Raw genomic sequence first — 431,247 nt, 5'->3', positions numbered from 1 at the left:
GCCATGTTTATACGTTACACCACAATCTCAGTAGATATGTAACCTTGTTGATAAAGCCCCAAACTCCTCCTGTCTATCCAACAGGCTCATGTCTTTCAGTGGATCTTGAACGCTCCTTCACTCAATCTCCTGAGAATCATTCAGTAGCAAGGCACCCTCTAGCGACTCCTTGGTTTTTAAATATCTACAGGTCTCATCTTTTCAAACAGGCAATCTGTTATCACCAGCATTCTGTTTGGTGGTTAACACAAAAAGGGTTTTTCCCTCTGCCTTGCATAGCAGCAGCTATTTTCAGTCTTCCTCTCCACCTATCTCAACTCCTCTATGGTGTTAAATTGTCTGACATCCAGTACGAAATGGACAGAAATTTTCTCCAATTAAATATTGGGAAGACTGAAGGTATTGACTTCAGTCTGGGCTCCAAACTCTGTTCCAAGCTACCAACTCCATCCCTCTTCCTGGCAACTGTCCCTGAATAAACCAGTCTGTTCACAACCTTGTTATAATTGACTGACATGAGCTTCCAACTGAGATATCTGTGCCATCAATAATCCTGCCTATTTCCACCATCGTAACATCATCCAACCTCGCCCCTGACTTAGATCACCTTTTGCTGAAACTCTAATGCTTTTCTTACCCCTAGACGACTATTCCACTGCACTCCCGGCCGGCCGCCCACATTCCCAACTCCTCAGATGCAGCCTAGGAACACACGCAGCGCTCCACTTTGTACAAACATGGGTGGGAGTGAAAACTGCCCTTTTCCTCTACAATGCAACAATGACACTTAAGATTTTTCTCTTTTTTATCTCTCCAGTCAATCTATTTGCACTTTCTACAAACGCCACTCTAACTAGCAACAAGGGTGTGCATGAGAACAGTTAAGTTACGTCTTTTGTAGACTAAATGTTTTCCTGAAACCAAGGCTGGTTATTGCTTTTTCTAACCGAATTTGACCTCACATCGCATTGTGTGCTGACTTGGCTCTGTTGAAAGCTCTTTTTCTTCGAAATGATTGTAAGAAATGCTGCCTTACTAATGACAACTAAGCAATTCTATACTATATACAAGTCTTTAAAAAAAAATAAATGCACTACGTCATAAACCATTACATTCATCCAAGTTTTGCAAAGTCGTGATGTATGAGAGTGCCAGTGAGCAGCTGTTTCCTGGGATACTGAGGACTGCGTAGGTGTTGCATTCCCATTTCGTGCAGCCCAATTCCAATGACAAAACGAGCTGTGGATGGGAGGAGGCCGGACGCCGCATCTCGGCATTCTGGAAACTGTAGTCCTGGTTTAAGGCGCGGTCGCCACCAATAAGCCGCACAACCCAGTTAAAAATCTCAGACCCTGGTACAAAGCTGGGCTGGGGAGTGGATCCTGGTTATAAAATAAATCAGACAGTCTGGGGAATTATAACCGGAGAAAAACTACAACTCCCACAATGGGGGAGGGAACGGGGGGGGGGAGGGGGGAAGAGGGCGAGGGGGCCGCTGGGTGGGTGAGGAAACTAAACTTGATCAAAGACGGGCCTATACTCTTTAACGATTGGAGAATGAGGCTGGAACCCGATGTGTGTATGGCTGATTCTGCTGTCAGTCAGGGCAAGTGGGCGGGGCCTGTGTGTCATCAGGTTCGGTTGAGCAGGTTGGTGGCTGTGGTGCGGGGTTTGCTCGGAGCGTGACGTGTGAGGTACGTACTGTCTATGTCTCTCCCTCTTTTGTCTTCATTAATGAAAGTCTAAAGGCTATTTTATTTATCTCTGAAGCGTTTTAATGTCGCAGCTGAATGGGTTTCCAAGGTGTCTCTGTTCTTGTACGGATGATTATTTTTTGCTGCAACATCACTCATTTGGTACCTTTTCCTTTCCACCCTCACATTCTCGTTTCCATGGAAACCCTCTGGGATATTTAAGGGTGAAATGATCAGATGCCTTTAGCAATCTCATTTCGCTGATCCAGTATTATCTAAAAACAAACTAAAAAAAAACCTTGTTAATAAGAAACCTAAAGTAAAACAGCGCGCGTCCCCTATTTTTACTTGATTCTCTTTCCATTTTCTGAGATTGTGATTACATTTGTTGGGCTGACTCTCGTGTGATGTTACAGATAAGCTTTGTCAGTATCTTGTTTAAAATATTTAGTTGTGGGTTTTTTAAAATTCCTATTTTTTTGCAGAGTAGCTGTTTTATGGACTCGAGAGTTGTGACACTGGAACCATTGCTCCAATAGAATGAGCTGTGGTATTAAGCTATTAAGTACATAGAGCATTGCAGGGTTAAATATGCTTTATTTTTTCAAATTCTGTAATGTGTGTGCATAATTCTAGTTTTATATTTGAGCAAGGAATGAAAATTGCTTGCTGTGAGATTATTGTCTCACTCCTTTCTTCATGGGAATCAACTCGGAATGTGGCTTTTTTATGTGTAGCTGCAGAGGTGAAGGTTGAATGTTTTCAGAGGAAAAAGGATGGGCAAGGGGATGGGTAGGGGATGCATAGTTCTTATGAAGATGGAGCAGCCACACCAGAGAGCAGGCCCAACTTAAGGTAATTGTAAATTATAAATATTCCACATGTTTTTATTTTAAAATATATAGTTATACAGCAGCTTTTAGATAGGTACCTTACAGGGAGAGTTATGAAGACTAAGCAGGAAGTAGGGTTGATGACCAAATGAATAGTCTGAGACATAAGTGTTGAGAATGTCTTTGAAAATGGGAAAGAAGTAACCGATGAGGTTGAGGAAGAGAATTGAAGTGCAAAAGTTCAGTGACTCTGTTACTGATGGTGATGTGGAGGGAGGGAAGATGATCAGGAGATCAGAGTTTTTAAATTATTTTTTATTGGAGATGTAATAGAGCATAATTAAATGGGCCTGTGGCTGAAGAAGATAGGTAGGGTGGATGGATTTGAAGATGAGCACAAGGATTTTGAAATTGGTACTTTATGGAACAGGAAAGGAGTAGAAACTTTTGAGAATGAGTGTGCAGGAAAAAAAGTTCTTTAAAATTAGTTGTGGTTTGTATAGATTCAAGTTCAGTAAAAGGAGGGAGAGTATTAGAGGAATCAAACATTTGAGATGTTAATTGCGTAGTAACTGTAAGGTTGGGGAGGGGTATAGATGGATGATGTTCATGAGGTAAAAGTCCATTTTGGTGATAGTCCAGTTATAAGTTCTGAAGCAAAGTTCAGCTCAGGGTCAGTCAGGACTTTGAGAACCTCGTAAACATTTGTTTTCAGTCAGAGCAAGCAGCTGGGGACAGAGATGAAATCAGTGCCTGAGGTATGAAACTTCTAGCAGTAGCCATGACTCATTTTTGGGCTGAAGAAAATCCTGGCCCATCCAAAATTTGGAAGAAACAGTTGGACAACAAGGAACTAGTTTGGAATTCAGGGTAGAGTTGACAATATAGAACTGAATGTCATTGACACACATGGAAGCTGATCCTATATTTATAATTATTTTGTTAGAGGAGGATGTAGTTAAGGAAGAGGAGGGGGTCTAAGATATAACTGATGGATGCTGGAAGTAACTGTGCAGGCATAGGACGGGGAAGCTAATAAGGTGCAATGCTGAGGACAATGATACAGGTAAGAATGGAAGCAGGAGAAGGTGAAGCCCCAGATACAATAATTGACAATATAGAAAGTCAAGGAAATGACACAGAAGAAAAGCATGCTGCCTTTACATGGGATATCATTGATGACTTTGCAAGGGTGGTCTGAGGAACCATACAATGAGTAAATAAATGCTGGAAACACTCAGCAAGTTATGGTAGTATCTGGAGAGAAACAGAATTAACATTTCAGGTCTGTGACCTTTCATCAGAACTGGGAAAAATTAGAGATGTGATCGGTTTTGAGCAAGGGATGACTGGGACAAGGACAAAAATAAGGTCAATGATAAGGCGAAAGTCACAATGATTGAATGACTGAAAAATTAGTCTTCCAGGGTCAAAGAGAGTGATGATGGGGCAAGAAATTAAACAAAATATGTCTAGAGCAAGTGTTCTGCTGACTAAAGCAAAATCGAAATGAGCAAAGGAAACTCATTGGAGCGTGGATTATGGTCTGAAATTATTGAGCCCAATGTTGAGTTTCAAAGGCTGTAAAGTGCCTAATCAAAAGATGAGGTGTTGTTCCTCCAGCTTGCATTGAGCCTCATTGGAACAGTGCAGTAGGCTGAGGACAGAAACGTCAGCATGAGAGCAAGGTAGATAATCAAAATGACAGGCCACTGGAAGCTCGGGGTCATGCTTGAGGACGGAATGGAGGCATTTCGCAAAGTGGTCACCCTTCCTGCGTTTGGTCTTCCCAATATAGCGAACATCACATTTTGAGCAATGAATACAATATACTAGATCGAAAGAACTGTACACCAATTGCTGCTTCACCTGGAAAGAGTGTTTGGGGCCTTGGATGGTGAGGAGCGAGGAGGTAAAAGGGCAGGTGTTACATCTTCTGCGTTTGCATTGAAAGGTGCCATGGGAAGGGCACAGGGTGTTGGGGGTGACTGAGGAGTGGACCAGGGTATCAGAGAGGGAATGGTCACTTTGGAATGCTGCAAGGGGAGGGGAGAGGAAGATGTGTTTGGTGGTGGCATCACGCTGGATGTGGCAGAAAATGATCCTTTGAGGCTGGTTGGGCGGAAGGTGAGGACAAGGGGAACCCTATTGTAGTTCTGGGAAGGAAGGGAATGCCTGAGAGCAGAAGTGTGGGGAATGTGGTGGACACAATGGAGGGCCTTGTTAACCACAGTGTTGGTCAGGGAGATATCGTGGGTTGAGGAAAAAAGAAGACATCTCAGACATGCTGATGTGGAAGGTTGCATCATCAACATAGATGTGACAGAGACCAAGGGACTGGGAGAATGGAATGGAGTCTTTACAGGGTATTGGGTTTGAGGAAGTGTAGATGAGTTAACTGTGGGAGTCAGTGGGATTATACTGAATATTGGTTGGTAATCTATCACCAGAAATGGAGACAAAGGAGTCAAGGAAGGGAAGGAAAGAGTCAGAGATGGACTGTGAGAAACTGAGAGAAGGATAGAAATTGGAAGCAAAGCTGATGAAGTTTTCTGATTCAGGGTGAGAGTAGGACTCAACACCAATACAGTCATCGACATACTGGGAAAAAAAAGCTGAGGGAGTGGGCCCAAGTAGGTCTGGAACAAGAAATGTTTGACATGGCCTACAAAAAGGCAGGCAAAGCGAGGACCCATGTGGGTACCCATAGCAACACCTTACATTTGGAGAGGTAATTGTGGAATTTGATGCTGACACATTTGATCACCTTCTTTGTCTAGAGGAAGGAGGATCAGAGTAGTTTAGAAAAGGTGCTGGGGGTGGGGTGGAGGGAAAATTCCTGAGGAAAGGGAAAGACACTGAGACAGTCTGTGCCCACATGCAGCAAGACCTGGACAAAATTCACGCTTGGGCTGATAAGTGGCAAGTAATAAATATGCTTCGCAAGTGCCAGGCAATGACCATGTCAAATGAGAGCGAGTCCAACCACTTCCCCTTGATATTCAATGGCATTACAATCGCTGAATCCTCCATTATCTACATTGTGGGGGGTGTGGTTATTATTGACCAGAAACTTAACTGGACCAGCCATATAAAAACCGTGGTTGCAAGAGAAGGTCATAGGTTGGGTATTCAATGTTGTATGACTCATCTCCTAACTTCCCAAAGCCATTCTACTGTCTATATGGCACAAGTCAGAAGTGTGCTGTAATACTCTCTACTTGCCTTGATTAGTGCTACATCTGCAATGCTCAAGAAGCTGAACACCATCCAGGACAAAGCAGCCTGCACGATTGGTACCTCATCCTGCATCTTAAGAACATAAGCGCACAAGTGAAGAGGACACTCAGGAAAGTGCCTAGCTCGGGGTCACTGTATTGACTCGACGTTATTACATTTACACAGCTCTTCCTTGAGGTTTTTTCCTGCTTGGTTGATGCTCTGTAACTACAAAGCTGAAAAAAAGAAATCTTTTTATTAAGAGCTTCCATCTTACTGAACAGGATTCAGCCAATCCACATCTGACAACCTGCTCTGAAAACTCTGCTCACATATTGACAGATGTGACAAATTCCTCCAGAGCAGCTGAGACAATCTACAACATTCTAAAACAATCAATACCATTTTAAACAAAAGATAAGGCTGAAGCATTTGCTATAATCTTCAGCCAGAAGTGCCGAGTGGATGATCCATCTCTGCTTCTTCCCGAGGTCCCCAGCATCACAGTGCCAGTCTTCAGCCAATTCAATTCACTCCACGTGATATCAAGAAATGGCTAAAGGCACTGCATAGTGGAAAGGCTACGGGTCCCGACAGTATTCCGGCAATAGTACTGAAGACTTGTGCTCCAGAACTTACCGCGTCCCTAGCCAAGCTATTTCAGTGCAGCTACAACACTGGCATCTACCTGGCCATGTGAAAAATTTGCCCAGGTATGTCCTGTACACGAAAAGCAGGACAAATCCAATCTGGCCAGTTACCGCCCCATCAGTCTACTCTCGATCATCAGTAAAGTGATAGAAGGGGTCATCAACAGTGCTATCAAGTGGCACTTTGCTTAGCAATAACTTGCTTACTGGGGCCCAGTTTAGGTTCCGCCAGGGCCACTTAGCTCCTGATCTCATTACAGCGTTGGTTCAAACATGGACAAAAGAGCTGAACTCCCGAGGTGAGAGTGACTGCCCTTGACATCGAGGCCGCATTTGACCGAGTGTGGCATCAAGGAGCCCTAACAAAACTGGAGTCAATGGGAATCAGGGGGAAAACTTCCCACTGGTTGGAGTCATACCTAGCATAAAGGACGATGGATGTGGTTGTTGGAGGTCAGTCATCCCAGCTGCAGGAATTCCTCAGGGTAGTGTCCTCGGCCCAACCATCTTCAGCTGCTTCATCAATGACCTTCCTTCCATCATTAGATCAGAAATGTTCAGCACCATTTGCAACTCCTCAGATACTGAAGCAGTCCATGTCCAAATGAAGCAAGACCTGGAGACTTCCCAGGCTTGGGCTGACAAGTGGCTAGTAACATTTGTGCTACACAAGTGCCAGGCAATGACCATTTCCAACAAGAGAGAATCTAACCATCGCCCCATGACATTCAATGGCATTATCATCACTGAATCATCCACTATCAACATTCTGGGGGCTACAAGAGCAGGCCAGAGGCTAGGAATCCTGTGAGGAGTAACTCATCTCCTGACTCCCCAAAGCCTGTCCACTATCTACAAAGCACAAGTCAGGAGTGTGATGGAATAATCCCCACTTGCCTGGATGAGTGCAGCTCCCTCAACACTCAAGAAGCTTGACACCATCCAGGACAAAGCAGCCCGCTTGATTGGCACCACATCCACAAACATTCACTCCCTCCACCACTGACGCATAGTAGCAGCAGTGTGTACCACCTACAAGATGCATTGCAGGAATTCACCAAGGCCCTTTAGACAGCACCTTCCAAAGCCACGACCACTACCATCTAGAAGGACAAAGGCAACAGATAGATGGGAACACCATCACCTGGAAGTTACCCTCCAAGTCACTCATCATCCTGACTTGGAAATATATCGCCAATCCTTCACTGTCCCTGGGTCAAAATCCTGGAACTCCCTTCCTAACAGCACTGTGGGTGTACCTACACCACATGGCCTGCAGTGGTTCAAGAAAGCAGCTCACCACCACCTTCTCAAGGGCAACTAGGGATGGACAATAAATGCTGGCCCAGCCAGCGAAGTCCACATCCCGTGAATGAATTTTAAAAAAAAGAAAACATTGGGTGAAATGAGTTTAACGGATTCTTTAAAATCTTCCAGGATGTGCATTTTTTCCAAAGACTAATCAGTTGTTCCTTGGGCCATACCCTATATAGAGGCATGGAACATTGAGATGAGAAAAGTTAATGAATTGAGAATGGATATTGCACAACTGCTGTGAAAGAGAGTATATTACCTCATATGTTTAAGGCTCCTCCCATTTTTCAAAAAATTGTTACTTTTAAAATGGCATCTATTTTTCCAGTTCTGTTTAATTAACCTGGGTTTCACTGTCCCATAAGACATCTACAAGCTAATCTGCTCACAAGCCTTTGCAAATTGCATTAGTGAAATAAGGATGAGATACTGATTCTCTTGATTCTTTCTGACTCTCTTTGGGAAGTATTTGACCACTGCTCTCCTCTTCTACACAGCTGAGGTCATGAGCTCAGTATGTGAATAAAGTACGACAGAAATTAATTGTTTTGATTGTACTTCCTTTTCCAATCTTCTCATATTCTCTCCTGAAGATGCTATTATAATTGGGATGGAGATCAATAATTACTGACAGCTTTCATACACTTTATTCACAATCTGTTTGTTCATTGGAGGGCCTTACAACCTGTTTCTGCCTGTTTCTGTCCTTAACATTATTTGCACTCTTGCACTTTGCAGCAATGTTACTATATAGTAATTAAGAGCAGGTGCCATGAGTGTTTTTGTTTTTCTTCTCCCAACTATTGGGATGGGGAAATGAGTGGTATTGTCTCCAGCAGTCAGAGGATTCAGGAAAGGGTAAATTTGAAAGCAGAACAAGAAATGTCAAGGCTGTAAAGCAGAGTACTATTATGCATAAAAATAAGCAGAGTGGGTCAGGAAGAGATGAAGAACATAACAGGGCATTAGAGGCTAAGGTGACATTAGGGAAAAATAGAATAAAGCTAAGGGCAAAGAATGCACAAAGCATTTGTAACAAAATAGATCGAAATATATAAATCGAAACAGTTAGAAAATGAGCTTGACTTAATAGCCTTTACAGAGAGAAGGTTGCAGAGTGACCAAAGTTGGGAACAAAATATTCCAAGATTGTTGACTTTTAGAAGGAATGGGCAAAATGGAAACAAAGGCTGGTGTGGGGGTAGCACTGATGAAAGATTGGATAAAGGCAGTAGAGAGAAAGGATCTTAACTCAGAAAATCAACAAAATCATTGGAGTGGAGCTAAGAAACAGCAAGGGTTAGGAAATGCTGGTGAAAGCACTTTATCAGCCCTGAAAGATTAATTGTAGAGTTGGGCAAAATATCATTCAGGAAATTAGAGGTGCATTTAACAAGGCTAATACAGTAATTATGAGTTACTTTAATCTTCAAAAGGCTGGACAAACCAAATTTTCAGTAATAGCGTAGAGGCAGAGTTCATGGAATTTATTCATCAGTATGTAGAGGAACCAACTGGGGAACAGGCTATTTTAGATATGGTATCCTGCAATGAGAAAAGGTTAATTAATGAGCTTGTAGTAAAGAAGCCTCTGTGGAAGAATGATCATAATCTGATAGAGCTTTATATTGAGTTTGAAAGTGATTTAGTTAATCCGAAACTAGAGTCTTAAATGCAAACAAAGCAAATTGCATAGATATGAGGGCTGAGTTGGCTGATAGTTTGAGGAACTAGGTTAAAAGATATGACGATGGTTAAGCAATGGCAAACAATTAAATAATTCATTCATAATTTGCAATGAATGTGTATTCCCTTAAGGGATTAAAAACTCCACAAGAAAAGTGGATCAACTGTGGCTCACAAGACAAGTTAAAGAAGTATCAGATTAAATGAAGTGGCTTTTATTGGTGCCAAGAAGAGTAGTAAATCTGAGGGTTGAGAGAATTTTAGAATTCAGCAAAGAATTATTAAGAAATTGATTGATTTATAAAGATAAAAGAGAATGAGACTAAACTTGCAAGATACATAAGAGATGTTTTTATAATGTATTTTATGTAAAAAGGAAGAGATTAGTGAAGTTAGTGAAGTCCTTCAGAGAAAGACAGACCGGAGAAATTATAATAGGAATAAAGAAATGGCAGAGACATTAAATGAATATTGGCGTGGTAGAAGACACTTTTTTTAAATAACGGGGAAGCAAGGGTTTAATTAGAATGAGGAACTTAAAAAGAAATCAGTATTTGTAAATTTAAAAAGTCCTGAAGAAATTAATGGGACTAAATGTCAACAAATGCCCTGGACCTGATGGCCAACATAGAGGTCTACAGCACAGAAAAAGGCCCTTCGGCCCATCGCATCTACTCCGGTCAAACAAATACCTAACTATTCTAATCCCATTTTCCAACACTGGGCCCATAGCCTTGTATGCCATGGCATCGCAAGTGCACCTCCAAACACTACTTAAATGTTATGAGGGTTTCTGCCTCTACCACCCTTTCAGGCAGTCAGTTCCAGGTTCCCACCACCCTCTGGGTGAAAACATTCTTCCTCACATCCCCTCTAAACCTCCTGCCCCTTACCTTAAATCTATGCCCCCTGGTTATTGATCCCTCCACCAAGTGGAAAAGTTCCTTCCTGTCTACCCTATCTACGCCCCTCATAATTTTATACACCTCAGTCATGTCCCCCCTCAATCTCCTCTGCTCCAGGGAAAATAACCCCAGCCTATCCAGTATCTCCTCACAACTAAAACTCTCCAGCCCAGGCAACATCCTGGTAAATCTCTTCTGCACTCTCTCTAGTGCAATCACACCCTTCCTATAATGCAGATTCCAGAACTGCACGCAATACACTAGCTGTGGCCTAACCAGCGTTTTATACAGTTCCAGCATAACCTCCCTGCTCTTATATTCTGTACCTCGGCTAATAAAGGCAAGTATCCCATATGCCTTCTTAACCACCTTATCTACCTGTCCCACTACCTTAAGGGACCAGTGGACATACACACCAAGGTCCCTCTGATCCTCGGTACTTGCCAGGGTCCTACCATTCATCGTGTATTCCCGTGCCTTGTTTGTCCTGTCCAAGTACATCACCTCACACTTATCCGGATTAAATTCCATTTGCCACTGATCAGCCCATCTGACCAGCCCGTCTATATCCTCCTGGAATCTAAGGCTATCCTCCTCACTGTTTACCACCCCACCAATTTTCGTGTCATCCGCGAACTTACTGATCAACCCTCCTACATTCAAGTCTAAATCATTTATATATACCGCAAACAGCAAGGGACCCAACGCTGATCCCTGTGGAACCCCACTGGACACAGGCATCCAATCACAGAAACACCCCTCGACCATCACCCTCTGCTTTCTGCCACTCAGCCAATTCTGGATCCAATTTGCCAAATTGCCTTGGATCCCATGGGCTCTTGCCTTCATTATCAGTCTCCCATGTGGAACCTTCTCAAAAGCCTTGCTGAAGTCCAAGTAGACTACATCAAATGCATTGCCCTCATCCACATACCTGGTCACCTCTTCAAAAAATTCAATCAAATTGGTCAGACATGACCTCCCCTTAACAAAGCCATGCTGACCATCCTTGATTAATCCCTGCCTTTCCAAGTGTAGATTAACTCTGTCCCTCAGAATTGCTTCCAATAGTTTCCCCACCACTGAGGTTAGACTGACTGGCCTGTAGTTCCCTGGTTTATCCCTTCCTCCCTTCTTGAATAACAGTACCACATTGGCTGTCCTCCAGTCCTCTGGCACCTCTCCTGTGGCCAGAGAGGTATTGAAAATTATTGCCAGCACCCCTGCTATCTCCTCCCTTGCCTCACTCAACAGCCTGGGATACATTTCATCCGGGCCTGGAAATTTATCTACTTCTAAGCCTGCCAGACCACATAAGACATGGATAGTGATTCCATTGGTTTTGACTTCCCAGAATTCCCTCGAATGCTTCCAGTGGGTTGGAAACTAGCAAACAAACTCCTGCTGCTTAAGAAAGGAGGGAGGTAGAAACCAGGGAACTATAGGTCAGTTAACCTGACATCAGCAGGAGTGGAAAAGCAAGAAACTATTCTCAGAGATATGTTAACAGGGCATTGAGAAAATTTTAGTATAGTTGGGCAGAGTCAAAATGGATTTATGAAAGGGAAATCATGTTTGACAAATCTATTAGGGTTGTTTGAATTTGTAACTAGCAGGGTGGTTGACGGGAAGTCGCTAGATGTAGTGCATTTGGATTTTCAAGAAGTTCTAATAAAGTGTCACTCAATATGTTATCACAAATTAAAATTCTGGGATTAGGTGTAATATCTTAGCATGGAATAAGGATTGGTTAACAGACAGAAAAGAGTGTAGGAATAAATGGGTTATTTTCAGATTGGCAGGCTGTAACTTGTGGGGTACAGCAAGGATCAGTGTAATGTATCCGGTCTTGCTGTTGATACATGGGAAAGTAAGCTATGAGAAGGATGCGGCGAGGTTACAAAGAGAGATCAATGAGTTAAATGAGTGGGCAAAATGTGGCAGATGGATACAGTGTGGAGAAGTGTGAAGTTATCCACTTTGGAAGGAAAAATAGAAAAGGAGAATATCTTTTAAATGGTGAGAGATTGGAAAATGTTGATGTTCAGAGGGACCTGGGTGTCCTTGTACACAAAGCACAGAATGTTAACATACAGGTACAGCAGACAATTAGGAACACAACTATTATGTTAGACTTTTATTACAAAGAGATTAGAATATAAGAGTAAAGAAGTGTGACAGCAATATTACATAAGGCCTTGTTGACACCACACATGGACTATCGTGTATACTTTGAACATCCTTTCGTAAGAAAAGATATATTTGCCTCAGAGGGACTGCAACAAAGGTTTGTTATACTGATTCTTGGGATGAGTAGATTGTCCTAGGATGAGAGATTGAATAGACTGGACCTATATTTCCTAGAGTTTAGAACAATGAGAAGCAATCTCATTGAAACAAGTAAAATTCTTAAGGAACCTGATAGAGCAGATGCTAGGAGGATGTTTGCCATGGCTGTGGAGTCTAGAACTGGTGGGCCATAGTCTTAGAATAAGAGGTTGGCATTTAGGACTGAAGTGAGGAGAATTTCTTCATCAAAGGATTGTGAATCTTTGAAATTCTCTACCCCAGAGGATGCTCAGTTATTTAGTATGTTCAGTACTGAGATGGATAGATTTTTGGATACCAAGGGACTTGAGGGACATGGGGATAATATGGGAAAGCGGAGTTGAGGTAGCAGATTATCTATGATATTGAAAGTGGGAATAGGCTCAAAGGATGAAATAGCCTACTCCTGTCTTTATGATCATAGTTTACAACTGCCAATGCAACAAACTCAGGACATGTCAGAGATGCAGACACCCTGTTCTGCCAGGTTCAGCCATATACCCCATGTCTTGGTGCATACGTTTTCAAAGTCCTTAACTTCTTGGTGTGTGGAACCTCTGAAAGCATTCATATATTCGCTGTGACTCCTTGCAGGTATTGACACATTTCCCAGGGTCCTCCATGTAACTTCTGAAGAAAGTGTTAGCAACCCAAAAGTAAAAATTGCCATTGCAGAGAAAGTTTATGTGCAGCCACGTGAATAATTCCAGTGAGTCAAAATTTACAAAAAATGCAGAATCTGATGACACTGCAAGCTATAAACTGAAGCAGGTACTGTATTATCTTCAATGATGTGCTTAAAAATAATTTCTCAAAACGTCCCTAGCTTCTGCACACCCCAGTTTGAAAGGTAATGCAGTAAGGCAGTAGCGGAGGCCAGTTGACCGTTAGCTAGACGGCTAGTGTATGGATCAGATTAATGCCAACAGCATGGGGTTTGTTACAGATAGGAAGGGTTTTAATTTAAACAGCCCTGATTTCTCCTCTCATCACCTATCCATAAACGAAAGGTGATTTGATTTCCCCTTTTAAGTGGTAGCGTAATCCCTCAGTTTTGGTGTGATCCAATTTCTATCAACAACTCCACAGCAAACTCGAGATAGGGAAACTCAGAGATGCAGTTTATTCACTCACACACAAGAGGAGGGGTCGCAACATAAGCTTTTTTACTCATACAATAAAAGAAGGGGGGAATAGAGAAAGAAAGAGATTTACAGGGCAAAAAGAAACAGAATAAAGAATTATTGTTTTACCTGAGTCCAGAATCAAAGTCCAATGGTGTATTCTTTCACAGAGTTAGCAGGCTGGAGACTGATGCTGGATAATTCACTTTTCCAGTAAAGATGACTTCCATGATGGGATAGGCACCTAGAGATTAATTAGCCTTTTAGACACTGGTACAGAAGTTCCAGCAGAAACAGTGTAGTTGGGGCCAGGAATTTAAACCTGGACAGAGCTCTGGTTCTGAGCTGCTGCTTGCTAAATGGAAGATGGCAGATTATTTTATACTCCACAAGGCAATATTACAGATTCCACCAGCTTGTCGGGGAGGGAGGGGTCAGGTGACTCCCACCTCTCCACTGGGCTTTGACAAAGCATGTATATTCCTTAGTCTGGATTCTTGAGAGTGTTAATGTTTCAACCATTAAGGATTTCAAAAGAAGTTTCAGACTTCTTTGTCCTAGCAGACTGGCAGACTCCATTGGTTAAACCTGGCCTAAGAAATGTAAATGGCCTTTGTACAGTTCCCTTGGAATTTGGTCTCTGCAGTCACAGTGGTCATTAGCATCTCTTTAGAGATAATGAAGTGTCAGCTTCTCTGAATGCCAGAATGTTCCTTTTGTTTGAGCCATAGCCAGCCATGGCTTCAGTCATTTTATAGCCTTTGTCCAGTTTTTTTAAAAATTATAAATGATATACATATATTTTATAAAAAAATATGGAATGAGGTCTTAGCTCCGTGACTAGTTTGATCCCCATTCTGGCTGAGATAGTCTCAGGGCCTGCCTCTCCAACCTGCCCTTAGTAAAACAAATCACAGCACTTTTCTGTGGTTTGGCGAATAATTGGCAAGGACCTGCCTTCAGGCAGAGAACTCGAGAAGAAAAAAGCCGTAGCCTGGTTTGATATTTTTGAACGGTATTCATTTTAAGTGGTGATACAATCACAGCCGAAAATGCAAAGCTACTTGTAAATTACAGGAATCAGTTGCTTAGCTCTCATGGTTCTTTGAAGAAACACTGCTGTCAGTACTATTTATTTGTACTGTGACGTTTTGTCTACCTCGTCCCAGCAAGTTCACTTTAGACATGACAAGTTTAAAAAAAACTTTCAAGTGTTAACTCATTGAGTTTCTCTCTAAGATATATCCATTTCTGAGTGTTGAACAACAAATGAGTCTCACTCAGTTTCACTCAGTAGTCTCTCTCTCTGCAATGTTACAATTTTTTAAAAATGCAAATAGCGCTGAAGAAGCTGTGGGTTGGGTGGATTGAATTTAGGAGCAACTGTACTGAATCACAAAGGAAAATTGCTGCTGGGAATGTATAACATTTAAAGGGATGTTTTCAGATTAGTCCATTGGTAATTTTCATTCCAAAATGTCTGGGACCCTGGACAGTCAGGAATGCATTAAAGGGCTGTAAAATAGTTTGCTCCAGTCTTTAATGTTCCTACTTTCCCCTTGCACTCATGCCCCCCACTGCACTAATCCAGCCCAGTGTTTCTCTCAACTTTGCAGATTGGCGGTGTGAGAAAGTGGCAATGGTGATTCTACTAGGAATAAGTTTTGTTTTTATTTGAGGGTATATCCTTCTATTTCCTTCCACTTTTACCCGATCTCTCTGAGTTTCGCTACAACTGCAACCAAGAAAATAGACATGTAACCGCTTCTCAAGCCCTTCTAATGTTTTTTTCTGAATTTTCTGCTTGGAATTGTGCACCAGTAGCTTGGAGAGTGTCTCCGTCCAGTTATTTCTGTTTTCCTTGCACATGCCTGGTCTCCATTTACATGTTTCCATGGTAGAAGTCGAGCCCAGAGGCATGGGGCTAGGGAAATCAGATCTGTGAACCGTCTGCAACGATGTAAGAGATTGTTGCTTCCACCACAACGCACCCCTCCACACTCAGGCCCGACCAAAGGCCTGATCCCCCAACCGATCTCCGTCATCTCCCCTGACCTCCAGCTCCCTCGACCAGGCCTCCACCCCTCAAATCCTATCAGACAGTTACTTTTTCCCTGGCCGGTCAAGGACCTTTAAATTTCAATGTCTACTCATGAAGTAAAAGCTGTGCTGTTAAAAGCTATGTCTACTAATTGATTCTATGGCTAAATAATGCAGCCCACGCTAGAAATAGATGATAAATGCCAGAAAATTGCACGTGCAAAATAATATTGGCCTGAATCTTCCAATATTCAGCGCAGCAAAATTTGGACTTTGGTCTTTTTGTGCGTCAGGACCCTGCGGTTCAGACCCTGTCGAGTCATGCACTGTAGTTGCTCAGGAAGTTTAAACTTCCAATGGGCTAATTTGCGTTGCCTGGGACCCTCTTCGAATAGGATTGGAGACTTGGGCCAGATACGCGGTACTTACTTGGAACTTACCCGGGAAATGTTACTGTGGTCACTACCTTGCCTAACTCGGTGATTAGCCAGCATAAGTGAACTGACCACCAGAATTGATCTCCCCAAACACACCTCTGACTTGACACAAACTCTCGCCACAACCCACCCAGACCTGACTACCCACTCGACCCAACCCAACTCTCTCTCCCACTACAACCCCCCCAGCCTGATTAACAAACCCCACCCCCAACCTGACTTGATAACTGCCCCCAACCAGACCCACCCCCAACTTGACTAACCCCCAACCCAACCTGACTATCTCTCCCTCAACCCGACTAACTGCCCCTCCCTGAACCTACCCGACTCTCTCCCACCACCGATTACCAGCTCCCACCCCACAGCTCAACCACTTGCTCATGCACTCACTTACTCACTCAATGAAAGATCTGAGACCTTTAAAAGCTTACCTGAATACGGCAGCTAATGTTGTGGGAAAAAAAGGGGACATGTCTTCTTTTCGCCCATCTTCTACCCTTGTTGGTTTTCCGCAGAGATTGCTATGCTGATCCATTGCTGCTGTGGCTGGGATCAGAATTTCCAACTGAAATAATGCAATATGGCCAGCCACAGAAATATTTGCAGGCAGTGGCAATTGACGCAGCATCAATGCTGACCGAAAGTTGTATTCACCAAGATCTTCCATGTTTTCTGTTTATACCACTGTCATCTTGTGTTCTGTTAGTGTCACACACACGACTTTTTATTTACATTTAAATTGTTTTCCTGATGGAACTAATCGAGTGCTAAGAGGATTCTCAGATGCTACATCAAATACACTTTAACAGCCACATTAGTTCTCTGCATTTGTATTTGATTGACTTGAAGTCCATTTGAGTAAAATGATGTGGAACCCTGCAAGGCAGCACTTCCCAAACTGTGTTCCAATATGACTCCATTTTAACATTTGAAAATTAATGCGATCCCAAATGCCAACAAAAACAAAACAGCAATAAAGCAGCATAGTAACATTCAGTATATAATTATTAAAGTTCGCAAATTATAGATCAACATATAATGCACCATATAAGTATGAAAATCTGTGTTTCTAAAATACATTATTACTTTATGTACTCATCGGTACATCACTTCATCTGAGCCGCTCCAGCTCATAGACCTTGGCCAGGAGTCAGCAGAAATGCAGGTTGAGGAATTTGAAGTGGCTGATGTTGGAACCCAGGTCATTCCAAAGTGCCAGAGTGACAGGGTTGGGATCAGGCAGTGTGCTACGCTGCAGTGGAGGCATTGCCGCTGGGTTCATGGTCAGGGCCAGGTGTCAAGACTCAGCGCAGTAGCCAAGGGTAGGAGCCCTTGATCTGGAGAGACCAAGAGACAAGCAGGGCAAAAGGCCAGGGCTGGGTGCCACCTGGGTCTCTGACCTGGTGCAGGGCTCGGTCTTGGAAGAGGGGGATCCTGCGACCCCATGTGCAGTTTCTGTAGTATTGGGGTCTTCGGGACTGTAAAGGTTAATGTGGGCCTGGGGAAACAATTCAATCTACATTATGATGTACAGCGTCACATGAAAGTAGTAGAATGTAGTGTTGTCTGGTATAAGTCAGCATGAAGATAGCACCAAGTCAGGACTGTGTCCTGTATGTATACAGTTATGTGTTATTAATAAACAGTTGTTGTTCAACCATAAAAGCCTCTAGAGGTCTTCATGAGACAACATACATCAACAACATGGTGGCAGCAGGTGAAGGATTGCAAAATTCTGAAGAATGAAGAAGTAAGGAAACTGCAGTCCGACCTGAAAGAAGTGGGCCGAACTTGAAGATCTCGAATACACAGCTGGTGATCATCTAAGAAGCTCCATTACAGGTGTGGAGGCTGAAGGACAGAAGAAAGATCCACTGTGCAGTGTAAAAAGACTCCCTCAGAGCACGTGGCAGTCCATTGTGAGAATGATTGAAAGCAGAGTCAAAGAACCTAGCCAGATCACAAAAAGGTGAGCAAACTCCAAAGAAAGGCTGAAATAAGCTTTTAAAATCAGCGCTGGCAGATTGATTGTTTAATGAGCACGGCTTGAAGAATGCTGCAGCCTGGATCCAGAATCAGCACCATAACACATGGTGACTGCAGAGGAACGGGGGAAAAAAATTTAAAGAGAAGTCAGAGCAAAAAATCTGCTTCAGTTCAATTCTCCAAGCTCAGGAAAGCAACCAGCTAGCCAAAACAATTTGTTCAAAACATTTTCTGCTGAATTGCTGAAGCTTAAAATGGCTCTGTAACCATGACTGGAGCCCACTAAATCCCAACAAGCATGGGAAGAATGAAAAAAAATTTAAAGGTGTACTCCCCTGTGCTGAAAACAGCCACGGATGGTAAATCAACACTGCCAGACCAATTAAGGCAGCTGGAAAGACCAGGTGCAAAATTGGGCATTATGGAGAAGACTTTTAAGATATATGGTAGCATCAGGCTTGAATAAGAAAACAGACTGAACAAGTGAATATACTATTATATTCAGTAGGTCCAATAGCTGATGATATAATTGCCAGACAAGGAATAAATGAAGCTTCTGGTAACCTTGGAGAGATCATGAAGTCTTTTGACACCAACGTTAACCCAAGAAGAAGTAAAATTTAACAAAAGCCCAGGGAACCCGTAGACTCTTTCATTAATGAATTAAACAGACGAAGGCTGTCACTATGGTGATCTTAAGTCAGAGCTCATAAATGCTGAATAGTAGTGGGAGTGGCCAATGATACTCTTTTGGACGTACTCCAATCTAAAGAAGATCTGATTTTGGAAAAAGCCAACCAAATCGTCAGACAATCTGAAGTCCACTAGCAAAACCGATCCATTTTGCATGGTGAAGTTAAACCGTGGTAAAGAGCAACCCCAAAAGTCCAGCTCATAAAGTAACAAAAGGGCAAGGAAAGCAATACCCAAGCAAAACACAAGGTGGTGGCAGACTATGTCAGCGATTTGGTGCCATAAGACCTCACAAGCATGAGTAATGGCCAACAATCACTGTGCAGTGCTTTCACTGCAACCGCCTGGGACACTTTGGAGAGGTGTGTAAGTCCAAAATCTCAAGACAAGCCGATGATTCCCAAATGAGTCAATGAGATAGATGAGCCACACCAAGAAGAAGTTCAACAATGCTTCTTAGGAGAAATTAAGAATCCCAAATTCACATTTTGGAATTCTGACCTCTGTAAATCGCCGCCTCACGACTTGCAAATTAGACACAGGAGCCAGTATGATGATCTTGTTGGATAAGGAACCATGCTAGTGAAAAAATGTCTGGAGCCACCTACAACAGTTATTTGGGCCAGGAGGCCTCAAGCTCCAGGTCAAAAGTATGTAGCAAGCAATGCTCCAATAAAAAAAAACAAATACAGGGGAGGCATATGTGCTGCGAGCAGGAAAGTCTGTGTCGACCTCAACCTCATCCAAAAAATCGACGAGATTAACCAGCAAGGATCTGCTTGCGATTTTAAAAAGGATATTCCAAAACTTTTCACTGGGCTGGGGCGACTGAAGACTGCATACAGCATAACAGTGAGAAATGATGCCAAACCTGTGTGCTTGTTCACACCACAGAAAATACCACATCCGCTTATGCAGTAAGTACAAAAGGAACTGGATGAGATGACCAAGTTGAAGGTAATCTCCCCTGTCACTCAGCCAGCAGAATGGTGTTCCAGGGTGGTCCCAGTTCTGAAGCCAAACTGGTTTATTTGCATCTGTGTTGACCTGACACAACTCACTGAGGCAGTGGTGCGGGAAATCCACCTGATGTCCTCGGTGGACGACAACTGGAAAAAACTCTCCAAAGGGCACAGGGTTCTTGAAATTTGATGCCAGCTGTGGCATCTGGCAGGTCCTGTTAGATGAGAAATCTAAGTTGCTGACAACTTTTATTACCCCATTTGGCAGGTTCTGCTTCAATCATTTTCCCTTCAGCCTTACCTCGGCACCTGCGATTTTTTTTGGCGCACGATGTCGGTCATCTTACAGGGCTTGAATGGAGTCATCTGCCATATGTATGATGTCCTTGTCCACGGTACAACTGTCAAGGACATAACAGTAGACTCACGGCTGTCTTGAAATGCTTGCAGGAAGCAGGATTTACACTGAGCGATGTGAGTTCTCTAAGACCTTCATTCAGTTCTTAGGCCATATTGTGAGCAACAAAGGCCTCATGACAGACCCAGACATAATAAAGGCAATTAGTGAGTTTTCAACCCCGTCACCCATTCCAGACCTCCAAAGAAGGAACCTTTGGTGACCCGTTGGTGAAATTTGCGTCCGAACTGGCGCAGGTCACAGAGCCTCTGCGACACCTTCTCAAAAAGGCCCAATCATGGTGCTGGGATGCACACCAAGAGCAAGCATTCCATCAGATCAAAGACATAATTCGTGTATAGGGGGCTTACTATGACCCATCTTTGCCAACTACAACTGGAGCAGATGCTTCACCAACAGTACTAGGGGCATTTCTGTTCCAAGAGCAGCTGGATGGATGCTGCTTACCAGTATATTACGTGTATAGGGGGCTATCAGACACAGATGCGGTTATTGAAAAAGAGGCCCTCATAGTAACGTGGGCTTGTGAGAAGTTCTCTGACTATATTGTTGGGCAGATGTCGATCATCGATACAGATCACAAACTATTGGTGTCACTACTGGATGAGAAAGTACTTGCCTGGATGACCCCAGAATTCAGAGATTCTGCTTGTGTTTCATGTACTTTGCATATGAGACAGTGTACGTCCGGGGGAAGCACCAAATGACTGCAGACACACTGCCCCGGGCCACAGTTGACCGTCCTGCGATACACAATATCAATCTGGTGGCTGAGCTTGAATCATATTCCCAGATTGTGACAACACGATTGCCAGCCAGCTCCAAAAAGCTTCAACAGATATGCCAGGAGCAGCTTCGAGATGAAGAGTGCATCTGCATCCATCAGTATTGCCTACAAGATTGGCCACTGCAGCATCCAGGTGGCAACATTATTTAAATTCACTTTGAAATGCAGAAACCCTTCATTGTATTTGATGATTTGCTAGTGTATGATGAGTGGTTGGTCAATCCCGTCTCACTCCAACCGGAGATTCCACAACAGATCTGCCAAGGCCACTTGGGCATCACAAAGTTCAGAGCAAGAGCCCAGTCTTCAGTGTGGTGGCTGGGAATATCTAGAGCAATTGAAGAGATGATTTTTAACTGCCAGGTGCGCACGCTGCATAAACCAGTCCAGAGCGAGCCCCTTATTTCCACGGTCTGGTAGGGAACTGTGTGGGGATGTTTAGGAATGGATCAATTTGTATACAGTGGCAAGTCCTTCCTGCTCCTTGTTACTTCTTTTGGTGGATCAAAGTGAAGCATTTACACACAATGACCACAGAGTCGGTCATTAGGTCGTTGAAAGAAATCTTTGCGATCCATGGCATCCTAGACCAGGTGATGTCCAATAATGGCCCACAATTCTCTAATGAATACTTTACTCATTTTGCCACCTCACCTGCTCCCCAGGGTATCCACAATCTAACAGTGAAGCAAAAAGGGGAGTCCACACTATTAAAACCCTCTTGAAGAAAAATTATGACTTTCCATCAGTGCTTTAGACATATAGATCCACCCCACTGCAATGTGGATTAGCCCCATCAGAGCTGCTGATGGGCAGAAAACTTCGCACTCAACTTCCCATGCTGCCAAAGAAATTAATCCTAGAGTTGGCAGTCAGAGATTATCAGAAGGTTCAGACCTGGGAGCAGTCTTACAGAAAATGACAAGCTTCCACTTACAATAGGAAGCACTGTACTAGAAACCTGCCCAGGCTAAACTGAGGTGACAAGGTTTGGATCAGAAGGCGACATTGTCCTGAGGAATGAAGATCAACGACGATCTTATTTGATACATACATCAGAAGGCACAATCAGATGGAACAGGAGAAGTCTTCTCATTCCTCGTGGCGAACCTCCTATCATACATTCGGGCGAACCAGATGTAGAAACCGAAATAATTGAAACACCAAGTACGACAGCTTCAACTCAAGACCAACAGAGTCAGCCCAAAACAGTTGAGACTACCATCCTTCCAAGCTTGAAAAGAAAAGATCTGGAAGAGTCATAAAGCTTCCTGCTAGTTTGAATCTATAAAGTCTGAGACTTGGGGGGCAGAAGGGGTAGCATGTCAATATTATTGCAAATACATTTGGGTAAAGACTTGTGGGGAGGTGTAGTATTAGGGTGTGTGGGACTGGGGAAAAAGTACAGACAACATACAACAATACAACAGTTTCTGCAACCCCCGTTTGGTGTTGTGATCCAGTTTGGGAACCACTGCTTTATAGTGCTAGAAGAGTCTGTAAAATCACTTGGGTTTTGGGAGTTACTGAGTACTGCTTGGTTACATATTGCTAACTAAGGTCAGACTTGAGTAAATGAGTCTATCCAATTTACTGATGGTGATGTCAAGGTTGGTACATGGAGCTATGGAATAAATTAATTTGAGGAATGTTGTTGGTTTTCTTTACCAACTAATTCATGTTGGTGTAACATTATCTATACCTAGGGGTGTAGTGCCAAATTCTCAGGTGTCGGAGCTCTAGGAAAATGTGATGGCCTTGTCATTTCTAAATCTACTATTACGTTGTTTTCCTAAATATTAATCATTTGAGTCCCCAAAAGTCAGTAAAATTATTTGTTTTAAGTGAAAAACATCAGTGCCGGTAGGCATTTTATTTTGAACCATGTGATATTTTGAATCAGTAGTCTTTAGCATAGCTAGAATTTAATTATGCAGCAGTTTAATTATTTAATTCAAGCCTATTTAAAAACATTAGTTACAGAAGACTACTTACTTCTGACTGGCGATGGTATATAGAGGGGCCACGACTTTTTAAAAATGTATATTAATACCTAGACCTGGGTGTACAGGGCACAATTTCAAAATTTGCAGATGAGGCAAGAATTGGAAGTATTGTGAACTGTGAGGAGGATAGTGATGGACTTAAAGAGGATATAGACAGGCTGGTGGAATGGGCAGGCATGTGGCAGATGCAATTTAATGGAGGGAAGTATGAAGTGATACACCTTGGTCAGAAGAACAAGGAGAGGTGACATAAAATAAAAAGTACAGTTCTAAAGTGAATGCAGGAGCAGAGACCTGGATGTATAGGTGCATAAATCATTGAGGGTGGCAGGGCAGGTTGGGAAAACAGTTAATAAATTATACTGAGTCTTGGATTTTATAAATAGGATCACAGAGTACAAAAGCAAGTAAGTTATGAACCTTCATAAAATACTGGTTCAGCCTCAACGGGAAGGATGTGAAGGTTTTAGAAAAGGTGCAGAAAATATTTACGAGAATGATTCTGAAGATGAGACACTTCAGTTATGCGGATAGATTGACAAAGCTGGGGCTGTTTTCCTTGGAGAAGAGAAGGTTGAGAGGAGATTTGTTAGAGGTGTTCAAAATCATGAGGAGTCTGTACAGAATAAATGGGGAGAAACTGTTCCCAACAGCAGAAGGTCAAGATCCCTGAGGTGATTAACAAAATAACTAGAGGCAACATGAAAAACTTATGCAACAAGGAGTTTGGATCTGGAATGCACTGCCTGAGTGTGGTGGAGACGGATTCAACTGCAGCTTTCAAAAGGGAACACGATAATTATCTGAAGAGAAGATTTTACAGGGCTACAGGGAAAAGGTCGAGGAGTGGGACGAGCTGAGTTGCTGTTGCGGAGAACTGACGCAGAGACAATATGCCTCCTGTGTTGTAACCATTCTATGATTCCAGCATATGGAATTCATGGAACTTGATAAACACACGAGGAGGAAAGAAGCTGAAGGTTACCCTGACAGTGTGATAAGAGGGTGGGAGGAGGCTTGTTTTTGTGCTGTAAATTCCATGTAAAGCTGCCAGCAGGGAATACAAACACTATACTGCATTTCACATCCTCAGGTCATCGCAGCCAAGGAATTAACTAAAGTTCAGTAGGCAAACTATCAGAAGGATACTGATGCTGCTTTATATCCTGGGAACTTTTAGCTTCAAAGACCCTGAAATGCCTGTTTATGAGAAAACTGTGTGCAGGGAGTTGTTGTAAGTTTTTTTTACATTAACTCAGAGACATTCAGCAGCAGTAGTGTGAGGCCCAGGACCCTGGGCCCAGCCTTCCCTCCACCACCTCTTAACCTCCCCAGGCTCTGGATCCACAGCCACACCACAAGCTCTGGATAATCTGGTCAGCTCTTACTGTCTGGTCTGAACTTGGACTCCAGGAACTCATGACCAAACTTGCCCTTGTGTCCCACATAATAACTCAAGTAGAAATCACTTGACGTGGTCTTCGCGCCACCCGCCTCTGCCTCTCACATAATGCAGTCTCACATGGTTGTGAGAGGATTTCCCTCCAGTTCTGATCAGTTGCCATCAATGAACCAAATCCCCTGCATATGTTACTTCTGGAAACAATTGCTTCAATATTGGAGGCAGTGAAGATTAAAAAGTCTTACAGATTGAAAATCCAGCCAGACAATTAATTGAGTGGATTCCACTGAGGTCAGTGGAAAGAAAAATCAAGTGGGGGCAAAATAAGAGAGGAGTTGAGAAATGGCTGACTCATATCTAACCAATTACAGCAAGCATGGTCCCTGTATTCTACTGGACCAAGAGATCACTATCCATCATACATATCTTGTGAAGAGCAGAATGGGGCTTTCTGCCATGCATCTATCAATCAACACTTATAGTCAAAATCTTCGTCAAACAGAGACAAAAGTAAAAACTCAAGCTACTTCACCAAACAGTATTGAAAAAAATCACATGACAGCAGTATATATACACTCACACACACAACATTTTGCATGTATTTCCTGCACATACGAAATGACCTTGCTTCAAAACTGCAACATTCAGAAATTTGCCGTTCAGCTATCTGATTATAAATGCCTGTTTTAAATGGGAAAAAAAATAGATAAGGCTTTATTTAGAAGGTAGAATGATTTCTGTAATTTTGTACCATTTTCATAAAACATCAGAATAAGTCACTGATATTCAAAAAACCATATCTACAGCTGAACAATAAAAATTATTGATATGCTTAGGATTTCAATACTAATATTATCACAGTGCACTAATTGAAAGTGTATCTATAATAAGCAAAAGTATACGTTTATGCATGTACCATGTTACCAAATTTCATGTCTAAATTATGTTAAATGTTCTGCAACACCTTTTTCTAATAAACAATACCAAAATGTTAAGATAATACACAAGTACAAATAACTGTTGAGTGAATAATATCTTGCACAAAAAGCAATCAAATATTGCTGCTTGTCAAAAGTGAGAGCCAAACATCAAGGCACTCATTTGTACTTATGGGGAATGAATGAGACAATTAATTGTCGACTCGTGCCAGTTATTTTGCATATATAACACAATATACTTTTAAGATGGAAGTAAACTACCTTTTAATTTGCTCTTTACTGAAAGTTAGTAAATCAAAGTCCAACTGTCATTTCAATTCAAATAAAGAGTGGACGTTTGGGTTTTGTAATTTGATTGATGTGGAAAAACATTTCTAACACACAATTCCTTTTATCTAAAATACTCCTCACAGATCATTTAACAAAAAGGTGCATTCCCCCTGTTTCTAACGTAATTTAATTTGCTTCACATTTCTTTCACTCCAAAACAATGTTGACAAAAGAATGCTACCACCAATTCTGCAGCTTTGCTCCAGTAGACTGCATTAAACTTTCCCTTTGCTACAAATTATAAAGCATCATTACCGAGGGAATGTTTGACGGATTTAGTCTTTTATCTTTTTAACCTGTGAGATATTCACAGCATTCAGCTGCAGACAGACTATCTTTTTTTTCTGCCTCAAACCTTTAATTATTGCCACTCTAGGGGACATTAGAAAGTTATGATTGATTAACTTGGATTAATTTTGGATGCAAATTACGTTTCTTAAATAATGTTCATGAGACAAGTGGAAAGAAGAATCAAGTGGGGTGTATAACAGATGACCAATCAGCAAGGGAGAGTTTACCATCCAGCAGTGAATATTAAAGCCTTTAAATAGGAGGTGCCGGAGCAGCGCTCCAGTGCACTCTGACAGCACTACACCCATGTCTATACTTTGTGTTCAGGGTTAAAGACCAGCAGTTTAAATCTTGTTGTTCAACTGTACCTTGATCGCAAAACAGTATGTTTAATTATTTGCAGGATGCTCCCTGTATTTGCAACTTCCTCCTAAGAAGCCTAAGTTTCTCTCTGTGCTTCAGAGTTTGTTTGCTTGGCGACAACTTTTGCTACTCAGAGTTGTTCTTGGCTCACAGGCTTTCTGCAGTGGTTGCTCATCATCTATGCTCTTAAGAATTTATTTGGCATTGTAATACTCGTGAAGTCCACATTTGCATTCTAAATAATTGTGTGTAGGTCAATGTAGTGCAGCTGTCACTTACTGCTGAAAGTAGTTAGCAGCTTGCATTCTAGGACTTGGTGCGTCCTCTTCATCTGTACTTTTAATTCATTTATAAAGGAGCAAAGGAATTGCCATCATACTGTAGGTACGGAATTAGGGGTTATAAGCAGAGGATGTATCAAGGGATACCAAGACATAAATGTCAGATGTATGAGCTACAAATTTCATCATGTGTAGTATAAACAGGATAGTATCTGTATTCATTGATTTTTGTTTTTTTCAGTATAGCAGTTTGTTTCGTGGGTTTGCTTGAGGCGGAATTCAGCAGTGAGTATATGACAGAGATGCTATATTGGAGCTGCATCATGCATCCAGTTCGATACAGAAGAGCATGGGAGTTTTCCTTGAGGCCTGGGGGCTAATTTTTACTCCTCAACCAACAGCAACAAAATAAACAGATTATCTGGTCATTATTCCATTGCTGTTTGTTGCCTGCTCTGTTTTACTGCATTACAAAAGTGACCACACTTCAAAAAGAGAACTTGGTTGGCTGTCAAGAGTGATGGGGTATTCTGAGGTCATAAAAGGGGGCATAGAAAAGCAAGTCCTTTCTTTCCAGACCATATGCTGGCAAGTGTGTGGAATAGTGGAAAATATCAATGAAAGTTCATTATAAGGAGTGATGCAACCAAGATATTTTAATATCTAGAAAATAATTTGGCGTCAGGATAATTTTTAAAAGCCTATTGACCAGGATATCAGGGAGAATCCAATTATTCTTCAAAAGAAGAACAGCTAATGTGGTTCCACTATTAAAGAAGGGTGGTTGAGATAAGCCAGTGAACTACAGGTCAGTGAGTCTCATGTCAGTGGTAGGGAAACTATTGGAGAAAGCTCTGAAGGAGAGTATCTATCTCCACTTGGGGAGGCAAGGCTTGATCAGGGATAGTCAGCATGGCTTTGTCAGAGGGAGGTCATGCCTAACAAATTTGATTGAATTTTATGAGGAGGTAACCAGGTGTGTAGATGCAGTTGATGTAGTTTATACGGATTTCAGCAAAGCCTTTGACAAGGTCCCACATGGGAGACTTATAAAGAAGGCAAATGCACATGGGATACAGGGTAATTTGATAAGGTGGATTCAAAATTGGCTTAGTTGTAGGAGGCAGAGGGTGATGACAGAAGGATGCTTTAGTGACTGGAAGCCAGTGTCCAGTGGCGTACCACAGGGACCTTTGCTGGGTCCCCTATTATTTGTCATTTATATAAACAACATAGATGACTATGTGGTGGGTAGGATTAATAAGTTTGCGGATGACACAAAGATTGGCCGGGTGGTTAACAGTGAGGTTGAATGTCTTGGGCTACAGGAAGATATAGACAGGATGGTCAAATGGGCAGATAAGTGGCAGATGGAATTTAACCCTGAAAAGTGTGAGGTGATACACTTTGGAAGGAGTAATTTGACAAGGAAGTATTCAATGAACGGCATGACACTAGGAAGTTCTGAGGAACAAAGGGACTTGGCGTGTGTGTCCATAGATCTCTGAAGGCGGAGGGGCACGTTAGTGGGGTGGTGAAAAAGGCATATGGAATACTTGCCTTTATCAATCGAGGCATAGATTACAAAAGTAGGGAGGTCATGTTGGAGTTGTATAGAACCTTGGTGAGGCCACAGCTGGAGTATTGTGTGCAGTTCTGGTCGCCACATTATAGGAAGGATGTGATTGCACTGGAGGGGGTGCAGAAGAGATTCACCGGGATGTTGCCTGGGATGAAACATTTAAGTTATGAAGAGAGGTTGGATAGACTTGGGTTGTTTTCGTTGGAGCAGAGAAGACTGAGGGGTGACCTGATTGAGGTGTACAAGATTATGAGGGGCACGGACAGGGTGGATAGGGAGCAGCTGTTCCCCTTAGTTGAAGTGTCAGTCACAAGGGGGCATAAGTTCAAGGTGAGGGGCAGGAGGTTTAGGGGGTATGTGAGGAAAAACTTTTTTACCCAGAGGGTGGTGATGGTCTGGAATGCACTGCCTGGAAGGATGGTGGAGGCAGGTTGCCTCATATCCTTTAAAAAGTACCCAGATGAGCACTTCGCATGTCATAACATTCAAGCTATGGGCCAAGTGCTGGTAAATGGGATTAGGTCGGTAGGTCAGGTGTTTCTCATGTGTCGGTGCAGACTCGATGGGCCAAAGGGTCTCTTCTGCACTGTGATTCTGTGAAAATAGCGCCATGGGATCTTTATGTCAGACAGGGCTTTGGTTTAACATCTCATCTGCAAGATGGCACCTCTCACAGTACGGCAGTTTCTCAGTAGTGCACTGGAACAACTTTCAATTAGGCAAGAATGACTTTGCACAAAGGTGGTAGAAATCTGAAACTCTCTCCCAAAAAGTTGTTTAGGTTAGATCAACTGAAAAATTTCAAACTGAGTGTGTTACGTTTTTGTTAGGCTAGGGTATTAAAGAGTATGGAGCCAAGGTAGGAAGATGGAGTTAAGATGAGTCATGATCTAATTGCATGGCAGAACAAACTTGAGAGGCTATGTAGCCTCTGTTAGTTCTGATAGAAACGATCATGATCTGGAAATAAGGTTGGAGATGGGATGGAGAAACAGTGTTAATATTTCGAATCCATATGAGCCTTCTTCAGATCATACAGACTCAAAACGTTAACTCTGTTTCTCTGTCCACAGATGCTGCTAGACCTGCTGAGGTTTTCCGGCATTTTCTGTTTTTGTTTCAGATTTCCAGCATCCGCAGTGTTTTGCTTTTATGGAGATGGAATGGGATTGGATAAGATGGATGGCTTGGGTGGTGTTTTTTTAGGGGATGGTGTGATGATTGTGGTTTTAAAGGGAACGGGAAGGTGTTTGAGAGAAGATGTGCACCAACATGCAAAAATTAAATTGTTTTGAGAGAGCTAGAGATAGGTATCAGGGAAATTAAGCTTGGAAAGAGAAAGGAAGAAAACTTCAGAAAAATGAGGTAACAGGGTTAGAGAGGGTGGGAGATTTTGGATGTGGATGACAGGATCAGGAGGGTGTGACAGAGATATCTGCTGAAAGGAATTGTGAATCAAATCTTCCACACTACCTAGGTCTTGGCAACACAAATGCACAATAATATCAAATTTGTAGTTATTCTGTGGTAGAGATAAAAAGTAAAAACACTAACTCTACAGATCTGTAATTGATGCATGGAGGACAAGAAATTGAGCTTGATAGCATCTTTTTTTTGGGTGCTACAAGTGCACTTAGGTCTTCAAAATGGTGTGTGCAGTGTGCGCACACATGCGTGGGTGAATGATGCCGGATGCCAAGTTGATGCAAATGTTGGTGCGCGTGCAGTGGATGTTTGCCAGAAGTATGCCAAGCAGGCAGATCATGACGTCAATCAGTATTCAATACTGATTTAATGCTAACGGTGCCATTTTGGAGCTCTACTGTTCAGCCAATGCCCTCGTTTAACTTTGCACAGCTGAACATAAATTCAGCAGCAGGAAATACCTCTCCAGAATGCTATTCAAAGGCATCATCTACTACTCATAATTTAGTTGATGGTTTATTTTTCCTGGATGGTGCTATGCTTTTACAAGTGTTCTATGCTTTCTACAGTTGTTTCAAGTCATAAAAATCTACAGAGAGTGGTGCAGCAGTGCTGAAGATTTTTGCTGACTTCAAGGTTTCTGCACAAACCAGTTACGCCCAGCAATGGGTGCAGTAGCAGGCATTCCCTTTGGAATACAGCATGACTTGGAGAATGAAGGCCATAAAGAGCAGGACAAACTGCTGGAAGAGGATGGACAGGGAGAAGGGTTCTTAATGGGAGACCATATTTGCTCAGGCTATTTAAGGAGCAATTCTCCCTGAACCTCAGTGAACAACAATGTGTGAAACATCTGCATTTCAGCCAAAACTGCAATCCCAGAGCAGGGCAAGGACTACAATGCTAGTGGCTATAAAAATGACTGTGGCAATGAATTTTTATGCCTCTAGCTCCTTCCAGGCCAGAGCTCAAAATATCTGTAACATCTCTCAGTTTGAGCCTGTGTATTCAAACAGAGCTGAATACATTTCTATTGACAAAAAAAAATGACTTTTTTTCAGCAAAGCTTGCACTCATCAGGACAATTCGCAAGAATACCGAATGTAAATGGAACAACAATTTATACTGTATGAAAAGAGACTGCTGATTGGTTGGCAAGTGGACTCTGATTGGTAGAGGAGTTGCCATGGAGAATGCGCCTGACTAATTTTCAACACGAATGTCTTAGTGTTGCGAGGCCTTAAGACCAACCTGACATACACATCAGTAAACCTGACAAAGGGACGGAGATAGTCATCCTTAACAAGCGTGACTATATCAACAAAATGCATGCCATTCTTAATGACGGGTCTAAATTTGTATCTATTGGACATGCCGCTCAACATGACCGACTGCCTTGCTCGAAAGTAGGCTTTAAAAAAAACACTTGCTGGACTTTTGTAAGAGCGATGAGCTGCTGCGGGATGTATATGGCCAGGTTCATCCTCACAGCTCACTGCATCCGCGTATGTATGGGCTACCCAAGAAAGCCATGATTCACATGAAATGTGATAAAGCAGACCATTGCCACACTGAAACAACACTTCCACTACCAAGACCATTCCGGAGGAGCCCTGCAGCACTCTGCAGAATGGGTGTCAAGGTTTGTGGTGGCCTGCTGAATGCTGTACAACGTCGCTGTTGCGAAAAGTCAGCCCTTGCCACTGACTATAAAACAAGCAGCTGAGGAGCAGGAGGAAGAAGAGAGGAGTCAACCTAAACAGCTGCTTTCTGCCTGGGTTATCCATGAAGAGCTCATTCAAGTGTGCTACCAGTGATCGGATTCCCAATTTCTCCATTCATCAATAGTTCCACGCCTTATTTTCCCCCTGACATTGACCATTGTAGTATTAAGCCACCACAATATAAATATTCGAACAAATTTATAAATAGAATCATGCAATATTACATACAAAAGTCAACTAAGCACCCTTGTGCTTTCCCTTAGTGCATTTCTTCAGTGTGTCTTTGTTGTCCTAGTGCAGTGTTACGCCAGTGGCTGCAGCATGGCTGGCAGAAGGCTACTGACTTTCAATGTAGGTGACCGTGGATGGCTTTGGAGGGCAACCTTGAGCGGCTCTCGTCCTTGGAGCCTGGCTGCAGACTGCGCCATCCTGGCATGAATAGCAGCAATCTGGGCTGGCTGGCAAATGACAGCAAGAGCATTGGCAAAGTTGCAGGGGTGGGAGGAAAATGCCGTATTCCTGAGAGATGGCAGCAACTTTGTGCTCCAGTGAGCCACTGCCACTCCTCCAGGGTAGCAACTCAGCAATGCTAGTAATGTGTTTGTGGACAGATTGCTGAGATACCTTGCAAGCCACTTTGCAAAATATAATTAGCAGACATGATGGCAGCAGTTCGACCTTACATAGCAGCAAGCTGACTTGCCTGACAACAGTCAGAGCTTCCATTGCAGCACTTAGCCATTGCAGCATAAGCCTCAACCACTCAATGGAAGCAGTGATATTGTCCATCAGACACTGCGTCATGCTTGGGTCCGCAAGTGTGCTCGTTGAATTGGCCACCGTTTTCCATGCTAGAAATGGTGAGCTCCACTGTCTGCTAAAAGCCATGTGCCAAGTTGATCCTGGACTCCTCCGTGCATCTTGACAGTGATCGTGGGCATTCTGTGCTGATCCTGCTATTCTATTCTAGAAGATACAGCTGAGCTGGTGGTTATGATTGTGAAATCAAGTGACATTGTTGTGTCTTCATCGTCACTCTCTTCTTGGTGTTCCTCCACTGCCTGACCTGTTTAGACCTCTTGGGGTATCTAAAAGGAAAAAAAGGGTAAGGCTAAGGGTGTGGTGTGGGTGTGGGGAAGTAAGAGGTGCGTGTCCACACTTCTTTATTCTTTCATGTGATGTGAATGCCGCTAACATGGCTAGAATTTATTATCCATCCCTAATTGCCCTTGAGAAGGTGGTGGTGAGCTGCTGCCTAGGATTTCTTCCACCAAAAATGATTAATTGGGGGTGGGGGTGTGGGGCACCCACATCTCATCCCATAAAGGATGAGAGTGGATCCAAAGATTGGCAGGCAGAACAGTAACTTAACACAGTACCATATAACAGACTTGTCAGCAAAATTAAACCCATGGAATAATAGGGACTGGAGCAGCATGGATACAAAATTGGCTGAGTGACAGGAAACAGAGTCGAGGTGAATGGTGTTTTTCAGAAGAAGGTATATAGTGGGGTTTCGCCAGAGGTCATTGTTAGGACCTTGCTTTTCTTGATGTGCATTAATGACTTAGACATGGGTGTACAGGACACAATTTCAAAATTTGGGGAAGACACAAAACTTGGAAGCATTGTGAGCTGTGAGGAGGATAGTGATAAATTTCAAAAGGATATAGATAGGCTTGTGGAATAGGCAGACATGTGTCAGATGATGTTTTATTGCAGAGAAATGTAAAGTTATTCATTTTTGTAGGAAGAACGAGGAGAGGCAATATAAAATAAAGGATACAATTCTAAAGGTCTGCAGGAACAGAGGGACCTGGGGGTATACGTGCACTAATCATTGAAGGTGGCCGGACAGGTTGAGAAAGCAGCTAATAGAGCATTTGGGATCCTGAGCTTTATAAATAGAGGTATAGAGTACAAAAGCAAGGCATTAAGATAAACTTGGTTTGGTCTCAGCTGGGGTATTGTGTCCAATTCTGGGCATCAGGCTTTAGGAAGGATGTGAAGGCATTAGAGAGAGTGCAGCAAAGATCACAAGAATAGCTTCAGGGATGTGAAACTTCAGTTACATGGATAGATTGGAGAAACTGGAGCTGTTCTCATTGGGAAGAGGAGATTAGATAGATGTCTTCAAAATCATAAGTGGTCTGGACAGAGTAGATGGGGAGAAACTGTTCCCATTGATGGAAGGATCAAGAACCAGAGGACACTCATTTACAATGGTTGGCAAAAGAAGCAATGGTGACATGAGGAAAATAATTTTCATGCAGCAAGTGATTAGAATCTGAAATATGCAGCCTGACAATGTGGTGGAGGCAAATTCAGTCGAGGTCTTCAAAAGATTTGCTGCTTTAGAGAGCTTGCAGGGATAGGATGTGCTGAATGGCCTCCTCCTGTCCTGTGACCATTCTATGATTCTATGCTGCAGTCCATATGCTGTAGCTATACCCAGAATGCTATTAGGAAGGTAGTTCTTGGTCATTGACCCAGCAGCAGTGAAGGTACGGCAATACAGTTCCAAGTCAGGATGGTGCGTGACTTGTAGGAGAACTAGCAAGCGGTGGTGTTCCCATACGTCTACTGTCGTTGTCCTTGTAGGTGGTATAGGTTGTAGGTTTGGAAAGTGTTATCAAGGAAATTTGGCTAGATGCTCTGTATCGATCTTGTAGATGGTACACATTGCAGTCACTGGTGGTGTGGTGACTTGTGCTGTGTCTGAGGCTGATGATGCATTTGATAGGATATGGCATTTGACAATATATTTGCTGTTCTTGACCACATGTGCGAGATCATTGAACTTATTGTGGCACTATATCTAGGTACTCGGGGCTTGACCTCCATGGCCCTTTGCTCACTCTGTCTTTTGACCATGTGTCTGAGAATCTCATGGTCCCCTGTGAACACAGGATACCCCCCCTCCTTTCCACCTCCTCCACCAAGACCTTCAGTGTAGAGTCCGATAACCTTGTAGCCCATTCTCTCTTCTGTGCCATTCCTCACTCTTTGCCAGGTTGGATCCCCTTCAACCACGTCTCTTAGCACCTTTTCCAACTACAATGCACCTCCCCTTTAAGAGGTACAGGCTAACTTTAGTAAGTGCACACTAGCTTTCAGAGTTGCTAGCCACTTATGATATTGGCCCCTGATGCATCCAGCCAATGAATAGCATGGTTAGTGATGCCTGGATGCAGAATTCATAGAAATGAGCAGGCAGCATGAAGTTGGTGAGCTGCCTGCATTGCAATCAATAGGTGTGAGTTAATTGTGCATCACAGTCCCTGTGTCCGTTTCCAACGGCTATCCAGTTTGGCTCCCAAAATGTTGGAAATGCGCAATAAGTTGATCAGTCTCTGAATGGTGAAGGTAGGATATGGTTTTGGGTATGAGCCTTCATCAAATCTTTTCTTTCCCTTTTTAGTTGTAGATTAGCATGCCTTCTGTTTCAAGACTTTTTGTCTCTACAGTCTACTCTGTGACTCTGATACTCAATACAGCCCTTGAATTTTTTGTTGATGCTGTAATCTCCATGTTGCCCATGGGATATAAGTAGTGTGAATTTATTGAGTGAATGATTACCAGGAAATAAGTCAGTAATTGTTATTTTTGTTACAGAATGGAGTAGCATTTCCTCTGGCTGAAGTTTTAAAAAAAAATTCCTTTACTGTCATAAACAATAATGGTTTAGTAAAAAACGGTTTACACACAGAAGATATACTCCATTGTGTGTGTGTATGTGTGTGTGTATATAAAATATAAGCATTATATAGTGCAATTACTTTGTATAAATATACTTTATTGTTAAAATAAATGAGGTATGTGAAGAGTGATTAAAATGGTCATAATGTGGTTGTTAATAGTGTATTTAAAAGGAAAATAATGTGAAATATATCACTATCTTGCAGATGACAGGAATACTTTCCATATCCTATGTTTTCAACTGACATTGCACAGATTTAACAAAAGGGTTGTTTTCACACTTGATAGTTTGGTGGGTATTTTTAGAAATTGTGTAACATCAGCTAAGCTTTTAGTGCATCTGTGCTGCATCTGCTGTAATTCTCCTGATAAGATCACCCATGCTGCTCAGACTTGAATGAAGCATTGGAGGAAATTTTTTAAAAATATTCATCATTTGCTTATTTGTCCATGGACTTCTCAGGGTTTACGTGAATTAATAACAGAATATATGAAGTTTAGGGACTTAGTTTCCCCCAGTGATTATTAATTACTTTTGGGTTGTATAACACAGACTGAATTTTAAAGACACAACTCATCTTGATTTGGATAATTTTTTGATAAACCTTTCCAACCTCACCTTATAATATTTGGCATCATCTGAACCGCTTGATATAATGCACTATGCTTTCAATACTGACATATATAGTGGATGCTGTTCAGCTGGAGTATTTAGTGAAACAATTTCTGACATCACTAATTGAATCATGCCATAACACTGAAATGACCCTAATTAGTGTCACAACTTCAGCACTACAATGGGGAAGGGGATTTAAGATGGTGCTAGCATCATTTTTTTCTTTAATTCGTTCATGGGACATGGTTTATGCTGACAAGGCCAGCATTTATTGCCCATCCATATTTGCCTTTGAGAAGGTGGGATCGTGAGCTGTGTTTTTGACATCTGAGTGGCTTTCTGGGATATTTCAGAGGGCAGTTAAGAGTCAACCACATTTCTGAGAGCTGGAATCACATACAGACCAGACTGGGTAAAGGGTGGCAGACTTCCTCCCCTAAAGGGGATCATCAGCATATTTATGGAAGCTGTTGTTGTACTTATAAATGATGGCATTGAAGGGCAAAATGTAGGTAAGAAATAGGAGGGGGGTGGAGAAAGTTAAATCCTGAGGGGGTTTCTAGAGCAGTGCTTCCCAAACTATTTTCGAATGTGACCTAATTTTAACACTTGAAAATGAACTTGAACCTAGACACCAACAAAAGCAAAACAGCAAATAAAGCACAGTATTAACATTCAGTATAAAATTATTAAAGTTCACATATTATAGATCAATATATAATACATGTGAACATTTGTGTTTTTAAATTACTTTGTAAAATTGGTATTTTATGTATACATGTAGGTTTCAGCCAAGCTCCCCATATTCCCAGTTATAGAAGGCTCGGTGAAGCCCCTCTCTCCCCTTCTCTTCCCACCGCCCCCACCTCCCCACATACACACACTGTAAGCAGCCCCTCACCTCTCCACACAGGTCAGCCAGCAGGGAGTTCTGACAGCCCAAGCCCAATCCCGAGCCAGTTTGTGGCTGATTCACCAACCCCGTGCTTCTGTTGTGCTTACCAGCTATTGCCTATTACGAATTTCATATTTTCCTGACATTTTTCACCCAGCGGGTGGTGGGAATCTGGAACTCTTTGCCTAAAATGGTGGTAGAGGCAGAAACCCTCAACATTTAAGAAGTATTCGGATGTTCACTTGCGATGCCATGGCATACAAGGCTATGGGCCTAGTGCTAGAAAATGGGATTAGAATAGTTAGGTACTTGTTTGACCGGTGCTGACTCGGTGGGCCGAGGGGCCTTTTTCTGTGCTGTAGACCTCTATGACTCTGTGACTCTATTTTGAATTAAAACTTGCTAATTTTCTAAATAGTCGCATGGTAGTACAGAACTTGAGTATTGCTGAAAAAAGAGACATGTTATCAAAGCTTTTCGTAGCCGTGCAGAATGCAACAGGGAACAGTTAACTGCCACGCTTTTGTTCATAATGTTTTTATTCGTTCTCCAGTGCAGCACCTCTACCAATCAGAGTTTACTTGCCAACCAATCAGCACTGTCTTCTCATGCAGGATACATTTTTGTTCCCATTATTGTTGGTATTTCTTGCATAGCTATCCTGATGAGTGCAAGATGAAAAACTTTGATAGCATGTCTCCTTTTTCAGCAATATTTCTGTAAAGTTCATTCCACTGGAGTAAGCTGATTCTAGAAGGAAAACTGACTCTATGCTGTCCCCTTTCAGACTTGATTGTGTAATAATTAGAAATGTTCCAACCCACACCCATCATCCCTCCGCCCCCTGTATCCCCCTTCTAGAAACCCTCCACCATGATCCACATACTCACTGATGTAAGAACTGACTCTTCCTCAGGCTCAAGTTCATTTTTTTCTGATCAATATGTTTTTCACCTTCCTATCTCTTAATGCACACCAGGTTCCAGTATAAACCAAGGAACAGGAACTCCTAGGTTAGTGAGTCCCCTGCAAGTGACTTTTTTGAAAGGTCTTGAGAAGAAGAAAAAGAATCATGGGGACCAGGCCGCTAGTGCCGAAATCTGATCCAGCAGAAAGATTCAATGGGAGAAGGATAAAGTGGAGAAGGAGAAAATCAATGACTCACACGTTGAACTTGTTGTTCATAGTGAGTCACAGCTGGTATCAACACTGACTTGGAGAGAGAAAGTGACAGATGAGCAGGACAAGGATATGATCGGACGCCATCTGTGCCTCAGTGCAGGGCACAGTTTCGGAGGAGGGTGAGCTCCCGACCCCATCCACCATCTCTTTGACCTCAATTAGGGTCACTGCCCACGGTTTGGGAACTATTACCCTAGAGATAATGCTGTGGGCATGGGAAAGAAGCCATTGTAGAAGATTATGACTGGATAGGTAAGAGCCAAACCAGGTGACAAGAGTCCCACTCGGCTGGACAATGGAGGAGGGGTATTCGAGGAGAATGCCGTGGTCAACCATGTCAAAGGATGCATAGAATTTGAGAAGAATTAAGAGAATAGTTTGCCACAGTCAGAGTCACACAGATGTCATGTGTGTTACCGATTAGGGCCGTTTCAATGTGATGATTTGAATAGTGATGTCAGGAGTTACATCACTGAATATTCCAGATGAAGAACATCCACGGTATATAGGGCAGGATTTTCTTGCATGTTGGGCTGGCATGAAGGTGGGCGACCAAAATAATATGCTGCCAATGGCCTGTGTACTGGTCTGCTCCCTCTGTACTGACCCTGCTGACTTTCACGAGGGCAGGAAAGTGAAGTGGCCCACATCATTAATTGAGCATTTTTATGTAATTGAGGAGCTTGTTAAGACCTCGCCTTCTAATGCCCTGAGATTTTCGCGGGCATGGCGGCTTGTTGGAAACTGCGTATAGCTCAACACCTCTAGCCTGTCAGCAGCATTGAAAAAGCTTCATGTGATTTTAAGAAAGTGAAGTTTTCACAAAAATCTATTGCACAGCAATGAAATTTTAATAACACTGACATTTCTCAATCTTATCCATAGTTCCAGCTCTTCATTTGCTCTGGCCAGTTTGAAGGTACAGATTCTTTCCTTTTTTTAAATCATTCACAGATAGCAGCCACAGTGATGGCTGCCGAGTCAGGTCAGTACATGGCCCGCTTCCCTAATGTCCCACTGCCATTCCTGCCCCCTGGTCACTAATTGGCCAGCAGTCCCGTCCCCCTTCAATTAGACTTCTGCCTCAACAAAAATGCCAATCAGTTCCCAGTGCACATTGGGGATGGGTTCACGATCAGAAATGAAACTGCCTCCTGATTTCCTGCCTCTTCCGTCAAAATCCAGCCCATAATGCCTATGTTGAACATGTACTGCATCATATCAAGCGCTTCAGATTATGTCATTCGTTCTAGGCGAAGTTTGAAGTGAATATCAAAATCATCCAAATCCAGATGGGTTGTGCTGTTAAAACACAGTCTGTGTTATACAGCCTAAAAGTAATATTCAGTGGGGAAGACCGAGTGTATATGTCATGTGTTCAAGATCTCCTCTGGATTTATGAGAATTAGTAAATTAGAAGTCCCTGGATAAATAAGCAAGTGATGAGTGTTTTTTAAATTTCCTCCAATGGTTCATTCAAGTGTGATTAGTATGGGTGACTGTATCAGGAGAATTATAGCAGATGCAGCACAGCGTAGACAGCTCAAAGCACTATAAGCTTAGCTGGTATTACACCATTTCTAAAAATACCCACCAAACCATCAAGTGTGAAAACAACCGTTTGTTAACTTGGTGCAATATCAGTTGTAAACATAGGATATGGAAAGTATTCCTGTCATCTGCTAGATAGTAAAATATTTCTTTTCTTTTTTTGAATATCACTATCAGCAACCACATTACGACTACTTTAATCGTTCTTCATATGCATCATTCATGGTTAGTACGCCGAGATTCTTTTCCATACTATTGTATATTTATATAAGTATTGTGCTATACCGTACATGGTAATTGTTATTTGTGATACATACACTAGAGTATATTTTCCTCTGAGTGTAAGCTTTTTTTATTAAACCATTGTTGTTTCTAACAGTTTAATAAAGGAATTATCCTTTAACATTACAAACTGTTGTGTAACAAAAATAACAAATAATGTGCACAAAGATTTTGCTGCCTGATCTTCAACATGATAGTGTACAGCTCAGAACAAGACACTCAGCTGACTGGCTGCATGCTTCCACGATGTACAGCCACCTGTTCTTTAAAATGGAGGTGTGTGAAGTTACAGCAACTACTGGATCATTGCCTAGAAGGCTTTGATGGCAGAAAGGTGACTGATAATAGAGCAGCAGAGAAGAGAGAGGGCTCCCAGATTTTCAGATGTGGTGATGGAAGTCAAAAAGAGGAGAGAGGCTATGATTCTACAGGGGCTATAAGGCCTTCGGGGCACACCCTGTAAAGGAAATGGGAGCAGGAGGTCAAGGAAGTCAATATCTGGAGTTTGGCCCTGCCCTGAGGTCCTGACTGCATTTGGCGGAAAAAGTTCAGTGGCCTCGCATGTCTGGTCAAGGTCAGTGAATGCATCTTCAAATGAAATCTCCCACTTGCCCTACCACCAATCTCTTACACTGACCGGTGTACCATAGCCCCATCACTTATCCATCAGCAAGCAAGACTCATTTATGATTCAGATGCTCCACTTGCCCCTTGCGCACTTGGCAATGCTGCCAGCCTCGCACCTGCCTCTCTCAGCATCCACATACCTTCAGCTATTCAGCTGTGGCAAGCACATCACCTAAATGCGTTGCAACACAATCACTGACATTCTTATGTCTCTGTTGCAGGACAAGGTCACAATAACTACAGGGAGCAACAGAGAGCTGAAGGGGGATAGGCATGCCTGCACTACCTGAGCCTTTTGGAGGAGACACTGCTCTGCATCATGGGATGGCCTGTGACTGAGACTGTTTTATCTGACCTTTCCGAGAACATTCAGGAGGATGGCATGTTCCTGTCTTATGCCCCTTCCTAAATCCCATTCACCCTCATCTTGCTCTCTGGCATGAAATCTAAGTTGTGGATGGTGTGACAGTGGAGCTTTTCACCCCTCCCCTGTGCCTCACCCCCAACATTCACCTTCTGCATTTTTGCTTTCAGAAACCCAAAATTTGCTGCCAGGCCAGCTAGTGCAGCCTCACTATGAACGACGAGAAAAACACCACTCCTCTGATGAAGCACCATCACTTGATCTGACACTGAACCACCAGCTAAGATACTGGCACTGTACACACCTTTAAAAGGATAGTGGAGAGTTGGAATCAGTACAGGATGGGTCATCAGGAATGAGTGCGCTGTAGCAAGGCTAAGAGAAAATGATAGCACATATGCTGGCTCAAAGGAGGATTAAGTCATAGATGAATTTTGCTGTGGAATACTCAGATGGGAACTTTGCTGGGGCCGCATATTGGAGAACGCTGATGGGCATGCCCAACAAGATGCTTGGTGGATTGGCAAGCCTGCAGCAGAGCCTCTTGTAACTGTTAAGGAGTATGGAGGAATACGGCTCCAACTTAGCACAGGACTTCATGAAGAGCTTGGAGTCCTTCCTTTCAAGCATGAAAGTGGTGACCAACTCCATGTCAGCACTTGCACGTTCACCCATGAAGCAGAGTCTGGTGGCTGGTGTCTCAGCTTCCATTGCAGCACCAATGCCTTGAGCGTTGCAGTGGAAGCTCAGACTGAGGTAATGAGATCCATGCTTATTGCCATGTGGGCCAATGGCACCATGCAGACTCTGACTGCATCATGGCTGTAGATACTGGTGCTCAAAGGAGCATGGAGCCACTCGCAGCAGCCCAGCAATCTATGGTCTTGCGTGTTACTAGGATTGCTGAGGCACCACCCCAGGGGAGGTAGGTAGTGACTCCAGGGAGCACAAATGTCCTGTCCTTTCTCAGGATACCTGTATTTGTGCTCCCACCACCACCGCTCCACCAACACACTTGCTGTGGTTGCCACCCATGGTGCAGTCTGAAACTGGACCTTCAAGGCTCAAAGCTGCTTGGCATCACCCTGCAAGGCTCTCAGCAGCCTTCTACCAGCCTTACTGCAGCCACTGGGGAAGCACTGTATTGGAGCACTCAGCCAGACAGACACTCGCAAGGCAGGCACTAAGGGATTGTTTAAGGGTGAAGGGTACAAGTTTTTGTGTATTACTAGAAGTGTTGTTGGATTAAGTTGTTACAGCATGTTTTTTCAGTGATGGCTTTAATTTCAGTATTTTGCCCAAGAGGATTCTGTGATGGGCCGTAGCAGATAGGTTGAAAGGATGAGGAATTGTGAAGCAATTTTATTTTTATTCATTCACGGGATGTGGGCTTCGCTGGCTGGGCCAGCATTTATTGCCCATCCCTAGTTGCCCATGAGATGGTGATGGTGAGCTGCCTTCTTGAACTGCTGCAGTCTGTGTGGTGTAGGTACATCCACAGTGCTGCTAAGAAGGTAGTTCTAGGATTTTGACCCAATGACAGTGAAGGAACGGGGATATATTTCCAAGTCAGGATGGTGAGTTACTTGGAGGGGAACTTCCAGATGGTGGAAGTCCTATCTATCTGCTGCCCTTGACCTTTTAGGTGGTATTGGTCTTGGGTTTGGAAGGTGCTGTCGAAGGAGCCTTGGTGAATTCCTGCAGTGCATCTTGTAGATGGTACACACTGCTGCTGCTGTGCATTGGTTGTGGAGAGAGTGAATATTTGTGGATGTGGTGCCAATCAAGCGGGCTGCTTTGTCCTGGATGGTATCCATCTTGTTGAGTGTTGTGGGAGCTCCACTCATCCAGGCAAGTGGGGAGTGTTCCATCACACTCCTGACTTGTGCCTTGTAGATGGTGGACAGGCTTTGGGAAGTCACGAGGTGAGTTACTTGTCGCACGATTCCTAGCCTTTGACCTGCTCTTGTAGCCACAGTATTTATATGGCTAGCCCAGTTCAGTTTCTGGTCAATGGTAACCCCCAGGATGTTGATAGTGGGGGATTCAGTGACGGTAATGCCATTGAACATCAAGGGGCGATGGTTGGATTCTCTCTTGTTGGAGATGGTCATTGCCTGACACTTGTTTGGCGTGAATGTTACTTGCCAGCCAAGCCTGGATATTGCCCAGGTCTTGCTTCATTTGGACACGGAGTGCTTCAGTACCTGAGGAGTCACAAATGGTGCTGAACATTGTGCAATCATCAGCGAACATCCCCACTTCTGACCTTATGATGGAAGGAAGATCATTGATTAAGCAACTGAAGATGGTTGGGCCTAAGACACTACCCTGAGGAACCCCTGCAGTAACGTCCTGGAGCTGAGATGACTGACCTCCAACAACCACAACCATCTTCCTTTGTGCTAGGTATGACTCCAACCAGCGGAGAGTTTTCCCCCTGATTACTATTGACTCCAGTTTTGCTAGGGCTCCTTGATGCCACACTCGGTCAAATGCTGCCTTGTTGTCAAGGGCAGTCACTCTCACCTCACCTCGGGAATTCAGCTCTTTTTTTGTCCATGTTTGAACCAAGACTGTAATGAGGTCAGCAGCTGAGTGGCCCTGGTGGACCCCAAATTGGTCATCAGTGAGCAGGTTATTGCTAAGCAAGTGCCGCTTGATAGCCCTTGTTGATGACCCCTTCCATTACTTTACTGATGATCGAGAGTAGACTGATGGGGTGGTAATTGGCCGGTTTGGATTTGTCCTTTTTGTGTACAGTGTGTTGTGAGGATAAGATCTTGAGTACCAGAGTCTGAGTATCTGCTCGCAGTTACTCCATCTGGAGTGATGGTGTCCCAAAGGCCTCCTCACTTCCTCCTACTCCCTTGGAGGTACGTTCCAAGGGCTGCACCCTCAAGAGTTTCTCATGAGTGCAAAGGATGCGTCAGGACAACCATGAACTTGGAGTCACGTCCTCGTGGGTATTGAAGGACTCCCCCCTAAGTAGCACAGCACTGTTTCAGGGTGTTGATAATTTGCTCCATGATGTTTGTGGTGGCAGCATGGCTTTAATTGTAGACATTTGTGCTTGGGCTTGGAGAGGAGCCATGAACCAGGTGTAAAATGGGCATTCCTTGTCACCCAGCAGCCAGCATCTGACCCTTCCTGATGGCTCAAAGCTGGTCATGAAGCTGCCAGGATAGCAGGCATTCACCAACAGGATCCTTTGGGCATGTTCGCACACCAACTGTACATTCATAGAATGGTAGCCCTTGCATTTTGGGACCCACAATGTAGTCGAAGGGACCCTCGACCATTAGAAATCCTCACAAAGCCATGTGCCCACTCTTTCTCTCTGGTTAGAGAGAATACAAAGAAATCTCTTCTCCATCTGTTCGAGGTCTCTGCTGCCTTCCTGAGGCAGAATTGTACAGTGAACTGTGAAATACTAAAAATGTTGCCTGCTCCCGCCTAGAAGGATCCACTGGTATAGATCTTGAGGGCTACCAGCAGTGCCATCCTTGCCATGCTGTGTGGCTGCAGTATATGGCATTGGTGAGTGACCACCTCCTTGGTGAAACATAGATGCCTCAGACACAGCTCCTGGGTGAGGTATATTCTACTCCAGAAAGCCAAAGGATGAAGGATGGAACTGGAACTTAATCTTTACACACTTTTGAGCTTTTATTTACAGAGATAAACATTACAAACTTGCACCTCCAAACCCAACAACCATGGTTTCAATCTGCTCCTATATATATTCTTTCAAGTTATCAACAGTCACAGATTGCAACTCTTTTGAGCACAATCACAGTTCTTGGTTTCCAGGAGTGGGACATGAACCCACAACCTTCTGATTCAAAGGACTGAGCCACAGCTGACACCTCGCACAAGTGAATCCCCAGTTAATGCCCACCACCTGAACAAAATTAAATACTCAATTACTGTACACTTAACAAGTTGGAGGTAGAAGTGTTCTCTGATGACCCTTGGTGGGCAGGATCTCCCATTAAGATCCCCACTCCTCCCCTTTCTCATGTGCAGAGCTTGCCATCTCTGCTGATTTTTCTCCATCTTCAAATCATGCTGTACCTCAACTATAGCCTCATCACCAAATGCAAGCTTTCTCCTGACAAGCTTACTGGCTCCTCTGACCTTGTCAGAGTCCAGCACCATTTCCTTGTGGATCCAAAAACATCTGTCAACTCCACCAATAACACTCGAGACCATATTTCCATGAACCTTACAATGGCAAAAGAAGGTCAAAAGCATCTCACTTGGAAGTTAAATGGTGATACCTTTCTATAGAGGAGGTCTCAGAGGGCATTAACTTGACCTGTGCTGTTCAAAATGGTAGATTGTGTGACAGATCAGTGTAAGACACCTGTTTGATTGCATGATCATCTACTTGGCATGTTTCCAGCACATAGCTCACCCTAGCATTCTTACAATTGGGGTGCACTGTGTGGCTGTACCGGAAGTGTTCCAGCTTATAATTTCAGTGTTTTGTACTTCCATAGCACTGCCACCAGCAGCGCAATGAAGCCAAATTTTGGAGCCACTGACTTTTATTTCCTGGTAATCAGTGTCATTTGATAAATTCACACTTAATTTCATCCTATGGACAAACTGGATATTACAGAGTGTCAACAAAAACCCATGAGTTGCATTATGAATATCACAGTTAGAGAAACATGGGACACACTAATCTGCATCTAAATGGAAAAGTAAATATTTGATAAAGGCTCATCCCTAAAACCATATCCTATTTTTACCATTCAAAGTCTGATCAACTTGCTGTGTATTTCCGACATTTCAGGGGCTAAATTGGATAGCCCCGGAAAATGGGCGCAGGATTGCAAAGCATGATTGATTGCAATGCAGGCAACATGCCAATTTTGTGTTGCGCCTAGCCAATGAACAATGGAGCCAGTGCTGCCTGGGCACAGAAATCTTTGCACTAAGCAAGCCATTTAGCCCCTTGAGCCTGAACATGGTTGCTTTGCGAACTGACTACATCCACCCGCCTTTGCCAAATATCCTTCAATACCTTTGGATTATGTATATCTATCAATATCTGATTTAACATTTACAGTTGAACTAGTCTAAGTTACCATTTGTGGGACAGATTTCCAAACTTCTACGACCCTTTGCATGTAGAATTCCTGGCTCTAATTTTTAGATTATGTCCCCGAGTCATAGACATCCCAACCAGCAGAAATAGTCTCTGCCTGTCCTATCTGTCCTTTGAAAACTGTCTCGAAAACTTTGATCAAATCACCCTTAGCCTTCTAAATTCCAGGGGATACAACCCTAGTTTGTTGTAGTCTTTTCTCGTAATTTAACCTTTAGTGTTCTAATCTAGAAAACCAGTTGATGAAGCATAGAACATGGAGGGGAGGCAATGGCGTAGTGGTATTGTCGCTGGAATAGTAATCCAGAGACCCAGGGAAGTGCTCTGGGGACCCAGTTTCAAATCAAAAATGGTGGAATTTGAATTCAAAAAAAAAGCTGGAACTAGAAGTCTGATGATGGCCATTGTTGATTGTTGTAAAAACCCACCTGGTCTTTTAGGGAAGGAAATCTGCTGTCCTTACCTGGTCTGGCCCACATGTGACTCCAAACCCATAGCAATGTGGTTGACTCTTAAATGCCCTCTGAAAGGGCAATTTGGGATGGGCAATAAATACTGGCCTAGCCAGTGATGAATGAATTAAAAAAAACAGTTACACATTACAAGCATACACTTCCTAACATTGTCACTCGACTCATAATCCAGAGACCTATGGTAATGCTAAGGGCACCAGTGTTCGAATCCCACCACGGCAGATGGTGAAATTTGAATTCAATAAAAACCTGGAATTAAAATGAAACCATGGTCAATTGTCATGAAAATCTATCTGGTTCACTAATGATCTTTAGGAAAGGAAATCTGTCCTTACCTGTTCTGGCCTACAGGTGACTCCAGACCCACAGCAATGTGGTTGACTCTTAAAGGCCCTGTGAAATGGCCTAGCAAGCCACTCAGTTGTATCAAACTGCTACAAAGTCTAAGACAGACCACTCAGCATTGACCTGGGCATCGGCCTTCACTGTTGCTGGGTCAAAATTCTGGAACTCCCTCCCTAACAGTACTGTTTGGACTGCAGCGGTTCAAGGAGGCAGCTCACCATCACCACCTCTAGGGCAATTGGGGATGGGCAATAAATGCTGGCCTCCCATGAATAAATCAAAACTACAGGTTTAGTCCCCATGTTTATAGGGGTTCAAGTGAATCTGCAGTTAATGCCGCCACCAAATACAATTGAACACAATTAATATAAAATTAATATTTATAGTTCAGGTTTCATGCTGATAAACCTATGCCTCACTCCCTCCAAGGCCAGTTTATTTTTCCTTATGTGTGATGCCCAGAACTACACTCAATATTCCAGGTATGGTCTAATCAGGGTGTTGTATAGCTGAAGCATGACTTCAACCCCCTTGTATTCTCGCCCTTGTGATATGAAAGCAAACATTCTAATAGCCTTTTGATTATTTGCAGTACCCATTCATGACATTTTAATGATCTATGTATTTGGACCCCCAAGTCTCTTTGGACCTCAAATGTTTCCACTTTTCACCATTTAGAAAGTACTTTGTCTAACCTGTTTAGATCCAAAGTGAATGAGCTCATATTTGCCTACATTGAAGTCTATTTGCCACAGTTTTTCCCATCACTCAGTCTATCAATATTTCTTAGTAATTTTATGCTTCTTGCGACCTACCTTTGCAATAGGCAAATTTGGATCAGTGGATTTCTATGTTATCATCTAAGTCATTAATAAATTTGATAAATAGTTGGGGCCCCAACATAGATCCTTGTGGGACGCTACTAGTCATACTAATTACAACTCCCTTTGTACTTGCATCGCCAACTCTCTTTTGTCATTTAATCTCTCCTGTCTTCCAATCTATCACAGACCCTCCCTTTTGTTTTTTTTCCCACCCTCACCTCTTTCACTTGTTTAAAACATTTCCAACTTTCTGATGAAAGGTCATCAACCTCAAATGTTACCTCTCTCTCTCTACAGAAGCTGCCTGACCCACTGAGTATTTCCAGCAATTTCTGCTTTTGTTTCAGGTTTCCAGCATCTGCAGTATTTTATTTTTAGGCTACCTGGTTTATAATTCCCTAGTTTTCTTTTTACTTGTCTTAAAAAGCAGAGTGACATGCACAATTTTCCAATCTGAAGGAATTGTTCCTGAATCAACAGAGCTTTGGAAGGCTATAGTCAGGGTATCTGTAATGTTCTCACCTGATCCCTTTTGACCCTGGGATGGAAACCATTGAGTTTTGATGATTTCTCACTCTTTAATACCAATGTTTTCTTCATTACTGTTATTTTGCTTAAGTTAATTTTGACAAGTCCCTGTCCCTAATTCAGTATTAGGTTCCATGGGATTTCCAGCTTGCTGACTCTACTCTAAATACTGGCGCAAAATAATTCTTCAACATATCTGCCATTTCTTTATTTTTATTGACAGTATGATCATTATCAATTGTTATGGAGCCCACATTGCTCCTCTTTTTCCTCATATAATTATAAAAAATTAGTGTTGGTTTTACTATCCCTTGCAAGTCTTTTCATGCTTCCTTTCAACAGCTGGTATTGTCTGTTTTGTTACTCTTTGCTGTTCTTTTTATCTATTCCATTTTTCAAGATTTTTGCTATTTTTTGCATTTTTTGTATGCTTTTTCTTTTGATTTGATTTTATCTCTTACCTCTTTAGTCGTCCATGATTGTTTTTTTGGCACGTAGAACTCTTGTCCCTTAGGCCTGTACCAGTTTCTGTAGCGTACTAACTCCTTTTTGCATACCTGCCAATAATCTTCTGTCATTTTACCCATTAACGGAATTGCCTAGTTTACTGTGGGCAATCTCTGTCCTATTGTACTGAAGTCAGCCATACCTAAATGTGTAATCTTAATAGCTGATTTAGTTTCTCATTTTCAAACTCGACATTGAATTTGAGCATGGGAACGGAGAGAGAGAGGTCCTGTATTGCAGGGGTTAAGGAGACTGTGCTGTGCTGTTTAGGTCAATGCCAGGAATCAAGCCTTGAGAACCTGGATATAATACCACAGAAGTTCAGTGAGTTCATAACAAGTAGTTAAGGTCAGTGAATACATCTTCAAATGCCATATTCCAGCAAATGCACCACTAGCCTCAGAGACTGCTCTAATCCACACACCTTCATCACTCACCTACTAACAACCTATATCAATCAGGACTCATACCTAACATTCAAATGTTTCACTTCACCCTCACATACTTAGCACTGCTACAAACCTCATCCATATCTCGCATTAACTGTCATTCAACCATGATAGCCACATCAGCCAAAAGTATTGCACAACACTCGCTGACCTACCTTCCCTGCTCTTGTAGAACAAGATGGCATGCAACCGGAGGCAACAAGAGCTCATCAGAGGGGGACAGGCATGTATTCCCCCCATTGTAAGGTGTTGGATAATGTTTGGTAGATCTTAATGAAGTCTTCATAGTCTTAAGTAGGTTAATTGTATGTATTTATTGACTACAAGAACTATGTACATACGTATAGTAAAGAGTTCAAGCTGTCTCCATGCTTGTGCACACTGGCTCTGTCCAACACTCGACTGACCCCTGTGTGTGGGTCATGTGTTCTCTTACATCACCATGTGGGCAGTACTGTATTCAGTCCCACGTTAACACTATGTGTGCCAGACCCTTATACTATACCTCCCCCCAAGTCTTTATCCAATGTATTTCAAGTTACTCTAGTTTAGCCCATGTATTTATATTGTTATTACGACTCCATCTTCCCCCTTCAAATCTCTGAGTTCATAGGTTCAGACAGTCAGGAGGCCTCATTGCCCTTCCATATCTCATTCACACTACTGTTGGAGGAGTGGTAGGCTCTGTCTCTGCAGGTAAACTCTGTTGATTCGGAGGTTGTGTTGGCATTTGCGTTTCTTTTCATCCTCTTTTTCTATTACTTAGTATTGAACCACTCTTTGTTGATTCGGCAGTTGTGCTTATAGCAAGTTGTTTGTTCCATCATGTTTCTTACAGGGTGGACAGATGTGCTTTTCTCCATGTCCTTTTTGCCTCCTTTTGTCATTTGGGTCCTCGCAATGTCCTATGTGACGGAAGATGGCTGTTCCTGTTATGAGGATGTGGTTTTTTTAGTAAGCTCACCTTTATGTTTGGCTGTGTGGCGTGCTGTCGGCAATGGACAGCTGCTACTTGGTTCCAGCATCATCTGTGGCACTGTCATGCTGGCCAGGATTTGCTCTGTGGCTGCAGAGTTGACCTGATCAACAGTCATCGGAACCAGAGGTTGAGGCTCTTCTGGTTGTTGGTTGCTCCCTTGTCTGTCCTCCACTGGTGGGGTCATGGTAACCAGCTGAGTGGTTGGCTGGTCTGACCAATGAGGGCTTTCTGGCACCGGTAATGAAAATGGACAAACCTGCTCTGCAAAGAGAGAAGACGGTTCAGAGCTGAAGTCCCAGTCAGGATACTCTTTCTTGTTTGAGCTCTCGGGAACTTGTATAATTTATGATAGTGATTGTCTCGACACCTTCTGTTTTGAGGAGATTCTCTCACAGGCATCTCTGCTCAAGAGTGAAAAAGACTGGTTGCAGATGACGTACATCAGCTCGAAGATTTTTTTGCTACCATACCTTAGTGGTTTCAGAATCGTGCCTATGACTGGAAGTTGGTTTCCTCCAGGCCCATAGAGCGGTGCGTCTGTTGTTCGAAGCTAGAGGTGCCTCAGCCACAGTTCTTTGCCTGGTGGGACCATAACACTGGCTTCCGTTTCCAATTTAAAGTTTGTAAGGTGGCCAATGTAAAAATTTAGGATCTTTGACCTCACCAAAGAAGCATGGCTGTGTATCCTTTTGGTGTGTAGTCTCAACCTCATGAATCATCTTTGGGTCTTCTGTGCATTTCGATGTTTTGGCCTTGCACAGTTTGCAGAAGTGTCCAATTCTGTTACATTGAAAGCATTGGGCTGAAATTGTAGGACATTGATGTCACCTGTGAGGGATGCTTTGCCCCACATCGCTGGCATGATCGCTGTACTGGTCAGTTAGGGTATTGCTTCCCTTGGCCTGGAGTGTCCTGTTTCTGTGCTGTTTAACTAACTGAACTGTCGGGTTTCCTTGTACCTCAGTTCACTTTCTCCTCTAAAATGGACCTGTGCTGCACACTGTGTTCAGACTTCCTAACAATCTGGATAGCTTTCTCAAGGATTAGATCTTCCTTTGCTTGCAGCATGTCTGAGAGTGTGTCGTCTGCTACTCCTACAACTATTCTATCCCTGATAAGTTCAGATTTTAGGTCTCCGTATTCACAGCCTTCAGCCATCCTGTACAGATCATTAATGAATGAGTTGAAAGGTTCTCCTGGCTGCTGGACATGTTTTTTAAATTTAGTCCTTTTGAGTATTTTGTTACTTCTTAGGTTAAAATAAACATTGAATGATTTTAATGATTTTAGCACTTCTTCAAATTTAGCAGATGATTTGTTGATTCCTTGTCTAACAATAATGTCGTCTGCTATTGGGCCGACCGTGTAAAGCAGTGTGTTAACTTGTTCAGCTTCTGTCTTTTTGTCCAGACCCAAAGCAATCATATATCTAAGAAATCTTTTTCTCCAAAGTCCCCAATTATGTGATTGATCTGGGCCTTTGATAAGCCCAAATTGATCTGGAAGAGTGGATTTCTGATCCATGGTTGAAAAGTTTTACAGCGTAGGTTCAGCTTTAAGAGGTTGCTGAAATTCAAGATGGTGTGCTGTTTGTTTGAAGAAAAAGGGTTCACCCGCGCCTGCCAACCCTGGTAGGCTCCCTATGTAATGGCGTTCGCGCTCAGCCTTGAAAAAATTTTAAACAATGTCATGTTCAAGTGCCGACTAGGGAATCAGGCTGGCCACGGTGCTTTTGGAAACGGGCTGCTTTTACTTCTAAAAGACTGAAAATGTTTTTAAAAGAACTTAATTTTATCAGCTCATCCCTACTAGGCCCTTTGACTCTGCAATCTGTCGGTATTCAAACTGGACTTCCACGAGACCTCTAGAGTCTTCAGCTGCACAGTGGAGATTTTTCTTCTGCTCTCTGCTTCCAACTCTGCTATGGAGCTTCTCTCAGGCAATTTCCCTCTGTGCCTTCTCTTCAGGTGCTTTCAGTCAGGTCAGAATGCTACTTCTTTAATTTTCCAGCATTTGAATTTCTGCTCCAGCTTCTCTGAGGTTCTTTTTTTTTTTGCAAGAATGTTGTAAGGTGCTGGATACCATTTTAATAGGTGTTAATGAAGTCTTTGTAGTCTTAGGTAGGTTAACTGTATATGTTTAAGTACAAGAACTATGTACATGTAGTAAAGGGTTCAAGCTAGGAACTGTCTCTATGCTTGCTTGTGCACATGGCACTGTCCACCGCTAAATTACCCCCTAGGCATGGGTCATGTGTTGTCTTATATCACTGTGTGGACAGTCCCACGTAAACCCTACATGTGCCACACCCTTATACTACATTCCCCAATCCCAATGGAGGAGACAGTGCTGGCCATTATTGGGATACCCATAGCTGGGGCCATGACCAGCAGCAGTGTTGAACCCAATGAAGATGATGGTATCCTTATACCTAATGTTCCTTCCCACACCCCACTTCTCCACATCCCACACACTCTTCTGATTTATAAACTGCAAATAGTGTAGGCATACATCACTTATTTTCCTCCTTCATCTCGTATCAGAAATTTAAATTTGTGCCTTTTCCCTTTCAGATACCCAAGAGGTCTAAACTGACCAGGCAGTGGTAGAACACTAAGCAGAGTGATGAAGAAGACACCATCACTTGCTTTCACACTTGTAACCACTAGCTCAGATGCTGACACTGCACATTTCTCAGAGGATAGATTAGAGGCAGAATCTGCATGTGGTGCACCACCAGGCATGAGCCACCTGTAGCCAGGGCAAGGATAGCGCCAGCTGGCTGGAGGGTGAAGTCATGCACTGGTTCCACTGCTATAGAGAAATCAGACTAGACTTTGATGAGGTGCTCTATGGAACAATGCTAATGGTAAGTGCAACAAAATACTTGGTGCATTCATGGGCCTGTCAGACTGCCTGCAGTTGATCTCAAGGAATATAGAGGAGTCCAGCATCAACTTGGCACGACGCTTTGCACGGAGCTTTGAACCCATCCTTTCCAGAACGGAGATGGTGGCCAATTCCATTAGCACAGCTGTGGACCCATCCTAATGCAGTGTCTGATGGCCGATGTTGATGCATCCATTATAGCACAAGTAGAAGCCATCTAAAGTCTGGGCTCTGCAGTGAACCTCAGACTGAATTCATCCAACGCCAGCTTGCTGCCACGTAAACTTGGACTGCTCTTGTGCAAGCTAGACTGTGCAAAAAAGTTTGCAGAGTGTCACAATCATCCAAACATCTGACCTTCAACACATTACCAGGATTGGTGAGGTGCCTGCTCAATGGGGTGGTTGCATGGAGCACAAAACTGCTGTTGTCGCTCAGGAAGACTGCATTTTGCTTCTTCCTACTGCTATTCCACCATTGCCCTTGCTGTTGCCTGTCAGTTAGCCAGCTCATATTGCTGGCATCAGTGCCGAGGTGGTGAAGTCTGAAGTTGTACATTCTACAGTCAGAACAGCTCAAGGTTATCCTGCAAGGCCACCTGCTGTCTCCTCCACTGAAACTTGGCAGCTTTCCTCCAACCATGCAACAGCCACTGGGACAGCACTTCATCGGTGCACTAAGCAAAGAAAAGGCACATAAAGGACAGGCACTTGGGAAATGTCCATTGATTAGTTGACTTTTGTATGCAAAATGGCATGATTTCATTTGTAAATTTAGTTTAGAATGTATATTTGTGTTTTTTTTATTTATTTAGCTTTTATTTTTGTTTTCTGGCTAAGTGGACACTGTGATGCTTAATGCCAGAGGGAACTTGTGGTATGTGACTGTTGATAAATGGCGGATTAAAGTTGTGATCTTAGAATCGGATGAGTTATTCATGGACACCCCAGACAGAAAAGGGCCTGCTTATGTTGCCTCCTCCCTCCTTCTTCCTCCTCTTGTTCCTGCAGGAACAAGAGGAGGAAGAAGTATACCAGCTGCCGTATAGCTGGTGGCAATGGCTGTTCCGTTATGATTGCAAGTTGTGCAACATGTAACATAATGATGAATTGTGATGCCCCCTCTGCTGAGTATTGCAGGGCTTCTCAGAGTAGTTGAGGCAGTGGAAGCAGTATTTCTCTGTGCCAGTGGTCTGCTGCATGACGTTTTATGGGGTAGTGTAGCTATCATTGTATACATGCTGCGCATGTATGCACAGGTTACACACTGCACCATTATCAATGTGGTCAGTGGATAGCTCTGGCCCCTTCCTCCCTCTTTCAGCAGCTTGTCCTTTTCTCTGTGATCTGTTCATTCTCCAAGTCATATTCGAGGGGGTAATGCCTACTAGTCTGCGAGCAACTAGTTTGCAGAAGCCTTGAAATTAGCAGCAAAAGTCTTTTATCACCTGCTATACCACTCTCTATAGGCTTTTCTAATTTGAAACAACTATAGAGAGCCCTTACAGAATCAGAACAATAGCCAGAAGAAATCAACCAACAATGAACCTGAAAGTTGATGATCCCTTTAAATAATGCTGGTTGAGGGGTCCTTCTGCTGAATGTGTGTTTAGCTGTGCAAGGTTATGTTGACTGAAGCTTTGAGCTCAAAATGGACACTGCTGGCATCAAAGATGTTATGATCGGCATACTCCTGGCAGCCATTCACTGTGTACTCGCCAAAGTGGGATCCAGCATGATTCACTCCAAAAGTGTGCATATGTGCTATAGAGGGCAATTTGAAGTTCCAAGGACACTTGTTGTCCCTAAAAAAAAGAGTAACAAGTCCAATTTCTCACTCTAAGTATTTAGAGACTTGGGTGTTGTCAACTTCCTGTCTTCACCACCATTTTAGTGTCTTTCAACTACTAAAAAATTCTCCAAAGAGCCATTTTCAAAGAATATGTTCCCCTGCATATTAATGTTATATATAGACTCAAAGCATGCCTCCAGTCTTTCATTTCAGTGAGAAAAGTGAGGTAGGGAAACAAAGAGAGAGAAGAAATATTTAAAGAAAATCGGTGATGTATCATCAAAACTGCAATTTGCATACCTGAAAATTGCTGCAGTTGTTTTAGGCTAATTTGTGCATGTTAATTTGTGGAAGTATTGACATTAGACTGCCAGCAGTGTAAATTTCCTTATTTATATGCAGCGTTAAACATATTTTTATGAAAGCCACATTTGCTGAGTGTATTGTATTTCTCCTTTATCTAGTCATGTAAAATACAGTTCAAGAAATGAGGTCACGCTTTGATGTAATCTCATAATGTAATTTATTAAAAAACTTTGCGGTGGGTAAGAATCTCCACAGCTGTTTTCCATGACAATCTGATGTTCAAGTGGGTACTCATAAACAAGAGCATTTTATTGTTAGTCTCTGAATTATGGTGCAACATGGGGCTGTTATATTTGACCTAACAATTGGCTGACAATTAATGAACACATTTAAGTGACTTCCCATGATCAGCCACTCTTTTCTCATGTTTACCTTTTTGGTTTGATTTGGCCACTCACCTATTGCTACTGATAATAACTTCTGTCTTGTTGACAGGTATATGTGTTCTACCCAGGGAAGAACTTCTGCAGGCTAGCAAGAAGTGAGTAGAATCATTTTTGTTAACGACTTAATTTCAGAACTTAAATTGCAAGATTTAAAATCCCTTTCTTCAGTTATCAACAGTATTGTCTCAAATATCCCCAAAATGGGTACTGGCGACCTTATTTTGTGGGATTTATAATCTGGGATCTTTTGTAAACATAGCAAACTATGCAATGTTTATAAATCTTAAGGTAGAAGACTGGATAGTTTTGATGTTAGTGTTACAATCCTAGGTGATAATATTGGACAAGTCAGATCCCAGAGTGAAATCTGCCTTGATAGATCCTAACTTTTTTTTTTAGAAACATGGAGGAAAGTTACTGAACAAATTCACAGGAGTCTGCTGATGAGCTTTTAACACACAGAATAAAATCACAAAATTGTTACAATGTAGAAGGAGGCCATTCAGCCCATTGTGTCTGCACCGGCTCGCTGATCATTTTAACTTAGTGCCAAGCTCCTGCCTTTTCCCTGTAATCCTGCACATTGTTTCTATTTAAATGATCATCCAATGCCCTCTTGAATGCCTCAATTGAACTTGCCTCCACCACATTTCCAGGCAGTCCATTGCAAACCCTAACTGCTCACTGTGTGAAAAGTTTTTTTTTCTCAAAAAATAATTATTAAACAAGAAAAATGAACTATATTACACCAGACAAAAAGGTTGGAAAGACCTCAATACAAACACAAGACACTTCAAATTCACACTCTTCCTTTACCCTAGCGATATCTTCACAGACATTTAATTCAGTGAAGAGTTACCACTAGCTCGACAAAAAGGCTTCTTGCTTGGGACTGGCACAGTTGCAAATGGTTTTCTTCCGAAGGATTCCTGAGCATTCACTTGATGCTTCTCACCCAACTTGTATCTCTCCCCAAGACATCCAAAAACTGCACTCTAAACTCACTGGTTCTTCAACTGCAGAGCAAACAAATGAATTCCCTAAACTCAGTCTTCCAGCAGCACCTCTGCTAAACTAATCACTTTACTGAGTTCTATAACTAGACCATAAGTAGGAGCAGAAGTAGGCTATTCAGCCCATTGAGTTTGCTCCGCCATTCCATGACATCATGGCTGATCTGATAATCCTTAACTTCACTTTCCTGCCTGTGTGGTCTAACTAGTGCCTTGTATAGTTTTAGCAAGACTTCTCTATTTTAATACTCCATTCCCTTTGAAAGAAAGGCCATCATTCCATTTGCCTTCCCTATTACCTGCTGAACTTGTTTGTTAGCTTTTTGGGATTCATGCACAAGGGCTCTCAAATCTCTCTGTGCTGTAGCTTTCTGCAGACTTTCTCCATTTAAATAATATTTAGCTCTTCTCCTTCCTGCCAAAGTGCATAACCTCACATTTTCCCACATTATATTCCATCTGCCAAGTTTTTGCCCACTCACAACCTGTCTATATCCCTCTGAAGACTCTTTGTGTCATCCTCACCATTTGCCTTCCCACCTATTTTTGTGTCATCCACAAACTTGGCGATAGTACATTCACTTCCCTCACTCCAAGTCATTAATATATATTGGAAATAATTGAGGCCCCAGCACTGATCCCTGTGGCACTCCACTAGTTACAGGTTGCCATGTCGAAAATGCCTCCTTATCCCAACTCTCTGTCTTCTATTAGTTAGCCAATCCTCTATCCATACTAGTATTCTACCCGTAACCATGGGCTCTTATATTATTAAGCAGCCTTATATGTGGTACCTTATCAAACACCTTTTGGAAGTCCAAATATATTACATCTACTGGTTCCCCTTTATCTATCCCGTTTGTTACCTCCTCAAAGAATTCAAATAAATTTGTCAGGCATGATTTCCCCTTCATGAAGCCATGCTGACTCTGCTTGATTATATTATGCATTTCTAAATGCTCTGCTATTACACCCTTTATAATAGACTCTAATATTTTCCCAATGACGGATGTTAAGCTAACTGGCCTGTAGTTACCTCTTTTTTTTTTGTCTCCCTCCCTTTTTGAATAAGGGTGTTACATTGGCAGTTTTCCAATCTTCTGGGACTCTTCTGGAATCTAAGGATTCTTGGAATATTACTACCAGTGCATCCACTATTTGTGTAGCTACTCCCTTTAATATCCTAGGATGCAACCCATCACGTCCAGGGGACTGAACAGCCTTTAGCCCCATTAGTTTCCCTAGTACTTTTTCTCTAGTGATATATATTGAAATTATTTCCTCCCCCTCCTCCCCTTTTTGCCCCTTGATTATTTAGTATTTTTGGAATGCTGTTCATGTCTTCTACCGTGAAGACTGATGCAAAATATTTATTCAACTCCTCTGCCATTTCCTGGTTCCCCATTATTATTTCCCCAGCTTCATTCTCACTCTGGCTCCTCTCTTCCTTTTTATACATTTAAAGAAGCTCTTAATGTCCATTTTTATATTACTTGCTAGTTTCCCCTCAAAGTTTATTTTCTCCCGCTATCTTTTTTTTTTGGTGATCTCTATTGTTGGTTTTTAAAACTTTCCCAATCCTCTAATCTTTGCCACATTGTATGTTTTTTCTTTCAATTTGATATTATCCTTAACTTCCTTGGTTAACCATGTTTGGTTTATCCCCTTCCTAGAATCCTTCCTCCTCACTGGGATGTATCTTTGTTATGAGTCTTGAAAACTATTTTCTTAAATGTCTGCCATTGTTCATCAACCATCTTTTCTGCTAAACTCCTTTTCCAGCCAACTCTGCCCTCATTCCTTTGTAATTACCCTTACTTAAGTTTAGCACAATGATTTCTGACCTAAGCTTCTCACTCTCAAGCTGAATGCTAAATTTAACCATGTTACCGTCACTGTTTCCTAGAGGATCTTTTACTCTGAGATCATTTATTAAACTTGCCTCATTACGCATTACCAGATCCAGAATAGCCTGATCCCTTGTTGAATCCACAACATATTGTTCCAGGAAACTGCCCCAAATACACTATATGAATTCTTGCTAGTGGGTACCTCTGCCAATTTGATTTTCCCAATCTACATGAAGATTAAAGTCACCCATGATTAATGTACTGCCTTTTTTACATGGCCTCATTATCTTCTGATTTATTCCCTGTCCTACAGTGTTGTTAGGGGGCCTATAGACTACTCCCACCAGTGCCTTCTTCCCCTTGTTATTTCTTACCTCCACCCATATGGATTCTACATCTTCCAAGAACATTTCTTGCTATCATACTTATTCCATCTTGTATTAACAAAGCTACCCCACCACCTTTTCCTTCCTGCCTGTCCTTTCGAAAGGTCACATACCCCTGGATATTTAGTTCCCAGCTTTGATCTCTTTGTAACCATGTCTCCGTAATGGCTATAAAATCTTACCCATTAACCTCTATTTGTGCCATTAATTCATTTATTTTGTTCCGAATACAATGTGCATTCAAGTAAAGAGCCATTAATTTTGGGCAGAATTTTGCTGCCGGCAAGCAGGGGGCGGGGCCAGCTTGCCGACATGTAAAATGAGGCGGGATGACGTCGGGGGTTCCCCCGACATCATCCCGCCCCATTTAAATTTTCAGGAAGGCGAGGGCACAGCAAAATCAGCTGTGCACCCACTGACCTGTCAATGGCCAATTGAAGCCATTGACAGGATCATTTAAACAATTAAAGGACCTGCCCGTCCAACCTTAAGGTTGGCGGGCAGGCCAGGAGCCCCGGCCGGCAATAGAAAAAACATGAAACTTCATCCACGGGCGGGATGAAGTTTCGTGCAGGGTTTTAAACAATTTAATAAAGTTTTACTGTAATTTATGAACATGTCCCATCTCATGTGGCATTGTCACATGAGGGGGACATGTTAAGGATTTTTAAAAATTTCTATTTTTAATCTTTTTAAAAGTGTCAGTGATCTCCCTGAGGCTGCACTTAGCCTCAGGGAGATGTGCGCTTGCACGAAAGAGCGCACTCTCACTTTTGGGGAATATCCCCCCCTCCCGCACAGGAAGCGCATAGCACTTCCTGCCGGATGTCACGCTGGGCGGGCCTTCATTGGCCCACCCGCCCGACAGGCAGAAAATTCTGCCCTTTGCCTTTTTAACATTTTTTCCCCCTTGGACCCTATTTGCTGCTGTTTTTTACGTTTGTACACTCTATCTCTTCCTGTCACATTCTGCATATCATTACCTAAATAGCTGCCCTGCAATGCTGCTATATCCTTTTGCTTTGTAAGTCTATGTATCCCTCTCCAAAACCCTCCCCCAATACACTTAGTTTAAAGCCCTCTCTACAGCCCTAGTTATTCGATTCACCAGGACACTGGTCCCAGCACAGTTCAAGTGAAGCCCGTCCCACTGGAACATCTCCCTTCTACCCCAGTACTGGTGCCAGTGCCCCATGAACTGAAACCCATTCCTCCCACACCAATCTTTGAGCTATGCATTTAACCCTTTCATTTTATTTACCCTATGCCAGTTTGCCTGTGGCTCAGGTACTAATCCCGAGATTATTACCTTGGAGATTCTGCTTTTTAATTTAGCTCCTCACAAATGCGAGGTAAGAAAAAACGTTTTCACATAGCGAGTAGTTAGGGTTTGGAATGTACTGGCAGGAAATGTGGTGGAGATAGGTTTAATTGATGCATTCAAGAGGGCATTGGATGATTACCTAAATAGAAACAATGTGCAGGGTTACAAGGAAAAGGCAGGAGCTTGGCACTAAGTTAAAATGCTCAGAGCCGGAGCAGACGTGATAGGCCAAATGGCCTCCTTCTACACCATAACAATTCTGTGATTCTACCTGTTCAAATTCTTTGAGCAGAACCCCCTTTCTAGTCCTATCAATGTCGTTGGTACCAGCATGGGTGATGACAACTGGAATCCTCCCCTCCCACTCCAAGTTCCTCTTCTGCCCTGAGGGGATGTCCTTAACCCTGGCACCAGGCAGGCAGCACAACCTTCAGGACTCACGCTCATGGCTGCAGAGAATAGTATCTATCCCCCTAATTATACTGCCCCCTCCCGATATTACGTTCCTATTTCCTCCCCCACATGAATGGCTCCCTATGGTGCCATGGCCAGTTCACTTATCCTCCCTGCAGCCCCCACTCTCATCCACACAACTTGCAAGAACCTTATAATTGTTGGACTGTTGCAGGGGTCGAAGCTCCTCGAATGCTACCCCCTGGGTCCCCATACCTGCTTCACCTGCAGTCACACCCTCCTGTCCCTGATCACAGACTAAATTTGAATTACCTAATCTGAGGGGTGTGACCATCTCCTGAAGCAAAGCTTCCAGGTAACTTTCCCCCTCCCTGATGTGGCGCAATGTCTGCAGCTCAGACTCCAGCTCCTTAACTCGGATCCAAAGTTCCTCGTGCTGCAAACACTTACTACAGATGTGTTTCCTCTGGATCAACTTGGTGTCCAGCAGCTCCCACGTGCTGCAGCAGCAACACATCACCCATCCTGCCATCGCTATCATATTCAATTTAATTTATTAATTACTCTAGTATCCCTGCTCTTTACATTTGAAGAATCCCCTGCTCTTTACACTTTATTGTAATTTTTTTTACACACCAGTATCAATCTTATACTTAACAAGCTATTTTTAAGAAAAAGAGAAAAAAAAGACAAGAGATCTAAACACAAACTGAAGACCTTATTTTTACTTTAAAGACTAAAAATGAACACCAATCCTACTCACCAATCAGCTGCTTTCCCTGCACTCGCGTCTCTCTCCAAATTCTTTAATGGTCTCCCGTCTCTCTCTCCACACTCTTTAATGGACTCTCATTTCTCTCTCTCCGCGCTCCTTAATGGAATCTTGTCTCTCTCTCCACGCTCTCTAATGGTCTCGTCTCTCTCTCCACGTTCTTTAATGGACTCTCGTCTCTCTCCGCGCCCTTTACTGGTCTCCCGTCTCTCCGCGTTTTTTAATGGACTCTCGTCTCTCTCCGCGCTCATTAATGGTCTCGTCTCTCTCTCCGTGCTCTGTAATAGACTCTCGTGTGTCTCTCTCTCTCTCAGCTCTTTAATGGAGTCTTGTTTCTCTCTCTCCACCCTTTAATGCTGTCTTGTCTGTTTCCCCGTGTTCTTTAATGGAGTCTCGTCTCTCTGCACTCTTTACTGGTCTGTCCTCTCTCTCCCTGCATTCTTTAATGGTCTCTCGACTCTCTCTCTGCACTCTTTAATGGACTCTCTTCTCCCTCTCTCCACGCTCTTTAATGGAATCTTGTCTGTCTCTCCACGCTCTCTAATGGTCTCGTCTCTCTCTCCGCACTCTTTAATGGACTCTCATCTCTCTCTGCGCTCTTTAATGGACTCTGACTATTCATGTCAACTACTGTTCCCAATAGCCTTATAGTCTTTCCTATCAAAGAGCTTACAATTCCTATCTTCTCTCTGACACACACTGAACTCTCTCTTTTTTCTGTCTTTATCTGTGTCTGTGCCACTTGACCACTATCACTGGACAACAGTAAACCTTTCCACTTTGTGTTTTGTTTCCAAATTAACTGAAATTTCAACCCCTTTTAACCTATCTTTTTAACTTCAGGGATTGCAAAGCCTCATTAAATATGTATATATACAAACAAACCCAAAAGACCTAAAACCTTTTAGCCACAAGTCTATCCAGGCACCAAGGTTCATAAACAAAACCTCAATGAAACTGAAACCATTTTTACCTTTTTCAGCACAAATATATATATATATATATATAATATATATATATATAAATTCAACTTAAAATTATACATTGTTCATAACATTGGAAAATGCAATATAAAACAAAATAAAACATTTTCTCCTTGTCAAAGACTTTGGCTAGGTCTCACTCAGATAACCATGTCCAGCTTTGTTTACCTTGCATTGTGGTTGATGTAGATGCCTTGGAAAACGTTCAGAGGAGAGCCACAAAAATGATACCCAGCTTAAAACACCACAGCTACCCAGATAAGCTTAAAAAGATAGATCTGCTTGCTCTAAATGTCCTGGGACAATTTGATAAGAGATATTTAAGATCATTATGGAACTAGACTATATTCATATTCACAGATTATTTCAATCTGATAGGTTAGTTAGGGGGGTGGTGGGACAGGGGCCATGCGTACAAGTTACCTAAGGGTGGAACTATCTTAGGTGTTGAGAGGTTGCTCTTTAACAAGAGGATAGTACACCTATGGAGCAAGTTGCTGGTTTGTGTTGATTCACACTTTCAAAAGAGAGCTGAACCAATTCCTACCTATGGCAAAGAAAAGGTAAGTGGAATGATAAAAAGTCGAGGAGATCACATTGCTTAGGATTTATATTATTTATCGTTTCAATCATCTAAACAGTTCAGAACTTTGCCCAATATTTTCCTCCTAAATTGGCTCTATGTCTCCTTAATCTGATTTTTTTTTCTCTCTCTCAGGAGATTACATAGCTGGCACCAGGTTGGGGTTTGTGAATCATGACTGTGTGATCAGTTGAATGGATCAGCTGTTTTTTTTTTACTACCATTTTATGTTTATAATAGAAGCTGGCTGTGTTGTCCCCATGGGGCTGTTTGAATCACTCCTTGTCACTGGTGGGGATTTTTCTTGCAGCTTTTTTTTTATCTAAACCACTACATCCTGAACAATCTCTACTATTTCTCTGTCTGGGATAGGGATATGTCTGTTCATGATTTTTGCTTTCCTATTTGTTGCACTCCTGCAGATTTCAAGCTACAATGCACAAACTGCCTGGTTACATATTTAACACTTTAGGATTGTCTAAACTAATTATGTACTAAGATAAAAGCAAAATACTGCAGATGCTGGAAATCTGAAATAAAAACAGAAAATGCTGTAAAAGCTCAGCAGGTCTGACAGCATCTGTGGAGAGAGAAACAGAGTTAACATTTTGAATCCATATGACTCTTCTTCATACAGACTCGAAACATTAACTCTGTTTCTCTCCCCACAGATGCTGTCAGACCTGCTGAGTTTTTCCAGCAATTTCTGTTTTTATTTTAAACTAATTATGTGTTTGATATGAGAATTATTTTTTTAATTTATAGGAGGAAGGATGAAATGTGCTACATCCATGTCATTATGAAGTGCTGTATAAATACTGTGGCTACAAGGGCAGGTCAGAGGCTGGGGATTCTGCGGGAAGTAACTCACCTCCTGACACCCCAAAGCCTTTGCACCATCTACAAGGCACAAATCAGGAGTGTGATGGAACACTCTCCACTTGCCTGAATGAGTGCAGCTCCAACAACATTCAAGAAGCTCAACGCCATCCAGGACAATGCAGCCTGCTTGATTGACACGTCTTCCACCTACTTAAACATTCACTCCCTCCACCACTGGCACACAGTGGCAGCAGTGTATACCATCTACACTGCAGCAACTCACTAAGATTCCTTCGACAACACTTTCCAAGCTCGCTACCTCTACCACCTAGAAGGACAAAGGCAGCAGATGATGGGAATGCCACCACCTCAAGTTCCCTTCCAAGCCACATACCATGCTGACTTGGAACTATATCATCATTCCTTCACTGTCGCTGGTTTAAAATCCTGGAACTCCCTTCCTAATAGCACTATGAGGCTGTACCTACACCGTATGGACTGCAGCAATTCAAGAAGGTGGCTCACCACCACCTTCTCAAGGTCAATTAGGGATGGGCAATAAATGCTGGTCTAGCTAGCGATGCCTGCACCCCATGAACGATTAAATTTTAAAAAATACTGTTGTATAACTAGCTGTCAGAGGTGCATTTTCAATTTTGATAGTGGTGTTATTCCTTCCTACTCATGGAGAAGCCCTACTTCTGCACTGGCACTTCCACCTCTCCATTTTGGTAGAGTATATTGGTACTGATTTTGGAAACATTGAGCTCCTGCTGCCAAACTGGAACTTGGCTTCCACTCACCCCAATGCGCGGTCTCTCCCATTGCTGTCACTATTGTGTGTCTGCTGCCTGCCATCTGCTTCCCTAAACCTCCTGCTTTCTTTCCCGCTCCCTGTCATCTGCTTCCTGCTCCTCCCCACTTCACCACTTCTTGCTCTCTTCCGCTTCCTGCTATCCATTTTTCCACGTCCTGCTTCCACCTGCTCCTAACTGTCTGCTCCGCCATTCCTTCAGCTTCCCGCTGTCTCCCACTACCACTTTCTGCTGTTCAAGTGGGACAAAGTGGCATGGGGAGGTGGACAGTGCAGGCGATGGACAACCAGGGCAAAGGAAGCAGTGAAGAGAGCTGGGTGAAGCAGAAGGGAACAGGCAGGAGAGAATGGAAGGTGGTGAAACAGATGGCAGGAAGCGGTGAAGAGACCAGTGGGAAGTGGGAGAGAGCAAGAACAGTGTTGTGTGTTCTTTTTTGTCTCTGGTGTGTGTCATCTTTGATGCAGGCAGCTGCCTGGGATGTCACTGTTAATGTGCAGTGAGTGCACCCCTTTGCCGTTGTGGCATCAGAAAACACAGCCTTTCTTAAAGTCTCTTCAGAATATTCAGATGTTGAATTTAAGGAAGGATGTTACCCTCCCATAAGCCTGGAAATTTGCAGTCATGGCTCTATATTGAAATAAGTAAGGGTTTATAAAATGCTTGCGTGGTTTAAGAATTGAACACTCTCAGTCTGTATATAAGATATTTTGGAGCTTGACCTTCGTTCATTTACAGGGGTGCAAAATGGTGGAAGATCAATCTTTCTGGTCCAACTGTGATCAACTTATCTTTTCCAGTTATTGGAAAGAAAGAATTGTATTCTGACAGGGAATGTAATCCGCACAGCCTGGAGCTCCTTTAGTGACATATTAACATACTTCAGTTTTTTTTTAAAAATCACAAGCTAGGAAGGTGTGTTGTTTTACTGTGGTTCACACACAGTATGTGATTTGATTATGCACACAATAGAATTTGACTTTAGAACAAAGTTTTGTCCCAGAACATGACGTGTTTAAGGGTTCATTTGCATCTCAAGCTCCATTACAAATGTGCTTAATCCCAAATTGGAGAATGCAGTGAATCAGGAACTGTAATGAAGCTTATAGTATTCAAGGTTAAGTTTATGACAGTATGAATTCTTTACTCTGTGCTAATTTGTTCTGTTTTCAAGTGAGAGTGCAATGTGACTATTATCACATTAAGGTGAAGCATGGCCTATCCTGTCAGAGCTCAATATCAGTCATAGAATCTCCTCAATGTAAGAGAGTGGATTGAGCAGCACCATTTTATTTTTTATTTATTCTTTCACAGGGTGTGGGCATTGCTGACTAGACCAGCATTCATTGCCCATCTCTAATTGCCTTTGAGAAAGTGGTGCTGAGTCGCCTTCTTTTGTGAGTCTTTGGAACTCTCTTCCTGGAAAGGTGATGGAAGCAGAACCTTTGAATGTTTTTAAGGCAGGGGTGGATAGATTCTTGGTAAGCAAGGGGGTGATAGGTTATTGGCAGTAGGTGGGATGCAGATTTCAGGTTACTATCAGATCAGCCATGACCTTATTAAATGGTGGAGCAGGCTCAAGGGGCTGAATGGCCTACTCCTGCTCCTTGTATGTATGTTCTTGAACTGCTGCAGTCCATGTTGTGTCGGTACACCCATAGTGCTGTTAGGAAGGGAGTTCCAGGATTTTGACGCAGTGACAGTGAAGGAATGGTGATATAGTTCCAAGTCAGGATGGTGTGTGGCTTGGAGGGGAACTTGCAGATGGTAGTGTTCCCTTGCATCTGCTGCCCTTGTCCTTCTAGGTGGTGAAGGTTGCCAGTTTGGAAGGTGTTGTCAAAGGAGCTTTGGTGAATTGCTGTAGTGCATCTTGTAGATGGATAAACACACTGTTGTCACTGTGCATCGGTAGTGGAGGGAGTGAATGTTTAGGGTGCTGGAAGGGGTGCCAATCAACCTGCTGCTTTGTCCTGGATGGTTTCGAGCTTCTTGAGTGTTGGAGCTGCATTCATCCAGGTAAAGTGGAGAGTGTTTCATTTAATAGTTTGATATCTGCATGATAGTTCTCAAAGCAAATATTGAAGCAAATAGATGAAAATTTTCATTGCAGTATTGCCATCAACTCCCAGTCTTACATTACTGATGCATTACTAAAGATGACTTTGCTGCCTGTCACAAGTTCAGTAGTAACAGGCACCCAGTTCTTCTGGGTCTCCTGATCAGCCTCCAGTTCCATTGGTAAACATACACTCATAGCTGCAGAGGGAATTCCTTAGATGTCATTACTTTGGCTATTCACTCAATAATTCATCAAAATGGCGACGGTCATTTGCAGATGATTTCTGATTATGCATCAAGGCTGGCTCACTTCAGTGTGAGAGGACAGTACTTGTAGGTTGATCTCCCTGGACACCCTGCCTCCTATAATGTAAGGGCACTATAACTTGGTTCTTGATAGTACAAACACATACCATCAAGTATATTGTATTTAGTGAGCTAGTTTTTTTAATTCTTTCATGGGATGTGAGCATTGCTGACAAGGCCATCATTTGTTGCCCACACCTAATTGCCTTCGAGAATGGTCTGCTGTTAATCCCTTAACCGTTGACAATTCTGTGTTTCTGTGCTAATGTCTTGAAGGCTTATGGCCAAAATGACCTGTCTTTCTGTTTCAGATAGTGGCTAACCTACTCTTCATTTTCAGTATCTTGTGTGTTTAGCTAGCTAAATTGAACCTTTACCTTTATTCTAGTTAAAGGTCTCGATTGGGGTCTTTTAAAACACACACTTTCTCTCAAACTGCCAACATGATTGACCAGTAACAAGGTATTGTGTAATCTGTGGTTGGTGCCAGGTCTGGTCAGCCCCAGATCAATACAGTATATTTCACCCTTAGTCAGTACTAGAGCCATGCAATGTTTTCCAATTCTGAACAAATCAGACTGACCTTTGAGGTGTAGCTTCTTTCTTTATTCATGAATGGCAAGCTCCATGAGATCTATATATCTTTTAGCAGTTCAGACCAGATGTAATACATTTGTGACTTTATCACTGTTGTTATGGTACTTCAGTTCATCTCTCACATTGCTGCAAGATGTCCTGTTGGTTTCTGTAGGTATTGAAAACCTTTCTTAGGCTTAAAGTTTAAATATTCCCATTGCCCCTGTAGTGTTTCTCACATCCAAAGATGCCAACTCCATTCTGAAGCGGTTTCCAAGAGCAAATGGTTTTCTAGAAGAGATCCGGCAAGGGAGCATTGAGCGGGAATGTATGGAGGAGATCTGTGTGTATGAAGAGGCAAAGGAGGTGTTTGAGGACAATGAGAAAACGGTGAGTGTATTCTTCAGATTTCACACCTTGCTCGAAGTGAGTAACATTTAATTAGTACTTCATGTATATGTCATTATTGTGAACATACACAACTGGCTGCTTCTTGCCTGATTAAATGTGAATCTTGAACTTTTGGCAGGTTTTTTTTATTCATTAATGGGATGTGGGCATTGCTGGCGAGGCCACCATTTATTGCCCATCCCTAATTGCCCTTGAAGGTGGCGGTGAGCTGCCTCCTTGAATTGCTGCAGTCCAGATTCCACACTGATACCAGGTATTGTTCTTGGTACTGCTGTGGATACACTGATTTGGATAGAAATGCACCACCAAAAGTGTACTGTTCAGTAATGTCAGAAATTTGATATCCAGCTATTGCCGAGTAAGCTGAATTAATCCAGATAGGCATTGATAGGGACACTACAAGTCACCTCAGAACCTTTTGATTAGGGATTGAAAAAGTCAGTCAGGGTTCACACTACCAATTACTATAAAGATATGCAGCTGAGAAATTCTGATGTGTGAATGTCAATTGAAGGCAGGGTTGCCTCTGATGTTCTCTATTGTTCACTAGTCTGCTGCTGCTAATTGTCGAGGTTTACAAATGAAAAATGACTAGAGGCACCATTGTGAGCATACGCCAGTATAAGTTGATACCTTAGGAACGATAAGAAGAAAGCTGACAAGACAAATAGAAATTTAAGATCAGCATTTGTTGCCTGGTTTCTCCTGACACCTGTATCTGTTTCTATTTTCAAACATTGTTAATCTACATTGATATATAATTCAATCTATTCTCAAGCATTATTTTTAGTAATTCTCAAAGGAATTTGAGTTTAGGAAAAAATAAGTTTTTGCTATATCAGCTTTGTGCTTTAGAAGCAATTTTTAGTAGTTCTGGTTTTTAAGAGGTATTGCAGTTGTTGGAAAGTCAGCAGGCTAATTTTGCAATGAGGCTTATTAGCTTGACTGCAATGGCATCGCCTCTTTGCAAACTGCCACCTGGATGAGTTAGGGCTTGAGGTGCTGATATTTGTTGCAGTAAAATGCTGTTTGGTAACATTTTTGACTGTTTAATCTGACAGTAAATACCAAGTGTGAACAAGATTTCTAAAGATGTATTCAAGTTGAACTTTGCATACTGCTGGGTTGCTTTGCATATTGCCTTTGCATCTCTGAAAATTCTAGTTGAATCTGGCACAGATTGATGAAATAAAAGCTGCCCCCCAATCGCTTGTTGTAAAGATTCAATAAAATGAGTTCCTAATATGCAAGAGGCTACAGCCCACAATTTGGCACAAACTGCAGTCTTGCTCAGAAGCTTGATTATAAAATGAAAATGGCGCTATTATACATTGAGGGGGCAAGGAAAATTTTCTCAGTTTGTACAAAGGCATATTGTGGGGGCAAAGTTGAAGGAGTTTCATCCAGCACATAATCTGTGCTCTATCTACCTGGAAATGCTTGATTGGCAAATTTAAATATAGAAACAGGAGTAGGTAATTCAGCCCCTCAAGCCTGTTATGTCATTTGGTGAGATCATGACTAATCTGTACATTAACTCCCTCCACCTGCCTTGGCTCCATTATCCTTAAATACACTTGGCTAGCAAAAATATATCAATCTCAGATTTTAGAATATTAATTGAGCTAGTATCCATTGCATTTTGTGGGAGAAAGTTTCACATTTCTACTATCCTTTGCAGAAAAATATATTCATAATTTCTCTCCTGAATGGTCTGGCTCTGATTTTTAGGTTTGTTCCCCTCGTTCTAGACTCCTACCAGTGAAAAAGGTATCTACCCTCACAATCTCTTTGAAAATCAAGTCACTTCTTAACCTTCTATATTACAGGAATACAGGCCTAGTTTATGCAATTTCTCATGATAATTTAACACTTGGAATCCTGGTAGCATTCTGGTGAATCTGCATTGCGTTCCGTCCAAGCTTAATGCACCTTTTCTACCACGGCCTCCAACCTTGTACAGCCAAACATTGTTTCCAAAACTATCATTGATCTCATATCCTTTAGAGATCTTCCATCCATGTCCTCCAACCTCAAAGTCCCCTCAAAACATGAACAGCCTGCTTTTGCCTGCTTCTCAAGATCCTGGTAGGCTACACTGGTAGACCCATTGATTCAACCTCTTCTTGCTCCACAAAACTGATTTCTTCCTATCTTGACTCTGTTTTTTCTCCCCTTGTACAGTCTCTTCCCACCTTTCTGTGCTGCTCTTCCAATGCCCTCTTCTACATTAACAATTTTCAGTTTTCTAACAATAACTATCTCCTTTTCACCATGGTCATCCAATCCCCCTACGCATCCCACCCCCCCCAGTAAGCTGTCCTGAGGTTTTCTGCTTCTTTCTTGAACAGAGGCCCAACTAGTCCCAATCTACCACCAAATTCTTCTGCCTGGAACAACTTTTTCTCACATTGAACAACTTCTCCTTGACTCCACTCATTTCCTCCAAACAAAGGTTTTGCTTTGGGAACCCATTTAGCCCCAGCTATGCCTGTCTTTACATGGGATATGCGGACCATGCTTTGTTCCCGTTTTATTCGGGTCCCCTCTCTCACTACTTTTTCCAGTACATTGATGAGTGTATTGGTGTTGTTTCCTGCTCTTGCTTCAAACGGGAACATTTCATCAATTTTATTTCCAATTTCCAGTCTTCCCTCACCTTCGTACAGTCCATCACCGATCCTTCATTTCCTTTCCTCAATTTCTCTGGTATAGTTTATCGACTAACATCCATTATCAGTTCACTGACTCCCAAAACTATCGTGACTAGCTTCCTTGTACCCAATTTCCTATAAGCACTCTTTCATTCTCCCAGTTTCTTTCTTGCATCTGTTCTCACCATGCTACCTTCCATCCTAGTGCTTCCAAATGAGAATTCCACCATTTCCCCCACCCACGATGGTTGAGAGGGCCCTCAACTACTCCATTCCATTCCTTGCACTTCTACTGTCGTCCTTTCCTCTCCCTCCTAGAACCATAATATGGTTCCCCTTGTCCTCATCTTTCACTCCACCAGCCTTCACGTTCAAAATACCATCATCTGCCATTTCCGCTATCTCCAGCGTGATGCCACCATCAAACGCATCTTCCCCACCCCTTTCAGCATTCGAAGAAATCATTCCCTCTGTGACATCCTGTCCACTGTTCAGTCACTCCAACATCCTCTCTCCTTCCCATGAAGTGCAAGAGATGCAACACCTGCCCCTTTACCTCCTCCCTTCCCACCATCCTAGGGCATAAGTAAAACAGCAATTTACATGCACTTCTTTCAATTTAGTACAATGTATTCGCTGCTCATGATGCAGTCCCTATCTGGGGAGATCAGACACAGATTCAGTGGCCATTTTGTAGAAAACCTCCATTCAGCCTGCAAGCACGACCATGAACCCGGTTACCTGAAATAAAAGCAAAATACTGCAGATGCTGGAAATCTGAAATAAAGACAGAAAATGCTGGCAAAGCTCAACAGGTTGGCAGCATCTATGGAGAGTGAAACCGAGTTGAAGAAGAGTCATACAGACTTGAAACCTTAATTCTGTTTCTCTCTCCACAGATGCTGCCAGACCTGCTGAGTTTTTTCAGCATTTTCTGTTTTTATTGAGCCCAGGCTATCTGTCCTTATAATTCTCTGCCTAACTTCCTCTTTGTTTTGGCCTGTTACACTGTATTCAGTGTTCCTGATGTGGTCTAACAAAAGCTTTGTAAAGCTGTAGCAAAATTTTCTCCCCTTTCTATTCCAGCTGTCTATTTTTGGATTATTGTTTGCACCTGACTGTTACATTTTAGCGATCCCTGCATATGAACCCCTAAATCACTTAGGAGCTCCACTGTTCCTAGCTTTTAACTTTCATATAATATTCAGATTAATCTTTTTTTGGTTCAACGTGGATGACCTCAAATTTACCTTAGTTGAAATCCACCTGCCACTTCACCCATTAACTTAATCTATCAATGTCTCTTTGTAATGTTATGCTCTTGTCTACATTACTTATTACACCACCAATCTTTGTGTCATCAGCAAACTTGGATATAGGCTCTCTGTTGTGTTATCTAGGTCATTAAATAGTGAATAGTTGACACCCAGCACAGATGTTTATCAGATGCCACTAGTAACTTGCTTCCAATTTGAGTACCTACCCATTATCTCCACTCTCTCTTCCACCACCTAACCAGCCTCCTAATGAAGTAAATATTTTGCCTTCAATTTCATGAGCTTTAATTTTCACTAATAATCTCTACTGTGGAACCTTTACTGAATGCCTTCAGGACATCTATATTAAGGGGAGACGATGGCGTAGTGTTATTGTCTGGGTTAATAATCCAGAGACCCAGGATAAAGCTCTGGGGACAAGGGTTCGAATCCCACCACAGCAGATGGTGGAATTTGAATTCAATAAAAATCTGGAATTAAAAGTCTAATGATGACCATGAAACCATTGTCGATTGTTGTAAAGGCCCATCTGGTTCACTAATGTCCTTTGGGGAAGGAAATCTGCTGTCCTTAACTGGTCTGGCCTACATGTGACTCCAGACCCACAGAGTCAATGTGGTTGACTCTTAAATGCCCTCTGAACAAGGGCAATTAGGGAATCAGGCAGTTGGGTAATTATGCCTAGACATAATGTGAAGCCCAAATCTCATGAATTAAAAAAGTCAACAAGTTCAACCTACCCATTACAAATCCATGTTGGCTCTTTCTAATAAGCTCAAATTTCTCTAAGTGCTCAGTGGACTGTCCTTCATTATAAATTCCAATAACTTCTGCACAATAGATATTAGACTAACAGGTCTGTAATTTTCTGTTTTTTCTCTCCCTATCATCATTCTTGAATAATGATGGGTTAAATAATGGGTTGCATTTACAATTTTACAATGTAAAGGAACAATTCCTGAATTGGGAGAGCTTTGGAAGGCTATGGCTAAAGAATCTGCAGTTTCCTCGCTTATTTCCTTTTTAAAACCATCAGATCCTGGGGATTTTCAGTCTTTAATGCCACTATTTTTTCTAATACTGTTTTCTTCCTTACGTTAACTTAATGAGTTCCAGTCCTTGATTAATTTTGTTTCCCTGGAGTGTCAGGTATATTATCTCTCCCTCAAATGTGAAAACTGACAAAAAGTAATTATTCAATAAGCCTGCCATTTTGTAATTGTAAATGAAAATGTTTGCCCATTTGTTTCTAAAGGGCTGTGTACCTTGGACTACCCTTTTTCTTCTAATGTAGTTGCAAAAACTTTGTGCTAATGCTATTATCCCTTGCAAGTTTCTCTTCATATTTCTTTTCTTTACTGGTATTGCCATTTTTTGTCTTCCTTTGTTGTTCTTTATATTTCTCCCAATCCCCTGGATTTACACTCTTCTTTGCAATTTAAATGCTATTTCCTTTAGTTTTATGTTCTCTCTCGCTTCTTTTGCCAACCATGGCTGTTTTATTTGCTGAGAACAATTTGCATTGATATAGTGCCTTTAATATAGTAAAAACATCTCGAGGCATTTCATTGTAGTGGTATCAAACAAAATTTGACAACAAGCTTCATAAGGAGATGTTAGAGCAGATGACCAAAATCTCAGTCAAAGAGGTAGGTTTTAAGGAGTGTCTTAAAGGAGGAAAGAGAAGCTGAAAGAATTAGGAAGGGAATTCTGGAGCTTAGGACCTTGGCAGCTGGAAGTGCATCCATTAATAGTCAAACGATTTAAAATTAGGCATGCTCAGGAGGCCAGAAATGGAGGAGCATGGGTATCTCAGGGGGTTGTAGGACGGGAATAAATCACAGAGATAGGAAGCGATAAGGTCATGTACACGTTTGAAAACAAGAATAAGAATTTTAAAATCAATGTATTGCTGGTCTGGGAGTCAGGGATGATGTTTAAGACATGGGCAGCAGAGCTTTGGGTGACCTCAAGATTAGAGAGGGTAGAATGTGGGAAGCTGGCCAGGAATGCATTGAAATGGTTAAGTCTTGAGGTAACAAAAGCACAAATGAGGGTTTTTTTCAGCAGCAGATGACTTGAGACAGGCACTAAGTGAGGGTGATGTTATGGAACAGAAAATCCATGATCCATGGATATGTGATCGAAGCTCATCTCCCAGTCAAATATGACATCAAGTTTGCAAACAGTCTGACAGTGGTTCAACTTCACAGTTGCTAGGGAGAGAGATAGTGTTGATAGCTGTGGAACAGAGTTTGTGATGTTTAGTTGGAGAAAATTTCTGCTGATCCAGTACTGGATGTTGAACAAACAGTCTGACAATTTTAGAGACAGTGGAGGGGTTGAGGGGGGGTGATGAGGCAGAACTGCATGTTGTCAACATACATGTTGAAAGTGATGCTGTGTTATTGGATTATGTCATCAAGGACAGCTTGTTGATGAGAAATAGGGGGCGAGGGTGGTGTGTGCAGGGATAGATCCTTGGGAAACACCAGAGGTAATGGTGTGGGAGTGAGAAGAGAAGCCATTGCAGGTGATTCTCTGGCTATGACTGGATGGATAAGAAAGGAATCTGGTGGGTGCCATGATGACCTTTTTTGTTGGAAAATGGTGCAGAAGTGTTGGAGGTAGATGGCGGGGTCAACTTTGTCAAAGGCAGCAGACAGATAGAGAAGGATGAGGAGGGATAGGATTTTGTGACAGCCACACAAGATTGTCATTTGTAACTTTGATAAGAATCATTTTGATACTGTGGCAGTGGCAGAGAAATTGGAGGAATTCAAACAAGGAGTTGCAAGAAAGATGGGCATAGATTTAGGAGGTGACAGTAGGTTCAAGAGCTTTGGAGAGGAAAGGGAGGTTGGAGATTGGAGATGGGTGGTAATTTGCAAGGACAGTGGAGTTAAGGGTGTTTCTTTTTGAAGAGATGAGTGAGGATGGTACATTTGAAAGAGAGGGGACAGTGCCTGAGGATAGAGAACCGTTAATGATATCAGCTAACATTGGAGCCAGGAAGGGAAGTTGGGAGTCAACAGTTTAGTGGGAATAAGGTTGACAGAGCAGGAAGTAGGTCTCGTGGAGAAGATGAGAATAAGGAGATATTAGGACAAATGATCAAAAGCTTGGTCAAAGAGGTAGATTTTAAAGCTTGTCTTAAAACTAGAGAAGTTTAGGTAGGGAATTCCAGAGCTTACAGTCCAGACAGCTGAAAGTATGGAGCAATTAAATAGCGCAGCAATTAAAATTAAGGATTTGCAAGAGGCCAGAATTGGAATAGTGCAGAGATCCCATAGGGTTGGAGAACGTTGGAGGTAGGGAGGGGAGAGTTCTTGGAGGGAGTTGAAAACAAGGATAAGAATTTTAAAATTGGCTCCTGGTCCAACAATACCTTACTGTAGATCAGTGAGCGCAGTGATGATAGGTGAACAAGGCTTGGTGTGATTTAGGATACAGACAGCAGGATTTTCAATTACCTTAACTTTATGGAAGGAGAAAGATGGAGAGGCTGGCCAGGAGAACACTGGAAAAGTTAAGTCCAGAGGTAACAAAGACATGGATGAGGGTTTCTGCAGCAGATGAGCTAAGCAGTCAAGCAACGTCACGGAGGTGGAAGTAGCTGGTCTTCGTGATGGCACAGATTTTTGGCTGGTAGCTCATCTTGAGGCTAAAATTTGGCTCATTACTCATTACTAAATCTAGTAAGGCCCTCTGATTCTGGCACATATTGCTCCAGAACATTATCTTGAATGCACTCAAGAAATTCATGTCTTTCTGACATGAGCTGCTTTTCCTTTCCTAATAAAGAAAAACCTTGGGCCGTAATTTCCAACTAGCGTCAGAAAGTGATGGCCTGCAGGAAGTAGAAGAAATAAATACACACTTACCTGGCCTTGAAACGTACACTGACCCTTCCGTTCACCGGAGCTGCTTGGGGCCTGCATCAAAAGACCCCTTGCAGGTCCCAGCGAAGTGCAGCTCCGGCGGATTCAAGGAGGCCATGCCCCCTTTTTTACAGCTGTAAAGCAGATAAGCTTAAAGGGCCGGTGAAATTGGCAGGCCAGGGAGGAGGTAAGTTTCTAAGGTAAGGGGATAGGATTTGGGGGGCCTGGGAGGTGTTGGGGTTGGGGGGAGAGTCGATCGGAGGTCTGGTGGGTGGGCGGGGGGAGTAGGAGGTCCGGGTGAAGGTAGGTAGGAGGCCCGGGGTGGGATGTTCGGGGGTGGTAGGTAGGAGGTTGCAGTCAGAGGTCCGGAGGAGAGGGGGAGTCGGTCGGAGGTCCTGGGGATGAGGGGGGGATTCAGAGGTCCTGAGGGCAGGGGGTCGGTTGGAAGTCTAGGGGGGGTGTCGGTTGGAGGCCCGGTGGGAAGGGGGGGGATTCGGAGGTCCGTGTTGGTGAGGGGGATCAGTTGGAGGGGGGTGGGGGAGTGGGCGGGTTGGGGGAGAGTTGGGGGAGGAGGGTGCGCCGAGATCCAGGGGGTGTGGGGGGATCTGAGGTCCGTGGGGTGGGGGGGGGGGTCCGAGGTCCGGAGGTAGTTCGGTTGGGGTCTGAGGTCCAGGCGGGGTCCAAGGTCCTAGGGGGGTTGGGCAGGGGTCTGAGATCCGGGGGAGCGTCAGGGGGTGGGGGCTGAGGGAGTCAGATGTTGAGGGGGTGGGGAGGTCGGTGGAGAGGGTTTCGGAGGTGGGGAGGGTTTGGAAGTCGGGGAGGTGGGGGGTTTTGTGGGGGGAGTCCTGTGGGGCTGGGTGGAGCCCTGTGGGGTGTTGGGGGAGTCCTGTGGGGTCAGCCTGGGTCTTTAGAATAGTTACCCAACAGCTAGAAGAGGTTTCAATTCTTCTAACTTTTTCTGAGTAACTATTGGTTTAACCCTGGTGGAACCATCCGAAGTTTGCGATTTAACCTGCACTTTTGGATGGTTTCCAGTGCAGCACGGTTGTCCAGAGGAAGTGTGCACTTCTGGGCAATTGCCATGCAAACCCTTACCTGGGAACTTCTGAGAGGGATTCTCCCGCACATCTTTGGGGTACCCCCCAAATCCGATGCTGGGAAGCTCGGTGGTTACACCTAACCTATGCTATTGCTGATATGGGATTGCTTAATGGGTATAGGATTGGGAGCTTCATGCTGTACCTAACCATTACTTTACTTAACCTGGGAGTGCTTGATGGGACAGTGTTGATGGAATCTTACTTAGAATGAAACATTCCTGAATCACATCATAGTATGGATTAAGTGGTGAAATTAGATGACAAAGTGCAAAATTATCCTCTTCTTTGATGGTGATATCCTTACTTTAAGCACGTTATAATTCACAAGAAAGCACTGGAATTTATGCTGGTGTACAGTGTTGTCAAAGTTCTGAGTTATGAAGGGGAAGAGGACAAATTCTCTCCTACAATTCACCGAGTACAATCTCATTGTCTCAGTTGAGCAATTTGGAGAAAGTGACCAGAAGAACTGTGAACTTCCCTCAAAGTACAGGAAGTTAAATGGCAAAGCTTAATCTTTTTCTCTTTTTTTCCTGCCCTTCCTTTCCTTCTCCTGAAGGTACTGGTCCTTTTCACTCCCTGCAGCACCTCACCCATGTAAAGATTCTTTTGTGTGTGAGCCTGAAGTTAGAATGTAGATTATTCAACTGTTGGGGGTATCCTAGCCATTCCTGATCTGTTCTCAGTCGGTGTCTGAACATACACATTACTAGCAGGGACCACTGAATTGTGATCAAGAGTGGGAAACCAGGATAATTTTCACCTCCGTTTCCTAATCCAGAAATATTGAAGCTAATTATAGTGTTCCATGTGCCTTTCTTGCTGGGAGAGGCTGGGCAATCAAACTTGTAATCTTGTTGATCCATTTTTAAAAACTCATTTGGGGGATTTGGGCATTGTTGCCAAGGCACAAATTTATCGCCCATCCCTAATTACTGCTAAAAAGGTGATAGAAAGCTGCCTTTTTGGCAATGGAGTGGCTTGCTAGGCCATTTCAGAGGGCAGTTAAGAGTCAATCACATTGCTGTGGTTTTTGAGTCACATATAGGTCAGACCAGGGTAAGGACAGCAGATTTCCTTCCCAAAAGTGCGTTAGTGAATCTGATGTGCTTTTATGACAATCTGGTAATTACATGGTCACCATTTTTATTCCAGATTAAGTTAATTGACTGAATTGAAATTCCTCAGCTGCTATGGTGGCATTTGAACTCATCGCTGATCATTCGTCTGAGTCTCCGGATTACTAATCCTGTAACATAACCACTATGCTACTACACCCAATTTAGCTCAGCTACTCACTGCGTTGACTTTTTGAACCAGTGACAAAGTCCACTTTTCCTCCTGCTTTGTAGATCCACATATTACAAGCATGTGATTTACACTATTGGAAGCAACTAATTGAGGAAGGCCCATGCATCTCCTGTTGAATATTCCTGTAATATAAAAATACCTTTAGAGCAGACTCTGGAGTAATGACTTTTTCCTTGCTCACCTGTGGGGAAATGTCTAGCCTTTGCTTCGTGTCTTCCTGCAGTGCTAACACCAAGGATCAGAAACTCACATGAGTTCACTGACTCGGACAGGAGGCTTAATTAAAACACTTGGCATATTAGCTGAGAGGCCTTTTTTGTTTTGCTAAAAATTGCAATAAATAATAATTGTAACATGTCAACTTAATGAAATTGAGAGCTGGTTTCAAATATGCAATCTTTCTTTCTCTTTTCTTTAAAAAAAAAAGATGGAGTTCTGGAAGGGATATGCCAGCAATGTGTACACAACCCCCAGCAACAACTCTGGCCTACGCGTGGAGCGCACTGATGCAATCTATGTTGTCGTTCCTCTCCTGGGTGTAGCATTATTAATTGTTATTGCACTCTTTGTGATCTGGAGGTGTCAGCTGCAAAAGGCTACTCGACGCCGGCCAACGTACTCTCAGAGCAGGTACCTGACGAGCCGCACAACGCGGAGCCTGCCTCGGGTCCTTGTGCATCGGGAGACATCACATGCTCAGACAGACCCATCTCATCATGAGCAGGGTACCAGACCTACTTTAGACCGCAGTGAACCCAGTGGCCCACCATCAAACAGAACTCTATACGTGCAGGAACAATCTGCGTCTGTCTCTTCTAGACTGTCCAATGCCACTCCCCCGCCTTCATATGAAGAGGTTACTGGACATGTGGAAAGCAGTGGGGAGGAGACAACTACACCATACAGTGACCCACCACCAAAATACGAAGAGATTGTTAGAGTGCATCCTGCTGTATCACGCCAGAACACCACCAACAAATAACTGGCTGAGGATTTGAGAGAACTTAATCGGTGATGATAGCATGTTGATGTGAGAGACCTCTTGCTTTCAGACAACAGTCTCTACCTGTGGTTACTTGGGTAAAATTTGCTTCCAGAAACCATGCAAGTGTCCAGGTGGCCATAGCATTCAAGTAAAGCAAATATTTAGTTAGGTGAGGAGGTTGATCGAAATCAGTGACTTTTTAAAACAAACTTGGGTTGTGCTTTCTCATTCTGGGAGGAATGCCTTGCAGAGACAGGGTAATGAATTTACCCTGCAATTCATTACGCAGGGTAAAGGAGGTGCCTACCCCCTTAAGTACATGAAAAATACCCTAACTATGGCCAAACTAAATTGGAAATATAGTCAGAATTAGCAGTGTTACCACTGTGTTGATGGCAAATGCCAGACTGATATTTGCTATATGTGTGATCCTATTTCTTTGTTAATACAGCACCACTGCCGGTTGTGTCATATTTTCACATTACTCACAAGGCTTGTGCACAAGCATGGAGAGTAAATGCTGTAAGAGTCTTAAAATGCAGTGGCCTTGATCAATCCTTTGTTTGGGATCTGCAATGTGTTTTTAATTTAAGCACAGAAAAGAAGGTATGCCTTATAAGCAGACTTCTGCTTCCTCAGTTTGTACTTGAAGTAAACTTCAGGGAACGGGACAAAGCTCTCATGCTATCAGTCAAGAAATCTACAATTCTAAAACTTGCCACTGCCACCAGATTGCAAAGTGCCCAATCCCCAATTCCAGGCCTAGGGAGGGGGATCTTGTCCCACATGCCTGTTCTTTGCTCTGATCAGCTGTGTTTTGAGGTTCCGAATAGTTAAAAAAAAATCATTGTGACTGAGTGAAAGTTCACATATTAATTTGTGCTGGTGTTGACTGCAGATGTACCAGTCTGACAGGTATAAGTACTTGCTGGGATAATGTGTTGTTTGGAAAATAAATGGCAAGTGAATTAGAAACTTAAAGGAAACATATTAATAGTAATATATCAACGATTTCTTTATCAAAATGGGAAACAATCTCTATTTCAAATTTTATTATGCTGCATTTTTATTGAATTTTTAAAAAACTGAAAGTGTAAATGTCTGCTTATTAAGCATCAAGGTAATAGCAATGAATGGTTGCATGTTTCACAAAGGTGATAATGAAGTTCTATACAATCTTTTGTCGCTGAAGGGTGTAAGCAAATGGCCCTAACCATCTTCACTGACGATGCAGTTCTCCATTACTTACCCTGGAATCCTAATTGATCCTCTAGACTCAGTCAGAGGTTGAATTTCGCATGGTTTGGGCCAATAATATATCATTTTAGGTCTGTAACTTTTGTTTGCTGAAGGATTATATACTTTTTTTTTACTAATCCACTACAGTTTACTTTAGGATTGGATAAAGATTTTACCACAAGTTTACTTTTGGTTACATAAGATAGATGTTCAGGTGGACAATTTATATCAAGGTAGGAAAAATCTTTCAACCAGTGATTACAGCCATGTAAAATATGGCTTCAGAATAACTAGAAAGATCTTGACTTTGTATTATAATTACTATTTAATAGAGAGAGCCTCCTCCCATTCAATAAGGATTCCATTGGAGCAGCTGAAATGGCTCTTACCATCCAAGCTTCACGTTATCATGGATTATTTCATAGTCCAGTTACCACCATTGAAGTTGTTTAGCAGTTGAGGGTCTTAACTCGTGTTTTTCAGCATCTTTGTAAATGTGATCTGATTTATTTTAGGAATGTATTATACTTTTAAGTTAAAGCCTAAGGTCAATAACAACCAACAAAGGTGGTAATTTGACTTTCTCATTAAAATTCTTACCTTTATGTTTAAATCCCTTTTAGTCTGACCACTCCCTATCTTGGAAGCCAGTACTATAACCTCGCCATTCTATGTACTGTCCCAATTTTTATACATCCTACCCTGCCTTAGTCCCACTATTGGTGAAGCATCTTTTGTCATCATGGTCCCATGCTTTGATCTCCCTCCTTAAATATTTACTTTAAGACATTCCTCAAAACCCACCTCTTTGACAAAGTTTGTGGTCATCCCTCCTAATATCTCCTTCTTTGGCTTGACATTCACTGCTTGTCTGTTTGCGCTTCTGTGATACACCTTGCTTTTTTTCTTGCATTAAAATGTGCTAGATACGTGCAATTGTTGCATTTGTGAGGTTTACATCATATGGTGTATTTCCTTAGGCAAGCAGTTGATGTTTTTTGATCTTATTTCACTTCTGAAATTATTTTCCCACACTCGCCCTGCCTGGTTGACTGACCTGTGTTACAGCTTGCATTACCCTCTTATTACCCTTCCCAACACCACTGCATTCTAATTGATTGGAAAAAAAGATTTAATAATTGTGGAAAATTGATAACTGCACTCATAAATATAAAAATGTAAACTTTAAATAATGTAACTTATGCTTTTTTTATCCACTCCAGCACTGAATTCAAATGCTTTTGGATTAGATGGTGGCTGGGCTACCTTCCTTTCCCATTGCATTCGTTAAAAAAGTATTGAAATAACTATATAAACTTTAACTTATTTTCAAAACTAATTTCTTAGTGCTTTGTGCATTGTAAAACAATTGAAATGTGCAATGCTTCAAACACTAACTATCCAGTGGGTTTTTGATGGCAGTAATCACCTGAGGCAATTCCTTTCTAGGATTGTGTTCTGTGGATCAATAAAGTTGTGTTTTTTTAAAACAAAAGTTTGTTTGAGATTCAGTAATACTGCGCTAAAATCCACTCAATGCTAATAAAATCATTTATGGCTTCACAGATGCAATCTCTTGTACTTGATCTTCAGCGCTACTTTATAACTTTGTAAATATACACATCTGTTACACCTTGAACAGCTGAAAAGAAATATTTTGCTGTTAATTTCTGATGCTACTAGTTAAATTAGCTGTAGCAGTACTTAATTTGAACAAAAACCATTTGGACATGGGCCTTAAAAGAAAGGAAATAGCAGTATTAATGCAGCAGAGTTGTCCCTGTTTGAGTGGTGAGATCTGTCTGGGTCTGAGATTAGAGAGTTGAATGGTGGATCTGAGACTTATTTCTTCTTTCAAAGGAAAGGTTATCTTTTAATTGCAAACTTGCAATCAGATTAATGAAAATGACTATAAGTGCTTATCAATTTTTAGAGCGATTTATTTTATGATCCTTTTGGAATAAGGAGGGATTGGGAATAAATTGGCACTGGAACCATTTTGAACAAAGATAGTGAGCAAGTTCATGTAAAGTATAAAAGTGCTGGGTGGTACTTCACTGTCCAGTTTGAATCAATGGGACATACTTTTATAGTGTGGAAATAATTCCGGCTTGTTTGTCTTTGAAGATTTCAGCTGCAAAATGCTCCACAAATTCAGCTTTTTGCCTAATTTCTTACAAACCTCATTACATACACATCCAGTACCGATGGATTACATCTGGGACCTCTAAATGAGGCTTGAAGTCTGGTATTTTTATCCTTCATGATGAATAAACAATCTGGAAGACATGCATGTTGAGTTCATGTTCCTTGATGGTAAGTGCCGGAAACAATTTGTAAAGTTTCCTCATGTTCAATTAAATCCTGTTGCTCAGTTTTTAGAAGGTCAGCTTTTAGATTTTATTTCTATTGGTCACCATAACTAATTATGTTCTAATTTACCAATGAGTCAATGCCAGACTCTTAGTCAAGTTCCATATATAAGGCCCACTTTGAAAAGTAATGATATGCAGCAAAATATTATTCATGAGATTCAGTATTCGTATCTCTGTAGGTGCAGTATTTGAAAAAATACTGTGCTTACATGATGTCTACCTTTGTAATCTGAGACCATTTCAGAACATTTTGTACTAAAATGTGAATAGATCAGCAACACCAGAACACAGCAATATGAGAGAGATCATGTGGATTAACTGGTGCTTTAACAGATCGATTAGTTGACTGAAGAGCTCCATTTACTGCAGTATAAAGCTTTGCCCTTAAGATAGTTGCATTTTTACAACTGCTGTTCTGAAATAAGGCATTGAATACACACCAACAAAATCATGAAATCTATTCCACAGTGTGATAACACTATGCCTGAGAGTTCCTCCTTTTAATTGCTGAAAACCGATCCTATTCCCCCAATTCACAGCAGTTCTGCACTTTTAAGAATGTAAGCCCAATTGTTTATTTCCAAACAGTGGCCAAAACAAATTTACCAATGCTTGCTTTGTCTCCATGTAGTGTTATAGAAACATTGGTTGCAAAATTTGGCTTCATAACGCCTCTGGTGTACTATGGGAGCCTGGAGCCCTGAAAATAGTAGTTGGTCCAATGGCGACCACTTCCAGCATGCGATGTTTGGAAAGGTGTGAGCATGAGTGTACTGTGCACGTGGCCGAAGCATGCAGAGTGGCGAAGTTGTGAAGTCACTCAGCATCTAATGCTGATTTGGTATATGACCTGCCATTTTGAACTTTGCAGCCCCTGTTAACACCCACTCTTAAACAATCTCAGGCGAACACATAAGGACATCACTGCTAGCATTATTTAAAGGTTTCATTATGGAACTTTTAGGGGAAGTGCATCTGACTTTGTTTTGCTGCTGCCAAGATAGTGGAAGTACTGAGTTGGAGTCAGGTGAAGTGATGTTAGATTTATTCAAAGCACTCGGTGGAATTTGAAGGCCTGTCAGCAGAGAACCTGCTATCACTCATGGGGACTATTGTTGCAACCTGTTTTGGGCTGCAGCAAAGCAGGGGTGTGGTGTGCAGGCAGCAGACCACAGACACTGGAGAGGGAGGAGGACGACTCTCAATAGAAGACCTAGGGTCTTCAAGGAGCACTTCTTCTACCTCCACCTCAGCCAGGTACGATGTCTGAGGCATTTATGATTCATCAAGAAAGTGGTTACTGTGTCATCTCCTCCAATCAAATCTGCAACTGCAGAGTGAAGCAAGGGTGGCGCTACCAGTGGCCATGGAGATCACCATGGCTCTCGATTTCCACACCAGCAAATCATTCCTGGCTGGAGACAGTGACATTGCCAACATCTCAAGGCTTGCCATGCATCACTGAACCAAGGAGGTAATAGAAACCCTGTATGGAAGGAGAGGCAACTTCATAGATAAAAACAAAAAACTGCGGATGCCGGAAATCCAAAACAAAAACAGAATTACTTGGAAAAACTCAGCAGGTCTGGCAGCATCGGCGGAGAAGAAAAAAGTTGACATTTCGAGTCCTCATGACCCTTCAAGGGACATGAGGACTCGAAACGTCAGCTTTTTTCTCCTCTGCCGATGCTGCCAGACCTGCTGAGGCAACTTCATAGTCTCTTTAACCAAAGAGAAGCAGAAGGAGCAGGCACTTTCCAGGGTAGCAGGATTTCCAGACCTTTCCAGGGTAGCAGGATTTCCAATGGTGCAGGAAGCTATCAACTGCACTCATGAGGCACCCTAGGCCCCATATCTCAAAGGGGAAATTAACTGGAACCACAAGTGGTAGTAATCCTTTGACATGCATTTGGGGTATGGGGCCATCCACAGAGCAACATATCAGTGAATGCCTGCTATCCTGGCAGCAGCCATGATAATTTCATCCTGCACCAGTCGGCTGTTTCTGCCATATTCGAGCACGGTGAAGAGGGCTACCCACTCATGTTCCCCTCTGCTACTTGATCATACATGGACTGAGCATGTACAACGAAAGTCATGCTGGTATCAGGAACGTCGAGGAGTAAACCATTAGCATTCTGGAATAAAGGTTCTGCTGGAGCACTACAAACTCTGGAGCCTTCAAATCCATGTGGTCTGAGGCATGCTACACAACTTGGTTCTAATCAGGGTGCAGACCTTGCCACCAGACCTTCTGAGGGAACTCAAGCAGGAAGAGGAGCAAGTGAGGAGGTATGTGGGATCCCATTGCTCCAGCCAGGCTCTCCATGAGAGGTCAGTCAGACTCTGGTTCCCCTGAAATCATTCTCACGTCACTGCTACTCCACCATTCCCCACCAATTCCCTTTGCTACAGACCATCATAATGCCCCTTGTCTGAAATTTTGAAATAAAAGTCACTCCAAAAAGTACATTCCATAACACATTTATTTAAAGATACTTCCAATAATCCACACACAACTGAACGACTCACCCTTGTGCATTCCCTTAATGCCTGTCTTGCAGGTGCCTTTGCCTTGCCTAGTGTTCCTTCATAGTGCTATCCCAGTGGCTGTATATGTTTGGTGGAAGACTGCTGACTTTTAGAGGGGAAGACTGCAGGTAGCTTTGCATGATGTATTCAAGTAGCCCTGTGCCTTGAGGGCCCGACTTCAGACTGTGGGTTCTAGAATAGTTCCAGTGGATTGGAACTTAATAAATGTTAAACCATAGTCAAGAAAGGAATGTGAGTAAAAACAGGGGACTACAGGCCAGCTTGCCTGATATCAATAGTTGCGGAAATGCTGGAACCCTTTATTAAAGAATTCTGAACAATGCACTTAGAAAAGCATAGAATGATCAGACAAAGTCAACATGGTCTTTCAAAAGGGAAATCATGTTTGACAAATTTATTAGATTTTTTTTGAGGATGCAACTAGAAGGGTAGACAAAAGGGAACCAGTAGAAGTAGTATACTTGGATTTACAAAAGGCATTTGATAAAGTGTCACAAAAAGTTAATACACATGCTAAAAGCTCATGGAGTTAGAGGTAATAAATTAGCATGGATAGACAATTGGTTAACGGGCAGGAAGCAAAGAGTAGGGCTAAATGAGGCATTTTAAAGTTGGCAGGCAGTGACTAGTGAAGAGCTGCAGGAATCTGTGCTGAAGCCTCAGCTATTTACAACCTATAATAATGACTTAGCGGCAGAGAGTAATATATCTAAATTTACAGGCAATACAAAGCTAGATGGAAATGTAAGCTATGAGGAGGGCACAAAGAGGCTGCAAAGAGATATAGACAGGTTACGTGAGTGGGCAACAAGGTGGCAGATGGAATATAATGTGGGAAAGTGTGAGGTTCTTCAATTTGGTCGTAAGAATAGAAAAGCAATATTTTTTGAAAGGTTTGAAACTTCTAAATGTTAATGTTCGGAGGGACTTGGATGTACTTGTACAAGGAACACAAAGTTAGCATGTATGTACAGCAAGCAATATGGAAGGCAAATGATTTGTTGACCTTTATTGCAAGGGTATTAGGGCACAAGCATAAAGAAGCCTTGCTACAAGTGGATAGAGCTTTGGTGAGACCACACCGGGAGTACTGTGTGCAGTTTCGATCTCCATATTTAAGGAAGGATATTGGAGGTGGTACAGTGAAAGTTCACTAGATTAGTTCCTGGGATGAGGGGGTTGTCCAATGGGAGAGACTAAGTAAATTGAGCCTATTCTGTTTGGAGTTTAAAAGAATGAGAAGTCTCATTAAGGGGGTCCTTCTCAGGATGGCGGCCGGTGACTAGTGGAGTTCCGCAACTTTTCACTTTATACATTAATGATCTAGATGAAGGAACTGAGGGCATCCTGGCTAAGTTTCCAGATGATACAAAGATAGGTGGAGGGACAGGTAGTATTGAGGAGGCGGGGAGGCTGCAGAAGGATTTGGACAGGTTAGGAGAATGGGCAAAGAAGTGGCAGATGGAATGCAACATGGGGAAGTGTGAGGTCATGCACTTTGGTAGGAAGAATAGAGGCATAGCCTATTTTCTAAATGGGGAGAGAATTCAGAAATCTGGAGTGCAAAGGGACTTGGGAGTCCTAGTCCAGGATTCTCTTAAGGTTAACTTGCAGGTTGAGTCGGTAGTTAGGAAGGCAAATGCAATGTTGGCATTTATTTCGAGAGGACTAGAATATAAAAGCAGGGATGTGCTGCTGAGGATTTATAAGGCTCTGGTCAGACCACATTTAGAATATTGTGAGCAATTTTGGGCCCCGTATCTCAGGAAGGATGTGCTGGACCTGGAGAGGGTCCAGAGGAGGTTCACGAGAATGATTCCAGGAATGAAAGGCTTAACATATGAGGAACGTTTGAGGACTCTGGGTCTATACTCGATGGAGTTTAGAAGGAGGGGGGATCTGATTGAAACTTACAGAATACTGAAAGGCCTGGATAGAGTGTACGTGGAGAAGATGTTTCCATTAGTAGGAGAGACTAGGACCCGAGGGCACAGCCTCAGAGTAAAGGGAAGACCTTTTAGAACAAAGATGAGGAGAAACTTCTTTAGCCAGAGAGTGGTGAATCTATGGAATTCATTGCCACAGAAGGCTGTGGAGGCCAGGTCATTGAGTGTATTTAAGACCAAGATAGATAGGTTCTTGATTGGTAAGGGGATCAAAGGTTACGGGGAGAAGGCGGGAGAATGGGGTTGAGAAACTTATCTATGGCGGAGCAGACTTGATGGGCCGAATGGCCTAATTTCTGCTCCTATGTCTTATGGTCTAAACATACAAGGTTCTGAAGGGACTTGATAGGGTATACACTGAGAGGTTGTTTCCCCAGGCTGGGGAATTTGGAACATGGGGGCATAGTCTCAGGATAAGATCTAGTCCTGCTCCTTTTTCTGATGTTCTTATACACACTACCTCGGCATGGGTGGCAGCAGTATAGACTGGCTGGCAGGAAAAGAGCTAGGCATTGGCTCAATGGCATTGGTTCGAGCAGGAATACTGTCCTCCTGAAAGAGGACAGAATGTACATGTAGCACTGAGCCACTACCACCCCTTCAAGGTGGCATCTCAGTAATCCTAGTAATTTTCTGGAGCACAGAATGCTCCTCTGCATGCTCCTTTGAGCACTGCAGCCAAGATGGCAGCAGCCCAAGCCTGCTTGGCACCAAGTTGGGCTTGCTTGGCACCAAGTTGTGGTGCCTTCTCAGAATCAACCACAGGTGACTCAGAAACAGGTTAAAGATCATTTTATTCAAGCGAATGCAGGAAGAGTCTGCCTTAGACCAGCTAAAACAGAACTCTACCCATTACAGGAAAACCATATTTTTATAAAGAGTTAGTCAGGCACATATTGCATTATTCAAATTCCAATCTTGTCAGTACATAATCACATAATAAGCAGATGTTCCCAGTCCCAGCTATGTATCTTTTCCTTAGCCAAGCAAGACCGCTTTATCTCGTTCTAGCCTGGTACTGTTTGCCTTTATCTTACCTGTTTATTCTCATCCCCCTTTATGTCTCCTCTCTAGTTAACTCCTTGTGATCTCCAATGTCTTTCTGGAGAGTTCTTCTAATATTGGCCCCATGGTGTACAAGGTTCGCCTGGAGAATTCTGCTGACCTTTGGTTTTACTAATAGAAGTCCCTGTTTAACCCTTAACAGCACCAAGTTGGGCTTGCATGGCAGTAAGCATGGATCTCATGATTTTAGTCTGAACTTCTACTGCAGCAATCAGAATAGGGTAACTTCTGCCAATTAAAACTGAGCCATCAGCCACCAGACACTGCACCACAACTCGGTTTGCAAATGCTGCCATGAAGTTGACCACCACTTCCATGCAAGGAAGGATGGACTCCAAGCTCTGCAAAGCCCCGTGTTAAGTTGGAGTTGGACTCCTCCATGCTCCTTGACAGTGATTAGAGGCTCTTCGAAGGATCAATGCACCAAACACCTTTGTGTGCATGTCCATCAGCCTTCTCCTGTAAGCTGCCCCATTGAAGTCCTCATCTGAGTTCTCTATATCAGACCTCACCTGTAACATTGCCCTATGGGGAGCTGCACCTTGCTGCCCCTAGCCAAGCTGTTCCAGTATAGCTACAACACTGGCATCTATCCAGTAATGTGGAAAATTGTCCAGGCATGTCCTGTACACAAGCAGGAAAAATCCAACCCAGCCAATTACCTCCCCATCAGTTAATTCTCGATCATCAGTAAAGTGATGAAAGGGGTCATCAACAGTGCTATCAAGCACCACTTGCCTAGCAAAAACTTGCTCACAGACGCTCAGTTTGGGTCCTGCCAGGGTCAGTCAACCTCTGACCTCATTACAGCCTTGGACAAACATGGACAAAAGAGCTGAACACCAGAGGTGAGGTGAGAGTGAATGCCCTTAACATCAAGGCACCATTTGACAGATTGTGGCATCAAGGAGCCCTAGCAAAACTCGAGTCAATGGGAATCCAGAGAAAGCTCTCCACTGGTTGGGGTCATACTTAGCACAAAGGAAGATGGTTGTGGTTGTTGGAAGTCAATCACCTCAGTTCTAGGACGTCACTGCAGGAGTTCCTCAGGGTAGTGTCCTAGGCCCAACCATTTCAGCTGCTTTATCAATGAACTTCCTTCCATCATAAGGTCAGAAGTGGGGATGATTGCGGATAATTGTGCAATGTTCAGCACTATTTGTGACTCTTCAGATACTGAAGCAGTCCATGTCCAAATGCAGCAAGACTTGGACAATATCCAGGCTTAGGCTGTCAAGTGGCAAGTGACATTCATGCCACACGTGTGCCAGGCAATAACTATCTCCAACAAAAGAGAATCGAACCATTGCCCCTTGACATTCAATAGCATTACCATCACTGAATGCCCCATGATTCCGTGGGTTAGCATTGACCAAAGACTTAACTGGGCTTGCATATAACTACTGTGGCTACAACAGGTTGGAGGCTAAGAGTCCTGTAGTGAGTAACTCACCTCCTGACTCCCCAAAGCCTGCCCACAATCTACAAGGCACAAGTCAGGAGTTTGTTGAAATACTCTCCATCTGCCTGGAGGAGTGCAGCTCCAACAACACTCAAGAAGCTTGACACCATCCAGGACAAAGCAGTCTGCTTGATTGGCACCCCATCCACAAACATTCAGAAACTCAACAATACGTCCTTGGCCAGCACATTCAAAACCCATGGCCACTACCATCTAGAAGGACAAGGGCAGTAGATACATGGGAACACCACCACCTAGAAGTTCCCCTCCAAGCTATTCACTGTACTGACTTGGAAATATACCGCCGTTCCTTCACTGTCGCTGGATCAAAATCCTGGAACTCCTTTCTTAATAGCACTTTGGGTGTAACCACACCACAGGGACTGCTGCATTTCAAGAAGGCAGCTCATCATCACCTTCTCAAGGGCAATTAGGAATGGGCAATAAATGCTGGCCAGCCAGCGATGCCCATATCCCATAAATGAATAAAAAAAGAATATCTGAGCTCCAGTGCTTCTTTATCAGACATATGTTCTTGCACATGCCCTTCATCAGAAAGTTGTGCTCGTTGGTCAGGCAGTGTGTCTTGGATATCTGAAAGCATAAATGCATAAGGGAGGGTTGGGGTGAGGGAAGGCAATTTGGATGGAGCAAGAGGTTCATGGTCACACCAATTACAGTTCAATGTCTTCCCCTAATCTTGGAATGTACATGTCCAATTGCCTTTTGAAAGTTCCTATGCAATTGATTCCACCATCCTTTCAGGTAGTGCATCCGAGATCTTAGCAAAACTCTGTGAAAAGAATTCTCCTGATTTCCTCTCCAGTTCTTTTGTCAATTATTTTAAATAATCCTTAACAACCCACTTAGCAGGAGAAACAATTTTTCCCTTTATACTTTATGAAAACACCTCATAATTTTGCACACCTTTATTCAATTTCTCCTTAATGTGGTGCTCTCTTCAAGGCCTTGGCATTTTTCCTAAAGTGTGATGCCAGAATTGTGCCCTAGCTGAGGTCTAATCAGTGATGTGAAAGTGTTTAGCATGAGTTACTTGTTTACATATTCAGTGGCAATGTCTTTTCAGCCAAGTACCCCATATGTGTTCATAACCACCTTCTCTACTTGCCCTGCCACCATCAAAGATGTGTGAATATACTCCCCTTGAGGTCCTTTGTTCTTTCATCCTCCTCAAAAAAATTCAACATAGATTATATTGCCACTCCATTCTGTTCCTCCCAAAGTGCATGACTTCACATTTATCCACATTAAATTGCATCTACCATATGTCTTGTCTATTTCATGTCTTTCTATATCCTCCTCAAGTCTGCAAATATTCTGCTCACTGTTTACTATGTTACCAAATTTTAATTACCTGCAAACTTCAAAATTGTATTCCTATACCCAAGTCTGGGTCATTTATATATGACAAGGAAAGCAATGGTCCTAATACCAACCCCTGGGTGTCCCACTGTATACTTCTCTCAAGTCAAAAAAAAATCTGTTCATTAGCACATGGACGAGGCACTTGCGCTTTATCCGTGCAAAATCGATATCAAGAGATTTCGGAAGCACAATTTTTGTTTCTTGGAGCTGCTGGTGATCGTTTGCCTCGGCACTCCACAAAAAAAAACTCTCTCTTTCCTACCCCTTAGCCAATTACATACCCCCACATTGTCTTTTTAATACCATGTACTTCAATTTTTCAAGTAAGTCTGTTATGTGGTACTTTATCAAATGCATTTTGAAAGTCCATATATATAACAACTACTGCACTACCTTCATTAACCCTCTCTATTACTTCATCAAAGAACTCAATAAGATTAGTCAGACATCATTTCCCTCTCATAAATCTGTGCTGGCTGTCCTTTATTCACCATACTTTTGTCAGTGAGTTAATTTTGTTCTTGACAATGGTCTTTAATAGTTTTCCCACCACTGATGTTAGGTTAACTGGCCTGTAGTTACCAGTTTTATCCCCCTCCACCTTTTTGAACAATGATACAACAATTTGCAATCTTCCACCCTCTTGCTCCACTCCCAAGGAGGATTGGTTGAAATACTGTGGTCACACCTTCTGTTATCTCCAGCCTAACTCCTTTCAGCAACCTAGAATACATCTCTTCAGAACCAATGACTTGCTAACTTTGAGCGATGCCAACTTATTTAGCACTACTTTCTGCATATATTTATCCTATCCAAAATCTCTACTCCCCATTCCTCTACTGAAATATTAACTTCATCCTCTTTTGTGAAGACAGATGGAAAGTATTCATTCACTACTTTGGCCATCCCTCTACCACCAGAAGGTTTCCTTTCTTGTCCCTAATCAACCCTGACATTCCTTTAATTATCCTTTTAATTTTTATATGTTTAGAAAAGATTTTTGTGTTCCCTTTAAGACACCTGATCTTTTTTCATGCTCTCTTTCCCCTTTTTATACCCCATATCAATTTCCCTTCCATTCCGCCTGGTTTTAACTTTTTTCATAAACCTCCATTTTCTGTATTATTTCAATCTTTTATTTCCTTTATCATCTAGGGAACTCTAGCTTTGGATGCTCCATCTTTCTTCCTTATGGGAACTATGGACAGAATAGGCCCAGATTTGTACAAAGTGCGATAGTGGGCGGGAGAAATATAGTTTTACCTGCTGGCCGCAATGGCAGGTTTTCACACCATACCATCCTATTCCCACCTCACTAATTATGCAGCCACAGGAAACACGCCATCTCACTGGAGTGCAGCCTCCAATTTGCCTGTCACACTGTTACCTCACCGCTTCCTCACGCAGCGTGCCATATTTAAACTGCAGCCGTATTCAGACTTCACAATGCTTGCAGCCCCAGATTGCTCCAGTGAAGACATGGCCCCAAAGGATGCAGCCCCCCAGTAATGCATCCCTAGTTGCCTTCTGGATGCCATGAGGCCTGCCTCGATGTCCCCTAGCCCCACTCTGGTCACAGGAGGCCCATCAGTCTCACCACTCCAGCTTGGGAGGTGGTGGAAGAGGTCATCATTGCCAATGCTGCACCCGAGGTCGGCCATCCAGCGCCAGGCTTCGCAGGCAGCACCAGTGCATCCTGTGCAGAAAACGGATGAATGATCTCATCCATGCTGCCAGGGTAAGACAACCATCTTATCACTCTAAACTCTCACACTCACAAGGCCATCACACATTCACTGGCATTTCACTCACTGCCATCTCAAGGGACATCGCCACTCACTCTCTCACACACACCCCCACAACTCCATCTGGCCTCATCTCCTATGGAGACTGCCTTCTCTACCCTCACTATCTTGAGGCCACTTGCACAAATCAGCATGTACCCTCACACACACCCTGGGAAACCCCCCATCCCCAGTACAGCCCTCGCCCTGCAGCCTCTTCCCTTGCCTGAGGCCACTTCTCCTCCTTCCCCAAGCAAGCCCTAGCCCATTGAAAAGCCACTTACGGCTGGTCCTGCCCATGAGCTCCCCTAAAAGTGATGTGGTGCTGCCTGTGAAGCCTGGCGCTGATGACTGCAAGTGCTGCCCGAAGCAAGGTGGGCAAACAAACCTCGAATGACGGAAACTGTAATCCAGGAGAGCTTTTTAAGCCAGTACGTAGAAGGCCTTACAAGAGAGGGGGCAATCCTGGTCTTAATTTTAGGGAATGAAACCGAGCAAGTGGGAGAGGTATCAGTGGGGGAGCATTTTGCAGATAGTGATCATAACTCCGTTAGATTCAAGGCTGTTATGAAATAGGGCAAGTTTGGGCCAGAAATCAGAGTTCTAAATTGGGGGAAGGCCAATTTTAATAAGATCAGATATGATTTGGCCAGAGTGGACTGGGAGCAGCTATTTTTAGGTAAATCTGTGTCAAAGCAGTGGGACTCATTCAAAAAGGAAATGGGAAGAGTACAGGGCCAACATATTCCAGTAAAGACAAAGGGTGGGATCAACAAATCCAGGGAACGCTGGATGTTGAGGGACATACAGGACTGGATAAAGAGAAAAAGGGAGGCTTATGGCAGATACCAAGAGCTCAAAACAGCGGAAGCCCTAGAGGAGTATAGAATGTGTAGGGAAGAACTTAAAAAGGAAACTAGGGGAGCAAAATGGGGATATGAAAAAACATTGGCAGGTAAAATAAAGGAAAATCCAAAGTTATTTTACAAGTACATGAAGAGTAAGAGGATAACTAGGGAAAGAGTAGGATCCATTAAGGACCATAGTGGTAATTTGTGTGTGGAGCCGGAAGACGTAGGTAAGGTTCTAAATGAATACTTTGTGTCGGCGTTCACAAGTGAGGGGGACGACGTGGGTATGGAAATCAGGCAGAAGGACTGTGATATAATTAAAGAACTTAGCATAGAAAGGGAGGAGATTTGAAGTGGTCTGGCAGGCTTAAAAGTAGATAAATCTCCAGGCCTGGATGAAATGTATCCCAGGCTGTTGAGTGAGGCAAGGGAGGAGATAGCAGGGGTGCTGGCAATAATTTTCAATACCTCTCTGGCCACAGGAGAGGTGCCAGAGGACTGGAGGACAGCCAATGTGGTACTGTTATTCAAGAAGGGAGGAAGGGATAAACCAGGGAACTACAGGCCAGTCAGTCTAACCTCAGTGGTGGGGAAACTATTGGAAGCAATTCTGAGGGACAGAATTAATCTACGCTTGGAGAGGCAGGGATTAATCAAGGACAGTCAGCATGGTTTTGTTAAGGGGAGATCATGTCTGATCAATTTGATTGAATTTTTCGAAGAGGTGACCAGGTGTGTAGAGGAGGGCAATGCATTTGACTTAGTCTACTTGGATTTCAGCAAGCCTTATGATAAGGTCCCGCATGGGAGATTGATAACGAAGGTAAGAGCCCATGGGATCCAAGGCAATTTGGCAAATTGGATCCAGAATTGGCTGAGTGGCAAGAAGCAGAGGGTAATGGTCGAGGGGTGTTTTTGTGACTGGATGCCTGTGTCCAGTGGGGTTCCACAGGGATCGGTGCTGGGTCCCTTGCTGTTTGTGGTATATATAAGCAATTTAGACTTGAATGTAGGAGGGTTGATCAATAAGTTTGCGGATGACACGAAAATTGGTGGGGTGGTAAATAGTGAGAAGGATAGCCTTAGATTCCAGGAGGATATAGACGGGCTGGTCAGATGGGCTGATCAGTGGCAAATGGAATTTAATCCAGATAAGTGTGAGGTGATGCACTTGGGCAGGACAAACAAGGCACAGGAATACACGATGAATGGGAGGACCCTGGGAAGTACCGAGGACCAGAGGGACCTTGGTGTACATGTCCACCGGTCCCTTAAGGTAGCGGGACAGGTAAATAATTTGGCTAAGAAGGCATATGGGATACTTGCCTTTATTAGCTGAGGCATAGAATATAAGAGCAGGGAGGTTATGCTGGAACTGTATAAAACGCTGGTTAGGCTACAGCTAGAGTATTGCGTGCAGTTCTGGAATCCGCAGGATAGGAAGGATGTGATTGCACTAGAGAGAGTGCAGAGGAGATTTACCAGGATGTTGCCTGGGCTGGAGAGTTTTAGTTATGAGGAGAAATTGGATAGACTGGGGTTATTTTCTCTGGAGCAGAGGAGATTGAGGGGGACATGATTAAGCTGTTTAAAATTATAAGGGGCAAAGATAGAATAGACAGGAAGGAATTTTTCCCCTTGGTGGAGGGATCAATAACCAGGGGGTGTAGATTTAAGGTAAGGGACAGGAGGTTTAGAGGTGATGTGAGGAAGAATTATTTTACCCAGAGGGTGGTGGGAATCTGGTACTCACTGCCTGAAAGGGTGGTAGAGGCAGAAACCCTCAACATTTAACAAGTGTTTGGATGTGCACTTGCAATGCCATGGGCATACAAGGCTATGGGCCTAGTGCTGGAAAATGGGATTAGAATAATTAGATATTTGTTTGACTGGCACAGACTCGATGGGCCGAAGGGCCTTTTTCTGTGCAGTAGACCTCTATAGACTGTATGACAAGGTAATAATACAGTCTGAATTCACTGCAATGAAACATCTTGGGTCTGGCAGATTGTTGTATCACTATACTAGTTTTGGTGAATTGTTGCATCAGAAAAATGAAGAAAACATCAATTTGAATTTAATATAGTTTTACTGTTAAGGAAAGCTATTATCACATTTTTCATGCTTTTCTCCATGCAAGGTGTTTCTGTTTTAATAACCAGTCTGAAAATAATTTTTATAATATTTAATTCCAGTAATGACAGTATGAAGTTTGCATAGTTGTGGCTGTCATTATGTGTCTTCTCTGTCCTCATCATCAGGTGTTTCTTCATCCTCTCCCTGACTCAGTGCCACCAATTTATTTGTGTATAGATGATGAACCACCTATCAGGCAACAAGTGCATATGTCATGCAGGATTCGAACTACAATAGGTTATCTTCCAATTAACTTCATCTTGAATTTCCTGCCATGTCTAGGTAGATCCTGCTTAAGTACCTATTGGAGTAAAGTTGATCCCATGGAAAAAAATAAGGCCATGTCTTTGGGATTGGTAAAGTAGGCATGAAGGATGATGGTTCTTATAAACATTGTTTGATATAGCGAAGTTGTACTTTATTATGTTTAAGGACAGATTAATTCTACTTCAATAATTCTGAATTATCTTTTGGGTTTTGTTAACAATTTCATTCTTCAGAAAGGCTTACTGGCCCAATAATGGATAGCACAGCTCGTTTACCTAGCTTTTCCTGGCTCATTATACTGGCTCAGTTCTTGAACTGTTACAATTTTGATAACACCAAAATACTGCTGATGCTGGAAATCTGAAATGAAAACAGAAATGTTGGAAGTACTCAATAGGTCAGGTAACTTCTGTGGAGAGAAAAACAGAGTTAACGCCTCAGGTCTGACCTTTCATCAGAACCCACCTTTACAGTTTTGAGAAATACATTTTACAGTTATAACATAGGAAAATGCGTAGCACAATGCGGCTTATTGGAATGTATTTTCTATAATCTACTAACAATGATAAATTCAAGATTTCTTTTGGAAACATTTCACTCTGAATCACTTCAGAGACTTTTTAGTTCTCACATCAGCTCTAAAGGATCTAAATTGCTTACTTTTCTAAAGAGCTTTTCTTTCAATGATTTACATTGGCATCACACTTGTACTGAAGCATTTGTGAGGGTTTTATTGGGAGGTAGATCCACAAATTTGCTCAAACATTGGAAATTGTGAAATGCTCATCACATGTCACCAGTGTGATATTAAACTGCAAATTGAGATCCATTTTGGATTATTATTTCTCATCATAAATCTAGTAAGTACTGACTTATGTACTTGGTGACTTCTGTCCAGAATGTGGTCTGTAATGTACTTTACTGTGTAAATATTGGGCCCCAATTGTTTTCACCATCTCAACAGTAATTTTTTTTATTTCCAATTAGTGGTCAATATTTCTTATTTTCAAAAACAACAACAACTTATATAGCACCTTTAATGGAATAAAACATCTCAAAGCATTTCACAAGAGCATTATAAAACAAAATAAGGTTGAGCCACAAAGACCGATATTAAGTCAGATGACCAAAAGCTCGGTCAAGGAGAAGTTTGTAAGGACTAACTTAAAGGAGAATAGTGAGGCAGAAACGTGTAGGGAATGTATTCTAGAGCTTAGGTCCTAGACAATTGAAGGTGCAGCCACCAACAGTAGAGCAATTAAAATTGGGGATGCTCAAGAGGCCAGAATTAAAGGAGTACGGATATCTCAGGGAGTTCCAGAGCTGGAGAAAATTACAGAAATAGAAAGAGGCAAGGCCATGGAGGGTATTGAAAATGAGGATGAGAACTTTAAAGTCAAGATGTTGCTTGACCGAGGACCAATTTAGGTCAGCGCTTCGCATACACAAAAGGAGCTCGCCTTAACTGGTATTGGGGTTTTCAGATTAAAGGCGTCACATCCAGAAAAGCTGCTGAAATTTTCAACACTCCTTTTCCGTATAAATGTAAGTTGTTCTTACAGTGTCCTCATATTCAAAACTATCATGACATAGCAAAGCCCTGGGCTGATTTTATGAGCAGTGGTGCGGAGAGACCACCAGGGCCAAAAGCAGGTGGCTTTGCTGCTTCCAACGCAATCTCGATTACACAACCATCTTGTGCTGGCCAGCCAATTAACTGTCAGCCGCGGTGGGGACTGATCACTCTGGGGATGGAGGCAGACATTGAGGCAGCTGCCGTGGCATTAGCTGATGTGGTGGCACCATCTTTAAATTGCTGCCAGAATCAGAATGTAGCTGAAGCTTTCCCCACCTGAGCCTTCCCTTCTTGAAGCCAGCCTTCCCTGAAAACCCAGCCAGCAGTCCAGCCCTGCCAGTTGGAAAAGGCCAGCAGGAAGCAGGCATTGTGAAAGCCAGAGGAACAGGGTGCTTGTTGGCATGGCAAAAGGAAGATCCTGGGTGGCTCCACAGTTCAGTGATGACTCCCTTCATGTTAATGTTATTCGGGAAAGGTGGAAGAACCTCCTTCCCAGGGATAGAATGAGAAGACCTCCCCACCTAACCAAGCAAACCTGAGCAGAGGTGGTGGAAGAGGTCAGCAGCTGTGGGGTTGTCCGGAGAACCTGCCTGTAGTGCCGCAATAGTATGAATAACCTTCTCCATTCCACCAAGGTAAATATCCCACATCTTGGTTCTCTTGGGGTTAACAAATGGATAAGTGTGAGGGTGTCTTTGTTAGGGAGGGAGAGCCCACCCAATCGGTGACAATAGGGTCAGGTTGCTGCATCTCCTATGAAAGGAATGGTTGCAACTCAGTCAACAGGTACTGGTCTCTCAGTAGTGACCCTTGCAAGGTCGCTCCAGAGTGACCAAATGCCAGACACACTCGAGTGTCCCCAAAGTGAACAGTTAGGATATCACCCACTTGTGTGTTGTGCCCGCTCCATTACACATGGAGTGCAGGTGCTCTGAAGAAGAGTCATACAGACTCAAAGCGTTAACTTTGTTTTTCTCTCTCCACAGATGCTGTCAGTCCTGCTGAGTTTTTCTAGCGTTTTCTGTTTTTGTTTCAGATTTCTTGCATCCGGAGTATTTTGTTTTTATCTTTGTAAAACTTTTTACCTTGTGTCATAGTTGACAATATTTAAGTTCCATCTTAAATGTTACTTTTCTTGAAGATATTCAAGGATGACATGGATGTTAAATGCAATTTATTTAGCTTAGTATTAATTGAGCTGTCTATTTTGTTAATCAGTTATTTGGTAGGATGACACCTGAAGGCTCAGTAAATGATTTTAATTATCCTGCACTTTCCCTGCCTTAATACCCATCATTCATTAACACCTTTTTTGTAGTGTAGTATATATTTATTTTACTTCTTCTCAGGATGTCGGCAAATTGGCAAGACCATATTTGTGTCCATCCTTGGTTACCCTTAGATGGTTGCTGTCACTTTAAAATGGTAGCACTATGGGTGGTTTGACAGGACACCTCAGTGGGCATTAGAGTCAACCTTGTAATGTGGGCTCTAGTAACTTGTCAAACAGTCCCCTCAGGGTTGGCGCTTCACTTCCTTGAAGGACATCAAATAAACCAGTGGGTTTTTTATGACAATTGGGCTGTTTTCATGGTCATTTTTTCTGGGGCGTTTATTGAATTAAGATTTATGAATTCAATTTGAACTTACAATCTTTCCATCGCGTCCAATTCCTTAACCACTACTGTACCTCAATCCTAGTCCTTTGAACTTGCTGCTTGATTGCCAGATACATCTCTTAGCTTGTTTGTTTTTGGCTTTCTGTGTACGGTTAGAGTGATAGTAGCAGTCTCCTTCCTAAACTTTATGCATTCAGTATTAACTTCTTGAACAGTAATACAGGGGGTAGCATTTACCCTTTTCCCCTACAGGATTGCAGTCACTTTTGCACGTCTTCTACCTCATTTCTGACAACGCTGACTGATATTGCTACTATTGCTTTGAAGGGCCTTAGTTGCATGATATGTGCACAAGACATTAAACCACATAATAAGACATAAACTGAAGTGTCATGAGCCAATCTCTTTTGCAAGGCTCTCTGTTGTTTTCTCAAGCATAAATGGCAAGAGCATTAAAACACTGACCACTTCTTTGATCTGATAGTGACATGCCTCAGCACTATCAGTGCGACTTTCCCACTGGGTATCTCCGAGCTCTTTCAGAGACAATTATTTGATGTGCTCCCTTAATGTAGAAAGCACTGTGAATAGAAGCTACCCACTGTACCGATGCACTACAGGATGCTGAAAATGTTATAGCCAAAGCTGTTGACTTTGCACCACCCAGAAGAGCCAGATTTAGACTTTGACTGCAACAAAGCATAGATAATACATTATCACTAATATCCAGCACTTTTTTTTCATCATCACTGTTGACTGTCTTTCATGTTACTTCTATTGTTGTATGATTGTCCTCTCCAATTTGCAATATCAACATCCTGCTTTTTGAGGTGACCCAGTTGGACTTTAGAGAGACCCTCTCCAAAAAAGTCTTGAATGTTGAGAAAATCAATGAAACGTTCTGTTATGAATACACACACATACAGCTCACAGGTAAATTTATGCAAAGTCAGAGATAGGTAGCTATTTGGTGTGACTAACAACTGTAACACAGTCCATAATAACATCAAAATACCTTCCACTATGGAGCTGTTTGACCACAGCTTGAAGGTGGTCATTTTCAATCTGCTGATCAATTTGTTCTGAATATTCTTGCTGAGATAATGGTCAGCAATCTCCTTCCTCTCGATACAACTCTGAGGTTTGCTCATTATTGGGTTGAACTTTATTGGCACTTCAGTCTACCCAAGAAAGTTTCCATTATAAGAATCAAGAAACTTATCTGTTTTCCCATGGAAAACCAGGTTTCATTCAGCAAGGTGACAAGCCATGGGCCTTTCAGTGTGGCTGTTATAGCAAAATAAGCTCCATATTGGCTTGGTCATTAGTGATTTTGTTATTTATTCCTGAGCTCAGGTTCCATCATCTTACCATGTTACACATGTGAGCTACTGAATGATCATGATCATTGTGACCTTCAGTACTAGGGCTTGAAATCATGCTTTGAGGTAGCATGTTTATCAAACAGAGTGCAGTAAAGCTAGAATATCTTGCCACAAGAAGTAGAGTAAAAGAGCCACCTGCAAAGAGGCGTGGATTTTTTTATTATTGAGTAAAGTATATATCCATAATTTGTTTCGGACCTTGCATTACAACCTCACATCACTGAGTGTCCATCATCTTGCCTGCTGATGTTGTTAGATTGTCGGATAGCACATTAATGTATGTGGTCATTGCTGAATGTGTATCTTCGATTTCAGCATTTGAGCCAGTGACAGATTTCAATTAAACACCTCTTTGTTTGCTTCAGATACAGTTTCCATAGGTTCAGAGGGGTATTCATTTCGAGCAGACTGGTGCAAAAAACAATGCGAACACTGGGTATGATGCCAAATATTTAACTTTTTCTTCAGTGCCTTTTCACTTCTTTGGACCACTAGGGTATAATTATCTCATTATACAGTTTGTGCTTAACTCTTCATCAGTGGAAAGGGGTGTCATATAAACTACTCCATTATCACTGCTATATGTGTTTAAAGAGTAATCAATGTCATTTATTTTGATACTATACACATCCTGGTCTGACAGTCAATAGCAGAAACGAACAAAAGCATGTTCATAAAACAGGCTAATTGAACAAACATCCATTCTTTTCAATTGTCAACAGTTGTTCCAGTCAAATAAGTCACTGCTGAAGGTGTAAAGTTGTTAATGATCAACAAAGTCAAGATCGATTTATCTTGAACCTTAAATTTGTCACTGGATCTGCTTGGGGCCCCTGCCATTTTGCATGGTCCTAACCCTGGCCCTGCAGTACTGGTCAATAACCACCTCACACAACCTGTTCAAGCCAGGGTTATGTTTTGTTGCAATCTTAAAGTGAGACAACACTGACTTTACAGTAACGTTGTCAGACACTGAACACCAATATGACGGTTGAGGAAGGGCAAGCATATGTTGGCTTGTAACTTCAAACATATGCAGAACTATTGTGTCTCTGGGAACATCTGAAGCTAGCAAGAAACTTATGAGGTAAATATGATTCAACATTCAATGAGATTTATAAATTCTCTACAATATTTTTTTCTTTGGTTGCTTGCAGCAGTGTCCAGAAGATTAACCTTTAATTCCCAGTGACTCCATGGTAATCCATGAGGGTTGGTAACCCTACTGCCATTGCACTGAGAAAGCAAATACTTCTAGAGTTTCAACAGCTTCATGATTAGTCTTATTCAGCACTGCAAATTAGATAACTATTGACGGATTTTCTAGGAGTAGTTCTCTCTCATAATCCCATAAGTGGGATATATTTCTACAATGGCTGATTGATTCATTTAGTTTTTCTCTTTCCAGGCCCAGCTTCAAAGAAAAAAACAATGTTATTAGATCACATGATTAGAAAAAGCCCAGTATATTCACAAAATATAATACCTATTGGTTTTCTGTATGCGCCTTTAACAGAATTATTTTCTTCAGCACCCATTCTCACCTTGTAATGACTGACAAGATGATTTTGAGAAGATTCAAATTTTACATAGTTCAAGAAATGAAAGCATGTTGGAAATGCATGTGCCTTTCTCTGCACCCTGAAGGATTGATGATCCTAACTCTGCCAACCCTTAAACCCAGTCTTACTAAGAGCCAGGGAAAATCATCCATTAAATCAAGACCAGTTCAGTAACACAGCTGAGATTCAAATTCAGTTTGTATTTTTTTCTCAGTTGCAGGATGTTGGGCGTTGCTGGCGAATTCCCCATCCCTAATTGCTCTTGAGGTGGCAGCTCACTGCCACCTTCAATAGCTGCAGTCCATGTGGTGTAGATATTCCCACTGTGCTGATAGGAGGGAGTTACAAGATTTTAATCCAGCAACGATGAACGAATGGTGATATATTTCTAAGCCAGGATAGTGAGTGACATGGAGAGTAATTTGGAGGTGGTGGTGTTCCCATGCAGCTGCAGTCCTTGCCCTTAGTGGTCTCAGGTTTGGGAGGGTTTGTGAAAGAAGTCTTGATGTTTTGCTGCACTGCATCTTGTAAATGGTTAATCAATCTGTGGATGATTAAAGTAGCAGGAAGGATGATGTTTCCAGTGCCAGTTTTATCAATTATTTTTGGCAAATATTTCATTTCTCTTTCCTCATCAGTTTGCTCTCTTCCTTTCTTGAGCATGTTGACTTCTTACTGGGGTATGGTTCAATAGATGTTGTTTGCCCTCTGATACCTCAGCTAATAATCCATGCGTGAGCCTTGACTGTTGAGTGTTGGAAGGCTGTTTAATTGTGGAGATAATACATCTAAGCCAGATCCTGTTCATACCAGACATTCATATTTCCATTCTTCAAGGTGGGGCTGTGGATAATAATCATGAGCAGGAATGTAGGGGTGCTCCTGGTAATGCTTCTATCTTTGACCAGGTGAAATTATCTAACTCCGCACAGAAGAGGGATCAGATCTGGGACTTTTCTGATCTGAATCCCTCAGTTATTCACCGTCTAAACTTGCTGATTCATTAGTTGATAATTATATGTATAAGTTGGAAGGCAGTTGGCGTTGGAGGAGCTGATTCTATCTTGCCTAACATGCTCTTCGCCTTCCATATGAAGAAATCTATTGATCTGATGGGTTGCTTCCCATACAGTATACCTTTTCAGCAATGAAGTTACTAAATGCTGCTCTATTTAGTACATATTCATAATTTGTAATAAGGAAACCAGGTAATAACATAGTGAAAGACTAGTAATTAATTTGACGCTTGTTTTCTTTTGAGTGTAGAAATCTCCATTTTAGAATTATTTCCTCATTTTTTTCCTTGGTCATCTTGTGCTATGTGGCATACTCATTTGGGGGAGTGTCTATTTATGAAGTGTTCCTTCAAATTTGTGTGCTTCATTAAAGTTATTTAGTATGCAACCATCCTTCCTCCACCTTTGGAAAAAATTATTCCATTTATCCAATTTTTCTTGTTAATCAAACAGTAATTTGCATGAAGCTTGGGCTGGTGCATCAGTAAAATAGCATATTCTACACAAGGCAATTGAATTTTTTTAAAGTAATGAAAATATACAAACACTGAGTCCTTATAGGTCAAAAGGAAAAGGAAGCATTTTGAAGGATATGAGGAAAGAGATGGGAAATGAGAGGAAGTGGATGCTGGCATGGGCACAATGTGCCAATGTAAAATTCTGCAATGTAAAAGTCAGGCTCTCAATGTGAAACTTGAAGTTACTACTCAATGGTAAAAGAAATCATTGAAAAACAAAACAGTACTTCCCTAATCATTTTTGTATATGTTTCAAATGTCTCTCTTCTCCCTCCCTCACATATGGGGCTGGATTATAAACTGAGGGTGGGCTCCCCGCACCCCAGGATAAAAGTCAGGGCGAGCATGCCTCACTATAATTTTTTGGCCAATGAACCTTTAATTGTTACGAAGCAAGACCCCCACCATTTTCTAGGAGGAAGTCCGCCTCATAGAGCTGCCAGCCTCGTATTGGCAGTGCCACCAGGAACGGTGGCCACTTCCAGTATTTTAGGAGGTTTAGGAGAAAGAACAACCATGGATGCACTGGAACCCAGTTAAGTCTGGGATCTTCAGATTGGGCTGGCAGCCTCAGCGAGAGTGATGGAGGACATGTTGGAAATGGCAGTTTGGAAGGGTGGACGCAAGGTGGAAAAACTGTGGGGTTGTGGGGGGGGGAGTTTCTGATTAGTACCAGGGACCTAAAAAGGAGACAGTCCCCCCGCCCCACCTTTTCACTGGCCGGCAGACCTCAGGAACAAATCTTTAAGATTGCATGTTGGGGGATGGCCTCTCCCACTGCCCATTAACTTTGATTGAAGGTGGGATCAGGCCCTTAAGTGAGCACTAATTGCCCACTTAAGGGCCTCTGTTAGGCCATGGGCAGGCGCTCGTAAAATCGCAGCTGCGGGGTTGGGTGGGCTGGTGAAGGGAATGGCAGTGATGGCATAGCGCCTTATTTAATGGATCCACCCATCTGCTTTCCTGCCCATGAGTGGCCCATAAAATCCAGACCACGTTGTGGGAAGTGGAGGATTATGGTACTGATAAACCCTCGCTTAATGAATACTAAAGTTATCATCTCATAATTCAATATTTTGATTTTGCTGATCGTAATTTGGTTAAATTCTTGGTAGGCTCTTAGATTGAATATGCTGAAAAATCTCCAGCTGCTTGGAAACTGAAAAATCTTTACCGGGGCAGAAATTTTCACTCGGTGGGCAGGTGCACGCCCGACCCGCTCGAGCGTGAAATAACGCATGTTGACATTAGCCAAGCGTGCTGTTGTCCACACGCAGTCGCTCGGCAGTTCAGTCGGGGGGTGTGCACCGGAGCCAGCAGCGCGTCCACCGACAATTAAAAGGCATATTAAGACCATTAAGTAATCAATTAAATTAAAATTTTCGATGTCTGTCCAACCTAACGGTTGGCGGGCAAACGAAAATGCCAAGCAGCCTTTGCATCTTTTTGGAAACCTCATCCATGCGTGGGATGAGGTTTCCAAAAGCAAATAAAAATAAAATAAAAACTTTAATTTTTCAATAATAGCAGGTCCCTGTTCATGTGGCAGGGTCACATGAGGGGACATGTTTTATTACATTTTTATTTATTTTTTTTATATCTCTTCATCTCCCTGAGGCAGCTGTGTGCCTCAGGGATATTATGCAGCACTCATGCACAAGCACGAAGTTCATGCTTGGCTGGCTCGCACTCTCCACCCCTCCTCCACCCCGCACAGGCGGCGCCTGGCGCTGCTGCTTGCATTCCATGCTGGGCGGGCCTTAATTGGCCCACCAGCACAAAATCATGGTGTGGTGTGCGGTGCCGATCGTGGGCAGTGGTCGGTTTCCCAACTGCCCCCACTGAGCCCGCCTGCCAAGGGCAAAATTCTGCCCCAAATTTCTCTCCATCTGCTCTATGTTCATGAGGTTGGAAAGGGAACTTACTTTGTCTCTTAAATGTTAACTGCATAATAAAGTTTTGTTATGAGTGCATTAATGCCATTTCAGGCATCTAATGGTGTCATATTATAAATCTACGTATAAATTGCCAGCACTTACAGAAGAGTTCTCTTGAGTACTAGATTTACAGTGGAGGGGACAGAGTAATTTATCAAGTGGGCCAGTGTGAACCACAGCGGCCCACAAGAAATGCCAATCTTTGGCAGATAAACATATAATATAGATTCATGAAAATAATTTTTTAAACACTGTTTGTAAATAAAAATGAGACATGTTTTTTTTAATTGAGTTTGGTCAGGTAAACGTTGAAGCTGACTGACCTACATATGTAAATATATTATGGATCAACCACCAGGAGACATGTTAGAAATTAATTCCTACTACCAACAACTTTTATACATGTAGTGGCCAACCATCAGGTCATAGAGGTTCACAATGCTTGCTTGCTGAAAACAATGTTTATGGTTAAGTGCTCTGAAGAAGAGTTATAAGGACTCGAAATGTTAACTCTTTTTTTTCTTCTCTCCACAAATGCTGTTCGACCTGCTGAGTTTTTCCAGCATTTTCTGTTTTTGTTTCAGATTTCCAGCATCCACAGTGTTTTGTTTTTATCTTGGTGTTTATGGTTTGTTTCATTGTGAAGATGGATGTTCTTTTTAAAAATATTTTTGGGAATATAGTGGTATTCTGTAAACAAGGCTGTGAGTGAGGGTGTGTGTATGTAATTGAACTGGGGGAAGGTTAGTTAAGACAGCTTGTCTGTGAGAGCAGAGAGATGAAAGGTAAAGAAGCTAAATGCTTGCATTTGTAATGAGAGGCCAAGATGAAGTTGAATATATGGGTAAATAGGTTGTGTTTGAAATTTGTATTATAAGATAAGTAGGAACCTGAATTTCAGCTGTTACGTTTCAAAGGGAGTTTAGAAGTGACAAGGGACTTTTACAACTTAAAAAGGTTTCATGGTAAACAAGGGAAGGTTATTAAATTTTATTTTACCCATAAGTGGAGGCAAAAGGAAGACGTGAGAGATTTTTATGGTTTGGAAAAAATTGTTCAAAGAGGTATTTAGAACAATGGAGCCTAAGATCAAAGAGAAAGAAGATATTTAAGGAAAGATGTTTAGTTGAGTTGTGTTGGCTGTGTGGGGGAAGTGCCCTGAGACCAACCCTGCGCTGAGAAAAGTTGTGAATTTGAAGCAGCCATCCAGTTTCAAGCCAGAAAAGTCTTTGTTTTCAGAAAGTAGTCTGTTTCTGAACTTCCTTCGGTTCTACAGCAGAGCGAAAGAGAGTGAGAAGTTGTGTGGTACACTTTACTAAAGCAACAGAAATTTTTGCTTTGGGTAATATTACTGGATTTTTATGGTTAAAATCTATAAGGGAACTGTTGCCAAGTAGTTTACTTGTGTGTTCTGACCAAGTGGGTTTTTTGGGGAATGTTTTGTAAGACTGTTTAACTGTGTCTTGTTAATAAATCTTATGTTTTTAAAATCCTAAAAGTGTTATTGGGATTCTATGCTTCTGGGGTTAGTAGTTTTTCCCTCGTTATCAAAATACAAAAAAAAAAGTATCAGCAAGACAAGGTTCCCTCTGGGATTTCGGCTGTGGTCGTAACATTCTTTAATTAAAATTTGCCTACTTCATAATTATTTCCCTAGTAGCTGCTTCTATTACCTTCAGCACCTATTGTATGGAACCTTGGTGGAGAAAAGTTACTTAATTCTGCAGTGGGCCAATAGGCTGTTAACCTAAAGTGACTGGTGGCCAAAGCCATGAGTTTGGCTATTAAAGCTGGCAATCTGAATGTGGATTACACATTTCAACTATGTTTTGTTAGCCTATTGCAATTGTAAAATTTCTACTGGCTATGTGGCTACTGGATTTTTCCGCTATGCACACCCAGATGTAACTTTTTGTACAGGTAGTGCAGCAATATCCATTTGACAAGAGAAAGATCTTACAATGTTTAGACGGGAACTATAAGTCTCACATGAAGTACATCTGTAATTTCTGTCTCAGTGAGACCTGAAGTTTCTTTTAGTGCCTTACCTTATACCCCACAAAGAACATAAATTGTCTGCTTTTGCTTCTTAAATTGGTTAGTCCTTGTAATTGAGAATATGGTGCTTTATACTGTTTGTTGACGTAGATGTGTAGCATCGCATGTGTAAGATTTTATTTACCACAGCTCTTCTAATGTCTCATATTTTATATATGGTTGCTTATTCATTAAATGCAAAATAAACAATATAAAATTAGTACTGTCTAACTAATCAATGGATTCTCTGTTATTATCTGTCAGTTCAACATAGGTCAAACAATCCTTATTGTCCTAACAGGCACAGTGGAATAGAAACTTTACACTCCATTCAACTGTTTTTTTTTTTCTCAGCATCCTCACTATTTATTTATTTGCAGATATAAAGTAACTCACAATGTTCTGAGGAATGATAGCTAACACTCCAAATGTTGCAGCCTTATTTGGCAGCTTGTTTTTCACCAATTTACTATCTGGCTATAAGGACTGTTTACAGCACCACTGTAGGAGGCAGTGGTTGAGCAACATTTACTGTCAAATGGAACTCCAATAAAGATAGCAGTATATTGTCACAACAAATGTAAGTAATTCACATTAAATGGAGGTAAAGAAAAATCAGGAATTGCCTGTGCAAGTGTAAAACGTAAAAAATTAAGAGTGATGTAGTGCAGAAGAACATACGAATTAAGAGTAGCAGTAGGCTGCTTGGCCCCTCAAGCCTGTCCCGCCATTCAATAAGACCATGGCTGGTCTTATTTCTCCACATTACCACCTACCCCCTATAATCTTTCACACACCCCCTTACTTATCAAGAATCTATCTACCTCTGCTTTAAAAATTTTCAAAGACTCTTCTTCCACCCCCTTTTGAGAAAGAGTTCTAAAGACTCATGACCCTCTGAGAAATATTTGCTCCTCATTTCTGTCCTAAATAGGTAACCCCTTATTTTTAACCAGTGACCCCTGATTCTAGATTCCCCCAAAAGGGGAAACTTCCTTTCCCTGTCAAGACCCCTCAGGATCTTGTATGTTTCAATCAAGTCACCTCTTGCTCTTCTAAACTCCAGCGTATACATGCCTAGCCTGTCCAACCTTCCCTCATAAGACAACCCACCTGTTCTAGGTATTAGTCTAGCAAACCTTCTCTGAACTGCCTCCAATGCATTTACATCCTTCCTTAAATAAGGAAACCTATACTGTACACAGTACTCCAGATGTGCTCTCACCAATGCCCTGTATAACTGAAGCATAACGTCCCTACCTTTGTATTCAATTCTCCTCACCATAAACAATATTCTATTAGCCTTCTTAATTACTTGCTGTACCTGCATATTAGCCTTTTGTGATTCATGCACTAGGACGCCCAGATCCCTCTGCATGTCAGAGCTCTGCAATCTCTCACCATTTAGATAACATGCTCTTTTTTAGTTTTCCTGCCAAAATGGACAATTTCACCTTTTCCCACATTATAACACATTTGCCAGATCTTTGTCCTTTTACTTAAGCTATCTATACCCCTTTGTAGCCTCCTTATGTCCTCTTCACAACTTATTTTTTATCCCTCAGCCTGGCTGAAAAGTGAGCCAGTTGTGAACAACCTAATCAATTTCTAATTTCTATTGCTCAAATCAAATAATTGATTACCTTTCAAGAAACTGGATATGTATCTGAATAGAAAATGGACTGGATTTTGATGTCATTTGAGAAACAATGGCACTCAGTGCTGACCTCGAAAGATGCCCACAAAGATCTATGGCCTGGATTTTCTCGTTTGCAGTGGCAGTTTAAATTTGGCACTAAGTCAAGGGATCTCCAGTAATCTAGGATCAATTAAGTAAGCAAGCAGGGTAAGCAGTCAATCACATTTAAATATTCTCACAGACTGCAAATCAGGAAGCTAAAAGCACTGAATACCTTTACTTAGTACTACATTTTGTTATCTGAAAGTTTACGTTTAAATATAGCTTAAATATTGTAAACAAATCTTTTTTAAACTTTAAAAATATGGATTTTTTTAATCATTATGGAGAAATTTGACATTCCACAAATATAAAAAATAATTTTTCAGGGTCACTGTGGATGTTTAGTAGTAATTTTGAACTTATTTAGCTTTTGAAAAACCCAGTGTACAGTTATACCTAATTCAACAAGATGCAACTCTTTCAAGGGTTTTTACAGTGAGCCTAAAAACATAATAGTGGAGTTTTCGTCATTTCACTGAATATTTAACGATTGCATTCTGGAGGTCCTCAACAGCACACCCCCTGGAGGAGCATAGAACACTGTCTAGATTTCTGCTTTATTCTGTGCATGGGTAGACTCCTGATGTTGCTGACAGTTTCGCTATCATTACCACTGCAAGATCCGGGCCAATGTCTTGTTTTATTCAATATGAAAATTGTTTCAACATCTCTTAATGTTTTAAACAATATGTTTACTTACTAAATGATTTTAAACTAACTTACTCTATAACTCTAATTGTACACATTTCACATTTTTTGGCAGATCGAAAGTAATTGAAAGCAGCGATGATTGACCTGGTATTCTGCCCCATCAACGGAACATGGTGCAAGGGCAAGGCTGTCACTGGATGTGGGAATTCTTCATACCTACAGACAGATGCTTGAATGAGTGGGGAGTTGGGGGGGCGGGGGGCAAGGGCAAGCAGCATGACAGCATTCTGCTCGTAAGCTGCAAATTGTTTAACATAAGGCGCAAAGTCTACACTTGAAGGACCATAAATCTTAAATCTGCTAACCCATGCCTAAACTCTGTGTTAAAATGTGTCCCTAATGAAAGAGCATGCGCACTTTTCTCAGACAAATTCCTTATTAGCTTGGCTTGGTTATAGACTTGATTTTCCAGACAGGTTTCTCATAAGAAACAGTGAACTTTATTTACAGGGCTTCAGCAGCAGTTACATCAAGAACCACAACGAGGCACAAATTCCACCCCTAAGGCTCCCTGCGCTTCGGGCTGATTCGTTCACAATGTCATGTGATATTACACAGCATAATAAGCCATAAAGCTACAGTTACTACATTCCTTAAAGCTATAGTTACTACATTCCTCACCCTTTAAATTTTTTTCACAATTTGTATTTACAAGAACAACACCTCCGAAATTTCGTACAAATACTGTTACACCGACAGTAAATTCTCACTCTCAACTATGCAAACCATGAATCACTTTTTGATTCCATTGAATGTTCTCTACCTTCCTCTCCAAATTGGGAAGCACCAAACCTAATCTCGTATGAAGGCAGCACTTTATAAGTAATTCTGAAGGTGCTGAACCTTTAGTAGTGTGGGAGGTTGTTCTATCGTGAAACAGGAAATGTGAAAGTTTAGTTTCCAATGATCCTCCTGATAATTCTTTTCATCCCAGCTGTAGTGCTCTCTCAGCCAATCTGTTAGGCGATGGATGACATGGTGCTGTCTTTACGTGTTAGATACCACTTAGGCTCAGAATCTTTGGAATTCAGCATAGTAAATGCAGTACCATTGTCTGAGACAATGACTTCTGGCAATCCATATATAGAAAAACTTTGGCGTGACCATTCTTTAGTCGCATCTGACATTGGCGATCTAGCTTTGTACACTTATAACCATTTGGAATGTGCATCAATTATTAATAGGAACATGGTGCCTAGAAATGGACCTATATAGCCTATATGCAGTCTCACCCAGGGCCGACCAGGCCATTCCCACGGGTGCAGTGGTGTTGCAACAGGCAATTTCTGTAGTTTCTGGCAGTGGAGACAGATTTAACCATTTTTTTCTATATCACTGTCTATACTTTGCCACCAGATATGGTTACTTGCAAGCATTTTCATTTTGGAAATTCCAGGATGTGCACATTGCAACTCAATTAAGAACAGTTCCCTTCCTTGTGAAGGAACGACGACTCGTGTATCCCATAATAGGATATCATGCTGGCTACTCAATTCATTCCTTCAAGTAAAGAGTGGCTTCAGTTTTTCGGGGACTGGTTCCTGAGACCATCCTTTCAATACTTGGTTTCATACTCTAGGCAAGACTGAATCATGTTCTGTCCAGTTTCTTATTTGTCTTGCGCAGACTGGCAAAGAATCCAGGAAATATGCTAATACGATCTCTTGGGGATTTGGAGCATGTCCAATACTCTCCTGCAAAGGAAGGCGACTTAAGGCATCTGCATTGGCCAGATGCATCTCCGGTCTGTGCATTAAAGTTTATTCATACGCTGCTAAATCAAAGCCCATCTTTGAATTCTTGCGGAAGCTATGGGAGGTATAGCTCTCTCTTCGCTAAACAGACCCAAGAGCGGTTTGTGATCAGATACAATAGTAAAGTGTCGGCCATGTACATACTGATGGAATTTTTTAACTCCAAGAATAATTAATAATCCTTCTTTCTCGATTTACGAATAACCCTTCTTGGCCGTAGAGAGGGTTCGGATACATAGCCTATTGGCCTTTCTGAATCATCATCCATCTTGTGAGATAGTACTGCTTCCACGCCTTAGAGGTACGTGACACAAGTTAGCACCAATTCTTTTGTCAGGTCGTAGTGTATTAACAAGTCCGAGGAGTGCAAGAGCTGTTTAACTTTCATGAAGGCTTGTTCTTGAGGTGACTTCCAAGACCAACGTTGATTTTTCTTTAATGTTGAGATGAGCGTAGAAGGGCTAGGACCATTGATAAGTTGGGTAAGAATCGACCATAGTTATTCACCATACCCAAGAATGACTTGAGCTCAGAGATATTTGTAGGCAAAGGTGCCTCCTTAATAGCTTTGACTTTTTCTTCTAGCTGGTGTAACCCTTGGGCATCTACCTTGTGGCCCAAGTAAACGACTTCACTTGCCTGAAAGGTACACTTTTCCTTTTTCAAACACACCCCTGCTTCCAAGAATTGTTTTAAGACTTCTTCCAAGTTGGCCAAGTATTCCGCTTCTGTTAATCCAGTTATCAGGAAGTCATCCAGGTAGACCACGACTTGAGGTAGTCCTTGCAGCAAGCACTCCATCATCCTTTGGGAAATCACGCAGGCCGAAGAAATACCAAAAGATAGGTGCATGTATTGATACAACACTTGGTGTGTGTTTATGGTTACAAATCCTCTGGATGTATCATCCAGTTCCAGCTGCTGATATACATGACTCATTTAGTGCAAGTTCTCCCTCCTGCTAATTTGGCATACAGATGCTTGATCTTGGGGATAGGGTGCTTGTCCAACTTGGCAGCCTTGTTTACTGTTAACTTATAATCCCCACAGATTCGGATGGTCTGATCCAGTTTCAAGAAGGGGACTATGGGTGCTGCCCATTCTGAAAATCCAGTTTCAAGAAGGGGACTATGAGTGCTGCCCATTCTGAAAATTGAACCGACTGAATAATACTCAGCTACTCTAAACAGTTTAATTCAGTGTCAACCTTCTCTGTCACAAGTCTGGCTTAAAAAATCAAGGAGTTGCTTCAGAGTCAACATAGATCTTAGCCTGCAGGCCCTTGATTTTCCCCAGTTCCTCTCGAAAGACCTTGTCATATTTCTTTAGCAGCTCTGGCAGTCCTCCAACTCTCAGCTGAAACATTTCAGACCAATTTAGTTTAATTTCTTTTAACCAATCACGACCTAGAAGGCTTGGTCCTTCACCTCCACTACAATCTCTGGGAGCTGTGCTGTCTGGTGCTTGTAATAAACAGAATTAAAGTAGTAATACCTTTCACTTGTATGGCTTCACCGGTATATGTTTGCAATTTGGCTTAAGTCTGCTGCATATTCAATTGTTGAGTACCCTTGTTTAAACATTTGAATGCGTGCTCCTCCACTACAGTGGTTGATGCACCAGCATCCACTTCCATAATCAAGGGTTTTCCATTGACCTGCAGAGTAACAGTGATTGCCTCTGTTTTCCCTATTTTCACCTTAAACAGAGAATAAACATCAGAATTAGCGGTTTCTGGCTCTTCCACATTATGTACTGCGATCAGTTTAGTTTGCTGCTTGTGAGTCTGTCTCAATCTTGCTTTACATTGCTTCATTATGTGCCCTCTTTTATGACAATAATGGCACTCCACCTCTTTAAAATGGCAAGTTTCAGGGATATGACTACTTCCACATTGGTAACAATTCATTTTCAGATTTGCTGCTGAGCTGTCTCCTGCATATGTTAAAAATTTTCGGGTACCAGGGACTGTCTCCCGCTTTGTGGCTGACTCCCTGGTTTTTGCACCACGCCTAGGAGTTTGTCTCTGCCCCAAATGGAAAATGGTGCCATTTTGTACACCCTGTAAGGCCTGCGAATCCTGCTCAGCACTTTCCATCGCAAGCGCTATTTCCAATGCTCTTTTAAAATCGATATTTACTTCAGCTAATAACCCGTTGTTGAATGGCATCATCATGCACACCGTAGACCAAATGATCCCTTAACATATTGTTTAGGGTCTCCCTAAAGTCACAATATTCAATTAGCTGTTTCAACTTTGCTATATATGTTGCTTTGGTGTCTCCTGGGGCTTCTTACTCTCGAATTAAATTTGAACCTCTGCATGATTACAGAGGCCTGAATCTTCTGTTCAGTGTGCAGGGGTCACCGCACACCATTCCGATCTTCAGTTTGGTGGGCGCGCACCGGAGTCGGCTGCGTGCCCGCCAAATTGTCAAAGGCCTTTTAAGGCAATTTAACAACCAATTAAAAGGATTAACAGAGCGGCCCATCCAACCTTAAGGTTGGCGGGCAGGCAAAGTGCCCAGGTGACCTTTGCATTTATCATGGAACCTCATCCACAGGCAGGATGAGGTTTCACGAAGGCTTTATAAATCAAATAAAATTTTTATTAAAATTCATTGATATGTCCCAGCTCATGTGACACTGTCACATGAGGGGATATGTCTGAATAATTTTTTCTATTCTTTTCTTGAAGTTTTCATAATGAAAATAATCTCCCTGAGGTAAATCCGTGCCTCAGGGAGATTTTTGTGCTCTTTCACGTGCCGGACCCGACTCTCCCTCCTCCCCCTGCCCACAGAGGGAGTGCAGAACGTTTCCGGGTTTGCGTCATGCTGGGTGGGCCTTAATTGGCCCACCCATGTAAAATGGCAGCACACAGCCGCCTGCTTCTGCCCAGCACTGCATGATGGGGAGAAAATTCTGCCCAGAGGGTTTGGGTTGAAAATGACCCTTCTCAATGTCTACCAATTCACTGAAGGCCTTAAAATCGGGAGCGTTTGGGGCCATCAAACTATGGATTAAATTATAAATTTTACTCCCACAGACACGTAAGAGAATTGTTTTCCTCTTTTCCTCTGCCATTATTTCATTTGCTTGGAGAAATAAACTGAGGAGTTCTATAAATTGATTCCAATCCTCTGTGGATGAGTCAAAGGGGTTGATCCTGCCAAAAAGTGGCATACCTGGTGAGTATATTTTTCCTTTCTTCTGTTTAAAACAAGAAACTCTCATTCACTGGGCAAGGGAACGCACCAGTACCAGTTTATCCTCGTCACCAGTTGTTATAGACTTGATTTTCCAGACAGGTTTCTCATAAGAAACAGTGAACTTTATTTACAGGGCAGCATCAGCAGCAGTTACATGCTTTCATCAAGAACCACAACTAGGCACAAACTCCGCCCCTAAGGATCCCCGTGCTTCTCGCTGATTCGTTCACAATGACACGTGATACTACACAGTTCAATAAGTCTTAAAGTTACAGTCACGACATTCCTTAGAGCTACAGTTACTACAGCTTGATGGTCCTTAACCAGAATGATTGGCCTCTACACGTGTCTGACTACAATCAAAAGGGATTCTTACTTCTAACCCATGTTTTGAATTTGTGCCATGGCATTAATCATATTGCGGCCATGCTGCTAGCGTTTTTTTTCATTTGGGAGAACACACTAGCCTCTTTCAATGGGAAAAAAATAATGGGGAACCAGGAAATGGCAGACAAGTTGAATAAATACTTTGCATCAGTATTCACAGTAGAAGACACTAATAGCATTCCAAAAGTACTAAATAATCAAGAGGCAAAAGTGGGGTGGGAGGAAATAAATACAACAACTATTACTAGAGAAAAAGTACTAGAGAAAATAATGGGGCTAAAGGCCAATAAGTTCCCTGGACCTGATGGGTTACATCCTAGGGTATTAAAGGAAATAGCTACAAAGATTACTGGTAGTAATCTTCCAAGAATCTTTAGATTATATTAGGTGATTTCAACTTTCCCAACATTAATCGGGATAGACATAGTGTCAAGGGCTTGGATGGAGTGGATTTCTTGAAATGTGTACAGGAGAACTTTTTAGGTCAATATGTAGAGGGTCCAACAAAGGATGATGCAGTGCTGGACCTAATTCTGGGGAATGAAGCCGGACAGGTGGCTGAGGTGGTGGTGGGGGAGCATTTTAGTGATAGCGACCACAACATGGTACAATTTAAGTTTGTCATGGACAAAGAAATAGATAAGTTGCAAAAAAATGTTTTGGATTGGGGGAGAGTGGATTTTAGTAAAATAAGGCAGGATCTGGCCAAGGTAGACTGGGAACAGCTACTTATGGGGAAATCTACAGAGGAGCAGTGGGGGGTGTTCAAAAAGGAAATGGGGAGGGTACAGGCTCAACAAGGAAAAGAGAGGCTTTTAGCAGGTACAAGGGAAGCAAATCAACAGAGGCATTAGTGGAGTACAGAAAGTGCAGGGTGGAGCTTAAGAAAGCAATTAGGAGAGCAAAGAGGGGATATGATAAAGCTCTGGCTGGTAAAAGTAGGGAAAATCCCAAGATATTCTATAAGTATATCAATGGGAAGAGGATAACCAGGGAAAGAGTAGGGCCCATAAGGGACCAAGGGGGCAATCTATGGGTGGAGCCAGAGGACATCACTAGAGTGTTGAACCAATATTCACATCCGTCTTCACCCAAGAAAATGAGGGTGAAGGTATTGAACTTGGGGAGAGAGACTGCGAGGTTCTTGGGCAAATTGATATCGGGAGTGACAAAGTATTGGAGGTGTTGGCAGGCTTAAAGTGGACAAATCTCCAGGTTCGGGTGATTTGTGTCCCAGACTCTGAGGGAGGCAAGGGGGGAGATCGCAGGGGCTCTGACCCAAATTTTTAATTCCTCTCTGGCTATGGGGGAGGTGCCAGAGGACTGGAGAACAGCTAATGTGGTTCCGCTATTTAAGAAGGGTTGTAGAGATAAGCCAGGGAACTACAGGTCAGTGAGTCTCACATCAGTGGTAGGGAAACTATTGGAGAAAATTCTGAAGGAGAGAATCTATCTCCACTTGGAGAGGCAAGGTTTGATCAGGGATAGTCAGCATAGCTTTGTCAGAGGGAGGTCATGCCTAACAAATTTGAGGTGACCAGGTGTGTAGATGAGGGTAGTGTAGTTGATGTAGTTTATATGGATTTCAGCAAAGCCTTTGACAAGGTCCCACATGGGAGACTTCTAAAGAAGGCATATGCACATGGGATACAGGATAATTTGATAAGGTGGATTCAAAATTGGCTTAGTTGTAGGAGACAGAGGGTGATGACAGAAAGCTGCTTTAGTGACTGGAAGCCAGTGTCCAGTGGCGTATCACAGGGATCTATGCTGGGTCCTCTATTATTTGTCATTTATATAAACTACATAGATGACTATGTGGGGGGTAGGATTAGTAAGTTTGCGGATGACACAAAGATTGGCCAGGTGGTTAACAGTAAAGTTGAGTGTCTTGGGCTACAGGAAGATATAGGCGGGATAGTTAAATGGGCAGATAAGTGGCAGATGGAATTTAACCCTGAAAAGTGTGAGGTGATACACTTTGGAAGGAGTAATTTGACAAGGAAGTATTCAATGAACGGCATGACACTAGGAAGTTCTGAGGAACAAAGGGACCTTGGCGTGTGTGTCCATAGATCTCTGAAGGCGGAGGGGCACGTTAGTGGGGTGGTGAAAAAGGCATATGGGACACTTGCCTTTATCAATTGAAGCATAGATTACAAAAGTAGGGAGGTCATGTTGGATTTTTATAGAACCTTGGTGAGGCCACAGCTGGAGTACTGTGTGCAGTTCTGGTCGCCACATTATAGGAAGGATGTGATTGCACTGGAGGGGGTGCAGAGGAGATTCACCAGGATGTTGCCTGGGATGAAACATTTAAGTTATGAAGAGAGGTTGGATAGACTTGGGTTGTTTTCATTGGAGCAGAGAAGACTGAGGGGCGACCTGATCGAGGTGTACAAGATTATGAGGGGCATGGTCAGGGTGGATAGGGAGCAGCTGTTCCCCTTAGTTGAAGGGTCAGTCACGAGGGGACATAAGTTCAAGGTGAGGGGCAGGAGGTTTAGGGGGTATGTGAGGAAAAACTTTTTTACCCAGAGGGTGGTGATGGTTTGGAATGCACTGCCTGGGAGGGTGGGTTGCCTCACATCCTTTAAAAAGTACCTGGATGAGCACTTGGCACGTCATAACATTCAAGGCTATGGGCCAAGTGCTGGTAAATGGGATTAGGTAGGTAGGTCAGATGTTTCTCACGTGTTGGTGCAAACTCAGTGGGCCGAAGGGCCTCTTCTGCACTCTGTGATTCTGTGATTCTGTGAAAAGTCCCAGGGGATTGGAAAACTGCCAATGTAACAACACCCTTAGTCAAAAAAGGAGGGGGTTCAAAAAACAGGTAACTCTAGGCTAGTTAGCTTAACATCTATCATTGGGAAATGTTAGAGCCTATTATAAAGGATGTAATAACAGAGCATTTAGAAATGCAAAATATAATCAAGCAGAGTCAGCATGGCTTCATGAAGGGAAAATCATGCCTGACAAATTTATTAGAATTCTTTGAGGAGTTAACAAGCAGAATCAATAAAGTAGATTCAGAAGATGTAATATATTTGGATTTCCAAAAGGCATTCGGTAAGGTACCGCACATAAGGCTACTTCAGAAGATAAGAGCCCATGGTGTTGGGGGTAGTATATTAGCATGGATAGAGGATTGGCTAACTAATAGAAGACAGAGTTGGGACAAGGGGGGCATTTTCAGGATGGCAACCTGGTAACTAGTGGAGTACCACAGGGATCAGTGCTGGGGCCACAATTATTTACTATGTATATTAATGACTTGGATGAGGGAAGTGGATGTACTATCTCCAAGTTTGCAGATGACACAAGAATAGATGGGGAGGCAAGTGGTGAGGATGACACAAAGAGTCGACAGAGGGATAGAGACAGGTTAAGTGAGTGGGCAAAAACTTGGCAGATGGAGTATTATGTGAGAAAATGTGAGGTTATGCACTTTGGCAGTAAGAACAGAGGAGCTAAATGTTATTTAAATGGAGAAAGACTGCAGAAAGCTGCAGCACAGGGATTTGGGAGTTCTTGTGCATGAATCTCAAAAAGCTAATATACAATTTCAGCAGGTAATAGAGAAGGCAAACAGAATGTTGGCCTTTCTTTCAAAGGGAATGGAGTATAAAAATAGGGAAGTCTTGCTAAAACTATACAAAACACTAGTTAGACCACACCTAGAATACTGTGAACATTTTTGGTCCTCTTATCTAAGAAAAGATATACTGGCATTGGAGACAGTCCAGAGAAGGTTCACTAGTTTGATTCCGGGTATGGAGGGATTTTCTTATGAGGAGAGTTTGAGTAGGTTGGGCCTGTACTTATTGGAGTTTAGAAGAATGAGAGGCAACCTTATTGAAACATTTAGGATTCCAAATAAGATTAATAAAATTCGGCCTTAGAAGTGGATAAATCCGCAGGCCCAGATGAGATGTATCCCAGGCTGTTGAGGAAGGCAAGGGAAGAGATATCAGGGGTCCTGGAAGTAATTTTCAAATCCTCTCTGGCTAAAGGTGAAGTGCGAGAGGACTGCAGGACTGCTAACGTTGTCCCATTATTAAAAATTGGAGGAAGGGATAGACCAGGAAATTACAGGCCAGTCAGTCTAACCTCAGTGGTGTGGAAGTCACTAGAAAGAATTCTGAAGGACAGAGTTTATCTGTACTTGGAGGGACACGGATTAATCAGGGATGGTCAGCATGGATTTGTTAAGGGAAGGTTGTGCTTGACAAATTTGGTTGAATTTTTTGAGGAGGTATCCAGGAGTGTTGATGAGGATAGTGCATTTAATGTGGTCTACTTAGACTTCAGCAAGACTTTTGATAAGGCCTTTTAACAAGGCTTTTAGCATGGCAGACTGGTCAAGAAAGTAAGAGCCCATGGGATCCTAGACAAAGTAGCACGTTGCATCCAAAATTGGCTGAGAGGCAGGAAGCAGAGGGTGATGGTAGAGGGATATTTCTGTGGCTGGAAGCCTGTTTCCAGTGGGGTTCCGCAGGGCTCAGTGCTGGGGCCCTTGCTGTTTGAGGTGTACATGAACGATTTGGACTTAAAGGTAGGGGGTATGATCAAGAAGTTTCGCGGATGACACAAAAATTGGGAGGATGGTAAATAGTAAGGAGGGTAGCTGTAAACTACAGGAGGATATCAATGGACTGGTCAGGTGGGAAGAACAGTGGCAAAAGGAATTCAACCCGGAAAAGTGTGAGGTAATGCATTTGGGGAGGGCTAACAAGGCAAGGGATTACATTATGAATGGTAGGATCCTGGAAAGTACTGAAGATCAGATGAACCTTGGTGTGCATATCCACAGATCCCTGAAGGTAGCAGGGCAGGTAGATAAGGTGGTTAAGAAGGTATATGGGATACTTGCCTTCATTAGCTGAGGCATATAATACAAGAGCAGGGAGGCTATGGAACTGTATAAAACGCTGGTTAGGCCACAACTCGAATACTGGTGCAGTTCTGGCCACCACATTGTAGGAAGGGTGTGATTGCACTGGAGAGCACCAGAGGGGAGTTACCAGGATGCTGCCTGGCTGGAGGGTGTGAGTTTGAGGAAAGATTGGATGGGCTTGGGTTGTTTTCCTTGGAGCAGCGAAGGTTGAGAGGGGACATGATAGGGATGTATAAGATTATGAGGGGCATAGATAGGGTGGATAGAAAGGCACTTTTTCCATTAGTGGAGGGATCAATAACCAGGGGGCATAGATTTAAGGTAAGCGGTATAAGGCTAAGAGGGGAGTTGAAGAGAAATGTTTTCACCCAGAGCGTTGGGGGGTGGTCTAGAACTCACTGCCTGAAAGGGTGGTTGAGTCAGAAACTCTTGAAACATTTAAGAAGTATTTAGATATTCACTTGTGTTGCCATAGCCTCCAGTGGTATGGGTCAAGCGCTGGAAAATGGGATTAGTATAATCAGATCTTTGTCGACCGGCATGGACATGATGGGTCAGATGGCCTCCTCCTCTGCTATAAATGTTTATGAGTCTATTCTTAGGGGGCCTTGACAGGTTAGATGCTGAGAGGTTGTTTCCCCTTGTGGGAGAGTCTAGGACCAAAGGGCATAATCTCAGAGTCAGGGGTCGCCCATTTGAAACAGAGATGAGGAGGAATTTCTTCTCTGAGGGTGGTGAATCTGTGGAATCTTTACCACAGAGGGCTGTAGAGTCTGGGTTGTTCAGTATATTCAAGGCTAAGATAGACAGATATTTAATCAGTAAGGGAATCAAGGATAAAAGCAAAATACTGCAGATGCTGGAAATCTGAAACAAAAACAGAAAATGCTGGAAAAACTCAGCAGGTCTGACAGCACCTGTGGAGAGAGAAACACAGAGTTAATGTTTCAAGTCCGTATGACCCTTCTTCAGGGAATCAAGGGTGATGGGGAAAAGGCAGGAAAGTGGAGTTGTGGATTATCAGATCAGCTACATTGAATGGTGGAGCAGACTCGAAGGGCCGAATGGCCTACTCCTGCTCCTACGTCTTATGGTTGGAGACTCAAACGGCGGAGAGATGCGGCAGAGGAGCTTTTCCATGCTGAGATCTATTCCCATGTTACAGTACTCTGCGGATTGGGACTGTGCCCCTGAGCCTCCTCTAGTTTTAAATTTCTCTCTGCTGTGGAGCTGCAGTGACCCCTTCATCCAAAATACATGGGAACTGCCGGGTACCCTGCGCAAACTCGCGGCTAAACTCAAACATCGAATGGCTGCGGCGTCAAGTTTAAGCCGCCCGATGCCAGACCAAACGTCAAACTTTTCAAACTCAACCACTACTTGACCACGCGCCCTGCACCACACGGTCATGTGACCAGATTCTCCTGAGGGCGTGGCCTACTCCTGGAGGGCGGGGCTTCTTGGCATCCACGTGGGCACGCCAGGGCCAATCGGATCGCCGCAAGTGTTTGATGTCAGAGTCCAGGAATGGGACTGATGAAGCGGTGTTTGTGAAGCACTTGGGAGGCTGGAGAGGTGAGTAATGTGGGCCCTAGGATAGCAAGAAATGGTCTATGACTCGAGAGGTTCTGCACGTATAATGGTTACTCACTCCTACGGAGCCATTGCTGAGCTTGAGGATGGCTGGGGATAGGGGCTTAAGTTATTCCCTGGTACTCAGCCTATGTAGCGTCAAACGACTGACTAACTTGAACTGACCCTGTCATTGAGGCTCCGAGAGCAACAGGTACTGTGTCCATCTGAGGGAGGTTGGAGTTTCATCAACAGGACCTGAGAGACCTCGAACTTTGTAGAGTGTGGCTGGGCCTGGAACCTTTTCACCAGTTATATCAATCAATAGCAAATGCACCTGACAGGATGGATTTTGCACTAACAAATGGCGCTGCCCTTCCCAGAAGAGACTGATCAACGTGTGCCTCATGGAACAGTTATTGTGGCTGCTGTTCTGAGGCGATGTTAAGCTTAAGGGAAATGAGATTGTCTTCTCGGGGGCTGGTGGGGAGGATGAGGGTCTTGCACTATCCTCTCCAGACCTGACTTTAAAGTTATGTTGTCATTTGATTACTCAAAGTGGAAACTTCTTGGCGGTGATGCAGGCCACAATATAACTGGAGTCTGAGAGATCAGGTTGTACAGTACAAATTGATCTGCAATTCATGTCAGTTCTATACATTTTTCAGATACCATTGAAAACGCTTTGGACTCTTATCTGAGAGGTTGGACTGATGTGGTGCCTCTGGCTTTGTCTGAGGCATTCTCCGTGCACTTTCAAAAAGGCTTCCTCTGCTGTAACTTCTTGTACTGTTTTAAAATTCAGCTGGAAAGAGTGGTGTAAAAATAAATGTATATTAATGAACAAATAAATGCTGGTTGGTAGTACCAATGGAGTTTTGTTTTTACATCTTTTTTTTGCAGTTTTACTTTAGAAAGTTACAAAGGAGAGCCACATGAAATTTAGTTTCCATTAAAACTGCTTGACGGTACCATCCACTAAAGGGAGGAGGAGTGGTGAGAGGTATGGAGACAGATCCTCAATATTACTATTTGCAGAAAAAATGTGTGAAAATCAACTCTAGAACATACCTTGCATGTACTATACTCACACAAGTTCCACAATTTTTTTTCCCTTTGTACCATATGACCATTTTGGGAAAGTCGTCAGAAAGGCACTCTCCTATACATATTCTTGATATACACCTGCTTCAACCATTTTGGATAGCAGTTCTGGAGACCAAGACCTTACAATCCCAGAGGTCCTAATGGAATGTTTACTGGGCCTGCCAGCTGAGAGCGAGAGCCCCCTGTAATCAGCAGGTTACTAGCTACCTGGAGCTATATCTTCCTGTTGCCCATGCAGCCTTCTCCACAATGCTTGCCTGAAGCACATGTAGGATCGTGACATTTGGTCAGTGCTTGTGCTTGGAGACTTGCTCAGCACAAAGAGCCCACAGCCCACCAAGGCACCGCACAACTGACCCAGATGGGTATGACCATGAATAGGCATGGATTCCATCCTTGGAGGATCTCTAGCAATCAAAATTAAAACCAGCTGCCTCATTTCCCTGACTTTCAATGCACCCAATGCAAGCACAGTCATGCCAAGAAATCTGGATGTACTAATGCTTCTGCAATCAAAAGGTAAAATATATATAGGCAAATGTGCAATGGCTTCTTATCAGCATATATATGTGCATTTAAAAAAAATGATCAATATAAAACAGTTGGAAGAAAGGGAGCTGGCAGCTGGCTGTTACTCTATTCTTGATTCTGTTGATCAAACCACCATGCAATACTATGCTTGATGTCAGACATCTACCTCAACTGAGTGAATAGGCTAGAGATCTGCCCTCAGGCTTCCATCAATAAGCTTTCATTAACTGGCTGTAGTTCAATTGCGTGAGAATGGCCATTCAATTCTGTCTTCATGTACAGGAAAGGCATTTGCCAGCCACTCGCCCCTTCCCAATCAGGATAGTTGAAATCACAGACAAGAATTTACATCCTGTGAATGTGTTTGGACATCATTCCATCTTGCACACCTTTGATTTGATGGGATTGCCTCAATTATTATGGCTGTGTGATAAGACATCTGATTAGTCAAGACTTGTTAGAACATTATGTATCTACCATAATTGGAAATGTAGCTTGCTGTTAAAATTTTTCTATAAGAATAACATGAATTAAGTGAAAAGACATCTCCCGAAAGGTGTATTTACATTAATGGTTTTGCTTTGCATGACTCTACAGTCTGAAACAAGAATCAAAGCCAACCTGTCACCAGGTTAAAGTGGAGTGAGAGACCTTAGAAGGGCCTAATCCATATTTACTACAAAAAAATTGAATAAAGTTACAGTGTAAATGTAGATGTAGAATTTCTGTATATCTAGGCACAGATCCCTAATTGAGGCCATCAGTCACTGAATAAAATTAGGTGATTTTAAGAAAATTCTACAGCAATTTGCCAAAAATATTACTAATCATTGAAACAAAAAATGTCTCTGTATCACGGTACCAGAAATTGCTAGCATGTTAACCACATCCTTTTCATATAGCACACTCAAAATATGAAACAAACCTTGTGGCAAAAAATCAGCACCAACTTTTCTCCAATTTGACTTCTAAAATTTAATTATGTGCTTAAAAGTCCTCTCCCAGTGTTGGTGTAAAATGGTTGTTTGGGCTATGTGTAAGAATGATTGATAAACAGACCAAAGTTTCCTCATTCACTGTTTAATGGCCACTGCTTTATGCTTGTCACTTGTTCAACCTGATGAGGATTTGCAATTAAGTATTAGTGATGATTATTGATTATTTATCACTATTTATTCCATTTGAAAAATAAAATTTTATTTTGGTCCTTCAGCTGCCATGACAGAACCAGCATTTGCAGCACCTTCTGATTTGATAGATTCCGGTCCAGCACCTTGTGACCTAGGTTTCATGGAGGTTATTGGTCAGAAAATGAGAATTCCTAATAGACTAAAAGTGACTGAGGAGCAAGGGGATGAAGAAAAGGTAGAAGATATTCAGCAATCAGCGCTGCAGATGCAGATTCCTGAAAGAATATCGATGGGAGGTAAATTAAGTTAACATCAATAAATCACAGTCAGGGATATAAGTTTCTATATTTATACTCATGTATTGATCCAGGTCTTTATATCATTTAGCTGAAGAAACCTATTATAATGAAAGTAAAATGAACTACTTTACATACAATGAAGAGCACAGAAAATGGCTATTAAGCCCAACCAGTCCTTTTTATGTTCCACACGAGCCTCTTCATAACTCTCTTATTTAGCCCTACTAGCACAGGCTATTCCTTTCACTCTCACGTATTTATCTAGCTTCCTGTTCAGTGTATCTATGCTACTTGCCTCAACTACTCATTGTGGTAGTGAGGCCCACCTGAATACATGAGTTTTTAGTGCCCCACAATGACTTTATTTAATAGGATTTAAAAAAGAAAATATTCTTGAGATGCAGGCAATGAGCAAGATTGTATTTATTGCCTGTTAGTTGCCCTGAAACTGTACTGGTGGACTTCTGTTTGAAACACTGTGGTCCTTGTAATGATGGTGCTCACACAATGGCATTAACTCCAAATAAAAAGAGAAAATACTGGAAAAACTCAGCAGGTCTGACAGCATCTGTGGAGAGATGCATCTGCAGCATTTTGCATTGATCTAGGCATTAGCTCCAGATTGTTAAGCCAGTAATGATGAATGAACACCAATACATGTCCAAATTAGTATTATGAGAGACTTGGGGGGGATGGGTGGGGGAGGAAGATGCTGTTGAAGAAACCTTGGTGACATTGTTGTAGTGCATTCTGTAAACAGCGAATACTGTATATATTATGAGTTGTGGTAGAGGAGGTGGATATTGAGTCTAATGGCAGGGATGCTGATGAAATACAAACTGCTTTGTCCTAGATGTTAGCAATCTTCTCAAGTGTTGAGACAATACCCATCCAGGCAAATGCTGAGAATTTCATCACACCCCGATTGAACCTTGGGGTTCCCAAACTGTGGGTCGAGACCCCCAAAAAGGTCACAGTGGTCACATCTGGGGTCGTGCACTGCCCCCCTCCCAGTGAGGTAGAAATGGCTCTGGCTTGACAGCCCTGTGCCCACTGGATTGATGGTGACAAACAGCAAGGGGCAGATTGTGAGCCCAAAGCACCCTTTAAGATCAGTGACCACTTTTAGCTGTGAATGTAAATGGGCCCAGGATGTTTGTATGCTGCACAGAGAGAGGCAAGAAAACGTAACTGGGTCACTATCTGCAGGAAAAAAGTAGGAGGTCATGTGGCTGGCTGAGCCAGGAAGGTGAGTGGCAGCTTCAAACTTTACTGCTCCTGTCGTGCAGGCTCCTTACTCCAGGATAGCGACTCTGCTTCACAGGCATCAGCAAGTACACGAGAAAGGGGAGAGGGGCTGCTGAGTGAGTGTGTGTTGGGTGGAGGAAAGAGGGATGTTGAGAAGAGGGGCTGCTATGTGAGTGAGTTGGGGGGAGGGAGGGTTGGGAAGAAGGGATGCTGTGTGTGTGCGTGCGCGTGCATGCGCTGTAGTTAGGAAGAGGGGCTCCTGAGCAAGCGGAGGGAGAGGGGTTGAGAAGCAGGGCTGATGTGGAGGAGTGGGCTGTGAAAGGCTGATTATAATGTATGTGTGGAGGATTGGTAGGGGGAGAGGGGATTCATTGAGTCTTCTGTCATCAGGGAATATGGAGAATTTGCCTGAAACCTGAATGAGTACATAAAATGATAACAATTTTACAAAGTGCTTTAAGAACTCATTTTCCTATTTATTATATGTTGACCTATAATACACAAACTTTAATAATTATATACTGAATGCTACTATGCTGCTTTATTGCTTTTTGTTTTTGCTGGGGTTTGGGGTCACAATTTTCAAGTGTTAAAATGGGATCACATTGGAAAATAATTTGGGAAGCACTGGCTTGGGAGCTTTGAGAATCATGGGCTGTGCTACTTGTCAGATTACCAAGCCTCTGCCATGGTCTTGTAGCCAAGGTTTCAATATGCTCATTCCAGTTGTAACCTTTTGGCAATGGTAATTTCCAAAATTTTGATAGTTGGAGACTTGGTGTTGGTGGTACCAGGGAAGGTTGGGGTGGTGGCTGGGCTTTTTCTTGTTGGAGATTGTTGTGTGTAATTTGGAACTTATGCAGCACAAATGTTACCTTGTACTTGACAGCCCAAGCCTGGATATTATTGTGAATGGCGTTATGACACAACAGTTGGTAAAGGCTGTTATTTTAAATCCCAGAGGGAAACTTTAAACAATTGTCATAACCTACATTTTCAGGTGGTATATTTAAGATGCAGCTCTAAATTCAGTAATACCAGTTCTTGAGAAGTTTTTATATCAAACTACATGAGACATTTATTAATTTATACAAGTTAAACTTATACACATGGCTACAAATTACTGCTATCATAATTTGTTAACAAATTCCCAAACTAATTTCCACTAAGGCAACAACAACCCATAAATTTGTCAGGTGAAAAGGCTTAAGCAGATGCCAGGTAAAGCATTTTCACCGTACAAATTCAAAATGAGGTTCCTTTCACTTTGGTTTCTTTGCAGACAGTTGTGGGCTTACAGCTGCTTTGATGTTACATGCCTCTGCTCTGCACACACAAAACTGCTTTCTGTTATACCCAGCACTTCTCTTTGAATGTAACTTCTCATTGTATCACCAGGCCCTTTGAACTCCTTTCATAGTACAAATTTTATTAAAAATATAAACATTGCTTGGTCTCTCCTAGCTAGGTGCAAGATTTCACTCCCCTTCTTGAATGCTCTATTCAACAAAATGCAAATGTACCTCTATTTCCGTTTCTACCTCAAAACTACTATACAGCAAAGCACCCAGACTAGCTGGCTTTAATCCAATTAACACATACACAGACGCACCCACAGACTAAACCTCTATTTAAATAAATAATTTCCAATAATATTACATACGTTAATAGCTTCATGACAATGGACCTAAACTCTGTGGACTTCTGAATTTATTACATTCGGCAGGTCATCTATGATGCTGGAAATGGGAAGGGGAACATACAAAAGCCAAGATTTTGTGGTCAGTGGTGAATGGGCACTAGCACATATTAAAATTACTTGCAAACTTTCTGTGTCCTTTTGCCCTGGAAGTTATGGTGATTAGAAATCCAAAGCTGTGTGGCACCTTCTACAGAGGATCTGGGATCAGATTAAACAGGGCAAGCAATTGTGTCTCTCCTAGCCAATCAGATTGAAAAATCCTTACTGGCTCAAAGCAGATTCTGAACAGGAAGCAGAAGTTAGAATATCTAATTCAATGTTAAATCGTGTACAGGAAGTAGAGAGAGGGAAAGAAAGATGAAATTGAGAAACAAGGAGAAAAATGAAACGCAAAAAAAAAAATGTTTTCTTAAATTTTAAAAATTTCTCAGCAATAGTTAAAGTCTGAAGGAATGAGCCTTCATGTCTGTATAATTAATTTTTAGTGCCAGTGATTATTATGAATAATTAAGACCTACCTTTTTTTGGCATCCCTATTGCATCCCAACTTCATGCTGTTTCATGTGTTTCAATGCTGAGTCTCTTGGGGTGATACTATTGTAACAAGGTTTTGGAGGGGCAGGGCAACTCGGACAACAACTTCCCGAATTCCATGTTCAAATGTGCATTTTCAGTAGCCAGAAGTTGCTGTCCAATTTACTCTAGCAATGTTGAGCCTTACTGCTACTTTTACCACAAAATCTGGGCCACCACAATATAAATTTATAATAGCAATATTTGATGCTTTTCAAACAAAGTTATTACCAAAAACATTAACAAAGATTTAGCAGTCACTACGGAACTTTTATTTGGCCTTTGGTTTTTGAAATTATTTCCCCTATTCTTTTCAATGTTAGGTGTCAGTCATGGCTCAGTAGTAGCACTCTTGTCTCCGAGTCAGAAGTGACTTGGACACATACTCCTGGCTGACACACCTGTGCAGTCCTGAGGGAGTGCTGCACTGGCAGAGGTGTCGTACTTCAACTGAGACATTAAACCCGAGGCCTTGTCTGCCCCCTCAGGAGGACATAAAAGATTCCAAGGCACTACTTCAAAAAAGAGGAGGGAAGTTCTCCCCAGTGATGTGGCCAATATTTATCCCTCAACCAACATCTAAAAACATATTTGGTCATTATCATGTTATTGGATGTAGGATCTTGCAGTGCACAGATTGGCTGCTGTGATTCTAACTCTACAACTGTGACTATACTTCAAAAGCAGTTCACTAGCTGTAAAGTACTTTGGGACGTCCTGAGGTTGTGAAGGCTGTCAATGCAAATCTTCTAAGGCTCCAAAGTCCTACCCTGCAATGTTGCTGTGATATCAACGGCCATCATTATCATTTCACCTCTGAAACTCAGCTCTTTTGTTCATATTTGGACTAAATTATCAGACTGTCCAACATCCAGTTCTGGATAAGCAGAAATTTCCACCAACTAAATATTTGGAAGACTGAAGCCATTGTCTTCGGTCCCTGCCACAAACTCAGTTCCTTAATTACTGACTCCATCCCTCTCCCTGGCGATTGAGGCTGAACCAGACCGTTTGCAATCTTGGTTTCATACTTGACTCCGAGATTAGCTTTTGATCACACATCCACGCCATCACTAATACCATCTATTCCCACCTCTGAAATATCACCTGACTTAGCCCCTGCCTTAGCTTATCTATTTGTTCAATTAGACCATTTGTTCTAGGAGCTACTAACAGAAGTTCCAAGAACAAAATAATCCTCATCATCATGGAATCTCAAACCCAATTTTAAGGGCATAATAATCACGCAACCAGGGGACTCGCAGATTGAAACTCATTATGCCTGCAGAGTTGTTAACAAACCCATCTCACACCTGGGACTGTCCAGGTCCATTTCAAAAGGGGGCAATGGACCTCATTTGCATCTTGATAAGCTTACCCATCTAGCAGAGTTAAATGTCTACCTAGACAGTGGCTTCCTGACACAAGAACCTCATATGGATGGTAACTCTTTCAAAATCTAATGGTCAGCTCTGAAATTAAAGCCTGTTCCAGACACTAGATAAAAATCTCTTTTGAAATCAGTGTGGAGAGAAAAGGTCACATGACTCGAGTGACCATTTTGAAATCTCGATATTCCTTTGAGATCTGAGAAATCCTCAGTCTGCTGTTTAACATCCAACTGTTGAACACCAAGGAGCACGACTCCAGGCTGCACAACAGCCTGCTCCTCGAAGCCTGTGTTTGCTAGAAGATTTCTAACCATTGCCTGAAGAACTGACCCAGTCTGCATGTACCAACTTCACCTTGTAGGGTATCAGCATCAACTGTAAAAAGAACAGTACAACTCCAATCTTCAGCCAGCTGAACTTGAGCTTCTACGTGAAAGAGCTCCTCATTGGACTCTGATAATTACGTGAACTAATATTCATTTCTGTGGTTCTTTTACTGTTACCATAGTTGTAAAATGTTTTTTTTCTATTCTATTCCACCCCCCCCCCTGCAACCACCACCTTTGTGTGTGTGTGTGTGTGTGTGTGAGACCTTCTGAGTTAATCATAATGCTGCAATCATAATTCCTGCAAGTTACTAGTAAACTAAGAGTTTGGGAAAACGCACCACAGCCTATTTTAAAAATAATCCGGCTTATGGACGATTGGTGAGAGGAAAGAAGTTCAGTTTGCCTTTCTTTCCTGTCTGTAACACTGCAAAGCCCCCCTCACTGATAACTTAGGACTTGTGCCAAAATTGGGAGAGCTGTCCCACAGACTAGTCAAGCAACAGACTGATGTAGTCATGCTCATCGAATCATAACTTACAGAAAATGTTCGAGACTCCTCCATTGCAATCCTTCGGTATGTCCTGTTTCACTAGCAGGATAGATGTACCGGAGGTGTCGGCACAGTGGTATACAGTCAGGAGGACATGACCCAGGGAGTCCTCAACATTGACTCCGTACCCTAAGTAGCCTCATGGTATCAGGTCAAATATGGGCAAGGAAACCTGCTCCTGTTGATAGCTACCTACTGCCTGCTGTCAGTTGATGGATCAGTGCTTCTTATTGAACACCACTTGGAAGAAGCACTGAGGGTAGCTAGCATACAGGAAATACTCTGGGTTGGGTTGCAATGTCCATCAATAAGAGTAGCTTCGTAGCATCACTATTGACTGAATTTGCTAAATCCTAATTAGATTAGGATTAGATTTGTGGCAGGGTGAGAGAATCGTGGCATGGGAAAAACTGCCTGAACCTGTCCTAACCAATTTACCTGTTGCAGGTGCATCTTTTTCATGACTGTATTGATAGGAGTGACCACCCGAAGATACCCTCCATCTTGTTGGGTAGCGCTACCACCATGCCAAATGGGATAAATTCAGAACAGATCTAGCAGCTCAAAACTGGGCATGCACAAGGTGCTTTTCCATAACCTCATAGTCCAGCAAATCCCACACTTTGTCATTACCATCAATCCTGGTTCAATGAGGAGAGCAGGAGAGCATGACAGGAGCAGCACCTGGAATACCGAAAAATGAGAAGTCAACCTGGCGAAGCTACAACACATGCATACTAATCAGTAGAGACAGCATATAATAGACAGAGCAAAGCAATCCCATAACCAACAGATCAGATCAAAGCTCTGCCGTCCTGCCACATCCAGTCATTGTCCAGGTGGTGGACATGGACAGTTAAACGAAGGGGGAAGGATGCACCACAAACATCTCCATCCTCAATGATGGCGGAACCCAGCAAAAGACAGAACTTAAATATTTGCAGCCATCTTCGGTCAGAAGTGCTGAGTGGATGATCCAGTATTACAGTTGCCAGTCTTCAGCCAATTAGATTCATTCCATGTGACATAAAAAAAACCAGTTGAAGGTTTTGTGTACAACAAAGACTATGATAACATCCTGGCTGTAGTACTGAAGACTTGTGCTCCAGAACTAGCCATGTCCCTAACCAAGCTGTTCCAGTACAGCTACAATGACTGCATCTACCTAACAGTACGGAACATTACCCAGGTATAACTGGTCCACAAAATGCAGGACAAATCCAATCTGTCCAATTACCATCCCATCAGTCTCAATCATCAGCAAAGTGATGGAAGGTGTCATTGACAATGTTAGCAAGCGATACTTACTCAACAATAACTGCTCTCCAATACTCATTTTGATTTCCGCCAGGGCAGCTCTCATTGCAGCTTAGTCCAAGCATGAACAAAAGAGCTGAATTCCAGAGGTGAATGACTGCCCTTGACATCAAGGTAGCATTTAACCAAATGTGGCATTAAGGAGCCTTAGACAAATTGAAGTGAATGAGAATCGGGGAAAACTTTGGACACGCACAAAGGAAGATGGTTGGAGGCCAATCATCTCAGTCCCAGGACATCACTGCCGCGGTTGCTCAGAGTAGTGTCCTAGGTCCAATCATCTTCATCAATAACCTTCCCATAAGATCAGAAGTGGGGATGTTCACTGATAATTGCATAGGGTTGAGTACCATTCTCAACTCCTTAGATACTGAAGGAGTCTGTGTCCATATGCAGCAAGACCTGGACAACATTCAGGTTTGGGCTGATAAGTGGCAAGTAACATTCGCACCACACATGTACCAGACAATAGCCATCTCCAATACGAAAGAATCTAACCATCTCCCTTTGACATTCAACAACATTAGTGTCACTGAATTTTCCACCATCACCCTTCTGGGGATTATCATTGACCAGAAACTGAACTAGACTAGCCATATAAATACTGACGCTACAAGAGCAGGTCAGAGGCTGGGAATTCTGCAGTGCATACCTCCTGACTCCCCAAAGCCTCTCCACCATCTTCAAGGCACAAGCCTGGAGTGTGATGGAATATTCTCTATTTTCCTGGATGACTGCATCTCCAACAACACTCAAGCTCAACACCATCCAAGATAAAGCAGCCTGCTTGATTAGCACCCCACGTACTATCTTAAACATTCACTCCCTCCACCACCAGTGTATACCATCTACAAGGTACGCTGCAGCAACTTGCCATGACTTCTTTAACAGCACCTTCCAAACCTACACCCTCTACCATTTAGAATAACAAGGGCAGTAGGCGCATGGGAGCACCACCACCTGCCAGTTTCATCTTGACTTAGAACCATATCGCTGTTCCGCTGTGGGTCAAAATCCTGCTATTGTCTCCATCCACCACTGTGGGTGTACTTACACCTTATAGGCTGCAATGATTTAAGAAGGCAGCTTATTAGAATCTTCTCAAGGGCAATTAGGGATGGACAGTAAATATAGGTCTTGCCAGCCATGCCTCACTCCCTAAACTTCTGCACGTCTCCATTTTGCTTTCCTCCTTTAAGAAGCTCCTGAAGACCTAGATCTTTGCCCAAGCTTTTGACTATCTATCCTGATATTGTCTTTTGTGATTCAGTATCAAATTTTGTTTTATTGTGCTTCTGTGATGCACCTTGAAATGTTTTATTACATTAAAGGCATTTTATAAATACAAGTTGTTGTAGTTGAAATATGACAAACTCAAATCTCTGATATTTGGATAGAAATCTTTATAAATTGCAGAAGATAAATGAAAGATATAAAAAAATGTTGGTTTATGAAGTTTTAATTGTTTTCATTGAAAATTCTCAGATCTCCTGGTGCAGTTTGTTGTATGTCATTAAAGCGCTGTTTATAACAATTGCAACCTTTTGCTACGTGACTTACACAGTATTATTCTGCTGCTAAGATGCAACTGGTCTGTTCCTTTAAGATCACAATCTCAAACTGTGGTAAATTTTGAAGTCAGTTAGAGGTTTATTGCTGTTTAAGGTAAGTTTACAGATTGGTAGATGCTTGAAAATGTTCCACTCTGTTAAAACAAACTAGTGTGAAGTGACTGCCTTCCTTGTTTAATATTTTTGATGAAAGACTTTTTAATATATAGCTAAGTGAATACTAATAGGCAAGAGCAATAATTTTGTTTCAAATGAGAGAATTTGTTAATTGGGTTTAAAGGAATGCACTTCTTTCTTTAGAAACAGAAATGCAGGATATTGGTGCAAGACCATACTTGTATGGTTGGTTCCACAACAACCCATCAATAACAGATCCTCCACCACTCAGCATCTCTCCTAACTTAATGTTTGGACCAGCCCATGCTTTGAATGTGGACCGATCCGAGAGTCCACTGCAGGTACGTTAACAATAACAGTGTGTCCTTTCATTAAGTATAGATGTACATGTAGCCAGACGTGTTGACTTTTTAATTCTCTCCCCTTGTCCTTCCAACTCCCCCGCTAGTGGGAAGGACTTTATAAACAGAAAGAAGAGTATGCGTTTTTATAGTGCCTTTCATAAGCTCATGATATCTCAAAAGTGCTTTATAGTTAATGAAACATTTTGGAAATGTACTTACTGTTGAAATGTAGGGAAACATTGCAGCAATTTTCACACAGCAAAGTCTGACAAACAACAGACAATTGAACAGATAGTCTGTTTGAGTAATGTTGATTGAGGGATCAGAATTGGCTACGATAACAGAAGAATTCCTCTGCTCCTGTTTGAATAGTACCATTGGACCTTTTATGTTCACCTAGGATGGGGTCTTGTTTTAATGCCTCTGAAAGACAGTACCTGCAACAATGTAGCATTCATTTAGTACTGCGCAGGAGTATCAACCTAGATTTTGTGCTCAAATTTGTGGAGTGGAGCCTGAACACATGACCTTCTGACTCGGAGATGTAGGCACTGCTATTGAGCTAGGGTTGCCAGTCTTTTGAACTCGATTGGATAAGCTTAACCAGTCCTTGGGTGTAAGGTATTCATTGGAGTTCTGAAGTGGGAGGGAGGAGAAAGAATATTCTGTGAATTCCCCATAGTCTAGCATGTGTTGTCTGAAGGAAGTAATGTGGTGGCCAATGACCTACAAAGAGTAGAAAATAGCGCAATGTTCAAGAGCTATTCTTCTAGAGATTAAATTAGAAATTAAATCTAGAGATATCCATGTATGGTCTATCTTTTGGAAAAACTACTTTTGTCAGGAAAAAGTACATTTAACTTTTAAAAATTAATAACTTGAACTTAATTTGTAGATATCGGCTTTATAAAAAATTGATTCACAGGAGCTGGGTGTCATTGGCAAGGCTGGATATTTATTGCCTATCGCTGGTTAACCTGATAAGGTGGTGGAATTCCTACTCTTGAATTGAATTCACCCCAGCAAAAAGCAAACACTATTATATGTTGTTTTGTCACAGATGGCTAACTCCCAACATTCTAGTAGATCACGAACATTAAGTGAGAATGAAATTTGTCTTTCGAGTGTGTCCAGGCGGCAGAGGAATTTGTAAGTATGAAATGTTGACCTTGTCTGTTTGTTGTGATGTCATGCAGCCAAACCTGCACAGCTACAATAATGATGAAATGTAACGTGCTCAGAGACTGGAATGGAGGGTAGTCTAATATGGAAAGTAAAATTTGATAACTTCTGAAACCAGTGATTTTAGAATTTTTAGCACTCAACTAATGGAGAAGGCCTCAGGTGGGTTATGATTCTTCAATCACAAGTGGAATAAACTTTATCAGACTGTTCTTCAGTATATATATTCTCCCTTAATATTACAGGTAGATTGAATGTGAAAGTAGCTTAACACACAATCATTTTACATCAGGGGTTGTACCTCAGGCCTGTTTCAGTCAAAAAGTACAGATTTCTTGTATTGCAAAATAGCAATATTTTAATAGTTCAGTCAGCGGTAGCAACAGTGGTAAGTACATATGAGTCCAAAAGGATGGTTGGTGTGGGATTTCAAAATGTTACGTTCAAGAACTGTTCTTTTGCATTCGAATTTAGCAATATTGATAGAGTGTAGTGAGATGAAAGCAGCTCAAAATGCCAAAAATATCCCATTCTTCATCAAAGGCAATCCTTCCTTTTTATTAACACAAAACAGTTACTACAAAATTAACTCTACAGGTAGACAATAAGATCTAGCCACAATTTTTGAACATAATGTGTTTTGCCATTGAGAATTCCACTAATTCAAGACCCAAAGACTACTCCATGGTCAAAAACAAAAATACCTGGAAAAACTCAGCAGGTCTGGCAGCATCTGCGGAGAGGAGCACAGTTAACGTTTCGAGTCCGAACGACCCACTAGGGCTCTGTACCTTGCTTGTCCTGCTTTCTACTCTTAATTAGCACATTCCTTAGATAATATCACCACCTTCAACACCTGTTTGTCCTTTTGTCTGTGACATCTTTTGGTTATCCCCGCCTATCACTGGCCCTCTATCCAGCTCTACTTGTCCCACCCCCCGCTTAAACCAGCTTATATTTCACCTCTTCTATTTTTACTTAGTTCTGTTGAAGAGTCATTTGGACTCGAAACGTTAACTGTGTTCCTCTCCGCAGATGCTGTCAGACCTGCTGAGTTTTTCCAGGTATTTTTGTTTTTGTTTTGGATTTCCAGCATCCGCAGTTTTTTGCTTTTATCTTAGACTACTCCATGGTTTTGGATATAAAGAAAAGACAGTTAGAAGTCTTTTGAGGCACCAATAAGTTTGTAATTTCAGTATCTGTCACTAGATTACCTGTTGGCCAGATAACTATACAATCTCAATCTTCCCTTTCTTTAGATGTGCTGATGATCATCTAATCCTGCCTTGATAATGTCTCTTATTCCTCTGGCAGCTCATTGCTTTTTACAGCAGTGTGGAGCATGCAGCCTTCTCCATAACTGTTGCTTTATGCCTCACTGCTAAACCCTATAAATAATGTCTCTTTTAATAATTTTTTTATTACAGGGAGGTGGTGGCATAGTGGTATTGTGACTAACTAGTATTCCAGAGATCCAGGGTAATGTTCTGGGGACCTGGGTTCGAATCCCACCATGGCAGATGATGAAATTTGAATTCAGTAAAAGTATGGTGATGACCATGAAACCATTGCCAATTGTTGTAAAAACCCACCTGATTCACTAATGCCCTTTAGGGAAGGAAATCTGCATGTGACTCCAGACCCACAATAATGTGATCAACCAACAATGTAGTTGACTCTTAAATGCTCTCTGACTAAGGGCAGTTGGGGATGGGCAATAAATGCATCGACGCCTGGATCCCATGAACGAATAAAAAAATTGCCGTATCTAACATTGTATCTATGGAGCATTAACTTCCAAGCAACTGCTGTTTTGCAACAGATATGTACAACAGATATGTACAGATATGTACAACGTATGCACTGGCAAGTCAGTATTGTGGTGTTAAGTGTAAAAAGAATGATTTGCATTTATGACCAATAGACATCTTTTTCACGACCACTGGATGTCTCAAAGTGCTTTACAGCTGATGAAGTATTTTATAAATGTAGTCACTGTTGTAGTATAGGAAATGCAACAGCCAGTTTACATACAGCAAGTTCTCACAAACAGCCATGTGATAATGACTAGATTTTTTTGTGTGTGTTTAATTGAGGGATAACTACCATGCACCTCTTTAAAATGGTGCCATGGGATCGTTTGAATCCATCTGAGAGGGCCTCGGTTTAACATCTCACCTGAAAGCTGGCACCTGCAACAGGGCAGCGCATTCTCAGTACTGTGCTGGAGTGTCAGCCTTGATTTTTGTGCTCATGTCCTGGAGTTGGACGCACACCCAGAATCTTCTGACTCTGAGGAGAGAGTGCTGCCGACTAAGCCACACTGACACCAGTTGATTGGTGCACCTTCTTTTGCCATTCATGGTAACCTCTCAGTTTGAGGAGCAATTTCATTGTTGACAGTTTTGTTAATAAATATATAAACTTAACAACAAAAGCGTGCTCTCCTGAATGTTGATGAAACATGCATATAGCCTTTTCCTTAATGCATCAATGAGGAATGTTGTAAATATACTACAATACACAATTAATTCTAACAGATGTCAATTCTTTTTAAAGTTGTTAAGTTGACTGCAGAACAACTATTTTCTCTGAGAACAAACTTTTTCAATCCATTCCTAAAGCCACAAAATCAAAGCAAACAAAAAAATGGATGACTGAACTATTTGAAAGTCCTTTTCCTATTCCTAGCATTTGTTTTTAAATATGTGCCAACCATCTTTTATACAATTTATATCTGAAATGTTTTGGTATATCCCACAATGTAATAATTTATAACAAATTATTTGAACTATATATGGGGAATATGAACTATATCCCTGTACTATTCAATCATTTGCTTTAACAATGCTATGCTTCTATCCATTCTGTAGGATTGATCACTCCAGTGGTCCAAAACATCCCTTCCCTTCACCTGGACCTGGCCAGGCATCCTTTTCAGTTCCTAATGTGTGCAATGTATTAATTTATGTTGGACACAAACTGTCAGGATACTTAATGGAAACAGTCAATCAGAAAATGCGGAGAAGGTGACTGGAACTGGCATGTGTAACATCAAAAATGTATTTGTCCTGCTTTTTTTCTCAAGCTATGCAGGAGGTGCATCACTTTGAAGCTTGTTTGATGTTAACAGTTTTCCAGTAATTATGCATTTGATTTATGCTTTGCCATCAACACTTGTCTGACTAATGAAACACCTTTCAGTCAAGAAAACGCTCTGACTGTTTACAAGTGCTTTGTTTGGCGAAAATTAACCATACTCCTGTTGTTGGATATTGATCTCTGTTATGGTCCTTTTTTTTTTAAGTATATGAGAATTTATGAGGAGATTTGTCTTTCTGAGCACTATAAGATTTGGAACACGCTTCTACTTTTATGCCAATTTTCAGCATTAAATACCCCTAACTAAGTACTACCTGAGCCAGATGCCCACCTGATCTTCCTCTACATTAGTAGGTCAAAACTACTACTCACACCAGCCATCCTTAAAAGCTTTGGATTAGCATACTGTGATTTTCGTGTATGTTAAAACTTATATACGTCAACAGCACTGACATACTGTGAGATATAACATGACTTAGAATGGCAATTGTATGATTCAGAAATGGTCAATCTCACAAATTGAAATAAGTTCTATTAGACATGGAGAGGTTCAGGATGTTGCAAATTAAATTTTTTGGTGTAGGGGTTAAAATATTTCTTCCTTTTTGGTGGAGGAAAGGAATGTAGCGTAAACAGGACAAAGCAGCCCGCTTGATTGACACCCCATCCACCACCTTAAACATTCACTCCTTCCACCACTGATGCACAGTGGCAGCAGTGTGTACCATCTACAAGATGCACTGCAGCAACTCACCATTGCTTCTTCAACCGCATCTTCCAAACCCATGACCTCTATCATTTTGAAGAACAAGGGCAGCAGATGCATGGGAACGCCAGCATCTGCAAGTTCTGCTCCAAGTCACACACCATCCAGACTTATTCCTTCACTGTCACTGGGTCAAAATCCTTAAACTCCCTTCTTAACAGCACTGTGGGTGTACCTACACCACATAGACTGCAGCAGTTTAAGAAGGCAGCTCACCATTTTCTCAAGGGCAATTAAGGATGGGTAATAAATGCTGGCCTAGCCAGTGATGCCCACATCCAGTGAATGAATAAATAAAAAAACAAATGGTGCCTTTCTAATATAGCTTAATATAATCTTTTACACTGATTTCAATCAGCAGGAAATTGAGAAAGGAAGGAATTTGAAGACAATGGAGGAGATTTTAACTAATTTAAAACTTAACCATAGAGTTAAAATAGGATCCACTGTTAGCAAACCATCTGGTTGAGGAAGCTAACATAATGAGCGGCATGCACCATACACTGGAACTGCTTAAACCAGCAATGTGTTTTGAACCCTTTATTCACTGCAGTTACTATTGTGGAAATTGGTGAAAGGACTAACCCTTCTGCATGTCTAATGTAGAACTTGCTGTCTGTTAACTATGCACGTTAACTTTGTTGTGCTTGTAATGGTTTGCCAGTACATGTTTTTAGGTTGCAACCTCTTGTAAATTTTTAGTGAGAGTTTTTTTTATCTGGTTTTCAGACGGATGATCAATTTTTTAAATATTTTGTGAATAGTAATATTCTGAAAAAGAAATTTCTGAATTGCCTTGAGTGATATAAAACATGACATAATCCATTTGTGATCTGATTTTTGCATGTGATAACACAAATAGTTGGAGTCATACCTAGCACATAGGAAAATGGTTGTGGTTGTTGGAGGTCAGTCCTCTCAGCTCCAGGACATCACTGCACAAGTTCCTCAGGGTAGTATCCTCGGCTCAACCATCTTCAGCTGCTTCATCAATGACCTTCCTTCCAACATAAGATCAGAAGTGGGGATGTTCGCTGACGATTGCACAATGTTCAGCACCATTCACGACTCCTCAGATACTGAAGCAGTCCATGTCAAAATGCAGCAAGACCTGGACAATATCCAAGCTTGGGCTGACAAGTGCCAAGTAACATTCATGCCACACAAGTGTCAGGCAATGACCATCCCCAACAAGAGAGAACCCAACCATCGCCCCTTGATGTTCAGTGGCATTACCATCACTGAATCCCCCACTATCAACATCCTGGGGGTTACCATTGACCAGAAGCTGAACTGGACTAGCCATATTAAATACTGTGGCTACAAGAGCAGGTCAGAGGCTAGGAATCATGCAACGAGTAACTCACCTCCTGACTCCCCAAAGCCTGTCCACCATCTACAAGGCACAAGTCAGGAGTATGATGGAATACTCCTCACTTGCCTGGATGAGTGCAGCTCCCACAACGCTCGAAGCCGGACACCATACGGGACCAAGCAGCCCGCTTGATTGGCACCTCTTCCACAAACATTCACTCCCTCCACCACCGACGCAGAGTAGCAGCAGTGTGCGCCATCTATAAGGTGCACTGCAGGAATTCACCAAGGCTCCTTAGACAGCACCTTCCAAACCCACGGCCACTACCTTTTAGAAGGACATGGGCAGCAGATAGATGGGCACACCACCACCTGGAAGTTCCCCTCCACGTCACTCACCATCCTGACTTGGAAATATATCGCCATTCTTTCACTGTTGCTGGGTCAAAATCCTGGAACTCCCTTCCTGTGGTGTACCTACACCACATGGACTGCAGTGGTTCGAGAAGGCAACTCACCACCACCTTCTCAAGGGCAACTAGGGATGGGCAATAAATGCTGACCCAGCCAGCGAAGCCCACATCCCGAGAATGAATTTAAAAAGAAATGGGTAGGACATTGTTGAACTCCTGCCATTCTGCTGAGATTTAGCAAGAATAGCTATTTGGAAGGCCTATTATTTCTAGGTAATTCTTAAGCACTCCACGGCATTCAGTTATGAGCTACATTGGTAGAGCAAAATGGTCTCTGCATCCTTCCTGTGGAGAAACCAGAAATGCTGAAGACATGTTCTCAGTTAAAAAGTACTGTTTCCATTTTAATTTGTCTGTAATGATAGAAAGGACCATGGAGAGCAAGATTTGAACCTGTACACAATCTGGTGACACATACACATTTAGTACTTTGTGCCAAATATAGACTGCTCTGAGTAAGATCATCCGTTGCTCTCAGTACTGATACTCAATAAGCATTGAGCAGAGTACCTTTTTACCTTGAGCTTCACATTCTTAGCTTTTTTTTACTGTATAGCATGTGATGAGACTGTCAGTACTTGTATAGCAGTGATAATAGAGGTAGTGTGGTGGAGTGTCAATAACTTCCTACATGGGTTATACACGTGCATGCAGGAGAAAGTGTTAGGGTGGACAAATCAGTAGCTGAGTCACCCTTTTCCCTCTGCAGGCTTATTTACCTTTAAAGGCAATGCAGCATTGGTAAATGTCAAGGAAGCTGACTTGCCACACTTTTGCCTGGGAAATTATGTACTCACAGAAGATTCTGTAAGATGAAGCAGGAGAAAAAAAACAAATAAGGAAGAATGTCTAAATTCCACAGGAGCTTTGTGATATTTAAATTGTTGTGACTCAGCCTGGTATTTCTGTGGTCAATTCAACTTATTTTTCCACTTTAAGGAGTCGGTTCCATAGCCAGTCCCTTTCTGGCAGCCTGTATTCGGATGGGACCAATCAAACAAGGAATCAAAGGTGACTGTCATTCATGTTTACTTTCTTGAAGCACTTGCATTTGCATTTACATGCTGTTGTGTTAGTTTCATTTTTACTTTCTCTAACTTTTATACCCTGCTTTAAATACTTTGTTTGAAATGACTGAAAAAACTCAGAGTGTATACAGTGCTAGCTGTTAATGTTGCAACTCTGTCACAATGAAGTACATGCTGTAGATGTAAGTGAAATGTAATTGGGGAAAGGTTAGGGCATTCTTCTTAAGTATATATAAGGACTGGTTTCCACCTGTGGGAGGGGAAGGAAAAGGAAGTCTGGGTTTTGTGAATAAACCTATGTTAAGGAAAAATTGGCTGCAGATTCCTCCTTAGTGAATTAGCAATGAATTACAACAGTTGCAACTACCAACTGTACCCAGGTTGGGCTGAAATGCTAGCTTCCATTCAAATCAATAAGGTTGCTCTGGGATACATGTATGCTAACCCCAAAATGTATCATGAGCGGTTGAAGAAGGAAATAAAAATGTAAATCTGCGCTTGCTTGAGAGCAAAGAGCAAAGGTAAGCTGTAAAGATAAGGTTATATATGCAGTGTTGTGCATGAGACAAAATAGGAGGAGACTTGTACAGAAAATATTTTCCTGCTCCTTTTTCCCTTTCTGGATTTTTCTTTGTCCTCTGTTATTCTTTGTTCTTGTTTACAATTTTCCTACAGGCTTGCTACGCTTTGCCTCCATCCTACTTCAGCTCTGCAACTGAATTCATCTCTCATTTCTTTCAATCCTTGACTAATTTGAGTCCTTGGCCCCGTCATAAATGCAGAGGTTTCAACCATTATGCCCTTGTACTCTGGAGTACTTTCCCAGAATTCCTCTGCCTTGTTAACTGTTTCCCTCCTCAAAACCTACTTTGACCATGCTTTTAGCCCTCTCAGTTAACTTTCCTCCCTACACCCTGAAGTACCTTAACATCTTTCACAATGTTTACATGTTATATAACTATAAGTTGTATTCATAAAAGTTCCCAATCAGTATGAAGCTGTTGCCAGCAAGTACCTCAGTATTTGTTTGTGCATTTCAAGGGCAACAAGCCCTGTACCTGTAACAAATGGATTTGGTTTGTTTCTTGTTACAAACCGACCTAAATCTCAACATTTTATTACAAGCCTTTGGTGTGTCAGCTTTGTGGCCACTTGTGAACAGTCGCTGCATTGTGTTTGGGAAATACTCTGCTGATGTGATTTCTTGTATCGAGGAAAATCCAGAACACTGACAGATGACCCACCTCTATTAAGATAGATTCTGCTACAAGTGGAAGAGGTTATAAAGTATACTCAGGTGATAGAAATAGAGGTCACCAGGCTGTGATCTGCCTAGATTTAGCATCCTTTGTATACTATGGTACAAAGCCTTTGAAGAATGCTCAACTGTATATTTGTCCCAGGGAGAAGGGAGACCTGTTTATCAAATGTTCAGCTATCTTTTAGTTCCTCGGGAGCGAATGAAATGTGATTTGATGGGTCTTTTTTTGTTCATTCATGGGATGTGGGCGTCACTAACTAGGCCAGCATTTATTGCCCATCCCTAATTGCCCTTGAGCCGGGTGGTGGTGAGCTGCCTTCTTGAACTGCCTCAGCCCAGTTCCACTGCAGGAAGTGTTTTGCACTGAATAAGCTTTGATTAGTTTTGAGCGATATCTGTTTATTTAACAGTTTGTCTTCATTGTATTGAGATAACTTTTAAAAAGAAAACTATATATAGCACCTTTTGCATTCTTTGAGATATCACAAAGCCCTTCTCAGGAAATTAGTAACATTTGAAATGTGTTACTGCTAGTTTGGTATTCCTCTATCTCAGTGGAATTTCAAAAGTGAAGAATGCTTATGCAACATGTCAATAACAATTTGTATGTTCCTGAATTCCTTAAATTCTTAGAGCAGTTTCCAAGGATTAGAAGGTAGCAAAGATAATCCTGCTGTTTAAAAAAGGAGGAAGAGAGAAAAATGAAATTAGAGGCTAGTTAGCCTACTTAAGTCATAGGCAAAATGCTGGAATTTATGATTAGGAATGTGGTAACAGACATTTCCAAAATCATAATATGATTAAGCAGAGCCAATATTTATGATTTATCAAAGGAAAATTGTGTTTGGCAAATCTGTTAAGAGTTTTTTTGAGGATGTAACTAGTAGGATGGGTAAGGGGGAACTGGTGGATGTAATATATTTGGATTTTCAAAAGCATTCAATAAGGTGTCACACAAGATTATTACAGAAAATTTAAACTAATGGGATTGGGGGTAATATATTGGCAGAGATTGAGTATTAGTTATTGGACAGAAAGAGGAGAGTAGGAATAAACAGGTTGGCAGGCTGTAACTAGTGATGTACCGCAAGGATCAGTACCTGAGTTTCAGCTTTTTGCAACCTACATTAATGAATTAGATGAGGGGGCTGAGTGTTACATATTCAAGATTGCTGACCACACAAAGTTAGGTGAGGAGGATGCAAAGAAGCTGCAGGGGATATAAATAAATTGGGTGAGTGGGCATGAACATGGCAGATGGAATACCATGCAGTGAAGTGTGAAGTTATTCACTTTGGGGGAAAAAAATTAAAAAGAATACTTTTTGAATGGTGAGAGGCTGAGAAATGTTTAGCATTTAGAGGGACCTGAGTGTCTTTGTTCATGAATCGCAGAAAGTTAGCATGCAGTTACAGCAAACAATTAGGAAGACTAATGGTATGTTAGCTTTCGTTACAAAGGGGTTTGAGTATGAGTAAAGACATCTTACTGCCATTGTACATGGAATTGGTGAGGGCAGACATGGAGGACTGTGTAAAGGTTTGGCCTTCTTACCTAAGAGTGCTTTTATAAAACCAGTATTGGAGATAAACAAAGTTTATATTTGCCATTTAATTTTTCAGCATGACCCATGAATACACAATACCTGAGGGAGCCCTTGAAAATTTCAGTGTAATGGAAATTGTAACACTCAGGCGTCAGGTAAGAATTTTTGACCAGCAACATTTACATGTGTAAGTATGGTGAGTGCAGTGAATGTACTGTTGCAAGAACAGAACTTCTCTGGGCTTCGAATTCAGTTATATTATCAGAGCAGTGTGTATCTTTATCTGGAAAAGCTTAATGTCTTCAGTTACACAGCATGAAGTATAGTTGTTGGGTCCTTGATTCTAACTCTTACACTTCAAAGTGCTAAATAAAAGAAAACCTTACTTTAACATTACATTGTCCTCCCTGCAGATGTCTCAGTCTATAGAGGTGCATTTTCTATCTGATTTAAATTCTTGAGGGAAAAAAACATTCAATAGATGTTGTTCTAGTTTTTGTTTTGGCATTGAGCTCCTTCATTGCACAATAGGGTCTGACCTTTCTCTCTTGCAGTTGAACAAGTTGAATCGGCGCCTACAATTATTGGAACAGGAGAGTCGGGACCATGCTCGAAAGGAATTTGTCCTCTATTCCATCATCATTGCAGCTTGTTTTGTCAACAGTTGGCTCTGGCTAAGGAAATAAATTTGTTCTAACTGCACATGTAGAGTTGGAAAAGTGCCACAAACTGACAAGAGTGAGACCACCTTCCGAATGCAGACTGGCGGGCGTTATTTTTTTGTGAAGCAATCTGTATCATTACTGAAATACAAGGGAATGATGTCCTTTAGAACAGTTTGCTAACATCATTTTAATAACACTGTGATGTGAGTTTGGGAGAACTTATATTGTAAGTGTTACAGTGTAATGCATTCAAAACCTAATTGATTACTTTAAGACTAACTTAAGTTTTTTCTTTAATTTACATCACATGGGAAATCCTAAGAGACTGTTAATCAAAACTCTACTGCAATTATAGGGATTTTGAAGAATTTTATCCACAAACATTTGAGTTAAGTTGATGAACCAGCAAGTTCGAGAAAAGATAGCTTCTGGTGGTAAGCAAGATTCCTTCCGTGCTTTGTCCCCTCACTAGCAACAGCCTGTGTTATTTGTTTATAGGATGTGAGCATCACTGGCAAGGCCTGCATTTATTGCCCATCTCTAATTGCCCTTGAGAATTTGTACAGACATGTAAGATTTGACTGTCCTTTTTATTTCTCCCTTCCTTTTCAATGGAAATGTGCCTGGTTTCTGCTTGATATCTCCTCAAAATGATTCAACTACATTTGTTACATTTGTCAGTAGAAAGTCACAGGCAAGTGTAATATAATCATGTTATACCTGAATTGCTATTCCAGATGTCACATCTCTTTATTTTGGAACTGCAATAGCAGGGAGTTATATGCCTGCCCTGTGGTTGAGGATGACACATTGCATGCAAATACCAAAGTTGCATATTAATGCAATGTGATATTTTATTAATCTATTTGAAGATATCTAGCCCAATACTGACTTGTATTCTTGCTCTGTCAGCAGATATATTTTAATTAATTTACTTTTAGTCTAACTACACACTGCATAAGACGCAACCATCTAATGTGCTGTAGCCAGAAAAATCAAAATTCTCAGTAACCCAGGGCTGCTATTTGGATTTCTGAGTTTAAAATATTAGAAACAGAATGCTACCCTTTATTATGATATGAAAAGACTGATAACTCATGTTTCTTCTGATTTTTAAATTAATATGTGCTTGATAATTGTGGTTTAAAATCTGTGTTTGAAGAATAGAAACATTAAAAGCAGCGTGCTTGAGGGACATTATAAATGCAGTATGCTGTTGAGTTAAAGCTGTTTCCATTGATATTGAATTGTGCACGATGTAACAGGGCAGTACTTGTGAGAATCTAGTCATCTAGTTGGACAGCTTAAATGTGCATATTTAGTCAACAGTCAGTACCTAAAAGTGTAACTCTATGCTAGGACAGTAGGTCTAGCAGGATTTCAATTTGAAATAAGAGAAGCTTTTCTTCCGGTCAACTGTACATAGTGCAATGTTAAAGTGAGTCGTACAAATTGGGAGATGTGAGCTGACGTTGGCCAAAGAACAATTTGGGACAGAGATCGAAACAATTCCAATGCAATGCAAGAGAGAAAGATCCTGGTGACAGGTGTTCACCCTAAGGCCATGTATTGTGAGTAATGAATAGGTCAAGGTAAGGCAAGCTAATTGAGGATTTTTTTTGAATAAAAGAATGCCTATTCCTGTATATGCTCCAAATATAAACAAACAATTTCCTTTGACTCTAAACTGATGGGAGTTGCTGGTCCCTCTTTCAGTGCAATGGCAGTTGGCCATTCCTCTGAGTTCAAACCTCACAAGGCTTTTTTTTAACTGAACTCTACTAAACCACCCAAGTCTCGATAATCTAAATACAGGTCTGTATTACCTGATATTTTTATATTTTTCCTCTTCTTAAAAACAAATGTATTTTTAAAAATGTAAACAATGCTTATAATATTCTCTTCCAGTGCAATGGCAGAGTGAGAATTTTTCATGAAGGAATCTATCCTCTCAATTCCATTTAAAAATTAGTTTTTTTTTTAAAACCTGGATTTAAGTACATGTTTAAAATCTGAGAGAAGGTGAGTGAAAACCTAAAAGCAGTGTGTCTGTAGGACAGTATAAACACCATGAGATGTGTATGTTGTGAAGTCAAATTTGTGTGCAGGAATACTGAATTGTGTAGTGATTTAACAGATTAGCAGTTGTATTAGAATCTGGCCATCCTGTTGACTGCTGCATTTTGCACTTTATGGAATGGAAATGAACATTAAAATCTGTTACTGTCATTTGTACATGTATTTATGTATATAATATTTAAATATATACCCAGTATAGGCTCTCACACATGAAGGAATGTTTGTTGTTTCATCTGTAGCATTTCTGCCCTTCCTCAAGATGTGTCTTGAGGTTTGCGGATAGCCTTGGCGAAAACATTTACAGGATCTCTTGGTGACCCATGTAATGAAATCAAATTCTTTTGTGCATTATTTTTCTGTTTTATATCCTCAAAATTTGTGCACAAATTTGGCAAGTCTCATTACTGCAATCTAACTGTGAGCCAATTTCTAATTTAATCTGTACAAAAATAATTCCATGTAATATTCATGAAAAAAGACCAGATATAGCCACAAAAATGTACAGAACTGAAGAATTTCCCTCTCAATTCATGCTGCTCTTGGAACAAATTTAAAACATTTGAAATTTTGTTGAATTTGTTTTTGGCATAGGGCAACCAAATTTCTTGAAAGCCTTTTAGAACATTCCTCCCTTCCCAGTTTCAAGATAACTATTCCAGATTTTACTATCTGGAACGAGGATTGGTATTAGTTTGTTTGTTGGTGTCACCTTCTACTTAGAAAGTTAGTTACCAAGGATTTCCACCTCTGTCTGTCTTGTGCTGGTCTTACACATTGCACATAGGTCAACTGCATCCAGTTCGTTATAGCCGTCATCCATTTTCTTCTCTGCTTCCCTCTCCTGCGTTTTCTGTTGATCTTTCCTTCCAATAGTTGTTCCTGTCTATCAACTGCTATAACAATGTGATCAAAATATTGCATCTTTCTGTGTTTGACGTTATGTACTAATTTCTTCTTTTCTCCAGCCACATCCAGCACTTGCTCACTAGTCTTTCTATCTGTGTAGGATATGTGGAGCGTTCTCCTACATGACCACATCTCAAATGCGTTCAGCTTATCAGTAGTTTCTTTGTTTGCTGTCCATTTCTTCAAGGCATATAGCATTGATGACAAGACATAGCACCTCAGCATTCTTTTCCTAAGATTCAGATTCAGTTTCTTTGAAGTTATTCATTCTGACAAAACTGGCCTTGGCCATCTCAATTCTCCTTTGGATCTCACAATCACATCTCCTATTGTCTGTGATAATCTGCCCAAAGTATGTGAAACCTTTTTACTTGTTCTAGGACTTGTCCATTTACTTAACTTCTCACTTTGGGGTTAGGTCTCTACTCATCACCATTGTCTTGGTCGCCTTTACATTCATTCTTAATCCACGTTCCATGCTCCTTGCTTTCACTTGGTTTGAAAATTCCTAAAGTCCTCTTCTGACTTTGCAATCCGTGTGGTATAATCTATATATCTCAATTTGTTGACATTCAACCTACCAATGTTGCAACCTGGGAGATCCTTTGTGTTTCTGAAGATAGCTTCATTGTATAGGTTGAACAGTTTTGGGGACATAACACATCCTTGACACACTCCATCTTTGATTGTGAAGCTGTTTGACAAGGCAGTATGAAGTCTCATCACCGCTGATTGATTCCAATATGTAATCTGAATTATCCTTTTATCATTTCTGTCAATTTCTAGTTTGTTTAAGCACTCCATTATTTTCAGATGTTAGACTCTATCAAACACCTTCTCACAGTCTAAAAAGCATACATATGCAGGTTTTTGCAATTCCAGGTATCTTTTCAATGACTACTCTCAAGTTAAAGATACCTTTCTTTTGTCATGATCAGAAGACATGAGGAAAATATATATAAATATATGTTTGTCACCCTGACTACTTTATAAAATTACTATTTTTCTTTTAAAATGGACAAATGTCTGGACTCATAAAATAGCCACCGCTGACCACATGATGGTAGCTCTGGAAGTTTCTGAGCAGTTTGAAAATGGACAAAGGCTAACACATCAAATCCTGGAATGTAACACTCCATGGATTGTAAAAACATTCCAGCCAAGCTAACATTGAGGATAGTAGACGAGATGTGTACACCAGCCAGCTATGGACAAAGACAGAGCTCTTTGTGACTCATCTCCAACATTGTGCTATTGGTTCTACAGTTACCTGCTCGAAACACAATGGGTTTTAACAAGAGGCCTCGTTAGCTGAATAGCTCAACTTGAAACCACCCTGTCACGAGGCTGAGATGAGCTGTTTGAATTACTTTAATTATACAGCTTTCGGATTCTATCTTCAGTTTGCTGTTTAATATCTGACTGGCAGGCTACACAGAAGCAAGCTCTGGCCAGTTTGGACAACTGGCCCCCATCAAACTGCTGGAAAGAGTTTGATCACCGTCAGAACTGATTCAATCTGTGTGTGCCTACTTCATCTTGGGACACCAACACCACTGGAAAAGCGAATCTTACACCACCGGTTTTCAGCCAGCCAGACTCTGCAAAATAATTTCTCATTGGACTTTGATTCGGACTCTGGACTCACATGAAACCATAACTGTTATTTTTATCATGGTCTCTGCCCTGAACTCCTTTCTTTCCCTTATCCCTCTTTTATTGTATGATTGCAAAAAGGGCTGGACGTTGCAAAACCCTTTCCCACATTTTGTGTGTGTGTATAAAAGGTAAACTACCCCTCTTATTTTTATAAAAGCAAAATACTGCGGATGCTGGAAATCTGAAACAAAAATTGCTGGAAAAACTCAGCAGGCCTGACAGCATCTGTGGAGAGAAAGGCAGAGTTAATGTTTCAAGTCCGTATGACTTCTTCAGAATTTGCTGTGAGTTTATTAAGAGGATTGGACCACTCCAAACCTGAAGGGTTGGGGAAAATATGCTGCCACTTATAAAGGGGGAAATCAAAAACCAAAAACACCTTTCTGTTTACAGACAGGTAGTGAATGGAGAATTCAGGGCTGTTCTAAATTAAACCACCTCCTGTCCGTAACACTTTGGTCTGAATCCTGACTGGCTGTCATCTATCTCTAATACTATAGATTGATCACTTCTTTCCAAGATGATTATTAAAATAATTTTCATCACATGGTTCATGAGACTTATTGTCTTGTTCTCTGAACACTCTAGGGATTTTGGTTTCTTTGGGAGCTTAATGAACAATTAAGGAAACTTTTAAGGTTGTGATGCCCAATACAGAGAAGTCATATTATGAACTTTGTCAATACTTTCAAAAACTGGACACACACAGGCTATGAACATGGCTGCTGCAAAACATGTGATCGTTGCATTTGGGCTACAGACAGTACCACGTTTCAAGTGAATGCCTAATTATTTACACCCATTCTGAGAATTCACACATCTTTTTAACGATGGACCAACTTAAAAGAACTATAGAATTTCCAAACTGCCTGCCTCCTTGCTTCATGCTGAACAAAAGGGAAGATCAAAACTCAATTGGTGGCAGACAGGAGTGAATGGATCCTACCAACCTTCCTTTGTGTTTGCTTCCAATTTCCATCCCTCCATCACTTTCACATGGTCCCATCTCTGACACTTCCCTCCCTTGACCTCTCTGTCTCAATTTCTGGTGTTAGACTGTCCACAAATATTCACTACAAGTCCACCAACTCCAACAGCTATCTTGACCACAGCTCCTCACACCCTGCACCTGTAAGGATTCCATCCCATTCTCTCAGTTCCTTTGCCTCCGTCGCATATGTTCCGATGATGCCACTTTCCAAAACGGTGCTTCTGACATGTCTTCCTTCTTCCTTAACCGAGGTTTCCCACCAACTTTGGTTGACAGGGCCCTCAACCGTGTCCGACCCATCTCCTGCGCCTCTGCCCTCACACCTTCCTCTCCCTCCCAGAACCATGATAGGGTCCTCCTTGTCCTCACTTTTCACCACACCAGCCTCCACATTCGAAGGATCATCTTCCGCCAACTGCAGCATGATGCCACCACCAAACACATCGTCACTTCACCCTCCCCCCCCGCCCCGTCAGCATTCTGTAAAGACCGTTTCCTCCGGGACACCCTGGTCCACTCCTCCTTCACCCCTAACACCTCATCTCCCTCCCACGGCACCTTTCCATGCAATCGCAGAAGGTGCAATGCCTGTCCCTTTACCTCCAAGGGTCCAAACACTCCTTTCAGGTGAAGCAGTGTTTCACTTGCACATCCTTCAATTTGGTCTACTGCATTCACTGCTCCCAATGTGGTCTTCTCTACATTTGAGAGACCAAATACAGACAGGGTGACAGCTTTGCGGAACACCTTCGGTTTGTCCGCAAGCATGACCCAGACCTTCCTGTTGTTTTCCATTTCAACACCCCATCCTGCTCTCATGCCTTCATGTCTGTCCTTGGCCTGCTGCAATGTTCCAGTGAAGTCCAACGCAAACTAGAGGAACAGCACCTCATCTTCAGATTAGGCACTTTACAGCCTTCTGGACTTAATATTGAGTTCAACAACTTCAGACCATGAACTCTTTCCTCCATCCTCACCCCCTTTTTTCAATACTAATTTTCATTTTTATTCATTGTTTTATCCCCACCTTTTATCCTATTTTCAATCTTTTTTCCCACCACCCCCCCCCCCTCCCCAACAAGGCCCATCTTGTTCTGTTGTTCTTTCCAGAGTGCTTACCCTTGACCTGCCATTATCACATTTCTGCTTTCTGACCATGCCGCCATCAGCACCTCCTTTAGCCAGTACCACGATCATTAACACCCCTTTGTCCTTTTGTCTATAAAATCTCTGGCAATCCCTCCTTTGCCTCCACCTATCACTGGCCTTCTATCCAGCTTCACCTGCTCCACCCCTTAAACAATATAAATTTCATTACATTTTTACTTTCTTTAGCTCTGAAAAGTCATAAGGATGCGAAACATTAACTCTTTTTTCTCTCCACAGATGCTGTTAGACCTGCTGTGTTTTTCCAGCATTTCCTGTTTTTGTTGCAGATTTCCAGCATCCGCAATATTTCGCTTTTTTCCTTTGTGGTTTTCTCTTTGCAAACTAGACTGGGTGAATCTCAAAGGTATTAAACTCACAATACAGGTGGTGGAATCAGCAGGAACACCACCCCCTTATTTGGAAAGGACTTTGAATTGTGAAAGTCACAGTGAGTCAGCCATGTTTTTTTGTCTGCATTTAAAAATCAGCTAAGAGCTATTCGCAGGCAGAACCATCAAAGCCTTCGAAAATGTCAGTCTGCCAGTTGTGAATCAGACTTGAAGCAAGCTGTGAGACATCAGCTTAAGTACATAACCTGTTCCAGTTAAAGTTCACCCGGGAGCCAACCTCTGAGAAATGAGACTATAAGAAACCTCTCAACCTGCTGTGAACTCTGTATAAGACCCTCACTTCAACTTCAACCCATAAAAAACATTCAAAAGACTATAGGCCTGCCACGTGCCATCAAAAATTCATAACTATAATCTGTAAAAGTACATGATCATATCTGTATCTAATCTTTGTATGTGAGAAACATCGCATATAATTCTGGGTGTGAGAATAAATTATTTTTAAACTCTCAAAGCTAAATTGGGGGACACACTCCAAGGGTAAAAGACAAACCTTCATACAAACATACTGATCACGGGCAGTAAGGGACCACACACATTCTGTCCGTAATGTTACATATTGTAATGCTAAGGTAGAATGTTGCGATCGGTCTAGCACCAGACAAAGGAAACTTTAGAAAAAATTGAGAAAGGGATTGCTTTCTTCTTTCCCACAGTCATCTCTAACTTCCCCAATGATCTACACCTGGTTCCTTCTCTACCTTATCAACACTACAGTTAAGAGATCAGCTTTCACATGCGTGCCAAGGGCACCTCCTTCAATGTCCATCATCTACCTAGACCTCACAACTACTTCTTTGTAATCTGACTGTCTGACATAAGTATTGGATGAGTCCGAATTTCCTCCAGTTCAACCCACCAGGAAGTTCTAAGTAATCTTCTGTTGCCTTCAGAATGTCTGCTTCCTTGCTATTGATTCCATCCCATTCCTGATCACTTTCACAGGCTGAACTGGATTATTCATAACTTTAGTGCCTTGCTCAACCCTGAGCTGTGCTTCAATATCTCATATACTCAAAGGATATAGGAAGTGTGTCACAGGAAAAAGATTGAACTTTCTGCCAGTGGGTTATGCATAAGAAATAGTGTGGGCTACTCAGTGTACAGATATGAATTCTTGGAAAATATCATGCTGACAGACATGTATCTCAGCTAAAAATACTAAACTTTATTGTAAGTAAAATTATATAGTCAAAAAAGATAAATCAACTTGAGATCAACATGAAAATCATAATCCCTAAAGTCATTTTTCGGAGTCCATGTGATTGTTTCAGAAACAATATAATTAACAGTGTTTCAGCCTCAATGGAGTTCTGCCTCATCACTATGGAGGAAAATTAAGTAATTAAATTACAAGAATGGGAAACCAGCCTTTTTATATGTTATATGTCTCTCTTAACTTTGAAGTCTAAGGTGGCAGAAAGAAAGATAAAAGGCATTTTTCCTGATGAACTGAAGTTGTTCTGTTTCAAAATGCTTCTTGCAGTTATGGAGCAGACACTAGAGAAACCTACAGATGTAAACGACGTCATTAATATACAATATGTTTCCAGATATATGTGCATATTCTGCTTTTCCTGTCAGCTCTCGAGGCTTGTGCAATGAAACTCTAGCACAGTAGCCAATATTTACACTTTAAACATTTTAAAGCATAGACTATGTAACAGATTTGTACGAAATATACCATTAAACACACCCAGATATTCACATTTCCATCTTAACAGATCAGCTAACACTTCACCGAGCCCAGGCTTTAGTGGACTATATGGATCAGCTACTCACTGAATTAAACCATTGGTGGAAATTAGGTTGTGAAACCTCCCACTGCATTGAAGCATAAATGAGGTGTCATTCCTCATCACTCATAAAATCAGTTAAACCATTGGATGGAATTGAAACAGATGCTTATGGCTTGGCACCCAACATAGGCCAGCATTTATGCACATTATCCTTAATCTATAAATTTGACATTAACTTCAGGATATCAATGAAAGCCAGCTAACATCATGGGCTAATCACCAACCCACACAAAGAAGTGGCAGGCAAAGTCTGACATCTTAGGGTTTAATATTTGATGTTGACATTAGGTTTTATGTTAAAGATCAAAAAAGTAGATTAAGGCTAACTAAAGTCTTGAGTTGAACAAATTATATTGACTGACTATAAAAGGTATTGAAGACAGTAACAGTAATGTGGAAGCCATTTGTTGAATCAATATACTATCAACTGGGAGAAAAGCTACATAAAATGGAGGAGAAATGAAGGCCTGTCCCATTTTTCTGAAGGAGTGTGGATGTTTGTATGTGTTTAAGTTCAACAAGATATTCATAATCTATATATTTTCAATGTTTAATTTACCCAATGAGACAATGTAAAACCCACCAAATAAATCTCCTGTACTTGGTAGGAACTTGCATGGATTCCCCTCAAACAAGGTTTTATTAAACTAACCCTTTGCTTCTGAGTTTAAAACCTTACAAAGCTTAGACTGTCAAAGGGATTTCTCTGAGTCTGACAAGATTGTTCTAAGTTTACTTGAGAAATGGAGAGCGCCTCATTTTGGTGTGCTGTTTTGATTATTTTTGATTTTCTGGTGTGTACCTGCAGCAGCAATGATGGCTTTAACAATCTTATGGCATTTTATGTAATTGGGGAAATGGAGGCAATAACCTATTCCTGATTTTCCAATCTGAAATGAGTAGTGAAATTAAGGGAACTCTCAGCCTGTATTTTGCCACAAGCTAACTCCACCATTAATAGCATGGAGGCAATAAAATATTCCAGCTACAAATTTCCCACAACAAAAAGCAAAATAGCAAAATACAGCAATAGATTGAATGAGGAGCAAAAGAGTTAATATCTGAATGTAAGATCCACATTCAAAGATCAAACTAATAATCCGACGTAAGGAATGTAGCACTGATTTCACTATTGTCACTTTCATTATTGATTAGTGCAGGGGGGTGGGTAAGGAAAAGAACCATGTGAATGCAGGTTGCAAGAGATGCATTTTTAACATGCCCTCACATCAATTCTCTTAACATAAAATTTTCTCTTCCCTAATTTCTCCTTCAGTTGCTGGCATGGTCAGATCTCAGTCTACCACAAGCTACCATTCTTGTTCCTGTGAATTCATGGAGCTAATCGTATTTGTTTCTAATCAAAAATATTCTCTCCATTCCTGAGGCAGATTTTGGTATGAATGAATATATGGAACTTTTGTTGTTTTGGGGATGAAACACTAATATGTATTTTGGTGCTGGAGAACTTGACCAATTTTCTGTTTGCAATATAGTAATTCAGGATGTACTTTTTGGAAGTAAAGTTGTACATTTTATCCCCTGTCTAGATGTGCCCAGTCATGTTTGGACGAAGTAACAGTGTTCCTTCAACCCAGGAACCAGGGTATTGGGTCATCCTCCGCCAAATGTTGCTCTCCTCTCCCATTGAATCCATCCAATCCACTTTTTGTCCATTGCTAACTCCTGGGACAAAATGCAAAAAAATGAGTGAGTGGGTGTGTGTCACAAGTTACAGCACAAACTTTAAAGCAGATCTACAATATGGATTTCTTTACAGTAATTTTAGCAATTAAGGTTGTATAAGCTAATAGGCTAGAATTTCCTGGAATCAGTTAATGTAGACTTACACTTGCCCATTTAATTTCTATGTACTTATGCATTGGAAGTTGCTGTAAGTTAGAGATCTAAATGGTGTAGTGCCCCCTACAGATATATGAGACTTGTGTAATTGGTGAAGATAGGACAAGCAAGTGTAAGAAATTGAGATATTGCGAATGAACAGTACAGGCCCTGAACCAGGAAGCATAAGATAGAATAGTCACAATGCCAAATCAGCCACAGAAAACTCAAGGAAAAGATGTATTGGATTGAGAGAGACAGCAAAAACATTTTTCAAAAGTTAAATTTAAATTAAAAACTCCAGCAATTAAAATCTGAAGGAATAAGACGCCACTCTTGTAAAATTGAACACCATTGTGGTTGTTTGGCAGTAATTAACTCTCATCACCTCATTGAAAAAGACTGAAATGGTCAAAGTCCTAACTTTCTGTAGCAAGTTTAGTTCATAGCAAGTACATGGCATTCAATACCTTTGAACAGAGAGCCAGGTGAAGACCACTTTATGGAGGAGTGGTGTGTCTGGTGCAGCAACTTCTGATTTTCACATCTATATGTGCTTGCCTGGGGTTTCTGCTAGATTTGCACATTAGACATGGTAAGCACCATTACCCTCACTCTTAGTCTCACTATAAATTCTGGCTGTTTCCCCTACTGAAAATTTCAGCTGAAATCAATACAGACCAGTTTACCGAAAGTTGGGTCAGTTCCTTCCCTACTTCCTCATTCCCACCACTCTTCCCCTACTATATCTTCCTTCCTTACCATTTCCAACTCCAAGGCGAACTCCTCCGAGAAAATCATTGCTGGACAGGGGCTCTCTATCCCAGATGGTCAGCTCCAGACAGACATGCTGCAAGTCCTCAAGCTTCACACCACTGTACACAAAGGTGTGGTTATAATGAGGGTTCAATGTTTTCTTCACCACAGGAGTTTTCCGTTTAGATGTTTTGGTTTTGAATGGTAATAGGTACCTGAAACACACAGGGATTGAGTTTGCCTTTCGTTATAAACTAGCAATGCTCCTGAAGGAAAATTATTACAGATCTTCCTCACTCTTCTGAGCCAGATAAAAGCTTTATTGATAAAACAGAGCTATTATTCATAATCCAATCTGAATACGAAATCTCAGAGTTCGTAAATGTCACTGTAACTAAAAAAAAGGTGTTTAACAGTTCCTAATTTAGTTTCTTCCATCAATCTTTGAAGAAGTGTGTTCTGCAGGGAGTAAATTTTAAGAATCAGTGAAATAAGAATAAAACTGTAGTGTAAGCTCTGAAAATCTGTAAAGTAATTTATGCTGGAGGAGAATACTTAAAACGAATAATCTTCGGCAACAATAAATTATGATGTCAATTTATTTGCAAATAATTTGGTATTAGTTGAGTACAACTACTGGACTGGGGAAATTGCAAATTCAATCCTTTAAAGAGCCGAGAATGGCTGAAGGTTGCAACAGGAGAAACTGTTAGGTTAGTGTGGTTGATGACTCATGGATTTTGTGGCACTTTTGAAGTATGCTTTCAAGTGAGAGGCCTGGTAGAGACACATAAAGAAAAAATGGGACAGAAAGGCAGAAGAGAAAAGCACAAAATTTTTACGAGGCCAGCCTACAAACACATTTGCAAGATTGCAACATAGGAGAGAAAGATTGCTATGATTCTATGCTAGGAAACTACAAAAAATCTCATTTTTTATGGGAGGAAGTGATAAGAGTGCCACATCTCATCACATGAATTGCAGACCAATGCTGGAAAAAGTTCAGTGATCTGATAATATAGGAAAGGTAACACACCAGCCGTTTTCCCTTTTCTTTCATGGGTGTTAATACACTGTTCAGACTCAAAATATTAGCTGCACAAGTCATCCTTCACACTGCGCTGTGATTAAGATTTTAAGCAATTTTGGACCTGCCAATATATGTCACCATTTTCTCTTAGCTACAGAATCTTACAAGCTTCTTCCTCTGCTTTATCAGGGTGACACTAGCAACACTATTTGTAATAGTGACAAAAGTGCTAGACATCACCAATGTTCCCTCTAAATTTTCCTGGTACTGGGCAGGCTACAAACTCCTTTAGCACTACATTTTTGTCAATGAGCGGCTTGTATTTCATAACTCAAAGAAGTTTCAAGAAGTTGCGAGTCACCTGTTTATTTCAATGCACGGTTTCTTTAAAAGGAACATTGTTCTCCCCTATTCTATTCTCCTTGAAGGTCCCATACCATTTCCATGTTTCAGAATTTGCTACCCTCTTATAGCTTGCATTATACTTCTACTCTCATACATCACAATTTATCCCTATTCTCACTGCCTTTAAGAGGCAGCCTCTTTGACCAGGCTTTTGGTTCTCTGTCCTAATATCCCCTTATGTGGCTTGGGCTGGGATTTTCCGGCCCTGCCTTGGCAGGACCTCTCGCAGGGGATGCGATGGGCCAGCAAGAGGTCCATTGAATTTCAGCGGGACAGGACAATTCTGGTGGCAGGCAGGGATGGAAAATCCCGCCCTTGGTGTCATATTTTGTTTTATGATGCTCCTGTGAAGCACTGTAGGATGTTTTATGTTAAAGGTATTATATAAATACAAGTTGCTGTTTGTCCCCATACTGACTGTCTCTCCACATCTCCCCGCTACTTGCTGCATTCCACCGCTCCTCTCGCATGACCCATTCCCCTGTGCCTCGCACATCTTATTCTACTTCTTTTCATGTCCCATCCTAGTTCTCTGCTCATTGATTGTGTTCGTCCTCTTCTCATAACTTCCATTCTACCCTTTTCACATCAGTCTAATTCTGCATATTCCCCCACATTCTACAATTAAACTGCCAGCTCCCCATTCCCAACACAATAGCTTAGACTTTCAAGAGGGTAAATGAAGTGTGAAAGGAGCAGGGAGGATGCATAAGGCTTGACAGTCTGGTATTAGATCATAAACAACCTGAAAGATCCGTTCAGCTCGCCAAACAGTGAGAGGGAAGTCACATAATCTGGTGTCTCATCCATTATCCTAGACAGCTTCAATTAACCTCCAATTTCCAAGCTGGAATATGTGGCTCAGTCAATGCTAATAGGCAATGGTCCATATCTATGATCGGTAACACAATCTGCATCATAAACCTGCCGTCATAAAGCATTAAGTGATTATTGAGACTAAATCCGTTGATTAGCTTCAACCCAGTACTAGTCCTAGATCTGTGTGCCCCTTTGATCAGGGAGCTGGCTGGGGAATTGGCTGCCCAACAGATCTATGGCCTGCTCTTGATATGGGGCCAGCTCCGATGTCTGGAGTCCCCCTCTGATTTCCTATCTTTCACAGGTATTGTATACATTCTTCCTGTAACAAGATTTAGTGGAATAAATAATGGTCATTATTGACTCTAAGGTGCGTGCGTGTCCACACAGCAATCTAGAATATATGGTGCATTGTAATAAACAGGTCACTCACAACAATGAGCTCGAGATGGGGGCAGGGCCAACTTCAAAACCCAATGGCAAAAGTACAAGTGGGTAGAGACACACGGTGGGAAAAATGCAATTGTGATCGGAGGAGCAGCCAGTGTGTGTGTTTATCTGGTCATGGTGGGTTGTGCCTCTGGGTTGGTGACCTTTAGTTGTCGAGGTCCATTTAACTCCAGCTTGAATTTCGTGCCATTGAGAGCTCCTGAACAGGGAACACTCCCAAATCCTACTCTAATACAGAGCGTGTAACCAGATGCAGGCCCCATCATTTAAATCTAGCTCAGCCCCTCCCTTCCCCTTACAGACTGACCTACTACAGAGGAATTTTCCCAAGTGTCTCTTCCTCCCACAAGCCTCCAATGAATTTGGAGCACACTCACCTTCTGAAGCTCATTAGCTCCCTGGACTCTAAGGCCATGTCTAGCACCTCGCCTCCCACCCTTCTCGCTGTACACTGCTCCCTTCTGGACACACCTCCATCCCCCTTGAGCTCTCTGCTCCTCCAGTTGCAGTTTCCCTCTCTCACACACTGGCTGTTCCTCTGATGACAACTGCATTTTTCCCCGCTGTGTGTCTCTTCCGCTTGATCTTTTGCCATTGGGTTTAGAAGTTGGCCCCGTCCCCCATCTCAAGCTCATTGTTGTGAGTGGTCTGTTTATTACAATGCACCGTATATTCCAGACTGCTGTGTGAACACGCACGCACTTTAGAGTCAATAATGACCATCACTTATTTCACTAAACCTTGTTACTGGAGGAATGCGTACAATGCCTGTGAAGTTAAGGAACCAGAGGGGGACCTCCAGACATCGGAGCTGACCCCATATCAGGAGCAGACCATAGATCTGTTGGACAGCCAATAGGCAAGCCAGCTCCCTAATCAAAGGGGCACACAGATCTAGGACTAGTTGAATGGCAACAGCTGGATTGCATCTGCAGAAGGTTGTTTCTTAGGACAGTGGCACAAGGCATCTGGCCTTACATCTCAGATCTTGCAAATGGCATTTAGGAGGTGACAACAGGCTGCCAAGCACAAGCTCCAGAGATGTAGCAGTAGCTCAACGTGAGGTCAAAAATATCCCAGTGGGTTTATGGACTGTCAAGAGGCGAGTCAAGCTCTGTCCAGGTACAAGGTAAAATGCCTTAAAAGTTCTAGCAAAACAGTTTTCAAAGTTTCTTCAGCCTGCATACTCCAATTCTGCCATTTGAATACATACATAGAAGGCCACAGATCATGATGGAAACAACATCAATACCTTTGTATTATTCTTTCCTGGGAAATGAGCATTGCTGGCTAGGCCAGCATTTGTTTCTCCATCCTAATTGTCCATGAGAAGATGGTGGTGACCCACCTTGTTGAACAGCTGCGGTCCATCTGCCATTGGTACCTGCACAGCACTGTTACGAAGGGAGTTCCAAATCAGGATAGTATGTGGCTGGGAGGGGAACTTACAGATAGTGGTGTTCCCATGCATCTGCTGCACTTGTCCTTCTAGGTGGTCAAGGTCATGGGTTTGGATGGTGGTATCCAGGAGACTTGATGAGTTGCTGAAGTGCATCTTGTAGATGATGCACACTGCAGCCACTGTGCATTGGTGGTGGAGGGAATGGATGTTTAAAGTGGTGGACGGGGTGCTGACCAAGCAGGCTGCTTTGTCTTGGATGGTGTAGAGAGTGTTTTTGGAGCTGTGCTCATTCAGGCAAGTGGGGAGCATTCCATCACATTGATTTGTGCCTTGTAGATTGTGGACAGGCTTTGGGAAGCCAGGAGGTGAGTTACTCACTGCAAGATTCCCAGTCTCTGACCTCCTCTTGTAGCCACAGTATTTATATGGCAGTATTTATGGGGAAGAAGCCTAGCAGACACAGTCTCATTCAAGCAATCACTTCCAGTAATGCAACAATGGTCATTTTAAGCTACAGACTCGCTAAAAAATGGCAAGTAATTTGAGATGCTATATACAAGTGGGAGTCTTTTTCTCATTCTGCAAATATTCTACGTTCTGCTTCGTATTTCAGTCACTGTTCTCTCTTGTCCACAAATTCATAGAGGGCATGAAGAGAAATACCTGATTAAAACACTAATATTTAGTTATAGTTACTTGTACAAAAACACACTGCTGACTCTTACCCTTTGACAAAAGAGTCTGATGTTCCTCCTACTTTCATTGGTGTAAGGTTCTTGGCTTCCTTAATCCACACCTGTAGCTCCCCACCCTCGAGTGGCCTTGTGCCCTTCTTTCCTGTTAGAGGCAAAAGCAGTTACAAGGTTTGACTTGTTGCTGCATGTTGATAAAAAATCATCTCATTAACTACGGTAGAGTAGCACAACCTTCTGGAATTTTCAACATTTTTCAACTATTTTCAACTCTAATATCATAAGGGTAACTCAGCTGTGTTCGAAAGAACAACACTGCCTATGGAATTATTTTGTGGCACAGTAGGTAACAGAAAGCAGGTTATTCGTACTTTTGTAGTTGTGTCATATGTGGAGATTGTAAGCTAACCAAGTACCACAGCGAAGAAATAGAGGGAGAAAATAAAGCCAAAGTCACCATGTAGGCAGTATTGACAAGACCATTGGGAGTAAGCCACCTGTCTGCTTTATTGGATTCCAATGGTGCCAGGCACCAAAATGGCATCCACTGCTGTGCATTGTCCTGTTCATCTCAAACTATCACAGAAATCAGAATAAAGCATTTATAATCCTTACCTTTTCCTTTTTTGAGTTAAATATGTAAGACTAATCTGAATCATAATAACACTCTGATATTGTTAAAAACGTGCCTGCATAATTAAGACTTGTCTTCTTGAAAGACAAATGCCGGAATTTTCCATCCAAGTTGGCATTGGGCACCATGGCAGGCAAGAACGGACAATATGGCATGGGAAAGCCAGCAATCAGTTTCACGACGTTGTGAAACTAGTTTGCGATCGTCTGCTCCACCCATCAATGGTGGGCCGCATTTCCTGCCACTGGACATCAGGAATGACATTTTAATACCTTCGCTGCACTTTGCTTGGAACTTCAAGGTTTGTTTGTCTGCCTTGCTTCAGGCAGCACTCGCGATCATCAGCACCAGGCTTCGCAGGCAGCACCACATCTCTACCTACCAGACCAGCTGTAAGGCGGGGGTGGCTTTTCAACAGCAGCAGGGCTAGGGCTTGTTTGGGGAAGGGAGAGAAGAGGCCTCAGACAAGGGAAGAGGCTGCAGAGCGAGGACTGTACTGGGGAAGGAGGATGTCCCAGGATGTGTGTGGAGGACACATGTTGATCTGTGCAAGTGGCCTCAAGATGGTGCAGGCTGAGCAGGCAGTCTCCAGAGGAGATGCCAGATGGAGATGTGAGGGTGTGTGAAAGAGAGTGAGCGGCGATGTCCCTTGAGCTGGCAGTGAGTGAGATGCCAGTGGATGTGTGATGGCCTTGTGAGTGAGAGAGTTTAGAGTAATGAGATGATTGCCTTATGTTGGCATCACAGAGGAGATAATTCACCCTCTTTCTGCACTGGATGGCCAACCTCTTCTGTGCGATGTTGGCATTGACCACCACTTCCACCACCTCCCAAGCCGAAGTGGTGAGATTGTTGGACCTCCTGCGGCCTAGCAGGGGTGGAGGACCATTACAGGTCTCATAAATCTCCTCGGCTTTCAGGGCCACGTCTTCACTGCAGCTGTCCTGGGCTGCAAGTGTTGCGAACTGTGTGCACGGCTGCAGTTTAGATATGGCACCCAAAGTGAGGAAACAGTGAGGTAATGGCATGGCGGGTGATTCAGAGGCCACCTGCCAGCGAGATGGCGTGTTTCCTGTGGCTGCATAATTAATGAGATGGGAAGCAGATGATACGGTGTGAAAAGCCGCCATTGCAGCCAGTGGATAAAATGCCCTTTTTTCCACCCGCTACCATGCTTAGTGTGAATCTGGAACGGTTCTACCCATAGCTTCTTGGGTATTGAGTGTTCAGAACAGATTGCAGCCCAGGTGAGCAAATTCTTAGCTTGGTGAATTAATTAGAGATAAATTAACAAATTATATTATTATAACCTTACCTTTACTCTTGTCCGTAGGGGCAGTTGGAATGTATTTTATTGAAAGTACCAATTCCCCTTTATATGGAGGAATAATACCAGATTCTGCATTTGCCTGCAACATCAAAGCAGAATTAAAATAGAATAAACTTACTTTCAAACCATCTCTGCATTAGTTTTTATAAAGATTGTTAGAATCATCTCTCCTTAAACTGGATTTTTCTTTTCAAAAATATGAAAGGACATTGCACTATTTGGACATTGGAGGCTGTCCGAGAGTCTTTTTAAAGAGGTCATAAGTTCATCTTGGAACTTGGCCTCTTCCAAGCAGTCACCTGAGCTATATACCTGCAAAGGTGTTGTTTATTTGTTTTGAACTGCAAGGCACTATAATTAATGAAAAACTGGAAGACAAAAAGATCATCACATGGCAGTGGCAAACCTTAAGTTTAAACCTGTGGCTTTGCTTTCAGTCTTGTGGGGGAAAGGCTGAGAACAGAAGGCTACCCTGACTAGCTTGTTCTCTCTCCCTTTTTGCTTTGTGAAACCATGCATGGTTCTCGACCTGTAGATAACCCTCAGCTGAATGTAGTTTGTCTGCATAATTTTGGACTTACTAGCTGAGACAGAAAGAAGAACTGGTCTAGCTATACTCTCCTCCATGCTGAAGCATTGCTGGTGAACTTCCCAAAATCCACTTGAGGGAACTTTAGACCAATGGCCTCAAACCTTCGTGAACTCTACTTTTTATTTCTGAGGAAGTATTTTTTCCATCCGCCCGACTGCAGAGACTACCTGGGTGTCTTTTGTTTGTCTATGATTTACACTCCCTGCAATCAGAAACTTGACCTTATGCACAACATATAATAGAGGGTATATGACAGGGCATGTATTTAATTCCTTTTCTATTGGTATGTACAGTAAAATCAGTTTGGGGTTAATCCTGTCATTCCTGTCCTCTCTAAAACCAGTATAAAACAACGTTGACAGAGCATGCCGCTCAAGCTGAGCTGTAACCATTTAAGAGACGTAAGCACAGAATGAAAATTGGTCAGTAGAAGAATGAGAACAGTAATGTGTTATTTGATTTTTGACTAACACTTTAAAACCATTGCAAAACCGTGCAAGTCCCTTAACTTTAATAGCTTGGATTACGTGCCTGTAATGAAGAGCTTTTATACAAAAAGACACTTTGAAAATCCTTATATCCTTTGGTATGTATAATAGTGCAGTGAGAAAGCATCTGAAGAACATAGATATGAACACCAGCAAACCTAATTATATGATTCCCTTTTCAGTCATACTTACGTAAAAAGATAAAAAGGGAACTTCACAAGTAATGGGGGAGGTGGTGGCCAAATAGTATTGTCACTGGACTAGTAATCCAGAGACCCAGGGTAATGGTCTGTGGACCCGGGTACAAATCCTGCCACAGCAGATGGTGGAATTTGAATTCAATAAAAATCTGGAATTAAACGTCTGATGATGACCATAAAACCATTGTCCGTTGTCGTAAAAACCAAGACAATGCCCTTTAGGGCGGGAAATGTGCCGTCTTTACTTAGTCTGGCCTACATGTGACTCCAGACCCATAGCAATGTGGTTGACTCTTAAATGCCCTCTGAAATGGCTAGCAAACCACTCAGTTGTAGAAAGTCAATAAGGAATGAAACTGGACAGATCACCTGGCATCAACCTAAGTGCCGGAAACGACAAAAGCAAACTTAGCCCTGTTGGCTCTGCAAAGTCCTCCTTACTAGTGTCTGTACCAAATTTGGGAGAGCTGTATCACAGACTAGTCAAGCAACAGCCTGACAGATATACTCACAATCATACCTTACAGATAATGTCCCAGACACCACCATGAAGTCTCATGGTATCAGGTCAAACATGGGCAAGGAAACATTACAATGTAATGCCTTCCCTCAGCTGATAAATCAGTACTCCTCCATGTTGAATGCCACTTGGAGGAAGCACTGAGGGCAGCATGGGCACAGAATCTACTCTGGGTGGGGACTTCAATGTCCATCACCAAGAGTGGCTCGTTAGCACCACTGCAGACCAAGCTGGCCGAGTCCTAAAGGACACAGCTGATAGTCTGGGTCTGCAGAAGGTGGTGAGGGAACCAACAAGAGGAAAAAAAATATACTTGACCTCCTTCTCACCAACCTGCCGGCTGCAGATCCATCTGTGCATGACAGTATCGGTAGGAGTGACCACCTTGTGGAGACGGAAGTCCCATCTTCTTGTGTGGCACTACCACTGTGCTAAATGGGATAGATTTCAAACAGATCTTGCAACTCAAAACTGGACATCCAAGAGGCACTGTGGCCATCAGCAGCAGCAGAATTGTACTCAACCACATTCTGTAACTTACAGAGATCAACCTTGGTTCAATGAAGAGTGCAGGAGAGCATGCCAGGAATAGCACCAGGCATACCTAAAAATGAGGTATCAACCTGAAGAAGCGACAACACAGGACTACTTGCATGCCAAGCAGCACAAGCAGCAGGCGATAGACAGATCTAAGCAAGTGTGCAACCAACAGATCAGATCTAAGCTCACTGGAGGAGGTGGCTCTACAAATGTCTCCATCCTCAATGATGGGGAAGCCCAGCAAACCAGTGCAAAAGATAAGGCTGAAGCATTTGCAGTGCTGAGTGGATGATCCATCTTGGCCTCCTCCAGAGGCCCCCAGCATCACAGATGCCAGTCTTCAGCCAAATAGATTCACTCCATGTGATATTATGAAATGGGGGCATTGGATACTGCAAAGGCTATGGGCCCAGACAATATTCCGGCAATAGTACTGAAGACTTGTGGTCCAGAACTTGCTGGGCCCCTAGCTAATTTGTTCCAGTACAGTTACAATGCTGGCATCCACCAGGCAATGTGGAATATTGCCTAGGTATGTCCCGTACACAAAAAGGACAAATCCAACACAGCCAATTACTGCCCCATCAGTCTACTCTCGATTATTAGTGAAGTGATGGGAGTGGTCATCAATAGTGTTATCAAGCAGTACTTGTTTAGCAATAACCTCACTGATGCTCAGTTTGGATTCTGCCAAGGTCACTCAGCTCCTAGCCTCATCACAGCCTTGGTTCAAAGAAAGGGAAGGGGAAAAGGAGAGAGGAACTTGGTGAAATTGAAATCACTAGGGAAATGGTACTGAGCAAATTGATGGAGCTGCAGGCTGCCAAATCTCTGGGTCCTGATGGCCTACATCCTAGGGCCTTAAAAGAGGTGGCTAATGAGGTAGTCGATGAGCTGGTGGTAATTTTCCAAAAATCTGGAAAGCATCCATCAGACTGGCAAGTAACAAAAATAATCTTCTATTCAAGAAGGGAGAGAGGCAGAAAACAGGAAACTATAGGCCAGTTAGCTTGATGTCTGTCATGGGGAAGTTGTTAGAAGAATCAATCATTAAGGTGGCTATAGCTGGGCACTTAGAAGAGCTCAAGGCAATCTGGAAGAGTCAGCATAGTTTTGTGAAAGGAAAATCATGTTTAACCAATTTATTAGAGTTTTTTGAAGGAGTAACATGTGCTGTGGATAAAGGGGAACTGTAGATGTATTGTACTTGGATTTCCAGAAGGCATTTGATAAGGTGCCACATCAAATGTTATTACGGAAAATAAAAGCGTAAGGGATAACATATTAGCATGGATAGAAGATTGGCTGACTGGCAGAAAGCAGAGAGTATGCATAAATGGGTCTTTTTCTGATTGGCAGGATGTGATGAGTGGAGTCCCACATGGGCTTGTGCTGGGGCCTCAACTTTTTACAATTTACATCAATGGCTTAGATAAGGGGACTGAATGCATTGTAGCTAAATTTGCAGATAACACAAAGATAGGTAGTAAAGTATGTTGTGAAGAGGACATGAGGTTGCAGACGGATATAGATAGGTTGAGTGAGTGGGCAAAGATCTGGCAAATGGTGTTTAATGTGGGAAAATGTGAAGTTGTTCATTTTGACAGGAAGAACAAAAAAAACATAGTATTAATTAAATAGAGAACGGCTGCAAAATTCTGAGGTGCAGATAGACCTGGCGTTCTAGTATATGAGTCACAAAAAGTTAGTATGGAGGTACAGCAAGTAATTAAGAAGGCTAATGGAATGCTATCCTTTATTACGAGAGGAATTGAACATAAAAGTAAGGATGTTATGCTTCAGTTATACAGGGCATTGGTGAGACCGCACCTCAAATACTGTGTGCAGTTTTGGTCTCCTTATTTAAGGAAAGATGTAAATGCGTTGGAGGTGGTTCAGAGAAAGTTGATTGACACTTGGAATGAGTGGGTTGTCTTCATGAGGAAAGGTTGGACAGACTGGGCTTGTTTCCACTGGAGTTTAGAAGTGTAAGGGGTGATTTGAGCGAAGCATACATGATCCTGAGCGGTTTTGACAAGGTGGACGTGGAAAGGATGTTTCCTCTTGTGTGTAAGTCTAGAACTGGGGGCGGGGGGGCACTGCTTTAAAATTAGGGGTCACCCTTTTAGGACAGAGATGAGGAGAAATTTTTTCTCTGAGGGTTGTGCGACTTTGGAACTCTCTGCCTCAGAAGGCGGTGGAGGTGGGGTCATTGAATATTTTTAAGGCAGAGGTAGATAGATTCTTGTTAGGCAAGGGAATCAAAGGTTATTGGGGTAATAGGAATGTGGAATTCAAAACACAAGCAGATCAGCCATGATCTTATTGAATGGTGGGGCAGGCTCGAGGGGGCAATTAGTCTAATCGTGTTCCTATTTCCTAAGTTCTTTATGTTCTGAACTTGGACAAAGAGCTGAACTCCAGTGTTGAGGTGAGAGTGACTGCCCTTGACATCAAGGCTGCATTTGACCAAGTGTGGCATCAAGGAGCTCTAGCAAAACTGGAGTAAATGGGAGTCGGGGGAAAACTCTCTGCTGATGGAGTCGTATCTAGCACAAAGGAAATGGTTATGGTTGTTGGAGGTCAATCATCTCAGTTCCAGGACATCACTGCAGGAGTTCCTCAGGATAGTGTCCTAGGCCCAACCGTCTTCAGCTGCTTCATCAATGACCTTCCTTCCATCATAAGGTCAGAAATGGGGATGTTCGCTGATAGTTGCACAATGTTCAGCACCATTTGCGACTCCTCATATGCTGAAGCAGTCCATGTCCAAATGCAACAATATCCAGGTTTGGGCTGACAAGTGGCGAGTAACCAGGCAATGACCATCTCCAACAAGAGACAGCATAACCTTCACCCCTTGACATTCAATGCCATTATCATTGCTGAATCCCCCACGATCAACATCCTGGGGGTTACCATTGACCAGAAACTGAACTGGGCTAGCCATGTAAATACTGTGGCTACAAAAGCAGATCAGAGGCTCAGAATCCTGTGGCGAGTAACTCACTCCTCGACTCCCTAAAACCTATCCACCACCTACAAGGCACAAGTTAGGAGTGTGATGGAATACTCTCCACTTGCCTGAATGGGTGCAGCTCCAACAACACTCAAGAAGCTTGACACGATCCAGACCAAAGCAGACTGCTTGATTGACACCCCATCTACCCCATTCACTCCCTCCACTGCCTACGCACAGTGGCAGCAGTGTGTACCATCTACAAGATGCAGTGCAGCAACTCACCAAGGCTCTTTCAACAGCACCTTCCAAACCCATGACCACTACCATCTAGAAGGGCAAAAGCAGCAGACACATGGGAACACCACCACCTGGAAGTTCCCCTCCAAGCCACTCACCATCCTGACTTGGAAATATATCGCCGTTCCTTCACTGTCGCCTGGTCAAAGTCCTGGAACTCGCTCCCTAAAAGCACTGTGGTTGTACCTACACCACCTGGACTGCAGCAGTTCAAGAGGCAGCTCACCACCATCTGCTCAAGGGCAATTAGGGATTGGCGATAAATGCTGGCCTAGCCAGTGATGACCACATCCCATGAATGAATTTTAAAAAACTAGATTTCAAAGCCTTACAGCAATAAACTATTGGAATACATCATCAATAGCCTGGTGATCAAACCAATAGACAGAAACATTGTCTCGGAATTGAAAAGTGTGCACAGCTGGCAACCTCTTCCCCTTATCTGACTAAATATCAAATCAAGCAACTTGGTCTAGTACAGGAAGACCACCCATCTGTCGGATTGGGCGGAGGTTTATTCCGTCTAATCCCTGGAGGCGTGTTCAGAGGCTGGGGAGGTCAATTGATCAGATGGGAGGGTGCAAGGTGGTGACCCCGCTGCCTTCCCAACTACCCCTGGGCGGGAAGGATGGAGGCCTGCCTTCCTGCTCAGAGGCTAATTGAGGCCTAGAAGTAACCACTTAAGGGTCACTTCAGGGCCTCATTCCGCTGCTGCTGAAATTCTACCAGTCTACCTGCAAGGAATTTGGCATGTGGGATACAGACCAGCAAAAGCTTATCTGCAGCCTACTGGCACCTCCCTTCATATTCAGGCACTCTGCCCGATTGAGGGACTGGGCATTGGGAAGATGGGGTCCTGGGGAAGCCACTCCCATGCCCTATCAACCCCTCCATCCTCCCCCTTCACTTGCACCCTCCTCCCTGTGACCCCCATCCCGCCCAAACTTAACTCTCTCCAGGGATCCAGTGATGATCCCTAGTGAAGGCCCAGGTGCAGTACTGGCAGGGGCCACCGGTCCCACTGGCACTGGAGACCTGCTGGCCTTCGATTGGCCAGTAGCTCTCTCAGGCAGAATTTCCACTCTGCACCGGGCTTAATTCACTAGGAAGCCCAACGCTGCCCAGCTAAGTGCCTGATTGTTATACAATAGGGTTGGGACTCCCAAAAATGATTGACCAGTTTTCCAGCCAATGGACGAGTATCCTACCTCAAACATTAAATTCCTCTCATATTATAAACAACAGGGGAAAAAAAAACCTCTCAATTACAGCTAGTCCAGAATGCCTCAAATATAACTATTGATCACCTAGAGGAAAAAAAACCCAAGTCATTCTACTTGATACAAATGGTCCATAATGCTGTGTAACTAACACACTACTCGATACACATTTCACACAAACAGAAATACAGACTTTTACCTCAAGGACCTAAGTTTGAATTCAACTTAGACCAGTTCCTTTACTTTTTTCTACTGGTTATAAAGATCCTACATAAAATGACTGCAGCAGTATCACAAAATGGTTAACATAAACCGCTATCCGATAGCTCCCCTGAGCATTCTTATAGATGGTCTTTGTGAGAAATAGAAATGTCAGACAGGATTTTCCAGGCCCATCTGAAGTGGGGAGAAAGGCAGGAGAGGGAACTTAACGGTGCGGGATGCCAAAATTCAGATTCTTGGTGATGAGTTAAACTTTTGGTATTAAGATAAAAGAAAATTTTAGGCGGGTCAACATTCCTGACGCTGATGGGGGGGAACCTCTTTTGCATTCATTAGCATGTCATGCACACTGATTAAAACTCCAGCCTGCTGATAGTACGTTCATGGTTGCAATCTTGTTAGCAATGAGCAAGAAAAACGTGCCTTCTGAAACCCAACCGCATGTTAAGAGGTGTGCACTGGTGAGGTAAACTTCTTCCTGGACACTCTGGTGAGTACATGCTGCTTCATGCTTTTGTCGCGAAGAGTAGGTTGGCGTCCAAGGGAGGCAGCTTGTCCAGGGCAAGGAGTCTGCCCGAGGGAGGCAGTGAGGCAGGCTCATGGCTGGAATGCTGTCCAAAATAGGCAGGAAAGGTGCAATGTGAACCTCAGTGCTGCAGCTAAACATGGGATGGATTGGGGTGTCAGGCAAGGATGGAACTAAAGGGCATGGCCAGTTGGGTCAGCACAAGGATCCTGGTGATCAAATGCAGGCAACTGGAAGGCCAAGGGGACAATTACAGTGATGGGAGGAAGGGGACAAGGAAGGGTGGGAGTTGAAATCCAGGGTAAGGGTGAATGGATCCAGAGCGTCTGGGGGAGGCTGAAGGTTGACTGATGCAGGGGGCGGGGTCGTAAAAGAACATACAAGACCACGTATGGTGATGGGAGAAGTTGGTATGTCAGAGGGGGAGACTTGAGGGTGAAGGAATCAAAAGAAAAAGCAAGGCACACCATTATAACTCATACAGTCCCTTGCTGATAATGCGCAGTAGAAATGGGAGGGGCCTCAGGTCCGGCTCCACGAGTTCCTGGACTGCTCACATTCCCAAATGAATGCAAAGCCTAACAGAAACCAATAAAAGACAGTGCACTTGCACTTAATTGGGTAATGAATGCTGTAATGTGCTCAGTACAGCACAAAGGCTCCCATACTCTTGCCTCTCATAACGCCAAGATCCCAATCGGTTCAGGGTTATGCATTGAAGTCTGTGCTGAACTCACACTCTGCAACGTTTGCAAGGGGCTGTAACAATGCTAAGCAATCGAGGAGCCTTCATTGTCTCAGATGGATGATTCTAAATAACATGGCGGTATACATGCTGTTGATTCAACGGTTGCAGGGATGTGTCGCGGCGGATCATGAAGGCGAGCAAGAGTCAGAGTGAGCTCAGTCGCACATGCATGGCTAGCAGTGTAATGCTCAAGGCTATCGATTCCTTGGACGTGGTTGCATGAGGAAGAGGAGAACCAGCCTTGGTTCCTACAGGACGGGCCTCACCATGGTGGAGTGGGTGTAGGGCAGGTTTCACCAAAGATATGCGCAGGCTGAGAAGGACAAAGTTATAGGGATGAGGGGGAGATTTCTGGAAAAAGCCAGCCATATCCTCCCCGTGAAATGTTCACAGATAATGCTTCCATTGGCAATGTTTGGCCAAGTGAACTTGGCAGCTGTACTGGTTTTGGAGGAGAAGGAGCTATACTGGTTTAAGGAGGAGAAGGTAAAGGGAGGCCTGGGGCAGGAACAGCAGGGACCCAAGCCTCAGGGATCTGCAGCTGCGGAGGAACAGGTAGTGCCTGAAGAGGGGAACCAGGGTCAGCAGTGCTGTCGAGGAGTATTCAGCGCTAGGATCTATAGAAGACATAAATTACCTGCAAAAGACCGAAAGACAATGCCGTCTTTGCAATGAGTCTTCGCATGACCAGGGAATCCGTCAACCGTCACCAACAGCTGCCACCTACTGCATGTAGATCTGCAGCCACATGGCAGCGCCATGCCTGTGGCACTAAAGATCACAACGGCATTAACTTCCTCTCGACTGGCTCCTTTCAAAGCTAAAGTGGGGACTTGTGTGGCATCTTCCAAGCAGCCACAGATATGTGCATTAGGGAGTTTATGGAGGTCCTTTTCAGGAAAGCACATGAGATTGTGCAGTACACATTGACCCAGAGAGCCTAGCTGCCTGAGCTGTGGGATTTGCATCCATCACTGAGTTCCCTCAGGTCCAAGAAGTGATTGAATGCACACATGTGGGGCAGAATTTTCTGCCCACCAGGTAGGTGGGCCCGATGCAATCTCCGGCGGGCGAGGAGCCGATCCCCGCCGCCATTTTAAGTGGGTGGGCCAATTAAGGCCCGCCCAGCGTGACGCCCGGCGGGAAGCACTATGCGCTTCCTGTGCGGGTGGGGTGGGGTGGAATTCCCCAAAGGCGAGAGTGCGTTCTTTTGCGCATGCGCACGAAAGAGCGCACATCTCCCTGAGGCTAAGTGCTGCCTCAGGGAGATCGCTTCCACTTGTACAAACATTAAAAATAGAAAAATAAAAAAATCCTTAACACGTCCCCCTCATGTGACAATGTCACACGAGATGGAACATGTTATTAAATTTCACTCAAACTTTATTAAAGTTTTTTAAACTCTACATGAAACCTCATCCCGCCGGTGGATGAAGTTTCATGTTTTTTCAGAAGCCCGCTGGGGCTCCTGGCCTGCCCACCAGCCTTAAGGTTGGATGGGCAGGTCCTTTAATTGTTTTAATTATCCTGTCAACGGCCTCAATTGGCCATCGACAGGTCGGCGGGCACACAGCTGATTTTGCTGTGCCACCGCCTTCCTGAAAATTTAAATGGGGCGGGATGATGTCAGGAGTTCCCCCCCGATGTCATCCCACATCATTTTGCGCATTGGCCCTGCCCCCTGCTCGCCAACAGCAAAATTCAGCCTGTGGAGTTCAGAGAGATTCATGAACAGGAAGGAATTTCATTCCTGAATGTCCAGTTCGTGTGTGATCTCAAGTGGCAATTCCTGCAGGTGTGCGTCCAGTATCCAGGGAGCTCTCACAAGGCATATTCTAAACAACTCTCAGGTACCACAACTGTTTGCTCCCCCACATCATCTCCAGGGCTGCCTAGTGGGTGACAAGAGCTATCTCCTGAAGACCTGGCTAATGACCCCAGTCCATAATCCCCAAACTGACACTGAACAGTGGCACAATGCTGACCATGCATCTGTAAGGGCCACCATTGTGCAGTCACTTGATCTACTGAAGATGAGGTTCCGTAGCCTGGACCACTCAGGTGGCATACTCCAATACTCGCTGGATCGTGTCACCAGGATTGTGTTTGTTTGTCATGCCCTTCACAACCTAGTTGAGTGACAGGGCGAGCATTTACCTGAGGGGGAGATAGACATATGAAATTTGAATTAGGAAGAGTAGGTCATTTGGCCCTTCAAGTCTGCTCTGTCATTCAATAAGATCATGGCTGATCTGATTTTAACCTCAGCTCCACATTCCTGCCTACCCCTAATAACCTTTCACCCACTTGCTAATTTATCTACCTCTGCCTTAAAGTTATTCAAAGACTCTGCTTCCACTTTGAGGAAGAGAGTTCCAAAGATTTACGGCCCTCAGAGAAAAAAAAATTCCTCATCTGTGTCATAGATGGGTGACCCCTTATTTTTAAACAGTGATCCCTAGTTCTAGATTCTCCCATGAGAGAAAACATCCTTTCCACATCCACCCTCTCAAGACCCCTCAGGATCTAATATGTTTCAATCAAGTTGCCTCTTACTCTTCTAAACTCCAGCAAATACAAGCCTAGTCTGTCCAACCTTTCTTCAGAAGATGATCTGTCCATTCCAGGTACTAGTCTAGTAAACCTTCTCTGAACTGCTTCCAATGCATTTCCATCCTTCCTTAAATAAGGAGGCCAATAGTGTACACAGTGCTCCAGATGAGGTCTCACCAATGCCCTGTATAACTGAAGCATAACCTCCCTACTTTTGTATTCAATTCCCCTCGCAATAAATGATAACATTGTATCAGCTTTCCTAATTACTTGCTGTACCTGCACACTAACGTTTTAGTGATTCATGCACTAGAACACCCAGATCCCTTGGCATGTCAGAGCTCTGCAATCTCTCACCATTTAAATAATATGCTTCTTTTTTATTCTTCCTGCCAAAATGGACAATTTCAAATGTTCCCACATTATACTCCATTTTGTCAGATCTTTGCCCATTCACCTAACCTATCTGTATCCCTTTGTAGCCTCCTTATGTCCTCTTCACAACTTACTTTCCTACCTACCTATCTTTATGTCATCAGCAAATTTCGCAACCATACCTTCAGTTCCTTCATCCAAATCATTTATATAAAAAGTTGAGGCCCCAGCACTGATCCCTGTGGCCCACCACTCATTACATCTCGCCAACCAGAAAATGACCCATTTATGCCTACTCTGTTTCCTGTTATCTGGCCAATCCTCCATTCATGCCAATACGTTACCCCCTACACCATGAGCTTTTCTTTTCCACAATAACCTTTGATATGGCACCTTATCAAATGCCTTCTGGAAATCTAAGTACAGTACATCCACCGGTTCCCCTTTATCCACAGCACATGTTAGTTCTTCAAAGATCTCCAATAAATTGGTTAATCATGATTTCCCTTTCAAAAAAACCATGTTGACTCTGGCTGATTACCTTGAATTTATCTAAGTGCCCTGCTTTAATGTCTTTAATAATAGCTTCTAACGTTTTCCCTATGGCAGATGTTAAGCTAACTGGCCTATAGTTTCCTGCTTTCTGTCTTCCTCTCTTTTTCAATAAAAGAGTTAAATTTGCTATTTCCAATCTAATGGAACCTTCCCCAAATCTAGCCATGTCTCCTCAAATGAGGAGGAAGGAGAAGCCAACAAAGATGCTAAGGTGGCAGTGATAATGCTGTCAAAGGAACCAGGGCAGTAGTGAGATGCGGCAGACAGGCCCGTGCGTACCATATAGCAGCTAGCTGGGAGGTCGAATGTGTTTCCATGGATGTATGAGGACACCCAAGAGCTATGTGCCATGATGGCTGAGAGGCATTCCAGCCTTCAAGGGAATTGTTAATTTCTGTTGCATCTAGTTTACATTTAGTTTTTCTTGGTTTCAATAAAAGTAACGTTTTCACCCTTACGCCAATGACCTCCTGCTTCTGTTTCTTGGTCACAGCAACATTAGAGAATTATGCAGGAGTGCATGGGGGCAGCGCATACATAACCGATCATCATCTTTCTGCCCTTTGCTGAGGGATATTGCCTGATTCAGGCAGGAGCTCTTGTGTACATCCTGTCCATCGTTTTGGAGTGGGAGCTGTCTGTGGAAAAGACATCAACAGTTGCTGTCGCTGCCCCTCGGAAGTCCAGGCTACGGTTACATGAGGTGCTGCCATGCTGCAGTGAAGGCTTAACACCGGGGAAATAAATGCCAGTGAGACCTGGACTACATCTACTCAACAGGAAAAAAGGCTGAACAGTTTCCACCCTCGCTGCCTCCAAGTATCTTTGGCATCTCTTGGCAGGACAAAAATCACAAACTCGGAGGTCCTGGAACATGTATTTTCCATCAGAATGTATTCTTTGATAAGGAAACAACATTTGGACTGGCTCGACCATGTTCATCGGATGAATGATGGTCATATACCCAAGGACCTTCTGTACCATTTAATGCTGCAAATGTAGCATTGGGGGTGCTATCCAAAACACAGGGCAATTTACAAATGGGGTGAAATGCCATGAAATCTGTCCTGAGGAGACTTTCAAGACAAAAAATGCATGTCCTACAGACATTCCTCGAATGCCATTGTGTACAGGGCATTCTGCATTTGCAGAAACATTTGAGGACCTACACAATGCTTAGCCAATCCCCACTGTCACACATTTAGCTAAAGGTTGAGTTCCTCCCAGGTCATATTCCTCCAAGAAGCCAGAAGAAATTGGCAGCCCCTGACTGCACTGGGCACAGGTCCACATGATGCATCTGATGGAGATGCCTGCCACCCAAACTTCAGTGTGAAAACCCTCTGCAGTCGCAAACTTACAATGCTTCATGCCCCTATGAATGTAACTTTGCATTGAATAGACAGTGGCATTTACCCTGGCGGGGCGCAGCAGATCACTCATCGTTTTGTGGCACCGCAGACAGTTTCTACCATGGCTACTGACCTGTGCTGCTACCTCTGTCCAGGATGCCCTGGTCTTGCAGGATGGCCTCCTGCTGCCATCCCTGGGAAAAAGGACAGCCCTCCTTTCCCGGATGACCTGGAGAACCTGCAGTGAAGCGTCACTAAAATGTAGGGCCACAATCTATCTCGTTTCAGACATCTATCCACGGCGGGGGTGGGGGGGTAGAGAGAGAGAGAGAGAGAGAGAGGTGGTCAACCTCCAAAGGTAGTGCTACACGATGAAGTCGCAGACAATGAATACCTTTCCGGATGCTCCTTAAGTATGACGCACAGACCTTCGAACCAGTGAGGTAACAGAAGCAGCACGGACTTCCTGCCCACCTTGCTTCAAGATTCAGCACCTCTCATGTGCATGAATAGGTAATGAACTGAGAGGTGCGTAATTGCATAAGTTCTTCCCACCTGCCAAGGAATAGCTTCAATGCTTACTTCCAGTCCCCTCTCCACACTTAGAGCGGAAAGCAGAAAATTCTGCCCCCAATCTTTGTGCAGTGGAAAATATCTGAGGTTAGGCTTAAGGCACATTGTTGGAGCAGAGTACAGGGAGTTTTACTCTCGAGTCTAAATCATATAACTAAAAATGGTATGATGTTAACACTGGATGCCAAAAGTAGACGATGTTCCTTTCCCTTGCACTTACATCTATTAACTTACTTTCTCTTGATCACCTGTTCTATGGTGATCTTGGCGGTGCGCTATATGTTCACTGGGCGCTGACTGATCATTGACTCAGCGGCCAGCTAGTTGGTCATTGGGAGATATCTGTCCTCCTACCAGCCTTTGGTTACTGTTCACTTGTTGGACCAGCTGACAGGGTTGTGCCTTATGATATTATGATTAAAACAATCATCTGGAATCAATTCCAGAAAATGATTTAATATTATTTGATTGAGTTTATTTTAACTTGTTGTATTTTCCCTAGCTGTCATGAACATATAATAATTTTCATAATATTGTGATTTATTATAAAGGTAGGTTCATAGTGGGGTTTGGATAGTGTGTGTATGTGTGTGTGTGGGTGTGTGGGTGGGATTTAATTGAATTGGAGACAGCTGGTCTGGAGGCTTTGAGTTATCAAAAAGGAAGCTAGGTTTGAAAAACTAAATACGTAAATGTGGCTGAAGTTTTAGAAAGTGAGGTGTGGGAACATTTGCATTTTTAGATAAACCAGAGTAGTGTGAATTTCAAAGAGATGGTAAGATGTTATACTTAGCCAGAAGAAGCTAAGTCAAACAGTGTGTTTATTTTTCCCAAAGGTTACTGATAAAATTAGTACTATGAAAAGATTTATATTATGAGAAAAGTAAAGTTGAAAAAACATATGGGAACAATGGAATTTGCATTAAAAGGGAGAAACATGTATAAAGGAGATGAGGTTATGTGCAAGGCAGAAGGCATTCCAAGATCTAACAAGTGTGAAAAACCTCCAGCCTCTGTGCATCAAGTTGCTGTCTACAGGAAACGAAGCTAAGAAAACTCACTTTGAATATCACTGTCCAGGGTATGGTGCGCTATGCCTGGGTCTGTTTAAATCTATTTGTTTTTACTGTTGCCTGAACGGAGGTGTAACTGGGAGCCAGATTAATTGGGGGATTTAGGAGTTATTATAATAGTAATTTGTAGACCTATGTATGCGTTTAAGATCTTTTCTTTTATTAATAAACATGTAAATTAGTTTTATAAAAAAGCATTAAGTCTTGGTAGACTTATTACTACTGAATTCAAGGTACACATCTCGAAATAAAATAGAAATTGCAAAACAGTTGTGACCGCATGATCAAGTTTCCCTCGTGGATTTGATCTGCCTGACACACATCATTTACCGCGTCGTAACACTAATCAAAAATTCTCTTTCCAACTGCAAGTTTGTTGGAAGTATCAGTCTGAGCGTACCACAATTATTATCTTACCTGTACAGTCTTCAGGTGTCTATTCAAAAACAGTGGGAATGCTTGTCTTTCAAAATAATATAATCATTGTATAAAAGCAAGAAATTCTTGGAATGCTTTTTCTGAATCACGTGTGAAATAAACATCAGTTAATTAGTGCTAACTCAATGTTAATTAATGCTGAATTAGTGAATATTAATTAGCGCTAAATAGGTTTATTCTTTTCAAAAGGTGTCAGATGAATATCTGGCTAGAAATGAGGAAGAAGGTAATATGGACAATTTTAAATGCAGAGGTTTTCATAGCTTATCAAACACTAAGAGTTAGCTCCGCTTTCATACCCTTATAATTGCCCTTATTTAGTTTAAAATATTAGTCGTGGATGCACTTGTTTCTCCCTCAAAATGAATGTAAAATTCAATCATATTATAATCGCTGCTACCTAGGGGTGCCTTCACTATGAGGTTATCAATTAATCCTATCTCGTTGCTCAATACCAAGTCTAGTATAGCCTGCCCTCTGGTTGGCTCCAGAACGTGCTGTTCTAAGAAACTATCCCGGAAACATTCTATGAACTCCCTTTGTCCATCTGATTTTTCCAGTCTGTACGTAGATTAAAACCCCCATGACTATTGCTGTACCTTTCTGACAAGGTCCCATTATCTCTTCTTTTATACTCTGTCCTACCGTGTAGTTACAATTAGGGGGCCTGTACACCACTCCCACAGGTTACTTCTTGCCTTTATCATTTCTCATCTCAACCCAAACCGCTTCTACATCTTGGTTTAGTGAACTTAGGTCATCCCTCTCTAATGTGCTAATACCATCATTAATTAACAGAGCCACCCCTCCACCTATTCCTAACTTCCTGTCCTTCCTAAATGTCACGTACCCTTCCATATTCATGTCCCATTCTATGTCATACTGTAGCCATGTCTCTGCAATGGCTATAAGATCGTACTTATTTATTTCTATTTGCGGTATCAGTTCATCTGTTTTGTTTCAAATGCTACATGCATTTAGATACAGAGCCTTTAGTTTTGTCCTTTTAGTATTTTTGTTGCGCCTGGCCTTACCTGATGTACTCTTAGCGTTGCACTCTCTGTCCCTGCCTGTCACAGTCTGTTTACCATTTCCCATATTAATACCTTTCTCTCTTGCCTTGTCTCTGCTCTTTGGTTTACCACATCTTGCCAAATTTGATCGCTTGCCCCACTATTCAATTTAAAACCCTTTCTACTTCCCTAGTTATGCGGCTTGCAAGGACACCAGCCCCAGCCCGGTTCGAGTGTAGACCGGCCCAATGGTACAGATCTCACTTTCCCCAATATTAGTGCCAGTGCCCCATGAACTGGAACCCACTTCTTCCAAACCAGTCTTTAAGCCACACATTCATTTCTCTAATCTTATTAGTTCTATGCCAATTTTCACATGGCTCATGCAATAATCCAGAAGTGATTACCTTTGAGGCTCTGCTTCTTAATTGGTGCCTAGCTCCTCATACTGACTATGCAGAGCCTCTTTCCTCATCCTGCCTATGTCATTGGTACCTACATGGATCATGACCACAGGATCTTCCCCCTCCCACTGCAAGTTCCTCTCCAGCCCTGAGCAATTTTTTTCATTCGTTCATGGGTTGTGGGCGATGCTGGCTAGACCAGCATTTATTGCCCATCCCTAATTGCCCTTGTTCAGAGAATATTTAAGAGTCAACGCATTACTGTGGGTCTGGAGTCACATATCGGCCTGACCAGGTAAGGATGGCAGAGTTCCTTCCCTAAAGGGCACTAGTGAACCAGATGGGTTTTTATGACAATCAGCAATGGTTTCACAGTCATCATCAGACCTTTAATTCCAGATTTTTATTGAATTCGAATTTCACCGTCTGCCGTGGTGGGATTTGAACCTGAGTCCCCAGAGCATTAGCCTAGGTTTCTGGAATACTGGTCCAGTGACAATACCCCTATGTCGCGAACCCTGGCACTGGACAGGCAACATAGCTGTCTGAACTCTCGCTCCTTGCTACAGAGAACAATCATAGAAGGAATAACCCAGGGGGAAGCCATCAGCCTATCATGTCTGCACCTGCTCTATTAAAGAGCAACCTAATTAGTCCCAGTGTCCTATTCTTTCCCCATATCCTTCCAATGTTGTTGTCATTGAAGTATTTAACCAATTCCCTTTTGAATGTTGATATTGTATCTGCTTCCAACACAGTGCAAATCCTAATCATTTGATCTATTAAAATGCTTTTTCCACATGCGTCCTCTGGTTCTTTCGCCAATCACCTTAAATCTCTGGTTATCAACTCTTCAGCCATTGGAAACAATTACTCTTTATTTACTCTATCTAGACACTTTATGAGTTTAACCATCTCCAATAAATCTCTTGGTCTTTGCTGCTTTAAGAACAACAATTCCATCTCCACTAGTCTATCCACATAACTGTAATTTCTCATCACTTCACTGCACCCTAGGAAGAATGTGAAGACTTTGGAGAGAGGCCAGAAGAGATTTGCTGGAACAGTTAAAGGGATTAGAGATTACAGTTAATTGGACAGACTGGAGAAACTGGAATAAAAACAAAAAATGCTGGAAGAGCTCAGCAAGTCTGGCAACATCTGTGGAGCGAGAAACAGAATTAACGCTACGAGCCCGTATCCGCTCTGAAGAAGAGTCATATGGACATGAAACGTTAACTATGTTTCTCTCTCCACAGATGTTGCCAGACTTGCTGAGTTTTTCCAGCATGTTTTGTTTTTATTTCAGATTTCCAGCATCTGCAGTATTTTTCTTTCATCTGGCGAAAATGGAGTTAGCCTTCTCTGCTGAAGAACAAGAGGAGATTTGATGGAGGCGTTTAAATTCATGAAGTGTGTGAATAGAGAAGTAAAGGGAAACCTTTTCCAGTGTCTGAGTTCACATCATTTATCCAGAAAATTTCCTTGCTCCTTTAATATCTGGAAATATAGAGGGAAGAGTTGGATTCATGAACTATCAGGAATGTTTTGACAGAGTTCTGAATGTGGAGTACAGGACTTGCTTGTGTTATTTAAATTGGCATTCAGAAGAACTTTAAAGAATCCTAAAGTGGATCTGGCCCTGCCCATTGCCAGAATCTTCTGGTCCCACCAAAAGTCAACGGACTTTTGGCTGACCCGCCGCATCCCCTGCGTAGGTCCTGCCATGCCAGGGCCGGAAAATCCCAGCCTCTTATTGCAAATAAAATTGAAACGTATCTCTCTCCAACAATTACCAGCACAAAAAGCATTCAGATTCTTTCCCTATAGCTGACAGAGGCCACCTAGAACTTTAGACTGAATTGATAAGAGAGCAAACAATCCAGAAAATAAGTGTGCTGCTTTTGTACTGTTTAAATGAGGTTTATAAACGAGTCTTGCCCTTACCTTACTGTGAAGAGGAAGGCACTCCTCAGACTCACTGTTGAAGTTCCAAATATCTAGTGAGAGATCCACCTCTCCCAGAAAAGCGTTCCGTCCAAAGCGGTCAGAGTGCCAGACAGAAAGTTGCAACGTCCTCATAATTAACTGTGACTCACTGATGTCATACTGATTAGGGAAAAAAAAACCACCTGAAACACTCAGCAAGGTCCATAAAATCTAATTTATTTTCTTTGAACATTAATAGAGAAAATCGTGCAAATCATTGAAGCAATAACCTCTCTCCTGTCCAATTAAGCAGTTCCAGGTCAGATATAGCCTTGGCTATATACAGGGTAAAACTGTTTCCTCATTGTCCCAATAAAGAACCTCAGAATAACACCCCCCACTACATCAGAGAGACATTTTAATTTCTTAGATCAGAGACTAGTAATTTTTACAGAATTGTGGACAGTTTATGTTGCAGAATCGCTCTTTAACACTTGTTGGCCTGCTTTCACTGGCAATATTCCAGCAGTCTGGACTGATGTCAATTCAGATCCCAGAGGTGGAAAGTAGCATTGGAACCTGGTGGGCCCGGAACATGTCACCGGCCACCCTTTTGACCAGGAAGTGGAATTAAAGATGGAAAGAATGGTGCCAATAATAAATAAGTTTACAATTAGAGATTATTTTGAGGATTTAGTTGAGGCCTGCTATGTCTTCATTATGAATGTGAGATGCGAGATTTGTGCATCCAAAACTAAAACACAAAGCATGTTCCCACTGCATTTAATTTTAAATCATTTAGAAATTTTAATAAAATACACCAGAAATTCTTAATCAAATTTCTTGCTCAAGCTCTTAAATCTGATGATTGAGAATTCACTCAGACCACACTGTGCCTTGGAAACCCTATATTACATGGCTTCTTCCTGCATCTGTAGTTGATGTGGAATCCTGTAAAGAGTAGGATTTCCAACAGAGCTGGGGGTACTGCAGGCCATTGTGTCCCCCTTCTCTCCACAAATCCCACAAACTCCTTTCCTTCAGTGCTAATTGCAAAGGCAAGTATACGGCCTTTTAAACCTTACCCGTAGGATTTCATTGTAGACAGGGTCAGTAGTATTACGTTTAACTGTAGTCTTTCGTTTACTTAGTCGGGATTTATCTGGTAACAGATAAGACTTCACATAGCTGCAGAAAAAAAAAATGTTTTTTTAAACAAAATATTATGTTTTAATTATGCTATTTTTGAAGAATCGGTAGCTGGTAGTGAATTGGAACAGGATAGCATCTGCACTGTCAGCTGTCCTGGGCCCAAGCTAACCTTTCTTCCCACTAACTGCAGTGTGTCATTCCAGTCTGGTGCATTTGGCTAAATGAAACTAATGCAGGTTAATGTGACAGAATCCTGTCTTTTTAACCCATAGGCTGCTTTCAGCTCCCCCTCTCCCCAACAAACACACACACACAGAATCAAACAGTGATATTGCAGTAACAAAACTAGTAAAATATTAGTAGTCTAATTACTGCAACATACCACTTGAGTTTGTAAACAATTTTTCTACATCTAAACATCTCAAAAGTGTTTTACACAATAGAATTCAGTAACTGTTATGTGAACATTCTGCATCAGCAATATTCCTTAGATAGCATGCAATGAATGACCTGTCATGATGCTATTGGTTAGGGGAGGAATTTTGGGCAGAGCATGAGGACAATTCCCTGCACTTCAAAATAATGCCACAGGATCTTAACACTCATCTGAAGCACTAGAATGTAGCAATTTGTCTGCATTGCACTGGAGTGGCATCCTAGATTATCAGCTCAAACACCGACACTGATAGGAGGATTAAGCAAGAGTGTCCACAAATTGACTTCATATATTGAAAACATTCTTCATCAGAACTCTAATGAAGGGCTTTGTCTGAAACATCAATGCTTCCCTTTCTCTACAGATGCTCCTTGATTTGCTGAGTGTTTCCAGCATTTTGTTTTTTTTCAACATCTGTTAGAGCATTGTATTTATTTCAGAAACAGCTGGATGTTGTTACAAGAAGATGGTAGGGTTGGTATTCTGGAAGGCCGAGATCGATCTATCTTGTGACAAAGCCTCAAAAAACGAAATAATCGCTCTTGGGACCCCTGGATGATGGATTGAAGAAATTGTCCAGCATCTCCACTCCTATTACAATCCTCAATGAAACTGCATGAATTAACTTCAATGAGGGCATGATAGAACTCAGATACAATGGATCGCAAAGCCAAATAGCTAGTCAACATTCACATATAATTTATTAGATGTTAGCAAGACAGCTGGGAGTGATCAGCAATCATAGCACCATACTCTAGCAAGGAGTCAATGGCCTGAGGTAAGAGGTTGGTAGAAAATTGGCACAAACATTTTTCAAAATCAAAATAAAATTGTTGAAAATATGTTTCTGCTCATCATAGCTCACTTTCCTTCCGTTCTCTCTCCTATCACTTTCCTTTCATTCTAACAAAGAACTAATAATTTGAGGGTTGAATGGCTTCATTATGATCTATAACTATTCTTAAGAAGATAACTTGGAGGGAATTGTGTGGCCAATTAACTTAGACAAGTGTTATTTGACCTCTGGGATATGCGTTTGAAATATAGCCCAAACTGATGGGATTAAACCTAACTTTTCCTGCTGGCTGTAAGGATCCTATGTGAGCATGATCCAGCAGCACAAAACTGTCTTTAATTTGGCAATACAAGTCGAGTACCTTTTACCTGAAACCGTCGGGGCTGATTACATTTCAGACAGTTTCAGTTTTGGATACTGCACATAAACTTACATTACGACAGCCTCAGCCTAGACTAGCTATCGTCTAAAGTAAATAAAATAGCTAGAAAAGTAAGATGTATCACTGAATAATAAATAGTGTATCTGTAATAAGTTTTCTTTTGACATGTTCACCACAAAAATTGCAAGGTAAACAGTGCAGACAAACAACTAGAGGTCAATGAGGTTCAAAAAAAGTGCGGTTTTTGGATGTGTCCGGTTTTTGGATTTACAGATGAAGGATACTCGTCCTGTAATAGACAATTACACTTAGTGAGGCCAGAGGTTAACTGATAAGTGAACTGAAGAGCATGTCGGATTGGTGCAGTTGGAGGGGTTGTGAGATTGTACTGAGGCATTAGTGTTGGGGCAGAGTAGGAGGAGCATTTTATTATACAATCACACTCAGCCAATATAACTCATCCACAAAGAGGAAGAATTCAAAATTGTTCCAGTAACTGTATGGGTGTTACATATCCAAAATGAAATTTTAGTTATAGTTTATCTGTAGAGGCAGGAACCTTACTAACCCATTGTGCAGTCTTTGTACACCATCAACGGTATCCGAATAGCTCAGCAGACTGCCAGAATGTATCTCAGAATTACGGTCATGACATTGTAATATAAAGTCAGGAAAATGGTTTGGTGGGGGAAATATTTGATATTCTAACTATAATTCCAGCATACAACATGTGTGTTAACTTTCAAGTAAACATCATGAAATGTTCAACTCCTTGAATATGGTATCCACTTATCTCTAGCCTACAGGGAAATTATTTAACTCAAAGCTTTAATGACAAACCTTTCAATTGAACAATGGCCTGCATTTTGCTGTCAAATTCAAAAGAGGCATATTTGCTTCAATACACGGAGAGTATTTTTTAGAAACAGTTGGTATTCCACAAACAGACACACTTACGGGTTTGACCGCTTCTTGTTCTCATCTCCATGAGCCAGGTTACGACACTCCTTCACACGTATATTAAGTGCCTGTTTCTTTTGGTCATAATTCAGAAGGAAAATGATTTCCCCAGTAACTGTGACATTGCCATAGTCACCTGCCTCACTGTAGATGCTAATCATGCTGCCTGTTGTACTCTGAAATAAAAGTGCTGCAATGTTAATCCGAAAGTAAATTAATAACAAAGCAAACTACAGATCCCCATTTGTTAAATCTATCTCATACAATTTATATTGAGATATCTTCAATATCATTTATGTAATCTTAATATATTTAAAAGAGTCAATACCACTTCCTGATAGGTTTCAAACTATTTTTCTTCAGGTAAGGAATTGGAGGAAGGCTTTATGCTCTTCGAGGTGAGGAATGCCAGGGTTGGGAAATAACCAACCGCTTTTGATATTCAGTATCGCCATAAAATACTCCTCGATCAGATATCATGAGTTAATGTAGAACCTCCTCTGTACAGTCCTATCATCACACTCAGGTCAGGTATAGGTAGCACAAATTTAGTAGAAAAAGATCTCTCAACACTATCCTATTTGCTTGGGTATAGGTACAGCGAAATATTAGGGAAGTGACATTTATGGTCAGAAAAAGTTGGTTAGCCATGGAACTGTGTTTATAAGAAATACATCAAAATAGGTTAAATTTTATCCCAAAACGGGTGCTGTTACTCTTTGGGTTAACTTGGCCTGGATTGAAGGATATTTACATCAGACAGCTAATGAGAACAGGTTCATTTTAGAATTGTATCTTGATGATTTCTTTAAACAATAACATTTTTCTTCTCCTCTAATGGTCAGTTTATCCAGTGAATAGCTGAACCAAATGGAACATGGATGTCCCAGGATTCAAACCTCACCTATGCTGAGTCAGCTGATGAGAATAAGAACACTGCAATTGGATTGACTGGCCCAGGCTAGCGATTGCAAAATTGGCAGCATTTCTGTTCCTGACAGCCACCCAGTGACCCTTGCTGGAGATGCATATATATGAATGTTTTGGGAGGACTGGATCAAATTTGTCAGAATCAAAGATTCTATCATAAAGGCCACAGCATTGAGTTACTGGAGTCTGTCTGACACTCTTTGGAATCATACCCCAGCAAGGAGTCAGTGCTCTCAGGAGAGGAGGGAACAAAGGAAATATTCATTTCTCCCCACAGTGAACCACTCAATAAAATGCTAAAAAAAAACTTGGAGTGACCTTGAGAGGAACATTTATTTCTTTTGGCAAAAATATTACAACAGCGAATTTCATGGATAGGTTCAATTGCTTTTCCCACACCACTAAGTCCCCAGTCTCAGGAGAAACAAAGAACAAAAGTCAGAACACTGTTCATAGGAGAAATGGAAAAAAAAATCAAACCAAGATCTGCTGGATTGGGGTATTAATGGAGGCTGAGCAGTACATTGGCTATGTGGCCTCTCAGTTATAACATGTGCTCATGCTTGAGAAGGAAAGAACACAAAATAAGAAATTTCATAAGAATGTATCAGCACATTATGATATATGGGAGAGAGATGTAGCATCATTACAATCAGCCTATACCAGCAAATACTGCCCGATAGTAGAATATCTTGGTGAAGTATCTATGTTCACAGTGGTGTTATGAACTAGATTTTCTCCCCATTCTGACTATGAATGGCCAATAAATTTAATCTCAAATTGGTTTCTATGCATGCATCTCATGCATGAGGAATTATAATATATGAAAATTCACAATTACAATATTTTGCTGAGCCACTTACAACAGAATTGCCACTCCGGAGGCTTTGGCGAGCGTTTGTCAACCGGTGAATTTTCACCAATTTATCAATGTCCTCTTCCTCTTCCTCCTGTCAAAAGACAGAAATTACCACTTTCTTTCTTTTAATATTAATACAAACTTTGCTCTTAGCTTTGATATTTCTTGCATATTATTTTTATATTCATTTTTGCAGCTCTTATTACTTCTTTTGCATCCCTCTGCTGCTTTTTATACCTTTTCCTGTTTGTCGGTTTTCCACTTTTTCTAGCGTTTGTGTAAGATTTATCTTTTGGTTTGATTTTGACTCATCTCTAGATTCTGTTAACTTTGGTTGCTTAACTGTACATGTGGAACTTCTGCATTTTAGAGGAATGTACTGGTTTTGTACTTTATCAAATACTTCTTTGAATCCCTTTCACTGTTCATCTGTTGATTTACCAATTAACAATTCAGCCCTATTACTATGGTTAGTTTATTTCTCAACCTTTGACTTGCTTAAATTTAAAGCATTCAAGAGCTGTTCTCATGCAGTAGGATATTTTCTGTGCATTCACTTTAATTGGCAGAAAATCGCAGGCTGGAAAGAACAGAAAAATAAAAGCCGGCTCAGATTTCAGCCACTTTAGTACATTTGCTAAGAGACCATATTTGTGCAAGAGTGAACAGTTAGGGCTTGATTTTCAATCAGGGGTCGGGAACTTGACGCCCGGGTCATTTCTTAAGGGAACTCTTTAGCTCTGAGGAAGAGTCATATGGACTTGAAAAGTTAACTCTGTTTCTCTATCCACAGATGCTGCCAGACCTGCTGAGTTCTACCAGCATTTTCAGTTTCTATTTCAGATTTCCAGCATCCGCAGTATTTTGCTTTTATTATTTCTGAAGGGTCCTAATCCCATGCCGTGTTTGTGTTGCTCATGCTATCTTCAAATGCTGATGCGCTAATTGGACTAGCAGTGAGCTCGGTGCTCAATTAGTGGCGCCGAGAGATGCCAGAAGGCGGTAGCTGCCTGCGGAGCACAATTCTCAAAGGTCGAGGGCAGCCATGATGGGGCTTGTCATCGTATTGCAGCATATAGGAAGCAGAATGTCAGAGGACCAGCAGCCTCATGGCATAGAGAAGTGGCCAAATGGCCAATGAAAAGGTAATATATCTTATTTAACGTAAGTTCCCCTTTTGCCAAAAACGTTTCTTCACAATAAACATTAATTGATAGCTCCCCACATTGCATCACACTGATGTGGGCTCACCAGACTCTTCGGGTTTGCCAATCAGTGATTTGAAAATCACCTTCTGGCCCTCCCCAGGCTGTCAACAAGTTCCTCAAGGAGCTTTGCAGGAAGTTAATGGGAGGTGACTGGGTTCCTGGCTCCCTCCTCCCGTCCCCTGCCTTGAAAATAGCTGCGCATTCAGGAACTCTATTTTCAAAGCATCATGCACCCGATCTGACCCCCACAGTAAACTGAAAAATCAAGCCACGAGTGTCGGGAAGCCACTTAAACTTTGGAATCATCACCGCCTAGCCTGATCTGCCACTCACTCTGACAACCACACACATTTCCAACAGAGATTACGTGACAATCATCATGAACAGGGACTCTCTACTAATTTTCTCCCCTCCAACTTGTGGAGTCTGTGTAGATGTTATCACAGCATATTAGCCTTTCAAAACCTCTAGGATCATTACATTATCTATTTCCTTTGCATGCACTGTGTTTAGGCACAGCATACAGCTGCTTAAGGCACTTCTAACAGCAATAATACCAAGTACAGGCATGTTACTGCAGACTGTGTGGAAGATAAACATTCTACCAAACCATTTCTTGGATCTATTAGCGATTAGGGCTCTGGAAGTCTCTTGCTCAGCACCCCAGAGAGAGTTTAACAACAAAACAACTTACATTTATAGAACATCCACACGCAACAAAAAGTCTGCAAGTACTTATAAAGGAGAGTGGTGGATGGGAAATAGGGAAGGAGAAATTTATGGTACGGGTAAAAAAGTTAGGCTTTGAAGGCAGGGAAGCAGCTGACAAGGCAAGGTGATTTGGGAAAAGGCAGCAGAGATGTAACGGTTGACTGAGGAGCAGAGGGAATAGAAAGCAGTAAACTGGATTCAGAAGGATGGAGCACATACCTGGAGAAGCCGCCCCAGGTAGGCTATAGCATTGTAATGGAGCAATTTGAGAATGTGGATTTTGAATCAGTTTATGGGGCACATGGGCATTGCAAAGCATGAAAATGATGTGGAAGGCAATGGTTTTATGTAGGAGGACTTGGGCTCTGCAAAATTCTGGATAAACTTTAGTTTTGAAGGGCAGCCAAAACCGATGAACAGAGCATTTCTCATGGTGATAAAGATCTCAGAAATGGTGGAGGAGAGGGAGAGGTGTAAGTAAGCAATGTTCTGAAAGTGGAAGGTGGTGATCACTGAACTAGATGCAGGGTATAAAGTTCTCATAAAAATACACGTACAGACCTGCTCCACATTGAGACCTGGAACTGACTGACTACGGTCTCCCATGGAATCACCTATGTTTGCAGAATCCGATACGTGAAGATCCATCACAGATTTACTATAATCTAACAGAGGATTTGAATATAAAATAATTATTTCAAAAGCACAGATTGGGGTAAAGCTGCACCTCATGATGCCCTATGGAATTTCAATGGGGTTGACATGGAATTTTGATTGAGACACCAACCAGACAGCCTCTGTGTTAAACCAAAACTAGGTGAAAAATAGCCCACAAACCAGAAACACCACATACACTATACACTATGTGATTGTGGGCAAATAATAATCTCATACTTCACAATGCAGACAGAGATAAACAAGCAACCGGAGAACCACAATGGCTTCTGCCAAAGGCATTCTGTGGTCAGTTAAGAAAGTGCTGATGCACAAAACAAGGTGGAGCCCCAAGTGAAGACCTGGATGAAACTAGCAAATCATCACCGCATTGTGAATGGCAGCTGAAGACAGCATATTGGTTTGGATTTTCATCTCTGGTATAGCACACAAATGAAGTCGACTCCTTTTGGAGTTGAAACTTTGAATTTTATATTTTTGAGAGTGAGACTTGTCTTTTTAAGATTCTGCCCCAATCCCCAGTGATCACCCCCTTCCCCCCCCGCAGATTATTATTTAATAGGGTAGGGGACCGTACAATTTTTCACATCCTGACATAACTAATATGACTGATGTTAAATTGTGGTTCCAGTGTCCTTGATTGCCACCCAATACCTTATCAATGGTCTGTTCTTAATGAGTGACTTTCAGCAGCCAGTTCAATCATGGTGAAGATTCACAGCCAAGCTTGATCCCTTCCTAATCTGACGGCCAAAGGCTTTTTCCAATGTGGACCACTGGACATCAATCAGGAGCAGGAACCTTGGTTGATTTTTCTTCATATTAGACAAGGGATGCAGAGGCCAAATCTAGTACCCCTACCAAGAACAGCTAATTCAGCGTAGGTGAGTGATTGAGAATAATACTTTAAAGTTATTTTTGTTTCCTTCCTTAGTCTCCCTGTGCCATACATTATCTGTTGTCGTGTGACGAAGTGATCTGCTGCTACACATTTTGCTAGATTTTCTCTGAAACTGGCATTAGTAAGTGCACAAATGTGGCAATGGGTTGAAAAATCCTCCTTCTAAGGAAACTTCTGGACTTCCCTTTGGTTTGGCAAGGTGTAGAACATTTTCAAAACGCTTTAAATAAACTTTTGATTGAATTTAACTCAAGAGACACTTATGTGCCAAAGCTCACCTGTGGGCTTCAGAATGCTTTTTGCACTCTTTTTAAACACATTCTCAGAAACGTTTTCATCCATTGAAACTCTGCTGTGTTTTTTTGTGCGAGTTTCCTGAAAGAAGAAAATTAAAACATTCCATAAACTTTAGAAGTTTATCCAAGTTGCTTGGGTTTTATAGTTAGTGTATTTTTTATATCTAATACAGTATTACCATCATATGAAATTATACCACTTAATGATTGGTTTGTTGAGAAAGTATGGTCTATAAAGTCCACTAATCACATCCAGCCCATTACTTCCAAAGCCCATATACAATCTACCTTCTGATGGACTCTATCCATATACTTTACCTTCTAAAGGAGCCAAGTGGGATTCAACACTTGTGCCTCATGTCCTTTTGCTTTCCAGGGAGAAAAAACAAGAACTCTTATTTGGAGGCAGGGCTATTCTTTCCTCATATTTCATTATAAGGCATGTTTGTTCATTTGATTATGGCCTTTAACAAAAAGTCAGTAACACTGCTATATATCCATCCTTGTAACTTTCAATTTGTTCCCAATCATATTTATTTAGGTGTTCTTTGAAGGAGTTAATAGACCCAGCTGATTTTCCTAAGAGTCTATTCCCCATTTCCACTATTCTGTGTGGGAAAAATTTCTTCTTTCTTGACTGAGGTCTGTTCATTTTGAAGCTATCTATTGTAGTTTTGTGTATTGAAGTTTGGTTATATCTGAGACTCTCAGCATTTTAAGCCCTTAGAACATTAATGAATAATTTGAACAGGACAGGACCAGGGCAGATCCTTGCAAACCTCAACTGGTCATTAATTCCCTGGTTAGGTTATGTAATTGACTCTTAACGTCTTCTGAAGTGGCTACTCAACCGCATTAGAAAAAACTAGGGGCAGAATCTTGCCCTTGTCGGACGGGCTTGGCGGGGGTGGTTGGGAAGGCGCCCGCCGCCCGCGATCGAGGCCAGAAGGTGATTTCACGCTGGTGGGCCAATTAATGCCCGCCCAGCGTGAAATGCAAGCAGCAGCACTCAGTGCTGCTTGTGCAGGCAGGGAGGGAGGGGGGAGGGGGAGGGGGGGGGGGGGGGGGGGGGGCGCCAAGCGCGACCTTCACGTATGCACACAAGTGCTTGCTTCATAATCTCCCCGAGGCACAGAGCTACCTCAGGGAGATTATTTTTGTTGAAAATGTTTCAAGAAATAAATAATGTAATAAAACATGTCCCCTCATGTGACTTAACTTTTAAATTTTATTTTTATTTGCTTTAGGAAACCTCATCCCACCCGGGGATGAGGTCTCCTAAAAAGTGCAAAGGCCGCTTGGCCTTTTTGCCTGCCCGCCAATGTAAAGTTTGACGGGCAGCAAAAAGTTCAATTTCATAACCTTGTTAATGGCCTTAACAGACCTTTTAATTGTTGGCGGGTGTGTTGCCGACTCCGGCTCACACCCACCAAACAAAATATCATGTGACTATGCACTGATGTCAGGACACTTGCCCAATGTCAACGCATGTCATTTTACGCTCGAGCGGGTCGGGTGCACGCCTGCCCGCCAAGCTAAACCTTTTGCCCTAGGGATGGCCAATTGATGCAGCCTTACCAGCTACACCCACATACTAGGAATAAGTAAAACACAACAAGGAGTTTGTATTTCCATACGTTGCCCAAGTCAGATTGTACGTTGGTTTTGCTGGTGGTGGGTGACTTCGATATGGCTGGGAGAGTCATGCTGCCTGTGTTCATGGGTTTGGAAATGGGATGTTCATTCATAGTACTGCTCTCTGTTAAGGAACTCCGCCTGAAAAACATAGACACAGGAAGGTCACAAAGTTTACTGAAGCTTCACCAATGTATTTCCCAGCTCCTGTTTGTCCACGGGACTTGGTGGATGAACTGTGGAAACCCTGGAAAAACTCTGCAAATGGCATTCTGGGGCTACCATGGATTTTTCACCAAAGTTATGGCAGATGACGGGGGGGAATCCCCATAACTTACAAAGAAGTGAAAGAGAAACTTCTTTGACAGAATACTCAAGACCCATTATGGTCTCAGCCTGAGGTAGTTAAGGGAAAGATACTTCTCACCAGAGTTTTTTTTTAAATCAATAGAAATACTGACGAGAGTTCTGATGGAGGTCTGCACATTATTTCTAAGTTTCAGTGCTTAAACCTACTTCCGCACAATTTGGCATCATTTTCTAAAGTGTGGCTTGATTTAGTGAAAGGAATTCTGACAGATGGTAAGGTTGCCACATGACCTCACTCTTTATAAAAAAGAAACCTCCCATTGTCCCAATCCTGACCCATAGAACATCTGTATCAGTTGATTACAATGTTTATCAAATGGGCGAACTACAACAAACAGCACACGCTGTGTCTCATTAATAGATGTTTGCCCAATAAAGGCCCACCTCGCTGGATAAATATTGTACATAGCATGTGCCTTGTTTCTGTTCACATCAACATCACTGATAGTGTGCAGTTCACTTTTCTATTGCAGAGGGTGTCCCTAAGAATTACTAATTATCACTAAACAAAATTTATTGTTTGCATTCATTAGTAACAAAGGAATACAAATGTCAGAGAGTTTAGCTACCTTGATGGCTAAGTTCATAAATATGGTAGGTTGCTGAGTCAGGAAGGCCTCAGGTTTAATTCCTGGTATTGAGCTAACTGAACTCAGCTTGGCTGTTGGATCAGTACAATAGGCCTGTGACCTTGTGCCTGTGGCCCAAGGAAGAGAAGTTTCTGCTAGGTTTCCTGCTCCTGATTGCAATCCCGTGGTTCCTGTCAGGAAGTGCATGTGTTTGGATACCAGGCAGGCACAGGATCAGGCTTGACTGTAATGCTTCCCTTGCTCGAATTGCCTGCTGGCATCCACCCTCCAAGCTCCCAAGTAAGTAGCAGTCCAGAGGGATGATAGAAATGGATTCAGTGATGATAATTTCCAGTCAGTGTTAATTTAACACTAACATTAACCCATCATTTTAAACAGAATAGCCTTGTGCGTTTCTCAAATTCTCTTATTCTCTATTTGGCAGTGACGCCTACATTAGAAACTATGTGTTGTTATAGAGCTTCTGGAGGTGGCACTATGTATTTCCTCCATTGCTTAAAAGTAACATGGTCACAATTAATCTTCCTTTCCATGTTTATACTCAACAGCAAACAGGAATACCTTCATTTTATATTAAACCATAAATAAGATGCTGAATTTACAATTTTAATGACATGAATGCTGACAATAGTCCCTTCTCTATACTAAATATGCTGATAAAATTAGTTTAGGTTTCAATAAATAATATCCTGGCTGATTATTTAAAGCAAATTTTAAAAATTCAGTGCATATATTATGAATAATTTCATATTCATTGTTTATAATGAATACTACAATGGAATTGATTTGGTTTCTTAGACCTTCAATGACAAATGACACCATTTATAAGTTTTTAAGAGTGCTCAGTAAAAGATATGTTGGCCTGGATTTTGCAGTTGTAATGATGGTAAAACTGCCAGTGTCCCCTGTCATTACTCTTTTATATGGATAGTGCATACACGGTTAAATATGGATATCCATAAGTTGCTGTCAGTGATTCATCACTCCCCCATAGGGTGTGCTGTTGAAATCCTTTCAGATAGAAATCACTGATTTGACATGAGCATCCACTTTTTATGCTAATAACACTGCTGTAAAAACATGAAAAGGTTATGCCTTGTTGAATGAGTTGTAACTAGGTTTCTACAGTATACCAAGCCATAATTACTGTGCAACCTCCCTGGCCCTGAAAAACTCACTTTATATTTGTGGAATGTTAATTTTTTTTATATAAAATAAATAATTATAAATTATTAAAATAGTAAAACATATTTTTTCAATTTGTTTATGACATTTCAATTTTTTACTTCAATTCCATGTCCCAATCTTTATTTTACACTCTAAAATAATTAAAAGGTGAAGGAAAATCAGTTCTTCTTGCTTCCTGATTTGCTGTCTAAGAGAATTCATCAATGTGATTGGCTGATTAGTCTGCTTGATGACATCACTGTTGCTGGCATTGGAGAGCTCCTACAGTTGGCACCAGAATTAACTAAACATAGGAAAAAGTAGAATCCATTCTACTGTGATCATGAGATCTTTGCAGGAAGCTTTCTTCAAGGTCAGCAACGAGTGCCGTCACTTTGTTGTTGACTGCGATATCTGGGCCATTGTGATAGACATAGGCCAAACAGGCCTTGCAGGGGGATGAATGCACAGTAACAAGACAGATCCATTCTTATATTAGGAACATAACCAGAATATATTGGATGTAACACCAATGCGCATCTCAATGGATTGGAACAATATGGGACATTGCCTGCGATCCTCCATGTGCTGAATAACCATTATTCCTCCATGCAGTTACGGAGGGAGTTAAATGGAGGCCAGTCACTTCCCCAGAGCAAGGATTCATCACATGGAATTGCTGCCACATATCTTTTTGAATCAGGTTTTCACAGCAACACCTTCAGAGGTTTAGCAATAAGTTAGCAGCTCACCCCTTCATCTAAATGGGCTGCATGGTATAGTAAGACTCAAGCAAGGTCAAGGAGAAAAAAGAAAAAGGACTAACACAGGCTCATGATGATAAATTATTTCAACAACAACTTACATCCATATAGCACCTTTAATGTACTAAAACATCCCAAGACATTTCAGAGTAGTGTTAGCAAACAAAATTTGACACTTAGCCACATAGGGCAGATGACCAAATGTTTGGTCAAAGGAGTAGGTTTAAAGGAAATATATGGTTTGATTCACATTAATGTCCAGATTTCCATTTGATCACAAGAATTTCAGACTGTATCTTCCACAGATGTCTCACCTGGAATTGTTAGGTGTGTTGTGCTTGGAAGGAGATTGTGAGTTGCTCTTGTGGCTGCTGATGCTCACATGTCCAGTGGACTCTGTATCGCTTGGTTGCTCGGAACCATCTTGGGATTCAGACAGGATGCTATAAAACCAAAAATCACAGGCTCATGGTTTAGTTATTTTACTGCCATCTCAAAAAAACACATTGTTCCACATTACTCATTTTATTCCTGCAAAATGGTGCAAAATTATAATAATGTTTCACAGATTTAAATATGTTGTCTGTTGATTTGCTCTTAGTTCCCAATAATCAAATTAATTCCATCTATGCTGTTTTACTTTTTAAAAATTCTTTCACAGGATGTGGGTGTCGCTGGCCAGGCCAGCATTTATTGCCCATCTCTAATTGCCCTTGAGAAGGTGAAAGCAAGCTGCCTTCTTGAACTGCTGCAGTTCATGTGATGTAGGTACACCCACAGTACTGTGAGGAAGAAGGTTCCAGGATTTTGACCCAGTGAAGGAATGGTGATATAGTTCTAAGTCAGGATGTCGTGTGGCCTGGAGGTGAATTTGCAGGTGGTGGTGTTCCCATGCATCTGCTGCCCATGTCCTTTGAGGTGGTAGAGGTCACGGATTTGGAAGTTGCTGTCAAAGGAGCCTTGGTGAGTTGCTGCAGTGCATCTTGTAGATGGTACACACTGCTGCTACTGTGCATCAGTGGTGGAGGGAGTAAGTGTTTAAGGTGGTGGATAGGGTGCCAAACAAGTGCCTGCTTTGTCCTGGATGGTATCGAGCTTCTTGAGTGCTGTTGGAGCTGCATTCATCCAGGCAAGTGCAGAGTATTCCATCACATTCCTGACATGTGCCTTGTAGATGATGGGAAGGCTTTGGGGAGTCAGGAGGTGAGTTGCTCTTTGCAGAATTTCCAGCCTCTGACCTGCTCTTGTAACCACAGTATCTATATAATTGGTCCAGTTCAGTTTCTGGTTAATGGTAACCCACAGGATGCTGATAGTGGGGGATTCAGCGATGGTAATACCATTGAATGTCAAATGGAGATGGTTAAATCCTCTCTTATTGGAGATGATCATTGCCTGGCACTTGTGTGGCATGAATGTTACTTGCCACTTATCATCTCAAGCCTTAATGTTGTCCAGGTCTCGCAGCATATGGACAGGGACTGCTTCAGTATCTGAGGAGTCAAAAGCTTTCCTTTTGCTTGTAAACAACCATTATGATCATAGCCAAAGATAAACATTACTGCATTGCATACTGCACATCGTATATGTTCTTGCCTTATAGGGGGTCAAGATTAGAAAGAGTTCAGTGGTACAGGAAACCCCTCCAACACATAGCCAATGACAGTGAGTTGTTAAATTGGGGATTTTGTACACAGATCATGGGTCAGATTTTCCTGCTCCTGCACATAGAGGATAATTGGGCCAGAAGGATTGCACAGATATAAAAGAAGCCTGCCTGATGGTTACACTAAATTTGGGCTTCCTCCAGCTGCTTTTTCTTTATGCGATGCAGCAAGTGATCCACTACACTCAGGTGCAGGACCTTGAAAATCTGTCCCCACATATCTTCAATGGTTCATGTTCTCTTGAGATGTGATGGCTTAATTGCAACTTGATCTCCTCCACGCCCTTCAAGAAGAAAATTAAAATATTGCTTCTTTCAATTATTTAATGGCTGTAAGGCAAAACCTTCATGGGGGTTCTCCTGAAGTTACAAAGCGAGACAAATGGACTCTGGAATTTCAGTCCCAATAAGCATTAAATAGCCATCATGTCTTTTACATCTAACCAACAACTACCACTTCTTCCCACTGATATTTCCATTCTTAGATATTCTTGGTCTCACTATCCCTTCTGACTCCCAAATCTCCACATTGGCCAGAAATACTTTCAAGCAACTTTGGTTCCTTCTTTGAGACAAATGATCCCTTTCACTTTGACAACTTATCAGTCTCGATCAAGCTGAAGTTGGTCCAAGACTTCAATCAGCTCCCATTCCCAGCACTTCTTTTCATTCCAGAATCAAAAATATAGCTTATTCGTTTCTGTCCTTCAACTTCTCTTTCTCAGCTGCAACTTTTCTGGCATTTCTCTATTTTTCCTTCCCCGATCCAAACACATTCTCCTATATGCTCACCCTCTTTCCACCTGCATTCCAATGAAGGTTCATTATTTAATTGATTCTTTTCTAAAATTTCAAGCTGTAGATTTCCAACTTTCATCCTTTTTTCCTTCCTCTTACAATCTTCACTTTAAAAAATAACTCATCCTAATCATTAGTTTCCAATGTATTTGCTGCATTCCTCTGTCTAATCCTGTTAGTGTTCTATATTTCAGCCTTTGTCCTTCACTTTGGTCTCTCAACAACAAAATTAAACAAAATAATTACTAAAATTACTTAAAATAACTAAAATTTACAATATAAATGTCAATATAAAGAAAACCAAAATTAATGATACAAAAATAAATCTCAACTGTTGTGGTATATGAACACACTCACCTAGAAACCCTGCCTTCATCTTGAGATGTCTTCTGCTTTGCCTTTGCAGTAGCACTTGCTTTTGCTTCGTTGGCCAGTGCCTTCTGCAGTAATGCCTGTCCTGCTGTCTCTCGCTTATTTACTGCACAGCAAGGGAAAAGTTTGGAACTATTTACTGGTTTTTAAAGGATGCCCCAGACCTCTCAGCTCATCACTAACTCCTGTCTGCATTACAGAATGGGAAAGTCAATCTGTAATCACCAAGAAAATCATTCTTTCCTTAGCAATAAAACAACAGCTTGCATTTATTTAGCACTTTAATATAGTAAAATGTTCTAAGGTGCTTCACAGCAGCGTCAACAAAGAAAATTTGAACTGAGCCACATAAGGAGATATTAGTTCAGGTTATCAAAGTAGCATCTGGAAAGGTGAAAAGCGAGGCAGCAAGGTTTAAGGAGGGAATTCCAGAGCTTAGGGCCTACGCTGTTGAAGAAATGGCTATCATATGGTGGAGCAATTAAAATCAGGAATGAGAAAAACCAGATATGGAGAAGCACAGAGACCTTGTAATGTTGTAGCACTGAAGGAGATTACAGACATAGGGGTGGGTGAGGCCATTTGAAAATAAGGTTGAGGATTTTAACCGGAGACATTGCCAGATTGGGAGTCAATGTAGGTCAGAAAGCACAGGGCTGATGGAAGAACGGGACTTGGTGTGAGTTAAGATACAGGCAGCAGAAATAAGCACAAGTTTATGGAGGATGCAAGATGGGAGGCAAGCCAGGAGAGCATTGGAATGGTTGAGCCTGGAGGTAACAAAAGCATGGATGAGAGTTTCTGCAATAGATCATTTGAGGTGGAGATGGGCAAAGTTACTATGATATGGGGTTGGAAGCTCCTCTTCTGGTCAAATGAGTCAAGGTAACAAAAAACCTTTCCCTTAGTGAATATATGTATAATATACATGCATATTGGGCATATATACTGTTATTGAAAATATGAAGCACTAGGTACTTACAGGCATATTTCCTCTTTAATGATGCTCTGATTATATCGCTGCCTAAATCAATGCTGTGCCGTTTTGTTCGGCATTCAAAGAACCAATCTCCAGTTTGTTTCTTTAGCTTTCTGGTAAAGAACATAGGATTATAGTAACTGTGTGGAATTCCACTTTTTTGCTCTTTTAACTATGAAAATTTGTGAAGATTTAATCTGGACTGTACTTTTTAAATTGAAGTCATTCTTACTGCTTTGGATTAAACTCTAACATCAATTCTCCGTTTCAGCTCCAAAATTTATTTTCTCTAAGGCATGGCATGCTTAGATCATGTTGACATTGGGCAATTCATTTAGATCTTTTCCCAGAACCTTCCAGAAAATGGTTCCTGGATTACTTGCTAGCAGCGAATGATAAATTCAGGCGTATCATTCAGAAGCCACGCTGAGGAAATTGGATTCTACCAAAGCTTTTAGAAATGCCATATTATAGCAGGAAGGCTTCCTTAGTCCACTGAAGGTAACAAAGTCAACCAGTGCCCTATCCCTCAGTGTCTTTGGGATTAGGAGCAAGTGAAGGATTGCATGAAAGAAATTCCTTGGGACAAAAGGAGCATCCAGGATCAATATAATCCAAGCAAGCCAAGGCATTGATCTCTTTCCCTTTCCTACTACTTGTCAGAGGTTTATAAATTCATTATCAATGTTGAAAAGGTCTTCCATTTTGATATCTTAACTTTGGACTAATGTTATGAATGCATTTTCTAGGCCATGACAAAGACACTCCCCATGATTTCTCAGTAAGCACTCCCAGTGGCTAAGGCTCTCTACTGGAGTGTGATTTCATGAAGTCAGCCGTCACATATTCATCAGCTTCCAATACTAGGGCTTTGACGAAGGACCTTGGATTTTGCATGTCTGAATTTCTTCATACATTTCATTATCGTGGCTTTCTCTGTTTAGAAGAAAATTATAAAATAGCCCTGAAGCTTTAGTGTCAGTCAAATTAACCTGAGTTCAATTTTGTTGATTTTCCAGCATTTTTAGTGCAAAATATTTGCAACTTTTTGGATCAAAGTACTCCCCTAACATTTAATTTGAAAAGTATGCTTTGATGTTTTTAGTAAAACAGCAAACTACTTTACCCAATGTGAACCTCCCCACCATGTCAGATCTTCTTCTGGGTGTCTCTTGTGGCATGACCTGAGATCTCTTTGCACCTAGGAGTGGCTCCATTCATTGCAGTGAGAGCCCTGATGTAGGTCCAGCATACAGCCGATCCAGTGGCCCTGACCTTAGTATAACACATTACCAGGCTGGTACGCCATATGCAAAAAATATCCTCCCCAGCTTTTCCTTCCTTCAAACAAATATAAAAGAAGTAAAAGTCACACTCACGCCTCCTTGATGCACACAGTGCATTTCCACCTTCCATTTACACCTGAAACGCCACATTCTTTACACACCAGGTGGTTACACTGCTTGCATACATTTCCACTCTTGACAAAGCGGCCCAGTGTCTGCTGGCATCGTGCACAAGTCTTATCACTGTAGTCCTTACTGCCACGTTTCGCTCCCTTACGTCGTATTTCCAACAACTCACTCTTTAACTTCCTTTAAAAAAAATCAAACAATGTGTTATTTGGGACTGCATCAGCACAAACCCTGATCTGCATCTTTCAAAAGAAGGAAAATTGCAATGGTAGATGACATCAATTACATTATTAACCCTTACTAAGGGTATCAGCTGAACCAATCTAATTATGTCTTTTTCAAAAAAAAAGGAAATTGTTCTCTAGATGTGGATGACTCTCACAAGGCTGCATTTACAGTCCATACCAAGTTGCCCTTATGAACTTACTGCACTCTGTTCTCTCAGGTCCAACCCCAACATTGTCATCAAACCCGCTGACAAGGGTGGTGCTGTTGTTGTCTGGCGCACTGACCTCTACCTCGCGGAGGCTGAGCGTCAACTCGCAGATACTTCCTCCTACCTCTCCCTGGACCATGACCCCACCACTGAACATCAAGCCATTGTTTCCAGGACTGTCACTGCCCTCATCTCCTCTGGAGATCTTCCTCCCACAGCTTCCAATCTGATAGTCGCCCAACCTCGGACGGCCCGCTTCTACCTCCTACCCAAAATCCACAAACAGAACTGTCCCGGCAGACCGATCGTGTCAGCCTGTTCCTGCCCCACGGAACTCATTTCTCGTTATCTTGACTCCCTTCTCTCTCCCCTTGTCCAGTCCCTTCCCACCTACATCCGTGATTCCTCTGACACCTTACGTCACATCAACAATTTCCAGTTCCCTGGCCCCAACCGCTTCCTCTTCACCATGGACGTCCAATCCCTCTACACCTCCATCCCCCACCAGGCTGGTCTGAGGGCCCTTAGCTTCTTCCTTGAACAGAGGCCCGAACAATCCCCACCCACCACTACTCTCCTCCGTCTGGCTGAACTTGTTCTCATACTGAACAATTTCTCCTTTAACTCCTCTCACTTCCTCCAAATAAAAGGTGTGGCTATGGGTACCCACATGGGCCCCAGCTATGCCTGTCTCTTTATGGGGTATGTGGAACATTCCTTGTTCCAGTCCTACTCCGGCCCCCTCCCACAACTCTTTCTCCGGTACATCGATGATTACTTCGGTGCTGCTTCATGCTCTCGTCGGGACCTGGAAAAATTTATTAATTTGGCTTACAATCTCCACCCCTCCATCATTTTCATATGGTCCATCTCTGACATTTCCCTTCCCTTCGTTGACCTCTCTGTCTCAATTTCTGGTGAAAGACTGTCCACCAATATCCATTACAAGCCTACGGACTCCCACAGCTACCTCAACTACAGCTCCTCACACCCCGCTTCCTGTAAGGACTCTATCCCATTCTCTCAGTTCCTTCGCCTCCGTCACATCTGTTCTGATGATGCTACCTTCAAAACCAGTTCCTCTGACATGTCCTCCTTCTTCCTTAACCGAGGTTTTCCACCCACGGTCGTTGACAGGGCCCTCAACCGTGTCCGGCCCATCTCCCGCGCATCCGCCCTCACGCCTTCTCCTCCCTCCCAGAAACATGATAGGGTCCCCCTTGTCCTCACTTATCACCCCACCAGCCTCCGCATTCAAAGGATCAGCCTCTGCCATTTCCACCAACTCCAGCATGATGCCACTACCAAACACATCTTCCCTTCACTCCCCCTGGCGGCATTCCATAGGGATCGTTCCCTCCGGGACACCCTGGTCCACTCCTCCATCACCCCCTACTCCTCAACCCCCACCTATGGCACCTCCCCATGCCCACGCAAAAGATGCAACACCTCCCCCTTCACTTCCTCTCTCCTCACCGTCCAAGGGCCCAAACACTCCTTTCAAGTGAAGGAGCATTTCACTTGCATTTTCCCTAACTTAGTCTACTGCATTCATTGCTCCCAATGCGGTCTCCTCTACATTGGAGAGACCAAACCTAAACTGGGCGACCGCTTTGCAGAACACCTGCGGTCTGTCCGCAAGAAAGACCCAAACCTCCCTGTCGCTTGCCATTTTGACACTCCACCCTGCTCTCTTGCCCTCATGTCTGTCCTTGGCTTGCTGCATTGTTCCAGTGAAGCCCAACGCAAACTGGAGGAACAGCACCTCATCTTCCAACTAGGCACTTTACAGCCTTCCGGACTGAATATTGAATTCAACAACTTTAGATCTTGAACTCCCTCCCCCATCCCCACCCCCTTTCCGTTTCTTCTCCCTCCCTTTTGTTTTTTCCAATAATTTATATAGATTTTTCTTTTCCCACCTATTTCCATTATTTTTAAATCTATGCCTTTAATGCCCTGTTAGTCTTTCCACCCCACCCCCACTAGAGCTGTACCTTGAATGTCCTGCCATCCATTCTTAATTAGCACATTCGTTTATATAATATCACCACCTTCAACACCTCTTTGTTCCTTTGTTTGTGACATCTTTTGATTATCTGCTCCTATCACTGCTTGCTTGTCCCTACAACCACACTGCCCCCCACCCCCCACTTCTCTCCCCCCACCCCCCACCTTAAACCAGCTTATATTTCACCCCTCTCCTAATATTACTCAGTTCTGTTGAAGGGTCATGAGGACTCGAAACGTCAACTCTTTTCTTCTCCGCCGATGCTGCCAGACCTGCTGAGTTTTTCCAGGTAATTTTGTTTTTGTTATGCAATTAACAAAGGCCACCTATTTTTAGACATCATGAAATTGAAATGCATGTACACCTCATACACACATTTTGATGGCACCCATAACAGAAGCATCATCTAAGCCAGCTGTCCCCAAACTGAGGGGCTCAACAAGGAAGCTCACCTTGGACTGAGGACAGGCTGGTCGGGAAGGAGAGCCACCAATTCAACCTCCGATAGCCAGAGGTGATACATCAAAAGTTTATGTTTCTTTAACTTTTTAAATTCAAAGAAAGGGTATACACTGTTGTATCCTATGCTCAGCACAGCATAGAATCAGATGCATGAATTCCCACTGATTTTCTAAAAACAGAAGTTGGTCTAATTAGGACTGCTTCTGGTATACAGTAATCAGTTACTATAAATCAGAAACAGTTGCGTTTTGTCTCAACTTTACACAAAATCCAACAAATGTTTTCCTGAAAGAGCGGGCACAGGCCTCGAAATTGGATTTTGAACTATAGCAAAAGCCAAGATTACGGTGTATCTAAAAGAGAATTTCATAAACAGTGCTGGTCACTCTGTTTTGAGACACAATCAATGCCTCTTATTTCAAAAAGAGTTCCCCGAGTTCTCCCAAAGAGCCGCTGAAATGAATACCTACTTTGACCCAATGTATCTGTGTAAAATGGGCCTTTCTTCATTTATTTTACATCAAAAACAAATATGGAAGCAGCTTCAATTTAGAGAGTGATTTGCTTATGACTCTCCAAAATCAAACTGAGATTGCACTAACAAATAGGCTCATCCTACTCACTGATAAATAGATGAGTTATCAAGTGTTGCTTTATGTTCATATTTATTCAGTACTACTACTGTGCTTTCTATCTTAAGCAATATGTTACATTAACTGATAGAATAAAATTCTCTTGTTCTGTGTATAATATTGGAGGTGGTGCAATTGGTCTTTACCAGAAGCATGAAACAGGCTCATTGCTTTCGACAGCCTGTTTTAGACTGCAACTGATTTCTGGAAAAGAAAATGTATAAAATGGACTGCCAATTCTTTATTTTCCATTTCATTCTACTTTCAAAGGCTAGTTTCACTCTGCTCCTTAATCAGAGGGGTGTGGGCCCAGGGCCTGAATCGCCAAAGGGGTTGGGGGTTGAGGGGGCTTGGAAAAAAAAGAGTTTAGGAACCTCTGATCTAAGTACAAGGAGGAGGTAACCTTATACCATTGCTCCTGCTGTCTGGCCCGACATCTACAATGCAGCCTAGCATTCATCCATTTATGATTTAAAAAAATCTTTTTACATTAAAAGCATTTTGCCATTAAATGTTGTCAAAGGATATAGCTGAAATTATCGCTTACATTGCCAGTCTTCCTTACTTCCTGTCCTTATGGTTTAAAACTGTGGGTTGGAGGTTACTTAAACAGGAATTTTGTGCAGAATGCCACTTGATGTGGCAGTCCATGTGGAAAGATTTAGAAGCAACCACAGTCAGAAATTTTGTTCCATCATCTTCTCTCCCCTCATTACCTTATTCGCTTTTCCTCAGATGTCCGCAACGTCTCATCTCGGAGGAGAACTTCCATGATAGCTTCCCTCTCTTTATCTGTCAGAAATGACAAGTTGATCATCTCCCTCTGTTTTGACATAATGCCGCAATCACCAAAGGCTTGACGACTTTACAAACCGCAACAACCTCTTTCTTAGAGTGTGGGCAATAAAGAGATTTCAGATGTTCAATACTGAAACAGAAAATTAGAGCATGATTTTTAAACCTTTGATATTAACAATAAATTGATTTTATTAAACAAAAATTTGTAGATAACACTGCATATTCACTCACCACAATGGTTCTGAGTGATTTCTGTGTATGAGATTGTCCAGCGATTGTTGTTCTGTCCGACATTGTGTTGCTGTCCATCCACTGAATGAACTCATTTAACAGAGTTAACAGTCTGGAAGCAATCTTTTCAACATTTCACCAAATTACATCCTAGAAATGAAAAAATCCAGAACTATTACAATTGCAAAATGGAAAGCTAATGTGGATTGCTGCAAAATGCTATGGTGAAGACTGAGAAAAAACAATGCTAACCTAATTAGTCTTCAGACTGTCAAATATAAGGTACAGTGATGCTAATAAAGTCATACTGATGGCATCTTGTACAAATCTCTGGTAGCAACTATAGTATAATAAGTAAAGGCAGTTAAATTGTCTCATCAATAAACCTGGGGTAGGATTTTCAGGTTGGTGGGCCCGGGAGCGGCTGGAGAATGGACCATCGACCACAGTCGGCCCCCATCCACGATTTCACACTGACTGGCCAATTAATGGCCAGCCAACATGAAAGGCGCGCTGAAAGGCTCAACACTGCCCGGATGAGGCCGGTGGGAGGGCGAGCGCTGAAGTCAGCGTGGGCACGGGGGAGTGCAGAAGGAAAGCTCCCTGAAGGCAGAGAGCTGCCTCAGAGAGCTGACAAATTCAAAAATCAATAAAAACATAATGTAAGATCTGGAAACAATGTCCACGTGTCAAAATGAGTCACTTCAACATACGGATGTTGAAAATTATGTCCACACATTTTTATCTTTTTTTTTAAAAAAGTAATCTCCGAAACCTCATCTTGCCCTTGGATGAGGTTTCCTCAAAAATGCAAAGGCCGCCTAGCCGATTTGCCCGCCCGCCAACCATAACATTGGACAGGCAGCGAAAAATCCCAGTTAATTGAAACTTGAAGTGCCTTAATAGGCCTCTTAATTGTCAGCGGGCATGCTGCTCACTGTCACACGTGCCTGCTGACTGAAATATCACGCAAGCGCGCGATGACGTCGGGATGCTCGTCCGATGTCATCGCGTGCTATTTTGCGCTCTAGCGTGCAGTGGTCAAAATCCTGCCCCTGGTTAACGAGTAAACTAAGTTGTGGCACCAGCAATGGTTTCTGCATGATACACAACACATCTCTGAGACCTTTGAGTAAATCTCTAATTGCTTGGCCACCGAATTTTCTTAAAGTTTCAAATTTGCAGTTCAGAATGTTTTTGCAAATACCTTTAACAAGATGAATTGTGTTTTTCTGGGCTGATGTTTTGTCTAACAGCTGCTCTGCAAACATTCAAAAGTATTGCATCTTGCTTTCAAACATGCGGAATAGACTCACCATCAGTGACTTCACCACTGGCAAACTACGCATATTGGGATCTTAGTCACAATTATCACACCTTAGATATCTATCTACATTCCAGTTCAGCATTGTCACGTAAAATATACTCAAAATATTTTTGCCAGTTGTGATTAACAAGCACAAGGATAATACAAACTGCATGAACAGGGAAGGGCCTTGCCCCACCCACTGAGCTAAACATCTCAATAATTTCTTGGTTCCTCCTAAACTAAGATTGGAACATGATAAATCTGTTTGAATAGCAAGGCCTTGACTGTGAGAAAATAGAGAAAAGATGACAGCTGGCCCCACCTCTTACAAACACCTTTACCTGTTTATTCTACACAGGACACTTAAACCAGTGGGTGCCAAGATCAGAGCTCAGTACTTACTGTTGGGACTGCTGTGCCTTGAACAATCTCACGTACCTCGATGTTGTAACTGAAACCAATTTATCAATACAACATAACAAGAACCATTGTTAAAAGAGGCCAATTTGTAAGGGTCTTCCGAGGTCATATCGAACTCAGCATATACGGAGGCTATTGCTTTTTTTGGAGGATTTGCATTTGCTAAATAAATAAAAGGTCGCACAAAACTGGAACCTTTGTTTTATTTGTTCAGAACAAAGCATTTGTTGTCAATCAGGGTGCAGTTGATTCCTACCAACCTGTAACTGAGTAGTGGCAACATTATTTTGGTGCAGAATACACAGTCAGCCTGAGAGCAGCTGACTTGTAGGGAGTTGAACTTGATATAGCCGCTGCAGGCACAGGGATTGCAATTTATTTTTTTTTGAAAAATATACTTTATTCATAAAATATCTGAAGGAACATTACAAAACATTTCAAAATGACCATCACAAAAAGTGCAATCATATTCAACTTTTCCACATAGATCATGAGGTGCTTCAATACAATCAATGAACATTACCGACATTTCGATATGGTCATTACAGACAGTCAAACAATGCAATGGTATTCAAGTTGTCAACATAGATCATGGCCAGAAACTGACTTATGTCAGGCAGGCTGGGTGGGAGCAGGCGTGGAGCAGATCGCCACCCGCGATCGACTGCGCATCACCATTTTACATGGGCGGGCCAATTAAGGCCAGCCCAGCGTGATGCATGGCCGGTAGCACTTAGGGTGCTACCTGTGCAGGCGGAGGGAGGAGGGAGAGCTGGGGCCTGTGCTCTTTCGTGCATGCGCACCAAAGAGTGCAGCAATCTCCCTGAGGCATGGAGCTGCCTCAGGGAGATTAAGTTGCTTAAAAAATGTTGTTATAAATAAAGTTAAGAATTATTTAAACATGTCCCCTCATGTGACAGTGTCACATGAGCTGGGACATATTTGCCAAGTTCACCAAATTTATTTATTAATTTCATGAAACCTTCAGGAAACCTCATCCCGCCCGTGGATGAGGTTTCCTGGAAAAAGCGAAGGCCGCTTGGGCTCTTCGCTTGCCGCCAACCTTAAGGTTGGATGGGCAGCGGTGTTAATCAGCTTGATAATTAGCTTTTTAATGGCCTTAATAGGCCATTGACAGTTTGGCAGGCGCGGAGCCGCCTCCAGCATGTGCCCGCTGAACTAAAGAACTAAATGACGTGAGATGACATTAGGACGCACGCCCGACATCATCTCCAGTCATTTTGCGCGTTGGCGTGTCAGGCCTGCCCCTGCACGCCAACGGCAATATTCTGGCCCATGTTGCACCCTGAGGTGCTTCAATACAATTATGATACAAGGAATGTATGCAGTGAATACTAAATGTGAGTCATAGAGCCTAAGGGATCTGTACAATTCCTAGCCCTTCGGTGCACTATGGCAAAAAGTCTTAGACAGCAACCTTTCCCCATTGCACCTTAGCGGCGGCTGCCTCAAGCTTTAGGGCATCCATCAGCATGTAGTCCTGGACTTTGGAATGTGCCTTGTCTGCAGTCTGCAACACTTGGTCGGGGACAATTCTTCTCACTGGAAGACCAACAAGTTTCGGGCAGACCAAAGAGCGTCTTTCACCGGGTTGACGGTCCTCCAACTGCAGTTGATGTTTGTCTCGGTGTCTGCCTCTAGGAACAGCCCTTAGAGCACAGAGTCCTGTGTCTCAGCACTGCTCGGCATGAACCTCGACAAAAACCATTGCATCTCTCTCCAAACCTTCTTTGCAAAGGCACGTTCCACAAGGAGGTGAACAGTCTCTTCCCAACCATAGTCACCTTGAAGGCAACATGCAGAGTGGGTGAGACTCCTGATGTGTAGGAAGGATCTGATGGGGAGGGCCTTTCTCACCACCAGCCAAGCTACATCTTGGTGCTTGTTGGAAAGTTCTGGTGATGAGGCATTCTGCCAAATGACTTTGACAGTCTGCTTGGGGTACCATCCGACAGGATCCACTATCTTTTCCTGCAGAGCCTCTAGGATGTTACGTGCTGACCACTGCCTGATGGACTTGTAGTCAAAGGTGTTTCTCTGCATAAATCTTTCCACAAGGGACAGGTGGTACGGCACGGTCCAACTATTTGGGGAATTCCGCGGCAGCGTGGCCAGACCCGTCCCTCACAACACCGGGGACAGGTAGAAACTCAGCACGTAGTGACACTTGGTGTTTGTGTACCGAGGGTCGACGCACAGCTTGATACGGCCACATACAAAGGTGGCCATCAGGCTAAGGGCAATGTTAGGCACGTTTTTTCCCCCCTTTATCTAGAGGCTTGGAATCCAATTTGTGCATAACTTTGCCTGTTGACTGCAGCATGGCAACTTTGTGCTGCCGGCTGTCTTAAATGATTTCAGCATCCAGCCAGCGCTAACAGAGCTGTTGATTGGCTGGATGCTTGAACAAGCAGCCAATACCGTGAATGGCTAGCATCACTTAAAGCTAGCCTGAGGTGGGGTACATTATGGCGGAAGCAGGTGTCAGCAGTTATATAGGAAGTGAATCTGACGTGTTGAATAATGGCACATGGGAGAGCAGGGGTTCAAAGATTTTCAGATGCTGCAGCAGAGTCCTAGACAGAAATGGAAAGGAGGGATGTGCTATGTTTGCAGGGGGCCTGGAGGCCATCCAGACACACAAAGAAAACAGTTGAAACAGATAGTCAAGTCAGGGCCTGAGGACCTCGGTGCAGTGCAAAAAGAACTTTAATGACCTCACACGAGTGGCCAAAATTAGTGAATCCATTTTCAAATGCCATATCTACCAACAGCACCACTAATCTCAGGCACTTCTCAATCTACCATACCTCCATTGCTCATCTAGCAACAATCTATATCAATCAAGGCTCATATTTATCATTTATATGCTTCACACTTAGTACTGCTGCAAGCCTCACAACCACATCTCACAGTTTGCACACAATGGGAACTATTCAATCATGAGCAACCCACATCATCCAGATTGCATGACACTCACTCTTGCGGACAGGAGCTAAGCAGAGGGGGCAGATGTATCTTCCAACCCTAACTCCAAGGAGGAGATGGTAAGGCCATTACTGGGATGTCCATTGCTCAGGCTGTGGCAAGCGGCGGGACTGAAAACATTGAAGACGACAGTATCCTCATGTCCTCCTCACATCCCACCTCTTCTCATCCCACAATCTCTTCTGATATACAAGCTGCACATGGTCAAGCATGTACCTGTTGTTACTTTCTGTCCCTCTTACACAACAATCTTATCCTTATACCTTTCTCCTTTCAGACACCCAAGAACTGTAACCGGCTAGATAGAGGAAGAATGGAAAGAAGACAGTGATGATGAAGATGTACCGTTACTTGATTTCACATTTGCAGCCACCAGTTTGGATGCCGATACTGTGCACAATTTAGAGGAAAGCACAGAGGCAGGATCTGCACATGGCGAGACCCAGGCATAAGAGACCCGCAACCAGTTGAGGATAGCACAGGTGCCAGCTTGCCCGAGGTCACATACGAGTGCTGATGCAGAGGAGTCAGGTGAGGACTTTGAGGAGCCTACAGAAGAACATTGCTGGTTATGCACAATGAAATGTTTGGTGCATTGGGAAGCCTGTCAGAGAGCCTGCGGTCAATCTCTTGGAACATGGAGGAGTCCAGCCCAAGTTGACACAGGGCTTTGCACAGAATTTGGAACTCAACCTTCCAGCATAGAAATGGTGATCAACTTCATCAGCATACATGGACTCAGCCATGATGCACAGTCTGATGGCCCATGTCTCAGCTTCCATTGTAGCACAAGCAACTTCCATCAGAAATCTTGGAAGCTCAGGCTGAAGTCATGCAAGGTCAGCTCGTTGCCATCATGGCTATGGATTATATCATGCAAAGTGGTTTACAGGATGTCAAGCAGTCCAACAATCTGTCCAGTATTCAAGCTAAGCTGTGCAGCAACCCAAAACTTCCCACACCGGCAGCGCACAAGTTGGTCCCTTTAAATTACCACACATGTGTGGCCATGCAAAAAAATAAGATAAAGAGGCCAGGCTCTTAAACAAGTCATATGTGCATTCCAAAAATGCATTAGAGGGAATGTTGAATCTGTCCTCCAGAAGATTAGTAGGATTGTTGAGGCACTGCCCCGGGGAGTGGTCGTGGCTCCATGGGAAACAAATCTGCTGTCCTCTCTCATAAAAGCAGCATTTAAGCTGCCAGTGCACTTGCTGTTGCCTGTCAGCCAGCCAGCCCACACTGCCCGTGCTAAAGTGATGCAGTCTAAAGCTGGATCCTCTAGGCCCAGAGCTGCTCAAAGTCGTCCTCCAAGTCCCTCTGCAATCTGCCTTACTGAAAGTCAGTATCCTTCTATCAGCTACGCAGCAGCCACTAGGATGAAGCTGCGGTTACTGGCATTGCATTGAATGAGTTTTTCTTGAACAACCCAGGCAGAAAGGAGCTCTCTAGGTTGCCTCCTTTTTCCCCCCAATTTCCTCTTCCTCCTCAGCTGCTTGTTACGCAGCATTTTTAAAAAATTTGTTCATGCGATGTGGGTGTTGCTGGCTAGGCCAGCATTTATTGCCCTTCCCTAACTGCCCTTGTTCAGAGGACATTGAAGAGCCAACCACATTACTGTGGGTCTGGAGTCACTGTTGGCCAGACCAGGTAAGGACAGCAGATTTTCCTTCCCTGAAGGACATTAATGAACCAGATGGGTTTTTAATTCCAGATTTTTATTGAATTCAAATTTCACCAACTGCTGTGGTGGGATTCGAACCCAGGCTCCTCTGGAGAATTACCCTGGGTCTCTGTGTAGTCAATACCACTATGCTACCCCCCCCTCCCCATGCAGCAAACTACATTAAATTTTGACACCTGCTCTTCCAAATATTGCAGGGGTCCTCCAGAATGGACCAGACAGCAAAAGCATAAGGCAGAATCATTCCAGATTTGCACTAAGTGCGGTAGCGGGCGGGAAAAAGAACAATTTACCTGCCAGCTGTAATGGTGGTTTATCACACCATATCATCCCAATCCCACCTCATTAATAATACATTCCTGGGAAACACAACGTTTCAATGGTGGGTGGACTTTCATTTGCCCGCCATGCCGTCACCTCGCCGCTTCCTCACGCTGGGTGCCATATGTAAAGTGCAGCTGCGCGCACGCCTCTCAGCACCTCCAGCCCAGGACTGCTGCACAGAAGACATCGCCCCAAAAGGCAAGAGGACTGCAGCCCCCCGATTCAGTGACGCATCCCTGGGACGCCTTCTAGACACCGTTGGAGCCCGCCGCAATGTTCTCTACCCCGGCTCTGGCCACAGGAGACACATCAGTGTCACCACTCCAGCTTGGAAGGCAGTGGCAGAGGTCGTCAGTGCCAATGCTGCACAGAAGAAGTCAGTCATCCAATCCAGAAAAGGGATGAATGATTTAATCCATGCCACCAGGGTAAGGCAAACATCTCATCACTAAGCTCACACACTCACAAGCCTATCCCACATTCACTGGCATCTCACTCACTGCCAGATCAAGAGGCATCACCACCCATTCTCACGCACACCCTCACATCTCCATCTGGCCTCATCTCCTCTGCCTCCTCAGCCCTCACCCCTTTCAGGCCACTTACACAGATCAACATGTGCCCCCACACACATCCTGGGATACCACCCCCTTCCCCAGTAATGCCCTGGCCCTGCAGCCTCTTCCCTTGCATGGCCAATTCTTCCCCTTCCCCAAGCAAACCCCTGGCCCTGCAGCCATTAAAAAGCCACTAGACCAGCCGTAAGGCAGGGGTAAGTAGAAACCTACCTGAGGGCCACCCTAAAAGTGATGTGGTGCTGCCTGCGAAGCCTGGCGTTAATGACCACGAGTGCTGCCCAAAGCAAGGTAGGTAAACAAACCTCGAAGTCCTGAATGAAGTGCAGCTCGCCAAGTGCATGTTGCTGATGTTCAGTTGTGAAATGCTGCAGGCCAACGTGCTCGAATGATCCAGCGTGGTGGGATGATTCCAGTGAGCTGGGCTTATGTATTATATGCAGATGTATTACAATGAAGTTCCCAACGTGCGGCAGCAGGAAACACAGCCTGCCATTGATGGGCAGAGTGGATGACTGCAAACTGGTTTCATGGCGCCATGAAACCGATTTTTGGCCTTCCTGCCATATTGCCTGTTCATGCCACCAAACACAACTGATGCCAGCGGGCACGGAAAATTCTGCCCATAGTTTCAGCACCCCAATGGTCTGCTCTATGACATTTCTTATGGCAGCGTGGCTCTCATTTTATGCATGCTGTCCACATGCGTGTGGGCTGTGTATGGAAGTGATCAGCCACATATTCTTGTTGCTCATTAGCCACCCTTTGGTGTGTCATGGTGGCTCAGATGCAACTGCCACAGAATGAAAACATCATGACTGCTTCCAGGCTATTAGGAATTGACCTGCTTGATTCACTATCTATGGTCACAGACCTGCTAGATGTTGAGGAAGTGGAATCCCTTTTGTTTCCAGTATGGGGAAGAGCTAACATATGTTGCCCACAAAGTGATATACGTGCAGTCAATGATATTCAGAATGTGGAAGCCTACAGTCCTGGAGAAAGTATGTGTTCATTCCACCAGCTTCTCTCCGAAGATAGAGAATAACATTAGTTAGCTTTTATTGAATAGACAGCATCAGTGATCTGCCTCACACAACAACAAATGGTGAATTGCAAATGTCTCCAGGTACAGCCTGGAAGGTGCCAGATGCAAAAAAAGTTCATTGCTATTGTCATTTTCACAGCTACTGGTAATGCCCTTGCCCTGCTCCAAGATGCAGTTGTGGCTGCAGCAGCGACGGATTTCAGTGGGTAGATCCTTACTGAAGTGCAGACATTACACACATTGTTCCTCACTGAGGTTCAAGAAGGAGAATTGTTCTCTGAACACCTTGGATGGATATGGCCTCCTGCTGAGAGCCCTTCTCCCCACTCCTCCTCCTTACAGCAATATGTCCTGCTCTCCGTGATCTCTGTTCATTCTCCAAGTTATGAATTATTCCAAGGGGAATGTCTACTAGTGCATCCATGGCTGGATGCAGCTGGTTTGTGCAGAAGTCAGCAAAAAACTCTGAGCGTTTTGGCACCTTGAAACAATATAAAGCACCAAACTTGCAGAACAAAAGCAACAACTGGAAGAAATCAACAACCAGAAGAAATCAATCAGAAACTAATCTTGTAAGCAGCTGATGATTGATCTCTTTAAAAGTGGGCCCTACCTGTTGCTGAACATATGTTCATCTTTTTGAGATTGAAAGAGTTTATTAATTGGAGCATTGAGCTCTAAAATGGTGCCACTGGTGTGAAATCATGATCTACTTGCTTTGCACACTTTCAGCGGCTGTTAACTGTGCATTCACTAATATAGTACCTGGTGCGACTCATTTGAAAAGTGCGGACATCATGTTGGGCCCCAAACAGCACCTGTAGCATCCAAACAATGGGCAATACTGATCCCAATTTTATCCCACCTATCTAATCAGTATCCAAGCAATAATAAGGCTACTCTGCCAAAGCAACTATCTTTACAATTTTAATTATCAGCTCAGGGCTATAGGATTTACCATCTAACCTGGTACACCAATCACACTTGGGGGTTTAGTGCAGTATGTACTCAGATATAGGGTAAATATCCACTTTAAATTTTTGTTGACAATTGTATACATATACATCCAGGCCAGGGAGTTAGAAACAGCGGCATTGCATATTCACCGAATTTCAGGGCTCCCAAAATCACCCATCTGAATTCCATCTGGGCTTCCAAGTCAAATCTGTCTTACCCAAGTCCCAACACTGCTCTGATTGAATTGTGTTGCTGTGATAATAAGAGTGGAAATGATTGAAAGTGGTTATATAATCATATCTGCCTTTACAATAGTACCAACAGGATTTGATAGGAGTGATGGTGGCAAGGGGATAACAGTGACTCAGAGTTATATGGCACTCAGTTGAGTGACAGGAAGGGCTGACCATGGGAGGAACATGGAGACTCTTGTAGGGGCTGGGCAGAACAGAAGGAGAACCCAAGAGTATTCCTGGATTGGACACAATGCCAGCAGGCAAAGTGAAAGAGGGGAGGACACTGTGCTGTTATGGACAGGCAGGCAGAAAGTATGCAAGCTTCTATGGAATGTGAGAAGCAAAGGGATCCATGATGTACATTATATTAACTTCTAGAATTGCCACTATACCATTGTTTAATATTCAATACATTATTTTCATCACATGTTGCTTGAATTTAATGCAAGCTCAGGAAGGGTTCAAGCTATGTTGTGTCAAACACCTCATTAAAAGGCTGCAAAGTTTATATAGGACAGTCAGTAAAGTGGAATCTGGACAGTCTAGTTAGGCAACACAACAAGGCAAGAAAATTATATAGTTATCAACACGTAAGCAGAACAACATCCAAGCTAGTCAAAACACAAAAGAAACTGATCCGATTTCAGAAGCATTTCTAAAAACATTTCACTTTGAATAAAGGGAAGAGAAATTTACAGATAGATACACAGAAAGAGAGACAAGCAGGCAACAACGACTTGTATTTATATAGCACTGTCGCCAAACTATCATATTTTTCTGATATTATTGTAGGCTTATGGTTGTGAGTGTGGATGGTTCTGTGACTGATTTAATTAGACAAGAGACATATAGACTACAATTTCAAAGGGTTAGGTGTAAAGCAGACTTTTGAAATGGAGATGGATAAGCTAGGAAATGGTGCGAATGAAATTTGCATTCTTAGATAAGTGAAGGGTTTGTTTGATTTTCAAAGGGATGGTGTAATGTTTACAACTAACAAGATAAGTGAGGCAAAGCAATACGTTTATTTTTCCCAGAAGTGCTGACCATAATGATGACGACATGAAAGATTTTTATATTATGGGAAAAGTAAATTTCCAAAGAGATATAGAACAATGGTATTTTACACATTAAAGAGAGGGAAACATATATTATGAAGGATGGAAGGCTATTTGGGGGCGTGTAAAATCGAAAGATACACCGGGTGAAACAACCTTCGAGCAAAGGCTCTGGCCACTCTGAAGAAGAAGTGCTGTTCCAGTAACTAAAGTTGTGTTAAAAAACTTTTGGGATTCCACTGTCGAGTGGGTACATGTGGTAACTTTGCTTAATTGATTATTTAAATTTAGAATTTATTTTGGACTGTTGCCTTAATGGTGGTGTGAAGTTGGGAGTCAAGTTAATTAGGAATTTGGGGATTTGGTATAATATTAAGTAACTGGAATCTTAGGTGTATGTGTTTAAATTATTTTCTTTTGTTAATAAATGTTTTAATTTAATTTTTTAAATCACTAAAGTGTTAGTGGACTCATTCCTTCTGCATTTAGTGCACAAATCTTTTTGTAATAAATACAAAATTGCAAAACCATTGTGATAATGTGGACAAGTTTCCCTTGTGGGTTTGGTCTGCCTGGCACATACCACCTGCCACATCATAACAAGCATGTGTAACTTAACACATCCCAAGATACTTCACAGCACCGAGGCACTTAATGAGCTATTAGGGCAGCTGACCAAAAACTTGGTCAAATAAGTAGGTTTTAAGGAGTTTCTTAAAAGGAGGAAATAAGTAGGTTGACAGAGAGGTTTAGGGAGGGATTCCAGAGTTTAGTGTTTTGGCAGCTGAAGGCATGGCCACCAATGATGGACTGATTCAAATCAGGAATGTTCATGAGGCCAGAATTGGAAAAGCATATGTATCTTAGACAGTTGCGAGACTGGAGGAAATTACTGAGATAGGCAAGGGAGAGGACAAGGAGGGATTTGTAAACGAGGCTGAGAATTTTAAAACTGAGGCATTGCTAGGCTGTGAGCCATTATAGGTAAGCAAGGACTGGGGTACTGGGTGTACGGAATATGATGGGAATTAGGACATGGGCATCCAGGTTGTCATTGCGATGCATTTGCCCAATAGTCATGCTCACCGAATCCACTGCATCACTGGATGCACACATGCCTTGCAGACACCCCTAGGTCCCCCTTGTATTTTGGGCTATTGTCACCTGAGAGGGAGAGGGCTGGGGGAAGTTTAGAGGTGGCCATTATTGAATCTATAGCTGGCAACTGCAGAAGATGAACCCGTGGTTAGAAGCAGCATCTTTGGCCACTGGAGATGGCCAGATTTGGGCTTTGCCTCCAGCATTAAAAATCTCCAACTCACATCTCAAACAAGACTAATTGCTTTTGGCTTGACTTCAGCACTGAATGGAAGTTGATTACCTTAATTTATTTACTTATATAGTTAATTTACACCACTTTCCCTGTTCACCATTCCTGCGTGGGTGTGTGCTAACTATAGTTTTCAGCTGTTTGGTAATGAAAACGAAGATATGAATTAACTGAGTAATTGATAGGTGTAATGAGTAGATGATTGGCTACGGACTGCTTTGTGTCAGGGGGTTTGGGTTAGGGGTAGGGTATGAAGGGGGCAGGGCAGGTGATTGTTACTTTGGTCTAGTGTGAGTGACTAACCAAACCTTTGAGCTGTTAGAGTATCCCTGGCATCACAAGCAGCGATGTAAGTGGCTGATCTGTGCAATGTGGGTCCCATCTTCATTATCCTTCTTCCTCCTCATTGGAATCTTCCTCAGATAATGAGAGCTGAGTGGCTTGTTTCTTCTGCATTGCTAGTTTTCATTCCTTGCTATGTTGTGCAGAATAAATACATCATGATTAGCCTAGAGATTCTTGTTAGGGAGTACTGACGGGCGACTCTAGACCTGTCTAGGAACTGGAACCACACCTGGGACATGCTAAAACATGCTCGATGACACATCGAGCTCATTATTTCACTGTTCGTTGTTGGAGTTCCTAGAGGTTTCACCAGCCTTGTTTGAAACCTTTGTTGTCAAGCATCGGCCCCTTAAGGCTGGTTCCAGGTATGAAGAAGTCAGGGATTTTGGACTGCTGCAGTATTAAAGCATCATGGCAGCTCCCAGGGGTTCTGATGTAAACCTGCATGGATCTTTTTGGAGCTGCACACCTGCTGAACATATGGTGGAATGAAATTTCTTGCAGTTGATGCATACACCTGGTTGATCTGGTGATGCTTGGGGATTTCTCACTCATTCTGTTGTCATCACAGGGGAACTTTACATAATTCCCAACCCTGGCAAACAATCCATCCATCACCGGCATCTGTTATGCACCTATGTGCAGCAGACTGAGAGTCCCTCAATATGTTTCCGGTAGTGCCCTGGAAGGAACTAAAGGCAAAATGATGGAGGGAGGTAGTGGCTTCCACAGCCACTGGTAATGCATGTCTAACAGGTAGAACGTCTTTCTTTAGGAGGCTGAAAATGTCTATGATCACCGGACATGACAAACTCAGCCCATGGAAGCATTACTCTTCTGAAAGGTTAAGGAAGCCGAGTCTCTGTCTGTACACCCTGTGAGGTGGGTAGTGCCTCCTGTAAGCTCGCCCTCTCGCTTATTTGAGGCTCTCTCTTCAGCATATGCTTACTGCTATGGATGCTGATCTTCCTCACCTGAAGTCCAGTTGAAGCAGTCATGGTGCTAACCATTCTGATCCTTTGTATCAACACCTCCAACTGCACAAGTTAGTCTCTCACAACATGTACTCTAACCAATCATTACCCAGAAGAGAGCAGCTCTGAGCCCTTATTCCTATCAGGACTCCTGACATTTAACCATCCCCACGATTATGTCACTCAAATCCTACCTTCAATTTACGGACAAGCTCCTAGAATTCAGGGGAACTCATGCAGGAGGCATTTCATTTCAAATTGGTGCCAAAATCTCTGGAAAAGAGCTTCAATTAAATACAATAACAGGCCCACCACTCCAGAGCAGGTTACTTAGATGCCTCTCTGTGGATTGCTACTTTGACTTGGTGGAAACGCTTGTGTGCTCCAAAGATCCCTTGAGTAATGCCACTGGGGCATCCCTGCTCCTGTTAGGGCCACTAATGGTCGCAAGGTTGGGGGAGGTGCCAGCCAAAGTGCAGTCCAAAAAGTCCTCAGGCAAAAGAAGACCGTGCATCTCAGCAGCTGCAAAGATGGAAGAAGGCTGCAGTAGCAAGGTGGTCCTGGTTATCATGGTTCAATACATCACCAAAATCTGACCAACAACCTGTCAAGGTCAGGTGGAAAATAATGACACCCCAAGGTTCCCACGTTAAAGCCATGCGCAGGTTTCTACCATTTTCCAGTGGTGACGGAGAATTGGCAACAGGGACAGGGCTGTGAGCCTGGGAGTCCTTAGTCAAGAATCTGCACATGGGTGACAGATGCATGAGGGCGTTGGACACCTGTGTTGGGATGACTCGTAAATAGCGAGGCTTTGTGAATTGTGCTCAAAATATTTGGTGCCAAGAAACTTCATCGCAGTCCTTCAGTAATTGTTTCATAATGATATGACTGCAAACATCTTGAGTCAGAGATATGAAATAAAATTCAGACCAGGGTCAAACACGGCTCTGTGATGGCTTCCATACTATTTACAATCTACCTGACAGTGGTTATTCATCTCAAAGATTAACTGCCCTCTGGTGTCTGTATTAAATACTGTCTAGATGGAAAATACTTTAACTTCAGTGGCCTCGTGCCAAAACTAAACTGACCACCATAGACATACATGATCTACAGTTTGCGGATGACTATAGTGTCATTGCTCACTCTGCACCAGATCTGCAAGTCATTCTCGATCTTTTCAATTCAATATAAGAAACTCGGCCTGTTCTTGAATGTTGCGAAAAGAAAACTCACATCAACCCACAACTGGTCAGCCAAATATTCTACCTCTCATTTGTTGAAGGAGACACTCTGGAATATGTTGAGCACTTCTCATACTTTGGCAGCCTCCTTTCTCAAAAGGCTACCATTGATGAGGAGATCCAACACCGGATCAGATGCGCTAATTTGGTCTTCTACAACTGCAGCAGTGAGTGTTTGGCAACAAAGGCCACTTCAAATCAACAGAAGTCCTTGGGCTAAATTTTATTGGGGGGCAGTGGGGGGGCCTACCCCCCTACCCAGTTCCAAAAATCATTTCCAAGGTGACAGATAGAAAAAAAGGCCTCCCCACTGCAAAAACATTGTAGCGGGCTAGATGAGCTCAGCATACTATTTCCGCCTCTCTAGAGCTGCTGGCCAATCTGATTGGCTGACAGCTCTGGTAGCCAGCAGCGCCAGAACTCAGTAGTGGGCACTGCTGGGACTGCAAGTGGTCCCGGGAAGAGGGTCATAGTGTCTGGAGACATGCAAGTCTCGGGCTTTTAGGGCGGGGAGGGATTAGGCACCCTAGGGAGGGGGGTAATGGGGGTTTTGGTAGCCAGACAGGGAGGCACATTGTGGGAGGGGGTTGCCCCCGATGTGCACAGGACACCCCCTGAATGATGTGTCCTCTTCTTTGCTGCCTTTTCAAAAAATTTCTTTAAAAATGGCCTGCCCACACCAATTGTATTATGACATGGGCAGCGTAATATTCGGGCCAATTTGCTTTTTAACAAGCTCAATTGCCCAGTAATAATTTTTTTTTAGATGGCGGGCGGGCTGCTGATATCGGTGTCCTCCTGCCTACTGTATTATATGGGGACCAGGTTGATGGGTGGGCAGGAAGGAGGGGCTAGCCACCTCTCATAATTTACATGTACCCCCACCGAAAACACACCCACTAGGAGTGGGAGGGCTGTAAAATCCAGCCCCTAGTGTACAGACCAGTTGTCATCACCATACTCCTGTACTGCAGTGAAACCTGGCTGTCTTTCAGTGACACATAAGAGTGCTAGAGAAATTCCATCAGTAATGCTGCCACCGCATCCATCGGATTCAATGGGAGGACCGTCGAACAAATATTAGTGTCCTTCTTGAAGCCAGATTCATAAGCATTCAGTAACATTCCTACAAAATCAACTTCGATAGGCTGGACACCATGTCAGGATGGCCAAAATGCATCTCCCTGGCTAGATCCAGCTTTCTCAACTTTCAAATGGCCAACATTCAATGGGAGGGCAAAGTAAACACTTCAAACACTCTGAAGCTCTCCTTGTGGCATGACAGCATTGATAATAATGACTGGGAGGAGCTTGCTACCAATCCTTCAAAATGGCAACTTGTCCATTAAGTTGTATCACTTTGAGTCTCAATGTCTTAATGATGAGGCAAATCGGTGGAAGATAAGGAAAGAAAAGGAAGTAAATCCTGCACTTTGGATCCCACTACCTCATGGGACACCCTGTGGCCAAAGATCTGAGAGTTGAGGATTGGCCTCTTCAGTCACATGGCAGAAACTTGCAACTCTGAGTAGATGTCGTCCTCGAATTGAGGGACAGCCATCACCAATGACTTAGATGCTCAGATATCCTCTGTGGTTAAAACAGAAATGGGCATGTTCACATGGGATTGGGTCAGGTTTTGTGAAATTGGTGAGCTCCTCAGCTCTCTCCCTCCCACTATGGGGGTGTGGTGGTGGTGCAATGAGGAAGTTAAAATTCCCTCCTCTGGATCCCAGGTCCTGATTTTCAACCACAAAGTGAAATATCTTGGCCAACATTAGTCAGTGTGCAAACATTTTTGTTAATCTCCTAACTTTCCTTTCTGTCTCTCCTGAAGGTAGTGACTCAGAGAGAGATATGTTTCCACATGTACCAGCTGTACTCTGGGAACCTCACCCAATGGCTGTTCTTTATCTTAAGCCTCGGCTGTGAAAGTCAGCAGGCTACTGAACTGAGGTGGGGATGGGTGAAGAGGAATCTACAGCCAAGCTCACTTCTATTGTCTTCTGCATGCAATTGGAATGTTTCCTTTTTACGGTGCTCAATTTTAAATCCCGTACCATCCCCTGTGATTGTAGGAACTCATCAGGCTTGCCAGTCTATTTATATTGGGGCCAGGGGGTGGGGTAGGGAGCGCAATGAGGCAGTGGAAGAGCAAGCTTCAAGGGAAAACTATAATTATACAGAGAAAAGAAGAGAAAGTGAAGAGTTAAGATTTTGTTGCCAAGGTTGGAAAGAATGCCTTGAACTTTGCTGCGCCATTCTGGCAGCGAGCAACGTTTTGTTCTGTGCACGTCTTTACTTGGCTTTTAGTCAAAGCCAACAAAGTTCTTTCCTGGTCCACCGGGTGAGAGTTTAATGCAAAGATATTCTAACTGTAGCTTATGCACAATGAAGGATTAAATAACATCAACTTCCAAGAACAGTTAAACTTTCTCTTAACATGTTACTGAAGAGCTACAGGCACTGACATCATCATGTGGATTAAAAACTTCAACCCATTAAATATTAAACTTAATTAATTAAGAGAAGATGTTGGTTTATTTTTTCCCCCGCCATGATTTAATTTCTTCTACTGGACACCACTTGAATAGATTGCGGAGGCTTTGTTCACACTCATTTTACCACTGTGTGGAAGGAAGGGAAGAGGACAAGGTTAGGAAATAACTTACAAAACAAAGAGAAGGAGATGTTATTGACGTGTTATGGGACAGAAATGAACTACTTCATTAAAAGGGGATAGATAAAAATCAAATCAATTTTGATCACAAGACGGATACAGATCAGAAAGGTCTTTTGGCTCTTCCGTTCAGAAATACTCCACATTGCCCCAGTATGGCATTCAATTTTTTTTCAAATGAGTCTAAGACTTCTGTCTCCTCTATTCTACTTGAAAGTCAATTCCACATGTTGGACACCTTTCACCCGAATAACTGAAAAAAAACCCCCTATGTTTTTCTGAGCTTTGCTTTTTATTAGTTTGACTTATTGCCACTTGTCCTACTCTCATGGTTTAAAGTCTTTTGTCCAGATCTATCTTTTTCACGCTGTTTGCTACCAGTTCCACTTTCTGTCATCTCCTCTTAAGACTGAAATGCTCAAGTCTCTCCAATCTTTCTTCATTCTTCTGGCTCTAGGGATCAGCCTCATGGAAAATGCTTCCATGCTTAAATTTCTTCTTTGTTTCTCTGTGACCAGGGCCACATTTTCATTATTACTGCCCAGTTGTTAACATTGGGTCGAGCACCGAGAGGAAATATTGGCAGGGAGGGTTACATGATGAAAGTAGAACCAACCAGATTTGTCCTCCCTTTATATTAATGGAAAGAAGTCACCTGCTTTTTGTAACCAAAGTCCTCCTCACTCATTATTCCTCTCTGCGCAATGCTCAACATTCAGGGGTAAATATGGTGCCTCTAGAGCTCAAATATTGTCTGAACAGAGCAAAATTCACTTTAAGTAGGATTACCTCCAACCTTTACTCTTACTGTTTTAGCTACATAGTTCAGCATTTTATGTGCTTTATTGTTGGCTGCTCCGTCCTGCCAAAGAGGTAGGTTTTAAGGAGAAAGAACGAAATAGGGAAGTGGAGAGGTTTAGGGAAGGAATCCCACAGCTTAGGACCAAGGCAACTGAAGATATGACCACCAATGGCGGAGTGATTAAAATAAGGAGTGTTCAAGAGGCCAGAATTAGAAGAGCACATATCTCAGAGAGTTGTGGGCTGGAGGTTATTACAGAGATAGGGAGGGGTGGCACCATGGAGGGATTTGAAAACAAAGATGAGATTTTTAGAATCGAAGTATTGCAATACCAGGAGCCAATGTAGGTTAGCAAGCAGATGGATGACAGGTGAATGGGACTTGGTGCGAGTAAGGGCAGTGTTTTACATGACTTCAAGTTTATGGAAGGTAGAATTTGGGAGCTCAGCCAGACGTGCATTAGAACAGTCAAGTCTAGAAGTAACATCTCTGAATTTAGCATCGGGGTTCACACGCTTTAGCAATTTGAGAAGCCCCAAAATCAGTCACAGGCGCACCCTGCTCAATACTTCCTCCTATTGCAGCCCCTTGTGTATTTTGTTGGGCGAGAGTATTAAGAGTTACAGAACCAAGATGGGCGGATGGTTCCTGAAGAAGTACAGGGGCGAAATTTAATGGAAGTTGAGGTGAGCTGGAGAGCTGGTAGCAGCCCTACCACAGCCATTCTGAGCCCCCCCGCCAACGACCTGATTTAATAGCAGTCAGGCACTTTTTCTTCTGGTAGTCCCTTGGAACAAGGGGGATGCTTTGCACTTGGAGTCTTTAAATGCAGGGATGCTGTTGTGCTGTAGCTACCACATGGTTCTGGCTGACCAAGAGTCCCTCCTACTTTAATTGCCCGACTTAGGCATATTGGAAGAATTTTGTAGGCTGATAACCAACCTGTTAGGTCACTTCGTGAATGCACAGTCAGGCACTTGCCTTGTTGGCGTTAAGGTCCTTGTCATGGTCAGGGGCAAATTCCTGCCTCAGAGCTGCCAGTAGAGGCCAGCAGCTCTCCAGTGCCACCAGGAGTGGTGGCTGTTGTCAGTACTGCAGAAGGCCTAGGCTGCAGGATCTTCTCTGGAGCCTGGAGTGCAGGTAGGTGAGGCAACTTCACCAAGATCAGTATGGGATGCTCTAGCGAGGTGGGGTCTTCAAATGGGGGAGGTCCTTGCCACTGGCGGTTCTTTCTGTTGAGCACAGGCCACTCAAGTAGGAGGGATTCCCCTCTTCAGGCCGTACCTACCAGGGTTTATCTAGCAGTTTTTGGCCTGTTGTGTTTGAATACCAGTGGCAGCATGATGAGGCCCTTGTGATCTTTATGTGGCCATTTAAGGGCCTCAACTGGTTTCCAAGTGGGAAGGCCAACCTTGATCCTTCCTGCCCTGCACCTTCCCACCTGATTATATTAGGATCCTCCACCTCCCAGTACACCTCTTGGGGTTGGGGGGAGCATTAAATTCTGCCCCAGGAGTTTGAAGAGTCCTTTCCCGCAATTAACTTTGGCTGTTGTTTACTATGCTATCAAAGAGGCTATTCTTTAGTTTACTCCTGATAATAAATTCCATTTTTTACCCAATAGTGATGCAGGACTAATGGATCTGCCATTGCTTCCTTCTGCTTTGTTACCTTTTTCAAATAGGTACAACTTTAGCCAATTCCCAACCTGATAGAACCTAGTAACTTCAGTGAGTTTAACATCACTAGTAGGAAAATTGCTAGAATCCATTAATAGGAATAGCACTTGGACCCCCAAATTGCTTTGTCATTCTGGAGTATTATGTTCAGCTTTTGACACATGCTTTAGGAAGAACAAACTGGCCATAGGGAAAAACAGCAATTGATGAAGCTCATACTTGGAATGAAGGAACTGAGGTTTAAGAGACTGGGTAATAGGAGTTATGAATGCTTCCTCAGGCCATGTAATAACCTGCTTTTCAGGAATAAGGTACCTAATTGCCAGTGAAAATTAGGATTTAGTGTAAATATGCTAAAGGCTGGTGATTTGAAATAAAAACAGAAGATGTTCGAAATTAACTAGTTGATCAGCATCTAAAAAAGAAAATTAGACTAACATTGGAAGATTGCACCTGAACTCTGGGCGGGATTTACTATATGTGATGGAGATCTCGCCCCCCTGGCTGGAGAACTGGTGGGAGCCCCGTGAGCCTCCATTGAGGAAGACCCAGTGGAATTCAGTACCACCATCAGCTTTCCTGGGGATTAAGGACCCTGGGGACAGAAATCCTACCCCCCGGCACCCCAAGCAGCTGGCCAGTCAGAGATCAGCAGCTCTCCACTGCCTCTCAATGCCAGCAGGAACAATGGCACCTGCTGGCAATGCACTCTCCAGAGACCCAGGATCAACAAGGGACCCCAGGCCAAAGGTAAGTGAGAGCGGGATGGGGGTCACAGAAAGGATAGGGGGCGGCTCTCAATGGGCCCCGCCTACCCGATGTTAGGTCCCTCAATCAGGCAATGATGGACTCCGCCTGGATGTTTGCAAAACCTGACAGGGCTTTGATTTTCAGGCTCATATCAGCAGCTGCAGGCTAAGTCCCTTGTGTGGGCATTAATTGCCCACTTAAATGGTTCCAGTTAGCATCCAGGTGGGAAGACTGTCCATGAGTCTTCCCACCCTGGACTTAAATTAAATACAGGCAGGAAGGTGGTGGAGTCCCCATCCTGCATCTTCCCAACCAATTAAATGTCCCCCTGCCTGCAAACTCATCATGGGGGCATTAAATTCCGCCTATTATCTTTATCTTTTAATCAGTGATCAACTTGCTAAGCATTTTCAAGATTGAAATTTAAACTTATAACTTTCAATAGGGCCCAGTACTTCGTGATTGTCATGGTTGGACATCTCTGACTATAGTCCATCTTCACAGCCCTTAAATATTGATTGAACAAACAAGAGAGGAACTTTGTTGCAACCTGTTGTTTTATGCTGTCAAAGGGTTACTTTACAGTGAATGAGGGATCCAAGGCTTTTTGGTGTTCATTCAGAACAATGACAATCCAAACAACATAATAACTGAAACCCAGGTATGCAATTATTGTTGAACATAAATGCTTTCAAGTGAAAAGATATGGTTTTCCTTCCCTCAAACTGATGATTTTCTCTTTATTTCCTGAATTTATGAGCTTATGCCAAGGTCCATTTCTACAATCAAAAACAAAAATACCTGGAAAACCTCAGCAGGTTCTGCGGAGAGGGATACAGTTGATGCTTTGAGTCCGTATGACCCTTCATCAGAACTAAGACATATAGAAATGAGATGAAATATAAACTGGTAGAGGGGTGGGACAGGTAGAGCTCAATAGGGGGCCAGTGATAGGTGGAGACCAAGAACAGACTGTCAAAGATGTCATAGACAAAAGGACAAAGGGGTGTTGAAGGTGGTGATATTATCTAAAGGATGTGCTAATGGGGACGTTAAGGGAAGCAAGCTAATGGCAGATGCCCCTAGTGCGGGTGGGGTGGAGGGGGAAGGGATCAAAATGGGCTAAAAGGTGGAGATGAAAAATAGATCGAAATAAATTTAAAAATAGGAGGGAAAAGAAAAAAATATAGTATAAAAAAAAGATTAATTATTGGAAAAAGGGGGGTCGGAAAGGGGGTGGGGATGGAGGAGAGAGTTCACGATCTGAAATTGTTGAACTCAATATTAAGTCTGGAAGACTAAAGTGCCTAGTCGGAAGATGAGGTGCTGTTCCTCCAGTTTGCGTTGAGCTTCACTGGAACATTGCAGCAGGCCAAGGACGGACATGTGGGCATGAGAGCAGGGTGGAGTGTTGAAATGGCAAGCGACAGGGAGGTCTGGGTCATGCTTGCGGACAGACCGAAGGTGTTCCGCAAAGCAGTCACCCAGTCTGCGTCTGGTCTCTCCAATGAAGAGGAGACCGCATTGGGAGCAGCGAATGCAGTAGACTAAATTGAGGGAAATGCAAGTGAAGTGCTGCTTCACTTGAAAGGAGTGTTTGGGCCCTTGGACGGTGAGGAGGGGGGAGGTAAAGGGGCAGGTGTTGCACCTTCTGCAGTTGCATGGGAAGGTGCCGTGGGAGGGGATTGAGGTGTAGGGGGTGATGGAGGAGTGGACCAGGGTGTCCCGGAGGGAATGATCCCTGCGGAAAGCCGCCAGGGAGGGGTGAAGGGAAGATGTGTTTGGTAGTGGTATCATGCTGGAGTTGGCAGAAATAGCGGAGGATGATCCTTTGAACGCGGAGGCTGGTGGGGTGATAAGCGAGGACAAGGGGGACCCTATCATGGTTCTGGGAGGGAGAGGAAGGTGTGAGGGCGGATGCGCAGGAGATGGGCTGGACACGGTTGAGGGCCCTGTCAACCACCGTGGATGGAAAACCTCGGTTAAGGAAGAAAGAAGACATGTCAGAGGAATTGTTTTGGAAAGTGACATAATCAGAACAGATGCGACGGAGGTGAAGGAACTGAGAGAATGCGATGGAGTCCTTACAGGAAGCGGGGTGTGAGGAGCTGTAGTCGAGGTAGCTGTGGGAGTCGGTAGACTTGTAATGAATATTGGTAGACATTCTATCACCAGAAATTGAGACTGAGAGGTCAAGGAAGGGAAGGGAAGCGTCAGTGATGGACCACATGAAAATGATGGAGGGGTGGAAATTGGAAGCAAAATTAATAAATTTTTCCAGATCCAGATGAGAGCATGAAGCAGCACCAAAGCAGACATCTATGTACCGGAGAAAGAGTTGTGGGAGGGAGCCTGAGCAGGACTGGAAAAAGGAATGTTCCACATATCCCATAAAGAGACAGACATAACTGGGGCTTTTAATTAACTTTTTTACACTATATTTTTTTCTTTTTCTTTTCCCTCCTATTTTTAAATTTATTTCGATCTATTGTTTCATCCCCACCTTTTAGCCCATTTAAATCCCTTCCCCCACCACCCCATCTGCACTAGGGACATCTGCCACTCGCCTGCTTCCCTTAATGTCCCCATTAGCACATCTTTTAGATAATATCACCACCATCAACACCCCTTTGTCCTTTTGTCTTGCCTCCACCTATCATTGGCCCTCTATTGAGCTCTCCTGTCCCACCCCCTTCTACCAACATATATTTCATCTCATTTCTACATGTCTTAGTTCTGATGAAGAGTCATACGGACTCAAAACGTCAACTGTATCCCTCTCCGCAAATGCTGTCAGATCTGCTGAATTTTTCCAGGTATTTTTGTTTTTGTTCTAGATTTCCAGCATCCGCAGTATTTTGCTTTTATCCATTTCTACAATCAACTGGTTATACAGGTGATAAATCCTCTAAATTAAAGTCTAAGGGGGGAATCGCCCAGTCCTGTTGGCAATGGATGTCATGGCGGGCGAGGGGAACAATTCAACAGTGGAGGCAGAAATTGGTTTCACGCCAGTGAAAGCACAGTGGGATCATCTGATGTTGCCTGCCATGGCGGAATGCAAATCCCACTGGAGGCCAGCATGAACCAAATTTGCATCCCGGTAATGGAATGCAAAGTAAGGCCCGACTGGAATCCTCCACCCCCACCCCGCCCTATCTGATTTACTGTTACACCGGCGGGAAAACACACCGGCCCAGAACACATCTGGACAAGTGCGATGTGCAGAAGTCGGGACTTATTGTTAGGGCCTCGCTCAGATCACGGACATTCAAGAAGATGATGACGCAGAGCCCTATGGGGGGTGGTAGGGGGAGGTTTGATGTTCAGGTGAACATGCAAGGGAGGGGTCTGTGGAGCCAATGACTGCCTCCTGGGGAGCGAACTGATGGTGGGCATGGTAGGAGGGAATGGTGAGTGAGAGAGGGGACAGAAGGAGCCGGTAGGGTGGGAGGGTGAGGGTGTATCGGTGGCAGTAGAACGGATGGCGAGGGTGATTGCTGGGGATTTGGAGGCAGACACTGAACCTGGGGCTGGGAGGGAGGTGGTCAAGGAGGTCAATGTGGATGGGAGTGGGATTCTCAGGAAGGTAGGGAACGTGCAAGTTCACCTGGACATCCCGGAAAGACAAGGGTTCAGGTTGGCAGGTGGGGAGGAGATGCCGGTGGGGTCCACAGCGATGGGGGAAAAGGACATGGGTGACTGGGGGAGGGGAAAGGATGGGGGAGCCAACAGAATACTTCACCACAACCATGGTTGTCAAAATCAAAAGTGAGCAGAGCCTCATGTTGATGGGCAAAGGTGCTGCATGGGAGTGTGATCAGTGGGTGGGTGGAGATGCAGGTCAGCTCAGATGGACAACTGAAAGAGAACCCCAGTAGGCAGCATTAAAAATGTTCTGTACAGTGAGATAGATATGATGAATAAAGGCTCCGCGTGTGTGGGAGAGTGCTTGCACAAGGTTCTGAAAGGTCCTGCCATACACGCACTCCTCCCTCCATAATCACTTGTGGTCTGGCTGCATGCAGCTGAATTGCTAGTGTGTAGCATGCAATGGGAGGACTTGTGAAGCCTGTCAATGAAGCTGAAAGATAACATTACACATTATTCAGTGAAAGTCAATATACTTCCAGATTATAAAGTGACAAAATGTGTTTATTGTGCAACCACTTGTGATTAGAATTTCTTAACTTTTTTAGGCCTAACACTTTTTCTTGCTGCTTCCCCGACATCCGCAGCAAGGGTGGAGATAGCCTGAGCAATAGTTGGCCCTGTTGCCTCTGATGATTTTAGCATGAGTCCTCTGGAGAGCCGAAGGCTTGAGGGCCCCGGCTTGCTTTGGCTGTCCTCCTGAGGGTCAGCTGCTCCCTCTGCGATGACAGAGGATGAGGTTGAGGGGTCACAGGCAAAGGGGGCTCGGAGGGAGCAGACAGCCTCAGAGTTCTGAGTGAATGACCCAGGGATGTCCAGCTGCCACTCCTCCGGATGCCTGGCCTCACTCCTTGAGGGGAAGGAGCACCTGGAGGGATATCGACGTGGCCCATTCTCCCCTTGCATTGCCACTGAATGAACTCACCCATGGCTATCACAATGGTGTGGAGGTCTGCACACATCTCCACATTCTGCTGGACCAGGCTCTACATGGCTTCTGCCATCCTTTCCATGTAGACCTCCATGCGTGCACATGTGGGCACCGCTTCATCAGAGAGCAGACTGACACACTGCTCTGACTCGTATGCCACTCTGTTGAGGGCTTCCGACAGCTCTGTGATGTTCCCCCGCCTTCTGCTGACTCTCCACAACGAGTTGGGAGACTGAATCCAGAGGCTCGTCACCTGACTCGGACCTCACAGATGCCTCTTCCTCAGTAGTCCCGAGTGCCGGGGAGTTCAGCTGAACATGCCTCCTGTGTCCAGTGACCACCAGATTGTGAACCCGAGCCTGCTCTAGATCTAGGCCCCACCGAGTTGTGTGTCTCTGCGCTGGCTGGGGGTGTGGGTAAGTGTTTTTCAGGCTGCTTATTTCCAGCTCTTCCATGGAGGTGGTGTCTTCTTGGCTAGAGGTGAGGACCTGGATGGACCTGATGCACTGCCTGGCTGAGGGCATTGGTTGCTTGGCAGAGTCCCTGTGAACCAGAGACAATTAGTACATGGCAGCAGAGTCAAAAGGAGAGAGAGCACTCACAGTTGCAATGATAGAGGGGTGATGTGGTGCAAGATCCTCACATGGGTGTTCGCCGCCGACCTCACCAGTCAGCACGATGGCATGCTCCTCAAAGTGAGTGAGGGGCCTAATATGGGCCACTCCACTCCCAGTCTGGGACCTCTCCCTGCTGTTGTGAGCCAGCTTCTCCTGCATGAAAGCATGAAAACAGATGGAGGGAGTGTGAGCAGGACACATGGCACTGTGTCGAATGTTTGTGAGGTGAGCGGAGCCATGGACAAGAAGAGGACGTGGGCTCCAGAGGATATGAGCCTGATGGCAATGTGAGGGTGTGTGAGAGAGTTAGTGATGTTGTCCCTTGAGGTCCGAGATCCCTGTGGATGTGTGATGGGTTTAGGAATGTGTGAGTTGAGAATGATGAGATTATCGGCTTCCCTGGCAGAATAGATGAGATCACTCATCCTCTTCCTGCATTGGATGGCTGACTGCCTCTGTGCTCCGGTGATGCTAACCGCCTCTGCCACTGCCTTTGCCTCCCAGGCCAGATTGGTAATTCTGGTGGACCTCCTGCTGGCCAGTGCGGGGCTAGAGGACATTGTGGCAGCCTTCCACTTCATGCAGCAGGCATCCCAGAGAGGCATCACTAAATTTGAGGGCTGCCGAAATTCTTTGCTTTCTATTTTTGTTTTCATCTATTGCCTGGAGCAGTCCTGGTCTGTAGACATGAAGTAGGCTGCACTGTGGTGCACTATACATGTGGCACCTGGAGTGAGGAAGCGCTGAGGTCACAGTGTGGTGGGCTACAGGATTCAATTTTTCTGGAACTTTCTAAATCATGTAGTATAGTGCTTCACCAAATGCACACTTGGACATTTCCGAAATTGGAGCCTTGGCAAACACAAGGGAGAGAACTGGCCAAACAAGAAAGAACTACAACAGTTCGAAAAAATACACCCAAGTTTTCTCCTTTTTTCCCAAGCCTCTTCACCCACAAACTTGGTGATAGTACATTCACTTCCCTCATCCAAGTCATTAATATATGTTGTAAATAATTGTGGCCCCAGCACTGATCTCTGTGGCACTCCACTAGTCACAGGTTGCTATCCTGAAAATGCCCCCCTTATCCCTGTCTTCTATTAGTTAGCCAGTCCATGCTAATATACTACCCCCAACATCATGGGCTCTCTTATTAAGTAGCCTTATGTGCAGTAGCTTATCAAACGGCTTTTGGAAATCCAAATATATTATATCTACTGGTTCCCCTTTATCTATCCTGCTTGTTACCTCCTCAAAGAATTCTAATAAATTTGCCAGGCATGATTTCCCCTTCATGGATAATATTAGAGTGGGCTCTTACTCCATGCTTTAGACAAAGAACTCAGCAAACTATTGGGCATTCTGTATTAAGGAGAATGTTTACAGGACAATGAGGCCCTGATAATTATAACACCCAGGTCCACCCTTGTAAATGGGTATAAAGTAACAAATTTTGGAAGGCCTCAGTGCAGATAGATGCTGGGGAACTCCCGAGGATGACTCTGGTCTGACATTCTTGGCTAGTTCGAGAAGTTGTGAAGACACAAGGCACTGAGAAAAGAACTGGAGAAAGAAGAAAGAGCTCTTCACAGATTCCAGCCACCTGCCTGATCTGGACCAGCACTTGATACCTTTTATGGCATTTGGAGAAGTTCAGTGACGAATGTTGGCAAGGAAAGGTTGCTTGCGTGAGCTAACAGCCAGAATACAGACGAGCTTGTGTGCTGAGTTATCATTACAAGTACAAGGGTAATAAAAAAAATCCACAAATATTACCATTGCACCCCCCCAACCCCCCGTCAACAAGTACATAACACTTCAAAGTGCTCAAGTTCTCCGATTTCTCAGACTATGTTGTTAAATGTTTACAATATTCTTTTGTCAGACAAGCGAGTGCAGGCAGGTTTCTTTTTAATGAATTTAGCCTTGTTTCAGGAAATTTGGCATTAAGAACAGGAAAAGGATGGGAAGTTGAAAGGCCAATGACAGGACTTTTATTCAAATAAGCTGGGGGAGGTGGAGTTGAACACAGAGGAATAAGGAGTGTGTAAGATCACACAATAGCATTTATGAAAAGTTGCATATTCGTCTGAAGTTATATAAAACTGCCAAAAAAATACAAGGAAGCTATTTTTCAAAAATTGGTATCTTGGCCTGGATTTTGCTGTGAGCACCAAAGCAATGGCTTTCACCATTCACCTTGCATACAATTGTTCACAGACTTTTAGAGGATGTGTCAGAAGAGACCTTCAGTCATCTGGTGTCTGTTTGAATTTGATACCTCTACAGGGAACCATGGTTTCTTTTGGAACACAAGCAGCAAGGAAGCTCTTCAACTAATCAGACTGAAGAATCCTCAATGAGAGACACAGACTGGAAAATAAAAAAAAATAGGAAATATAAATCGCACTTAAACCATTGTACAGAAAGTGGAACAAGGATTTGTCATTCACATGGTTTAATGGAATGACACAAGGGAATGGAAAGACTATTTAAAATTATTTTTGTTTTTATTATTTTAAAATTCACAATATTCTTCTGAGGGAATGAGCTTCCATGCATGAAATTGATTTTTCAGGGCCAGGGAGGTTGCTCAATAGTAACTATCACTTAACTTGCCTTTAAAACTCAGTTGCTCCCAACTATAGAAGGCCTAATCTTTTCATTTATCTTGAAAATTAGAATAGTGGGTAGTTACTTTCACAGTGATCTCTGTGCACATTCCATTGGAGAGGTGTCAGCTGTGGCTCAGTTCATAGCACCCTCGCCTTTGAATCAGAGGGTTGTGGGTTCATGTCCCACTCCCGGAAACCAAGAACTGTGATTGTACTCGAAAGAGTTGCAATCTGTGACTGTTGATAACTCGAAAGAGTTTCGTTGGAGAAGACTGCAACAGTGCATCTGTGGAGCAGAAGGGTATCACTGACAGAAACTTCTGCATTTCTGCCTTTAACTGTGCATGAGCGGCTGTTAGAAGTTGCTATCAGTTTTATCCAGTAGGAACAGCAAGTGCTGACAGCCTTGTCATTATTAGCTACAGCAAAATCTGGGGCAAAAATCAAAGAATGGTGTATGATCTAGAGCAGAATGATTAATAATCAACAACCTTCAAAATAAACAAAAGTAGACAAATAGAAAATTCATAGGACCAAAGATATAAACACAAAAATGACGGATATGGCAAAAATCACTGCCATAACCCCACCCTGCTTATTGCTGGTTTTCCTACAGAGGCTGCGCCAATGAGATACAACTGGTTCTACCTCAGCCACGGAAATTGATATCTGTACATGGTGAGAAAGTTACGTGTTAGCTTCCCATTGCGTACATTTCTATTGACAATCCTGTACAATGTAATCAAGTCAGGTTTAAAGGCTTCGCCTCCCGCACCACTCCAAGGCCTTTACACATTGTGTACTTGCACTGCAAAGTTACAAATCACATACAACCTCCAAAGAATCTGATCAACAAATGGGACTGTGATCGTTTAAATGTTCTTTTTAATTTATTCTGCATCAGATGTGAGCATCGCTGGCAAGGCCAGCATTTATTGCCCATCCCTAATTGCCCTTGAACGGAGTGGCTTGCTGGGCTATTTCAGAGGGCAGTTGAGAGTTAACCACATTCTGTGTGGCCTGGAGTCACATGTAGGCTAGACCAGGTAAAGATGGCAGATTTCCTTCCCTAAAGGGCATTAGTGAAGCAGATGAGTCTTTACAACAATGGTTTAATGGTCACTATTAGGTGGAACCAGCTTTTAATTCCAGACACCAGCTGCTGTGTTAGGATTTGAACCCATGTCCCCAGAGCATTAGTCTGGACCTCTGGATTATTAGTCCAGTGACATTACCACTATACCACCATCTCCCCTTGAAATGTAAAATGCAATGCTTTTGTTTACGAACATATGAAATAGAAGAAGTAAGCCATTCTGCCCCTCGAGCCTACTCCGACATTCAATAAGATCATGGCTGATCTGCTTGTGTTTCGAATTCCACATTCCTATCTACCCCCAATAACCTTTGATTCCCTTGCCTAACAGGAATCTATGTGCCTCTGCCTTAAAAATATTCAATGACCCTGCCTCCACCGCCTTCTGAGGAAGAGAGTTCCAAAGTCGCTCAACCGTCTGAGAGAAAAGACTCTCTTCATCTCTGTCCTAAAAAGGGTGACCCTTAATTTTAAAACAATGCCCACCAATTCCGGACTCACCCACAAGAGGAAGCATCCTTTTCACATCCACTTGTCAATACCATTCAGAATCTTATGTACTTCAATCAAGTCACCCCTCACTCTTCTAAGCTTCAGTGGAAACAAGCCCAGTCTGTCTAACCTTTCCTCATAAGTCAACCCGCTCATTCCAGGTATTAATCTAGTAAACCTCTTCTGAATCGCCTCCAACACATTTACATCCTTTCTTAAATAAGGAGACCAAAACTGCACATAATGTTCGAGAGGTAGTCTTGCCAATGCCCTGTATAACTGAAGCAAAACATCCTTATTTTTATGTTGAATTCCTCTTGTAATAAAGGATAGCATTCCATCAGCTTTCTTAATTACATGTAGTACCTACATACTAACTTTTCGTGACTCATGCACTAGAAGACCTAATTCCCTCTGCTCCCGGATTTCTGTAGCTATTCTCCGTTTAAGTAATACTCTGTTTTTTTAGTCTTCCTGACAAAGTGAACAACTTCAAATTCCCATACTATACTCCATCTGCCAGATTTTTGCCCACTTACTCAACCTATCTCTATCTGCCTGCACCTTCCTTATGTCCTCTCCACAACATACTTTCCTACCTTTCTTTGTATCATCTGCAAATTTTGCTATTATATGTTCACTCCTCTCAGGTTATGGCAGGCAGATGTTAAATGCCTAACTTCCCAAACCCCAGAGGGAAACTTGAAGCAGCTGCCACAACTATTTTTGTAATTTGTATTTATTTCAAGATGCAGACTTTGAATTCAGTAAAAGGCAGCCACAAAGTCTTATAGGTTTCTTACAAAACTAAATTAAACCTTTATTAATAGAAGAAATGATTTCAAGCACATACACAGATCTACAAATTACTACTATAACTTCTAAATCCCCTAGTTAATCTAACTCCCAGTTACACTTTTGTTAAGGCAACAGTACGGCACATAGATTTTAAAAAGCAAAGTAACACACAATACCCTGAAACAGTCGAATTCAAAGTGAGTTTTCTTAACTTCAGTTCTCTGTAGACAGTAGCTAGAGGCTTAGATGCTGTAGGCTTTTCACACTTGTTTTAGATCTTAGAGTGCCTGCTTTTACACACAACCTTCGTTCCTTTATACATATTTTCCCCTTTGAATGCAAATTCCCATTGTTTCACTATGTCTTTGGACTTTTACCCCTCTAATATTAAATCTATCATAGTACCAAATTTACCCATAATCTTTGAGAAAAATAAACACACTGTTTCTTAATTTCTCCTGGCTAAGTGTAACATTTCACTCCCTCTTTTGAATTCAATCTAGTCTGCTTTATTCAAAAATGCAATTGTTCCCTTTACACCTTGCATCCTAAAACTTCCCCCATGTTTACCTACTTAACATTTCAAACCTAGCTTATCTTCTGTTACATCAAAGCCTTCAGACCAGCTGCCTTTAATTCAACACACACACATAGACCTACATACACAGACCCCACTATTACTCTACTTTACAATAAATTCCAATACCATTATGAAGATTATTATATCTTCCTGACACCTCATCTAAGTCGCTATATAAATTGTAAAAAGTTGAGGCCCCAGCACAAACCCCTGTGGGACTCCACTCATCACATCCTGCCAATCATTTATGCATACTCTGTTCTTCTGCCAGCCAGCCAATCTTCTATTCATGCTAATATGTTACCTACTACTCCATGAGCTTTTATTTTCCGCAATAACCTTTGATATGGCAACTTATCGAATGCCTTCTGGAAATCCAAGTATAGCACATCTACAGGGTCCTCTTTATCACAGTACATGTTACTCCTTCAAAGAACTCCAATAAATTGGCTGAACATGATTTCCCTTTCACATTTATAATCAGCATGTCATAACCGAACTGGGTGTTATCCCGAGGGAGACAGTTTCTAGACAATGGCTCAAATCACTCCAGATGGAAACTTTCCTCTTTGGATGCCCTTGTTATCAAAAAAAAATAGCAAAGCAGATACCGGCAGTGATTAAAGCATTAAGATCGAAAAGTTTAGATATCATCATGAACTATACAGCTCTGTTATTTTCTAATAATTCTCTGAACCCAGAGGGCAGAATTTTTCCGTCGGCGAGCTGGGGGCGGGGCCCGCTAGCTGACAGGAAAATGATGCGGGATGACGTCGGGGGAAACCCCCGACATCCGCCCAACCCATTTAAATATTCAGGAAGGCGGGGACAAAGCGATCAGCTGTCAGCCCGCCGACCTGTCAACGGCCAATTGAGGCTATTGACAGGGTAGTTAAATCAATTAAAGGCTCTGCCCGTCCAACCTTAAGGCTGGCGGGCAGGCCAGGAGCCCCAGCGGGCTTCCGAAAAAACATGAAACCTCATCCACTGGTGGGATGAGGTTTCATGTCGGTTTTAAAGAACTTTAATAAATTTTCTGTGATATTTATTAACATGTCCCATCCCGTGTGACATTGTCACATGAGGGGGACATGTTAATGATTTTTTTATTTTTCTATTTTTAAACTTTCAGCGCTCTCCCTGAGGCACATGCGCGAAAGAGCGCACTTTGACAGCTGGGGAATCCCTCCCCTCCCCCCCCTCCTCCCGCCCACTTAAAATGGCGGCGGGGCCCGTTTCAACGGTGGCGATCGGCTGCCCGCCCGCCACTGAGCCGGTGGGGCCTGCCTATCAAGGGCAAAATTCTGCTCAGAGTCTTGAAATCATTTTTTAAATTTTGTTTTAGTAGAAACTTCATGGGGTTGTTTTAATTTGGTATGTATTTGTTTCTGACAATGACAGTGGTTTCTGAAAGCCTTTTACTCTGTGTCACGGTACAATAATTCACATACTGAAGGATTCTACTTCTTAGGATTAGTGATTGTGACATATTGCCTGCCTGGTTATCAAGAAATATTTCGCAGTAAAGTAATGGGCAGTACAGTTTTGGATAAGCTTGGTCAGGTCTCATCTAAAATACTACGCTCAGTTTTGCACTCTTAAATGGTGGGTGACAATGAGACACTGGGAAAGATTCAGAGGAGGACCACTAGATTAATATGTACCTTCAGTTCCAATGCTAATTTAAAATTTTTGGACGTTTTTACTTAACAATAGTGTAGACATTAAGGAGATTTGTTTGAGGTCTTTAAAATAATGACACCATTAGTCTCAATCCATGGATTTAGGCTGCGGAATTAGATAGATTAAAAAGGACCAAGGGAGCACGAGCAAAAACCTAAATTAATATAATGAGACCCTAAGTATAATTTTGCACCAGTGTTGGTCCTCATTTTTGGGACACATATTCTACAGTGCTAATTCTGAACACAAAAACAGGCCAAGACAAATTTCTACTACATGGAGTATAATGCTCCCAATTGAAGTTAAATTTAAACATTTAAGTCTTGACTCCAGTGTACCTTATTCAGATCTCTTCACGAGAGACTTACACATTTTTGTCTTTTTTTGGATTCCTTCTTGGCAATCATGAGACATTGCAGTATTATTATTTTCTGCTGGCTGTTTTTGCAGATTGGCTAAAATTTACATGATAGCCAGGTAAATATTTGCACCTCAGGACAAGGCAAAGAGGTGTAGTTCAGAAGGGGGTGGGATTTTCCAGCCCACCCATCACCGGGATTGTCTGGTCCCACCGAAGTCAACGGCCCTTTGGTTGGACCACTGAATCTCCCGCGGCGAGTCCTGCCATGACGGGGCCGGAAAATCCCGGTCCTTGCCTTGTGTAGTTTCACTGTCACTGCACTTTGACGGAGACCTATTTTAACAATACCAACTTAAATTATGTTCATATGTTATGGTGTTCAGTTTGAACCTGGTGAACTAGAGCAGATCCATGTACACTTGATAGTATTGTCTGTGCTTTAATATTGCGGCTGGCAATTGATCTAATATGGTTAGGATATAGTTTTTCAGTGTTCACCATCATCTCAAAAGACTTTAAATGATATATCTATATTGGACTTTATGCCAGCAGTCAATCAATTTAACCCTAGCAAGGAAACTGAACTATATATCAGTATGTGGCAGTTTTTCATCATGTAAGCATCATGTTCCAAGAATCAATGTTATCTTAAGATAAGACAGAAGAAGGGTCTTTGATAGCTTGTTGCTTCAGGAAGGATGGCAAGTTTGTAAATTACTTTGCACAAGCATCTTATGTTATATTGTTATATTATTCCAATATGATTTAGGAAATATATGTTCATGCCTATGTATACAGAAGTATCCAGAGTGCCACATCAACTCATGACCGAACTACAGTCTCTGTATCAAATTAACAATGTATCAGTTCTGTAACACATGGTCTGACCTGAGAAATACATTTGATAAAGCTCTAGCATTTGAGCCTAAAAGTGTAATTGTTTCGAACTTCTGGGAAACAAAAGACATAACACTTTACATTAAACATTAACATTTACATTAAGTCACTTCCGGACTTAATATTGAGTTCAACAGCTTTAGATCATGAACTCTCTCCTCCATCCCCATCCCCTTTCCGATCCCCCTTTTTCCAATAATTTATAATTTTTTATATATATATATTTTTCTTTTCCCACCTATTTCCATTATTTTTAAATGTATTTCCATCCATTGTTTTATCTCTACCTTTTAGCCTATTTCGATCCCTTCCCCCCACCCCACCCCCACTAGGGCTATCTGTCACTTGCCCGTCCTGCTTTCTACCCTTAATGTCATCATTAGCGCATTCCTCAGCTAATATCACCACCGTCAACACCCCTTTGTCCTTTTGTCTATGACATCTTTGGCAATCTCTTCTTTGCCTCCACCTATCACTGGCCCTCTATCCAGCTCTACCTGTCCCACCGCCGCCCCCCCCCTTCAACCAGCTTATATTCCACCTCATTTCTATATTTCTTAGTTCTTATGAACAGTCATACGAACTCGAAACATGTTCTTCTCCACAGATGCTGTCAGACCTGCTGAGTTTTTCCAGGTATTTTTGTTTTTGTTTAACATTTTACATTAATCAGTTTAATATTAAATAAACTGTTTGCTGCTTCTTTGGCTGAGCCTCAGTCAGATAAAAAATGCCTGCCTACTGAAGGTGAGGGGTCACATGACAACCAGAATGTGGTGGCAAAGGGTACTCCATTCAACCATAGAATTTTGCTACATTTATTTAGAGATTGGGCACGTAAAAATACATCTCGTTCTTAGAGGACAGAAGTTCAACTTATTGGTGTTTTGAATTGAAACTCAAGTAATATATCCAGCATGAAAAATACAAAAATGTAATAATCTATATGCTTCTCTTCACCCTTCTTTCATGGAGATATCTGTACACTAACTCAAGTCTTCCAGTTAACTCACGTTTCTGGATTTTTTGGTTTTGAAATTGCTGCTCGGAAGAAACGTGGTAGCAGATGTTTTCAGCAATATTACACCTCCCCTAGGGGTGTAGGAAGAACTTTGAAGTGTGTAAATCTGGTTTTTTGTAAGTGTGTGTGTGTGGGTTTGTATGTGTGTGTCGGGGGGAGGGGGGGATCTCTGGGTAATCAGAATGCTCTGTAGCGACCAACACTAGTTAATGCTTGTTTGATGGTATCACGTTTAGCTATTGTAATGGATCATTTAGATCATTTCAGGATGGCAGTCTAACAATAAAGCTGTACGTGGTACATTTATTCATGTCACATTATATACTGAGAACTTGCAGTCACAATGTTACTATTTCTAATCCGAAACTGTAAACATCATGGAACTGCCTAGCAGCCTGGACCAGTGCTATGGAAAATAGCAGTTGTGGAAATAGAATAAAGTACTCAGTTAAAATTTTATATCTATAAACACAATTGATACCAAGGACAATAGAGACAGTAAGCATTGGCATTGTTTTCTGAACATCGAGGTGCTCCTATGAAATTCTCCTCTTAGCTATTTTATTGCAGGTATTTGCCAGCTTTTACATACAAGTTAACACAAAAACAGCCTATTTAGCCAAATTGTGTGTCAGCATTTACCCTCCACCCAAGCAAATAGTTCAAATCATGTTTACGCCTGCCATGTTTCCATACCCTTTGTTCTCTCTTTCCTTCATCCACCTAGCTAATCTAATCTTGAATGTTACATAGTTTTTGCCTCAACCACTTAACCCTGGAAGTGAATTTATTGTAACCTCAGGTTCCTCTTGCTTTTTGTTTGAAATCTCATATATTTACTTTTATCTGGCTTTTCATTCATAACCCTTAAACAACTGGAAACAATCTGCTTCCATCTAACCTATCCCATCCTTTCATATTTTTATTTTTCTATCATATAGTCCCATAATCTGCCTCAATTTTCGAGTCCTTGTGTTTTATTTCTTCAAAATAGCCGATATCCCTATGAATCAATGTTGTATCACTCCAAAACTTCAAAATTTGTCCCATATGGAGCCCCATACTATATACAATAGCCTTATTAATTAACATTTTATATTCTGTAACTCTTGTTATAAAATCTAGAATTTCATCCTTCCTATGGCCTTAACAAACCAAGGTGCTGCCTTTAACGTCCTGTGAATTTATACCTCCAAATCCCTCTGGTCTTCCACAGCTCCAAGCCTACTTTCATTCAGAGTATAATTGCTATGCCTTTTTAACCAGAATGTATCACCTCACACTTATTAATAGTCAAAGAATTTGGGATGATAATACTAATCACAATTTTTACCTACTAATCTTAAAATTCAGATAAAGGTTATAAACTGCTTGACGAGGGCAATTCTGATGTCCTGGTACACCTGTACAGTGCTAATGTTTATGAGGTGTTATTAGAAGGTTTAAAGGCCCCTTTAACAATATAATACCTTATGTGCCAAATCACAAAATGACTACATGCTACATAGAGGTATGAAAAGTCTGTCAATTACACGCCTCAAATGTGATTAATTTGACTGTTCTAAATGTTTGCAACATTTACTGGAATCACACTTCATTCAAATCATGACATTTAAATGTGCATTATAGACAGGGAGTGATCACAACATGTAGCCAGTAGAAACACCTGTGCAGATCATGGAATGTTACATCATAGAAACAAGGCATTCAGCCCATCAAGTCTGCACCAATATTATGCTGTGCATTCTGATCAAATCTCATCCTAATCTTCTGTTTGCTTCCTTAATTCTTTAATACTCCTCATTTTCAAGCAACAAATTTCCCTTTCAAAGTACTTACGGACTTGACTTCAACAACGATTTGAGACAGTGAATTCCATTTTGTAACCTCCTTTGTGTAAAGAATTTATTTATATTTTCCCCTTTAATTCCTTTTGTTATTTTCTTAACTTTGTGCTCTCTTGGTGACAAACTCACTGACCAACAGAATAAAAGAATAAGCTTTGATTTATATGGCATATTTTATGAACTCTGAACAACCTGAAGTGCTTCACAGCCAAGCAAGTACTTTTAAGTGTACTCACTGTTGTAAGGTAGGGAAACATACCAGTGGGTTTATGGGCAAGGTCCCACAAACACCGATCAAACAAATTTCCAAATATCTTTTCAGTGATGTTGGTTGAGAGGTAAATATTGGCCGGGACAGTAGAAGAACTAACCTGCTTTTCTGTACTGTAGTAATATAGTGACTACACGAACGTTTAGATACACCTGAGAGGGGAGATCAGGGGCAAAGGGGGTGTCTAGTCTAATGTCTTATCCAAAAGGCAGCACCACCAACAGTGCAGCAGGGGTTAAACTGTGTTCCCTTCCCACAACACTGGATGATGAAAGACATTTAAATCTGCTTCTTTCCCAGACCAGTGACTGATTCAATGTGTTAAATTCTGCTCCTTCCCACCAGATGTGAGAGGTATCACTCTGCCTATGAGTTAGATGGTTGTGGGTTAAAGAGATTTCAGCACATGCTCTAAGTTGGTACTTGGTAAGGTTTCAATTCATAGTCTTCCACCAGGGAATTTTCACAGGAGGTGCACAATGAGTGCAGCCGATGGTCACTTTAATTAAAAAAATTCAACAGCTTTTTCTTGAATGAATCCTGAGAGGGCATGGAGATTAATGTTTGTGGAAGATTGTTCTTGGAAAATAGGAGTTAACAAAAGAAGCATGCTGGGGTGTATACAATTAGAACTGTTGGTTATAAACTCTATGAGCTAAGTCACTTTTGGTCTTAATGTACTGCTTAGAAATATTTAATTGTTCATTCAAAATTTCATAGAGGTTTTTCTTTGGTTCTGGAGACTGTGCCAACCTAGTGACATGACCAACTTGGAGACACTAGAATCTCATGAGTAATTGTTTATAACGAAACAAGCGATCCGGCATTGAGCTTTCTCAAGGAAAGTAACGTTTTTGGCAATATATATGGGTCCCAGGCAACTATGCCATACTCTAAGTGTGGTCTAACCGATGCCTGGTGCAGTATTTCCTTTAATATTGTTGAAGAGTGATGGAAGTTCTGTTTCATGAACCCAAACATTTTGGATGCCTTGGAGGCTAAGTGTTGACTTTGTACATTCCAATTTAAATGGTTTTGGATGTGAATTCCTAAGTAACAGCATTCTTTAGTGGCTTCAAAAGGGAATTATCAGTGTGTAGTTGGGTACTGATGGACATTGAGTATTACTGATTTGCATGATGTTACATTTCTTTATGTTGAATTTAATTCCTCATAATTTGGGTCATTTGACTTTAGTCCTGTCCTGAGACAATTACTATTTACTCTATTAAAACCTCTCAATTTAAAAAAACCTGTATGATGTCAAACCCTCCAACTTTCTTGGCTCTAATGAAAAAACCCTAGCTTTCCAGGTCTCTTTCTGAATGGTAGTTCTTCATTGCGACTATTATAAAGACAGATAGAAAAGAGTAAGAAGTTGCAATCTAAACTCAGGGTTTAAGTGACAATTTTAAATTTTATGAGTTTCATGCAGAAGGTTTGTGATGTAACCTGAATCCCATATTCTTGTAACTGACTCACAAGAATCCAAATTTATATGGTTTATAATTCTGGCTGAACTTAAACAGGGTGGTTTGAATCACAGTTTCCAAGCTTAAGTGAAACTGCTAATGATAATACTCCAGCTTACAGTGTTTACACAGACTGGCACATAAATGTTTCTCTCTTCTATGGTTTAGAATTATTGCTGAATGCGGTTATCCAAGTGGCGGAGATTTTTGTATCCCAATCAGCAGGATGACCTGAGATCAATTCCAAATAATGGCAGTTTTAAACACATAACAAATTTGTCACTCTGATCATTATCTGAAAAGGATCACAATGAGCAGAATAATCTTTTAGAAAGTAATTAGAGAGGGTAAAAACTTGCCAAGAAATTAAGTGGTTGCTCCTGCTGCCATAAACCTGCATAATATTTTCCATGAATTAACCAGCAGGAGTTAGGAAAAGTGGAGAAAGGAATAGGTATATGATCAAAATATTAATCATTCATTTAAAGTTTCTAGTCAATGTGAAGTCACTATCAAAGAAATGAATCAAATATTTGGTTATATTTTGAGAGCACCATATATAAATAGGGAAGTGATTTGAAATGGCACAACATCCTGCAATAAATGCATGAGTTTCTACACTAAGCACACACAACATGACTTGTTAGCTGGCAGTGAATACTGCAGTATCTGGGTAGATATTAATGATAATAAGTCAATAACCTTAACTGTAAGTCAAAAGTAGTTATTCTAACCATACATAGTTCATTAGGAGTGGCATATTTGTAATGTGTGGAGGTGGCATGGAGAACAATGGCATGGGTGATTCTGGATTCTAGAGCTCTAAATTATGAGGAAACTCATTAAGCTGATATGGTTTTCACTGGAAAAATGATTCAGAGAACAATGACTTTAAAAATGCTCAGAGGCCATAGATGATGTAATTGTCAGTAGGCTATATTGAGTCACAAAATCAGAGGATACAACTTAAAAAAACTAAGAGCTTCACTTAAGAAGACAATAGAAGCTTCTCTCCCCATACAAAATGATAGGTATGTGGAACAGACCCCACAAAAAGAACTTGTGGCTAAAGCAATTAACTAAAATGGAATTGAATAAATATTTGGTTGCAAACAGGATTTGAGGTTAAAGTGAAAGCAAAACACTATGGATGCTTGGAAATCCAAAATAAAAACAAAGTGCTGGAAAACTCAGCAGGTCAGGCAGCATCTGTGGAGTGAGAAACATAGGGCAACATTTTCCCCCCGTTGGGGGATGGGGGGGGTGTGTGGGTGGGGTGGGGAGTGTGGGAGCGGGCATGGGCGGGTGGCCTTCCGATCGGCTCCTCCAGTTGCGGGGGTGCCGCCATTTTACGTGGGCGGGCCAATTAAGGCCCACCCAGCATGACATCTGCCAGGAAGCGCTGTGTGCTCCCTGTGTGGCCGGGGCGGGGGGGGGGGGGGAAATTCCCTCAGCCAGGAGTGCGCTGTTTCACGCATGCACGCTAAAGAGCGCACAGATCTCCCTGAGGCAAAGTGCTGCCTCAGGGAGATCAGCTCCAATTGAAAACTTTAAATAAAGGTAATAAAAAAATTTCCCTGCCCTGTCCCCTCATGTGACAGTGTCACATGAGTTGGGACATGTACATAACTTTTATTGAAACATTTCATAAAAATTTAAATACCCTCATGAAAACTCATCCCGCCCGGGGATGAGGTTTCATGTTTTTTCTGAAGTCCGCCAGGGCTCCCGGCCTGCCAGCCAACCTTAAGGTTGGACGGGCAGGTCCATTAACAACCTTAATTAGTTTTTTAATGGCCTTAAAAGGCCGTTGACAGTTAGGCAGGAACTGAGAATCTAAATTACGCGGGGTGAAGTCGGAACGCACGCCCGACGTACCCCCGCGTCATTTTACACGTTGGCAAGTGGGCCCCGCCCCCGCTCGCCGACCGGAATATGCTGCTCATAGTTAATGTTTCAAGTCGAATATGGCTCTTCTTGAAGAGTCACACTGCTAGATCTGCTGAGCTTTTCCAGCACTTTCTGTTTTTATTATTGAAGTTGATAATTCAAAGAATAAGGGAGATGATCAAATATTTTATAGGACCTAACAGTCCTTTACTACTGGGGCAGTGAAGAAGAAAAACTTGCATTTAAATAGAACGTTTCAGAATTCAGGGCATGCCAAGCTGCTTCAAGGCCAATTATTTTTTTCTGCGGTGTAGTCTGTTGTTTTCTATGCAGCCGATTTGTACGCAGCAAGGTCACAGACACAGCAGGGAGATTAATGACTATGTTTTGGCTGGAAGAACTCATTATCTGCGGAAAAGTGTCATGAGACCTTTTTATGTCCACATAAGCAAGCAGATAGTGCTTCAGTCTAATTTCTCATCTGAAAGATATTGCCACTGACAACCTAGCAACTCCTCAGTAGTACAATGAATTAGGTTATGTATTCAATGCTTGGGGTGGAGCCCCAAGCTGTTTAACCCACAGCTTCCTGACTCAAAGGCAATAGTAATTCAACTGAACCAAGCTGACATTTAAACTGAAGAGGGAAACAAGCCAGGGCTGGATTGTGAAAACGTGTGAAAAGATAAATGTTTTGGAATTTATTTTTAACATTTGGATTATCAGAAAAATTGATGCAGATCTTTAAGAGATAAATGAATGGATATAGTTTATGATTGAACAGATTCTACATTGAAGAAGAGTAGGATTGTTTCAGCAGAATTTTGTTCCATGTCTTATGCTAAATACTCCGGCTCAACTTAGAATAAGAGTGCACTGCACAGTGAAAACTCGAGTAATAGATTTTTAAATTAATAAAAGTTGAATGTGGTACAGAGTTCCAATAGACTGGGGCACAGAGAAATAGGATGCAGCATTGTGCCTATAATTTCTCATATGATAAGCCGCTGATGCTGCATGAAGGCTCTGAGTGGAGGCCATAGGTATCTTCAGAAAGTAAGGGAGAGAAAAATAGAAAATTGAAGGGAGAGTCACGCTTGGTACAGCCTGACATAAGGCAACAATGGCAGGCACCCGGAAGCATGTCTCCTACTGTCGTCCAAGTCAAAAAGGTGCCAGCCTGGGTAAAAATCAGGAAAGGGTGGGAAAAAAATGTTAGAGAATCTTATCTATAATAATTCTTAGGTTTTGTCTGCCTGGATTGTTTTCATTGGTTAGTTTAAGGGCTGCTTCCGCTGGTGAGTTTATTTGGTAGGTACCACTTGGCGTGTGCGGAGAGAAATGGGGCGTGTGAAGGACTGAAGGGCGTGACGTGTATGTAGCTGTCAACATTTGATGGCAGCGGTGGGGAGGGGGGCTGGGGTTGGTGGAGAAATAAAACAGCAGAAGGTAAGGGGAGCCCAAAATCAAAGTTAACCTGGCTGGAGAGTTTGTTTACATGAGTGATGAGGATGGGGATGACAAGCACAGAACGGGGATGACATGGGAGGGATGGAAGGAACAAGGTGGGGATGGAATGTGAGGGATGGGATGGAATGGAAAGGATAGAATGGCATGGGATGGGATGGCATGGGACAGAGGGGGATGAGATGATAGACTTATTTAATACAGCTTATTATTTCAAAAGCTGTTTTTTGTGCTAAAGATTCACTAGATTTTACAAATTTTTTTTTTAGAAAAGCTGTCAGGTGAATTTAAAGAATACATCAGGGTTGATTTTATAGACAAAGAAGACGATAACAGTCGTAATATCCTCCAGATTTCTACACAGTCTAACTCCAATGGGCAGGTCATTACACAAACTTAGACTCAAGGAAGGAGCAGTTATAATGTTGCTATGTAACTTGAATCCTAAACAAAGGCTTTGTCAAAGTACAAGTTTGAGGGTCAGGAAGCAGTTTTCTTCAATGATCGATGCTTAGATTATACCAGGCAGCTTTCAAGGAAATAGAGAGTGTTTATTCGTCAAAAACACTGAGCCCATCAGATGTAAACCTGTCTTTTCAACTCAAGAGAACACAATCCCCAATTAGACTGCTGTAAAATAAACAAATCACAAGGCCAGATTCTTGACAAAATTTGTATTTATATTCCTCAGCCTGTTTTTACACATAGACAGCTTTATTTAGTTTTTTCCTGAGTGAGAAGCCTTGATTCTCTTAAGTCTTTGGTGAAATAATAACTAGAAATCCTGTATTTAAAGAAATACTGTTGCAATAAATATACTAATTTAACTGCAATGTTTTTGTGGGTCTCTGCTAGTTCCTAATATTTCAGTTGCAATATGGAGTCTTAATAAAGATAATATATCTCAAATTGAGCTCTAGGCTTCTTTTGATCATTTGCAGTGCCATTATACTCAATGTTATGCAGACTTTCAGCCCTGTCACAGATCTGACTCCTAACTGAGGGACAGGCTCCATTCCAGTGCAGATGTTTTCAAATTGTATCATGAGAAGTTATGTGACAGTGCCAATGATTTCCTTAAATTGCAAAATGGAAACAAGTGGATTACTATCACTAACAAGAAGCCAATTTTAAAGAAAGCTTCCAATATCTCTGGAAAAATGTAAGCAAATGAAACATGGAAAATACAAAGTTATTAAACTGGGGCTCTTCTGAGCAGGTTAAGGGAAGACCTGATAGAGATCTTCAAATTTATGGAGATACACGGTAGGGAAGACATAAAGAAACTGGTTCCACTTGTGGGTGAAACTAGCACGAGGAGCCATAAATATAAGATTTGAACAGATTAAAGGAAGAATTTATAAGGAATATCTTACAGATTGGTGAGAATGTTGAACTTGCTGTCACATGGAGTGGTTGAACCAAATAGCATTGATATGCTAAGGAAGACGTTTCATACACACATAAAGAAGAAGAAAAGAGAGGAGTATGGCAGCAGGGTGGGGAAAGGTAATTAGAATGGGAGGAGGCTTGTGCGGAGTACAAAACTGGTGTAGATCAGTTGGACAGTATGGCCACATTCTAGTTGCTATAGATTCTATTCTAACTCCATGTAATAATCAATGTCAATCACAATGTTAATGTTTTGATTCATCTTTAAAGCTCTGAAGTCATATGGACTTTAAACTTTAACTCAGTTTCTCCTGCCACAGATGCTGCCAGACCTGCTGAGTTTTTTTGGGCATTTCCTGTTTTTATTTCAGATTTCCAGCATCCTCAGTATTTTGCTTTTATTTTTATGTCAATCGCTGCATTTGATTATGAAACATCCTGCTTTTTACAAAAAATCTCCAAATTCTGAAGGAAAAGGAGTGAAACAACATCATTTTGTATGCTTTTTTTCCACTAATGCTTGGACTCCAATTTTCAGGCTGTGCCAGACACCAGCAGACATTGTGCAGAATTTTAAGTTCCTCCGCTAGTGAGTTTGCAAACCGGAAAAGGAGGTCCATAAAATTCCTCAGATGGCCTTTCCACTGGGCTTCCAACCACCCCAGCCTCTCTGCAATTTTATGATGGTACTGGTGAGGTTTATTAATAATCACTTAAGGGCCATTTCCTGCCCAGCCTCAATTTTCAGCCTGGCAGGAGGAGTTCAGGGAGACGCGGAAAGGGGGAAACCCAGAAGATACGCTATTCACACCTCGGATGGGAAGGGGAAAGGGGGAAAGGGGGGTTGGGGGTGGGGTGGGGGGGAGGGGGTGGGGGGGTGGGTTGCCTCTATAAACATCCTTCTTTTTAATGTCAGACTCCCCCCCCCACCCCAGCAACAAGGTCTGCCTCTGTGCATGCTCCCACTCTTCTGGCCTCTCCACCAACACCCCCTTGTCCCCTCTGTCCCCCACCCCCAGGGCCTCACCTCCCCATCCTGATACCCCCACACTTACATTGTTCTGAACATCCAGGACTTAGATTCTGGGACCTGCTTGCAATACCAGTCCTGTCCACTGACGCTGGGACTAGAGAGCTGCTGGCCAATCAGATACAGCTGGCAGCTCTTCGAGGCAGGACTGCCTTCTGAGCAAGGGGCAGAAGTCCCATCTCCAGCCAATTAATGCTTCTTGAAACCTTAAATGGCTGCGTGGCTGCCAGTATCACCAGTGATATGTTCCCCATCTACTCTTCGGGTGATGAGGTGGGAAACCCCGCCATCCTAAAAATCTTGGCTATTATTTATTTTCTTTCATATCTGTCACTCTAACTGATCCGAAGCAAGCAGGACCACCTGGATTAGCGTTGTTTTATTGGCATTAATAAATTGTTGGCAGGAACGGAGTGTTTTAGAGATATCAATATAGAAGTCTTCAAAGTTGAGAGTGTAATTAAAAAGGGCAACTAAGATTCTGGGTTTTATTCTTAGCGACAGTGAAAATGAAAGCAAGGAGGTGATATTGAACTTGTACAAAATATTAGTTAGGCTACAGTTGCAGTGTGGGCATGTAGTTCTGGCACCTTATTACACAAAAGCTATTAGAGCCATGAAATGTGTGTGGTGAATAGTTGGAACAATATAGGAATGGGATATTATAGTCATGAAGAAAGACTTCAGAAAATATGTTTTTCCTCACAGGAACAAAAAAGGTTAAGGCAGCATTGAATAGATATTTGGTTAAGGCAGCATTGACTAGATGTTTGCAAGTTAAGGTTATGAGAGAAACAATAATGAAAGATTATTTCCAATTAGTAATTTGGTAATAAGGAGACTTAGACTCAAGGTTCATGCTGGAATAATGAAAGGGAGATTTAAGTGATACACAAATATATTAGAATGTGGCAAAACTTTCCATAAGTAGCTATTGAAAAGGAAGTGTACAAAAAGTTATGGGGAAAAAGCTGGGGCCAGTTAGTGCAGTTGGCTATGTGGCTAGCGTATAGTTCAGAATTATACAATCAGTATGGGTTTGATTCCTGTTCTGGCTGAGGTAGACTTGGGACCTGCCTCAGAGTGAAAGGCAATGGCAAAAGCTGCCAAGAAAACAGTTCAGGATGAAGCATCAGCAGACAATGAGCCTTTGGGGAGAGCACACATGAATGAATGGGGAGAAAAGGAGGAAAATGCAAACATAGTAAGTAACGCCAATGGAAAAGTTAATACTGATACAGCCTTGATGAGTCAAATCGTCTCCTAATTTCTGTGATTCACTTTTTAGACCTTGGATTGAATTCAGCTTGGATTGATGAGATGATTTTCCTTTACAGCTGCTGTAAAGGTCCATGTGAAATAATTTGGGACGGTCTTAATCTGATTTCTAGCAGGCAGGGGTTCACAGCACAAACCTGACACAGAGGGGCAGCAGGGCAGTTATCACAATAAAAGGTTGCTTTTCCAACGTGGGAGTTAGGACACATTGATGGGTCGGTAGAAAATGAACCTCAACTAACCAAAGTTTAACAAATGGCGATTGGTCAACTCCTTCAATTTTCAGGTCTTTAAAGCCCAAGCTGGGCGTTATCTAATCAGCAGTTCCTAATTTATCTTGTTATCTCTTTTATTCTTTTGAATCTGGTCTATGGGCCTTCACTTGATGCAATTCAAGTGTTCCAATCTCCAGCAATAACATCCCTCACTTTGCAGACACAGCTGGATACAGGATACAACACAACCACTTAAAAAATGCATAATTATAAAAAAGTTAGAAAAAACTGTAAATATTTCATTCAGAATATTTAAGTGGAATCTAAAACATGTTTTTTCTTTAACAATAAAACCGTTTCACATTCCAATTCCTAATTTTGTCATTAGCTCAAAGTTGGTGCCATCCTTGAATTCCGAATCCCTTCACAATAATTAGAAGGAATTCTTGCTCCTGTGTTTTTCTCCCATTTCCTAAGCTTTCGTGTATTCTCTCTCTACTCTTCTAACGCGGTTAAACTCCAATCTTTGCAATTCACCCAGCCTTCTCCTTATGGAACTTATTGTATCATTTAACTCGTACTCGTCCTGAATGTCAGTGAGATGATGCCCAATCAAACTCATCCTCTCCCCATATGTTTTTGCTTTCGATGTTAATGCGAGAAATGTCATTATTTACCCATCAGAACATCAGAAACAAAAAGATGTTGTTTATTCGTGAAACTACTGAAATTTCTTGACAGTCACATATCCACACATCAAAATAGTGGATCACTATTATCAGAATGAGACACTGGAAAATCTCGCTTGGGAGGTGGGTTAACACAGACGTCGGGACATAGCTGGGCACCGCACCCGTGGTGCAAATGCCTTGACATTACAGATTGCTCCTTCCGCAAAACACTGAGGGTCTCACATGATTCCACATTATCGCTTTATGTCTGTGTCAACGTGACTGCCGCTCTCCCAATTATATACGGATCATTTCCTGACATCAAAAAACGTCTTTACCTTCTTACCATCTGAATGAACCAAATCTACAATCCAGGTTGTGAAGTTTTCTAGCAGAAACGACCCTGTGGAACTTTTCAGCCGCTGTCGCGTTGAAAAATTAAATTAAAAAGAAGTTTGAAAATTGATTCTGTTGTTTCAACAGATCCTGAGAATGACCGTGTGTCCAGTTCAGATAGATTGAGGACAGGTCTCATCACAATAAATGTACACGCTGCACAATCCGTCATTTTAAAGAAGTTTGACTTACTTTAGAGTACAGGGCACAACCAAAACACTCGCTCGGGAAGGATTTTTCGGATCCTTTCGCTTGGATTTCTGGTTTCTTCCGCTGGTTCCGGAAGCGAAAGTTTAAAAAACTTATCAGCTGGAGGTTCAACAAAGTAAACCAGCCACCTGGGGGCGGAACTGTCTCCAGTCCATTCTTGGCATAATCCCCAACAACCCTCCAGTCTGGGAAATAGCTGAGCCACGCAGCTCACCAAACCTCCAGATTTGATTCTTCAATCTGTGCTAGTCGATGCAGTCCAGACTAATGGGTTCAATTAGTCAGGAGTTCTCACTAGTGCTGGAGAATGTCTCTTATCTGGTGAGGACAGGTAGTCCTGGGCTGTGATGTGTGTCCCCACCCCTCGATTGAATATATTCAGGTTATAACCTGCTGACAGACATGAACAAAGTTTGAAGTGCTAGAATGCACAAGTGTATGGTCCAAGAGCTGGAAAATGGCATTAGGATTTTATCGGCCGGCACAGATGGGATGGCTGAATGGCATCCTTCTTTGTCGTAAATTTTCTATGAACAGTAGGTAAGGGTGTGACCAGCACTCATGAAACTACCGTAACAAGGAGTGAACACGATAAGTGGAGAGGAAAGAATTGGGTTACAAAAACAAAACTCAGCAGGTCTGGCAGCATCTGCGGAGAGGAGCACAGTTAACGTTTTGAGTCTGAATGACCCTTCAACAGAACTAAGTAAAAATAAAAAAGAGGTGAAATATAAGCTGGTTTAAAGGTGGGGGGGGGGGGGGTAGAGCTGGATAGAGGGCCAGTGATAGGTGGAGATAACCAAAAGATGTCACAGACAAAAGGACAAAGAGGTGTTGAAGGTGGTGATATTATCTGAGGAATGTGCTAATTAAGGGTAGAAAGCAGGACAAGCAAGGTACAGATAGCCCTAGTGGGGGTGGGGTGGGGTGAAGGAATCAAAAAAGGCTAAAAGGTAGAGTTAAACTATGGATGGAAATACATTTAAAAATAATGGAAGTAGGTTGGAAAAGAAAAATCTATATAAATTATTGGGAAAAAGGGGTGGGGGGGGGGGGGAGAATCGGAAAGGGGGTGGGGATGGAGGAGAGAGTTCATGATCTAAAATTGTTGAACTCAATATTCAGTCCGGAAACCCTTAATTAGCACGTACCTCAGATAATATCACCACCTTCAACACCTCTTTGTCCTTTTGTCTGTGACATCTTTTGGTTATCTCCACCTATCACTGGCCCTCTATCCAGCTCTACCCCCCCCCCCCACCCTTTAAACCAGCTTATATTTCACCTCTTCTTTATTTTTACTTAGTTCTGTTGAAGGGTCATTCAGACTCAAAACGTTAACTGTGCTTCTCTCCGCAGATGCTGCCAGACCTGCTGAGTTTTTCCAGGTATGTTTGTTTTTGTTTTGGAATTCCAGCATCCGCAGTTTTTTTGCTTTTATCAAAGAATTGGGTTAGATGCAACTAAAGCACAAACAATCAGAACATTGCCACCTGTGGGAGAAAGTGCTTCTTGCAGGGCAAACCACAGGCCCAGAAAGTGAATGTAGATTTTACAGATTTTGAAAATGGTACCTTTGAAAGGAGTTATCAGTTGAGGTTCTACAGTCAACCTGAATTTGATCCATATATAGCACAGAAACAAGCCATTTGACCCAACTAATTTGTGCTAGTATTTATACTCCACACCAATGTCTTCCTATTCCAACTCTATCTCAATATTTCAGTATACCTTTCTATTCCCTTTTCTCTATTTCCCTTTTGAAAGCATCTACGTCATTTGCCTCCACCACTTCTTGTGATAGAGACATTCTAATCACTGTTGGAAAAATTTCTCCTATTTCCTGATTAAATTTATTCGTAACTAAATCGAATTTGCAGAACTTGAATATTAACAGTCATTTGGTTGTACAGAACTTGAGTATTACTGAAAAAATTTTATGTCAAAGCTTTTCATCTTGCACTCATCAGGACATTTCGCAAGAATACAAATCCAAGGGAGACAACAAATTTATATTGTATGAGAAAAAAGTGCTGATTGGTTGACAAGTGGACTCTGATTGGTGGAGGCTTTGCCATGGAGCATGCAACAGTTGATGGCGACTGACAATTAACTGCCAAGCATAGCTTGAAATTTAAACCAGGCAGATTGACTCTGATTGGTCAAGGCATTGCCCTGAAGAATGAACCAACAAATGGCTGTCACTTATTTTGTTTAGCTGAAACAGGTGCAATGTGTGTACATGTTCTTTTTGTCTGCAAAAAACCAGGCCCTGTGTATTAATGTATAATATGTAGCTTCCAGTACATGCAAATGCGCCAAACTGCGAGCCTGGCTGACAATCTTAAATTGGTTGTCAGCATAATTCTTAGCACACTGAGAATTATTTAGCAAATGTTGTCCAATCACGGAATCACATCTGATGTTGGACACAGTGTTTTGAGTTTTGCAAGGACGGGCTGGTTGGGTACGATCTGTACCTTGCCCATTGCGAATAGCAGAAGACATCATGCTGTTTGATACAATTCACGACTTTGGGATGGATGGCCTACATACTTAGCATCACACTGATACTGAAATTCATATACACATTACTCATTTGTGTGCTAGGCAGAGTCCATTTGCCAAACAATCAGCACTCTCTTCTCATACAGTATAAATTTGTTGTCTCCCTTGGATTTGTATTCTTGTGAAATGTCCTGATGAGTGCAAGGTGAAAAGCTTTGACAAAAATGTCTCTTTTATTCAGCAATACTTAACTCGAATATTGGTGAAGAGACATGTTGTGAAGCTTTTTGTATTGTATTCATGAGGACAAACTCAAGAATGCCAAATTTCAAACAATCTCAATAGTTTATAGAGAAGGGTGCTGATTTGTTGGCAAGTCAACTCTGATTGGCCACCACTATGTCATGGAGAAAGCAACAGGGTACTATAGGTCCCAAGCTCCCAAATAATTTTTTTAAAGGTGCAAGGCTTGGACATGCCCCTTTTGTTTGCAGAGAATAGGTCCCTGCATATGGATGTATGTCACTTCTAGCAAGTGTAAATAAGCCATAATACAAGCTTGACTGATTAACTTAAGATTGGTTAATTAGAGCCATTAGAGGACTCAGGATTGTTCAGCAAGTGCTGCCCAAGTGCAGAATCATATCTTAAGAGCAGGTGTTTTGTTTTGGGTTTTGCAAGTGCGGGCTGGTTGAGTATGTTCTGTATTCTGTTTATTACGAACAACTGAAGCAACATGTTGATTTGATCAGGCGTCGCAGGGAGATATGATCTATGTCACTGGCATCAAACCTGGCATAATCCTTTGCATAAAGTAGATGGGAAGAGTGGGTGTCCATGTCCTGTGTATGTGGAGGGGGTGCTGCTGTGTTGCCTTCGATACTTCGAAAAATGTTTGAAAAGGCCTCAGGAACAGGAGGTCATTTGCACACCATGGTTAAGTGATGTATCATTGTTGGCGGACAATGATGTAGAACAACAGTGGGAAATATTTATAACGGTGTTCAACAGAGTGTAGGAAAAATATATTCTGCTAAAAGAACAAACTGAACACTAATGAGACTCCATGGATAAATAAAGCCTTAAGGGAACGATTGGGGCTCAGGAAAGACATACACAAATATACCAGAGGAGTGTACAAAGAGAGAGAAAATGAGGTGATTAGGAGGTAAGTCAAAAAATCAATTGGGAAGGTAAAAAGGAACTATGAAATTAAATGATCAAGGGACATAAAACATTATAGCAAAATATTTTAGACACATCAATAAAAAAGGAAGGCTGGGATGGGAATAGGGCCATGAAGGGGTAGACAAGATAATGCCACAGGTAACAATAGAAAAGTGGCAGAAATATTAGATAATTATTTCACTTTGGTATTCACTGGGGGAAGGGAGCATGTGGACATGACACTGGATGAGGAGATGATAATGAAATGAGTAATAATTGCCTTTAAAATAAAAAAAGGATATATTGAATAAATTAATCAAACTCAAAGCAGGTAAACTGCTGGTCTGGAGCGATTGCACCCATACATTTAAAAAAAATATAGGCAAGAGTCAGCAATGGCAGTACTACACTTATTTAATAACTCATTAAAAAAGGTGTAGTGTCAGTGGACTAGTGGATAGCTAACATAATACCTGTACTTGAGAAGGGGCATAGAACACATCCAGGGAATTATAGACTAGTTGACTTAAAATAGGTGGTATGAAAAATACTGTAATGAAATCCCTTCTAAAGGAGAGAATAGAATATGTAGAAATGAAAAATATAATAATGATGTCAGCATGGATTTCAAAAAGGAAGATCTTGCTTGACCAGCCTTACTGCATTTTTTGAGCTGACAGAGAGTAGACAATGGTAATACAGTATAAGTGGTTTATCTGGATTTTCAAAAGCCTGCAATAATGTGCCCACAATAAATTAATGAAAAAGGTCATATAACATGGAGTCAGGGACACCTGGCAGAATGATTTGTTAGCTGGCTTCAAGACAGAAAGCAGAGTAGGAGTAAAGGGTACTTATTCACGGTGCCAGAGGATGTTAACTAGTATTCCACAAGGATCAGTGCTGAGACCACTGGTGTTCACAAATCACATTATTTTGATTTTGGAATCAAAAGCACAATTTCTAACTTTGTAGATGGCACCAAATTGGAGTCAATACTGAGGAGGTCTGCAACAAATTACAGATGGACTCTTGCAAAATGGGCAAATAATTGGCAAATGAAGCTCAACAAAGATAAATGTGAGGTCGTACATTTTGGTAGGAAGAATAGGGAGGTCATTTATTGAAGTAAGCCCTCGTTTAATGATGCCCTGTCTAATATTGTTCAGTCATTCAGTTAATGGGGCCTGTATTCTCATTTAGTGTTGTGAGATTTGTTTTAAAGTCGTTTGGTACCGGTAGAGCCCCCTGATCTGATTGGTGCCATTTTGGAGTGGCCTCTCCTCGTCCCTAGCTCACCCTCTTGCTACTGACCTTCCGACTTGCATCCCCTGTTGCTCCATAACTCAGCCTCTCGCCAATCTCCCACTCACTGCTTCCCTCTCCTGAACCTGCGTTCCCATTCAAGGTCCAGGTCCAGATCCGATCCAAAGCCGGAGCTCTGGGGTTGTGGAAGTACAGGTCCCAACAGTGCAGGAGCGCCCAGCTGAGGCTGTATAATCAAAGTGTTTTTTAAAAATGCATACAATAGTACGTGAAACCAGAAACGAGTTTACTCATGCACTATCATCGCTGTCTGCTGCATACATTTCCACCACTCCTCACTGCAGTCACGCCCCAGAGTCCTAGCGCCATCCCATCTACTTATTTCCAGGGTCACAACTCGGAAACACAAGCCCAGTGCAAAGCATCTTCCTCCTTTTGATAATTGAGGCTAAATCCGCGATGGAATTTTAAAAAAGTGATTTAAAACAAACACTTAAGTTAAAGCTACTGCTCTTGCCTCTCGTCACTCATCTCCACAGCCCTCGCTCACACAGCCCCAGCTTGGCACTTCTGCATTGTCAGGACCCCGTGCGCTGACTTTTGATCAGATTTCGATCTGGACCTTGAATGGGAACGCAGGTCGAGGAGAGGAAAGCAGCGGGAGTTGGGGAATGGGAGGTTCGGCGAGAGGATGGTTTAGGAAGCGACAAAGTCCACAAGTCAAAAGGCCGGCGAGAAGAAGGGTCCCCAGCAACCAGAAGGGTTGGGTGACGAGCGGGTGGTTAGGGAAACAGGATTAGTGGTGAGCAGGTTCGGCAGTGAGCAGGAGGTACTGTAAGTAGAAAGTTACCATATTTCTTTTATATTTTAAAATTTATTTTATTTGAAAAGTTATTTCATTTAACAATACAGGAATTTAGCAAAGTAAGCATTTCAACTTACAGGATATAACATTTTAACTTTTTTCTGATGAGGGAGGACCTACAAAATCTAACTACAGCTTTAACATTGGTTTTAATGGGAAAATATGATTTGCTTAAAGCCGTTTCACTTAAAGTTGTGATTTTCAAGGAACTCAACAACTTTAAACGAGGACTCCCTGTATTTGGACGGTACAAATCAAGGTAGGATAGAGAAACAAAGGGATGTTGGAGTGCAAATAGACTGATCACTAAAAGTTGCCCCACAGTTTAGCAAGGCCAAAGGAAAAGCAAACCAAGCATTAGGGTTTATTTTCAGAGGGGCAGGATTAAAAAGTAGTGAAGTACTGATTAACCAGTGTAGAATCTTGGTTAGACCACACTTAGAGTACTTGTATTGCATGCAGTTCTGGTCGCCATATTATGAAAAAGATACAGAGGTATTGGGGAGGATGCAAAGAAGATTTTCAAGGATGATACCTGAAATGTGAGGTATACATCTCAGGAAAGGATGAACAGGCTGGGTCTCTTTTCTCTTAAAAAAGAAAGCTGAGGAATGACCTAATGGAGGTCTATAAAATTATGAAAGATTTCGATAAAGTGGATACAGAGAATGTTTCCACTTCTGGGGAAGAACATAACCAGATGCTAACAATATAAAAGTCACCAAGAAATCCAATAGAGAATTCAGAAGAAACTTCTTTACCCAAAGAGTGGCGAGAATGTGGAACTTGCTACCATTGGGAGTGGTTGAAGTAAATAGTATAGATGCATTTAAGAGCAGGCTAGACAAGCATATGGGAGAAGACTATAGAGAGTTACTCTGATAACCTTAGATGAAAAATATGGGAGGCTCGAGTGCAGCATAAATGCTGGCATGGACAGATTAGATCGATGGCCTGTTCCTATGCTACATATCCTATATAATCCTACTAATAATTATACAAAGTGCAGCATGTAATTATACAAAGATATTTAATTGTGACAGGATTTTCTATTCTTCTCATGTCTGCTATGCATGTATATGAGAGACTGAGGCTGGGCTGATTACAGTTAGCTGCTTTTTTTCCTTCTAGTTTAGCAAAACTTCAGCAATCTTGGTTGATAGCAGCAATAAAGTGAGTTTAAGGGAGACTGGAGAGAAGTCAGCAGCCTCACAACTACAACTTAGACTTGCAGAGAAGGAAAAATAGGAAAATCCAGCAAACAGATGGACATGAAGTGGAGCAGCTAGCCATCTTTGTGAATGTGAGGCACAGTGTGAAAGAGGAGGTGACATAACTAAGGAGTGAGTACAAAGACAGACACAGAAGTCCAAGATTAAGCATGAATCATCACATCTTGGCATTCAGGATTCGAAACAGCACCAGAGTGGTAACTAATAATCACTGCCATTTTCAAAGTTTAACAATTTTTCTCAATTTAATGGTTTGAAAGACATAAGGATATTTGTTTGAATACCCAAACATTGCTTGGGATAATCAAAAGATCTTTACTTGTTAACAAAATAATGTGTGCGATTCAATTTACTTAATGTCTTTGTTTTTGTTTTTCTTCCCTATCTTGAATCCAGACTAATATGTCATTGGTTGGCAGGCTTAGAAATAAATCTGATCTATCCCCTGGTTGATTCAGTTGAAGGCAAATTATAACAGCACCAGCAGGATGCTTCTTATGAGAAGTAACATGCTCCCAGACCTCTGCCGTTGCGTACTCATTACAGATGTGAACCACATCACAACACAGTGAGATTTACTGTTTTGTTTTTAAGAGGTTGAAGGCTGTTTAAAACACCTTTATAACATGGATAAATACATGAGCAGATATTTTCAGATCCTCAACCTTCGTATATTAGTATCTGAGCGTGAAAAGACCAGCACTTTCAGGATATTAATTCTCATCACATGGCCTACATTCCAAGTCCAGTACAACATGATCAATGTGTGGTGCATAAGATTTAACATGCTCAATATGCAAGATGTTTGTCCACCATGGCATTTCATGGAGAGTTTCTAATAAATTCTTAATCCTTAATGCCACTGACTCTGCCCAAGCTTGCCATTCTGGATGAGTAAATGTCCTCTTTTCATAACTTGTCCCATAGTTTTTTCCAACTTCTGACCTCTTTACTGGCCCCTTGCACCTCGAGCTGAGCATGCTTTCTTCAGTAGCACCCTTTTTAAATGAACATGTGAATGCTGGAGTTGTAGAATCATAGCTGCTCCTAGCCCTCTCAGTCCATGAGGCTGGAAACATTGTTAAACTGTGTTGCTGTTCTTTACAAGGACCTCCATCAAGATTCTTCCTGTCCAAGGGTGCATGTTGGTTCTCAGCATGCAGGTTGATATTATGATGAATGTGGAAAATTCCTCCTCTATCCTCTCTCAACAATTGGCATGCTACAGGCCATCCCTCTTCTGAACTTGGAATTAGTCCCAAATTCACTCGGTCTGCCAGGTTGCGTAGAGGGAGCTGCAAAATTAAAAGGAGTTTAATTATGGATTTATAACCAAGGAAAATTTCAAACATCTCATTATATATGAAAATTAGAATCAAAATGAAGATCTTCATCAAGGCGCTCTAACTTATCTTACAGTAACAGGCTTGGGAGCCAAAGATACCTGGGAACAAGTTGCTTTTCTATTTTTATGGGTTCAGGAGACCACTAAGTGGTCTGCTACAAAAAATAAGAGGTATATATGTGGCCTCTGGTTAATTGCTGTGATCAGTTTTGGGGCCATAAAAATCTTTGAATTGACTGCCTAACATTATACAGTTGCAGAACTGTATACTTGCTGAAATTATGGTACTAACAATCTGATGGTGGCTTCTGAGCGATGGGCAGAATTTCATTGGGGGGCAGACTGCTTGTCCACCCAGGAGTAAAGTTGGCCAGAAGATGACTCACTCAGCGCTAGCCCACCCCACAGCCAAAACGCGCTGCGGCTGGGCTAAATTGGCTAACAATGGTGTTATGAAACGGCAGGTGGTATGTGCCAGGCTGACCAAATCCACAATGGAAACTTGATACGCTATCACAATGATTTAGCAATTTGTATTTATTATGAGATTTCTGCATTGAATTCAGAAGTGATGAGTCCACTAACATCTTTAGAGATTTTAAAAATTAAATTAAAACAATAACAAAAGAAAACAATAAAACACATACACATGACTACAATTACATGGTTACTTAATATAAACGATTCCCAAAATTCCTAGTTAACCAGACTTCCAAAAACACACTCCCTTTAAGTCAACAGTCCAAAATAGATTTCAAACTTATATAGACAAATCAGCTACCACAAGTACCCACTCGACAATGGAATTCCAAAGGCTTTTAACAAACTTTGGTTACTGGCACAGCAGACTAAATGGCTAAAGGCTTTCCCCAAAGTCTGTTTCACACGGTGCAGCTTTCAGTTATTACACGGCAACCCCACACACAGCTTTCCATCCTTCTTTAAATATATTTCTTCCTCTTTAATCTGTAAATCCTATTGTTCCAACATGTCTTTGGAATTTACTTTTCACATAATATAAAAAATTTTTATGTTGTCATTGTGGCCAGCACTTTTGGGAAAAATCAACCTAGTAACCTGCCTTATTTACCATGTCCTTGAAAGCCAAACACCTCTCCACTATCTTAAAATGCAAATTTCATTAAAAAAAAAAATTCATTCATGGGATGTGGGCGTCACTGGTTAGGCCAGCATTTATTGTCCATCTCTAATTGCCCTGTTCAGAGGGCATTTAAGAGTCAACCACATAGATGTGGATCTGGAGTCACATGTAGGCCAGACCAGGTAAGGACGGCAGATTTCCTTCCCTAAAGGACATTAGTGAACCAGATGGGTTTTTACAACAATCGACAATGGTTTCATGGGGCTGAATTTTGCCCTTGACGGATGGGCGGGCGGGCAGCCAATCGCCGCCGCCGAAATGGGCCGCGCCGCCATTTTGTGCGGGCGGGCCTTAGTGACATCCGCCAGGAAGCGCTATGCCCTTCCTGTGCAGGCGGCAGGGGGGTGGTGGTTTCCCCCAAGGCGAGAGTGTACTCTTTCGCGCGTGCGCGTGAAAGAGCGCTCATCTCCCTGAGGCAAAATGCTGCCTCAGGGAGATCGCTGAAAGGTTTTCAAACTTTAAAAATAGAAAAATAAAAAGATCATTAACATGTCCCCCTCATGTGACAATGTCACACAAGATGGGACATGTTAATAAATTGCACAAAAACTTTAATAAACTTTTTAAAAACCGACATGAAACCTCATCCCGCCGGTGGATGAGGTTTCATGTTTTCTCTATTTGCAGCCAGGGCTCCTGGCCTGCCCGCCAGCCTTAAGGTTGGACGGGCAGGGCCTTTAATTGTTTTAATTATCCTGTCAATGGCCTCAATTGGATAATTGATGTCATCCTGCATCGGTGAGCGGGCCCCGCCCCCTTCTTGCCGACGGAAAAATTCAGCCCATGGTCATCATTAGACTTTTAATTTCAGATTTTTATTGAATTCAAATTCCACCATCTACCATGGTGGGATTTGAACCCGCCATTGCTCTAGGTGTCTGGATTACTAGTCCAGCGACATTGCCTCCCCGGAAACCCTACCTGCTGAGACTTTACCCTAGTTCACTCATTAGCATTTCACATGCCCTTTTACACCTAACTCTTTTGATAATTTCAACCTTGCAGTCTATTCGTCTCTAATTTAATTAAATCAGCCACACAGACAGAACCATCCAAACACACACACACAAACATAAGCCTACTTCACAATACCCCATAATAATATTATGAAAATATGATAGTTCTGTGACAGGGGGACTTTCGTCCCTCACTTGGGAGGAAGCCCTGTCCTTGGGAGCTGGCAGCGAATCTGATTGACTGGAAGCTCCATCACTCCTGACAGCACCACAGCTCAGTACTGGTGCTTGCTGGGACTGCAGGATGAAGGCTGAAGATCATAGCTGCTCTGAGAAGGTAAGTCCCAGGGTTTTAGAGTGGGGAGGAATCCCGGAGCCCAGGGAGTGGGGCGGGGGATGCAGAAAGAGTGGTGACATATTGGGGTGGTGCCCGTGATGTGCACAGGGAGCCCCCTAAATGAGGTGCCCCCCTTCCTTCCCTCCTTTGTTCATGTTCTTGAAAAACGGCCTGCCCACACCCATTCGATTGCCCATGCCAACTGTATTATGGCATGGGCAGCATATTATTCAGGTCAATAGCCTTGCTAACAAGCCTAATTGACCTTTAATTATTAATTTGAATATGGTGGACTGCCGATTTCGGCGCCCACCCACCTTGCATATTACAGGGGTGAGCCTGGGCATGGGCAGGAAGGCAGTGGGCTAGCCACCTGACCTATTTTACATGCCTCCTGCCAAAAACCCAGTGGGGGCCTGTAAAATGCAGATTGATGGATGCAATTGCATAAGCATAGCCTGGAAGTCAACTCAATGGTTCAGAAACTGCCATCGCAACTCAATTGGAATAAATCATTTTGACTTCAGAGTTTTGCATCTTCAAGCTGTGCAGCAGGCATGATGTGCATCTGCATAATGCAATCTCAATGGTATTTAAAGGGATAATTCACAGATGGAAATTGGAGGTGTTCATGATGGTTGGTGCACATAGAGCACCCAGATTTAATGATGTATCACTAGAATGCTGTTAGAATGTCAGGATCAGGAAGGATATACTTTTCCCAGTAACAGAAAGAAGAAACCTGCAGCTCACTTAAAAACAGTGATTGGAGATGGCTGAAGAGGCGAGCAGCAAGAGCATTTTTCCCAGCCTTGGATGCTGTGTAGGAAGTGGTTTAGTGACCTAACCAGGTCAGGAATAGTAAGTACATTTGCTGCTTGAACTCCCCTACCCTGCTCCTGACCTCACAGCCTCCAAACCCTTTTTCATGGTCTTGCTAAGATGTTCTCCACATCCACTCAAACTTTCTGCAACACCCAGCATGCACTTTCTATGGAGCTTATCACCATCCCATTTATTCAACCATCATTGTCACTCACCCCAATCCTTATGCACTGTGACACACCTGTCTTAGAGTCACCCTCACTGAATACACCACATTTGTCAGATGTTTATCTGACCTTCATTCAATAACAGCTCTGTTTTTCCACCTCAGGTAGGGGAAGGGGGCACAAATGCAAGGGGGAGGGATGAGACTGGAGGTGGGCTACCATGTATACACAGACGCAAAGGAGGTGGCCTGAAAATAAGTAGCACGTTGTTATGATCCCCGTACAGACCGATAACTTTTAGAAAGCTATTCTAATTTCCAGTGACTGACTGGGAGGACCACACAACAAGATTTCAAGTTTTAAGCCTTTTACTATCGTGGAGGAACCCGTTTTTGAAAAAATTGAAGGACAATGAATTTTGGACGTTGTTTCTCCTGAGTTATTTTTATAAGTTTGTAAGATTAATTCAGGGCTGTGAATATGCTATTCTTCAAGAAACCACGGGTCAACAGAGATGTCCAGTGGGAATACTTGGAGAGGGAAGAGTTACTTTGTATATCTAAATTAACAAAGAACTGCTGTTGCCAGGCTAAAGACTCTTGCTGATTGGGTAAAAAAACCTGGCCTAAGAGAAGTATTCTTTGAACATCTTAGTCTTTAAAGCTCTCAGTCAGAGTGAGTGGGTGTGCCTTAGAAGCAAGCTGCAAGAAAAAGACTCTCTCTTTCCCTCTCTCTGCCCCACTTTTGTGTTGAACTTCCCTCAAAAATGTCTCAAGAGAACTCAACTGTGTTTTTGAAAGTCTGCAAAGTTGTGATAAATAAGAGTCATCAAGGACGGTTTCACCAAAAAAATTCATCTGAAGGAACTTCCAGACCTGTTGTGACCAGAATTCTGTAAGATCAACAGCATTGAGATCTTTTCAAAATTTATCCGTTTAAAAGAAACATTCCCATACTCCAGCCTCTGCAGGGACTGTGTTTGTTTTGACCCGTTCTGTGTTGCATGAGTGTGTATGGGGGTTCAAATATAATTTTTTTTAAAAAGGGGAAAATTGTTATACATCTAAATGACAGGTTGTATGTTAACCAGTTTATTAAATTGTTTTAAAAAAAGTAGTTTGTTTTATAATAAATCAATTTTTTTGTGTTTACTGATTAGAGTCTTTTTATGTTGGGAATAATGGTATCAAAGGGTAACAAATGGCCAGTTTTATGGGTAAATCAAACTTTTAAACTATTCTTATGACCTGTGGGGAAGTGATGCTAGAATTAACTGCGCGCTTTTCCCATCTTATCCACAACACTGTAACAAACAAACTAAAAGCAACATTGACTAAACACTATTTCAGTAAGCAATGTACGCACTAAACTGCAGAAAAGTTTCTCCATTTAACATTTAAAACAACCGACAATCCGCCGCCACGGTTATACTTTACTTTTCCCTGAGTGGATACCTCATTCTCTGGAAACCGGTCAAAAGCTATTCTCAGCTTTCAATGGCTTGCTTCCTCTTTCCTTTTCCAGCTTAATAATTTCTAACCTCTCAACTGACTTTCAGTGAGGTTTACCCTGGAGATTCCTCCCGTTAGTCAAAACTAGATGAACCATCCAACCTTGCTTAAATCCTCATGAACTTGGTCTTTTCAATCTGAGCGCGAGCTCCCACCCGCATTGTGCATGGTGAACAATAGAGACTGGCTGCCTTTATCTCTCTGCCTCCCTCAGATTCCCTCTGTCAGGTTCAGTGATATCTTAGAACACTCTGTAAGCCAAAACTACAATAGCTTGCTATGGACTCTTCCCCTCTCAATGCTTATCTCCATGGCAATATGAATCACACAGACCTTGTATCCAGGTAGAAATGCTGATTACCTATTTTCTAAACCCCCAACTCCATTCTATCTTGGAATTAAATAGACAGTTTAAAGCATAACCATTTATAAAGCCTGATATTCCTAACATCTCCCTGTGAGACTTGGAGACGAAAAGTCTATCCACTATTAGCTATGGTGATTGTTTACAGGTGTGATTATCTTGCATCTTTTTCCCAGTAAAACGTCCTGGGCCCCCCTTTAACTTTTAAGAACCAAGCCACCCAAACTTGTTGTCAGGCTGAATTCAGAACAGGTCACATGACCCCCTTCCTTTAATTTAGGGTAAAATAGAGGAGAGTCCCAAAACATAACACTCTTATAAAGTTTGTATTTATAGCAACATCTACATCCATTTCAATTAGTGATAAAGCAGCAGAGAACTTGCAGAGAGGTAGCTGGTGACAGAATCACAAATATCTCTGACACACATATGTTGACTTTATTTCATCAATGATGGAACTGTATGAAGACTGAGTATGGCAATTATCAAGATTGTGACTTTGCCACAAGTAAGTCTTTATCCCTTTGTCTTCCATATAGACATACAGCAAATATTGCAGGACAACATAAGGAAAATTCCTCAAGAGGACCTCATTCCTTCTGAGGAGACACCATCACAGCTCACAAAGCCATGAACCAGCACAGATACCCGCGCTTCAGTGGGTCCACTTAAGACAGTTAGTTAGGTTTTCACCTGGTGATTTATACTTCACAAGTGAACACAAACAGACACTGATGGAAAGGACAGCTGTGAGGCTGCAATATTCACCAAGCTTATCCCAGCTAGACACAGATACTGTACCTCAGGGGCCATGATTGACAAGGAGTAAGCTACTTATCAGATACATGCAGTTGTGAAATGCACACTCTCCATAATAGCATAGAGGATGGAGGATTCCAACCTGATCACAGATGAATTAGTGGCATAGGAAAAAGGGAGAATGATTGCCATGGAGTGTGTGGCCATCTCCATACAACTTCAGTTAAGGCTATCAAATGAGTCCATGCCATACCACAGCCATACAGGAGGTTTAAAGAAGGTGACCATATCAGTGGCCTTAAACACATCAATGATCTTCACCAAGCTGGCCTGCAGCAGAATGATAGGAGTGATGTGGTGTTGACCCAGGAGAGGAGTGATGGTGAACAGGAACGTGGAAGTGGGGACTTGACTCAAAGTGCTCCCACTCTTCATCCATTGCGTCATTCAGCCAGTATCCAACAAGCTGCCTCATGTCCAGATGGCAAGTTCCTGGTGGTGGAGCAGACCGCAAGATTTCACCTGTTAACGTTTTACACTAGGTGAACCTTGGTATTGGGGTATCCTTGGTAGCAGTTAGCATTTGGTCTGGCAATGAGTGCCCCAATTTCATCCCCCTCCTCTACGATCTTCTTCGTCCTCCTCAATCTGGAATCCTTTCTGCTGTGCAATGCTGTACACACCCTCGCTGGTGAGTACTGAAGGGTGTTTCTCGATCTATCTAGGCTCCTGAAGCACATCTTCAACATTCATATGGCTTGCTTGATGACACAACTTGTGGTCACGTGACTCTCGTGCTCCTGCGCCTCATTGGTAGACATGTCCTCAGAAGTGTCAGGAGCAAAACTGGAGGGGGTATATCCCTCGTCTCCTATGCCACAACTTTCTTCCACCTCAAAATTCTGCCTTAACTCTAACTTCACAACAGCACCAATGCTTTTCGATGACACCAGTGTAATGCTTCCATTTCGCACATGACCAATTCTGTGGCTTATGTGACTGAGATCGACAATATGTATCAAATTATTGACAACTTTGGAACTGAATATAGGATCCTTATAGGCAGCAGAGGAAGCAGACTTCTATTCCATCAATCGGGCCTGGACTCAAGCCCAGGTCCAATTATATAAAAGAAAAGTTTGAAGCAACTCTCATCATCTCAGTTTTGAAGTTAATTACTTAATACTTTCCAGAAAACATAATGTACTTAACGGAAAACATATACTGTAGGGAAATTAAAATGTCACAGTAAAACTTATTTCTTGTTTATCTATGATATAGTGTAAAAATATTTAGCATTCTGAAATTGTACTTTTTATATACTGCAAAAGAAATTTACTAAAATAATACATCGTTACACAAACTCTATGGTGGGATATTAGGCATTCAACAGGATAACCAGAGTTAAAGGCAGAATTATTCTCATGGTTGGTGCAGTGACTTTTAAAGAAGAATGCAACTGTAAGGGTCAAATTACTGTTAAAGGAGACATAAATACTAATCATGATGGTTAAGAATAATCCTTGCATATCTTCAATTTTGATCTTTCTTTCCTCCTCTCCATCCCTAAATTCAAACAGATTTATAGCAATTCCTCATGGGTTTTAAAAGCTCAAGGAGAAGTTCACAATTGGTCTGAAAATTTGGTCTGATACACCAACATCAGAGCTAGAAGTGAATGTACTCAGGGATCCCTGCAGCTGAGTTTCACTTCAGGTTTAGACAGGAACTTAAGAAAACATAAAACAAAAAGATACCATTGAGCCTATCAAATCCACTCATTCATAGATCATGTATAAACTACCTATCATTTACTCCATTCCACAGAACACAACTCCTCAAAGAAAATCTTCATAAAAACTCCGAGCCCCAAAAGGCAAAAGTTCAAAATATTATGGTGGGATAATAATATAGTAATATTTATCTCATCCCCAGTAATAAACTCTGACCTGCTGTTCACTAGACAATATTTTGTCCCTGTGCCTACCACCCCACTGTACAGAAGAATCATTTTGTCGTATTGGATTAGCCTAGCAAGTACCAATCCCTATTATTACCGATCCTATTTCAAACTAGATATTTATCCAACTGAACTACTGCCTTGGCTTCAACCTGTTTTCTTAGATATATGTTCTATCCTTACTGGGAGTAGGGGAATCAAAGAGTTTCTTCTGAACTCATTTCACTTATAGCTTGTTAAATTTAAATGCATATTCTTCCATTCTGAGCTGACAGTCTTAAGTCAAATAGTCTATATACATCAACATCACCTGTGCATCAGAACTTGAAAGATTGAAGGCACCTGAAAACAGTACTAGGTTTAGGCTGAATTTTTGGAAAATACATTCATTAGCTTTATCTTTGGGATAAGAGATTCTTCAAGATTTATCCTGCTGTGGCCACCCAAATACAGAAAACCCTGTAAGATTCAAACAGAAGGCCATCAATGAGAAATAGCGGGCATATCACACAGTACCTGCCGGTTGTCACCTTTGTGGATTCTACAACGGTGTGACACTTTGTTCAATTCCAGATTCTTTATTAGTGCAGCAACTGCATGTGGATTCCACTCGCAGGCATGGACAAATGCTGCACCCGCATGCATCAGAAATGGTAACGTAAAATAACCAATACCTGCAGAGGTAGAGTTAACCGAGGGACATTAATTTAATACAAATGTGGCTGATAATGATAATGAGACCAAATTACTAGTACACGATTCACAAAATATGACACTATTTTGATATTGCTTATATTTTTGATACTGGTACATTCCATGTATGATTTCCCTTTCTGAGTATCATAACACAGGGTTAGTTTTCAATTGAAATACTCATATCTAGAGTTCACATTACAAGAGTGACTACACTTCAGTGGCTATACTTCAAAGTACCTAATAGCTGTAAAATGCTTTTCGATGTCCTGAGGTTGTGAAAGGTGCAAAAGAAATGCAAGTCTTTTATTTTGTAAAATGTCATGCTGTTGAAGGAGGTTGCTCTTCTGAGGTACTGTGAGCTGGTTTACACAGGCATTCCTGTCAGCAGTAGTATCTCGACAGAAGACAAAGAAAAGGCAGATTGCCATTGGTAATGGCATATGCCACTTGTTTTGATTGTTGATTTGTATGGATCCAACCACTGAATCTCCTGCCTAGGAGTTATAAACAGAGACACCAAAGCAACTGCACATGCATTTTTGAAGTTAAACAGGCTACTATAGAAACTGCCCTGCAATATAAACAGGATAATATAAACAGTACCCACCAAGCCAGGAACCAGCACTGCAGGACAACTTCCTGAAAGAGTTCTACAAAACAACTGCACTTCATCTATTGTTACACTTGACCTGGAAGAGGCAGTGCACAGAGAGCTTTACATTACATTATTTGCTGTGGCACCTGACTTAGAAGTGAGAGAGAGAGAGAGCAAGAGAGCGAGAGTGTGTGTGTGTGTGTGTGTGTGTGTATGTGTGTTAGTGTACTATGCACAGAATGGTATAGAATATTCCATTCTCCAATCATGACCTTCCCCATCTTCAGCACTGTCATGAAGCTATTAATGTATATATTATTGGAAAATATTTTTCTTTTAAAATAGATGTTTTAGTCTGTGGGTGTGTCTTAATTGGATTAAAGCCAGCTAGTTTTGGTGCTTTGTAGTGTACTAGTTTTGAGATGTAAGAAAGGTAGAGTGCATTTGCATTTTGTTGAATAGAGCATTCAAGAAGTGGGGTGAAATCTGGCACCTAGCTAGCAGAGACCAAGCAATGGTTATATTATTAATAAAATTGGTACTATGAAAGGGATTTCATTGTTAGAAGAGGCTGGTGATACAATGAGAATTTACATTCAATGAGCTGTGCTAGGTATAAGGATAGCAGTTTTGTGTGTGTGGGGCAGAGGCAATGTAAGGTCAAAGCAGCTGTAAGCCTACAACTGTCTCCACAGGAACCAAGGTGAAAGGAATCTCATTTTGAGTTCGTAAGGTGAAAATGCTTTGCCTGGCCTGGTTAAGTCTATGGGTTGCTGTTGCCTTAATGGAGATTAGTTTGGGAATTTGTTAAAAGTTATGATACTAGTAATTTGTAGTCATGTGTATATATTTAACTTGTGTAAATTAATAAAACATTTCCTTTAGTTTAATATAAAACCTCTCGTGAATTGGCGGTCTGATTCCTGAATTTAGAGTTGCATCTCAAACATACCACTCTAAAATGTAGGTTATGACCGTTGTTTAAAGTTTCCCCCTGAGATTTTTAAATAACTCAGCTTTACCGAAAGGCTGTCTCATAACAAGTGCTAAAGGAAACTGAAAATAAACAAATAAGCTAATTATTCTAATGGTCTGCACATTGTGAAACTGCATGAATTTCTTACCTAATGGGTAATGGCAAATTGGAGAGGAGAGGATTTGCACCAAACACCAAAACATCAAAAATATATATCATATATACAATATACAAACTAAAACTTATTGTGTGTTAAGGCTGTCATCTCCTGGAGTTCACATCTAACACTTGTGTTTAAATAAATGTCATCAGGGACACTGTATGAGAAGATTCACTGATTGTGTGAGAGTTCAATTAACATAATGTGCTTTAAATTAAAATAAACTGTATCTATACCATCTATACCAAACTATATCTAAGCTCCCTTGAAATGAAGAGCAAAATGGAATTTTGCCAAGCGAGTGCCAATTGAACAAATTAATTGATAAAATGGATATGGTTTTCCTTCAAATTACCAGTTATGTTGCAGAAATAGAAGGTACCTTTCCTCTTTACAAACAGTAAGACATTATAGGATCATACAGCACAGATGGGGGCCATTCAGCCCATTGTCGGTCCATGCCATTAACTCTCAATGTTACCTGCATACAGGTCCACAACCACCTCCTCTGTGCAGTCAAAAGAGCTGACCCGGAGCTTCTCTGTGATATTTCCTGAGGAGAACATGCATTTGGTGACATCAAATGTGTACCTGTAAGAGAACAAGAGGCATGCTACAGTGATAGGGGTACAGCTGCACCAATTTTATGTGATTAGAATTATCACTTTAAGAAGCAACAACTATTTTCAGAAAAGAATATAAATGCAAAGGTCACAGCATGTTCCCGCAATCTGCCCTCAAGTATCACCACCAAAAACAGATCATGCGTTGACTTGCTTTCTCTGGGTCTTGCTGCATGAAAATAGTTCTCCAATTTGTTTAGCTAACAGTAACTTCAAAAGTGCTTCACCGAATGTGAAGCAGCTTGGACATTCTGAAGATGTGAAAATCATTAAATTTAAGTTTCTTTTTCAAACCATCCAATGAATTAAATCGTGATATGTTGAGGAGAGAACATTGTCTATATTGCAGCTGATGATATAATTCCTGGAGTTCTGAAGAAAAGTCCTTGGCCTGAAACACTGGGCCAAATCTTCCAGTCTCAGGATTGTCAGAGACCAGATGTAATACCTAAGATGCGCCTCAGGGGCCTGTGGAAGTCCGGATGCATAGACCTACGTGGGAATTGCCCGGGAAGTTTCAATTCCCCTGTTCCACAGGCTCCCCTGTGCACGTCTCCAACTCCGAGTTAGGGTCAGAGACTTTGGACAGTTCCGTGGCATTTATCTCGGTAGTTACCCAGTGAATATTAGACATTAAAACTTAGTCTAACATCCCCTAATCACCACCCCACTCCTGACTATCCTGCTAACCACCCCCCCACGACCAGACCTGACTACCACCCGCCGTCCTGACTACCCTTCAACCCCCTGACCTGACCCAACAACACCTCCCGACTTGACCACCCTCACAGCCCCACCTGACTACACCCAAACCACCCGAATATCCCCTCCAACCACCTGACTACCCGCCCGACCACCCTACTACCCCCTGACCTGACCACACCTCCCTACCTGACCCAATTATCCTACCAACCACCTGACTACCCACCCAACCTGACTATCCTCCTGATCACACAAGATGAAAACTCTGACCTGACTACCTCCCCCAACCTGACTACCTACTCATCCACCTACCCCTTACCCAATTACCCACCCATTTACCCATCTCACCCAGCCACCTCACCCACGTAGCCCTTACTCAGCTTACCCAGCTATCCCACTATCCACTTAACCCTTACCCACCCAGACCCCTGCCCATTTACCTACCTATCTCACCTACCTACTTATCTCACACACCTACCCATTCACTAACATTCAAACTGGAACTTACTATTCGGCAGCTAGGTACCCTAAAAAGGGGGTGTATCTTGTCTTCACCCGACTGCTCCGACTGAGTTCTCCAATGGACCCTGCGCTGCGCTTGGAACCCAGGCTTGGAAGACCTGGCAGAAATGCGCAGCAGCGTTGAGTTAGAGGAATTTACGAATGCAGCAACTATCTAATCATGTTGCTGCTGCTACTTGGAAGATCTGGGCAGTTAACTATGTTTCTATCTCCACAGATACTGCCAGGCCTGCTGAATATTTACAGTATTTTTTGGTTTTATTTTAATTCCTGGAATTGTCTATTCTAAATTTGATATTCGCTGATCATTCAGTGAATCAATCCACTGAGTAGCTGAGCTTTAAAGACCACCAAGATTTGGTCTTCAATTCTCAATTTGAGAGCAATAGGTATCATCTTAGTTTGAGAGCAGTAGGGGTGCCACCATTGTCCTCAGTAAATAGGTGTCAAGTGAGAATAGGATTGAGTTTGCTGTGATGTCCTAGGTTGAAAGCAACATCACAACAGATAGTGAGTCCATAGAAAAGAAGATTGTTAGGAGGGAGTTTCAGAATGTGGTACCTAGATAGAGGAAAGCTTTGCTGTTAAGTGAAGAATATTGGGGACTGCACTGGAGTCCAGAACTGAAGGACAATTGGATGTTAGGCTGAGGTTGGAGGAAGTTGCAGAGGTAGAGTGGGGAAAAAGCCCTGGAGGAATTGGTAAACTGAGAAAAAATTATAGGCTCCTGTGTTTCAGAAGTAGGTAATGGATTTGCAGCCAGGAATCTACTGATTTTAACCTCCTCGCTCTTATAGTTGTGAATGGTATTAAAGCAAAACACTTTGAATACTGGAAATAAAAACAGAGAATGCTGGAAATACTCAGCAAGTCTGGCAGCTTCTGTGGAGAAAGAAACAGAGTTAGTGCTTCAGGTCGATAAGCCATCAGCCTGAAATATCAACTCGGTTTTTCCCTCCACGGATTCTGCTGCGTATTTCCAGCATTTTCTGTTTTTAATATAGTCGTGAATAGTGGTAGACAATAAAACAATTGGAAGAAGAGGGTTCATTAATATCCTCATCCTCACTGATGGAGGGGCCCAGCATATTGGTGCAAAAGACAAGGCTGAAGCATTTGTGACCATCCTTAGCCATAAGTGCTGAGTGGAAGATCTGTCCCGGCCTCCTCCTGAGGTGCTCAGTGTTACAGGTGCCAGTATTCAGCCAAATAGACTCACTTCATGTGATATCAGGATACTGCTAAGCAAAGGCTATGGGCCCTGACAACATTCTGTCTGCAGTGCTGAAACCTTGTGCTCCTGAATTAGCTGTGCCCAGCCAGTACAGCACTGGCATTTACCCAGCAAAGTGAAAAACTGTATATCCTGTCCAGAAAATACAGGACAAATCTAATCCAGCCAATTAGCGTCCCATCAACCTACTCTCAATCATCACTAAGGTGATGGAAGATGTTGTTGACAGTGTATCAAGCAGCATTTATTCACTGCTCACTGATCCTCACTTTACGTTTAGCCAGGACCTCAAAACCTAATTAAAACTTTGCTACAAACATGGACAAAGAAGCTGAATTCCAGATGTAAGGTGAGAGTGGTAGCTCTTAATATCAAGGTAGCATTTGACCAGCTTTGCATCAAAGGGCCCTAGTAAGATTGAAGTGAAATGGAATTGGGGGGAAAACTCTCCACTGGCTGGAGTCATACCTAGCACAAAAGAAGATGGTCCTGTTTGTTGAAGCTCAGTCATCTCAGACTGAGAACATTGATGCAGGAGTTCCTCAAGGGAGTGTCCTTGGCCCAATCATCTTCAGCAGTTTCATCAATGACTTTCCCTTCAACATAAGGTCAGAAGTGGGGATTTCCACTGAAGGCTGCAGTGTTCAGTTCCTGTTGCAACTCCTCAAATAATATAGCAGTCTGTGGTCACATGCAGCAAGACCTGGGCAACATCAGCCTTCAACATAAGTGGTAAGTACAATTTATGCTACAGAAGTGCTAGGCCATGATTATCTCCAACGTGAGAGTCCAACCAGCTCCTTTTGACATTCAGCCATCATCGAATGCCCCACCATCAACACCCTAGGAGTTATCACTGACCAGAAACCCAGCTGGACTATCCATACTGTGGCTACAAGAGGTCAGAGGTTGGGAATTCTGTGGCGAGTAACTCACCTCCTGACTCCCCAGTGCCTTTCCACTATCTACAAGGCACAAGTCAGGAGTGTGATGGAATACTCTGCGCTTGCCTGGATACATGTAGTTCCAACAATGCTTAAGAACCTATAAACTTATTCAGGACAAAGTAGCCCGCTTGATCAGCATCCCATCCATCACCTTAAATATTCAGTCTCTCCATTTCTGGCACTCCGTGGCTATAGCGTGTATCATCTACAAGATGCACTGCAACAGCTTGTTAAGGCTTTTTCAAAGCACCTCCCAAATCTGTAACTGCTACAACCTAGAAGGATAAGTGCAGCAGGCGCATCGCCAAGCTCCCCTCCAAGTCGCACACCATCCTGACTTGGAAATTTATCATCATTCCTTCATTGTCACTGGGTCAAAATCCTGGAACTCCCTTTCTAATAGCACTGTGGGAGTACCTTCACCACGTGGACTGTAATTGTTCAAGAAGGTGACTCACCGCCTCAAGGGCAATTTACGGATGGGCAGTAAATACTCACTTTGTCAGTGATACCATATCTTGTTGACTTAAAGAAAAAAGGTTGTTAAGAGACTTTACAGTAATTACATAGTTGCTCATCATTTCTGGTAAAAATCTTTCTTCAGCATGCAGTCTCAGGTTCAGGGTCATATTTCTCCATGATCACTTTGACTTGCTGCTGGTGGATAGATTGTTCATGATTTTTAAAGATAAAATGTCTGTCTGCTCACTTGAGGTAAACTCATTCCTTTTCTGCCGCATTTTTTCTCACTTAGTCTTCCACAGTCCAACTGTACACAAGTGCATGGAAAAACAACTTGCTTCCCTAAATCTACCAATGCAGAAACTGACCATTGGGGGAAGGGGCTGAAGATAACCCTCACTTCCTTCCTGCTAGTAAGGAAACACTTAGCTGTTGCTTCAGGTCTTGTTAAAAATCACAACTCAATGTGTGAAACTGAAATTTCACCCCATCATTACATGGCACCATACATTAATGCTGGATCACACTGCCAACTTTGAATAATTGGTCCATTTATTTCTCCACCGCACTATATTGTATAATGGAACACTGTTTTTAAGGTTCTGCTTCTCATCGAATCATTTCTCTATTTTTTGTCCTTACATGTTTAACTGCACTTGTACCATACTGTACTACTCTCAACTTTCAGCTACAAGTTAACACAATAGAGGCCATGGGTGAGTCACTGTGCAATTATTGTCTTTCCCGATGTAGGAACTTCTTGACCTCTATTCATAGGGCAGAATTTTTCCCGCGTCCGGTGGGCTTGACAGGTGCAGTCGGGAATCTGACCGCTGTCCGTGATCAGGTGAGCATTGTCATTTTATGCAGGTGGGCCAATTAAGGCCCACCCAGTGTAATATGTGAGTGGTAGCACTCAGCGCTACCTGTGCGAGCAGGGGGAGGAGGGAGAGTTGGGGCCAGTGCTCTTTTGCGTATGCATGCGAAAGAGCGCTTCAATCTCCCTGAGGCACGGAGCTGCCTCAGGGAGATTGAAGAGCTTTTGAAAATAATGAATAAAATCAATAAAAATTCAATGAAGCATGTCCCCTCACGTGACTGTGTCACATGAGATGGGACATATTTTTATTTTTCAGGGAAACTTTTTATTTAATTCATAAAAGCTTTAGGAAACCTAATCCCGCTCGTGGATGAGGTTTCCTAAAAAATGTAAAGGCCGCTTGGCCTTTTCGCCTGCCCACCAACCAACCAACCAACCAACCGTAAAGTTGGACGGGCAGCGTTAACTTAACATTAATTAATTCGTGAATGGCCTTAACAGGATTTTTAATTATCGGTGCGCGTTCGCCAAACGAAACATCGCGAGACAGCGTGATGACGTCGGGACGCATGCCCGATGTCATTTTACGCGCCGGCGTGTCGGGCCTGCCCCCGCATGCCGACTGAAAAATCCTAGCCATAGTCTCTCCTAAAGATACAGGGGGTGAATTTGGTCAATGCCAGCATCTTATAGCAAATCAGCAACTGATTTTTCACTGCACCCAATCTTCTTTCCATTTAAGTTCACAATGATAGTTCAACTCTTTTTGGAAATCATTTCCTAGTCCAATGGTCACATTTACTTGGTTTGAAATTAAAAATCTTGGCAAACATTTTCCAAATCAATGAATAATAAAAACTGGCATGTTGAAAAATCAGTCACCAATTTGCTTTGAGCTTGTTTCATGTTGCTGGCATAGACCATTTTCATCTCCACAGTTGAGATATAGAAGTCAGAAGAATCTCAGGTTAAATCTTTTCCTGCCTCTGTGAAGTGCAAGACACTATGTTGTACCACAATTACTAAAGTCTGTTTAATTTATGGAATAAATTTATTTTACACACATAAGGATCATCACTGAGAAAAAGCCAGTCAGGGCACCTACACTTATTAGCAATGTTGCCTGTGCATACAATGAACTTTTAAGTTCTTTGGGAGTTGGGTTGTAATTGAAGTTTATTTATTCTGCTCTGACCTGATGCTGTTGTCAATGTGGTGAACCCAGGCATCATCCCCCAGCAGTAAAGTCACCTTTGGAGTCCGAAAGCCATCAGCTGATACTCTGCCAGCTTTTGCAATGCGTTTTGCTCCAAGTGCATTAGCAACCACCATCCATACTTCTGGCTCTGCAACACAAGGAACAAAGATAAAGCCAGGGCATTTTTAAAGTTAATTTAGTTCTATGTCAAGGATCAATAAAAATAACAGCTTTTGAATTTCATGTTACTTAACTCTATTTGCCTCCCTTCATTTCAGCCCCCATGTCATGAATCACTCTGCAGCTAAGGTTATAGACAAAGCACATGGAGACTTTACCTGATTTTATTTTCTCTGTCTCTGCTCTGCCAGACCCCCGTCGCCTGGATTAAATTCTGCCCCTTGAGTGTAATAGCATACTATATTTTATATATATTTTATATATTGAGCAACTGAAGTCTTTTTAAGCATCTTTCATCTCCAGTGCAGGCATGAAGATATTACGAGTTTTAAAACTATATTTTTAAAATTGACACAACAATTTTTAAGATGGGTGACAACATATCATGTGACTTTGGCATTATCGACTCCAGACAGAACAGAAACCCAGCAAATATCTCATTAAAATATGAACAATCTCAGCTACTTGTGAAACTCAAATTTTTTTGTCAAGGATGAACTGTAAACAAAACGAAGCTATCACATATCAGCCAATCTGTCATCCCGGCCCATAAGAGCAATCAAAACTCATTGTCCTATTCATGAAAGGCATTCAAACAGTAATTTGAATTGAACGGGTCACTCAATTAAAACGACCTTGGCTTTCTCAAAAGCTCTCAATGTGCGAAAGGCTAAAACACAGGATATGAAGAAAAACAGCCCACTACTCTTTTCTAGGAGGACAATTTTGGACCTGTAATTAGTCACATGATTTAAGGTAGCCCAAGTTTGTTATCTTTTTAAAAAAAAAATAACAGCAGAAGCTGTTCAAATCAGAAACATCATCTGAAAAGCCATCGAACCAGCTGCAAGATAGCGCAGCCAAGGTAAAACCTTGAAAGAGGGAAAAGGAATCTCCCCCTAACCTGTTCTGACTTCAAATTCATCTGAGAAGCAGCATCCTGGAAATTTGACGACAAGAAGCATCGCAGCTTACTGAGATTCCACTGCTTTTCAAGACTGCCACTCCAACTAAATTATCAATTCAACTGAGAAACTACAGGCCTGCTATGAAAGAGACTGAAATCAGTGCAACTTGTAATTGTATTGTTTTCTTCTTAATCTGTATCTCATTGCTCTGTGTGTGTGCGCGCACATGTGTGGTAGCATGTGACATCATGTTAAAACCTCCAGGGCAAGTGTGTGACAATAAATAATCTTTATTTTTCAAATCCACGAAAGCTTGCTGCTGGAAATAATTTAAATTGGGACAACCACTCTGAGGGGAAAGAAATACGTACTAACCTCACACATTAAAACACCTAAATTCTGTCATTGACAGCATCTAAAGGGATTTATTTGTCTTTGTTGATCAAAAATAGATTGGTTTGTATCAAAAATATCATTTTTATCTCTCACCATTTCTGGGATTGTGTACCTTCCAGGCCTCGACATGGGCTACCCAAGGATCGTTAGCAAATGGTCAAGAGCAGCTGAAGCATGATTCTGACTGATCTTTATTCCATCCCTGCAACAAAGCACCTGGGCTTGTATTTTTTACCCTCCACTAATTTTAGTGAAAATAAATAGATACGAGTATACCTTATACCCCGGCTATATTTTCACCCATCTGAGGTTCCAACTTGCTATTTGCTCCAATATTATGTGATGGCATTATTCTTGTATCCAGCTGGATGCACAATGCAGTGAAGAAAATATTTTTTTTATTTGTTCATGGGCATCACTGGCTATGCCAGCATTTATTGCCCATCCCTAATTGCCCACATTGCTGGAGACACATGTAGGCAAGACTAGGTAAGGACAGCGGATTTCCTTCACTAAAGGACTTTATTGAGCCAGATGGGTTTTAATAACAATCAGCAATGGTCATTTCTTAATTCCAGACTTTTACTGAATTCAAATTTCACCATCTGCCATGGTGGGATTCGAACCCAGGTCCCCAGAACATTACCCTGGGTCTTTGGAATACTAGTCCAGTGACAATACTATTATGCCACCACCTCGCCAATGGTGCATGAGGCCGCACACTGCACTTTACCTTTGCAGTTCCAAAGCATGAGAAAAAAGTCGGAGGAGGTAAGTAAGTATGTTTGTGCAAATTATCCAATTGTGACTTTTATAAATTTGCTCATATAGTTTGGGCAGTGGTTTAGTCATTCATTACTGCTCTCAGCTACATAGCAATGCAGAGGTCCCTCAAGAAAGAAAAACATATTAGCAGATTCCTGGCTGCATGCCAAAGACCAGTTGAGGAAAGCATTGGTGGACACTCTTTGCTGACCTTGTCTAGTGAGTGAATTGAGGAGGAAAGAAAATATAGTGAGTTAGCAAAAAGATAATCCAAAGAAAAATCACAGTAATATCCCTAGGACTGAGGTTACCAGAATAATTTATGATGCAATGTTCTCTACAAACAGTTTGTGCCTCAAGTCTTACCCAATGTTTTCCAGATATCTGCCTGGAATGCATTTTCATTCAGAACAATCATGTCACCGTGTCTCTTCCACACTTGAGGCAGGTCGTGACTCAGTTGGTCATTCCACAGCACTCCACTACGCTTCACTAACTCAGAGAGCTCCTCCTGTAGTCGTTGGTGGCAGGATTTTACTGAAGACTTCTTGGATGATATTGGGTTCTGAAAGATTAGGAAGCAGTACTGAGAGAAAAGCAGGTGCATATAACAATTGATTATAGGAGATATATTTAAAACAGAATTGAAGTTACTAAAAGAGGTCAGTTATTTACTGCAACATAATTGTCTGCTGTCCACTAGGTAGGAAATTGGCTAGAGGTTATCACCATAGTACTGGCCATACTTCCATGCCTTCATTCATGCTACTTTCCTGTTTAACTAATGCTCCATTAAATAAAGAGCACTCACCACCATGCCAGACGTGTTTTTTCCCCCTTACTCTGGAAAACATTGACTCTTATCTGGGTACAATTTCGCACTTTTAGGCAACACTCCAATGTCATTTTTCATGTGTGAGCCCAGATAAGTAATACCAACTGGTACTCAGCTACTGAGGCCATCCTGATCAGCCAAGCCTGTTCATATTCTCATTTCACGCTCCTATATACAATCAATTTCCAGCAAGTCATTGTGGATACAAATCAGGAGTTGAAAGCATTCCTCCATAACTGCAAGACCTCAGTTGCTACCCCAGCTGTATCAGAAAACACAGCACAGATTAAAGATTCACCTGGGGCAGAATTTTGCCCTTGGCGTGCAGGATCGGCAGGGGCAGTTGGGAAGCTGACCGTTGCCTGCGATAGGCAGCACTCTGCAACTTTATGCTGGCAGGCCAATTAAGGCCTGCCCAGCATGATACGCGGCTTGTGAATGAGCGAGAAGGGGCAGGGGGGCGGGGGCATGATGTCCACCGGGTCCAATGGCGACCCGGTGGCCGATTTCAAAAGCAGCCTTGGCCGCCCCTGGAAGGCTGCCACGAAAGGACGCTGAAGTTGGCACAGTGGAATCCATTGCAGGTGGACACGGCAGGCAGGAGGGCAGGTCAGCCCTGCGTTTTTCAGGCGTGCCCCACTGACCCCCTGGACGAAGTGGCAGTGAGGAGAGAAACCCTTGTACCCAGGGACGGGAGGAGGAGGCCCCCCACCTCACCAAAAAGGCCTGGGATGTGGTGGCATCTGGGGTCAGCAGCCACGACGTGGTGAGGGGCACATGAGTGCCGTGCCGGAAGCACTTTACTGATCTCCTGCGATCGGGAAGGGTGAGTACCATGTTGGCATGGGTCATTTTGCAGAACAGGTAAGAGCTGCCCAGTCCCCAGTGGACCTCAGAGGTGTTACAGTGCGAGTGGCAAATTTCAATGAGGCAGGATCTGGCCAAGGAGGTGAACCCTGGCTACTTGGACTGAGTGCCTTGTGGCTCCAGGGTCACGAATCAGCTGTGCCCTGCAAGGTATTCCTCAGGTGGGGTTGGCCAGGCTGCAATGGCGCTGCAGGTAGAGAGTGGACTAATCAATGCTCCTCTGTCCTTTCAGGAGAAAACATCCCATAACAATATTGAGAGGTCACAGACTGATGGGGGACCCCCACACCTCCTCATCTTCACGCGCTATGAGCAGGAGGCCCTGGAGCTGGAGAGATGCCATGCACCTTGGTCAAGCGACCACAGTGAAGTTGGGGTGCCAGAGGAAGGTAAGAGTGCAGTGCACTGAGGTAAGAATGTCCATTAATGCAACCATTCCAGTGTAATCTCTATATTGATGTGAGCCTCGAGCCTGGAATCCCCATTGATAATCAAAACACGAGGGCACCATGGTGCATATCTCAGTCTCATCAGGGTGCTAGGCATGCACAGTGACAGTGTCATGACTTAAACTAATGACATGTCCTTCTTCTCCCTTTTAGGTTCACCAGCAAGCAGTCGTCATGAGAAGCGTGAAGGCCCACCCCTGACCCCTGAGGACCACCACCACGCTCACCATGCAACTGCACCACACCCTCTCCGTGAAGCAGGCACCAGCGCAGATACCAACACCTCGGTGGGCATAAGATCACCGTCTAGAATATCGGTGCACATTGGTGAGGGCACTTCATACTTACTTGAGGTGTAAGTGGAGGCAGAGAGTGCCCAGGGCACCAGCAGTTGGAGGACTGCTGGGGACCAGGGCAAAGCTCAGTCGATGGCTACTGATGGGTCTGTGGAGTCGTCCATGAGGCAGCAGATGCTGGATGTGCAGCAGGGTGCAGGAGGATCTGGTGGAGATACATGAGGGAATGTGTGTCATGGTGTCCATTGCAGAGAAGTCCTTGCGGAACATAAGCACTGTGTTGAGCCTCATGGATGAGCCAATGCCTCCTCCATGGAGAGAGTGGCGACTCTCATGGAGAGGTTCCTCCAGGGGCTCAATCAGGGGTTCCTGTGGATGCACTCGGACCTGCAAGCCCCCACACCGGCAATGACCTCAGCTGGGCACCCAGTTAGGTGCCCGTCCATCAATGGTGAGCAGGGAGGTCCAGAGCGACCTCACGTTGGCGCACGAACTGCCTGTCGTCTCTGCGGGCTCCACTCAGAGCACTCCAGATGACAGCAGCAGCTCCTCCACCCCTCTGCCAATGACATGGCATCTGATGAGGCTGTGGCAACTGGGGAGATGTCAGCCGTGGCACTGGTCGTTCCTTCCCATGCGGGGCCAGCACAGGCTCCATAGGTCAGAGGACGCCCGCCAAGGTCATCAAGACCAACAAGACAACAGAGTGAGCAGGCTGTCTCCAATGCCAGTGACAGAGAGGGAGGAGCACCTGGACGTAGCACTCGCAAGTGAAAACTTAAAAGTATCTTAAGCACAACACGGCCTATTGGTGCCCTCATCTTTCGATTATCGATGGAGATTCCAGGTTTGAGGCTCACATCAATATAGAGATTATAATGGAATGATTGCAATAACAGACATTCTCACCTCAGTGCACTGCACTCTTACTTTCCTCTGGCACCCCAACCTCACTGCGGCCGCTTGACCAAGGTGCATTGTGTCTCTCCAGCTCCAGGGCCTCCTGCTCGTAACGTGTGAGGATGAGGTGGTGTGGGGTTCCCACGCCAGTCCGTGATATTTTGTTCTCCCATTTTTCTTTACATTTTTTCATGGATAATGTTAATTTCAGCAATGTTTCAAAGTGTGTCTCCTGAAACTTTATTGCAAAGGCACGTAGTGTATGTTGTTGACCAAGGAAATGGTCCTGTCAGGGATCGAGTATGGGGCCTGCCGCCCTGGCATGTGGCGGTGGTTCTTACTTGGTAGTCTAGCTGAAGGAGCGTTGGATCAAAGTCTCCCGGATGTCGCTGCCTCCTTGTAGGTTACCCAAGTCTGCGTGTATGACCTCAGTGATCTCCTCAACGTGCTCGTCCTCAGACTCACTACTGGACTCATCATCTGTTGCCTGTGCAACTGCGTCAAGATCTTCTTCCTCCACTGCATCCCCTCTTGCCAGTGCCAGATTGTGGAGAGCGCAGCATGCAACCACTATCAGTGACACAGTCTGGGGGGTACTGCAGTGCACCTCTGAATGGTCCAGACATCGGAAGCGCATCTTGAAAATACCTATGGCTCTCTCTAACACCGCCCTTGTGGAGGCATGGCTCCTGTTGTACCGCTGCTCGGTTTCTGTTCTTAGGTGGCAGAGGCGTCATGAGCCACCTTTTGAGGGGATAGTCATCGTCATCCAGCAGCCATCTATCCAGTCGGGCTGGAGCACTGAAGAACCTCAAGACTTAGGAGTGCCTTGGGAAGTAAACATCATGGGAGCTGCCAGGGTACCTTGCACACACTTGCAGAGTCTGCATCCTGTGGTCACACACTTTCTGCACGTTCATGGGGTGGAATCCCTTCCTGTTGACGAAGGCACCCGGCTCATCCGCTGGCGCCTTGATGGCCACATGTGTGCAGTCGATTGCACCCCGGACGTGGGGGAACCCAGCAATTGCTGCAAAGCCTCTGGCTCGCTCAGCCTGGCTGGCCTCGTCCGTGCAGAAATGAATGAAAGTCAATGTACGGCTGAACAGAGCTTCTGTCACTATCTTTCAGCAACTGTGGACAGCTGATTGAGACACTCCACACAGATCCACCACTGACCTCTGGAAAGAGACAGAGGCATAGAAGTTGAGGGTCACTGTGACCCTTAGTGCCACTGGCATGGGGTGTCCACCCACATAGTCGGAGCTGATCTCAGGGCCGATCCTCTGACAAATGGAGGTCACTGTCTCCCTTGAAAGGCGGAGCCTCCTTTGGCATTGCACCTTGGACATACTGAGGTAGCTGCATCCCCTCCTGTAAACCCTGGCAGCAGGATAGTGGCATCTTCTGCGGCCCCTTCCCCCTTGGACTTCCTGTTGCCTCTGCGCCCCTTGTGCCTGTGCCTCTCCTCCCACACATCGCTCCCATGGAAGCTGCATAGGGACACCGGGTCTCTTCTCCCTTCTAGCCCTCTCTTCCTCCTCAGAGGAAGATCAGGGACAGAATTTTTAGCTCGGCAGGTTATCTCCTCCTCAGAGGATGTGCCTCCAGTGGAGACCACAATCCCCATTACCAGGGTGAGGGAAGACAGTCTGATACTTGGAAGGGCCCATGCGGTGTGAATCCTCCGGCAGCCTGGAAAACAACACTGAGTCCTGTACTGAAGCCTCGAAATTCTCTGAATGCAGCTCTGAAGCGAAATGAAGCTGTCCTGTTCACAGAAGCAACCAGCAGCATGATATCCTGCACTCCTCACTAATCACTTTGACAAGGCCACAGACCCCTCTTATCCCGCCCGTGGACGAGGTTTTGCAAATTGTTGCCTGCCCATGCGACAGCCTAAAAATCGCATGGGCTACGTAAAATTGGAGACAATTGGTCTCTCAAGGGCCCTAACTGGCCACTTAATTAATGGTGGGCGTGTCTCTGTCTCCATTGCGCGTCTGCCTAGTGAAATATCGGGAGAGTGCGCATTGATGTCGGCACGCTTGGCCAATGTCAACGTGCTTTATTTAACACTCAAGTGAGTTGGGCGCCTGCCCGCCACCGAGCTAAAAATTCTGTCCCTGATCTTTGAATTAGTGACACTCAATAAGTCACTGAAGGAACTGAGGCTATGTAATGACAAGGAGGGTAAACAAAAGCCTTGCTTTTTTCTTCATGGCAAGTTAAGTAGTGTGTCCCACCACAGTGTAAACTGACAGGAGCTCCATATTTAGAACATTCGCCATGAATGAAACTCACCAAAATGTTAATTTTTCTTTATTCTGAACAAATCAAATTAATGCTGTTACATATATGATGCTAATAGTGATGAACAGGAACTAAGTCATCCACTTTTCACCAATTTGGTTTGCAAACTTTGTGGGTTACGTGTATGCTAGTGTATTTATTGTATACAGTTCATAAATTTACCTTGCTTGAGTTATTTCTCAAAGCAACTGCCAAATGATACACCAGTTCCTTGCAATCGCTTTCCAAGCCTTTGTTATTCCAACATTTGTGAAAGCTCAAACACTCGAGCTGTTGGGTATGCCAGTGGGGAGGGAAATCCTACCTTCATTTTTGTGAAAGTGCAAGTACTTCCTGGAGCCACAGTATCACCCAGGTTGAGAGGGTGGAGCTGACTGAGTTTATTGCAAAGCACAGGCAATGCCACTGAGCCATCGAGTTGCTTCTGGAGGCGATAGGCTGTGTCCAAAATGCCATTTGTCTCCAAATACTGTCTGTTAAGAGGAATAAAATTAAAGGAGGTTAACAACACCTTCTGATGTAAGGGTGAAGGAAGACTGCAGATTTAATGGGCTAACAGCACTCTGCAAATCTTAATGTTTAATGGGTCTCTTTTTAAAAATCTGATGCTAAGTTCAAATAAACTATAATTTTATTTGTCCCACTGAACCCCACTCTGTTGTCAAATATTTGCTCATAGAATAATCAGCCAGGTGTCAAAACATGGCATATAAGCAAGGCCATTGAAAAATTGCAGAAGATGGTGGCAAAAATTACAGGAATTTCCTTCCTTTCTTGCAGCGATATAGTAGGCCATTGTGGAGATATTTTGGTCTCTGTTGCTATACATCTGCTTGTTAAATTGTTTCATTGAATGTTGCTTATTAATCTTTTCTCCACTGCTACTTCATGCTGGCACATATATTTATCCTGCACCTAACTTTTTGACACTCTTCCCCATTCCCCCTTCTCAGTTCTTCTCATGTTTATTCCTTTCAAGAGATCAGAATTACCCCCTGAAGCAGCAAAATCGAAAGGCAGGAGCTGAGGAGGAGGAAATCAGGAAACAGAGTTGGTGGATTTTCAGGGGTTTTGCAATAAAAATGTGGACACAAATGTCTAGAATCCATACTTAAAACATCAGTAAAAAGCATTTATTTCATAACAAGAGAAGAAACATATTTAAAAAATGAAATTTGAAGCATATTCTTTTACTCAAGATATATATTTTTCAGAGATTTGCATTAAAGGAGGTGGCTGGTCAGTCCTGTGTAGATTACCTACCTTAAGACATACAGAAATTACATCTATTTTTTTCTAACTTTTCGAATTCCAATTTATGGGGTTTCTCTGTAGATTGCTCCACTTGGCATTCATTTGCTCAGCCAAAGGCTGATGTGGAAGAATTAAGGTGCCATATGTCTAGGTGGAGGAGGGAAAAAAATTGGAGAGAAATGATGGGGCAGTACATTCTTGAAGCATTTTTCCTTTTTAAGCAGCGGAGCTAATGTTAGTCCCTGCACTTTGTTCCCATTACTCTAGAAGTTATTCATGGGTGGCTCATCCTGTGGTTTAAAGAGCAATTCTTTTAATGATCCTCAACAAAAGGAAGTTTCAGACAATCAAAGAATAACTACAGAAACAATTGGGAAAGTAAACAGTAATTCAAGAAGGATCCACACAAATATTGTTGGATGTAAAATATTATGTATTATTAGAGAAATTCTAAAAATGTCTATCAATAAATCAATAAAAAATTAGATTTAAGTAAAGTCTGTTTCTCTCTTTACAAACATGACGTTCTCACATCTATAAAACGGTTTGATTCCTCACCTGTATTGTTGTGCAAACTGAGCCTGAGTCACAATTGCAGAAACTTCAGTCTGCATTCTCAGTCTTCTATCTTAATATCTGAAAACAACATGTTCAAATATAAGCTAATCAGTTACCTCTAATGCAGCAAATAGTGATAACTATTGTTGAGAGGGACAAATAGAGAAGTCCTGACTAGAGGCATGCAGTCAAGCACTATATGAAATACTTGTGCAAATACATAATTATAGATGCAAGAATCAACAATGGTCTTGCCAGTAAAAATCTCTTAAGCAGAGCATTGAACATCAGGATAAAAGCAAAAAACTGCGGATGCTGGAAATCCAAAACAAAAACAAAAATACCTGGAAAAACTCAGCAGGTCTGGCAGCATCTGCGGAGAGGAGCACAGTTAACGTTTCGAGTCCATATGACCCTTCAACAGAACTAAGTAAAAATAGAAGAGAGGTGAAATATAAGCCACTTGTCCCAACCCCCCGTAAACCAGCTTATATTTCACCTCTTTTCTATTTTTACTTAGTTCTGTTGAAGGGTCATTCAGACTCGAAATGTTAACTGTGCTCCTCTCCACAGATTCTGCCAGACCTGCTGAGTATTTCCATTGAACATCAGGACTTTAGTTCCAACAGTGATTGAAGAAATGCAGTTTTCTCCCCAGAATAAAAGGAAATTTGGAACAATGTAGGGAAGAGGATGAGTGGTTCTGGGTGTGGTTTGGAGAATGCTAATGCATACTTTGACACTTGTGGAATAAATATACTATGTACATTGTATTTTCTCATCATCAGAGTTGTCAACATTAAGCAAATATTAGGAATGAACTTTAAGAATAAAAAGAGCAACACAGGTCAGAAGTATATTTAAAAACATGGAGCAGTGTTCAGGTTGCAAACGGTGATTAAAGGTTTTATCACATGATCTGCCCCCACGCTCCAGGGCCAACACATCCATTTTTGTGACATACATAACTTCCTACAGCAACTAGAAAGTGAAAAAACTTATTAACAGGGCAACTCTCCCATTGTACTGTCAAAAACATATCTCACAACACTATTAAAACAGATGCTTGATGCACATAAATCACCCCACTCTAATTGAGCTTCAAAATTACAGAAGCAAAGTATTGCAGATGCTGGGAATCTGAAACGTTAACTGTTTTTCTCTCTTTACAAATGCTTCCTGACCAGCTGAGTATTTTCAGCAATTTCTGCTTTTTTTTAAATTTCAGAAGTAATTAATTGGCCTCAACATGCTCTGGGACATTCCAAGATTAAGAAAGGTGCAATATAAATTCAACTTCTTCCTTTGGTGACGATTTTAAAATACATATCTGTGGGTGTCAGTTGAGGAGGGCGGCAATCAATGGAGTAGGCTTTTGCATGAAGAACTGCCATATTCTCAGCATAATAACATATTTCAGAAGCAGAAAACAGGAAACAATAGGCCAGTTAGCTTGATATCTGCCATGGAGATGTTAGAATCGATCATTATGGAGGTTATAGCTGGGCATTTTGAGAAACTCATGGTAATCAGGAAGAGTCCAAATGGCTTTGTGAAAGGGAGATCATGTTTATCCGATTTATTGGAGTTCTTTGAAGGAGTAGCATGTGCTGTGGATAAAGGGGAGCCTGTAGACGTGCTGTACTTGGATTTCTGGAAGACATTTGATAAGGTGTCACATCAAAGATTATTGTGGAAAATAAAAGCTCATGGTGTAGCGGGTAATGTATTGGCATGGATAGATGATTGGCTGGCAGAAAATAGAGAGTATGCAAAAATGGGTCTTTTTCTGATTGGCAGGGTGTGACGAGCGGAGTCCCGGAGGGGTCTGTGCTGGGGCCTCAACATTTTACAATTTATATCAATGGCTTAGATGAGGCGAGTGAAGGCATTATAGCTAAATTTGCAGATGACACAAAGATAGATCGGAAACTATATTGCGAAGAGGACATAAGGAGATTGCAGACAGATTTGGATAGGTTGAGTGAGTGGGCAAAAATCTGGCAGATGGAGTATAGTGTGGGAAAATGTAAAGTTGTTCACTTTGGCAGGAAGAATATAAAAGCAGAGTATTACTTAAATGGAGAACAACTGCAGAATTCCGAGGTGCAGAGGGATCTAGGTGTTCTAGTGCAGGAGTCACAAAAAGTTAGTATACAGGTACAGCAAGTATTTAAGAAGGCTAATGGAATGCTATCCTTTATTACGAGAAGAATTGAACATAAAAGTTATACAGGGCATAGATGAGACCACATCGCGAAGATTGTATGCAGTTTTGGTCTCCTAATTTAAGGAAGGATGTAAATATATTGGAGGCAGTTCAGAGGAGGTTTACTAGATTGATACCTGGAATTAGCAGGTTTTCTTATGAGGAGAGGTTTGGCAGACTGGGCTTGTTTCCACTGGAGTTTAGAAGAATGAGGGGTGTCTTGATTCAAGTTTATAAGATCTGGAATGATATTGACAAGGTGGATGCGGAAAAAATGTTTCCCCTTGTGGGTGAATCCAAAACAAGGGGGCACTGTTTTAAAATTGGAGGTTGCCCTTTTAGGACAGAGATGAGGAGAAATTTTTTCTCTGAGGGTTGTGCGACTTTGGAACTCTGCCTCAGAATGCGGGGTCATTGAATATTTTTGAGGCAGAGCTAGATAGTGTTAGGCAAGGGAATCAAAGATTATCGGGGGTAGATGGGAATGTGGAATTTGAAACAAACAGATCAGCCACGATCTTACCGAATGGCAGAGCAGGCTTGAGGGGCCGAATGGCCTACTTCTGCGCCTGTTTTGTATGTTCAGGACATTTATCAAACTAGTATTAGTGGAGAGGGGGTTGGCATAGTGGTATTATAACTGGACCAGCGATCCAGGGTAATACTCTGGGGACCAGGGTTCAAACCCCACCATGGTAGATGGTGAAATTTGAATTCAATAAAAACCTGAATTAAAAATCTAATGATGACCATGAACCCATATAATTCCCTTTAGGGAAGGAAATCTGCTGTCCTTACCTGGTCTGGCCTACATGTGACTCCAGATCCACAGCAATATGGTTGACTGTTAATTTGGCTAGCAAGCCACTCAGTTGTAGCAAACCACTATGAGGAATGAAGCCTTGCATCACCTAGGCACTGGAAATGACAATGGCAATCTCAGCCCTGTCAACCCTGCAAAGTCCTCCTGTGGGGCTAGTACCAAAATTGGGAGAGCTGTCTCACAAGACTAGTCAAGCAATAGCCTGACATAGTCATGCTCTTGGAATCATACCTTAGTGACATTGGCAGGACAGATCCAACAGAGGTGATGGGACAGTGGTATATGATCAGGAGGGAGTTGCTCTGGGAGTCCTCATTGACTCCAGACCTCATGAAGTCTCATTGCATCAGGTCAAACATGGGCAAGGAAACCTCCTGCTGATTAGCACATGCTGCATCCCCCCTTCAGCTGATGAATCAGTGCTCCTCTGAGGGTGGCAAGGGCACAGATTGTACTCTGGGTGGGGGACTTCAATGTCCATCACCAAGAGTGGCTCTGTAGCACCACTACAGTCCAAGCCCTAAAGGACATAGCTGCTAGACTGGATCTGTGGCAGGTGGTGAGTGAACCAACAAGAGGGAAAAACATACTTCACCAACCTGCCTGCCGCAGATGTATCTGTCCATGACACTGCACCTAGAAGAAATCCTGTCTTCACATAAAGGATACCCTCCATTGTATTGTGTGGCACTACCACCATGCTAAATGGGATAAATTTCGAATAGATCCAGCAACTCAACATTGGGCACCCATGAGGTGCTGTGGGCCATCAGCAGCAGCAGAATTCTACTCAACCACAATCTGTAACCTCATGGCCCAACATATCTCCAACTCTACCATTACCATCAGGGGATCAACCTTGGTTCAATGAAGATTGCAGGAGTAAGACTAAGCATACCTAAAAAAGTGTCAGCCTGGTGAAGCTACAACACAGGACTACTTGTGTGCAAAATAACATAAGCAGCAAGCGATAGACAGAGCTAAGTGATTCCACAACCAAAGGATCAGATCTAAGCTCTGCAGTCTGCCACATCCAGTTGTGAATAGTGGTGGACAATTAGCCAACTCACTGGAGGAGGAGGCTCCACAAATGTTCCCATCTTCAATGATAGGGGAGCCCAGCACATCAGTGCAAAGGTAAGGTGTTGCAACAACGCCATCAACAAACATTCACTCCCTCCACCACCGATGCACAGTGGCAGTAGTGTGTACCATCTACAAGATGTATTGCAGGATCTCACCAAGCCTTCTTAGACAGCACCTTCCAAACCCACAACCACTACCATCTAGGAGGACAAAGGCAGCAGACACATGGGAACATCACCACCTAGAAGATCCCCTCCAAGCCACTCACCATCCTGACTTGGAAATATATTGCCGTTCCTTCACTGTCACTGGGTCAAAATCCTGGAACTCCCTCCCTAGCAGCACTGTGGGTGTGCCTACACCACATGGACTGGTTCAAGAAGACAGCTCACCACCACCTTCTCAAGGGCAATTAGGGATGGCCAATAAGTGCTGGTCTAGCCAGTGATGTCCACAACCCATGAAAGAATGAAAAAGTTGAGCAAAAATGGAGCAGGGGTACACAAAGTTTATTCCACCAGTGACTAACATCACAGCCCAGGCCTGTGTAATCTGTTCATTACAGCCCAGGCCTGCGTAATCTGCTGTTCAATACAGCCCAGGCCTGCATAATCTGCTGTTCAATACAGCCCAGGCCTGCGTAATCTGCTGTTCATTACAGCCCAGGCCTGCGTAATCTGCTGTTCATTACAGCCCAGGCCTGCGTAATCTGCTGTTCATTACAGCCCAGGCCTGCGTAATCTGCTGTTCATTACAGCCCAGGCCTGTTTAAACTGCTGTTCATTCTCTCCAGGTCCAGACTTTACTTCTTACTCTGAAGAGGATTCCTCTTCTCCCAATCAAAGTCGGAAAACTTCATCCTGATTTTAACAGCATGTATTTTCAAATTTAGGTCACTTGCACCTCATTTCCGTCACTGTTGTTTATCTTGAATCGATTTTTCTTTCATGAACTAATAAGAGATCCAGAGATGTGACCCAGTGTCGAGCGGAACTCTGAGCACGGGCACAGGCGGATTGGTTATCGGGCTGGTTTCCGGTCTGCCGCCGGAAGTGGTGGCGGCGCGGTAGTTATGGCGAGTTTGGTGCGGGACCCGGCGATTGATCGCTCGCTGCGCTCCGTGTTCGGTAAGGGTCTGTGGGGGAGGAAGGGAGGGGAACTTCTCCCCGCTAGTGGGTCCTGGGCAAGTTCGGGGATGGTTGGAGATGTCAGGGCGGATCATGGGCTGTTGGAGGAGGGTTAGGGAGAGAGCGGCCGTCATGCTGCATGTTTAGTTGGAGAGCGGGTCTGAGGGCAGCTGCAGAGGAGCTGCTTGGGAACCATGGTCAGTCTGAATGTGGGTAAAGAAATACAGTGTTTGTACATTTCGCAAAGAAATACGGGCTTAGCGGTACTGGTTCTATCCCATCAAAGCGGGTAGCCCCCTGACCCCAGTATATGGATCCAGGTGCTTTTTAGGTGATCAAAAAGTTTAGTAAAAACAAAGAACTGGAACTGTTGAAAATATGCAGTAGGTTCGTTCGCATTTGCAGAGGGAAAAGACAGCTTAAGTTTTCAGTTCTGGTCCGTCTGGGGAATGAATGGATAAATGGACCTTATTACCAAGTAGATCCTGTCTTCGCCCGCCAGTCTTATGTGTACACTTCCTGCATTGATTGTCAGAGAACAATCAGGAAAGAAAACGCTAACCAGTTATCCCCTAACTTAAAAATACTGAGGTCATTTAGCATTCCTATACTGCCCTGACCAAAAAGGTAGCTGAGTATAGATCACAGATTGATCTTCCTAAATTCTATAGTCCTGGCTGCTTGGTGCCTTCACACTTGTCTCATCAAGGGAGCTAAGATTCTCTTTGATGTGGAAAATGTATTTTGATTTAGGAGAGTTTGTATGTAAGTTCACGATCCATGTCCTACTGTTTTGGAATTCAATCATGAGGTTTTTGGAGCTGATCAGTCTTGAGAGATGCTTTTGCTGCCACTCATGATTTTCAAGTACTTGCTTTAGTTACAGTGTAAACATCAGCTGAAGAAATCTTAGCATTTCTGTAGAGCACGAAATTCAAATAAGAACTGGTTATAAAGTGAAATTAAAAGTGATTATTGATTTCTGAATTGGTTTGAAATTCTCGCTGTATTATGCCTTTTCTCATTTGCAGTTGGAAATATTCCATATGAAGCTACAGAAGAACAGTTGAAGGATATTTTCTCTGAAGTTGGTCCAGTGTTGAGTTTCAGGTATCTTCCTCATGTGACAATGTAAAGTCGGCTGCTGTCACATCTTGCACAGTGCACTTTTACATGCACTAGTTTGGAAGGTCTAAAATCCCCAAAAATGTGTCTTGTTCTCAGGACTCCTTCCAGTGGTGGTTTTACTTTTGAGATCAATTAACCTGCCTTCTTCCAGTAAAAAAAAATCCACGTTTAACCTTAAATAAAGAAAAAAGACTTGCATTTGTATAATGCTTTTCACTAGCACCAGACATCTCAGCTTTTTACAGCCGATGAAATTACAGAAGTCACCAAGTTGTAAATCAATTGGTACAGATAGAGCAGATTCCCAGATCTCTTAAAGTGCTGAAGCAGACAGTGAGAGCATCCTGGAATAGAACAAACTTCTTATGTTAAAGTACCTAAGCAATTTTTGCCCTTAAATTATGGAGATCTAATCACTTAGATAAGGGATCATGGGCATGACCATTTTGGGGTACAATTATTCATGTCACAAGATGCTTTGTTGCCTTTGATTGGAACTATTTTATTAATCAAAAATCTTCTCTCTGATGCCTTTGCAATACTACAATAAGAAATAACTTCAATTTATACAGCACTTTCACATACTCAGGAAATTGCAAAGTGCTTCAACGCTCATAAAATGTAGTCGCTGTTACATAGGCCAATGCCTCAGCCAATTTAAACATAGCATGGTCCTACAAATAGCAAATAATGGAAGTGGCAAGTTATTAAGTTATAGTGGTTCAAAGTTAAGCCACACTGTTTTAGTTCTTTATCAAAAGATATGTCTAACTGAGGGATTCACTTGTAGTGCTCAACTCTGGCAGGATATCTAAAACTGCATCCATGTACAACAAGAATAACTGTATAAGTCCACGCTGCCAACAATAATGGCTGGTAAGTTGTGAGAAGCAATTTCCCATATACACTGCTGGAGAGAAAGGCTTCCAACAATAGCACAGACATGTAAAATTACACCCATAATCTTATTTTGAAATTTTACCAAGAGATACACAATTGTTTCACTGAAGTTATTTCAACTTCTAAAAACGTGGCCAAGCATCACATGATCATTCACATATTTACTTTGTCTGACACCTTTGGTCTTAATGGAGACCTATTGGAACCTGGAGTCCTGCAATTCTGATAGCCGAAAGAGAGATCGCGCTTCACATTTGTAGCTTTTATGCAGAAACACAGAAAAATCTGTTTTATCGAAACAGTGTAGTTGGATTGTTTATGTTTACAAGATATTTAAATCAGATTTAAAATGAAAAGTCTTACAAGCTGTCCTGAGCAATTTGACTAATGGGAACTTTTCAGTAGGCAAATGCAACTGATGAACCTCAGCTACATTAAAAAAATTAATTGCAATTCTCAAGATAAGCAGACATTCATTAACATACCTCTCAAGCTATTAAATTTTCTGAAGTGGAGTGTGTAACATGTGACCAAGATGTACAGTGACAAAATGAATAGCAAAGTTTTATTGCAGAAAAGCTAATGAAAAAAATAACAAACACAAGGTTTGCTTGGCATGAGGGATTCATTTGATAGTTCCCAGAAAAGAAACAGTAATGTGTAATAAGTGTTGGCTGCTTAGGGAATATGAAATGCATCACAAAATAGGTAATACTTGAAAGAAAGATTTGTTAGTTCTCAGCTTGGCTCGGTGATAGCATTCTCCCCTGAGAAAGTTGTGGAATAGAGCACATGACCTAAGTTGATTGTTTAATGGAGGGAGTGCTGCATCTTTCAGGTGAGAGTTAAAGAAAAGCCCTGTCCACTGTTGAGGTGGCTATAAATGATCCCATAGGATTTCTTAAAAAGCAAGGGTGTTTTTCGATTTTCGGGCCAACATTTATTTTTCAATCGGCATTGTCTAAAATATTGACTGATCACTCATCTCATTTAATGTTTATGGGACTTTGCTTTGTGCAAATTGTTTACCTACGTAAGTAACTGCACTTGTAAAACATTTCTCTCTCCCCTTCCTGAAACACATTACTAGAGCATATGGATTTTTACACCAGTTGATAGCTTTTGTGATAATTTCTATCAGAGCCAGTCCATAATTACCAAATTTATTGAACTCAGTTTCACAAATTGACATGCTGGGATTTGAACTTGTGAATGTTAGGTTATTTGTCCAATATCACAACCACTGTACTACTGTACTCATTTGTTTGGTTACAATTTTGAAAACAGCTTCAACTGAGGAGGGAAAATTCACAGGGAAAATCATGCTCTTTGTGTTTAGGGGAGGTGGATTTAAGAAAAATAGGGACCAAACAATTCTAAATGTCTTTTTTGTTTCATCAGTTGTCAGTGTGGAACCAACTTTTCAAATCTTTCAATTTATATAATTAAAGGTTGATTATGCTTCAAAGTATAATAAGCAAAGTATATGTCATCCCTGCATGATTTATTTGTTTTACAATATAAAGGATAATAGGTCAGATTCCAAATCTTATGCTTTGGACTTGAACTTGATGGAGATGCCTTGTGATATTCTTCAAAACCCATGATAAAGGATCATCTCCATTTGTCCATATTTTTCCTGATTAAATCTTGGTGTAATAGCTCGTAGGCCACCTGTTAATTTTGTTATCTCTCATTGTAGGCTTGTGTATGACAGAGAAACTGGTAAACCCAAAGGATATGGCTTCTGTGAGTACCAGGATCAGGAGACTGCACTCAGTGCCATGCGCAATCTCAATGGGAGGGAATTTAACGGAAGAGCGCTGCGTGTGGACAATGCTGCTAGTGAGAAGAATAAGGAAGAGCTCAAGAGTGAGTATGAATTCATGACACGCCAGTCAGCCTGCTTCTTGTCTGTTGCAAAGCTAAATCCTTCAGCGATGAACATTTGGATTTTGCATTTTTATGAAAAGTGTATTCTGCCTTCTAACATACACTGTGCCACATTTATGTAGGATTTCAATGCCTACTTGTGAATATTTGGGTTGTAAAAGAAACTGATAAATTGAGTACAAGTCAATTCAATTGTGTTTGTGAAGATTCTTGTGTACAGCTCAGTTCCCACTACCATTTCCTGTTTTGGTTAAGTTTTCACATGGATTGTCCAATTGCAGGGGTTAATAAGTTGGTTCCATACTTACTTAAATGCACGTAGCATTCAGAACAAAATAAATGGGCTAACGGCACAAATAGAGGTTAATGGGTATGATCTTATAGCCATTATGGAGACATGGTTACAAGGAAATCAAAGCTGGGAACTAAATATTCAGGGGTATGTGACTTTTCAAAAGGACAGGCAGGAAGGAAAGGATGGTGGGGCAGCTTTGTTAATACAAGATGGAATAAGTACGATAGCAAGAAAGGATCTTGGATCGGAAGATGTAGAATCCATATGGGTGGAGGTAAGAAATAACAAGGGGAAGAAGACACTGGTGGGAGTAGTCTATAGGCCCCATGACAGTAGCAGTACCGTAGGACTGAGATTAAATCAGGATATAATGAGGGCATGTAAAAAAGGCAGTACGTTAATCATGGATGACTTTAATCTTCATGTAGATTGGGAAAATCAAATTGGAAGAGGTAGACACGAGCAAGAATTCATAGAGTGTATTCGGGACAGTTTCTTAGAACAATATGTTGTAAATCCAACCAGGGATCAAGCTATTTTGTATCTGGTAATGTGTAATGAGGCAGTTTTAATAAATGATCCCAGAGTAAAGGATTCCCCTAGGAAACAGTGACCATAATATGGTAGAATTTAGCATTCAGTTTGAGTGTGAGAAACTTGGGTCAGAAACAACTGTGCTAAACTTATATAAGGGTTAATTACAATGGAAGGAGGGCAGAGTTGGCTGGAGTGGACTGGGAAAGGAGTTTAGCAGCAAAGATGGTTTTTGGCAGACGTTTAAGAAAATAGTTCATGACTCTCAACAAAGATGTATCACAGTGAGGAAGAAGGATTCAAGGAAGGGGATAAACCAACTATGGTTAACCAAGGAAGTTACGGACAGTATCAAAATAAAAGAAAAAACATACAATGTGGCTGGTAAGCCAGAGGATTGGGAAAGTTTTAAAAACCAACAGAAGATGACCAAAAAAAAAATAGGAGAAAATAAACTGAGGATAAATTAGTAAGTAATATAAAAATGGACAATAAGAGCTTCTTTAAACATATAATTCTTCTTAAAGAGGATTTTTAAAAAATTCATTCATGGGATGTGGGTGTCGCTGGCTAGGCCAGCATTTATTGCCCATCTCTAATTGCCCATCTCTAATTGCCCTTGTTCAGAGGGCATTTAAGAGTCAATCACATTGCTGGGGGCCTGGAGTCACATGTAGGCCAGACCCTAAAGGAAGGAAATCTGCCATCTTTAGTGGCAGATGACATTAGATGGGTTTTTATGACAATCGTTTCATGGTCATCATTAGACTTTTAAGTCCAGATTTTTTATTGTAGTCAAAATTTCCCCCATCTGCTGTGGTGGGATTTGAACCTGGGTCCCCAGAGCATTACCCTGGGTCTCTGGATTACCAGTCCAGGGACAATACCACTACACCATCGCATCTCCCAATTGAGGCTGGGGAAATAATAATGGGGAGCCAGGAAATTCAGAGGGGTTGAATAAATACTTTGCTTCAGTCTTCACGGTAGAAGACACTAATATCATTCCAAAAATACTAAATAATCAAGGGGCAAAAAGTGCGGAGGAAATAAGTACAATAACTATCACCAGAGAAAAAGTACTAGGGAAACTAATGCGGCTAAAGACCGATAAGTCCCCTGGACTTGATGGGTTGATGGAATAGGATATTAAAGGAAGTAGCTACAGAGATAATGGATGCACTGGTAGTAATCTTCCAAGAATCTTTAGATTCTGGAAAAGTCCCAGCGGATTGGAGAACGGCCAATGTAACACCCTTATTCAAAAAGGGAGGGAGACAAAAAACAGGCAACTATAGGCCAGTTAGCTTAACATCTGTCATTGGGAAAATGTGGGAATCTATTATAAAGGATCTAATAGCAGCGCTATTTAGAAATACATAATCTAACCAAGCAGAGTCAGCATAGTTTCATGAAGGTGAAATCATGCCTAACAATTTTATTAAAATTCTTTTGAGGAGTTAACAAACAGGATAGATAAAGGGGAGCCAGTAGATGTAATGTATTTGGATTTCCAAAAGGCATTCGATAAGGTACTGTACATAAGACTACTTAATAAGATAAGAGCCCATGGTGTTGGGGGTAGTATATTAGCATGGATAGAGGATTGGCTATCTAATAGAAGACAGAGTTGGGATAAAGGGAACATTTTCAGGATGGCAACCTGTAACTAGTGGAGTGCCACAGGGTTCAGTGCTGGGGCCTCAATTATTTACAATATATATTAATGACTTAGATGAGAGAAGTGAATGTACTATCGCCAGATTTGTGGATGACACAAAAATAGGTGGGAAGGCAAGTGGTGAGAATGACACAAGGAGTCTACAGCGGGATATAGGCAGGTTAAGTGAGTGGGCAAAAACTTGGCAGATGGAATATAATGTGGGAAAATGTGAGGTTATGCACTTTGGCAGGAAGAATAGAGGGGCTGAATATTATTTAAATGGAGAAAGACTGCAGAAGGCTGCAGCGCAGAGGGGTTTGTGCACGAACCCCAAAAGGCTAACATGTTCAATAGGTAAGCAAAATGGAATGTTGGCCTTTCTTTCAAAGGGAATGGAGCATAAAAATAGGGAAGTCTTGCTAAAACTATACAAAGCACTAGTTAGACCACACGTACTAAGGAAATATATACTGGCATTGGAGGCGGTTCAAGAGACGGTTCACTAGGCTGATCCTGGGTATGGAGGGATTTTCTTATGAGGAGAGGTTGAGTAGCTTGGGCCTGTACTTATTGGAGTTTAGAAGAATGAGAGACAACTGTATTGAAACATATAAGATTCTTAGGGGGCTTGACAAGGTAGATGCTGAGAGGTTGTTTCCCCTTGTGGGGGAGTCTAGGACCAGAGGGCATAATCTCATAGTAAGGGGGCGCCCATTTAAAACAGAGATAAGGAGCCATTTCTTCCCTCAGAGGGTAGTTAATCTGTGGAATTCTTTACCACAGAGGGCTGTAGAGGCTGGGTCTTTAACTATTTCAAGGCTGAGATATACAGATTTTTAATCAGTAAGGGAATCAAGGGTTTTGGGGAAAAGGCAGGAATGTGTTGAGGATTATCAGATCAGCCATGATCCCATTGAATGCCGGAGCAGACTTGATGGGCCGAATGGCGTACTTCTCCTCCTACGTCTTATGGTCTTATAATTAGCTACAAATACTTCAAATAAAGGCTAAAAGTTCTACCATGGCAAATCTTTACATGCCGAACAATCTTTATTTCACTAAGGCGTAAGTAATACAGCAATACATTTTTGAACTATGTTTACCATGTAGCATTTATGAAGTCAGGGAAGCCATGTAATGTTTTTATCAGTGGTACTATTTTACTATTTTGCATACTAGAATATGTTAGACTCCCCTGAGCTGGGGAACTTTACAGATTTACTTCTGGTTATGGAGCAGTATCAATCTTTGAGGAGTTTGGGTGAACTCTACTGCCATCATCTCAACCTGTAGTTTGAGGTTGAAATGTGCTGTTAAGTATAATGCCCAATATAATTAATAAATCTAATTACAATTTAGGGTGTTGGGATTATTGTAGCTGTTCAAGGCTTCCTATGCTCATTTTTTGGCTGGCTGTGATGCCTGAGAATGAAACTGAGGTGCTGGATACTTAGTCTACAAAAAAATGCAGAAGAACTGCCTTGAAGAATAGAATAGTTGCCTAACATTATTTGCATTCAGCATTGAAGACAACAGCAATGATAGTTAAAAGTGAACTGTGGAAATATACATTTTTTGTATAATTATTAAACAGAAAATATCTTAGACATTTTACAGTTCTGACTTCCTCCCAGGACTTTTTACCTTTTGTTCACAATAAGATTGTTTCCATGATTCAATAACCTCCCATGAACCAAATCATATGCCCTGCTACATTTTTGTCAGGATGATTGCACCCAACTTTAACAATTAATCCCTCATTGCAGAAATCATAGCAGGTTCCCTGAACATTTTCCTGTCTGTTCCAAAAGGCAGACAGTACCACCCCTGTAGACCAGTGCGTACAGGCTAAAAATGCTTGGCCAGGTGCTTAGAAGTTGAAATGACTTCGGTGAAATAATCGTGTATCGCTTGATAATTTTTCAAAATAAGATGTTGGGTGTAATTTTACATGTCCGTGCCGTTGTTGGAAGCCTTTCCCTCCAGCAGTGTGTACGGAAAATTTGGGCAATTGCTTCCAATAATTTACCAACCATAAATGTTGGCAGGGTGGACTCATATGGTTATTCTTGTGGTATGTGGATGCAGTTTTAGATCTCCTACCAGAATTAAGCACTACAAGTGAATCCCACAGGTAGAAATATCTTTTGAAAACAGTATTGTCAATTAACCATGACCAGTGACTCAATAAATGGGGACTATTGCATAAAATGCTAATGAACAATTAATCACACTTTGTCTGATTCTTAAATGCTCCCAAATCATGACACTGTACAGTTCAATTTGGAACTAAAGTGAAGTTTCTATCCTGAATTATTCTGCTGGACACCCTGTTTTCTGTTCCCCATCTTGAAATCGAGGAAGGTGACCATCTTCCATTTGAACTCTAGTTATTTTAAAACAAAAATAAATATTTCTATTGTACTAGATTATAAAATTAAAAACATTGCTATCTTGACTGGTAATTTTAATCATGTTGTACGCCAGATCTGTGAACACTATACTGCCAAGCTACCGGAGATAATCCAATTATTCATTATTCTTTTGCAGATCTGGGCACAGCAGGCCCTGTCATGGAGTCTCCTTATGGGGATCCAGTCTCACCGGAAGATGCCCCAGAGTCCATCAGTCGTGCTGTAGCCAGCCTTCCACCTGAGCAAATGTTCGAACTCATGAAGCAAATGAAGGTTTTCTTTCCTCCTCTCTCTGAATTATGAAGCATTTAGTGCTTTGTTTAAAATTTAAAAACTTATTAGAACACATTGGATTACACCTGTAGCTCTACAATTGCTGTCTATTGGCAATGCATTTTTGAGAGAACTAGCTTCCTTCCCGTTGCATTCCTTCCCCTGCTTCAGTAAGGAGAGAGTGAAGAATCAGGATGACAGTCAGTCAGGACAGCTCTACATTCCTCTCTGACTAGATATAGATATATTTTGCAGACTTTTTGCAACAAGTTTCATATCCACTTCCTTGGCAGGGAAAGTGTTTAGTTTAAAAAGATCACAGAGCTATAGAGAAGGAAAATAGCTACTTCATAGAATCACTACTCGCAGGAAAAAATTGCAATTTTTAGTTGATATTTTCATCTAGTATTGAAATCGTTAGTCATAGGGTAAGTAGTGGAAAAGGCATTGTGCCTTCTATAGTGAGTTGCTGATTTCTGCTGTGCCATTTGGGAAGATGCTAGAAAATGGCCTGTCTGTCCACGCACTCAACCAGTGCTCCTCTCTGCCACCAAGGAAAGACAAGTTTTAATATCTTACAACAACAGCTTAGATTTATATAGTACCTTTAATGTAATAAAATACCAGGTGCTTCAAAGAGCATCTTGAGCATTATTTTTTAAAAATTGAAACAGAATCACAAAAGGAGAGATTAGATCAGATGACCAAAAGCTTAGTCAAAGAGGTTTTAAGGAATGTCTTAAGAGGAAAACGAGGTACAGAGGCAGAGCCGTATAAAGGCCATCTCAGAACTTAGGTGTTGGCATCTGATGGCGCAGCCACAAATGGTGGAGTGAATAAAATTGGTAATGCTCAAGAGGCGAGAATTCGATGAGCACAGATGTCTTTGAGGGTTTGAGGCTGGAGAAGATTACAGGGATTGGGAGGGTCGAAGCAGTGGAGGGATTTGAAAACAGGAAAAAGAAGTTTAAAATCAAGACATTGCTTTACTAGATTCCAATGTAGGTCACTGAGCACAGGCGTGATAGAGGAATGGGTCTTGATGCGAGCTAAGACATGGGCAGCAGAGTAATGTGCTAAGGGCTAGCTGTAAAGTATGATCTGCAATTTATGGATTTTAGAAATGTGTAAATATTTCTTCTGTGATAGTGGAAATCAAGACTGTCAGTCATGCTGCAATGTGGCAGTGCTGAGCAGGAATGGAAAATTGGTATCTGCAAACTTTAGTTTTGAATGGGAATCTATTGTTCCAACCCTACCACGGTATTGGGGGTAATGTATTAGCATAGATTGAAGATTGGTTAACACTCAGAAAACAGAGAGCCGGGATTAATGGGTCTTTTTCAGGTTGGAAAGATGTAACTATTGGAGTGCCACAAGGATCAGTCCTAGGGCCTCAATTATTTACTATCTATATTAATGACTTGGAGTAGTGGGCAGAGTGTAATGTATCCAAATTTGCTGATGATACAAAATTAGGTGGGAGGGCTTGTTGTGATGAGGACATAAGGAATCTGCAAGGGGATATAGACAGGTTGAGCGAGTGGGCAAAATCTTGGCAGATGGAGTTTAATGTAGGAAAGTGTGAGGTCATGTACTTGGTAGGAAGAATCAAAAGGCAGACTATTATTTAAATGTAGAGAGACTCCAAAAAAGTGCAGCACAGAGGGACCTGGTTGTTCTTGTGCATGAAACACAGAAAGTTAGCATGCAGGTGCAGCAAGTAATTAAGAAAGCAAATGGAATTTTGGCCCGTATTGCTAGGGGGTTGGAGTTTTAAAATAGGGAAGTCTTGTTACAACTGTACAGGGTGTTGGTGAGGCTGCAGCTGGAGCACTGTGTACAGTTTTGGTCCCTGTATTTAAGAAAGGATATACTGGCATTGGAGGCAGTTCAAAATAAGTGATTCCTGGGATGAAAGGGTTGACTTACAAGAACGGCTAAACAAGTTAGGCCTTTATTCATTAGTCTTTAGAAGAATGAGGGGCGATCATATTGAAACGTACAAGATTCTGAGGGGGCTTGATAGGGTAGATGTTAAGATGTTTCCACTAGTGGGGGAAATTTCAAACTAGGGGACATAGTTACAGAATAATGGGACACTCATTTAAGACTGAGATGCAAAGGAATTTTTTCTCTGAGGGTAGTGAATGTCTGGAATTCTCTACCTGAGAGAGTTGTGGAGGCTAGATCACTGAAATTATTTAATGAGGAAGTAGATAGATTTTTGAAATATCGGGGAGTTGAGGGCTATGAGGAGCTGGCACAAAAGAGGAGTTGAGGCCTGGGACAGATCAGCCGTGATCTTATTGAATGGTGGGGCAGAATGGCCTACTCCTGTTCCTATTTCTTATCAACACGAAAGGATATTTAGGAAATGCTTCATAATTGAAGACAAAAGATCATTCTTGAGAATAATGATTGGGTGCCAGTCATTAACATTTTAACTTGGTCTCCTATTTTGAGCTATGCTAGAGGAGAGCCAGAGGATCTTAAACTATTGAAAATCTTGCAATCACATGATATTTATAATGAGAGTAAGAACACCTGCCATACACAGGTGGACAATTTGGTTTAAACTGCTAGATTTTCCTGTTTTGGGGGTAATAACTATTGTTTATTCCTGCCTTTTCATAGCTGTGCAGCTGAACTGAACTTGGTTGTGTACAAGTGAAATAAACCTGTGTCCCATCACTCCCTGGTGTCGTGTATTGCTATTTTGTTAAGTACAGCACTATGCTATCCATGTGATTTGTTATAGCGAAATGTGTTCTACTTGTGCAAACCTTGAGCACAATGCTCTTTTTTCAGCTCTGCATTCAGAACAGTCCTCAGGAAGCTCGTAACATGCTTCTGCAGAACCCACAACTGGCATATGCGCTCTTGCAGGCACAGGTGGTCATGAGAATTGTGGATCCTGAAATTGCCATGGTGAGTGTATGCTTTTGAAAACACTCCTTCCAACCACAACACACATTCAGAATTTTGTTGTCCGAATCATGTAAGAGTGCATGCGCGAGAAAATTTTGTGATGAGCAGTTAACATCAAGACTTTACAGTGCAATGGGAGGATTTTAAGTGCAAGACCTTTTCGATTTATTCCTACAGTTTCTGTTGATCGGTTTCTGACTGTGTTGGGGATCTATTACAAGGAAATAAAAAGCTGATGATGATCAGTACTGAAATGCTTTGTTCTTTTCAGAAAATGTTACATCGACCAGCCAACGTGACGCCACTGATTTCCTCTGGCCAACCTGCAGCAGGCCCAAATGTCCCACCAGTTCAAGCTGCTCCTCCAGTCTCCCAGCCACAGCCTATGGTAGGTTCCATTGGTTCAGACACCCAAATGAACCATTATTTTGCACACAGCCTATGCATGTAATACTTGAATTTAACGTTTGACCTATTATTTGTTGCTCAGCCGATGTGATGTTCATGTTAACTTGTGGAATTCAGTACCCCAATTACTCTTCAAAACCCCAAAGGTCAATTTGACAAAAATGGAATTTGACTTATTCACTCTCCCTAAGCCAGTGATCTTGTGATGATGCAGATTCTTGTTTGCACTAATAGCTCCTTAGGATGTTTTGAAAAATTGTAAGTGAAATTGTCTCCAAATTTCTAACTTCATCTTCTGGTGCCAGGAGTCCTCTAGCACCAGGCCTGAATGGCCATTCTTTACATGTAGTCAACCATGGTGGTCATTATACTCAAACCTGTTCTTGCTCTGATCCCTCATTTAGTTTTCAGCAGGATTCACTGCATAGCAGTTGAGGGCCAGAATCTTTTTGGGGTTTTTGTGTTTGTGTTCTTCCCCTCCCTAGCCCCTGGGGCTAATTGCAATACCCTTATTGTTGCTTTAGCTAACTCAACTTAGACCTGGAATTGAACTGGGGACCTTTACCATGCAGTTTATTTTGAATTTTTGATGCACTCGTACATAAAATTAACAGAAGCTGGACTTCAGTTTAATGGAAGTGCGTCACAGGGGTCAAAATATTTCTTATTCCGAGGGCTCTCCTTGAGGTTTTCTCGAGGGCTACTTTTTGATTTTTGAGGGCTACATTTGGTTTTCAGGGGCTCCTTTTTCACTCTCACTAATTAACTATTAGATCATGCAGTCATGTAGTAACATTGCCTTCTGCATTTGTGTTGACCTATGGGGTATTTGAACCCTCAGAAGCAGAATTAGAATAATTTATCAATATCCCAAATAATCATCACCCCCTACATTAAAGCCACAACACACAAGGAAAGCATTATTTTCCTCGGCACCACGGTATTTAAATAAAAGTAAAATATAGCAGATGCTGGAGATCTGAAATAAAAACAAAGTTTTAGAAAAGCTTAGCAGATCTGGCAGCATCTGTGGAGAGTTAACATTTCGAGCCCAATGTTACTCTTCTTCGGAACTGAACTCAGTTGAGTTTTTCCAGTACTTTGTTTTTATTATCAGTGTGTATCATGTTTGCAGGCACTGCACCTCAAGTAATTCACAGTAGGTGAAACACTCGTCACATTAGTGCTCCATTCATGCCATGAAAAACATTAAATGCTCTTCACTCTGCTGTACCCAAGCTTGGGACTGCTTGATATTGCTTAACCATATCAAAATGCTGTACCCCAATCCTAAAAGCCCAAATAAATAAATGGGAAGGTGATTAATTTCTGAAGAAATACATAACTTGTACAATCAAAAAAATCTTAACCTAATCTGTTGGCTATAATGCTTTCATTGGATCATACTCATTTCATTAAAAACCTAATAGCCCAGCCTTCCCAGAATCTCAAACAACAGCCAGTAAAATTGACCCTTATATTTAATTAACAAGTTGTTAAAAACAATTAAGGCAGATGCAAAGATGCAGCCATCTCAAAGTATGAGCAGCACAACTCATAGATATCCTGTTGCAGTGGTATGCTGACTGCAAGGATTTGGGAAATCGCTCAAATGGGTATCCAAATGCAATAATAGAAAACACAGAAATGTGCATGTCACTGTGAACTTAGCAGAAAAAACACTCAAAATGATGTATTCCTATTTTTAAAGTTTCCCTGTGAGATCATATTTGAGTTCAAAACTGATTCACTAACTCAGTAGTTTTGATGATTGGTTGTTAGAGTTTTCCAGCTCTTGTTTCCAGTTTTCCACTTTGTGATTGGAAGTTGTAGCTGTCATATTTGTATCTGATGAAACATCTCAGTTTTCGTGGATGTTACAAAAAGGAATATAGTTCACAGCATACCTACTTTGGGAACCGCCTCTCCCATCCAGCAGCCAATCCCTTGCTGCCACTTTTCCCCCGCCCCCATCGCTACAGTTGCTCCTTTGCTGCCTCTTCCCTCACCCCTTACTGCAGCTGCTTCCTTGCCGCACCTTCCTCCACAAGTGAGCCTATCAGCAGCAAGCATGGGAGAGGAACAGCCAGTGATTGGAGGAGCAGCTCCTCACAGAATCTGTCACTTCCACCTAAGGGGGTGACTTTTCTCTGACTGGTCACTCCTGTGATTAAATTTCCCGGGTGTTTTGGTGGTGAATATGCCTGCCACCCTGTGTATTTTGAATGCTGGTCCATCAGCATCCTGGACCTTTATGTGCATGGGTCATTGAAGTTGTCAGGATGAGTTGAGAGAATGGTTAATAAAGCACACAACATCTTACGCCTTATTAATAAGGGAATAGAGTATAAGAGCCAAGGAGGTTATGTTTGCTTGTATAAAACACTGGTTTGGCCTCAACTGGAGCATTGCATACAGTTTTGGGCACCACACTTTAGGAAAAATGTGAAGACATTAGAGAAAGTACAGAAAAGATTCATGAGAATGGTTTCAGGGATGAGGAATTTCACTAACGTAGATAGATTGGAGAAGTTGGGACTGTATTCCTTGGAAAAGAGAAGGTTGAGAGGGGATTTGATAGCAGTATGGACAGAATAGATAGGGAAAAACTGTTCCCACTGATGGAAGGATTGAGAATGAGAGGGTATAGCTTTAAGGTATCGGCAAAAGAAGTAATGGAGAGATGAGAAACTTTTTCATGCAGCGAGTGGTTAAGATCTGGAATGTGCTGATTGAGGTAAGGTTCAGTTGAGGTATTCAAGAGGGAATTGGATTATTATCTGAAAAGGAAGAATGTGTAGGACTATGGGGAGGGAAGGTTGGGGAATGGCACAAGGTGAATTGCCGTTTGGGGAGCTGGCTTGGACACGATGGGCCAAATGGCCGCCTCCTGTGCTGTAACAATTCTGTGATTCTATGAAATGCTTGATGTAGGCATCCTGATATTAAATATTTGTTTCCTCATCTGAATCGCCAATGGAGTTTCATTATGATTATGTTTTGTGCTTAGCAGCCCACAATGTTGAAAAGCATCACACTTGTACCCGTTTGGTTCAGGTCTGTTCACTTAATAGTAAATCACAATGGATTGAGATTTGCTATTAGATGAACACACATTAGTGGGGAAAATGCTAGAGTAATTAAAATAGGTGTGGTAACAGAACACTTGGAAAGCATTAATGGATTAGACAAAGTCAGCATTGGTTTATGAAAGGGAAATCATGCTTAACTAACTTACCGGAGTTTTTTGAGGATGTAACTAGTAGAATATATAAGGGAGAAACAGGGGATGTGGTGCATTTGGATTTTAAGAAGGCTTTTGATAAGGTCCCTCATAAGAGGCTAGTGGGCAAAATTAAAGCACATGGGATCTGGGGGTAATATACTGGCATGGATTGAGAATTGGTTATAGACCGGAAACAGAGAGTGGGAATAAATGCGTCTTTTTCGGGATGGCAGGTGGTGACTAGTGGTGTACTGCAGGGATCAGTGCCTGGGCCCCAGCTAGTCACGATATATATAAATGATTTGGATGAGGAAACCAAATACAATATTTCCAAGTTTGCTGACGAGACAAAACTGGGCAGCGTTGTGAGGAGGATGCATGGAGGCTTCAGGGCGATTTAGACAAGTGTGTGTGTGTGAGCAAACACATGGCAGATGTAGTATAATGCGGATAAATGTAAAGTTATGTGCTTCGGTGTGGAAAACAGAAAGGCAGAGTATTATTTAAATGGTGACGTATTGGGAAATATGGATGTACAAAGGGATCTGGGTGTCCTTGTACACCAATCAATGAAAGTAAACAAGCAGGTGCAGCAAGCAATTAGGAAGGCAAATGGTATGTTGGCCTTCATTGCAAGAGGATTTGAGTTTAGAAGTAGGGATGTCTTACTGCAGTTATACAAGGCCTTCGTGAGACCACACCTGGAGTATTGCGTGCAGTTTTGGTCTCCCTACCTAAGAAAGGATATACTTGCCATAGAGGGAGCGCAGCGAAGGTTCACTAGGCTGAAAGCGGGGATGGCAGGACTGTCGTATGAGAAGAGATTGGTTCAACTGGACCTGTATTCCCTAGAGTTTAGAAGAATGAGAGGGGATCTGATTGAAACGTATAAAATTCTGACAGGGCTAGACAGACTGGATGCAGGGAGGATGTTTCCCCTTGTTGAGGAGCCTAGAACCAGGGGCCACAGTCTCAGGATACAGGGCAGGCCATTTAGGACTGAGATGAGGAAACACTTCTTCACTCAGAGGGTTGTCAACCTGTGTAATTCTGTATTACAGAAGATTGTGGAGGCTGGGTCACTGAGTGTATTCAAGAAAGAAATTGATAATTTTTTGGATATTAGGGGAACCAAGAGGTATGGAGAGAAAGCAAGAATATGGCATTGAGATAGAGGATCAGCCATGACCATATTGAATGGCGGAGCAGGCTTGAAGGACTGAATGGCCTACTGCTGCTCCTAATTTCTATGTTCTATGTTTCTATGTATCTGCTGAAAAGTAAATAGCTTATTTCTTTAAAAAAACATTAAGGGAAAAATAAAGAGAAACAGTATTCTGATCTGGAGTAGCTGCCAATTTTCAAAACTCCTTCAGCAATTGCATTTAGCATCCAATTGACCTCAGGGGTGTGTATTGTGAAACCAATAAGAATTTGTAGTTTTAGAACCTTCAATCAGATTAAACTCACCTTCATGTTGCTGGTAGAATATCAGCTTTGTGTATAACATGCCTGTTATTTTTAAGTGGTATCTACAATTTCTTGAAGAGGTATAGTTATGTCTCACCCGAGAGGACATTTTTGATATGTTAACCTTGAAGGTGAGGGTAGGCTGGCTATTTAACTAGAGTGGGCATGACAGCTAAACCAGATCTTTCTGAGGTCGCTGGATAGTAATCCAGATTAATTTTAAGGGAAATTGAGGATAGTTGTTGCACCTCTTCTGTTGGGCCATCTGAAATCCACTAACTCAGCTCTTGGACCTTCCAGGATAAAGTTGAGCTACTTGCAGACCTTTATAATCAGTAGTCATTATAAACCCAAAGAGTATTTATTAGGTGGATTCCATTGTGGCTATGTTTAAGATATCAAATAGCTTTATTAGTGGTGTAGGGATTTTTGGCAATTGCAGAACCATTGGAAACAGATTTACAACAATATTCTGCTCATACATAAATTTAAGGTCTGAGTGGTGTCATTGGGGATGCCATTTTAAAGTAGAGCCTGTCACCTCTCAATAGGGAGGCACAAACAAGTTAACCAAAGGTTGCAAAATGACAATTTTAGAGGGTTTGTATATTTTCCTGTTTAGTAATTCATTACTGAAAAATTGTCCCTACTTATGAAAAATACATACGTACTCAGAAGGCAAGGATAAATGATGACTTCCAATTTAGGGAACGCTACAAGGAAGCAGCTGATTTCACCAGGATGTTGCCTGGGATGAAACATTTAAGTTATGAAGAGAGGTTGGATAGACTTGGGTTGTTTTCGTTGGAGCAGAGAAGACTGAGGGGCGACTTGATCGAGGTGTACAAGATTATGAGGGGCATGGACAGGGTGGATAGAGAGCAGCTATTCCCCTTAGTTGAAGGGTCAGTCACAAGTGGGCATAAGTTCAAGGTGAGGGGCAAGAGGTTTAGGGAGGGATGTGAGGAAAAACTTTTTTTTACCCAGAGAGTGGTGATGGCCTGGAATGCGCTGCCTGGGAGGGTGGTGGAGGCTGGTTGCCTCACATCCTTTAAAAAGTACCTGGATGAGCACTTGGCACATCATAACATTCAAGGTTATGGGCCAAGTGCTGGTAAAGGGGATTAGGTAGGTAGGTCAGGTGTTTCTCACGTGTCGGTGCAGACTCGATGGGCCGAACAGCCTCTTCTGCACTGTGTGATTCTGTGATTGCACTAAGGTTAGGAACAGTAACAAAATAACTGTTTTGTAAACAGTACAATAACATGTTATTTTTTTGAGCATCAAGTGGCTCTTTCTATAAGTGTATAGATGTATAAGTTAACAAAAATGTGTTTAATTTGTGCTTTTTTTTTGCTCTCAATTAGAGTGGGATGCATGTGAATGGGGCTCCTTCTATGATGCAGCAACCTATGCAGCCTGCAGTGTCTGTTCCTGGGCCTGGACCAGTACAAGGACCAGGTGGACCAGTACCTGTGCCTGTGCCTGTGCCTGTGCCTGTGCCTGTGCCTGGACCTGGACCTGGACCGGGACCGGGACCAGTTGGACCTGGAGGTATGAAAAAATTTTAAATGTACTTTGTCGAACACTATTGACATGTTTTGTACTTCAAGCTATATTTTTAAAATACACAAATTTCCCAGAGGTTTGTCAGTACCGCCTCTGAGCAGAGAAATACCCTTGAGCCCATAGAGCCTCATGTCACAATCTTGGTATTTATGTTAGAATCACACCTGTATTTGCTTGGGTCTGGCAGGCACCAGACAAGTTTTGGATGCTGATCTGCCTTCTGCTCTGAGGAGAGTGGGAGTTACCTGGAGAACAAGTCAAGGCAAATTTCTTTCAATTTGCCCCAATTCCCCCACCCTGCAAAGAAAACTCCTATTTACCCTGAATATCCCTCTTACTATTGGGATTAATTCTAACGAGTTAATTCTAACGTTGTTAATGCTTTTATAAACAAATTTGCTTAGACTTTGGACTCTAGACTCACTCCCTGGCTACCCCTGATCACCTCTCACCTCCCCCACCCTCTGCACCACCACGAAACATGGCTGAAACCTTGGCCTGAATTTTTCAAATGGCGGGGTCTTGCTTCCTGCCATCTGAAGAGTCAGCAGGGAACACATCCATGCAGCCATTTCACACTCCGATGAGGAAGCCCTACCTTGGAGAGCTGCTGACCAACCTGATTGGCTGGTAGCTCTCCAGCCCCTGCAGTGACAGCGCTGCAGTGGACAGAAGAAGAAGAAGAAATGCAGGAGCACATCAGAGCCCAAGTCTGGGCACCGAAGACCCATGTAAATTCAAGGGTAGGTAGGGAGGGTGCCAAGGGGCGATCGGGGTGGGGAGGGAGGTCTGGAGGCCACTGGACCTTAAGGGCCGGAGGAGGGGTGCCTGACTTCAGAAGGGGTCTTCTGCCCGAGATGTAACTCTGTTCTTTTTTGGGCTTCCCCCACGGACGTTCAATCCTCCAGCCTTGAAATTGAAGCTGGGTGGGAAATGGCCCTTAAGTGGCCAATAATTGGCCATTGGCCGCTAAAGGGCCTCAATTGGGGCAAGAGCGGGCTTCCCGCCGGAGGCCATGTCTGCCCCAGTGTGAAATTGCTATGTGGTCCTGGCGGGCGGCAACATGGAAGGAATCCCGTTAATCAATTTCATGCCCCCTGCCTAAAAACCCGCCAGTGGGGGAGTGTAAAATTCTTGCCCTTGTTTTTGAAGCTTCTATGCCACATCTCAGTGAGCCTTACCTGACTTAAGACATAGGCTGGGTCCCTTAGTATCTGAGTGTCGTGTTAAAAGACTAACCTGGAAATTACAACATAAGAGTAGACTAATCAACCTTCAAGTCAGCTCCACCATTCAGTTAGACCATGTCTGACCTGTAACTCAGCTCTATTTTCCCACCTTTGCTCCATCGTCCCATGATGCACAAACATATGCTGGTGTCTGGTGTATGCAGTTCTCAGCTTTTCCTTCTTCATTTATTCATCGTGAAGCAACTATGTAAATTCATTGCTTTTATATTTAAAACACTTTATTCTGAACCTCGGTTCAGTAGTACAGTTGTAATACTCTGTCAACGTCACTAGGTGGTAACCAAATAATGTAGAACTTACTAATAGTGTGAACAATAACTTGTAGAAACCCAGTGTTGTAACAGTTTAATATATTACATAATTTAATTAAAAAATTAATTTATTCAATTACTTAATAAAATGTTAGCTGTGACTCAGTTGGGACTTTGGATTTGGAAGGTGCCCAGGGAAAGGAGGCTGTGACTGTGAGTGAGGCAGGTAAGGGGACCCAGAGGCCAGGAGTGTCAGCCTCTGCAATTGTCCAACAGGTTTGAGGTTCTCTCACCCTGTTTGGATGGGAGTGGGGGCTGCAGGGTGGATGAGTTGACTGACCATGGCACTGTGGTACAGGAAGCCATTCAAGTGGGGGGAGCAAAAAGGAATGTAGTAGTAATAGGGGACATATAGTGAGAGGGATTGACACTGTTCTCTGTAGCAAAGAGCAAGAGACCAGACAGCTGTGTTGTCTGCCCGGTGCCAGGATTCGGGACATTTGTTCAGGACTGGAGAGGAACTTAAAGTGGGAGGGGGAGGATCCAGTTGTCGTAGTCCATAATCTCTGGATTATTACCTGAGCCATGTGCAAATTGGCATAAAGCAAATAAGATTAGAGAAATGAATGCGTGGCTCAAAGACTGATGTGGAGAAGTGGGTTCTGGTTTGTGGGGCACTGGCACCAGTCCTGAGGAAAATGGGGGCTCGACCATTGGGACAGTCTACACCTGAACCATGCTGGGACTGATGTTCTAGCGAGCTGCATAACTAGCCAAATGGACAGGGCTTTAAACCAAATAGTGGGGGCAAGGGATCAAATTTGGGAAGATGTGGTAAGCCGAAGAATAGAGGCAAGGCAAAGGAGAAAGGTATTAACATGGGAAATGATAAACAGAAAGTTACAGAAAGGGACAGAGTGTACAAATCTAAGAGGAAATCAGATAAGGCCAGATGTTGCAAAAATAATAAAAGGACAAAATTAAAGGCTCTGTATCTAAATGTACGTAGCATTTGAAACAAAACAGATGAACTGATAGCGCAAATAGAAATAAATAAGCACTATCTGATAGCCATTAAAGAGACATGGCGGAAGGATAACATAGATTGGGACTTGAATGTCAACGGGTATGTGACATTTAGGAAGGGCAGGAAGCTAGGAAAAGATGGAGGGGTGGCTCTACTAATAAATGATGGTATTAGCGCATTAGAGAGAGATGACCTAAGTTCAGGAAACCAGAATGTAGAAGCAGTTTGGGGTTAGATGAGAAATGATAAAGGCAAAAAGTCACTTGTGGGAGTGGTGTACAGGCCCCCTAATTGTAACTACATGGTAGGACAGAGTATAAAGGAAGAGAAAATGAGACCTTTTCAGAAAGGTACAGCGATAATCATGGGGGATTTTAATCTGCAGATGGGCTGGAAAAATCAGATGGGCAAAGGTAGCCTAGATGAGGAGTTCATAGAATGTTTTTGGGATAGTTTCTTGATACAGCACATTCTGGAACCAACCAGAGAGCAGGCTATACTAGACCTGGCACAGTGCAACGAGGTGGGATTAATTGATAACCTCAGAATGAAGGCTTCCCTGGCTAGCAGCCATCATAATATGATTGAATTTTACACTCAGTTTGAGGGAGAGAAGAATGGGCCCAAGACTAGTATTTTAAACTTAAATAAGAGCAATTATGAGGGCAAGAAAGCAGAGCTAGCTAGAGTGAACTGGCAAATGAGGTTAAGGGACAGGCCCATAGAGATGCAGTGGCAGACTTTTAAAGGGATATTTAAGAATACACAGAATAGATACATTCCAATGAGAAAGATAACTTCCAAGGAGAGAACCTACCATCCGTGGTTAACTAAAAAAGTTAAAGACAGTATCAAACTTAAAAGAAAAGGCATATAATTGTACAAAGATTGGTGGCAGGTCAGAAGATTGGACAGAATATAAAGAACAGCAAAGAATGACAAAAGGATTAATAAGGAGGGAAAATTAGAGTACAAGAGAAAATAAAAAGGAAATATAAAGATGAATAGTAAGAAAGTGAGAAATAAGATAGTAAGAAAAAAGAAGAGAGTTAACAAAGCGAGCGTTGGCCCTATAGAAAGTAAGTCTGGGGAATTAGTAATGGAAAGTAAGGAGATGGCTGATGAATTGAACAGGTCTTTTGCATCAGTTTTCACTATAGAGCAACATCTCAGAAATAGCTGTAAATCAGGAATGGAAGGGAGGAAGGAACTCAAAGTTACAATCACCAGAGAAGTGGTATTGAGCAAATTGTTGGAGCTGACAAACCCCCAGCTCCTGATGGACTTCATCCTAGGGTTTTGAAAGATGTGGCTTGTGAAATAGTTGATGTGTTGGTTTTAATCTTCCAAAGGATTTGGGGAAGGTTCCATTGGATTTGAAAACAGCAAATGTAACTCCTTTATTCAAAAAGGGAGGGAGATAGAAAGCAGGAAACTTCAAGCTTGTGAGCTTAACATCTATCATAGGGAAAATGTTAGGTATTATTAAAGATGTTCTAGCAGGGCAGTTAGAAAAGTTTAAAGCAATCAGGCAGAGTCAGCATGGTTTTGTGAAAGGAAAATCATGTTTAACCAATTTATTGGAGTTCTTTGAAGAAGTCACATGTGCTGCAGATAAAGATGGATGTACAATACTTAGATTTCCAGAAGGCATTTGATAAGGTGCCACAACAAAGGTTATTGCAGAAAATAAAAGTCCATGGTGTAGGGGGAAACATATTGGCATGGATAGAAGATTGGCTTGCTAACAGGAAACAGAGTAGCCATAAATGGGTCATTTTCTGGTTGGCAAGATGTGCCACAGGGATCAGTGCTGGGGCCTCAACCCTTTACACTTTATATAGCTGACTTGGATGAAGGAGCAGATGGTACAGTTTCTAAATTTGCTGACGGCATAAAGATAGGTAGGAAAGTAAGTTGTGAAAAGGACACAAGGAGGCTACAAAGTGACATTGATAGGTTAAGTGAGTGGGCAAAGATCTGGCAAATGGAGTATAATGTGAGCAAATGTGATGGCAGGAAAGATAAAAGGAAACGTATTATCTAAATGGTGGAAGCTTGCAGGGCTCTGAGATTCAGAGGGATCTGGGTGGCCTAGTGCATGAATCACTAAAGGCTAGTATGCAGGTACAGCAAGTAATTAGGAAAGCTAATAGAATGTTATTATTTATTGCGAGGGGAATTGAAAAGTATGGAGGTTATGCTTCAGTTCTACAGGGCACTGGTGAGACCACATCTGGAGTATGTGTATAGCATTGGTCTCCTTATTTAAGGAAAGATGTAAATGTGTTAAAAGCAATTCAGAGAAGGGTTAGAACAAAAACACCTGGAAAAACTCAGCAGGTCTGCTAGCATCTGCGGAGAGGGATACAGTTGACGTTTCGAGTCCATACGACCCATCATCAGAACTAAGACATACAGAAATGAGGTGAAATATAAGCTGGTAGAGAGGTGTGGGACAGGTAGAGCTCGATAGGGGGCCAGTGATAGGTGGAGGCCAAGAAGAGACTGCCAAAGATGTCATAGACAAAAACACAAAGGGGTGTTGACGGTGGTGATATTATCTAAAGGATGTGCTAATGGGGACATTAAGGGTAGCAAGCAGGACAAGCTAGTGGCAGACGTCCCCATTAGCACATCCTTTAGATAATATCACCACCGTCAACACCCCTTTGTCCTTTTGTCTATGATATCTTTGGCAGTCTCTTCTTGGCCTCCACCTATCACTGGCCCCCTATCGAGCTCTACCTGTCCCACCCCCCTCTACCAACTTATATTTCATCTCATTTCTATATATCTTAGTTCTGATGAAGGGTCATACGGACTCGAAATGTCAACTGTATCCCTCTCTGCAGATGCTGTCAGAACTGCTGAGTTTTTCCAGGTATTTTTGTTTTTGTTCTAGATTTCCAGCATCTGCAGTATTTTGCTTTTATCAGAGAAGGTTTACTTGCCTAATACCTAGAATGGACATGTTGTCTTATGAGAAAAGGTTGAACAGCTTAGACTTGTATCCACTGGAGTTTAGAAGAGTAAGAGGTGACTTGATTGAAACATATAAGATCTTAAGGGGTCTTAACAGGGTGGATGTGGAGAGGATGTGTCCTCTTGTGGGAGAATCTAGAACTAGGGGGTCACTGTTTAAAAATAAGGGGTCGCTCATTTAAGACAGAGATGAGGAGAATTTTTTTCTCTGAGGGTCATGGGTCTTTGGAACTCTCTTCATCAAAAGGCACTGGAAGCAGGGTCTTTGAATATTTTTAAGACAGAGCTAGATAGGTTCTTGTTTAACAAGGGGGTGAAAGGATATCGGGGATAGGCGAGAAGTTGCAATCAGACCAGCCATGATCTTATTGAATGGTGGAGCAGGCTTGAAGGCCGAGTGGCCTACTCCTGCTGCTGGTTCGTATGTTTGCATTCATCTCTGAATCACAAGGTTCTGGGTTCAAGTCCCATTCCAGCCCACACCAGGCTGACACTCTAGTGCAGTATTTAGGGAACATAGCATTCTTGGAGGTGACCTGTTTTAGATAATACGTTAAAACTGTGGCCCCCATCTGCCTGCTCAGGTGGATGTAAAGACCCAATGGCACTATTTCAAAGAAGAGTAGCAGAGTTATCCCTGCTGTCTTGGCCAATGTTTATCCCTCAGTCAACATCACACGAAAACAGTTTATCTGGTCATTATTACATTGCTGTTTGTGGGAGTTTGCTGATAGCAAATTAATTGCCATGTTTCCTATGGCATAACAGTGACTACGTTTCAGAAAGTATTTCATTGGTGCTTTGAGACGTCCGGTGGTCGTGAAAAGCTCCATGTAAACTTTAGATTTTAAAAAAAAAGTAGTAAAATAGGCTATTTTCAGCTGGTTTAGCCATATCTTCAGTTCTCATTGATTTGTGTATTATTAGCAGACTTGAAAAAATGGAAAGTCTATGGGAAGTTTTTTTTCTGTTCAAAGCACTTCACTCATCTATCAGTGGCATGCAATGCTAATCCCATTGAAATATAAGGGATCAATGGGAGGGCTTTTCATTTGTATGAGTCCCTGAGGTTCCCAGGATAAAATGAGGCATCTTAGACACTGACCTATCACCAAGGGTGCGGTTAGTGCTCGTTCCCTCAAGACATTGTTAACAGCCCTTATAACCCTTTTGCTAACAAAACAGGTCGGTAGCTAAGGCCACTCACTCCCTGCCAATTGCTCTTCCCTGATGGGCCTCTAGATGCACTGTTCTGGAGGCTGGAATGCCTCATCTCAGTGAGTATGCCTGACTCAAAACCTACATTAGGTCTCTTATTGATCAGGAAAAATGTCACAGCATTATACTTTGTTATACTGTTCTGTGTTACACTATGTCTTGTCATGTTGTGCCAGATGGGGGGAGGAGAGCTTCTGCATTCTTAGTGAGGAAAGTTTGGACTTGGCCTGATAAGATGACTTGGAATCATCTTACTCCAGGAAGTTCATGATCTATTAAGTATTACTTTGTTGAAATAAGATGCACCATCTGGACTTTACATCCCCCTTTAACATGTGGTGAAGCTCTAGTCTTTAATATTTTATAATGCTAATAGGTATATTGATTGTTGCTTGTTTAAAAAAGTGTACAACACGGTTTCATCAGATTTTGCATTTATTTCTCAACAACTGCAACAACTTTTATGTATATAGCACCTTTAACGAAATGAAATGTCACAAGATGTTTCACAGGAGCATTATAAAACAAAGTATTACACCAAGCCACAAAAGGAGATATCAGGTCAGATGACCAAAACCTTGGCTAAAGCAATAGGTTTTAAGAAGTGTCTTGAAAGAGGAAAGTGAGGTAGAGAGGTGGAAAGATGTAGGGAGAGAATTCCAGAGCTTGGGGCCTAGGCAACTGAAGGCACAGCCCCAATGGTGAATCAACTATAATTGGGAATGCACAAGAGGCCAGAATTAGGGGAAGCACAGATATGCCGGAGGGTTGCGAGTCTGGAGGAGATTACAGAGATGGGGAGGGGCGAGGCCATGGAGAGATTTGAAAACAAGGATCAGAATTTTAAAATCACGACATTACTTGACCAAGAAGCAATGTAGGTCAGCAAGGACAGGGGTGATAGGGGAACAGGACTTGCTTCCAGTTAAGATAGCAGTGTTGTGGATGACCTCAAAGTTATGGAGGATAGAATGTGGGAGACCAGCCAGGAGTGCATTGGCATAGTCAAATCTAGAGGTAATGAAGGCATGAATTCGGGTTTCGACAGCAGATAAGCTGAGACGGAGGCGAATTTGAGCGAAGTTACGGAGGTGGAAATAGGCAGTTTTAGTAATGCCACAAATGTCGTTACAATCTCCGTAGACATCGATAACTTTAAAAAAGAAATTTAAACACTCAGTTTATAGCTGAAAGGATGACATGACAAGATTTCGTCTTTTAGGACTTTTACTGTAACAGAAGACTAAAAGCACGATTGACTAAATCTTTGTAGACAACTTGTTCTGTTTTGCAGTTTTTTCTTCTAGCCCAACCGCAAACACACTTCACAGGTATACTTTGCACTGTTCTTAAAGTAGATATTCAATTCTCCCAGAACCAGTCCAAAGGGATCCTTGGCTCCAGAGGGTTTACTTCTGCTCTTTTCCTATCTTAGCCTGGGAACTTTTAATCCCAGAACTGCCTTTCACAGTGAGGTTTTTTCCCCAGAGATCCTTCCTCTGATGCAAGCTAGGCGAATCTTCCAGCCACGTTTTAATGGCTCATGATTTTGGTCTTTTCAATCTGAGCGCAAGCTCCCATGTGCATTCCTGCATGGTGAACCACAGCTTCTTGCTGCCTATAGCTGCTCTCCTTCTCCTGGACCCTGGCAGGCTAACTTATCTGTGAGTTTTCAAGGATATATTCAAAACCCTTCTGCTCTCAAAGCCCATCTCTATGGCAACGTGAATCAAATGGGCCTTGTATCCACATAGAAATGATGATTAGTTACCTTGAACCCCCAGCTTTCTTTTATCTTGGATGTAAATGGACAGTTTAAAGCACAACTGTTTGCAACTTGACATTCTCAACACTTTTCCCGGATTGTGGAGACTCAGTCTATCCACTGTTAGCACACAGGATGCTGCCATTGTCTTCAAGTTGAAACACTTGCACCTTCTTTGTATTTAAACAATCTGGGCCCTGGGCTGTATTTAATTTTTAACAATCAAAGCACCCAGGCTTGCTGTCAGGCAGACTTCAGAACAAGTTGCATGAGTCCTTCATTTTACCTTAAAGACATAGTCTCAAAACATAACAATCATATATTGTTACAGTTATGAGGTTTGAGGTTAGAAGCTCATTAAGTCATTAAATTCTTGACCTGAAGTTTACTGACCCAGAATAACATCAAACAGCAGTCAAGGATCTTGTATGGTGCATAGACAATGGAGAATAATCATTTTTTCCCTTGAGAGCAATTGGATTCAGCGCAGATCAATAGGGCTGAAATGCCCTCTCTTAACTGGTGCTGAAACTTTCAATAAAACCTTAACCTAGTGAATTGGTGTCATACTTAAATTGCCAGTGTCATACAAGAAAAAGTAGGATTGATGATGCATTACAGGATGTTGTTCTGATTGTCTGATCACTTTTTAGGGGATAATGTAGAAGAGGCTTGACCCTGCATCTAACATATGCAATAACTAATTTTAACTTCAAACATACAAATTTATTTGCTACAGGAAACATGCAGCCTCAGATGGGTCTTCCTCCCTCAGGACCGGTGCCAATGGATAGAGGACAAGGTACCTGTTTTGTTGTGCTCTGGATTGTTAAAATTTGTCGATTGTGCTTTGAAGTGACAGTGTGCACTTTATTTGTTTCAGTGATCAATCAAAGCTATTTAATTTTAAAGAAGTGCCTTTATTAGTGAGAGGGCTTGTGTTCCAATTGTAGGAATGAGTAGCAACTGAAGCCCTGTTCTGGATGAAAAGTAATCCTTTCTGTAAATGTACCGGTCAATGCAGTAGAACCAAAGCCATAGATCTCTCCTGATTGTTTTCCTTCCCTTTATTTCAAAGTATCTTCCAAATCACTTTCCCTGTAGTTCACTGGACACCTCTCCCCACATTGCCTCCAAAGGGATGTTGTAATAAAATTGAAAATGTGATATGCCTAGCATGTCCTTGGTTCCTGTTCATGGAAGCGCAAAATTTTCTTGTTCTTCATTTTGTGTTGGTGCGCACCTTTACTGCCTCTCTCTTTCACTGAGTTGGACAGAAGGTGCAGTGTTGTGGGGATTAAGGGACATCAGTCTTAAGCTGCTCGTACACATTTTCTAAGCAGCAGAATCCTGGAACAAACCAGCCTCCCACTGACTTTTATCAGTATGTAGTGTTGGTGAGATTAAGGAGCTGTTGGGCTGAAAAATGACTGAAGAGTCATCCCTAAAGCAGAAATAAGTCTCTAACATTGGGAGTGCCCTGCTGTGACGTGGGCTCACACTATCCATGTTCCATTTAACCAAGCCTCCGAATGAGGAAGATGTTTTTCTTCCTTTACCTGAACTGGATTCTAACCCAGAGCTCAGGACCCAAGGACATTATATCAGCCATATTCTCCAATGAGAAATTTTAATTTGCTCGACTGTATTCTAAAAACCTTACTTATTTTGAAGTACAGTCCGATGTAGATGCATTACAAAAAAATGATTTGTCTCTTTAGGCACAGGAATATGTGGCGTCCTAAATGTAATCATACAGTTCTTGAATTGATTAAGAGTTGTAGACGGTTCTAGTGATGATGTGTAGAATGACCTTTTTAGCAGATTCTGTGTGTTATATGCATTATTGTAACCTTTCTGTTCCTCATTTTTCATTTTAAGTTCAGGAGCACTGTTATCTCAAGACACTATTTGTTTTTTAATTTTTATTTTAATGGCCTTTTCCTTGTATTTAATTAGACTACAGTAAACCACAAGTAGAGCTAGTGAGCAAACACTGGTGAATAATTACACCAAAGTAAACCTGTGCAATGTATTTCTATCTGATTAATAGCTTGCAGGTTTTCTTTGGATTGTGGGTGATTCAGATGTGTAGTTGTCTATTACATGATTAACTTAAATTGGGTAATACACTAGGATAATTAATTTTTATCTTAGAAAAATGTCAGTGTTTGTATTTGGGCATCTGAAAACAGTTGATTGCTAACATATTAGGCCTTTGGTATCTTGAGAAATTCAATTACTCACATTTTCTCTGGCCCAGTGATCTGTATTTTGCACCGGCTTCAAGTTTGACATGTAATATATGAATTATATAATTCTTTCTTTATTAAATACTTTGAAATATTTCCTACCAAATTTCTTGTCAATGGACAGTATTCAAAGGGCAGCAATAATATTGAGTGTAGTTTCTATCTTCCTTGAGGTTTACTAAGGAGTTCTCTCTAAGGTGAACTGCTGTAGATAATTTCTGATGGCTTTCAATGGTACATGCTTTTTGGCACAGGTGTTTGCCAATAAATCTTGTTTTCCAAATTAAATTATCCAGACTTTTAACTTGTTGGAACAACAGAAATTCTAGTCAAACACTTATGCTTGATATTAGCTCTTGCATTATGTGGATTTTGCTATGTGTCCCTTGTTATTTCCTTGTTTCTCTTTTTGAATTCCTTTTGCCTGCAGGTTTAATTAGTAAACTTTTGTTTGCTCACCTACTCTTTCCAACCTTCATATTGTTTATTTTTTCATGTGATGATCATCATGGGGTCCTTTTTCCTTGCTATTAGCGATGGATTTCCTTAACACTAATATTCTCCCTTTCTTTCTCCCTTCCCCTAAGAAAAATTTTTCCTGTTACAGCAGCCCCATGTTAGAATGCTTTTGGATATACCATCCATTTTCCTGGCACACCAAGTGACACTGTCCATTAAAGTGTCAATTATAGCTTGTAGTGCTATCACCAGAACCCTTCCAGGGAGAGTGTTCTAAGGAAGGGGTATTGCATGTGCTTCTGTTACTTTTAATGCACAAACCTGAATGTTATGAAGGACAGGTTATCCACTGCACTATTCTTTATCTCGTGTTCTCACAGGAAATATGCACTCACCTGTGGCCTCCGCAGGGACTGCACAGATCGAGAGAGGACAAGGTACTAGTCTGATTGAATTTTTAACCTCTGATCTTGCAACTAACCTGTAACAGAGAGGTATAACCCTTGACCTTTACTGGGTTGCTTTCACGTTGAGAGATGTTAATTTTTGTTGGATGAGATGTAAGGGTTAAACTTTTAAAATGTGGAATGTATTTCCTGTTGCAGATTTGAGGTCAGAGGTTAAATAGTTGTTGGAGTTTTACTGTGATGCACCAAAGTGTAATAAATTTGCCCGAAATGTAGTCCATTGGTTACAATATATAATATTACAGTTTCTCAGGACAAAGCTCCAGTGACCAAAAAGCATGAGGAATGTGGCAGCAATGCAAGGACTTTAGTTGATGTCTTATGTCAGGCAGTTCATAATATGTAGCAGTGGGGTGACCACCATATTGACTTTTAAGTCTTTATAGGGGGACATTTAACTAGATTGCAAGTAGATAAGTAAGGCTACATAATTGACTTTCATACCAATATTTTTCACCAATTTAGTAGCAACATAATGTTGTGAAATGTTAAGGTGTCATAGAGTTTTGGGGGTCATTAGCTAACAGGAAACAAAGTGTATGCATAAATGGGTCATTTTCAGGTTGGTAAGATGTAACGAGTGGAGTGGCACAGGGAGCAGTGCTGGGTCTCAGTAATTTACAACTTGTAATCAGTGACTGGGATGAAGGGACCGAATGTATGGTTGCTAAATTTTCTGATGACATGTAGGTAGGACAGTAAGTTGTGAAGAGGACATAAGGCACCTGCAAAGGGATATAGATAGGTTAAGTGAGTGGGCAAATAAATTGGCAGATGGAGTATAATATAGGCAAATGTGAACTTGTCCTTTTTGTGCCCGGAAGAATAGAAAAGTAATATAGTGTTTAAATGGAGAGAGATTGCAAAACCCTGTGGATAGAGGGATCGGGGTGTTCTGGTACATGAATCACTAAAATTTAGTATGCAAACATGGCAAGCGATTAGGAAGGAGTGAGTGATTTAGGAAGGCAAATGGAATGTTGTTGTTTATTGCAAGGGGAATGGAATATAAAAGTAAGGAAGTTTTGCTACAGTTGTACAGGGCATTAGTAAGTACTATCTGCAGTTTTTGGACCCTTATTTAAGAAAGGACATAATTGCATTAGGAGCAGTTCAGAGAAGGTTTACTTGACTGATACTTGGGATAAAGGGCTTATCTTATGACGAAAGGTTAGACAGGTTGGGCCTGTATCCATTGGAATCTAGAAGAATGAGGAACAAATAAGATCCTGAGGAGACTTGACAGGATGGATGCTGAAGGGATGTTTCCCCTTGTGGGGCACAGTTTTAAAAATAAGGACGGTCCAATTTAAGAATTTTCTCAAAAGGTCGTGAACCTGTGGAACTCTCTTCCCCAGAGAGAGGTGGAAGCAGGATGTTTGAATACATTTAAGGCAGAGTTAGATTCTTGACTAACAAGGGAGTCAAAAGTTGTTGGGGATAGGCAGGAAAGTGAAATTGAGGCCACAATCAGATCAGACGTAATCTTATCAAATGCAAAGCAGGCTCGAGGAAGTGTATGGCCTACTTCTGCTTCTAATTTGTATGCTCGTACATTTATTCAAAAGTTTTTCTTGCTTGAAAAGTTGTACCTTCCTCGAATTGAAAATGGACTTTTAAAAATTACTTGACGGTTTAAGTATGTATGCATTTCTCTGCCCCCTCACTTTTCTGTTTTTCTGACAATATGCACCATGTTTTGGAGGGTTCTAGTCTACTGCTGAAAATTTCATGGAATGGGATATTTGGTCTTTAACTTCTCCCTGATTCTGTTCCTGGGAGAAACTTTCTAACCTCAGTTGAATGCTTCTTAGCATACCTGAATAGTTTTTCGTTACAGGTTTGAAGTGTTTTTTTTTGCTACATACCAGTGCTAGACTTGTTTGGTGTAAATCAGAGTTGAGCTTGAACTGACTGTGGAGTAGAATACAACTTATGCCTCCAGGGAATTGTGCCTCGCTTTATCTTGGTGCTGGCCTGAACTTCAGATTCAGACTGCATTTACACTGTAACTCGTTATTATGTGACGTGGAATTGCTTTGCTGTAATTCAATAATTATAGTGTAAATGCATCCAAAATGTGAGGTAAAATAAAAAGTTGACCAGGTAGGATATCTGATTCCCATCCGGTATATATCATAGAGTCCCTGCGAATGATACGATGTAGTACATCTCTTCTCTGCTACCTCTTTATGACCCATGCTCTACCTATTTTGGATTTGTTGAACTAGGATTACTGATACCAGATGTGCTTAGGACAGCAGTAAATTGGTTTTTATATAGTATCTTTAAAAACAACCCAAAGTACCTCACAAAGGTGTAATAAAAAAAACAGGGCGTTGAACCAAAGTAAGAGATATTAGGAAAGGGCGTGGAGGATGTGGGAAAGAACCAAAATTTTGTCAAATTTGTGAATTTTAATGATACTTTTTTAAAAAAGAGTTTTATCAGAAGAGGTGTTTAGGGTGTGCTCCGAGTGACATTTTTTATTTATTCATTCACAGGATATGGGTGCCACTGGCAAGGACATCATTTTGTTGCACATCCCTAATTGTACGAGAAGGCAATGGCCACCTTAAACTGGTGCAGTCCACATGGTGATGTTACTCCCACAGGGCTGTTAGATAGGGAGTTCCAAGATTTTGGAGCATCAGCGATGCATGAATGATGATATATTTCCTGGTCAGGATTGTGAGAGACTTGGAGGTGGTTGGTCTTCTTATAAGCTTGTTGCCTTTATCCTTCCATGTAGGAAGAATCACAGGTTTCAGAGGTGCTGTTGAAGGAGCATTGGGGAGTTGCTGAAATGCATCCTATAGATGGTAAATATTGCAAATACAAATGCCAGTGCTGGAGGTAGTGAGTGTTGAGGGTGGTGACTGAGGTGCCAGCCAAATGGCTGCATTGTGCTGAATGATGTTGAGCTTCTTGAATGTTGTTGGAACTGCACTCGTCCAAACAAATGAAGAGTATTCCATCCCACTCCTGACTTCTAGCTTGTAGGTGGTGCAAAAATTTTGGAGACTTGGGAGGTAAGTTGCATTCCACAAAATACTCAGCCTCTAACCTGGTTCTGTAGTTGCAGCACTTAAGTGGCTGGAACTGTGAAGTTTCTGATCAATTTAGATTAAAAGAAGAGGCTTATAATGTTTCAAAGAATTGTTGTAAGCATGAGGATTGGGAATGTTTTAGAGACCAGCAAAGGGTGATCAAAAAGTTGATAAAAGAGGAAAAAACAGAATGAGAATAAACTAGCCAGGAATATAAAAACATACTGTAAGAGCTTTTACAAATAGTAAGAAGGAGACTAGCTAAACTAAACATTGGTGCCTTAGAGGCAGGAGAAATTATCATGGGGAATGAGGAAATGGCAGAGATTTTGAACAAATGTTTTGTCTGTCTTCACAGTGGAAGACATAATTTACTTACCAGAAATAGTTGATAACCAAGGAGCTAATAAAAGTGAGGAAATGTAGGTAATTAATATAAGTAAAGAAAAATAGGTAAACTTAAGGGACTAAAATCCAACAAATTCCCTGTGTTACAGACACTGCAACGCTTTTCCCACCTCTTGATTGACTGAAGACAGATGTGTTTTGAAAGAAAAGTTGTTTTATCCCGAGTGCTGTAACAGTTGAGAACACATTTCAGATTTTCTTGTAAATTTTAGAAAAAAAGATAAATGTTTATTATTCAATGCACAAATGTATTCACAACCACACCCACTCTCTCACACACAAACACACATACACACTCTCTAATGAAAAGGTTATGATTACAAAAAGGTCACATGCACTTAGGTCTTAAAAGTTCAAAGGTTCTCTGTCACTCTTGTCTTTCTCTGCCCCCCCGCCGAAACTTTGCTTTGGCTCCTTTTTGGGCCACTGAAGAATAGGGTCTGGAGCGTTAGGAAGACAAATTTTGTGGTTTATTGCTTGCAGGTTTCTCTTGTTTCACTGCAGTCGAGGTGCATTTGAACCCCTGTAGCGAAAATCTGGTTTGGTTCCTCAAATTGAGAGGCAAAAGCTGACCTGAATTCTCTTAACAGGTGATGGTTTTTAGGTAGGGTCCAGTTCTTTCATTGGTCTGGATCATTCTTCCTTGCTGCTCCAAAAAATGTGCCTTATTAAATGTCCTTATCTGAAACCTCGGGTGTAACTTTCTGATGTGGCAGGTGGGGGCACTAAACTTAGCGTGATGGAGAAAGTCATTTTCCCACCAGCAGGAAATTAGTTTGGAATTATATTCTCCTGATTTAGATCAGTGGAAACCCGACCCGCCTTTAATCTGCCAGGGAGGTGTCAGCTGTGGCTCAGTTCATAGCACCCTCGCCTTTGAATCAGAGGGTTGTGGGTTCATGTCCCACTCCCGGAAACCAAGAACTGTGATTGTACTCGAAAGAGTTGCAATCTGTGACTGTTGATAACTCGAAAGAGTTTAATCTGCCAGCAATGTCAGGAACCACATTTGCATCTCATGAATGCTTGTTAAAAGGCCAACTTGATGGAATTACATTCCTGCTCCAAATTAAGTGCCTTACCAGTGGATAAGTAGAATGGTCTGCTTCCGATTTGTATACAGGTGCGTACACCTGGCAACCTTCACTTCATCCACGACTTTGAGGTCCGTAGACATTGTATTCTCCTTCTTGAGGACCTCACATAACTTCACTCGAGTACCATTAACCAAGACTGGACAAGGGAGGCAGGCGAAATCTGGAATGTGGGTGAGGGAGGAGGTAGTCTGGAGAGAAGGCTGGACAGGGGAGGCAGGCTTACAGGTGAAGTGTGGGGAGAGTGTCCGGGGAAGTGGGTGGGGGGGAAGGAGGAGGGTGAGTCTTAGAGGGCAGGATTGGTCGGGTCCTGGGGGCGGGGGGAAACTCAGGGTACTGGTGATAGGAGGGAACAATCACGGTCAGAGGGAGGAGTAGTGTCAGTGGGATCCAGTAGGGTTGCAGTTCCAGGGTGAGAGTCTAGTAGTTGAAGGTCTCTTTGGTGGGTCACGAGGGGGAACAAGACAGGTGACTTGGATATCGAGAGGGGGCAAACATGGGGACGGTAACGGGTGTCGACTCTGAAGGGAGTAAAGGCATGTGAAGTTGGATCGTGATAGGTCCAGGGTAACAGGAGGTTCAAGGGTGACAGAGGGGAGAGGAATGGTGACATTGGGTGGGTCTATGGTGATGGAGGAATGTTGGTGGATGACAGGAGGGTAGGAGGTGGTGGAGTGAGTTTGAAAGGTCACCTGCACCACTTTTCCAAACTGACCTTGACCTCACAGTTTGTCAGTTAGTGAAACCCCTCAAGGTGGATGAAGTTCAGGTCAGCACAAGTAGCCGACTAAAGGGAGACCCTAATAATTATGAGGCAACTGGATGTCAAAGATGCTCACTTGTGTTCTCCTCTCTATGGTTAAGCCCACATTGCAGCAGGATTGTTCCTGACTTGTGGGTCTCATAACATCAAGATCCCAGCAAGGTGTGAAGCTGTTGTTTGTTCTGTGCCATTTGTTATCGGCTGCAACCAGAGGCAGGGATGAAGGGAGGGAGGGAGGTGGAATGCCTCCAAGGCGCACAGCTGATGGAGGGCAGCCAGCTTGCAACCCCAGACCGCTATCCTCCCATGTGAATGGTCATGGCTGACGAGGGATTGTTGCTAATGTTGATAATTTATAGGTGACAACTGATTTGATCTGATGTTTAACTATTCGATAAATCCCTAATTGTGATTATCTGATAAATCATTTGGTTCACACTAGACTCAACCATCAGGTAAGACTGAACACTTCAGATGGTAAATTCAAAAGATTTATTGACAATTATAAGTTAGAAAGGTAACAAGTTAATAAGTTAGAAAACAAAATTTCAATTAACAGTAAAAGGAAAAAGCTCAACTTAGCAACTAAACAGACTTCTCATGGCTTCCTTGGTTGATCAAGCCGAAGGCGTGAGGTGATGATAAACCCTCTGGTCCGTAGGACACTCAGTACGTGGATAGCATGCTCACAAAATGGCTTCTCGAAGCCTTCATTTTATACCCTCGACTTATAATATCTTAACCAATTATTGTTTGACAGTTAGGTTAATTTGAGATAACTTAACTGTCTGCTGATTTATAATTAGTCCCTAACACATGTGAGCATCTTCCCATACAGTAATGCAATGGGTCTACTCAGTGTTTCAGTATCTGATTTTTGTATAATACCTTATCCTTTACCCATCTTAATGTGACTTCCCCAAGGTCATGAAGGCTTCATTTCAGCACACCTCATCTTTCTATACTGGCTTGAGAATCATCATTTTACAATGTACAGTCTCATAATGTACAGTTAGTATATTTAAAATTAATTATGATTAATATTGTGTTATTATAAAACATTACAGACTTCCTGTTAGAGGTTAAATGTCCAGCCTTTACCAATGCATCTATTAATTAATTACTTATCCTTCAGCGCTCTCTCAATTGCGGCTTACTGCTTTGTTCAATCATTCCTGGTGGTTTCCAATCATGCAGTAACCAGTTAGTTTTCAAATGTCTCCTGGATTAGTTCAAAATGGCTTCTTGACCATATTAGCTTACTATATTAAATAATGTATTGAATCAGACTATGAAATTGTAAAGTCACACTAAAATTATTGATTTTAAAACTATCAACAGGATCATGTGGTTAGTCTTTCTATGCTGCCAAGGCAATATCTCTCAATAGAGTCTTGAGGGCAGTGGAGACAAGCGAAAAGGTGTCTGCCTGAGGCTATTTGCACATAGCTCTCATCACCCTGGTCAAAGAGTGATGTCTCCATATGCATTCATGTATGAAATGTGAGGAACACCCATCTCTGGTCCTCCAGGATGTCTTTTACCTGGAAGGGGTGGGGTGGGGATGCCATGTTTAGATGGAGGCCAGGTGAAGTGCTTAGCACTTGCCTGCTGGTGTTAAGATGGAGGGAAACCTGTAAAGGACATACTCATTTAATGTATCACTTCAACTCGTTCACACATCCACTGCAGTGTCGATGATGCAGGCTACAGGTAACCCTGCCTTGGTAATGGCTTTCATCCAGATGAGGAGAAGGAAGGCCTTTCGCCATTTGGTATAGGGCCATGAAGAGCAAGAGCCTGAGCAGCAAGAGGTAGTGGGGCCTCTATTGGGTCAAGAGGCTGGCGAACATGGACCACTGCAATGACGAACGTTGGCCCGACAATGAGTGTATCGCCGGCTGCGCTCTTGTCTAGAGATGAACAAAAGGTAATGCTGGAGGTGGCCTCGTATGTCCTGGGATGTGGTTGCTCACATCTGCAAGCTTCTCCAGTACAAGCTGCGGCCAAAAGGATTCTGGAGGAGTAATGCGGAGCTCCTAGCCTGCAATGAGTGAATGTGTCTCTGGGTGCCCTTCAAATATGGTGCCAGGACTTACAACCCCATGAGGTAACAGTGGGGTGGGCGACTTCCCGCCCAACCCACCATGAGATTCGCTGAGCTCCTTGCTGGCACATAATTAATGAGCTGAAAAACGGAAGATTGCGCATGTTCACTCACACTGCTGCCCAGTGGGAATCACACTGACTCTCCTCCAATACTGAAGCAGTCTGTGCCAATATTCAGCAAGACTTGGACAACATTCAGACTTGGGCTGATGAGTGGCAAGTAACATGCATGCCACAAAAGTGGCAGACAATGATTATCTGCAACGAGAGAGAATCTAACCATCTCCTCTTGACATTCAGTGACATTACCATTGCTGACTCCCCCATTGTCGACATCCTAGGGGTTACCATTGACCGGAAACTGAACTGGACCAGCCATATAAATAGCCTGGCTACAAAAGCAGGTTAGAAGTTGGAAATTCTGCGACGAGCAACTTGCGTCCTGACTCCCCAGCAGCACTGTGGCTGTACCTGTACCAGATGGGCTGCAGAAGTTCAAGATAGTGGCTCATCACCACCTTCTCGAGGGCAGTTAGAGATGGGCAACAAATGCTCACCTTGCCAGTAATGCTCATATCACAAGAAGTAATTTTTAAAAAAACATGGATGGATAAAGGGAAACCTGTAGATGGTGTGTACTCGGATTCCCAACAGTAATAAGGTGCCTCACAAAAGGTTAATACACAAAATAAATGTTCATGGAGTTGAGGGTATTATATTAGTCCAGTGACATTACCACTACACCGCCGGCTCCGCTAGGCTATGTTTGTACCAAGACTGTAATAAGGTCTGGAGCCAGGTATCCTGGCAGAATCCAAACCAAGCATCTCTGAGCAGGTTTATTGGTAAGCAAGTGCTGCTTGGTAACAATGTCAGTGAGTCCTTCCAGTGCCTTGCTGCTGATTGAGTGTAGACTGATGGAGTTGTAATTGGCCGGAACATAACCTGGATAAATTTTGTCAGATAGGTGTCAGTGTTGGATCTGTATTGGATAGCTTGATTAGAGGCATGGCTACCTCTGGAGCACAGACCTTCAGTTTTGCAACCTGGATGTTGTTGGGGTGCATGGCCTCTGCTCTATCCAGTGCCATTGGCCATTTCTTGATATCACGTGGCGTTAATTGAATTGGCTGAGGACTTGCATCTGTGATAATGGGGACCTAAGGAGGAGGCTAAGATGGGTCATCCACTCGGCACTTCTAGCTGAAGATGATTGCAAATACTCAGCCTACTCTTTTGCACTGACATGCTGGGATCTGCCATCATATAAGAGTGGGGATGTTTTTGGAGTCTTCTCTGATTAGTTGTTTAATTGTCTATCGCCATTCATGATTGGGTGTGGCAGGACTGTAGAGCTTTGACGTGGTCCGTTGGTTGTGGGTTTGCTTTAGCTCTATTGCACGCTGCTTCTGTTATTCAGTATGCATTCGCGAGTTTGGCAATTAATTTTAGGTATACTTAGAACTGCCTTGGCATGGGCCCCTACACTCCTCATTGAACCAAAGTTTGTCCCCTGGCTTGGTCGAGTGAGGGATATGCTGGGCCACGAGGTTACAGACTGTTGTGTACAATTCTGCTGCTGCTAATGGCCCACAGCACCTCCTGGCGGGGTGCCCAGATTTGAGCTGCTAAATCTACTCTGAATCTGTCCCACTTAATACAGTGGTAGTGCCACACAATGCGATGGATGGTATCCTCAATTTGAAGATAGGACTTTGTATCTACAAGAACCCTCACTCCTACCAATACTGTAATGGACAGACACATCTGTGACAGATAGGTTGGTGAGGATGAGGTCAAGTAGATTTTTCCCTCTTGTTGATTCCTTCACCACCTGCTGCAGGCCCAGTCTGGCAGGTATGTCCTTCAGGATGTGGCTGGCTCAATCAGTACTGGTGCTACCAAGTCACTCTTAGTGAAGGATGTTGCAGTTCTCTACCGAGTGCATGTTCTGTACCATAGCTATCCTCAGTGCTTCTTCCAGGTGGTGTTCAACATGGAGAAATACTGATTTATCAGCTGAGAGAAGGCGATAGGTACAATCAGCAGAAGGTTTTCTTGCTAATTTTCGAACTGTGAGTTCATGGGGTCCAGATTCAATTTTATTATATATAAATTTTATTATTTTTATATATATATACCAGTGCGCTACCATCTTTAGTGAGTATGTACTGCCCAAGGAATAGAATATCTTCATAGTAACGATGAAAAGACTAGGGTGTAGACTGATGAGTATGATTCTGTCAGGCTGTTGCTGACTAATCTGTGGGACAGCTCTCCCAATTTTGGCATGTTCCCATATGTTACTGAGGAGCACTTTGCAGGGTCGATTGGACTGGATGTGCCTTTGTCATGTCCATATCCAATGTAAAGGTTGGTGCCATGTAGTTTGTTCAGTTTTATTATTGTAATTTTTTTGTTTTTTTGAGTTGCTAGGCCATTTCAGAGGGTAGTTAGGAGTCAACCGATTCTCTGTGGGTCTGGAGTTACATAAAGGTCATAAGAATATAAGAACATAAGAAGTAGGAACAGGAGTAGACCATTTGGCCCCTCAAGCTTGCACCACCATTCAATAAGATTTTGGTTGATCTTCGTGTTTCGATTTCCACATTCCCATCTAACCAAGATAACCTTTGATTCCCTTACCTAAAACAATCTATCTCTCTCAGCCTTAAAAATATTCAGTGACCCCCACCTCCTCCACCTTTTGAGGCAGAGAATTCCAAAGTTGCACAGCCCTCTAAGAGAAAAAGTTTCCCCTCACCTCTATCCTAAAAGGGTGGCCCCTAACTTTAAAACAGTGGCCCCTAGTTCTGGACTCACCCACAAGAGAGAGCATTCTTTCGACGTCCACCTTGTCAAGGCTGCTCAGGATTTTGTATACTTCAATCAAATCACCCATCACTCTTCTAAACTTCAGTGGAACAAGCCCAGTCTGTCCAACCTTTCCTCATATGGCAACCCCTCATTCTAGATATCAGTCTAGTAAGCCTCTTTTGAACTGCCTCTAATGCATTTACATCCTTCCTTAAATAAGGAGATCAAACACAGCATTTGAGGTGAGGTCTCACCAATGACCTGTATAACTGAAGCATAACATCCTTACTTTTACATTCAATCCCTCTCGTAATAAAGGATAGCATTCCATTAGCCTTAATTACTTGCTGTACCTGCATACTAACTTTTTGTGACTCATGCACTACAACACCTAGATCCCTCTGCACCTCAGAATTGTGCAACCATTCTCCATTTAAGTGACACTCTGCTTTTTTGTTCTTCCTGCCAAAGTGAACAACTTCTCATTTTCCCACATTAAACTCCATTTGCCAGCTCTTTGCTCGCTCACCCAAACTATCTATATCCATCTGCAACCTCCTCATGTCCTCTTCACAACATACTTTCCTACCTATCTTTGTGTCATCTGCAAATTTAGTTACCATGTCTTCACTCCCCTCATCTAAGTCATTGATGTAAATCATAAAAAGTTGAGGCCTCGGTACAGACCCCTGTGGGACTCCAATTGTCACATCCTGCCAATCAGAAAAAGACTCATTTATGCATACTCTCTGCTTTCTGCCAGCCAGCCAATCTTCTATCCATGCTAATATGTTACCCACTGCACCGTGTGCTTTTATTTTCCCTAATAATCTTTGACGTGGCATCTTTTCAAATGCCTTCTGGAAATCCAAGTACAGTAGGTCTACAGGCTCCCCTTTATCCACTGCGCATGTGGCTCCTTCAAAAAACTCCAATAAATTGGTTAAACATGATTTTCCTTTCACAAAACCATGCTGACTCTTCCCTATTGCCTTGAGCTCTTCTAAGTGGTCAGCTATAACATCCTTAAAGATCGACCAGGTCAGACTGGGTAAAAATGGTAAGTTTCCTTCTATATAGGAAATTAAAAATTGATCTAGTTTGCTAATGATGATCTGATCGCTTCATGGTTAATCTCACGAAGGCACAGCTACTGACAAAAGGGAGCATGTTGCATAGAAAGCTGGAGGCAAAGTAACAGAGTTCAGAGGGGAGGTTATAGGGATGGTTTGAGGCTACAGATGGATTTAAACATGACATTAAGTAAAATGGTTTGCCAGATCAGCTTGGTTCAACCTGAGACATGGCCCAGAGGATGCAGTTGGTGACAAGCATAAAGAGTTTGGTGGATGTCAAAATGGTGGTCTTTTGAAACTGGATACTGCACAAGCAATCTGATGGCAGAGAGATGATGGTGTGGTAGAGCAATTATGTTGTTGTTAGCATACACATGAATGCTGGTCCCATGTTTGCGAATGATATCACCAAGAACAGCATGCCAGGAGGGATTCTTGGCAAACTCCTAAGATGGCAGGAAGAGCGGCCATTGCTAGGTATTCCGTGCCTGCTTGGATAGTTGAGTGGAACCAATTGAGGACAGTCCCATGGAGCTGGACATTGAAGTGGACATGTTGCAGGAAGATAATATGATCAACTGAGCCATTCTTTTGATTGATGGCTGTTGTTTGATGGCTATAAGCTATTGTTAGAGGAGGCAGATGAACCTGTAATTGCTGCTGTGGCACTGGTTACTCTTTCCTTATCCCTCTCGTGATCTTCTGTCTCATTCTCCATTGCTTCAACCATGGGTCCAATTTGTTCTTATTACATGGAGCATTTGTGGCTCAAAGCTTAAGATTTCTTGAAGAAAAGAATGAAGAGTGCCTGGAGACTTTTGAATTTCATTGTTTTAGTGTTGTGGGAGGGGCAGAAACCTCATGGATTCAAATGGAGTTGTAGGAGAGATAGGAGCAGGATGTTCTAGTACTTCTAGAGATCTGGTGATCAAGGAAGAGGAATGCACTGTTCAGCTTTTTGGGGAGGGGAGTGATGATGTTGGAGTTGATCCAAGACTGATATGTTTTCGTGTGGAATTTTGAGAACCCTTTTGAGCTGGTTGGCTTTAAAATTGGTGATCTAAGCAGTAATACGGTGCATCTTTTGAGTTCACCCAGTGAAGGCCAAAATTTCACAAGACTCAAAAAAGAGATCTTGTTCTGAACCTTATTTGACTTTATTGAATAGAATCACTTGATGTTTTAAAACTATACGTGCTTGTGAAAACTGGATAAATTACTTTTCAGAATGTGATTAATCTCATTGACTTATTAATCAGTATTTCCTATTAAATGCATTGGCTAAACCCTCTGATGTTACCGCCACAGTATGATTTCTATTGCAAAGTAGCTGTGATTTTACTGCTTCTGTGGTGTTCCTATTGTGATGTAGTTAGTCATTCAGTCCACTGGAACTATTATGGATATTGGCAATTATGAATTTTTGCCTCCAGTTAAAACACTGACTTTGTAATCCCTTTTTCAGTGTAGGTCTTCCATTGGGAATTCAAGCCGTTTATTCAAATGTAAAGCTTGTACATATTAGATGCTCTGAATTGCAGAGTCACTTCTAAATGCTACTAAAAGTCAATTTTCTATGTCTGAAATTCTTCATAAATTCACAAAACACTTCCTTTCCCAGTGTGCAGCATTGCCAAATGCATTATTTACCATGGTTTCACCTAACTATTGAGTATTTGCCTTTACTGCTTAACTTTTGAGTCGGTGGTTATCATCATCATTGTAATAATTTGCTCTGGAATCAAAGACATTTTCAGTACATCTTTTGCACATTCAAATTAGCCTGTGATTCTTTTTACTTCTGTCTGTTTCTGTAACCAACCTTAATGTACCATATAGTATAATTTTAAAAAGGGAAAGACTTGCATTTATATACTGCTTTTCACGACTGCCAGATGCCTCAAAGCGCTTTACAGCCAATGAAGTACCTTGTATACTCGAATAATAGTCAATCTCGTGTAAAAGTCAACCCCCAACTTTTGGCCAAAAAATCCTTAGTTTTTCGTTTAACACATGTAAAAGTCAACCCCTGGCTTTTGGCCCAAAAATCTTTAATCTTACGTATACCTTGTGCTAGTTTTGGAAGCGGGATTGACCGGAACAATCTTGTGAGCCTTTTTTACAATTGCTCTTTCTCATTTAAACCATCAGTAATAGCCTGGGACAGCAGTTCCCTCCTGAATTCAGAACCATGGCCAGCAACTGCTGAGACAGTATCATTGGGAACTGCCATGGAATTCAACACCTCGAAAATATTCGTCATGTATAAGTTGACTCCCTACTTTTCGCCTACAAGTTTGGTCTCAAAAAATCGACTTTTAAACGAGTATATACGGTATTCTTGAAATGTAGTTAATGTTATAATGTAGGAAATCCAGCAACCAATTTGTGCACAGCAAACTCCCACAAACAGCAATGTGATTAGGACCACATAATCTTGTGGTGTTGATTTGAGGGATAAATATTGGCCAAGACATCAAGGATAACTCTCCTGCTCTTATAGGACATAGGAGCAGGAGAAGGCCATTCAGCCCATCGAGCCCGCTCCGCCATTTAATACGATCATGGCTGATCGAACACTTCAATGCCTTTTACCCACACACTCCCCCATAACCCTTTACGTTATTGTTAATCAGAAATCTATCAATGTCTACCTTAAACTTACTCAATAATTGACCTTCCACGGCCCTCTGGGGTAGAGAATTCCAACCCCCAAGAGTTAAAGAAATTTATCCTCATCTCGCTACTAAGCGGCTTCCCCATTATTTTGAAATTGTGCCCCCTGGTTCTAGACTCTCCAACCAGGGAAAACATTTTGCCTGCATCTACCCTGTATTCCTTTAAGTATTTTGTAGGCTTTAGTGAGATCACCTCTCATTCTATGAAACTCTAGAGAATACAGGCCCAGTTTTCCCAGTCTCTCGTCATAAGACAGTCCCGCCATTCCCAAGTCTGAACCTTCGTTGCACTCTCTCTGTGGCAATAATATCCTTTCTGAGGTAAGGGGACCAAAACTGCACACAGTTCTTCTTCAAAATAGTGCCATGGGATCCTTTGACATCCACCTGAGCAAATAGATGGGACCTCTGTTTAATGTCTCATCTGAAAGCTGCACCCCTGACAGTGCAGCACTCTCAGGATTGTATTGGAGGGTCAGCCTTGATTTTTGTGCTCAAGCCCTACAATGGGAATTGAACCTGGAGGCTTGTGACTCAGAGGCAAGAGTGCTACCTGCTGAGTCAGAGGAGTTGCTGATTGTATTTGAAATTTTCCCAATATTGCCAATGCTGTATTGTCTCCCATTATTCTAGCTTTTGTACCAGAAGAACATGTAGTCAGTACCACAATCCATCCTTACCACAATTCTTTGGCAACTTAATTTGTTATAATTTAGTGTCTCATTAGCACTGTCGTTGGTCAGAAATGTAATTTGAATTGCGCAAGTGAGACTTTGTATCTCACTTTTCTTTTGTAAAACTAAGTATTCCAAAATTAAAGAACAAACCTGGTTAACTCTGTTTTAAAATGAAATATGATAGACTGCTTCTGCCTGAGATAGTCATGGCATGCATTGTGTACACTCAAAGCAACCCAACATTTTGGCAGCTAAAATGTAACCAAGGTTAATCTTCATCCATTGAGATTGTCTGATTGTGATCATTGGCAAAAACAGGTTACTCTGTTCTGGAGGATAGTGGTTAGAACCAAGATCCTCTTATGTTGGGAGCAGACTGGAGTTCATTCTGCAACAGCTGACTCGTACAGTTTATGCTGTGCATCCATGTGCATCATCATCACTCTTTACATGATACATTGGCTTGGATGGCAAAACTGGCTTTTCAAACATTATTGGAAATTTGCTAAAGATAGTAAATCTCTAAATTGTTCATTCTGCTCCATTATAAATTGCTAAACTTGTCCTATAACCTCAATTTACTGCCCAGGAATCAGTACAAAGACTTCTGTGGTCTAGTTAATAAAGAGTCAGCATTTGAATCCTCATAAGCCTAGGAGGAGTTAGTATGCTAGAACCCTGGGCTAATTACAACCAAGACATTTATATTTAATGAAGTGAGAAGGGTGCAAGATTTGAGAAAATAAAAAATGGTTAGAGACTTTTGCATAATTAGCTAGCCTTGGGAGGGTGTATTCAGAGTGATTGGATCTCAGCAATTTCTAGTCTATTCTAGCGAGACTAAGGGAGAGGAGAAGCATGCCGAACAAGCTTAAGTGTTTGTGAAATCAAAGGGCTGTTGGTGACTTACTTGGTGGATTTTGGCAGGAGCAAATTGTGCCTGGTTATCTATATTTAACTCATTTAACTGGAAGCGTGCAGTATAAACTTTAATATTAAAATAAATATTTCAAACCCCATAGCTTGCCTGTTTTACTTCCTAAAAACTTACTAATACTATTTTTTTAAAAGATGTTTTTGAATTAACTTGATCCTCAGGTTGTTGCCTAACACAATTTGTATTGCTGTGCAACGTAACACAGCGAAACCTTCTATTTCTAAAAATAAGTCCATGAGATAAAAGATAAAGTCACTACCATCATCGTATGTGATATTTAATGAATATAACTTGAATTGAGTCTCTCCTTCACATTTTGTTTTTACAATGAGAAGCAAATCCAGACTCTATGCAGAGTTGAGTCTTGAATTATTCCGTGCACCTCGGTTTAAATCTGTAAAATGAGGCAGGTACACATCTTGATATTTGCTGCATGTGAAGCAGGTTTGCAAGAAGTAGTAGGCCTGTGTGATTGTGAGAGATAACAATGAACTGTTAAATACCATAATACTGGCAGGTAGGCTATTGCAATATTGAACAAAGATTGGTTTAGAGTTGCAAGTCATGCAGATTTAGGATATTTTTATTTTCTATCTGGGCTGAATGGTTAGTTTAAATTTACATTTTTAAATACATTTACTTATTTCATCAAAATGCAAATAAAAAGTTTACACAGCTTTACAGAGCATAAATTATTGCAAGCTCCAAAAGGATGATATGGACTAACTGTCAAAGCTGCACGTCTAATCTAGACATCAGCTGTGATATAGCATAATGGAAAGCTGATTGTTGCATATGCATGGAATGGTAGAAAGGATATTAGCACTATTTCATCATGATCTTAGCTATGTTTCAGTGGGTGGACATTAATCGGGTATCAGATACTTTCCCTTGGGCCCGTTGAAACACCCTATGCTTCATTTGTGCATCATTCAGGAGTAGCTTTGATGTGGCCTGAAGGCCTGGGAGCAGGTTTCCTACTAGGTCTTTTGCAGATGGTGCAGGATGCAGGAAATCATTTATGCTCTGTGAAGCTGGAAACCCCATGTTTTTTTAAGAAAAGGGATTCGGCTTTTGGCCCATCTGTCCCATTGTAATATACAACTTTATCGACACACCTTACAGATCTTTTGACAGTGATTCCATTTCCCCTCCAGTTCCAATGCAGGACCCCAGAGGCAACATGCAGCGGGGTCCCCCAGTAGGTGGGGCTCCAGCTCCAAGAGGTTTGCTGGGAGATGCACCAAATGACCCACGTGGAGGGACTCTGCTTTCTGTCACTGGGGAGGTGGAACCAAGGTAAGTGGTAGACCCTTAAGATATTTATCTGTAATCTGTCTAAATGTTGCCTTGCACGCTTTTGGGTTGGGAAATGGAAATTTTCCCTGTGGTTTTCTGGCAGTCATTCCTTTCACAAGTGTGTCTATGTATTTGTTAGTGTCAGAGTCCGGGGTGGGGAGGTGCAGTTTATGTGTAGCCAAAAAAGGGGAGAATAAAATTTAAAATATGGATACCTAATTAGTTATTATTGCTCTGTACCTTTGGCAATCCCTTGTATCCTAATTTAAAGAAAAATTGAGAAGGATTAAACTAATTATTATTAGAAACAGGAGTGCATGCTAATTTTTCATCCGTTAGTTTTTCAGCATTTGGACACATTTCAAATGCAATTTTGTCACTTGGAGTTTCAGTAGAATAATGATGGGAGTGTGAAATTTTCAAACCAAATTCAATTAAACTTTGAAAGCCATAGGGCATATGGACTTTTATTTTCCAAATTTGGGCTGCATGTAGAGGACAGATTTATAAGTATGTAATAGAGGAAGTGATGGTTATGGTGGGTCTAATTTCAGATATTGAATTAATATTGCATAAGTAAATCTTATATTAATCCATACCTTTGTGCATTTTTATCAATATTTTAATATAATGTCTAATGATAACACTGCTATGGGTACACCTGACAATGAGAAGTGCCAGCCCTCTGAGAAATGCCTTTTAGCCAATGCCTGATGTCTGGCAATAATCACAGCTGACTTGGATTTTGATACTTGTATTAACTTTTTTTGAAAGTTGTGGGAATCTCTCATATGGTTATATCCTTTGGCTCAAGTTCTCATCATTGGTTGATGTCTCAATGTTTTACGGACTACTAGTTTCAGCAGAATCATGAGGCCAGGTTTTGTTCACAGAATCAAAAAGGAAAATTTCTGTTTACCAATTTCAGTGATTGTCAGTTTGGTGTTGACCCTTTTTTGATGATTTATTTGCAGAGAGGGAGAAGTACAAATCAGCCATGGTTTTTTCCCCTCGTTCCTTTCTCCCCTGTATTCCCAGATTTTCTCCTCTCCTGAAGGCCATGACTCATGCTAGTTCTGGATTAATAGGCACTGACAGCTCTCCAGTCTCTCAAACATGGCTGTTCTGAGAGCTTGACTGAGCATTGGCACCCAACTGAGGCCCGTGTACATTTCCTTTCAAGCAAAAATCACTGAATAGTGATCGGGAGCAATATTCTAGGCTGATTTCTATTTTTGGTTTCCACTGAAACCAATTGTGTAACGATGGCTGTAGTGGCAGATTGAATGTCCGACAGTTACAATAAGGTTTCTTTACTGTAAAGGAGTTGCAGTACGTTGGGAGAATTCTACTTGAAATTGGTGGTAATCTTGACCTTGTACAAAGTGAGAAATGTGTTGTATTCCCCAACATGGATTTTTTTTATTCATTCATGGGATGTAGGCTTCGCTGGTTGTGCCAACATTTATTGCCCATCCCTAGTTGTCCTTGAGAAGGTGCTAGTGAGGTGCATTCTTGAACCGTTGCAGTCCGTGGTGTAGGTACACCCACAGTGCTGTTAAGAAGGGATCTTAACAGTGGTGGGAGCTGCACTCATCCAGGCAAGTGGGGGAGTATTCCATCACACTCCTGACTTGTGCCTTGTAGATGGTGGACAGGCTTTGGGGAGTCAGGAGGTGAGTCATTCATCGCAGGATTCCTAGCCTCTGACCTGCTCTTGTAGCCACAGTATTTATATGGCTAGTCCAGTTCAGTTTCAGGATCTTGACCAAGTCAGGATAGTGAATGACTTGGGAGGGGAACTTCCAGGCGGTGGTGTTCCCATCTTTCTGCTGCCCTTGTCCATCTAAATGATAGTGGTCGTGGGTTTGGAAGGTGCTGTCGACGGAGCCTTGGTGAATTCCTGCAGTGCATCTTGTAGATGGTACACACTGCTGCTACTGTGCGTCGGTGGTGGAGGGAGTGAATGTTTGTGGAAGTGGCGCCAATCAACCGGGCTGCTTTGTCCTGGACAGTGTCAAGCTTCTTGAGTGTGGTGGGAGCTGCACTCATCCAGGCAAGTGGGGGAGTATTCCATCACACTCCTGACTTGTGCCTTGTAGATAGTGGACAGGCTTTGAGGGGTCAGGAGGTGAGTCACTCGTTGCAGGATTCCTAGCCTCTGACCTGCTGTTGTAGCCACATTATTTATATGGCTAGTCCAGTTCAGTTTTTGGTCAATGGTAACACCCCCCCCCCCCACCCCCCCAAGGATGTTGATAGTGGGGAGTTCAGTGATGGTAATGCTATTGAATGTCAAAGGAGTGATGGATAGATTCTCTCTTGTTGAAAATAGTCATTGCTTGCCACTTGTCAGCCCAAGACTGGATATTGTCCCGGTCTTGTTACATTTGGACATGGACTGTTTCGGCATCTGAGGAGTCACAAATGATGCTTAACATTGTGCAATCATCAGTGAACATCCCCACTTTTGACCTTATGATGGAAGGAAGGTCATTGATGAAACAGCTGAAGATAGTTGGGCCGAGGACACTTCCCTGAGGAATTCCTACAGTGATGCCCTGGAGCTGAGACGATTGACTTCCAATAACCACAACCATCTTCCTTTGTGCTAGGTATGACTCCAACCAGTGTAGAGTTTTCTGCTGATTCCCATTGACTCCAGTTTTGCTGGGGCTCCTTAATGCCACACTCGGTCAAATGCAGCCTTGATGTTAGGGAAAGTCATTCTCATATCACCTTGGGATCTCAGCTCTTTTGTCCATGTTTGAGCCAAGGCTGTAATGAGGTCAGGAGCTGGTTGGCCCTGGCGGAACCCAAACTGGCGTCAGTGAGCAGGTTATTGCTAAGCAAATGCCGCTTGATTGCACTGTTGACGACCCCTTCCATTACTTTACTGATGATCGAGACTGATGGGGCAGTAATTGGCCAGATTGGATTTGTCCTGCATTTTATGTACAGGACATACCTGGGCAATTTTCCACATAGCCAGGTAGATGCCAGTGTTGTAGCTGTACTGGAACAGTTTGGCTAGGGGCACACAAGTTCTGGAGCACAAGTCTTCAGCACTATTGCAGTAATATTGTCAGGGCCCATAGCTTTTGCAGTATCCAGTGCCTTCAGCCGTTTCTTGATATCACGTGGAGTGAATTGAATTGGCTGAAGACTGGTATCTGTGATGCTGGGGACCTCCAGAGGAGGCCGAGATGGATCATCTACTCAGCACTTCTGGCTGAAGATTGTGTCATATGCTTCAGCCTTTTACATTGACATGCTGGGCTTCCCCATCATTGAGGATGGGGATATTTGTGGAGTCATCTCCTCCAATGAGTTGTTTGATTGTCTACCACCATTCACGACTGGATGTGGCAGGACTGCAGAGCTTAGATCTGACCCGTTGCTTGTGGGATCGCTTAGCTCTGTCTATCACCTGCTGCTTATGTTGTTTGGCACACAAGTAGTCCTGTGTGGTAGCTTCTCCAGGTTGACATCTCATTTTTAGATATGTTTGGTGCTGCTCCTGGCATGCCCTCCTGCACTCTTCATTGAACCAGGGTTGATCCCCTGGCTTGATGGTAATGATAGAGTGGGGGATATGTGAGGCCATGAGGCTACAGGTTGTATTCAAGTTCGATTCTGCTGCTGCTGATGGCCCACAGTGCCTCATGATTGCCCAGTCTTGAGTTGCTAGATCTGTTCGAAATCTATCCCATTTAGCACGGTGGTGGTGCCACACAATACAGTGGAGGGTATCCTCAATGTGAAGGCGGGACTTGGTCTCCACAATGATTGTGCTGTGGTCACTCCTACCGATACTGTCATGGGCAGATGCATCTGCGGCAGGCAGGTTGGTGAGGATGAGGTCAAGTATGTTTTTCCCTCTTGTTTCCCTTACCATCTGCCGTAGACCCTGTCTAGCAGCTATGTTATCCCTTATCTTGAGCACGAAAATACACTGGAAGAAAAAAGGTTCAGTCACTAATACATTACATACTCTGATGTAGAAAATGTCTGATCTATGAAAGCAGTCCCTAGGTAGCTCTATAGCCAACTCATTACTAGATTGGCGTTATTTTAAAATAAATCACAGTCAGAATGAAATAGTACACTTTATGACGGGAGCCATTTTGAGATTTTCATAAAATGGTGGAGTATAGCCAGCACACTTATTTGGATATATTTCTCATTTTCGTATCCTTTTATTATATTATTTAGTAATTCCTTTCTTGAAGAGCTCAACATATGTTGTCCACCATCTACTGTAAATTATTGATTGGTGTTGTCAGTTCTTGAACCTTTTCAGGATTTTTTTTATTTATGTTTTCATGGGATGTGGGTGTCGCTGGCTAGGTGAATATTTGTTGCCCACCCCTAATTGCCCTTGAGAAGGTGGTAAGCTGCCACCTTCAACTGCTGCAGTCCAGGTGTTGTAGGTGCACCCACAGTGCTATTAAGAAGGGAGTTCCAGGTTTTTGACCCAGTGACAGTGAAGGAATACGATAAACTTCCAAATCAGGATAGTGTGTGGCTTGGAAGGGAGCTTGCAGAAGGCAGTGTTCCCATGCAACTTCTGCCCTTGTCCTTCTAGGTGATATACATCATGGTTTCAGAAGGTGTTGTTGAAGGAGCCTCGGTGAGTTGCTGCAGTGCATCTTGTAGGTGGTACACACTGCTGCCAATTTGCATTGGTGGTGGGGGGACTGAATGTTTAAGGTGATGGTGGGGTGCCAATCAGGTGATGTCATGCTTGTTGAGTGTTTTTGGAGCTGCACTCATCCAGGCAGTTGGCATGTATTCCACCACACCCCTGACTTGTGCCTTGTAGATGGTGGACAGGCTTTCAGGAATCGCATTGGAAGTTACTGGTCGCAGAATTCCCAGTTTCTGACCTGCTTTTGTAGCCACAGTATTTATATGGCTGGTTCCGTTCAGTTTCTGGTGAATGGTAACCCCCCAGGATCCTGATAGTGGAGGATTCAGCGATGGTAATGCCATTGAATGTCAAGGGGAGATGTTACTGTAAGTCAGAATTGATGCATACTTCATTGGTTAATTAGTTAATTAGGGATGGGCAACAAATGCTGGTCTTGCCACCTCCATGAAAGAATAAAATATTACTTTCATGTTCTTGATTTTATTCCCACTGCAACATTCTTTTATTGGCATATTTAATTTTCATAATTGTCAACCATTATTTGAATCTATAGCTAATTTTACTTTTTGCTTTTCAGAGGGTATATTGGTCCCCCACATCAGGGCCCACCCATGCATCATGTGCCTAGTCATGATGGCAGAGGACCACCTCCTGACATGAGGAATGCCCATGAACCACGAGGAATGCAACATGATATGAGAGCAGGGCCAATGGGAGAACAGAGAGGACCCATTGGTGAACAGAGAGGCCCAATGGGTGAGCCACGTGGGCCAATGGGTGAACCAAGAGGGCCTATGGGAGATCCAAGAGGGATGATGGGAGATCCAAGGGGCCCAATGATGGATCAGAGAGGACCTCCTCATGAATCTAGAGGCAAGTTAGTGCATAGCAGAATAAAATGAGGATACCTTGAAATATACCAGAGGTGACTAAATGGAATCAATTAAGGTTTTTCTGGTTTAACTACTTTCTTTTCATCTATATTTGATTTTCCTATTTTCACATGATTTGAAAACTATGCTGGAGAGCAGTAACATATCACAAAATGCTTATTGAAAAGTGTTATATTTGTTAATTTTTGCACCATCATAGTTTGAAAGGCTTCACTTACATGTGAGCATCACAATTGGTAGTATTTACATTATTCCTGATAGTTGCCTCTGGCATTTTAGCAACATCATTGCATTTTGAAAATATTACCAGTTTCGGAACCTCAAATAAGTGGCTTTTAAAATAGGGTTTTTTTTTTAAAAAAAAAGCTCTACTCACAGCACTCAGCTGTAAGGACACTTCTACACAGATGTGTGTGTGGGTTCTCGGGTTATTCGTGACGTGCATCACCCTGACGGTTTGCTCATAGTGTAGGAGCGTGATCAGGATGTGATGGGGAAGAAGGAAGAGAAAACACTGACTACTTCAGTGTTACCCCACAGCATGCCTTCAGCCTCGCAATCATCCAGCAGCATTAGCCTGCTGGCAACAAATAATGGTAATTTGTTGTGAAGGAGTGTTTTTTGCTGAATGAGACTTTGGAAAAAGAAACATTGGACATGGGCGATTTGGGGAAGAATATGGTTTTAAAAGAACTTACAAAGCGCAAGGATCATTCTGTGATCAACACTTTCTGGACAAATTACTCTATTTCAGTAAAGGGCATCTTGGAAACTTTTGGAAAAGTCAGTCAATGAATAAGTGCTCAGAGTGCATTCCAGTAGCATTTCCCAGAAACGATTACTATTGTATCATGGGCAAATTATGGTGACAATAGCAATTCAATATGAAAATGAATTTTGTTAGATGTTTGAGCTTTCTAATGGCGATTTGGAACGTTTATGAATTGTACAGTCACTAAGTGTGCAGCTTTTCATTTATGACGGTACACAGGAGTGATGCTGTTTGTGCACCACACTTAAGTGTGTCAGACCCTAAGAGAGGGTGTAGAGAAAATTTACTAGAATTGTACCAGGGGTTAAAGACTTCAATAACACGGTGACACTAGATAAACTGGGGTTGTTCTCCTTAGAACAGAAAAGAATTATGAAGATTTGATGGAGGTGTTCAAAATCATGAATAGTTTTGATAGAGTAAATGAGATACTTTTTCCAGTGGTAGAAAGGGCTGGAACTAGAGGACAAAAATTTAAGGTAATTGGAAAAATAACCGTGAGGTGATGTAAAAAACAAATTTATGCAGTGAATTGGAATGCATTGCCTGAAAGAGGGTGGAACCAGATTCAATGAAACCAGCAAAAAGGAATTGGATAAACACTTGGGAAAAATTTGCAAGGCTTTAGGGATTGGGAGTAATTGGATAGCTGTTTCAAAGAGCTTACACAGGCATGATTCACTGGTCTCTTTCTGTGCTATATCATTCCATGATTCTACAGTTTAGAGAATTCATCGCTATTCAATCTTGAAACATGGTCTTCTGAAGGCATCAATAAGGAGGTGGTAATTAAACCTGAAGGTAATTCATATTTATTGAGAAGTAAAAGATACTGAAATCCAGAGAATGCTTTTACTAAAAGCAAAACAGAGTTTTTCAGGTTCTGAATATCCTCTGCATTAGGATCTAGCGTAAGTTGTCAGTTGTAGCTCGCCATCACCTAAATCAGTAGGTTGTGTGTTCAAATCTCATTCCAGAGATTTAGTACATAATCTAGACAGACACTTGAGGTCAGTAGTGAGGGATGGCTGCATTGTTGGAGCTGGTGTCTTTTGGATGAGACAGTGAACTAAGACCATGTCTCTTTTCTCAGGTGGATGTGGAAGATCCCATGGCATTATTTCATAGATGAGTAAGGGACCTCTCCCCTGTGTTATAATATATATCCCTCAATCAACACCGAAAGACAGATTATCTGGTCGTCATCACGTCACTGTGTGTGGAACTTTGTTGTATGCAAATTGGCTGCTAGTCTTCCTAAATTACAGCATTGGCGACACTTGAAATGCACTTCATTAGCTGAAAAGTGCTTTGGAATGTCCAATGGACATGAATGGTGCCACGTAAATGCAAGTCCTTTCTATACATTCTAGTGGATTTTACTGCATATGTTCACTTTGAAAGATATTAAACACTAATACACAGGCCAGAAATTTGGGTGGAGGGCTAGTGGGTAATGTGAAGGAAATGTCTTGTGACTATTAGGGGCAATTTCATATATGTTTGTTTTTTCTAGTGGAGATTCATATTCTTGTATGCATATTTTCTATAAACCTGATCAAGCAGCTATGATCTGTATTTATTGTAAGTGAATCGGGAAGAATTAGTTATTTGTCTCTGAACTAATTGACGGTTCTCACTGAACAGGACAAAAAGATGTATGCCATGAGTGAAAGAGGTATTTCTTCTGAATTTACATTCCTGTATCTAGATTGAGGGGCATCCAAGCATAAGAGCACCTGTCCAAACTGGTTTGCATGCTTAGATAACTCACAATCATCAAAGACAGAAAAGAAAGATAACCTGCATTCAATTCTTAGAATCTATTCATTAACAGGTGTTGTCTCTAGCATCAGTCATACATGTCCTTCAGAATAGCAAGTTTCTTAAGGTTGGTGGAAATGACATAAAGCTACAGTTATCTCCCATTGAGTAGAAAAGCTTTCAGGTAAACTTTTAAAATTACTTTTTGGCTGCTCGACTTACTTTTTGCTAGGATATGGTTTCATGATTAGTTGTCATCTTCCAATACTGTATATCCAGACAGCAATTATTCATATTGCAAGCGTTTATGGTGAGTGTCAGAAAGTTGCTCAACTGTGTGAGCATCACAGATTAACCTGATCCTGTTAATACCTGAACTTCGCACATGTACGCTTCCAGCAAGTCACTGAATTATAATCAGAAGTGGAGGCCATGGCTGATTTTTTTTTTTAACCCCCTCCCCTTCCTCCTCTGTGTTTAGCACAGAAGATGGGCAGCCCAAAATGACCTTTCTATGGCCTGTGTCGTAAGCCCTCCCTTCCTTGGACTGTGATAATATAATATAATATATAATAGATATAATATAAACAGTTGCAAAATATAATGTAGCAACTAACAACTCAACAATATATTAAATCTGAATTTGTTCTGAATTTAAATCAATGTGGGATTAACATTTGGTGAATTATTATCTTGCCCTTTATCTCTAGAGTCAAGGTAGCCACTTTGGCATAGTATCTGGTACCAGTGATTGAAAGGAGAACCATAAATGTTGGAAATCAGCAACAAAAAGCAAAAATGCTAGAGTGAACCTGTGCAGAACATCCCCTAAACATTAACATATCATTTTGTTTCAGATTCCTGAAGAATCTAATTTCTCCCTCTAGCAACTTGTTTTTGTATCTGGTGACAAGGCTATGACTTAAGTGTCATTATTATAGTTGACAAACATTTGGCTGGTTGCAGATAATTTTAGTAACCAGTGCCATCTTAAAGGGTAGCATTGCAGGCCCATATTATCCAAGGTATAACTAGTGATCTTTTTACCCCTAAAGAGAATGGACAGCTGCCGCAAAATTTCATGTTGATGTTAATAAGGAAGAAATACTCCTTTGAAATGAATCTCCATCACGCCTCTATGCTTGCTTGTGTACCTCCCTGTTATTTTTTCCCACCTTCTCTCTCCCTGCCATCATTAGTAGTTATTTGCCTCCTAGGTTCATTTGACCCCCGCAGTATTCCATCTCATGATCCTCGATCTGGACCTCAGCATGATCCTCGCTCCCAACCTCCTGCTGCTCAGCAAGACCCTCGTGGAGGGTCTTACCCGAACGCACATCAACCAAACGCACCCATGGGTGAGAAAAACCTAGTCCATCTGCACTCTTAACTCTAGGTTGGCTCACAGTGTCTAGAAAATACATATTTCACAGAATACTGCTGAAGAGTTTGGTCCCAAGCTTTTACAGGATCACCAGAAGTTTACAGGTTGAGAGTATTGATGTAGATTCCTTCAACCGTGCATTTCTGAAGCAGATTAACACTAATTCTGTTAGCTGAACAGAATTATCAAACATATACAGTGGACATTCCCTCCATCCCTCAGTCCCTCAAAGATATTGACCAGGATTATTTAACATGTTGATACTAATGGACTATAAGAAAAATGTGTCAATATAATTTAATTTTGTGCCAGTATATGTTTTGTGTCATAATCTAAATTCACTACAAATTGACTCAACCACTACCAGACTATAGTGAAAATGTACTGTACACATCAAAATACTTTTATACAGACAAACTGCCAGATGTTCACCAGTTCAAGAGTTCAAAATAAGAAGTACAAGTCCAGTGTCCAAACAGTATTGAAGCCCTAATAACACTGTACTTTGAAGTATATATCAAGATCTTTTGCTACTTTTTCTCAATTCCCACTGCTCCCCAGCACCCCTCCTGCCTTCCCTAGTCTCCTACCCTCCAAGTAGTGTGGACAGTAGCTCTTAACTCCTTAAGGAGCCCTTAGCTCCTAACATTTCAGCAGTTAGTATTTTAGAATGCTCTTTTCGAGGACTTTTAACTACATCAGTAATTTTGCAAGGCTGTCCAGTAGAAGACCCAAATTCAGGAAGACAGAGAAATACTGACTCTCTTCATTTTGGGCTACAACAAACCTATTAGACCCATTGGCAGAATTCATCTTTATTTGGCTCATCATTACGTCACTGGTCTGTGACCATTTTTAAGGAAGGGCCAGACTCTGTGAGCCAACCTATAATCCCTTTAACTTGTAGTTACTTTGTTCTGTGAGGCAGTTCTTGTAAATTGTAATTTATTGTTTCTTTTGAACTTGTTTCATTTTAAATATTTAATCAGTTTTAATTTAAACAATATCACTGCATGTTCTAAATTAATGGGATTAATAACTTTTTAATTTGTGATGTGCAGCTTCTAATTGTGCTAAAATAGACATATTGTCATTGATATAAGGAACTGAAGATCTTTTATAACATTGCTATGTTATTGTGTAGGAAAGTTTGTGGAATATGTTTGTCGCATACCTGTAGAATTTAGATATATTTATCTTTGAATGGTGTGCCTGAGATGTTGTAAAACATACTAATTTTTGGTAACTAATGTTGTCTCTCTTGACCTTTGTAAGATTTCTACAGTGTTTCTTACATCTTTGTAAGATTTCTGCCGAAGGGTCATGAAGACTCGAAACGTTAACTGATTTCTTCTCCACCGATGCTGCCAGACCTGCTGAGTTTTTACAGGTAATTCTGTTTTTGTTTTGGATTTCCAGCATCCGCAGTAGCTTTTAGCTTTTTGTTTTTATTTCTACAGTGAGGTTGTTTTCATGCCTAATTATCTACTAGGTTTAATTGATGTAGATTAGATATCCTGCCTCAGTTAAGATATAGAGGTAAATAGACACACTTCAATGAGAGGCCTTTAGGCATGCTATAACAAAGAAAAAATTATTTTAAAATAAAAGCAAAAAACTGTGGATGCTGGAAATCTAAAATAAAAATAAAAATACCCGAAAAAACTCAGCAGGTCTGACAGCATCTGCGGAGAGGAATACAGTTAACGTTTCGAGTCCGTATGACTCTTCAACAGAACTAAGTTAAAATAGAAGAGAGGTGAAATATAAGCTGGTTTAAGGTGGGGGGGCGGGTGGGACAGGTAGAGCTGGATAGAGGGCCAGTGATAGGTGGAGATTGCCAAAAGATGTCATTGACAAAAGGACAAAGAGGTGTTGACGGTGGTGATATTAGCTAAGAAATGTGCTAATAGGTGACATTAAGGGTAAAAAGCAGGATGAGCAAGGTACAGATAGCCCGGGTGGGGTGGGGTGGGGGTAAGGGATCAAAATAGGCTAAAAGGTAGAGATAAAACAATGCATGGAAATATATTTGAAAATAATGGAAATAGGTGGGAAAAGAAAAATCTATATAAATTATTGGAAAAAAGGGGGATCAGAAAGGGGGTGGGGATGGAGGAGAGAGTTCATGATCTAAAGTTGTTGAACTCAATATTCAGTCCGGATGGCTATAAAGTGCCTAGTCGGAAGATGAGGTGCTGCTCCTCCAGTTTGCGTTAAGCTTCACTGGAACATTGCAGCAGGCCAAGGACGGACATGTGGGCATGAGAGCAGGGTGGTGTGTTGAAATGGCAAGCGACAGGGAGGTCTGGGTCATGCAGGCAGACCGAAGATGTTCCACAAAGCGGTCACCCAGTCTGAGTTTGGTCTCTCCAATGTAGAGGAAACCGCATTGGGAGCAGTGAATGCAGTAGACCAAATTGAGGGAAGTGCAAGTGAAATGCTGCTTCACTTGAAAGGAGTGTTTGGGCCCTTGGACGGTGAGGAAGGGGGAAGTAAAGGGGCAGGTGTTGCACCTTCTGCGGTTGCATGGGAAGGTGCTGTTGGAGGGGGTTGAGGTGTAGGGGGTGATGGAGTGGACCAGGATGTCCCAGAGGGAACGATCCCTGCGGAATGCTGCCAGGGGGAGTGAAGGGAAGATGTGTTTGGTGGTGGTATCATGCTGGAGTTGGCAGAAATGGCAGAGGATGATCCTTTGAATGCGGAGGCTGGTGGGGTGATAAGTGAGGACAAGGGGGACCCTATCGTGGTTCTGGGAGGGAGAGGAAGGTGTGAGGGCGGATGCGCGGGAGATGGGCCGGACACGGTTGAGTGCCCTGTCAACCACCGTGGATGGAAAACCTCGGTTAAGGAAGAAGGAAGACATGTCAGAGGAACTGTTTTTGAAGGTAGCATCATCAGAACAGATGCGACGGAGGCGAAGGAACTGAGAGAATGGGATGGAGTCCTTACAGGAAGCTGGGTGTGAGGAGCTGTAGTCAAGGTAGCTGTGGGAATCGGTAGGCTTGTAATGAATATTGGTGGACAGTCTATCATCAGAAATTGAGACAGAGAGGTCAAGGAAGGGAAGGGAAGTGTCAGAGATGAACCATGTGAAAATGGTGGAGGGGTGGAAATTGGAAGCAAAATTAATAAATTTTTCCAGGTCCAGACGAGTGCATGAAGCAGCACCAAAGCAGTCATCGATGTACCAGAGAAAGAGTTGTGGGAGGGGGCCTGAGTAGAACTGGAACAAAGAATGTTCCACATATCCTATAAAGAGACAAGCATAACTGGGGCCCGTGTGGGTACCCATAGCCACACCTTTTATTTGGAGTAAGTGAGACGAGTTTAAGGAGAAATTGTTCAGTGAGAGAACAAGCTGAGCCAGATGGAGGAGAGTAGTGGTGGATAGGGATTGTTCGGTCCTCTGTTCGAGGAAGAAGCAGAGAGCCCTCAGACCATCCCGGTTGGGGATGGAGGTGTAGAAGGTTTGGACGTCCATGATGAAGAGGAGGCGGTTGGGGCCAGGGAACTGGAAATTATTGATATGATGTAGGATGTCAGAGGAATTGTGGATGTAGGTGGGAAGGGACTGGACAAGGGGAGAGAGAATGAAGTCAAGATAGCAAGAAATGAGTTCCATGGGGCAGGAACAGGCTGACATGATTGGTCTGTCGGGACAGTCCTGTTTGTGGATTTTGGGTCGGAGGTAGAAGCGGGCTGTCCGAGGTTGGGAGACTGAGGTTGGAAGCTGTGGAAGGAAGATCTCCAGAGGAGATGAGGTCAGTAACAGTCTTGGAAACAATGGCTTGAATAAATTATTTTACTTTGATGATTAAAAAAACGGCTATAAGCAGTGAAAAATAATCAAAGTTGGTCCAAACCCCTTGCAGAGCATGATTGATTTTGCAGTTGAGATTTATATTTCACACAGCCATTAATTTATTATGGGTTGTGGCTTTAGCCCATCTACTATCACAAGACTCAGTATCTGTTAGGAGCCTTTTTCTTTCTTGTTCATGGGATATAGGCATTGCTGACAATACAACATTTATTACCCATCTCTAATTGCTCGTGAGAATGTGATGGGCTTCTTAAAACAGCTATAGTTCCTGTGATGCAGGTATAGCCAGAGTACAGTTATCTTGATGCAGCGATGATAAAGGAATGACTATGCATTTCCAGACCTGAATGCTGTGTGTCTTGGAGGGGAACTCGATAGATGGCAATGTTCTCATGAACTGGCTGCTCTTATACTTCAAGATGGTAAAGTTCGCGGATTTAGAAGTTGCTGTCAAAGAAGCCTTGGCGGGTTGCTGTGAGGTATATTGTAGATTCCATACAATGCACCGATGATGGAGGGAGCGAATGTTTATGGTAGTGGTTGAGGTGCCAGTCAAGTGAGCTGCTTTGTCCTGGATGATATTGAGCTTCTTGAGTGTTGTTGGAGCTGTAATCATTCAGGCAAGTGGAAAGTGAGGGAACCAGGAGATGAGTTGTTTGACACACAATACCTAATCTCTTGACTTACTCTGTGGTTGATGCAGGTTTCTGATCAATTGTGACCTCCATCACTCTACCCAAGGATGTTGATTGAAAGGGATTCAGTGATAGTAATGTCATTAAATGTCATGGGAGGTAGTTGGATGCACTCCTGTCTCATTGCCTGGCATTTGTGTGGCGCAAATATTACTTTCCACTTATCAGCTTAAACCTGAACATTGTCCAGGTCTTGTTGTATGTAGGCACTTCGTTACCTGAGGAGTTGCAAATGGAATAGATGCTCTGCAATCATCAGCGAAACTCCCACTTCTGACCATATGGTGGAGAGAATGTCGTTGATGAAGCAGCTGAATATGGTTGGGCCTAGGACACTACACTGAGGAATTCTTGCAGCGATGTCTTGGGCTGAGATGATTGGCCTCCCAACAGCAGCAACCATCTTCTGTTGTGCTAGGTATGACTCCAGTTAATATAGAATTTTCCCCTGATTCCCATTGACTTTAATTCTACAAAGGCTGTTTGATGCCACAATTGGTCAACTTCTGCCTTGAGGTAAAGGGCTGTCTTTTGCCTCAGCTCTTGATTTCCGCTCTTTGGCCCATGTTTATATCAAGCCAGTAATGAAGTCTGTAGCTGAGTGGACCTGTGGAACCCAAACTGAACATCGATGAACAAGTTTTTGGTGAGTAATTGCTTCTTGATAGCACTGTTCACAATTCCTTCCATCACCTGATGATTGACAGTAGACTGATGAGGCGTTAAATTGGCTGGATTGGATTTGACCTGCCTTTTGTGGATGGGACATACTTTCCACTTTGTCGAGTAGTTGCAAATATTGTAGCAGTACTGACACCTTGGCTAGAGGTGCAGTTGGTTCTGGAGCACAAGTCCTGAGCACTACATCCAAATTGTTGTCAGAGCCCATAGCCTTTGCTAAATCCAGTGCACTCAGATGTTTCTCTATATCACGTGGAGTGATCTGAATTGGCTGAAAACTGACATCTGACACAGTGGGGTCCTTGGAAGGAGGCAGAGATGGATCAACCATACAACACTTATGACTGAAGAGGGTTGCAAATTCTTCAACCTTGATTTTTGCACATGAATGCTTACCTCAGTCATGATTGAGGATGGGGATGTTCATGAAACCTCCCCCTCCCATTCATTGCTTAATTGACAACTGCTGTTCATGACTGGATGTGGTGGATTGGACATTGTTGATCTGACCTATTGGTAATGGGATCACTTGGATCTGTCCAAAGAATGCTGTTTTTGACATTATACATGCCATGTTGGGATTTGAACTCATGCTAATCCAGATCTCGCGGTTACTAGTCCAGTAACATGTACCTGATGTGTGTCTCCGATATGTTTTTAGCCATATACACTAATTTTTGTAGCACCTTTATATATGCTCGTGCAGTATAATTAAATGTATTTTCCTGTACATATTTACTTAAAGTACAATTGCCACCATCCAGTAACCAAGGAAGGAGAGCACGTACAGCATGAATCACAAAAAGTTAACGTACAGGTACAGCCAGTAATTAGAAAGGCGAATGGAATGTTGGCATTTATTGCAAGGGTGGGTGGAGTATTAAAATAGAGAAGTCTTGCTGCAATTGTACAGGGCATTGGTGAGGCCGCACCTAAAGTATTGTGTACAGTTTTGATGTCCTTGTTTAACGAGGGATATACTTGCATTTGAAGCAGTTCAGAGAAGATTCGCTTGGCTGTTTCCTGGAATGTGGGTTTGTCTTGGGTTGGGCAGGTTGGACCTGTACTCATTGGAGTTTAGAAGAATGAGAAGTGATTTTTTTTTGAGATATATAAGATTGTGAGGGGAATTGACAGGCTAGATGCTGAGAGGCTGTTTCCCCTCATGAAGGAGTCGAGAACTAGGAGGCACAGTTTTAAAATAAGGGGTCTCCCATTTAAGATGGAGATGAGGAGGAATTTCTTCTAGACTTTGGAATTCTGTTCCACAGAGAGCAGTGGAGGCTGGGTCATTGAATATATTCAAGGCTGAGTTAGACAGGTTTTTGATCTACAAGGGAGTCAGAAGCTATGGAGGGTTGGAGGGCAGGCGGGAAAGTGCAGTTAAGGTCACAATCAGATCAACCATAATCTTTTTGAATGGTGGAGCATGCTTGATAGGCCGAATGGCCTACTTCTCCTATTTCTTATGATTTATCGAAGAAAATTCACAGACCTTGCTTTTATCTTACCATTTTACCAGACTGCACAAAAAGGTTAAAATTCACATGCAGGCACCACAGAAATTGGATTTTTGAGATTGCATCACCAATTTATTGTCTAATTAGAAATGCAGTTTGGCATACCTGGATTCCCAATTAGCTACGTTTCTTAGAGATGCCTAAACTCCCCTTCTCCTGAGGGTTGATGGTAATTTGCATTTAATGTTCTTTATCACCCTTCGAGTTCTCATTTAATTAGGTTACCTTGGTGTATACTTTGTTAAAGCTTCTGAAGCATTGTTTGAAGTAGATTAGCCCTCTAAGAGCAAGCTACCTGCAAATGTCAGCTTGACTCAGTGATGAGCGACATAGTTGAAGTTAAATCCCTGCAGAAGGACTTGGATTGACACTTCATTTAAGTATGGAAGTATTCTCAGAGGTGCAGTTTTAGAATTAGATTCAAGTGAATGGAAAAAAATGAAGGCCTTATTTAAAGAAGAGCAAGGAGTTTGCCTGGTTTACGAGAAACAAATTAACTGCTCTTCTGATTGCTGTTTGTAGAACATTGCTTTGTGCAAATTGGCTGCTGTATTTGCCTACATAATTAACTGCACTTCAAAAGGATGAAACATTTTTGGAATTCCAGTGCTCTTTCTCTCTCTCTCTATATAAAATGGTAGTTTGATTGCAATAGTAAGAGGAGTTCAGGTATGGCCAATGCAGTTTGACTTTTGTTTCCATTAGTTTTGCTGTGATTGCCTTTAACATTAGCCCTGCAAAGCTATGCCAAAAATTATAGCCTGTAGAAAATAATGCGCAAGTTTAATTTGGGCGGGTTGTTTTGAAGATGGGAAAAAACCTTTGATCAATTTAATATATATTTGGCACGCAGATTGACAATTACAGTTCTCTATTATGTTGCTATAACCTAGTGTAATAGATCCTCAATATGCTGGAAGCAAAATGCAGTATGTAATAATTAGTGTTATAATCTACAAGTTATATAACGAGGAAATGGAATCTACTGGAAATTAGATCTGGAAAGCTATTTAAAGTCAAACTAATTTTCTAATTTGTGTTTAGGCACTAGAGATCCCAGAGGTATCGATTCAAGAGGTATTGACACCAGAGGACCGGGGCCAGGGCCAGGACCAGGACCAGGGCCAGGACCAAACCAAGGCCCAGTCTCAAACCCAAGAGGACCAATGGCAGGAGGGCTACAAGTTCCAGGCCCAGGCACTCATCAAATAGGGAATAGTGGCCCTCAGGGATCCCAGCAACCTGTTCCACCTCGACAGGTAGGGGAGTTAGACTTGTTGCCAGTGAACCATCCTTTTTGAAGGAATTAAAAGTGATTCAAATTATGTTTATTTTGTCATGAAAAATACTTTTTTCAATTTGATACATACTGGATAGAGATCCCCATTTATTTTCTTAAGATCATGACATCTCTTCCTCTTGCAGCTGAGATACATATAAACGCTAGATAAATCTACGCAATAACTCAGCAATATGATGCACTAGTTTTCCGGTATGCAATATGCATCAAATCAAAAACTCAAGATTATCCTTCCTACTACGGTATTGCATACCGGAAAACTAGTGCATCATATCGCTGAGTTATTGCGTAGATTTATCTAGTGTTTACGTGGTTTAACCGGCTCAACCACCTTCAGAGGCATCTTTCTGAATACCTTACTCAACTTTATGGTGGTGTCTTAGTCAATATCACTTCAAATTATTTTCCTCATTTTACCGGTGTGGAGGTGTGATTGTTCCTTCGACTATTAGATGCAGCCCTATTTGGAAAAACTCTGCTACATATCATGCATTTGCTTTAGTACGTTGTGAAGAAACTCTAGTGCAATGGTAAGTTCGTTGCAGCAGATATAGTATAGCAGATTGCACTACTGTATCTTCCGTAATGTAAAGATGGGTCTGAGCAGGTTGGATTGAATATTTGATTACATTTAATTGATGTAGTTGTTAAGGAGTGGCTTCATGTTTTCAGTCTCTACCTGCTGCACTTTTAACCATTCTTGAATAATGATCCTGACAACATTAGGATCCAAGCTACTCTTGATACCATCCTAACCTATCAAATACACTTGAGATGCTTAGTCTAGTTATTGTTGCCCTTTTGTTAAGCTGAAAACCCTCTTGGTTCATTATGAATCATATGTGTGATCTCAGATTTAAAATATAGCCTTTGTGTATGATTGATGTGTGTGCATGATTGATGTCCAATTGTGACTGTAATACCTTCTCAGCGTGCAAGGTGCTACCTCCCATTAGGAAAAATGCCCTCAACAAACGGTAGTGATGCATTATTGAGCTTCTGGAATTCAAATTCCAACCTTGTGTGCTATTCAGATTTGCTTGTGATAATTGCATGGTTCTTTGTCTTTGGAATGCTTTGTAACAGAGGAGTGTTTGTCTCTAAGAATTGGAGCTGTCCTGGAGATTTATTTTGTTCAGAACCTATTTTCTTGCAAGGCCTAGTGACATTATTGTCATTTGTGATGGTTAAGACCTTGTTGCTGAATTTATGAAGCACTTCAGAAAATGTTTTCATGTGGTTCTTCTTACTAGTGAACATTGCAGTGAGGCATTTCTGTGGAAGTCTTCTGAGAGCATGCTTAGACAATTGAAAGAAATATGTTTTGGTGTTTACCTGCAGTTCTTGCTCTCCTGCCTCTCAGGGTCCTGCTCATGCTGTGGCTGGAGGTCAGCCTGGAGGATTCAGTCCTGCTCAGACTCAAGTAACACCACAGGACCATGAGAAGGTTAGTGCTGAAACTATGGAGGGGAGAGTGAAATTGTAGACCTTGATTTACATCTAATTAATTTTCACAAATAGGTTTTCAGTATTTAACTTAGTGTACCAAGCTAGTGTTGATTCAACCAAACATACATTGTGTTCTGTGCAGAATGGGCTGCTTTTATGTTTCACCTAAACTCAACTTCCTGTACGTTTTGTAAAGATGTGTTGGAGCTTTACAGGGATAGGAAGTTGGAATATGCATTTTAGTTTTCTCTGTGCAGGGGGGAGAAACTCGTGATAATACTTCCTGGACTATTGCTTGCTACCTACGATTGTTTCAAGAGCCACATTAGCCCCAGGCCTAAATCAGAAAGATGCTGACTGGAAAATATAATGCCACTGTGCACAACTGCTTGAAGAGCTTTTGGCACTAGACACTTCAACTAGAGTTAGTCCTACACATTGCACTCCAGAAGATGAGATTTCATATACTGTTTTCACAACCTGAAGTATTTCAAAATGTTTTTAATCACTCATATGGTTTCTAACTTTCAAAATCCTTGAAGCAATTTGTGATGTAAATTTGGGTAGTTTTTAATTTGTGGGGGGAATACATACAACCAAAATGACTAGCAATTTCTTGTATAATTTGGTCAGATATTAGTAGCATGTTTTGACTATAGTTGTGTCACACTTGAGTAACATCACTTCACCAAACAGTGCATTCTTTCTAATTTATTTATTCTCCAGGAGCAAATAGGAATTGGCTGGTGTATACCATACAAAAGTTAAAGGTTTGCCAAATGAGGCAAATAAAAATTAAGATTTTTTTTTAAATAGTGGAAATATGAAGATCAATGAATGTTCTGGACTTTGCATTTTTTTTCCACTTGCCTACCCATTTTCTTCTCCCAATGCAATGCAAGAGGGCAACTTGATTCTAAGATTATCACAGTTCTCATAACCCTGTCCTTAGTCAACTTCCGTACCCTTGCATTTTCAACAATGATCACCAGATAGCAGTTAGGAGTAGAATTCATGGGTGTGTTTTTCCTGCTTAATCTAGGATAACTGAGGCCATTAAATCTGCACCAGCTGAGAGCAGCAAATTCAATAAGAGACTCTGATTTGACATGGAAATTCCCTGGCCTATATAGCTCATCCTCTCACTAGCTTAACTACTTGCCCAGTTGCTAGACTTATTTTATGGATCAAGGGTATTTTGGGATAATTTTCACTTTTTCTTGTCTAAATCCGTGTAATGGGAGTCTGAGAGGATATATTGAACTTTGTCTATGGGAGGAATGGGACTGATGGATCAAATATGTGTTCTCATTCCAGACTTTCTTACGATTGATGAGCCAGAAAGTAGTAGTATGTGTTTTTCGTGTATCAATTTTTTTTCCCCATTTGACTTTCTTTTCTTCTGTTTGGTGCAGGCAGCACTGATTATGCAGGTACTCCAATTGACTCCAGAGCAGATTGCCATGCTTCCCCCGGAGCAAAGACAGAGCATCCTTATCCTGAAAGAACAGATTCAGAAATCTGCAGGAGCTCCTTGAGGTAAACTGGGGGAGAAGTTGCTAAATATCTGGTTAGGCCCAAAACAGAATGTAGAAAGATAATTGTGGTAGTATAATGAGGAATACTCGTTCCCAACCATGCCAAGTATCCCATAAAAAAAGGTAGTCAGCTAAATATATATATATAATATTTGTATGATTAGTTCAGTTTTCTGAAACTTTGCTTGATTTATTCTACTGGAGTGAAGAGAAAAACCTTAAAGTACCCTTTCCTCAGTAGATTAGATAGCTTGGATAGAGTACATAACGTGGCAGTTTGTACACAGCCTGTGAAAGGAGTGGACTTAATGGGTGGATTGAGTCTCATTCCATCCTTTCTTGTGACCCTCCAAAGATCTGTGACTTTTCAATTATCCAGAACAAGCTAAATTTTTGTTGTTCACTACATATTCTTTAAAGACTGAAATCTGAAGCAGTGCTTTGTTTCAGGCACTGAAGTTTTAGCTTACTCCATGGATGTTGGGTTAACCTAGCATCTTATTAACATACTTTTGGTTTTGTTCCCTGCATAATGAGAGAGTTAATCCTACCGGAATCCTAGTTCCAACCACATCCACAGCAAAGCTTGTCTGTAAACTGTGGCAAAGAGACACATGGGAGTACAAATTTGCAAAGGGCTACAGTTGAAGGGGACCCTTGACAGAGCTGAATGATCTGAAAGGGTTTCTTTCATGCTGCAGCATCCCAAATTGTAAGTTTGCTCTTGCTTAAAACAAACCAGTTAAACTAGGATAATTATTCTGAGATGAATGTTAAAATCTTTTTAAAATGTATTCATTCAAGCAATGGTAAGGCCAGTATTTATTGCCCATTCCCGATTTTCCCTTGAGAAGGTGGTTGTAATGAGCTGCTTTTTGATACCACTACAGTCCTTGTGAAGGTACTCGAAACAGTGACTTTCCGAAGAGATTTGGCACCCTGAGTTACTTGATAGGCTATTTCAGATGGCAATCTGAAAAACCATATAGGCCAGCCCTGATTAAAAACAGCAGATTTCTTTCCTAGGAGGGCATTAGTGAACCAAGTGGGTTTTTAATGACAACCCAGTAGTTACATGGCCTTCATTACTGATACTGGTTCTTCATTTTTAAAAATTTTAATATAAGCTGAATTTAAATTCCCTAGCCGCTGTGTTGGGATTTGAACTCCATTAGATCAGACCCCTGGATTACTCCTCCAGTAACATAACAAATATGCTACACAGACCTGTACATTTATACAAAGTAAAAAACCTATGCTTTAAAGTATAATCTGGAAATGCTGTATTCCATGCACTGGAGTCTCGAAATTTAGTTTGTTTGCTTTGGACATCAAACTTATACATGTCTGCAACTATGCATAAATTACTTTAATATAAGTCAAAAGTAGAGATCCCTAGAACTTTGTAGCGCTTAAAGCGTAATTTCTGCAGTGAATCCAGCAAATTCTTTGTCAAGAGAATGTAATTTGTCCAGGCGAGGGGAATCAGATTTGTTATAGCAATGTTGTTGTCGAGCCAGCCGTGAAAGGGGAACAACTCATTGATTTTTTTTCAACGTTTCCATGGGGGAAATGCTTGACATTTGGAAATACATTGATATGGACTGAACCTATGTCCCACCACTTGATGTCATCAAGTATTGGTATTCTGTGTGTAATGTGGCATCAGTTCCATCTGACAACAGTTTCTGAATTAGCAGCTTATAAAGCAATGCAGATTTTGAATGGAAAACTTTTCCTCTTTGCATCAAATATCATTATTGCCTTCCTTCTCTTCATCCACCACAGCAATACTGAAACAGAACAGCTCACAATGAGCCCCAGATTTTTCAGATCTGAGACCATAGAAATTCTATGACAAGATTGTCATCTTGGAGCAGGCTGACAAGTGCCCGAGTCCTGATGGACTTCATCCTAGGGTCTTAAAAGAAGTGGCTAGGGAGATAGTTGATGTGTTAGTTTTAGTTTTCCAAAATTCCCTCGATTCAGGGAAGGTTCCATTAGATTGAAAAATAGTGAATGTAACTCCTTTTTTCAAAAAGGGAGGGAGAAAGAAAGCAGGAAACTACAGGCCAGTTAGCTTAACATTTGTCATAGGGAAAATGTTGGAAGCTATTATTAAAGACATTATAACAGGGCACTTGGAAAAAATTCAAGGTAATCAGGCAGAGTCAGCATAGTTTTGTGAAAGGGAAATCATGTTTAACCAATTTATTAAAGTTCTTTGAAGAAGTAACGTATACCATGGATAAAGGGGAACTGGTGGATGCATTGTACTTTGCTTTCCAGAAAGCATTTGATTGAAGGTGCCACATCAGCGGTTACTGTGGAAGATGAAAGCTCATGGTGTAGGGGGTAACAAATTGGCATGGACAGAAGATTGGCTATCTAACAGGAAACAGAATGTAGGCATAAATGGGTGTTTTTCTGGTTGGCAAGATATAACAAGTGGTGTACCACAGGGATCAGTGCTGGGGCCTCAGCTTTTTGCAATTTATATAAATGACTTGGATGAAGGCACCAAAGCTATGGTTGCTAAACTTGCTGGTGAGAGAATTAAGTAGGATTGTAAGTTGTGAGGAGGACGTAAGGAGGCTACAAAGGGATATAGATAGGTTAAATGAATAGACAAAGAACTGACAAATGTAGTATAATGTGGGAAAATGTGAAATTGCCCATTATGGCAGGAAGGATAAAAAAGAAGCAAATTATCTAAATGGTGAGAGATTGCAGAACTCTTGAGATGCAGAGGGTTCTAGGTGTCCTAGTGCATGAATTGCAGCAAGGTACAGCAAGTAATTAGAAAAGCTAGCAGAATGTTATCGTTGCGAGGGAAATTGAATACAAAAGTAGGTTGTGCTTCAGTTATGCAGGACATAGATGAGACCACATCTGGAGTACTGTGTACAGTATTGGTCTCCTTATTTAAGGAAGGATGTAAGTACATTGGAAGCAGTTCAGAGAGGGTTTACTAGATTAATACCTGGAATGGGTGGATTGTCTTGTGAGGAAAGGTTGGACAGGCTGGGCTTGTATCTGCTTGAGTTTGGAAGAGTAAGAGGCAACTTGATTGAGTGAGTGGGCAAATATATGGCAGATGCAGTATAACATGGATAATTGTGAAGTTATCCACTTCGGCAGGAAAACAGAATGGAAGAGTATTATTTAAATGGTGGTAGGTTGGGAAACATTGATGTACAAAGGGACCTGAGTGTCCTTGTACATCAATCACTGAAAGCAAGTACGCAGGTGGAGCAAGCAGTTAAGAAGGTGAATGGTATGCTGGCCTTCATTCTGAGAGGACTTGAGTACAGGAGCAAGGATGTCTTACTGCAGCTGTAAAGGGCCTTGGTGTGACCACACCTGGAGTATTGTGTGCAGTTTTGGTCTCCTAACCTAAGAAAGGATATACTTGTCGTAGAGGGAGTGCAGTGAGGGCTCACTAGATTGACTCCTGGGATGGCAGGATTGTCATTATAAGGAGAGATCACCAGTACAATTAGCTATCAATAAACTGAAGCAAGAAGAGTGAGATCCAGTGACACGACATGAGCACAATAGAGTGGGGGAGAAAGTTGGCAGTTGTTTTTCCATCTGAGGAATCGCTGAGTGTTTGCAATCCCTAATAGAATTTTTATTATAGTATAACATGGCATGAGCTACAAAAATTATATTATGGGGTGACTTACATGTCAGATTGTTCATCTCATCCTCATAGCAATGTGCTGATTCTTGGCTGATGCAGACGCTTCATCTTTGTTAGTGTGTGTTTGGTTTGTAAGGTTGTTGCGATAAAGGAAACATAGAAAATAGGAAACATAGAAACTAGGAGCAGGAGTAGGCCATTCGGCCCTTGAGCCTGCTCCGCCGTTCATTATGATCATGGCTGATCATCCAACTTAATAGCCTCCTTCCGCTTTCTCCCCATATCCTTTGACCCCTTTCGCCCCAAGAGCTATATCTAACTCCTTCTTGAAAACATACAATGTTTTGGCCTCAACTACTTTCTGTGGTAGTGAATTCCACAGGCTCACCACTCTCTGAGTGAAGAAATTTCTCCTCATCTCAGTCCTAAATGATCTACCCCATATCCTCAGACTGTGACCCTGGTTCTGGACTCCCCCACCATCGGGAACATCCTTCCTGCATCTATCCTGTCTAGTCCTGTTAGAATTTTATAGGCTTCTATGAGATCCCCCCCTCATTCTTCTGAACTCCAGCGAATATAATCCTAACCGACTCAATCTCTCCTCATATGTCAGTCCCGCCATCCCAGAAATCAGTCTGGTAAACCTTTGCTGCACTCCCTCTATAGCAAGAGCATCCTTCCTCAGATAAGGAGACCAAAACTGCACACAGTATTCCAACTGTGGTCTCACCAAGGCCCTGTATAATTGCAGCAAGACATCCCTGCTCCTGTACTCAAATCCTCTGGCTATGAAGGCCAACATACCATTTGCCTTCTTTACCGCCTGCTGCACCTGCGTGCTTACCTTCAGTGACTGGTGTACAAGGACACTCAGGTCTCGTTGCACATTCCCCTCTCTCAATTTATAGCCATTCAGATAATAATTTGCCTCCCTGTTTTTGCTACCAAAGTGAATAACCTCACATTTATCCACATTATATTGCATCTGCCATGCATTTGCCCACTCACTCAGCTTGTCCAAATCAGCCTGAAGCATCTCTGCATCCTCCTCACAGCTCACCCAGCTTTGTGTCATCTGCAAATTTGGAGATATTACATTTAGCTCCCTCATCTAAATCATTAATATATATTGTGAATAGTTGATAATCTGATAGATTAGGTGCCTTGTGGACTAATAATGTAGTATATATAGACTAGTGTTACATTCTATGTTGGTAGAGGATGCTTACTTATTGATTCAGTGGTTTTTTTTTGATATCTATAGGCAGTACTGAAGATTTTTGTGACTTATGTAATGTCACTCTAGTGGCAAAAATTTGCTGAAGAGCATGGCTATTCAAAGTTGGCACAGTTCTTTCCGAGTCAGTAGACTGACACCCATATGATTAGTTAGTTAAGTTGTTGAAATACAAGCAGGTATCAGTGTCCATTTTTAGGATATGGCTCCTGTTCAGTTTCTTCCAGATCCTGGAAGGAGTTGGAACTGAACTGCTTCTGATTAGGTCTGGAGTTTTATGATAATGCACCCAACTTCAAACAAACCAGCGATGTATAATTGAAAAATGGCATTTATTGAGGGACTGTCCTGTTACTGTGTGTTTTAAGGAAGTTGACACTTTTATTGCAGTGTTAGTGAAGGTTAGATTAAGTGTTCACGGGGCCAAGCCTAATTTCTATTTTGAATCTTTCTCAATCTGCTAACAGAGGTTCAATTATCACCAAAATACATCAAACCACACCCTGTAAATGAGGATTCCACCTTCAATTCACGATGTATCAGCTGGATTACAACCCACTGAGAGAGATTGGGTTTACCATTCCCCCCATCGCCGCCACCTCCTTCTCCCGTACATTCTCACCCAGGCAGTCCATCGAAAAAAATATCCTTTATCTTGTAGAAAGAGGTATATACCTTTCAATAAATCTTGGAGAAAACCTCAAATATAAGATGAACTGTGTTCCATTCTGGTCAGTAGTTCCATGAATGATTCAGTTTTTAAATTTATTCTGTTTTAAAACAAAAATGCTTTGCCTTGGCTACTCTTTCTCCTAGATTTGTTAAAAGGTACATGCCTTTTTCTACAAGATAAAGGATATTTTTTTCGATGGACTGCCTGGGTGAGAATGTGATGCAGTGCATGACAAGGAGGAGGAGGAGCAGGGAGTGATATGTACAATCTCTCACTCTGGGTTGTAGTCCAGCTGATCCATCATGAATTGGAAACAAAATCCTCATTTACAGGGTGTGCTTTGATGTATTTTGGTAATAATTGAGCCTCTGTTAGCAAGCTACTCTGTACCTTCTGGTGTGCTTTTTTGTATACTTCAAATCTCCTCTTTCCTCGCCCCACCCTTTCACTGCTCCATTTTACCTTGAATTAAAGAGACAATCCCAAAACGTAAATGTCTTAAAAACTCGCATTCATAACAGTGAGCAGAATAAGAAACAATGCAGATTGAAGAATCCTCACTGAGGCAGGCACAGTCAAAAACAGGAACTATAAGTTAGATTTTAAATCATAAACAGAAAGCAAAAGTAAAAGTGGAAAAGAAAAATGGAATTAAGAGCGAACGATGGAAGACAAAAAGTTTTTTAAAAATCTCCAATATTTAGTAAATTTTGAAAGAACGAGGGACTACTTTTCTGCCATGTTTAGCATTTAGGTAGTAGACAAATACAGCAACTTCACTTCCTTATGAATTTTAATGCTGAGTCTGTCATGAGGTACTGTTATGCTGCAGCCTGTGGAGGATTGAGATAACTCAAAACAATTTCCAGATTTATTAGTGTATAACTGTGCTTGTGCATACTTTAGAAATTGCTGTCTGATAAACTGAATAATCATGGTGGGTGCTGATAGCCTCACTTTTTCTCATTGCAAATCCTGGGCCATTACGCTTCACCAACGCACCTTCAGAAACACCACAACTCTCTCTCTGAAAGTGTTCAAAAATTGTGGAAAGAGTCATTTTTCACTCAAATAATTGTTTTAATCTTATCCTGATATTCCTATTCATTCTTTAACAATTTGTTTCTTGCAACTGTAAGCAAGAACAAACTTGTATTTTTGTGATACCAAGTCATCTAAACAGGAATTTCAAACCAAATTTTTTTTTTTGCTGAATTAAACTCAAAAAATGCTGGATGCAGCAAACAGGTCAGGCAGTATCTGGATAGAGGAAAAAGTTGATGTTTCAGATATATAACTATTTCACGTTTCCAGCATCCATTGTGTTTTGTCTCTGCTGTGTTGATCTTAACTTGGGTGGGATTTGTGGCATTATGGGTGATTTTGTCCTCGAGCTCATGGGTTATAAGCGCTGTTTATACATTTTCGATGAAGAATGTTATGGTTAGCTGTCAGGTTGGCTGGAGAAGAAAATTGCAGGCGACCAAATGGAATATTCCATCCTTCCTGGTTACTTCAATAATAATTTTGAACAAGACGACGGGAAGCAAGTCTGAATAAATAAAAGTTTCAGAGATAAACTATTGCTTTGTGTAATGTAAACACAGTCTGAGTCAACCTACCTACTCATTTGTTGTGCATATACAATGACTTTAAAGCATGCAATTTGTTACAGGAACAAAGGAGTATTTGTAATTATTGCTTTAGCTATCTTTTATGAGCTAGGGCATATAAATATCTTGAACCTGTGCCAATAGCGGTGAATATGCCAAATGTGTCTCATTACTGATAAGTTACTCTATTCCCTTTCCCTCATATAATGAACCTTTCTGAAAATTATAATGCTTTTTAATTCGAACAAGGAAGCAAAGTAAAATTGAACTATTTATAGTTATGGTGTTAAAGGTACTTATTTTTGTTCTCAGAGCTATTAGTTCACTTTATTAGTTCACTTTTTAAAAAATTATTTTAATAACTGTTACTAATACTTGATTTTAAAAAATGATTTTGTTATATCTGCTGTTTGTGGGACTTTGCTATGTGTGAATTGTTTGCTGGGTTTACCTACAAAATAACAGTGACTGCACTTCAAAATTCATTGACTCTGAAGTGCTTTGGTAAGTGTTGTCCATTTGGGCAAGAGTGTAAAAAGTGCTATAGTTTTGCAAGTTTTTTTCCATACTGTAAGCCCTCACTTAAAATTGTGGTTGCGTTCCTGAAAATTGTGACTTTACGTGAAACAACTTTATGAATCATGGGTTCCTATAGGAATCAATGTTAAAGCTGGAGTCAGGTTCCTTCAGATATTTCTTGCCTGGAAAAACCAATGTACAGTACAGCATTTCAACTTATACATATGCAGCACTGTGCATTCCTAGCCGGGATAACTTGTAAAATAAAATAAATCACTGAATATAACAGAAAACTATATAAAATCAAATTGGATAACACTGAATTACCCAAACAAGCCCTGAGAAGCACAGCTTCTGTGTCTCAGGCATAGCACTCCTGAAACTCAGCTCAACTTTTCGTTTGCTTTCTTTTCCCACTCTGCCTGTCTCTCTCTCCCCTTTCCCACTCTGTCTCTGTATTTTAATTTCCCAGCTGCTGAAGTCTAAGTCCCTAGCTTTGGAGAAAGGGAAACATAGCAGCAATTATCCTAATACCTCATGCCTTGGTCTCAAAATTTTGTTTGACAAGGCTTCTTTGAACACCTTGGGATGCTTTACTAAGCATTTAGTATACTTGGAAAGGAGGAATGACTGCAGAGGAGAGGGTGCTAGGCAGGGTAAAGAGAAGAGAAGATAAAGAGGTAGAAAATAAGTGGAAAAAGAAGTGATTGGTTCAGATTTGAAATGACAGACATATGGCAAATGCAAATGGACATTGGGAAAACTCAAGTTACATAGACCTGGTTACCTGCAATTAAGATGATAGATATATAGTGGTAATCAGAAAATAGATAGGAGATAATAGGAGGGAGTCCACAGTTAAAGTTGGAGGTCCTGTGGTGGGATAAAATGAGGGTGACCAGATTTTTAAAAGTCAAAACTGGGACACATTAAAAAGCCTCGGGAAGGTGGGGCTCTATGATGATTGACAAATTGGGTGGCTAATCACAGGATTCTGAGGAGGGGCAGTTGAGTTGATGTGATGACATCTTAATTGGCATAAACACTAAACAGCCATGTAACACAGCTATCAAATGCTGCTCTACTGTTGCAGCATCCAGTCAGAGACTGTGGTCCCCAGCAGACAGTTAATGGGGGGAAAGTAAACTTTTTTCCCTTTTGGTTCAACGTCAATTTACTGAGAGGTTGGATCATGGAGAGTGGGTCCTTTATATTTTGCAATCTTCAGCAGTGGAAGGTGTGCTTAATGTTAGTCTGCAACACATTGTCAGTGTTAGAATGGTATGACTGCAAGCTGGTGTTGCAAAACCACAACCTCCTTTTTAATATTTAGTTGTCTTCTGTGATGTTAAAACCTGAGACAACTCCTAGTGGCCTTGTAGTTTCACTAATCCCACTGTGGAATTCAAAGAATATGTTACTGAACACTGCACACACTTGTTACTTTGCATTTCAAGATTTTCTTGGCTCTAGTTGCCAGTGGCACTTTATTTCAGTTGCGGCCAAAAAATTGCAATTGCATGCCATGGAAGTCTGGTATTTCAAAAGTAGGCAAATGCTTGTTGTTGAAGTCAATTTTTTAAAAAAAACTGTACTGTGGCAGCAGGGCCTGGCATAATAACAGTGTTAAAAATTGTATTCTGTCCCAGTCCCCAACCCACCAGTCACACACACTCAGCATACAGAGAGACACATACAGACATACCACTTGCAAATAATCAAAAAGTGAAAAAAGGTTTGCCAACAAACTGGCATAATTGTTCCTGCTCGTATTATTTTTTGCTGATTTTGGGTGTTATAATTTTAGGGTGCAGTTATATTGTGAGATTGGTATTAATTGCACTTAAAGGTTCTGGATGTGAATTATACAAAGTTAACTTGGCCCCCACACTCCTCCCAATCACCACCACTCTGCTTGCACATAAAAAAAATCATCATCCATGTATATCATAATGTAATGAAAAGCATTTCAATTAGCTTTTTTCAGAAATGGGTTTGAATTTTGAAAGAAAATGTTAGGTTTTGTTCAGCTAAAAATCACAAAAAGTTCTTTAAAGACAAACATAAGTTCTGGAATATCTTTTGATCTTTGCTTCACTCTGCAACATTCAATTTTCTTCTGACCCTCAAAGCATTAGTAAATTGTTATCTTTTAGGCAGATGTCAGCATTTTCTCTGCGTGCTTACTCTTACACTAATAAACCTTAGTCTCTTTTTAAGTATCTTTAAACCTTAAATATAACAGCTCTCCATAATCAAATTACATTTTAGACAGGATTTTACAGTCCCTCCCACTCAGCAGGGTCCTGCCGAACTAAATGGAAATTTAAATGGCTTGCCGCATCCACCGAGGGGAGACACGCTGCGGCGGGGCCGTAAAATCCTGGCCTATGTTTAGTGATAAATTAAACAGATATATAAACCCTGCTGGCCTACGGTTCCCACCTCCCACCCCATTTTGCTTCCCATTCTCCAACCCCCCAACCCCCTTGTCACCGGCTTCCCACCGCTGGCCTCTTCCATGGAGTTCCTGATTGGCCAATCAGAGCATTCTGACAGAATGACCAACCAGGGCACTGAAAGGTGAACCACGTGTAAGTAAATAGAATGTGAAGGTTGGGGAAAGGGGTGTGGAGCCTCAACAGAGCTGAAAACATGGACATTTGAGCATTTTGTAGAACAGCGTTGGGACACCAGGTTGCTTGGTGAAAAACCCAGAAGGTCCCAGCTGGAGCCTTCTGGTCATCCTAGATAAGATGCAAGTAGGTAGGATGGAGTTGGCTTGGAGCATCACCAAACTGTTGTCCAAATTAGGAGACAGGTATAGCAGGCGAGGGAAGTCCAGAAGCTGTTTGAAGGGTAAAGTATCAGTAGAGGTACTTCCATGGAAATGAAGATCCAGGAGGTGTGCAGAATCATTGCGGGGCAGAGAGAGAAAATGGTGGCTGGGTTGGAGACAGAGGCGGCAGAGAATCGCACTCTGACGCAGGAGAGTGAAACACTGATCAGGAAGCTGACAACTGAAGTGGAAAAACCTGTGAAACCAGTCGCAAACTTAGCAGGGAACAGCAGTGCCGGGGGAAGGGTTGTAAACTGATCAAAATTACTTAAAATTGAAACAACCTTCTCCACGTGCCTTCCATGCGCTCTGCCTCACTCCATGCACCCTGCCCCCTCTCCACAGCACCCCCTCTCCTCCATGCCCATCCCTTCCTGCGGTGCTTCTGTGCATGCCGCTTCTCTCCATGCTACTACCCTTCTGCATGCACTTCTCCTGTGTGCACCTGGCCTCCCCCCTCCTCTCCTCCCCTCCCTTCCCACTCCCCATGTGTTCTCCAACCCTCCCTCCCTTTTCTCGTGTCCTCACCAAAATCCATTGCCACTTCCCATGGTTGCACATTTGAACTTCATGGTATAGTAATCTGCCACTGGTAGTTTCTTGTGCTTTCACTAGCCTGGTGTGGCATTGAGCATGGATATGACTGGCCTTGTATGTGTACGAGCCTAAGAAGGCACACTGCTTATTACAACTGCCAAGCTTCTTTTGTTGCTAAATACAATTTTACAAATCGAACATAAATCACCTGACCTCATAGCATTCGCTCCCAGCCTGAGAACACTGCTACAGAGATTTGAAGATGGGGGACCTTACGGTGCAATGTTTAATGTGCGCCCACTGTAGCCTAAACATTGTTATTTATCCATTGTTGTAAGTATGACAAATTTACTAAAGCAATTGATGGCATGGTGACATCAAGTAAATTGATGCATTCCTTTCTAATATGGAAATATATAAGTTTTATATAATATCTGTAATACAATTTATCAGCCAGTTTGCAAAACTGTCTTTTCTCTTATTCCCATACATTTACATTCCAAAATGATATTTTGCTCCAGCTGTTACTGTAGATTTAGAGTACTTGATGTGATAAATGTTACCTTCAGCTGTATACATCCACTGAGTGAAAAAGTAAATTAGTGGCCAAAAGCGATGTTGGTTGGTTTTGTAGTACTTGGTTTTTGAACAGGTAGCTTTGGAAAAACAGATTGCACTTTAATTGCTCAAGATTGTACTAGTTAGCCTTTCCTCTCCATGATATATATAATTTTTACTACTTTGGATCGGTGTGCATGTTTAGCAATTTCAATATTTGGTAAAAAATGATTAGGTTAAGTTTATCAAGATTTCTTTGTCCTGTGGCCATGTGACAACTGAGACCCTATATTCCGGAGTAACACTGGGCACTCCTAGGCCTGAGTTTTGCGAAGTTGTGGAAACTCCATGGATCATTAAAAATGGCGGGCAGGACCCAGATCTGGAAGTTCTATCCTATTTCCAACAGATCCCGTTTTCATTGGTAGGAGAAGGCAGTGGGATGTGACTCACACATGAAGGAAACCCCAACTTGGCTGGGCCAATTGAAATAGTGCTGAGTTCAAATAAACTCCATTTTTGCTGTAGCAAGAGCATCAATCCACAATGTGGGAGTTACAAATTTGAGAAGTCGTAAATGCTGTTGAAGGGCAAATAAGGCCTGTAGAACTGTCAATTTGTCAAGTTATTCAAATCCCTGGCCTTCTATAAAAATTTGGAAAAAACAGCCTGCCTATGTCAGAGTTGAAAAAAAACCTGTTCCAGTATTCACAATAGCTGTTTGTTGACATGACCCCAAGGCTATCATTATCAATGGTTGGCTGCTTCCAACAACCTGCAGTTATCCCAGCAGGAGGATTGTAAGTTCACACTTCAATTGACAGCTCAGAGGTTATTAAAGGATGAGCTGTCTTTGATGTGGGGAACATCAAAGCAAACTACTTGTATTCATTAAGGATTAAGTATTTGAATTTTTGAAGTTGTAAATGGGCTGTCATGAATTGGAGTGTTTTTTTTATTATAGTGAAAGCTGTAATAGATATTTAGATCTTTATTCCATCTCAACATAGCTCCTGAAGTCTGCTCATGGCCAATACTGGGTAGGTTGGCATGGAGGGTGTAAGGGCAAAGGGTGTTGGGGTGGTGATTCATGGGTTGGCATGGTAGCTATAAGGGACCATGGGGCTATGAATTGGCATGGGGCTATAAGGGGCCATGAATTGGCATGGGGCTATAAGGGGCCATGGAGGTGGGTGGAGGCATGAGATGGCATAGAGGTATGAGGGGTTATGGGTTGGGTGAGGAGGCATAGGTTGGTGGGTGAGGCAATGATGGGGTGTGAGGGGCAAGGGCTAGAGGGCCTAAAACTCATTACTCCATCTCTCTCTCTCCCCCCCCCGGAGCAAAAATTGTGCCATTTGGGGCACTTATTCTCTGAGGCGAGTATGCTGAGCCAAGAGATTTCCCGGCTCATGTAACTTGACCTCGGGAAGAAATTCAGGACGCTACTGTTCAGCCCCACTTTAGGAGTAACACTTGGGTAAGTTTCACTCCAAGAAGCCAAAACTGGGAGTGGGGTAGATGTTTAGCAGAAAATAATCTCTCGTTATTTTTGTATCTTTAATTTTGTTATTGATGAGGACAGGTTTGCTATCTGCTCTCTCAGCTGTTCCTAATAAGAATCTGTCTTTCTCCCTCTGTCTTTCAGAATGGATATTTTGTGGGCTGCCTGCTTGAGGAAGTTTCAATTACCCTGGTTACTTATTATAGTGGCAGTGTATCAAGTGAGGGTCCTTGGTCGTCATCTTTATTTGCTTCAATTCACCGAAGTAGAGAAAAAAAAATCCAAAGGACTCTTATCACCAATGGAAACACTTAATAACTGAATTTGTTTTCTTAGCTTTTTGTTAAAAATGCATCATGAAATTTTGACGCATTGAGAAATCTACTGTATGGGAGGAGGAAAAAGACAATGTTTGTATGGCTTGCTCTTTTGTGGATACTGTCGGGGTTGAAAATTGCTTTCCATTTGTAAGAGGAATCTACAGAATATATACTGACCACTTCAAGATGTTAGGTATAGAAACAGTCAAGAAACCTGGTGTTACACCTAGGAAAAATCATCATTCAGACCAGGTTTTATTTGCAAAGCAGAGCATGTTCAAATGGTCCTGTCTGTTTCCTACCTGCCTCAAAGTCCATTTCCTCCCAACCACTCCCTCCCCCCAGAAAAACATCTTGAAAAACTCCTTTTCCATATGGCTCCACTGCATGTTAGCTAATGCTGAGATCTTTGTTTGTTTATAAACCTTTTTCTCCATCTTTAAATACAAGATGCAGCCACATCCAGTGAGTGTGCCTAATGTTTTTTGGCATTAAAGATCAGTTGAGTTCTCAATTGCTTTTGTGTGTGTTAGAGAAATGTGATGTTCTTGCAGCAATTTTTACATAAAGAGATCTTTCACTGCACCTCAGTGTTCAGACTAAATTTTTCCTTCTTTATTAATAGCATGTAGAATAAACTTGCAGAATTAAAAATTCTTATATGGTCAATTCAGTGTGCATGCCTTGAGGGGGATTTCACAGTAGCCTGATTGTCATAATGGGAGAGGTGATTGTGAGATCCGAAGGAAAATTGAGATAGCTAAGATCAGCTATGTCAGAATGAAGGACGTGTTAACTTCAAAGAAACTGAACCTGAATTTTAGGAAAAGAATGCTGAGGTGCTACGCATGTTAATACCTCTGAAACATGGATGACGAACAAAGAGACAATTGATAAGCTGAATGCATTTGAGATGTGGATGTTCTGCATATCCTACAAAGACAGACTAAAAAGGAAGTGCTGGAAATGGCTGGAGAAATTGGAAATTAGTGTATGACATCAAAGAGAGAAAGATACAATACTTCAGTCGCGTCATTATAGTCGACGGAGATAGTTATTTGCGGGGGGGGGGAAGATCAATGGAAAATGTAGGGGAGGGAAGCAAAGGAGAAAATGGATGACGGGTATAATGGACTGAATGCAGTTGACCTATGCAAAATGTGTAAAGGATGGACAGACAGAGGTGGAGATCCATGGCAGTCAACCTTGAGGGAAGAAGGTGACACCAGCAAAATAACGATTGCATAGCTGCCAAGAAATAAGTTGAACCACAGAAGGTGAAAATTGCTATCAGACTCTTAATATGCAAAATATTTTTTTTGTTTGAGAAAATACCAGTACTACACCAGGAATGTTCTGTTGCTGTACAAGTTGTTGAACAATGTTTTCTTGAGTCATGTGCAATAATGGCCAAACAGTAAAAGGACGCATTGTCCAGTACATGCCTTCAAAAAATCAAGAATGCTAGAAGAAGCTACTTTGCTCAATCTACCAGGCTGTTACCAATAGCATGTGATTGAAACTGCCAAGGGCGGGTGAGTGATGTTCCACACAAACACTAGAGTAACAACAAAGACCTGTTTTTTGAACAAGATGCAAATATAATTTTTTGATTAAAAGTCAGATAGCAATTTTCACCTTTTGTGGTTCAACTCATTTCTTGGCAGCTGTGACAATGTTTTCTTGTTTGAAAAATAGAGCTTTGTACTCTAGTTGTTCATGTGGAACATCACTCACCCGCCCTTGGCAGTTTCAATCACATGCTATTGGTAACAGCCTGGTAGGTTGAGCAAAGTAGCTCCTTCTAGGATTCTTGGTTTTTTGAAGGCATGTACTGGACAATGCTTCCCTTTACTGTTTGGCCATTACTGCACATGATTCAAATGACCATTTTGAAACCCCTATATTCAGTTGAGAACTCAGAAACAGGTAGTCTGCTGATTTACCTCTAACCTTCAAGACCAGCAGCAGGACTCCAGGTTGAACAAGCAACCTGCAACAAGTTCCAGCCCTTTGAAACCTATTTATCTCTGACCATCGCCTGCCAAGCAGACCCAGTCTATGTACAGAAATCTCATCTTGCTGCATCACCATCCACTTGAAAGGGATTCTGCACTGTTGTCTTCTAGCAGGAACCCACCAGAACTGGAACTTCCCCATGAAGGAACCCCGCCCCCTCCCCATTCTGGAATTTGTCTTTTCTGGACTCTGGAAATAATGTGAACTGATATCCATTTCTGTGGTCCTTTTACTGTTAGGAATTTTACAGCTATGAATAAGCTATTTTCTACCCCTTTATTGTATATTTTAGTGCATGTGTGAAGTTGCAATCACCCCCTGGGGTTTGAATGTGTGAATAAACTAACAAACTCCATAAAGGGAATTTGCTGAGAGTCACTTTAAAAGTTGGACTTCACAAACAGAGGGTTTATGAAATATGCCACAAGCTATTTTTAAACAATTAAAACACCTCTGCTTACAAGACAGATGGCGAGAGGATAAAGGAATTCAGTTTTGCCTCTCCTTTCTTTAACAGGCAACTTGTGTGATTTTTATCTAAATCTGGGTTGATCACCTATGTTCTTAATTTTGCTCATATTCTAACCTGCACCAAGTCCTCCTCCACCCATCACTCCTGTGCTCGCTGAACTACATTGGTTCCTGGTCCAGCAAGGCCTTGATCTTAAATTGTCACTCTTGTTTTTCAATCCCTCCTTGGTCTTATCACACCTCTCTATCTGTGCTATTTCCTCCAGCCCCAAAGCGCGCTCAGTTCCTGAAAAAACTCTTGTTTTTTATGTAGCTTCCCCCTGCCTTCACCCACCACTTGCGCTGTGCCTTCAGCTGCCATGGCCCTAAGCTTTGGAATTCCCTTCCCAAACATCTTTGCGCCTCCACATCTGTCTTTTTTTATGACACTCCTTAAAACCTGCCTTTTTACGATGCGTTTGGTTGCCTGTCCTAATGTCTGCTTTGGCTCAGTGCCGAGTTTTGTCATACTGCTCTGGAACACCTTGGAGAATTTGCAACATTTAAGGCATTTATATAAATGAAAGTTGTTATTTCTGAAGAACACCACTGCTTGAAGTAATTGTGACCAAAAAGACCAAAGGGGTTAATGGCAAACTCTATCCATTATGTTCGTATGTCGGTAAAGGAGGGTGTGGCTGGAAATAGTTAATGGAAAAGAGTTTCCCTGGACAAACAGTTTATTTAAGATTGGTGTTCAGGTTATTGAAGATTTCCGGGTGGGGCCTGGTTTCTAGAGCTCCAGGAAAACAAAGCATTCAAGACAATTGATTTAATTGAGGCCAAGGTAATTTTATTTTCTAGGGTGAGGCTGAACTTGTATATAATATTTTGGGGAGGTGGGACAGGGGTCAGACTTGGAAAAAAAATGAACTTTTGACATACATACTTTGACTGGTCTCATTGTCTCGGTTTTGTGTAATTGAATCCTTAGAACCTATGTTCAGCAGTTAAAATAACACGATTTAAAACAACGACTGGGTCACATTTGAAATGGTGCACATAAATTACTATGCGGTTTCCTATCCAGCAATTTATGATTCGGGTGGAGAGTTTTGAAAAGAAACTTGCATTTATTTAACTTTCACAATTTCTGGATTTTTAAAAAAACATTTCATTCATAATTAATGACATTTGAAGTGTGGCCATTGTTGTTAAGCAGGCAAATACAGCAACCATTTTACAAACAGCAAGATCCCACAAATACCAAATGATTGGAAGAAAGAATGGTCAGACAATCTCTTTATTAATGGCGTTGATTGAGGGATGTGCGTGGGCATATGCCAGGACACTGAATTCCTGCTATACTTCGAATACACTTCCATATAGGCAGTTATGGCTTAGGTTAAACATCTCATCTCATCTGAGAAATAGTATCTCAACACTGCCTCAGTACTGCACTGAATTGTCAGCCTAGGTTACATGAATGAAGTGTGATCCCCATCCTTCTAACTCCAGGACAAGATTACAGCCACGCAGCCAAAATAATACCTTTGTTTGAGTTTGTTATCATCAAAGTTGACCAACTGCATATTGCATAGGAGTACCTTGAATTTGTTACTGATTCTGGATTTCTTTAACATGACAGGTTTGTCCTAAGAAAGTTATATATACATGCACAGCTAAGCTTAGTCTATTTCCTCCTTTCCCTTCCTACTTGAATTTTGAAGACAGAGCAAAATCTATAGACAACTTTAACCACCTGCTTGAATCAGTACAACCAGTACACATTACTAGCAATCTTTAGCCCAGTTTACTAAAGCATATAATACTGATTAAATCATAGAAACATAGAAAGTAGGAGCAGGAGGTAGGTCATTTGGCTCTTCAAGTCTGCCCTGCCATTCAATATGATCATGGCTGATCCTCTATTTCAGTGCCATACCCCCACACTCTCCCCATTACCCTTGATACCTTTAGAGTCCAGAAACGTATCTATTTCCTTCTTAAATATATTCAGTGACTTAGCCTCCATAGCCTCTGTGGTAAAGAATTCCATAGGTTCACCACCCTTGAGTGAAGAAGTTTATCTTCATCTCAGTCCTAAATGGTCTACCCCGTGTCCTGAGACTGTGAATCCTTGTTCTAGACACCACAGCCAGAGGAAACACTATCCCTGATCAGAGTCATTGCACTAGTTGCACTTCCACGGTGCTATAGCCAGTCTGGTACCAATCGCACCATGGAAGGAACAGTGATCGTTATCCCAGTGTGCTCAAACGTGACATCCCCAAGTTCATCTTTGGTGAAAATTTATGTGGTTTTTGAACTTTCTCCATTTCAATTCAGGTTTGAGAGAATATATGAACAAAGATAAACAATTAAAAATTAGAGCCGGATTTTCCGGTCCCACCTGCCACAGGTCCGGAAATTCCCGCCCGAAATCAACGGACCTTTGGCTGGTCTCAAATTTTCCATCCTAGCTGTGATAATTGCAACAGTGGCTGGGGCCAGAAAACCCCATCCAATATTTTTAGTTTACATATAATCCACAATAACATTTCTTTTGAACATTCTGACTATCTTATTGTGATGACAATATCACTCATTATGCACACCTTACTTTGCAAGTCCTTGATTCTCCAGCCATTAAAATGAATGGGAAAAATCTGCAGTCTAAAGATTAGAGAATTCCAGCCTGCATAGCCAGTGAATTTCAAGATGATCCGCTTGTATGTATTCAGAACATTAATGCCACATCTTCAGAATTGCTTTGGGAAGGGAACGCCCTATAAAATGAGCATTGCCTCTTCAGTATTCTTCCATTATTTGGTCTTCCCCTGAAACCTAGAAATTCTCCTTGTTGAAATGGAAATGGACTCCCAAAGGGTTGACCTCAGAGTACTTGTTTGAGCATTGTTCTAAAGCTTTAGCCAGAGGTTGTGGTCCACACAGGAAAACTCCAACAGTTGTTCTGCAAAGGTACAAATTCATAAGTTATTAATTTCAGATTTTATCTTTGTCACATACTATTTTTATTTCTGCAAACCAGGTGTTAATTCAGTTGTGATTTGTTGAACAAAAGGTTGCTTTTTCATCAGGATATAAGGGAATATATGAAACAAGTTTGGATAAGATTTAACCAGAGCCCAGTGGGTATCACTCAATAGCACATACAGTCCTGAATTCAGAACAAATTGATAATCTAACTCATGGAAACCATAAAATGGCTTATAATAAGAAACTCCACTATCATTCCTTCAGACAAGGTTTTACCTCAACAATGGTCGAAAAGAACCTTAGCCCCATTTCTACTGCCTCTGCTGTTTTGCAGATCAGATGATGGTTTTGCCGAACACCTCCATTCTGTCCACAAGTGTGATCCTGACCCCCTTTGTGGCTCACTACTGTAACTGCCCTTCTCGCTCTGACTCCTCTGTCTTCGGCCTTCAATATTTTAATAACCAGTCAGAAGACAAACATTGGTAATAGTATTTTTAGCGAGGGCATTCAACAGCCCTCTGCATTGAGCAATGACTTTAGTAAGTTCAGCGCTTTAGCTATATCCCTATTTTGTTTGCAATGGGGTGCTGGTGATGTGGAATTGGCCTGTATACATCTGTGAGGACAGGGTGAGTTGACATTTCAGGCGTTAACCTTTCAACAGTACTGACAATGAGATCTGCGCCTAGAGTATTGGTCTGTTCTTCCTCTGCTACTGGCAAACCCTACTGTATATGTCCAAAATTCTCCAATTGTCCCCCTTTGAATTTTTGCTCCTTGTTTTTCTTTCAACCCTAAGGAGTTTGCTTATTGTTTAGATTTCAGTTCTGATGAAGGATTATGCATGAAAATTTAATGCTTTTCCCTTTACAGGTGCTGACTGATCTCTACATTTCCAGCATTTTCTGTTCTTATTTATATAAGTGTAATAATTGTAACATTATTAAAAGAGTGCTGAAACAGCTGTGCTCTCCACCTAACACGTCCCTTATCTGACCTGGGGAACTATTTACTGACAAGGGGAGCTCGCATTTTTACCAAGGAAATCAACAATGTAGGGGTTCTACAACTGATCCTGAGTTTTTTTCTTTCTCATTTCCTCTCCCAGAACTTCCTGCACTTTGCTCTACATTCTTGTAGCGATGGTGATTGGCCTACCTGGTGTTAGCCCCTGGCAGTATTACACTGTAACTGGCCAGCAGGAAGTGAGATCAGCCTAGGTGTGCTGTGTCTGCTTTTTCCACTCTTTCCCATAGGGCATTTATATGTCTCCACAGGGATAGAGCTAGAACTGAAAGCTCAGTATACAAAGATTGCTGAACATATCCATCTTTAAAATATGACACAACACAGTGGTGATGTAGTGTTCCTCAAATGACCATTTTTGTTAATAATAGAATTATAAGCAACTTGGAAAAAGAATGACAAAAAGAAGGCCATTTGTGCCCCATGCTGCAGCGCATCATTGTCTATTATTTTGGGTTTATTACTCAATTCCAACATAAACCTGCTTAGGTAAATGATGGCTACATGTGACCCAAGCCACAAAATTCACCTTCAATTTTGGTGTGATTAATTACTGATTTTACAAATGTTGTTCTAAGGTGCTGCCTGGAAAGAAGCCATGCATCTTTCTACAGGAATGGGGGAGAAGAATACAAGTCTTTTGCCCTCCCATGGTCACTCACTTGTTCATGGCCTTGACTCACCTCTGGTCACTCCCATCCACCCATGGTCACTTTCAATCACCTCTGCTCACTTTCGCCAGCCCAAGGTAATCTTATCTCTGGTCACTGACTTGCCCATGGTCACTCTCCAGCCCCTGGTTAGTGTCACCCACCACCTGGTCACTCTCACTCAGCCCTGACAAGTTGGTGGGAACAACCTTTCTGCACACGCCCCAGAACAGGTATGGTATGTGGAATGGATGCATAAGGAACAAGAAGAAGATTATAAATATCTGATATAAGGGATAATAGCTTTTCAATGTTAAATCCTTTACAGTGAATATCATAAATAAATAATGAAGAGAAAATCTTTATTATAGATGGGAGGGTACTGGACAGTCATTCACTAAAATATGTTGCTTATGCTTTTCCAACTTACTTGGCATGAGCCTGTGCAATCATCTGAAACTCTCTGTCCCAGTTGGGTCTACCATAGTGTGTTTTCTGTTTGAGTCCGGTCACCACATCAGTCTCATTATCGATGTGCACCTTTACATGAGTGGCCTGTGAGAACAAAGAAGTGAAACAAAAAGAGAACTTGGTGTAAGTATTTAAAGAAACAAATAGCCAGCAATTAAACAGATACTCTCTTTCCTTTCCACAGTAGCATGCCAGGGTTTAGGAGCTTGGGTAAAGGGCTGCAGACTTGCAAACATATCCCTTCACTGCGCTGTGGCTGGATTCTGCATTGAAGCCATCATCTTTGACTGATTTTTGAGAACAAGCAAAGAAATTTGATATTTGTTCACTGAATTTTGGCTCCTCCAAACCACCTCCTTTGCTCCACTAAAGGCAGCAAGGAGTCAGGGAAAGACCATCTTTTAACACCTAACCCTGAAACCAGGGCAAAAGTGGCTTCCCAATTAGAAGTGAATTTGGGAAAGATGTTTCACATTTAAGAAGAAATAAATATATAAGGTTATTTCTGAATTACCATTAGTGCAGTGCCTATGCCTGTGCCAGGCTAATAGTAACCAGTATAGTTACGTTCTTCTACATGGTATTTGTTTATTATTTAGTTATTGGTGACTAGTTATATCTTTAGACAATACCTGTGTACTATCCCAGCCAGTCAGATAGAGTTTGTAGCTGAGGAAGTCATGCTTGCCCAATTGTTCCATTTGACTCTCAAGTGACCGTAAGAGGTCGGCAAACCATTCAAACGCCTGGGTCTCTCGACAGACCCAGTAGAAGTAAATCTACAAATAGATGAGGAGGAAACCATTACACAAAATGGAGCTAGAAGATTTCAGCATTTTACATGGACATTCATTTTTATTTCACTCTGATCAATTCCTTCAGAGTCCCTTTTGGATATGAGTGAGGAGCCACCTTACCCATTCTCTAAAGTGTTCTGCTCAGTGATGGGAAAGATTAGGAGGGGAAGAACAGTCCACTGAGTGGCCTGACCAACATGTTGGAAAACTTTCACAACTGAGCAGGGAGGTGGGGTGCAGGGGAAACTCAGTTCACACTGTATCCCTCCTGTCAAGTAGCCATTGACATTGCCTATAAAAAAAAGTCAATGCCTCAGGCCAACTAACCTCCTGGGTATAAGGAAATTGGGAAGAGGAAGGATAAGGTTGAGAAATACAAGTTTAAAAAACAAACTGTACCTTTTTCGTCAGCAGCCCAGCAACAGATTTCTCATATTTGTACCAGATGGACTTCAGAATGGATGCAAATGGAGTCACTCCGATGCCAGCTCCAACCAGAACGCTGACCTCATATTGGAAGACATCCTCACTAGCTGTACCAAAAGGACCATCCACTGCAATCCTGGGGGGACAAAGGGGAAAGAATTCACAGTGAATGCAAAGTATGTGTCTGTTAATCCAAAGTCTCCTACAAAGGGACCTAAGCAGAGACTTCAATGTCCATTCTGCAAGGAACCCCTTAGCTGATTTGCCATCACATGTCTGCCCTGGTAAAGCAAAGATTCACATAACTTACATAAGGCTGTTTGGAAATGGGGATATTTTCAAAACGAATTGGTTCTCCTAAAAAAAAAGCCTCAGTATGTGACTCATTATTCATCTTGGTATAAATACCAGCTATTTCCAAAATTATTTCTCATTAATTGTTTTCATCCTTTAATACATTGACTAGGATTCATGCCTGGGAGCAATGAGATGGCCTAGCTGTAGTTTATCCCATGGTCATTATTAATATTCCTCAATAATTAGTTATCTACAGCTCACCTAGTCTCTAGGGAAAAGGCTCATAACATGACAGGTAGATATCACTGATACATCCTCCACTGGCCTCTAACAAACCACCCAATTCTCCACAACAACAATCAATGCTATAATATAACTGGTGGGTGGTGGCAACAGGTAGAAGACATGAACTCAAGCAGATGAAACAGTCCCAACTCCTCATTCCTCTTTTTCCACTTCTCTCAAGATGGAATGTACTTTTCTAATCCCTCATACTAATACTCCCACTAAAACTAACTCAGGCAGGTAGGTGCAAGTACCATGTTACCTGCCAGTAGAATTTTCATTCCTTAAAAGGACACTTTTTAAACGGGACTCCCAATATCCAAGATCTTTTTAAAAATAAAGTGGACTTAGTTTTACTGTCACATTTCCTGTTCCCAGTCTATATACTTTTTGAGCTTGGTGACCAGTGAGGAGTTGCTGTGTGGAACATCACTGAATTAACAACAGTAAATTTACCTGCATTTTGCACTGCATTTTAGGAGTATGTGCAGCACAATCACATGTTTTATTGTGGATCTGGTTTCCACCCCATGGTGACTTTCCATGTGTTTGAGGCCGAAGTTTTTGGCAGGTTATTGTAACGTGTAAATAAGAATAACTGGTGTGAGAGCGGCCAAAACTCAACATTTGTACGCTCAGGGCTGGTAGAATAACTTAGAGTGAATCAAAAGAGGCATAGCACTTGCCAACATAAGTTGATACGGGCAGAAATATTTTACAAGGTGTAATTGAAACAAATACTATAGACAAATTAAGAGGAAGCTAGATAAGCTAGAAGCTAGATAAGGTTGACAAGCGGGGGGGAGGCGGGGCCCACTTGCCGACGCTTAAAATGACACGGGATGACATCAGGCAGAACTCCCAACGTCAGCCCGCATCATTTCAATTTTCAGGTCGAATCAACTGTGCGCCCGCCGACCTGTCAACAGCCTATTAGGAGACCATTTAAAAACAAATTCAAGTAATTAATGGACCTGCCCGTCCAACCTTAAGGTTGGCGGGCATCAGAAAAAGCATGAAACTTCATCCACAGGCGGGATGAGGTTTCATGAGGGTTTTAAAAAATTTCATAAAAGTTTGATTAAAGGCGATGGACATGTCCCAACTCATGTGACAGTGTCACATGAGGGGACATGTCAGGGAAATTTTATTTTTGTACATTTACCATTTTTAAATTTGGTGCTGATCTCCATGCGAAAGAGCGCACTCTCGGTTGAGGGAATCCCCCCCTGGCCCACACAGGGAGCGCAGAGCGCTTCCTGGCGGATATCACGCTGGGCGGGCCTTAATTGGCCGGCCCACTTAAAATGGGGGGCGCCGATCGGAGGCGCGCCTGCATGCAACCGCTCCTGCACTTCCCCCACAACGAGGGGAAAATTCTTCCCATGGTTTTGAACAAACAGAAGGACTTTTACTATCCAAGGTAGTAAAGCAAATAGTCAACATTATCTATCTAATACTCTAACATCCAGAATTAACATGAGGTAAAGATGAATTAACAGGTTAATTGTGGTCATACACACCACAAACTGCACATTAAATGGCAGACACAACCAAGACAGGTCCCTGGAATTTCCTCTGCAACTCACCCAGACGTCAGTGAGTCACAAAATTTTTTTAAATCTCTGTCTTTCTCTTGAGTGATTTCAACTCCTTTCTTTCAACAATCTAGTCTCTGATTTCTCTCAAAGGCCACCCCAATTCAGACTGCCCCAATGATTGCTCAGCTCCGAGCTGTTCAATCTGTTCTCCCAAGACTGTGTCCCACTGCATTCATAAGCTTGCACCCCAGCATCTAGTTACTGGCACGATTCCAGCTCTCTAGCTAACCTGAGCAGAACCCCATTGCTCATGGGCTTTCCTTTGTCCCAGTTCCCAGCTTCATGGAGATGTGCCCTGAGCTGTCTTAATCCCAATCTCCCCAGCAGCACAAAGCTAGCAAATTACTGCTGCCTCCTTCAACTCTGGACTGAGCAACCACTGCTCACCACGGGCTGCTATTCCCTCTGCCTCTTGAACTGATCTGTATGATATAATAATATCTCCCAACAAAGTTGCCTGCTCTGAGGTAGGATCTAATGGGGTCAACCATGGTACATTATGTACTTTAAATGTTACAATTTCCAGTTAACCAAAGGTCACCACTACAGGTGCGAACTTCCAAAAACATACAGACAAAAAATCCAAAAATATAGTTTCCCTCACAATACTAATATATGGACCACAAATGATTTAACATGGGTTTGTCAAAAAAAATTAACAAAAACACAGCAAGCTTAATTGGCATTATAGCATAACCAATGCTTGATATCTTTTCTGAGTATCAGCATAAGATGATTGCATTTTCTATAGGTTTATCCTTAATCTACCTTGGTTGCATTTGGTCCACTGCCTCATCTTTATTCTCTCCAAATGCTTGAAACATGCCGTCTGTCCAATCACCAGCTGATCGAATGTGAACACTGAAGTAATCCTCTTCTGGGGCAGAGGTCAGAGTGAAGGGGTGCCACTCCAGCTGTGAGGTGGATGGACAGTTGATGAAGATGTATTGTCCCACTTCCATTTTAAAACCCTTCTTCTGCATCTGCAACTCAAGGACCTTCGATGGATGAATGACAGCCTGGAACAAAAGTTACAGTGAGTCCAAATGCATGATTGATTTTAATATAATTCCTGTGAATATTATTAATCAAGGTGAGGATGTTGACATTGAACACTGAGACCACATCTGAATGCAAGAGAAAGCTCCAAGACACAATGGGGCCTAAATTCAACATTGGTTTCCTAGCCAATTCGGCAATGCAGAGGCTAGGAGCCAATTTGCACAGGTGTTAAGTCACAGCTAAATTGGCTGGAGCCTTTTATTTTAGGTATCCATGGTGGCCATTGGCAATGCACAGAGTCTCAAGGCTCCAGTGCGTGCCTGTTTTTGACCTGGATGTCTAAATTTGTTTAGACAGGCCAGAGCGAGCTTTACCTAGTAAGTATTTCCAGGTCTTGAATTGTTCAACCAATGATCCTTAAGGGGATTCCTTGAGGTTGTTCAAAAAAATGGCTATAAAACTCCTTGAAATGTCCTTCTCTGCACAGAGAGTGAAAGAAAAATGATTGACACAGGCTCAAACTTAAGAACCTCTGAGAAGCTGGCTTAAGACCAACATCGCAGAGGCCTGGGAGAGGTTCAGGAAGAGTACAAGTAAAATTCCTAAAAATAAAATAAATATAGGAAAATACATGTTTTAATTCTTTATGAAAGAATATATCTGTAGCAACTCTCGTGGAACTAAATACAGTAGTTAGGCACTTAACCATGTTTACTTCCAAATATTATGGACAGTTTGTAAGAATGAGTGTTGGGGATAAAGTATGACTGCACCCTTCACCATAAAAGTAATGGCATCTTATATCAACATTTTTTTTTCTACCTTGGTGACGACAACCCTCTGTTGGGATCGATACAGTCGTATTAATCTCTCACAGACATAGAGTATCATTGGCCCAAGCACCCACTTCCAAGTCTGGAATAGAATAACACATTCATATAATTCTTTATATGTTCTCGCCACTTACAGTGAGTTACCCATCCGAAAGGCAGGTGATAGTTCAAGATAAGTGAGGAAAGATGGCTCAATGCAATGCAGCAAAGACACAAGACATCTATCTTAAGAGTGTAAATGGCTCATAATCAAATGCATTTTCTTCATATTGATGAAATTATTGTCAGTGGAGTGGTGGAGTTATAAGAAATTAGTTACACATATATGTGGCTGGATTTTATGGGGTGGGCGAGTGGGTTTCTCACCCCCTGGCATAAAAGTTGGGGCGGAGCTCTCCTCCACTTCACCTGCTTGCAGCAGCCATTTAACAAGTGTTGGGCTGTTAATTGGCTTGAGACAAGTCTTTCCAACCCCCACTTGGGAGGAAGTCCCACCTCCGAATGCCCCCAGTCAAATGGCTGTCAGCTCTCTGGTCCCAGCAATGCCACTGGGAGCGGTGGCCATTGCTGGGACTGCAGCCAGTCCTCATTGGTGACAGCAATGGAGTTGGATGTGAAGGTAAGTATGGTGGGTGGGGTTGTATCGCCGGGGTCAGGTTGGCAGGCCCTGGTGAGGCGGGGCAAGGGTCAACAGGTTGGGAGGAAGGGAAACGCAAGAGTTGGAAGACCTTTGTGGTGGGGTGGAGGGGGAGCCTCCAGTGAACACAGGGAAAGAAGGTACATCCCACCCCTTTGACAGGCCACCAGCCCAAGCAGTGCAAGCTGCCAGGTCACACACTTGGCGAGGGCCTTTTCCACAATGGGTTAAATCCCAGCAGCAATGGGAGTTCCTTAAGTGGCCATTAATTGGCCACTTAGAGGCCTCAATTGGCCCATGAGGCGGCAGACCATCCTATGCCCCCCCAGGTGCTGGTAAAATTGCAGTGGGGATAGCCAGATAGGCGCTGGGTTTGGCACCCATGGCATAGTTTCCTCATTTTCTGCCCCCTACCCACCACCACCCCCCCAATCTGCCAACCAACTCCCAGGAGGCTGTAAAATCCAGCTCATGGAGTATCACCCCCTTTATTGGCCTTGTTATAAAAAACACACTGAGCGCAAAAGGACACCTTCTTCTCATTGTTAGCTCTTTCAATGTCCTTACTGACGTGGCAGAACAACAGCTTTCCCACGGGAAGAGAAATAAATAAATAATCACTGAAAGTAACTTTGTAGCTTCTAACTGCTGCCATATTCATCCAGACTGGCAGATGCCAATAGTTCTCCAGCCTATTTTCCTGAGTGTGGAATGGGCATGATCTGGAGAGACTGTGAGGAGCAGGAGGAAATGAGTAATTCATTGAAAAAATACTCACCATAGGATCTCCTCCCTCAAACAAAGGAACTGGGCATTCAGGGATCTTCCCCCAGTCCACTGTGCGATTTTGACATGACGTGTAATGATGTACCTCCATGCTGGCAGCAGTCTGATGTCGAACAATACGGCTAATAGAAAACAGACATGTTTCATTTAAAGGGTAAGTGTGATAGATGGTTATCAGAGAATCAGGCAAGTCAGCGGGTAAAATTAAAATTACACACACGACTTAACTACAACACTGTATTTTTGTGACTGTTTTCAAAAGCCCCAGATGAAGCTATCTCTACGACAGTGACTTTTCAAAATATGCTTGTGGTAATTTTTGGATTGCTATTTAATATAGTACTAAAATGTCCATGTGAAATGATAATTCCTGCCAAACTGATGTTGGACACAATAGTGTGATAAAAACTTCACTAATGAGGCCGACATTCTCAACACATTGGCCTTGATTTTGAGTTGAGATGGGATCTATGCATGTGGGGGGCCTCGGCAAACAACAAAGTTGCTTTCTAGGGCCCAGGGAGATTTTGATTCAGGATTCATTTAAATACTTGGCTACCTGAATTGACTTAACCCAGAACTAAGCCTCCATGTGTGTTTTTTGGATTTCACCCTCTTACCCCGCTATCCGCAATCTCTCCAGAAGGTGCTAATGCTTACTGAGTTGCAGTGCCAAGGTTACAAGTCCGCTTGTAACCTTTCTCAAGTGTGGATACTATGTACGTATCTGAGGAGGAAGCTCCCCAGCTAAGTCTGATCCTGTTCTCATGAAATTATTATTTGTGCACTCACCAGTAGGAGCCATCAGTGATCAGATGTGGCAGTCCTGGCTGATATTTCTTTTCCCACCTTTGCACAAGTAGTAGTGCTCAACCACCACCCTCAGGAAAGACTGCTAACCAGGTGCAAACCAAAGATTGAACCTACCTCCAACACTAATAGTTGCAGTTATGGTCTCCATCTGCTTTTGGGCACTTTATCCTACGGAATATCTCTTTTATAAAGTAACATTACAAATTTTATCTGGACATATCACATTGCTGTTTGTTGGACCTTACTCTGTACAATTTGGCTGCTGCCTTTCCTACTTTGCAACAGTGATTGCAAATCAAAAGTACTTCACTAGCTGTAGAATGCTTTGCGGCATCCCAAGGCCATGAAAGGTGCTTGTGATGAATATTTAGTTCCATGGTTCATGTTAATATTTTAGAGGTAATGTTTAGTTCTGGAAAGATTACTGTTGTGAAGTTAAGGTAACTAAAATGCTGGGTTTTAGAGATTACCAGAACACCTAAACAAAAATGGCAGTTCAGAAGATTACCCATATTTGCTTAATAGAGTCAGAGTAGAACAATAAAACAGCAGGTGGGCTGACTTAGCTGGAGAACTGGAAATGTGATGTCTACACTGCTTGCAAAGAGCGATGTTTTGTTTTGGGAATTCGAGTTAAGTTAGTTTAAAAGCATTCAGTGAACCCTGAAAGGCTACATCGTCATGGAGATGGTTGTAGCTTAAGTTTCTCTGCTTTCAATTTATCTCTGTGTTTGCTGTGAGATGGGGGTTGGTTGCAGCTTGGACTTCAGGTGGTTTGCAGCTCATAGAGAAGCCCTGGGATCCTTACGGTGCAGTTAGAGTTGAGAAGCCCTGGGAGTCATTTGTAGCTCAGTGCAGCCAGGAGACTGGAGTTTGGAGAAACCCAGGGGGAGTGCCAATGAAGCTAGTGGTCTGCAAAAGAGTTGGAAGTGTGCTGGTAATTAGAGGGGTTGTGCAGTTTTGTGAATTCCATGAAATGAAACCTCAGGAGGAGAGATTGAGCCATCAGGAGGTGAGCAGTCAACGAGACAGTCCGGGTTGGAGCAGCTTTTGAACAAATTCAATGATTAGATCTTCAAGAGTGATGGTTTAAAATCCCTCATGAGGGAGACAGCGTTTTAATGAGATTTTGTGACACATTGTGGTTACTGACATCTGGGTGGATTGCTGAGAGATCTGTGGGATTGTCTTGGTCGCATTTGCCATTTAGTATGCAGTATGGTGTGTTTTACCACAGTTTGCCTGTTTCTTCATATTTACCTCATGTTAATTCTGAATGTCAGAATATAAGATAGATATTGTGGATTGTTTTATTTTGCTGACTTCATTTGGTAAAGTTTACTTTGTTTGTTTAAAACTGCGGAATCTTGTGGCTTTATTCTCATAGAGGGTAACAGGGATTTCAAACTTCGTCTACTTTAAGCAAAAAGTTACTGGTCCTTAACCAGACCGAAGCATGCTATACAAATGTATGTTCTATTTTTCTTCACAGAAATCTCAACTATTTTAAGTAATATATTATCCTACATACCCAATTCCATGGATGACAAGCCCTGCAAAAAATATGACAAAGAGATGATGTGTAAACCAGAAGACCTCAAAGTACGATCTGCGAATGGTGTCTGTCGAGGATGTGATCATGATGATAAGTGCAAGTGTAATGATGACCCCAGTTAGACCAGCTATAGTGGTGAATGCAACATAGTTGGGAGTCTGAGGAAGAAATGTACACATGTTACGTACAGTAGCACTTTCCAAAAAGTAATGGGGTAGGATTTTACGTCCCGCGGGCAGACACGTGCCTAACCCGGTTGGGCATAAAATCACGTGCGATGATGTTGGGCAAGTGTCCCAATGTCATCACGCACTCTCGTGATCTTTCGGTTGGCGGGCGTGCGTGATAGTTGGCAGCTTTCAGGGAGCTTTCAGCGCACGCTCCCCCGCGCATGTGCAGACTTCCACACTCGCCCTCCTCCCGCCTCCACCCTGGCAGCGCTGAGCGTTTCAGTGCACCTTTCACGCTAGCTTAATTGGCCAGCCAGCATGAATTCGCAGTCAGGGGCTGATCGCGGGTAGTGGACCTTTCCCTGTCTGCTCCTTGGCCCGCCCGTCGTGCCCACCCAACAAACGCAAAATCCTGCCCATGATTTTGACTAAACCAGATTTTCACACACAACCCAACTGATAAAGATGTTTTATGACTCTACTGACTAAAAAACCCTTTAAAAGTGGCATTTTTTATCATTGGGAACCATGATTTAGGATCCCATTATAAAGAATTCCTTTATATTTTTTGTAATATTTTATTTGGGACAATTTTTAAAGTATGTTTCCTTGTATACTGAAGAAATTTGAGGAATTATTTACACAAAGGGGGATAAGCACACAATTGATTAGATCTCTGAAGCATCCACATTAATGTATTTCTGCTAATGTTAATTCAGTTCATTTGCACTGTCAGGCCTAGTAACTCTTTTCAGTGAGCCCTCACAGTTAAATCTTAAATATACTGATTATCAAATGCCTCTGCATTACACCTGCACACATTGGATAGGTCTGCATTTAGCAAGGGAAATTAAAAGCTATCCTAAAATAAAACTCTCAAAAAATGGAATCATGTATTAAAGCTTAATTCCCATTTTACAGATTCCCTTTTAACTCTTTTAAACAGAATCTTTGGTTGAATCTAATGTTGCTGAAGTTATGTCTCCCTCCACCCGCCTATTCTGTTTTTGCAGCTTTCTCCACGCTCCCTCCTAACCTACACTTTAAATGCCTTCTCACCAGGGCTCTACAATGTTGACAGGCCAACAAAGCAGATTATTGACCTGCTTCAGATTTGCACAGAAGCCGATCTGGAGGAGGCTAAGAAATGTCATGATTTGTAATTTGATGTGATGGATAAGAAGTATTTATGAAAATACCATTAAAACCTTGTTAGCATTTGGGAGTGAAGAAATTGACTTTTCCCCTTGAAGCCCTTCCTCCTTTAGGGACCATCCATCTGATTCTCATCACTGGAATGTTATTAGATTTAACTCCTCCTTGGCAGTGTGCCTCCTGCTTTTTGAAGGGGTTTTATGTCAGTGCCAGCTGTCTTTATTATTGCTGCTCATGATCAGAGTTGGTGAACTGGAGTAATTGGGTTCTGCATAATTAAACCATTTTAACATCACTGTCCTATTTTTGGTGCTGTTGAGTAGTCCAGCTCCTCTCAGACACAGGTGAAGTCCTGTCCTTGTGAGGATGCTGCATTCAGGTGGCATATTGCTGGGAAGAACTTTTAACATTGCCTATGGCTAAGTGCACAGGTAGACTTCTGTTGTCAGAGCCACACTCTAAAACTGCCAACAGGTTATCACCAGCAGTTAATACTAATTATGGAAAGTGCTCACTGTGAAGCAATTGTAGTATTGAACTACGCAAGATTTTAAAAGTGAATTAAATAAACATAAATATGAAATGAAAGGGGGTGGAGAAAGCACAAAAATGCTCTTCACAAAAATAGCAAATCTGGGAAGAATGGGAATGGAGATAGTGATAGCACAGGCACAATGGACTGAACAGGCACAATGACAGGCACAATGGACTGAACAGGCACAATGACAGGCACAATGGACTGAACAGGCACAATGACAGGCACAATGGACTGAACAGGCACAATGACAGGTACAATGGACTGAACAGGCACAATGACAGGCACAATGGACTGAACTGGCTCCTTCTGGACTGCAACTTCTATGATTTTTTGGATATAAAAGAGTTTGACAATGTTCATGCAAGAAAATTGTTCACTGTTACAAAGAATTAAAATACCTGTGCCCATAAGTTCAAAATTAGTTGGTTAAGAATAGGAAACAAAGTTCTTAAGAAGATTTTCATTCAAACAATAGTGTTTCAAAGTAGATTATGAGGAAATGCTTTTAAAGGGGACAACATTATGGGTTCAAAATAATTGAATGTGTTTCTGGAAAGAAAAAGAATTGAGGGATGTGGCAAGAAGGTGATGAGTTAGTTGTGTATAATGGATTACTTCTGTTAAAAATTGCTATCTACTTACAAATAAGTGCTTCTTACCGTCTGATCTGACCTAATAGGATTCAACCAGCTGCTGGTATTGTCCCCAATACGGGACAGTACAGCATCCAACGTCTGTTCTTTTGACTGTCGACTGTTGTTGAACCATTCAAAGTTCAGTAAATGTGCCACAATATGAATTGCTGTGGGAACAAAATGACCACAATGTTGGATAGCAAAATACAGGCAGCCCTCCTTTTCTTCAGACCAAGGCTTAAAGAAAACCCTTACTGGAGATGAATTAAAAGATCATATCGCTTCTTTGTGTAACCATATAGACGAAACTGCTTTACAACATACTCATCCATTTCTGGCCACCTCTGTTGTAATTAGGGAATACTTTGTATGATCAGACTGTTATCTGCATATTAGCAAAGTTGCACATTCTGGCAATTTGAATTGTTATGGACAATAGGTAATTAAAAATAATAAGGGACAAAATTTTCTAGTGTAATTGATCACAAAACAATCAATTGCACTAGGGAAGGCAGGAATATTAATTTTGAATTTTGTTTTTAAATCCACAACTTCAATCAGTGCCATTGGTTCTGCTCCACCGTGGCAGTCACTGCAGCAACTTCCCTCCAATCCATCGAAAGCTTTTGTCAATGAGAGCCTCCCCAAATTATTCAAATGACCCTGTAAAATCAGCTAGAATCTGGAGTGCAAGCATGGAGTAGCCAGGAGTTGTGCCTTGCTTGAGGTTCTGCCACCGTTGCAGCTAAGCAGAGAGTTCCTTCCTCCCACAAAACCGTGAGAGCGAGGAAGTCATAAATATGTAAAAAATAAAATCCGTGCCTGGATGCAAGTACATTAGAAGGATGCCATTGTCCCCAGAAAATACTACCTATAAGACCATAAGACATAGGAGCAGAACTTAGGCCATTTGGCCCATCGGGTCTGCTCCGCCATTCAATCATGGCTGATAAGTTTCTCAACCCCATTCTCCCGCCTTCTCCCTGTAACCTTTGATCCCCTTACCAATCAAGAACCTATCTATCTCAGTCTTAAATACACTCAATGACCTGGCCTCCACAGCCTTCTGTGGCAGTGAATTCCATAGATTTACCACTCTCAGGCCAAAGAAGTTTCTCCTCATTTCTGTTCTAAAAGGTCTTCCCTTTACTCTGAGGCTGTGCCCTCGGGTCCTAGTCTCTCCTACTAATGGAAACATCTTCCCCACATCCACTCTATCCAGGCCTTTCAGAATTCTGTAAGTTTCAATCAGATCCCCCCTCATCCTTCTAAACTTCATTGAGTATAGACCCAGAGTCCTCAAATGTTCCTCATATGTTAAGCCTTTCATTCCTGGGCCCGTTCTCGTGAACCTCCTCTGGACCCTCTCCAGGGCCAGCACATCCTTCCTAAGGTACGGGGCCCAAAATTGCTCACAATATTCTAAATGTGGTCTGACCAGAGCCTTATAAAGCCTCAGCAGCACATCCCTGCTTTTATATTCTAGTCCTCTCAAAATAAATGCCATCATTGCATTTGCCTTCCTAACTACCAACTCAAGCTGCAAGTTAAGAGAACTTAAGAGAATCCTGGACTAGGACTCCCAAGTCCCTTTGCGCTCCAGATTTCTGAATTCTCTCCCCATTTAGAAAATAGTCTATGCTTCTATTCTTCCTACCAAAGTGCATGACCTCACATTTCCCCACGTTGTATTCCATCTGCCACTTCTTTGCCCATTCTCCTAATCTGCCCAAATCCTTCTGCAGCCTCCCCGCCTCCTCAATACTACCTGTCCCTCCACCTATCTTTGTATCATCTGCGAACTTAGCCAGAATGCCCTCAGTTCCTTCATCTAGATCATTAATGTATAAAGTACCTGTTTGCAAGGCAATCATATAAGCCACCAGTTTATGGAACGTGATATTCTTGTCCAGCTGTTTTCTTGCACTGCACCTGCAACACTAACACAGATAGAGGAAAAACAGTCAAGATCCAACAGGAATGTGCTGTGACAGGACATGGGGACAAATCCAAAGCTTTTCTACTCAGTTGTAATGACACAGTAGGCGGAACTTTCCATTCCAGGACTTAGTCCCATGGTGGAGGCGGAAACCGGGAGTGTTTCCTGCCATGGAGGCTGGTAGGAATTCATGCCATATCATACGATGCTGGCCTAATTAATTATGCAGTCGGGGGGTTCCTAACGTTTTGCGCAGTGGGGAGAGCTGGATGGCTCATGCCCTGCAATCATATCTGGGCACCATTTTTAAAAGGCGCCCACACATCAACTTATCCATCGTTGAGGGAGAAGATCCACCTCCCAGAAGAACCTGCAGTGTGAAGATCCACGTGGTAGATGCTCCACCCACCCACTGCTGCATGTGGTGTTCCAAGGTTCACAGTCGCTGGAGGTCTCCATCTTCCCTTCCGGTCTCCGCCAGCTGCCCCAGGCCTCTTTGAAGGTAAGTCTGACGTGCACACTATATTGGTCGGGTCGTGCTTCGGACCGGCATGATATCCCGCTGGCGATGTGGAAAATCAGGCGGGGGGCATGATTCCGGTCGGTCCCATTAACAGGATGCAAAGCAGTTTCATGCTGGCCTCTGATGGGAATAGTGACCTGCCATGATGGGCAGGAGCGCAAATTCCCATCGTTATTTTACTCCAGTGGGAAACCAATTTTTTTAGCCCCTGCCACATTGTCTCCCAACCACCTGCCATAAAACCTGCTGTGGGAGAGGGGGGTGGGTACTGGAAAATTCCACCCTTTATCTGCAGAAAATGAAGATCCAGTGCTTTCAAATAATATTTTCCTGTAGTTTGCACTTTTTTGTGGAGTTTGCAAGGAATAAACAGGAGAATTTTTAGAAACTAGAGAAACACAATTAAGCTGGACTAGTTCATCTCTTTTTGATAGATTATCCTCACCAACTTTCCTACTCACTATTTTCTTCAATTCTTCCTTCTGCAGAACACATCTAACTATATTTTGAATTCAGTTGAAAATTCATTTGAATGATCTTTTCTGGTAGCTTATTTTATTAGAAAGTGTTTTTTTGTTAGTAAGCGCCATAGAGAATAGCTAGTGTTGTAGAGAAATTGTAGAGTGGTTTGTGGTCTTCCACTGATGACATGATTGAGATCACAAACACACCACATGCATAAGTGTAGAAACTACTTATGAACTAACGGATACTTTACAGTTTGTGGCAAGCACAGTAGAGGTTTCGCTAGGCTGACGTATGGAGTTGTGGCTAGATCTCCAACTTGCACAGGAATGGTGCACGTCATATGGGATCCAGAATCATAAAATCATTGAATTTTACAGCACAGAAGGGAGGTCACTTGGCCCATCACACCTGTGCCAGTTTTCCGAAATACTCTTTCATTTAGTATCTCTCTGTGCCCTCATCCCATGCTCTTTAACTTGTTTCTTTTTCAACTAATTATCTATTCCTTTAAAGGTCCTTCCGTCACTGTTTCTGGTAGGGAATTCTGTATCCTAATAACCTTCCACATAAAAACATTTCTCCTGACCTGTTCTTTCAACCTTTTGCTTTCTACTTATTGATTCACTGACCAGTGAGAATAGTCTTTCATATTTATCTTATCAAAGTCCTTCATGCTTGTGGGTACCCTCACTTAGATCTCCGTTTAACCTTCTCTGTTCTAATGAAAAACCCCAGTTTTTCTCATATCTTTTAATATCTAAAGTCTCTTATCAGAGTTTTATCTTAGTGAATCTCTTCTATATCCTCTCCATCCCTTGGCATCTTTCCGAATGTAAAGCAGCCAAAAAGGCACAAAATAATGTATAACCTAACTAATGATTTGTATAGTTTTAGTATACTTCACTGTTTTGGTATGCTATGCTCTTAATTTAGGATCCAGATTTTTTTTACAACTTTATGATGTCCTCCTACTTGTAAAGGTTTGTTTATCTAAACTTCTCAGTTTCTCTACTTATCTGCTATATTTATAGTTTTGTTATTTAATGTGCATTCCCTCTCCATAACCTTCCTTTCAAAGTATATCACATTTCACTTCTTGAAATTACATCTAATATCAATCTATGCAATATATTAACCTGTCTACATAGACTTTGCGCTTACTGTGTTTGTTACATCTCCAAACACTGACAAAGTGCCTGCTATACCTGAATCCGGCTCACTTGAGAAAAGCAACGATACTGACGTTGATCCATGGAGGGTACAACTGTTTATACCCTTGTGGTCCAAAAAACACATCAACCATATTCTTTGTTTTCTGTGCTTTATTCAACTTCCTATTCATACTGCCACACTCACTTTCATACCATTTGTCTTACTCAACAAGCCTCCTATATGCACCTTATCAAATGCCTCTGTACACCTCTCCACCTCTTTACCTTACCTCCCTTCTTTAAGACACTCCTTAAAACTTGTCTCTTTTCCCAAGCTATAGGTCATTGGCCTAATATCTCCTCACATGGCTCGGTGTCATACTTTGTTTTATCATGCTTCTGTGAAGTGCCTTGGGATGTTTCATTAGGGTTAAAGGCACTACATAAATAGGAGTTACTGGTGAAAATCCATGCACACAATAACCATACATGTCCTTTATCACAACAATCCATTACTTTAGAACTCTACTAAATTTGTTAAATAGTATTTGCCTTTTACATATCTGTGCTGGTTGTCCTTAATTAGCCCATGGGCAGGATTTTTACCTTGTTGGGCAGGAGGGCCCAGGAGCTGCTGCGAAACCAATCGCCACCTGCAATCGGGCCTCCACCGATTTCACGCTGTCTGGCCAATTAACAGCCAGTCAGCGTGAAAGGCGCGCACAGAACCCAGTGCTGCTGGGGTGGGGGCGGGAGGGGCGCGAGCGCTGAAGTGTGCGCATGCATGGGAGTGCGCTCAGTGAAAACTCCCTGAAGGCACAGAACTACCTCAGGGAGCTGAAGATTTTTAACATTACAAATAAGTTGAAAAATAAGGAAACCATGTCCCATCATGTGACTCTATCACACGAGCAAGGACATGTTAAAAATGAGATTTAAAAGATTTTAAAAAAAAATCACTGGCTGAAATCTCATCCCACCCGTGGATGAGGTTGCGCAGAAATGCAAAGGCCACTTGGCCTATTCAGCCGCCCGCCAAACGAATGGTTGGACGGGCAGCGAAAATTTTGATTTAATTAATTGATCAAGGGCCTTAACAGGCCTCTTAATTGTTGGCGAGCATGCTGCTGCCTCTTGGGCGCACCCGCTGAGCGAAATATCGCGAGAGTGCGCGATGATGTCGGGACGCTCGCCCAACGTCATTGTGCGCTATTTCACGCATGTGGGTGCATGCCGAGCTGAAAGTCCTGGCCCGTGTTTTTCCAAGACTGCTAGAAACTGACTGCCTACCAATGTTAGGCTGACTGGACCATAGTTACCTGTTTTATCTCTTTCCCTCTTGAACAGAGATATTACACTGCCAACTTTCCAATCTTCTGCAATAACTTCCAATCCGGAGCTGTATAAAGATTGTGATTAGAGTTTCTGCTATTTCCTGTGGATTACCCTCATCATTTAAAAAAATTCATTTACGGGGTGTGGGCATCGCTGGCTAGGCCAGCATTTATTGCTCATCCCTAATTGCCCTTGAGGAGGTGGTGGTGAACTGCCTTCTTGAACCGCTGCAGCCCCTGTGGTGTGGGTACATCCACAGTGCTGTTAGGGAGGGAGTTCCAGGATTTTGACCTGGCGACAATGAAGGAACGATGATATATTTCCAAGTCAAGATGGTGAGTGGTTTGGAGGGGAACTTCCAGATGGTGGTGCTCCCATCTATCTGCTGCCCTTGTCCTTCTAGTTGGTAGTGGTGTTGGGTTTGGGAGGTGCTGCCTAAAGAGCCTGGATGAATTCAGCTCCAACAACACTCAAGAAGCTTGACACCATTCAGGACAAAGCAGCCCAATTCAATGGCACCCCTTCAACAAACATTCACTCCCTCCACCACTGACGAACAGTGGCAGCAGTGTGTACCATCTATAAGATGCACTGCAGAAACTCACCAAGGCTCCTTAGGCAGCACCTTCCAAACCCATGACCACTACCATCACAAAGGCAGCAGGTACATGGGAACAACACCACTTGGAAGTTCCCCTCCAAGCCACTCACCATCCTGACTTGGAAATATATTGCCGTTCTTTCACTGTCGCCGGGCCAAAATCCTGGAACTCCCTCCCTGACAGCACTGTGGGTATACGTACACCACAGAGACTGCAGCGGTTCAAGAAGGCAGCCTACCACCACCTTCTCAAGGGCATTTAGGGATGGGCTATAAATGCTGGCCTAACCAGCAATGCCCACATCCCGTAAAAATTTCCACATTGCTGGGTAGATGCCAGTGCTGTAGCTGTACTGGAACAGCGTGGCTCGAGGCACGGTAAGATCTGGAGCACAAGTCTTCATTACGATTGTCGGATATTGTCAGGGCCCATAGCCTTTGCATATTCAGTGCCTTCAGCCATTTCTTGATGTCACGTGGAGTGAATCGAATTGGCTGAAGATTGGAATCTGTGATGCTGGGGACCTCCGGAGGAGGCTGAGATGGATCATCCACTCAGCACATCTAGCTGAAAATTGTTGCAAATGCTTCAGCCTTTTCTTTTGCGCTGATGTGCTGGGCTCCCCCATCATTGAGGATGGGGATATTTGTGAAGCCTGCACCTCCAATGAGTTGTTTAATTGTCCACCACCATTCCAAAATCTATCCCGTTTAGCACTGTGGTGATGCCACACAACACAATGGAGGGTATCCTCAATGTGAAGACGGGATATCATCTCCACAAGGACTGTGCGGTAGTCACCCCTACCGGCACTGTCATGGACAGATGCATCTGCGGCTGGCAGGTTGATGAGGATAAAGTCAAGTATGTTTTTCCCTCTTACTGGTTCCCTCACCACCTGCTGCAGACCCAATCCAGCAGCTATGTCCTTTAGGACTCAGCCAGCTCAGTTGTACTGGTGCTACTGAGCCATTCTTGGTAATGGACATTGAAGTCCCCCACCCAGAGCACATTCTGTGCCCTTGCCACCCTCAGTGCTTCCTCCAAGTGGTGTTCAACATGGTCTGTCTGGTTTCATTCCTTTTTATTGACTTTTTAGCAGTTTGATACAACTGAATGGTTTGCTAGGCCATTTCAGAGGGCATTTAAGAGTCAACCACATTACTGCAGATCTGGAGTCACATGTAGGCCAGACCAGGTGAGGATGGCAGATTTCCTTCACTAAAGGAGATTAGTGAACAAGATGGGGCTTTTTTTTTAATGACAATCGAATGGTCATCATTAGACATTTAATTCCAGGTATTTATTGGATTCAAATTCCACCATCTGACATGGTGGGTCCCTGGATTACCAGTCCAGTGACAATACCACTATGCCACCACCTCCCCCTGATTCTAGAATGTAAAGCAGTGAATTCACTGTCCACTGAGTTCCAGCATTTTTTTCAGCATCAATTCCTCTATAGTCACTTATAGAACTATTTAGTCCACCTGTCAGTTACTAATTTAGTATCTACAATTTCTTCATCCTCCATGACACTTCCTTTATTGACTCATCAGCCCTACATTTACATATCTGTAAAAAGGCTTGCTGTTTCCTTTTAGAATCCCAACCAATCTACTGAAATACTTATTTTTAACCATTCTATTTTTTTTGCTTGATTTCCTATTGTATTATTAACACTAGGGGCAGAACCTTTGGCTCGGCGAGCAGGGGCGGGGCCCGGTCGCCGATGTGTAAAATGACGTGCGGTGAGGTCGGGCGTGTGTCATTCAGATTTTCAGTTCAGCGGGCATGCAGCCGAGTCGGTTGCGCGCCCGCCAAACTGTCAAAGGCCTATTAAGGCCAGTTAACTATCAATTAAAACAATAAACTGAGCTGCCCGTCCAACCTTAAGGTTGGCGGGCAGGCAAAGAGCCCAGGCGGCCTTCGCATTTTTCATGGAACCTCATCCATGGGCGGGATGAGGTTTAATTAAGGTTTTTAAAGGTTTGAAAAATGTTTAAATAAAATTCATAGACATGTCCCAGCTCATATGACAGTTTCACATGAGGGGACATGTCCTAAAAAAATTTTTTTTCCTTTTTAAAAATTTTTTAAACTTAAACTAATCTCCCTGAGGCAGCTCTGTGCCTCAGGGAGATTTCTGCGCTCTTTTGCGCACATGTGTGAAAGAGTGCAGGCCCCAACTCAGGGAACCCTTCCCCGCCGCCCGCACAGGTGCGTGTCACGCTGGGCAGGACTTAATTGGCCCACCCACGTAAAATGGCGGTGCCAGGCCGATCGCGAGCGGCGATCAGCTGCGCGCACGCCCGCACTCGCTCCCACACAACCCCCCAACAGGGAGAAAATTCTCCTCTAGGTTCTTCATGTGCCCCCCTTTATAAGTCTCATCTTACTGTATCTACTCATAAATTAATTCCAGGTTTTGTTGCAACTCTTTACGCTTTGTGAGAGTGTATTTAGCATGTATCCTAATGGCTGTGTTTCAAGTTTCACTCCAATTTATCAGGACTTGACACATTTTTATTTATAATTGAACTTTGCTATTTTCCTGTTTTTTTTATTATTCCCTCTCCTAAAGGATAAGAAAAAGTAAATTTAAAATGTGAGGAGTGGTATCAGATCTTAAGTGCAGTCAGTGAAGGTTGGTTGGTAATATTTCCATTAATTTTAATTTTACTAGAAGTGAAAAGTATTATCAAATTTTACTCTCAACCCTACCGGGCACCTTTGACTAATGTCAAATGTTCTTTTAGATGTGAAATGAAAGGCAACAAGTGTGTGCTACCAGTCCGGTGTCACTGGGGAATTCTCTTCCTTCTTAAACAAGAGCCATTAGGCTGATCTAGTATCTACGATCTAAGTCATGGAGGAAGATTGGAGAAACTGGGGTTTTCAGCCTTCAAAGAAGGCATCTGAAAGATGACCACAGAGATGCACAAGATAGTTAAGAGATAGGTAAATGTAAATCCAAAATATTATATTACCCCCAGAGGTCACTGAATGGAATGGACTTCTGGCTACAGTAGTGGAGATGAAAACCCTGGAATTATTTAATAAATACTTGGAGGATGCAATTGCGGATTTGTAGGGTTTACTGGACAAGAGGAAAATCAGATATTGTTAATTGACCTTCCTCATATGTGGTTATTGTGTGATTCAATAATGATGTCATGTAAATCCTTGTGATTTCCAGACTGTAGGTGCTATTCTGTCTGTGTAACTGGGTGTACCTGTGTCATAAGCATTTTTGTGTAGGCAGTGCCCAACATCTCTGAAATTTGCATTGGTTCTGTCAGTGCAGGAAGTAACACATAAACATTCCAGGATTACACCTCAATACTAGTCCTCATTTTATGCAATTATGTGATATAAATTAGATTTGGTAATGTAACAAAGCCACATTTAAATATACAACTTCCTCCTTAAGGGATTATTTGACAGGATTAGGTGCAGCTACACCCTTAAACACATCACAAATATCTACAGAGGATTAGATTTCAAGGAACAAAAATGTTAAATCTAAAAAAAAATCACTAGAGCAAATATTCCTGTATAGTATGAGTATAAAAGCTTGAAGGGACAAAAACGGTGATCATAAATTCAGACACAAGCTGCTCATGAGTTTCCAGCGATTGGGTGGAATTTGCTACTATCGTGATGGCAACCATGGCAGCCAGGTCCACTTAATCGGGGGAGAGGCCCCACGTTAATGCCCCAGCAGCAGTGGATAAAACCTCCTCTAGTTAAGTCAGAAGACAGAAGAGGCTGACGGATTCCCAGCTGCCAGCGATGGGACGTCATTTAGGCTCAATGATGAGCCAATTGACACCCATTATCCCTGAGCCCACCGCAATTCAGTGATGGCTCAGGGATTAAATGGGAGCCACACAGCCTCCCTGTGCCTCCTGAAAACTGTTCAGCAAAACCTATCAGGTTTGCCAGCAGCCTCTGGAATATGGTGGCAGGGTACGGGGTGTGGCTGGCTTCCTAACCAAGCACTTTGTGTCCGATCAAAGAGCCCGGCATCAGGAATGAGGACCACTGAGAGCGACCCTCTTTCCTTGCCTCCAGTGCCCCCTCTTCCATGACCCCACCCAACGATCTGCATCCCACCCACACTCACCTTTGGCCTGGGGTCCCTTGGAAATCCTGAGCCTCTGGTGGGTGCATTGCTGGCAGCTGCCACTGCTCCCGTTGTCACAGACAGCAATGAGGAGCTGCCAGCTCTGATTGGCTGGCAGCTCTCAGTGGGTGGTGTTTCCGCCTCTGGGGTCCTGTCTCCCAGGGATGGCCCAAAGTTGGCCACTTTTTTGCCTAAAGAGCACTTAATGCTGTTGGGCCTCCTCCATAGAAATGACAGGGGTTCCCTGCCTGTTCTCTGACAGGTGGGTGAAACACACATCAGGCCAATTAAATCCTGCCCATAATTCTGTCCGTTAATTTTTTTTGAATTTTTTTCCTTTTACTATTTCTCTGCCCTCCTTTCCTGAAGGTGTTGACCTCTTGTCAGAATATACAGCACTTCAACCACATGTGATCCTACATAACAAGTGCTAATGGCAATCCCCATTGGACAGCATCAGAGCTGAGTCCAATCCTGCCTTCAATCAATTTCCCATGACGTTTACACGGGTTATTGGATAATAGTCGGGGGTACTGAGAACAGCATAGACTGGAAATTAAACATATGGTGGAAGGTCATCAACCTGGAATGTTAGCTTTGTTTCTGCCTCCACCTGCTGAGTATTTCCAGCATTTTTTATTTTCATTTCAGGATCTTGGTAGTCATTATGGGCACATTTCTCTTAAAAAATATGCAAGCTTTACTCCCTTTAACTCAGAAATATTCATATATCAGTAAGGAAATGGCCGAAGCAAATAATCATTTCGTTAACACCACGGGGTCTGGCATCAAAAATGATCTACTCTGAAATTCTTCAAATGCGATGTCCTATCTTTATCTTATCTAGCAGAGACAAGTGGCACTGTTTCTTGGTGGTAGATTTCAACAGTGTTCTGTCCTTCTTTCCAATATGGAGAAACCTACGTGAATTCTCACTTTTAATTCCAAGTTCAATTCCTTTCTCTTACAGAAAGGTCAAGAGGTCAACACCTAATACTTGATTATTGTGGACATTTATCAGGTTGTCTATCTTGCGAAGTTTTTCTCCAAGTAAATTTGAATGAAAATATAATAGCTGGCTATAGCTATATTGGTGCTAGGAATTTCCATTGAGTTCTCCCCTCTGACACTGGATCTTTGGTGAATTTCATCAGAAATCCCATTCATCTGCATAAACAAAGTTACAACAGTACAGCGAGACAATGAACTTGGGATCCTATTAACCATTTACTCAACGAGTAATGCATCTACTCACTGTGCCACCTCATGATGTTAAGCAAGAGAAATAGAATTTTACTGCAAATGGAACTATACCACAACTACTCCCATAGCGATGAGAAAAGAAAAGAACGTTTCTTACGGAGCAGGATCCTCTGAGGAAGGATAGTAGATTCCGGCACACAGGCAGCAGGATCAACAAGCAATTAAAGTTGAGGCAGGCAGCAGGAGCTCGTGCCCAGGCTAGTGCAGACTACATACAAACACAGGAAAATACAAATAAGCTATTTGATCCTCATTGCAATGGTTAACTTTATTATGAGCGTCTAAGGGCTGGTTTTAACTTTCGGTGATGGCAGAAAGGGGAGAATAGTGTATAAGGTCACCGCCCTCCGCCTGAATTGGACAGGGTGTTTAACTGGCCCCTGTCCACCATCACTAAAAGCTAAAAATCAACCCTATTTAGTTCCTAAATTTTATGAAGCTCCACGTTTCTCAGGTTAAACAAAAAACATCAGCGGTAATTAATGCTAAACATGTGCTTTACAAATGGTTATGTAATTCACACAGCAGTGTTATATCCAGTAACATAAGCAGTATGTTAGCTAATATCTACAGCAGTGGCTTTTAAAGTTCTCTGTATGTGGAACCCTTTGCAAATATTCTAGAGATAGCTGCTGAAAAAAGTTGCTATGAATGCAGAAAATTTATTAGTATGAAGCAACAAAAATACGGTGATGGGCTAGTCAACAAATACTGAAAAATACTGAAAAAATACAAGGTGTAATTTTGCAATCCTTGTTCCTAGGCAATGGGAGAGGGAGATGTGAGGTATTGTTATGAAGGTGTAATTTGAAGGTCCAATTTTCTGACTAATGCTCTCTGAATGAAACTCCCTACTGGAGTATGGGCTTGCAGGGTCACTTCTTCAGTGTACAGAATTCTCAAGATGCGGTTCTTGAGTGCTATACACGGTCTGTACAGACCTGTACAATGTGTTATTACATTATACACTGTATAAGATTACTATACCCGATTTGTATCCCATTGTCGCACAGTGCACCACCTTCATATCTATTCAAACTATGTAAGATTAACGGCATTTACGAAAAAATGTCAAAAAGATTATTCTAATTGCACAATGGTGAAGGAAACATTACAGACATGAAATTGAACATCAACAAACAACTAAAATGTGAGTACTTACTCCAATAATTGCCCTTGTGTAATAAAACTCTGGATTGTACTCATAAAACATGTAGTAATAGACAAAAAGAAAGATGTTGATTCCCAGCCACGCCACCTGCAAGCAAAAAAATTAGAGATTACTTCAACTCTCAGCAGCAAGCTCTTCTCTAACTATTGTGATTGAAGTTAATAGATTCAACAGAGTAGTCTAAATGTTCTCCTTACAATAACCAGGGCAGACAGTCCATGGTTAATCACCCAGTTGCTCATGATTCCAAGGCTTCTGTGATTCAACTGGTGGTAAAACAATTACCCTAAGATTTATACCTAATAGAAGAGGCGGGGAAGGGTGTTAACCAACCCACACTTCAAGGAAGTAGTTGTTGATTTTTTAGCAAAATTTATTTTCCCCTCCTGCCTTTCACATTTTTTTGTGATCGCATTCAGGAAATATTTTTTAAAAATTTGATTTATATCACATGAAAACTTCTCTAAGCACTTCACAATTAAGTACCTTTAATATAATATATATGCTTTTCCTGACCAAAGTACTTTACAGCCAATGAAATACTTTTGAAGTGTAGTTACTGTTGTAATGCAGGAAACGCAGCAACCAATTAGTGCACAGCAAGCTCCCACAAACAGCAACGTGACAATGATCAAATAATCTTGTTTTGTGATGTTGAATGAAGGATAAATATTGGCCAGGACACCAGGGATAACCCTCCTGCTCTTGTTCAAAATAGTGCCATGGGCTCTTCCACTTGAGTAGGCAGATGGGGCCTTAGTTTAATATCTCATTTCAAAGCTGGCACCTCCAACAGTACAGTATTCCCTCAGTACTTCACTGGAGTATCAATCTTAATTTTTGTGCTCAAGCGTCCTGGAGTTGGACTTGAATGCATAACCTTATGATTCAGAGGCAAGAATGCTACCAACTGAGCCACAGCTGGTACACAGTTTTTTTCTTTCCTTTTCTCTTTTATGGAATTTGTTCTTGCTGTACCCAATCCAGCAGGTTGGCATGCAGATGCAATGAGTATACCATAAATAGCCACCTCCAAATTGGTGAAGCGTCCATCATAGACATCCAGGGACCATGTCTGATACCAGCTTTAGGACTTTGCATCTGCAAAGAGGGGGTGCTCCTCCCAGATCCATGGCCGTCCAGAAGATTTTTTTCCACTCTCTCAATTGCCTTTCACCTCTACCCGCTAACACCCACCCAGCACCAATTTGGATCTGATATTGAGGAGCTACATGGCCCAACTTTGTCCTAGGTTATCAGAGTAGGCGGGAGGTTACAATCAGATCTGCCATGATCTTATTGAATGGCAGAGCAGGTTCGAGGGACCACCTAGCCTTTCCTGTTCCTAATTCGTATGTTTGTATGTATGCTCTTGTGGAAAAGGTGAGTTGCCTCTGATGCCTATGTGGTGTCTTGCAGCTCACTAATATTATAACCAACAAAGGCCAAGACTCAATTTTGGGTGAGTCTTGTGTCTGTGATATCTGGCACACATCATGAAAATGGGCTGAAATCCCACTGACTTGTTCCTGGCTTCCACTGACAGTCATTAGGCTATTCAATTGCAAGGGCTTCTCCATGAGCCCAATCGTGTCTGAACCCGAACTCTACACATGTACAGCAGAGATCACTGAATAGCAATCAAGAGCAGGAACTTTAGCTGAATTTCCTTTTCTACCATTGGTTTCAATGAATTAAATAAAAGAGGAAATTCTGGAAACACTCAGCAGGTAGGGCAACATCTGTAGAGAGAAACAAAGTTAACGGCCAGAATCTTGCCAAAACTGAAAAATCCTGCCATCTGAACCAAAAGTGGGTCCCGAGATCCGTAGATGGATGGTGGGAGCCTGGGCGGTATTTTACTGGTGGCAGCCAATTAGGAGGCTGCCACTGGGACCCCTGTGTCTCTCGGAGCTGCTGGCCCAATCAGAGGGTTGGCAGCCTCAACAACGCCACCAATAGAGGTGGCCACTGCCAAGGCTGCAGGAAGAAGATGGTGCCTCCATGCTGAGAAGCCCTCAAGAGTCAAGTTAGTTTTTTTTCAATGTCCTGGGGCAAGGCAGAAAGGCCCCAATGATCAGAGGGGTGAGCCCCCCCCCCCCCCCCCCCCCCCAGCCATGTCTTCAGAGCCACACGGCAGCCATTGCCACTGAAGAGCTGCTCCATGGACCACTAAGGAAGGCCGCGTCCCTGGAACCCACTGTGGTTTACCTGGCAGTCTCCCACACATCAGGGACCCATCCCAACACTGGTAAAATGTCAATGGAGGAAGGAAGTGGCCATTAATTGTTTTAATTGGCCACCAGACACTAGTTGGTGGGTGGTTGCTCTGCTGATGTTCCTGCCCCTGAGAATCCCTTGGTGGTGGGCAAACATTGGGCTCCCCTACCAATGCCATCCACTGCCATTTTATCAGTCCTCCTGCCTTCCAGTCACTCTTTAGAGGGCTGGTAAAATTCAGCCCAACGTTTCAGGTTGATGACCTGATGAAAGTTTACCAACATCTGCAGTAGTTTGCTTTCAGTTTTAACCAATGCCTGACTGAGTTCAGCTAAGATAGACCAGACCTGACGTTTTCCCATTTTGTATGACACACTCGTAACACTCGCACTAAATTGCCTGAAAGTGTGAAAATAATTTCATGGTTGGTTCCAGCTGATCTTGGGTTTCTCAAATTTTACACCAGACACTTCTGAAAACAAGGCAAGTACTGGTAAGCAGATGAATGTCATTCTTCACTAATGAAAAGGCACCTTTTTACTAATCCTCTTTCACAGCTTTTCAAAAAAGTAATGACTTTGTAGCCATGATAGCCTAAAATTGAAACAGCAGTAATGACTTTGCATTTTCAATTAAAACATCATTACAGGTTTATATTGGTCGCACATCCTGCAACTTATTATTAAATTGCTGCTCAGTTGAAAACTGAAAGGGAATTGTTTGAAAGATATTCGCAATTGTATGCTTGAAGGAGTACTGCATATTATCCTCCCACATACCTGCTCATAACATTTAGCATAGGCAGTGATGCATTAAATCATACAGCTCACATACAGTGTAGTTTGACAGACCTGAACTCAGTAATGTGGGGTTGGGGGGGCACGGGGTGTGGGGGCGGGGAATGCATGGGTAGTGTTACCAAAACCATTGCAAACATTTTAACAATATTTGTCTATGTGAGTAAAGGAGAATATATCTAATATATCTTATTTCTGTATTGATGAGCTCCTTCAATAAAAAACCTGGATCAGAATCTGAAGGAGAGATATTTGTTTGTGTATTGCTGCTCCTATACACAGACTTATGTTGATTCACTGGGGCAGTGTGGCATTCTTCATGTGCTATATCGCAGGTGTTACCTGATAGGCCTGGCTGAAATGCCACCCAAGAGGTTGGGCAAAATTCCTTGTGCCCTATTTTAACAAAATCATTCCATTTATTTTAAAAGGGCAAATTAATTTGTTTAAATAGCGCACATAAGAATCTTACACGAGCAGTAACCAAACACTGAAAATAGTGCTCAGCTGAACTCCAATCCTCTGGATGATTTTATGTTTTTTGTGTTGCTCATTGTTGCACTTCCAGTTTCTTTTTTGTTTGTGGGTGTAAGCATCACTGACAAGGTCGGTATTTGTTGCTCATTCCTAATTGCCCTTGAGAAGGTGGTGGTGAGCCACTTCTTGAACTGCTGCAGTCCATGTGGTGTAGGTACACCCACAGCGCTGTTAGGGGGTTCCAGGATTTTGACCCAGCGACAGTGAAGGAACGGCGATATTGTTCCAGGTCAGGATGGTGTGTGGCTTGGAGGTAAACTTACAGGTGGTGATGTTCCAATGTGCCTGCCCTAGTCATCCTTGTCACAGGCTTGGGAGGTGCTGTCAAAGGAACCTTGGTGAGTTGCTGCAGTGCATCTTGTAGATGGTACACACTGCAGCTACAGTGTGCCAATGTAGAGGGAGTGAATGTTTAAGGAGCCAGTCAAGTTGGCTGCTTTGTCCTGAATGGTGATCAAGTGCTGTTGGAGCTGCACTCATCCAGGCAAGTGGAGAGTATTCCATCACACTCCTGATTTGTGCCTTGTAGAGATGGTGGAATGGCTTCAGGGAGTCAGGAGGTGAGTTATTCTTTTAAGATAAGTATCCTCCCAGTTTCATTACTGTTCCCATAAACAAAGTTTATTTCCTTTATGGAGCAGTCTGTTCCTTCCTAACATGTAGGTTTTTAAACCATGAAATGCTGCAACAAGGAAAGCAACTAGTCAAGGATGTAAAATGAATGTTACACAGTTAGATTAATATTCTGGATTTTTTGCTTCATGTCTTGTTGAAGGACAAGGGGAAGATTTGCAGAACATTCCCTCTGGAAAGTAAATGGTTATGGTAAAATCCATGAGGCGTTATATCCTACATGGTGTGTGGAGGAAGTGGGTTTAATGGGAGTTCACTCACTTTTCTCTTGTGTTGAAAATTGAAAATTATTTTTGTTTAAATTCAACCATCAATTCTGAATTTGTGTGTAAATCTATAAATGATTACAATCCTGTTATTTATTACATTAAACTGTTGTCACAGACAGAAGTTATCTGTTCCTTTTACCTGTCAATGTTCAATATGTTTGTATATAAGGGCTATATGTTTTCTTACCTTCAAAGTGATTGTCCCAATTAAATAATTCCAGCAGCAAGTTTTTTTGAGAGTTTTAAAATAAAGAAACGTATTTATTATCATACACTTGCCCCGGATGTTTAAAATGCAATGTCTTGCTCACTCACCTCAGCCACATTATCATACATACAAAAATTAGATACAGGTGAAGCTAAAACAATACAGTTATAACTTATAGTTATCTCAGTATCTTTCATGGCAGGCCTGTAGTTTATGAGATGAAGTTGATGCTTTAGTTAAAATGAAAGTCCTGTAAAGCAGAGGATTTTCAGTAAGCTGCAGGGCTTTATGTAGTTGAATTTTCAGGATGGTTCTCAGGTGAATTCAAAGTTGCAAAAGTTTTTGGGGTGTGATGGGAGTCCTTCTCCAACCTTCAAGGTATTACTGTTTATTAACTTAGCTGCTTGGATGATCTGAAGCAGGTTCAATGGCTTTCAGTGAAATTCTATCTGCAGAACAGCTTTTTGCTGTATTAAAAGCAAACTGAAAGAATGGTTGTTTGATCATGTGACAGTTTAAAGTCCTTTGACAAATAAAGTGGGTGGTTAGGTGAATTATACATCCTGTGTTGTGGATTTCACATCTTGAGAGTTTGAGACAGCTAGTGTCTTTCCATTTGAAAGATCCATTCAATTGATATTACCCATTTGAATTATTTTTTGGAAAGGCATTAATACAACCTCAGTCTGGAAGGTTCTTTTTGTTCCCTCTTGAGACAGGGGACTGGTTTCAATCCACGAGAAATCAGGTGATCCTTGGGCAGCCATCTTTTTGTAGCCTCTTGTGGTCAGTGTTTAAAATATAAAAGTTAGTTTGAAGTTCAGAATATACTGGGACATGACAGTGCATAGATTATACAATGGAATCCACCAAGCACTCAATCACACAAGAACAGGATTAGATTTCATTCAGATCCAACTTACCTGAAATGTAATTATTTTTGTCTTTTAAACAAAACTCAATGAAGCCAATTGTCAAATGTAACAAGATCCTGGGAGCTCATAGAGAAAGCACCCTGCCTAGTCAAAAATTACCTTTTGTTTTACAGATGCAGCATCACTGTATAATAGAGTGACAGCAATAGACATAAGGGACAGACTGTGCTTATTTGGGCAGTCTGAACCCAACAGGAGACTTACACTTTGTGGTGTAAGCATACCTTATTTTTGCTGCACAAGGACTGGTTGGAATGAATTTAATTCAGTGAGTACCGGTGGATAGCTGCAACATTTTATTTATCTTCTTCAAAAAGCTCACAGGGCAGAATTTTGTGGTAGGTGCGTCGGGCATAAAATCGCATGAGAAGACATTGGGCGAGCGTCCCGACATCATCCCGCAAACGTGTGACATTTCGGTTGGTGGGCGTGCGCAAAAGTTGGAAGCGGCCCACCGACAATTAAGAGGGCAATTAAGCCCATTAATGGAGCAATTGGCTCTGATTTTTTGTGGTCTATCCGCGGTTGGCGGACGGGTGAATCGGTCAGGCGGACTTTACATCTTTCATGAAACCTCATCCAAGGGCGCGATGAGGTTTCCGTTATTAAATAAAATAAAAATAAAAATCCATGGACAGCATTTTTATTATCTAAGGGGAGAGCTTTTCCTATGGCGAGCGGGCTGGGCGGGAGCGGGTGTGGAGCTGATCGCTGCCCGTGATTGGTTACACACTGCTATTTTACGCGGGCGGGCCAATTAAGGCCCGCCCAGCGTAACGTGACAGGCAGCGCTCAGCACTACCTGAGCGGGCGGGGGGTGGAGGGAGAGTCGGGGCCTGTGCTCTTTTGCACATGCACGAGAAAGAGCGCAGTAATTTCCCTGAGGCACGGAGCCGCCTCAGGGAGATTGAATAGACAATAGAAAACTTTAATAATTGATGTTAAAATTTATTTAAACATGTCCCCTCATGTGACAGTGTCAGATAAGTTGAGACATGTTTGTAAAGGTGGGGAAATTATTTTATTGATTTTATAAAAGCTTCAGGAAACCTCATCCCGCCCGTTGATGAGGTTTCCTGAAAAACACGAAGACCGCCTAGGCTTTTTGGCTGTCTGCCAACGTTAAGCTTGGATGGGCAGCGTTCTTAACTACTTTTATTACTTTCTTAATGACCTTAATAGGCTGTTGACATTTTAGCAGGCCGGAGTCCGGAGTCCGGAGCCCGGAGTCATTGCACGTCATTTTACACATCCACATGTCGGGCCTGCTCCCGCATGCCGACCAGAAGATTCAGTCACAGAATCACACAGTGCAGAAGAGGCCCTTCAGCCCATCGAGTCTGCACCGACACATGAGAATCACCTGACCTACCTACCTAATCCCATTTACCAGTAGTTAGCCCATAGCCTTGAATGTTATGACGTGCCAAGTGCTCATCCAGGTAATTTTTTAAGGATGTGAGGCAACCCACCCTCCCAGGCAACACATTCCAGACCATCACCACCCTCTGGGTAAAAAAGTTTTTCCTCATATCCCCCCTAAATCTCCTACCCCTCACCTTGAACTTATGTCCCCTCGTGACTGACCTTTCAAGTAAGGGAAACAGCTGCTCCCTATCCACCCTGTCCATGCCCCTCATAATCTTATACACCTCGATCAGATCGCCCCTCAGTCTTCTCTGCTCCAATGAAAACAACCCAAGTCTATCCAACCTCTCTTCATAACTTAAATATTTCATCCCAGGCAAAATCCTGGTGAATCTCCTCTGCACCCCCTCCAGTGCAATCACATCCTTCCTATAATGTGGCGACCAGAACTGCACACAGTACTCCAGCCGTGGCCTCACCAAGGTTCTATACAACTCCAATATGACCTCCCTGCTTTTGTAATCTATGCTTCGATTGATAAAGGCAAGTGTCCCAAATGCCTTTTTCACCACCCCACTAACTTGCCCCTCCGCCTTCAGAGATCTATGGACACACAGGCCAAGGTCCCATTGTTCCTCAGAACTTCCTAGTGTCATGCTGTTCATTGAATACTTCCTTGTCAAATTACTCCTCACACTTTTCAGGGTTAAATTCCATCTGCCACTTACCTGCCCATTTGATCATCCCGTCTATATCTTCCTGTAGCCCAAGACATTCAACCTCACTGTTAACCACCCGGCCAATCTTTGTGTCATCCGCAAACTTATTAATCCTCCCTCCCACATAGTCATCTATGTTGTTTATATAAATGACAAATAATAGGGGACCGAGTACAGATCCCTGTGGTACGCCACTGGACACCGGCTTCCAGTCACTAAAGCATCCTTCTGTCATCACCCTCTGTCTCCTATAACTAAGTCAATTTTGAATCCACCTCATCAAATTACCCTGTATCTCTTGTGCATTTGCCTTCTTTATAAGTCTCCCATGTGGGACCTTATCAAAAGCTTTGCTGAAATCCATATAAACTACATCAACTGCACCACCCTCATCTACACACCTGGTCACCTCCTCAAAAAATTCAATCAAATTTGTTAGGCATGACCTCCCTCTGACAAAGCCATGCTGACTATCCCTGATCAAACCTTCAGAATTTTCTCCAATAGTTTCCCTACCACCAACGTGAGACTCACTGGCCTGTAGTTCCCTGGCTTCACTCTACAACCCTTCATCAATAGCGGAACGACATTAGCTGTTCTCCAGTTCTTATGGCACCTCCTCCAAGGCTAGAGAGGAATTAAAAATTTTGGTCAGAGCCCCTGCGATCTCCTCCCTTGCCTCCCTCAGCAGTCTGGGACACAAATCATCTGGACCTGGAGATTTGTCCACTTTTAAGCCTGCCAACACCTCCAATACCTTGTCACTCCCTATATCAATTTGCTCAAGAACCTTTCAGTCTCTCTCCCTGAGTTCCATACCTTCATCCTCATTCTCTTGGGTGAAGACGGATGTGAAGACCTGTATGTTCAGGTGACTGATTGTGATACTTGGACATTGTTTTCCTGATCTTCAAAACTTTATGTCATGGTTTTCGGGTCTGCAGCTCCCTGAGGCAGGTCTCTGCCTTCAGAGAACTTTGTCTCAGCACTTGCCTGTGCCCGCGGAAACGCCATCGCCCGCCCTCCTCCCACCCCCACCCTGGCAGCGCTGAGCACTTCAGCATGCGTTTCACGCTGGCAGGCTGTTAGTTGGCCAGCCAGCATGAAATCGCGGTTGGGGGACGATCGCAGTCGGCGGCCCGTTTCCTGGCTGCTTCCAGGCCCACCGATCGTGCCCGCACGCCAAGCTGAAAATTCAGGCCATAGGCTTTCTTAAGCCTCTGCACTGGTGGCTAGAATGTCATTCAAGAAACTAGAAATCAGGTTCCTTCCATCAGTATATATCCATGTGCTGATTGCAAAATCGCATCTGAACTGATGTCAGGATTCACACACTGGTGGGAATTTTTCCTAATTTGTACTGGGTGTGGAAATACTTAACCACTCTGTAAGATCAAATTCATTGCTCAGAAATTTGGTTTCTACATTTGGTACCATCCAAGAGCTGGTTGCCTAATTTGTCACTGAGCAGTTAAATGCGATCTCCTACATAAAAATGCTTTTGTCTTGCTTTGCTGAATTTTATCACAGGCTGTCCCTCGGGGCACCTTGACTGAAGTCATAAACTTGTTGTGGTTACTTTGACAAATGGACCACAGGAGTCTCGGATACAGGTCACGATCGTTTATTCAAGCAATTGCAAGGAGAGAACCATCCCAATGCAGCTTGAGATAGCAATCTGCTAAATTATAAGTGTTCAAAATATTTATACATTATTGGTCATGTACAAGAACAGTTTCTAGATTCCGATCTCCTCAACATATGGGTTTACATTAAACAGACATCTCTGGTAACAGTTACATGCATCGTATGTCCCTATTTTTCACCCAGGCAGAGACCTTCCCTCCTACCTAAACTAGGACCATCTGTCCTTTCCCTATCTGTTGAAGAGCATACTTAATCTTGGTTGTTTTCCAACCTAAGTCTCCAGTCTAACTCCCAGGATCTTGCTGGTGATTGCAAACCCTGAGGGTGTACAAAGTTTGTGAGTGTATAAGGTTCATCTGGTTTAACTGTTTAATTGTTGATTTACTGGTTTGCGCTGGCCTGCCTATAGATTCTAATTTAAGTAATTCATTCCCTTATAATGAATTCTCCCTTATCATAAATTCTCATTTACTTTCTTCCCCCAAACAGTCCCCCCTTTTGGCCCTTGGCCTAGCCCAAAGTAGCCAACTACAGTGGTACTGTCCGTCCCTTTATGCACCACCGCCCACTGATGCTGGCCAGCCATCCAGCTTTGGGCTGTAAAAGGTACCGTCAGACCATCTGTATCATCTGGCCCCTCAATTCAGGCCTCTAGCTTACTAAATTTCTTCTCCACTTGCTAAAACTCCCCCAGCACCACCTTAACTAGGGAATGGGAGATAATCCAAATCCACAGGTGTATTTGTACATTTGAGCCCCAGTTCCACTACCACCATGTGGAGGAACCTATTTGCTCGATATCCTCCTTTTAAGGCTTTAACCAGTTGCTGCAGTGTATATTAAGTTCTGTATATCTGCTGAGCCTGTCTCCAAATCATGGTTGGGTACTCTGGTAATAAAGGAATTTCATAGGAGAACTGGTTCAAATACTGTGTCAGGTTATCCTTAAGGCTTTCCTTGACCTGAATAGTAGTCGTTCCTCTCTTGTATATTTCAACCAGAATCCACCTTCCCCACCCTTGCCAGCATCTGTGGGTGTAGGCACACTGAGTGATTGTGGATGGGGCATATCCGGTTGCTCCTGTATTGGATCTTCTGCTGCCACGTGGTGATACAATATCTCCCATTCCCTGTATATACAACATGGGTCAGTTCTTTTGCAGCCCATATAGCTTCCATTGTACAATTTACTGCTGCTTTAAATCCACTTAGCTTCATCTGTCTCATGTATTGGGTGTGCACATACTACTGCGGTGGCCTCTATCCTACACTCTTCTAATGTGGTGCTAACTATATTCCCTTCTATGTCTACTGCATGTGGTGGAATGTCATGATACCTAATATAGTAATTCTCCCGTATAACCCCAATATTTTCTACTCTATATAATATCCTGCCGGGTGTTGGCATAGGTATGACAGGTATTACTAATACAATGCCTATTAGCATATTACTATTCATTATACATTCAACATTCATTTTATATACACGTGTTAAACATCTGAGCTGGCAACCGGTCAAGCCATGATCCTTGTGTCGTGAAAGATTAAATAAATGCTCATTAGTTACCAATAAAGGGACTACCCCTTCATCAACAAAAACAAAAATACCTGGAAAAACTCAGCAGGTCTGGCAGCATCTGCGGAGAGGGACACAGTTAACGTTTCGAGTCCGAATGACCCTTCAACAGAACTAAGTAAAAATAAGAGAGGTGAAATATAAGCTGGTTTAAGGGGTGGGGGGGTGGTGGGACAAGAAGAGCTGGATAAAGGGCCAGTGCTAGGTGGAGGTAACAAAAAGATGTCACAGACAAAAGGGCAAAGAGGTGTTGAAGGTGGTGATATTATCTAAGGAATGTGATAATTAAGGGTAGAAAGCAGGACAAGCGAGGTTCAGATAGCCCTAGTGGGGGTGGGGTGAAGGAATCGAAAAAGGCTAAAAGGTAGAGATAAAACAATGGATGGAAATACTTTTAAAAATAATGGAAATAGGTGGGAAAAGAAAAATCTATATAAATTATTGGAAAAAAAAGGGGGGGATCGGAAAGGGGTGGGGATGGAAGAGAGAGTTCATGATCTAAAATTGTTGAACTCAATATTCAGTCCGGAAGGCTGTTAAGTGCCTAGTCGGAAGATGAGGTGCTGTTACTCCAGTTTGCGTTGAGCTTCACTGGAACAATGCAGTAGGCCAAGGACGGACATGTGGGCATGAGAGCAGGGTGGAGTGTTGAAATGGCCAGTGACAGGGAGGTTTCTTCTATTTTTACTTAGTTCTGTTGAAGGGTCATTCGGACTTGAAATGTTAACTGTATCCCTCTCCGCAGATGCTGCCGGACCTGCTGAGTTTTTCCAGGTATTTTTGTTTTTGTTTTGGATTTCCAGCATCCGCAGTTTTTTGCTTTTACCCCTTCATTAATCTGTCTTAAATTCTCTCGGGCTTGTTCCTGTGCCCAGGATCCACAGGTGCTGCAAACATCATTTCTGCTTGCTTCGTCTGAAATATTTTTCCCTATTTCAATCAGTTTGTTGACAGTCCTCGCATGACTTTTGAGCGCGGTAGCCAGGTTTTGGATTAACCGTGTCATGTCCTGGTCTGTATTTAATTGGGTGTTATGAATTCCCTGTTCCGCTCTAGAATTTCCTTAAGCTTGGAGCTCAAGGTCCGGACTTTCTGGTCAACAGTTGCCAAGTTCTGAATCAACCACTGATGTCCCTATATTAAATATCGTAGCGGCATCATTTATCAGGCTGCGCTTAACGCGGTTCCCTCCCAAACCTGGTCACATCTCGCCGTTAAACTGAGATGTTTCAGTCATCAGCTGGCCCATTTGAGCCGTATATAGTGTTCAAATATGGGTTGACCACCACTGGGGCGGGGCAATTCCGGATATGTTCAAGACTACGGGTACCAGCTCGTGGTGTACATTATCATACAAAACTTCTGATTAACCAGTACCAAACCATTCGTCGGTCCTGGATGAATAGTTGGACAAGGTGGGTCAGTCGGTGTGATTTGAGGGGCTTCAATTATCTCTACTGGGACTGTGGAAGTAGATGTGGGAGGTGGTTGGATAGCGGTGGACCTCCCACACCCGATCTGAAGCAAACCCTTACTACAATTCAAAAGCACTTGTTCTCCTACTGTTACATTTATCATTCCCCGTTGCGTGTCGCATTCGGCACTGTCGGTGCTGTACCAAAGTTCCTCCTGCGGTGCGGGATGAGCAGTGATGATCCCCGACCTTGTTGCCAGTACTGATACGCCCACGGCCAGGATCGTAGATCTGTGGAGACATTAACATCGGCTCCCGTTCTCCGGGTTACCGCTTGGTCAATTGTCATGTATCTTTAACTGTGTGTAATGCCTCCATTTACTTCCTGTTCTCATATCTACAAGTGCGCATGTATCACCTGTCATAATTACCTCATATGGTCCGTGCCTGTTCGCTCCGGGCTCACCTTGACCATCACCTTATTCCCCACTTGGTCCATTGTTGCTCTTCGGATTTGCCTGTTTCCATATCCTTAATCACCTGTCGGTCTCTGACTTCCTTCCTTAACTCATGCAATTGCTTACTTATTTCCCTCATATAGTCTCGCATCCTTCTTTTTAGTGGTCCTACATCTCCCACTCCTACTATGATTCCCTTGGGTAACTGCATTGCTCTCCTTGTCATTATTTCAAATGGGGTGAAGCTGGTGGTCCTGCTTGGGGTAGCCCCTAAGGCACATTAGAATATTGGGCTGTTCCCTGTCTCTTGAATTGCTTTTGTGATTGATGTTTTTTTTTAAGTTCAGTTCATCCTTTCCGCCATCCCCGAGCTCTGTGGCTGGTAGAGAGTGTGGAATTTCTATTTATATTTAAATTTATACATTTCTTTAATGTCTCTTCCTGTGAAATGAGTTCCCTGATCTGAATCCATCTGGATAGGCACCCTCCACTCCTTCCAGTCTACTGTCTCCTGCTGCTGTCCCACGTCGGACCTCAATTCCTTAAACTGCTGACACAACTCTACGATGCGCCTTCTTATCCTATCTTTCAATGGCTCAGTATCTTCACTTCCATTGACGGTTCTCTCTGGGAGCCACTTAACTGTCTGTCATCATAGTGTTAATCCTGTGGTCTTACTTTTTGTAGCTCGCAGGCACACTAATACAATCAGTAATACATCTATTTAGCCTTTTTCTAGCTTTCCCTTTACCTATATCCATCTTGTGGTAAATTGTTGCTAAGTATTATTTCTCCTTACATTTCAATTTCTGATCTACAGATTCTACATAGTTTTACCTCAAAGTTTTTTTTCCCCTGATCATGATCAACCTAAGATTCTTTTGAGGTCAGTTTCTCCATTGCCTTGATCGTTTATAATGTTTCCTTGCTCTTTAGGCCGTATTATCTATTCCGTGTCAACGAGGATCTCTGTCTCTAGATCTTTGCTCATCTCCCCCTGTGCGTTTGCAATGTCTCAGTTGATGGCCAGATTATCAAATTCACTTCCCTTAAAAAAAGTTTGTATATTGTGTCCTCTTTCCCTAACTCTTTTTCCTATTTGCCTCATAACATTTTACACATGCAACAGCTACCATCTTATCTTGTTCAGGTTGCCTGGAGAGATTTTAAAATAAATAAAATATTCTCATAACAGTTTTAAAAATCAGGCATTGACATGTTCCTTATCTTCTTCTCAAACAACATTTTATTGTCTCAAAAGTAACCCACTAAATTGCGTCTGACCCGTTTCTTAGAATTATCCCAGGTTCATTAACTCGGCCAAAAATTGGATTTCTGCCAAACTTTGTCAAGGTCTTGAGCTTAGCTTCAAATTTTGGGAACAGACTTACAAATACAAAAGCTTGCAGCATTTGAATTAGTGCCAATTGTTGTCAAACCTTTTAAAATAAAAATTCCCTTTTGAGAAATTATTAGGAACCAAACCTCAAATTTTAAACTTTGTAAGAAATGTAATTTACGCTATCAAAATTAAAACTACCTCTTTCTTATGTGTATTGATTTGTATCCAAGTTATAATTCCCATATGTTTATCGACACATTCTTTACCTTTAGATAGCATCCTCGTTATTCGAAGTAACCTGTAAAATTACACTGCACTTTATATCTCAAGATTGTCCTAAATTCAAATTACAGTGCTGTTGGGATGCAGGTTTCCTTTCATATTTAATTCACCTCTTCAAAAGAAACCCCTTTTTATCCATTGGAACCACCTAGACCGTGTGTTTATGCCTTTTGGTTTTCCTAGAATCCCTTGAACTTCAGGTAATTTTTCCCCTAAGAATTTTAGAATACTAACTCGTATGAGTTAATGCAACTTGTATGTATCAATCCCAATCAGCTTGAAAGTTGGTGATACTAGTCTGCAAGGGGGTGGTACAAAGGTTGGTTCACCTAACCCTGTTTAACGACTTAAAACTCATATTCTAAACAAAACTTCAAATAGCAGTGGGGGAAATAAAGGGATCTTGAAGGCTCCACCTATAGGGACCATCAAACTGATGAAAGCTCACATTTCCCCAGCTCCTGCCTGTCAGTGCTTATTAACTCCCTAGGGGTACCCCCCCTCCCTTTTCTCTCTTTCTCTCTCTCTCTCTTCAGCACAAGCAGCTCTTGTAACTTAGATCAATTCATTTTTTTAAGTTACAGAAAATTCAGTAGCGGACCTTTCAGGTCCCAATCATCCTTCCACATTTTCAGGGAAATCTCGTCATCCCGTACGGGACATTATACACCCCCAATTCATCTCTCCCTTCCCCAAGGCTTCCTTAACTGCCTCCTCAAAGTCCCCGTGCTGGGCTGTCGCCTTCTCCCAATCTGGGATGTCCCCAGGTTTCGCCCAGTCTCCAATTCTAGACTACAGGGGTAATTTTCCCCAGATATCCCCTGGGCATTTAGCCTTCACCAGTATGTGGGTATCAAGGGGGTGCATTGCATGGAAATCTTGCATTTCCCGCAGCTTGTTCCAAAAATCTGGGTTGCTATGCTGAGTTTTAAGTCTCAGCAGTTCTTTAAGCAAAACCTGCTTCTCCCCCGGGCTGAATGGTACGTGCTTAACTTTCTCCGTAATCCCCTCAATCTCCTCATCCTCCCCCTATTCCTCAGCCCCCTTTCTCCCTTCAGTTTTTAATTAGCCTTCCCTGACTTTACTTTTCCTAACAGTTACTGCCATAGGGGCCATGGGATTCAACGGGCACAGTGGGGCGGTTGGTTCGTATGAGGGCAGTTTTGTCCCAGCTCCATCATAGGTTTCTCCTTCGGAGCTCTCCTCCTCTTGATCAGTATCACTACAAGCTGCTGCCACTGCTCCGATCTGTCCTGAATCTGACTTTGTCTCTCTCTAATCGACTGGAATTTAGTATTAATCCGTCTACACGACTGCAGGTGCAAGATAATAATAACCATCACCCCTTTCTTTTCCTTATCCTTTTTCTGCTCTATCCACCACTGTTTTTGTTCTCCAGGGGTTCCCTGTGGATTCCACCCCTCCTTCTACATTTTTGTGATTAGTCTTGACTGTTGTTCCGCTATGAACCTCGTAATGGAGTCCGCGCTTCCCCAGTCGAGTTCCATAGAACTATTCTGTTTCCCTGACAACACTCTGTTCTTATTCCCGTTTATCTCTGCACGGTACGTTCACGCGGCCCTAACAACTTAGTTTCTTACGGTATGTGCAGTTTCACTTATTTCACTGGGGTCTGGCCTTTCTGTGCGGCTTCGGTTATGGTTATATTTCAAACCGTAACCCGCCAGCACAGCTCTGCCTCCTATCTCTGGTAATGGTCTGGCCCTCCCTGTGCGGCTTTGGCCCCGCTAGCCCGCCTGCACGGCTCCGCCTCTTACCCCTGGCACCTCCTATCACCTGTCCTGAGTCCTCCTCCTGATCCTTTGATACTTGACCGGACCGTTCTCAGGTAGGCTTACTGCACTAACTACGGGTGGTAAATAAATATACTCACACACTTTGCAGAGCTGTCCCGAGGATCCGATCCAAGTATCCTGCTGACTACGCCAAACTGTTGTGGTCACTTTGACAAACAGACCACAGGAGTCTCAGGTACAGGTTACAATCATTTATTCAATCAATTGCAAGGAGAGCACCATCCCAATGCAGCTTGAGATAGCACTCTGCTAAATTACATGTGTTCAACATATTTATACATTATTGGTCACGTACAAGAACAGTTTCCAGATTCCGATCTCGTTAACATATAGGTTTACATTAAACAGACATCTCTGGTAACAGGTACATGCATTCTATGTCCCTATTTTTCACCCAGGCAGAGACCTTCCCTCCTACCATCTGTCCTTCCCCTATCTGTTGAAGAGCACACTTAATCTTGGTTGTTTTCCAACCTAAGTCTCCAGTCTAACTCCCAGGATCTTGCTGGTGATTGCAAACCCTGAGGATGTACAAAGTTTGAGAGTGTATAAGGTTCATCTGGTTTAACTGTTTAATTTTTGATTTACTGATTTGCGCTGGCCTGCCTATAGATTCTAATTTAAGTAATTCATTCCCTTATAATGAATTCTCCCTTACCATAAATTCTCATTTACTTTCTTCCCCCTAACAAACTGATTTCATCTATTTCGTGCACCTTTTTTTGCATCACTTCCTCATTTCTGCACAAACTTTTGAAATCAGATTACATCGAACAACTTAATTGAATGCTTGGTATCCACGACCCATGGGCAGAAGCTAGCGTACTATCCACTTCTACCCAGTCCTGACTTCTGATAGCAATCACGCACTGGCAGGCCAATTAATAGCTGGCTAGCGGGAATCAGGGCTGCAGAGAGGCCTGAAAGTGATAACAGGAACTGGCTCAGGGCCAGGAGACGCTGCAAGTGGGTGGTTTAAAAGGACCCTGGCAGCGTTAGTCTGCATTACAGTGGGGGAGCTGGAGGAGGAGAAGGTCCAAGGGAACACATAAGTAAGGCAGTGAGGGAAAGCTACAGTCAGAGAGGCTGTTGTTTTACTGGCAGCCTCACTGCACCTGAGGGACTTTGTGGCTCTAAAGACGGGACAGGCTCAACAGATTACAAAGAGTCAACCACAGCCATCATCCCTCAGCAATGGCAGAAGAACGTGCATGGATGGTCCTACTGTTTAATGATGACTCCCTGCAAACCCTCCTCTAGGCTGTCAGTGAACAGCGGGAGCTTCTTCTCCCTTGGGATGACAAGAGGAGACCTACCCATCTGATCAGGAAAGCCTGGATGGAAGTAGCAGAGTTGGTCAGTAACCATGGACCCATGCATAGGACCTGGCTACAGTGCAGAAAGTGGATGAATGACCTTCTATGCTCTACAAGACTGAGTGAGGAAGCTAACAGTTAATGTGCTCACATAACTATGGGAGGGTATGCTTGCGGTGGGCCTGGGAGGTGTCTGCCAGGGGTGTGAGTGTATGGTCCCTGCACACCCACAATGCCAACTAAAGTTTTGGCACCCCGCAAAGCTCTGGGGGGCTGGGGTGTTTTGGCTGGGATGGCCACCTACAAGGAGAGCAATGCCACGATATGCAGTGCAGGAGGACCAGAAGCGACGGCAACCTGCTCAAGTGGCTGATTCATCCAGACATGGGACTCATTAATCTACCACTGTCTTCACAGGAGAAGAGGGCCCATAATTCCCACAAAAGGTGGTGGAATGCCCAACTTAGCAGTGCTAACCCCGATGGAAGAAGAGACATCTTGCTTCTGACCAGTCATTCGGGGGACTGATCAGTTGGCAGAGAGGCCAGAGTTAGTGCTGGGGCTGGTGAGTATCATAGGGGCCCTCTCTCAGCAATGGGGGTGAGGGTGTGGCAGGGGTGGAGGATGGTTGTGTGTGGTGTAGTGGAATCGCGATCACCACGTCAGCTCCATGCATCAGTTGTTGCATGTCTGTGTCTGAAATGAAGCTCCCTCAGGATTGTTCACCCGTCTTATTCCTCTAGCAGGTTACTCGTTGGCCTGACCACACTTTGACCCTAAGAGTCCGGCATTGATCTCTGAGGAGGAGGAGGGTCCCTCAGAGAGTGCATTGCCCCATCATTGCTCCGAACCTAGCATCAGCTCCGATGCTGGCACTTCTGTGGGGTTAAATGCATGAGGAAAAACAGCTGCACCAAGTGGGTTGAGCGCTGCACAATCACCGGCACAGCTGCTGGACGCTGAGGCAGTTCAGGCCTCTGACACTTGGAGCAGTGGGGGAGATCAGGCTGATGCTGAGCCCCAGGTAGATGACAAGCCACAGGCAAATGTTGGATGTCTGACAGGAGATGCAGGAGATCTGGCAGAGCTTCCAGAGGGTACGTGTGCCCTGGCACAGAGAGTGGAGGAGTCCATCCAGGCTGTGAGTGCTGCTATCTCCCTCTCTTTGAAACACATAAGCTCCTCCGTCGGGAGTCTGGCAGCTCTTACGGAGAGCCAGACCCAGCTGTTCAATCAAGTATACATTCAGACCTGCAAGCCCTCACACCATCAATGACCTCAACAAGACATTGCTAATGCGAGAGATTGACAAGACACCTGTTACCCCAGCTAGGTTCTGGTTCATTTCTGGTAAGCAGCAAGGCCCATTTGGACCTCACGACGGTAGACGAGTGGCAGCCGTCAGTATCTGGGGGCTGCTCTCAGGACAGCTCCTTCCCCCCCTCTAACAGTGACACCAGCGCCTCAGAATCCAGCGGCAGCAGAGGATGCTCCTGTCATCGGGAAGGAGTCCCTCACGATGCCTGGGCCCTCACGGCCTCAGACAACCAGAGGCTGACTGCCAAGATCATCCAGGCCAAGGGAGCATTAGAGTCAGCAGAGTGCCTACAGTGTAGCTGATAGTGAGAGGGGATCCATGCGCAACACTTGGAAAAAATTAAAAAGACACTTTAGACACATAAGAAGCATCACGGGCTAACGCGATGTATAACGTGAGTGTGGTGATGCTCAACTGCTCTTCATTAGATTATTCATTCACATGCGAGATGTTTGTTTAATGTTTATGAGTTGAATGTAGACTTTCTTGCTCAGACAAGAGCCGCAAAGCAATGACATCTCTGTGTTCAAAATCAGAGGCCCTTGTGTCAAATGTGAGCAGAGGCAAGCCCGCAGAATATTTCAGACAGGCCTTATGAAGGGGTAGGCAAAGGTCATAAGGAAGCTCCTCTCTGATGTCTGGGGCGGAGGCCTGGGACTCCTTATTAGAAACTCCCCAGGATCCGGGCCTCTCTTGTCATCAGCGTACCCAGAATTTGGTGGCCGTCAGGTTCTTCCACATCACTGTGGTGTTCCTTGCAGTCCTCATCCAAGTCACTGGACTCTTCATCTGATAATTCCTGGTGTTCCTCTGTGCCCTCATCCTCCATGTGTTCTCCCTGTGACATAGTCAGATTGTGCAGAGCACAACACAATCAAAGAGATAATCTGGCGTGTATTGCAATGTGGATGCCTTAATGGCCATATGGGTGCAATCAGGAGCACTTAGCATTTTTTGCAAAACCCGCAATTGTCCAATACTTCTCACTGTCTCTGCCTGATTCTATTTGTCAGTGGTGAAGTTGATGAATGTCTCCACCTTCCTGAACAAAGTGATGGGCAGAGAATGAGATATTCTGCGTAGATTCCCCACTGAGCCTTGAAAAATGTCTGAAGTATAGAAATTCAGGGCGGCTGTCACTTCTAATGATACAGCCATTGAGTGGTCTCCAACACAGTTTGATGTGATCTTCCCAGCAATCGTGTCGCATATAGAAGTCACTGCCTCCCTTGAAAGATATCGCTTTCTTTGACACTGGTGCTCACTCTTATCCAAATAGTTGAAGTGTTGCATGTAGACTCTGCCAACAGGGAACTGGCATCTTCATTGGTGCCTTGCCCAGGGTCCCCTCGCCCCTTGAGCATCTTCCTGATGCACAAGCTGATAGGTTTCTTGCTGCTGGCCCTGCCCAGCAGTCCTCCTCTCCCTCCTTCTCCTTGACTCCTCCTCAGTGGATGAGCCTCCACCTGAGTGGACAATCCCCATTGCACACCCGGGGTTAATCTGTAGCAGCCTGCCTTGAGAAGAGTTCACCTTGACTGAAGCACCCGTAATGCCTGAGCCTCTGAAAGATTACTAATTCAGTGCCATAGGACCAAATACAAACTCAGCAAGAAACTTTGTTACCAAACTGTCTTCCAGTCTCAGGCATCCTCACTCCTTGCTGCCCTCTGCTGCTGTGGGCTTTTATCCTGCTCTTCAACAGTCACTAACCCCCGGCTATGATCTCCCCTGCCTGTGCAGCCCCTTTCCCACTATTAAATTGCATGGGCTGTGTAAAATTCAGATCCATTGGAACTTCAATTGATTTAATTTAACGGCACTTAGAAAAGTTTAAAGCAATCAGGCAGAGTCAACGTGGTTTTGTGAAAGGGAATCATGTTTAACCAATTCAGTGCTCTGAAGGAATCACATGTGCTGTGGATAAAGGGGAACCGGTGGGTTACTGTACTTAGAATTCCAGAAGGCATTTGATAAGGTGCCACATCAAAGGTTATTGTGAAAAATAGAAACTCACTGTGTAGCTATGGATAGAAGAGCGGCTAGTTAACAGGAAACAGAGGGCCTTTTTCTGGTTGACGGGATGTAATGGGTGGTGTGCCACAGGAATCAGTGCTGGGCCTCAACTTTTTACAATTTATATAGATGATGTGGAGGAAGGGATTGAAGATGTGGTTGCTAAATTTGCTGATGACACAAAGATAGGTAGGAAAGTTGTGAAGAGGACGTAAGGAGGGTACAAACTGACATCGATAAACTGAGTGGGCAAAGATCTGGCAAATGGAGTCTAACATGGAAAAATGTGAAATTGTCCATTTTGGCAGGAAGAACAAAAAAGAATCATATTATCTAAATGGTGAGAGATTGCAGAGCTCTGAGATTCAAAGGGATCTGGGTGTCCGAGTGCATGAATCACAAAAGGCTAGTATGCAGGTACAGCAAGTAATTAGGAAAGCTAATAGAATGTTATGTTATAGAATGTCAGTTCTGCCGAAGGGTCATGAGGACTCGAAACGTCAACTGTTTTCTTCTCCACCGATGCTGCCAGACCTGCTGAGTTTTTCCAGGTAATTCTGTTTTTGTTTTGGATTTCCAGCATCCGCAGTGGCTTTTAGCTTTTTGTTTTTATCAATAGAATGTTATTGTTTATTGTGAGGGGAATTGCTTACAACGATAGGGAGGTTACGCTTCAGTTATACAGGGCACCGGTGAGACGATATCTGGAGTACTGTGTACAGTATTGGTCTTCTTATTTAAGGAAAGATGTAAATGCATTATCAGCAGTTCAGAGAAGGTTTACTAGACCAATACCAGGAAAGGGCAAGTTGTCTTATGAGGAAAGGTTGGACAAGTTAGGCTTGTGTCCACTGGAGTTTAGAAGAGTAAGAGGTGACTTGATTGAAACCTTAAAGATCCTGAGGGTTCTTGACAGGGTGCATGTGGAGAGGATGTTTCCTCTTGTGGGTGAATCTAGAACTAGGGGTCATGGTTTAAAAATAAGGGGTCACTCATTTAAGACAGGGATGAGGGTTGTGAGTCTTTGGAACTCTCTTCCTCAAAAAAGCAGTGGAAGCAGAGCCTTTGAATATTTTTAAGGCAGAGCTAGATAGATTCTTAATTAACGAGGGGGTGAAAGGTTATGTGGGGAGGTTGGCAGGAATGTGGAAGTGAAGTCACAATCAGATCAGCCATGATCTTATTGAATGGCGGAGCAGGCTTGAGGGGCCGAGTAGCCTACTCCTGCTCCTAATTCGTATGTTTGTATATAATTAGTTCACAATTGGCCTTAAATGGAAGGCAGACAGGCTTCTGGCTTTTGAGCCTGCCCACCTTCTGTATTATCAGAATTGGCCATAATAACGTCAGGAACCTCTCCCTACATCATCATGTTTGATTTTATGGCACGTCGAGAAGGACTTCTGCCTGCTCTGGGACTGTTAAATTCTGCCCCATTATCTTCAGTAAGAACTGAAATAAAAGACAAAATGCATGGATAGAGAGTACCATTGGTTGGAATCACTAATTATACAGAGGGCTAAACTCTATTAGGCGCACAACTGAACCACATACTCAGAATGTAACCATATTCTATCCATTGTCCTGAGTCATCTGATGGCAGCTTAAGGCATGAGAGAGTTGCTACCGCAATTGATTGCTGTGCTCATCATCATGTTCCAGTGTCTCTTACTGGAATTTTTGCATAGATAGTGAATGATGAAAGCATCCACTAATCTGTGTTTTAGTGGCTCATTACCAAATGCAGGAAATGTGATTATTGACTGAGCCAACAGCTTTGGAAAGTTAAAATAAACACCTGGAATATATACAGGGAACTTCCTCCTGCTACTGTCACTGGGGCACCTTGCCAGTTAAAGATTTCTTTAAAGTAAATTTAGGCCAGGATTTTATATTGGTCGGGTGAGCTTGGCGGGAGCAGGCAGGGGTGGTCGCGGAGACAACCACTGCCCACGATCGGCTCGGCTCCGCAATTTCACATGGGCGAGCCAATTAAGGCCCGCCCAGCCTGGATCATGAGCGGTAGCGCTGAGCACTACCTGTGCGGGCGAAGGGAGGAGGGAGAGTCGGGTCCAGCGCTCTTTCGCACAAAAAAGTGCTTCAATCTGAAGCGTTTTTTAAAGAAATCATTAAAAAGTTAATGAAACCTGTCCCCTCACGTGACTCTATCACATGTGGTGGGACATGTTTTCATTTTCAAAATAAAGTTCTTCCGTAATCAGTATAAGCTTTAGGAAACCTCATCCGGCTCGTTTCCTAAAAAACATAAAGGCCACTTGGCCTTTTCACCTACCCAAGTTAATTAATACGTTAATGGCCTTAATAGGCCTTTCAATTATCGGCAGGGGCACAGCTGACTCTGGCGCGTGCCTGCTGAACGAAATATCAGGAGACAGCGCGATGACGTTGGAACATTTTATGTTCTGGCATGTCGGGCCCGCCCCCGCACGCCGAATGTAAAGTTCTGCCCTTAGATTCACAGCTGACATTTATATTTGTCTCTTTCCCAACAACAGTCAATCCATTTTTGCAATCAATTATTAGGCAACCTTCATTCCATGCACTTATGAGCTCCACGTTTGCTCAGATTTGACCCTGGCACACTACTTACGTATCATGTAGATCCACTTTACTTTGAGGCCAGCAGAGATGAGACAAATTTTGGCAGATTAATCCACTTGACTGCCTCTTTCAGTGACATCTATCCCTATTTGCATCTTTATTTGGATTGGGGAAGAAGGGGCCATTTGCCATCCCACCTCCCCAGCCCAGATGTTGGTAGTTTGTGCTGCTGGGAACTATGGGGCTCTTTGGTTATTTGGCAGACTGCTAGTTGTTTTAATTGGTTCCCTTAATGTTGCTGATCAGATTAAGTTATGAATGTCTGATTCTCTTACAAAGTTTGTTCTAATGGCACTCACAGAACTGCTACCTCAAGGTTACGTTTTTCTACTTCATGGGAATAGAATAAATTTCATGGATTAGTAGTTGTCTAATAATTATCTAAATTAATAAATGTCTAACTTATTTCTCCTCTCTAGTTTTTATTGGTACATTAACCCATACCAAATGCAAATTTTGGCAGTGATAAATGAATGCATGAGCTGTAGCATGTATAAAGGCTCATATGGGTGGGCCACAATAAAAGTCTGATTTATAAAGGGTTATAAAGTTTATAGAATTCCCATTGATACGCTACATGAAAGAAATTACTGTTGGCTGCAAAGTGGTTGTGCTTTTAACTTTATGATTTTCAATACATGCTCTGCTTATGGGAAGTTTATTTTAAAAATGTCTTTCCCAAGAGTTGCAACTAATATGTAGTGTATAGTTAACATAGCACGTGTGTGACTATTGTATTGCACTGAATTTTTTAATACATAGATAGGGGTAAACGTTCAACATCCACAACACTCGACATGTACCTGAAAATCACAGACATGTTGCCTGCAATTTTTCTGTCAATGATGGAAAATTTAGCCTGTAATAGGATCTGCATTTTAGAGTTAGTTTACACAAAATTACATCAACATTTTCAGTGTAGAGCAGACAAGGGCTTTGAAGTGCAGTGACCTGCCACACCCAACCTTACATGTCTCTATGCTTGCCTGGTGTAACTTCAATTAATATTGCAAGCTTGCATTAGACTAAACAAAGTATATTTTTGTAAAAAAATATAGACTGTCTCAATAGCTGTGAAAATACCTGTTTCTCAGCAGATTGGAACAGCAACAATCACTAGTGATACCAAATTACATGTGTTCTAGCTGGCTTTCAAAACTAGCTTCTCAGATGACATACATGTCAAAGTTCATAAATAGGAACACAATTAGGTCATATAGATCCTTGAGCTAGTTCCGCCATCCAATGATCTGGATAATCTGCAATCTAACCC

The 431,247-nt window shown here is 42.2% G+C and overlaps 6 protein-coding genes, 1 long non-coding RNA gene and 1 other non-coding gene across 19 annotated transcripts; 4 read left to right on the top strand and 4 right to left on the bottom strand.

The window, feature by feature from the left end:
* The first annotated feature begins 1,614 nt into the window (after positions 1 to 1,614).
* Positions 1,615 to 81,612, top strand: prrg3 (proline rich and Gla domain 3). The gene is made up of 4 exons (XM_078547198.1): positions 1,615 to 1,694; positions 55,340 to 55,385; positions 67,419 to 67,579; positions 78,251 to 81,612. Coding segments are annotated over exons 2-4 (717 nt in total). The 5' UTR covers positions 1,615 to 1,694; positions 55,340 to 55,384; the 3' UTR covers positions 78,806 to 81,612.
* Positions 81,613 to 90,941: 9,329 nt separating this feature from the next.
* Positions 90,942 to 91,071, top strand: LOC144684125 (U11 spliceosomal RNA). The gene has a single exon (XR_013577411.1). It is a non-coding gene; the product is annotated as a U11 spliceosomal RNA (small nuclear RNA).
* Positions 91,072 to 121,696: 30,625 nt separating this feature from the next.
* Positions 121,697 to 147,635, top strand: LOC144683784 (mitochondrial fission factor-like). Of its 2 annotated transcripts, XM_078547176.1 has the most exons (9): positions 121,714 to 121,799; positions 122,700 to 122,799; positions 124,648 to 124,860; positions 133,845 to 134,002; positions 135,066 to 135,154; positions 138,061 to 138,216; positions 141,782 to 141,853; positions 144,754 to 144,832; positions 145,232 to 147,635. In XM_078547176.1, the coding sequence occupies exons 3-9, from the start codon at positions 124,653 to 124,655 to the stop codon at positions 145,361 to 145,363; spliced, it is 894 nt and encodes a 297-aa protein (XP_078403302.1). In that variant the 5' UTR covers positions 121,714 to 121,799; positions 122,700 to 122,799; positions 124,648 to 124,652; the 3' UTR covers positions 145,364 to 147,635. The 2 variants fall into 2 exon arrangements, with proteins under 2 accessions (XP_078403301.1, XP_078403302.1); XM_078547175.1 differs by lacking the exon at positions 122,700 to 122,799 and having other exon boundaries at positions 121,697 to 121,799.
* Positions 135,718 to 137,025, bottom strand: LOC144683785 (uncharacterized). The gene is made up of 2 exons (XR_013577335.1): positions 136,311 to 137,025; positions 135,718 to 135,864 (listed from the first exon to the last, which is right to left on the bottom strand). It is a non-coding gene; the product is annotated as an uncharacterized LOC144683785 (long non-coding RNA).
* Positions 147,636 to 153,682: 6,047 nt separating the features above from the next.
* Positions 153,683 to 253,516, bottom strand: sytl4 (synaptotagmin-like 4). 5 transcript variants are annotated; one of them, XM_078547191.1, is made up of 19 exons: positions 253,197 to 253,516; positions 233,814 to 233,905; positions 205,907 to 206,056; positions 205,594 to 205,805; positions 201,301 to 201,516; positions 199,925 to 200,034; positions 198,928 to 199,048; positions 196,421 to 196,549; positions 193,219 to 193,357; positions 191,564 to 191,660; positions 190,271 to 190,374; positions 187,795 to 187,881; positions 185,999 to 186,177; positions 183,361 to 183,463; positions 182,294 to 182,455; positions 163,681 to 163,774; positions 161,765 to 161,876; positions 156,940 to 157,148; positions 153,683 to 156,021 (listed from the first exon to the last, which is right to left on the bottom strand). In XM_078547191.1, the coding sequence occupies exons 4-19, from the start codon at positions 205,710 to 205,712 to the stop codon at positions 155,882 to 155,884; spliced, it is 2,121 nt and encodes a 706-aa protein (XP_078403317.1). In that variant the 5' UTR covers positions 205,713 to 205,805; positions 205,907 to 206,056; positions 233,814 to 233,905; positions 253,197 to 253,516; the 3' UTR covers positions 153,683 to 155,881. The 5 variants fall into 5 exon arrangements, with proteins under 5 accessions (XP_078403317.1, XP_078403319.1, XP_078403318.1 ...); XM_078547193.1 differs by lacking the exon at positions 233,814 to 233,905 and adding an exon at positions 218,165 to 218,331; XM_078547192.1 differs by lacking the exon at positions 233,814 to 233,905 and having other exon boundaries at positions 205,903 to 206,056.
* A 6,953-nt stretch (positions 253,517 to 260,469) lies between these two features.
* On the bottom strand, positions 260,470 to 293,419 carry tyw2 (tRNA wybutosine-synthesizing protein 2). Of its 3 annotated transcripts, none has more exons than XM_078547172.1 (8): positions 293,316 to 293,419; positions 288,295 to 288,372; positions 286,787 to 286,955; positions 281,189 to 281,387; positions 278,571 to 278,721; positions 272,547 to 272,656; positions 270,155 to 270,312; positions 260,470 to 261,547 (listed from the first exon to the last, which is right to left on the bottom strand). In XM_078547172.1, the coding sequence occupies exons 2-8, from the start codon at positions 288,348 to 288,350 to the stop codon at positions 260,966 to 260,968; spliced, it is 1,425 nt and encodes a 474-aa protein (XP_078403298.1). In that variant the 5' UTR covers positions 288,351 to 288,372; positions 293,316 to 293,419; the 3' UTR covers positions 260,470 to 260,965. The 3 variants fall into 3 exon arrangements, with proteins under 3 accessions (XP_078403298.1, XP_078403297.1, XP_078403300.1); XM_078547171.1 differs by having other exon boundaries at positions 293,226 to 293,413; XM_078547174.1 differs by lacking the exon at positions 293,316 to 293,419 and adding an exon at positions 292,681 to 292,712.
* Positions 293,404 to 375,331, top strand: cstf2 (cleavage stimulation factor, 3' pre-RNA, subunit 2). 5 transcript variants are annotated; one of them, XM_078547167.1, is made up of 16 exons: positions 293,412 to 293,539; positions 294,571 to 294,649; positions 297,270 to 297,439; positions 302,503 to 302,639; positions 305,451 to 305,570; positions 305,842 to 305,958; positions 312,042 to 312,183; positions 321,458 to 321,541; positions 323,831 to 323,887; positions 340,684 to 340,825; positions 346,057 to 346,352; positions 350,126 to 350,266; positions 358,059 to 358,273; positions 359,678 to 359,761; positions 361,179 to 361,302; positions 374,575 to 375,331. In XM_078547167.1, exons 1-15 carry the CDS (start codon positions 293,485 to 293,487, stop codon positions 361,299 to 361,301), a joined length of 1,962 nt encoding a protein of 653 aa, XP_078403293.1. In that variant the 5' UTR covers positions 293,412 to 293,484; the 3' UTR covers position 361,302; positions 374,575 to 375,331. The 5 variants fall into 5 exon arrangements, with proteins under 5 accessions (XP_078403294.1, XP_078403293.1, XP_078403292.1 ...); XM_078547166.1 differs by having other exon boundaries at positions 312,042 to 312,228; positions 321,479 to 321,541; XM_078547168.1 differs by lacking the exon at positions 323,831 to 323,887 and having other exon boundaries at positions 293,404 to 293,539; positions 312,042 to 312,228; positions 321,479 to 321,541.
* A 2,719-nt stretch (positions 375,332 to 378,050) lies between these two features.
* Positions 378,051 to 406,781, bottom strand: LOC144683781 (NADPH oxidase 2-like). The gene is made up of 13 exons (XM_078547165.1): positions 406,678 to 406,781; positions 406,472 to 406,567; positions 405,407 to 405,517; positions 395,755 to 395,839; positions 393,924 to 394,066; positions 391,378 to 391,559; positions 389,026 to 389,155; positions 387,600 to 387,692; positions 386,544 to 386,794; positions 383,566 to 383,728; positions 383,002 to 383,148; positions 382,329 to 382,453; positions 378,051 to 380,193 (listed from the first exon to the last, which is right to left on the bottom strand). The coding sequence occupies exons 1-13, from the start codon at positions 406,720 to 406,722 to the stop codon at positions 380,067 to 380,069; spliced, it is 1,698 nt and encodes a 565-aa protein (XP_078403291.1). The 5' UTR covers positions 406,723 to 406,781; the 3' UTR covers positions 378,051 to 380,066.
* Positions 406,782 to 431,247: the final 24,466 nt, after the last annotated feature.

Source organism: Cetorhinus maximus, chromosome 8 (genome assembly GCF_964194155.1).
Source record: "Cetorhinus maximus chromosome 8, sCetMax3.hap1.1, whole genome shotgun sequence".
NCBI lineage: Eukaryota > Metazoa > Chordata > Chondrichthyes > Lamniformes > Cetorhinidae > Cetorhinus > Cetorhinus maximus.
The sequence above is the reverse complement of the archived record's forward strand: the minus strand, read 5'-3'. Positions and strand labels throughout refer to the sequence as shown.

Coding starts and splice junctions, on each gene's coding strand:
- prrg3 (XM_078547198.1), top strand. Junction 67,580..78,250: donor TTGAGGACAATGAGAAAACG/GTGAGTGTATTC, acceptor TAAAAAAAAAAG/ATGGAGTTCTGGAAGGGATA.
- LOC144683784 (XM_078547175.1), top strand. CDS start 121,736: ATGTCAGAGTCCAGGAATGGGACTGATGAAGCGGTGTTTGTGAAGCAC. Junction 121,800..124,647: donor GCACTTGGGAGGCTGGAGAG/GTGAGTAATGTG, acceptor TTGGTCCTTCAG/CTGCCATGACAGAACCAGCA. Junction 124,861..133,844: donor TGAAAGAATATCGATGGGAG/GTAAATTAAGTT, acceptor TTCTTTCTTTAG/AAACAGAAATGCAGGATATT.
- sytl4 (XM_078547191.1), bottom strand. CDS start 205,712: ATGTCAAAACAGAGGGAGATGATCAACTTGTCATTTCTGACAGATAAA. Junction 196,550..198,927: donor GATGAAGGCAGGGTTTCTAG/GTGAGTGTGTTC, acceptor TTGGTTTTATAG/CATCCTGTCTGAATCCCAAG. Junction 187,882..190,270: donor CAGGTCTCAATGTGGAGCAG/GTCTGTACGTGT, acceptor GTCTTTTGACAG/GAGGAAGAGGAAGAGGACAT.
- tyw2 (XM_078547172.1), bottom strand. CDS start 288,350: ATGCAGACTGAAGTTTCTGCAATTGTGACTCAGGCTCAGTTTGCACAA. Junction 286,956..288,294: donor CAGTTTGCACAACAATACAG/GTGAGGAATCAA, acceptor TCCTCTTAACAG/ACAGTATTTGGAGACAAATG. Junction 270,313..272,546: donor GGTTGTGGACCTGTATGCAG/GTAACATTGAGA, acceptor CTACCTCTGCAG/GTATTGGTTATTTTACGTTA.
- cstf2 (XM_078547166.1), top strand. CDS start 293,485: ATGGCGAGTTTGGTGCGGGACCCGGCGATTGATCGCTCGCTGCGCTCC. Junction 305,959..312,041: donor TCTCCCAGCCACAGCCTATG/GTAGGTTCCATT, acceptor GCTCTCAATTAG/AGTGGGATGCATGTGAATGG. Junction 358,274..359,677: donor AACCTGTTCCACCTCGACAG/GTAGGGGAGTTA, acceptor CCTGCCTCTCAG/GGTCCTGCTCATGCTGTGGC.
- LOC144683781 (XM_078547165.1), bottom strand. CDS start 406,722: ATGAGCAACTGGGTGATTAACCATGGACTGTCTGCCCTGGTTATT. Junction 395,840..405,406: donor TCCTCAGAGGATCCTGCTCC/GTAAGAAACGTT, acceptor TATCTGTGTTAG/TGTTGCAGGTGCAGTGCAAG. Junction 383,149..383,565: donor CTGGGCTGCTGACGAAAAAG/GTACAGTTTGTT, acceptor ATCTATTTGTAG/ATTTACTTCTACTGGGTCTG.